Source organism: Homo sapiens, chromosome 10 (assembly GCF_000001405.40).
Source record: "Homo sapiens chromosome 10, GRCh38.p14 Primary Assembly".
In the NCBI taxonomy this organism is placed as follows: Eukaryota; Metazoa; Chordata; class Mammalia; order Primates; family Hominidae; genus Homo; species Homo sapiens.
Window position 1 is genome coordinate 50,184,650 of NC_000010.11, and position 576,716 is coordinate 50,761,365.

At 39.8% G+C, this 576,716-nt stretch overlaps 3 protein-coding genes, 3 long non-coding RNA genes and 9 pseudogenes across 26 annotated transcripts, besides 37 other annotated features; 8 read left to right on the plus strand and 7 right to left on the minus strand.

Moving 5' to 3' along the window:
- Window positions 1-211: 211 nt before the first annotated feature.
- On the minus strand, window positions 212-66,867 carry ASAH2 (N-acylsphingosine amidohydrolase 2). Of its 2 annotated transcripts, NM_019893.4 has the most exons (21): window positions 66,746-66,867; window positions 63,835-63,997; window positions 60,573-60,805; window positions 58,553-58,702; window positions 51,239-51,415; window positions 49,776-49,903; window positions 48,535-48,612; window positions 33,861-33,981; window positions 30,094-30,219; window positions 28,323-28,409; window positions 26,381-26,485; window positions 26,174-26,255; window positions 21,333-21,448; window positions 20,212-20,306; window positions 18,991-19,030; window positions 18,180-18,275; window positions 14,402-14,497; window positions 12,124-12,270; window positions 8,004-8,063; window positions 4,850-4,938; window positions 212-2,855 (listed from the first exon to the last, which is right to left on the minus strand). In NM_019893.4, exons 2-21 carry the CDS (start codon window positions 63,959-63,961, stop codon window positions 2,666-2,668), a joined length of 2,343 nt encoding a protein of 780 aa, NP_063946.2. In that variant the 5' UTR covers window positions 63,962-63,997; window positions 66,746-66,867; the 3' UTR covers window positions 212-2,665. The 2 variants fall into 2 exon arrangements, with proteins under 2 accessions (NP_063946.2, NP_001137446.1); NM_001143974.3 differs by lacking the exon at window positions 26,381-26,485.
- Window positions 39,787-39,966: a silencer, noted in NCBI's record as "silent region_2366". NCBI's record gives its function as "represses an Ori minimal core promoter by ATAC-STARR-seq in GM12878 lymphoblastoid cells {active_cell/tissue: GM12878}" and the evidence as "EXISTENCE:reporter gene assay evidence [ECO:0000049][PMID:35858748]".
- Window positions 66,820-67,114: a silencer, noted in NCBI's record as "tiled region #2427; HepG2 Repressive DNase matched - State 5:Enh". NCBI's record gives its function as "represses a minimal TATA promoter and a strong SV40 promoter by Sharpr-MPRA in HepG2 cells {active_cell/tissue: HepG2}" and the evidence as "EXISTENCE:reporter gene assay evidence [ECO:0000049][PMID:27701403]".
- Window positions 76,356-76,425: an enhancer, noted in NCBI's record as "active region_3356". NCBI's record gives its function as "activates an Ori minimal core promoter by ATAC-STARR-seq in GM12878 lymphoblastoid cells {active_cell/tissue: GM12878}" and the evidence as "EXISTENCE:reporter gene assay evidence [ECO:0000049][PMID:35858748]".
- Window positions 76,506-76,605: an enhancer, noted in NCBI's record as "active region_3357". NCBI's record gives its function as "activates an Ori minimal core promoter by ATAC-STARR-seq in GM12878 lymphoblastoid cells {active_cell/tissue: GM12878}" and the evidence as "EXISTENCE:reporter gene assay evidence [ECO:0000049][PMID:35858748]".
- DYNC1I2P1 (dynein cytoplasmic 1 intermediate chain 2 pseudogene 1) lies at window positions 80,239-82,463 on the plus strand (annotated as a pseudogene).
- Window positions 82,464-120,950: 38,487 nt separating this feature from the next.
- SGMS1 (sphingomyelin synthase 1) lies at window positions 120,951-440,535 on the minus strand. Of its 15 annotated transcripts, none has more exons than XM_047424974.1 (11): window positions 440,271-440,535; window positions 405,504-405,598; window positions 335,182-335,272; window positions 282,241-294,588; window positions 276,024-276,165; window positions 248,827-248,907; window positions 158,843-159,696; window positions 142,556-142,673; window positions 126,613-126,766; window positions 123,333-123,499; window positions 120,951-122,672 (listed from the first exon to the last, which is right to left on the minus strand). In XM_047424974.1, exons 7-11 carry the CDS (start codon window positions 159,463-159,465, stop codon window positions 122,493-122,495), a joined length of 1,242 nt encoding a protein of 413 aa, XP_047280930.1. In that variant the 5' UTR covers window positions 159,466-159,696; window positions 248,827-248,907; window positions 276,024-276,165; window positions 282,241-294,588; window positions 335,182-335,272; window positions 405,504-405,598; window positions 440,271-440,535; the 3' UTR covers window positions 120,951-122,492. The 15 variants fall into 15 exon arrangements, 14 of the variants coding, with proteins under 14 accessions (XP_047280930.1, NP_671512.1, XP_047280929.1 ...); NM_147156.4 differs by lacking the exon at window positions 440,271-440,535 and adding an exon at window positions 439,058-439,307 and having other exon boundaries at window positions 282,241-282,283; XM_047424973.1 differs by lacking the exon at window positions 440,271-440,535 and adding an exon at window positions 439,058-439,307.
- Window positions 128,438-128,937: an enhancer, noted in NCBI's record as "H3K4me1 hESC enhancer chr10:52072847-52073346 (GRCh37/hg19 assembly coordinates)". NCBI's record gives its function as "activates a minimal SCP1, AML or CMV promoter by ChIP-STARR-seq in naive H9 embryonic stem cells {active_cell/tissue: H9 hESC(naive)}" and the evidence as "EXISTENCE:reporter gene assay evidence [ECO:0000049][PMID:30033119]".
- Window positions 151,602-151,681: an enhancer, noted in NCBI's record as "active region_3358". NCBI's record gives its function as "activates an Ori minimal core promoter by ATAC-STARR-seq in GM12878 lymphoblastoid cells {active_cell/tissue: GM12878}" and the evidence as "EXISTENCE:reporter gene assay evidence [ECO:0000049][PMID:35858748]".
- Window positions 170,913-171,113: a silencer, noted in NCBI's record as "fragment chr10:52115322-52115522 (GRCh37/hg19 assembly coordinates)". NCBI's record gives its function as "represses an EF-1alpha promoter that drives an FKBP-Casp9 reporter gene in an ReSE screen in K562 erythroleukemia cells {active_cell/tissue: K562}" and the evidence as "EXISTENCE:reporter gene assay evidence [ECO:0000049][PMID:32094911]".
- Window positions 178,243-178,312: an enhancer, noted in NCBI's record as "active region_3359". NCBI's record gives its function as "activates an Ori minimal core promoter by ATAC-STARR-seq in GM12878 lymphoblastoid cells {active_cell/tissue: GM12878}" and the evidence as "EXISTENCE:reporter gene assay evidence [ECO:0000049][PMID:35858748]".
- Window positions 206,348-206,874: an enhancer, noted in NCBI's record as "NANOG hESC enhancer chr10:52150757-52151283 (GRCh37/hg19 assembly coordinates)". NCBI's record gives its function as "activates a minimal SCP1, AML or CMV promoter by ChIP-STARR-seq in naive H9 embryonic stem cells {active_cell/tissue: H9 hESC(naive)}" and the evidence as "EXISTENCE:reporter gene assay evidence [ECO:0000049][PMID:30033119]".
- Window positions 222,510-223,303: an enhancer, noted in NCBI's record as "OCT4-NANOG-H3K27ac hESC enhancer chr10:52166919-52167712 (GRCh37/hg19 assembly coordinates)". NCBI's record gives its function as "activates a minimal SCP1, AML or CMV promoter by ChIP-STARR-seq in primed H9 embryonic stem cells {active_cell/tissue: H9 hESC(primed)}" and the evidence as "EXISTENCE:reporter gene assay evidence [ECO:0000049][PMID:30033119]".
- Window positions 225,331-225,831: an enhancer, noted in NCBI's record as "NANOG-H3K4me1 hESC enhancer chr10:52169740-52170240 (GRCh37/hg19 assembly coordinates)". NCBI's record gives its function as "activates a minimal SCP1, AML or CMV promoter by ChIP-STARR-seq in primed H9 embryonic stem cells {active_cell/tissue: H9 hESC(primed)}" and the evidence as "EXISTENCE:reporter gene assay evidence [ECO:0000049][PMID:30033119]".
- Window positions 233,512-233,791: a silencer, noted in NCBI's record as "silent region_2367". NCBI's record gives its function as "represses an Ori minimal core promoter by ATAC-STARR-seq in GM12878 lymphoblastoid cells {active_cell/tissue: GM12878}" and the evidence as "EXISTENCE:reporter gene assay evidence [ECO:0000049][PMID:35858748]".
- Window positions 247,198-247,417: an enhancer, noted in NCBI's record as "active region_3360". NCBI's record gives its function as "activates an Ori minimal core promoter by ATAC-STARR-seq in GM12878 lymphoblastoid cells {active_cell/tissue: GM12878}" and the evidence as "EXISTENCE:reporter gene assay evidence [ECO:0000049][PMID:35858748]".
- Window positions 253,576-253,635: an enhancer, noted in NCBI's record as "active region_3361". NCBI's record gives its function as "activates an Ori minimal core promoter by ATAC-STARR-seq in GM12878 lymphoblastoid cells {active_cell/tissue: GM12878}" and the evidence as "EXISTENCE:reporter gene assay evidence [ECO:0000049][PMID:35858748]".
- Window positions 324,031-324,110: an enhancer, noted in NCBI's record as "active region_3362". NCBI's record gives its function as "activates an Ori minimal core promoter by ATAC-STARR-seq in GM12878 lymphoblastoid cells {active_cell/tissue: GM12878}" and the evidence as "EXISTENCE:reporter gene assay evidence [ECO:0000049][PMID:35858748]".
- Window positions 326,300-326,594: a silencer, noted in NCBI's record as "tiled region #10759; K562 Repressive non-DNase unmatched - State 7:EnhWF". NCBI's record gives its function as "represses a minimal TATA promoter and a strong SV40 promoter by Sharpr-MPRA in K562 cells {active_cell/tissue: K562}" and the evidence as "EXISTENCE:reporter gene assay evidence [ECO:0000049][PMID:27701403]".
- Window positions 326,776-326,875: an enhancer, noted in NCBI's record as "active region_3363". NCBI's record gives its function as "activates an Ori minimal core promoter by ATAC-STARR-seq in GM12878 lymphoblastoid cells {active_cell/tissue: GM12878}" and the evidence as "EXISTENCE:reporter gene assay evidence [ECO:0000049][PMID:35858748]".
- Window positions 353,900-354,194: a silencer, noted in NCBI's record as "tiled region #12597; HepG2 Repressive non-DNase unmatched - State 6:EnhF". NCBI's record gives its function as "represses a minimal TATA promoter and a strong SV40 promoter by Sharpr-MPRA in HepG2 cells {active_cell/tissue: HepG2}" and the evidence as "EXISTENCE:reporter gene assay evidence [ECO:0000049][PMID:27701403]".
- Window positions 354,187-354,396: an enhancer, noted in NCBI's record as "active region_3364". NCBI's record gives its function as "activates an Ori minimal core promoter by ATAC-STARR-seq in GM12878 lymphoblastoid cells {active_cell/tissue: GM12878}" and the evidence as "EXISTENCE:reporter gene assay evidence [ECO:0000049][PMID:35858748]".
- Window positions 376,851-383,254, plus strand: LOC124902424 (uncharacterized). Its single transcript, XR_007062144.1, has 2 exons — window positions 376,851-377,355; window positions 383,159-383,254. It is a non-coding gene; the product is annotated as an uncharacterized LOC124902424 (long non-coding RNA).
- On the minus strand, window positions 406,003-406,063 carry RNU7-107P (RNA, U7 small nuclear 107 pseudogene; annotated as a pseudogene).
- Window positions 430,028-430,157: a silencer, noted in NCBI's record as "silent region_2368". NCBI's record gives its function as "represses an Ori minimal core promoter by ATAC-STARR-seq in GM12878 lymphoblastoid cells {active_cell/tissue: GM12878}" and the evidence as "EXISTENCE:reporter gene assay evidence [ECO:0000049][PMID:35858748]".
- Window positions 437,355-437,514: an enhancer, noted in NCBI's record as "active region_3365". NCBI's record gives its function as "activates an Ori minimal core promoter by ATAC-STARR-seq in GM12878 lymphoblastoid cells {active_cell/tissue: GM12878}" and the evidence as "EXISTENCE:reporter gene assay evidence [ECO:0000049][PMID:35858748]".
- Window positions 438,065-438,464: an enhancer, noted in NCBI's record as "active region_3366". NCBI's record gives its function as "activates an Ori minimal core promoter by ATAC-STARR-seq in GM12878 lymphoblastoid cells {active_cell/tissue: GM12878}" and the evidence as "EXISTENCE:reporter gene assay evidence [ECO:0000049][PMID:35858748]".
- Window positions 438,655-438,994: a silencer, noted in NCBI's record as "silent region_2369". NCBI's record gives its function as "represses an Ori minimal core promoter by ATAC-STARR-seq in GM12878 lymphoblastoid cells {active_cell/tissue: GM12878}" and the evidence as "EXISTENCE:reporter gene assay evidence [ECO:0000049][PMID:35858748]".
- Window positions 439,176-439,704: an enhancer, noted in NCBI's record as "H3K27ac hESC enhancer chr10:52383585-52384113 (GRCh37/hg19 assembly coordinates)". NCBI's record gives its function as "activates a minimal SCP1, AML or CMV promoter by ChIP-STARR-seq in primed H9 embryonic stem cells {active_cell/tissue: H9 hESC(primed)}" and the evidence as "EXISTENCE:reporter gene assay evidence [ECO:0000049][PMID:30033119]".
- Window positions 439,176-439,720: a biological region, named in NCBI's record as "H3K27ac hESC enhancer GRCh37_chr10:52383585-52384113".
- Window positions 439,255-439,514: a silencer, noted in NCBI's record as "silent region_2370". NCBI's record gives its function as "represses an Ori minimal core promoter by ATAC-STARR-seq in GM12878 lymphoblastoid cells {active_cell/tissue: GM12878}" and the evidence as "EXISTENCE:reporter gene assay evidence [ECO:0000049][PMID:35858748]".
- Window positions 439,563-439,720: a silencer, noted in NCBI's record as "fragment chr10:52383972-52384129 (GRCh37/hg19 assembly coordinates)". NCBI's record gives its function as "represses an EF-1alpha promoter that drives an FKBP-Casp9 reporter gene in an ReSE screen in phorbol 12-myristate 13-acetate-treated (for megakaryocytic differentiation) K562 erythroleukemia cells {active_cell/tissue: K562(+PMA)}" and the evidence as "EXISTENCE:reporter gene assay evidence [ECO:0000049][PMID:32094911]".
- Window positions 439,845-440,474: a silencer, noted in NCBI's record as "silent region_2371". NCBI's record gives its function as "represses an Ori minimal core promoter by ATAC-STARR-seq in GM12878 lymphoblastoid cells {active_cell/tissue: GM12878}" and the evidence as "EXISTENCE:reporter gene assay evidence [ECO:0000049][PMID:35858748]".
- On the plus strand, window positions 440,302-446,987 carry SGMS1-AS1 (SGMS1 antisense RNA 1). Its single transcript, NR_126411.1, has 4 exons — window positions 440,302-440,542; window positions 442,021-442,156; window positions 444,382-444,529; window positions 444,928-446,987. It is a non-coding gene; the product is annotated as an SGMS1 antisense RNA 1 (long non-coding RNA).
- Window positions 444,678-446,673, minus strand: SHQ1P1 (SHQ1, H/ACA ribonucleoprotein assembly factor pseudogene 1; annotated as a pseudogene).
- Window positions 452,476-452,525: an enhancer, noted in NCBI's record as "active region_3367". NCBI's record gives its function as "activates an Ori minimal core promoter by ATAC-STARR-seq in GM12878 lymphoblastoid cells {active_cell/tissue: GM12878}" and the evidence as "EXISTENCE:reporter gene assay evidence [ECO:0000049][PMID:35858748]".
- Window positions 452,576-452,625: an enhancer, noted in NCBI's record as "active region_3368". NCBI's record gives its function as "activates an Ori minimal core promoter by ATAC-STARR-seq in GM12878 lymphoblastoid cells {active_cell/tissue: GM12878}" and the evidence as "EXISTENCE:reporter gene assay evidence [ECO:0000049][PMID:35858748]".
- Window positions 463,799-463,958: an enhancer, noted in NCBI's record as "active region_3369". NCBI's record gives its function as "activates an Ori minimal core promoter by ATAC-STARR-seq in GM12878 lymphoblastoid cells {active_cell/tissue: GM12878}" and the evidence as "EXISTENCE:reporter gene assay evidence [ECO:0000049][PMID:35858748]".
- Window positions 463,979-464,128: an enhancer, noted in NCBI's record as "active region_3370". NCBI's record gives its function as "activates an Ori minimal core promoter by ATAC-STARR-seq in GM12878 lymphoblastoid cells {active_cell/tissue: GM12878}" and the evidence as "EXISTENCE:reporter gene assay evidence [ECO:0000049][PMID:35858748]".
- Window positions 464,339-464,398: an enhancer, noted in NCBI's record as "active region_3371". NCBI's record gives its function as "activates an Ori minimal core promoter by ATAC-STARR-seq in GM12878 lymphoblastoid cells {active_cell/tissue: GM12878}" and the evidence as "EXISTENCE:reporter gene assay evidence [ECO:0000049][PMID:35858748]".
- Window positions 473,454-479,297, plus strand: BEND3P1 (BEN domain containing 3 pseudogene 1; annotated as a pseudogene).
- Window positions 475,722-475,801: an enhancer, noted in NCBI's record as "active region_3372". NCBI's record gives its function as "activates an Ori minimal core promoter by ATAC-STARR-seq in GM12878 lymphoblastoid cells {active_cell/tissue: GM12878}" and the evidence as "EXISTENCE:reporter gene assay evidence [ECO:0000049][PMID:35858748]".
- Window positions 475,922-475,971: an enhancer, noted in NCBI's record as "active region_3373". NCBI's record gives its function as "activates an Ori minimal core promoter by ATAC-STARR-seq in GM12878 lymphoblastoid cells {active_cell/tissue: GM12878}" and the evidence as "EXISTENCE:reporter gene assay evidence [ECO:0000049][PMID:35858748]".
- On the minus strand, window positions 482,332-490,318 carry LOC105378302 (uncharacterized). Its single transcript, XR_945957.3, has 3 exons — window positions 490,193-490,318; window positions 489,835-489,934; window positions 482,332-482,449 (listed from the first exon to the last, which is right to left on the minus strand). It is a non-coding gene; the product is annotated as an uncharacterized LOC105378302 (long non-coding RNA).
- NUTM2HP (NUT family member 2H, pseudogene) lies at window positions 491,806-501,233 on the plus strand (annotated as a pseudogene).
- Window positions 494,856-495,355: an enhancer, noted in NCBI's record as "H3K4me1 hESC enhancer chr10:52439265-52439764 (GRCh37/hg19 assembly coordinates)". NCBI's record gives its function as "activates a minimal SCP1, AML or CMV promoter by ChIP-STARR-seq in naive H9 embryonic stem cells {active_cell/tissue: H9 hESC(naive)}" and the evidence as "EXISTENCE:reporter gene assay evidence [ECO:0000049][PMID:30033119]".
- Window positions 506,939-507,439: an enhancer, noted in NCBI's record as "H3K4me1 hESC enhancer chr10:52451348-52451848 (GRCh37/hg19 assembly coordinates)". NCBI's record gives its function as "activates a minimal SCP1, AML or CMV promoter by ChIP-STARR-seq in primed H9 embryonic stem cells {active_cell/tissue: H9 hESC(primed)}" and the evidence as "EXISTENCE:reporter gene assay evidence [ECO:0000049][PMID:30033119]".
- On the plus strand, window positions 510,944-511,421 carry LOC100421009 (POM121 transmembrane nucleoporin pseudogene; annotated as a pseudogene).
- On the plus strand, window positions 511,618-512,500 carry NPAP1P1 (nuclear pore associated protein 1 pseudogene 1; annotated as a pseudogene).
- Window positions 520,009-524,269, minus strand: CTSLP4 (cathepsin L pseudogene 4; annotated as a pseudogene).
- PGGT1BP1 (protein geranylgeranyltransferase type I subunit beta pseudogene 1) lies at window positions 541,996-543,344 on the minus strand (annotated as a pseudogene).
- Window positions 555,287-574,606, plus strand: ASAH2B (N-acylsphingosine amidohydrolase 2B). 6 transcript variants are annotated; one of them, NM_001321960.2, is made up of 7 exons: window positions 555,287-555,353; window positions 558,266-558,361; window positions 559,024-559,092; window positions 560,479-560,625; window positions 564,694-564,753; window positions 567,819-567,907; window positions 569,902-574,606. In NM_001321960.2, exons 4-7 carry the CDS (start codon window positions 560,482-560,484, stop codon window positions 570,089-570,091), a joined length of 483 nt encoding a protein of 160 aa, NP_001308889.1. In that variant the 5' UTR covers window positions 555,287-555,353; window positions 558,266-558,361; window positions 559,024-559,092; window positions 560,479-560,481; the 3' UTR covers window positions 570,092-574,606. The 6 variants fall into 6 exon arrangements, 5 of the variants coding, with proteins under 5 accessions (NP_001308889.1, NP_001308888.1, NP_001072984.1 ...); NM_001321959.2 differs by lacking the exon at window positions 559,024-559,092; NM_001079516.4 differs by lacking the exon at window positions 559,024-559,092 and having other exon boundaries at window positions 560,553-560,625.
- The last annotated feature ends 2,110 nt before the right edge of the window (window positions 574,607-576,716 follow it).

Consider the following 576,716-nt stretch of genomic DNA (forward strand, 5'->3'; position numbering starts at 1 on the left):
ATTGTCAACCATACATGTGTTTTACCAGCAGTACATCTTCAGAAGTTAGAAAGGAACTGATAAAGAAGTGGTTCCCTTGTGCTTCAGTGGTTATTTACAAGTCATTTGTATCACTTTCCAACCTAACTTACATGTAATCTACCACCTTTTGTTCCACCTCTTTTTTTAAAAAAGTGTTCGTTTGTCTACATTACCTTTCATTAGACAATACTTTTATGAGTGTAATTCTTAATTTATTATTAAATAATCCATTGAATATTGACAATTTTACACAGTACTCATCAAAAAATCTAGACCTGGAAAAGAGATTATTCAGTGCTTTTCAAAGAAGTCAAAAAATCCTTAAAACCAGAGTAGGCAGGGTACAGCAAATAAAATGCAGACATTTTAACATGAGAAACAAAATCTCCAAAATTGTTCTCCTACCTACCCAATCTGCCATATTCCACTTTTTCCACCAATTTCAGGAGTTTCTGCCACATGGTTTGGCTCCAGTGAGCCAGTCCCTGCAGCATCCACAGACATGAATTGGATCTGTGTTTTTATATCAACAGATAAGTTCAATTACTTCATGATATTCTTTTATGCACAGGTAAAGAACTGATATTGATAATCCAGGAATTTGGTTTTATTTTTACACATGAACTGCGAACATAGAACTGCATGCCCTAGAAGAAATGACAGCTGGTGAGAAAATAGGTTTCTGTGCGTTATCTGGAGCCAAGAGTGCTAGGTGCAGTAGGATCAGTAGATGATACAGTGGCCACCTTGGTACAGTTGCCAGTGAGCTATCAGGAATCACAAGTAGATTTGAGGAAAGCTTCAATAGAAGGAATAGAGGTAGTGGAAACTGATTCATGAACCCTTCTGAGTAATAACAAATACTTTAAAAAACCATATCATAAGTTCTAATATAATTTTCTTGTCTGGAATCAGCTACTTTCAGGATCACTTGTTCTTTTAGGCTTCTGAACTTTTACACTGAAGACTGTGGCATCATCAGAAAAAAGATCACAACACTTGGAATCCCTGATTACCTAATCCTCCAGCAGTTAATGCCCAAGGAAACAGCCTCTAGGATACCAATTCATCAAAAAGTGTTCCAGGTTCATTCTAATTCAATAAATTATGTTGAGATTAAGTTATACATAATAGATGTTAATACTACCATTATGAATATTGTTATTATTTTCAAACCTCAAAGTTTATTTTTAAAATACAGATTGATTTTTTTCCCTAAAATGCTAAAGCTTTTACATACATACAAAAGTATGACCTGGGGTTTGGAAATTTGCTTTGCAGTCTGGGAGGTTGTAGTTAACTTAAAGAATTTTAAATGCAATTAGTACTTTCAGACAATCGATGTCAGACTGTCATATCTTATTCTTTGGGGTATGAAGCAAGGTATTTTACAATGCCCAAAAATAACTTTCAAAATAGTATTTAGCAAACTGTCTGGAGCCTCTTTCCCCCCAAATTAGAGTATCCAACACAGATGATACACAAGATATAACTTGAAGATTACTGATTTTTTAAATGCTTCCCCAGAATTTACATATTAAATCGATTATTTTCTCCTTCATAATAGTTACCTTTTGACACTTACACATTCACCCCAAGTACAAATTCACTAATTATCAAGGCCTAGGCACTATTATAATTCTGGGCATATAAATCTTAAATATTCTATGATTGAATGGGTCCATGAGTGAGTGAGTGAGCAAATGGTAAAAGAACAGATAAATTAATTTAGAACCTCTGCTTTGAGGAGTGCTTTCCCAGCCAGTAATATTTTTAATATCTACACTAATGGCAAAACTTTCTGGTTTGGGGTGAATTTGATTAATGAAAAGAGTCAAAAAATCATTTGGAATAAGTCTTGGGAGTAAGAGACACAATCCAGTGGGATAAGGACACTTAGGAAAACACAAGGCATGATCAAAATATTGGAAGTCTGACTTTCTCATAATTGTGTCCTGAAGGCAATTCCAGAAATGATTTGAGCATCCACAGCGGCTCTGAACTAGGCATGTTAACTCCAGAATGACTGCTTAGAAAGACTATGTTATTTTGAATGAAGGAAAACTGACATGCTGATTTTCTGTTTCTCTAATTAGGCTCATACATTCATGGTCAAGGTTTATATCATATTTTGTAAATGTGATTAGAAGAAAAGACCATTTTTCTTATATGTAAGATGAAGGGTAAGACTAGATGATTTCTATAAATTTTCCCAGTACTAATATTCAGTAATTCTATATATAAATAAATAATTTAAACATTGTTCACATTAGTGAGCCATTCTCACTAATATTTCAGAGGTTTTATATTGAAGGGACTCTCCTTTAAACAACCCCAAGACTTCAAGGGAAATCATGCTTTAGGCTGTAGACCACAAGATATATGGCTGCTGGAGCAAGATATATGGGACAAACCTCTCTCTCTCTCTCTCTCTCTCTCTCTCTCTCTCACACACACACACACACACACACACACACACACACACACACACACCCCTCCACCCCATTAGCAGTAAACTATCTGTCCCCAAACAGGGACGATTATAGAAGTCAACATGGTAGTTCACTAGTTCACATTCATTTGAAATCACTTATATAATGTGTAGAGAGTAAAGCTGTTCTTTAAATGATCTATCAACTTTTCACTAAATAGTTACAACTTCAAAAGCCGGGGAAGTGCCTTCAAATGAAAGTATGACAGCAGGCTTCAGAATGTCCTGCTTCCGATTGTGTCCAAAATATCTTATTCTGTAGATTCCAGGCTGGGCAGTGTCTGGAATATGCCATTCCACTGTTGCATTACTCAGACCCAGGAGTCCCTTGTGCCAATAAAAACTGTTGATAAAAAACAAACAAGCAAGCAAAACTCAATTTTACTCTTAAAAATGTTTAATTAGAAAAATACATGATTATTCATTTAATGAATATTCAGAGAATACCTACAATGAGCAAGGCACTATCAAGACATTGAAGATACAGCAATGAACAAAACAGACAAAAACGTCTATTTTCTAGAAGAGAAACTTTAAAGAACAGCAATTTGTAGAAACAGCTTTACTTGTTCTACCTTTCTACCTACCTAAATTATACTCACCCCAGGAAACCTTACCTGATAGCCACAAGATGTCTCTCCTGCTGTAGAATTGCAAAGCACTCTTTTAGCCCTTATCTGACACTTATTTTCACATCTAGATTCATTTGTTTTCTATATATATATGTGTGTGTGTATATATATATATATATGTATATATATATATAGAAAATGAATACATGTCAGACTCTCTTCTAGAAGTACTGAGGGTACAGTAAGGAGCAAGATAGATATGGTCCCAAGTTTCATGAAGCTTATGTTCTACTGAGTTGAAGATGGAAATAAATGCAATAAACAAAAAGCAATAAATATAAAAATCTTAAGAATGACAAGTTTAGTGTAGAAAACAAGATGGAAGTTTTTTAGGGAGATGTCATTTAAACTGAGTCTGCAGAAATCTGGAGGAAAAAACATTCTAACAAGAAGGAACAGAAAATACAAAGTGTCCAAAGCAGGAACAAACTTGATGTGGCCACAAAGCAGAAAGCAGGTCAGTTGGTACAGGGAATGGTAAACCATGGAAGAGTGCTTGAGATGAGAGAAACAGGTGGAACCAGATCATGTTGGCCCCTGCAGATCACAGCAGAGAGTTCAGACACTCTTCTAGACTCAGTGAGATACAACGGGCTAACTGATATCCTCAGTTATGCTGAAAGTAAATCTCTTGGGCACAGAGAGTGTGCTCGACATTCTGTGTTTCTCAGTGATGGGTTCAGTACTCTCAACAAATATTTGATTATTCTGCTGCTAATGAACAAGGCAGAGATCTAAACATATCCTCAGTATTGACTGCTATTAGCTAAAAACTTTGAGCATTTAAATATAAATCATTCTTTTTATTACCTGTATAACCTTTTCAACGATAAATATACATTACTTGTTTTAAAATGTACCTATACTCTACAGCTCTAAATACCAAAGAAAAATTTTGCCCATATTTGTATATGGGCCATGGTCAAATTCCTATTTTCAATTAACCATCTGAACCATACTAACATATTTACATTTAACAAACTAATATCACTTAGTTTGAGGCAATCTGAATTAGACCCAAATTGCCAAAAACTGTACCTACTTCCATGCCACTGTCATGGAATGTTAAATTTATAGACTTGGGAACAGAAGTATTGTCTTATTTCAGACACATTATCAAATCTTCAAAATATCTATTCAACTCAGGAATTTGGTAGCAAAAGGCAAAGAGATATGTCTCTCCGGAGAAATTGCCTGAATATATTATCTCCTCACTCAAGTCATTAAGAGTTAAACACCCAAGCTTCTAGTGTTTTAGTAACTCAAATGAAGAATCATTGATCATATACAAACATGCAATACATGTCAGGTATAGACTCATTTTCCCTATAGAAATATCAAGCTCTACAGAGACATCTCAACACTTTTACTCTATACTCCTTTCAACCAATTTGCAAGGAAGCTAGTTAGATTTTACAAATAATACCTGTGTCCATGGGGAAAAAAAACAGAACAGATGTCTGTAAGAATGGAAGCCATAACCTCATTAGCACCTAATCTTACAGAAGCACACACCACACTGTTTTGCAGAAAAATGAATCAAAATGAAATCTAATAAATCAACTAAATATGTCCAGAAACCTCCTTGGGAATTTGATATCATTAATACCTTGTACTGAGCCAGTCTTTTCATTTGTCTTCCCAGCATTACAAGCCAACTGGTTTCGAAGCTTGAAAGACAAAAATATTCAATAAATGTGCTCACCGAGTCTCCCAGGAGGCATCATTACACACTATCTGCCACGATGTTGAAGTAGCCTCATATTTCTCCACAGTGAGGAAGGTCTGATGGGTCTGAAATGCAATTAATAAACCTGATCAGGTACTGCACAGTCACAGAAGGAACCTGTTTGTAAATACTCCCCTTGTTGACCATATGTTAGCCTACCAATACCTTGTGTGAAAATGTGTTAGAATTTCATCCAAATTCTTAGGCTTTCCTCTTAACATTCTATGCAATGTACTCAGAATGTTAATTTATCCAGTCTATTAAAAAACATGATTTTTTTAGAAATGTGAAAGAAGTGTAATTTTAGAGTTAGTAGCAAATTTTGGAAATTAGGGCAGAAAAGAGGCTGGGAATAAAACTTACCTGAGATTTTAAAAAGGTATAAGTCAAGCCTTTTCATGATATGTTTATTGATCTATATATCCCAAGACTTTCTCTAGTCACCTCAAAAGTTAGAAGGGAAAATGGTAAAGTTTAGTCTACTTTCCATCTCCAGGTGAATGAATTATTAGTTAACGTACCTCCCTGAGTGAAAGAATTGAAAAGAATACATAAATCTTCCCTATCCTGGGGTACTAAAGGAGGTCTTTAGATTTTTTATAATAGATTTCTAGAAACCACATCATAAAAAGATTTTATTTCCCCATTGGAAGATTATTATAATAGAAGAATTTGTTTCAGACCAAGAATTCAGCTTCAAACAAAGCACAGATTTGAATGATATGACAAGTTAATAAAGACAAAGGCTATACATTTCTAGTATCCTTTTAAATCCTTGAGATTGTGACCCTAAAAGGTACATGTCTAATTCACTTATATTTATCACAGTTCTTTACATCTGTCATTTACTGGTGCTCAAATAACCCCTTGCTAAATGTATCACCTATTTACATGTGGGCCATGTAATTGTTTAAAATTCTCCTTTAAGTATTCAACTGATGAATTACATTCAATAAGGAAGTTTTCATAACCATAGGAACTTGTAAAGAGAGTTATTTCTGTCTATTTATGGCAAATGACATTGGGAAGGCCTTAGATGGAGAAGATATGGTGGGCTTTTTGAATATGTCTAGAGTAGAGACTGAAGAACAAGTCTAGGCCTCTGAATACCAGGGATAAAACATATGACAATCTTTTCCCAACTGCTCTACCGTAATCTCTTCCAGATGCATAATTAGGTACTGCATACATTAATTATGCATAATATAAGTTACTTTATCTCTCTAGGCCTCAGTTTATTCATCTGGAAAGTAAGGGTAATAAAACTTAACTCATTGGGTAGTCGTAAGGATGGAATTAATCATGTGATAATGCATATAAAGCACTTTAATAGGAATACTTGCAAATACTACCTGCAAAATAGTAAGCATTCCATAAATAGTGATGATAACTACTAATGAAGAAGGGTGATAGAAATTGTTTTATACCAAGTCCCAGAGCATTCTTTGAAATTAATTCTATTACCACTATAGTAGTTTAAAGGTTTTGTTCTCCTGCTTCTCCATGGCAATAATGATGATAGAATTTCTCTACCCTAGGGATATCAGGTGACAGCTAAACATGCAGTTTTGATATAACACTTTGATATCTTCAGAAAATAATGTTATGAACACGTAACTATTGTGGCACAGATTCACTTACTAAAGAAATTACTTCAAACAGGTGCATATTGACTACCTAAGAAGTAGAAGACTTTCCTCCAATGTCATATTTGAGAATGTCATATTGCCACAATTGTTATCTTGGCAATAATGACATTTTAAAAACAGGAATGGGAAGGTTCTTTTGGAAGGAAGGTATTTTTGGATTATAAGTGACTATAGGCCCTGGGAAGAACAGCTAATTGATATAAGGAATGCATCCTCAGCCACAGTGAAAACCATGACCTCGAAATCACAGTCATATGCCCACTCTTTTTCCACTATAAATTCCTTTATTATTTGAGGTTTTACAACTAGAATGTGTCCAGTTACTGCTTGTGTAGTTATAAGTATATTTTAAGGAAGTTATACAAGTATACATTAATTTTATTAATAGATATATTACATATGTATATAGTTTATCATACATATGATAAAAACAAAAAAGTCTAAAATGCTTTATTAAAAAACTCTTAACAGCTATTACCTCTGGAAAGCAGGTTTGTGGGTAGAAGAGCACTTATATATTCTATTTTCTACACTTCTATATTGTTTTAACATTGGGCATGTATTTTGAATGTCATTTTTTAGGTTTAATAAATAAATGCTCTATTAGCACCAGTAGTAAATAATAGGGAAATGGCCAATGCAAGATAAAGTAAAGCACATGCACCAGGACTCCAAGCCAGGAGAGTATACACCTGGGGATCTGTGACCGTTCCACAACAGTACAGGTAGGACCAGAGATAGTAGTGTAGAGGAGGAGGAGAGAGCCAAAAAGAGAAGAAGAAGCCAAAGACACACATCCTTCAGTTGGCCCTTTGACTATTTCACAACATTTGGTAGAGTTCTATATATTTGAATACAGTCATATATCGGATACATCCTGAGAAGTGCATTGTTAGGCAAATTCATCATTGTATGAGCATCACAGACTTAGACTTACACAAACTTAGATGGTGTAACCTCCTACCTAGGCTATATGGTATAGCCCGTGGCTCCTAGGCTACAAATTTGTACAGCCCGTTACTGTATTGAATGTTGTAGGCAATTGTAACACAATGGTAAGTATTTGTGTATCTAAACATACCTAAACGTAGAAAAGGTACAGTAAAAGTAGAGTATTATAATCTCACGGGACCAATGTCATAAATGCAGTTCATCTTTGACTGAAACATCATTGTATGTGGTGCATAATTATATATATGGGATTGTATTCAACTTAACATCTTCTTGACAGACAATGCAGTCATACATGCATTATGCTATACTTGGTCCTAAGTGGAGCCAATTATATGTTTCCTGTGTGCTTTTACCCAGACTCAATCCACATTAACTACCTATTGAATATTTTCCCGTACCTACAAAATAAGATGGAAAACAAGTTGGAACATTTTGTCTTTATGTTATTAACCTCTAGAGGGATATTTAAATGAATGAATGGCTAAAAAGTGGATTTACATTTGTAAAAGAAAATCATTGATACCTACCTGGTTTTGTACTGAATTCTTCGGGTTAGCACCTACAAATATAACTTCAGCAACTTCCCCCTGAAAGTAAAAATTCATTTAATGATTTCTAATAAACGGTTTTTTTGCTATACTCATATTTTGGACATTATTTATTATAAATTCTATAATTTAGGGTGCCTTTATAGATTTTGTTCTATTTAATCAAGTAAGTTATCTTCTAAGAATATTAACCCTTGCAACAATAGACATAGGAATGTTTGGCCAATGAGTTTGCTTTTGGTAGACTCAGATACAAGTGAAGATCTAGAGCTGTAGTTTATATTAGTGACAGCATATTAAAATGGCTTCTTCAGGCCTTGATAATTCCTCACACCTCCCTCCCAACACAAATACAGGGAATATTTGAATCAAATTAGAACAGTCAAAACTTTCCACAGATGACTCATATTTATGCTTACATTTATACTTAAGCTTTTATTTTTATAAGAGATGGAGTGGCAGGATGTGTATTTATCCTCCCCCCTGAAACGACTAAAAAACTGGAAAAAATATATATTAAACAATGGATTTTCAAGTGACAAAGAAAGACAGTGATATTTGAGTGGCAGCAGACAAACAAGAACCCTGTAATCCACCAGCTCAATGTCATCAGAGTTTACGGGCCACGGCAGAAGGAGGAGAATTCAGGCCAAGTCTGGCAGTCTAAGTTGAGGATATGGAGCTGGGTGTCCACAAAAGCCAAACAGTCTTGAGTTTATAGCACAGAGCATCATAGAGAGGATAGCTGCACAGAGACAGAAATCTGGAGATTTGCAGAAAGCTCCCCTCAAGTTTGCATGCATATAAGGGAACTACTGGAAGCCAAGAAAAGAATGGGCTAACAGAATTACAGAGAACAGTCCCCAGGCTCATAGAGAGTTGTGACAAGATTCTGTTCCCACCAGGCCAGACTGGAAAACCTCATAATTCAAAAGAATTTTACATTAGTGTGTGAGGGGATGAGGGGTGCTGGGGGAAGTGAGGAAGGGATTTGCTCAAGATGAAAATCTGCTCTGGTCCTGCCTAAAAAATTTAGTAATAGGTAATGCAATAGGTAAAAGCAATAAAACTAAATGCTAGTTCTTTGAGGACACAAATTACCAAAATTAGAAAGAAAGAGGGGATATCATTGTCAACTCTTCAGAAATTAAAAGGATTACAGGGGATTATCATGAGCAACAACAACTTTTATATTACACCAACAAATTAAACAACTTATATGAAATGAGAAAATTCCTAGAATGATACCAATTCCTATAAAGATAAATTCCTAGAAAGACACAAAATTGATGCAAGGAAAAAAATAGGACATATGAATGGTCATATAACAAGTAAAGAAATTGAATTAGTAATAAAAATTTTGCCATAAAGAAAAGCCAGGTCCATATGGCCTTGCTGGTCAATCCAATCAAATATTTAAAGAGTAAATAATGCCAATCTTTTGGATACTTTTTCAGAAAGTACAAGAGAAAACATTTCCCAACTCATTCTTTGAAAGCACTATTGCCCCAATACCAAAGGCAAAGACAACACATAAAAAGAAAACTAAAAATATCCCTCATGGACATGAGTAGAAAACTCTACAATATATCAGCAAATCAAATTCAGCAACATCTAAAAAGGATTATACACCATGACTAAATGATACGGCATTTATTTAACATCTGAAAACCAATGAATGTAAATACCTTATTAAAATAACAAAAGACAAAACCACATTGTCACCTCAGTAGAAAAAAAATTGCAAAACTCCAACACTGATTTCTGACAAAAACTTGCAATAAGCTAGGCATAAAACATGAAAAAGAGAATCTACAAAAAATCCTAAAGAAAACATCATACTAAATGGTGAAAAACTGAATACTTTTCTACTACGATTGGAAACAAGACAAGAGTGTCCAGTCTCACAACTTCTATTTGACATTGGATTGGATCTTCAGCAAAAAAAACAAAGATGAAGGTACCACACAACCTGACTTCAAAATATACTACAAAGCTATAGTAATCAACACAGCATGGTACTGGCCTAAAGTAATCAACACACCATTGGTACACATAGACCAATGGAGCCCAGAAATAAGCCCGCACATTTATGATAAATTGATTTTTGACAAAGGTGCCAAGAACGCACAATGGGGAAGTGACAGTCTCTTCAATAAATGCTGCTGGGAAAACTGGATATCCACATGCAGAAGAAGGAAATATAAAAATTAACTCAAAATTGATTAAAGATTTAAATATAAAACCTGAAACTATAAAACAACTGAAAGAAAACCTAGAGGAAAAGCTCCATGATGTTGGTGTAGGCGATGTTTTTTTTTTTTTAATATGACCCCTAATGCAAAAGCAACAAAAGCAAAAACAGACACATATTACATCAAACTAAACAGTTTCTGCACAACCAAAAAAACAATTAACAAAGTGAGGAGACAACCTAAAGAATGGGAGAAAACACTTGCAAACTATGCATCCAATAAAGAGTTAATATCCAAAAGATATAAGGTACTCAAACAACTCTATAGCAAGAAAACAAATGACCCAACTTGAAAATAAGAAAAGGACCTGAATAAACATTTCTCTAAAGAAGACATACAAATGCTCAACAGGGTATTTTTTTAAATGTTCAATATCAGTGATCATCGAAGAAATGCAAATTAAAACTACAACAAGATATCACCTAATACCTGTTAGAATGTATAATATTTAAAAAGACAAAAGACAAGTGTTGATAAGAATGTAGAAAAAGGTAACTCTTGCACACTGTTCATGACAATGTGAATTAGTGCAGCCATTATGAAAAGCAGCAAGAGGTTTCTCAAAAAATTAAAAATAGAACTACTGTAAAATATATACACAATACCATTTCTGGGTATATAGAGAAAGGAAATGAAATCAGTTTGTTGAAGAGATATGTGAACTCCCATGTTTATTGCAGCACTGTTCACAATAGCCAAGATATGAAACAACCTAAGTGTTCATCAATGGATGAATGGATAAAGAAAATGTAGTACATATACACAATGGAATACTATTCAGTCATAAATAAGAATGAGATCCTTACATTTGATACAACATGGATAAACCTGGAGAACATTAGATTCAGTAAAATAAGCCAGGTACAGAAAGATAAATACCACATGATCTCACTTATATATAGAACCTTCAAGAGTTAAACTCATAGAAGTAGAGAGTAGAATGTTGGCAGAAGGTTAGTTACCAGGGGCTAGGAGGTTAGGGGGTTGGGGAGGTATTGATCAAAGAATATAAAATTTCATTTAGACAGAGGGAATAAGTTCAAGAGGGCTACTGTACAACTTGATGGCTTCAGTTAAAAACAACATATTGTGTTTTAAAAATTGTTAAGAAAGTCTCAAATTTTCTCACAACAAAAAATAATATGTGACATAATGTATATGTTAATTAGCTCAATTGAGCCATTCCCCATGTATACATATTTCAAAACATCATCTTGTACACAGTAAATATATATAATTTTTATTTATCAAGTAGAAAATTAAATAAAATTTTTTAAAAAGCAGAACATTCTATTGAAGGTTCTAGCCAGTCCGATAAGGATAAATAATTAGGTGCATTTAGAAAAGAAATATAGAAAGGAATAAATAAGCTTATTTTTATTCACAGATGACATGATACTATATGTAGAAATTCCTAAGGAATCCAGACTCCCCTCTTACTCATCCCTCCTCCCCCCAGAAAAACTGTTGAAACTAATAACTGATTCAGCAAGCTTTCAGGACACAAGATTGATATAAAATAGTAATGGTACAAATTCTGCTTCATTTCTGTATGTTTTTCCTATCCTTGACTTAAGAGACAACTCTCAGTGCCAGTGAATAGTTCCATGATCATTCACTTAAGAAAAGGAATAATTTGGATTTTAGAATTTCAATTTGACACAATTACTTACAAAAAATAAATATTTCCCCATTCTCATTACTTTTGCAGAGATAAGAACAATTGTCAAAATTATCATTGCTAACAGTTGGTCTACAGCATGATTAGAGGCAAATGGTGACACAAAGTGACATCCCCCAAAACATCCCTCTAAAGGATTCCAAGGTCTGCTCATGAGTCTTACCACTCTGTATTCAGGTTTTGCTGGCTGCAGGACATCCCCGAAAGTTCTGCCTTTTGGTGCTCTATCCACAATACTAGGAATTAATGGAACTATTAATTGTTTGAAAAAGGGAGGTTCTGGACCTCTGCTCAGGTTGGCTACCGTGTCCTGGAACAGAGAGCATTTGTTAAGGAGTGCACAGGTAGAGTCAAAGACCCTTTCCCCAGGCCTCCAGACCCAGAAATGCCTGCATTAATGGAAGAGTGCACACACACATATACATACTCCAAGAGCTAACAACCTTGAGCAAAATAGGAAGGTAGCCTTGCTAAGCATGAGCCTAGAAATTCATAATTTAAACTCTTGTCACTGGGAGAAAGTTTTGGTCATAGGCAACTCTTTCATTCCCCTAGACAACATAAGGACAGTGACCAGAGTACAAGGTTGGAAGCATACTTTCAAATTGTCTGACTTTGTACAGGGGCCTAACATGCAAAAAGGTAATTATACCATGACAGTGTAATTATTATTTTAATTTTTAAAAAGTATTGAGCCACTCTCACCTGGAGTGAGTACCAAGTTTTTTCCTAGATTCTTGTCTGTGCTAATAAAAGAATATAATAAATATATTTTTAATTTAAAATTTAAGATCATCCCACATCCTGACTGGTTTAATCTATATTGCCCACAAAGTTTACCATTTTTAATAGTGTCATAAAAATACAAATCTCAATTTTCAAATATCCCTATATCTATATTAGGTTGGTACAAAAGTAATTGGCATTTTGCCATTACTTTCAATGAATATTTAACGCTCTTTATTCCTCACATTATAGATTTAATCTTTACAACTGCATATGAGATAGGTTATGTATTACCATTCCCATTTTGCAAATGAGAAAATAGGCTTAGACATATTCAGTGGTTTTTTTCAAGATCACATAGCTAGTTTTAAGGTGCTTGACCAGAAATTTGACTGTAAAACAAATTTCCACCAAATTAATTGCATTTTTCTTCATTGTCACTACAAAATTTGAAGAATCTATTTTCTTGGGAAGAACTATAGACCTATGAGCATAGTGACAGTTAAACAGTAGTTATCTCTAGGGATGGATTATAGTTTTATGCTTTTCTGTATAATCTGAATGACCTACAAATAGATTTGGATTTTATAATAGAAATAAATAAATAAATACAAACAGTTATTCAAAAAAAGTAACCTAAAACTGAGACCAAAATTATAATAAAATGAAAATAAATATCAATTGATTAAAATATGTGCAAAGAAATTATATAAAATACTGAAATTTCAAACACACAATCAGTAACTAATAATACAGGCATATGAAATTTTCAACGTTCAATTGATGCAACCTACAGAGACAACCATTTCATTCATTTCAACTTAATATATCCAAGCTCTTTCATTAAAAGGGCTTTATTTTCTTTGCTATGCCACAATTGTTTCACATTTTTTACTGAGGCTTACATATTATTATATAAGGGGCTGCTTATTATTTTAAGCTCTTTATCTTGTTTGTTGACTAACCTTCTGACATCACAGTTGCAGCTTCATAAACAACTGCATCCAAAGGGAAGATTTCCACAAGTGAAGTTCCTTTAAATCAAGTAAACTTGTTCAGCGGTATATATTTTAGGTAGATGCAATGTTTTCATTCCAAGGCACCACTATTTTTACATCAAATCTAAGCTTCCATTGATTTAACAACTCATATTATCTTTTGAACCACCAAGAAAGTAAAAGCATGCTACTAATTATAATAATAAGCTTCCTCTGATTGGAAAATGCATCCCAATTTCCAAGATATTATAATGTGGAAAATGGGCATCCTAGAATGCTGACCTACTCAACTTTTGGAGTGAGTGGGGAGAATCTGGCAAGGATTAGAGAACACAGGTTCAACTCCCAGGTGTAGTAAGCTTCATCACTTATCTTCAAGCCTATGTGCTCCTCTGAAAACTGGGGAGAAATGATATCTCCTTAATTTCACATGATGGTTGTAAAAATAGTGAGAAAATATATATGAAAGAAGCTGCCACCATGAAAGGATGTTAACTAGATCCAAAATTTGGAAATAAATTTTATTTATTTTCTTAGAGATACCACAAAACTATAAATTTTGTAAAATATAAAGGTTGTCAAACTGAACACTCGAAGCTAAGGTTCTCTTTCACTTCCCTCTGCATTTTCTTACCCAGACACAGACACATACAGACATACACACACACACACACACACACGCACGCGCGCATGCACGCACAAACAATATTTGATTACCGTAGCAATAGCCTTAGCAAGGTTTCTGAAGAGCTGAATGTAAGCAGATAATGTGTGCGGTCCATAAATTGTCGATGCTGCCTCATATCGCTGAGCCTGCAGGAAAGGCAGGGAGAGTTGTATATGGTTCTGCTTATTTAAATCCATTTACAGAGGTGTAGCATTTTGGGTAAGTGTGATGCTTGACATCTCACATTATTCAAAACTGGCACAATCTTCAAGATTATGTATGACAAAAGAGGATGGGCATTTCCATTTACTGGCCAAGGTAAGTGACTCCTATGGACTACCTGTTAAAAGCAGTGGGTTCTCTCGGCTTATGCCATTTAGACTGTCACTCTATTTACTATGAAAGACGGTGCTAGCTCCTAAGCTTTAGTCTATTATAAGTACTTGTAATATAAGTGCTTTCCCCCAGGGCATATATCAGAAGAAAAATAAAACAAAATAAAGAGTCCTAGTAACTTCTGGATAAATAGTTAGAAGGTGCTAACTGGAGAAAGACATTTAATCCATCACAAAGCCATGAAATTGAGCCAAATGCATCTTTTAGCTGACCTCCAGGCCTTTGGTTCTTCTACAGGAATTTCAAAGTTATCAAATCTAAAACCAACCTCACCACTTCAGACATACCAGCTTCCTCCACAACATTCTCATCTCAGCGAATGTCATCTTTCCAGTCTCCCATGTGAGGATCAGCCGGCAGTTACCTTAGACTCCTCTCTCCCTCATCCTGTATCCTATCAGTCTCCACATCCGGTAATTCTGTCTCCTTCAAATCTCCTGAGATCTTTCATTTTCCTGTCTTACTTTCTCCTAAGGTACAAATAGATTTCACCTTAGTTCAAACCCTCATTTCTCACCCAGATCTCTTTTTTTATATTTGTATTAGGTTCAGAGGTACACGTGCAGGTTTGTTATATAGGTAAATCACATGTCATGAGGGTTGGTTATACAGATTATTTCATCATCCAGGTAATAAGCACAGTACCTGATAAGTAGTTTTTTGATCCTCTCCCTCCTCCCAGCCTTCACCCTCAAGTGTGCATGTTCATGTCTTGCCCAGATCTTAATTACACTATGGCTTCTTAATCAGTCCTCTGCCTATACACAAGCCCTTCCAATTCATTTTCTACACTGCCATCTATTGACCTTTCTAAATCACAAAATTTTATCAAAGCATTCTCTTGCTTAGAATCCTACTGCAGTTCCCCCAAAGCCTTCCTTACTGAGTGAAGGCTCAGTAGCATAGCATGCAAGACTATCCATCAGCTAACCTGTGTCTCCCACTCTGGCTACCATCTCCTTACCATCACCCTCCGCATACTTACTCCATGCTACTCAACGAATTGTGGTCCATCAATGTGCCTGCCCTCTGGACCTTTGCATATATCGTTTCTTCTATATAGGATACATTCTTACTCTTTATTTGCTTAACTCTCACTTGTTGTCAAGAACTCATACAGATGTTACATCTTCCTGAACAGTCCCAGTCCTCAAATACCCAGTCTGGGCTGGTGCTCTTTCTCTTTATTTTTATAACACCTTGTGCATGCCTTTCATGGAAATGTAATCATCTGTTCTTTTTTCTGTCTTCCTACTAGACCCCCAGCTTCCAGTGATCTTGAGGGAAGGGACAGATTCTTTTCATCATTATGCCCCAGAAAGTGGCTAGCACAGTATCTGTCACAATACATATCTGTTGAATGAATGAAGTAATTAATAGTAATACTTGCTGGAGTATATCCCTGTGATATGGACAGGAGACAGGAAAATATTGGGTAGAAGAGAGTGGTTCCCTGGCAAAGGCCCCACCCTTAAGCCTGGAAACCTGTGGCCCTAAACAAGAACAAGCATTTCTGCTTTTGCAACCAAACATTCCTGTTTTGCCTTTTTGTTCACTACGCCCCCCTATCCTGTACCCATATAAACCCCAAACCCCCAGCTCCACAAGCAGACAAGGAGATGAACAGAAAAGCAGAATGGCAGAATGGCACAGCAGAGAAAAGAGAAGGAGCATCTGAACTCTGAGAGGAGTTCGGCTGTGGATGGTTGGAGAAGAGATTGGCCACTGGACAGCCAAACTCCAGGGGAAGATCATCTTCCCACACCATCCCCTTTCCAGCTCCCCATTCATCCCACGGAGAGCTACCTCTACCACTCAATAAAACCCTGAATTCATCCTTCATGTCTATTTGCAACCTGATTCTTCCTAGACACTGGACAAGGACCTGGGTACCAAGAGGGCACTGAGCTGTTTAACACTTAAGCTATCTGCAGACAGCAAAGCTAAAAAAGTGCACTGTATGTAATACATGCCCACTTGGGCTTCTGGAGTAGCAGGCACCCATACCTAGATACTGCTGCAGGGACCACATGGAATTTGCTCCTGCCAGCACCCAAAAGCACTTACCTTGGCTCCTGCACCTGCCTGTCTGTATGCTCCCCTTCCCATTAAGGGTTTGAGCATATACAGCAGCCAAACAGATGAGCCACACCCCTGTTGCACATACTGCAGGGGGGTTCAGGGAACTTTCCCATCTCACCTGGACCAGGAGACAAGCTAGTAGGGGTTCCTAACCTTGTTTGTGACATGGACTCCTTTGGCAGCATGTTGAGACCTAAGGACCTCCCTCAGAATAATGTTTCTAAAGGTGTAAAATAAAATACATGGAATTGACAAAGGAAACCAGTTAGGTTGAAATATATTTACCATACTATAATAAACCAATGTTGTGATACAGTAATGTATGTGCTTCTTTATTATGCTATTGAATAACAAGATATATCTGTGGATCTAATAACTATTGTGATTATAAAATAGCAATAAGAGTAAAAGACATTTCTAGACCTGCAATCACTGTATGTGATATGAAAATATCTGTGGTGCCTATTGGTGACAGAGGTACTGCTAAAATAATTTGTTTGTTTCCTATATTTATAATTGACTGAAATGCTTAATAATAGTTAGAGGTAGTGAAGAAAGGATGTAATTCTTCCTATCCAAGTTTAGCATCATTAAGATCCCTTTTTCAATGGGAATTCCTAGAAGGCAGGGACCTTCAGGAAAGCCAACAGAGGGTAGCAGGGCAGAGTCTACTCTTAGTATCACTGAATATTTACCAAGGGGTAGACTGTATGCCTCTGTATGCACTGCTGTTATATACCAGCAGATATATTATTAACAGAAATTATTAATTATGAGACTCTGGACTGTTTTCATGTTTTACTTAAAAAGTACTTGGGCTGCTTTCTGGACTATTTATAAACAATGAAATATTACCAGCTACCAGCCTCCCTCAAACTCTCTGGGACTCTGTTTCTTGATATATATCAATATAATAACACCCTACTTCTGGATATACTGTGAGGATTACTTTAAATAACATTTGCAAAGTCTTAACCAGTGCATTCAATAAACAGCTACTAGTAGGAGTTTTCTCCAGTGCTACAGAGGCTTAAGGCATCAAATGCATTAAGAATAGTGTTAGAAATGTTTTATGCCACAACCCAGGCTTGTTACCAATGCCCCTGACAAAATAATTAATTTCAGGGAAAATGTAAGTCAGTAAAACTAGAATTCTGACCTGGACTTAAAATGATGTATTTGAAACTCTTAAATACGGCCTCTGGCTTATCATCCTCTTACCTGTTATACCTGAAACATAATCATCTCTCAGAAACATGACTGGGAAAGTTTACAAAGCAAGTCTGCATTTGACACAATAGTCTTTACTGGGGTATAATTCATTTAAATGATGAAAACGTTTTGCTTTACCTGGTATTCTTCATAAGTGGTAATGTAATGTGTATAGACGTTGCATAGACCTGAAATAACAACAGTCATGTTCTGCATCCCATGAGATGCAAATTCCTAGGAGAGAAAGGTAAAACCCAATAAAATTACTCTTCATCTTTACGTATATTTTCATTCTGTTATCCTTAACACACAAGCATTGATTACACTATTAGTTTAAGATATTTTTCTTAATAAAATTTTTCTAACTCTGCACTACAGTTGGACAAGTCAATGGATCTACAAATACCTTGATGATCACAGTTGCAGATGTAGAAACTTCTTACTACTAAAATAGGGATTTAAAAAATCAACTTATTACAAAATCTAATGGGTGGCTATTAGCTAACCAGAATAGTAATTTCCAGCGCTAAGTAACAAGACATTTTTGACATGTCATTTTAGAACCATTTACAATACTGCCTGAATATAAAGAAAATTCAAAATACAGCACAGATAAAATACAGAATTCCCAAAATGTAATACATTTTATTTAGACTGTTCACAGGAATTTAAGATATTGAGGTACTTAGAGGTTACTTAGTATTTAATGTATACAAACATTATCAAATTTTAAAATATTAATACATAAATACCAATAAAATATTTTTAACCTAATGATAATGCCCTTATGTTTTTTAAGTCTGGTTCTTATACTACCAATATTTCATATTAACCTTAGCCATTAATTTCAAGAAATGTGGAACTCTAGATATAGGATCATAGGGATAGGATATACTTTCCTCTTCACCAAACATGAACATGTAGATATGTTATTTTATTTTTAACTTACTGCTTGAACTGCCTCTCGAAGTCTTCGTCCAGACATGGTCCTGAGTCAAGAAAAAAATTATGTAAACGTTTTCCTACTAGACGTATGCAGAGTACACAGAAACACTGGCAGTGAAAGCCAAAAAATTACCCTGGCTCATCACACAATAGTAAAATATGTAGGAACCCAATGACTATGAAAAGCTAAACTTGAACTTTTTTTCTGCCTGTCCTAGCTTCAAAATAAATCCTAAACTGAAAACAGTCAATTTGACTAAAAGAAGGAAACAGAATCAGTGGTTATCACTGGCAAAAATCATCATTATTTTCCATTCTTGAGTCAACAAAATGATCAGTTGCAGTCTATGTTTATAAAAGCTGAGGTAGGTAGAAAATACATTACTGTATAAGTGTAATAAAGCCAATGTGGCTGAATCAGAGGTGAGTAAAGGGGAGAGAGGTAAGAAATCAGATATGAGAGCTTGATGAAGAACAGATCATGTAGGAGCTTGCAAGTTTGAGGATTTACCTGGAATGAAATGAGAAGCTACTGGAGGGTTTTGAGCAAAGACATGTTATTATTTAATTTATACTTTAAAGGGCTTAATCTAGCTGCTGTGTTGAGAAAAAAAAACTGCAGAGGAGTAAAGGCAGAATGAAGCAGACCAGACAGCAGGTTATTTCAAAAATCTGTGTAAAAGATCGTGGTAACTTAGACCAGGAAGGGAAGTGACAGAAGGTGTTGGGTAGAGTGTACAAAATTTGCTGAAGAATTTAAAGAGGAAGAAACAGAAAAAGAGGGAATTCAAGGATGACTCCAAGAGATAGGACCTGCTGGAAAGATATAAAATTGCCAGTTACTGAGATAGGAAGACAACATATCAAGGAGTTTTAAAACATTCTTCCATGCTTTTAATACCTAATCTGATTATTTCAAGTACCTGTATTTTAATATGACTGCAAATCTTTCTACTGATATAATAACTCATGGCATCATTTTAATTTGGGATAAGTTTTTTTTAATTTTCATGTCTGCCTCAGGTGAGCCATCAATAATAAGCATAGAGATAGTTATTCTTCAGAGGCCCCAGCAAAAGAGGGTAGGAATATTTGCCACTGTCACCAAACAGTACAGTAGGATACCAAGGGGTCAACACAGAATGATCTTTTCATGATAAGAAGCAATTCCAACAGAACATACAACAAACACATTTTTAACTAAGTAATAAAAAGAAAAACTTACGTAAACTCCCCGGGGATGGCAGTTATGGCCAAGGACCCAAGGGTAATAATCTGAACATCAACAATGTCTGGATGCCAGGGGTGAGGTTTTGATAGCTGAGAACCCAAAACAAGAAAATTATGTTAGGGATAACACTCTCTCTATGGTCAACAGACATATAGTGGTCCCAGAATTTCCTCTAGTTTCTAATTTATGATGTAGTATTAAATATTCTATATGGGCATTTATGTCCTAGTCATAACATGAGAATTTCAAATGCCAAAGCCCCATTAACCTGCAGAAATCAATGAAGTTTTTGGTGGATCTGTCATCGTGAAATCACAATGTGTAACAGATAACCAAACATTTTCCTAGAGTACTGTTGGTGACTATTCTTATACACAATAAATAAGGAATTCCATTTGGAATAGTTTAACTTAATAATTTCTCTTTTTATTATAATCGCACTTTAAGTTTACAGTTTCCAAGTCTTACTTTATTTTCCAAGATTTCTCCCAAGAGAATTTAACCCTTTCCTTATTCAGAATACTATAGCCTGTCCCTCTATTCCTTCCTTTCCTCTCTTCTTTCAAGAATTTTAATAGGATATTAGGGAAAAATGTATTTTTAAAATGCTTCTAACTCAACAATCCAAGTTTTTATGAATACTGAAATGACCTTTTGACATTTAGAATGCAAAATATATGTTTCAAAGGAGTGTAAAAGAAAATTGCTTTAGTTGATAATGTTGCCTGAACTGTGAGAAAATTTAGACAGGAACATGTTTTGTTTTAGATGACCTGAAATATTTTCTTCTGCAGAAAATTTGGTGCTGACTCCCTTCTTGGAACCAACAAAAATAAATTCTGAGTAAGATAAATGTTCATCTTATTCTGCCTTTCCCACTGTCCTAATTGTTGTATTTATTAATCATAAGTGCAATAGGTAAATCAATATAATTCATTGCCATAACCTTCATTCCTTAGAGTCATGGAACCCATTTTTTAATATTAAAAACTTGATATGGGAATATCTAAATAAGACTTCCCATCTCAGTAGATATCTACCATTCATTACCTGACAGTTCACATATTTAAAAATAACAATATGCTAATTTCACTATGATAACGAAAATGCATTACTTCTCCGGTGTGAAGAAGGATGGGCTTTGGTTTATGACATTCTTTAATTTCTTCAGATGGCTTTCCCAGGATCTGGTCCCGAATGGTGTCCCAAAATGGATCCCCTTCTGTTTTCCCTATTAGAAATGTTATAATTAGTATACTTCCTTGAACCAACCCTCTCAAAAAAGTCATTATCTTGACAAATATTGTACAATAATCTTTTAAGGAGTTTCAGAGATTTTATTGAGGTTGTTGTTCAATGATTCCAAACAGTTTGAGTAATAGAATAGGAAAAATGTCCTGTGCATCCTAAGACATGAGCCATTGTTTAATTAGATCTTCAGTGTGGTCAAGAGAACGACAGAGTATATTTTGTCAATGTCCTTAAAGTTTTGTTTCTATTACTCCTGCTCATTCATGTTGCAAATAAAAACAGTTTGACATAATTAACTGCAGATTTGTGGACTAAATCACTTTTTTCCTGTTTTGAAAATGAAAAATTACGCCTCCAACTCACAATACCAGTTGTCTGACTTATGGTCCCTGAAATAATTTCTCCTGAATTTAGTTATCTACACACACACACACACACACACACACACACACACACACACAAAGCAGTAAAAAACAAAAATAAACTTCATATGCATAATCTGGGGTAAAAGGTTTTGTAACTATAAAACTTATGAATTAAGAATCTATACTCTATTCAAAAAATGTAATAATTATAAATGTCTGTGTAACATAAACTGAAAACTCACAGAAATGAAGAAAGAAATACACATTTCAGTAACAATACTGAAATTTTCAATAACCCACTCTCAATCATGGATAGAACAACTAGGCAGAAGATCAACAGAAAACTTGAACTAGACCTACCAATCTATAGAATACTCCACCCAACAATAACAGAATATACATTCTTCTCACGTGCACATGAAATATTATCTGTGGTAGATCATGTGCTGGCTAAAAGACAAATCTCATTAAATTTTACAAAGTAGAAATAATACAAAATATGTTTTCCAAATACAGTGAAATGAAATTAAAAATAAAGGAAAAAATGGAGAAGCTTGCAAATATGCAGAAATTAAGCAGTATGATCTGAAATAGCTAATAATCAAGGAAGAAATCAAAGGAAAATCTGGAAATACTTTATCATGAATGAAAATGAAAACACAACACATCAAAACTTATGGTATGCAGTGACAGCTGTGTTCAGTGAGACATTTATAGTTGTAAATGCCCATATATTAAGAAAGAAGAAAAATCTCAAACCAATAACCTAACTTCCACTTGAAGATATTGGAAAAGGAAAGCAAACTAAATCAAATGTTGAAAAAGAAGGAAATAATCAGTATTCGAAAGAAAATCAATTAAACAGTGAGTAGAAAGAAAACAGAAAAATCAATGAAACCAAAAGCTGGTTTTTTGAAAAGGTCAACAAAATTGGCAAAACTTTAGCTAGATTGACCAAGAAAAACAGAGAGAAGACTTAAATTATTAAAATCAGAAATTAGAATATTAATACTGACTTTAAAGAAATAAAAAGAATTATAAAGGAAAACTATAAGTAGTTGTACGCTAACAAATTAGATAACTTAGATAAAATGGAAAAATTTCTAGAAAGACAAACTACCAAAATTGACTCAAGAAGAAATAGGCAATCTAAAAAAAAAAAACTATAAAAAGTAAAGAGATTGATTCATAACACATTTTTAACTACTTACAACAAATAACAGAGCCAGATTGCTTTACTGCTGAATTCCACCAACCAAAGAATTAGTACTAGCTTTTCCAAAACTTTTCCAAAATAATAGAAAAGGGAACACTTCCTGATTCATTCTATGAGGCCAATATTATCCTGATATAAAACCAGACAAAGATATCACAAGAAAAGAAAACTACAGAACATTTTCTCTGATAAATAGGACACAAAAACCTACAACAAAATACTAGCAAACTGAATACAGCAACACAGAGAAAGAATTGTTATAGAACATGACCAACTGGGATTTATTCCAGGAATACAAAGTTGGTTAAACATTCAAAAACTGATTAATGCAGTACAACATATTAATATAATTTTTTAATTACATGATAATCTGAGCAGATACAGAGAGAAATATTTGCCAAAAAACTAATACCATTTTATGATAATAACACTCAACAAACTAGGAATAGAAGTAAATTTCCTCAACCTGATGAAGGATTAAAAACCCAGAGCTAACATTATAGTTAATGATGAATGACTGAATGCTTTTTCCATACTATTAGGAACAACACAGAATATACACTCTTTTTACTTTTATTCAACATTGTTCTGAAGGTTCTAGGCAGGCAATTAGGCAAGAAAAAGAAATAAAAGGCATTCAGATTGGAAAAGAAAAATTAAAACTATTAATATTTCTATTTTAAGATGACATGATCTTGTATAGAGAAAAATCCTAAATCATCCATTAAAATATTAGAACTAATAAATGAGTTCAGCAAGGTTGTAGGATATAAGGTCAATACAGCTATCTGTTGTATTTCTATACATTTTCTATGAACAATCCAAAAATGAAATTAAGAAAAAATTTCCATTTACAATAGCATAGAAAAGAGTGAAATACTAAGAAATAAACAACAAAAAATACAAAATTTATTTTTTGTATTTGTCTTAAAATTACAAAACATTGTTGAAAAAAATTAAAGAGGGTCTAAATGAATCCTAAAACATCTATGTACGTGGATCAGATTACATAATATTGTTAAGATGGCAATACTCCCCCAAATTAATCTGTAAATTCAATGATATTCCCATCGGAATCCCAGCTGACTTCTTTGTAAAAATTTACAAGCTGATTCTAAAATTCCTGTGGAATCTCAAGAAATTCAGAAGTCAAAACAATCTTGGAAGAGGAGGACAAGGTAGAAAGACATACTTTCTGATCTTAAAGGAAACAATAACCAAGAGACGGTTATACTGGCACAAGGTTAGGCATATAGATCAATGGAATAGAATTGATCATCCAGACATAAAGCCATGTGTCAACTAATTTTTAACAAGTGTGCCAAGATTATAGAATGGGTAAATAATAATCTTTCCAATAAGTGGTGCTAGGATAACTGAATAGCCATATGCAAAAGAATAAAGGCAGGCCATTACCTCCATGATACACAAAGTTTAACTAAAAATGGATCCAAGACTTAAATGTAGAGCTAAAACCATAAAAATCTTATAAGAAAATAGGGGGAAATCTTCATGACATTGAATCTGGAAAAAGATTCCTATATATGACACAAAACCATGAGTAACAAAAGAAAATTTAGACTTCATAAAAATTAAGAATGTTTGTGCTTCAAATGATACAATCAATAAAGTGAAAAAACCTACAGAATGGAAGAAAAAAAATTTTTTTTGAGACAGAGTCTCACTCTGTTGCCAGGCTGGAGTGCAGTGGTGCAATCTTGTCTCACTGCAACATCTGCCTCCCGGTTTCAAGCGATTGTCCTGCCTCAGCCTCCCGAGTAGCTGGGACTACAGGCGTGCACCACCATGTCTGGCTAATTTTGTATTTTTAGTAGAGACAGGGTTTCACAATGTTGACCAGGGTGGTCTCAATTTCCTGACCTGATGATCTGCCCACCTCAGCCTCCCAAAGTGCTGGGAAAATATTTTTATATCACACATCTGATAAGGGAACGTATACAGAATACACAAAGAACATTTATACTCAATAATAAAAAGAAAAATAACCCAAATTTTAAAAGGAGAAAACTACGTAAATGACATTTCTCCAAGGGAGATATATATGTGGTTAATACGCACATGAAAAGGTGTTTGACATCATTAATTATTAGGGAAATGCAAATCAAAACCACAATGAGATATCCCTCCACACCCACTAAGGTAGCTAGATTCAGTAAGTCAGATAATAACAAGTATTGGCAAATACATTAAAAAATCAGAAAACTATACACTGCCTGTGGAAATGTAAAATGGTGCAGCCATTTCAGAAATAGTCTGGCAGCTTCTCAGATGATTAAATATAGAGTTATATAATCCAGCAATTGCACTCCTAGATATATACCCAAGAGGAAAGATGAAAACAAACACCCACATAAAAATCCCATGAATATTTATAGACTATTTATAGATTCATAATAACCAAAACATGGGATAACCCAAATGTTCATCAACTGAGGAAGGTTTAAACAAATCTGATATGTTGATACAATGGAATATTATTCAACCATAAAAAAAGAATGAGGCTGGGAGCAGTGGCTCACACCTGTAATCCCAGCACTCTGGGAGGCTGAGGCGGGCGGATCACTTGAGGTCAGGAATTCCAGACCACCATGGCCAAATGGTGAAACCCCATCTCTACTAAAAATACAAAAATTAGCCAAGCGTGGTGGCAGGTGCCTGTAGTCTCAGCTACTTGGGAGGCTGAGGCAGGAGAATAGCTTGAACTTGACAGGTGGAGGTTGCAGTAAGCTGAGATGGTGCCACTGTACTCCAGCCTGGGTGACAAGAGCAAAATTCTGTCTCAAAAAAATAAATGCATGCTACAATATCAATGAACCTTTGAAAGATGATGCTAAGTGAAAGAAGCCAACAAAAAATGCCACATATTATATGATTCCATTTGTATTAAGTGTCCAGAATAGGAAAATATGGAGACAGAAATATTAGTGGTTGCTTAGGTCTGGGGGCAGCGGGTGCGGTACATGGTCATGTACAAACCTGGAAAACCAGCAGACCCTGAGTTTAAAAATTAATAAATGTATTGGCTACAATGAAACCTGATCAGAGAACAGAACCCAGAAGCTTCAGAAGCTGAAACCATAGATTTTACTGGACTTCACCTTACCCTGTGTAAAATTGAGGCCTCCAACTCCATCAATAGTGCCAGCTGCAAAACTGTAGCCCAATGCTGGTTTACATGTTTTTGACTAAAGGAAAAGTTTTAAAAACAAAACAAAAATGAAAAAGACAAAAGTTAAACTGAAAGTAAATAATGAGATCAAACCAAAACTTCACCCTTGGGGCATAACCAGTGTGTCTCAGCAGCACTTACTGCATGTGTGGAATTGAGCCAGACAGTCACATCTGTCATATCCACCCACTGGTGTGCTGAAGCCAGTGGTCCTGTTACCTCCTGGGAGGCAGAGGCATAGAGTTCCTAGAAAACACACAGGCTTATTATTCCAAGCAAAAAGGCTAAAGTGATCATCTCCAACTGTACTCAGGAAGTACCAATTTGATGCAATTTGGAAATGCATCTCTCAGCAAAGCTTTTGTTTTGCTGGTTGCTTAGAATTGGCCACCAACCACATGGGTCTCTCTCTACCAAACCCAGGAGTTTCCCAAAAGCTTGAAGTCTCCGAGGCTGTTGACCTGTATCAACTCCCCACAAAAGTGAAATTATAGTGATACAGGCTGTGGCACAAAAGGCCTCAATCTCACTTGAAAGATCACCAAGAAAATTTAAGATTAGGAATAACTGGACCAAAATACTTTCTTTGCTAGAGTGAGAGTGTATCTTTGTGTGTTTTTATAGGGTCTTCCTTTCAGAATACTTGAGTCCTGCAGCAGGTTGGGGACAAAGGTGGCTTGGAAGACTTCAAGCCCTGCTTTGTCTGCAGCACTTCGCCCACCCACAATCCACTCTTCGGTGCTTTTGCTTTTGTGTTTTAATATGGTCAATTGATGCTTTTTCAATCTTATGGGAAACATGAGTGAAAACAAGTTTAAAAAACTCTTTGTTTTTATTAATTCGCATTATATAACATAGGCAAATCCTGTTTCATCAAACGTTCTCTTGCCTGACACTTAGCTCATTTCCACTCTGTCCCCACCCCAGTTTCAATGGCCACATGAGAGCTCTCATAAGTCATCAGCAAGACCAGCTGCAGCCTGCCACTCTTAATTAAGAGAGAAGTTGTGCCTTGCTGAGAAGAGAATGCAGAATGTGGGTCAAATCTCTATGACTCTCCGGCTCAGAATGGGAACAAAATTTCTGACACTAAAGTGTGTCATGGGTGCACACCCTAAATAGAATCTGTGAATTTAGAATAATCCACTGATAATACCACAGTAATTAAAAAGAAACTGCAGCGATTAGGCTGGCTGTTGCTACCAATTTTGTGTCAGATTGTTCTTTAAAGGTGCTTTTGTCCTTCCTTAGTTGCTCTTGAAAGATTTTAGAACCCTTGGAATAAACTATTTAAACACACACACACACACACACACACACACACGCAGCAAAGGTATGAATAAGCTATGAAAAGAAAGAGATTTAACCATATCAAGGACATCTCAGTTCGAGGTAATTTTTTTGTCTTTTTGCCTAGAAATATGTCTCCATAGAAGCTGAAACAAAATATGGGGACAAAATGGGAAATAAAATTTAGGAGGGGGAGGAAATCAGAGTAATTCATAGTAATCTCACTGGAGACCAGATTTGATGAAGAGAGCTTCATCAAAAAGTTTTGTAAAAAGAAAAGAATAGCTGGATGATCTTTGCATATTGAAGAACACCAGGAACTAATCTAAATCCAAGTTTCAAGAACTGGAGTTCTATGGCTCAGCTTTCTCTTGTCACCAAAGGAAAAGTTAAGAGATAGTTGGGTGACTTTTGGCAAGCAAAGGCCTTAAAGACTTCTGAGAATTTGAATCAATCTGGTCATATCTAATGCCACAAGAAATTGAAAATCTTATAGTCTATGTTCCTAGTGTCTAAGCAAGCACTCTGGCTTTCTAGACATTCTAAAATAGAATGTTTTCCTGATTACTTGGTTTTAAATGTACTTCCTATAAGAAGTCAGACCTGAGCAGTCAGACAGAGGTTCCCATGTGGATTGCAAAGGCCACCTCCCAAGCTGACCTCTTCTAGACTCCCCAGCACAACCTGAGCATTTGCTGTTTTCTTTAAGTATTCAACTTCCTAATGAACCAAGTCAATGGATTTTAAAGGACAATTTTAAACAAAGATTAAAGGAGCGAGGCCCATGGCTTACCTTTGCTCTCTGATACATGGCCCGTCCTATAATTTGTGTGCTGTCAAACATATCCTGTCCAGGTCCCTTAGCAATGCACATGCTAGGCTGGAACAAAATAAGATATGATGCATTCTTGGCCAAGTAAGAAATTATTTTAAGGAATAAAGAATTATAACTGAATCTAAGCAAATAGATTTTTAAAACCACATTCTTGCATTTCTTTTCAGGTAGTCTCTCAAAGTACAAACTATAAAAACAAAATCATACCTGGAATTAGAAGAGTGAATGTCTTTAGAAATGATCTATTCTGGAGCCTTTCTTTTAAAAATAAGGAAATTGAGGCTCAGGTTAAAAGATGTGTTGCTGATTATGCAGGTATCTAATATCTGAGCTAAGACTTGAAGCCAGGTCTTTCTATTGACTGCACATCTTTCTACTTGCTTGTTCTTGCCTCTGATTCTTACTCATGATCACCTTAAACTGAAACTCGATTAAAATTATATTGGAACAACTAGCTGGACTTCTGGGGAAAAAAATCAATAAACAAATCTGGCTCTATTTCCTACTTCTTATGTCAGAAAAAATTGAGATTGATCAAGCACTTAAATATTATAAGTGGAATCAAAAAATTACTAAAAGAAAATATGGATAAACATATTTTGTAGTATGAGGGTGTGGGCAGACCCTCCTGAAAGTTATCTAGAACAAGCTTAGTTAAACTGGACAGGTAAAACATCTTAAATTTCCATAGGGGGCAAAAGACATAAATAAGACAGAAAGACAACTGATAAACTTTAGGAAAACTTTGTACTATTTTGACAAAACTAAGACTTTAATATATTAGGAGCTTTAAAAAGTCGATAAGAAAAAAATCTTTATTAATACTGGTTTAACCCCATTGGGTGGAGTTGACTGGGATGGAATAAACATCCCAGAAATAGTATACAAAAAAAGCATTATCACAGGTGAAATGTTCTACAAACACAAAGAATAAGAACCCAAAAAGTAGCATCTACTGCTCATGTCAAAGTTGAAAACAAAGCTAAATGAACATTGTGGGAGTTAAATAAATGATGGTATAGCCTAACTTGCTGTCTTTAAAACATATCACACAGATCTGGATATACTCATTGAAAAGTTTCTAAGACAAATTAAGTGGAAAACTCAAGTCCTGGATACAAAACTCAAAATCCATAAATAAGTCATATAATGTTGTTTATGAATGCATAGGTAAATACATAGGAGGAGGTATGAGAATAGTAACTTCTGGGAAGAGCAAAGTATAGAGGAAAGGGAGGCGAAGAGGGACTTTCACTTTTTACTATTCTCTGTACTTCCACATTATTTGAATTTTTACAGCAATTTTTTTGCTTGTAATTTTTAAGAAAGGAGAAGCAATTTAGGTCTTATATTAAAAACCCTATAAACTTTATAATCCATGAGAAATGTCTCAGGCAGGCAATTTTTACTACAAACTTGTGACTTTCGAAATGCCAAAGCAAAATGTTTCAGATTGAACAAGTTTGGGGAAGGGTAGAGTTAATCTCTGACAGTTACTGAATTGTCTCACCATTCAAAAACCTTAACAGTCACTCAAATGGAAAAATATAACTTCACTCAGTTAAAATTTACTGGGTTTGGACAGGTGCTTTTGAGAAGAGCAGATGCTAGGGAGAACTAGGCCAGTGTATACTAGAAGACAAGGTATTTGTAAATTAATGATAAATATTCAAACATAAAATGTATTTGAGATGCAAAAACAAAGATTTCATGTGTCATAATTACCTACCCCACCAATGGGACAAGTGCTATTGGCGTTATCACAGGACTCTCCTGTGTTGATGCAACGTGGTCCAAGAATGTTGGGGGACACATCTCCTAGGTTTGATGAAGCAAAGGCTGCTACAAATGGCCCCTGCCAAAAGAAATGCCAAGTTGCCTTTTATTCTTTCCTATTTCCTGTAATGAATGCCATTAGAAATACAAACATTAAATCCACTCTGGCAAACTATTCAAAATCATTTGCAGGCAATAAAAAGAGGATATAAAATATTCTGTAGGTTGCCTGTTCACTCTGATGATAGTTCCTTTTGCTGTGCAGAAGCTCTTTAGTTTAATTAGATCCCATTTGCCAATGTTGGCTTTTGTTGCTATTGCTTTTGGTGTTTTAGTCATGAAGTCTTTACCAATCCCTATGTCCTAAATGGTATTTGCCTAGATTTTCTTCTAGGGTTTTTATGGTTTTGGGTCTTACGTTTAAGTCTTTAATCCATCTTGAGTTAATTTTTGTATAAGGTGTAAGGAAGGGGTCCAGTTTCGGTTTTCTGCATATGGCTAGCCAGTTTCCCCAATACCATTTATTAAATAGGGGATCCTTTGTTGCTATTGCTTTTGGTGTTTTAGTCATGGAGTCTCTACCCATCCCTATGTCCTAAATGGTATTTGCCTAGGTTTTCTTCTAGGGTGTTTATGGTTTTAGGTCTTACATTTAAGTCTTTAATCCATCTTGAGTTAATTTTTGTATAAGGTGTAAGGAAGGGGTCCAGTTTCAGTTTTCTGCATATGGCTAGCCAGTTTTCCCAACACCATTTATTAAACAGGGGATCCTTTCCCTATTGCTTGTTTTTCTCAGGTTTGTCGAAGATCAGATGGTTGTAGATCTGTGGTGTTATTTCTGAGGCCTCTGTTCTGTTCCAATGGTCTATATGTCTGTTTTGGTACCAGTACCATGCTGTTTTGGTTACTGTACCCTTGTAGTATAGTTTGAAGTTAGTTCAACCATTGGGGAAAACAGTGCGATGATTCCTCAAGGATCTAGAACCAGAAATACCATCTAACCCAGCAATCCCATTACTGGGTATATACCCAAAGGATTATAAATCATTCTACTATAAAGACACATGTACACGTATGTTTATTGCAGCACTATTCACAATAGCAAAGACCTGGAACCAACTCAAATGCCCATCAATGATAGACTGGATAAAGAAAATGTGGCACATATACACCATGGAATACTATGCAGCCATAAAAAAGGATGAGTTCATATCCTTTGCAGGGACATGGACGAAGCTGGAAACCATCATTCTCAGCAAACTAACACAAGAACAGAAAACCAAACACCACATGTTCTCATAAGTGGGAGTTGAACAATGAGAACACATGGACACAGGGAGGGGAACATCACACACTGGGGCCTGTCAGGGGGTGGGGGGCTGGGGAGGGATAGCATTAGGAGAAATACCTAAGGTAGATGATGGGTTGATAGGTGCAGCAAACCACCATAGCACGTGTATACCTGTGTTACAAACCTGCATGTTCTGCACATGTATCCAAAAACTTAAAGTATAATAATAAAAAAAAAAATCCAGAAAAAAATATTCTGAGAAAACTTTTTATTCCTGTAAAGGCTCACATTACAGTCGGTATACATATTATTACTGAAAATATTCCAATTATCACTGATTCAAGTGGGAGAGTTTCAAATTATGCCTCAAACAGAAATATTTTAACCAGAAACACTGTGTGCAACAACAAATTATAAAATGCTGACCAGTCAATCTAGTCTATTGTGTTTTATCTGGAGCTCAGAGATCCCTTTGCCCTTTAAAAATAAATATGCTCTTGGCTTAAACAGAAAAAAGCAAATACAGACTTTCCTGTTGCACAATGAAACTAAATATACCATCCACAATCTGGACTTGCCCTTGATGTATATTTTCTCTCTCTCTTCAACATAATTAGAGCCATGCAAGTCCTCTGCCTCAACCCAACCACTCTACCATTCTACCTTAAATGGCTCTAATTTTCTTAGGGAAAGAGATAACTAAGTATTGGAGATATAAATCTTTTTTGATACTAAAGAGATAATTTATTTCATAGTGCCTAGCACTCAGGCAGTGATCATAAATAGAAAACTCTCTTCTTTTCCCTAAAATGCAGGCTAAAGTGAGAAAATAGTAAGAGTGAGTTTTGCCAACAAAGGAGCTTGCTTTGGTTTGGATGTGGTTTATTCCTGCCAAAACTCATGTTGAAATTTGATCTCCATTGTGGCATTGCTGAGAGCTGTAGCCTAGCAGGAAGAGACTGATCCCTCCTGAATAGAATAATGCCCTCCCACAGGATGAGTGGCTTCTCACTCTCTAGGGAATGGATTGTAGTAGTTCTTGCAAGAGCAGGATTGTTAAAAAAGAGCCTGGCTTCTTCAGTTTTTCTCTCTTGCTTCCTCTTTCACATGTGATCTCTTTGCACATCCTAGTTCCTCTTGTTTTCTTTCTTTTTTTTTTTTTTTTGAGACGGAGTCTCGCACTGTCCCCCAGGCTGGAGTGCAATGGCACGATCTTGGCTCACTACAACCTCTGCCTCCTGGGGTCAAGCAATTCTCCTGCCTCAGCCTCCCAAGTAGCTGGGACTATAGGCACACACCACCATGCCCGATTAATGTTTTGTATTTTTAGCAGTGACGGGGTTTCACCATGTTGGCCAGGCTGGTCTCGAACTCCTGACCTCATGATTCACCCACCTCGGCCTCCCAAAGTGCTGGGATTACAGGTGTGAGCCACTGCATTCGGCCTCCTCGTCTGTTTTCTGTCATGAATATTTATGTGCAATATTCTGAGAAAATTTTTATTTTATTGGTAATAGCATGAGGCCCTCACCAGATGGAGTTGTTCAGTCTTGAACTTTTCAACCAACAGAATCATGAGCCAAAATAAACCTCTTTTCTTTATAAATTACCCAGTCTCAGTTATTCTGCTAACACAAAACAAACTAAGACAGAGCTAAATGATCAGGCTGAATGTTAATGGAAGCTAATATCTTTATAAGGGAATATTAATTGTAGGTAAGGGCCTGGGACTCTTATCCCATTATATAGTCTTCCAAATTTGGGCCTGGAGCAGTGGCTCATGCCTGTAATCATAACATTTTGGGAGGCCGAGGTGGGCAGATGACTTGAGGTTAGGAGTTCAAGACCAGCCTGACCAACATGGCGAAACCCTGTCTCTACTAAAAATACAAAAATTAGCTGGGCGTGGGGGTGTGCACCTGTAATTTCAGCTACTCAGGAGACTGAGGCACAAGAGTTGCTGAACCTGGGAGGCAGAGGTTTCAATGAGCTGAGATCGTGCCACTGCTCTCCAGCTTGGGTGATAGAGTGAAACTCTGTCTCAAAAAATAAAATAAAAATAAAAATGGTGCTTAATCCTTGTATAGCTCTAAAAACAAAAGTAAATATCAACAGTTTGTCATATTTTCAGCTTAATCAAAACCTACTGTTATAAAAATCTTGAACTTTGCCCTTCCTTATTCAACTAATAACTTTATGAAGCAATGAATATAAGGACTATGTAACACAAAAAGCAAATGGTTAGTACTCATTTTTTATTTTTCTTTCCACATTAGGGAGGATGGTAAATGCTGTCTATTCAAGCATACCAATATGTGAGATTGATGATGACACTTTATTCTGGAGATTTGAATCACCTCTTCTGAATGCAGCATGAATGATGACACTCAGTGAATCAAGATGAAGCTTTCAATGATATAAATTCTCACCTGTCCAGGTAGATATCCTTTGTTCTTCTCTTGCTCAAGCAGGTAAGATGCATAGCCCACATTGTCACTGTTTACAAGATGGTTACTGTTGTTCATGCTGACCGGGTGGATGGCAAACCAGCTGTAAAAGAGCAAGAAGCTCTAAATTAATCAGGAGAACGAGAGAACTGGGGCCAAGAACTATGACTGGGAGCTTAAGTTTTCTCCAGCAGGAAAAAATATTTTTAAATAATAGACATTCTACATCTACATTCTTTCATTGTTCATGGGCTTAAAAATACAATGCAAAAAATGTACTCAAGAAGTCTGATCATTTTCTTAAATTAAAAATACAAAACTCCATTTTCATGACTATTTCATCATTGGCATCATCATTGGACTGGTCAGTTACCAGATGACATACCTAAAGAACTGTATATACATGGACTTTGTCCTTCAAGATAGGCACACAGGTAGTAATTATTCAAATTTATCCAATCCGACATTTACTAAGGGTTACCTGTATGCTAAGCACTGAATAAACTGTGGTTTACTTTCAGAATCTCACCAAAGACACAGATGTGAACAAATGGCTTTAACACAGTGTGACAAACGTTGCGAAGAAACAGGCATAAAGTGTTCAGGGACCACAGATGACTAACAATTAATTCTTGTGGGCATTACAGGGAGAGGAAACAGCAGGGTAAATGCACAGAGGTGTAAAAGAGGATGTTAGGCATAATTCAGTATATCCTTATGCCTAGTAATACCTTGTTTAAGTGTAAAGTTATACAGTTTACAAACTAATTTCACATCTGTTACCTTATTTGAACTTCACACAACTCTGAGAGACAGGCTGTTTTACCTCTACTCTGCATAGGTGACCCAGAGAAGCAAAATAATGGTCCACTGTTCACAGAGGCCCAGGACTCAAGTCTGGGTCTTGTGACACCGTGTCCAGTGGCCTTTGTAGGCTCAAACCCTCACACAGGTGAAAAGGATATTTACAGAGTGGAAGGCAGTAAAGCAGATTAACTGGAACGCTCAAGAAAAGAGAAATGCTAATTCATAAACTGTCAGGTTAACTTAGAATTTAAAAAAAAAATTGTTGATTCAATTCTTTGTTGAAAAATCTTTAAACGTTTTTGCTTACATTCCTACCTAAGCAATGTAATGCACAAAACTAAGCATCTATTTAATGGCTAGAAAGGGATTAGGACTTCAAGATCATCTTTCAAGCATCAGTTCTTATTGCCTATCAGAAGCAGATGTAGGGCAGAGGTGGCCTGCTCAAAGCCCATTGGCTCTACGCAGGCAACACAAATGAGTCATGCTAGTTGGTACAATAGGGACTGGTGTGGACTGTAGAAAACTTGCAGTGTCTAAAGTTCACAGCCTCTACTCAGCTCCAGCCAAGTGTTGCCTTATGGGAGTATAAACCAGTGCTGCCAGCTCTTCTCCTTTATTCAAAAGGGGCCACAAATCCATGTTTTCATATGTATTTATCAACTTTAAAATTCTTCAGGAAGTAAATGGCATGGAAACAAAGGACGGGAACTGCTATACATTAAGAGACTTAAAACTTGTAGCCAACAAATGTAGTTTGTGATCTGATTCAAACAAAACAACTATTTGAAACAAACAAACAAAAAAAGACTTTTTGATATAATCAGGGAAGACCGAACACAGATTGGGTGTCAGATCATATTAAGAAATTAATTTTAATTTTGTTGGTTGTAATAAATGATTGGGGTTACATATTTTTTAAAGTCTTTATCTGATGAAGATAAATACTGAAATATTTATGAGTGAATTGTATCTAAAGACACATGGACACGTATGTTCGTTGCAGCACTATTCACAATAGCAAGACATGAAATCAACCTAAATGCCCGTCAGTGATAGACTAGATAAAGGAAATGTGGTACATATACACCGTGGAATACTATGCAGCCATAAAAAGAACATTATGAATATGTCCTTTGCCGGAACATAGATGGAGCTGGAGGCTCCATTTGTTACTCTTAGCAAACAAACACAGGAACAGAAAACCAAATACCACATGTTCTCACTTATAAGTGGGAACTGAATAATGAGAACACATGGACCAACAGATGCTGGGGCTTATTGGAGAGTGAAGGGTGGAAGGAGGGAGAAGATTAGGAAAAATAACTAATGGGTACTAGGCTTAATACCTGGGCGATGAAATAATCTGTACAATGAAGCCCCATGACACACATTTACCTATGTAACCAACCCGCAAATGTACTCCTGAACTTAAAATAAAAGTTAAGTTTTTAAAAAAGAAGTATATAATGTCCTGGTATTTGCTTTCAAATACTCTAGCCAAAAAAAAAAAAAAAAAAAAAAAAAGTGAGGGGAAGGATAAAACAGAATGACAGAGTCTTGCTAATTATTGAATCTGGGCAATAAGTTATATGGAGATTCATTACATTAATCACTGTAGGCATTCGAAAATTTCTATGTAGTTTCTTTTTTCATGTTGGCATCCATTTTGAATTTTTCAAAACACAATGTCAAGCCAAATCACCAATGAGTGAGCTGAATTCAGTCCCTGACATGGCTATTTGCCCCTGTGCTAAGGAATAAACATTTATTGGGCTGAAGATATTCTAAGAGTCATCCCCTCGCAGTTATTTGCAAGGTGTTTACATTTAGGAATATTCTTCTATTAGGTTTGTGTGTGTGGTTTTGTCTCTTTCTCTTAGAACTCAAGTATCAGGAAATTCTAATCAACTAGTGTTTTCCAGTTACATGGATTTTGCTTTTTTGGAGTTTCTTTAGTTTGGAAGAAAATGTGGTGGTAGCATTTTGGCTTCCCAACCAAAACATTTCCATCTGATACCATCACACTGAGGTCAGCCAGCTTCAGCCAACACTGAATATTTCCATTACAATCAAAGAAAAACCATAGAACTATTCTGCTGACATTATTTAGCTCTTATTAGACAAAGGACTTTATGTACAAGATCTCATTTTATTCTCACAGGGAACCCTTTGAGTCAAGTACTATCATTATCTTCATTCTGCAACTAAGAAAACTAAGTCCCAGAGTGGTAACGTTACCTGACCTAGGTCACACAATGGTAAGTCAAGAAGCAGAGCAATGAATTCAGGTTGTATGTGTGTGTGTGTGTGTGTGTGTGTGTGTATAGATAGATAGATGATAGATAGATAGATAGATGGATGGATAGATAGATAGATAGATAGATAGATAGATAGATACAGATAGAGATAGAGATATATGCTCTTATCCACTGTGGAATCCTGGTTCTGTCCCTTCTCTTCATTCACTTGCTCATTCACTACACATTTGGTTAACTTTGACTCTGTGCCAGCCACCAGGAACATAAAGATAAATGAGGTATCATCTTGGCCTTGAGACATGCTTCACAAAAGAAGTGACACTTGAGCTAGGTCTTAAAAGATGAGGAAGAGCTACGCAAAGGAATCACTAGATAACGAGTACTCCTAGCAGAGGAAATAACATCTGCAAAGGCATGGAGATATGAAGGAGGGCCCTGTGTTCAGAGAATGGATAGTCAGGGCGGCCAGAGCAGAATGGATATGGACAAGGAAAGATGGCAGCTGTATCATTCATTCAATCAGAGTGAATTTATTGGGAATCATGTTGATTGGCATTGTGTGAAGGATCGTAAAGAGGAATCAGATGCATTTCCTACCATCAAGGACCTTGCACAATTGGCCACAATGGTAACTATGGAGAAAGCATGTACTAAGAATTTCACTCTACTAGTTAGATATAGACTTGATTTCTTCTTCTTTTGAAAAAGTGTCTCACTCTGTTGCCCAGGCTGGAGTGCAGTGGTGCAATCATGGCTCACTTCAGCCTTGACCTCCTAGACTCAAGTGGTCCTCCTACTTCAGCCGCCCAAGTAGCTGGCACTACAGATGTGCACCACCATGCCAAGTTAATTCTTTTTATTTTTTGTAGAGATGGGGTCTCACTATGTTGCCCAGGCTGATCTCCAACTCCAGAGCTCAAGCGATCCTCCTGCCTCACCTTCCTAAAGTACTGCTTTTACAGGCATGAGCCACCACACCTGGCTTGATTTCTTCTTTATTCCATTTATTTTAAGCCTCAGAAAATAAACTGAACTTTTTCTCTAGAAAATTAAAATAAAATAAGTGTTCAGAAAAAAGTTATTTAAATTGAAGGAAAGGAAGATGTCATATTTTTCCTCCATTGTCCTTTGAAATGTGCACTATTAAAATAGCAAACTTGTCACAGCAACCAAAGTACTATAGTTATGGATGAATATTTATAAAGATATGCAGAAAGGTGATCATTTTAATTTTAAAACGCAGTACTTATATTTTATTTTATCTGGCCAAAAAATATTTTTCCAAGCAAAGTTCAAAAGAAAGGAAGAAAGCTTTAGTTTCAGAAGTTAAGAATTCAGACATAAAAGGATGAATACATCTCTAATAATAAGCATTTTTAAATAATGCTTATGTCACAGCTAAATGTAAAATAGGAAGCAAGGTGCTACGTGAATCAGCATGATGTAATTAAAAATACAGCAGAAAGTCAAGAGATTGGGGACCTTATCCTAGTTTGTAGCAAAATTAGTCAAAATTTCTGGACTAAAATTTAAAAATTATTGAGACTGAAAAATAATAGATTTCAACTATTATAGAATCAGTAAACAACATATTAATATAAAACACTACAATTTTTTTTTCCTTCTGTGTAAAGGAGGCATTTGGAGAAAAAGATCTCTAGTGATTCAGACATTGCATGTGCCCTACTCTGAAACAAAGGTAAAAGCAGATTCCATGCACTCAGACCTGGGCCTCCATGTCCAGTGTGCAAGCTGTGCCCTGTACAAAGAACACTGGCAAAGGGGGTAAGTAGGTGGTTAAATCCAGCCTCTGTGCAGCTCACTGAGCCTGGCACTTCAGCCAGCCCAGAAAAGAGGATGCGTTTGTGTAACTTAGACAAAGGTTCTACGTGCTAGCATGGCCCTCCCCGACCTAAACGCCCACAAATAGGGAAATAGAATACTGTGTATCCATTCAAAGGTACGTTCATGAAGATTCATAGCAACATGGGAGCTCTTTAGGAAATAAAATATAGGAGGCTGTAATGGGTTGAATAGTGTCACTCAAAAATGCATGCTCATCTGGAACCTCAGAATGTGACTTACTTGCAAATATGGGTTTTATAGATGTAATCAAGGTAAAGATTAAGTGATATTATACTGACCGCATGTAGGCTCTAAATCCAATGACTAGCATCGTTACAAGAGGAAAGGAACAGAGAGAAACCCAGAGACATAGAGAACAAGGTGATATGAAGATGGGGGCACAGATTGGAGGGATGTGTCTACAAGCCAATGAAGCCAAGGATTGATGGCAACCACTAGAAGCTAAAAGAGATGCATGGAACAGATTCCCCCCTTAGAGCCTCCAGAAGGAACCAACCCTGCTAATGCCTTGAATTTGGACTTCTGGCCTCCTGACCTGTGAGAGAATAAATTTCTGTTGTTTTAAGCCACCTAGTCTTTGATAATGTGTGGCTTCCCTAGGAAACTAATACAGAGGCTAATATTGTGTTACAGTAGCTGAAAATACCAGCTCTGGGGTCAGACATGAGTTACTTAATTTATTTGAACCTCAGTGTTCATACCTGTAACATAATGATAATAGTAGTACCTGCATTTGACAATTAAAATAACTAATACATGTGAGGTGCTTAGCACAAAGACTGGCTGATACCAAGAATGGAATAAATGTTCACTACAAGAATATTGGTGATGCTATACTGATACTACTGCTGCTGCAGCTGCAGATGATGATAATGATGATAAAGGAAAGAGATACAAAGCTCTGAGCATAAATAAATATATATATATACAAATATATATATGATTTGTAAGATTAATACAATGTTAAATATATGGGGGCGGTGTTCAACATTCGCAACACATGTATATTCAACCCACATGGTATGGGCATGAAATGATTCAGTGAGGATAGCCTGCCCTCTTGTGACAGAGACGTGAGTGCTCACAAAATGCCCATGTGCTCTTCTATTTCCCAGTCTCATTTGCAAGGTGGGGCGTGTGAATACCTCTGACTAATAACATGTGTGCAGAAGGACTACCCAATCTTCACTAGACTTTCCATGAGTGGAAAATAAGTCTTCAATGTGTTAAGCCACTGGAATTTCACATTCTATCTTGTGTGGCACTTGCCATTAATTACCTTCACACCCTCGTTTTCACTCCCTCAAAATCATCCTCACCCCAACCCACTGCAAACTGTTTGGAGAAGAAGAGGAAAGGGTGTTTCATTGTCTTATACTGGAAGGATTATTGGGCCCAGACTTTTACCTAAAAGGCAAGCTAAATTTTAAACCAGCAGAAGAAAAGAATACACACCGGACTGCTCAGATTTTAAAAAGATAATGAGCTCTAGCCAGAAGAGCCCTCCTAAAGTTACAGGCACACCTGGGACAAGCATCCTGCAGAATATTTCTACCAACTCCACCCCAGAGAAGTGATGTACGTTCTCAAGGAATCCTTTTGTTATCTTCAAAAATCCTGAATGAAAAAGACCTTCTAAATAACAATATTGGAGAAATATCTCATTAGGGTAAATTCCATTAAGTTACAGCAGTCAAAATCCTTGCACCATGCCTTTAGTCCCAGCACTTTGGGAGGCCAAGGCAGGAGTTTGAAACCAGCCTGGCCAACATGGCAAAACCCCATCTCTACTAAAAATATAAAAATTAGCCGGGAATGACAGCGCACAGCTGTAATCCCAGCTACTGGGGAGGCTGAGGCAGGAGAATCACTTGAACCCCCAGGAGGCAGAGGTTGCAGTGAGCTGAGATCACGCCACTGTACTCCAGGCTGGGCGACAGGGCGAGACTCTGTCAAACAATAAAAATTAAAAAATTAAAAAATCCTTGCACATTACATGGTAAGTGCAACAAGAAACAGGAAATGGCCAATAGACTATTGTTTTTTTATTTGAGCCAAACCGTGAATTGAAGAAATTCAAAGGAAAACAACAGTGATTTGACTTTTTTAAGCCTGTTACTTGGCAACAATTGTAAAGCATGGTCATACTAAGATTGGCAAGAGTATGACAAACAACATTCTGCTCAAGTTTGAGTAATGGGAGAGTAAACCAACAAAGGGGTGTTGGGCAATTTATAGGAAAAGCTTTAAAATATAAACATTCTCTTTGGCTCAGGAATCCCATTCTAGGAATTTAGCTTAAGGAAATCATTGGCAAATATGTATCTGTTCAAGAATGCTTATCATAGGCCGGATGTGGTGGCTCACAATTGTAATCTCAATACTTTGGGAGGCCGAGGCGGGCAGATCACCTGAGGTCAGGAGTTTGAGACTAGCCTGGCCAACATGGTGAAACCCCGTCTCTACTAAAAAACTACAAAAATTAGCCGGGTGTGGTAGTGCGCACCTGTAATCCCAGCTACTCAGGAGGCTGAGGCAAGAGAATCGCTTGAACCCAGGAGGTGGAGGTTGCAGTGAGCCAAGATTGCACCACTGCACTCCAGCCTGGGCAACAGAGCAAGACTCCATCTAAAAAAAAAAAAATGTTTATCACGATGTATTTTATGATGGAAAACACTGTAAACAATCTAAATAACAAATGATTGCTGATTAGTTGAGTACATTATGATACATAGAATGGAATACTACATGGCAATTTTTAAATGGTGATTTAAAAAATACTAACTGGCATTGAAAGATATTCATAAGGTATTGCTAAATTAAAAATAGAGTTAACAAACTGTAAATATAATAAAATCCCACTTTTTAAGAAAAATATTATAAATGTGCTTAGAAAAAGTCTGAAAGACTATGTAACAAACTTTTAATAGAAGCTGGCTCTGAGTGTCAGGATCTCCACACGATTTTTTGACTTTTTAATTTTTTTCTTACTGTGGAAATTTTAGAAAATATATAAAAGAAAAGAAGATTTTAAAAATTACTTGATACAACACCAAGAATGAACCCTAAGGTAAACTATGGGTGATGATGATGTGTCAATGTAGGTTCATCAGTTATAAGGAATGTACTACTCTGGTTGGGGATATTGATAGTGAGGGAGGCTGTGCATGTATTGGAAGAAGGTGCATATAGGAAATCTCTGTACTTCCTGCTCAATTTTGCTGTAAACCTGAAACTGCTTTTAAAAATATAGTTTATTAATTAAATAATAATAAAGTCTATTGAAAAAAAAACTATGCCCAGCACTGGCACGGTATCATTTCTGCATTGTTCTATTGTTCAAAGCAGTCACAGGACCAGCCAAAGTTCAAGAACTAGGAAAATAATCTCCACCTTTTAATGGAGAGTGGCAAGGTCACTTTGGATAAAACATGGAATAAGAGCAATTGTTGTGTTGTTGCAGCCATTTTTATAAACTACAATCTGCCATTTAAATATATATTTTAAAAATAGCTATCAATCCAAAAAAAGTAAGAGATGAGAAAGGAGGAAAAAGAAGCACTGAAAAGGTGAGACAAATAGCACAAAGTGAGGAGATACAGAAAAGTTCAGATATAATAATCACAATTCCTGAAAATACACTAAATTCACTTAAAAAACAATGATTGTCAGAGTACAAAAGAAATAACTAAAGCTATATGATATTCATAAGAGACACCCTTAAAATGTAAGAATAAAGAACGGTTCAAAGAAAATGATAGAAAAATATACATGGCAAATTCTGGGTTAGCCACATTAACAGACTATGTAGACTTTAAGACAAAAAAAACACATTATTAGATAAGAAGAGGATCACTGCAAAAACAAACAGATACTTGTTTTTGCAGTGATGGAGATAACATTGTTAATATTTTTATAGTATTTTAAAGCTTCTAGTGCACAGTGAGTGAAACCAAGTGAGCATTCACGTTTACAGAATGAGCTTTTAGTCATGTGTATTTCTTATTATATGTTCCACATAGAAAAATGAACAGAAGCAAATGCACCTGAATATTAACCATGATTGATTCGAGGTAGTATAATTTTAATTTAATTTTTCCTTCCTTTCTACTTTCTTTATTTTTCAAGTTTTCTATGGTAAGCACACACTATTTTTATACTGAAAAAAAACTTAGAAAAAAAAAATAATCTCCCAGATTTTTTTCAGGTTAAGTAAGAACTTTCCAGAAATCTAACAATCAAGTTGTCCAATATCTCCAGCCAACTATTTTTTTATGGCTTTGGTTTCTAAACTTGGGACAATTTAAACTACACTAGGCTGATCAATCTTTGTTATCAGTCAACAGTCACCATCTTGGTCATCTAAAAGCCCTTTTAGGCACCTTCACCTACGGGGCAGGGGAGAGGGGTGAACCTGACCCAGGATGAAAGCTCACTTCACAACCATGACCAAGCTCCACTGAAGAAGAATACAGGCAAACAGAAAGTAAAGTTAGAGCAGGAAGACAGCATCAAGCTTCACAACATGGAGCGGAACAAGAAAAAGAGGTTCAGTGAAAGATATAGAAAAAGAAAGCAGGGGCCAAGCACAGTGGCTCAGGCCTGTGATCCCAACACTCTGAAAGGTCAAGGTGGGAGGATCCCTTGAGGCCAGGAGTTCAACACCAGTCTAAGCAACATAGCAAGACCCTGTCTCTATTTATTTTTTAAATAAAAGCAATAAATAAAATAAACAGAAAGGAAGGCTTTATAAATCAGAATTCATGCTAATGATAGAGAAGGCATTTAGGAAGACAAAGACAAGATGAGATGAAAAAAAGAGAACAAGAATGGTTTGGTAGAGGGCAGTCACTAAGGTTTCAGCATTTGCAATTTGAGTGGGGTTAAGTGGACGGAGGGGAGAGTATAGAGTCAGAATACAGAAAACCATAGAGAATAAACAGTCAGACATTACAATTCAAGAAAAATAATTCAATTATTCTGTGTCAATTAAAAACAAAACAGTTTTATGTAAAAAAAGTTTTTAAATAAAGAAGTCATAGTCATAGATGATAGAGAAGATTTATATATATACTGCAACTGAGTTCTGTAAGTCAACACCATTTGAATAAATGAGTGTAATAGCACAAATAGGATTTTTTTAACTTTTTACACAAATGATTCAAATAGCTTACACAAATCACTGCCCCTGTCATCTTAAAAATATGCCTTTAAAGGGCTCCCTTACAAGACCACTGACTATAAGAATAAAAGGGTTTGCAATACATAAATAGAAGGCAGTGGAGAGGAGAGGAGAAGAGAAAAGAGGGGAGGAAGAAGAGGAGGAGGAGGAGAAGCGGGATGAGGAGCAAGGAGGAGGAAGAAGAAAAGAAGAGGAAGGAGAAGGAGAAGGAAGGAGAAGAGGAGTCCATGTGACTGCTGCAAATTCAAGGAAGAAAACTTGGCGGAAGAAAAGAGGAAGGCAAAGAGAAGAAAAGCAAGACAAAGCCTTTTCAGTTGCAGCATCCTTGAAGAAATAAGTCGGCCTCCTCACCTGTCTCAGAGCTGCCTTCGTAAGTGTAGCTATGTGAGTAGTAGCTCTTCCACTGACCACAACTACCACTCAGATTATCTGCACTTGTGACTTTCTTTTTGATGTAGACATTTGAAACCTGTTTTGCTTTCTCCCTTCATGTTTTCTTCACACACATAGTGTCTTATTGCATCCGAGACTCTCAAGGTTCTGTTTATTTTCCTCTATTGGATGACAGACTCTTTGAAGTACCTTACAGAGTCTCCCAAAGTGAATTTTGTAAATGTTACACAGCTTATATTTTAATTCACAATTCAGAACATCCACAACATGTTCTCCATGTCTGGAGAAAAAAAAACATTGAATGCTTTCATGTAAGGGGAAAAAGGCACAAAGATAGCAATATTTTTCTGACATAGAATTTTCTAACAGATTTTTCTGACATAGAGCAACTAGAGCAAATGGTGGCTTCACAATTGTAGAGGGCTTAATGGTTCATGGAATAGTTTCAGGAACATAATTTTATTTCATTCCTCAAGTCTACACTCTTCCCAATCCTTCGACAGCCCCAACTCCCAACCCAAGTTTGAAACACTTTAATGAGTTTTCATTCCTCTTGGTATAGAAAAACAAATTCTTTGTCATGCCATCTAATCTCTATTTCTTACTTTGTCTTGCAACACCCTGCCCTGTTGACCTCTGCACTCCAGCCACACTCACCTTTTACCAGTTCTTCAAATGCTTCCCCATTTGTGTTAAATGTTCTTTTCCAATCCCCCCATTTTGCCAGTTAATTCCTACTCCAGTTTCCAGCTCCCATTGCTGTCACTTCCTCAGGGAAACCTTTCCCAATCTCTCTGACAAGGTCAAATTCCTTTAAGAAAGTTCTACACACCTGCCTTTCTTAGCACTGAGCCCAATTATAATTTTACATGTATTGTATGCCTATCTGTATGCCTTCTGTCTCCCTCAGTAGACTGAAGTCCTATAAGGGCAGCAACTCCATCTATATTTGTTCATCAGTGTATCCCATAATAATCTCTGTGTGGAGAGAAGATATGATAGCCACATTTGAAAATACGGCAACTGAGTCTCAGAGAGTTTAATGGATTCATTCCAGTAGCACAAACATGGGTACTAGATTCCTTATTTCAAGGCCAGGGAATACATCATTCCAAGGAAGTATTGCGTGGCTCATAGTAGGTCCCTAGTGCAGACTTGCTGAATGAAAAACTGAAAACAAAAATGAGAGTAAGAAGGAATGAATTATGAACTCAAATATGGTTTTCATTGTGAAGAAGATAGTCTTGGCTGTGATGCTGGGCAGGTCACATCACCTTTCTAGGCCCTTGTTCCTCTGCTGAAGGTTAAACTAGGTCATCTCCATGCTCTGTGATTCTGAGTTGCTGTGCTTCCAAACTCCTCACACCTTGGGATTCTGTCTAACAGCAGGCATCTACATATGGTGGGTGAGTTACTTAGCAGCCCACATTTGACTTTATATTTTGGATCATTTTTAACGTATTCAAAGAGCAATTACACTATGCAACAAGAGGCAATTGCAGGAGCAATTACATCAAAGATAACATACGGCAGCTCAGAAACAATGGAAAGTTATTGCAGGATGTTAAGCACAACAGATGGAAAAGCTTTGCTATAACCTTGACAGTTGACCGAAAGACTTCCAGATACATGATACAATTGCATGTATGGAAGCAAAGAACATCTGGCCAAAATAATAGTATTTTTGAATTTTCTGTTCCAGTTATTAAATGATTCAAAAACTGGCCAGGTGCAGTAGCTCACACCTGTAATCCAAGCACTTTGGAAGGCCGAGGTGGAGGATCACTTGAGACCAGGAGTTTGAGATCAGTCTGGGCAACAAGCAAGACCCCATTTCTACAAAAAATTTTAAAAAATAGCCAGGTGTGGTGGTGAGCACCTGTAGTCCCAGTTACTAAGGAGGCTGAGGCAGGAGGATCACTTGAGCCTAGGAATTTGAGGCAGCAGTGAGCTATGATCACGCCATTGCTCTCCAGCCTAGGCAGCAGAGCAAAAGCTTGTCTCAGGAAAAAAAAAAAAAAAAAGGTTCAAAAACTACTAAAAGGGAATTGTAAATGGTCTTGGTCCTTCAGCCAAGAGTAAAATAGAAACTATAAGGGCGACTCTATCTCCTTGTCCCAACAAATTTGGGATACTCAGTGTAACTAGCAGAGATGTATGCTGTTATCCTGCCCTTCTTGTAATTGAATGCCCCACTAAAGTGCTCTAGAATCTGGACCTGTTTTACCTTTCCAGTCCACCTTTTACCAATGCCCTGACCTCACCCACACTCTGGCCTTATGGCTCTGTATTTTTCATGACTCCGTGAGAAATCCCATGACTCCTTGAAGGTCCAACTCAAATGTCATTTTCTCTTGGAAGCCTTCCACAGTGCTCTCAGGAAAAACTCAGGGCTACCTCCTCCAAACTCCCACAGCATTATTTATGCCCATGGGATAGCACTGCTGGTCATCTGATTCATGTTATGGTTACTTGTCTATATATTTGTCTCTGTCTCTTGCCCCAATCACCCCACCAGCTTGTGAGACCCTTAAAGATAGAAAACTTGCCTTATTCATCATAACATACCCCACTCACACAGTTACATGCCTGACATTTAGAAAGTGTGCTGAGTTAAATGCTAAGGGGAAACTAATCAAGAGATAAGTTGATTGTAGTAGAAGAATAAGTCCATTATGTCAGCCCATATACCAAAGTTTATTAGGGAGTTTTTAGTGACTTCACTTTTAACACAAAAGAGGAACTCAAATGCTAAGAATTTCAAGCATTCTAATATGCTGGTAATGGAATTATTCAGAAGAGGTAGAATATGTTTTCTATTCCTTTTTAGCTAAAATGATTAAGCTTTTTTCTATGTCAGGCACAGAACTAGAGTTTTGTATGCATTATCTCATTTAATCCTCAGACAACCCTATGGGGTATTACTATTCCCATTTTCAAATAGGATAGTTAAGGTCTAAGTGAATTAAGTTACTTTCTCCAGGCCACAGGGTTAGTAAGTGGCAGAGGGCTGGGACTTGAAGCCAAGTCAACCTTACCTCAAGACCTGAACTTTTTATTACCATGTTGTTCTCCACCTAGTTTTAGGGCCAACTGTGGTGTGTGAACTGTGAATCATAGTTTTTAATGTTTTTCTTCACCACTTTGTCAATTTTACTGCAAGTTTTATTCACATAGCATCTTTTACTTAGATATTTTATAATTCTACTTGGCAGACCCTTTGTCATCTTTCTAATCATTATTATCAACATTTTAAATACTTACTTTATCCTATGGTATGCACAAAAATGCTTAGGGATGAGAAACAGGAAGACAGGGTAGTCACAGAACTTGTCTAAAGTCACATTGCTAATAAGGACAAGAGCCCAGAGTGAACCCAAGCCATTTGACTGTAGCACCCAGCACTATCTGGTACTTCCCTAGGGCATGTCTGCATCATTTGCAAGTCCATAGGTCAAAGAGTCTGGAACCATGTTACCCACCCAGTCAATTCCTGAGTCAGGCCAGTTGCAGTAACCAAAATCACATATGAATGCAAATTCCTTATTTTCAAGAAAACAAAATCCATGTGTTTTCCTAAATGCTGTCACTCCCAGATAATTGTGCTAAAAGCTGGCCCCACCTGTAATTTTCCCTCACTTGCTTCCTTTAGGTGTTCTCAGTTCTATTTTATCCCTACTTGCCATTGTCCTGCATTGGACTTAATCCTTTTAGGGAAACACAGGTAAATAATCTCAAAGCCATAATCACTTTCCTGGTTGGTTAGATTGTTTTTTCATTTTACTAGGAGATAACTGTATACCATCATGGAAGTTCCACATGTGAGATCTTGATAACATAATAAGTGTTAATGTTTACTGAATTTTTGTATCATATGCGAGATGCTGTGCCAAGCTCTTCACCAAGATCTCTCATTTATCTTCCCTGTATTAAATCTGTTTTGTAAGTGCAGAACTAAGCCCTGAGAGACTGAGAACCCTGTACAAGGCCCTTGGCTGGACCCCAGTTGTGTCTGACTTCAGAACCTGGACTCTTAACCACACAACTTATTCTCAGTGTGTGCTGGTACTATTCTAGTCTCTTTTCCCTTCTCTTTAATTAAGAAAAGCTACCCGACAGAATTATTTTTAAAAAGGAAATACAGTACCTGATAAGGCCCAAGTCATCTCCATTCAAATCTACCATTTTCAAAACTATCATTTCCTTGTCTGTATTTGAAGAATACCTAGTCAGTAAAACAGAAAAGCACAGTCAGTTCTGTGTTAGAGCCTAACCCTCATGTAAGATGAACAGTAGCAGCTGACACAAAAACAAAAATGCCTCTCAGTAAGTGAGATGTCTTGACAAGCAGTAGTTCTGTGAACTGTATCCAGTACCTCATTTATCAGCTAAGGAAAGGCTATGCAATTGCGATCAAAGTTTGGGGGACTAGGTCAAGCGACTGGAGCTGAAATACACATATTTTTATATAACATACAATATTATATAACATATATGTATTTCTTACAAAAGGGATTTATTTGTCTTTGAAATTTCTACTCATATCAATTTTTAATGAAATCTCTTTAAAAGAGCAGGGAATTTGCAAAATCAAAAGCATTCAAGACCTGCAACTTAAGTGTTCTTTTATGTCTTCTCAAGGGAAATCAGATTACATTTTCTAAAAATCATCTCCTTTGAAAGCTATTGAAAAATATGCAGAAAAATGTTAAATGTCAAGTGGTCAAGTGGAAACTGTGGTATTATTTTACAGTGTTACAGTAACCAAGCACTTCTCTTCTGTTACAAACCTGGTTCATCACTTAAAAAAAGACAAAAAGGCAAAATAATCCTCTCCCTTAGTTTTTCCATTCAAATATGTGGGTTTATTTCTTACTCTTCTGTCCATATTCTTTATCCTTTTATTTTCTCTGTCTTGCCACACTCTTGTGGACTAAGATGATTTATTCTGGATAACACATAATAAAAGAGCTATTCATTAATTTAATAAATATGCATTGAGCACATTTTTATCTTCATTTTACTGATGAAGAAGCTGAGAGACAATAAATTAAGATAAGTAAATCACTAAAGGTCACATTGCTAGAAAGCAATAAAACTAAGCTGAGACCACAGTTGTTCCTGATTTCAAAGCCCAGAGTCCTTCAAACATCCACACTCGCTCCCATAATCAACAAAGTGGAAAGATACATTAATAAATTGGTGTTTGTTTCTACATTCACTTTTTGTTTCTGCTTGTTTTAGATTACACAGATGTTTTTAAGATATCATAGCTGTAATACTCTCTTGGGACCTCACCATATTCATCAAGTAACAGCCCTGTACTTAGATTTTGTTGCTGTTCCCTAAAGGGAATGAAACGATTTCATTTTGACGATTCCTCCTCACCTTGCTCTCTCTGACTGCGGATTTTGAAGGTAAGAATACGGACTTCTGTTGATCTGCACACCATCCACATTTCCTTTATTGATGAAGATTTTGCCTGGTTTCATATTTGTGTGTGCTATGTCAATGCTCTGAAGGTTAAAAAAGAGGGGGATGTTATAAGCTTAGAAATCCTGGTGGGGACAATAACTTAGTCAATATAAACAGAAGAGCCCTGTGAACAATTTCCTTTGTCTCTAATGGGTCCACATTACGGGATAAAAGCTGGAGAACCACATCGCTGTTGACAATCTGGAGGTAAACAGAAATGGCTTTCAAGGTTGAGATAAGGGAAATGCCGTGTTATACGGAAGCACAGTACTGATTAATGCCTGAGCTCACAAAAAGTCTCAACTCCTGCTCTCTCAGGACTGCTAAATGAGGTTCAGTTTGTCACTTCAGATAGCCAAAATGGGAGACTTGACTCCTACAACACTAATACAAGTTTTGCTAACATGCAACTGTTTCCACCTCCCTACCCTTGCCATTCTACCACCAAGGCAGAGTTGTTCAAACTTTTTTGACAGTGAACTACAGTGAGAGATACATTTTTCATCATAACTTAATACACATCAACATATGCATCCCAAAACAAAAGTCCACAAAGCAAACTATACCCTGACTGTGTGTCATACACTATATCTTACAATCTATTTTTTAGCATTTTTTATGTAATGTTTTTTGCAATCCATGAAATTGATTTCATAAGCCTTTAATACATTGAAAGCCTCAGTTTGCAAAACATCAATGTAAAGCAATTTCTGCCTATGCCAGCTGGATCTCTGAATTTTGGGGGTGACATTGTAAGAAAAAATAGAGAATAAGCCTGGAATACAATAAAATGAAGCAAAACATTAGCAAGGATCCTATGCAACAAAATAATAAGCTGAAAGACAGAAAAGAGAGGAGTATAAGCTACTGAAACCAGAAACAGGAGAGGAGTTTAAGGGTATTTGTCAGGAGCACCACGGAGGTCTGTATCTATACTAGAGAACTTGAAAAATTGGGATGTGTGTTTATAAGTTGGATTCTCTTTGTACTTTGGGAAATATTTTAAAATTTTAGAATTATTTGTAATTACTTTTGGCTCCTTCATGGGTTTCTCTTTGTGTGACTTTGTGCAAAGAACAGGCCATGTAGTGCCCTCTATAAAGAACCCCAAACCAAAATGTTTTCTGTCTGTTTAAATAACTACATTGGGCTTAGTCCCATAGAAGCCTTCTTTTCCAATCATCCATGCCTCATCCCTAACAGCCCATAGCTCAGAACAAGAAGCTAAGATAGAGTCAGGGAGGAGAAAGAATTGTACATGCTAATACTATGCTCAGACCCAAATCCTATAGGGATTCTTTATATCACATCCAATCACTCCTAAAATACCTGTAAGCAATGGTAAAGAACAGCTGCCTCTGGGGCTCTTTGCCTACCTTCAAGATACCAGTGACCATGTGCTGAAAAGTTTGATTGCTAAATCCTTCACTGGCAATTACAAACACGGTATACTGGAAATATCCTGCAGGACCTGAATGAGTGTGAGTGCCACTCAGGATGACATTATCTCTTCTGTACAGGGAGCCATATTTACTCTGCAGTCTGTTCAGGACCTTCAAGAAAAAAAGTAATTGAACTAAGAAGAGGGATAACATAGGAGCTCAACATGAGAAAAGGCTTTGATGAGTTCAATCACTGATCCATACCAATAACATCTGTATTAGTCCATTCTCATGCTGCTAATAAAGACATACCTAAGACTGAGTAATTTATAATGGAAAGAGGTTTAATTGACTCACAGTTCAGCATGACTGGGGAGGCCTCAGGAAACTTATAATCATGGCAGAAGGGGAAGCAAATATGTCCTCCTTCACATGATGGCAGGAGGGAGAAGTGCAGAGTGAAAGGGGGGAAAGCCCCTTATAAAACCATCAGATCTTGTGAGAACTCACTATCATGAGAACAGCAGCATGGGGGTACCCACCCTCATGATTCAATTACCTCCCATGGGGTCCCTCCCACGACACATGGGGATTATGGTAACTAAAACTCAAGATGAGATTTGGGCGGAGACACAGACAAACTATATTAACACCTCTTTCAAATGGCCCCTCACTGTATGTTTGAGGATATTATCATAGTAATAACAACAAAATAATAATAACAATACCTAACATTTTATAGATTCTTACTATAAGCAAACACAATGCTAGGTATGTTATATATATTATGTATTTAAAAATCTTTATTACAATTTCAAGAGCTACACAAGTATTGTTAAGCCCATTTTTAGCTGAGAACATTGAATTATACAAAAGTTAAATAATTTGCCTGTTGATCTAATAAGTAGCAGAGCCAGACTCCAGACCCTCGTCTAACTAGAGAACCAGTACTCTTATTCATTCATCATTCAACAGGTGCTCTAAGCAAAAGAATATATGAGGTTCTTGTCTTGAAGATATTTTTTTTCTAATGAAAGACAAAGACAGTAAGCAAGCAAATAAATATTAAATATTATATCATAGAGTGATAGATGCTATGAAGAAAAACATTGTTGCATAAGGAAAAAGAAAGTAGTGGGTGTTAGTGAGGAAAGATCTTCTAATGAGGGGCTCTCTTTTAGCAGAGGCTGAGATGAAGAAAGCAAGTCGGCTGTGCAATATCTGGGGGAAAAGCAACTCAGGCATAGTGAGCAGAAACTGCAAAGGTTTTAAGCTACTCTAGTACCTCATTTCCCAAATGAAGAATTCAGTGTGCCTTGAAACGAACTCTTAGACTTGTTGGTCTAGAGGATGCCATCCACTGTGATGCAAGGACACCCTAATAATCCTGTGGAGAAGCCTAAGTGGATAGGAAGCATCCTGTCAGCACTAACTTGCTAGCCATCTGAGTGAGCAACCTTAGAAGTAATTTCTTCCACCTTGGTCAAGCCATCAGAAAACTGCGGCCCTAGCCAGCATCTGAGTGCCACATCATGACACAGAAGTGATTACATATGACTTGTTCTAAAACAAGTCAGAATCGTCTAACCAAGCCACTCTGGGAATCCTGACACACAGAAGCCTTGAACAACATTTATTATTGTTGTTTTAAGCCACTAAATTTTTAGGCGATTTGTTGTACAGCAATAGACAACTAATACAAAGAGACTCAGTAAATGTTTAGTGAATGAGTTGATCAATGAACATCCAAATGCATGACTAATGTCTTCATATGGTGCATACACATCAAGAAAACACCAGACAGAATACTGGTGATGTTGCTGAGTATTTGTTGCTGATTATGCTTTAATAAGCTGCAATCTAAAGTTTGGTATCATTGTGTCTTTTTTGTGAAAGATAATTAAAAAATGACCCAGCAGTATGTAACACAAAGGATAAATGCTTGAAGGGATGGGTACCCCATTTTCCATGATGTAACTATTAGGCATTGCATGCCTGTATCAAAACATCTCATGTACCCCATAACTATATGTACCATGTACACACAAACATTAATCAAAGAAAAAAAAATCCAGCAAAAGTGTCAAACCCAAAGCAATTGTTAGCAATGTTTACCTTGAGTATGGCATAGACACTCTGATAAGCTGTCTCTCTGGAACATACAATAAAATTAAAAGCCCTCATTTGTATTGTTCACCAATTTCTGTGATGTAAAAACTCCTCATCATGATCAATTTCAAGCTACCAAAAGCTTAACAGCCAGCTCACAATGTTTCTGAATATTTACAAATTGGTTCTTATGAGCTTGTGCAAGCTAGTTCCAGCTCACTGCTGGTAAGTGGGGAGTAGCAGCTTCTATGCTATGTACTTGATATACATGAAGATAATCATTCAACCTCTTCTATTGCAGGTGAAGATCTACACCATTCTCATTCCAGTCATAACCACCTTGCCTCATTAACCTCTCCTTGTCCCAAAGACTGATTGTTTGGTTACCATGTCCACATAAGCAATTCTATGATGCAAGACAAATACAGAATGGAAGTATAATATAACAAGACTAACATCCTTCTGTATTCCTTCTCTTTGGTCCTAACTCCAGCCCCAATCCCCCACCACTCTCGCATATTATTCCATAATGTAACTACCACACTCATGAAGAAGAAATGTATAAAGAGAAGAGAAAATGATCAATGAAGGGACATCATGAAAGCTGAACTAAAGTCAGAAGCTGATGTTCTTAACAATTTGCAGCTAAGACAGGAAGGTAGTAGAGAAAAAGAGCCACGAGTCAACTTTAAAGCTCCCTAACCCCATCCTATTTATTCCTAAAGAACTGTGACATTAGGGCTTTAGAATTAAATGCATTTCTTCATGTCTACTCAAGAATCAAGCCCTTAAGAAGACAGAAATTATGAATCTTGAATTTTAAAACAAGAAAGACTACAAACGGTACACAGGAATTTTATTTTAAACTACAGTCTCTGATATGAAGCCAGACATATGGGACTTCTAGCGGGGAGAAAAAAGAAATACATAAAACCTAGTCATATAACAATGCCAGGAAGATAACCATTAAAAATAACGTGTTTCCCAGTTCATGAAAGGAGGGTATTTTAACACAGGACAAAGCAGCTACATTTATGTCTACCGCTCACTTCTGTCTTCAGTTTCTATTCCATTTCGTCTCACTGACACTCTTGGGAGCATGACACAGAAAAACCTAGAAAGTCCTTCTGTTTTTCTGTCATGCCTCACTGCACAGAGATCTTCCATAATCTTCATTCTGTGCTGGAAATTTCACCTATCTTAAAGCTGACACTGAGAACCTACATAGAAGCAGGTGTTATAAATAATATTAATGACACTTATTTAGCTACATTTATTTTTCACACCTTCCTTTGGGTTAATTTGGGAAAACTAAGTGGGTTCATTTAACAGCCTTCCCACTGGGTCTCAGATTGCACGGAGATGTAAAAATAGGAAGAGATAGAAAAATGGTGCCCACTATTGACTTGATAACACCTACAAAACAACACATTAAACTCCTCCCCACTCTACCCGCCAAAGTCTACCTTTTGGTTCTTTTATTTCTGCTAATGACCGTACTATTTCCCAATTAGAGCCATCTCATTTTTCAGAAAAGCAGTATAGTATAGTAGAAATGAGCATGAATTCTGACACCAAAACACTTAAGTTTGAATCCCAACTCTGACAGTTCCTAGCTGTGCAACCTTGGATAAGTTACTTGGCCCTCTGCAAACTTGGTTTCTCAATCTGTCAAATGACATAATAATAATACCTCCCTCATAGAGTCGTTTGGAGGAATAAGTACATTAATCCATACAAGGCACTGACAAGAGTTCCAGACTCAGCATGAATATTATGTTAAGTACTGGCTTTTATGTCTATTCATCTCCAAATCTCACATTTAATTTTTTTTTTTTTTTTTTTGAGTCAGAGTCTCACTCTGTCACCTATGCTGGAGTGCAGTGGAGTGATCTTGGCTCACTGAAACCTCCACCTCCCAGGTTCAAGCCATTCTCCTGCCTTGGTCTCCCAAGTGGCTGGGACTACAGGCTCCTTCCAGCATGCAACTGATTTTTGTATTTTTAGTAGAGACAGGGTTTCACCATGTTTGCCAGGTTGGTCTCGAACTCCTGACCTCAAGTGATCCACCTGCCTCAGCTTCCCAAAGTGCTGGGATTACAGACGTGAGCCACCACACCCGGCTGACTCACATTTAATTTCCTATCCCACCACCACGTAGTCTCACTGCCATCACATTGGTTTAAGATCTTTGTGCCAGTCTCACGTGATAAAGGGGGAAATTGTTAGGCAAAGTTACAAAAAATAAAAACCCTTCCAGCAACTCCAGCTTCCCTTTCTTGTTCCTTCAGCCTTTTAACATCTTGTAAAACTCCCCTGGGTGAAATCCCTCTGTTTGAAATACCTAGTATGATGATTACTGTTTTCTTAACTGGACCCTCACCAATAAAGCCTCAGTATCTCTTTAAAGAATCTGCTAATTTTTGTCCTCACTTCTAGTTCCACTCTATTCCAATCCATATCAAACATCCCTACCTGCTTAATCATCCTAAAACAAAATGGTGTTTACATCACTCCGCCACTCAGAAGATTTCTCAGAGTCCATATCACCCACAGAATTAAAAACAAGCTGGCATCTCAAGGCCCTCTGCAATTATGATAAACATATCTTCCAGATACATCTCCAACTACATGCCTCCATATGTCCTAATAGATCTCCTCTGTTCCCTCATGAAAGAGTCTACATCCCTCCTTTGTGCCTCTCTGTGTTCATTCTGTTTCTTCCATCAGATTTCTCTGCCTTCCCATCCTAACCATTTAAAATTCTGCTCACTCAAGTGTCATTTCCACCATGAAAATGTTTTCCTAATTTGCATTCCTGAATCCCTATTGGTGATCTTAAAAGACCATATGTCCACAAAGTCTCAGATATTTTGCCCTTCAAGAAGTAAAGCTTACTTTTTCACCACTGAGTGTGAGCTGGACTTAGTGACTTGCTTGATGAATAGAACAGGGTGAAAGTAACGGTGTATAACTTCTAAACCTGGGTCATACAATGCACTGTAGCTTCCTCCTTGCTCATTCTCTTGGGTCACTCACTCTGAGGGAATCTAGCTGCTGTGTCGTAAGGATAGGAAGAGTGAGGAACTGAGGCCTTTGGCCAACAGCCACATGAACAAACCATCTTGGAAGTGGACCTTCAAGCCTGGGTCAAGCTTTCAGATGACTCAACCTTTGCCATCACCTTGATTGCCATAGAACCTAAACCAGAGCCACCTAACCAAGACAGAATTCCTGACCCATAGATCATGTGAAATCATAAGTGTTTGTTGTTTTAAGCCACTATAGTTTGGGGTAATTTCCTACTCAGTAATAGACAATTACTATCCCACTGTACCTTCCTTTGGTTAATTATAGCTAACTGTATATTTCTGTGTATCTCTATATTTCATAGTCCTTCCTTCTATCCACCACCTAGAAAATGACCTCATAAGGGAGATGAATTGTGACATATTTAGTTGTGTGTCCCCTGAAGTGACACTAGCAAAGTACCTTACAAAAAGCAAGTGGTCAATGCATTTTTCCTTCTAAGAGTATAGAATAATGTCACTTTTAAGAATGTATCTGCTATAAAGACACTTGCACACATATGTTTATTGTGGCACTATTCACAATAGCAAAGACTTGGATCCAACCCAAATGTCCATCCATGATAGACTAGATAAAGAAAATGTGGCACATATACACCATGGAATACTATACAGCCATAAAAAAGGGTGAGTTCATGTCCTTCGCAGGGACATGGATAAAGCTGGAAACCATCATTCTCAGCAAACTAACACAAGAACAGAAAATCAAACACCACATGTTCTCACTCTTAAGTGGGAGTTGAACAATGAGAACACATGGACACAGGGAGAACATCACACACTGGGGCCTGTCGGTGGGTGGAGGGCTAGGGGAGGGATAGCATTAGGAGAAACACCTAATGTAGATGACGGGTTGATGGGTCCAGCAAACCACCATGGCACATGTATAGCTATGTAACAAAACTCCACGTTCTGCACATGTACCCCAGAACTTAAAGTATAATAAAAAATTAAAAAAAAGAATGTGGACTCTGGGATTAACCATACCTGTGTTCAGAATCCAGCTCTACCATTTGCTAACTGTGTGAAATTTGGAAAGTTACCTACCTTCTCTAAGACTCAGTTTTCTTATACAGAAAATGGAAATACCAACAAAGCCACCTCACTGTTTTGTGAGTGCAGAAGTGGGGAAAACACTTAATCCCTTTTTCCTCATGTGGGGATGCTTCCCACATGTGATGAGGGAGGCTTCCGCTCTCCTCCCCAAGAGGGAGCAATGTTAAAGTGATGCTTTTAGGCCATCTCATTATCCCTCTCACTGGCCCCTTCACACAGCAGGAGGAAAGTGTTTAATAGGTTAGACTAGTAGAACCTGACATTGCATGATGGACATTTATGATCATTGTTCTGGTCAATGCTCCAGCCGCTCTTCTTTCTCACATTCATGAATGTTAGCAGACATTAACAGAACACATTCTCTCTTAGTGACCTGATTCCATGCAGAAAATAGTACTGGGTCAGGGCTTAGAAATTGCCTTAGAAAGTTAGAACTGGAAGTTTATCGTTCACTGGCTTGGTTGGTTGCTTGCTCGCTTTCTATCTCTCTCTCTCTCTCCGTCTCCTCCTCCTCCTTTTGTATGGATGTGACAATTTCAAATTTGTACAAAAATAATCAGAATGCTATAATGAATCCCTATGTGCCTATTACCCAGCTTCTATAACTACCAATTCACGGTCAACCTCATTTCAATGTTGCGTTTTAATTCGCATCCGATTCCTCACATGTATTCTCAATTGTCTGAGAACTTGAAGAAGTGCTTAGTGATTAATGGGTGCTCTCCCAACTTCTAACAAGGAGGATTAAATAAGGGAATATATATATAAAAGTCACCTGGCACATTATAAGCTTTCAACAAAAACATTAGCATTAATAATGATGATGAGTCATCAGCAGAAGTGAAAGCAAATTTTGACCAAGATAACTTAGACTGAAATAGTGAAGATCATTTTCCTTGTAAGATTATCTGCTATATTGTCCAGAGCGTATAATATTGAAGGTAATAGAATTTCACTGAATGAGAAACCAAGAGGAATTATTTCCTGTCACATTCACCCACTTTTCCTTAAACCATATCATTTCTTCATTCATTTCTCCTCTCAAATCACTTACCTCCAGCCTGAGCCTTTGTGATACCATGCCTATGTCGATGCTGACAAACACTGTTCGATTGGACCCATCAGGTTCTGCCATGATGAAGGCACGACTGTATAGCCTGGTGAGGATGCCCTGTGCATTCTGGCCGGATTTGCCATAGCCCATCTAAAGAGGAAGAGACAATCAGAGCTGCTCTGTCTCATTCCCCTGCTACTAGAAACCAGGCACAAACATACAATATAGACGACTGCAGAAAAACAAAGAAAAACATCCACATGACATGGTGGCTCTGAGTGAGAGGATATATGTTTCAAAAATTAAAAAGAAAAAGGAACAAAGAAAGCCAAAAAATATCATAAAAGAGGCTTGAATCCTCTGTGTAGAAAAATGCAAAGGCAAAGAATCGATCAGGTTGGCAGAAGCTGTTCCCTGGCTTATGGGCAGGAGGGAGCTGGTGAGGCTTTGGAAATTCTGTTACTAACACTAACACGAGAGATCTTTCTGGCCTTTCTGGTTTTGGCAATGGCTCTTCTTCTCCTGCCTTCTAAGGTACTACAGGAAAAAATATTTCCTCTACCTCCATCCCACATTGCCCAGGAACATTTTAAAGGTTGAAGGCTTTCCCATGTTTGTTGTTTAGTGTATGATTTTGTTTTCTGAAGAAAGTGGTATATTTATAATTAAGTATTCTTCACAGAGGGTACCTCGCCCTGGCTTTTACCATAGTATCATTCCTGTCGTGGGTGCAACAGGCTGGTAAATTCCTTTACTGCCCATGACATGGGGTGGTAAAGAAATTTACCAAGACAATCATAGGTAAAGAAAGGCAGATTTATTAGGCAAAGTATGAAAATATGTTGCAAGGGCTCAACAGGCAGCACAGCAGAGAAGGGGCTGTCTGCAAAGAAGCAGGAGCTGGAGGGAAATTTTATAGGGTCACGCTGGAGCGGGACATATGCAGAACGACGTTGTGCTGCTGGGGCTACATGCAGAGTGAGGTATTTGGGAACAAGATGTTGTGGCAGCAGGCTGTCCATGATTAGCCATCTCTCAGAACAATTGTTCTCCCCAACCCTGGGACTCCTGACTTATCAGGACTCTACAACTCCTTAAACCAAATCAGATCACATACACCTATCCCAAGCCACTTCTCTCACCATGTCATAAAATTTACCCATAAAACTACACCCAGGTCTTTAGAATGCCCCCTCTACTGTTTGCATTACCCCTCCTGGGAGTGTTTATTTAGGGTTCACATTCCAGGATCACTTTTCAGAACACACAGTCAAGAATCATATCTGGAAAGTAAAGATTACTTGGAGGGAGGGAGTGAATCCCATCAGACAACTTCATGCTCTGGTTTCCTAGTGAAGCACTGACATAAATGGGTATTTCCATCACATAGCCAAGACTAGCAGTCAATAGGGCCATACCTGACACATAGAAGTTTTATTTGCTTTCACAGTATTAGTCCAACCTAGGTTTCCAGTTTTAGCTAGAGTTGCCTTTATTTTTTAAGTAAGAGATTTGAATCTTCAACTCTTTAATCTGGGGATTTGGGGGCTTCTTTTAAAAAACTGCAAGATAGGGCAGCCCTGAGCCCCCATTTCTTACATGGCAACAATCAGCTAGATTCATGTACTTTATTTGTGCTTTTTTTTTCCTCAAAGTTCCCACCATTTCCTACTACCTCCCACCCCCAAACTGAGCATTCACTAGACATTTCTTATGTTACACTGGCCTGGTGATGTCATTTAAGGTGCCTGCTCACCCCCTGTAGTATTTGAGTTTGCCATCTCTGCCACTTCTGCTCATGAAAAAAAAAGGCCAATGGATTTTACAGGGGAGTTGTGATTGAATAAAAGTTTTCCTCTTCCTTCTAGTATGAAATTCATAGTGCTAGACAGCAGCAAGGTCAATTAAAAAGCTAAAAGAAGATAATGATGATGTTGTAATAATCAGAAATGAATGCAGGTTGTAAAATAATAAAATTACTTGTTTCACAGTCTCCTTAAGGAGCCCATTGTCTACTTGCCAAATTGATATCTGCTACTTGTCCTGTGCAGTCAGCTCGTCCAACACCAATATGGTAGCCACTGAAGTTCTGAAATAGAGGAGACTCTGGGGTTAAAGGCACTGGAGAAGTTTGAGTGGCTGTGGAGCTCTGGGTGGCTGTGGAATGCTGGGTGGCTGTGGAGCGTTGGGCAGCTGTGGAGCCCTGGGTGGCTGGAGGGCTTTGGGTGGTTGAAAAAAAATGGCCTCCTAAATCTAAAACAGAATAAGAGATTTGAGAAACAACATTTCAGCCCTCTTATTTGTCAACATCAATTAGAACACAATATATAGGCTCAGGTTCATAAGGAAAACTCTTTATATATTTTCTTATACATAAAAATATATAGACAGGAACAGCTCAAGAACCTGTTTAAAAATCATAATCCTAAACAGGATGAGAAATATTTCAGACTAACAATCAAGGCCTCTGTCAAATATCCTTCAACTCCTCATCACGAGCCATTCCTTGTCAAACTCACTGCCTTCACTCAACACCCTGCTCTTCTTTTCCAGCTAAACTAAACAGGTGCCAGGTTTACTAAATCCAATATCTGGGGATTGGTTTCTTCCATTTTTTCTATCCAGACTCCTCACTCCTTTCCTCTCCATCTACCAAACTCCACCACCTGCTTCAGAGTTAGTCCATTTCCATCACAGCTAGATCCGACTCAACTCCTCACCTGCAGGATGCCACCCCACTGGCTCTACCTTGGCTCTGATCCTCTTTGACCTTCTGAAGACTTATTTTTAATGCAACCTAGATCACTGTATACATGTTGATATAATTTCATCTTAATTATTCTAGTATTTATATATTCATATCTTTATGTGTATGTATTTATACACATATATTCTATATTAATGTATGCATATATATTTATTATACACACACATACAAATATCAAGGGAAGCAGAATGACATATAGGATTTTTGTAAGAAGACAGATGCAGAAACAAACTGCCTGGGTTTGAAACCTGAATCTACCACTTACTAAGTGAGCAAATCACTTAGCCTATTTCACCCCAATGTTCTCAGCTATAAAATGGAGATTATAATAATATCCTGCTTCCTGGGGCTGTTTTGAACAATAACTATGTTCACTAATATTATAAACTTAGAACAATGGCTACTATGTAGCTTTGATTTTCTTTACCTATTTAGACATGTTATATATTCATCATTTTGTTTATTTCCCTTCCTCAGACAATAGTCAGGAGTTGCCAAGGCATCAAATATCAGTGTCACAAGGCATTTGTAGTCAGAAAGTACTTAGGCAAGAGATTTATAGCTGATTCTTTCTGAAATCCTGGAAATTCAGAGCTCAAAAAACTTAGAGATCACCTAACATAATCTCCTCAGTTTTGCAGATGAGAAAACTGAAAGTCAGAAAAGTGACTTAACCAATAGTTAATGGAGAGCATGTGATGAATCTGGTATGCAATCCAGATCCTCAAACTCAGGATCTGATGCTCTTTCGACCAAATTCTAGGTGGAGTTAGCATCCATGTCTTCTCATTCCCAAGCCGAGATTTTCTTGAAGACATCAAATATTGCAAGGAGTGGAGCAGGCACCTTCGCTATTGCTTCACTGCTACCAGCATAGGAATGTCATGCCAACTAAAGCCAAACCTAACACATAGCCAAGGGTAAGTTATTTACAATCTCAGGGTCTCCGTTTCCCCAAGCGTAAAATGAAACTAATGTAAACAGTAGGACTAGCATCCACCCTTATAGGATTTTTGTGAGAATTAGATGAGAAAATATTCTAGAATCCTCACTATAGTGCTCAACATAGAAACCATTTAATAAACAGTAACTACTGCCATAAGAATAGTTGCTGTAATTAATAATAACCTCCCTGAGTCTCAGCCTCCTGATTTCCTAATTTTAAGAGCTAAAACTGAATAATTATTTTTCTTTTTTTTTTTTAAATGGAGTCTCACTCTGTCACCCAGACTGGAGTGCAGTGGCGTGATCTCAGCTCACTGCAACCTCTGACCCCTGGGTTCAAGCGATTCTCCTGCCTTGCCTCAGCCTCCCGAGTAGCTGGGATTACAGGCGTGCACCACCACAAACAGCTATTTTTTTTTTTTTTAATTTTTAGCAGAGACAGGGTTTTGCCACGTTGGCCAGGCTGGTCTCAAACTCTTGACCTCAGGTGATCTGCCTACCTTGGTCCCCCAAAGTGCTGGGATTATAGGTGTGAGCCACCGGGCCCAGCCAAAACTGAATAATTCTTAATGATCCTTTCACTTCTATCAGTCTATGACCCTGCTGTGCCTACTGCTGGATCAGAGGATCTCTGATCCTCTGTGTTTGCCAGGAATTCAAAGCCCTGGGACATAGTAGAGAATGTGCAGGAAAAGAGACAGGCTACAAAAGGGAAAACTGAGGTAGAAAATATCATCTTCTCCATTTGGCCTAAGGCCAGCCCTGTCTTTACTTTGGTCAGAGCTTCAATCTTTACCAGTCTTCTCTACTCATTTAACAGTTATGTAACCTAACACTGACTGGAACAGAGGCTCCACCAAGACCCACTGCCAATCTTTGTGTAAATGTAGCCTACGTTGTTCTCAAAAACTTTGTTTCCAACATTTTAAAAAATCATGAGATATCTAAAAATTCCAATTTCCAGGTTCTCTGGAAAACTCAGGAGATCTGAGATCATGTGTTCTCTCTACAACAAACAGCTGCCACCTGGGAGAGGCTGTAGGCCTTCTTCACAAGAATTGCACCTGTCTCCTCCTTGGTCCACCTCCTCACTCCACCTCATCTGCAAAACTTGATTAGCCCTTGTAAGGATTTACGTTTGAGACCCCTTTCTCTAAAGCTCTTCACAGACTAATTGACATTCATTCAGTGAGTCTTTCATTCTCCTTTTGCCCCCAGGAGAAAATGATGTCTACAAGGAGGCAAATTGAAAGATTAGAGGCTCATGGTAAAAGCTGCCATTACTAGACCTTGACGAATCTTGAGCTGTGCTTAGATCAATGGAAAAACTAATGGCAAACAAGTACATGTCAGAATGCCTGTCAGCTGGCTATTGGGGACAAAGGTAAACTTGATAAAAATTGCTATCAATGCAGAATGGGCAATTAATGCAAAGGGAGACGGCTATTCCAGGCTGCTTAAGTACACGTAGAACTATCAGCAGACACTGTTTTTCTCTTTGGTGTCCACAGTAATCAAGAAGTTTCATACAGGCCTAAAAATTGCATCTAAGAGAGCCCATGACACTTGCCTTTGTGGTTTTCAATGGTCCCACTGGTGATAAACAAGAGGCTGAGAAGGGCCACTGTGATGGCACTCATCATTACAAGGAGGAAAATCAGGAATGTCTCCAAGTTAGAGAAGGTGCGTTTGGCCATTTCTTCTCAGGTACAGCAGAGATGGAAGAAGAAATACTGAAGAGGAAGAAATCACAAATTAAAATGCAAATGCTTTAAGCCAACCGAGGTTAAGATATCTTAGCTCTTTCATATTAATAGACTATACCAAGAACGACAAGTACAGAGCACTTACCACTCATTCCATAGACCAAGCCCATGGCAGACAAGACCAATCAATTACAGCATTCTTTTTGAAAAGCTCGAATGTGGTTTCCAAATCTTTCTCAACACAACACTCCTCCTGGCAGCAACCATTCATGATTTAGCATTGGCCACTGAGCTCAACTGAGCTAAAATCTATTTGCATTCCTCAGCCATATCACACTGCTTTCATTTATGGCGATGATGCTGTTTATGGATCTGTACATGGGTCTGGGCTGAGAGTGCCTCTGTTAACAAGGATGACTGATGCACGCATACTTCTTGTATTTGGGAGAAGGCTGGCTGGGGTTAGGACAGTACTCTGTGGTCATGGACTTAGTAGAATTATCTTGTTCACCTGGAGGTGAAACCCGTAACTTTGGCCTTTACACTCTATGTTTTAACTTTCAATTACTATCTGGTGAGAAATGGGCATGGAAAAGGGAATTAGTACCTCTGGTCTGAAGGCAGGCATTACAAAAAACATCCCCCTTCAGTGATCAGAAGGATCCCAAACACTTTGCAAACCCTGTATCAAAGGATGAGAATTTAAAATGTTCCTATGTTCTACAAAAGTATCAAATGTCATTACAGATTCCTTAAGATGTTTTAAGGGAGGGAGAATTAATCATTACTCAGAGGAACTATACAAGTTAAAACCCCATATAATGTAATAGAAAGAAATATAATATGGTGGTTAAAAATTTAGTTTTGAAATCTGACTCCAGCAGTCAAATTTCATTTCTGCCACTTACTGGATGACTTTGGGAAATCCTCCCCCAATACTGAACATCAGCTTCACCATCTATAAATAGGAATATGATTATGATCATCTTATCTCAAAGTTCTTATAAAACCTATCTCATAAATTTCTTATAAAAATAAGATGAGATGAAGCAACAGTACTTCTTTTGTTCAATAAATGCTCAAACTGGTAGCATTTTTTAATAGATTCCAAAGTAGCAAAGAGTCTGTGCTCTTCCCTGTCCTTTAAGGGAATTTACAGGAGGCTAGTGTTAAAGGATGATTGGAATCACAGGTGGGACCTTCAGAGCCCATTTTCTTAACCTGTGCTTTAGGAAGCCTGAGAGGTGAAATGGTATTGGAATCCCAGGATTTGCCCCCAAAATAGGGGATTTGTGGCTAAGATGCTGCTACCCCCAAGAGTTAATAAATGGCAACAATGTAGATGTATTTAGTACAGTCAATTTTTTATTCAATTTGACTTAGGTAACAAGATATAAAAAAATAGCATTCAGAGTTTATAAAGAGTTTACATTTACAATCCTGAAATTTCAAATTATCTCCTAAAATAATTCGTAAAATATGATGACACTGAGCCAGCATTCCCGTGTGCCAAGAGTTTCCTAAAACTCAGTGCTGTTGTTCTCTTTAGATGGGGGATATATTCTTCAACCTGCCAATCTCTACCCAGCAGGCCTTATTTATCTAAGTTACTACCTGGTCTGTGCAAGCATTTGATTTTGCAATTCCTGGGCTAGAGGTGAAAGATCAGTCTAACAGCAGACACTTCAGAGGGTAGGCTGAACTGGGAGTGGGCAAAGAGACTGGAACATCTTCCCAAATTTTCTGGTTATTGGGAAGCTTTCCTCATCCACTTATCACCACCATAATGCCCTTAACCACCAGCAGCAGGGACAACTTCAAATGTGGAGCAAAACAAGTCAGATCTGTGACTTATGATCAACTTCTATTGTCAGTTTCCAGGAGTCAGGAAACACATCTAAGACATGCCTCTGAACTCTAAGGATCTACAGATAATTACTACTCATTAGCAGCTGTTTCACCAGCAAACTTCAAACCCAGTATCTCTAGTTTTTGCTCAGGGCTTTGGTTCTCTAAGCCTTCCTACTAGCCAAGATGACTGACAGCTGGACCTCCCAACCCCAGAGCATGGACAGGCAGATTGTGTATGTAAATGTGGTCATGTGTTAGAAGCCTGTGTATCAAACAGAGAGGGTACAAAATAATACTTCTTTTTTGTTTCTAGTTTTGCGTTGGTGAGCTGATGATATTTTATGCCACTCAACAATGGCACTTGATTTAACATTAGTGTTTCCACCTATTACGTGGACTTGAATGATCTACCTCATGTGTTTCATCATTCTGTTTAGCTGCCAGAATTGTTGCCAACACAGTAACATTCTTTTTGAACCACTTTAGCTAACTTGACCACCACCTTTAAGGAACTTAAAACTTGGGTTAGCACTATTTATTTCTCATTGGTGATTAAAATCTGAATTTGAATGTTAAAGCAGATGCCTTCCCTGCCTTTAGAATGAAACACTCCTTGGTAGAGCTAAGCCAATAATTATATCTTAAAGGATTCTAGATTTTATAATGGTTCACACTTAATCTGTAATAATCCTGAAAACTCAGTAATGAGGCTCTCATGGCACAATAGCAAGCCGTTTGCCACATCTTCACATAACGGGGTCCCTGTTTTTCAAGGAGAGAGTAAAAGGTAACAATTTGGCAAAAGAGGGTTCCAAAGCTATGAGATAAATTGAAGCTTTAGGGTCTCTTCAAGATCTCTGAGACAATAGGATAATTCAAGAGCCCTCCTTCCCTCCTTCCCCAAGAAAACATAGCTGTCCTTACCTGATTCTAGTACTCAAAAGAGGTTTTGCATCCCAGTGAAGCAAATGGCCATCCAGAATCCTGTCCCCTTTCCCCTTGCACGTTGCTGGGCTTACACCTCTCAGCACTTTCTGAAACCTACTGAGAAAAATTTTCAGTCAAGTCCAGGAGTGTTAGAGCTCTCATTAGCATACCTTTGTGGGCTTGGTACAAGTATGAGATTAAAGAGTATTGATAACAAAAGGCTTATACATGAACTCTCTCTTAGGGCAGACTGTTATCAAAGATAGAAGTTGCAGAAGGCCTGCTGGACTGAAGGTCATTTCACTTTTTCTGTAACTTTTCCAGCATGACAAGTTCTGTGCAAAGCTTATAACCTGAATCACAAAAAAACAAAACAAAACAAAAAAAACACCTACTTCATTTAACACTGGTCGTTCTACAGCAAAGAGATTAGTAATATATGCTGGACATCAGTGTGGGCTGTGGATAGCAATGGGCAATATTTCCACCAATTTCAGAACAGAAAACTAATCAATTTTTATGAGTGCTCATAAAAAGAATGCAAAATTTTAGATTTACTAAATGTGAGTAGTAACTAATACAGCAAGACTGCTATGCAACTATTAAAAATCACACTGAAAATAATTTAATGACATGCAAAAATTGCCAAATATTAAGTAATTTTAAGTTTATAAAACAATACGATCCCATTTGTAAACATTACATATGTTTACTTTATATACATCATATACTTTATATATATTACATATTAAAGACTGTAAGTACAGGAAAATGTTAAGAGGTAATTATCTGGTGATTATGGGTGGTTTTGTTTTCATTGTTTTGTCTCTTGGTATTTTCTATCATAGGCATGCATCACTTTTGAAATGGGGAAATAAAATGTTTTCCTTCCTCTTGGAGAATATAGACTACAGCATGAAGTTAAACAATGGACCATGGAGACAAAGGAAGCAATAAAGAAACCAACCAACCCATTCCCTTTTTTTCCCTAGTAAAATCTAAGCTGTCTAGGACACATTTTAAAGAAGGCCATAAAAGCCGCTTAATTCCTTGCAGAGTTTGATCAGAGACAGGCCTGCAAAGTTCCAACTGAAGTATTAAAGACACAAGTTCCTTCAGATAGGGCATTTAGTAATGCATCTTAAATTTCTCTCTGCTGCTACAGAGGGAGAAAGATTAAATCATGATATTAAACAAGGTTTTTTTAGTGCATTTATGTTAGAATTCTTGGTTGCAAGCAAACACCAAATCTAGTTAAGGTAGGAAAAGAGGGGAAAAAGAGACAAAAAGTAAATTCACTGGAAGACAGCAAGAAAAGCTGCAGACCCAGGATCAGGATGGCCAGGAATCAGGGCATCTCTGCGTATCTAGGTAGCAGGAGCTACCGAACAATCTCTTCAGGGCATCACCATTGAGATGGATGGACTGCAACTACTTTAGGTCTTGTGTTGCTCCACTCAGGAGCCAATTTCTGAAAGACAGCTATATAATAACTTTATCCTTTCATCTGAAGGGATACTTAACTGGGAATCTTAAAAAAAAACATTCACAAAGAGAGAAGAGTAGTTCTCCAAAATAAAATCAAGGTGCTATAGCTGATGAGCCAATAAAAACAACAAATACCCACTAGTGACCTTCCATTGGATTTCCTTCTCCCACCTTTCTCCCTTGCAGTGGGGAGGCCTCTTGACTGGCCCTGTGGTCTCCTCCAGACTTCCCCAGCCATCTTCCCCATCATAAAAAGGAGCCATGCTACGGCCCATTCAGAGTCCTGCTCAGTGACTCACAATCTAGACAGATGAGATTATTTTAACCAGGGTTTTGGTAGACAACAATGGCATAATGTGTCACCTTTCCTAGTCTACATTTGAGGGTCCATAACTGAACAATAATGGGGTGAGAATTGAGAAGATTCCAAGCGCCCATCAAAACAACTGACTCCTACAGACAGGAACAAGACTCAATACTCCCCTGGGGTGAGATGAAGATACAGTCACTGTGAATATTTTAACTTGTGCACATATTTTATTTCTGTCTGGAATGATCCTCTCATGAATCCAATTAGATAGGATAAGCTAACTGTTCTTCTCCACACTACACCCCCGAAAATTTACTCATGTAAACATACTCTACCCATTTTACAGAGGAGGAAACAGACACCAATTTTCAGAACACATAAGGGTGGTTAAAAGTGAGCATGATTCAGCAATGGTATTCAAGGATGTAAGCCCAAGTCTCCAGACTCCTAGACAAGAGCTTTTGCCTCTCACCAAATTATAATTGTCTACATCATCTTGACCTGAACCTTGGCATGGCAGCCTCTGAGGATATGAAAGTCTATGCGTTCACTCCTTACTAGCAATTGATGGAGCAAAGCTATGTCCTCTGTCTCTTAACACCCCATCACAGAGGGAAAAACTAATCAGCACAAAGTAAAGGCAGCTGATGAATAATTGTATTCAAGCTGGAAGAATACTTCTCCCAAAACCCTAACTCCTAAATCATTAAGCAATAATCACTAGCATCACAATTGTTCTTAATATTTTACTTATGCAGTCTTAGAAGGCATGGTGCTAATTTCATATACTTTGTGCTAAGGGCCATATTCTTTCATTATTTAACTCTTAGAGTAATTAAAGATTAAATAACTTCTGGCTGGACTTGGTGGTTCACGCCTATAATCCCAGCACTTTGGGAGGCTGAGGCGGGCGGATCACGAGGTCAGGAGATCAAGACCATCCTGGCTAACACGGTGAAACCCCATCTCTACTAAAAATACAAAAAAAAAATTAGCTGGGCATGGTGGCAAGCACCTGTAATCCCAGCTACTCTGGAGGCTGAGGCAGGAGAATCGCTTGAACCCGGGAGGTGGAGGTTGCAGCAAGCCAAGCTCGCACCACTGCACTCCAGCCTGGGATACAGAGCAAGACTCTGTCTCAAAAAAAAAAAAAAAAAAAAAAAAAAACTTCTAGAAAAAATATACTGTTATATATAGCATCCAGATTGTCATCTCTAAATAACATTTCTTGCTGAAAGAAACTGGAAATCCTTGGAGAAACAGCTGGTTCTGGGTCTGGGGCAGGAATTACATGAACTAAGCTGGGAATATTTTATTATGCCAGAAGTCAAAAAAGTCATCAAAATTAGGAAGACAGTATCTAAAGAACTAGAGCGCTTCCCACTAACCGAAGATTATTTAACTTTAGCATCAATTTAAAAAATAACTGCAATGGGTTGAAGCAAATCAAATATGCTTAAATCCATGATGTCATAATGATACTTTTTAAAAAGATGGTAGGGAACCAATTTGTTATTCTTAAAATTGGTTTAAAAAAAGGAGAGGAGTAGGAATCAAGAAGTCAAGGATATACTCTGCTTTTCCTGCATGCATGTACAGCAGGAAAGCCAAATAGTTGATGAGGGACAGTTTCTCATGATAAAAGTATTCCAGCTAATAAATGAGGAAGAAATGACAAACTTGAATCTAAATATTTTGCAATCCCTGATGAAATGATGGATCTAGAAAAAGATCATCAATAGCTGATTAAGTCACCAATAGAGAAAAAGAGAGACAACAAGATACTGCAGCCTCTGAACCACGTACACAACCGCATACTGCAACCTCTGAACCATCTGTACAACATTCTCAACTTTACCAAAAAGCGAAACCTAAATCGGATCAGCCTCTAGATCTAAGTGCCTGTTCATAGGAAATACAAAAGACAACTGAATATGTATGTTAAGGACAACATGGGGGTACAGAAGGCAAAATTTAGACTGTGAGATAGTAAGACCAATGATCCAGTTTGTTTAAAAAACATGTTAGAACTGAAGAGAAAGAAGAAGAAGTAGGAAGGGGGAGGTGGTGAGGGGGAGACAAGAACAAGAGCAAGAATGGATTAGGGAGGGGAGAGAAGGGCAGAGGCAAAGGGAGAAATGGCCAGGGAAAGGGAGGGCAGAGGAGAGGAAAGGTGAGAAGAGGCTGCAGATTAAAAGAGGCTTAAGAGACAGGTCAAACCACTGTATGTTGTAGGCTCAGAACCAACATTATTTGGAAACTGATTCAAACAAAAACAAAAAATTTACGAAATGGGGGAAATTTTAACACTGACTAGATATATAACAATGTTCAGGGATTGTTTAAAATATAATAATGGTATTGTGATTATACTTTTTAAAGAAATTTTTATGTTTTAGAGACGCATTCTGAAACACAGATTTAAAAAAAGAAATGGTATATTAATAAAAATTGCAAACATCAAATGGTTGGATGGATGGACAGATCAATGGATGGATGGTTGGTTGGACAGTTAGCAGAACAGATGGGAGGACAGATGGATGGACATAAGCTTTGTTCTTGAAAATGCTAGTTGACAGGAGATAGGTAGGTAAGGAGCACTATAGCAGATACTGCAGAACACTCCAGTCAACACCCATTTCAAATTCTAGTGTACAGAGAAGCTGGACCCCCATTTGCCTAGAGTTCCAGATAGAGTTTAGGTTCTGCCTTTCAGATGCATTGGCATGATACTTTGATTCAGAACTGAGCCAGTTGGGGAGTGAATCAGGGCATGGGCCATCCATTTTCATGGTTTGGATCATGGCAGCACAGCTCTGAACTGGTAGTTTGGTGGCTGTTTCCAGATGCTGCAGCCTGCTTCCTTGCTGTGTGAACATGGTCAAGGTAGCCCACCACTAAGAAGCTCAATTCTGCAATTTAAGCTGGGGAGTTGTTCCTGGGGGCTCAGCTTCAACTCTCTGACTTCAGCCTTCACAATAATACTGCAAGTTATCTCAATCCCTTAATAAATCCTTTTCTTTTTAAGTTCCCTAGAGTGGATTCTGTTATCTCCAACTAAGAACATGGCCAAGCTGAATCTCACAGAAGTGAGTGTTGGACCTCACTGTAAAGAATACATGCATTCTAATCAACTGGACTCTGTGTATGCACGTTGCCTCTGGGAACATTTTTAAAGTTAAAAGTAGTGTGCAGTCTGCCATAATGCATTTTTATTGGATCCAAAAAGAAATTTGTTTTCAGTACACAGGGATGCTATGGTGGTACTTTACTACTTCATGGGTTTTTCATAAGACTGAAAAATCTCTTTGACCCCCAAAGCAGTCTCATCACAAGTTAACTGTAGATTCACCTTTCCAATGGTCTCTATTCTACTTTGAACTCAACCTGCAAGCAAGAGAGGAGGAGCATCTTTTGTTCTGAGCTGAAATGAATGTTTCTTATTTAACCCCTTATGCATCCATCATATATTAAGCCTGAAAGCCTGAGACTGCAACTAAAGATGGCCCAGTGTGGTGCAGATCCCTGGTTGATTCTGTGAGGGAGTTCTCGGCTCTGACCAAAGTGGCAGGGCTTGGAAGAAAATAGAGCATAACAAGAGAGCACATCATTGCCCTCCTTCCCCCAGGAAATTTACAAAGCCCGTGATCCCAGCAAAGAGTAACAGGTAGATGCTGACAATCTTCTGCTTTTCTCAGACAGCAGGGCAGATAAAACTACTCCAGGATTACAGAGTTTCTTCCCTCAAATTTACCCCAGTTCTGCCTTCAAAACAAAGGAAAAAGATAAAGGGAAGCATTGTGGATATGAAAAGAACTGGGATTTAAATCTAAAGTTTAAGATGTGTATGTTTGCATGTTTGTTTGTTTGTTTTCAGTGACCTTAATTTCCCTGAGCTTCATTCATTTCCTTATATATACATAAAAAAAAGCACAGAGACTAACAAGAACCTACCTACCTTGTTAAAAGATCACATAGATAATATGTTTTTTAAACTCCTCTGTTCACTCTATAACAGGAAGCAAATTAGTTATTTTTTGAATTATGGACTAATTAATTCTGGATGCCCCAAGAGTGGCAGGTTGTGTGCATTTTAAACTCTATAGCACAGTTACCTTTTCCTGGTATATTCCTCACACTTGGTTCTAAAGATATCCCCATTGAACTTTGATAAATTCAACCTTAAGTGAAAAAAACTATCTTTTGCTATTTTTGACACATCCAGAGAGTTTAAATTCTGGATAAAATTAGAATTGCAAAATGTCCCTATTTCTCCACTGTTAGATAAACACTGGGGGGCTGTAGAACCTTTTTCAGAGTCTTTGGAAATTATTCTCTGATGATTTATCTTTTTCTAAAACCACAGATAAGAATTTATTTCATTTGGCAATGACAAATTTGACCTGTGTGCTATACAAGATTACAAAGGCAGATTGGGAGAAAGCAGGATGCAGTTGCATTTATCATTATTTCAGGGACAGGGTGGAAATATCTTCTGATGTAATGCTTGCCCTCTATATAAATCCCAGATGGTTCATATCTCCCACCTGTGCTGTGCACCTGTGGAAAAAAAAAATACCACACTGTCCTTTGATAGAACTTGAAAAAGAAAGGACCAAGAGAAGCAGAAAGCAAATGATAACATCAAAGTCCACCCTGACTCAATCGATGCTCCCTCAGGCCAATGTGAGGAAGGAGGGAGGAGAGTCTGAGAGGAGCTTGGCGTGGAGGCATATGGTCTTTCTTATATTGGGCAGAATCAAACCTGAGGAGGAAACCCACCAGGTAAGAATTGTTCTCTTTCCTGGAGCAAACTCACTGGCAACCATTCAGAGAATCCCCCCATTAGATCAGCCAAGAAGTAAAAGGGGAGGGGAACCAGACCTTCCCAATGCCAGGAAGTGAATGTACAGCATTTCTCACATTCTCTCTTGCTGCAATGGTCTAACTCCTTCCCAAGGACAATCCACTCTAGAACCAGGAAGAAAAAGAAAAAGTTATTGCTCATGTATATCTACCTGGAGGTATAATGCCTGCAGGAGGACTTAACATCTTGGATTTATCACTGATGTGGGATGGTTATAAGAGCCAGGAGACATCTGAAATACCAGGCTCAATGGTGCAGTCAATGAAATAAAAGTAGGTGATGTAGGAAGTATGTGACGTTACCTCAACTTTGTGGAGACCAAGACATCTGAACTGGAGGCTGACACAGGGGTTGGATCCTAAGAGGCTGAGGTTAGGGCAGGAAGTTCCCACCTGAGCTAAGTGGGTTCCCTAAGAGTCAAAGGGGCCAGCTCAGGAAAGTCTGTGAGAGAAAGGCAGAGCTCGATGACAAGGGGGAAACCATGAGGAATTTTGAGCTTGCAAGAGCCAAAGGCAGGATCCAACTCAGATTTCAGAGCCAAGATGAGGCCAGGCCAGGATGGAATCTAAGCTAAAGCAGATAAGGCACAAGTCCAAAGAGGTTGGCGGTCTTGGCCCCAGGTCACCTACAGGTAGTATTTGTGACTCCATTTTATTAGTAGTCTGTAGATTAGAGAGATCTGTGTGGGTTGGGCTGGCTTATCCAGCCAGAACAAGAAAGATGATCATTAAAACAACAACAATTTATTGAGCTCTTACTATGTAGATACTTATCAAGTGAGGGCAAGAAGGACAGTCATCTTTTTAAATAATAAAAAATAAAATGCAATTAACTTACTGAACTTATTATGCTCCAGTCACTGTTCTGAGGCTATTACAAGAATTACTTCATTTAATATTCACTGTAACCCTGTGAGGGTGGTACTATTCCTATCCTCATTTTACATTTGAATTAAAAAATAAAAAACTAAGTCATAGAGAAGTCAATCAAAGAGCTGATAGTTGGAGGTCATATAGCCTGTAAGAGATCAAGCTGGATTCAAAATAGATCATCTGCCCTCAGAGTTCTCTAGCTTAACCATCAGCTACATTATGCAACATAAGCATCTGCCTTCTACTGGTATCAATATATTCATGTTTTTATTTGTTTATTTATTTGAGATGGAGTTTTGCTCTTGTCGCCCAGGCTGGAATGCAGTAGTGCAATCTCAGCTCACTGCAACCTCCACCTCCCGGGTTCAAGCAATTCTCCTGCCTCAGCCTCCCTAGTAGCTGGGATTACAGGCACACACCACCACGTCTGGCTAATTTTTATATTTTTAGTAGAGATGGGGTTTCATCATGTTGGCCAGGCTGGTCTCAAACTCCTGACCTCAGGTCATCCACCCGCCTGGACCTCCCAAAGGGCTGGGAGTGAGCCACCACAGCGGCCTATATTCATGTCTTTAGAGTAACAAAAAGATAATACATGTCAATTTGTGAAAGCCATAAAGCTGTTGTAAGAAGAAATCAAACCTTTTGTCTCAGTGATTGTGAGAAGAGGTAAGGATTCTGAAGTCATCTAGGCCAACCCCCTTGTCACAGAGATAGTTACTCACCCTAGGTCACTGTGGTGGAGTCTTGCAGTGCCCATTCATATCTGGTTCTCCATTCCTTTATGGGCATATGGGAAGATTATACTTTCCAGTCTCCTGGTACTGGCAAATGGGCTATGAGTGGCAGTGACATGCATCACTTCTGGAATGAAGCATTTAGTGCTGAGGCATTTGAGAGGGGGTGTGTGTTCTGCATGCTCTCCCTTCCTCTGCCTTGGTGACCCTGAGTGTCACGTGTCCCAGATGACAGGTTACAAGTTCCTTGAGATATCTCTTGGAAGCAACTGACCTCCAAGAGTTGCCAGACCAAGAATGGGTTTTGCATAAACAAGAAATAAATGTTTACATATTAAGCAACTAAGATTCAGGAGATTTATTTGTTACCACAGCAAGCTTCCTGCCCATCCTAACTAACACGCTTATAATGCCAGCTTATTAAGATGACTTCTTAGCTAAATTATAAATCTTACTTTTAAATTATTTCAGTCCAATAAACATCTCAATCAAATGATTTTATTTCTACTTTTCAAAACATATTAAAATCCCTCTAATTCGGAGATAAAATTTCATGCAACCTCAAATACAAAACATAGCTAAAAACATAGAGGAAATATAAAAGGCTTATAGGTTACAAAAATTCATGACATAAAGTCCACGTATTTTACACTACGGGAGAGTCTTCATTAAGATAGAGGTAACTTTAATTTACATACAATTCTAACCACCTGTCCTTTTTCTTTCGATCACAGAAAATTAACACAGGTTTCTAGAAGCAGACACACAGGTAGTAAAAGTGATAGCTTAAAGAGACTCAAGTGAAAATTACTCTGTGCAGGACAATAATTAGTGGTCATAGTGACAATTTGAGTCTTTTAACAACCTCTAAAACAGCAAAATCTGAAACCCGTTTAAAAGACTTTTTTCTTCTAATTTTGAGGTTTAAAAGAACTCCAAGTTCTAAAGCTACCCATAATATGAAGAGGGAGACAAAGAGACAACTAGACTAATCCATCTCAAAATGTAACAGTGTTTTGTTAGCATGGTATTTAGGGAACTCTTTACTTAACCATATTTAAATTTTTTCTGCAATGATAATGTATTACTTTTGTGATACAAAGATAATTTTTTTTAAAGGGTTGAATTCTGGTGTACATAAAAGTCACATGGAGTGAATAATTCCCCAGATAGGCTAAAAAAAGGAAGTGTCAACTCTACTAGCCTATTCTTATGCATCATCAAATGAAGAATAACCACTGCTAAAAATAGTTTCTGTTTCTTTTCTTAAACATATGAGGAGGACTGTGCTAACCTCAGATTCTATCTCGGGTGAGCTCAGAAGTCAGTGGTCTGGGTACGTGGGACTTTTAGAAGTAAAGACTCATCAACCAATTCATTCAGGACTAATGGAACAGAACAAGTTCTACTGCTTATTCATGTCACTAATCAGAGAACAGGCTGAGCTACCTATTCATACCCAGATGAGCTGAACCTTGGATGCACCATAAGAGATAAAGATTCTTCTGAATAGGATAATTAACATGGTGTTTACAGAAGGGATTTGATAAAACCAGGTTGCATGGAGCTGTGACCAAGTTGTTGCCTCATAAATGAGTCCAAAGTTCAAGATAATCTTGAAGACTAGTATTTTTTCCATTCCAATGTGTTGGTTCTATGACTGATATATTCAAAATATGTAAATACTGGTTCAGCCTGGGCACTGATCAATCAGAGAAGATGCAAGAGTACACACGTGGTAGACCTGTGTGGATGTATTCCTGCTGAACTTCAGCTTTGGTGAGCTTCTCTTTAAAATGTGGAGTTATGCATTGGCTGAGGGGTTTCTTCCTTCCAAGTCCCAATTATTGAGTTATAAGCCTTATAAATAGAATGAGTAGTCATTTTTTAAAACCTTCAATTTCATCATCTCACACTGCTGAAAAACTACTTCAATCCATCATAAGGGGGACATGCCACCCATAGCACTTATATGTTGCATCTGAAGAGTACCACTAGAGGGAAAACCATCAGAAAACTGGCAGGATGGCCAGGTGAGGTGGCTCGCACCTGTAATCCCAGTGCTTTGGGGGGCCAAGGCAGAAGGAGCACTTGAAGCCAGGAGTTCAAGTTCAAGACTAGCCTGGGCCACATAGCAAGACATTGACTTTACAAAAAAAACAAAAATTATCTGGGCATGGTAGCATGTGCTTATAGTCAAAGCTACTTGGGAGGCTGAGGAGGGAGGACTGCTTAAGCCCAAGAGTTTGAGACCTCAGTGAGATATGATCATGACACTACACTCCAGCCCTGACAACAGAGTGAGACCCCATCTCTAAGTTGGAAAAATAAAATTAAATAAAATTAAAATAAAATAAAAAGGAAAGCTGACATGACATCTTTCAGACCTGCCAGCATGGCTGGGTGTGAATGCTTCCAACCAAAGCACAATTGCTGCCCTAATAAAACTGAATTACATGACAAAGGAAGAAAACAGTTTAGGCAGGTTATAAGCTGAATTATCCTTGAAAGCCCTTTGGAGGGAGAGAAAACAAACCTAATTTGTAGAAGAGGAAAGTGAGACCATAAGCAATGCTTAAAATTGTGCCCAGGAGGGAGGCTGCCTACATCACACTCATATTTAAGGCAGAAGTAAGTAAGTGGGCATATTTATCAAGTGCTCTCCTAAGTGCTGAGTGCTTTACAACAGGTAAGTATGTGAGGGAAACTTACAGATGTCTGCAAGAGAATGGCACAGAGATGGCCAAATAGGAAGAGCTCCAGTCTACAGCTCCCAGTATGAGAGATGCAGAAGATGGGTGATTTCTGCATTTCCAACTGAGATACTGGGTTCATCTCACTGGGGAGTGTCGGACAGTGGGTGCAGGACAGTGGGTGCAGCACACCGAGCGTGAGCCGAAGCAGGACGAGGCATCACCTCACCCGGGAAGTGCAAGGGGTCAGGGAATTCCCTTTACTAGTCAAAGAAAGGGGTGACAGATGGCACCTGGAAGATCAGGTCACTCCCACCCTAATACTGTGCTTTTCCAGTGGTCTTAGCAAACGGCACACCAGGAGATTATGTCCCGTGCATGGCCCAGAGGGTCCTATGCCCACGGAGCCTCGCTCATTGCTAGCACGGCAGTCTGAGATCAAACTACAAGGCAGCAGTGAGGCTGGGGGAGGGGCGGCCGCAATCGCTGAGGCTTGAGTAGGTAAACAAAGCAGCCAGGAAGCTCAAACTGGGTGGATCCCACCACAGCTCAAGGAGGCCTGCCTGTCTCTGTAGACTCCACCTCTGGGGGCACGGCATAGCGAAACAAAAGGCAGCAGAAACCTCTGCAGACTTAAGTGTCCCTGTCTGACAGCTTTGAAGAGAATAGTGGTTCTCCCAGCACACAGCTTGAGATCTGAGAATGGATAGACTGCCTCCTCAAGTGGGTCCCTGACCCCCGAGTAGCCTAACTGGGAGGCACCCCCCAGTAGGGGCAGACTGACACCTCACATGGCCGGGTACTCCTCTGAGACAAAACTTCCAGAGGAACGATCACGCAGCAACATTTGCTGTTCACCAGTATCTGCTGTTCTGCAGACTCCGCTGCTGATACCCAGGCAAACAGGGTCTGGAGTGGACCTCCAGCAAACTCCAACAGACCTGCAGCTGAGGGTCCTGACTGTTAGAAGGGAAACTAACAAACAGAAAGGACATCCACACAAAACTCCATCTGTACATCACCATCATCAAAGACCAAAGGTAGATAAAACCACAAAGATGGGGAAAAAACAGAGCAGAAAAACTGGAAACTCTAAAAAGCAGAGCGCCTCTCCTCCTCCAAAGGAATGCAGCTCCTCAGCAGCAATGGAACAAAGCTGGATGGAGAATGACTTTGACGAGCTGAGAGAAGAAGGCTTCAGACGATCAAACTACTCCGAGCTAATGGAGGAAGTTCGAACCCATGGCAAAGAAGTTAAAAACCTTGAAAAAAAATTAGACGAATGGCTAACTAGAATAACCAATGCAGAGAAGTCCTTAAAGGACCCAATGGAGCTGAAAACCATGGCACGAGAACTATGTGATGAATGCACAAGCCTCAGTAACTGATGCAATCAACTGGAAGAAAGGGTATCAGTGATGGAAGATCAAATGAATGAAATGAAGCGAGAAGAGAAGCTTAGAGAAAAAAGAATAAAAAGAAACAAACAAAGCCTCCAAGAAATAAGGGACTATGTGAAAAGACCAAACCTACATCTGATTGGTGTACCTGAAAGTGACGGGGAGAAGGGAACCAAGTTGGAAAACACTCTGCAGGATATTATCCAGGAGAACTTCCCCAATCTAGCAAGGCAGGCCAACATTCAAATTCAGGAAATACAGAGAATGCCACAAAGATACTCCTTGAGAACGGCAACTCCAAGACAAATAATTGTCAGATTCACCAAAGTTGAAATGAAGGAAAAAATGTTAATGGCAGCCAGAGAGAAAGGTCGGGTTACCCACAAAGGGAAGCCCATCAGACTAACAGCTGATCTTTTGGCAGAAACTCTACAAGCCAGAAGAGAGTGGGGGCCAATATTCAACATTCCTAAAGAAAAGAATTTTCAACCCAGAACTTCATATCCAGCCAAACTAAGCTTCATAAGTGAAGGAGAAATAAAATACTTTACAGACAAGCAAATGCTGAGAGATTTTGTCACCACCAGGCCTGCCCTGAAAGAGCTCCTGAAGGAAGCACTAAACATGGAAAGGAACAACCGCTACCAGCCACTGCAAAAACATGCCAAATTGTAAAGACCATCCAGGCTAGGAAGAAACTGCATCAACTAATGAGCAAAATTACCAGCTAATATCATAATGACAGGATCAAATTCACACATAGCAATATTAACCTTAAATGTGAATGGGCTAAGTGCTCCAATTAAGACACAGACTGGCAAATTGGATAAAGAGTCAAGACCCATCAGTGTGCTGTATTCAGGAAACGCATTGCACATGCAGAGACACACATAGGCTCAAAATAAATGGATGGAGGAAGATCTACCAAGCAAATGGAAAACAAAAAAAGGCAGGGGTTGCAATCCTAGTCTCTGATAAAACAGACTTTAAACCAACACAGATCAAAAGAGACAAAGAAGGCCATTACATAATGGTAAAGGGATCAATTAAACAAGAAGAGCTAACTATCCTAAATATATATGCACCCAATACAGCAGCACCTAGATTCATAAAGCAAGTCCTGGTTGGTGTTGGGGGCTTAGCCGAGGGACGTTACCGGAAAGTTGCAGGCGGGAGGACTCTTCCCCATCCAGTCACCTGACAGGTCACAAACATGTCAGACAAAAGTGAATTAAAGGCTGAGTTGGAACGTAAGAAGCAGCAACTGGCCCAAATCAGAGAGGAAAAGAAGAGAAAAGAAGAAGAAAGGAAAAAAAAAGAAACAGATCAGAAGAAGGAAGCTGTTGCTCCTGTGCAAGAAGAATCAGATCTTGAAAAAAGAAGAAGAGAAGCTGAAGCATTGCTCCAAAGCATGGGGCTAACTCCAGAATCCCCCATTGTCCCTCCTCCTATGTCTCCATCCTCCAAATCTGTGAGCACTCCAAGTGAAGCTGGAAGCCAAGACTCTGGAGATGGCGCCGTGGGATCTAGACGAGGACCTATTAAACTTGGAATGGCTAAAATCACGCAAGTCGACTTTCCTCCTCGAGAAATTGTCACGTATACAAAGGAAACTCAGACTCCAGTTATGGCTCAACCCAAAAAAGATGAAGAGGAAGATGATGATGTAGTGGCTCCTAAACTACCTATTGAACCTGAAGAAGAGAAAACTTTAAAGAAAGATGAGGAAAATGATAGTAAAGCTCCCCCCATGAGCTGACTGAAGAAGAAAAGCAACAAATCTTGCACTCTGAGGAATTTTTAAGTTTCTTTGACCATTCTACAAGAATTGTAGAAAGAGCTCTTTCTGAGCAGATTAACATCTTCTTTCACTATAGTGGGAGAGATTTGGAAGACAAAGAAGGAGAGATTCAAGCAGGTGCTAAACTGTCATTAAATTGACAATTTTTTGACGAACGTTGGTCAAAGCATCGGGTTGTTAGTTGTTTGGATTGGTCATCTCAGTATCCGGAGTTACTCGTGGCTTCCTATAACAACAATGAAGATGCCCCTCATGAGCCTGATGGTGTGGCCCTTGTATGGAATATGAAATACAAAAAAACTACCCCAGAGTATGTGTTTCACTGCCAGTCAGCTGTGATGTCTGCCACATTTGCAAAATTTCATCCAAATCTTGTTGTTGGTGGTACATATTCAGGCCAAACTGTGCTTTGGGATAACCGTAGCAATAAAAGAACTCCAGTGCAAAGAACTCCACTGTCAGCAGCTGCACACACACACCCTGTATATTGTGTAAACGTTGTTGGAACACAAAATGCTCACAATCTGATTAGCATCTCTACTGATGGAAAAATTTGTTCATGGAGTCTGGACATGCTTTCCCATCCACAGGATAGCATGGAGTTGGTTCATAAACAGTCAAAAGCAGTAGCTGTGACATCTATGTCCTTCCCTGTTGGAGATGTCAACAACTTTGTTGTTGGGAGTGAAGAAGGTTCTGTGTACACAGCATGCCACCATGGCAGCAAAGCTGGAATCAGTGAGATGTTTGAGGGGCATCAAGGACCAATCACTGGCATCCATTGTCATGCAGCTGTTGGAGCAGTAGACTTCTCACATCTTTATGTCACTTCATCATTTGACTGGACAGTAAAGCTTTGGACAACTAAGAATAACAAGCCTTTGTATTCATTTGAAGACAATGCAGACTATGTTTATGATGTTATGTGGTCACCTACCCACCCAGCCCTGTTTGCCTGTGTGGATGGCATGGGGAGATTGGATTTGTGGAATCTCAATAATGACACAGAGGTACCAACTGCCAGCATTTCTGTGGAGGGTAATCCTGCTCTTAATCATGTGAGATGGACCCATTCTGGCAGAGAGATTGCTGTGGGTGATTCTGAAGGACAGATTGCTATATACGATGTGGGAGAGCAGATTGCTGTTCCCCGCAATGATGAATGGGCATGGTTTGGCTGAACACTTGCAGAAATTAATGCAAACCGAGCTGATGCAGAGGAGGAAGCAGCTACCCGAATACCTGCTTAGTTCCTGAAAAGGGGAGTGTAACTAGTGGATTTGGGAAAGGTTCTTAAGTAGATCCTGAGACTATTTGCATGCTTCTATCTAAATGATAATTAAAAGGAAATTTCATGGATTAAACCATGGGTTTAATGCAGCAAGGAAACTTACAATGTCCCTTTATATATAACATGCATCTTGTTTTGGATTTGTGTCATTTTTTAATATAGCTGATTGACTTCACAGAAAGCAGCTTTTTTGAATTCTAATACATAGGTGTATATTTGGTATTAGTTATTTTGAGTTCTTTTCAACTTATAACACTGTATACAGTTATTTCTAAAGCACAGATGAAATAAGTTCTGCATATTTTTAAATAATCACAGTTCCCTGTTATACAGATAATGTTCTCACTACCCATAATATGTAGGAACATTGTTTCTCCTTAGCCGTAGTATGCATACACCTATCCATGTTCATTCTGACATCCTTTGTTGTCTTTATAATTCATGTGGTAGTTACCTATAAATAAAAACAAATATGAGTTAAAAAAAAAAAAAGCAAGTCCTTAGAGACCTACAAAGAGACTTAGACTCCCACACAATAATAATGGGATGTTTTAACACCCCACTATCAACATTACACAGATCCACGAGACAGAAAGTTAACAAGCATATCCAGGAACTGAACTCAGCTCTGCACCAAGCAGACCTAATAGATATCTACAGACCTCTCCATCCCAAATCAACAGAATATACATTCTTTTCAGCACCACACCACACCTATTCCAAAATTGACCACATAGTTGGAAGTAAAGCACTCCTCAGCAAATGTAAAAGAACAGAAATTATAACAAACTGTCACTCAGACCACAGTGCAATCAAACTAGAACTCAGGATTAAGAAACTCACTCAAAACTGCTCAACTACATGGAAACTGAACAACCTGCTCCTGAATGACTACTGGGTACAAAACGAAATGAAGGCAGAAATAAAGATGTTCTTTGAAACCAACGAGAACAAAGACACAACATACCAGAATCTCTGGGACACATTCAAAGAAGTGTGTAGAGAGAAATTTATAGCACTAAATGCCCACAAGAGAAAGCAGGAAAGATCTAAAATTGACACCCTAACATCACAATTAAAAGAACTAGAGAAGCAAGAGCAAATACATTCAAAAGCTAGCAGAAGGCAAGAAATAACTAAGATCAGAGCAGAACTGAAGGAAATAGAGACACAAAATACCCTTCAAAAAATCAATGAATCCAGGAGCTGGTTTTTTGAAAAGATCAGCAAAATTGATAGACCACTAGAAAGACTAATAAAGAAGAAAAGAGAGAATAATCAAATAGACGCAATAAAAAATGATAAAACGGATATCACCACTGATCCCACAGAAATACAAACTACCATCAGAGAATACTGTAAACACCTCTATACAAATAAACTAGAAAGTCTAAAAGAAATGGATAAATTCCTCGACACATACACCCTCCCAAGACTAAACCAGGAAGAAGTTGAATCTCCGAATAGACCAATAACAGGCTCTGAAATTGAGGCAATAATTAATAGCTTACCAACCAAAAAAAGTCCAGGACCGGATGGATTCATAGCCAAATTCTACCAGAGGTATAAGGAGGAGCTGGTACCATTCCTTCTGAAACTATTCCAATCAATAGAAAAAGAGGGAATCCTCCCTAACTCATTTTATGAGGCCAGCATCATCCTGATACCAAAGCCTAGCAGCAACATAACAAAAAAAGAGAATTTCAGACCAATATCCCTGATGAAAATCGATGCAAAAATCCTCAATAAAATATTGGCAAACCGAATCCAGCAGCACATCAAAAAGCTTATGCACCATGATCAAGTGAGCTTCATCCCTAGGATGCAAGGCTGGTTCAACATATGCAAATCAATAAATGTAATCCAGCATATAAACAGAACCAAAGACAAAAACCACGTGATTATCTCAATAGATGCAGAAAAGGCCTTTGACAAAATTCAACAACCCTTCATGCTAAAAACTCTCAATAAATTAGGTATTGATGGGATGTATCTCAAAATAATAAGAGCTATCTATGACAAACCCACAGCTAATATCATAATGAATGGGCAAAAACTGGAAGCATTCCCTTTGAAAACTGGCACAAGATAGGGATGTCCACTCTCACCACTCCTATTCAACATAGTGTTGGAAGTTCCGGCCAGGGCAATCAGGCAGGAGAAGGAAATAAAGGGTATTCAATTAGGAAAAGAGGAAGTCAAATTGTCCCTGTTTGCAGATGACATGATTGTATACCTAGAAAACCCCATCATCTCAGCCCAAAATCTCCTTAAGCTGATAGGCAACTTCAGCAAAGTCTCAGGATACAAAATCAATGTGCAAAAATCACAAGCATTCTTATACACCAATAACAGACAAACAGAGAGCCAAATCATGAGTGAACTTCCATTCACAATTGCTTCAAAGAGAATAAAATACCTAGGAATCCAACTTACAAGGGATGTGAAGGACCTCTTCAAGGAGAACTACAAACCACTGCTCAATGAAATAAAAGAGGATACAAACAAATGGAAGAACATTCCATGCCCATGGGTAGGAAGAATCAACATTGTGAAAATGGCCATACTGCCCAAGGTAATTTATAGATTGAATGCCATCCCCATGAAGCTACCAATGACTTTCTTCACAGAATTGGAAAAAACTACTTTAAAGTTCATATGGAACAAAAAAAGAGCCCACATTGCCAAGTCAATCCTAAGCCAAAAGAACAAAGCTGGAGGCATCACGCTACCTGACTTCAAAGTATACTGCAAGGCTACAGTAACCAAAACAGCATGGTACTGGTACCAAAACAGAGATATAGATCAATGGAACAGAACAGAGCCCTCAAAAATAATGCCACATATCTACAACTATCTCATCTTTGACAAATCTGACAAAAACAAGAAATGGGGAAAGGATTCCCTATTTAATAAATGGTGCTGGGAAAATGGGCTAGCCATATGGAGAAAGCTGAAACTGTATCCCTTCCTTACACCTTATACAAAAATTAATTCAAGATGGATTAAAGACTTAAATGTTAGACCTAAAACCGTAAAAACCCTAGAAGAAAACCTAGGCAATACCAGTCAGGACATAGGCATGGGCAAGGACTTCATGTCTAAAACACCAAAAGCAATGGCAACAGAAGCCAAAATTGACAAATGGGATCTAATTAAACTAAAGAGCTTGTGGACAGCAAGAGAAACTACCATCAGAGTGAACAGGCAACCTACAGAGTGGGAGAAAATTTTTGCAATCTACTCATCTGACAAAGGGCTAATATCCAGAATCTACAAAGAACACAAACAAATTTACAAGAAAAAAAAAAACCCATCAACAAGTGGGCGAAGGATATGAACAGACACTTCTCAAAAGAAGACATTTATGCAGCCAAAAGACACATGAAAAAATGCTCATCATCACTGACCATCAGAGAAATGCAAATCAAAACCACAATGAGATACCATCTCACACCAGTTAGAATGGAGATCATTAAAAAGTCAGGAAACAACAGGTGCTGGAGAGGATGTGGAGAAATAGGAACACTTTTACACTGTTGGTGGGACTGTAAACTAGTTCAACCATTGTGGAAGTCAGTGTGGCAATTCCTCAGGGATCTAGAACTAGAAATACCATTTGACCCAGCAATCCCATTACTGGGTATGTACCCACAGGATTATAAATCATGCTGCTATAAAGAGACACGCACACATATGTTTATTGTGGCACTATTCACAATAGCAGAGACTTGGAACCAACCCAAATGTCCAAAAATGATAGACTGGATTAAGAAAATGTGGCACATATACACCATGGACTACTATGCAGCCATAAAAAATGATGAGTTCATGTCCTTTGTAGGGACATGGATGAAGCTGGAAACCATCATTCTCAGCAAACTATCGCAAGGACAAAAAACCAAACACCACATGTTCTTACTCATAGGTGGGAATTGAACAATGAGAACACATGGACACAGGAAGGGGAATATCACACACCAGGGCCTGTTGTGGGTTGGTGGGGAGGGATAGCATTAGGAGATATACCTAATGTTAAATGACAAGTTATTGGGTGCAGCACACCAACGTGGCACATGTATACATATGTAACAAACCTGCACGTTGGGCGCATGTATCCTTAAACTTAAAGTATAATAAAAAAAAATTAAACATAAAAAAAAGAGAACAGCACAGATGTGATGATCAATAACAATGGGTGTGGATGAGACAATAGGAACCCCTGCCAGACTGTCACAGTCAGAAAATATGTGCCCCATCTAAAGGGAACTGTCACTACTCATTGGTGCCATGAGAAAATGCAGGCCCAATGTTGACGGATCCTCCCATTTCTTTTAATGACAAGTCAGTAATGCAGGTGTTTATCTCAAATTTCTTGATTTTCAAATGTCGGCCAACAATTCCTAAAAAAGAAACCCAAACATGTTTATCGCTCTTCAGATCAACACTATGCAGGACAAAATGAAAATAGGTTGTCCACAAGTTGCAACCTCTGATTTAATCCATTCTTTCATTCACAAATACTTTCCGAGCATCTATGGAGTACCAGACACTGTGCTAGAACAAAAGGATACAATTCATAAGATGAAGTTCCTGCCCTAAAAATATTACAATCAAATGTCAAAATAGAGATGATGTCCAAGTAATTACAGTATTGAACTGTGAGTACCTCTGGGGTATGTAAGAGGAAACCCTAACCCAGACTTGAAGAGGATCAGAAATAGCTTTGACAGGTGGAGATCAGAAAGGTAGCTGTTAACTTAGTGCAACTCTGGCTGCATAACAAACCACCCCAAAACGTAATAGTTTAAAATAACAACAATGTGTTATCTCATAATCTTGTGCATTAACAATTTGGGCTGGGCCCGGCTAGATAGCTCTGACTTGAGACTTTCTAATCCATCAACCAACAGAGAGCTGCTGGGTTGGTTGGGTGTTGTGTGGGGACTGTGGTTTGGGATAGCCTCAGCTTGGACCACTTGTCTCTCCTCCACATCATCTCTCATTCTCCAGCAGGCTAGCCCAGGTTTGTTCACATGGCAGCTGAACAAGCTTCCAAGAGAATGAGTGAAAACATGCAAGCCTTTTGATGCTGAGGCTCAGAACTGGCACAATGAACTTCCTCTGCATTCCCTGTTACCAAAATAAGCAAGTCCCAGAACCAGCCCAGATTCAAGGGGAGGGGAAATTGTCTCCACCTAGTGATGGGAAGTCACACTGAAAGGTGTGGTCACAGGGGTGGGTGAAGGACTGTGGCTATTTTGGTAATGTACTTCACCTGATAAGAAGGCATGATGTGCGCAAGACCTGAAGATAATTGAGACAGAACATGGAGTTTGGGACATTCCAAGTTGTTTAGGATGGCAGGAGCAGAGAAGGCAAAGGGGTTTGAGGGAAGGCATGACAAGCGTGGTCAGAAGTCAGATCATACAGGACCTACCATGTATGCAGCCCAGTGAAATAGAGAATCTTGGGTTTTTTGTTTGTTTGTTTGTTTTGTTTTTATGGCTTTCTCGTAAAAAAAAAAAGATTATTTTGCCAATACAAGACAATAATTGCAAAATAAATACAATGTAAGCTTAAACATAGCATCCTAAATAAAATGTTCTGGGGACTCATAAAGAAGATATATCTTATCTAGTTTGAAAAATTACAGAAGTTGTCATTAAAATGTAGAATTCAAACTGAACTTTGAAGGACAAAAAGGATTTTGCCAGGCAGGGTTATAGAGGTGAGGCAAAAGATGAGCATCCACCAAAGTGCAAGAATGGGAAAACCCAGAACATATGGAATCGCAAGCATCGTGGCTTGGCTAAGACGAGGGCAGCAGTTCTCAATCTTATTTTACATTAACCTCCTGAAAGATGATATTCATATGTAACTCTCCCACATTCATACCCTGATTATGCCAGAGTTAAGACAGGCTATGGAGTTATGCACAATTGCCAGCTGTCGGACTATAATCCCACCCTCTCTCGCCCCATGGTCCATTGTGAGGCTGAGTCTGAGATCTGCTAATGCAGGCTTTTGTAGGGGAGCCATGACGATTGCACCTGAAATAAGTTACGGACAGAGCCTGGAGGTGCTTAAATGCCAGGCTAAGGGATTTAATGTTAGTGAAGGCAGTTAAGAGTCCCTGAACATTTTTAAGCAGGACAGTACAAATAGAGCTGCGTTTTGCCAATATTCATCTGGCAGAAGTGGGTAAGTAGAGCAGGGAGAGTCTAAGAGAGGATGCTTCTTCCCTATCCCTGAACCACCACAGGCATGATGAATTGATCGAGGGACTTATTTCTGAGAAGCCCAAGCAGATCCTCCAAATTCTTCTCAGCATAGTGTTCTAATGGCGGGGGAAGGGGTGGAGCTAAAAAGTCAATTGAAACCTAATGGACACCCTTGGACTGAAGACAGTCAGCTCTTTAAGAGGTGAGACATCATTTAGGTGGGAAGCAGAGCCAGGGCGGCGTTTGGAAGTGGAAGTGGAAGTGGAAATGAAAAGGAAGAATACTTTGAGAAGTGTTAGCAAAGTGTGTCTGTATGACTTGGCACTTGTTTCATGTTGGGGGGGTGAAGGGGAGGGGCAACTAAATATCATTCCAATTTTTTGAGCTTATGAGAGAATATGGAGCCATTACCTACAATAAGAAATGAGAAAACAAACTGATTAGGAAGGGAAGAAGAATATAGATGGAGTTTGAGTCTTTAGTATAAACTTCAGGCCTAAGATTATTAGAATGAAGGCTGAGGCTAAAGTTTGTAAGAATAAACACATAAACATGAATCTCATGAACACGGGATTTCCCCCAAGATACTCAGCAGCATTGAATGAATGCACAGGGGAGAGAAGTCAATTTCTTATTTCCCCTAAAAATACTACATTATCACTCAAGAGTCCTGGCAGAACCAAAAACAACTGGAAAGGAGAAAAAGTAAATGCAAAAGAATTTTGGGTTTTTTTTTCTGCATAAGAGAGGAGTAGGAGAAATGGCTCCTGCATTGAACACTTGACCATGGCTGCACAAGTGGAAACCACAGCATCCTACCCCGTCTTTCAGCCTTTGCTCTGTGTCTGGAGTTTTGACATAATAGGACATGTGAAAGACTTGATCAAATTATGAAATGTATTGTTCTGCTACCTCCTGATAGAGATAGTTTGTCATGCAACAAAAGTGAGTGCCTATGTTCAGAGGAGGGGAGCTGAATTTCAAGTCATTCCCCTTTCAAGGAGGCAATAAATAATTGTGGGTTTTGAGTATGGATTCTGGATTAAGATTTATTGAGTTCCAATCCCAGCACTACCCTAATATGAGGTTCACTTAATTTCTCTTTGATCCATTCTTTCATCTGTAAAATGGGCCTAATAATAGTATCCATCTCTTAAGGTCATTGTGAGAAGTAAACAAGAAGTACATATTAAGTTCACCCAATTATTAAATACAATTGTTTCATAATTACCTTTTTAGTATAGATGCTCTTATCAAGTGCTAATGAATAATTCTTATACATTAATATAATCCATGGAGAGTTCTCACATTTTCTAAAATGAAAATCCCTTTGGTTTAGGTTTAGCATGACTGGATAAGAATCTTTAAGGACCTGTACATGAATGAATGCCTCCTATAAAGAAAGCTCTTAGAGGCTTCCCCAATCTCTGAGACGACATAAAGTGATCTTAGCCATAGAGTTCATCTGCTATGGGGTGCCAGTCATACCCTGTCTCCATGGATATGAGATTAGGAAGATGGATTTTGAAAAATGACCTTCCACATTGGGGTTTGGAGAACTTCTTGTTTCTACTTCCATTAACTCAGAAAAGGTAAAGGAGCTAAAAAGTATTCAAGTACTCTTCATTTCAGCTACAAAGATTTCCTTATAAATTTTTCCTCCTTAGGGGAGACCCCATCTCTAAAATAATAATAATAATAATAATAAATAAAAATAATTTAGCCAAGCATGGTGGTGCACGCCTGTGGTCCCAGCTACTAGGAAGGTTGAAGTGGGAGAATCTCTTTAGCCTGGGAGGTTTAGGCTAGAATGAGCCGTGACTGCACCACTGCACTCCAGCTTGGGCAAGAGAGCAAGACTCTGTCTCAATTAAAAAATGTCAATTAAAAAAAAAACTCCCACTCTTATAGTAACATACAGATGGAATTATGTGACTGATTAAGCAGGATGAGAAGTTTGAGCACTTACGAAAGTAGTAGCCTTCCCTGGAAAGGTGACTTGCCCAGAATACTCCCCATTTGCAAACTCTTAAAGAGTTGTCTTGCTAACAAAAATTGATCTTGGATCTGTCATGATGTCCTATAACAATACAAAGCCATTTTTTCCTCCTAATTTCTTAAACCAGAACATCATGTCTTTATGAAAGAATTTTTGCAAAAATATTGGCGGTGGTGAGATGCCAAATGTTAACACCTGGCTCTTCAGGAATAAAAGCTCTAATGTGTAACATTCACCCTCCTCTATGGTGTGAATACTCCTACCATAATTACTTTCAAACAATCAAATGACATTGCTGAAAGTGAAGCTGGGAAGGTCTGCACACAATTGGTTCTGACGAGCCAATATGAGCTGTCCCCAACACACCATTGTCCCTGTACAAGCCACCTCTTAGGCCACCAATGAGGCGTTTCTCAAGTCAACTTTCAGATGACAATGCCGCCCTCGGAGCTGGAAAAGCAATGGGGAGCAGGAATTGAGACTGGATTCTCCAGGTGGTGTCAAAACCATACCCACCCAGTGCAGACTGCTTTGTTTTGTATCATGAATAGGTTTTGAGGCTTTTCCTTATGTCAGCTGCTTTTCCCAGACCAGGCCAGTCTAAAAGAGCAATCAGGAAATGTGGGTAACAATAAAAACAATATTGAAAACAGTTCCAGGAGATTCTCTGAGACTTTCAGGGGTCTCTTTCCTGGCAGAGTCCCAAAAAGCTCATGTCACACTCCTGAGTGGACAATAAATTCTCCTTCCCAGTCACCAATGGCATTATCTGCACTGCCCTCTGGTGGCTTCCGTGGCTGCCATAATCTGGTGATGACTGAGCCCTGACCACCTTCTCTTCAAATGTCTTATTGTGGCTGAAGCTTTTCTCAGTAAGATGTGTAGAGAAGCCTCACTGAATCATAGGTACAACCGTTATTGGACTCCACTTTTCTGAAGGAATTTGGGACAAATTCCCTCATACTGAATGGGAAGACAGTTGAGCAGCAAAACTTAGAATTAAATTGGCTTTGAGTCACATAGTCCCTTGCTACAGGGAGCTCTGGGGTGTCAGAGTTCCCTTCTCGCTCAGATGATCCCTGACACTCAAATCTAGTGATATGGGGTGATTCCTGTTTTGGAGTCTTGATCCTGGAGAGGAGTAACTGGCCATCTCAAGGCTTCTATTTCCATTTTTTCATGGGTACCCATTTCACTCTGATGCTAGCAAAACTCCTAGTGCCTGCCACAAGGGACAGTTCAGATTAGCTTGGTTCCTTTCCTCCCTCTCCATGATGTATTTGCACTGGAAATGAGATGTATCCTCCACTTTTCTCATCTACGTTGACTTGACCTTGCCTCTTAGCAGAGAAGCAGGTGCTTCTTTCTCTGAGGAGGACATTAAGAGACTGGCAAAGTGTCACTGCAGAGAGGCTCTGGAAAGGTGCCAATCTGGAAGAACTTCAGAGTCTGCTCCTGGCTGCTTTAACCAATGAGGCAAGATTTCCAGGTATCACCTCACATCGCAGCTCTTTTCCTTTGTCAGCAGTGATAGGAATGGGGCTTGCCTTCCTCATCCTCCTACCAAGAATCTACTTCACGGGACTGTGGAGGCAACACAGAGAAAGAGTGTGTAGTAGTGCTGTGTGAACTACAGAGTGCTCAAAAGATGTTATTTATTGGAATGATGATCCCGCAGGCAAAGTTAATTGCATAATCCATTTCTTCCTCTTAAGCTTTGTACACTCTCCTGTTTTGGTACTCAATATGTAATGAGTGTGTGTGTCTCCATTAGATGATTTGGAGTTAGAGTTCCATCCTATTCCTCTCTGTCCCCAACACCTATGCAGAGGTTGGCATCCAGGATCCCGATTCTACAAATGGATCAACTGAACCCCAAGAAAGTTCAAAGAGCTAACAAGTTGCAGATATAGGATTTGAATTCACATCTCTTGACTCCAACTGCAGAGATCACATCACCCTGACATGTGATAGATTCTCAAAAAAATGCCTAATGAATATATTTGTGAATAAACCTTCCTCTTCTTTAACCCTTGCCTTAGGATATCTGCTCTGGTATTGTACATTGAAAGAGCAATCAGGAATTGTGGGTAATAACAAAAACAACATTGAAAACAGTTCCAGGAGATCCTATCTTCACATAATTAGACAACTACTAAATACATCAAATAAATTAACCAGCTGGTTGACATATGAAGTGGTGTAGAGGCTGAACAAGGATACTACAGGAGCTTCAAGTTGTAGGGAAAAGTAGCAGGATGCAGGAGGCACAAAACCAGGAGTAGACTTGATGGCCATCTGAGGGCAGAAGCACTTGCTATAAGACAAGGGTCATCTCACCTCAAGGATAATGCACATCAGTGGCTTTTACGAGGTTTCACTTATGAAACCCCTAAAAGAATTTTTTAATATCATCTACTCCCTTGCACATTTTTTGGAAATGACATCTAAAACTCTTATAGGCTTAAATAGAACTTAGTTGCAAGACATATTATCTAATTTTCTGTATACCGTACACATATTTTAAATGTAGTTTGGCTAATACTTTGAACAGCAGAATCAACGTATTAAATTTACAGAAAATATCCACCACAGATGCTAATTAGCCAAACCAACTTCATCATCAAATCAGGCAGTGCAATCAGAATTGTTGCTTAAAAAAAAAAAAAGCCTGCAATTTTTACTTCCAATAAAGGCATTCATACATATACCCTGTCCCCATGATAACCTTCTCACTCCTCAACTATAGTTCTAAGACAGTCAGAGACAAGGCACAGAGCCTTTGGCATGAGTTTGAAACCAGGACAAAATGAGATACGATCTGTTTCTTTTTGCTTTGCTCTTACTGAACCCTTCCTCTGAATCAATGTGTACTGAAATCATCCATTTGTGTGACACCAGGAGATCCCTATACTCCTTGGGAGTGTCCCACAGTGAGATTCCAAGTGTGTGAGAAGTTCATCTTTATTTTCTGAAGCAGGAAAACTCAGATGAATTCCTGGGCAAAAAAAAAAAAAAAAAAAAAAAAAAGTTTGGAAAAGAGTTCAAATGGAAGTTGAGGACCTGGACACTGATTCCCTCCAATATTGACTATTCCCAGGGGCTCCTGAAAGTCTTCAGTCACCTTCACCTCCACCACTATACACAATGTTTTCCAGATCCTGCTCTCATGCCCCAGTTCCCCTCTTTCCAGGACTCGGTAGTATCCTCAATCTGGCTTCATTGACCACCACTGAGGCACCTGCCCAAGTTTTTTTTTTTTTTTTTTTTTTTTGGTTGCCAGCCCCCAGCTTTCAGAGCCCAGCCTCCAAATTCCTGGTTCTTGCTACCTTTCCTTCCTCTTGGCAATGCTCAGGGACAGCAATTTTAAAGAGGCATTAAACCGATTTGTACAAAAGTATTAATGACTAATAGCCTGCCCAAGTTTTAAGGTACTGTTTGCATCTTTCAAAAGAAACTTGTTTACCAAAGGAGCCTCCCATTGGTTGGAAATTCAGGATAATATAAGAGAAGCTGTGGGGGCTGGGGAGAAAATATTCTAGATGATTCCAAGACAGTTGAAGACCATCTTGAATGCTGTTCTGGGAAGCAGTCACTTGTTAGGTAGGATCTAAGCCTGACAAGCAATATTCCATATTTTCAATCTGCAAGGGATGCTATTTCCTATAACTGGGAAAAAGTCCCCAGTGTCCTATAGTCAGTTGGTGGCTGATACTGCAGTGCTAGGATTGAGATAGAATGAGATCCAGGCAAACTTTACTTAAGTCCCTGTATCCTTGGAAATTTTATCAAATCCAAGTCTTTTTGGGTAGTTCTAGTCTACTCTGAGTCTTAGATATTTTTAAATTCATAGAAAAGAAAAAGACATTCAAAGTGATGGGAAAGGCCAGTGAGTCAATCTCGGAGACTCATTAAAAGAACTGGGAATCTGAAGGTTATTTCAGGGCACACTGCATACACCTGAGGCCGAATTTGTCAGGTTGTAAGAAAGAAAATGACCATATTCAAGATGAAGTTTCTCTCATTCAGGCATATGGTAAATTTGGAGAAGTTTGTTCTCTAAGTCTAAGGATTTGATTCTTGCCTTCCAAAATGGCCTAGGAAGATGGATTTATGCCACTTAGCTTCACCAATTCAGTAAATAACTCTTCAAATGAAATCCATATCTCTGAATGTAAATATGAAGATTCACAGAAAGAACAGCAAAAAGATATCATTTGAATTAGACTGTAACCATGACATTCAAATGACCTGACCACACAGCACTGGAATCCAGATAGAATTAAAGAAAATCTGCCATTGCAATCAGAAACATAAGTGAATATGAGGAAACTACCCTTCCACTCCCCTGCTCCCAACTACTTATTTTCATGATAAACAGCAGGTTAATAAACATCTGTTCCTTCTCAGTGTCCAAGGGATCTTGTTTGCAAACATCAACCACAATTGCTTTGTTCTCTCAGGAGAAAACAAAACACTTTCAATCAAAGCAAAGCTACATACCCAGACCTGCTGCAGCAGCTGCTTGTTCAAAACCGCATGTCATTCCCCTGCAAGCCAGAGTGCTGGGACGCTTTGGTATCCTCTGCCCCTGCTCTTCTGAGCAGTGCTGCAGGTTAACTCTGGGAGGCTGGACACTCTAACCAGGGAAGCCCAAGCCTCGCCAGCTTAACTACTTATGTGCTGACTCATGCGCAGGGCAGGACACACCTCTGCTGAGCCTGCTGATGGACAAACCCCTGCACCATCCTTGGAAGGTCACACCTAGAGTTCTTCATTTTGCACCCTGAACAAACGTAACCTAGGAGATGGTCATTCATTTTTTCATACTGACCTGCTTGTCCTATTTGGTTTGGAAAATAAATATTTAATTCTTTCTCTACCCTATCAACTACATACCACTGAGAGGAGACTTTACGGGACAAATCAGCACAGAGATGTAAGTTAAGACCACTTTGGATGAATGAGTTAAGCTCTGGGAGAGAAGATGCCCCCATTTTTCTAGAGGAATTACAAATATATGGAGGAAACTGATTGCAGGTAATCACCTTGGTACTTTTAGGAAGCAAACGAGACCATGTTTACATTTTCCTGTTGTCCTTTCCAAGCAAAACCAAAAATCAACATTCTGCAGTATTGCCTTCATTTTAATCTACCTGGAAGTTGGTAGGGTTCCCAGGGGAAAAGTTCATTCTTCTAACCCTTTGGGCTCAGATTAGCAGGTATCAAAGGTAGGGAAAAGAAAGCAGAAGTTTTTAATGTTTGATTAGATCTTTGAAGTTTGCTTCATTCTACCCATGCCAATATGCAAGAGGCAAATATATAGTTTTCTTTAGGCTATGACAGAGTCCACCATGGGACTTGCATGGAAGTAGAAGTTGAGTGCAAGGCAGACAGGAGTGGTACAAGTGTTTGGTTAAAAAAAAAAAACAAAACAGGAATTGCTGACGGCAAGCATGAAGTAGACTTGCAGTCCTGTGGGCTTTGGAGTGAGAGAGTTACTGCAGAGGCTCTCGCTTCTTCCCACTGACTGGAGCTGCAGTGTTGCCAGCTGAGCTTCATTAGCTACTAATTGGGCTCCAAGGCTCTGGGGCTCCTTTATCTAAAGGTCAAGAGGCTACAGAAAAGGAAGCGAAAATCCACCTGTGCACAGAACACAACTTGTAAACTGATGTGTAATAATAGTAATAATAATCACAGTGATAACTATAACAGCAGACACAACGTTGAATGCTTACTGTATGCCAACAAATTGGCTGCTTTACTTACATTCTGTAGCAAGGACTGTTACCTCTTCAACAAAATCTGTTTTTCCTTCTCCTTCCCAGCCTGCCCTGCCATCAGGATAGCCATATAACTGAGATCTGGACAATGGAAAGTGAGGAAAATTGAAATGCACTAATTCCATTCTTGGTCTATGAAATCTTCCCCATGTGTGATCCTCTAGGTTCCAGGCACAGACTTGGAGGGAGAGATCCACCATGACCTTGGAGATATGGGAGAAAGAAAATGAAAAGCCTCCATCAAAATGAATAACCACATGGAGGAGAGCTGCTGACCTTTGCAATTACTTTTAACTTATGGGGGGAAATGAATGCCAATCTAAAAATGTGCTTTTCAAAATTATTTTAGGGCCATGTAAGCAAAACAGTTTGGAGACCACTTGTATATAAAGACTAGAATCCTTAACTAGGTGTCTTAGTCCGTTTTCCATTGCTATAAAGGAATATCTGAGGCTGGGTAATTTACAAAGAAAAGAGGTTCATTTAGTTCAAGGTCCTGCAGGCTTTACAGGAAGCAGGGCACTAGGATCTGCTTTTGATGAGGCCTCAGGAAGCTTCCAGTCACGGCAGAAGGGGAAGCAGAGCTAATGTGTCACATGGTAAGAGAGGGAGCAAGAGACAGAGAGAGAGGAAAAGGATGTCATGTCCTTTTAAACACCCATGTAAATGGAGCGAAAACTCACTCATTACCATGGAGGGCACCAAGCGATTCATGAGGAATCCGCCCCTTGACTCAGTCACCTCCCACAGGCCTCACCTCCAACAATGGGGATCAAATTTCAACATGAGATTTGGAGGGGACAAACATCCAAAAGATATCACCAGGTATTCATATTCACCCTAACCCAACCAAACCTTTCACTTCATATTTGACTCTGACACCTCTCCTGGTCATTCTCTCATTCCAGACACACAAGTCTCTTTATGGTTCTTGTTTTCTTTTTTTCTCCTCTGCTGTCTCACCCCGACTGTAGTTCAGTGGCACAATCAGAACCCACTGTAACCTCGAACTCTTGGACTCAAGTCATCCTCCTGCCTCAGCCTCCCAATCTTTATGGTTCTTGAATGTATCCGTACTTTCCTGTCTCTGCTCTAACTTTTATTCTCCCCCTAAACACTTTGCCAACAACCCTCCTCTTAACTGAATCTTATCTTGATGCTGAGGCAGTCTGAAAAACACGGCTGCTAACCCTTTGACCCTCCATCTATCAAGAGGTGGGGCTCTGTGTCCTTTCCACTTCAATCTGAACAGGTTTGTGACTGTCAATACAGAATGTGAAAGTGATGTCATGTGACTCTTGAGGCTGGGTCACATATGGCCTTGCAGCTTCCTCCGTGTCCTGGAAAATTTACTATTAGAACTCTTCACCACTTAAGAACTCTAGAAATTCTGAAGCTCCCACACTGGAGAGACCACATAGCTTTGGTCACTGTTCCGGCTATGCTCATCCTTCCAGCTATCCTCACCAAGGTACCAGATATGTGAATGAAGCAGCAGTGGACCTTTCCAAACTGGTCCATCCACCAGCTGAATACCTTGGAGTGAACTCATCAATGCTACATCGAACAAAAGTGTCACTCAGCTGAGCTCTGCTCAGGTTCCTGACCTACAAAGCCATGAGCTATAATAAAAGTATTATTGTTTTAAGCCACTGTGTTTGAGGGAGTTTTTTTGTAGTAAGAGGTAGCTAGAACACCCCTCCTTTAGGACCCAAGACAAGGGTTCATGTTTTGCAGAAGCATTTTCTGACCACTTTCTGAGTTTTCCCATCCTTTAAATTCTGGTCTTGAATGATTTTTCTTAATATAAGGTGTTGTCCTATTCCACCTGGAGTCATGCTCCTTTTATTTCACCATATCTGTTTTTAGCGCCTTATATAATAGGCCTTTGATAAACATTTGTTGAGAAACAAGAACGGTATTCATATAACATGAGGCATATCTGTAACTGTAAGATGGAGGGCAGAGGCTGGAAGAAGGTAGTGCTCACTAGCTGTCTTTTCTCTTTCCAGGAAACAGAATCTTGATTGTGATGGGCAGGTAGCATTTATCCAATCTGGTATTTATTCATGTATTTACTAAGTGCCTACTATTTGCCAGGCACTTTTTTTAGGCCACAGTGATAAGAGTAATGAACAAAACAATGTCCTTTTCATGGTGCTTCCATTCTAACTGGATAAACAAAAACTAAAACTAAGTATAATCTGGTATGTTATAAGTGCTAAGAAGATGAAAGCAAGACAATAGGTAGAAAAGTTGTTTTATGTAGCATAACCAGAGAGGTCCCCCTTATAAGGTGATATCTCAATAGACACCTGAAGGAATTGGGAAGAGAGTGTTAAGGCTTGGTTCTGCCTGGGGAAAAAGCATTCCAGGAAAAAGGAGTGGCAAGTGTAAATGTCCCCAGAGAAGACTGATGGACTGAAGGAACAGAAAATGGCTAGGGTGATTTGAGCAGAGGAAAAAATGAAGCAGCAGTAGCGTATGGGGTCAAAACTTGCAACGTAGAGGTGCAGGGGTTGAAAGTCTGTAAAGACCTTAGAGAACAATGTGAGGACTAGATTTGCTCCCAATGAGATGGGAAGTCATTAGAGATTTTCAAGCAGGACAGTAGAATGATCTGGCTTTAGGAAACGTATTCTGTTATATGTCACCTAGATTCTGTGCAGATCACACAGTGCAGAGGGTCAAGGTTAGAAGCAATAAGTCTAATCTGGGGGCATTTGCAATATCTAAGCAAGAGACTTAGACTAGAGGGCTAGAAGTGGAGATGATGTGAAGTGTCACACCATGAATACATTTTGAAAGATTTCCTGTTGGTTTTAAAATATAAGAGAGAAATAGGGATCAAGAATAATTCCAAGGCTTTTTGGATTCTAGTACTGACAGAAGGGCATTGACATTTTCTAACATGGAGAAGAGTGTGACAGAAGTAAGTTTGGACAAAGAGAATCAAGCCTTGGGTATCTGCAAAATGGGATTTTTAACTCAAGACCTTATAAAAATGACTTACTACAATTGGTTGACAATAATCTAATATCTGTAAAGACCATAATAGACAAAGGTATTTCCCAAAAGGTGATAGGTTTTTAGGTAGTACAGAGTACACATTTTTTAATTATTACATATTGATTTCATTGTGAATTAGAAATATACAATATATAGAGTAGGGCTAAAGCAATTTTTAATGAAGTCATTTAAAGAAAAACATTAGTTAAGTAATAGTACAAGTGGTAAATAGTTATGGGGAAAAATCATGTTAGTTGTACACTAATAGATAAATTTTGGGAAATACTGAAATACAATTTAATATCCAATTAATTCAAGTATCTGTAAAGATCAGTCTCTGCCACTGAATCCTTTCTGATCCACTACAAATTCTTATTCGTCTTCAGTTGACCAATCGCTGTCTATGACACCCCATCACCACCATTTTTTTTTCACATGAGGACTTCTCGGGGGCAGTGTGTCCTATACCAAAAGCCAAAAATAGCGTGTGTAGATTATTCTCACTCCATGTTTATATATGATTGCTCAAAGTTTGCTCTAATTGGAGTTCTTAGTGATTTGATTGATTTATAGACAAGAATTTGCTTTCCTCCAATAAATGCCGAACAAGGCCAGTTGCTGCCTTAACCCCTCTCTCCTTAGACAGCTCTAAAGGCTGCAGGCAGCTCTGTCTTCAAACTTTAGCAAGTGGTTCCATTTGGGTCTGCCCCTGTGCTGCCAGTGATTTTCAGTCTTTTAGTCTTTCAATCTTTCAGATGACTGTGGTTGGTAGGAAGAATCACCTCCTGCTTAGAGTGGAAACCAGAAAGAAAGTATCCCATGAACCAGAACACGGTCCTTGCTACCTACTGCCCCCATAATACATTTAAGCCCTTTTGCACTCAATCGCGAAAGACAACCCTATAAAGTAACTACTATTATTCTACTCATTTTACAAATAAAATAATATCTGAGGTTCAAATAGCTGAGTGTCCAAAGTCATTTGGCCAGCCTAAGTGACACAACTTATTCTCTGACCCCTTAGTTTTCCAACAGCTTCAGTGGAGACAATAAGCACTTTGCAGGGTTACTTTATCATAGTGGTCCCTCCTTCCCAACTTTCCTCACCCTGAATCCAGGAAAACTTGAGGAAAATTCAGAGATTACTATTTTAGCTAAGTATAGGGCTTTTCCCTTGCTGAATGAAGTGTGCAGACCTGTATTGACAGCGTGGCTACACGACAGGTTTGGAGGACAGAGAGAAGCCAGGGGAGAGAAAGAATATTTGAGTAAGAGTGAGGGAGGTCTAACTTCATTTTGTAGAACACATTTTGTAGAAAATTGGGTTCATTTCCTCCTTAAATACTTGGTAGAATTCACTAGTGAACCCGTCCAAGCTTCTAATTTTTTTTTCTCATTTCTAATTTTTGTGACATGTGAGCTATAGTCCCACTTCCTCAAGGCCACCCTGGTGCGGGCAACATTGTATTTCTTCACCTGGAGGCCAGCTACTCAGGTATACTCAGTCTGTGAAAATTAATATCTATGTGCTTTTCTGTATATATGTAATACTTCAGTAAAATTTATAAAAACAATTTTACTCTATAAAATTAAGAAGGAAAAGGATCTCTGATTTAAACTGGCTTAAAAAATAAGGAAAATTGTTAACTCAAGAAACAGAAATTCCAAGGAGAACAGCCCCAGAGTTGGTTATTTCAGCACCCAATGATATCATTAAGGATCCAGGTCCTTTCCATGTGTTAGCCTTTCTCCAGAGCTACAAAAGTTCTATGTATTACATCTAGACACAACATTGCCCAGAGGAAGTGGATTTTCATCAGTAGGTATCTTTTCAAGAGCAAGAAAAATTTTTAGAAGCAGGTCTGGTAACTGCTTATAAAATTGAATGTACATTTACCCTGTGCCCTTTCAATCCCTCACCTGGGTATTTACGCATGAAAAATGAAAATGTATATACATACACACACATATATGTGTGAGCACACTCATGCACAGATACACACAAAACATATACAAAAATCTAAGCTGCTTAATTCATAATATTCAAAACTTATAAACAGTCCAGATATCAATCTACTGAAGAGTAGATAAACAAACTGTGGTACATTCATGCAGTGGAATACTGGTCCCTAATAAAAAAAGAATGAATTACTAAAATACAGCATCAATGAATCTAAAAAATATTATGCAGCATGTAAAGAAATCTGCCCACCCTCCCCTCCACACACACATATACACACACAGACACACATATATAAATACATGGTGGAAAAAAATCTATGGTAGAAAACTAGTGTAAATACAGTGAATATTTACCTAAGGGAGTGGAGGAGAAGAGGGCTGGCCAGGATTGAGTGAGAAGAGGTATAGGGAACTTTCTCCATATCTTGAGAAGTGTTTAAGTTACTTAGGCACATGCATTTGTCAAAACAGCAACTATACACTTAAAATTTGTGCATTTCATTATCTATAAATTCTATGTCAAAAGAAAAATAGACCATGATCAAATTTTGAATTTCAGTTTATTATATGCATGGCAAAGGATTTAGGGAGAAATGCACATGTATCTTCAATTTACTTCGAAATGCATCCAAAAAAATACGATTAATTGATAGATGGATAAAGAGATAGAGAGTTTGATATGTGGTAAAGTAAGTAGAGTAAAATACTGGGAGAAACGAGGTGTAGTTAGATGGATTATCATTGTGAAATTCTGCTCCAAAGCAGAACAGAAACCAGCAGGCTTTGCTATTGAATTTGGCTGCCTTTCCTGCTCTGACCTCTTTTTAGCAGTGGGAAGATTGCCATCAATGCCTCATCATTTTTGTCAAACGAGAAAGGCTTGGATTTGGGCCCCCTTCATTTCCAGCAAGAAAATAGATTTCCTAAGGCCTGGGTAAATTCATTGTTGTTACTGATTTTAATTGATGATTCAGCCCTGAACATCTTGAGAATTTAAGCCAGTGTTGATAGCCCAGATCTGCAGGAAGCCAAATTGCCCCAGTTCTCCATACTTGCAGTGTGTTAAAGTGACATTTCAGATAGCTTCCCATCTAATTTGGGGGACTTTTTGTTTGAATTCACATTTAGCGAATGTTAAATAGTGTGTGGGGGTTATGTGTGCTGAATACATTGACATTTTTCTCTCCTGGAGGAAGAATCGTTTTCTCCCTTTCTTTCTATCCTCAACAAATTTTACTGTGTGTTCGATGCAATCGGTACAGAGATTGTGGGACAAGACCTTCTGGCTATTTCCCTATCTTCAGTTCCTCTGCCCTCCTGCAGTTGCATGCCTCTATGCTCAGAAACCAGGAGCCCCAGGGGAAACCTTGTTAGGCAGCCACTTGCCCATAGGGGTTCAGAGTGTCCACCGTAAGCTGCACGGGAAGGAAGAGCAAGCCATGTCGAACAATCCCTCTGGTGTCAGCTCATGAGCACAGGAATGTGCACCCAGATCCTGCACAGAGACATTTCCAAAGGGGACATGTGCCAGCAGCACTAGTTGGACACAATTCCTTTTCAAGCTGTTTGCTGTACATGTTCATCCCTAGAGCCTATGGAGAAATGAGCTAGCAAATGCCTACAAATTCATCTCCTGGCCTCTGGTATGGAGCCCATGAGGCTCATGGAAGCAGCTGTAATGTTGCCTGCTGTGAAAAGGAAGTTGGTGCCATACCCTCACCTGTTACCCTCTGCTAGGGGAGCCTGTCACAGCCAAACGCCAGCCAGAGGTCAAAAGCCTCCCTTGGCCAATAAGGCGGGTAATGAACACACTTCCCATAGGCCTGACAATGACAGGACTTCGGCCAAACTCAGAGCCAGTGATTTTAGAGAAGCCTTCAAAACAAACACTTTAACAGCCAAATCATGCCTGTTCCAAAAATGATTTTTGTTTCTTAATTTTAGGTTTTTTCCCCCAAAAACATCCTTAAATAACGAGAAGCATTTCTACACATCCCCAGAGGGAAGCCAGATATGTACCTTTTCATGGACACAGGCTCTTCATTAAAAAGAAAATGCATAAGAGGCAGTGTGCTTTGACTGAAACTTCTCCTCATGGTACTAAATACTACTAGAAGAAAGCAATTCAAACTCCACCAGTTCCTTCATGTGATGACACAGAGCTGGCAAGGGAAGCAGCCTTTAGGTGCCAATAAATCATGGTGGCCACATGTGTTTCTGCTTCATTGCTACCCTGTATGGGTACTCACCCTCCAAGATCCCATGCCATGCTATTTCAGAGTCCATCAATACTCCAGCAACCACTGTCCATGCACATCAGGCTTGCAGAATGCTAGAGCAATTATGTTACCAAAGGTTATAAGACGTAAATATGTTTGGACAGAAGTTCAAATAAAGGTTGAGTCTGGGCTTGCCCCGGTTTCCCACCAAGTTGGCCTTGCTGTATCTGGGGCCCATCTTTCCATTAGCTGGGACTTCTTTCTTGGCTCCACAGGGGCCTCCTTTTCATTTCTCTCTTCCCCATTTTTCTCTCTATAAAAACAGTGGTCATTTACGGAGCATTTAGTCTGTACTCACAGGCCATGACTGCCCCACATTATGCTACAAGATAGATTTCTATCTATCTACAAGATAGATAACATTGTCCCTAATTTGTCAAGAAGAAAACTAAGGCTCTGAAAAGAAAATAGTCATTTTCTGTAGGGCACAATGCCTGTAAGTTAGTCATTTTCTGCAGGGCATAATGCCTGTAAACAGTAGAGTTGGGATCTGAACACACAACTGAGTTCCCAGTCCATGCCCTCTTGGATACACCATACTTCCTCTATCTCCTTCTGTAGTTTCTTTTTTCCCCAGGGTAACTACTCTCATTCTTCATAACATGGTAGAGTATGTATATTCACTATCAAACCTTTATTCAGTGCCTCAAACACAAGTTAAACGGGAAGAAGGTGCCTAGCTCATTTCCCAAGCAGAAGTATTTTCTTTGAACTTGTTATTGCCCCTCTTATTCACTCCCCAAAGGCTTTCTGGATCCCCCAGACAAGTGGGTACCTGCACAATCCACTGTGGTCTGCAGAGTACATTTCATTCCCAAACAGCACAATGATAAATGGTAACACTGATTTTAAGGGTTTCTAGTTGTGTTGGTGTAAACTAGAGCAGCTTCTAGGATCAGGAGGCCTCTAGGAGATTAGATAACTCTATTAATGATATGATATGTGCCCTTTCAGAAACTATTCTGAATGATATGTGCCCTTTCAGAAACTACTCTGAGTTTATACAGATGTCCGTCAGATTGTGATGGGATTATGTCCTGATAAACTCATAGTAAGTTGAAAATATTGCAAGTTGAAAATGCATTTAATGTACCTAACCTCCTAAACATAGGTTAACCTAACCTACCTTAAACGTGCTCAGAACACTTACCTTAGCCTGAAGTTGGACAAAATAATCTAACCCAAAGCCTATTTTATAATAAAGTGTTGAACAGCTCATGTAATTGACTACTGTACTGAAAGTGAAAAAGAGAATGGTTGTATGGGTACTTGAAGTGTGGTTTCTGTTGAACTCATATCACTTTCACGTCATTGTAAAGTTGAAAAGTTGTACGTCAAACTATTGTTAAGTCGGGGACCATTTGTATTTGGAAGTGACTATACCTCTCCAAGCACTACCGCATCTTGACTCAAGCCCATGAGAAAAGAGTTGGACGAAGCTCTAGGTGTGAAATAAAGATGCATGCACTATCCTGGTTGAAGTTCTTGCTAGAAATAATGCAAACTAGGATTGTCTACAGGAATAACAACCACTGCTATTTCATACTCACACTGAAAAATGCTTTGGGTAACCCAAATTATTTTAGAACCTATCTTGGGTCATCCAAGCCAAAAAAAAGGCTCATCAAAAAGAATGAGAGAAAAACAATTGACTAAATAGAGAATACTGTACACCATAACTTGACAAAGAATTATGCACCATAACACAGGCCAAGCATTCTAGACTGTAGGCACCTGACATTTTCTCCTGATGTTCTGAGGCTCCTTCTAAGAAATCATATTTGTTACTAACCAATGTCCATAATGATTCTTTATCAGGCCCTAGTTTGGGATGTATCCACGCTGCTCTCAGACAAGTAGAATAGTCAAGAGAAAGAGAGAGAGAGTATTCAGGAGTAGCTCTGCAGTTTGGGCCTTGCTTTAACACTGGGATTTTGTCAAATAAACTATTTTTCTTGCTACAGGCTTATTTCTAATCATGAGGGCCACCTATACCTGGAGTCGAGGACTGCTGGAGATAAATCTCTGACAACCTCATTTTCTCTTTGTCTAAAATTTCCCAATGTACTAGAAGTCTTGATAATCATGAAGTTGCCCAAAAAGGAATTTTCCATCAGACTACTGAGATGGCATTTTGGATAGTCTTTGCCCATCCTAGTCAGAATTACCCCGCACACCTGGGTTACTGATTTACCTATCAAGAGAAAATGGAACTCCAAGGGGGAGTTCTAGCAGGAAGGAAACTAAAAGATTGGAAAAGTGAACTAATTTATGTAGAAAAATGATAGTGAAGGGAAGCTGAGCTTTAGGTTTATGTCAGGGATCACCTCCATGCCTTCCTTGAGGCCCATGTTTTAGATTATGAGATTGCCAGGCCACAGATTTCAGGGTGGAAATTCTTATGTTTATGCTTCTGTCTAAGGCTGAGTTTTAATAGACATCAGACAAATGCAGAATGCAACTTCCAGGCCATTAACACGTCTTTTTGGAGAAGGCTTTTCTGCAGTCTGGAGTAGAAGTAGGAATTCTACTTCTCGAGACTTTCCTAGGAAAAGTCACTCAACAACTTTAAGAACAGGCCTTGAGCACTGTGCTAGGCACTGCAAGGAAACGATATTGAAGCAGAAAAATCTCATAGTGAAACTAGACACATTGAACCACTAACTCATTAGACTCCTAACTTCTCCCTCTTCAACTGGGCTTAATCTGGAAGTTTCTTTCAGGCCATTTCATAAATTCTCAATTAAAAACTTGGGTTAATGAGACATTCTGAGTAATTGAAATTTCTAATTTAAATAGGGCTTATTCAGCAAGCCTTCTTTAAACAGAAAAGTCTTTCTAAAATACCTATTTTACACTTTTGGAAACAGAGCAAAGGGAAGCTTTTAATTATTTCCTTGATGACTAGAAGAGATTCCAATGTCTCAATATTAATGCTCTTCATCCAATGCTAAAGACATATACATAAACATGTACAAGGCGTCAAAGTTCAAGAGCAAGCCAATGGCATTTCTGAGAGAAACTGTTTTTAAGGAGGAAATAATTTCATCTATCTATTTATATTTCTCATAGTTTCTTTTCTTAAAGTCCAAATAATCTAATTTGGTAGAGTACTCATTGATTGAGATTTCCTTTACTATCCTTTGAAAATAGCCCAGACTATAAGTTTTTATGAAGGCAGGCACCCTTGTCTACTTTGTTTGACACCAGCTCCCAATGCTAACACAAAAACATTTGCTGAATGAATGGAGGGAGGTGAAGAGACGAGGGGATGATTAATGTATAAGTGAATGCATGAAAGACTAGCCTTGAAATTCCCAGGGTTCTATGGTCAGCCTCAATCTTGGACATTCCTTATTGTCAGCCCATTTTTATTCCTTTATTACCCAAGAATGCAACTGAAGATAATTTGTGAAATCCCAAGGGCCTGTGAGGCCAACTAATACAAGGATTAGGAAAGCAAAAATCAAAGATTACAACCACTCCACCCTCCAAAAGAAAAAGAGCAGAACCATCCATAGCCATCAAAAACCAATGAAGAGGTATATTTACAAGTGCTCTACAAAGTTAGCCACAGGGGGATGCTAAAGGCTACTGGTAAAGTGTCATGCTTGGAGCTGGCCAATACTTAGGGCTCCATCATGTGATGTCAAAGATTTTTTTTTTCATAAGCCCCTAACCAGATTTTAAATTTATCACCTTGAAAGAAAACCCACAAACCACAAAATAATGTTCTACTCTCACTATAAATTAACCTTCCATGAAAAGCCTGGTGTAATTGGGGTATCACAGAGCCAAGAAGTAGTGCCATGTTCCAATCCATCATCACAATGGAGACCCTTATCATTCACGCAGGGACAATCCACAGAGGCCTAGTGAGAGTGAATACCGATCCATCAAAATGCTTGACAGCTTCTGAGAAATGAATTATACATCAGTATAGAGTTGACCTCAACTTATTTCCACAAAAGTGTTTTATTAAACAAAGACTAATAGAAAGAAATTGGGGCAAAAGAGAAAAATATATAAAAAAAAGATAATACCAAGATCACAAATACATACACTAAAATTCAGTACAGTTGTTAAGAATGGACAATAAATTAGACTCAGTTTCCCAAACACCAAAGCAAAAAAACACAACACAATCAGTATAAAATTTAATGTTCATGAGACAGAATCAGTTGCAGAGAAGAAAATCCAGTTCTACTTCCTATGAAGGCTAAGAAAAATCTCTGCCTATGTGATGTAATATAGTATGTAGTAAACATATGGACCCTCTTCAATGAGATTTTGTTGGTTTGATTCACTTAAAAGATGGATTATTATTCAATGACTATTAAAAGAGCCACACTTGATGTTCTGGCCTGATTGGGACTGTTGGTGTGGTGATGGTGGTGGTATAGAATATCTTGGAGGAAGTGACTGGAAGCTATCCTTCATAAGATTCCATATGGGTTATAAGAGTAACAACTGAGTGTCGGATAAAAATGCAGCACCTCAGCGTGATGACTAATATTTTGATTCTGTACCAGAGGTACTCCATGCCAATTAAAAAGGCAGATCCATTTCTGCCTTTTTACAATTCAGAAGGAAAGATCAAAACTGACACCCAGAGATTCAAGTGCCCACAAAACACTCTGATGTACTCTGCAGTAAAAATAAAAATAACATTGCCATAGGCACTCCCAAATATCTGGCTGTTTGCAGAGCTAAGAACCCCACCACAAAGGAAGTTACCTCAGAGGATGGAACTTGCTGTTTTTGACATATGTTACTACACTTCAGCATATATTCATGGCACCCATCATTGTTATAAGGTATATTGGGGTTTCATTTTCAACTTGCTCCTTTGAGAGGTACTATTTTTTCCCTGATAAAGTTATTTCAAGAACATGCATTTTCATAGAGCAGTATAGCTGAAACCGTCTTGTGTAAATTAATAGTTGTCCATTAGACACTTGGACTTGCATACAGCTGCATCCTGGGTCCTCTCCAGGAGTCACAATGCACATTAGCACATTAATGACTCCGACAAGTCTTACAGCTAAGAAACCTAGAGAATGGCCTCAAAGTTCCCAATGCAATGTTAATTAGAAGATAACTGAATGAAGCACCTCCATTTTCCACTTCAATGCTAATTTTTTTCATGTTCTTCTGGACATCTTTTGTGTTGAGAGTTGGAAGTCATTAAAGCAGACTGATAACGACTTATAGTTCAACTGTTGTTAGGACATAAATTTGTATACCTAGTCATTAAGGATACTCTGCCAATAACTGCTTATTGTTTCCCAAACTTATTTGACCATGCAAACTGTGTCATCAAGGTCTTCTGTTTTCAGCTTCAACATTTAAAGAGCTTGGGAGTTATCACTGTCATCCTTACAATAGGAAGAAGCTGAGCAAACTGCAAAACAAGTTTTTTTGGACCCATCATGGAAATGAAGTCATAGGTACAACCACTGTTCCAAAATCTGGAGAGAGAGTTGCATTCAGAGTCATGGGCAAGATCTGCTTACACGGAGCGGAAGCCGCTAGAGCCATAAACTAATAAGAACACCTACATGGTAAATGACAAATTACTGGAGGTTGCTCCTTGTACTTTAGCCCTTTCTAGTCTTCCCATCTGACTCAGGGAGAAAAAACCGTCAGCAGGCATCAAGGCTTCAAGGAAGCAGACAAAGAATTCTGCAGTCATGGAATTTATGTAGAATAGAGGATAAGAGGAGTGGGTTTACTACCACACTCATGAAGGTCAAGCCTGGAGAAACAGACCCACTAAAAGACAGATTCATGACATGGTTTTAAGATGGCTGACCAGAGGCAGCTGGTACTTGCCTCCCCCACAAACAAGAACCAAAATAGTGAGTATGTAATCATACTTTGGTCACCTATGAGAGAACACTGGAATTCAACAGAGAAGTGACAGGAAACATATAAGGCAAAGGAGGAGAAGGAAGTGAGGCAGCATGCTCAGCTGGGGGACTGAAGAATCTCCCAATTGCGGTGAAAGAGAAAGTGAGTGACTCTCAGCAGTTCACATTCCCACCACAGACTCCTGCAATTCTTGCCACAGGAGAGTCCTTCAACCCACACAGGCCCTGAGACTAACATAGGGAGCTACCTAGAGATTTCTTGAAGGAATTGCTCCAGAAAGGAAGCTCACACCAGGTCCCATGCCCACCCCCAGTACTAAGCAGCTATAGCAAAGCACTATTTTGAGAGCGCAGTCTCCACCAGAATGCCCTGGAGCCCAACATCTCCTGCATCTTCACATCCCTGGAGCCCCACTGACATCCCACACACACAGCAGGGAGCTGCTGCTGTCTGGCACTGCCAGGGCCAAAGTATGAGCCATAGGCAGCAACCCCACCACCCCCAGTAGCAGGGCCACCATGCATTTAAAAATGCCCTGAGGAAAGCCTACTCTGTTTATATGGCTGCCAACTGTGGCCAAAGAGTGTGCTCCTTAGTTGCCTGTTTATGCTTCTTCTACTGCCACTGAAAGCAACCCTCTCCTCCCCAGGAGCAGAGCCACAGCACAACTGTTGCCACTCCAACCTAAGCATTCCTCCAAGAGCCTGGTGATTGCCCTGCCTCTGCCTACCATAGCCCATTACCACACACACCACTGGGGGCCTGAGAACAGGTGTGCTTAGCCTGGATCCACCCACCCCCATGCCCAAGCACAACATCTAGGGGCCTGGGATTCCCCCGCCCCATCAAACATTGTTGGCATCTAAGCATTCCTTCCAGGCTCTTGAGGATAGGCCCACTAAATCTGCTGCTAATACCACAGCTGGTATGCACCACTAAATGCCACCTAAAGGCCTGGAGACTGGCCTACCCAGCCCATTGCAGCCACCAGCACCACCAGTACAGGCTGCTTGGAAGTCAGAGGATTCTCTCACCACTGCTACTGCCATTGCCCATTCCACGCCTGCTGCCCAGGCACCTGGCCCACTTCTGCAACTGCTGGCACCTGAGATGGCCACCTGTGGGGGTCCAAGAATCAGTCCCCCTGGACCCATTAACACCAGGGTCAACATATGCTGCCCTGCAAGGATAGGCATGCTTGGCTTACTGCTGCCACCATTGGGGCCTAAGTGCAGGCTCAACTGCTGTCCCTGTCTCCAGCAAAACTTTACCACAGCCTTCACTAACAGTATTCTAAACCACTGAGTAAATCAGACACTACTGGTGGTGTTTATAGCCAAATAAATTATACAGAGATTATACTACTGCACATACCCAGAATCAAAGCCAAAGTGCCCTGCTCAACCAATACTATAGATACACCTTCGGGAAAAAGTCATTCCCAACTAAAAGGCAAATGCAAACAAATTTAAGGAGTGACTGTTACACCAGATGCACAGATACCAATGTAAGGATGGAAGAAGCATAAAAAGGCAATGAAATATGACACCTCCAGAGGAACACAATAATTCTCCAGCAACAGATTCCAACAAAAAAGTATAAAATCCCACATAAAAAATTCAAAATGATACTAAAGAAGCTCAGTGAGATACAAAATAACTCAAAAAGCAAAACAAAGACATCAGAAAAACAATTCAGTATTCAGGATATGAAAGAGAAATTTACAAAAGAGATAGATATCATAAAAAATAACCAAACAGAAATTCTGGAACTGAGGAATTCAATTAATGAAATACAAAATTTGAAAGCTTCAACAATAGGCTAAATCAAGCAGAAGAAAACATTTCAGAACATAAAGACAGGTCTTTTGAAATAACCCAGTCAGGCAAAAATATAGAGAAAAATTTAAAAAGAATGGACAAAGCCTATGTGACATATGGGACACCATAAAGCAACCGAAGATTCAAATTTTCAGTGCTCCACAAGGTGAAGAACAAATGAAAGGGTTAGATAATGTCCTTAATGAAATAATAGCTGAAAACTTTCCAACTTTAGCAAGAGATTTAGACAGCCATACACAGGAAGCTCACAGATCCCCATACAGATATTATCATTCAAAAAGGTCTTCTCCACAGCACCTTATAATAAAACTGTCAAAAGTCAAAGAGAGAATTCTAAAAACAGCAAGAGGAAAAGCATTTAGTCACTTATAAGGGAATCCCCATCAAATTAACAGGGATTTCTCAGCAGAAACCTCACAGTCCAGGAGAGATTGAAAATAGTCCAAGTGCTGAAAGAAAAAAATTGCCATTGCTTTTGGTGTTTTAGACCTGAAGTCCTTGCCCATGCCTATGTCCTGAATGGTAATGCCTAGGTTTTCTTCTAGGGTTTTTATAGTTTTAGGTCTAACGTTTAAGTCTTTAATCCATCTTGAATTAATTTTTGTATAAGGTGTAAGGAAGGGATCCAGTTTCAGCTTTCTACATATGGCTAGCCAGTTTTCCCAGCACCATTTATTAAATAGGGAATCCTTTCCCCATTGCTTGTTTTTCTCAGGTTTGTCAAAGATCAGATAGTTTTAGATATGTGGCGTTATTTCTGAGGGCTCTGTTCTGTTCCATTGATCTATATCTCTGTTTTGGTACCAGTACCATGCTGTTTTGGTACCAGTACCATGCTGTTTTGGTTACTGTAGCCTTGTAGTATAGTTTGAAGTCAGGTAGGGTGATGCCTCCAGCTTTGTTCTTTTGGCTTAGTAACGGCAACAAAAGCCAAAATTGACAAATGGGATCTAATTAAACTAAAGAGCTTCTGCACAGCAAGAGAAACTACCGTCAGAATGAACAGGCAACCTACAAAATGGGAGAAAATTTTCACAACCTACTCATCTGACAAAGGACTAATATCCAGAATCTACAATGAACTTAAACAAATTTACAAGAAAAAAACAACCCCATCAAAAAGTGGGCAAAGGATATGAACAGACACTTCTCAAAAGAAGACATTTATGCAGCCAAAAGACACATGAAAAAGTGCTCATCATCAGTGGCCATCAGAGAAATGCAAATCAAAACCACAATGAGATACCACCTCACACCAGTTAGAATGGCGATCATTAAAAAGTCAGGAAACAACAGGTGCTGGAGAGGATGTGGAGAAATAGGAACACTTTTACACTGTTGGTGGGACTGTAAACTAGTTCAACCATTGTGGAAGTCAGTGTGGCAATTCCTCAGGGATCTAGAACTAGAAATACCATTTGACCCAACCATCCCATTACTGGGTATATACCCAAAGGACTATAAATCATGCTGCTATAAAGACACATGCACACGTATGTTTATTGCAGCACTATTCACAATAGCAAAGACTTGGAACCAACCCAAATGTCCAACAATGATAGACTGGATTAAGAAAATGTGGCACATATACACCATGGAATACTATGCAGCCATAAAAAATGATGAGTTCATGTCCTTTGTAGGGACATGGATGAAATTGGAAATCATCATTCTCAGTAAACTATCGCAAGGACAAAAAACCAAACACCGCATGTTCTCACTCATAGATGGGAATTGAACAATGAGAACACATGGACACAGGAAGGGGAACATCACACTCTGGGGACTGTTGTGGGGTGGGTGGAGGGGGGAGGGATAGCATTAGGAGATATACCTAATGCTAAATGAAGAGTTAATGGGTGCAGCACACCAGCATGGCACATGTATACATATGTAACTAACCTGCACATTGTGCACATGCACCCTAAAACTTAAAGTATAATAATAATAAAAAAAGAAAAAAAAAGAAATAAAATCAAAGAAGCACAAAAAAAAGAAAAAAATTGCCAACAAAGGATACTATACCTAGCACAGCTATCCTTCATAAATGAAGGAGAAATGAAGTTTTCCCCAGACAAACATAGTAGAGGGAATTCACACCACTAGAGTGGTCCTACAAGAAATGCTTAAGTGAGTCCTACATGTGAAAACAAAAAGACAATAGCTACCATCATGAAAACACACAGAAGGATAAGACTCACTGGTAGGGCAAACACACAAATGAGGAAGAGAAAGAGCTCAAATATTACCACTACAGAAAACCACCAAGCCACAATGATATAGAAAAGAAACAAATGATATGCAAAACTACCAAAATTAATGAATAAAATGACAAGAATAAGCCCTCACACATCAATAACAACCTCGAATGAAAATGATTAAACTTTGCAGTTAAAAGATATAGACTGGGCCGGGCATGGTGGCTCACACCTGTAATCCCAGCACTTTGGAAGGCCGAGATGGGCAGATCACGAGGTCAGGAGATCGAGACCATCCTGGCTAACATGGTGAAACCCCGTCTCTACTAAAAATACAAAAAATTAGCCGGGTGTGGTGGCGGGCACCTGTAGTCCCAGCTACTTGGGAGGCTGAGGCAGGAGAATGGCATGAACCCGGGAGGCGGAGCTTGCAGTGAGCCAAGATCATGCCACTGCACTCCAGCCTGGGGGACAAAGCGAGACTCCATCTCAAAAAAAAAAAAAAAAAAAAGCTATAGACTGGCTGAATGATTTAAAAAAACAAGACACAACTATATGCTGCCTACAAGAAACTCATCTTAGTGTAAAGACACATATAGACCAAAAGCAAAGGAATGGAAGAAGATATTCCATGCAAATAGAAACCAAAAGGCCAATCCCTTTATCACTAGATAATGACTTTCTTTGTAACTATTTACCATTTTTGACAATTTAGCAAGAGGATATAACCATTCTAAAGATAAGCACCCAGGACCAGAGTACTTAGATATATGAAGCAAGTATTATTAGATCTAAAGGAATAGAATCTAATGCAATAATAGTTGGGGACTTCACTTCACTCTCAGCATTAGACACATCATTTAGATAGAAAATTAGCAAGGAAACTTTGGATTTAAACCACATTAAAACAAATGAACCTAAGATATTTACAGAACACTTCATTTAACAGGTATAGAATACATATTCTTCTCATCTGCATATGGAACACTCCCCAGAATAGGCCATATGTAGGACACAAAACAAGTCTCAACAAATTTTTAAACATTGAAATCATATCAAGAATCTTTTCAGATCACAGTGAAATAAGACTAGAAATTAATAACAAAAGAAACTTTGGAAATTGTACAAACACATAGAAAATAAACAACGTGCTCCTAAATGACCATTGGGTCAAGGAAGAAATTAAGGAGGAAATTTTTAAAAATTCTTGGAACAAATGAGAATTGAGACACAACATATCAAAGCTTATGAGATACAGCAAAAGCAGTGCTAACAGGGAAATGTATAGCAATAAACACCTACAGCAAAAAAGTAGAAAGATTTAAAATAAACAATCTAATGATGCACCTCAAGGAACTACTAAAGCAAGAAGAAACCAAACCCAAAATTAGTAGTATGAAATAAATTATGAAGATCAGAGCAGATCTAAGCAAAATAGAATCCCCCCCCCCCGCCAAAAAGGCAAAGATTCAATAAAACAAAATACTGGTTTTTTGAAAAGGTAAACAAAATCAAACCATTTGCTAAACTAACCAAGAGACAAAGACGCAAATAAATGAAATCAGAAATGGAAAAAGAGACATTAAAACTGACACCACAGAAATACAAAAGATCATCAGAGATTATTATGAACCACTATATACTAAAAAACTAGAAAATCCAGAAGAAATGGTACATTTCTGAGCACATACAACCTATAGTGACTGAATCATTAAACAACGAAAAACTTGAATAGACCAAAAAAGAAGTAATGAGACTGAATCAGCAATAAAAAGTCTCCCAACAAAGAAAAGCCCAGAACTGAACAGTTTCATTGTGGAATTCTACCAAATTTACCAAGGAAAATTAACAACAATCCTCCTCAAACTATTCTAAAAAATTGAAGAGGACGGAATTCTCCCCAACTCATTCTATGAGGCCAGCATTACCCTGATACTAAAACCAGACAAGGATGCAACAAAAAAAGAAAAACTACAGACAGGCCAGTATCCCTGATGATCATTGATGCAAAAATCCTCAACAAAATATCAGCAAACTGAATCGAATAGTACATCAAAAAGATAATACACCATGATCAAGTGGGACTTATTCCATGGATGCAAAGATGGTCCAACATATGCAAATCAATAAACAGGATACATCACAATGAAAAAAGGAAAAACAAAAACCATATGATCATCTCAATAGATGCAGAAACAGTGTTTGATACAATTCAACATCCCTTCATCATACAAAGTCTAACACCAAGCATAGAATGAACATACCTCAACATAATAAAGGCCATATATGACAAATCCACAGCTAACATCATACTGAATGGGGAAAAGCCTTTCCTCTAAGAACTGGAACAAGACAAGGATGCCCATTTTCTTCACTCTTATTCAACATGGTACTGGGAGTCCAAGCAATCAGGCAAAAGAAATAAAAGGCATCCAAATTGGAAAAGAGGAAGTCAATTTGTCCCTCTCTGCTGATGATATAATCTTATATCTAGAATAACCTAAAGATAACAAACTCTTAAATCTGACAAATTCAGTACTTACAGGATACAAAATCAACATATAAAAGTCAGTAACAACTAGTTCATACCAATAATGAACTAGTTGAGAAAGAAATCAAGAAGGCAATTCCATTTACAATAGCTACAAAAAATAAATGAAATACCTAGCAATAAATTTATCTAAGGAGGTAAAATATTGCTACAAGAAAAACTACAAATCTCTGATGTAAGAAATTGAGCAGGATACAAAAATATGAAAAGACATCCCATGCTCATGGATCAGAAGAATTAATACCATTAAAATGATATTAACTCAAAGCAATTTGCAGATTCAATGTAATCCCTATCAAAATACCAATGCCATTTTTCACAGTAATAGAAAAAACAATCCTAAAATTCATATGAAACCAAAATAGAGCCTGAATAGTCAAAGGAATTCTGAGCAAAAAGAACAAAGCTGAAGGCATTATATTATCTGATTTCGGTATAGATTACAAGGATATAGTAACGAAAACAACATGATTTGGATATAATAACAGACACATAGGCCAATGTAATGAAATAGAGAATCTAGAAATAAATCCACATATTTGGAGACAGTTAATTTTCTACAAATGTGTGAAAAACATACACTAGGGAAGGGACACCTTCTTCAATAAATGGTCCTGGGAAAATCGGATATCCCTATGTAGAAGAATGGAACTGGACCTGTATCTTTAACTGTATACAAAAATAAACTCAAGATGGATTAAAGACTTAAACATAAGATTTTATAGCTAAGACCTGAAAACTTTGACAACAAAACCAAAAATAGACAAATGGGACTATATCAAACTAAAAGGCTCTGCAAAGCAAAGGAAACAATCAACAGAGTGAAGACACCACCTGCTAAATGGGAAGCAAAGGAAACAATCAACAGAGTGAAGACGCCACCTGCTAAATGGGAGAAAAATATTTGCAAACTATTCATCCAACAAGAGACTAACATCCAGAATATACAAGGAACACAGACAGTTGAACAGTGAAAAAAAAAAATCCCATTAAAAAGTGGGCAAAGGGCATGAATTGAGATTTCTCAAAGGAGAAGACATACAATGGCCAACAGGTATATGAAAAAAAGCTCAACATTGCTAATCATCTTACCACAGTTAGAATGACTATTACTGAAAAAGACCAAAAAAATACCATATGATCCACCAATCCCACTACCGGGTATTTATTTATCCAAAAGAAAAGAAATCAGTATATGAAAAAGATACCTGCACTTACGTGTTTATTGGAGCACTATTCACAACAGCAACAATATAGAGTCAGCCTCAGTATTCATCAATGGACAAATGTATGAAGATGTGGTATATATACACACTGGAATACTATTTGGCCACAGAAAGGAATGAAATGATGTCATTTGCTGCAATGGATGGAACTGGAGATCATTATGTTAAATAAGTAAGACACCAAAATACAAATACTGCATGTTCTCACTCATTAGTGGGAGCAAAAGGAGTTGATCTTTTGAAGATAGAGAGAAAAAATGGATACCAGGGGCAGGGAAGGGTAAGTGGGGTGAAGACAGTTTGGTTAATGGGTACAAACATACAGTTAGATAGAAGGAATAAATTCTAATGTTTATAGGGTGATTATGGTTAACAATAATGTATATTTCAAAATAGCTAGAAGAGAGGACTTGAAATGTTCCCAAGACACAGAAACAGTAAATACTTGAAGTGATAATCCTAAATACCCTGACTTGATCATTACTCATTCTATGCATGTAGCAATATATCACATGTAGCCCATATTGTGTATCAACAAAAAAAGTCTTGAAAAACTGAGATTCAATCATATGGTTAAACTCTCCCCCTATCCAACATCTAACCACCACACCAATAGAGCTCCAGCAAGAAAAACAGTGGATTACAGTTAAAAGAGATACATGACACAGACCCTCTCTGAGGAGGACTACTTAGGGAAGCCCAAGTCAAAAGGGAGGGCCACAAATACAGCAGAAGAATTTGGAGCTAAGAACCAAAAGAAACTGCTAGAAATAGTCAACATCGTAACAGAAATGAAGAATGCCTTCGATGGGGTCATCATTAGAACAAACATGGCCAAGGAGAGTAGTATCAGTGAGCTTTAAGATATGTCAATAGAAACCTATCAAACTGAAAAAAGTGGGAGGCAAACATCCAAGAACTGTGGGACAATTTCAAAATGTGTAACTTATCATAACGGGAGTATCAGAAACAAAAGAAAGGGAAAGCAGAGAAGAAAGAAGTAATAATGGCTGACAACTTTTCGAAATTAATGACAGACACCAAACCACAGACCCAGGAAGCTCAGAGAACACCAAAAATAAATACCACCCTCACCAAAAAAAATCTACACCTATGCATTTCATATTCAATCTGTAGAAAGGCAAAGACAACGAGAAATTTTTGAAAGAAGTCAGAGAAAAAACATATTACCTATAGAAGAAAAGAATAAAATTATGGCAGACTTCTTGTGAGAAACTAGGTAAGCCAGAAGAAAGTGGAGTGAAATATTTAAAATGTTGAAAGAAAAAAGCCAGCCAACCTGCCCTGCAAGAAATGGGAAGTTCTTCAGGCAAAATGAAAATGATGTTGGTTAGAAGCTTGAACTACATAAGAAGAGCATCAGAGAATAAATAAGTGAAGATGAACAAAATCTTTACTTGTTCTTAATTGATCTGTAAGGTAATTGCTTGTTCAAAGTAATAAATGTAATAATGTGTTGAGTGATTATACCATATGGATAAGTCAAATGAATGACATCAATGTTCTAAGGGCAGAAATGAGAAATTGGGAATGTGTTGTTATAAAATGCCTACACTACACTTGAAGGCAGGCTTGTATTTGGAAAAAAGTTTATATTGTAAACTCTAGGGCAACCATTTAAAAATTCGTAAAAAGAATAACTGGTATGATAAGAGATAAAATAGAATCATAAATTGTTCAAAACTAAAGGAAGACAGAAAAAGGAAGGGATGAAGAGAGGACAAATGCAACAAACAGAAAAGAGTTACAAACATGATAGATATTCATTCAGTTATATCAACTATCACTTTAAATGTGAAAGGTCATTTAATTTCCTTCTGACTTGTACTGTAAACTAGGAGATGGATAAGTATTTTAAGGTGCTGATAAGCAGAATACCAAGTCAACAGCTTTGATTTGTTCAAATTGTTTCTTGACTACAGGGAGAAAAAAAAATAAAGGATGTCAATATCTAGTGATCCAAGCAACATATTGTTTTCTAGTAAATTCAGAAATCTGGTTGACTTTTTGTATATTGGTGGTCAAATTAAGGTTGGCATGCATTTCCATTGTATGAGGTATTATGAGATATTTATCACATTGATCAAAATTTGGCATGTGCTTGGGATACAAATAAAACATATAGCAATTAGGAAATCAGTCAAATTTTCCTCTCACACCTTATGGTGTAAATTTCTTGCTCCTCAGTCCATGGTGAGAGTATGCTTTACCACCATAGGCATAGGTTTCTCTCACTGCAGACTCTTACTGAAGAGTTTATGAAAGCTCACAGTATTGATGGGGGAGGGGGGAAACTTGGCTTCCAATAGGACTTTTACCAGTTACCAGTTGCATGCCCTTGGGCAAGTTATTTAATATATCTGAGTCACTTTGGTTGGTCTATCTGTAAAATGGCAATAATAATTACACTTTGTGGATGTGTGAGGGTTAACTAATACATGTAAAATGTCTAACTTAAGTGAGCCAAAAAAAAAAAAAAAAAGACATTGAGAAAGCACATGTCCTTATACAGGCAATCCTTACCAAGTGTACAATGATACTCTAGAATACAATGAGCTTTCTCCTTGTCCTTCCTGGGATTTGCACACTAGAGACCCAGAAGATATGTCAATTCATGAATCAGTGTAGTCAGCCATGAAGAACAATCAGCAGTGGATTTCTTGATACATATGTGGCATGTAAACTCATAACAAATTTTTATATAATGATTTCTAGTTTTTTAGGGAAAAAATCCTATTTTTAGCAAGTGCCAATATATCATTTCCACTTACTCAATTTACTTTCCCTTCAATATGGCAGCAGCTGATAGTCAAAGTTAGTGAAAGGCTATAACAGTTAAATAAAGACCTATCCAAGGGTTTGGCTCTATTTGCCTAAAGAGGCCACCACATTTCCCCTGTCTGATACACAAGTTTAAAGCCCCACACAGGAAAAGTTTTACTGGTTCTAATTTCCTTTTTTTTTTTTTTCGGAGATAGAGTTTCACTCTTTTGCTGGGGCTGGAGTGCAGTGGCACGGTCATGGCTCACTGCAGCCTCTGTCTCCCGGCCTCAAGCGCTCCTCCCACCTGTCTCCTGAGAGGCTGGGACCACAGGCATGTATCACCGTGCCAGGTTAATTTTTGTATTTTTTGTAGAAACTGGGTTTCATATTGATCAGGCTGGTCTTAATCTCCTGGGTTCAAGTGATCAGCCCACCTCGGCTTCCCAAAGTGCCGGAATTACAGGCGTGAGCCACCACACCTGGCCTCTGGTTTTACATTTCTAGCCTCCTTAACACATCCTTTATCAAAGACACATCTCCACTGTTGACATTTTCCTTTAGTCACCACATCAGAAATAATAATAACCTTTTATTCTTTTTAAATAGTTATTTTCCATTACCACTGGTTTATCATAGTACTATTACTCTATTTCTCACTTTGGATTTACTTTTCCTTTCCATCTACACTGGAGAAGCTATATTACTGCCAGATATAGGAAAAAAAACAATTTGGTTGAGAATTAGAGAATTCAAAATGTTAGTAAACATTGTTCTAAAGTTTGAATTTAACTTACATGTGACTCTTTTTATATATTAAAAAACTCTCTAGAATTTACTAAAGATTAGAATATATTTTAAGGAATCCCAAGGAAAAAAATCCAGATAATTATTAAAAGTCCCATGTCAAGCAGAAACACTCCATGAAGAAATTCTGAAACTGATTTTCTATCTTGCTTTAATGGCTCCATTTATGACTTCTGTGAAGAATGTGAACACAGTAGAAATAACAGCCATTTATTTTAAGTATCAGTTTTTATTAAAAAGTGCATTTTGATTAATTTATGATCTAGGTAAGCTGTAAGATACCAGTATACTCTCTGGAATAATAACTTTACAAAGATTTAAAACAAACAAAATTTTAAAAGCCTTTTTATTTCCTTCACCATTATTGTTTTACAATACAAATATCACCTTGTGAATACACAAAAAAATCCTACGGAAGATAATTCTGCTGCACGTAAAATACAGAATGGATATATATACTTCTTCATTCTTAAAAAACTATTTTGTTCTCCACATTGGCAAGTATAGAATAGAATACTTCCCCAAACATATGTATGTTAGGAGTAAAACTTAGAGTTACATGCAGTTTCTGCACAAATATCTTTTAAAGAAATAGATCTCTTTTTTGTTGTTCACCAACAAAATTGTCATGAGAGTATGGATAACTAATTCATAGCTTTCAAGTTTTAGGTAAGTGATCATTTTCAAAACTCTCTTTAAGAAAAGATATTCATGGCTGTTTTCATTGAGTAGTTAAAATTGAACTACCAAATCGACGATAAAATAATTTAAGTGGTACATGTCATTGCTACCTGATCACAATATGTGAACAGGCTCTGACTCTAATTAACAACCTCATTATTTAAGTCATTGCAATTTTAAAACCATAAGCAGTCTTCTGATTCAATTTAGCTATAAATGCAAAATTTAGTAGTGTATACATATATTTATATTTTCAAGGAATACTTTATTTTAAATAAAAACATTTAAGATTGCCTACTGACCATACAATCAAGACAAGAAAGGCACTAGAAACATAGACAAATTTCTCTCCCAAGATGCATTTTTAAATTTTAACTCTCTTCTCTCTGACATGTTAAAAATCTTTAAATTTGGTGTTCATAACATCATTTTGAAAAATAAAGTTAGGAAATACTTAGAAAATCACTTTATAACAGAATCTTTTTTTTTGCACTTTTTGAAACACTGCCTTTGCTGATTTTACAAAACCCAAAGTTACCAAACCTTTCTGTGTCTATCATTTTTATTTGAATATCGGTGCAACAGGTAGAAAGATTTCAGAATCAAACCCCATTCAGGTACTTAGAAACCTTCATAGAGACATTTGCTAGAAAATGGCTTACAGCCCAATCTTTGGGGCAAGAGATATGAAAAGTATGTTTTCCCAAGAAAATAATACGCTTTATTTCCAGATGTGACTGGAAAGACCAGAACTTATGATATAAAAGCTTACATTTATGCTGCTGCATCATATACAAAGGAACATGGTGGTTGCGGGTTATGTAAATCCCAAACTTATGAACAGGAAATGTGTACAGTGCATGATAGGTTAAATTTTTCTTTATTGTTGTCCAACGCAGGTCCTTTGGAGAGAAAAAAAGATCACAGTGCTGACCAGGTAACTCAATAGGTTAAGTCAAGGTAACCATTGAAAGATAATAGGATTAGGGAGGTGTTTATTTTATGGCATCTTCTCTCATGGAGTTCTTAGCACTTCGGACAATTTGTCTTTTCCCCACTTTGTACAGCTGTTATGTGTCATTCACCAGCCGGCTGTATTTAACTTGCCTACTGAGGTGGACTACTGGCCAGGGGAAAGGCCAATGGTAAGATCGAGGTACAATTCCTTGGACATTCTTTTCAAAGTACTGAAATGGCCTGTACCACCACACCCTGGCCAGGAGGTTCATCTGGGAAGCTTCCTTTAGCACCTAGGATAACAAAGAAACATAAACACATTTCTTACAATCTTTCACTTTAAGTTCAAATACTTGCCACGCTAAAATTCCCAAAGGACTCCATACCTGCCCTGCGTGTCCACCCACATATCCCAGCTTCTCTCTCTCATCACCATTCTACACTCCACATTCATCTACAAACTGAGCCACATCCCAGTAGAAAAACAACGCCAATTCTGGGAGGGCAAGGAGAACTTATGGCTCACTCATCTCTTGCTTATAAATAAACACCTCAGTTAGCTTTTTAGGTATTCCTCTTCTATGCTAAAAATGTTAACACTTAATTAAATGTTAAATATTAAGCTTGTGATGTGCCCCGGGTAGGGAGAAGAGGATAGGAAAGCAAATCAAGCAAGGAGGGACACAAGCTTAGAAAATATTTTTCATTTTTCAAGGACAATGAAAGTGCGTTCCTTATTCTAGAAGGAAGTAATTCCTCACATCATTATATTAATAAACTTTTTATTCTTAATTCTGAAGAGAATCAATGTCACAAAAAAACAATACAATCTTAGTTGATTACTACTTAAGAAAGAGAAACTTCAGACATCCACAGGTTCTTTGCACCCTGTCCAAGCCAGCAACATCAAGCCAGAAACAACAGAAGCTAAAATCAAAAGCGGGGAAACTCACTTGCTGATTGGCCATAGTGTGATACCACCAGAAGAGTCTCGTGGTGATGTAATATGCCACCACCACGTCCACAGTGTAGTGGTCATGCGCTAAGAGAATACAGAAGATTCCAACTACGCTGAGAAGCCAGCAAATCCAGTGATACCACCAGAGTCGCCGAGGGGAATCTGAAAGGGGGAGAGATTTGCAATAGTCCCATTATTCAAATGACATTAAGGGCACCCAACTATGCCTCTACTAATGCTTCTGAATCCAATTACCTTGAGTCTTCCCTTCTGAAAACAGATCTAGTGAATCTAAGGGCTGTCATTTATCTGTAACCAAGGTTAGAACAGAAACAGCTTTTTATGATGTGATTATACTAGTGATAGTAATTCATATTTGGTTCTTACTTGATTCATACAATCATAAATAGAGTTTAAAAGATGAGGCTAATCAAATAAGGACAGGTTAATGCATCATGTTTCGTTTTTAAAAACTGTCCATTGACATTTAAATTTACCTCTAGCTAATTTGGGGTTGATGCTCTACACAAAAATCAATACCTTTTGGCCCACAGAGCCTAATACAAGGACTAAGCAGTCATAACTGATTTAACTGTACTGCTTTCCAAGTTCTGCAACCATACACTAATCTGAAAGTCTTTGAGATTTTCATTTCTCAAATACAAGCAGAAAAGCATCCAGACGCCTGGGAATTCTAGTTCAAGTGCCTTCTCAAAGGTCGAATGGTGTCAGATAAATACTTGTCTGTATCCCCATTTGGGAAATTACCTGAGAAAAACATCAAAATTTCTATTAGTGCAGGCCTTTCTACCTTGGATTCTCAATTGTGGGATTCAGAGGCTCTGCAGTGTTAGGCAAAATGTTGTTTGAATATGATCTATACTCTCTACACCAGCATGACAGGTTCAGACTTTTATTGGATTCTCAATGGGTCCAAGAACCAGTCATTCATTCAACCAATATTCATTGAGCCTCTTACATGCCAGGGACAGGCAATGCTCTAGATACCTGGATCAATGAATAAAAAAGGCAAGGAGGCTGCCTTTGTGGGAAGATCCCTTCCTAGTGGGGAAGAGAGATAAGAGACAATACTTATAATAAATAATTTACACATTATGTTAGGTGTTAAAGGCTGTGGAAAAATAATAAAGTTGAGCTGGATAAGGGGGATCAGAAGTATAGGGAGTGAAGGGCAGTTTGCAATTTTAAATGGAGCAGTTAGGGTAGGAATATTCTAGTAATATTTGTATTTGATACCTTGACAATACAAAAACAAGAAACAGCTACCATTCAGTCTCTGTGTGACTCTATTAGTATCCATATATGCCATCTAATTTTAATGTTCATAAACTTTTTCCCACCCGATGAAGCAGATGTGAATATCTCATTCTAAACATGAGGAAACTAAGACTTAGGTTAAAGTTTCTTCCCAGGGTCATAGAGCTAGTAAGTGATAGTACCAACGCCTCTGCCTCTCAATATGACACATTGCCTTATTGTCAAGATGGATAAGCCTTGACCCCGTTAAAGAATTTCAGGTATCAGGCAGCAGGAGCCAGGAATCCCTCCCCCAGGGGTGCTGACATCTGGCCTATGTGATTCCTACTGTCCACATCCAGTTACATTCCAGTCCAAAGGCTAGATTATGCCCTGACAATTCTGAACAGATCTTGCTAGAACTCACTATATCTGCTCACGTACTAAGTATAAGCACTGGAACATCTATTCTCCCTTTTCTATCTCAGTGCCCTGAAGTGCATCTCTCTTCCCTTCCTGTATTTCCTTATCTTAGTTTTTCAAGAACAAAACTAGGTTTCGACCCAGTCCACTACCTGTTTTCTCTACCCCATAATCCATCCTGTTATCTGCTGACTCTCTTTATTAATGTCTTAAAGTGTCTGTCACTTCTCTCCATCCCTGATGCCATCAGGCTAGTTTCCTTTGTTACTGCAGCAATCTCCTAACTTTTCTCCCGGTCTCCAGTTTGGTCCCCCATCCAGTCCATCCTGCAAGCTGCTGCAAGAGTGATTTTTCTCTCTTCAAAGACAAATGACACTGCCCCACTGGTTACAACCCCTCAATGGGCACCCGATCTACATCAGCTGAGAGTTCAGACCCTCTTCTTGTGGCTTAAGCACCCCCTGTGATCTGGTTCCCACTTACCTGTCCATTCTTATTATTACCCCTACTCTGAATTCCACCCACTTAAACTTCCAGAGAGTACCACATGCTCCCAAGACACCTCCAGAAGGCAAAGCATCTCCCTCCTCTGTGATACCACAGCAGCCTGGTTCTACTCATTGCTCTTCATGGAAACCCCCCTGTATAATGCTTATCAGACTGTTTCTAACAATGTGATATTGAGCATAATAAAATTTTCCATAAGTAGAGAAATGAATAAATATGTGTAGTTCATTTCTAGCACTGTAATATTAATAGCAATTAAAGTGAATGGACCAAAATCTCATATCTCAAAAACATAATTTGAGGGTAAATAGTGGCAGAAGAATATAAATGGCAGTATGCCATTTATGTATATAAATTTAAAAAACCACAAAACAATAATACACAAGTCCAAAAAAATGGATGGAAATGATATAGGAAAGGAATGAAAAGGTTTTAATCATATATTAACATTTCATTTCCTTTCTAAAAGGGTTATCTGAATTAAATATGACAAAATGCTAATATATATTAAATCTGAGCCATGTATGCGGTATTTATAATATTATTTTGTGATTTCACAATAAAATATTTTAAGTACGTTTCTTAAGGGAAATTTCCCATTTAGTATCTGCCTCAGCCCTGAGCCCATGGCCTTGTTGAGGACAGGGATGAGTCTGACCCATCACTGTACCCTCAGGCATGTAGCATAGTGCCAAGTGCTGAAAAAATAGTTGCTGCATCAACACATAATCTACCATCACCCAATCAGGCTTGATACTGGATTTCTGTGTCCCTTTGAGATTTCCATCTGGCTCCTTACAGCAGCTGTATAACTGGCTCATAACACACCCTGCAGGCTGTGCTTGGAACTGCCTCCACCCCAGTACTACAGATGACACTCCAGGACACCTCGTCCTCAGGAAGACCAGTTCTGTCCTTCCACATATTTCCCTGGGTGCCAGTTGCATGGCGATGAGATGAAGCTGCAAGCCTCCTGAAGCCTCCAGTCTTGCTTCAGCAGATTTTCCAGAAAATGAGCTTTACCAGAGGACCAGAGTTCATGAGAAATGGCAGGTGAGGAAATTACAATGGAAGTCTTTTAGACTTACACTCTTTGATAAATAAGTAGGTAAGTGTTAGCATGACCGTGTGGCCGCTGTACAGATAGTCCCCACACATGTTGTGAGAGCCAGTGATAGACAAGCCACCTCCAGCAATGAGCTTCATTATTCTTCGCAGTTGGGCTTCCCAGTCTCCGAAAAGCTGGCAGAAAAAAAGAAAAGAAGAAAAAGAAGATTCATTACGAGCCCACATGAAAATGTGCGAAGATTACTATTCATATCCAGAATTAAGCTTATATTAAGAAACATAAAATCCCCACCAGGAAGTTTGCCCACTCAGTGTTTACCATTCCAAGAGTAGCCCTTGGGGCGGGGGGGTGGGATGGTCCTACAAATGAATCACGTGGCTTCAGGACTTTTCACAGTTAGCACTTTTTAAAGCACGTGTCAGTAGATGTTTCCCCAGTTTTTCAAAAATTACAATGACAGAGAAACAGTACTTCTATCTGACTGACTGAATAATTGCTTTAGTATAACTATCATTTGGGAAAAATAAAATTTAAATCTGTAGTCTAGGAAAAATTTAAAGATGTATTTTTATCATGGTTGGCCTAGAAGACAACTGTCCTACTACACTTGGCTAAAGCAGCTGAAGGTTTGGGTAGTCAAATATATGAATATTTTTGGTATGTGGATGTTCAGGGATCATGTTGAAACAAGGGATGTGCCTTTAATCTTCTCAAATTATGTAGGTAACATTGAATAATTTTCCAGATTATAAATTAATTTACCTGTCTATGATACAAGTCTGGGCTGGACACCGGAGTAATAAATAGCTTGAACAACTCATTCATTACAACCTTTATTTGCTCGGTCAAGTAAAATGTGTAACTGTCTATATTTTATGCTTGTTAGTACTCTTTTAAATTCTGGTTGTCTAATTTAATTACCATGATCCAATTTAATTAAATTCTGGTTGTCCAATTTAATTACCATGATTTCAATATTTAACTTATAAGAATCTAGCTTTGGGCAACATGTTTTATTATAATTTCCTTTTAAAAAATTATCAAGACTTCTGATTAAGGATGGAAGGATGATACATCAGTGAAGTGTGAGAAATTAAAAAAAAAAAAAAAAAAGAATGGCAGATGGAGCACACCACACAGAGGATATAAATTTCCAAATCCAAAGAGATCACTGAATGCTCAACATAATGGAAGAAAACAGATCTACATATCAAGACTCAGCATCATGGGATTTTAGAATCTGGGGACTAAGAAGAGACTCTAAAGCCTCCAGAGATTAAAAACAAGCTTTACATGAAGGATCATTAGAATAAGACTTTTCAAAAGCCACACTGAAAAACAGAAAGCTTTGAGAAAATGCCTTTAGATTTTGTGGGAAAATGATTTCCCACTTAGAATTCTGTACCCAGCCATATTACTACTAAGCATAAACTGAAGGATAAACTAAGGATAAATTAAAGCCTTTTTCATATATACACGATTTAAAAATATTTACCGCTTATATACTCTTTTCCAGGAATCACAGAGGGTACAGTCTCCAAAACAAGGGAGTAAACATGGAGAAAAGAAGAAATGGGACTCACTACGATGCCAAAAAAGGAGAGATGAAGGACTTCACAGTAGCTCACAAGTTTGGGCTGGAAAGCAAACAGCCAGAATGCTCTGGAGGGATGTCATCATGGAGATGAGCCCAACAGAATACCCAATGCCTCTGGCTGTATTGAGAGGAGTTTCATAACTTGGGGGTGAGTAAGTGCAAAGAAAACTACTAAAGCAAAAAACCAAGGCAATTACTAACTCTACAGGAAACAAAATGTTGTGCAGAGAAGGAAAGTAATTCTAGGAAACGACATGACTTGGCCATGAATAGCATTTACAGAACTGTAATAATGTAAGCACTGCATATTGAGCTAAACGAAGGACAAAGAACTGCACAGCAAAGACAGGATAGGAAACTTGAACGTGTGTAGTGGAGATGGGGTCGGAGGGTAGGGATCATGAAGGAGGAGTCACAGACGGACACTAAAGCTTTGCCTTCTACAGCAGAAGTCAGTAACGGTGAATGCCTATATTCAAAAATTACAGAGTAACAATATCTCATGTCACGTGGAGACACAAAAGTAAACACATTAAAAAATCTAAAAAAAAGAGTGAATGACAAAGAGTTAAATACCACAAGGTTCAGCTAAAAGAGTTGAAGGAGAATAGGAAAAGGCGCTGTTGGGGTCAGGACCAGGAGACTACTGTTTTTTCACATCGAGTTGTGTAGAACCATTTTAGTTTTCAAATTGCATGCCTGCATAAACATTATAATTTTTTTTAAAGTTTCAAATTAAAAGTTTGGTCCAGTTCTGTTATAACAATGGATAAAATGTAGAAGAAAATTATGGCAAAAAAGCTTGGGTATTTCTTCATTTTACATTATTTCATAATGCTTTTCTAAAATTCCCTCTGTGTTTTAAAAATGATAAATCATATTCTCAAGGCAGCATCACCCATACTTTGTCCTCTCATTTGAGCAAGAAAATCTTTGTGGTGAAACAATGTGTTTGGGCAGAAAGGAGAAATTATGAAGTAAACCTGGCACTGAGGAAAAAGGCAAAAATTTAATGCTGTATTTCTTACAGGTACCCTTAGAGACCCTAAGCTTCCTTTTCAAAATATCTTCCTATGTTTATCAAACTTCTGCAAAGGGAAAACCTCTTTAAGCTTAGTGAGAAATAGAAAAAGAGAAAGAAAAATTTAAATTATGTTTAAAAAAAGCAAACAAAATACAAGACAAATTACAAAACAGTTGCAGCAGAAACAAGTTAATATCTATATTGTTTACATAGCACAGAGAAATCAAGTAAAATAAGACCAACTTAGGAAACAAAACTTATCAAAGGACAAGGGATGTGACCACATAGAGGCATAAATTCTGTCAAACAAATATAAATAAAAATGAACATAACAGGAGCTCATTTTCCCATGTTGAATTAGCAAAGCTTAAAAGAAAAAAGAGTGAGCTAATGGTGAGGCAAGCACAAGGACGGCGAGGCTTGTTTAAATGGAGGGGATGGGGGGAAGCAGTGGCTGTCTCCAAAGTAGTGCAGGGGAAGAGCAGGCCACGAAACAGATATCTGCGGGTAAAATCACAGCTCTTCGAATGATTTGCTGTGTGACCTTATACAGCTGAACCATTCTAAGCCTCGATTTCCTCATCTACAATTTGGGAAGAATATATTTATTATCACTGGCAAAATCTTCTGAGAAAATAATCACCAATAGTTTACCAGCAATTTAAACAGTCATAACTTCTGACCCAGTCACATTGCTTCTAGGAGTCTACCTCAAAGAAATAATACCAAATATGAAGAAAAGTTCTATGTGCAAAAATATCCCACTGTAACACTAATCACAAAAGCAACAGGCTGGGCGTGATGGCTCATTTCTGTAATCTCAGCACTTTGGGAGGGTCGCTTGAAGCCAGGAGTTTGGGACCAGCCTGGGCAACATGGCGAGACTGTCTGTACAAAAAATGTAAAAGTAAGCTGGATGTGGTGGCATGTGCCTGTAGTCCCAGCTACTTGGAAGGCTAAGGTGGGAGGATCCTTTGAGCCTAGGAGTTCAAGGCTACAGTGAGCTACAATCATACCGCTGCACTTCAGCCTGGGCAACAAAGTGAGACCCTGTCTCTAAAAAAGAAAGCAAAAAACTGGAAACAACCTAAATGGGAACTGTTAAATAACTATTCAAAACCTGGTCTTTCTAGGGACAGTATTGGCAAGATGGGGTGCCTGCTGTAAATGCATTCTCAGGTCCCAAGGTAGACCAGTGAACCAGAATCTAAGGTAATTTAAATGCACATTAAGATTTGAGAAGCCCTGAACCAGCCTACAGCTGTTTACCAAATTATTTAAAAATAAGTTTACAGTGACTGTATAGTAAGTCTAGATTGTAAGCATATTCCTCTATTAAGAGAAAAAAACAGGAAACACAATGTTTGGTATAATTATAACTGTTTTACAAACACTATGTGCAGAAAAAGTCTAGAATGTAACATATTAAATGTTAACAGGGTTAGCTTGGAAATTGGTAGGCTTTCTTCCACTCTCTGTCCTGGTGTGGCTTCCCTTCCTTTCCTTTGGCCAGAAAGAGAGGGATTCCCTTGGAGCTCTGTCTGCACCCAGAGTGCAATTCTGGGATGTGCACTGCCTTTGAAATCAGGCAGGAAATGTGAATGGAAAAAAGAAAAGAAAAGAACAAAATGAAACAGGAAACTCTGGACTGGGTCTTTCATACCTTGCATTTTGGTTTCCTTCCTCCATCTGCCCACTATCATTTGCTTTTGATTCCTCAAATAGCTGATCCATATATTCTGCCCAGTGTTTTTTGGCTGCATTCAGTGTGAAAGAAAGATGGAGTGTGCTTACTCCATTATAACTGGAATTGAAACCTTGCCTATCAGTAGCTTTTGAATGTCTATTTTTGAAAGCAGAGATAATTTAAGGGAGACATAAAAACTTTCAGTGGATACTACAAAGCTGTGACAAGAAAGTCTCATATCTACACCACTATGTGCATTATGGTTTCCCAGGGTCACAGAAAACCAATAACCAGTAAAAACAGGCAATATTCTTCAAATTCTAATGAACTACCAAGAAATTAGGTAAATTGGCCAAATCACTTACACAATACCAAAGCACAGAAAAAAAGAGCAGAAGGAAGAGGGAAAGGCTTTTGAATGAGACACACTATCAGGTACATTTAGAACCAGTGAGCCTTTGGTTATGAAAGACACAGGTTTCCCAGTATTTTTTCAGTGCTAACATAATGTACTGATGACAGTCAGTTTGCCATCATTCAGTTTGCAGATGGCTTAGAGCACTGGCTTTTTCTAACTACATTTGCAGAGCAGGGGCACTGACTGTACTTCAGCCCCATTAGGAGGAAGGGGGTAACCTAGAACTAAAACCCATCAAATAATGCTGCACAAATTAATGGCTTTCATAGCTTTGACAGCTTTGGTATAGCTTTGTTGAAGAGCTGAAAGTGAGTACTAAGGAGCAGAAATGCGATTTAAAATAAGCATTGACAATCGCTAATGCTGCAGCCTAGAGCAGCCCAGGAAAGTCAGCAAGGCAGACCCTATCTGCTGTAGGTCTCCAGTGTTGGAGCCGAGCCTAGAATCCAAGTCCTCTGACTATTTAAATGTGCTATTTACAAAACTATATGCTGCCTTGTGCACAGCTTGGCCCTCACAAGCTTGGATAAACCAGGAACTTGATACATACAAAGGAACTTTTCCTTCAGCAGCCTAGGTACCTTGCAGAAGTAATATTATACTATTCCAACTACCATGAACAGCCAGACATTTTCTCAAAGTCCCTCTCTCCCTCCTATTAAGGTAAATTATTTTGTTCTGTTCCCAAAGAGCAGTCTTCCTCCAGAATAGAAAATTCATTATCATCCACAAAATGCTAAAAAGGCTGCTGTTAAAACACTCAGACCAAAGACCAAATCCAATACACGAATCAAGTAACAGGATCAGGAGGAGGAATGGTAGAATCCTCATCAATCTGCATCTTCAGCAGCCTGCAACTGAGAAACACACCTTACACACTGTGGTGTCCCTCAACATCAACTTCCCAAGTGGCCCAAAACAGCAAAACTATGCCACTTCCCCAATTTCAACTGGCATGTAACAGCCCTCCTAACCGTGACACTTAGAACTAGTGAGCTTTTGGCTATGAAAAAAGAGGTTTCCCCAAGTATTTTTCAATGCTAACACCATGTGCTCATGAACAGAAAATTCATTTCATCCATGAAATGCCAAAAATGCTGCTCTTAAACACTCAAATCAAAGACCAGATCTGATAAAGGAATCAAGCAGCAGAATTATTGTAAGTTATGAAATGTCCTTTAGCCTGACTTTGTAGTCCCCACCAGGAAGGTAATGTGTTTGAAAGTGTGATGAATGCTTTAGATTTCAAAGCAGCAATGAAGAGGCTCAAAGCTGCCTCTTACAATTTCTCCGGCCTTATTTTACTGTTGGTCAGTAAAAACATGACTTACAGGGTAGTTTTACAAAATAAAACAATATCTTTTGTTTGTACACAGATTCCAACATTTTAGCAGTGTTTTCCCATCAGTTATCTCACTGTATCTTCACAAGCTTGTCAGTTGGTGAGCGTAGTTGTTACTATGCCCATTTAAAAGAGTGGCTTACCGACCAGTACATGAGGTCACACAGAGTGACTCAGTTGGGTTCAGAGCCCAAATGTCTTACCTCTGAGCTAAACAATCTTGCCTTTAGGTCCCTGGAAAACACCTGCTATTGTTGCAAACACCTTTCCAAATAACAAGGACAATACCCAAGGCTGGACAATTTCTCCAGGTTTACTTTTTGTTGTTCTTGTTGTTGTTCTAATGAAATTTAACCAATTTTAAATATGTCATTTATTAATACACGATTGAATAGCTAAAACAACATTTATTCACTATTCACTAACTATTTTTCGTAAGCTTAGTTTTTATTTAAATCAAGCTCCCCTGTCTCTATAAAAGTTATTTCTTTCTTTTTTTTTTTTTTTTTTAGACAGTCTCACTCTCTTGAGAGCCCCGGCTGGAGTGCAATGGCACAATCTCGGCTCACTGCAACCTCCACCTCCTGGGTTCAAGCAATTCTCCTGCCTCAGCCTCCCAAGTAGCTGGGATTATAGGTGCATGCCGCCACACCCGGCTAATTTTTTGTATTTTAGTAGAGACAGGGTTTCACTGTGTTGCCCAGGCTGGTCTCAAACTCCTGAGCTCAGGCAATGTCCACCGCCTTGGGCCTCCCAAAGTGCTAGGATTACAGGCGTGAGCCAACTTGCCCGGCCTATAAAAATCATTTCTGTGGAATTCTTTCACAAACCAATTGCCCATTTTCTGCCTTCTCTCTTCTTAAACAAAGCATTCCCAATTGATTTTAACTTTCCTTGCTTTATATTGTGCTATACTGGTCTCCAAGCTCACTTTTATAGGAACAACAATGAGCATGAATCCAACTTCAAACTGCAGTTTTGGGCTACCATGCAGGTGGCTCTAGACAAACCATTTTACCATCCTAGCCTCAGTTTTCTCACCTGTAAAATGGCAAGAACATTTTCTCATCCTCAACCTCTACCCACCAAAGCAAGACAATGTTTATAAAAGTGATTGCTAAAATAAAGTGTTATACAAATTTCAGGCAGCATTACTTAACAATCCAAGTTAGGTCCATCTTTTGGGGGGTTCTTAAGGGAGAACTCAATGCCTAACAGTCAGCAAGTGAAATCTGGATGATTCTCCTTAAATATAGATCCCTGCCGGACGCTCACTGGTGGCCATCTCTTGATCACTCAAGAGACTTTTATGTGTTCTCTATACATATAGTAATCACTCCACTCCTGGAAAGATGTGGTTTTTACTCACAAATATTATGCCCACCACAACTGATCTAAAGGACAAGAGATTTTACTCCTCTTAGAATTCATACATACAACTTTTAAAATAGACTTTTCCCTTCACTCGGCTGTGAAGAATCTGGCTGTCTACATTTCTCCATTCTCAAATGTACTCATCAATTCCTATACTAGGCAGACTTGTTTTAGGGATAGGGGGTGTCTCTAAGCAATTATCAGCAATAAAACACTAATCTCCCACCAGCCCCTCCTTCCCTCCATCAAAAAAAACTTTTAAATTTTGTTGTAGTCTCTAACCGGAAGACTTATCAAAGGCTTGATAAAATCTTAAATAAAGGTCAGCTATGGATTTCTATTACCCATATTCTTATTTGTCACATTAAAGAAATCCAGCATTTCAGTCAGGCAAGATTTCCCTTTAACAAAATCACATCTCCTTTAAGTGTTGGAGGATCCTTCAGTCTACCTGGTCAGGAAGTGAGATTTGCCACCAAAAAAAAAAAAAAAAAAAATTGCCCTTGGCTTTTTAGTTTGAAAAATTATAAATGTGAAAAAGTAGCAAGTGAGCACCTGTAGACACTTCATTTTGGCTCATTAATTATCAAGATTGTATCACATTTTCTTCTCCTTTCTCTCACTTTTTTTCCTGGGTCCCTTGGGAAGAAGTCGAATAAATTAAAACACCTCACATCTAAACACAGTAACAAGGGCATTCTCTTCTAAAATCACACTTATGAAATTTAACAATTATATAATACTACCATACTTAAAAAACAGTCCATATTCAAACTACTCGATAGTGTCAACAATGTCCTTTAGAGCTTCTTTCCCCAGTCTAGGTTCCAATCAGAGAATACACATTGAGGTTACTTATCATGCCCTGATTTCTTCTTAGTCTACTACAGTTTGTCAGTCTTTTTTTCCCCATGACACTGAAGAGTCCAATCCAGTTTCTTTATAGAATATTGCTTGATTTGGTTTTATCTGAATGTTGCCTTCTGTTTAAATCCAGCTTAAACACTGTTGGCAGGAGTATTCCCGAGATGATGCTGTATCCCTCTCAGTGCATCACATTCAGAAGCACCTGATGTCATTTGTCCTTCTACTGGTTTGTTCACTTGACTATGCGAGTGTCTACTGTATTTCTCCACTAAATACATACCTTTGCCCCTTTATAATTAATAAGCAATCTGTTATTTTTTAAAATTATGTAAATATTATGATCGCCAACCTTTCACACAAGGGCCTTAGCATCCAGTGATGATTCTAAATTATAATACTTGAATTATTACTGTAGTGGTTGCAAAATAGTAATTTTTTATTTCTAAAATTTCTCTTATTAGTTTTATGATTAGTAACTATATATTAGTTATTTAGAGTCATACATGGTTAGCTCTGAGGTTTTTTAGAATTCCCCAGTGAATGCTTTCTGACTCTGGTTACCTCTTCATACCAGATGGCTTCTGCCATGTGGATCATCTTTCTCACCTTCCCAATGCCTCCCAAACATGTCCCCCACTCTGCCCTGGTCTAGGCCTTCCTCATCTCTAATTCAGAAATCCATGCAGAAGCATCATCCGTCTCCCTCACGTGAGTACCAAGAACAGATACTTGGCTAGTCTTCTTGCCTTTGCCACTCAGTACCTATAAGACATTAGGCTGGTCACATAACTCTGAACCAACTGCAATTTTATCCCACTCACTGTTATAAAAATTAAATAAAAACACAACATTTGAATTCGTATCTGGCACAAAACAGGTGCATATAATTTGATACTACTTAAGTCTACTTCCCTCCTTCCCTCCCAAATACCCTACTATCTCTATCAATGGAGAGAGATGCTTCTAAAGACAGATGTGATCAAATAATGCCCCTGCTAAAACTTTTCCTGGCTTCCTATTGCCTATAGATAGAACCACGACTCCTTAGTTGGGTGTCAAGGCCCTTTAAAATCTTCCCACAAGATTGACTGCCTGTCTGGAGTCATCTCTGGCCACTTGCTCCATAAGATCCCATGTCCAGATACATCTAACTTGACCTTATTCCCCAATTCCCTTCCATACCCGTTGTTTCCTCCACCTGGAACCCTTCCTCCCTCTATCTCCACTTGGCAAACTCCTATTCCTCCTTTGAGATTGGGCTCAGAGGCACATCCACAGGGCAGCTCATGCTCCCAGCAGAGGTGCCTCCGGTGTCTGTGCATCCATGGCAAATGGCTCTGCAAATCTACTACAGGGAGTCAGAGGGGGATCTGGGGATTACATTTCTGTCTCTTTCACAGCTTCTGGATGCCCAGAGGGAGAAGGCGCTTGTCTTATATATTGTGTGTCCTCAAAATTTACCAGTATGCCCACATAGGGCAGGTTCTCTAGAAACGTTGCTCAGGAAATAAACAAGCTTCTTGACTATCAAATGAAATCACATCAACAATCTGCCTGTCTCACATTCTGGGAAAGTGGTTTCTTCCTTTTAGTAAGAAAGCCTTTAGAAAGGCTAGAGTTTATACAATAATGTAAAAATTCATACATCAAATGTTAAATATAAGGAGATATGAATAATAAATGCATAGACAGCACCATCAGAATCATGTAAAAAATGCATACATAAGGAACTAATATACTGAATTGTTAATAGTAGATAGGGTCATGAGTGGTTCTAAAATCTTCCTCTTTTTGTAGTCTTTCAATATATCTTTAAAGAATGTATGGTTTATTTAAAATGAAAACATCTCTTTTTAAGTGACAGAGAGAAGTTATTTAGAACATTGCTATCTTTAATCACTGAAAAAGGAAGAGAACAGCAGCAATGAGAGAAAAGGAAAAGCAAAGAACAGATTTAGGATGGGAAACGTTACTGGAAAGTATATGCAAGAAGCAGAAAAAAAAGAATTGAGAACAAACGAAAAGGAAAATTTTAATGACAATCAGAAACTGGAAGACCAGCAGAAAATTATCCAAAATCAAGCATTGACAATTTAAGTTGCACACCATCCAACAGGATGGCAGGAAGTTATTTTGGTAATGGAACACAAGCCATATCCTGAAATACTGATAAGGTTAGCAGGAGCTAATCAGAATATCAAACTTTGTCAGTGTAGAGGGCACCTGGAATACTCTAACTGCTACTCAGGAAAGTAAGAAAGAACTGAAGAAGGCCATAACATCCTAAAGAGCAATGAGTCTGTTGCCTTATAAGACTGAACTTGTGCCAGCATAGGGACCCGTTAGGCTGATGGTTGACATTACAGTTCAGCAGCAAGTCAAAGGAGGTGGTTTCATCTTTCTAATCTGTGCATTGCAGAAAAGCTGACAGTGGCAGAGAAGAATATGAAGGCTGTTCTGCTGTTGCATTTGTATTATATTGATCCACTGAGCGATCAACCTCAGATGCCACCCAGACATAACCCTGTCCAAAAATGGGCTGTGTTCACTTATGTCAGAGGCAAAAATTAAAACAAAACAAAACATGTTTTTCAAGTTCAAGAGAATCATTTCACTGAAAACTCCACATTGGATTAATGCACTAGCCAGCTGAGTGTCCCTGTCTTAATGTACTCTCTCTCTTCTCAAAGGTTTTCAAATCTAAGGTCACCATGGAGACCACAAAACACGCCCAAACATGCATCTCATTTTACTGTTTAGTCACTATTAGATTAACTCATCTGATTATGAAAATGAGAGTCGAAAACAGTGCAAGTTATTTCTTCTCTTCTATTAGCATTAGGCTGCCTGTTTATCTGGGATTTTTTATTTTAAGGAGTTTGTTAAAACAGGAAAAACCTTACCAACGGGAAGCTTACAACACCAAAGAATTCTCAAATATTCTGCCCCTTTTCTAAAGAAACCAGTATCATAAACAGTTGTAAAAAGATGAGAAGAGGGGCCGGGCGCGGTGGCTCACGCCTGTAATCCCAGCACTTTGGGAGGCCGAGGCGGGTGGATCATGAGGTCAGGAGATCGAGACCATCCTGGCTAACAAGGTGAAACCCCGTCTCTACTAAAAATACAAAAAATTAGCCGGGCGCGGTGGCGGGCGCCTGTAGTCCCAGCTACTCGGGAGGCTGAGGCAGGAGAATGGCGTGAACCCGGGAAGCGGAGCTTGCAGTGAGCCGAGATTGCGCCACTGCAGTCCGCAGTCCGGCCTGGGCGACAGAGCGAGACTCCGTCTCAAAAAAAAAAAAAAAAAAAAAAAAAGATGAGAAGAGGTTGTTTTCAGGATGGAACACACGGTCTTTGGAGCTATGATGAGAGTAACATGGGCTAATCAAGGTATCAAAAATTTGGCAGCCTCCAGTGTAAGCCATGCACATGTATACCACCATGGGATATGCCAGAAATTTGCAATCTAGAAACTGAACACATCCACTTCCCTTTTCACTTCCTTTTCCCAGTGGCTTATTATTGCTGCAGAAACATTTATGGGAAGCCTACTTTTCCTCACAGCCTGATCATCTCATAGGATTATTATTTCTCTGAGCGATTATATTTTGTGAAGAGTATACTGCCATCGAGTGAATGAACAATAAGACCAATTTTTATAATCACTACTGTATACTTGTTGAAACATTTTTCTTAGGAGCTGCACATTTTGAGTACTGGCATTAAGGGAAGCATTAAGTACACTAATTACAGCATTTTAATGGCATAGTGAAACCAAGTTTAAGTTCACATGACTGTATTAAGCAGGAAGTCATATTCTAAAGCTCAACTCTCCTCCCTTACAGTTTAGTGATATTGAGTAACTGTCAGAGTATCCACCAAGTGACAGGCCTTAATTGGTATCTCAAATAATAGAATATCCAATTCTGGAAGCACTGTGCTTTCTGTAACTTGTTTCTGGGCCTTTTCATCCATATCCACAGCTTTAACCACCATCCAGAATATGATGATTCACAAATATTTATTTTCCAGCCTGATGTTTCCCTCAGCTTTAGACTATATTGCTAACTATCTTGGACATCACCACTTAGATATCTCACAGATACTTTAAACTCTGTGTTTAATCCAACTCATTAACTCTCATTTCCTCTATACCATGTCATTATACCAGTGTAAAATCCAGCCCTTGGAATCTTTCCCTATTCTCATTCCCTGCATGAAATCTATTATCAAGTTGTATCAATTTGGTCTCTTAAATATTGCTCAAGTCTGTTTCTTCCTCTCCATCCATCCTTAGGGCCAGTAGCTTAGCTTGAGGCCCTTATCACAGCATTTTACACATTTATTACATAAGTTACAAATTTAAACTAACAGATTTTAAGGTGTTTTCCACAAAGGTAGGAACTATATCTACCTTCCTCATGCCTCATACTCTAGCACCCAAAGCACAGTAGGTCCCTAATGTATGTTTGTTAAATCAGTTCTCACTGGATAAATAAGAGTCTAGGGGTTGAAGCATGATGACAATACTAAGTCCTCTTCTTACTTCTGTATAGTGCGTTACACCCACAGAGCCCCTAGAAACTGTCTCCTTCCACACCTATAACTCCTTAAGACAGATTTCAAAAAGCATCATTAGCTCTGCTTTGCCATTTAGGGAGGGAACTGAGGCTCTGAAAAGTTAAATGACTTGCCCAATGCTAGTAAGTGGTTGTGTAAGACTGTCTTAACCTTAACTTTAGTGTTCTTTTTACTATTAGGTAAGTTTGTATTTTTACAGGGGCAATTAAGTTCCCTCTCTGTACAATGGTTCAGAGAGAGATGGAAGATTCAGTGGCGATGATGTTCAGACATCAAATAGAACTTTGGCCTGAGTGACTTTTAATAAGGTTCCTCTCACTTCTGATTCCCTTAGCCCTAGGTATGATTCTAAAGTAGGCAAAGCTGTCCTCTGAGGCTTCTCTCCAGTGTCACCCTTTTCTGTCTTCAGATACTCGTTCTCAGTGGAGGATTCTAGCCCTTGCCTGACCACTGAATTTCTTAAGCTTGATCTGCCATCCAAGAGGCAGCACCAAGCCTTCGAAGCCTTTCCCAACTCTTGTGCCTAGCTTCAGAAGTCTTTCTATTCCACCTGGCAAATATTCTGTTAACAAGCTAAAATTGAATCTAATTAAGTCTGCAGAGCCAACTTTCTATTCAGAGGAAACATAGAGCGACACAAGTCACTTGACACCACAAAGAAACAAATGGATAAATCCAGAAAGTGGGATATTCTGTAGGACTATTAATCTAATGTCTACAGGCTACTGGTAGAGGGGTGAAAGGAAGAAAGGACTGCTTTAGAATTATAGACTTAAAAGACAGAACAAGTAAATGTAATATAAAGATTTTGGACCCTAATTTATACAAACCAACTGTAAAAAAAGGAAAAGCATTTTAAGACAATCAGGATATCGCATCAACTTGTAATTGCTGATATCACAGAATTACTATTAATTTTGTTGAACACCAATAGCATTATGGTTTTGTACTAAAATGTTCACAGTTTTTAGATGCGTACTAAAGTATGTGGAGGTGAAATGACGTTACCTGGGAGTTGTTTTAAATACTTCAAAAAGAAAAAAGAAAGGAAACAAATGTTGCAAATCTTGATAATTATTGAATCTGAGTGTTGGGTTTATGGGAGTTCCTTATAGCAGTTGGGATACATGTGAAAGTTTTCAGAATAAAAAAGTGTATTCTAAATCCTTTCTTCCAAGAGTCTTATTCTACAAAATTAGATTTTGTAGTAATTAGATTTAATGAGTTTTAACTAGTATTTTTTTCTAAGGTGTGCTAATATTTCACCTCCTACTGTTTAAGATTCTAGTTTCCAGAAGATCCTCATAGAATGAGGGCCCTAGTTGGGATTTCTGGCAACACAATAAATGAGCAACACGTTTGAGTTTGGCTTTTGTGAACAGTTCCTGCTGCTACTTCTGTGTTTACGAAGAAAACCCACAAGCTATTCTTAGGCAAAGAATTTTGGTTAGATATGTTGATGACTCAAGCTGACTATGTAAGAACCAATGGCTCACCAAGTATGGGCTTGCCAGCAACTGGCGGAGCTACAGTAGTCCTCAAGAAGAAACAAGTTTAGAACCAGAGTAGGGAGAAAGGCTACATGGTACGGCCCCTCAATACTGGATCCATCTTCAACATGTGCTTGGCCAGAACCTACATCTACCTACCCCTTGGTAGCAAAATTTCCCAATGCACAGACTTTTTTAAGGAGCTGAATTAAACTTAGGTGAATATCCTAAACTGTCAGTTTACTGCTGAGAACATGCTGCTTATCAAGCCAGGCTCCCAGCAAGAGTCCATATCCTTGGATTTTCAATGACAACAAGATATTCCCTATAACCCAGGAGCTACAGGTGAGTGCTTGAGAGCTTTTACAGACAATAAAAACGATGTGAAGCTGGCTTCTTTGGAAGGGCGAAAGAAACTGCAAGAAGGAGAGTGCAGGGAGGCAGGATGGCTGATAGAGAAGAGTGGAATGTTGAGAACATTGCTTTTGTATGACAGCTCTTCCAGAGGTAAGGAAGTAGTGTGTAGCAAAAAATAAAAAAAATTAAAAAAATTAAAAAATTAAAAAAAGCAAAAAGTTAAGTAAGAAATGAGCTATCTCTGTAGGCACATATGTAAGTTTAGCAAAGAAAAGAGCCACAGGAGACATACAAATTAAAGAGATCCAAAATTTCATATGATCAAATTAAAAATCCAGAGTGAATTTTTCAGCTCTCTTTCCAAAGATTCTATCAAAGAGAACATCTCTTCTGGAGGAACAAAAGTACAAAGCAATGAGACTGAAAGTGTTTGGCTGTTTCACCCACACAGGTATAATGCAAAGAAATGATCTCAAATACATCAGAGTATACTATATTTTCTCCCACCAAAAATCAAGGAGAGAAATTAGCCTCTTTTAAAAATTCATTAAAGAGCTTTAATGTACATAAATATTTTAACAATAAAATCTGCTAATTATTTCACAGAGTTCCAACGATCACCCTAGTTAAAAATTCTTCCAAGGTAAAGGTTAGGAGGTGAAGAGTGTCATTTGAATCTGATGGAAAGGTAGAGACAATAAGAGAGGAATAAAGTTTATTTTTAAAAAGACTTCTTTGTTACTAGAGAAAATCAATAAGGCAATATATTACCCCAGAGAACAGTGATCTTATTTGGCTTGGTTGAGGACTGCAAGGAAATAGGAATACTTTCTCTTCCTGGCTCTGCTGTAGGGATTAATAGAAAGAAGGAAAATGGAAAAAATGTCACTTGAAATCGAGCTCTCCCTCCGAGGGAGAGGAAGCATATAAAAGCTTCTGGATGCGTGTCAAAGAAATGAATGATATTTTAACAATTTGGCAGGAAACCAAAGAACTACACAAAGCTTAACTGCTTCCAACACACATTTCCCCAGTTGGGAGGCACTGGCAGGGCTTAGAGATTCTGGGAAGGGTGGGGCTGCCTGGCCATATCATTTAGTAACATTCTCAGATAGAGGAGTGACTCCACTGTATTCTGAAGAAACGTTTTCCTGCAACCTCACTCAAAGGACCCCAGGGCAAGACAAGAAACAAACAGAAAGCGAAATTACAGCGAGGAATAGTTTACCTTCGGAGAACAGTTGAAATGCATACCAGGTACTGGGAGTGTAGTTACATACATTGTAATACACCGATACAGGTACAGCGTGCCAACTATGCAGAAAAATCTTCTGCTAATAATAGACCTAGAAAAAGGGAAAAACAGGGCAGATTCTCAGTCAAGAAATTCTGTAGGTTCATTTACTGTAATTTTTCAATGACTCAATAAAAACAAACCCCAAAAACTACTTGAGAACTTGAAACCAGAATGTTGTAACTATGGCTAATACCAGATTAAGACAAAGATTTTGAGAATAACGTTGTGTGGTGCTTTTTAAAAAATATATTAACTGGCCAAAAGTGCTTAAACTGGTTTATATTGCTATTAATTAGGCTTCATGAGGCCTTAAACTTGAGTTGACGTTCAACTGTCGGACATACAAGTGGAGCCCACGCTGATTGGCCAGAACCCACTCAGTATCTGTGGTTAAACATTTAGTGAGTATTTTTGCTGTCATCAAAGGAAGATCTTCAGAAAATCAGAATGATATTAGAATGAGAATTTAAAACTTTTATGCCATTTAATGAGTCAAAGACATTAAACAATTTTAGTTGTACATCCCAGAAACTGATTCTCTGAGGCAACATGATGCCAAGAACGAACCTATGGAAAAACAGCATTCAATCTCATCCCATTCCTTGACTACCACTGCAGCTTGGGATGCACATTTACTTCTCTGAATCTCAACTTCCTAAGAAGTAAAATAGGGGTAACAACATTAGAAATGATGTCTGAAAAATTCCTACCATATAGTAGGTACAAATGGTAGGTATCAAATGTATAGATTAAGTAGATGAATAAAAATATAAGCAAAAATTAGAAATAGTTTTATTATTATTAGGTTCTAACAAAATTATTTGATATATACATGTAGGTTTGTATCTATCTATATACATACACATGTATATTGAGTTAGATAACGTCTCCTAATATAAAAATTCCATGTAAGTTTGTTCAACTTAACCTCATTAAAGTCTGGTGTATTTTTGAACAAGAACATTCTTTCCCTCTCTACCTCTCTCTTGTAGTACCACAGGCCAGAATCATGTGAGTAACCCTGTGGGTCTCCTCTTCCTTAACCTTGTGAGGAGTTCAGATTTTCCCAAACAAGGAAAATTTAGAAACAGTGGGCAGGTGTTCCTCTTAGGATCTTGGCCATTCAATCATTATAATCATACAGTGTAGCTCCAGTCTTATGCAGGATGGGCATACCTACTGAGGTGTACTAGCCAGAGGAAAATTTGTTTCATGTGTATTTTCTGTTTTAAAAAGAGAAACAAAGATATGTCACTTGTGTGATTAAAAATTAATTTTAAAAAACCATACAATTATACTAGCATTTTATCCACATCTGCACAGCCCATGTATGTTACTTAGGTTTTATGAGTAGAATTTGGGTGTTGGTCTCTTTACCTAGATTTAAGAAACTGGGTCAGAATTATTTACGATAGAAGCCATCTTTGCTTATTTTCTCTTAGTCAAGCTGCGTATGCCTCCTCCAGAGACATGAATTTATTCAGCATAAAGCTGTCTTGGCAATCTATATGCCTCTAATTTCAAGTAAAATACAAAGCACAATTAAATAATATAAAGAGGGACGATACTAGAGAAGAATACCAGCCTATAAATGTCTTTGCCAAGAACACCAAAAAAGAAATACCAAAGTAAATTCTACATTGTAAGACATAATGGTCATCTTTCTTTAAAAGAAAATGCCCTCCTTAGCCATCCTGCTAAAGTGAACAGAAATTATTTGCAATTTCACTTGAACTATACAAGAAACACCTAAGTCAGCACACTTTCAAGTCTAGATCTGCTGAACTCTTTAGAGGAAGAAAAATAAAATTATTGCTTTTGCTAAAGATTACTATCTTAAAATCACTTTGCCTGATTATTTTATGATGCACAAAAGGTACACATACTCACACACACACCACCCCAATAACTATTTCCATATTTCAAACTTGACTTACATGTAAGTACCAACAGAAGTGATTTCAGAATTATTTAAAAATCTAAGAATGAGGTATAAAAAGATGAGAAAAGACAAATACATAAAATTGTTTTAATTAAAATACTGAAGATTCAGTCACATTTACTATTTGACTTAAAGTGAAAGAGTCAAATGACTTTGAAAACTGAAATTTGACCATTTCCATGTGAAACTGTCAATGTTAACAATAAGGTGACAAGTTAGAAGTGGTTGTTTTTAAGAATTTTCTGCTCTTTGGCATTTAATATTTTTGAAATTAAGCTTAGAATGTCTTTGGCGTATAATGTTAAACAAGGATTTTCTACAACAAACTTTAACAGAGGATAAAAGTGTTTCAAGAAATTGTATGCACTTCTGGGCGTTCACTTCCTTAATCAAAGAATTTCATACACTTAGAATTCTTATTCACTTAAAGGTTTAAAAGTTCAAGATGTGCTTTACAAAAACTCACAAAAGAAATGTTAATGAGATATTGCTAGAAATTAAGCAGATGCCAACAAGAAGATGTACAGTACAATTTTCAAAATCACAACGGTGCTCCCCTCACATGGGATACACCTCTCCTTCCACATTCAAAAGAAGCCAGTTTCCCATCTGCACACACTTGGCAAGGACTATCATTTCAGAGTCTTGTGTTTGGTCGCGTTTATCTATTTTTCTCCCAAGTGTTAGAGCACTAGGCTCATTATTACTTTTTCTGAGAGAAAAGGAAAATGTATCTGTTCAATTTGATTATAAGGAAATATGAATAAAAGTGTTAACATTTTATAGATCATTATTAAGACTTACTAGAATAGCATGTTATGTCAAGTACATGCTAGTATTTTATTAAGCTTTTTTATATTCCTAATTTTTAAAAACATTGCTCAGAACTTGACTAAATACTACCAGCACTAGAGTGTTTTTGGCATTTGGTACAATGATCTAAAATTCTGAAGAAAGGTCAGGCATGGTGACTCACGCCTGTAATCCCAGCACTTTGGGAGGCTGAGGCAGGTGGATCACTTGAGCCCAGGAGTTCAAGATCAGCCTGGACAACATAGCGCAACCCTGTCTCTACTAAAAAACAAAACAAAACAAAACAAAACAAACAAACAAAAAAACATTAGCTGGACATGGTGGCATGCGCCTGTAGTTCCAGCTACTCTGGAGGCTGCAGTGGGAGGATCGCCGGAGCCTGGGAGTTAGAGGCTACAGTGAGTTATGACTGTGCCACTGCACTCCAGTCTGGGTGACAGAGTCAGACCTGTCCCTAAATAAATAAATAAATGAAAAGGGGTTAAAAAAAATTACTATAGTGGAAAGTAAAACTAAAATACTGGAAAAAGTTTGTTTTCCCATGAGTTGTCTCTTTCAACTAATCCACAGTAGGAAGACATACACAGCTCTTTCAGTGCCCAGACCTGGCCTCCTAGCTCTTTCTGGAAGCTATTAGCTTTTAGAGATAAATAGGACTTGACAATGGTGCAGTGGAACTAAGCAACAATTCAAAACTAAGAGGCAATACACAAGGGAGAGCACATGTAACTAACACAGAATTGGGAGACTCAAATCTCTGGAGCAGTTATGGAAGAGTAATGATTCAGGTCTCTGATTAGTGATTCCAGCTGTAAAACATGAACGGACAGACAATACATCACTGAGCTGTATCTTTACATAGATGCTAGTTTTACCTTTAACAAAGGCTCACCTGGTGCCTTTGACCATCTCAATTAATTTCCTTAGAAATTAGCTTCCTCAACAGCAAAAGGAAGAAAAAGACATCACTTTCTTATGAATCAGAGAAATGGGTGACAAAAAAACTGGAAAGGCCATGAAATAGCACTAAGAATGGGCATCAGAATAGTCATATTTTTCTTAATATATAAGGTTGAAAAATGAAATAATTTTGTTTAGAGCCAACGACCACACTACTAAAAAACAAAGTTTCTATTGAGGTATTTCCCCAGGCATGGTATTACCAACAGCAATTGTTTTGCCAAAGTTCTCTTATATACCAAGCTCTGTGTCATTTACTTCTTAAGACCACCTGGCAATGCATGGATATGATCCTTATTTTACAGATGGGAAAAGTGAGGTTTAGAGAGTTTAAGCTGAAATATAAACAAAACAAAAATATTCAGGAAACTGCATCACATTGTGTAAGAAATCTGAATTTTGAGTATTTACAGCTGAGCCAACATCCCATCCCATTTCAGCCACATTTCAAAATCTACTTAATGACTATATTAGTAAAGTACTGAAAAAATTATTCTAGTATCACATAGCTATCTAAAATTACATGTGTCCATTTTTCATTATTTTTTGTAGTCTTGTGCCCAGTTAGATTTGCTTATTACCACCTCGTATGTTAAATCAGTCATCCTGAAATGTCATCCATTTCTCAACACTCTATCTCACCTGAACATCCACAGTAACCTTCTTTCTACCTGTTGTCCTTAACACCACTCTTGCCTCCTGCTATGGTCTGAATGTTTGTGTCTCCTTCCCCTCAAATTCCTATGTTGAAACCTAATCACCAGTGATTAGATCACAAGGGCAGGGTCCTCAGGTCTGAATTAGTGCCCTTATAAAATAGACAATAGAGGTGGGCTCACCCTTCTGAAATGTGAGGACACAGGGAGAAAGCGCTATTTATGAACCAGGAACTTGGCCCTCACTAGATACTAATCAGCCTGCACCTTGAGCTTGGACTTCCAGCATCCAGAATGCTGTAACTCACCCAGTCTACGATATTTTGTTATTGCAGCCTGAACAGACTAAGGTAGCTTCCTAAAATCCATTCTGTTTAGAACCGCCAGAATCATCTATTTTGAAACAGTTAAACAGGTATGTCCCTTAAAGCCCTCCAATGGTTGTCAAACTCATTTTAATAAAATCCAAATCTTTTCCCAAGACCCTGAGGCCCTATATCTGGCTACCTCCCTCTAGCCTGCCCTCTGGCCACCCTCCCTATCATTCTCCAGGCTCTATCTCAGCCCAATGACCTTGGGGCTCTTTGAACACAGCTTGCGAAGTCCCTCCTGCCTTGAGTAGGATCTCTGAGCCAGCCATTCTCTCTGCCTGGATTCTGCCTTCTCCTGGGACACTTGCCTGTCACTGACATTCCATTCAAATGTCATCTCTCAGAGAGGTCCCCTACTCTAAGGAAGCCCCTGCTCCTCTCTATCCTATCCTTCTATTTTAATTTCTTTACAGCCCTCCTGACAACATTCTGCACCCCCACATTCCCATATTCTGTGGAAGCTAACTAACTCCAAAGAAATTCTAAAACCTGTTTCCTTAATTCCTTGCTACAGCACCTGGATTCCCTGGATTGTGACAACTCCCCTCATAGCTTTCTTCAACTCCCTTCAACATGACATCTCCTTTTTTTAAGTCTTTTTTTTTTTTTTTTTTTTTTTTTTGGTGAGACAGGATCTTGCTCTGTCATCCAGGCTGGAGTGCAGTCGCATGATCATGGCTCACTGCAGTCTCCATCTCCCGGGCTCAAGCAATCCTCCTGCCTCAGCCTCCTGAGTATCTGGGATCACAGGTGCAGGCCACCATGGCTGGCTAATTTTTAAAAAATTTTCTGTAAAGACAGGGTCTTGCCATTTTGCCCAGGCTGGTCTTGCATTCCTGGGCTCAAATGATCCTCCTGCCTCCACCTCCTCTGTCTTCTCCTAGATGTGAATCCCACTGCCAAGGGCAAAAAGAGCCACTCATTGTTCCCTAAACACAAACTCAATTTCTTGCTTTTGCCTGTCAATTTCTTTCTCTGGCCTCTCACATGATTATGTCTGCTATAATCCTATGCATCTACCTCATGGCTTCCAGATGTCCCCAACTGGACAGAGCCACTTCATCCTCCCAATTCCTTCAAATTTTGTTTCTACTGTATGGTATTTTTTAATAGTGAGACTGGAATCACCATTACCAACAAAAATGTCTCACGTCTCACCCCTTTTGTGAGAAGACGCTCTTAAGAAGACCTGTGCTTTCTTGTCTTTTAGTCCCAGGGAGACTTATGATGGTACCTGTAATATGACTGGCAGTACCAGCAACACTACACAGTTTTGTGCTCTAGAGCTTTAATTCTTATTCTCTCTGAAGTCCTTTTCTACTTCTTTCTACAAATGTTTGTTGCTTAAACCCTTTTATGTATCTGCCAGAGTTACTCTGCCCTGATGCTCACTATCCCTTCACTCTGCATCCTTTCTGCATTCATATTTTTATTCAAAACACTTGCTGAGATTGCTCCATTATCCAACCAGGACTGCAAACCCCTGGAGATTGGGGCCTGTGAGTTCTGTATCCTTCTCTCTTCTTTCTAGTCTCATTGTCCTGTAAGGCCTTTCCACCCATCACAGCCTCAGGTATCTCAATGGCTACAGACTCCATTTAGGAAAATCCAGGGCTTAATTCAGTACTTTAGGAGAGAAAATTCTAAGGAAAGGTTAGTAAAACAAATGAAGAGCAAGACTAAACATGGTAGAACAGACAAAATAATCAAAATAAATGCTTGCCTGGGAGATTTAGAACTCATTTAATATTCCTAGGTACCCATACAGGGTAGATGGCACAGTTCATGAATCAGGAAAATGAGACATACCTGTGCACCAGTCCAGAAATGTGTCTGTACATATACTATGTGTTTTTGCTTTTTAAAATCCAACTCAAACAAAATTCACACCTTTGTTACTAATTATTTTAACAACATTCCTGTTTAGCATATACCATTATCCCATTTTACAGAAGGGGAAATTGTATGAGGAATTTAAGTACTAGCCTGGAGCCAGAGAGTAAGTCAATGACAGAGTCACAACAAAACCCAGGTCTTTCAGACTTTGAATCAGCTGCTCTTTTTGCTAATGAAATTAAAATGTTACTTCCTGACTTATATACAGGTTGTAACAGGAAGTAAAGAAAAAAATGCTACCCTATAAGACATGAACAAAAACATCAACACTATCTACTTGAGATAGTTATGTAGAATTAAAATCAAGTATCCTCCAGAAACTGCTAAATAAAATTGTAGACAAAAGGTGTTAGATTTCTGTGTTGGTATTTTAGGCTGTCAACAAAAATAATGTATGTATATATGTGTACATATATGTGTGTATACATTAGTGTATATATACACAGAATACGAATGTGTATATGCATACATGTGTGTTTGTGTGTGTGTGCGTATACACACCCAGATCTCCTCATTTCTTCCCATCATCAAAACTTAACCACCTTGAGTCACATTGTTAGGGGCTTGCTTAGTCACAGCCAGCAGAACTGAACAATTAATGTTTACTCTTGGGCTAAGGGATTATCCTTAAAAGCAACACTGTTTTTTTAACAGGGGGTTTCTGAAAACATAACAGACACATCACCAGCAGTCACTAACATTTATTGAATTCTAGGCACAGTAACTAGCATGTGCAACACTTAATAAATTTTAGTGTCTATTAAAATTCACACAATGAATATACATGTGCTATTCTAAACATGCGGAATACAGCAGTGAACAGAATGGACAAACATCCTGGCTTGTGGTGCCTGTGTTCTAGTGAAAGAGGCAGACAATACACAGGTAAAGAAATAAGTAAAATATAGAGCATGTTAGATAAGTGCTAAAGGGTAAAACTAAGTGAGAGTCTCACTGGGGGAAGGGAGGTTAGAATTGGGGGCTAAGTTGGTCAGAGAAGGTCTACCTCTGTATGATGGGTCAACAAGGAGGTTATCTGTGGGAGAAAATTCCAGAGGCTTGTGTGTGTCGGTGTTTGTTGATCATCAAGGGAGTACAGGGCATGAGGTCTGGGAGGACCTCGTAGGTCACCATATGAGGACACTGGCTTTAATGCCATATGAGGTGGAAGAAGAGAAATGTACTAAAAGCCCACTAAAAGGAAGCAAGACCAGGTAATAACCTAGGTAAAAGATGAAGGTGGTTAGACCTATGCCAGCAATAGATGTGGTGAGGAAGGTCAGAGGATCACTTGAGTCCAGGAGTTCCACACTACAGTGAGCTGTGAGCTATGATCATGCCACTACACTCCACCCTGGAGGATGAAGTGAGATCTCATCTCAAAAACAAAACAAAACCCAACACATTTGGGCTGAGCACTGGGAGGAATGGAAATGCCACTGGTGGGCTTGGGAACCAGGAGGATGCCAAGTACTCTGTCAAGTGCTTTATGCATATCATCTCGTTCAATCCTCAAGACAGCATTATAGAAACTATAATTTTCATTTTGTAGGTAAGGAAACAATGCTACTACAATAGTCAAGTAACTTGGCCAAAGTCACTCAGTCAGCAGGCAGCTGTAGGGATCTAAATCAAGAATGATCTTCCAGTGTAAGACTGAGTATAACCACATGCTTCACCACCACAGTCATGGCACCGACAGGCTGGTGGGACACAGATGTGGTGACTTCTAAATCAGATCATGAGTAATTAGACATCCATGATGGTTTGTTGAGAGGAGGGAAATAGACAATCCCTGGGCATGCTGTAAAAGAGAAGGCCAAAATGATACCATTTAGAAATACACATGTACACAGAGTACTCATTTATGAGCACATGCAGAAAAATATCAAAAGTTATATGAACCCAAATATGAGCATCATTTATCTCTGGTGAGATGATAATTTGGTTTGTCTTTTTGTTTATCCTTATCTTCTAATCTGCCTACAAGTCAAATTGCTGGGATTACTAACTTTAGAGAAAAATCTACAATTTCCCTATAATTCCTATGGCTCAGTCCATTATTTAGGTCATGAGACCTAAAATTGTAAATTAGAAAAGGTAGAAGCAAAGAAGACCACCAGTTCACCAACATGAGAATGAAAGGTGAGGCACAATCTGGGACTGAATCCATCATCTAGCCTTTAGAGTGTCCTTCCCCACTCCAAAAAAACTGCCCTCGGTAAACAAAAAGAAGACAGAGGAGGCACAGCGAGGCCTGCAAGAGGCTAGGAGATCCAGATGATCTGGGAAGAGAAGGGTCAGAGAAGGTCCCCAGGAAAGGAAAGAAAATGGGATCTCAGCTCAGGCTCTGAGCCTAGATAGATAATAGGTCAGAATCAAGGGAAGAGAGAAAACGTACTAGAAACAGAAAGTAAAAGAATAAGGTTGGGCATGCCTAGTCAGTGGTCTTAAGTGCAGAAACGTGACTGAAGTTGGTAGCAAAGGAAGCTTTATCAGATTAGTAGTGAGTAGGGCCCATTCCACACTTAGAAGGTTCCAGAGCTAGGACAGAGCTAAGGGCATTTTCTACAGTCTATGGGGAACTGCAAAAATGGACGGCTATCAAAGTTGGCAGATCCATCCTGAAACACATGCACGTCTCCCAGATGGAACCCAACACATAAAATATATAATTAAAAAACTGAACTCATTTGTTTTTATTCTGTCCTATGCACGTGGCATCTACAACACTAAATCTGTTAAAAAAAAATACATCTCCAAAGGACAGATGCCTATAATACCAGGAAATTTATAGACTGGATGTATAATGAAGAGCCTTCAGTGCCCAAAATATGCCACTGTAGGATTCTGGGCAAGTCAATAGCTTCTCCAAGTCTCAGTTTTCTTCACTGAGAAAGGAGAATAACACTACTTGTTTTAAGGGTTGATTGTATCAAATGATACAATACACATTAATGCTTACTACTCTAAAATCAGTTAGTTTGGAACCTGCCTCTTGAATAGGATAATAATTTTTGACATGGATTAAAAGGAACAGAACAAAACAGATTTTGAGTAAGCACATAATTGATGCAGCTACATGTGTGGAGGGAATAGAAAGGAGGGAAAGAGGTAATCCCTGAGCACCTACCTTGCTTTATTGCTGGAGATAAATATTACAGCTTATCAGAGAATTAAATAATGGGTAAGTATCCGAAAAAGCACCAGTAATATGAGGGAATTTTGTCCTCATGAGTTTCATACATGGATGGAGTTTAGACAACACATTTTCAAAAACTGAGATGTCACTCTAAGAACAAACATTTCCCAGAATATAACCCCCATTCAACTGTTCTGCTCGCTGCTATATCCATAGCACACAGTCCCCAATAATTTTTGGTAAATAACTAAACATAAAAATGTTCTGAAGCTCCATTAAAGACTACAATTATGGTCCCACAGTATATGGCTAATATATAGTAAAGTGAAATGACCTTAAGAAAAGGTTCTTCCGGAACTCAGAAAATAAATTCTATTGAATAGAAACCTCCCCCTCCAACTTCATATCAAATGCTCTTTATATCAAATGCTTTTAAGAACTTTAATCACAACCATCGAAGACATAAAAAAAGGGAAAAATTGTTGACAGTGTCTGTGGGTCATAAACTACCTTTGGGAACAGAAGAGGAGTTAAGTAGTTTGATTCAATCAACTTAATGTGAAAAGAAACACTGATGGGATTAAAATAGGGTAAAATGAAAGATAAATGTTAGTGGAGAATCTAGTCTATTGAATAAAACACAAACCAAAAACAGATTAGCATCTGACAAAAGCAACTGCCAATCAGTACAAAGATTATGCTTGGAAATTAGATTCCATTCACAGAAGAGAGGAAAATGCTATAGAAATAATCTCTTATGTTGGCTGATACCCACTTAACAAATAAGGCCCCCAAAAGGCTTATCAAAGGTTAAAATACAAAAAAAAAAAAAAAAAGTCTTTCCCAAAGTGACCTCCAAACATGAAATACAGAATGTTAGTAAACTTCTAAAAATCCATCCTAGTTCTCTCAGCATATAATCCCAGAAAAGCCATACTGGAAAGTTGTATCTGTTCATTCCTGCAGGATTAACAAAACCCCTAGAAACAGTTCTAAAACTTGATGCCATGGCAGGTCCCAAGCAGGATCTGTGGTCATCATTTTTCTTCTTTACTTCCTTCCCTTTTGGCATGGGATCAATTTTCAGAGAAAATTGTCACCCACTAAGTGACCATTTCCATTTTACTAGCCTCTCTACAAATCAATGCAACTGCTTATGCCAGAATGTTTTACCACTAAGCTCTCTCTACCCCTGACCCCAACCCATAACCCAACTGTCCAATGGTTTCTTTTCTTTCTTCAAATCTTTTCACCACCAACTGACTAATATACCCTGTGACATCTAATTTCTCCTTATACAACTGTCTTATGCTATTCCTTTTAGGCAAATGTCTGACCCAAAAGAAGCTATGGTAGAAAACACATATCAAGATATATACCTGACTTCATTTCGCTCGGAAATAAAATATATTCAAACAAAGTTGGAGATTTCCCCAAATTAGTAAATGCTATTTCCCCATCAAATTCCATATACAAATCAAGGATTCACAGAGACCCCCAAAAACCTCCTATGAGAAAGATACTGCAACAGAAGTCAGCCCTGTCATTATAAAAGATTAGAAACTATAAGTGTCATGGCTTCTAGAAAGAGTTCAGCCCTTCTCATTACCCTTCCACAAAATTTATTCACTAAACAAATGTTAACTGAGTCTAAGTCATGATCATCTTCTACCTGGACTACTGCAATGGCATTTTTTTTTTTTTTTTTAGAGTTTCACTCTTGTTGCCCAGGTTGGAGTGCAATGCTGCGATCTCAGCTCACTGCAACCTCCGCCTCCTGGGTTCAAGCGATTCTCCTGCCTCAGTCTCCCGAGTAGCTGGGATTACAGGTATGTGCCATCACGCCCAGCTAATTTTGTATTTCTAGTAGAGATGGGGTTTCTCCAAGTTGTGAGGCTGGTCTCAAACTCTCAGCCTCAGGTGATCCACTTGCCTCTGCCTCCCAAAGTGCTGGGATTACAGGCGTGAGCCACCACGCCCAGCCTGCAGTGGCATCTCAACCAGGCCCCCTGCTTCAACTCTTGCTTCCCTAGTCTCTGTAATGCAGCCACATTCTTTTAAACACCAGTTTCATTCTTTTAAAACACCAGGTTTTTCATATCCTTCTCCCCTAATGGCTTACTGCCACATTTGAAATAAAATCCAAACTCCTTATCCATCCATGGCTCACAAGGCTAACACCTCACTGACCTCCTGCATCAGGGTTCTCTCCCAGCTAACTCAGCCACATGGACCCTTGACCGTTCCTCAGGTAAGTGCCAGAACTCTGCACTTTCTGTGTCTCCTGCATCAACTACTCTTCCCCAAACACATGCATGGTATTCACTCTCATTTGATTCAGATGTCTGTTCAACCATCTTCTAATCAGAGGAGTCTGGTTTCCGATCATTCAATCTAAAGTACCAGCCTCTCCCCACTCTCTCCAACACTTGCAAGCCCTTTGCACTGCTTTATTTTTCTCCATCACACTAGCCAATATCATATATTCATTTACTGCCTCCCTTACACTGGCCAGAATATAAGCTTCACGAAAGCATCAGGATCCTTTACTCAGTGGAGCATCCCCAGGGTCTATCGGTGCCTGAAATATGGTATACTGCTTAATAAACACTAGTTGAATGAATGAATGAATTTCAGGTAAGCACTTTGTATGTGCCAGGCACTGGGATAGAAAGGTGAATGATGAATAGGGTCTAGTTCTTCCCCTTGAGGAACTTACAATTTAGCAATGAAGGAGACATATATACAACTAATAGAATGAAATGTGATATGGGCTTAATGTGTTTGAGGAAAACTGTGGAGTGGAGTAGCTAGAGATAAGGCAGGAGAGACTGGGACCAGATGCTGAGGGCCCTTGAGCTTCAGGCTAAGGAGCTGGTTCTCCATCTGAGCACCCACTATGGAGTTCTAAATAGAAATGGAAAGAAGAAATGGATCTAAAATTAGAATGGAAACAACTTAGTGACTATCTGGATAAAAGGAACTGAGGAGTTCTAGGTTTCTAGGAAATGCCACTGGCCAGATACGAGGAAGAAAAAGTTGGAAGAAAAATATAGTAAATCTGGTTTCATGCAAGTTGAGTTTGAGGAACCTATGACCACCACACTAAGTCATAATTTCTCTGGTGACTTGGAAACTCTAGAGTCCTGCTCCTTGGCTTTCTTCTTCAGGTGTTCACCATGTCCCAGTAGAGCTGAGCCACACGTATCACACATAGGTGCCACTGTGTTAGCCATTATTTAGCCATGCATGAAAAATCCTTACATCTTCAGCCTTCATCAAATCTCTAAGTTTAATATGTTCTTTATCATGCTTTCTTAAAACAAGGGATACCTGTTTTGCAGTGAAGTCTGACACAAATGCAGAGATTTCCCAGGAATTTTTCCTAGTCAGTGGCTTGAAAGTCCAATTCTAAATGGGGAGACAACATTATTTACAATTGTAAAAACCAAAAAAGTTCTCAAGGACAGGCATTATTGTTGCTTTCCATTTTGAGAGGTCATGGAAATCCCATGTGGATTTACGTATATATAAACATATATACATACAGATATGCAGGGGAGACATTAAGAATGAAAGGAGGAAAAATTTAAGTACAAAAAAAATCAAAACCTATGTTTAATAGTAAAGGACAATTTTATACAACATAAAGATAGAACCAAATGTCACAATGTCACAAATTCAAGATTAAGATTTTCCAGCACCTCAAACATTTGGTTAAAGGGTTTATTGCTGGGAGTTTTTGGCCAAATTCTAGTGATCTCATTTCTTAAGTAAGTGATCCTCTAGTTCCATCCCATGATTCTTCTCTAAAAAGTAGAAGAAACTGAAATAAGAAGGATAGACTGATTTTTTAAGGGATCCAGGACTTTTAAAATCAAAGTAAAAATATTCTGTTGGGAATTACTGGCCAAATAGGCTTAATTTGGAGAAGTCGTATAAAACAGGCTCCTAAGTGGCACACCTCCTAGTGGAGATTGGGGATGGGGTCAACACTCAGAAGAGTCAAATACAAAAACAGGGAGAAGTTAACTCTCTGCTAAGAATATCCCATAACCAGAAGGATCAATTTCTCCAAAATGCCAGATAAACAAAACTGCTATAATGCAATAACTAAATAACTAGAAACAAAGGGTCCCTCTGATACTACAAAAGATTTTAACCTTCTCTATGAGAGCCAGGAAAAGGTAGTTTATCCATCTTCACTGCTTGATGTGTCATCTGTATCTTTCTTCCTACCTCCTACCTGTCTGGTGGGCCAGATACACTGAAGAGAGGTCACAGGGAGAGAGACAGGAAACCAGCGATGGACCCCAGTAGAAGGACAGGGTGGACGATGCTTAGGAAGATCATGACGACTCTGCTTTCATTTCCCACATCCCTATCCCGCCAGAGGTGAAAATCAGAGAGGACTTAGTTGGATGCATTCTGGACACAAACGCTCTGAAGCTAATAAAATTCAATATAATTGGCCCATCCAATTATGTTAGAATCTAATAAAATGTAGTTGTATATATATATGACAACAGAAATCATCTAGACTGAGACGTCATTATTCCGTTTGTGAGAAAAACGAGGCTCCTGAGATGTAAGGATCCACCCAAACCACTCAGCAAGTTGGACACACCTGAGGCCTCATTCCAGCACTGAGTTAATTTTGTCAAATCAACTGGTTTCTTGCTTTGAGCAATTTAAATATATAAATGACTACAGTATTGTCAATAAGTACCAGGAAAACGCAAAATCATAAAGCTTAAAGAGAAATAGATTTGAGGAAAATTTCCTGTTGGGAAAATTGTAATTATTAATATACTTTAAGAAAATTAGTTTTATGGTTAAGAGGATACTTTATAAGAATAAAATTACTTAAAAGTCACAGTTCTGTGAAAGATTCTGATTCGTAACTGTTAAGACTTACTCAAAGTTATATTGTGGGGTAGTAAATTATTTGCCTGAATTTAAAAATTTTGATGAAAAACCGGAAAAGGAGCAAACTTACAAAAACAAAACAACAAATATCAGGGAAAACTCAGGAAGCATAATTTGAGTTGACCTTGCCTTTGTACAGTACTGGTATTTTGTTCCAGTGGGATTTTAGGAAAAAAGTTTAAAAGTCAAAAAGGCAAAAGCAGAACTAAAGTTTGGCAGCAAAAATAATGCATTTAATAAACTCCAAGTATCTTGTATTTCTAAAGCCTATTCCTATTTATTAGCCTCTTAAAACCAAAGGAACAGAAAAAAACGTCTTCCACCAAATTAAATGCAGCCCAGACCAACAATTCTATTTCAGATTCAGCTTAAACTCTAGGACTGTCAAACCATCTGTAAATAAACACTGATCAGTTAAATGGCTTTCTTTATACCAGTTAAGACCGTCCATCCCTGGGAAAGTGTCAGGAACTGCTTTTATTTCAATTTGTAGATATATAATTTATCAGGTTAAAAAAAAGAGTTGTTATAAAACATACTAGGAAAAACCTTATCATTTCTGTCAAAGAACATTCAGCATGAACTCTCAGTGTGCATTTTGTTTTCTTGCTGTAAGATGAATTCCTTAATATTTAACCACATGGTGGATCATGAAACACACTCCACTGGAGAGAAACTCAGCTCTTTAACAAACCAATTTCCAACCCTCATTCATGGAAACCATAAGGCGTTCCTTTAACTAAGGAGAAAATCAAACATCAGTGAAGGGACAATGTAGGCAACCCCAGTAAACAGCCAGTCTGAGGGGGTCCATGTTGAGTTTAGAGCTTCAGATATGAAAGCCACCTTGGATACACCTGGAACTAAGTGGGAGTTGCCTACTTAAAACTCTGAGAAATTTGAATGCAACAGTCACATATTGTTTTAAGTAGTAGTAGTAGAAGGTGGGAATCCATTCAGGTCCATCCACTTCCCACCTACCCAAAGGCATACCCTTTGGTATTGTTTTCCCAACAACCCAAGCCACTCTGGAACAGGTGTTCTGAATTCTGTGTGAAACATCTTTAAATACATATTGCTAAGGCTCTAGATGTCTGACTCTGTGTGGGAAAAGCTATGCAGCCAATTTATAGTGCTTAGGCCAACTGTCGATTTATTTAATGGGTTAGTAACACCAACCAAGACTAGGTGGTTGATCTGTTGTTCAATAGCCTGTACTGTCTGAAGATGTCTGAGAGTTTTCTTTCTTATTAAGTGAAAACAGAGCATCATCTCTAACCATCTTATTCATCATCCTGTATGAATCTTGCATAAAACAGGCAACAAACAACATTTTCTTTTAAAGCTTCCAGACAGTAAGTTAGTCCAACAGGGTATGTGTTTAAAAAAGAAAAAAAAATAGTATGTTTTGATCCCAACAAGTTGATAAATTTCATTTATAAATAATAAGTAGATGTTTGGAGTGCAAATCCCATAATCATTGAATCTTAGAGCTTTTACTTGACTTACTTGTATTTTAAGAGCAGCCACTGAATTAACCAGAGTCCTACAAGGATCATGCCATTAATTTCACAAATAGAAAAGGCCCACTGCACCCGGTTAAAATGGTCAAAAAATGTGTCCGGTAGTGGAGGCTGCACCTCCTTAGGAGGTACTCGTTCGTGGACGACCGAGATCATCACTGTGGTGAGAACGAAACAGGAAAGTGCATAAAGAAAGGCCAGAAAAGTCTTGCCCCACTCCATGGGGTACTGAGAGCGCTCCAGTTCTGGCATGGGGATCTTTATCATCTCTTTCCTATACCCATTTGGCATCCCGTTGGGTTTAATCTTGATGCTGAAGCTGCCGTCGGGGGTGGGGATGTCTACGCCAATGTTGAGGTGCCCATTGGCATGGCCGTTCTTGTGTGCTTCCAAATGGTGCTCCATTTTCAGGGTTTCTATCATGTCCAGGAGCCGCTGCCCATTGTCAGAGGAGACTCGGCACAAGGGGGGTTTTTTGAAATCCTCTTGGGTTAGGTTGATCAAGTCCTGGCCTGTGAAATGCTCCAGAGGCTCACAGTATTCTGGCATAGCATTCTCCAGCAGCCAGTCTGCCACCTTCTTGGGTGACCAATAAACCACTTCCTTCATTGTACTGGCAGACAGCAGGCAGTCCCCAGCTCTCTCTTGGCAGGTCAGCAGTCACTGTTCCGACAGGGCAGGACACTGTCCTGCCTCGGCTCGTTCATCCTGTGGGGCCTCATGAGCAGAGACTTGTTTGGCAAGATGGTCAGGGCAGTTTTTAAACACCTCATGTAGCTGTCCAGGGTTCCTGAGCGCCCAAGTATTAATTCACCTCATTTTTGAGCAGGATTCTTCCTTCTGTGAAAGCAAGAGAAAATATCAAGATGCTGTACTTCCAAATTACCCCTCTCAAAACGCAAAGCCTTATATACATAAGGAAAGTAGAAAACCAGTTATTGGTAAACTTAATAGTTTTCAAACATGTATTCGTTTCAGGGACTACTGATTTCCTGGTTATTAGTCTTTTGCGACACACATTGAATTGGATCTGAAAATGGATGTTGTCAAAGGAGACATATTTTATAGAATTTCCAACGGTCAGCCGGGCGTGGTGGCTCACGCCTGTAATCCCAGCGCTTTGGGAGAACGAGGCGGGCGGATCACGAGGTCAGGAGATAGAGAGCATCCTGGCTAACACGGTGAAACCCTGTCTCTACTAAAAATACAAAAAATTAGCCGGGTGTGGTGGCGGGCGCCTGTAGTCCCAGCTACTCCTGCCCAGGCTGAGGCAGGAGAATGGTGTGAACCCGGGAGGCGGAGCTTGCAGTGAGCCGAGATCAGCCACTGTACTCCAGCCTGGGCGACAGAGCGAGATTCCTTCTCAAAAAAAAAAAATAATAATAATTTCCAATGGTCTATTTTCTAAGAAGCAACTTGACAGTGCTTTGGACACTTTTCAACCTGGTCAAGAGACCAGGTATTCTCTTTGTCCTTACATGCTTCCTGAGATAATTTAAAAGAATAAAATATATTTGCTTACTCTACCTCGTGAAGAATGTTTAAAAATGTACATAACATACAGCAACTCACAGAATTGCTGAGCTTCAAAATCAACTGGTTTAATATTTTTATATTCTTTAAAAAAAAAAAATCAGTGAATCCCCTTTTCCATATGTGCTTAGGTCCCAAATAGATAAAAGATCTACAAATGCCGCTGCTTGGGTTGAAGCCCATGTGAAGGGCCAAGGTCCTGACTGCTCTGTTGATCTTTCTTAATCTCAGCCCCTCTCGGGTTCTGTGAGATCCCACAGTTTAAAAATTAAGGATCTGATCCAACTCCTTCATTTATAAATGAAGAATGTGAGTTCTAGAAATGTCAAGAAACTTGCCCATGGCCAAATGGCAGTCTGCATAGAAGAGTTACAAGTTAAGTTTCTGAGTTCTAGTTCAGTGGATTTACTTATTAAAATATTTTACTAACTATGTGAAAATAACCAAATGCACATCTGTAGGGAAGATTTTAAAGTAGGATTCAAAATTTTATAAATTTATGCATAAATAGAAACATACATGTATAATGTGTATATATAATACATATAACTGTAACTATGGCTAACTATGGTACACAGGTTGAGAATCCCTAATGCTGAAACTCAAAATCCAAAATGCTCCAAAATCCGAAACTTTTTGAGAATTGACATGATACTCAAAGAATATGCTCATTGGAGCATTTCAGATTTTTGGATCAGGGATGCTCAACTGAGTGCATTCTGGAAATATTCCAAAGTATCCCCAAGATTGAAATCCGAAACGCTTCTGGTCCCAAGCATTTTGGATAAGGGATACTCAACTTACATAATATTGTATAAAACAACTGGAAAGAAATATATCACATATTAACTGCAGTTATACTTAATGATGGTTCTGTAGGTATTTTCTACTTTTCTCCACCTATTTTTCTTTAATAAGCATATATTACTTTTATCACAATCATACAAAATAAAAAACAAGAAAAGTTAAAAATAAAAGACCTTAACAAACTCCTTAACAAAGCATAATAATAGCTGATGAAATGTGGCCTTTGGCAGAAGACGGACCACAGTTTGACTCTCAGCATCTCCCATACATAATCCATTATGTGAGCTTCAGCTTATTCACCTCTAAAATGAAGATAATGATAATCAAGTATTTCCTTCACAGGGTTGTTGTCGATATTTAACTAAGAAATCATATGTGAAAGTTCATGAAACATAACCTAGCTCTAAAAGCAGTGATTTTCAGATGGGTCTTTGGGTACCCATATCCTTTTGTTTTTCTTTCTCAAATTATCTATTATATCCAGTAGCCACTGTCCACTACATCTCACTATAAAAAAAACTCTACCTACCAGGGGGCTAATTTTTTTTCTCAAATGATGACTGTTGCAAAGATCTGGAGATTTAAGGGCTTGAAATGCTATTTCCCTGAGTATGTTTTTGTGAAATAATAATCTGATAAAATCTTCCAAGCTTTTAAAAAATATATAGCCAAATAAGCCTAGGAATACATACTATAATCTCTCCTGGGGATAGCAGTATGCATTAGGATGTTAAAACCTCCAGGAAATCCTCCAATAAAGAAACTATTTACCAGGATTTCTCAAGCCGACTTCATCAAGGCTGTCCTACTCCTTGCCCCTTTTCCTATAGGACTCATCTCTACTGAATCCCAAAATCTTTTGCTTGTCAGGGTGAGACAGGGTCTTACTCTATTGCCCAGGCTGGAGTGCTGTGGTGCAATCATGGCTCACTGCAATCTCTATCTCCTGGGTGCAAGTGATTCTCCCAACTCAGCCTCCCAGAAGCTGGGACCACAGGTGCATGCCACTGTATCTGGCTAATTTTTAAAATATCTGTAGAGATTGGGGTGGGGGGTCTCACTATGTTGCTCGGGCTGGCCCAAATCTTACTTTAGAAAGAATCCCATCTTACTCTGGGAGTCCCAATCTTACTCTGAGAGTCCACTCTCAGTTTTTCAGTCCATATAACAACCAATCAAGTGGCAATAATAGCTTTTAAAGATATTTCAGACTTTGCAAACAAACTGGGTGTTCCCTCTTCTGAGCATCCATAGTACCGTGCACTTTCCCTGTCACACCTTCCTGTGACTAAGTGTCTGTCTAGACTCCCCAAAGAGCCTACGAGTGAATGTGAAGTAGCTACAATGTTAAGCACCCATAGATCTACATGCCCAGGGCTCAGAAGATAATCAATGTCTGCTCAATATCTTCAAAAATATTCCTTTGACCTAGTAATGTGTAGATGGCTTAATGGAAAACAAACCTGCTGAAAATACCATTGACAATGAAAATGGCTGTAAAACAATTTGGACGCGCAAGGAGAATAAGATGGGCATTCTCTAGAGAAATGTAAAACCAAAGTACATCTCTGACTGCTTAAAAACCACCGTAAAGAATTTCAATTGCCACCAGTACTGCCCAGAGAGTGTCAAGAAGACACACATGCCAAATGGGAGTTCTGGCAGAAGGTCAGGAAGAAAAGGGGAACTCCTTGGCCTCAGACCCAAGGCCTCCCTTCAAACACTCTCAGCAGAGTTAGGAAAACAGCCAAAGGAACCCTCAACATCTTGAAATGGGTATGAGAACTCTAAAGAAATATTCTCAGTGGAGTGTTGAGGCCCAAGGGAGATGAACACAGGCTTTTCACCTAGGTTCTTCATTTCCCCCTTGCCCAGCACAGGAAGCCAGCCAAGATAGGAAACTCCCTGAGAACCACAGGGACCAGACAGAGGCCAAAGTGTTATTTCAGTCCTCTCTGATGAGAGGAAGAGTCACATAATCTCCTCTCAAGAGATAATCAACTTTTTAAGAAATATTTATTTATTTGTTATTTTACTTTAAGTTCTGGGATACATGTGCTGACACGCAGGTTTGTTACTTAGGTATACATGTGCCATGGTGGTTTGCTGCACCTATCAATCCATCATCTAGGTTTTAAGCCCCTCATGCATTAGGTATTTGTCCTAACGCTTTCCCTCCCCTTTCCCCCTACCCTATGACAGGCCCCAGTGTGTAATGTTCTCCTCCCTGTGTCCAGCTCCCATTTATGAGTGAGAACATGTGGTTTTTGGTTTTCTGTTCATGTGTTACTTTGCTGAGGATGATGGGTTCCAGCTTCACCCATGTCCCTGCTATTTATGACAAACCCATAGCCAATATCATACTGAAAGGACAAATGCTGGAAGCATTCCCTTTGAAAACTGGCATAAGACAAGGATGCCCTCTCTCACCACTCCTATTCAACATAGTATTGGAGTCCTATAGGAAAAGGGCAATAAGGCAAGAGAAAGAAATAAAGCGCATTCAAATAGGAAGAGAGTAAGTCAAATTGTCTCTGTTTGTAGATGACATGATTGTATATTTAGAAAACCCTATCATCTCAGCCCAAAAAGTCCTTAGGCTGATAAGCAACTTCAGCAAAGTCTCAGGATACAAAATCAATGTGCAAAAATTACTAGCATTCCTATACACTGATAATAGACAAGCAGAAAGCCAAATCATGAGTGAACTCCCATTCACAATTGCTACAAAGAAAATAAAATACCTAGGAATCCAACTGACAAGGGATGTGAAGGACCTCTTCAAGGAGAACTACAAACCACTACTCAAGGAAATAAGAGATGACACAAACAAATGGGAAAACATCCCATGCTTATGGATAGGAAGAATCAATATCATGAAAATGGCCATACTGCCCAAAGTAATTTATAGCTTCAATGCTATTCCCATCAAGCTACCACTGACTTTCTTCACAGAACTAGAGAAACCTACTTCAAATTTCATATGGAACCAAAGAAGAGCCTGTAAAGCCAAGACAATCCTAAGCAAAAAGAACAAAGTTGGAAGCATCACGCTACCTGACTTCAAACTATACTACAAGGCTACAGTAACCAAAACAGCATGGTACTGGTACTAAAACAGGTATATAGACAATCAACTTTAAAATAGGAAAAAATCAAATGCTAGGAGCCAATTTCATAATGGTCCATCAAGTATCCATCTGGCATTACAAGCATGGCAAGCACATATCTAACAAAGGAACTCGAATATTGCAAAGGTGAGCCCCATCAGGGCCTCTTTGAGACAGTGAGACAAATTAATGGCTTCTATTAACTAACTGGGACAACAAAATTATTCCTTCCTTAAAATAACCCCTGTGCTTCCCCATAACTTGGAATTCTCTACGTATTCATCAAGAAGTTTAGATTCTTCCTTTAGTCTTTAAGGTCCTTCTCTGCAAAGCCTTAGCTGTCTACTCCACTTCATAATCCTTTTCTCCTCCCTGAATTCCTAAACCATGAATACCTGTGGTACACAATACAATTTAATGGTCTTATGTGTGTGCTATGGTAGAAAGAGTATTAGCCAAGTGAGCCAGGGAGCCTGCGTTTGAGAGTCTATCCAGCTACTTCCCTTCTCGACAAAGTCCTTTAGCCTTGCCAAGCCTGTTTCCTCTGGGAAATAGGATTAACAACTACCTTACCTACTGATATAGCTTGGCTGTGTCCCACCCAAATCTCATTCTGAATTGTATTCCCATAATTCCCATTCTCCTCATGTGTTGTGGGAGAGACCCAATAGGAGATAATTTGAATCATGGAGGTGGTCCCCTTATACTGTTCTTGTGGTAGTGAATAAGCCTCATGAGATCTGATGGGTTTATCAGAGGTTTCCACTTTTGCTTCCTTCTCATTTTCTCTTACCACCACCATGTAAGAAGTGCCTGTCACTTCCTGCCATGATTCTCAGGCCTCTGCAGCCATGTGGAGCTGTAAGTCCATTTAAACCTCTTTTTCTTCTCAGTCTTGGGTATGTCTTTATCAGCAGCATGAAAACAAACTAATACAGTACATTGGTACCAGTAGAGTAGGGTGTTGCTGAAAAGATATCTGAAAATGTGGAAGCGACTTTGGAACTGGGTAACAAGCAGAGGCTGGAACAGTTTGGAGGGCTCAGAAGAAGACAGAAAAATGTGGGAAAGTTTGGAACTTCCTAGAGACTTGTTGAATGGCTTTTCCCAAAATGCTGATAGCAATATGAACAATAAGGTCCAGGCTGAGGTGGACTCAGATGGAGATGAGGAACTTGTTGGGAACTGGAGCAAAGGTACTCTTGTTATGTTTCAGCAAAGAGACCGGAAGCATTTTGCCCCTGCCCTAGAGATTTGTGGAACTTTGAACTTGAGAGAGACGTTTTAGGGTACCTGGCGGAAGAAATTTCTAAGCAGTAAAGCATTTAAGATGTAACCTGGGTGCTGTTAAAGGCATTCAGTTTGATAAGGGAAGCAAAGCATTCAGTTTGATAAGGGAAAATCTGCAGCCTGACTATGTGATAGAAAAGAAAAACACATTTTCCTGGGAGAAATTCAAGCTGGCTGCAGAAATTTTCATAAGTAGTAAGGAGCTTAGTGTTAATCCCCAGGACAATGGGGGAAATGTCTCCAGGGCATGTCAGAAGTTCTTCACAGCAGCCCCTCCCATCACAGGCCCAGGAGGAAAACGTTGTTTCATGGGCCGGGTCCAGGGTCCCCGTGCTGTGTGCAGACTAGGGACTTGGTGCCCTGTGTCCCAGGCACTCTAGCAGTGGCTGAAAGGGGCCAAAATACAGCCCGGGCTGTGGCTTCAGAGGGTGGAAGCCCCAAGCCTTGGCAGCTTCCCCATTGTGTTGAGCCTGCGGGTGCACAGAAGTCAAGAATTGAGGTTTGGGAACTTCTGCCTAAATTTCAGAAGATGTATGGAAATGCCTGGATGCCCAGGAAAAAGTTTGCTGCAGGGGCCCGGCCCTCATGGAGAACCTCTGCTAGGGCAGTGCAGAAGGGAGATGTGGGGTCAGAGCCCCCACATAGAGTTCCTACTGGGGTACTGCCTAGTGGAGCTGTGAAAAGAGGGCCACCATCCTCCAGACCCCAGAATGGTAGATCTACTGGCAGTGTGCACCATGCACCTGGAAAAGCCACACTCAATGCCAGTCCATGAAATCAGCCGGGAGGGAGGCTGTACCCTGCAAAGCCAAAGGGGTGGGGCTGCTCAAGACCATAGGAACACACCTTTTGCATCAGTGTGACCAAGATGTGAGACCTGGAGTCAAAGGAGATCATTTTGGAGCTTTAATATTTGACTGCCCCACTGGAGTTTGGACTTACATGGGTCTGTAACCCCTTTGTTTTGGCCAATTTCCCCCATTTGGAAATGCTGTATTTACCCAATACCTGTACCCCTACTGCATCTAGGAAGTAACTAGCTTGCTTTTGATTTTACAGACTCATAGGCAGAAGGGACTTGTCTTGTTTCAGATCAGACTTTGGACTGTGGACTTTTGGATTAATGCTGAAATGAGTTAAGACTTTGGGGGATTGTTGGGAAGGCATGATTGGTTTTGAAATGTGAGGATGTGAGATTTTGCGGGGACAGGGGCAGAATGATATGGTTTGGCTGTGTGCCCACGCAAATCTCATTTTGAATTGAATTCCCATAATTCCCATGTATTGTGACAGGGACCCAGTGGGAGACAATTTAAATCATGGGCAGTTTCCTCCATGCTGTTGTCATGGTAGTGAATAAGTCTCATGAGATCTGATGGGTTTATCAGGGGTTTCCATTTTTGCTTGCTCCTCATTTTTCTCTTGCCGCCACCATGTAAGAAGTGCCTTTTGCCTCCTGCCATGATTCTGAGGCCTCCCTAGCCATGTGGAACTGTAAGTCCAATTAAATATCTTTTTCTTCCCAGGCTCGGGGTGTCTTTATTAGTAGTGTGGAAACGAACTAATACACCTACCTTCACACAGGCTGCTACTGCTGGGAGGATTCAATCATGTAAAAGGAATAAAAGCTACTAATTACTCTAGGAAGTATATCTTGGTCTTCTTGTAACAACCTACACTTCTTATCTATTGCCCAATTCGGTCCACAGTGACACTTCATAAATATATACTGAAGCTGCCACTTACAAATGACATATTTAAAGCCCAATCATTCTGACCCACGAGTAAAGAGAGCCTTCGAAATTTCAAGAGCAAATAAACTTTTATTTTTCCAAGCAAGTTTTGAAACTTGAAATAAAGGTATACATGCTGTTTTCCTGCAACTGATGCTGAAATTGTGCAAAAGAGGGAAAAGCTCATTGCTATGGAAGTGAACTGTTGGACAGCTATTCAGTACTTCAAAGGTCACTGCTAAAAAGTGGACCCCCAAGACCCCAGAGCCCAGCTATACAGGGTGAGGTAAGAGTTACTCTTCCCTGAATTCACACACTGTGGTGTTTTTGAAAAGGGAAAGACAAAATATCATATCTAGACCCAGAAGACTGTATGTTAGCCTGGGCTCAGAGAAGAACTGCCACCATCCCCAGAAAAGCCATGCTGAATCCATTATTGGGAGAATGTTAAAAAATAACATAGAGCCCAAATTACTAGACATTTTTCAGAACTGGTAATAATATAAGAGTAAAAATATGCATAAATTCTTTATCCCAAAATAACACAAAATTTGAGACACAGAAGTAGCACAGAAATACTTCGTTCATATCTAAGTTTTAGAGATAAGTAAACTAAAATGCAGTGAGATTGTGATTGGTCTAAAATCTCATACATAGCAAAGAGTCACCTTGGGGCTAGACCAAGACCCAAAATGCTTTTTAGGGCTCTCCCACTGAAATAGATTCAATAGTCTCACAGATCTAAGCTTGTATCAAGGGTAGTCTAAAAAGTTTCTTAAAATTATAATGGTGTTCTAAATACAAACTACCATCAGAGAATACTATAAACACCTCTATGCAAATAAACTAGAAAATCTAGAAGAAATGAATAAATTCCCCGACACATACACTCTCCCAAGACTAAACCAGGAAGAAGTTGAATCTCTGAACAGACCAATAACAGGCTCTGAAATTGAGGCAATAATCAATAGCTTACCAACCAAAAAAAGTCCAGGACCAGATGGATTCACAGCCGAATTCTACCAGAGGTACAAGGAGGAGCTGGTACCATTCCTTCTGAAACTATTCCAATCAATAGAAAAAGAGGGAATCCTCCCTAACTCATTTGATAAGGCCAGCATCATCCTGATACCAAAGCCTGGCAGAGACACAACAAAAAAAGAGAATTTTAGACCAATGTCCCTGATGAACATCGATGCAAAAATCCTCAATAAAATACTGGCAAACCGAATCCAGCAGCACATCAAAAAGCTTCTCCACCATGATCAAGTGGGATTCATCCCTGGGATGCAAGGCTGGTTCAACATACGCAAATCAATAAACGTAATCCAGCATATAAACAGAACCACTGACAAAAACCACATGATTATCTCAACAGATGCAGAAAAGGCCTTTGACAAAATTCAACAACCCTTCATGCTAAAAACTCTCAATATATTAGGTATTGATGGGATGTATCTCAAAATAATAAGAGCTATCTATGACAAACCCACAGCTAATATCATAATGAATGGGCAAAAACTGGAAGCATTCCCTTTGAAAACTGGCACAAGACAGGGATGTCCTCTCTCACCACTCCTATTCAACATAGTGTTGGAAGTTCTGGCCAGGGCAATCAGGCAGGAGAAGGAAATAAAGGGTATTCAATTAGGAAAAGAGGAAGTCAAATTGTCCCTGTTTGCAGATGACATGATTTTATATCTAGAAAACCCCATCGTCTCAGCCCAAAATCTCCTTAAGCTGATAGGCAACTTCAGCAAAGTCTCAGGATACAAAATCAATGTGCAAAAATCACAAGCATTCTTATACACCAATAACAGACAAACAGAGAGCCAAATCATGAGTGAACTCCCATTCACAATTGCTTCAAAGAGAATAAAATACCTAGGAATCCAACTTACAAGGGATGTGAAGGACCTCTTCAAGGAGAACTACAAAACCACTGCTCAATGAAATAAAAGAGGATACAAACAAATGGAAGAACATTCCATGCTCATGGGTAGGAAGAATCAACATCGTGAAAATGGCCATACTGCCCAAGGTAATTTATAGATTCAATGCCATCCCCATCAAGCTACCAATGACTTTCTTCACAGAATTGGAAAAAACTACTTTAAAGTTCATATAGAATCAAAACAGAGCCCGCATTGCGAAGTCAATCCTAAGCCAAAAGAACAAAGCTGGAGGCATCACACTACCTGACTTCAAACTATACTACAAGGCTACAGTAACCAAAACAGCATGGTACTGGTACCAAAACAGAGATATAGACCAATGGAACAGAACACAGCCCTCAGAAATAATGCCGCATATCCACAACTATCTGATCTTTGACAAACCTGACAAAAACAAGAAATGGGGAATGGATTCCCTATTTAATAAATGGTGCTGGGAAAACTGACTAGCCATATGGAGAAAGCTGAAACTGGATCCCTTCCTTAAACCTTATACAAAAATTAATTCAAGATGAATTAAAGACTTAAATTTTAGACCTAAAACCATAAAAACCCTAGAAGAAAACCTAGGCAATACCATTCAGGACACAGGCATGGGCAAGAACTTCATGTCTAAAACACCAAAAGCAATGGTAACAAAAGCCAAAATTGACAAATAGGATCTAATTAAACTAAAGAGCTTCTGCACAGCAAAAGAAACTACCATCAGAATGAACAGGCAACCTACAGAATGGGAGAAAAGTTTTGCAATCTACTCATCTGACAAAGGGCTAATATCCAGAATCTACAATAAACTGAAAGACATTTACAAGAAAAAAACAAACAACCCCATCAAAAAGTGAGCGAAGGATATGAACAGACACTTCTCAAAAGAAGACATTTATGCAGCCAAAAGACACATGAAAAAGTGCTCATCATCACTGACCATCAGAGAAATGCAAATCAAAACCACAATGAGATACCATCTCACACCAGTTAGAATGGAGATCATTAAAAAGTCAGGAAACAACAGGTGCTGGAGAGGATGTGGAGAAATAGGAACACTTTTACACTGTTGGTGGGACTGTAAACTAGTTCAACCATTGTGGAAGTCAGTGTGATGATTCCTCAGGGATCTAGAACTAGAAATATCATTTGACCCAGCCATCCCCATTACTGGGTATATACCCAAAGGATTATAAGTCATGCTGCTATAAAGACACATGCACATGTATGTTTACTGTGGCACTATTCACAATAGCAAAGACTTGGAACCAACCCAAATGTCCAACAATGACAGACTGGATTAAGAAAACGTGGCACATATACACCATGGAATACTATGCAACCATAAAAAATGACCCTCTTCCCTCTTCCCTCTCCCTCTTTGCACTGTCTCCCTCTGATGCCAAGCCGAGGCTGGACTGTACTGCCGCCATCTCGGCTCACTGCAACCTCCCTGCCTGATTCTCCTGCCTCAGCCTGCCCGGTGCCTGGGATTGCAGGCGCGCGCCACCACGCCTGACTGGTTTTCGTGTTTTTGGTGGAGACAGGGTTTCGCCGTGTTGGCCGGGCTGGTCTCCAGCTCCTGACTGCGAGTGATCTGCCAGCCTTGGCCTCCCAAGGTGCCGGGATTGCAGACGGAGTCTCGCTCACTCAGTGCTCAATGTTGCCCAGGCTGGAGTGCAGTGGCGTGATCTCGGCTCGCTACAACCTCCACCTCCCAGCCGCCTGCCTTGGCCTCCCAAAGTGCAGAGATTGCAGCCTCTGCACGGCTGCCACCCCGTCTAGGAAGTGAGGAGCGCCTCTGCCTGGCCGCCCATCGTCTGGGATGTGAGGAGCCCCTCTGCCCGGCTGCCCAGTCTGGGAAGTGAGTAGCGCCTCTTCCCAGCCGTCATCCCGTCTAGGATGTGGGGAGCGCCTCTGCCCCGCCGCCCTGTCTGAGATGTGAAGAGCGCCTCTGCCCAGCCGCGACCCCGTCTGGGAACTGAGGAGTGTCTTTGCCCCGCCGCCACCCTGTCTGGGAGGTAAGGAGCATCTCTGACCGGCCGCCCCGTCTGAGAAGTGAGGAGCCCCTCCGCTCGGCAGCTGCCCCGTCTGGGAAGTGAGGAGCCCCTCCGCCCGGCAGCCACCCCGTCTGGGAGGTGTACCCAACAGCTCATTGAGAACGGGCCATGATGACGATGCAGTTTTGTCGAATAGAAAAGGGGGAAATGTGGGGAAAAGAAAGAGATCAGATTGTTACTCTGTCTGTGTAGAAAGAAGTAGACATAGGAGACTCCATTTTGTTCTCTACTAAGAAAAATTCTTCTGCCTTGGGATGCTGTTAATCTATAAACCTTACCCCCAACCCTGTGCTCTCTGAAACATGTGCTGTGTCCACTAAGGGTTAAATGGATTAAGGGCGGTGCAAGATGTGCTTTGTTAAACAGATGCTTGAAGGCAGCATACTCCTTAAGAGTCATCACCACTCCCTAATCTCAAGTACCCAGGGACACAAACACTGCGGAAGGCGGAAGGCGGCAGGGCCCTCTGCCTAGGAAAACCAGAGACCTTTGTTCACATGTTTATCTGCTGACCTTCCCTCCACTATTGTCCTATGACCCTGCCAAATCCCCCTCTCCGAGAAACACCCAAGAATGATCAATAAATACTAAAAAAATTAAAAAAAAATTTATTGTATGTTAATTACATCTCAATAAAGCTGTTTTAAAAATTATAAAAAATCAAAACCATACACCCACATATATAATGAATATAGATTTTAAAACAATAAATCTAATGCCTGGAACTCTTAAAAAAATAAAAAAATAAAAAATAAAAAAATAAAAAATGATGAGTTCATGTCCTTTGTAGGGACATGGATGAAGCTGGAACCATCATTCTCAGCAAACTGTCACAAGGACAAAAAACCAAACACCACATGTTCTCACTCATAGGTGGGAATTGAACAATGAGATCACATGGACACAGGAAGGGGAACACCACACACCGGGGCCTATTGTGGGGTGGGGGGAGTGGGGAGGGATAGCATTAGGAGATATACCTAATGCTAAATGACGAGTTAATGGGTGCAGCATGCAGCACACCAACATGGCACATGTATACATATGTAACAAACCTGCACATTGTATACCTGTACCCTAAAACTTAAAGTATAATAAAAAAAAAAAAGCAGAGAAAAACAGCACGTGTTCATTATAGATTCTAAGCTTACCGGGATTTTATATTTAGCCTCAATTTAGTAAAAAAGAAATGTGCTAAATTCAATTTGGCTCCAATTTTAGCCTTTAATATTATAAAAACCATCAGACAATATGCCATGACATGGTAAAAACGATGTACAGTTAATTATCAAAGCCAAGCAGGTCTTTAAACAGAAAAGTAAAAGCAATTATTCTGGTAATGAAAAAAAAAATTACTAACCAAAATTAGTAAATAAATCATTTATAAATTTTTTTTATCCTTATTCACAAATAATCTATTATACTACCTTGTCATCTGGCACTCGCTAGAAACAAGACAGGGTTAACAATTTACCATGCAAATTTCACACTGAACATAAGTTTTCAAGAATCAGAATACCACAAAATACTGCAATGCAACGAGACCTGGGGCAATTGCTCAGAAAATCTGAATTCTAACACTTGTTCTAGCACTAACCTGTACTCCAACCCCAGTGTCTCAGTTTCCTAGTATGGAATAATTTATTCCATCCACTTATTCTATTAGTTAAGGGAATTTGCATGTACCTGACAGTGCTTTGGAAAACATAATACATAAAATGTAAGAAATTATTATACTGAATATAATTTATTCTTTCCTTGACGATTCGATGGACTTTTAAAATGAATGCCATGAAATTAATAATTTAATTTTTATGATTTTTTAAGGCATGAAGGACTCAAGATTGAACAAACAAGCTGGCGTATCAGTGAAGAAAGTACTGAGAAACTACAGGATTCTAGATGTTTCTAAATGCTGATAATGACAAAAGAATGATGAAAGTCCTACATGCGTAGTCTCTTAGACTTATAGTGAACCAAACTTTTGGCTTCACGTATCAAACCTCTAAAAACAAAAGCACCTGGACATGGTGGTTCATGCCTGTAATCGCAAAACTTTGGGAGGCCAAGGTGGGAGAATCTCTTGAGGCCAGGAGTTCATGACCAGTCTAGGCAACACAGTGAGACAACATCTCTATTTTTTTTAAATGTAACAAAAAATAAATACATTTAATAATAAAAACAAAAGCAAAAGTAACATGGAGTATATACATGACTTTACTCTGAAAGCTTACAGTTGACTTAAAGGAAGATCAAAATCTTGCGGACATGTAGCATTTAGCTCAAACTTTATAACACAAAACTACCTGTGGGGTACCTTGTTAAAGGGCAATACAAATCAAGAATTGATATTATTTTATTATGAAACAGACCAAGTGCCTCTTTGTAAAAGCTTCAAGTTCAGATAAAAGTTTTTACATCTTGTGGAACTTTCCATAAAATAATAACCAGAACAGGTACAGTGGCTCACACATTTTGGGAGGCTGAGGCAGGTGGATAACTTAAGGCCAGGAGTTTGAGACCAGCCTGGGCAAAACCTGTGTCTACTAAAAATACAAAACTTAACTGGGCGTGGTAGCTCATGCCTGCAATCCCAGATACTCAGGAAGCTGAGGCATGAGAATTGCTAGAACCTGGGAGGCAGAGGCTGCAGTAAGCCGAGATCCTGTCACTGCACTCCAGCCTCCAGCCTGAGCAACAGAGCAAGACTTTGTCTCAAAAAAAGTAAATAATAACCTAACAGATCTTTTAAGGCAATGTAGCCCACTGAAATACTCATGAGATAGGTGTTCAATTATTCTCTAATTCAATTTGGATAGCTTTACTCCAAACAAATCTAATAAGGTATAGATTTGTTATTTAGCATTTGAAGAGTTAAATAGAAGAGTTCATAAAATGGTATAGATTTGAAGAACAAAAATGGTTAAAGTAACAGCCACATAGTTTCAGCTGAAGGACCTACACATTTATTTCAGTCTACTGTTGAGAAAATTTTAGAAGATTACTTTTGATGCCTTAACCTTTAAATTGTCCCTTATTTTAAATTGCTATTACATGCTGTGCTCAGAATTCCACAGTCCAACTCTGGTTAGCAAATAAAATCATCCCCTATGAAATGGCCCCTTGAACTAAGTAAGTGTGTGCTGACCTACTTTGCTAAGATACAAGAAGAAGGGCTTGCTGGAGTGTATGTATTTTGCCTTTTTGTCCACTTTGGCTGGTAGACTTTAGGCTGTTAGAAGAGCCTTACTTAATGACATCTTTTGGTCTCCTCCACACTGTGTTTATTCAATAATGTTTAATACTTAGATTTCACAACATCTGAAATATATTTCTCTCAGTAGCTGCCCTATAACTTATGCAATTGATAGTTTCCCCCCTTTTCCCCACCTCTCCCAAAATGACCCATTCCATCGTAGTAGCCTCAGTGTTGTAGAAGAAAAGAGAGAATTTGGGGAGACAAAACAGATATGACACAATGACAATAAATCAGCCATGTCCACTGTATACCATGGACATGTTTATAGTTGTTCACTGAGGATATGAAATATAATACTGTTTTATACATTTCATGGAGAGTCCTGGCACCAGCAACATCAGCTAATTCTGCCTCCCCTTCCCCAAGCCTCCAATTGAGTCATTTTGTGACAGAATATATGTAAATATTTAGTGATCAAGAAATCTAAACAATCATTCATTATGGCAAAAAAAAAAAAACTAGAAAAAGAATCTAAAAGCTCTAGAGTAGAAATTGATTAAATATATTGTACAACAGAATACCAAGCCTCTGCCACAGACTGTACTGTATTTCCATATCTATAGTAATACATATTTATAGCTTTGTCACATAAACAGGTTACAAACAAAATGTATTACTTTTGTAAACACATATTACAAATATCCACAGGGAAAAAAGGGTTAACTTCTTAACCCTTACCTCTGGGTAATAGAATTATGAAATAAATTTCTGCTTTACTTTTTTTTCAGTATTTTCTAATTTCTCTGATAAACATATATTACTTGCATTTAGAAGGGGAAAGGATTTTTTCCCCCAAACATACTCTATGTTTTTGAACATGTAGTCTGCTTTGTAAATTTAAAAATACGTGTTTCCTTCATTAGCTTTCTTAAAAAATATAAAATGAGCTTGCAGATTTCTCTAAATAATAGGAATCTTGGCTTTCTGTGTATAATTATGTTCCCAAATTCTTCATATTCCCAAGACATAATGGTCCAGGCGTACAAGCCAAACCACCAAAAAAGATGAAGCTGAAATCTGAATCCAAGTGCATAAAGCAACTCCAGTCTCAGATATTTCCCATCATTCCAGAGGGAAAACAATAAGCTATTAGCTTTACAATTGTTCTATTATCTAGATTTCCTTCAATATCCATCCATCCAGGCTGCTGCAAAACAGCAAAGCCTTTAAAAAAAAACTCTGCAGGTTGTCATTACAATAAAAACTAATATAATAGCTCTACTGATAACTAATCACTATTGTTTTTCCCATGGGATTTCATTCTTAGTACTAATTACCAAAAACTCGGGAGATGATCTACTCCCACTCAACTGACTAACTGCCCCTCTGAGTCCGAACCAGCAGGACTATTTTAATATTTGCCTAGTTAATCTGTAGAACTTGGACACGGATTCACTCCAGCAGTACTCAAGAATGGAGGACCTAATCAATGTTTCCAAATTCCATTAGCTCTCACATGAGCTGATGCACACAGTACTGATCTCATCTGCCCTGAGAAGCCTGGGAAAGTCTAACACAGGCTATTTCTATCACACAACACTCACTTCCTTTCCCTTCTTCCTATCTTTTTCAAAATGAGAGCTAAAATTCTTCTAATTTGCTCCTCATTTAGCTAGAATAAAAATATTGCATGTGCCCTGGAATCCATCATAAAAGTAAGTTAAAACTGTAAAAAGCCAGATGGCTTAGGAAAAGGGTGAGGCCGTGCTTTACTATCCTCTGCTTTTTAAGAATCTTTGATGCCATATTCTAAAGCATACCCACAGTGCCCAGCTTACTAAAACTACCTCTATCTACTCACCTATAAAGTAAAAGTAATCCTGCATTCTTCTGGGGAGTAAGAAAGATCAGAAAACTGACATGGAATTTAGTAGGGGCATAGCAGCAGGGGATTTTGAAAGCATCTATGGGAGAAAAAGTTCTGATCCTTCTTTTCCTCCCTTTCCTACAGAAAATCCAACAGTGATCAGTCAAGAGCTGGCGATGGGGGTAGGAGTGGCAACTGCAGGTTGGGGAGGTGGCAGAGCCAGTGTCAGAACAGACGAACGAGGTCACCCTGCCCCACCACTCCTTGATCCCTCCTCATCCCTGTCTCTCCTCATACCCCCAGGATTAAGCAAGCATAAACTAAAAAGGCTGCCCGAGGAAGTCATTCCATCAGGCTCTCAAGTTCACATACCCGTCAGAACCCAGGCACATTAAATCAACCTGGATCACAGAGAATATGCAGTCGTCAGGACTGTGGCAAACAGGATAGGGCAAGCCATACCTAGTGCAGTTAAAGTTCAATTTTTTAAGGGGCAAAAATAAACAAAAAACATGCAAGCTGAATCTGGCCCACGGGATTGCCCCTTGCAACTTCACTTGCTCTCTCATTCATTATATCTAATCATGAATTCCTGGAGATCCTATCTTGAAGGCTCTCTCAAACTGTTCCCTTTTCCCTATTCCCATTTGCTTCTGCTTTAGTTTCTGCCTCCAGCCTGGCTCAACTGCAACCCTCTGCCACACTACCATGAGATCTAGTTCATAATCTGATCTCTTCACTTGAGGCTTAAGCTCCCCACAGCTCTCAAGATGATGTTCAGATGCCTTGACTTAGCTCCAAGGCCTTCCATGACACGGCCTATTTATTTACCTGTATTTTTCAGCCTTGCCCTACAAGCTCTGGGCCTGTATCATATCCATACTCAAGTGTTCCAGTAGATTCCCACACAAACCAGTCATTTCATACCTTGCAAGTTGTTCCTTCTGCCTGGAATATTCTTCCTACCTTATACCTTCCTTTGTCCTTTCATTTGCTTTGGAATCTCTAGAGCCTAATGCATAGTACACACTTAATAGATGTTTCCTGAATACCTAATTAAATGAGAATGCAAAGGAGATGACTTATGGTTCCAGAACATGGACCCAGTGATGCGTATCTCCTTTATATATCAAGCACATAAAAATCTACATAAAATATAACTGCTGACATTTTAATACCATAATCAGTTTCAAAATAAAGAAAAAGAATTTCTCATGTGTCAAAAGAAGAAAAATCTCAAATTCAGAGTAGAAAAGATACAAGTTAACACTTATATCCCACAGGGATATCAGACTTGGACTCTAGCTGCTAGGGGTTGGGGACTTAAGATCCCAGCCAGGGCAGAGGACTGAAACTTAGACCTTGAATAAAGCAAGAATCTCTCTAAGACCAGAAAAACTGGATCCATGAAACTGACACACAATGATACAGAGTCCAGATTTATACTATCTGCGTAGTGTGAAATTTCCAAGCCAAGAAATTAAGGTAAATATAAAAGAAAAATAAATATAAATAGCTCCTTAAAGGCGCTTCAAAAAGCAATGGTTCATAGGACTCCCATGGAAAAAGTAATCTTTGCTGAGGATGAGCAAATAATTGAAAATTATGAATCACACAAGGAAATGATCCACCATGAGGGAGATTTGCCAGGTGTGACAAACAGGAAGTTTACCAAACCATGAATTTGATCATATAAAACAGGTTTGAAGAGGCTATGAAATAAAGAATTGAAACCACAATGTAAAAACAAGACATGATTTTTTTCTTAAAGATAGATGTGTTTAAAGAAGGTACGGAGAAACCCTAGGTTCTCTCCTCTGGCCTGTGACCCACTGATACTTCAGGAGGAAAGAAGAGAGAGCAACATGTTAAAAGCAGATCAAAAGAGGAAGTGAAATCAGCAAAAAAATAAAGTATATAAATATAAAGACAACTGACAAATTTTGTCAAGCCCCAAGGATCTCAACAATCTAGCACCCACATCTTTTTTGGGGGGTGAAAAGGGAAATAAAAAACTGAATCCAGTTAATTGAAAGATGAATCAGATTTCCAAAAAGGTATTTCACTGGACATATACATTCTATCTCACTGTCTCCAAAAACTCCTCTGAAATGGTAGTAAAAAGATTTTCTTTTTTAAAAAAAGGGACAAGAAATCAAAACAGTCGAAGAGAACAGAAGAGAAGAGAACAGAAGAGGAGAAAACAGGGACACGATTTCGGAAGTTGGGAAGCACATGAATCAGTGGTGACGGATCTGGCAGGCCCAAAACAAGGAGCCCTAAGCCAGCAAAGGGGAAAGAAGCATTCTGATTTACATAACACTAAATATTTCCTCTAGCCTTAAAAGTATGAGGAATTGGTGGCATCAAGTACCTTGGAAATGGTGTGAAAGTGGAGTTAAAAGACCACTTAATAAGTTTCTCTAGATTCTCACTTTGTACAGCTGAGCAACTGCCTCTTCCCCACACCATAGAATACTGAAGTTTATCCTCTGGAAAAGAGACATGGAGAGTTTCTAGAGTAGTGGACATTAAACACAGTTGAAAGCAGTGGTATCTGACTAAAAACAAGGGACAAAGTGAAAGTTGCAAAAAGATTAAGTAGGATCTGCCCTTGCCTTTTACCTTCTTAGGCACCCAGAATAACTTGCAGGTTAATGATCAGATGAATTTTTTTCTAGAAATACCCAAGATTTTAAGAAAAAAGACTTAAGGATACTGATCATCTTACACTGAAACCATATAAACAAGCTCACCTCATGCAAAGAGTTTCCAAACAGTTTTATTTGTGCCTACTTTAAAATATGAAAAAAAATCACCAGGTATCTGAAGAAACTCTCTAATAAATATAAAAGCCAGAGATGAAGATAAAAAACAAACAAACTAAAAGAACTTGGAAAACAGACTATGAAAAACTATTACTAACATTTTCAAAGACATAAGGTATCAAAAAAGAACAAGATGGTACCACAAAAAGGAGAGAGAATTTTAAAAAGAGAGCTCCTGTAAATTCCTAGTCAATATGAACAATTCAATAGGAACAATAGAAAAAGTTGAAAAAAAATTTCAGATGTGAAACAAAATGAAAGATGGAAAATTGAGAGAAGAGAATAATAAAAAAGCAATCTAGAAGCCCAAGATCTGAATAGCAGGAGTTCAAGAAAATCCAAGAAAAAAACAAACAAAGATTTAGAAATATTTTAAATCTAAAAAGAGAAAATTTAAAAAAATTATCAGAACTAAAGGAGACATGAGTTGGCAGACTGAAAGTTCATCAAATGTCCAAAAACAATGGCTGAAAGTACACTTTCTGTTATTACCATTCCACACTAATTAATTTTTTTAAAAAGGATAAGAAGATCTTGAAGAATGCTCCAGCCCCATCCTGCTTTTCACTTTCTGGTTGTACTTCCCTCCATCTCACCCCAACCAGAAGGGCTAGTCTCCATCCTTGACCTTCCTTATTAGGACTTTTGTCCCTAACCAGAAGAGCTACTGAGGACCTAAAGCACAAGGACAATGTTCCTGATATCCAAAAGTAGAGTTTTGATTGTACTTCCAATCACAACCTTGTAATGGGCAATAGTGCCTCCTTAACACTAAAGAAGTGATGAGAACAATAACACCATAAACTTTACATACATGTTATGTAAAATAATCGTTCCCTCCAGCTTTTCTAAGGCAATTCAGATTTCAAACATATTTTTCCCTTCTCTCATACACCATCAAAATGTCCTAGAGGATGCAATATTTCAGTTTCTAAATGACTTCTCTCTTAGCATGTTTCTGCTACCCAGTAGTAGTTACAAATTCTTGATCAGATATGTGCTGACGATTTTTACTCAGAAGCATGGCCACTATAAATAACCTGAGGACTTTGGAAGGCTGACTGGGGCACCCAGTCACCACGCCTAACAAAGATAATCAAAAGCAACTAGGCTGAGCATGGTGGCTCACACCTGTAATCCCAGCACTTTAGGAGGCCAAGGCAGGCAGATCACCTGAGGTCAGGAGCTCAAGACCAGCCTGGCCAACATGGCGAAACCCCATTTCTACTAAAAATACAAAAATTAGCCAGGCATGGTGGAGCATGTAGTCCCAGCTACTCAGGACGTTGAGAATCTCTTGAACCCGGGAGGTGGAGATTGCAGTGAGCCGAGGTCGTGCTACTGCACTCCAGCCTGGGCGACGGAGTGAGACTCCATCTCACCAAAAAAAAAAAAAAAAAAAAAAAGCAACTAATTTAAAGTATGTTTTTGGTTTTTAAGTTGGAGACTTTCTAGTGTTGGTAACAAATTGATAGGCTGAAAGAAAAGAACACAATTTCTTGATTAATATAACATATTCTAAAAACTAACTATACTGAAGTTTTTTTTAAAATTTTATTTTACTTTAAGTTACAAGATACACGTGCAGAGCATGCAGGTTTGTTACGTAAGTATACATGTGCCATGGTGGTCTGCGGTACCTATTAACCCATCATCTAGGTTTTAAGTACCACATGCATTTGTTATTTGTCCTAATGCTCTCTCTCCTCTTGCCCCCATACCCCCGACAGGCCCCGCTGTGTGTTGTTCCCCTCCCTGTGTCCATGTGTTCTCCTTGTTCGACTCCCACTTATGAGTGAGAAGATGAGGTATTTGGTTTTCTGTTCCTGTGTTAGTTTGCTGAGGACGATTACTTCCAGCTTCATCCACGTCCCTGCAAAGACATGATCTAATTCCTTATTATGGCTGCATAGTATTCCATGGTATATATGTACTACATTTTCTTTATCCAGTCTATCATTGATGGGCATTTGGGTTGGTTCCATGTCTTTGCTATTGTAAATGGTACTGCAATAAACATGTGTGCATGTGTCTTTATACTAGAATGATTTATATTCCTTTGGGTATATACCCAGTAATATACTGGGTCAAATGGTAAAATATGCTGGGTCAAATGGTGTAAGTAATATGTTGGGTCAAAAGGTGTAAGTAATATGTTGGGTCAAATGGTGAAAAGCAACTGCAATAAAAGCCAAAATTGATGAATGGGATCTGATTAAACTAAAGAGTTTCTCCACAGCAAAAGAAACTATCATCAGAGTGAACAGGCAACCTACAGAATGGGAGAAAATTTTTGCAATCTACCCATCTGACAAAGGTCTAATATCCAGAATCTACAAGGAACTTAAACAAATTTATAAGAAAAAAAAATCCCATCAAAAAGTGGGCAAAGCAGTTAGAGTGGCGATCATTAAAAAGTCAGAAAACAATAGATGCTGGAGAGGTTGTGGAAAAATATAAACGCTTTTACACTGTTGGTGGAAGTGTAAATTAGTTCAACCATTGTGGAACACAGTGTGGTGATTCCTCAAGGATCTAGAACTAGAAATGCCATTTGACCCAGCAATCCCATTACTGGGCATATACCCAAAGGATTATAAATCATTCTACGATAAAGACACATGCACACGTATGTTTATTGTGGCACTATTCACAATAGCAAAGACTTGGAACCAACCCAAATGTCCAACAATGATAGACTACATTAAGAAAATGTGGCACATATACACCATGGCAAACTATGCAGCCATAAAAAAGGATGAGTTCATGTCCTTTGCAGGGACATGGATAAAGCTGGAAACGATCATTCTCAGCAAACTATCAGAAGATCAGAAAACTAAACACCATGTGTTCTCACTCATAAGTGAGAGTTGAACAATGAGAACACATGGACACAGGGAGGGGAACATCACACACCGGAGCCTGTTGGAGGGTGGGGGGCTAGGGGAGGGATAACATTAGGAGAAATATCTAATGTAGGTGATGGGTTGATGGGTGCAGCAAACCACCATGACATGTGTATACATACCTATGTAACAAAACTGCACGTTCTGCACATGTAACCCAGATCTTGAAGTATAATTTTTAAAAAAGTGGGCAAAGGATATGAACAGACACTTCTCAAAAGAAGATATCTATGCAGCCAATAAACATATGAAAAAAAGCTCAACATCACTGATCATTGGAGAAATGCAAACCAAAACCATAATGAGATACCATCTCATGCCAGTCAGAATGAAGTTAAGTTTTGCAGTCCACTGAGGATTATAAATTCTCATTAGCTGGGTAACCAATGGTTTTCCATTTCACTGAGAAAAAGTCTACCAAAGTATGCTTATAAAAATAAATTGGAGTGACTGAGGTAAAAAGCCTAATTTAAGGAACACAACCCTAGGGACTAACATCAAGTTTCAAAATTAGCAACAACTCACAGGCCCAGATAGGAGAAATCAAGTTCAAGTCTACCTCCCAAAATAAATTTCTAATACTTATTTAGATAGCTACAAAAGATCAAACTATTTTCAGACTAGAGAACATGCAAAGGGATAAATTCTAAATTCATGGCGCTTAAATGTATATCCTTTGAGCATTCCTCGCCATGACAGCACCACTTGCGTGCCCACCATGTTCTTTGCTCCCATATATGGTTCTCCCTGTCTCCTTCTGCTGGTCTCCTGGAGGTAAAAAAAGAATCAAAAGATTTTAAGAAAAGCACATGTAGATCTCTACCTAGATCTCCACACCAGTCCCTACCCTTAATGCATTAAGGTTTTCTTTTCCTGACAGCAATTACGTTAATTCTTTGAAAACAAATATCCATCAATCAATTCATTACATCCTTTCCACTCACCGCTGACTGTGACTTCTTGCTTCTAACTAAGATGTGCTAATTTCCCAAACTTCCAGGTCCCACTTTCACTGAGCTTCTCTATTAACTAACTGCTGGTTAAAAGCACCAAAGTTTGGCTCCCTAGAGGATAATCCTTATCCATGAAGTAGGTCACCACTGGATCACAGGATCAGGTTGTAAAGTGACCACAGCTCTAGTTTTGGACTAAGGTAAAATACCACCAGGGGGCAACGCAAAGTCTGTGAAATTACACACTCATCCCAGTGCCCTTCTCAAGTTATACAGCATCTTAGAGATAGCTTCCAATAGATGTCCTGGGACCAAGTGACAAAACTATGTAATGGAATTGCAAGAACTAGAACCCCTGTTTTCTGAGCCATCAACTGATGTGCTCTCCTCTATATCCATGTGATTTTAATGTGCATTTAGTGACTCTACAATTAGTTGTTTCCATAGTTTTTCATGCAAACATACTGCATATCTAAGCTATCTTGCAGTCATACAAGACCATATCTAGGACACTTCAAAGAAATACAAAAGCTTAAAAATTAAACAGCATGTTGTTTTCTAGAAGGACTAATCTCAAAACCATCACTACAAATATTTATTCTTGCTTTATACTAATTTTTTTATTTTTTATTTTTTACTTTTTGAGCCGGAGTCTCGATCTGTCACCCAGGCTGGAGTGCAATGGTGCGATCTTGGCTTACTGCAACCCCTGCCTCTCGGGTTCAATCAATTCTCCTGACTCAGCCTCCCGAGTAGCTGGGATTACTGGCACCTGCCATCATGCCCAGCTAATTTTTGTATTTTTGTAGAGACAGGGTTTCACCATGCTGGCCAGGCTGGTCTTGAACTCCTGACCTCAGGTGATCTGCCCTCCTTGGCCTCCCAAAGTGTTGGGATTACAGGCGTGAGCCACTGCACCCAGCCAATACTAAATTTTAATGAGCTTTCTTCTCTCACTTCCATAACTATAATTCAACATAACAAAACTAGAGCCTTGCAATTAATCAATGACCACTGAACTGTAAAGAAATTATATAAATTATGTAAGTTTTCAAATTAGTTAACCAAAGGCATTATAAAACAATTTGTAAAATAGATAAAAGATTTGAACAAACACGGCCAAGGCTATTTTGCATTAGGTCAAATAAATACTTTACTCTTAGAAAGCCTTGATTATATATTACTGTGGAATGTTACACTTAAAGAACCAAGGTTCAAAATAAGTTATACATAAAAGTGTTCACAAGTTCACAAGCATTTATGAAGTCTCCAACATTAACGTATATATAACATCAAACATATGAACCATAGCTTTCAATAAATTATGATTAAAAACCTGTAGACAAAATACTCCATAAACAAGCCTAAAAGATAAATGACAACAGGGGACAGAATATTTAAAAAATCCATCATACACTGTAAATATGAAGAGCAGATATTTTCTTAAAAATCTGATAAGAAAAAGACTTTACACAAAGATTACAGGTCAGGTGCAGTGGCTCACATCTGTAATCTCAACACTTTGGGTGGCCAAAGCAGGAGTATTGTTTGAGCCTACGAGTTCAAGACCAGCCTGGGCAACATGGCAAGACCCTGTCTCTACAAAAAATTTAAAAATTGGCCCAGTGTGATGGCACATGCTTATGGTCCCAGCTACTTGGTAGGCTGAGGCAGGAGGATCCCTTGAGCCTGGGAAGTTGAGGCTGCAGTGAGCCATGTTTGTGCCACTGCACTCTATTCTGGGTGACAGAGTGAGACTCTGTCTGAAAAAGTAAAATAAAAATAAAAATTACAAATAGGTCAATCACATACATATGCCAAAAAAAAAAAGCAAACAAAAAATCCCATCAACAAATGTGGAGGAAAAAAGTTCAATCTCACTAGTTACAAAAAAATGAAAGACATATTAAAACAACAGCAAGATGCCATTCTTTAGCTATCAAGATGGCAAAGATGAAAAAGGGCTGCACTGAAAAGAACCAGTTTCAACAAAGATCCAAGTTCTGCCAATTCTACCTCTTAAGTATATCATAAATCCATCTACAGTCATGTGTCACTTCACGACGAGATACCTTCTAAGAAATGCATCATTAGGTGATTTTGTCATGGTGTGAACATCACAGAAAATGTATCTGGACAAACCTAGATGGTGTAACCTATTACATACCTAGGCTGTATGGTATAGCCTATTGCTTCTAGATTAAAAACTTGTACAGCATTCTACTGTACTGATTATTGTAAGCAACTGTAACATAATGGTAAGCTTTGTGTATCTAAATGCAGAAAAGGTACTGTAAAAATATGGTATAAATAATAAAAATTGGACACCTATAAAGGGCACTTACCATGAATGGAGCTCGCAGGACTGGAAGTTGCTCTGGGTGAGTCAGTGAGTAAAGTGGTGGGTGAGTATGAAGGCCTAGGACATTACTGTACACTACTGCAGACTGTCAACACTGCACACTTAGGGTACACTGAATTTATTTAAAAGTTTTTCTTTCTTCAATAATAAATTAACTTTATCTTACTGTAACATTTTACCTTATAAATTTTCTAATTTTTAAAATGTTTTGACTCCTTTGTAATAACACTTAGCTTAAAACACAAACGCATTATACAGCTGTATAAAAACATTTTCTTTATATCCTTATTCTATAGGCTTTTTTCTATTTTTTAAATTTTAATTTTTTTTTTACTTAAAAAATTTTTTTTTTTTAAACAAAGACACAAGCCAGGCATGGTGGCTCACACCTGTAATCTCAGCACTTTGGGAGCCTGAGGTGGGCTGATCATGAGGTCAAGAGATTGAGACCAGCCTGGCCAACATGGTGAAACCCTGTCTCTACTAAAAATACAAAAATTAGCTGGGTGTGGTGGTGCATGCCTGTAATCCCAGCTACTCAGGAGTCTGAGGCAGGAGAATCACTTGAACCCAGGAGGCAACGTTTGCAGTGAGCCGAGATCGTGCCACTGTACTCCAGTCTGGCGACAGAGCGAGACTCCATCTCAATAAAAAAAAAAAAAAAGACACAAACATACACATTAGCCTAGGCCTGCACAGGGTCAGGATCATCAATATTACTGTTTTCCACCTTCCACATCTTGTCCCACCAGAAGGTCTTCGGGGCAATAACATGCATGAAGCTGTCATCTCCTGTGATAATGATGCCTTCCGGAATTCCTCCTGAAGGACTTGCTTTATAGTTAACTTTTTAAAATACATAAGTAGAAGGAGCACATTCTAAAATAATGATAAAAGGTACACCATAGCAAATACATAAACCATTAACAGAGCCAAATACTATCATTATCAAGTGTTATGTAAGGTACATAATTATATATGCTATGCTTTTATACGGATGGCAGTGCAGTAGGTTTGTTTAGACCAGCATCATCACAAATGTGAGTAATGTGTTGCACTAGGATGTTAGGACAGCTATTACACCAGTAGGCTATATAGGTTTTTTCATCTGTGTTATAATCATTTGGGACCACCATTGTACAGATAATTTGTCATTGACCAAAATGTCGTTATGCCACGCATGACTCTCCTTTCCATTGTAACCACCATGGTTCAGGTGGCATTACATTTCATCAGAATTACTGCCAAAGCTTCCTCAATACTGCTCCCGTACACACCCTATCCCATCCAAACCCAAACTGCACAAGGCAGCAAGAGAACTTTTAAAACTGTGTAATTCTCATCTTTGAATTATTGCAGTAACTTCCCACTGTTCTTAAAATAAAACCCACACTTCATTATTTCATATTGTACAAGACCATTCCTGCCTTTGTATGGTGGAGTTCTACAACTGCACACTATACTTCAATTACTTTGGACTACTTGTAGTTCCTACCTCACAGACTTTGAACATGCTATTGTCTCCACCTAGAACACCTCCACCCTATGTTTCACATGATGGGCTTCCAGTCAATATTCAGGCCTCCACTCCCATGTCGTCTCTTCAAATAAGCCTTCTCTGAGCATCCTCTCTGACTTAGTACATTCTGTGCTGCTGTAACAGAATTGAAGGCTAGGAAGTTCAATCTCAAGGGACTGGCATCTAGTGAGGGCCCTCTTGCTACGTCATCCCATGGTGGAAGGCAAAAGGGCAAAGAGGGGGTGAGCTCATCCTTTTATATAAGGGAACCATTCCTGTGATAATGGCATTAATCCATTCATGAAGGAAGAGCCCTCCTGTTTGAACCACTTCTTAAAGGTCACACCTCAGAACACATTGCATTCAGGATTAAGTTTCCAACACGTGAACTCTGGGGAACACATTCAAACCACCGCACTCTTATCTATATAATCTTACTTGCTGAATGTCTTTCTGCCTTACCAGAATCAAAGCTCCATAAGGGAAGGTCCCTTGGTTGTATTTTTCATTATTGTATTCCCAGGAGCTAGCACGGTGCCCGGCACATGCTAGGCAGTCAATATAAATACGTTTCATGAACAACAAAAAGCGAATACTAGAGAAAGAAGGTGGCCAACTACGTTTGATCATAACATACTTATTAAATCTAGATTCTTCACAGTATGAGACCTATTATATTAACTTCCTTAAAACTTACTTTTCCCCAAATATAAAAAAGAACAAACCTATAAACTGGAGATTTCATCAAAGAAAATTAATTTTTAAAAATAAGTAATCTCTTAAAAAACACAGCTAATAGGCCGGGCACACGGTGGCTCACGCCTGTAATCCCAGCACTTTGGGAGGCCGGGGAGGGTGGATCACGAGGTCAGGAGATCAAGACCATCCTGGCTAACATGGTGAAACGCCATCTCTACGAAAAATATAAAAAATTAGCCGGGTATGGTGGCAGACGCCTGTAGTCCCAGCTACTCGGAGGCTGAGGCAGGAGAAAGGCGTGAACCCAGGAGGTGGAGCTTGCAGTGAGCCCAGATCATGCCACTGCACTCCAGCCCGGGTGACAGAGCAAGACTCTGTCTCAAAAAAAAACAAAAAACACACACAGCTAAGATTTTTACATGGGAAAGTATATACCTCCTTTAATCATACCATTTCTTTTTGAGATTTGCTCAAGGAGGAGAAAAAATCAGTGAGCCCTACTGGCCTTGGTAAAAAATTTCTTAAATATATAAAGGGAATCAGTCAACCTTAAGAGAAGGTCCAGAGAGGTTCCTAATTTTTTTATTCTTTGCTATAAGAAAAGGAAACTTAAATCCAAAGTCAATGCTATAATATAAAAAAAATATTCAAAACATTATTTCACATTTGTACAATGATAAAATAGTTGACTTTTTTCTTCAGATTGTATATATAGCCATCTTCCACATAAAATTTAGCCTTCATTCTTTTCAAAGCTATCAAAATCCTCCTCAGCAGTATATTTAATCAGATTTCTAAGGGTATCATCATAGGAAATACAACCTAAACACAGGCCCTTATAGATGTTTCCCAAAAGCTTTTGAAAGTATGATAATTTCCACATCCTTTACAGATGAGTTGTTCATTAATTTGTATGAGCAACTGAGACACTGGTAGGAATAATAAGATAATACAGGCACATCTGAGCAACACAGTATCAGGATGGCATGTCCTTAATTATTCCTTCCCAAACAGGTCCTACGCACTAAAATAGAACTGCAGGCATCACTGTCCTAAGTTGTCTTAACGCCCTGATCATGGAATGTTCAATTTTTCAAAATTCTGGATGCATTAATACCCAAACCATTTGATGAAAAGTCAGTTTCATATATGATGAGAGCATTATGTGATCATAACCTGAGACAGTGGCATGGCTCATTAAAAGCTTTTCAAGATTTTGTCAAATGATCTAAAGATGTAAACTGTAAGATCAAACAATTTAACTTTCAAATGTCACAGGTTACTTCAGTATAAAAGACAAATAAGGAACAAGGAAAAATACGGATTTAATTTGTAAAAGAACAAAACGTCAGTCATAAAGATAAAAACTGGAAAAATGACTAAGAGCGGCAATTATGTATTAATACCACATTGGGAGAAAAAGATTCTGTCAGTACAAGAGGTAAAAATCTAGCACCTAGAAATACCCAACAATGGCTTCTAAAATTATTTCTGGAAACTACTTTCTTACCATAAAATAACCATTAGCAGTCCCATAGGTATCTATTCCACATCTTGACCATGTGCTACTCCTATGGTAGAGGAGTCAAACTATCCACATAATATTAAGAAGCTAAGTACACATTATATAGACATCCTGTTCATTATAAGAATTTGATCAGCATTCAGAGAACAGATTATGAAAGCACTCTGGCAAAGGCATAGCCACATCAATTGCACTGAAGACACAGCTGAAATTTATCTTCTATTTATAAACCTAATGAGCTTTTCTCTTTGGCACAAAGCAGGCCAGCACTAAGCAGCTAATGACTGATTATATTAATATATATTTACAAAAGCCAAATCACTGAATCAAAATAAAATCAAACATTTACTAAGCACCTACTATGCACAAAGCATTGTCCTGGGCATTCAGTGAACCACAAAGAAACATACACCATGGTTGCTGCCTAACTAGGTTAAAACGTCCAAAACCAAATTCCTGCTCTTCTCCTCCAAGCCAACTCCTCCTGCATGCCTTCTTCAGCTTAGTAAATTGCAATTCCATTCTGTCATTTGCTCTGGCAAAGACTCCCAGCTGGTGAGTACATATGAGAGTGCACTCTCTCCAATCTGTGCTCCCCCCACCCCCACCCCCATTATCTAATCTATTAGAGCAATCCTATCAGCTTTATCTTCCAAATATATCCAGAAACCAATCACCTCTAACACTGTGTGGTCTGTTTCTACCCTTGCCTCTTTAAAATCACTTCTATGCTCAAAACCCTTTGTGCTGGATCTCACTCCAAGTAAAAAAACCAAACCTCTTTCTTACTAGGCTCCATAAGGTCCCAAGTGATCTGGTTCCTGCTACCTTCCTGACCTCATCCTCTTCCCTCCTCTTAAGAATCCTCACTCATCCAGCCTCTCCCCACTTGCCCATTCTCACTTCAACCACTCTGGCCACTGTTTCTCTAATATGCCTACTATGCTCTACCTGAGTCTTTGCACTTGAGGGCCCTTCTTCTGGAATATTCTTCCCCAGATATCCTCATAGCTCACTCCTTTGCCTACTTCAAGCCTCTGTTCAAATATCCTTAATATCAACTGAATGTCCCTTGACCACAACCTTTCATACTCTGTATTTTACTTGTTTAATGCCTTCGCAGCCCGAGGCAGGTGAAAAGTAAGATAATCTAGGATTGAGGATGGGGATAACAGAATTTGCAGAACTCAGGACAGAGGGAACAAGAAATTCTAGGGCTGTGGTCAAGACTATTAAAAAAACTGTGACCACAGGTTAGGTTAGGGAGCCTGGGCAACCAAGCAGAAAGAAGTAAGGAAGTGGGATTAGGTAATTTCCTGGAGCTTGAAAGGAGAACAGGTTTGGTGGCTGTCTTGAGGGACTGGTGATGACTACAACATAAGAGGTGGGAAGGCAGACAAGGTAGAGATTTCTGGGCTAGAACAACCTAAGAGACAAAAAGATTTAAGGGTGTGACTGGTGCTTGTTAGTCTAGTCACAGAACATTGAGCACATGGATTTGTAAAATGGGTCATGGTTGAGAACACAGAAGGCATCAAACTTGATGTAGAGAGGAGGAATTTTTAAGAGTCAGGCATTACCTTGTAGCAGGCATGGCTCATGATAGCTATCAACTGGAGTGGATTCAAATAAAGACAGGGGGTGAGAGCACTGTAATTTATTAGTTGGCCAAGGCACAAATCTTGAGAAGGAGGGTTTGGCCACCATGGGAGAAATGATCAGGGGACAAGCTGTTTTGCAGAGTGGGACACATTTCTTTCAAGACAGAATGGAAGAGAGAGGAGTCAGGTGGTATCAGATTGAGAAGGGCTTGTCCTTGTAGCTTCACAGCCTGGCTGAAGTTCCACACAGACGTGAAAGATCGGAAGTAGTATAGATGGCAGAAGGCAAACACTAGTGTGCCCAGATTAAATTATTTGATCACATGTGGAAGTGTACAGACCTCAAAACAGCAAAGCATACAAGATGTATGTAAAGACTTAGAATGATATGAAAATAAAAATAACCCTTTTTTCCCTAACTAGTTTTCCTCACATTTTTTTAAGAGATGGGGTCTCACTATGATGTCCAGGCTAGACTCAAACTCCTGGATTCAAGCAATTCTCCTGCCTCAGCCTCCGGAGTAGCTAAGACTACAAGTGAGTACTACTGCAGCCGGCATTTGTTTATTTTTACTTTTTTACTCTTATAAGTCAAAGGTTTGGTCTCATGCTTTTATTTCTTCTAATTAAAAGGTAGATTTGCTGGGCAAAATCCAAGAAATGCAAAACAAATTTGTTTTTAAGAGGTGAAAGCACTTTCACATGGCAGTTAACAATGTACCACAAGCCATGTCTTCAGAGGGGGGTATGTTCGCTGTGGTGTGGGGATAGAGGATATACACTAAAATGCACAAAAGACCACAAACAGAAATACAGGATTTTTGTTTTGAAGTGAATTACCTGTCACCAGTCCCTAAAGATGTGCCTTACTCTTGCTGGTTTCACCTTAACAGACATCTTCTTACAATTAGGAACCAGAGAGTCCCTCGACCTCCCGGCTGAGTTAGATAGGGCAACTGATTCTTTAAAGAGATTCCCCCAGATTCTATCAATGAGCATTTTTTTTAAATTATACTTTAAGTTCTAGGGTACATGTGCACAACGTGCAGATTTGTTACATATGTATACACGTGCCATGTTGGTGTGCTGCACCCATTAACTCATCATTTACATTAGGTATTTCTCCTAATGCTATCCCTCCCTGCTCCCCCAACCCCACGATAGGCCCCAGTGTGTGATGTTCCCCTTCCTGTGTTCAAGTGTTCTCATTGTTCAATTCCCACCTATGAGTGAGAACATGCGGTGTTTGGTTTTTTGGCCTTGCGATAGTTTGCTGAGAATGATGGTTTCCAGCTTCATCCATGTCCCTACAAAGGACATGAACTCATCTTTTCTTGTGGCTGCATAGTATTCCATGGTGTATATGTGCCACATTTTCTTAATCCAGTCTATCACTGATGGACATTTGGGTTGGTTCCAAGTCTTTGCTATTGTGAATAATGTCAATGGGCATTTTTTAAGATGGGCAGCTCTACAGAAACAATTTCCATGAAAAAAGGTTACTCATATCCAGAGTGAGCACAACATTAGACTAAGAAAGGCAGTAAGGAATTATCAGTTTAAGAACTTCTTGCAACAGTCTCCCTGGAAATGTTCTGATACATTCTACTTGCTGATTGTCTTAGCCTGTTTTCTGTTGCTAGAACAGAATATCTGAGACTAGGTAGTTAACAAAGAAAAAAAGTTTATTTTGGTTCATGATTCTGGAAACTGGGAAGTCCAAGCTCAGGCAGCTACATCTGGTTGGTTTCCGGTGAGGGCCTCATGCTGCATCAAAACATGTCAGAAGGCATCTCAGGGTGAGATGACTCACAAGAGAGAGCCAAACTGGCTTTTATAACGGATCCACTTTCATGATAACTAACCCACTCCCATGATAACCCATTCACCCATTAATCTATTAATTAATGAATGGGTTACTCCATTCATAAGGGCAGAGTCCTCATAACTCAATCACTTCTTAGAGGGCCCATCTCTCAATACTGTTACACTGGGAATTATCTTTCAACAAGAATTTTGGAGGGGACAAACATTCAAACTATAGCACTGATGGAAGATGTTTTCATCATGTCTTCTAATCTTTAGATGTATGCCTTTTATTACAGTAGTCACTTCTTTTCTGGTACGCCATACTTCTCAGCTAATGAGATTTTGGACTCTATCTTGAACTGCAATGGGTTGAGATTTGGGGGACCTCAGAATGATACATTAGTTTCCTGCGGCTGCTGTAACAAATAACCACAAACTGGGGGGCTTTAAACAGAAATGCATTATCAGTCTGGAGGCCAGAAGTCTGAAATCAAAGTATTAGCAGGGACATACTCCCTCTGGAGGCCCTGGGAAAGAATTTGTTCCTTGCTTCTCAATCATCTGGTGGCTACTGGCATTCCGTGGCATTCTTCGATTTGTGGCCACATCACTCCTATCTCTGCCTTCACCTTCACATTGCCTTCCCTTCATGTCAAATCTCCCTCTGCCCCTGTCTTATAAGGATACATATGATTGCATTTAGGGCTTACCTGGATAATGCAGGATAAGCTCCTCTTCTCAAGAGCCTTAATCACATGTTTTGCTTCAAAATGTTTACTCCTAATAACCAAGATATCCAAATGCCAGCTCTTGAAATATTTTCAGTGATTTTGCTTCTACCTTGGATTTTTTAGGAGCCATAATTCAAGAGCAGTGTATCTTCTTTTAAAACCTTAGATCTGTATTTATACATTTCACTTGCAGCTTTTACACTAGCCTGTTTCCTGGAAAAGTCTTTCACACTTGATTAATGGAGCCATCTCCTTCTTTTTACTGATTCCTCTTCAAATTCCTTCTTTACGGCAGAGCAACCCAAACAAAACAACTCTTTTTAAACTAAGGGCATACCAGAGAGAGATGGGAAGACAGAAAGAAACAGACTACAATTCACTCATGTTTTGTTTAAGTTTTAGAACCTATGGCTAAAAATTTTAACTTTGATTGCATTCTATAAAGCATCTAACCTGAAAAATGTAGATTCTTCAGCAGATCATAAACAGAGACTGAGACAAATGAGTCCTAAAGTCTGTCCTAGGCAAAGTTTCTTCATTCACAGCCAACTACAGCAGTAAAATTTAAAATGTTTTCAGAACCACTCAAAGGCATTATTCATACACTAATTTGTAACTTCTATTCAAGTACCCCAAACTCATATATATATAGTAAGATATAAAACCTTCGGTGGATTAGTATAGCACTTAGCACAGAATAGGCTTTGAAAAAATATTTGCTGAATGAATAAGTGGATTTTTTAAGTGGGATTAATCACTACTAGTGTCTAGTGAATAGGAGTACTTTCTCTTAATTGATATCTTAGTACCTACCTGATGTTTACTATCCATTTTTAAGGAATATCAAAACAGTGTCCACAAAAATGACAGGACAATGCACTGAGCTTGGGGTTACTACATTATTCTCAAATGAGTAGGGAGGTTTTTTCTTCCTAAAACCCATATCGTATTGAACATCTACTATTAAAGCACTATGTATTCCTGATAGTGTAGGGGAAAAAGGAGCACAGGCTAAGGCAGAATATATGGAATAAAATATGCCAAAAGTATGAAATAGTAGACAAGTACAAATAACATATGCTCAGATTAAATAAGAGCAAAAATTAGTTAAGACTGTCATAACCTTTATGACAGTCATAGGGCAATGTGACATTATTTACCAAAATGTATAATATACTTTAAGCCCCAGGAATTCCATCTCTTACTTACAGATATATTAAAAATGAGTCAAGATGTGTGTTCAAAAGTGCAGCCCTATTTATGTAACACAATTTCCAAAAGCACCTAAATATCCTTCACTGTGGTTTGGATAAATAAATTTGATGCCTCCTCACAACAGAATACCATGTGGTCATTTCAAAGAATGTGGTATATCTGTACATACCAACATATCTGTGACGTAGAAATACATATTAATTGAAAAATGTATTTATCATTCACATATATGTGGGCATATACATTTATATATATATATATATATGTGCACGTGTATGTAAGCATAAAACATCTAGAAACATATACATACAGAGGCTACGGAGGGACAGGGATAGAGAATTGGAGAGGGTCAGGGAATTTCAATTGTTTATACATGATTTATAAATAATAATTACATATCATTCTATGCTTTCAAAAAACTAAAGATTACAGAGAGAGTAGGAGGAAAGACCAAAAAGAGAGAAAAGAAGAAGGGTTTCCTAAGAATTCTCAAGTCCAGGACTTACATATACATTTTAAAATATATGCAGCAATTGTGACACAGCCACCAAGGCCAGGCAGTCATGGAATTCACCTTCTCTTGCAGTCATATTTTCTAGAGATTTCTACTCCCACCCCTCTTTGGGAACCCATGTTGCTTGGGACCTGCCCCAAACTTCCTGGCAACGGCAGTTCTGGCAAGAGCAACAGGAAAGAAAAACAGAAGAGAACAGAGCTCTTTTGCCCATCTCAAGGCCTGAAGCTTGAGTAAGTGACAAAATTACCAGCAGACTGAGCATTATTCAGAAAGACTCACCCAACCAGGACCTATATCTCGGTCACCAAAATAAAACTTCCTTTTTCTATCTAAGATCTGAATCAAAAAATGGGACAGGCTGAAATATAGACTTTTAAAAATCCTCCCTTGGCTGGGCACAGTGGCTCATATCTGTAATCCCAGCACTCTGGGAGGCTGAGGTGGGCGGATCACCTGAGGTCAGATGTTTGAGACCAGCCTGGCCAACACAGTAAAACCCTGTCTCTAATAGAAATACAAAAATTAGCCAGACATGGTGGTATGTGCCTGTAGCCCCAGCTACCTGGGAGGCTGAGGCAGGAGAATCGCTTGAGCCCAGGAGGCAGAGGTTACAGTGAACTGAGAGTGCCACTGCACTCCAGCCTGGGCAACACAGTAAGACTCTGTATCAAAAAAAAAAAAAAAAATTCCTCTCTCCTTTCTAATGTTGCAAGCTGTAAAAATAACACCAGCAGAAGAATACAATCATAGGGATGGCGCTACCCAGGTCTGGAGTATGTTCCTAGAAACCCAGATTAGAAAGAGACGTGGGCTTTCTCAGTTCCCCCAGGTCCTCAAGTTCCTCCTCAGCCCATTAGCAGAATCAGTACAGAAACGTCCATGCCACTGCCTACCTGGCTTCGTCCTGCTGCCAGCGGAGTGCCAAAGCTATGGAATGAGGTGTGGGCTACTGAAAGACCATTCAGAACCTGTTCCCCAAATATTACTTGTACACCAATTTGCTACCTCTTCATACCACCTATAATATTATTTACTTAATACTGTTCTTTAAACTAGCTCACACTCTCTTTTTTTAACTAAGTCTTGTTCTAAGGAACAATATCTGTGAAAACAGGTATTTGATGGCATTTTTCTTTTTGAGACAGAATCTTACTATGTTGACCAGGCTGCGGTGCAGTGGTGCAATCACAGCTCACTGTAGCAGTGACCTCTTGGGGCCCAAATGATCCTCCCATCTCAGCCTCCTGAGTAGCTGGGACCACAAGCATGTGCCACCACACCTGGCTTTTTTTTTTTTTTTTCCCAGAGATGGGATCTCACTGTTACCCAGGCTACTCTTGAACTCCTGCACTCAAGTGATCCTCCTGTCTCAGCCTCCCAAATTGCTGAGATTACAAGTGTGAGCCACCATGCCTAGCCTTGATGGCTGTTAAAGAAAACAAACAAACAAACAAACAAATACTAATGAACATTAAAACAAATATATAACCAGGAATTTAAAAAGGGTTTGCCTGAGTCCCATGGTATATGAAAAAGTGATCGTGAACAGTGTTCTAAAAGAAAAAAAAAAAGAAGAAGAAGAAAAAAAAAATCCGTAACATTCTGGAAAAATGATCTGAGGTGCAAGCAAAAGCACTGTAAACAAACTTTGGGAGCACTGCCTACACAAAAGCATGGTTCTGCCACCCATGACTACAGCATCTTTTGTCTTTAGCTAAAAAAGCAGTTGGAGTAAATAAATGGAGAAAGGAGATGAGAAAAAAAAATCCTTTCGTGAATTTTCTCTATCACTATTATTCAGTTTTCTTTAGATCCAATTGCTTTTGGCCTTAGGGATGTCTTTTTGTTCTGAGTCCAAGTATTTAACAGACAACTTCAGTTTGAGATGATGAAAATGATGATTCTACAACAATATGAAAAATGATTAAAATGGTAAGTTTTTGTGTATTTTGCCAGATTTTAAAAATTAACATTAATAAAAGCCAACCACACTCAGCAAATGAGCTAAGGAGAATCTAGAGAAGTTGCCCACAGTGGGCTTGGGCAGGCTCGAAGGGTGGCCTGGCACAGCCTATGTAGCAGGTCAGCCTTTATCCCTTGACCTTCTCTATCTGTTACCACTCAGGGGGTTTAACTGTGGTGTGGAAGGAAAAATAGGGCGGTCCAAGAAAGAATGAAATCATAACCAGCTGGCTGGCTAAACGTCAGTATCTTTTTGCTGCCAAGTTTGAAAAAGGAGAAAGTGGCACTCTGGGTCTCTTTCTAGCTGTAAAATGCAGGGTGGAAGGTGAGTTGTCTTTTCCTTTCCTTTCAATACATTTTTCTGAGACTATTGAGGTTGAAACTATTAGATAAAACTAGATGGTTAGAGTATATCTTGATATACACATATATCTCTTTTATATTAGGCAAGTTTTACATGGTAGTAACCTTAGAAATTAAGAATTGGGATTACATTTAATTGACAGCTGACCTGTGAGTTTCAGTTGGTATCAGCTAATCTAAGGGGGAAAAGAAGAACTCCCATATACAATAGGAAATTAAACAAATCAGTGCCCTTAGAAGCAATCCCATACAATTGTAAAGTATCTTCTTGGAAAATGTTCAAGGATATAGAAAATGCATGATCATGATTTTGTGACATCTATATCACAGATATATATTCATAGAAAATAAGAATTTAGGTCTACATACAAAACTGATACAAGTTACCCCTGGTGACTTAACAATTCTGCATATTTTCTCACAGGCAAATATTTCTTATAATGAATAGCTACTATTTTTATAATCAATAAAAAGCTATAAAGACTTTTCAAAGGTGGAGACCCTTCAAGAAAACACACACACAAACACACACATACACACACACACACACACACACACAACTTCCCCACTCCATTCTGACCAAAAAAAAAACACACACACACAAACATTCATCCTCTATTATAAACAGCAATGGAGAGGAGGGACCCAGCGAGCTGACAGACTAAATTTAGCCGACAGATCTAAGTTACAGCTCCTCTCAAAAACCATCCCTGAAATAGTCCTGGTCTTATGAAATTGAATTTCATACGACTGTCACTCTGGGCTTCATTTAATGAGCTTCTAGTTTTATCAAATGGCCACAGGAATTACGTATTATTAAAAATAGCACCACACTATGCTAGCTGATCCAATGTCTTGGCAAACAGCAACTTGTTTTCTGCATTTTCATGAAATGCCTCACACATGTAAATCAAAATAACAAAGGTCAAAGTTTGTAAAGTCTTTAGAAGGAAGTTATTAACTTCAGGAGTCATAAACTCTACAATAGAGTCTTAAGAAGAAGTAAAAAAGTTTTTTTAAAGGAAGAAACGTATACTGAAGTCTTTTAATTGAAAAGACTTTATAAGATTATCAAATTATCTCGGCAAAAATTTTGGGTTAGTGTATTGTACCTATTTTACAGATGAAGACATGGAGGCTCAGAAAGTAAGTGATTTTAAATTAGATCTTTGTACTACATTTCTAATGATATCACATAGAAGAATTATGCAGAATTTATCATTAAATTGTTTACAGATGAATAGAGCCGAAAGATCCGTTTCTTCAAGTTTAAAAAGATTTCCATTGTAATTATATTTTATCAGTATTTAAAAATACTGCAGGATTTTCTTTTAAACGTGTATTCTTCTTTTGGGTTTAAAGTCTGAAAACAATCTACATATCTTTTCAAACTATCAATCTTTTAATAATATAAAACAAAAAGATGGCTTTCTTATCTTTTGAATTAAACAGTATAAGCATCGCTTGTACAGGAAAGTTTGGAAAAGGTGGGCAGCAGAAAAAGAGATAAACATGACCTTTATAATCTGGAGACCCAGGATGTAGAAATTTTTTTTTAATTACAACACTTAATAATGACTAGTTTCATTTTCCTTGGTTAAACAAAAAACTTTGATTTGTATACTTTCTCATGTGTTGTTTTAAATTGCCTTAATTCTCTATAAATATTGCTCTATTTACACACACACATATAATCTATATATCCTATATTATTAAGATATATCCATTGCTTTTCTTCAATAGGCACAAAGATGCCATTTTTTCAGTATAAAATAAAGACTATGTAATAGAAAGGGGCTTTGGCTCAGGGCTAGGGCTATGTTTAGTAATATTTAAAACGAGGTAGCTATAAAGCATAGCAGTTAATGTGGTGCTATACACTGAATATAGACCTTTTGGGGATAATTAGATCATGATAGCAGAGCCATCATGAATGGGATCAGTGCCCTTATAAAGGAGACCCTAGAGGACTTCTTCAACCCTTCTGCCACATGAGAGTACAGTGAGAAGACAGCTGTCCAGGAGAAGGAGGGAATCAGCTAGCACCTGGATCATGGACTTTCTAGCCTCCAGAACTCTGAGAAACAAATTTCAATTGTTTATACGCCACCCAGTCTATGGTGTTTTGTTATAGAAGACGGAATGAACTAAGACACATGGGCCTTGGAATCTCCAAGACTATTAAGATTTTTTCTTCCTTCACTCACTAATGATTACCATTTGTATGATCTTGAGTAAGTTATCTAACATTTGAGCCTTTTGTTTCTTTATCCTAAAATGAAAATAAATAATATCAACCTCAGATAGATTTTTAAACTTTTTCTAACTTACTTTCTTTCTCTCTTTCTTTTTCTCTCTCTCTCTCTCCTTTCCTTCCTTCTTTCTCCTTTCCCTCTTCCTCCCTCTTTCCTCTCTTTCTCTCCTTCCTTCCTTCCTTCCCTCCTTCCCTCCATCCCTGCTTGCCTTCCTTTCTCTTTTCTTTTCTCTGAAATGCAAGTGGTGCAATCACAGCTCAGCAGTCTCCCACCTCAGCCTCTGGAGTGTTGGGGACTACAGGTGTGTGCCACCATGCCAGGTTATTTTTAATTTTATTTTTGTAGAGAAGAGTTCTCACTCTGTTGCCCAGCCTGGTCTCGAACTTCTGGGCTCAAACAATCCTCTTGCCTCAGCCTCCCAAAGTGCTGTTATTACTGTCATGACCCACTGTGCCCGGCCTACTTTCTATTTTGAAATAATTTTAGGTTTAAAGAGAAGCTGCAATAGTACAAAAAACTGAGGCATACCCTTCACCCAGAGTCCTTTATATTATCAACTTAGATGAGGATAGTACAATGATCAAAACCAAGGAATTAACATGGTTAGAATTCTGTTAACTAAATGACATATCTTCTTTTTAATTTCACAAATTTCCCCTCTAATAGCCTTTTCTCTGTTCCCACAATTATTTAGTGTCCCCTTAGTCTCTGCTAATACGTGGCAGTTCCTCAATCTTTCTTCACCTTTCATGACCCTGACAGTTGAAGGGTGCTAGTTTTTTTTTACCGAATATCTCCAGTTTGGGTTTCTCTGATGTTTTCTCTTGATTAAATTGAGGTTATGCATTTTTGGCAAGAATGCCCCAGAAGTAATGTTGTGTTCCACTCTGATCATATCAAAGAACAGAAGCTATCCATCTGCCCCATTACTGGTAACACTAACTTTGATCCATTGTTTAAGTTAGTAACCTCAGAGAGTTGTTTTTTTACAGGTCCTAGAAAACAGTAGGTCTTCAATAAATGGCAGCTATTATTATGGTAAAGTTCAGACTAAGAACAAGTTTTGAATCAGGTAGACTTGGATTCCAGTTCTCACTCTCCCAGTTTCTGCCATGTGATCATGGGAAAGGTTTTTAACTTCCCTAGTCCTCTTTCCTTCAGTGTACCACAAAAACAAAGCTACCTGAAAAGTTACAAAGTTTTAATCAAGTTACCATAAAGGTTAAATGAAATAACATATGTAAAAGTACTCAGTACCTATGTTTTATAAGTGCTCCATGAAATCAATCACTGTTCTTTTAAGCGAGTTGTCATGTTCTGCGAAATAATCACTATGAACTAAGATAAAGGAACCTGAGATCTGATTACAAAAAAAAAGGTGACTTAGGGGCATGCTGGGAGTAGGAGAGGAAGATGTCAGATGAGCTAGGAAGGCATGGGAGAACCTTGGCCGTGTGACAGCCAATGGCATGTCTCTCTTGTTTCATTTTATTTTTTCCTTGGATAAACAAGTTTTGCAATTAGAGCTTGAGAACACAAAAGGCATTCATGCTTGATTTCTAGCACATTAACCAGATGATGCAAGAGCCGAACCCCTGTTATGTGCTGTGAAGGGCTCTGTCTCACTTGTTCTCTCCTGTAAAACTACTATCCTCTGCTTGCTAGACCCTCTTGTGGGGCTTTTTAGGCTATGACATAGGACATCAAAAATTTTTCTTCTGCAGCTGTCTTTGCTGTTGTACTTGAGTTTAGATTATCAGATGGCAATTCTGCGATGCCTAACACATGGTAGTTATGTTATGAAATAATCCCGCCTTTTAAAATAGAAATCTAACACTGAAGAAACTGGAAAATAAATGTGAAACTAACCCTAGAGGGGTCTTAAGAGGCAAGTCAAAATTGTAAAGACTTCTCCATCAGTCTGCATGAAGAATTATAAAACTAATTATTGTGTCGCAGCCTTTCTGGATTTAACCTCAACTTTGGAAACACATGCCACTACTTACAAGAGTATAGTAACATTTACTGCACTGCAGGATGGAATGCATTACTTCATATAGCTTAGACGGTAATTTACAAAAGCATTATAGCATCCTTATGGGTTGAAGTAATTAGAAAATCAGTATGTGATGCCATAGCTTTTTCTACAGGATACTGTCATTACTAGCTAAGCTCTTCAGCGTCCACACCTTAAAGACTAGGAAGTTAAACAGCTTCCTATGTCCTCTCAATGCCTAAGTGGGAACCTGTATGCTGCTAAAATAAAACGCATGTGTAGTTCTCTGAACAAACCAATGTGACAGATGGAGCTTCATGCTCTGGCTCCTAGGCTAGGAAGGGGACCACAGGCCCAGGTGACGTCTAAGTTGCTATGAGGATTACTGAATTTTCAGAGGCCCAAATTGCCTAGCAGGTTAAGCAGAGAATTGAACAGGGGCCAAGAGTCCCAAGTTCTCTTCTCAGCACACCCCTGCCCCACCTGTGAGATGGAGGGGAGGAAACATCAATTCCCCACTGTCCTGCTCTGCCTAGCAAGGAGGGTGATGATAATAGCTAACACGTACTGAAAGCCTACTATGACCCGAGCTTTTTAAAAGTATAAGCTCACTAAATTCAAAGCAATTCTACAAAAAGGGATAAATGAATATCTATTGACAGGTGAGGAACCTAGGTACTCAAGGTTCCTGGTACTCAAGGTCAAATGGTACCAAGCAACCTGGTACTCAAGGTCAAGTGCCCTACAAAGGGTCACATGTTGAGCGGAGGAGTCCCAACAATAGGCTCCAAAGCCTGTGTGCTCCCCAACTGAGTAGTGCACCTCCAACTGGGGATACCATCGATGATGCTGATAGAAGATTCTGGAATGTGTTTTCAGTTCCTTAAAATGAGTTACCACACCTGGAGACAAATGCTGCCTAAAGGGGGAAATCCATGTAGTTTCACTTTCCTTAACCATTAAGGCAAAGTTATAAAAGCATTCCTTGGGGGTTCTTTCAGAGACTTCCCCTGCTCACTCCCTATCCCAGGTCAAAAAGCCTTCCACAAACACATACACCCACTTCCTCCAAAACTTCCACCATGGAGGGAGCTATTAGAAAAATCAAAGATCCGATTTATATGTGTTTGTGTGGATTTAATTACCTTACGCTATCTCTTTTTTCAAAAAGGACTTTCCCTCTTTATCGAAAAGGCAATATTCTCCCTGTAAGAAGATTCAGGCAATACAGAAATACAGAAAGTTAAATACATAGACAGACAGATAAACAGACACCGCAAGCCAAGCCTCCTCCATCTTATCTTTCAGAGATAACCAGTGCTAACAGGTATATATCCTTCAGGACAAATCTAATTGTCAAATGAAAAAAGCAAGGCGGCAGATTCATAGGTATTGTATATGCTAAAAGAAAATCCTTAGCTAAATTAAATTTAACAGAGGTTAATTGAGCAAAGAACGATTCATGAATCAAGCAGCCTCCCAAGCCACGGTAGGCTCAGAGACTCCAGCACAGCCACATGGTGGAAGATTTATAGAGAGAAAAAGGAAAGTGATGTACAGAAAGTGGAAGTGAGGTACAGAAACAGCTGGAGTGGTTACAGCTTAGTGTTTGCCTTATTTGAATACAGTTTGAACAATTGGCCCCCTTTGATTGACCAAAAATTGGTGATTGGCACAAGAGTAGGTTACAGTCTGTTTACACCTGCATTTAGGTACAGTTCACTATATACAGAGAAACCTTTACACTGAACTTAAAATATTTAAGGAGGCAGCTTTAGACTAAACTTGATTTAACATATGCTACCATTTGTGTAAGAGAGGGAAGGAAGGAGATATGTACATATTTGGTAATAAAAACATACAATATCACTTGAAGGCTTTGAAAGCAACATCCACTATCTCCAGGAAGTAGACCTGGATGGCAAGGGTGGGAGGTACACTTGACATTATGTATCTTTTCATGCCATTTGAATTTTGAACCATGTGAATTTGTTATGTACTCAAAATGTTAACAATTTAATTAAATATTTAAACAAAGCAAATGTACTCCTTAAAAGCCCAAAAGAGGCTGGGTATGGTGGCTCATGCCTGTAATCCCAGCACTTTGGGAAGAAGAAGTGGACAGATCACTTGAGGCCAGAAGTTCAAGAGCAGCCTGGTCAATATTGCAAAACCCTGTCTCTACTAAAAAAAAAAAAAAAAAAAAAAAATTTGCCAGGCATGATGGTGGGTGCCTGTAATCCTAGATACTCAGGAGGCAGAGGCTGCAGCGAGCTAAGTTCGCACCACTGCACTCCAGCCTGGGCGACAGAGCGAGACTGTCTCAAAAAGAAATAAAACAAAAAACAAAAACAGAAGTCCAAAAGAGTGCCTCACATATAGCGAGCGCTTGATATGTACTGTAGAATAAATGGAAAAAGTGGGCCTATATATTTTAACATAATTGGAATTACACTACTTAGATGGCACATGCTGTTTTAAATAACCTACTACATAAAACAATAATAAAACAAAACACCTGATTATTAAGATGAAAAGGCATCCATGATCAGTTCTTAGATAGGAATGATATAAACTAAGAGTGAAATAAGATTTTGGATGTCATCTAGCAACCGGCAAACAAGTCTAGAGCGCCGATGTACAATATGAGGATGATAGGTAATAAAATCATACTGTATATGGGATTCTTACTAAATGAGTAAATTTTTAGCTCCTTTTGCCACAAAAACAAAAATTGAGTAACATATGAAATGATAGTTTCACTATAGTAATTGTTTTACTATCTATATGTAGCCTATAACATCATGTCATATACCTTAAATATATACAATGAAATTTATTTTAAAAAATATCAACTGTCTTCCTGAATATTTTCTCCCAAGAATACTATGGGTAGAGGTCAAAAACAGCCACCTGAATGTCTAGGTGCATCATCCCAAGGGGCTCTAATAAAAGGTGCAGTTTTTTATGTTTATAGTTTACCTTAAAACTACATGTAAATTTTGTGCTTTGCTCTAATAATATAGTCATGGCTGTACTAATATAAAAACCAATCTTTGCCTAAATCTTTAAAAAATATATGCTGTATTTAGCAAGTTACCTCATACTTCTTGGCTTACCACCTTGTATCTGGGGGGAGGTCAAGTACCCAATGTGAAAGTCGCAGGTTCTAGTTAAAGCCTCAAATTATACACAGACTGGGGCCATCAAATCAAAGTGTTTTACTTAAGATCACAAGGCACACACCAGCAAGGCTGAGACTAGGCTATGAGAGCAACTTCCCAGTGAAATAAAAATATTCCACTTTGCTATTTTCTCCTCTTCCTGGCCATCCCCACATGCACACAGCCACTAAAATAAAGGCCTCTGATGTCTCATCAGGCTCTACCAATTTCCATTTATGAAAAGGTTCTTTGGTAGCCCCCTGACCATAACTGGCTAATTCAGCCTAGCTATGCCCACAAAACATAAAATCTCCAACAAGTCCCAAATCTCATTAGACTTTCTATGAAGCTTTTTGTTTGTACAAAAATAAATAAATAAATAAACTGTTCCTAAGCAATTTAGGAATCATTTTGCCTGTATTATTTATAAACGTTTAGTGTACTAATTGAAGATTTGTTTTATTTGTTAAAACCAGAACTTTGGTTTCACAACATTTAGTTAACCAATGACTTTGAATACTTTACGTGTTTGAAAACAGCACTGCCTATTGTTGAAAATATTCCATAATACCCATTACTCCTGATTTTAGCTGGTGTTCCTTTACTTTTTCCAAAGCAACTTCATATTTGAAATTATATTAACCTATTTTATATAAATAATTCATTGAATAATAACCGATGGTTAAAATATCTGCAATGAAATTATGTTCAATTATTATTCAAACTATTCGGTACTACAAATACATGTAACGTCACTAAATCAAATGCATAAATCATGTTTTAGGAAATACACCTGCAGCAGACAAGACATTTGAGCAGGAAATCAATTTTAACTGATGTTTCTCTTTGGGAGAAACAAAGTACACAAATGTTTAGATTGCTGGTATAGAAATTTATTTTCTTTTATGCTTTACTGAATAAAGCTGAACTTTGTTTTATTTGTTAAAACTAGAACTTTGGTTTTGAATAAAGCATAAACCCTGAAGCATTACTCTATTCCCCAGAGGAATTTAAGTCAATAGAATGTTCATGTCAGCTGGGCGTGGTAGCACACACCTGTAGTCTGTAGTCCTAGCTCTGTGGAAGGCTGGAACAGGAGGATGGCTTGAACCCAGGAGTTGGAAGCTGCAGTGAGCTGTGATCGTGCCACTGCACTCCTGCCTAGGTAATGGAACAAGACCCTGCCTCTTAAGAAAAAAAAATTAATATCTAACAATTAGAATGTTCATGTCTAGATACTTTAAAAATCTTTTTTGGAATTACTCCCTTTGAAAGAAATTGGGCAATTAAGTGCTTGAACCAAAATGTCTACAAGGATAGAGGAATCTGAGAACAATTTCTTTACTGTATCAAGTATCTTGAGTCTCCAGGAAAAATTCCAGACACTTTAGGCTCAAATAAATTCCACTCTGTCACAAAAGTCACCAGCATACCCAAATAAAAATCCCTGGTAATGGTCACAGCCTGGGTCTGGGGTAGCAGTGGAGAGGTAGAAACCAAAGTCATAGCGGAGAGAGGGTAATGTCAGGAATAAAACGGCTCCAAGAGGGGCTATGCACTCTGCCCTGGCCTTGTCCTGGAATAGGATGCCAAGAAGCGTGTAGTTTGCCCGAGCATCTCCAAGACCTGGTCAGAGGTATTGAGAATTTTCCAAACAAAAGACAAAACTTTGAAGAAACAAATATAAAGAACAAGGCACATTTCCATTTCAAAACCATTCCAAAGCAACTCAAAACACATTTAAAAGAGAAAGGACTTCTAGTCTAGGAGACCACAGACCTAAAATCAAGTCATTAACTAATCCCCTCTCATCTTCCACTTTTCTCTGACTTAACTGGGAGGAATTTAATACTTTTCCTTACTTGCAGTGCTGTTGTGGGACTTGAACATGATAACTTACATGGAAACTTTTAAAAGCTGAATTTTTTTTAAAAGAAGACACACATGCAGCCAATAAGCATATGGAAAAATGCTCAGCATTGCCAATCATTAGAGAAATGCAAATCAAAGCCACAATAATACCATCTCACACTAGTCAGAATGGCTATTATTAAAAAGCCAAAAGTAACAGATACTGGCAAGATTGTGGAGAAAAGGGAACACTTACACACCGCTGGTGGGAATGTAAATTAGTTCAACTATTGTGGAAAGCAGTTTGGTGATTTCTCGAAGAACGTAAAACAGAATTACCATTAGACCTAGTAATCCCATTATTGGGTATTTACCCAAAGGAATATAAATTGTTCTATCATAAAGAATGTGCACATGTATGTTCATCATAGCACTATTCACAATGGCAAAGATGTGGAACCAACCTAAATGTCCATCAATGATAGACGGGATAAGGAAAATGTGGTGTATATATATGCCATGGAACATTATGCAATCATTAAAAAAAAAAAAAAAAAAGAATGAGATCATGTCCTTTGCAGCAACATGGATGGAGCTGGAGGTCATTATCGTAAGTGAAGTAATGCAGGAGCAGAAAACCAAATAGTGCATGCTCTCACTTATAAGTGGAAGCTAAACACTGAGTACACACGGACAGAAAGAAGGGAACAACAGACACCAGGGCCTACTTGAGGGTGGAGGGTGGGAGGAAGGTCAGGCTTGAAAAACTACCTGTCGAGTACTATACTTATTACCTGGTTGATGAAATGGTCTGTACGCCAAATCCCCATGACACGCAATTTACCTATATAACAAACCTGCACATGTACTCTGAACCTAAAGTAAAAGTTAAAAAAAAAAAAACTGAAATGTTGCACAAATAAATTATTACTGTACTCAAAAGATGGCAAACTTATAAATGATTAATTTGTAATGTCAAAAGTTTTCTGTCTATGTAATTAGAAAAACAAAATAGAATCTAGCTATATCCATTTAGAGAGTCTTAATCAAAGCCATGGTTTCTTTATGGGTTTAAAAAATAATAAACATCATCATGACTTAGATTTGAGTCCATTTCTTCTAAACATAGTATACAAGTGCACAGTCTTTCACCTAACTGTACAAGGTCGCGAGGTAGCAGTGATACCTCTGGGTTCTACTGGTGACTAGGTTCTACTGAGACGTGAACTGCATACCAGCAGAGCTGTCTTCCTCAGGATCCATGAAGACCAGCCCAGCAAGCGCCATGCAAAGGACAACACTACCAGAAAGTGTACCTTCATAACATCACCAGGGCACAGTCCAAGTGTTATTTCAGAAACAAGAGAAAGAAAAGTCAACAGACAAAAGGTAAATAATTGAAAAACGAACATGACAACAAAGTATGGGAGTGAAATGGTATGATGTCTGGGATTTGTCTTAAAATACTGCCCCTCTTTCCCCAGAACTAAGTAGGGGAAAGGGAGAGAGAGAACAAGAATCCAGAAAGTTGATTGTTAATGCTGGGAGATACGGATATGGAGTTCATTCTACTATTCACTTTACATTCTGTGTTTTTTTAAACTGCCATAATAAATTATCTTTAACTTGAAATTTAATCTGGTATGAACCCAATTTGGTTAAAAAATAATACAAACATAAAGCATCCAGAAAGTTTTTTTTTTTTAATGAACCAAAAAATTTATGTTGGGTGGTGGGATGAAATTAAAGAATAAGTCAACTGACTTCACAAAACTGCTGAGCAGAGGAGCCACTATTTACAGCAAGCAGCTCTTCCCACCAAGTCTCACACATACACCAACATTTACTGGGGCCACCATCTTATTAATAATCTACCCATGCATACAGCATTCCTTGAACAAAGTGGGACCTAACCCTGAAAGGGCACCCAAATATTACCCACGTTACACTCTCTATGGGAGGGCTTTATCCACTAGCCCTTTCCTCAAAGAAAGAAAAATACGTCCAATTTCTCAGACTAAAGAAACCAGGTCAAGTCAACAGGAGAAGAGAAAGGAAAGGCAAAAAGATCCAACCCTGACGCACAAGAATGACTCACATTAGACCGATGATAAAAACCAAAGAAGCACAAATCACTGCCTGTCACTTAACGGGAAGATACCTGCTAAAGCTTTACTCTGTATTTTCTCAACCTCTCCTTATTTCCTTACTAGATCCAAAGGCATACAAGACAAGCAGGAAATATATAAGGAACTCCATTATGGCAGATAAGGAGGCACGTCAGGCAATGACACACCATTCCTAGTAACTCCATTTCATAAAGGCACTGATCTGTCACCCACTGATCCCCAGGGCTGATTAAAGGCAATGAGTTCTGAGACCAATTACTAGAGGTATCTACAGAGACTGTGGACCATTTCTGAAACCTGTCCCACAAAAAGACAAAAGATTTTCTTGGCAAAATATTTCTATATTATTAATAGTAAAAACAACCAAGATTCAGGTGATAGCAGCTTTGGCTGATCAGGACAACTTAAAAGATTTTGCAGATGAGCTGGCAAAGGTCCAAGCCCCAACCAAGGGGATTCTTCGATCGTGCAAGTCCTAGGGACACTGTGCTCAGTTTATCTTCCTAGGACAAGGTACTCATTACCCAAATGTTCAGACTCCTGACCTTTGCCAAGTGAGTCATATATCCTATCTCTATATAGATACCACAAAAGGAGTGGAAAAAACTGCCATACAAGCCAATTCCCTAGGCTGAAGGCAGAAATTACTTAAATCCCATTCTGACATCTTTCTGCTTTGAGTTTTAAGAGAAGTTTTCTTTAAAACAACTAGTCTGTTCCTATCTTACAGATAATGTGACTCTTGTGATGTTTTCCTTTGGCCACCAGGAATCCCTGAGCCAAATGTTACAGGCCAAATCTAGCAACTGGATTGAACTTAAAGATTCAGTGATGATATCTGAAGAGTCTTAGCGTTTGTGTCGTGTTTCCTAAAACAAAGACTCCATCATAAGCCATGTGAATTCCTACTTCAGGACGGACAAGAGTCAGAAGTGGTAATACAGGGAATGGCATAAGTGATTTTCCCTTGACACTACAGATGCGTTCTGAACCATATTTTATGACACCTGACAAAGCAGAATTTGTCAAGCCTTGTTTAAGAGTCCCAGTTGGAGCACCCAGTTGGAAACCCCATTTGCCATTCAATTACCCATAACTGTCAATAGTGTTGATTTTACAATGTGTGGTTTTGAAATAGATCTGCACAAATTCTGGTGCCAGGCACCAAGAAATGGAAATCAAAATAAATCTGAGGTTATATGAAATAAATATGCAATAGCAAAAACAAGTTTTTTAAATAACTGCCTTTGCCTTTTGTTTTAATTCATCTAACTTAATTTCAGGGGCAGAAAAACAAGTCAAGTTTACAATGACTTTCAGGCTGTTAGACCCTAATACTCTAAGTTGTTTTTTTCCAGGATTTTGCTTTTCATTCAACAACAAATTGTTTAGCAACTAATAACTGGTCTGAATTCTTTCTGCCTATCTAAAAAGTAAAAATATGGAAGTTGATGACTATGATTAAGCTTTTTAAAGTAATGAACCAGATTAACAAATCACTATACCATCACGAACTAATCATCATATACAGAATAATTTCATAATCTGCCCACTCCTTTTTGCTTTTACATAACAGGAAGAGCTTGGCAGGAGATCTCTGGCAATACTTTGCGTGAGCTCACATCTAACAAGCTTGTCCCTTTAACAAGAGCAACATCAAGCCCCTGAGGGTGATAAATCAATTTCCTGCCCTCTCTGATCATACTGATTTTGTGTGTGTGTGATTAGACACCTCCCCAAGAAAAAAAACACCTTCATGGTCGCTGTTATGATTAGTATATTGAATGTTTACAATTCTAGGTGCAACTCATAGTAAAAATCAAATCACACGAGTTGTTGGGATCCCTGTAATAAATAGCTCCTTCAAGCTATTAAGGAGCAGGTGTAGCATTTGACTACAGTTAAAGTGCTCTTAAACAATTCTACTTGACTCTCACACTGGATTAGTTACCCCTCACTCAGACATACTGATGCATGTGGATGATTAAGCAACTGCCCGCTGTCATTAGTATTAGCCAACCTAAGCTTGGCAACTCTGCTCCCATTAGTCAATATGCAATGCTTACCAAGACTCACTGTATTTGTCTCCAAACCTGCTTGTTTCCATTATTACATAATTTAAATAAATATTGAGTAATCAATGAAACTGGAGTCTGGAAAGAAAGTGAGCTGTTATTTCCACAAAACTAAATTGAATGCTTTAGAAAGACTTGATAAAGGTAAACAGTCTTACCAAAAGATTGCTGCAAAATTAGAGGTGGTTGAGACAACTTTAATATTCTTACGAGGAAAATGTAACTTAAAATGTGGAAGGATTCAGTATTGGGCTGCTTTGAAGTTTTGATGTTCCGGCATCACTTTAAAGAAATAAAGACTGGACATCGATGAAGGATTATGGGTGGGGCTTGTGCAGGAAAGACAAGAAATGGCACAAATCAGAGGACCCATATTCAAAAGAAAATTCCTTGACACTACATAAAACATTGAGAAATCCTAAACATTTCTGTTTCTAAAGTTAATAAAATGTTTATGGTGGGTATGTATACTGCTGAAAAAGTTATTTCCACCCTTAACCGATTCATCATTCATCTGAGGATCCCAATTCTACTGAAAGAGGAACTAAACCAAGGTCTGGACCCTCCAGTGCATTTCCTCCCTTTCCATGATGAAAAACGTTAACAAAACCAGAAGGGGAAAAGTTAGCCTTTGGTGAAATCTTGCCCTCCTTTTAGTGGCTGTCTCCTCAGGAGTCTTTGCTTCTCTGAGCCCTCAGGGTGGGGCTCCCAGTCCCACCCCTCTAGAGGTCCAAGCTTAAAGACTACCTCTTCTCCTCTCTTTACTTCCCACGTGCAGCCCCCATTATCTTAAGTCCAGGTATTCTCAGCTAGGAGTTGAGCAAAGCAAGGCAAAAGTCAACCCACACAGTAAGGTACATTTCTCTTCCCTAGGATGTTTTGCATTTCAGAAGGTCTATGTTCCACAACTGTAAATGCCTCCAGTTCAAGAGTATACAAAAGAGAAGTGAAAAAATTCAGGACCGTGGAAGGGGGGATATTTTGGAACTAGAGAGAGGAAGGAACATGTTAATCTTAAGACGAATTAGTTACAAATAGAAAGAATTAGACTAACTCCATCTGTTTTTGTTTGTTTGTTTGAGGAAGTGTTGACCTTTCCAAGCCAGTTTCCCTGTCTATAAAAATATGGATACCATCACCTGACTCACAGGATTAAATGAGATAATGAGCTGCAGAGTACCTAGTAGAGTCTAGGCACACAGCAGGTGCTCACCAATCATGGCTGCTTTTAGCAGTCTGTCTTCTCACATCCATCCCCACCCCACCCACAAGTGGCATTATTTTTCACATCTTCCTTCCCCCAATTTCTATACCCAAAGATTCTTTTAAAAGTAGCTAGGTCCCCTCCCCTCAATGCATCCCAACAGCGGCAGCCTCCAGTGTTCTGTTAAAAAGAAAGCTGTGTGGTGAACCGGCGGTGTTACTTGAAGATAAGCACTCCACCCTTCTGCACACTCTCAGGAGCTCAAGTACGGGACACTCAAAATGTGAATATCCGTTGGTTGATTTGTACTATCAAATTTACTCAAAATTAATGTGCAGTAAGATCAAAAGCAAAAAAAAAATGCTTCTTCTCTTTGCATGAGTACTCCCAACCCATTCTCTTCAAATGAATCATCATCTAAGATCTCTGATGTAGTTGCTAGATTTAGAGAACTTGTACATTCTTTGCAAATGGCAGATAACTGCCCTTGAGGAGATGGTTAGCAGCACTCTTAGACAGAGGACTCACTCAGTGTAGGGCACTCTGCAGGACCAGGTAGGATAGATACGTGGTCTCTGTGGGTGTCTAAGTTGTCACTCCCCAGTTCAAGGATCTAGAACCTCAAATCATACACATGCACAATAAAGCAAGATGAAGATGTTAAAGAGGACAGAAGAAACCAAGTATGGTTAGCTGGTCTTAGAAAGGAGACAGGCATGACACCAAAGCAGAGGAGAAGGCGTGCAAGGCAGATAAAGTCAGTTTGCTTTAGCAACATCCTGGCTACACACACAACTGATCACAGCTCACTCTCTCGCCGAGAGAGAAAATGCCTATGTTTAAAAGTTCTGAAGAACAAAGTGTCTGGGTTTATTTAGATGTCCACATCTCTTTGCCTCTGTGCATCTGAGTTATCTCTTCTGGATAAGCATCAGTTGCTATATATTGCTTTGGTTTTTCCTTTAGAAGACAAACACAAGTTGAGGAAGCTGCCTTTCCCGTTTGCCAATGATGATAAAATGCAACAGCTGTTACTTAAGCAACCATTTAGGTTTCAGAGGTATTGAAGATAAATCTGTTATTTCTTCTAAAGAAAAGCTTTTTCCTCTTGAGGTGTTAATTACTGATTTTAAATAAGTCACTAAAATCAAGTAAGTTATGTGACCTACGAAGGGCTGATGGTGACAGAATCTGCCTGAAATAGGTAGAGTGGCACCTAAGAACTCTGCCTCTAAGCCATTTCGCCGCTCTTCAGCATGTGACTTGGGAATGCCTTCTACTTATAGATACATTTCAAAAGGCTACACACAGAAAGTTTTCCGTCCCTGACTTTGTACTCTGGTGTGCTAAGATTTTAGTATATAGTTAATATCATTCTGCAAATTTTTTCTCTCAGTAATAAAGTGAGGCAGACAAGTTTGGTGGTTATTTTTCCACTCTCTCGGAGCTTCTTAAAAAGTAGAGGTCTTCAGAAAACAGTAATTATTCACGTGCAATGACAAAAAATAAATAAGCACACCATATAAAAACAATCAGGCTCTAAACAGATGTATAAATGCAGGGAGTAGACATCTAAAATACTTTCAGGAACTATCAGATGACTTCAAAATATGATCATATCATCAGATTTTGAAATATTAAATAATGAAATGAAATTATCCTAACCTTTAAAAAATATTAGCTTTTAATCCAAACTGGTTTATAAAGGCAATAAAATAATATTTTAAAAATTATTTTAATAGTACAGAGTTACTTAATCCAAAAGAATTGCAGAACGTTTGTAAGCAATTTGAAGCTAACAATACCGGTGTTGTAAGTTGGGATGTGATGTCATAAGTGAGAACTTTTCAGTGTTACTTCTCATGGGGGGAGGTTCTGGTAAGTTTTTGCTATATTTTGGTAGCAAGTCTTCTGAGAAATCAATGCATATTCAGTTCTCAATCAAACCAAGCCAAGAATAACAATTACTATCAAGCCACCACATGAAGAAATTAACCAAACAAGCTTAACAGTTCTCTTGTAATATGGCAAGTATTACCAAAGAAGCCTTATAAACAGAGAAGCAGTTTGTCTCTATGGAATGGAAAAAATATATATATTATTATTATTATTCAAGACAGTACCCTAATATAATAGACAGTTCTAGCTAGGAGTTGTATATAGGCCAAATTATTCAAAAGAGTAAGAAAAGAAATACTACTTATGGATATCAAATTCTTAAAAGTGACAGGTTATATGAAATGTCCAGGACCGGAAACACTTTAGAGACAGAAAGTAGATTAGTAGTTGCCTAGGGCTCGGTGTGGAAGTAGAGATTAAATGTAAAAAGATAAGAGAGGAATCTTATCTTTTAAGAACCGATGGAAATGTTCTAAAACTGGTTTATGGTGCTGGTTGTAGAACTCAGTAAATTTACTGAAAATCACTGAATTATATAGAAAATATACCGCAGTAAGTTGGTTTTTTAAATGACAAGGTGATCATTTGGACTTAGCATTTTAATTGGGACTGGGAGGTAACTAAGGAAGGATGTGCTCAAATTCCAAGTTTTGAGAATATTCATCCCTGTACCTTCTAATAATCTGAATTTCAAAACAGGAGATTATAGTACTTTCATACAATAAAAGGTATGCAACTATTGAAAATAATATAGAATATGCAACTATTGAAAATAATATAGAAAAAATATGACAACAATGTAAATGTCCATCAATGAAAGTGGTGCACTGAAATTATAGTACACCCATCCTACAGAAGTGGTGCAGTCCATATAAGCAGTCAGTTTAAGAATGTGTTAAATTATATACAATGACACATACAGAAATATTTCCAGGACATACTGAGTGAGAAAAAGTGCTTAGCAGAACAATGCACACAGGAGGATATATGAGAATGTGTATGAATTACCTATATATGTACAATGTGAATAACTGCATCTATATTTGGGAAGATATATACCAGATTGTTCATTATGCTTAGCTCTTGGAAGTAGAAAAGGGTCAGGGGGAGAGAACTTCCCATCAGAGTTCAAGGAAGGAGGCCAGGCACGGCGGCTCACACCTGTAATCCCAGCACTTTGGGAGGCCGAGGCAGGCGGATCACGAGGTCAGGAGATCGAGACCATTCTGGCTAACACGGTGAAACCCTGTCTCTACTAAAAATATAAAAAAATTAGCCAGGCATGGTGGTGGGCGCCTGTAGTCCCAGCCACTCGGGAGGCTGAGGCAGGAAAATGGCATGAACCTAGGAGGCAGAGCTTGCAGTGAGCCGGGATCGCGCCACTGCACTCCAGCCTGGGCGACACAGTGAGACTCCTTCTCAAAAAAAAAAAAAAAGAGTTCAAGGAAGGAATCTGGAAGTACGTGCGTGAGGTGCTAGGAATGGTTTTCACTGGTTAGATGGGTTTTACATGGTTGTTCATGTTCTTTTCATATATATTCAGTATAACTGTCTATACTTTCTAATGGAGAGGAAGGTTAGTACAGTTGTCAAAAGATTCTGGAGCCAGATGGCCTAGATTTAAAACCTAGCTCTTCTGTTTACTTGCTGTGAGACCTTGAATAAATTACTCACCCACTCTGTGATGCAGTTTTTTGCCTCTGCAAATTGAGGATAACAATAGCACCTACACCATAGCTTGTGAAGATCAACAAAATATAAACACAAGACCTATAGAACACATCCTGGCATATATATATATATATATATATATATATATATATATATATATATATATATATATATAGCTATTTTTTTTAAGAGACAAGGTTCTCGCTCTGTCACCCAGGCTGCAATGCAGTGGTATAATCACTGCTCACTTCAGCCTCGAACTCTTGGACTCAAGCAATCCTCCCACCTCAGCCTCCTGAGTAGCTGAGACTACAGCTATATACCACCTCGCCCAGCCAATTAAAAAAAAATTTTTTTACAGACAAGGTCTTGCTATGTTGCCCAGGTTGCTCACTATCTTATTAGTAAGAAGAAAATATGAAAGCAGCTTTATTTTTGTGAGGAAAAAGGTAAGAAGTACAAAACCACAAGTGCTGACTGTTCCTTTACTACCTGTTCAATATCAGTATGTGACCAGAATGTATCAGGCAATAATGAAAGTCTGGACAGTTGTCAGATCCTGTCTTATGGCCAATACTGATGTAACCAATTTCCCAATAGACCACATCAAGGCCGGAGGGTTCCTGGGCAGGAAGCTCCCAAGTGCCTCCACTCAACCAGGCAACTGCAATGCCTCAAGATGATGATAATTAGTGTGTGTGACCAGACCAATGGCAGAGACACAAACTGTTTGAAATAAACACTTATGCCTAGTAATTGACCTCAATGGGACTTGTGGCCTCATCTTGAGACATACGACGTAAACCAGGGTCAATTATCTGACACTTGAGCCAGCCATGGGAAAAATCATTAATTGTCACATTCTAATAATACACAGCAAATTTCTGCCTTGCTGAAAAACAGCAAGTTCTAAACTAGCCCCAATTTCCATACCTTATACTGTAATTATTTTATTAACCTTTGGTAGTCCTGAAAATATTTTTCAGTGGCCACCCTCTTAATCTGAACAATACTAGAAACTCTTTCTTTAAAAATAACACATTTGTTGAGTGATTACTATGTGCCAAATTTACCTATTCTTTAAAAACTCTTTGATGGAGACATTTTAATCTCCACTTGTGCAAATTAAGAATACTGAGGCTCGGAGAGAGTTTGTTCCTTACTGGGATCCCTCAGTGAGTGGCAACACTGGGAACCAAACACAGAAGCATTCATTTTCAAAGCCTCTGCTTTTCCACCCACAGGAGAAATCCCTCTAGTTTGATTCTCAGGTGGTTCACACTCTATTCCAACTATAAAGTACTCCTTCAAAAGGTCTATATGCCACCAAAACTTTACACCAACCAACCAGAAATACCCCCCACCAAAAGCTCCTGAAATTTTCTTAAGGGATACATGTTTTACATTTGTCACAATCAACATTAGGCTTCTATTTTTCATTTGCCTTCTTCAATGCCAACTGGTTTTCAACAAAGCACCAAGGTCTCACCCACAGATCTGTCCTCACTGAGGCTAAAAAAATCCAAGAAACACCTACTTTCAAACACTCATTTTTCAAAGTAGATTCCCTTGTCGTATTCATTTATGCTCCTGCACAAAATGTCAAAGACAAATTCACAAATGAATTTCTGTCACCTTACTTAGTCACCTTGATTTTTTAAGATTAAGCTAAAGATGCAAAAGATGGACCAAAGTGGTACAAAACTGTTGTACCCAAGAAATTATTTGTGAGCTTTCTGTTGACATTTTAAACATCTTCATTTTGTTAAAAAAATCTCCATTTACCTTTCATTTCAATATTCTGCCTAAAAAATTACCAAACTACAATAAATTTGTCTGGTCAAAAGCCTAATTAATGGCATCATCCATCAATTACTGCATCAGTCCGCATTGAAATGGATGCGTAATAAGCATCATGATCACTCAAAACAACAATGACTATTTCTCTAATGTTCTGAGGTTCAATTATTTTTGCATTGAATGCCACTGAACAGTAACAGAAGTCAAAGCTTAGCATTAGCTTTTTCAAAAATTAATCTATCTTCCTATTGTTGGCTTTTATTTCAGTAAATTCAAATTAATGGAGTCAATTGCCTCCATAAAACTATGAAGAATAAACAAAACCATTAGACATCTCAGGTCAAATGGCAAGAAAAAGGGGCCACGATCCTACTGGAAATTAAGATTTATTGACATTTTCAGGGTATAACATTACATGCCAAGCCAAGAAAATACTGCACAGTATTGCCCTTCATAGGATATCATTAAAAGACTTTCCATATGTATGAATAAGTATATAGATTATTTGAATTGTGAGGAAATCTTTAAAAACCTTCTCTGGAGATGTTTAATTAAACAAAGAACTAGTCAACTATTTTTCTAGGATTTAGGTTGAGTCATAGTTTACATAGTATGTAACAAGCCATTTGTATACTCAATTTTTGTTAACCAGAACCATTTTTTTTTTTTAATTTCAATAGCTTTAGAGGTAGAAGTGGTTTTTGGTTAGATGGATGATTTGTATAGTGAAGTCTGGGATATTAGCGTACCTGTCACCAGAGCAGTGTACCCTGTACCCCATAGGTAGTTTTTTATCCATTACCTTCCTCCCTTCTGAGTCTCCAATGTCCATTATACCACTCTGTACGTCCCTGTGTACCTATAATTTAGCTCCCACTTATATGTGAGAACATGCAGTATTTGGCTTTCCGTTCCTGAGTTACTCCACTTAGAATAATGGCCCCCAGTTCCACCCAAGTTGCTGCCAAAGACATTATGTTGTAACCAGAACCATTTTAAATGTTCGAAGAAGTTTGTTCTTTGAATAAATTTAGACAGAAATTCATTTTTGATCTATTATCTTAAAATCCGAAAAACATAGTTTTAATAACACTACTCACAAAAGAACAGACATGATTATTACTCACTGGCCAGTCTAGACAGAAAATTACGTAAATTCAAAGAAAGAAGAGTTTCAACTAACTAACAGTTGGCACAAGTACACGGTTCGCATGTTCAATGTTCCATAAAGTTTATGAGGTAAATAATATACTATTAGCTTAAACCCATCCCAGCTGTCAAGAGCCTGAGTAGAGGTTACGAAGATAAGAAATGAAAGTATTCTAGACTCTAGGGGTACATTTGTCAGGCATGCATATATCTAATTGACTAATGTGTTCCAAAGTGAATCTTCATTCGAGTTCTCTATTTCTGCTCATCCTCTGCTCTTGCTCTTCTTTGTCTTCATTCATTCATTCAACACATGGTGTTTCAAAAGCCAGATGCTACCCTAGGTGCTCAGGATACAGAAGTGAGCATTATCTACAACTCCTGGCTACCAGGAATGATCTCATCATGTGGCTAAATTCTGACGTTTCCAGACAAGGTTGTTCATAAGCTCACCTGCTCTTAAGAGGCTCAATACACTGATGAAGGTTTAGGCAAATACAGAGGGGAAGGACACCAACATCTAGTATGTCTTAAGAATAATTTTGCTGTAAGATAGTACAGGGTCTCCACAGGTATGGGACATGGTAGTGTCAGGTGGGATAACCTTTAGCCCCAAACTACAACTACTCAGGCCACAAAAACAGCAGAAAGTATGGCCAGATTTCCTCAACCCCTACCCTTCTTTTATTTCCTTTGTAAAAGAACATGTTTAATATTCCTTACACCAAAATAAAAATCTTTTTAATGGAAATCAAAAGATAGACGGTAACATGGGGGAAACAGGTATAATACATATGAAATAGGATGAATTTTCCTAATTTAAAATGAGCTCATACAAGTCAATATGATAAAGACAAGAAGACACAAGGGCAAAAGGAAGGAAAAAGAGGGAGAAAGAGGAAGAAGAAAGCACATGAGTGAGCAGTTTACAGAAAGAAACTCACAATGGACCTATGAAAAGATCCTCACCCAGAGGGAAAGTAAATTTTTAACTTACCAGATTGGCAAAAATGTTAAAACTTGGTGAATGAAAAATGTTGATGGAAGCGTGGGAAAGACATAATCTTGTTTTGTTTTGTTTTGATTTTTTTTTTTTTTTTAAAAAGGCCAGGCTCACAGCTGTAAGCCCAGTGCTTTGAGAGTCTGATGTGGGAGAACTGCCTGAGGCCAAGAGTATGTGACCAGCTTGAGAAACACAGTGAGACCCCCATCTCTATAGAAAATACAAAAAACTAGGTGGGCATCGTGGTGCATGCCTGTGGTCCTAGCTACTTGGGAGGAGCGAGCATTGCTTGAGCCCACGAGTTTGAGGTTGCAATAAGCTATGATTGTGCCACTGCATTGCAGTCTGGGTGAAGAGCGAGACCCTGTCTCGAAAAAACAAACAATCAGTGACCTTTCCAGAGAAGAATTTGGTGATGTTTATCAAAATTTGAAATGTATTTTCCCACTGATGTAGCAATCCCACTCACAGGAATTTACCCTACAGGTATGTCAGCAAGATATTTATACGAAAATATTTACAGAAAGGCAGACTGCAATAAATCCAATAGCTAAACACAATCCCCCCAATGGCAACTATTAAAACATCCAGAAAAAAGGCAAAAATAAAATCAATTATTATACACCCATAAAATAAAATATTGTACCATCATTAAAGTGAATAAAGAAGATCTGTATGTGTTGACAGGAATATATCTCAAAAATAGGTAAAGTACAAAGAAAAAGCTAAGGAACGGTATGTATATTAATCCCTTTATTAAAAATGTAAAAAGCCAAAAGCAAGATAGACGCAGATATGTGCCAAAATATGTATTTTTTTTTCCTGGAACAAATCACAAGAAATGTAATAACAGTTACAGTGAGAGGAGCCTTTGACATCTCTTTCTAAACTATTTGATATCATTTGTATACTAACGATGTACATGCACCATTTTTACTTATTTTCATATTTTAACCATATCCTTTCTTTTACACTCTGTTCCTCAACAAAACCTAATTAAAAAAAATAAAACCAGAAAATTTAAAGCATTTATAATAAACCTCAACATCTGAAAATCCCAAAATATATTTACCAAATCAAAGGCTTTTCAGGAGAGTTCTGAGGAAGAAAAAATACAGCAAAATAAGAGACAAAGTAGAGAAAAAGGGGGCAATGCAGATGGAGATAGATCGAGTATCAACTCAGGTTCAAGGACAAGGCTGAGTATTTCTCCCTTTCTAATGTTTTAAACAAACTGATAAATTATGCATTGCATGGTGTATAGAGCAAGAAGCCACAAAAAATTAGCAGTTTACAGTTGTAGAATGTGGAAAACAACTGAGAAGAAAAATCTTTGAAAAGCTCTTCTGGAAGAACTATCCCAATTCATGAAAAGCAGTAAAGAAACACCCTCACAAATGAAAGAAAAATCCTACCATGTACAAATAAAATATACTAGAATGTATTATGAAATCTTTTGGCAAATATTTATAATTCTTGAGATAAAATCCCAAATTGAATTATTTCACATGCAACTATAATTCTAGGTTATGCTACATATCTTCATAGGCATTAAACAAAAGCCTGGAATGTCATTTAGCTGAATGTCATTTCAAAAATGTGGCTCCAACTCATTAATATTCATGTATTTATCCAAGGTTTAAGAGATGAACAGTAAAACTAAAATACTTAATCCTCAAAAGTCCCCTAGTGATGTCACTATGAATAGCACAGGTAATAAAACCACAAAAATGTGAGCATTCTAAGGAAAATGATGAAGTACTACTGGAAGGAAAACCCCACCTAAATATATATATACACACACACATACACATACATGTGCAATTACCTTGTTGAAAAAAATAATAATAAAGGCTCTGAGAAGAAGGGTGGTCTTGTTTTTCTCCCTGTGTCAGTTATCAATTTACTGCCTCTCAGCTACAAATTCACCATTTACAGCCTGATTTGCAAAAGGGGATCTGAGCCCTGTAAGTATTTTCCATTTGCTAGCTGACATGATGTTTGTTAATTTTTGTCTGTAGAAAATGCTAGAGAGACATTGTAGGAAGGAGTTTTGCTTCCTGGTCTGATCAGGAGTCACATCAGACTCCTGTCGGATGTGCAGCTTCTCCAAAGCCTGTCTCAAACAGTTTTTAGCAGAGTGCCTCCAGTAGATATCCGCCCATGAATAGCTTTCCCTGGGACCATGAAGGATGGATTTTCAGCAAGTTCTGGAAGGCAGATTTTTAGTAAGTTTTGCTGGTGTGGCACTACAGCAACTGCTCTGCCATGCAGTGAATCAAGGACGTGTCCTCTCCAACAAGGTCTGGATCTCAGCTCTGAGAGGGGGTAGGAAGTTGGTCTCTTCCTTGGATCCTCTATCTCAGCCATTGGAGTAGTAGATGCTACCTATATCTGCTATTTCTATAGAGTTCTGTTTACTTTTTATTAGCCAATCTTATCATTGCTCCAATCCTTTGTTATAGCTATAATTCTTTTTTTTTTTTTCTTCAGAGATAGGGTCTTCCTCTATCACCCAGGCTGGAGTGCAGTGGTGTGATCCTAGCTCACTGCAGCCTTGTCCCCTTGGGCTTAAGAGACACTCCCACCTCAGCCTCCCAGGCAGCTAGGGCTACAGGCATGCATCACCACACCTAGGTAATTTTTTTGTTTGTTTGTTTGTTTTTATAGAGACAGTGTCTTGCTATGTTGCCCAGGCAGGTCCTGCGCTCCTGGCCTCAAGTAATCTTCCTGCCTTGGCCTCCCAAAGCAGTGCTGGGATTACAGGTATGAACTACCTCACCTGGCCCTAATAAGTCTTAATATTAAACTTTCCTTGTTTAAACTACTATGCAGTTTCTGCTCCCAGACTGAACTGATGATATACTCCCTTTACTAGTAGCATTTCTGCAGTAGGCCCAGTGGCAACGTGCACAAGTAAAAGAGCAAGAATTAGCATTTTTCCAGTTCTGTCCCTATCATGGCTTAAACTGTTTAACCTCTCTGGATTTGCTAAGTGATATATCATAGAATGTGCCGATAAAAATCTAGGTGAAGAAGTGGTTAATCCTCAAAAGTCCCCTAGTGATGTCACTATGAATAGCACAGGTAATAAAACCACAAAAATGTGAGCATTCTAAGGAAAATGATGAAGTACTACATTTTCTGTATAGAAATTCTGTATTTCTACAATTTCTGTATAAGAATTCTGTCTGCCTAACCCGAGAAAGGGAGAAGCCACCAGGAGCACTTCTCACCTTATTTTCTGTTGATATCTTTGATATCCTTTCTGGTCTCAGCTCCTATCCACCCTGACCTCCAAACGGCCTCCTCCAATTGTCCCTTCAACCTGGGGTTGGTAATGACTTCCTGCCATTGCATCACCTGTGGAAGTAACTTTACCGCATTCCCCCCGCCGTAAATAAGAGTGGCTTTTTTTTCCCCCTGCTAAGCTCTGACTAACCAGTTACAATAGAATGGGTGCCTATACACATGCTAAAGATTCACTGTGTCTACTCTTGAAAGCCATCATGTACTTCTAGGATTCAAAGTTTAAACCTGAGGAAAACTAAAATAATATACCTTTGTTTGGCCTAAAAGAGCCAGTTAAACCCCTGAAATATTTTGATTTATAGAGGACTTGCTTGAAAATGGATCCAGCGCCTTAATATCTATTTTTTTTAAGGCTGAACTTTTGGCTGAATCATTTTCCCTAAATTTGTATCTAAATATCAAAAAATTCATTTAAAAAAAGCTTCCTTTAGACAGTGTATATAGCACAGTGCTGTCCAGTAGAGCTTTCTGAGATGATGGAATGGTTCTGTATCTGTTCTACATAATATGATAGCCACTAACCACATATGTAGCTATTGAGCACTTGAAATGTGTTAGGTCCAACTAAGATTATTAATTTAAATATTCGCATGTGGCTAGTGCCTATTGTATTGGACATCAAAGGTCTGGCATATGGTCCTCTGTAATCTGAGGAAGGCCTTCTGCTGCTGGTGGTGTTCTTGTATGCTTTGGCAGGGAACAAGTAGGTATAGAGAAAAGCAACATAGAAATACTAGCCCTTTTATTCATTCTAGTCACAGTTTAAAAACATTATAACTGGCAGGTGCAGTGGCTCACGCCTGTAATCCCAATACTCTGGGAGGCAAAGGTAGAAGGAATGATTGAGCCCAGAGACCAGCCTGGGCAATATACTGAGACCTCATCTCTTAAAAAAAAAAAAAAAAAAAAAAAACAAAATAAAAACTTTTTTTAATTAGCGAGGCTCCTGGCTAACACGGTGAAACCCCATCTCTACTAAAAATACAAAAAATTAGCTGGGTGTGGTGGCACGCACCTGTAGTCCCAGCTACTCAGGAGGCTGAGGCAGGAGAATCGCTTGAACCTGGGAGGCAGAGGTTGCAGTGAGCTGAGATCACACCACTGTACTTCAGCCTGGGTGACAGAGTGAGACTCCATTTAAAAAAAAAATAGCAGGGCATGGTGGTGCATGCCTGTAGTCCCAGCTACTGGGGTGCGTCTCAAGTATCCCAGCTATTGGGTCGGGGGGGCAGTTGAGGCAGGAGAATCATTTGAGCTTGGGAGTTCATGCTGCAGTAAGCCATGATTGTACCATCGCACTCCAGCATGGCTGACAGAGCGAGACTCTATCTCAAAACAAAACAAAACAAAAAAAGATTATAACAACCCCTAGCCTGCCTGACCTCCCTCCTGCTACTGGCTACAAACATGGACATATAACTTACTCAGATAACTTAGTTAACAAATTCTTAGGGAATAAAATCCATTCATTTTATTCATATAGATTAGAGTCCAGACCCAGTAGTGAGAGGCACTCACTTTGGAAAGAGGTAATGTTAGAATTATTGCTTTATTTTTCCTTTTCTTTTTATTTTATTGATACACAATATTTGCACATATTTATGGGGTACATGTGATAGTTTTTGCATGCATAGACTGTGATGATCAACTCAAAGTATTTGAGATATCCATGACCTCCAGTATTTATTATTTCCATGTGCTGGGAACATTTCAAGTCCTCTCACCTAGCTACATCAAAATATACAATACATTGTTGTTAACTATAGTCACCCTACTCTGCTATCAAACACAAAAACTTATTCTAACTGGATGTTTCTGTTTTTCCTATTCTTCAACCTCGCTGGATATAATCCCATTTATTCCCTGAACTGTTCCTGTCCATTCCATACTCTTTTCCCAAAAGGATTCCTCTACAGTCTTCCCAAGACCATATGGTTTTCATACAACATATCTCTATGTACCCTGGCACTACTGAAACTGTGACAGACATTCCCTTTGAAGTAGACTGTGATGACTAGTTTGTCAGTTACAAACATTTAATTTCATATCTCTGACCTTTACTTGGACATAATCAAAATAAATGACAACAGATTTCTCAATTCTCCTGAGAATTTTGCTCCTAAAAGTAAATGCTAAATATTAGCAATAGATAACTTCAGGAAACTCTTTCGATATATCAACGGGAATATAAGACTATAAAGAGGACAATTATATAGGAACAGATAACTTCAGGAAACTCTTTCAATATATCAACGGGAATATAAGAATATAAAAAGGACAATTATATAGGAAAGTACCACAGGCTCTGGAACCCAAAATGCCTAAGAAACTATATACAGCCTATTATCCTGAGAACCAAATGAAAGTATATTTCATAAGTCTACAAGAATTTTAACAATATAAAATCACACTGAAAAATTCTGTGAAATTTTGTCTATGAACTGCTTTGGGTGAAAATTTCTGTAGTTGTTTAGTAATCTGTGCAATTTAAATGAGAATTATAGGACACACTAACTAGCAAAGTAGGAATTAGTTTACCTTGTAATTTTAACAATGTACTCTAGTTTCTTTTACTCGTTTACATGAGTCACTCACAGAACAGAACACCACATTTCCCACATGAATAAGCACTCAATGACATTCATTTTTCTTCTCAACGTTTTCTAAATTGCAATAAAAAAGATAATAATATTATGATGGTCATGACACTCTTGTGTTGCAAGTCAGATAGGAAAGGGCATTCAAGGTGAAGACAAGCAAACCTGGGGAAGCCAGCTGGTCCTTAGAGTGCAGTGTTATCTGGGGAGACTCACATAGTCCAAGGCTGTCCTTTAGTCTTGCAAATTTATAAATACAATGATCAGAAAAGCATTCATACTGACCACACTTGTGGTGACATTAAAGTAAAAACTCGAGCTGAATACCTTATTGTGAGAATGTAAACCATCAGGTGGGTTGTTTGCTGGCATGTCTGATGGCAGATCTCTGAAAAGCATAGTTACATGAAGTGGCCAAATTACCATGAGAAGGATGCATAGTGGGCATGGAACAAAAATATGTTCTGTGTCTTCCTGTGTGGCCTGACACTGTGCACTGTGAGGTTAAGGAGGACTCAGCGGTATTCACCGATGAGGGCAAGACCAATCTCTAATTCAGATTTGGAACTTAGGCAGATTTCAAAAGCCCTCAGACAGCCCCACCATAGGGGAAGACCCATATGGAGACCTGGTAATGCCGCCCTAGGGGTAAGGCACCTTCTCTGTAGCTAGGCCAAGTTGGCCTCTCAAATTCAGTCTCCCATCCCAGTCTTCAAGTTCTACTTCTCTAAATTCCTCTTCAGACAATTTCCCTCTCAGAATAACATGTTAGTTCCTTTAATCAAGTTATAGTTCTATAACCAAGTTATGGTCTCTTGTTGTATGTTTGCTGTGATACATTCATTATAGGTTAGTTTAATAATTTCTTTTGGAGTCAGGTCTTTCTTTCCAAATTGAGAAGAGGGAAAGGTATATATAGTACACATACTATTACCTGAGGGCCCTCATGTATGGCATATACACCATACTCGTGGTAGAAGCCAATAATTCCAGTGAAATGAAAGCTTTGGAATTTCAAGGAAGAAGGAGGGACCTCTTGAAAAAACAAATGAATAAACCTATAACCACACTCTGTATTTAAAGAATTCATTGAATGCCAAGCTTAAACTCTTTAAAAAATACAAGCTAATAGACCTATGGTGTGGATAATGAGGCATATTGTTCCACTCCACCTTGACTTAAATCTGTTTGTTCCTTTATGTCTAGGACGTGTTTGAGCCTTTTGGTGAGACCCTTGCTTCAAAAGGGGGGAAAAAAACAATTCTATTTTTACATCTGTTAACTCAGCACAAGTCTAGAACTTGGGATTTTGGTACCAATTACTGCAAAATTACAAGTTGATGCCCAGGAGCCTTGTAAATACACAATCAGCTTTCAAACATTTTCAGCAACACTTCCTGCAGTGCGTGGTAATTTCTAGTCTCATCCATATCTGAGAAATCAAAGTGACAGAATGCACCTAAAGTGGATAAATTGTTTTATGGGGTCTCAAGAATTGTGGTCACTGGTTCCACCTGAAATTTTAAACTGCCTAGTCTTTCTTTTAGTTTATTTATTATCAGCTTGACTTTCAGTTTGGTTTGAGTATCAAACTCTCCGCTTCTGACCCCATAGAACTATGCAATTTTGTATCACCAGTTCAGGATTCTCTGTTAGGATCACCAGGTTTCTTTGCCAATACTGCTTACCCAGCAACTCAGGGGCGGCTTGAGGCCATCAGAGTCTGGAACACCACCGTCTACTTCTGTATGATAAGGAAAGTTAATTAAACTTGAAAGTTAGCTTAATGAAGGCCTCTAAGCACTAGCAGGGCTTAGTCTATGTTAGTAATTTCTGAGAAGTATGTTTTCATCTGTGCGCCAGTCACATTTCACATGCCCCTTATGCTGGAACTGCTGTGCTCCCCTTGGGCAGCCACCACCTGAGAGGGATGAGCTGGCTGTGAATTGTCCCAATGATGTGAGGGGACAGATTTCCTTCCAGATACCCATAGAGAGGCAAGCTGCTGGGGGCAGAGGGTACTAACACTCACTCCACTAGAGGATTCAAGTCACATGTTTATGTGAGGTTTACACAATTCAATGCAATAGGGACACTGAGAAAGAAAATCAAGACCACTTTTCAAAAAAATTCCTAACTTCAATTCTCCAAACTGAAAAAGCGCCTCTTCCTAAGCCATGGAACTTTTCATTGCTGGACCTCTTATTGCCATCTCCCTGGAAAATTAACAGAAATGCAAAACAGTCTGCCTTTATAAGGTAGACAACAGACGGATTGTGAATACTCTGAAATCTTCCCATCCAACCCCTATCACCTACAAAAATTCACACCATTAAGTCAAATACATACAATGCCAATGGCTCTTACGGATAAGCTACACACTGCTATAGCTTGCTTGATACACAAGTGGAAGTGACAGAAAGGGTGATCACATGAAAGCTTTATCTTTTCAGGCAAGGCTGAGAGGGTATAAGAAATCACTAAGATGACAAAATTGACACATTTGCACATACATTTGCTAGGTGTGCTGCTTACACCTTAAGGCATGGAAAAACATATTTAAGAGACATAATATCAAGAGTAAGATTAAAAAATAGAATTACACTGCTTAAGAACAAACATTACATGTTTTTATAGTGGAACAATTCACAAATGCAGAAGTTATATTATTGGCTAATTCCAGACTGATAAGAAATAGATGACTCTTGTTTTCCATGCAACTTATGCCTCCCTCTAATAAGTGCTTCTCACTTTAGTGCATATTCTTCATTCCCTACAAGGCCAAAGTGATATCTGTAAAGACATTTACTTCTCCTAAGATTTATCACCTTTGGAAAACAGGAGCCCTTTTATTTTTAATATTTTAACTATTAAAAAATCTAACTTCCTTATATATCCTCCTTCCAAATCTTACATTTTAAAAAGCATCAGTCAATTCTATTAACCTGGAAAATGTAAATTTGAAAAAAAAAGTTATCTCTTGTGACTGTGCCTAAGGACTGTGCTACATAATTTACATGTATATCTTGTTTATTCCTCTAAGCCCTATGAAATAGAGATTTGGTTTTCACAGATAAAGAAACTTGCCCCAAATCACACAGCAAGTTAAACTGGCAGGGCTGAGATTCCAGCAAAGGTGTATCTGACTCTCAAACCACGATAATATATTCCTCCAGGAAACAAAGCAAATATTTCACCGTGCTGCTGATGATAAAATGTGTACACTGTATACACTTGCAGATTTCAGCATACATTAACTCTCAAAGGCCTTTTATAAACATACTGTTAAAGCTACTTGGTGATTTCGTTAAAGCAAAGATTGGCATTCAAATGTCAGAAACAGAAATACATACATTGAACTTGTAAGCCAGGATTTCTCGACCATAACACTACTGACATTTTGGACAGGATAACTCTTTGCTGTGGGGCCTCTGTCCTGTGCACTGTAGGATGTTTAGCAGTATCCATGGCAGTATCCACTAAGTGCCACTAGCACACCTCCCCAACCCCAGCTGTGACAATCAAAAACGTGTCCAAATATACCAAATTTTCCCTGGGGGTTTAAAATTGCACCCTGCAGAGAACCATTGAGTTAAGCTAATCACCCAAGATCATAACAACTGGTTGAAGACTGTACTGATCTGATTTGGACTGGAGATAAGAAAGAGGTCTCCTAAAACCTAGTTTAGTGAAGATTTCTCATACACCAAACTATAGCTCCTTAACAGAAAGCACTTATTAAACTGGACAAAATGTACAGACTTCAAAATGTGACCATCTCTCTTTTACCACATTGGTAATAGTAAATAAATATAAAGTATCATTTCTCAGCTTAAAAGTTTTTAATTTTTTAATTTTTTTTCTGTGGACCTCATCTGATTGAAAGTCTCTCAGCTTTTACACTAAGGTGAAGACGCCTATTGTTTTTGGACCACTGTTCAAATAACAGTTACTAGACACTCTCCAAAACCTAATTACAGCCAGGCACAGTGGTTCACACCTGTCATCCCAGCACTTTGAGAGGCTGAGGTAGAAGCATTGCTTGAGTCCACAAGTTTGAGTTCGAGACCAACCTAGGCAACACAGTGAGACCTTGTCTCTGCAAAATATTAAAAAATTAGCCAGGCATGGTGGCACACCTGTAGTCTCAGCTACTCAGCAGGCTGAGGTGGGAAGACTGCTTGAGGTTGCAGTGAGTCGAGATCATGATGCTGCACTCCAGCCTGGGCAACAGAGCAAGACTCTGCCTGAAAAAACAACAACTAACCTATTTACCACATTCTGGATATGTGTTTAAACACAAACCCAGAAATGTGCATAATATTGCCTGAAGTAGTAGTAGTGACAGTAGTTAACAGCAGCAACAACAGAAGACTAGGATCTAATATATACAATTTACTATCCGATTCTGCTTTAAGCACTTTACATGGATTATATAATTTAATCCTTCAACATCTTCAACAGCCCTCTAAGGTAGGTATTATTACTATTATTTGTATTTTATGAATGAAGAAATAGAGGCATAAAGAACTCAAATAACTTGCCCAGAGTCTGGCTTTGGAGTCTCTATTCGTAACCACTATCTACAGTGCTTCAAAGAACGACGCAATTATCATCTCCTTGGTTCCAAATACCCTATCTCTTGTACTGTGTGAAGTTTTTCCCACCAGCTGTACCATATGCCTTTCTCAAGCGACACTATCGACACCTTGCTCAAGTCTGACATTACGCCACTGATCATCCCTCTTTGGGTAAAAGACCTAAACTCATTCATCTATACCGCTATCCAATCCATATTTTTCCATCTTGAGTAAAGAACACACGTAGCACGTTATTAAATGCTCTGATGCCGGCGCCTGTAGTCCCAGCTATTCAGGAGGCTGAGGCAGGAGAATGGCGTCAACCCGGGAGGCGGAGCTTGCAGTGAGCTGAGATCGCGCCACTGCACTCCAGCCTGGGTGACAGAGCGAGACTCCGTCTCAAAACATAACAAAACGAAATGTTCTGATGAAGCAGACATTGCATATCTATGGCAATGCCCTGATATACTTGTCCAGTAACATTATTAAAAAACAAATGAGGTTAATTGGACATGAATAATTCTTAGCAAACATACGCTACATACTGATCATCACTTTTATTTTTGTAAGTGATTCTGACCAATCTTTTAAAAAATGTGATCTACAATTCTGCTAGACACCAACGTAAGTTATGAATCTAAAGTTTTCGAATTTACCATTTCCCCATTTTTGAAAATGGACTCTGTGGCATGCTTCCCCCTCTCCATGACTTTTCCAAGATTACTCCCAAGTGGTTTTATCATCACACTGGCATGTTCTTTCAACATGCTCAAGAATTCAGGTCACTTAAAGCAGTTAGGATTTAGAGTGGCTTAAGGAAGTGGGTAGGTGTTCTGTGTCAACTAGATGGTGCAGGTGATGATGTGGGGCTGTCAGCAATGCCTAGTCCTGGAATATTTCATGGTATTTCATGGTCTTCGATGAAGGTGGCATTATTCTCTTGTATGATGATATGCCCACAGATGGACTCTCTCAGAAATGGATGCTCTGATCAGACACGCTGAGACTTTCTCACCTCCACATAACTAGTTTTAGCTCTCACAGAGTGTGCCTTTCATGAACTCACCATTCTTAAAACAGGTTCAACGCTAATCTAGGTGCTAACGTAAATTTAAAAATATTTCACTTAGCATATAAAATACTGCAGGTATGCACTCACAAACAGGGGATTCAACTAGAGAAAGCCTGAATAGCACTTGTGACACGCAAGAGGAAAATGCACACCCTGAATTAAAAGGTCTTCAGAAAAAAAGCAGAAGAAAGTTACCGGAGTTCAGCAACACTAAGGCGGCCATGTGCATTAACGAGCTCATTAAGAGTAGGGCTTTCTCAGTTAATATTTGAAAGCCGTAGCCTTCTAGAGTAAATGCATAATTCCTTGAACTTTGATAATTTGGCGCTGGGACAATGAGGCACTTTTAAATCACTTAAAAATCTGCTTTGAACCAAGAACCTCCTCTGGATCATTTTAAACAGAAAAATCAACACCATTTTAGGAGCAATTGGAGCCACATAGGAAAAATAACCAACCTTAAATGCTAACTTCCAACATAAACTAAATTAACTAGCTGTGAAATTTGGAGCAGGTAATATAACCTTACTGAGCCTGTTCTTCAACTATAAAACAGGGTCAAAAATACCTCCACCTCTTAGGACTATTGTGAAAACTAAATGAAGTAATGTATACAAAGCATCTCAGTGCCTGATAAAGGAGATCCTTAAATATTCAGCTTTTATACAACTATTAGGTGAAACTAATAAAATTCCAAATTTAATTATCTCTTTGGATTTGAGGCATCTTAGAGATATAATAAAATATTATCCCATTCTCACCACCTGAGGGGGCTTTTTCAACTGTCTCAGTGACTTGAGAACCGTGGGCTTAGGCCATTTCTCCCAAGTTTACATGCTATTTCTCAAAGAGGATTCTACACTGTTACCTTTTACACAGAGCCATTTGATCAGTTCAACTCGGAGCAAAAGGGCTTAACAATTAACCTATGAGCTTGAAAACAGTGTTACTAGGAGCTCATAGGGTAACTTAAAGTTTCTAACAAATTATTTTAATTATTCCATTTAGAAGTGGTTTCTTTCTAGGGAAGTTTCCTTTATAGAACTAAAAAAAAAAAAAAAAAAAAAGCCAGCTGCGAAGAATTTTCTTTCTCTCGCTAAAAAAAGCCAGCTGCAAAGAATTTTCTTCCTCTCTCCATGACAGTCTATCTTTTAACCTCATCACAGTCTCTATCTTCATAAATGCATGTGTAATGATGCTATTCGTGACTTGCTCATTCATATTCATAACTTCATAATTCAGTTTACAAGTCTTCCCACCATCCTTTATGTTACTGGGACGTCTTTAACCTGTCTTTCCTGTACGCAGTCAGTGTTTCTGATCATGATAACTTCCCTGTTGCATTGTGTATATCCTCAGTCGTCACAGGATTCCACTTTCCCTGTCCCCTACTTCCCCAAACTCTTGCAAGAAAATAAGTTACTTGGCATCATACAACTGCACTAATTTCTTATGTAGAAAAGCGGGTTTTTTAAGTGGCTCACTGGACTTATTTCTACATAAATTTAAAAGCGGTAACTCAATTGGATAAAAATGTTATGATAAATATTTGTAGCATTCAGGGTAACAGAATTTAGGTCTCCAGATTTCCTATTTTGGTATAACTACACAAAACAAACACAAAAATAAAATAAAATAAAATAAAATAAAATAAAATAAATGTCATGCATTCTTCTCCATGTATTTATTGACAAATTCCACAAGAGCGATTACCTGGCCACACTAAATAGAAAGCACAGTTATGGAGTAAACACACTCAGTCCAAAACACAGGGGCACGTGCATCCTTGTGGCACTTAGTACCAAGCTCATTCACAAGCCAGCTTCCAACCAACCAAAGGAGTTGCCAAAAGGGCTGTTTCGTACAGGGACTGGAGTTTGAGAAAGTGAGTACTTCCCCAAAACTTAATAACCAATCTGTAGACACAATCCCGTTCTCTCAAAAACTGCCATTAGGAAGACTTGATAACCCCAAACAGAAACCACCCCCTACCCTTGGTTCTCATGCCACGGCAGTTAGCATCACGCAATATAAAGAGCATTTGTTGACTGATCCTACCCATATCCTGACCCACTGCTTCAGCAACTGCACTGAACCTTCTCAGGTGTAAATAGCTAGTGCCTATTTGATCATTAAAGCAGGATGCAGGAAAAATAAAGATTTCCCTTTACTTCGCCGTAGTAGAATTGGCACTGATTGCGGTATTTTAATCGGTTCACACCGTCTGTTAGTGTATTCTAATGAACCACAGCATCTCCGGAGCAACACTTACGGTCTCTCGTCCCCGGAGGCAGTGTCTCCTGGAAAGTTCCTGGGGCACCAAGTTTGCGCGCGGCTCCTCGCGCTCAGGGTGCGCGCAGCCAGCCCTGGCGCGGGCGGAAAGGCGAGCGCGCTGAGCGGCGCGCAGACCCCGGGCGCGGCTCTTGCTGGGCGCCCGCGCCTTGATCGGTCCCGGCGGTCCCGTTCCCCTGCTTGCCGGGCCCTGGTGCTAGGACAGCGGCGCTGCGGAGCCCGGCGTCTGGAGCTGGCGGGCGGCCGGATGCGCCGATCCTCTCCCGGGGGGTCAACTGCGAGCTAGACGCCCAGCCGGACCTCAGAGGCTCCAAGAGCGGGGTTGGCGGGTGTGGCCCGGCAGCAGAGGGTTTTTGGAATGCAGGGTGTGGCCCTCTACCACGGCAAAAAAGAAATGAGTCAGCCCGTTCAGTCCTAACCAATAAGCATGTTCAGTGTCGGTTAAGGCGGAACTTTCCTTTCTTGATTTATACCAAGCTTAGAAGCCTTTCACAGCCTTTTCTTTACGCCTTTGACAACTTCGACACAACTTCTAGAAAAGGGTAGGTTGCCTTTGAAAACGCTTGGGAAACAAGGATTAATCTTACGAAAGATACTTCAGTGGATGTACATTAGTTTCGATTAGTAAAAGTTTTTGAGTTAGGCAGAGATACTGGGTGCAAAGAGGTGGGACCTGGTATCAAAGCAGATTTGGATCAGACCTCTGACACTGTGTGGCCTTGAGTAAGTTAATTATCATCAATGAGGGGGCTAAAATGCCCACCTAACAGTTTACAGATTACAACAGTCCCCCCATATGCAGTTTCTCTTTCTGCTGTGTCCGTTACCCCGCCCCTTCAGTTGCAGTCTGAAAATATTAAATGGAAAATTCTAGAAATAAGCAATGCATAAATTTTAAATTTCATGTCATTCTGAGATTGTTAAAATTGTTATATTTTATTATTAGTTACTGTTAATCTCTTACTGTGCCTAATTTATAAGTTAAACTTCACCATAGGTATGTATAGGAAAAATCATAGTATATATAGGGTTCAGGACCATCGAGATTTCAGGCATCCACTGGGGGCTTTGGAACATACATACCATCTGAAGATAAGGGGGGAACTACTGATTATGTAACAATGCATGCAAAGCATTTACCACAGTGCTGGACAAAGAGTAGGCACTCAAAAAATGCTGTCTTGTCCCTCTGAGTCCTGAATCCGAATCTCCAAAATTGTAAACAAACTGGCTCGTAATTTTCAAAAATTCTTTCCTATGTTAAATATCTAAAGAATTTTAGAGCTGAAATAGTTCTCTGGTATTCCCTGGTCTGAGTCCCTCATTTAAGTGGTGAGAAACTTAAGAAGCTTTAGGTTCAGGATTCTTGAATTTGGTATTCTTACTATACAATAGAAAGTTTATTGGTAGCAAATAGGCTTAAAATTGGAATGATTTCATTTAGGTCACAGGTGAACCTACTTTTAAAAAAGTAAGAGTGATTTGTGGAAATATTCCATCTGAGTCACTGTGCCCTAAACATTATTTTGTAATAAAAATACTTAAAAGAAACTTTATTTGGGAATTGGCAAATTACAGGGGGCTGCAGAAGTGCTAATTCCTGAGGTCCCATTAAGAAATGAGTTGATTGCTATTGCCAAAAGAGAATTTCTAGATGGGAAGAAAAAAATGTTAAGTTACAAATTAAACGTTCTTTGCTTTGGAGATCTCCTGAGCAAAGATCTCTTTGGAGATCTTTCTCATACATGTTTAGAGTCATTCCACAGGCCAAGGTTTCTTGAAAATACTCATTAGCCAAAGATAAGATCTAAAGTGAGATCAGCAAAATGCTGTTCTTTTCTCCAAAGCAGCACGGGAGAGTGGAAAGAACACTGCACAAAAAGCCAAGAGCTCCCTTCCTAGTCTCAGCTCTGCCAGTAAGTGACAGGGTGAACTGACTGCTTCATCTCTCTCTGAGGATCTCTAAGAGTGTTTCCAGTTGGAAACCAAACTATGGTCAAAAGAGCAGAAGCAAGATCGGCCTATAGCCTCACATTTATCCTTAGCAACAGGTACTTAAGTTGGGCCTGTCTCCTAGATGATGAAGCTGTCAAATCTCTCTTGACTCTCATATTCCTCATAAAGGTAATGTTACTCTCCTAGACACTTCAAGTTAAATTCTGGAATCATCTGAGCTCCCTCTTTTCTCTCTTAATGGTTCACTACCAATAGGCGTAACATGAAGGCTTCTTTCATATCTGGACCATTTTTTCCATTCCTGGTTCAGGCATTCGTCCCCTCTGCCTGAGTCACTGAGGTTGAGTGTCTTCTAGCCGCTGTTCCAGCAGGCGGGCCCCTCCCTCTATGCCTCTCAACACATCATCATCATCATCACATGACAAATGTCAAAGTCGAGCATGCCATCATGTCATAAACCTTTTCCTCTCAGTCAATTAAATAATTTTATAGTAGAGATCAAAAGGAACACAATTTGCTTTACGGGCAGCTTTCCTCAAACATTCATGTAAATTAATGTGTATTTTTAAGAGCACTGATATTTTATATTTATGTAATTGTTACAATGAGCTATACTGGCTGAACTGATAATATGTTGGCTATTATATCAAGGACAGCAGCTCTTTTACATGAGAAGACTACATAAAGCTTAAGTGTATATGAACAACTCCATAAACTTAACACTGCAGTCTAAAAAATACAATTGTGTTTGTGTGTGTGTGGACACAGAGAGATACTTTGAGATCTATGATGGAGAAAGGGAAAGGCAGCACAGACAGGAAAGAGAGATGATCTAGTTTGTTAGTATTGTTTAGGATCCAGCCAAGCTTAACATTCAGAGTAGGTGTTCTCTCCAGGAAGAAGGAAGGCTTCATAAATATGTTTGGCTGCAATCATAACTCAAAGCACTTGAAAGATGTTTCCAATAATCCTTATGCTTCAGAAATAAGAACAACACAATGACCAATGTGGTTAGAACATTCCCACAAGAGAACAGGATAACTGGTTCTAGGATGCCTTTGTTGTCTAAAATTAAAATTTAAAGTACACGGATTCTCAACATATAGTTATCAAAAAAAAGTGACGGTGAAACTACGGGTCCAGTGCCATGACATTTATAGGCACTCAAAGCCTTGCCTCTACCTCTGCAACCCCGATCTTAAAAACCCTCTGCCAAATAACCCGCTGGTCCACTCCTTGTTCCCCTAAAGCTGAGGGCACATTACTACCACCATACCTAGGGATAGTGAGTGCTTACCATTTTATGTTGCCTTGACATCCACTTTAAATATAGGTTTAACTTTCTCAGAATCAGGGCTCAGTCACCCTTGACAGTTTCAAATTCCATTCCCCACCTGAATGGCTCCCACTGGTGGCAGGAAATAAAACTGAAGAGACCCAAGTCCTGCCTAGCAGGCTGGGCTCCTCACTTTCCCACCACTTCCTTAAACAGACCGTTCAGACATTTGCTTGCAAATTTAAACTGACCACCTCTCAGTCACAACAGGACCTCCTGGAACTAGCACCTGCTTGCTTTAAACCTACCAATTAAAGCTCCCCTTAGGAAACATATTTGGATAACACACTGGACCCTAATAAGATGGTGGCCCATGGGTCTCTTTATCTCTGCCTGTGCTCCCTGGCCTATGTAGTGGAGACGGTGGGGGCCTCCGAGTGTGCCATGTACACTCGAGGGTCTAAAAATTCTTAACTTTCACATTGTAGTTGGGAGCCATGCTCATCCCTGGTGGAGAGGCTGCCCCAAAGGGACCCATGCAGGTGGCTCCCATGTTGGTGCTCTTTAGTCCAGGCCTCTCAGCTGCTGGGTGGTTACCAGCTAAGGTGACAGAGTTTCATTCAAAGCACTAGGCTCACACCATGCCCCCTGCCTGACAACCTTCTTGCATTCTTTTTAGTACATATCCCATTCCAGACCACTGAAACCCTTTCTTCTCCTAGAACTTTTGTCACTGGCAAAAGCCCTGGGGAATCTCTCCTCTCCTCCAAATACCTACAGATCTTATTCTTTATACTTCCATTTCACAACTAACATAGGATCTTAGCATCCTTCCTTCTTTTTGAGATCCCTGACCTTTCACTCTCAGCAGACAGTGGAAATCCATCTGAGGTAGACGTGTTTCCGAGCATCTGTATCCCCCAGGGCCTAGCAGATTCTGCATAAATAGTCATTGTTGTGAATATAATGATGCTTAAGTTATATAACAGCCACAAAGGAGAAAAGAAAACGTTCCCTTTGACTGCTGACACATCAAGAATAAACAAATATTATAGCTGTTCAAACCAGTTGGCAAGCAGAACCCAAGCAGCAGATGCGTTTCTGTGCTCTTTGTGGCATGTTCCAACAATACAGAATGCTACTGAGACAGCAAATCTGATACTTCCTAAAAGGAAGTGGAGTTTACAAAACAGAGTTTTCATGTAAAATCCCAGTTCCCCAAACACGAATCCACTGTGGAGAACAGAAGCAACAAGTCATTCGATCTTCCCTTTCAAGTAAGGAACACATAGATACATATTTGATAATCTTGCCAAAGTACCAATTCCTCCTTAAATGTAAACATCACTCTCAACCACAAACATCTATTTACCAACAGGTGCTCCTAACCATAATGGTAGCAAAGGACAGTTCTTCAAGACAATTCATAAATCCTAGAACTGTCATAGGTATACATTTATTATATGGCATTTGCATTATATGACATCATAGGTATATAAAAGTTTTACATTTGCATTAGAGCAAGCCTCTGTCAAAAGAGCCGTTACCACCCGCACACACATTCATTCACTGGTATCCTTTGATTAGCATTAGCATATTTCTGCTTTGATGACAGATGGGGAAAAAAACACTACCACTGTTCTCAAAAGGCTGTGTCTGTCCTGCTATGCAACTAAATACTTTATTAAAATTGCCCATGACAAAAGCACTGACTTTCTAAATAACTACTCCAAGTATAAACAAGCAAATGAATTAGTCAGCAGTGTTTAACTTGCAGGTAACAAAAATGGCACTTGAGGCATCACAGGCAAAAGCAAGGTGAGCCACATTGGCTCTAAATATCCCAGCAACGGGAAAGCCACAGGGGCAGCTGGGCACTAGGATCAGCTCAACACGAATTGCACCAGGACAAGATAGCATCTTTGCTTCTGGTGTTTTATCATTGGCTTTATTCTTCATTCCTAAAGTGTGCCTTTTCCCACTTAATTTAGCTCTGCATCCAAGAGAGACAATTCCTCCTTTCACAGTTGTAATTTTAAAAATTGCCAGAAAAACTCACTGGTCCAGTTTGGGGCCATGTACCCATACAGACTGGCTGGTCTATACTAGGACCACCTGGTTGGATTGGTGAGAGGAGCAGTAAGTTCTCTAGAAGAAAACGGGTTTAATTCTCAGAAGCAGAAGGAAGGTCTGGTTTGCCCCAAACACATCATCACCTATCAAGAAATTCCAAGCCATCCTCAACCAGGTAATAAATTACATTCTAAAAGTTCACTTCTAGAGTCAAAAGTCAATGAACTCTTCTTAGACAAGGTGGCATGGGAAAAAAAAAAACTAAGTGCACGAACTCTTATATAACACTTGGAATACATTTCACTTGACACAAGATGTCTCTAGCGTAGAGGCCAGCTTCTCTGGCCAGTCCTTAAAAACCTGTTTAACTCATAATTTAATGAAATTATATGTCAATGAAATATAATGCTGAATAATATTTCTAATACTGTACTCAAACTCCATTCATGACATTGTTCCTAAAGGAAAATGTATTTGAAATTCCATTTAGAACAAGAAAAACATGCTCAATTTAATCCATTTACCGAGTACCTACTAATGACAGCAGCTTTCATTTCATACACATTATTTTACATTTAATCCACATACAACACTGCAAGGCAGATATTAACAACTACACTGAACGCGCAAAGAAACAGGGAGTCAAGAATGCTATATATGTCCAAGGTAAATCATCAAGACAAGTCAGAGCCAGCTGTACAGCCATGTTTGTCTGACCTGAAAGCTGGGACTATTGTGTCTAATACAAAGAGCAGCTAGATAGGGGTGGGCTCACAGATGAGAAGATTGAGAGCGAATGTATCAGACTCCATGTAAATACCTAAAACGTGAAGGAACTAGAGGGCAGTCACAGTCACTAGCCAGATTTAACTTTCTATTTCTTAAAAGAAGGTACTTCTCTATGGCTGAATAAAGAAAAATATTTCTCTAGGTAGGCTTTAAGCTACCTGATGCTTGTACTTACATGAAGATCATTTGAAAATCAATGATTTATCAATAGTATCTTCATAAAAAGTGTCTTTTGCCTGTTAAAAAAAGAAGGTACTATCTATATTAAAATACCTGTCTAAAGTGTTTTAACCTAGGAAATATCCTGGACATCGGCCTTGGCAAGGAATTTATGACTAAGTCCTCAAAAGCAATTGCAACAAAAGCAAAAGTTGACAAGTGAGAACTAATTAAAGAGCTTCTGCACAGCAAAACAATCAACAGAATAAGGAGACAACCTACAGAATGGGAGAAAATATTTGCAAACTACGCATCTCACAAAGTTCTAACATTCAGAATCTATAGGGAACTTAAACATTCAACAAACAAGAAACAACCCCATTAAAAAGTAGGCAAGGAACATGAACAGACACTTCTCAAACAAAATTAGTCGGGCATAGTGGCACATGCCTGTAATCCCAGCTACTCGGGAGGCTGAGGCAGGAGAATCACTTGAACCCAGGAGATGGAGGTTGCAGTGAGCCAAGATTGCGCCATTGCACTCCAGCCTGGGCAACAAGAGCGAAACTCCGTCTCAAAAAAAAAAAAAAAAAAAGGAGAAGACATATGAGCACAGCCAACATACATACAAAAAAAATGATCAGCCATCACTAATCATCAGAGAAATACAAATCAAAACCACAATGAGATACCATTAATCACAATGGCTATTATTAAAAAGTCACACCAGTTAGAATAGCTATTACTAAAAAGTCAAAAAATAATGTTGGCAAGGTTGCAGAGAAAAGAGTATGCTTATCCACTGCTGGTGGGAATGTAAATTAGTTCAGCCTCTGTGGAAAGCAGTTTGGAGATTTCTCAAACAACTAAAAATAGAATTACCATTTGATCCAGCAATCCATTACTGCAAATATACTCAAAGGAAAATAAATCATTATACCAAAAAGACAGATGCATTTATATGTTCAATGCAGCACCATTCACAATAGCAAAGACAGGGAATCAACCTAGGTGCCCATCAATGGTAGATTGGATAAAGAAAATGTGGTACATACATGCCATGGAATACTACACAGGCATAAAAAAGAATGAAATCATGTCCTTTGCAGCAACATGGATGGAGCTGGAGACCATTATCCTAAGTAAATTAATGCAGAAACAGAAAACCAAATACCACATATTCTCACTTATAAGTGGGACCTAAACATTGGGTGCACATGGATATAAAGATGCGAACAACAGACATTGAGGATTACTAGACAGGGGAGGGAGGAAGGGAGGCTGAAAACCCACCTATTGAGTACTATGCTCGCTACCTGGATAATGGGATGAATTGTACTCCAAAACTCAGCATCACACAATCTACCCATGTAACAAACCTGCGAATGTACCCCGGGTCTAAAATAAAAACGGAAATTTTTTAAAAAGCCGTGAATATTTAAACATGTTTTGTAGATCAGGTTGGCAAGAATGAATGAGTCTGACATTTCTCATTACATTAATCTGAGGTGTGCAAGTTAAAACTCTTTTTTTCCCTGAACCTGTGGCAATGTGTATGAAAAGAAAAAGTATGCATCCCTTTAATTATATCTGGAAATATATCCAAAAATATATGTACAAAGATATTCATTGATATATCATCTGTAATAGAGAAAACAGGAAACAATCTAAACATACATCACCAGGATATTAATTAAAATAGATATGATATCATAAAATGGAGTGGTATGTATTAAAAATTACAATATTGATTTAGAGAATGTGCTGTAGCACATTGTTAAGTGGATAAAAATGATTTAATGAAAAACAAAAGTAAAAAAAGATTCACCAAAATGTTAACATAATCTGGGGGAGATTTTCTACTTTCTTTACATTTTTCTGTGTTGCTTGAATTTTCCAAAATGAAAGTATTTTTCGTTTATAAAAAAATGTTTTAAGAGAAAATTAAAATTGGAAAAAAACAACTACCATTAATATGACTCAGGTCTGCCAATATAAATGCAATGGACACATTTATCAACATTAATGGTATTTCATACCTTTAAAAAATCTGGTTGTGCAGTATTTAATAGATACAAGTGAATACAGTTACCTATTTGGTATGAAATGTAGTATTAAAGTCATACCCATGAAGTTACCACCCATCCTATGAAGCAGACCTTACTGAAACATGGCAGCTCTCTGAGTTCACCTTCCCTTGTCTAACTGAGGCTGACAACCATTTCTTTCTGTACATGCTGGACAACAAGTTTGAAAGCCCCTGGTCCAAGATGTGGCTTTAATAATAAATTAACCCTGTGCCTTTTGACATCAAAGTAGAATTGTGGTCAGAAGTAATGAAACAGAAAACACCAGAATTCAATCAGGAAGAAAGGGGAACAGCTAAGTCATACATTGGCTTGACATAGAAACCACTAGTCAGACAGACCTCTATGAGCTATTGATTTCACTCCCTACTCCAAAGCCAGGACTTGTCACTAGTAAAATGAAATTAAGTTGGATTGCCTTGACACATGTCAGGTAGTAAGACACGGAGATCTAAAATTGCGAGAGAACAACTCCAAATTATTCCAAATTGAAATAATGGGAAAAAGCACCCCAATTAACAATGAACTCCATTTCATACATCATAGAAAAGAGAACCACTAACTTGAAGGGAAACAAAAATAATCAAATCAAAGAAAACAATAGAAATTTACTAAGAACTTTGTTGTAATAGTATGTTAAGCACTTTATAACAGAAAAAATTAATGTATCATCTGTGAAATCAAAGAACTTACGGCCGGGCACAGTGGCTCATGCCTGTAATCCCAGCACTTTGGAAGGCCGAGGCGGACAGATCACGAGGTCAGGAGATAGAGACAATCCTGGCTAACATGTTGAAACCCCGTCTCTACTAAAAATACAAAAACATTAGCCGGGTGTGGTGGCGGGCGCCTGTAGTCCCAGCTACTCCGGAGGCTGAGGCAGGAGAACGGCATGAACCCGGTAGGTGGAGCTTGCAGTGAGCCGAGATGGCGCCACAGCACTCCAGCCTGTGTAACAGAGCGAGACTCCGTCACAACAACAACCAAAAAGAACTTACAATGTGTGTCAAAGAAAGAACATATACCCTAAACTAGTGAATGAGTCAGTATAAATTGACTGAAAACTACAAATTGAGAACACAGCAGTCTAGCATGTAGTACAAATTAAATGGCACAGTAAATACAAGCTAAGGAAGGGGGGAAAGAGAAGGTAAGCTGAACTAACCAAAAGCAACGACACTTAACATTTTAAGTCGACATACAACAAAGTGGGGACACTACATAAACAGGTCACTGAGGATCAAAGCACACCCTTTATCAGCACCCAACATTGTCTACCTTGTTGGATAGCTACTTGAATAGACAGCACCCACACCATACTCTTCGATTCCTGAAGGCTGGGTCCAGGGCTTGGGTTATTTTAAACCTCCAGAAATCCACACTTTGACATGGGATATGTTCTACAAACATTTATAGAATTCAAACCTTATTTGAATTGTTAAATTCTGATGAAGGTTGACATCTTCAATGAAGGAGAAAGACAGCAGTGGAACAGTTGATAGGGAACTCTATCCCTCGAGATAAAAAGGAGGCTAAGCTGCGTGTGAATGAGAGAGAGAGAGAATGTGTGTGTGTGTGTGCATGTGTGTGTATGTGTGTGTATTAGGCCTGAAAGAGGGAGGATGGTGCCTAAAGGGAGAAAAAAGAGTAGATCAGTTTAGGCTAACTTATACTGCAGGAACAAAATGTCCTCAAATTTTGGAGGCTAACAATGGAGTGAGGCTTAATACTAGTTCCTGTCTGGCTCCTTGCAGATAAGCTGTGGACATGGAGTCCACTCCATGTCCTCTTCACTCAAAGACCAGGGCAGAAGGAGCACCCCTAACTGGCGCATGATAGTCCCATGGCAAAGAAAAGAGAAAGATGGCAGAGCAGGCCATACCTATTAAAGTGTCTTCTCAGAAATGACACAAATTATTGTCACTGACATTTCACTGCCAAAATAAATCCTAGAGGATTTATTTGGCCAAGCTAGCCATGGGGCATCAGCCTTCTGTAGAGTAGGAGAGTATAATCCTTTCACAGGGATGGAAGGTGGGCAGAAAGGAGCAGCAAGTGTTCTGACAATAATATGAGCTGCCACAAAAAGAATGGAAAATGGCTAGAGCTGAGCTTTCTTCCCCCCGTAATGATAGAAGCTGTCCTGTTATAAAAAGCAGCCCCTCCATTTCTGTGGTACTTTATGCTGTTCTCATAATCTTTCAGATACTGTCTTACTATCTTTACAACTATCCTAGCAATGTTTCAAGGCCTCAGCAGTGCCTGAACTACAACACCAAATCTGGTACTCTCTCACCCACCTTAGGGAAGTCAGCCTTTCAGTCACCTGCAAAATGCAGATAATCCCAGATGCTTCCTAAGAAGACTGTTATGAGACTAAGTACAATGATTAACAGAGGCTCCCCAATTTAGGAAAAGGTTACATCCTAATAAACCCATCATCAAAAATGCATTTACTACACCTAACATACCTAACACCATAGCTTAGCTGAGCCCACCTTAAACATGCTCAGAACACTTACGTTAGCCTAAAGTTGGGTAAAATAATCCAACAAAAAACCTATTTATTCAAGTATTGAATATTGTTTTTAAATTATTGAATACTGTACTGAAAGTTAAAATAGAATGGCTGTATGGGTACTTGAAGTATGGTTTCTACTGAAGGTGTATTGCTTTTGCACCATCATGAAGTCAAGAAATCATTAAGTCGAATCATTGTAAATTGGGGACTGTTTGTATTTAAAACACACAAGCACAGACAGGTATAGTCATGCACTGCATAACAATGTTTTGGTCAACAAGGGACACACAAAAGGCAGTGGTTCCGTAAGATTATATTTTTCCTATACTTTTCTATGTTTAGATACACAAATACTTACCATTTGGTTACAAGTGCCTATAGTATTCAGTAGAGCAACATGCTATACAGGTTTGCAGCAGCCTAGGAGCCACAGCCTATACCATATAGCCTAGGTTTGTAGTAGGCTACACCATCTAGATTTGTGTAAGTACACTCTATTATGTTGACACAACAACAATATTGCCTGAGGACACATTTCTTAGAACATAGCCTCATAATTAAGCAACTCAGTAAATATAAGGCATTACTATTATTAAATTATGACATGCATCCCCAAACTCACTTCTTTTCCAAATTGTCCTTAACTTTTAATTATAAAGAATTTGTTAAAATTCATTAAGTGTAGAAAATAAATTAATGAACTTTCCTTCACTTTTAAAAACCTCTACTCTTATAGTTTTTTCTACACATACACACACACACACACACACACACACACACACACACACACACACACATACTCTTTTCTCATGACTTCAATTACTTGTTTATGTCCTGGTTAGTTTCTTAAATCTCTCAAGAATTTTAAAAGATCTATTCTTTCTTGAGCATTTGGAACTATTTTATTTCTTCCCCAAATAAGAAAAATTAAGAACAATTGAAGCTATTCAGGGTCATTCATTTAAAGTATAACATAGATTCCAAAATGACACCCAACTAAGAATAAATTAAAGGCTTGGTATCAAAGACCCTCTATTTTCTTTTTCTAGCCCTAATTAGCAGTATTATCTTCTTTTCATTCTACTAAACTATAGTTCTAGCCTTTTCCCAAAACATGATCTTCCTCTACCATCTCTGTTCAGACTGTTCCTTTCTGCTCAAACTGTTCCTTCTACCTAGAGTGTCCCCTAAGCACTCCTCCCAACTCTGTTCAAAGGTCTCATCCAGATAACTGAATGAGTGCACCATGATGTTACCAAAGATGTTCATTACAGCACACTTTACAAAAATGAAAAGTTGAAAACAAAAATGTCCAGTAATATGCAACATTATAGACTACGTACACATGGAATGCTATATATTATGTATACATCTACAATTATGTAGATGTATATTTATTGCTGTGGCATCATCTTACTATATTGTCAACTGAAGCCGATTTCAAAACAATAGTAATAACCAGACCCATTTTAGAGGGAAAATAAAGCATGTATCTAATCTCGGCATAGAAAAGTATGGCAGAATACAAAAAAAAAAAAAAGCAATGTTAATTGTTAGCATTTTCACTGCCATGCAAAATAGTTTTGCAAATGCAAAATAGTTTTTGCATTCTAAAGTTCTATCCAATTAGCAATGTTAACTTTTATAGTTTCATAAAAGGTACTTTAATAAAAAGGCATTAATCATTAAATATCTAATCCACATATCATCTGCTCCTGAATCTCATCCCTGATCTAGCCCACTCCTCTTGCCACCCAGGTAATTTCTCTTTCTCTTCTGTTTTCTGAGTATTTTATATGTCTTTTATAATACCTACCACATTCAGTTTGAAATTATAGTTTTCTCTTTTCAGGTTTGATTATCAATTCCTAAAGTGCAATAAGTCTGTCTTATTTGTACTGAAATGTATCGTCAAAAGCAACGAGTCCCAAGTATCTAGTAAACATATTTTTGTTTATATCAACAAACATGAGTTTGTTGATATGAACATAATGCAACGCTATAAAATTTGCGCATCTAAAGACTATACACATAGCATCTCTCTAATGAAGAAATCTTCTATACAAGGGATGTTTGGAAACCACATAAGGCCCATTCTGTTAAGAGAGATGATAATATAAGTCAGAATGTTATATCTATAATAAAATTTCTGTATTAAATTATTATTTCCATGTTTGCTTTCAAAGTACAAAGACACACTTATTTAAATTAAGCCAAAGGTAATTATTTCATAATCCAAAGGCAAGTCTCTCAGATTTTAACCACGAGCTTCCTCTTGAAATGAACACAGATTACTTTTGCAGTAATCCAAGTCCATCCCTGACTCAGCGGGAACTATAAATACCTTTTGTTTTAAGAGGAAATCGGGGAAATGAATGTTTTACAATTATGTAAGTCTGATTCAAAGAACTGACACAAGCAAATGTTTTGAAATATCCAAGGCATTTTTGTAAGGTTCAATAAAAAATGTGTTTTGAGAACTAGGTGGGTGAGATTTAAAGTAAAAACAACAAACACAATCTTAGCTGTTACTTAGCAATTTCAGGGTTCGATTGCTTCCTTCTAAAGGGCAAGTTAGAAAACTGAAGAAGTTGCTTCTAGAAGAAACATTGAGATGTCTGATCTGGTTTCGTTTTTTTCCTCCATTTCACTCCCTAAGATTTTAATCAAGCCAAGATGAACCTTAAACTGCCCAGGTTTTGTTTTGTTTTTACTCTCTCCCTAGAGGCAATTGGGTTTCCATTAAAACTTAATTTTGAATCAAAAGCAAAGCTGCATGGAATGCTTAGTTGGGAGGAATCCTGACTACTTGTCTCTGTAGCACCACTACCTGAAGGAATTTAAGATTTGAAGGAATATGGGGAAGGGAGAGAAGGAAGTTCAATAGGCAGTGAGCAGAATGACTGATCGCCAATACTAGCACTTGGAGATCAGTTTAACAGCCAGAATAGGCAAGCGATGCCAGGGGTCAGTTATGAAGCTGAGTCAACAACTCAAGAAACTGTTCTAAATTCTAAATTGGTTTTGGCATCTATTTTCAATTCCAGAAACAATATGAGCATGACAACTTGAGTTACAGCAAGCACTGACTCAAAACCAAACCTTGTTTTTATTCATCAAATGAAACTCTTACCACCACGGCTGAGGCAGATAATTAAAGAATTGTGGCTTAGAAATGTCTTCACAACAGGAAACCTACAATTAGTGGTGTATTAGAGCCAACTTATACCAGGCCACTAGAACCAATTGTTAAATTCTCAAAATTTTTAGCAAGCTGGTTGTTAAACACAGTCATTATTAAAAGTTAAATTATATAAACAAAATTAAAATAAATCATACTAAAAACAAAGGTAATAAATACTCAAATCTCATCACTTCCTATTATTTTACTGTTAAGCATGCTCTTGAGGTGATTTGTAACTACTGTATCTGGTTGGTAGAAACTATATAATGCTGTGCTACTACATAAGACTTCCCAGCCTCGCTTTCAGTGACTTTTGCTGGTAGTTTAAAATGAGCCAGCCACAGCAGTGGTACTTACACAATGGAAACCTGCAAACATGACAACCCCTCCTTCTGACATTGCCAGCTTGTTAACATCTACCTGCAGATACTACCTATAATGTTAATCACCACAGCTTGGCAATAGGTAAGGAACTTGAGCTGGCCAATCTTTTGAGATAGAATAAAGGCCTATAGATTATAAATCATGACACAAATATAAGGAAGAAAAGTAAATATGATTTATTGTGCCAGTAACTATACTGTGCCAGTCATAGCACAAAGTACTTTCCACAAACTTTAATTTTATGAGAGATAGTATCAAATCCAATATACAGATGAGTTGACTAAGGTTCTGAGAGGTTGAGTAACTACTAAAAAGCACAAGAGCAAGAGTGAGGCCTAGGATTGTCTGACTCAAAAATATATGATCTTTCCACTAAGCTACCCCACTTACTAACATTATTGTTATCACAGTGAAACCAAAATCAACCATATGTAACTGTCAGATAATTAGCAAACATTAATAGCCTCTGATGTACATAAAAGTAGCATACATGAAGAGGGATATGGAGAAGATGTAGACAAAGAACTCAATTTTAATCATATTCACCAAATTTGTTCATATTTACTTCAAAATATGCCCACAGAAAAAAATACGTGAGTGAGAAATGGAGCCCAAGGAAACCACTAGGACCAAAAATATCTGCATATCCTAAGGGTTATTCCAAGCTTAATTTAAATGCTGACCATGTGCAGGGAATTCTCTTAATTCTTCAAATACTTATGCTCTGTCCACCAAATTGACACACTCAACTTAAAATGACACACCCTATCAAGAAAGAAGTACGCAAAATAAGATTTATCAAAGTTAGCATCAATTGTTTGACGTGTTTGGATATTTACTTTATAAAATAGTTTCTCTTTTGCACTCAAGTTAGTTGATTGTGCTATCCTTTTACCATGGTTCCTTAAAGAAAATTTACCCAGTAGTTAAAAGAATTCCAAAAGGCCAAGAACATTAACTTACGGATTATTTAAAAACATTCTGGTCATCTTGGCTTCCTATAAGCTACCAGCTTCTCCCATTGTTCCAGTACAGTTCCATCACCTGTCATAAGCAGAAAGAATCTAATTAGTTACATGTCTCAGAAAGGCCATTTCTTGATTTCCACTAGTTAGTCTCTTCTTCACACACAAGACATAGAAAAGTCCAGTCATCTCTTCTCTTTTTTACCAAAAACAAAAAGGAAAGAGAAAATAGCAACACAGAAAATTACCTTAAGAGAAAAAAAATTTTAAGAGCAGTATTTCCACTATGAAGGATTGGGGTGGTGAACCCTTAAAATTTTGCCCTCCATTATGTTTTCAGGAAGAGATACCTAGTCTGTTTCCCAGGCGGCAACAGTATTAGAGTAACCCACCTTCTCTCTCCATCTCTCCTCCCTAACCCCTTCTTACCTCTCCTCAAAAGTGAAGGATTAATTTGCCTGGAAGGACTAAACGAGACACCAAATGATTTCTTGGCCCTGCTCTGAGCCAGGCAACAAAGGCCTCCCTCCAGTCACACACGCTTTGATCCAACAAAGGCATTATACCAGAACTATGGACACCTAATGCTTAATGATCAGAATTGCTACATTGTCCACATGTCCAGTTCAACAACTACTGGAGGATTCATATAATTCACAGAATAATAAAATATGGCCAGCAAAGGGCCTTCCTTTTTCCAAGAAGAAGTCATTCAGAACAATGTGTTTACTTTTGTTTTTCCATTTCTTAGCATTTTAGAATAAACAGGCTAGAAATAGAACTTTTTGCTTTCTTTCCCTTCAGAGAAGGGCCCCAAATAAAAATACCCGACTTTTACCAGCTAGAATGCAACTATTGCTCATGTTATGTGAAGAACGTGTGGCTCCAAGAAGACAACATTGATAAAACAGGAACCTAAATTAACTTTCATCACCTGAGGCCTCAATGTTAATTCTGAGATGAGATTAATAATTGTGATATGGCTCCATGCATGCACTGAGGTACCATGAGAGGCAGTGTCACCTCAGTTACCTGAACCATAGACAGAAACCTCAAGTTACCCAAAGCATAAAGGGACAGGGCGGTGTTACGGAGATTAAGAAAGGAGGAGATGATTGGCCAGCAGTGGTGGCTCACGCCTCTAATCCCAGCATTTTGGGTGGCTGAGACGGGCAGATCACAGGGTCAGGAGATCGAGACCATCCTGGCTAACACAGTGAAACCCTGTCTCTACTAAAAATACAAAAAAAAAAAAAAATTAGCCAGGCGTGGTGGCGGGTGCCTGTGGTCCCAGCTACTCAGGAGGCTGAGGCAGAGAATGACGTGAACCCGGGAGGCGGAGTTTGCAGTGAGCCGAGATCACGCCACTGCACTCCAACCTGGGCGACAGAGCAAGACTCCGTCTCAAAAAAAAAAAAAAAAGACAGGAGGAGATGGAACAAACACCAAATAAATAAATATAGAGATCTTCTCTAATAATAAAGAAAGAACTTGTCAGCCTCAATAAAAATAGCAAGGAAGAACTGAGGAGTCAAAGATCTAAAAATTATACCCAACACTAAGAGGAACAGATTCATTGGCTAGCTATGGCTTTATATGCCTGGCCACTGACATGAGGCTCTTTACATGAATGAGAAACACAGTAAGGTTTGATACAGGTTTAAAATAAACAGGTTTGAACCCCATCTGTGCTGTTTAATAGCAGTGTGATCTTTGCCAAGTAATTTATTCCTTCTAAGGCTCAGTTTCCAAGTCTGTAAAATACATACAATAATACATACCTTGCAGAGTAGTTATATAACTTAAAGATGATATATGCACTGTGTCCATCATACAATTAGTTCTCAAAAGATTACTGCAATTACTGTGCTCACTAGTGCAACTATGGTAGCAAGACTATTAAATTCATGATTACAATTGCAATTATGTCCATTAAATTCACAGACTCTTTCCTGATGAGACCATTCTGGAAAGAAGTTCTAAATGTAACTTTTGACAACAATATAAAACTTTTCTAAGTTGATCTGATGAAATGTTCAATACAAATCTCCACCTTAGTTGACAGCCTTTATTAACATGGGCACACAGAAAGCTCTAGCTATGTCTTTGTTAGCATTCTTCATATCAATACTGAGCTTCTTTTTTTGATGATGAATTCCTGAAAAGAGGGAATGAATCACTTCCATTAGTGCTAATTCTTCTGGTGTACATTCTAATGCTGGGCACCACATCACAGACTCATAAGCAACAGTATGGATTTGTCAGTTATGTTAAAAACAAACAAACAAACAAACAAAAAAATACAAGATTCACCAGGTGAACGCATACTAACTTTAAAACAGAAGTGCCAGAACTTAATGTCTAAAAAAGTACTCCTTGACCCCTTCCAAGTCACCCTCTTTGGGACTCACTCCAGTGATGCTGACTGCTCAGAATAAGTACTCGTCTTTTACCTTCAGAACCAGTGTGCAATGTTCACAAGAACACGTGTGTCATTACAGTTTAGTTCCCTTTATTTGCTATAATAGAAAATATTTTAATAGATTAGTTCAAAGAATCAAATTCATCCTCAAAGATGGTAATTTAGCACCACTGTGGTTATTCAAAAGAATTATAAGCAACTTCAACAACCAACTTTTTTTTTTGAGACATAGTCTCGCTCTGTCGCCCAGGCTGGAGTGCAGTGGCACTATCTCGGCTCACTGCAAGCTCCGCCTCCCGGGTTCACACCATTCTCCTGCCTCAACCTCCCGAGTAGCTGGGACTACAGGTGCCCGCCACCATGCCCGGCTAATTTTTTTTTGTATTTTTAGTAGAGACGGGGTTTCACCATGTTAGCCAGGATGGTCTTGATCTCCTGACCTCATGATCTGCCCACCTCAGCCTCCCAAAGTGCTAACAACCAACTTTTTTGAACCACCCATTTGGTGGAAGACACTGTGCTCAGCAGTGGGAGTGGGGAAGGGGTTATAAGGTGATTGCGATGAAGTTCATTTAAAAGAATGCAGAACACTGGCGGTATCACTGGAATATAAGCAATTAGTTCAGCTGATGCACTTAAAAAGAACAATCTGGACGTATGAACCCTGGCTGTGATTGTTACAAGCCCAGCACTTCCTAATCGTGCTTCAAATACAATGTTAAGATTCCATAACAGTCATGGGAAAACCTGGCTCCTTTTCTGAATGTTCACTTTACACTCTAGGGCAAAGCTGAGCCTGCTACCCCTGGGTGGAAGAAGACTGGCTGGCATCAAAATCAAGAGCATTCAAGAGCTAATATGAAAATAAGGCTGGAGAAGTTGTGGGAAAAGTTCCTGTGGCCATGAGACACAGTTGTTTGATTCTTAGCCTCTTTCTCCAAATGATCTAGTTTACTAAGAAGAATTTGGGCTTCCTCTATGGGAGACAGTATCCCGTGGCCATGAAAGGTATGTGCGTTGCTGTCACACAGAACTATGTTCTGCAACTAAGCTCTGAAGACCTTGAGCATGTTGTGTAATTTCTGTAAGCCTCAGTTTCCTCATCTATAGAATGGGAGCGATATCAGTACAATAACCAGATGTTGTTATATGGGTTAAAAGACATAATGTCTATACACAATTTAATAAAGTTCATGGCAAACAGTAAACGCTTATTAAATGTTGTGCCATTGGAAAATGTACACTATCCTCATACTTTGGGGGCAATACAAGTACTAGGGTGAAGCCACAAAAAAAGAGGTATCCCAGTATGCTCAACAATGTTCCAGCCCACTTCACTAGGAGACCACAAAAGGGCTTGGGGTGATATCTCATGTAGCAATAAAGGGCAAATTGTCTGCTCTTACATCTGTGCATGTAACTTGGAAGCAAAATGAGAGTGGCAGCAGTATTCAGAGGCTTCTTGGCCAGTGGAAAATTCAGAAATGTTAACACCAGCCACACAGAAACAAAACTGAGTAACTTGCTCAAGATTACTTAGCTAATAAATGGCAGAAGCTGAAATTCAAGCCCACGCAGTCTAGCTTTAGTCTTTGTTCTTAACCACTATACTACACTGTGTCCCTGGCAAAGAGAAGGAACAATAACTAAAGACTAACTAAGACACAGGCCAGGAGCAGGCCATAAAAAAGCAAGAAACAGCACCCTACTGATGTCTGAAGAAAAGAGGAAGATAACACAAGAGTTACTGGGGCAAAAGAGTAAAAGCACCAAAACTGCTAATGATTCTAACCTGAAATTTACCAACACAGCCTTAGCAAGACATCCTAAAAGGATGGTATAGTGAAAGTGACCTGGTTTTGTAATTCAGTGCTTGCTTAAAGAGAATAGTAATCAGAAGACACAAAAGCTGAGAAGACCTCACTTTGGTCCTTTATAGAAGCCACACTATGATGTAGGAACAAATGTCTAGAGAAGAATGTGTCACATACCCCAAATGCCCACTGACAAGGAAGGGCCCCAGCAGCATGAGAGTTGCTTCCAAAGGCAGGGTTTCCTGCTACCTTTTCATTGCATTTCTACAGTAGAGAAGAGGAGGAAAAGCCACTCAGGGCTGTTGAATTCTCTGTAGGTCAGAAGGAAGGAAAAAAGCAGAAGGGATGAGAAACACGCTGCTATTAAGTAGGAGAATGGACAGAGAGGAGAGTAAGGATAAAGAGAAGCCATATTCTTGGCCAGTCTCAGATGTGTCAGACTCTAAAGTGGCCCCCTTGATCTCTGTCTCTTCCTATCTAGGCCTTGCCTAATTCCCTCGCCCTTTCAGGACAGGTTCTGTGACTTGCTTGTAGCCAATAGAATAAGGCAAAAATGACAGGATGTATGTGGGTACATTACATAAGATTGTAACATCTACTCTGCTACAAGTTTCTCTCTTGGTTTTGAAAGTGCAGGCTGCCATTTTGTGGGCTGCCTACTGAGAGAGCCCCATGAGGACAACCTCCAGCTGACAGCAAGAAACCAAGGCTCTAGTTAGAGAGCCCATGAGAAACTGAATCCTGCCAATCACACGGGCTTGGGAACAAATCCTCCTCCCATCCAGCCTCAGGTAAGACAGCAGCCATAGCTGATGCTTGACTGTGGCCTTGCTAAGTACCTTGCTAAGTCATTCCCAGACTCCCGACCCACAGAAACTGTGAGATAATTTTGTGATTGATTAAGCTGCTAAGTTTGTGCTAGATTGTTATGTAGCTATAGATAACTACTACAAAAGGGAGGTGAAGTTCATGTCCCTGATGTCACCACATGTCCTTCTGAGAGAGGAGAGGGGAGAAAGAGGAAGCCCCAAGAGCCAGGGTGAGCAATTCTGCCTCTACATTAGCACACACCCTCCAATTCAGTTCTCTCCAACTCAGACTCAGTTTCCTCCCTTAACACTCCATCCTATTCTTGTCATTTGGAGGATATAATGAAACATATTAGCCAAGGAAATAGCAATCGTATAAATGGCGATCAGGTTCCCTGGCTGGCCTGCAAAAGCTACTCAACATGCGAAACATGACACGTTTAGAACAGTAAGAGAACTGTGACCATTATATGAGCTATATTAAGACCCTATATGGCATACAATAATTTAAACAAAGGAATATTTAAAATGTGATAGATTGGACTTAAACACTGAATAAAACATGTTCCAAGAGACATGTTGGAGACTTGTTGGATTAGTGGTTTTGAGAACTGAATAAAAATTAAAACATCCAATTTTTATCTAAGTTTTTCTAATATGGGCGCCTTAAAAACCAAATGTAAATATTCTTAAATTTTCTCAGCAAGCACCTGTAGCTTTGACAAATCAAGTAACAATCATTCTCAACCACAGAGTATACAGCTAAAACTCACTCAATGAGCCAGAGACCTCTTATCTCAGCAGGCCATCTTTCCAAGCAGAAACTGGTAGGGAAATCCTACCATCAAATAATCTGAAAGCTGAGAAATGCTCATTAGTCTTCTAGTCCCAGCCTCTCAGTTGACAGATGATGACACATAGATCCAACGACTTTAAGTGACCTGTCCAGGGTCACTCAGCAGCACAATGCGGGCCTTCTGTTCCCAGGCTTCTTTATAATCAGACCTACCAAACTTTAGCTTCAACATGAGAGATGAAATCAATGGCATCAAAAATTCTGTTGGGGGAGAAAATAGGAACTAACATTTCATGACACTATAAAGCTCCTACAGTACTTCTAAAAACTAAGTTTTGTGGCAAGAGGGAAAAATAACACCATATAAACATTAATATGAAATGTTCAATCCAGTTTCAAAAGCAATGCACAATATTTTCTGAGTAAACTGAAATGCTCCCAAAATAGGCTGTCTTTTCTTCTGAATAATTTGCCTTTAAAAAAATGAATAGGGAAGAAAATTTTTCAAAGGCTGGCACAGAAACTTGTGCAAGGATGTCTACTCCACTGCTTTATATATCTCTATTCCTAAATTCGTCGATTCATTCAACAGGTATTTTGGGGGCATCTACAATTCCAAAGCATTGAGGTAAGTGCTGTATATAAGGAACCTATCTGGATACAAGCAAATGATGCTTACTAATATTTTCAGCACAAGTAACCACATCTAAACAAGCAAGCAATGCAGCAACAAAGATTTCTGGTATGTATTTTGGTAGGCTATTAGGAATGCAGACCACAGCTCTCTTTTCTTCTAGAAACTTCCATATTTAAAATAAATAGTAACTGGTTTTTCTGTGCAATGATATTGCCCCCAAGGTAGCAATGAGAGGTATCAATAAAAGGGGTTAAAACACCCCAGGTCACATCCCTCCAGAACTCCTGTTACAGAACTCTCCCAGCAACCCAAATTAAAAAATATATATATATATATATTTTCTTTTAAAGTGGCCTTTCACTCAACATTCTCCTTCCTAATCCTTTTCTCAGTACCAAGAATAAATATATGTTAAAAACAAATTAAAAGTAAATAAGGGCTTATTTTTCCCCGCAGAGCCAGCAGTTTTCTCTCCTCACATGAATTTAAACCTCTCTAGCTATTCCTATCAGTGAACATTATTTAACCCCTCCATGATTTAAATGCATCTGAATGCTTTGACATAATATTGCTAAGTAATACTAATGTCACTAAAGGTAAAAAATAGCACGAACTGTTTACCACATGCTAGGCTCGTTCCTTTAGATATACATAAAATATTTCCAGAAACAGGCTCTCACTCTGTTGCTCAGGCTGGGGTGCAGTGGCGCAATCATTGCTTGCTGCAGCCACGACTTCCTGCCTCCTGGGTTCAAGCAATCCTCCCATCTCAGCCTCCTGAGTAGCTGGGACTACAGGTGCATACTACCATGGCCAGCTAATTTTTGCTTGTTTGTTCTTGTAGAGGCAGGGTCTCTGTTGCTTATGCTGGTCTCAAACTCCTGGCTTCAAGCAATCCTCCTGCCTGGCCTCCCAAAGTGTTGGGATTACAGGCATGAGCCACCATGCCCAACCTAGGCTCATTTCTAAATGTTTTACATGTACTAATTCATTGAATCATGCCAAGAGCACTCTGAGGCATGTTAACATTACTATCCTAGTTTTAGAGAGGAGGGAGCTAGAATAGAGTTACTAAAAAAGCAGGCACAGTTGTTCGGCAAACGACATTGCATGAAATGCATGCAATGCATCCAGTCGACAAAGTGTTAGTGGGAAACCTCCACTCCCTCAGTTTCATGCTTTCATTTGTAGAACTTTCCATTAGCCTAATAGTTCAGCCTTCTCTCCCACCTTCTCCCTGGTGGAGGAGAAGTTAATTATGTGAATAGCGAGTTTGGGAGAAAGGCTACCCTGCTCATAGATGGAGTGTATTCCAGGCTGTTGCCTTCTACATTGAAAATCAGTCTCACTCAAGTATGAAATACCAGAAAACCCATTTGGCCAACCAACTTTATTTCCAAATCTCTATATTTCAAATTCCTATTGGTATATCCATTGGTCCCAAAATTGGACGAGAAAAAAAAGGTGTCATTCAACTGTCCACTCTGCCAAACTCTAACACAAATAACTTTAATTCCTAACTGGGTGGCAAGATATTTGAGAAAAAGGTAAATATTTCTTTTACAAAAAAAAGGAAACCAAAACTCAAAGGTATGTAAGAACATAACCAGTCCAGTCCAATAAGGTGTCTGCAGAGGAGATCATGAATGAACCTGCTCCTCTAACTGACCGTCAAGGGACATCTTAAAGGACAAGGCTATTTATCTACTTTCTTTACCACGTATAACCAGAAAACACTGCTTCCTTACCAAATAAATAAAACGCACACAGATAACCTTTTCTATTGGAGCATCCTAATTTAAAGTAGTAGAAAATTCCTTAGCAGTAGTCTCATTATTGTCACAAAGCATGCAAAGTATTTCAGTATTGCACATTATCTTCCCAGTCTGTCAAAGTCTGTATTTTTATCCATTGCATGGATACTTCTACCATAAAAAGTATAGTGACAAAAATACTACCCACAACTTGGTAACAGAGGAATAAAAATGTCACTAATCTCTAACTTTGTCATTTGATCTTTCCTATCACCCTCCAAAGGCAATGTTTCTCATTTCAAAAATACATTTTAAAAGACATTCATTAACTTGCTTTTATTTTTTTATTTTTTTAATTATACTTTAAGTTCTGGAACACATGTGCAGAACGCATGGGTTTGGTTAAAGATAAAAAACAAAACAAAACAAAACAAAAGGGCGTTCATTCAATAATACTGACTTTTTCTGCTGTAGATTTTTTTTTTTTTTACTTTTGAGTTCAGGGGTACATGTGCAGGTTTGTTACATAGGTAAACTTGTGTCATGGGGGTTTGTTGCATAGATTATTTCGTCACCCAAGTATTAAGCCCAGCATCCATTAGGTATTCTTCCTGATGCTCTCCCTCCCCCACCGCCCCCCTCTGACAGGTCCCAGTGTGTGTTGTTCACCTCTATGTGTCCACGTGTTCTCATCATTCAGCTCCCACTTGTAAGTGAGAACATGCAGTGTTTGGTTTTCTGTTCCCACATTAGTTTGCTAAGAATAACGGCCTCCAGCTCCATCCATGTCCCTGGAAAGGACATGATCCTGTTCTTTTGGATGGCTGCATAGTGTTCCATGGTATGTATGTACCACATTTTCTTTATCCAGTCTATCACTGATGGGCATTTAGGTGGATTCCATGTCTTTGCTATTGTGAATACTGCTGCAATGAACATACCTGTGCATGTGTCTTTGTAATAGAACAATTTATATTCCTTTGGGTATATACCCAGTAATGAGATGGCTGGGTTTGTTTAATTTGTATAAGTTCCTTATAGATTCTGGATATTAGACCTTTGTCAAATGTATAGCTTGCAAAAATTTTCTCCTATTATTTAGGTTATCTGTTTACTCTGCTGATAGTTTCTTTAACTGTGCAGAAGCTCTTTAGTTTAATTAGATCCCATTTGTCAATTTTTGCTTTTGATGAGACTACTTTTGGCATCTTCTTCATGAAATCTTTGCCTGTGCCTATTTTAATGCAGATAATTTGAGCTTCCTGCTTTACTATTCAAACTGCACTTAATAAGAATGGTTTCCTTAGTGTTCTATGAGCAAAAATTTCAAAATAGAAAACAAGCCATGTTTATCTCATAAGTTTAGAATATTTACTTTTCCATAAATGTATATAGGAAAAGTCAGTCAATCAGCTCTCTCAGCTGGAGAGAACAAATAATAGCTAGACTAGCACTTAGATGCTTTGACTTTTGCAACAACCCTAATGTAGATAAGGCATCCCTGTTTTCCAAAGAAAAGCCTGAAGTTCAGAAAAATACAGTGACATGCCTAAGTTAACCTACTTACTAAGTGACGGGGCTCAATTTTAAACACAGTTCTTCTATTTGAGCCAAAGTTTGTGGTTTTTGTCTGCTAGAACACTAACCATGAAAACCAAAAATAACAACAACAACAAAAAAGTTTCTAAGTAGCCAGAGAAAAAAAGACAACATATGAGAAGAAGAAGAGGAATGATGGCAGACATCTCATTCGAAACAGGTGTCCAGAAAACAATAATCAACATCTAAAGAGAAGGAGAAAAAAAAGACTGAATGCCCACCTAGAATTCTATATACAACAAAAAAATCTTTTAAAAAATAAAGACATTTTCACACAAATGAAAATGAGAGATTTGTTGCCAGTAAACCCACACTATAAGAAATGCTGAAGGAAGCTCTTCAAGCTAAAGCAAAATGATACCAGATATAGATGTAAACCCATAGAAAGGAATGAGGAACCTTGGAAATAATACATTGTATGTTAACATAAAAGACTTTTTTTCTTAATTTATTTAAAACATATATGACTAATACATACTATATTAAAAGTATAATATTGTATTATATAGTTTGTGACATATATAGATATAAAATGTACAAAGACAATAGCACAACAGATGGGGAGAGGCAAATGAAACCATATTATTGTAGGTTTCTTATATTTTACATGAAGCAATACCATATTAATTCAAGGAAAATTTTTTACTAAGGGTGAATATTGTGATCTGCAGAGTAACTACAAAACAGTAGTGCAAAGAAAACCTGAGAGAAATGTAAATGTTATACTAAAAATATTCAATAAACAGAGACACAGAATTTTTTAAAAGTCTAAAGGATAAGACATATAGGAAACAAGTTTTAAAATGGTAGATCTAAAACTAACATGTCAATATACAGTAAATGTAAATAGACTAAACATTTAATTAAAAGGCAGAAATCACCAGAATACATTAAAAAATGATACTGAACTATATGGTACCTAAATAGATGCATTTTAAATACAAAGTCACAGATAAACATGTAATAAAAGGATATACCAGTAGAAACTCAATACAAAAACCAGACAAACATAATAAAAGAAGACTACAGACTTATATCCCTCATAAAACATACATGGAGAAATTCTCAACAAAATACAGTGCTGGCATAAGGACAGATGAATAGAACAATGGATCAAAACAGAGATCACAAATAGACACACACATATACGACCAACAGATTTTCTGACCAAGATGTCAAAATAATTCAGTGGGTGTAAGGATAATTTTTTCAACAAATTGAGCAGAAACAAATAAATATTCATAGGGAAAGAAAAATGAATCCTGACTCCTACCTCACACTAATAACAAAAATTACTTAGAGCTGAGAGTGGTTGCGTGCACCTGTAATCACAACTACTCAAGAGGCCGAGGTAAGAGGATCACTTGAGCCCAGGAGTTCATATCCATCCTGGGCAACACAAGAAGACCCCATTTATTAAAAAAAAAATACTTTGAGAGAGGTCATACAACTAATTATAAAAGCTAAAACTATAAAGTATTTTAGGAAAACGTAGAACAATGGCTTTGCAATGATGAGGTAGACAAAATACTACCAATAAAAGAAAAACTAGCTAGTTGGACTTCATCAATATCAAAACTGCTTTTTGAAAGACAAAGTTAAGAAAATGAAAAGGCAACCACCAACTGGAAAAAATTCACCATACATGTATCTGACCAAAGACACGTATCCAGAATATATAAAGAACCACCATAATTTAATTTTTGAAAAGTCACACAACCCAATTGTTAAAATAGTAAAAGATTTGACAAGATACTTCATAAAAGAGGACACATGAATGGCCAATAAGTACATGAAAAAATTTTCAACATCATTAGTCACCAAGGAAACAACAGGAATCTACAAGATACCACTTTACCTGCACTGGAATGCTAATTTTAAAAATACTGAAAAAAGCAAGAGTTGGCAAAGACTTGGAGTACATTAGAGCATCTCATAAGTTGCTGATGGGCATACTGAATTATAAAGCCCTTTAGAAAAATGTTTGACAATTTTTAAGTAAATTTTTTATAAGATTAAATATACACTTACCCAATAATATACTTCTAAGAACACACTCAAAAGACATGAAAACTTGTGAACTTGTGTCCACAAATGTTGCGGGAAGTCAGGGACCCCAAATGGAGGGACTGGCTGAAGCCATGGCAGAAGAACATAAATTATGAAGATTTCATGGACATTTATTAGTTCCCCAAATTAATACTTTTATAATTTCTTACGCCTGTCTTTACTGCAATCTCTGAACATAAATTGTGAAGATTTCATGGACACTTATCACTTCCCCAATCAATACTCTAGTGATTTCCTACGCCTGTCTTTACTTTAATCTCTTAATCCCGTCATCTTCGTAAACTGAGGATGAATGTCACCTCAGGACCCTGTGATGATTGTGTTAACTGTACAAATTGTTTAAACAATATGAAATCTGGGCACCTTGAAAAAAGAACAGGATAACAGCGATGTTCAGGGAACAAGGGAGATAACCTTAAAGGCTGGCTGCCTGTGGGCTGGGTGGAACAGAGCCATATTTCTCTTCTTTCAAAAGCAAATAGGAGAAATATCACTGAATTCTCTTTCTCAGCAAGGAACACCCCTGAGAAAGAGAATGCATTTCTAAGGGGAGGCCTCTGAAATGGCTGCTTTGGGAATGTCTGTCTTTTACGATTGTAGATAAGGGAAGAGATAAGCCCCCATCTCCCCTAGTGCTCCCAGGCTTATTAGGATGAGGAAATTCCCACCTAATCAATTTTGGTCAGACCGGTTGTCTGCTCTCAAACCCTGTCTCCTGGTAAGATGTTATCAATGACAATGCGTGCCCGAAACTTCATTAGCAATTTTAATTTTGCCCCGGTCCTCTGATCTCACCCTGCCTCCATTTGCCTTGTGATATTTTATTACCTTGTGAAGCATGTGATCTCTGTGACCCACACCCTATTCATACACTCCCTCCCTTTTTGAAAATCACTAATAAAAACTTGCTGGTTTTGCGGCTTGCTGGGCATCACAGAACCTGCCAACATGTGATGTCTCCCCCAGACACCCAGCTTTAAAATTTCTCCCTTTTGTATTCTTTCCCTGTATTTCTCAAACAGGCCAACACTTAGGGAAAATAGAAAAGGACCCATATCGAATATCAGGGGCTGGTTTCCCCCGATACACAAAAAGACATACAATAATGTTCACAGTAGTTATATTCATAACAGCCAAAAACTGTAGACCATCCAAATGTCTATCAATAGGTGAATAACTTCATGCAATAGAATACTACTCAATAGCATGATACATGCAGTAAGAGTATGAATCTATAAAACACCAGCAAGTGGAGCAAAAGACACCAGGAGCATAAGCACACTCAGTATAACTACATATCTGAAGTTCTGAAAGAGGCAAAATCTACTGATAGAATCACACTCGCACACGTGTTTGCCTCTGGGATGGCACACCTGACTGAAAGTGGACACAAGAGAACTTTTTGGGATGATAGAGATGTTGGTTCACTATTCACTTCAAATTTGTACATTGTATAAATTATACCTAAATTTTAAAATAAATCACAAAATAATTTATTTGAATGAGTTCTGGAGGAGATATGGTCTCTCACAGGTCAAAAGTGTTTCTTTCTTATCTTGGGGAACAACTTCTAAAGCCTCAAAAATAGAAGGTGTGTGTGTTTAATTTACACATGTCATTTTTGAAATATATACCCAATCAAAGCAAAGGAAAACAAACTATTGTCTGCTTCCTATCTAAATAGTCTTTGAACATTTGTTCCAACCAAGGAGAATTAAAAGCAATCTGTCATTTAGATTTTATTTAATTTTACTTACCACATTAACAATTTAAAGGTTACTTTTAACAATTCAAGGGAGAGAGACTCAAAAAGAAAATAAACTATAAAACACAAATCCAAATTTTCTAATGTCTTATTCATTCTAAAATACTAAATTCCTACTATAATCCAGGTAAGATGATAGTCACTAGAGAAATGAAAATTAAATTTTACACCCTGCTGTTAAGGACTTCTAAGTCTAGTGGAAGAGATATACATAAATAATTACCTTAAAGTATAAATAAGTGTTCTTGAATATAAATTGGTAAAAACCTTACTTGGGGAAAATGTATCATTTCTTTCCTCTTTAAAATTGTAACACTTAATACTGATAAATATTATGTAAGAAGTAAACAAAATAAAGTCAGTTATTCCTTCTGAAGGAAACAATAATTTTAAGAAAAAAATTATTTTATTAACTATCTCAATGTAAACATATTTCTTAGCTCAAAAATATAACCCATATTGTTTCTGCTTCTTTTTAAATTATTTTTAATTGACAAATAAAAATTGTACATGTTTATCACGTATAACATGTTTTGAAATACATATACATTGTGGAATAGCTAAATGGAACTAACTAACATATGCATTACCTCACACATCCTGTTTTGTGGTAAGAATACTTCAAATCTACTCTTTTATCAATTTTCAAGCATATAATACATGGTTATTTACTGGAGTCATCATGAAGTACAATAGATCTCTTGTCCATAGTCATTTTAAAGAAAATAATCCCATGTGCAGCAAAGGAGACTAGGCAACTTGTCCTATACCACTTCCTCACACCCTTCACCCCCAAATTCCACAGCTGGTTCAACTGGGATAGGTTCCAGTGCAAAGTAATCTGAAGGCTAGTCAGGAACTGTAGTGACTCCCTCAAAATGAAGAGATGGGATGGATCAATTCACAGTCTCAGGAATCCAAACTGTGAAACAAATTCTTTCTCTTTCATTTTCTCCTGAGCCTACTTTTGTCCCCACCACTGTATATTCAGCTGTTTGGGAAGCTGAGGCAGGAGGATCACTTGGGCCCAAGAGGTGGATGGAGGCTGTAGTGAGCTGTGATGGCTCCACTGCACTTGAGCCTGGGCAACAGAGCAAGACCTTGTCTCAAAAAAAAATTAATGAAAAATTTATCTTCTAAAACAATATAAGAAGAGTATATTTTTTAACATTTTTCTTTAATATCTGGCTTAAGAGAAAATCACAAATTCCCTTATTAATGTCTGCAGTCAATCTATTGTGATACCATATACAGCCTCTGGAAAACTCTATTGCACACTAGAGAATGATTGTGAAAAAGGGAAATAAGAATGAAAGACAGGCCAGGCACGGTGACTCACTCCTGTAATCCCAGCACTTTGGGAGGCTGAGGTGGGTGAATCACCTGAGGTCGGGAGTTCGAGACCAGCCTGACCAACATGGAGAAACCCCATCTCTACTAAAAATATAAAATTAGCCGGGCGTGGTGGCGCATGCCTGTAATCTCAGCTACTCAGGAGGCTGAGGCAGGAGAATCATTTGAACCCGGGAGGCGGAGGTTGTGGTGAGCCAACATGGTGCCATTGTACTCCAGCCTGAGCAACAAGAGTGAAACTCCGCCAAAAAAAAAAAAAAAAAAAGAATGAAAAGACATATACACACTAGGAGAAAATATTTGCAAAAGACATACTGATAAAGACTTGTTATCCAAAATATTCAAAGAACTCTTAAAACTTAACAATAAGAAAACAATTAACTTGATTTAAAAATGGGCTGAAGACCTTAATGGAGAAATCACCAAAGAAGACTTATGGATAAAAATAAGCATATGAAAAGGGCTCCACATAATATATCATCAGGGAAACGCAAATTAAGACAACATGACATACCACTACATACCTATTGAAATTTTTTTAGGTCTTTAAATCTCACATATAAAATGAGAACAGAGGAATTTTTAAAGCAAGCAATATGTTTTAAAAAGAGAAAGAAAATAAAAAGCAGAAAGTGTAGCTCTTAAAATTTATTTCTTAAACTTAAGAGCTCTGGAAAACCAGGTAATAATTTTGAGGTTCCGTTAGTTGAGCACAGAAAACTAATCCATCTACCTACCTGCCTATGTATTATTTTTGCTTGAGAACAGATATGGTTAAATCCTCAGTGTTCACAATGTATAACACATTCTGCTAGGAATTGGAAAGCTTCCTAAGATGAACAATGATTTCCTTTTAGAGTAACCTGGGGTGGTGGAGGGAGTGCAGGGCTTTGATTATGACAGATCTGAGTCTGAACAAGAGGTCCAGTGCTTATGAACTATGTAGTCTTAGACAAGGCTGAGCTCCACTTTCCTGCAAAATAAAAAAAGTATCAAGGGCTCTGTACTTAACCCTGAACTACTCTTTCCTAGGATGGTCTTGCCCCGATACAGCAGGCTCACCCCTCCACTTTCTTCATGTCCTTACTTAGATGTTGCCTTCTCAATGAGGGCTTCCTGGCTTCTCTACAAATAGTGTGTGCACGTGTGTGTGTGTGTGTGTGTGTGTACACACATGCCCCAATTAGACTTACACTCCCCATCCACTTCTCTTCTTTATTTTTTGCCATAGCCTCTGATCCAACAGGTTATCAGTGATAACCCTGATCACCACTTAGCATACATGTATTTTCCTTATTCATCTAGTTTGTCATCTTTCTCCCACTAGACTATTAGCTCCATAATACACGTGTTGGTTGTTCTTTTTTTTTTCTACTTGTCAATTTTGCTCACTGCCTAAAATGTCTAAAGGAGGGCCTAGAAAATGGAAGTGTCACTAAAAATCCACAGAATGAAGTAAGATAATGAAGGTCCCTGCAAGATTCCAGGGCTTCATTCAAGATTATGTAAATAAAGACCTTAGAATATAAAAGGCACTTAGTTAATATTATCTTTAGAGAAAAGACTATATGAAACCATTAATAGAATTTTTTTTAATAATGAGAATAACAGTGTCAGAGATGACACAAGACAGTTGATTCAGCAACAAAAATGTGGAAGAAGAAATAATTTCTATAAATCCATGGTAGTGAAATCATATCATTCTGGGTTATTCTATATGATGAGACTAAGAAATTTATACTTTACAGGAAACAAAGTGGAAGAGAGGAGTGAGTGTGAAAGCAGATTAAGGATTACAAGTGGATGTTATTTATGTGCCCTTCACCCCTGGTTAGCCATCCCTAACTGGGCCCAATAACTGAAACAGACAAGAAAGTCAATTTTATTTTTCTTTGATTTATTCACTTTAACAGAGGGAAAGGGAATAGAATGTGAGAATGCTGGGACAATAATCATGCCTTCAAATATTTTTCTTGACAACTGCTTTTCTGACTGTATGGGAGTCTATAAGTGAGTATACTAATAATTAATATTTTCCAAGGAAACATTTTAGAAGAAAAAGATTCCATAAATAAGCTATTAGTTACCTAATTTGTGTTTCAATTATGGTTTCTTTCCCAAAATAGTTCAGGAAGAAATAAATATAGGAAGTTAATATAAAAATATCCAACACATTTTTAAATGTGATATAAAAAAATTATCAAGTGACCCAAGATTAAAAAACCCAGTACAAAAAAGAGAAAAAGACTTATCCACATCAAGAAAGCTTTCTTCATTTTAATAATTTCCTAATAAACCTTTTAAAATTATTAGTTTGATAAACTTTCCTTATCAACTTAAATTTATTCAATTTATTAAAAATATCATTGATATAATATTCAGAAATATACTCATTACATTAAAAATACAAACAACTGTTAAAAGAAAAAGAAAACTCTAGGAGAATTTATATTTACATTCTAAAATTTGAACAAAAAATAACAAATAGTGGATGCTTTGGATTAAGTAATTTTAAAGTCTGAAAATATTTATAACATGAGATGCAAACTATTTTCCTCCTTAGAAACTATTTCCAATATGAAGTAAACATTATAATTATTAAAAAATGATTTTTAATGGCTAAATGTGGAGATCTGTCAAGCTTACACATTTTAAAAAATTAAAACTTCCAAACACAGCTACTTAACAATCATAATAAATATAGCTTTCTAAGCCCTCCAAATATTAATTTTAAAATTTCTAATCATAATGTAGTCTTATGTTAGCATGTGGCTGACAAGTGATGCTATGAATCCAGTTGGCATGTTTACCATGTTATGTTTCTGGTTCCTCTCATGGCAGAGATTTAAAACACACTACTAACTTTCAAAAACTTCAAAACACATAACTGTACCAGGCAACCATTATCCCTACTCTGATCATTAAAACTTGAGCATTCTACCAATTTAAATCAACATTTATTCCATTTAATATTTCCTTAATACCATAATACATGCTAAAAATTATTCATCAGCTTAAGTCACACAAAATATATTGCTGGTTCAAGGAAATTAGGTTCTAATGTGGCAATGCAGACTGAGGGCTTGGTCAGAGAGGACTACTTGCATTATATCAGCAACACGAGCAGCAGACCCACCTCTGCAGAATTAATATAACATGGGATTCTGAAGAAAAAAAACTAAAGTTCATAACAGCATGTGATTCATTCAGGTGAGTGGCACACATATGTGTTACATATTTCTATCAAATGGCAATGCTTCTCACTAGATATACCCCTATTTAGTGCTGAAGAATTACAGAGTCAGCTGAACTGCAGATCTGCACACTGCACATTTAAGCCATAACATTAAAAATATCTTCTTGAGACTAGTTTCTTTTTTTGAAATCACTAACATATTCTACTAATTGCAACTATTTGCCCTTACAAATAATATTACACTCATTCAGAATCAAATGAAATAACACTGAGTAAAAGGACTAAGGTACTACAGAGTCTCTCTCAGGGTATCATTAAATGGACCCATGGCAGATATCATGTAACAAATAATATTTCCTTATTATTTGTTATTTCTCAGTCATAGAGCATTACTTAGGAATCAAATCCTACTTAGAAGGGTAAAATATACATAGTACATATAGTAAAATATTAGAAAATTAATCTATAAATACATATAATAAAATGCTAGACAATCAAATGGACAAAAATAAATCTCATTTTGATAAATAATATCTCCAAGACATCAAAGTCTCAGCCAACTTAGAGAGCACATTACAAGGGGTTATTCTCCACCTCACTCTTCACCTAATCTGACTGTGTATAGCAGACATTTAAATTAAAAGAGGAGACTGCGCTGTACCTAAGTTTTTAATAATTTTTTGAGTTCTGTCGTAAATGAGTATCCACCTCATCTATTAGAAGCACATACTAAAACAAAACAACAAAATAGGTCTATTTTTGAAGAATGATACACTAGATACCTTAAACTGGTCTCTCTTAATGAAAATAATTGAAGCATAATGAAGTATAAAATCTCTGTAAATGCGCCAATGAGGTGACAATAAAGTAGGACATTCACAGAAGCCAAACAAAGTAAGAGTGAGAATGCTGGGAGGTAGAAAAGCACCAAGGCCACAACCCTAGTAATACTGAATTTCCATTATAATGATTGTACAGAGCAAGAGAGAGAAAAGATAAAACCAGGACCACTCAAGCTGGTGAGTTTAACAGACCCCTGCGTAAAACTGGAACTTCACAAAACTATACCCTCAGTATATGGGCAAATTAGAAATAAACTTGCTACACCAAAAGAGGAACTGCTTTTTTAACCGTAGCATCTTCAGGGGGTGGAAAATCTCCCTTGAGAATTCATAACCAACAACCAGTATTTATGTTGTTTTGTGGTCTAAATTTATGCTATATGCTTCAAAAAACCTGAGGCAGAGAATATAATGTAAAGAGTGTCCAGATTGATAGTGGCTACAGGCACCTGGGAGAAGCAAATATAAATACTCTCTGGAAAAATCTACCTTCAGTCTAGGCCTTGAACAGCTCACACAGATAAAACTTCCAAGGAAAATGAGTTCACAGTCAATAAATCACAGAAATACAAGGAAATAAGAGACCATCAGTGAGAGCCAACAGAAACAGGCAAATGAATCAGATCTGAAAATATTTCGAATACTAGAATTATCAGCATAAAATAAGTATATTTAATATATTTCAATAAGAGAAATTTAAAAGGGAGTAAAATTTTATCTGAAAAAACTACCATGTTGACTTGAAAAGTGGCAAAAATGGTATTTAAAAATTAAAAGATAAAAAACTCATGTGAATTCATTCAACATATATTTATTAAGCACCTATGTACTAAGTATTACACCTTGGTCTAGGCTCTGGGGATAAAACTGTAGGATAAAAAATAAAATAAAATAAAATAAAATTTAAAAATATAAAAATCCCTGTCATCAAGGACGGCTTAAACAGCAGATTAGAAATAGCTGAAGAAAGAACTGGGGAACCAAGTGACAAATCCAAAGAAACTGTCCAGAATTTTAACATAAAGAAGATGATATCAAAAATATGAAAGAAGGATGTGGAAAATGAGTGAAAAAGTCCAACATGTGTTCTTCGATTTCCGGAAAGAAATGATAAAGAAAATGGGGAAGAGGCATTATTCTAAGAAATAACGATAAAATATTCCTAATAGCAATATTTAGGCCCAGAAAACCCAAAGATTCTCAGGGAGAGACAGAGGGAGAAGGAAGGAAGGAAGGAAGGGAGGAAGGGAGGGAGGGAGGGGAGAGGAAGGAGGGAGGGAGGAAGGGAGGGAGGGAGGGGAGAGGAGGGAGGGAGGGAGGGAGGGAGGGAGGAAGGAAGGAAGGAAGGGAGAAAGGGAGAAAAAGAGGGAGGGAAAAGTTGGGAGAGAAGGAGTTTCCCCACTTAGATATAAACAAATCACAGACTCCTAAAAACAAAGCAAAATCTTTAAAGCAGCCAGAAAGAAAGAAGAGATGATCTATTCATACTAGACTTTCAACATTAATTTACATAGGCAAAAAAAAAAAAAAAAAAAGAAAGAAAGAAAGAAATGAGTTTTCCAGATAGCAGCTTGACCAAAAGCACAACAGAAAGGGGAATAGAGAGTCTGGGTAGAGCCTAAAGTTTGCACTGGGTAAAAGCAGGGATATGGTTAGAAATACACAATGGGGACAGATCATGGGGGGCCTCACATGTCGAGCTAAAGAGTCTGGCCTTTATCACTCTCAAGTGAGTGGAGAGTAAAGTAAAGGCTTTTAAGAAGGGAATAGAACTATGAATGTAGCATCAGAAAAACTAACTAATCAGCTAGACCAGATGCAGAGATATCAAGGGAAAAGCTATTAAAATAGACTAGCCTGTGGTAAAAAGGACCTCACTAGAGTGGTGATAGAGTAGTGAAAAGGGACAAAAAGAAACAGAGAAAAAGGACATTATATATATAAAGGGGAAAAAATGGGGGAAAAAAGAATCAGTGAGGCTTAGTGATCCATTCAACATGGGTCACAATGAGTCTAAGATGCTTAAGGTAATCAGTCCAACTTCTCTCTCTTCAACTTTTATGAGCAATATATCACAATTTTCCCCTGAATTAACTGGAAACTTCTTTTTATATGCTACAGTCCAGCAATTTATTATTATTTTACAATTCTACTTAAACTACCTAAGAAATGAAGCTGTCTTAGTTTTTACCACTGAAATGTGGCACTTGATAAAGCTTAATTGCTATAGAAAACACAATTTTGATGGAGGAAATCCTACCTTTTCTCTGAATTATTTAATGAGAGCTGGTGAATATAAAAATTCACCAACTTATAGGCAGTACAAGAAGTAAACAGCCAACAAGAACATAGGTCATGCATTTTAGACTTGATCTAAAATAGTCTTTCCTACCCAAAAACACTCATGCTCTATTTTCTTTTTAGCATATTTGAAATATTGTTTACCTCCCTCTTTATTACTTGTCTCCCTGAAGACCCTGCCCAACCCCTTTTGGACTGTAAGTTCCATGAGAGAAATGATCTTGTTTGTTTGCCCTGCTCACTATTGTGTTCTAGTATCTAGGAAAGTGCCAGGCATGAGGTAGAGATATTCACTAGATAAATGACTAACAGAATGAATGGCTATACCCAGGGCTGCAGCACTGCACAATTCCAGGGGTGTCATTTACTCACATCTTGTTGAATGTCACCCCAACAGTTGTAGCCATATACACAGTTCATATACAAACAGCTCAGGCCCTATTTGACACCAATATATCCTGTTATGTTTGCAAATTGGTCATAATTTACCCCTTTCCTGATGGAGAAAGCAAGAATTTTCTCTCCAGTTTTCACCTCAAGACTAAGCTCATTCTCTGAATAACTAAATGTATATTAACATTAAGGTCTTCATACATTGATACCCCTGCACCAACTGTCTGGTAAATAAAGCTAAGATTTTTAACTGTGGTTAAGGATTCTGGGCACCAATTGTAAATTAGCCATTGCAAACTCTTTAGTTAGTTCCTCATTCTTTGCTGGTTAAAAATATCTTTGGAGAAAATTCTCTAGTCAGTCAACTGAGCTGTGGAACAAAAACCACTAAAATCTTTTATTCGGAGTAGCTGGTTCTGTGATTCACCAATATAAATCTTCAATTTAAGAGAGCCCACCGAAAATGTTTTAAATGAGTCTAGAAATAGATAATGAAGATTTCACAGACTGTCTGGCTGAATTTCATACACCACATCACTCTGATGGAAAGAGCATCTTCCTACTGGGTAATCCACATGAACGAGAATATAGAAACCAGTCTCCTGTTGGCCTTTAACAGGTTATACCTTCCACCACTCACTGCTCTGATCACTAGAAGGTTACTTTCTACCACCAATGCTTGTAAGGCTATCACTCTTTCATCTCTCCTAACCCTAACATTTCTGAGGTGCCTCTATGGAAACCACTATCATAAAAGCAGGCTAATCTATGGGAAGTCCAACCAGAGGACCTATGGTAAATATCAAACCCAAGAAGGACTGTGTCACTGCAGGAGAATTACAAGCATAATGGAAACTTGGAAGTAATACTGTCTGGGTGTCCATTTTCCATCTCTTTTACATCCACCCATAGGATCTACAATGCCCCAGTGATTTTCACAGTCTTTACTCCCTTAAGCAGTAGTCCTTTCTTTCAGCAAAAATTTGTGGAAATTCAATACATAAAACATATAAAGGCAGAGCTGCTGGTTGATGGGACAATAAGGAGGTCCTCCTTATTGTCAATAAGGACAATTATTGATAATAAGGAGGCTTTGTCCTCCCTCACCCCTTACCTACTCACATGACACTATGGAATCCCAAGGGAAATAAGGAACCATGTCTGAAAAGTAATGGTTTGGTGAGGATCATAGTGATTTAACTTAATATAGTCTTTAAGAGAACAAGAAGTAATAATAAGTCATAGTCCTAGCTTCACAGGAGCCTTTTCTGAGTAGAGTGCTTCTGTTACATGTTCACCCATTTCAGCTGTAATCAACTTCTCAGTTTGATAACTTTAATACCTAGGAGCACAGAACTCTTTGGTTTCAGGAAAAGTCACATTAATACTACATTATGCATGTCTCTCCAACCTCATTCATGACACCTGGGGTTTCCTCAGGTAGTAGCTGCTGACCCAGGGTTTGGCCCATGTGAAATATTTAGGAGAAGAAAAAAGGTTTAGTTAAGTAGTAAAGCCAACTAGGAGAGCCAAATCACCTGCAAATCAGGATTTGAGAAGTTTCATCTAAGTATGAAAACACTGAAGTTACTTGTCACAGACAAGCCACCTCAAAGAAAGAAAAATGGGTTTTCAAAGTTTCCCAGTCAAAAGAGAATTTTCCCATGCTACAGTCATGCACAGCGCTTGTACTGGGAAACTTCAAGTCAGGTTCATTGCATGATGTGACAGGGGAAGTGACTGAAACTGGATTTTCTCATCATATCTGAAAGCATCATTAGGATATCATTATGAAAACTAGTGGCAATTATGTTCTTGTTTTTTAGAGAGGTTTTAACTAAATTGAATGAGGATTAGGTTCACTAATAGAATGGATTCACTGACGCTATTACCCAAAGGGAATACTTATAGCCACTAAAAGTATGTTGCAAAAGAACATTTAAGCACATAGGAAAAATGTTGCAATTATGCTAAGTAAAAATGGATATAAAACACTAAGATTTTAAGTTTGCATTTTAAAAAAGGCATACATCTTCATAGGAATAAAAACTGGAAGCATCTTTACCAAAATATTATCAATGGCTATATCTAAGTGGTAATCTTTATTTTGTTGTTTAAACTTTTCAATATTTACCAAATTTTCTTTTTTTCCTTTTTGTTCTTACTTAAGCAAATGTTTTTTACATTTTTCTTCTTTTCTACTTTTATCTTAGGTTCAGGAGATATATGTGCAGGTTTGTTACACGGGTAGGTTGTGTGTTGCTGAGGCTTGGTGTACGAAGGATCCCATCACCAAGGTAGTAAGCACAGTACCCAACAGTTAGTCTTCCAATCCATGCCTCCCCCACCCTCTCTCTCAAGCATTCCCCACTGTCTATCGTTCCCATCTTTATGTAGTCAATGTTTAGCTACCACGTATAAGTGAGAACGTGTGCTTTTTGGTTTTCTGTTCCTGTATTAGTTCGCTTAAAATAATGGTCTCCAGGTGCATCCATGTTACTGCAAAGGACATGATTTCATTCTTTTTTATGGCTGTAAATATTCATCAAATTTTCTATGTAGAATCAGGAAAAGACACTTAAAAGCAGAAAGAAATTTTATTTACGGAAAAGAAATGGTGTACCTAAAATTCTGAGATTCATATATAAATGCCAGAGCTGTCCTTAACTGTGTGATTATATGGCCAAATTCCAGTCCCAACTTGCTTTGGAAGAAACAGCTGCTCATGCAACTGCTAAGGTGAGTCGACCCTAATTGCTGCTAGCAGCATGGTAAGCACTGGGTGGGAAATGGCATGCAGCCCAAGCAGACACATCCAGTTCTCAAGAGGGGCTCAGTCCGTCATTCACCAGAATTGCCACTATCCTGATAAAACCTCGTTGATGAACAACACCAAGCCCATCTAGAAGCTTTCGCTTCTGTGAGGATGAGGCTTATTTAGCTGTTTAGGACGGCCCTTGTTTGAATGCTAAACATAAGAAAATTCTTAGACATGTTTATGATCTAAATGTCATCACTGTGTATAATCAGCAAGGCAATGTAATTGTTAGAAACATTGCTGGTGAAAAATAGATCTAAGTTCAATTCTGGCTCTGCTATTTTCTTTTTCTCTTTTTTTTTTTTTTTTTTTTTTTTTTTTTTGTTTGAGGTGGAGTCTCGCTCCGTCGCCCAGGCTGGAGTGCAGTGGCACAATCTCGGCTCACTGCAAGCTCCGCCTCCCGGGTTCACGCCATTCTCCTGCCTCAGCCTCCCGAGTAGCTGGGACTACAGGCGCCTGCCACCATGACCGGCTAATTTTTTTTTTGTATTTTTAGTAGAGACGGGGTTTCACCGTGTTAGCCATGATGGTCTCAATCTCCTGACCTCGTGATCTGCCCGTCTCAGCCTCCCAAAGTGCTGGGATTGCAGGCATGAGCCACCGCTTCCGGCCGGCTCTATTCTGTAATCACATGAGCTTGGGTAAGTTTCACAATATTATAAACCTCAGTGTATTCATCTTTCAGTGAGGTTGACCACATCTATCTCTCAGGATTTTTACGGTGATTTAAAATATTTTTCAGTATGTACATCTACTAATTTAATGAGAACATTCTAGAAGCCTAAATATATAGAAATTTCAAATTATTTAGCCCCTTATTGAAAAAAATCAGATAACATATACTCTTAAACTTACTTAAACTTAAAACCTATATCCTTCTATATAGTGCAACTTCCTGGCTATACACATTGAAAGTGGTCACTGAGCCAAAACTAAGTACTTGAATAGATGTTCTATATTTTAAAGAATTCAGGTTCTAAAACAACTTTGTGAACTATGGAAGAATATTTCTGGCAAAATCTTATCATTCTTCTATGTCATCTTCAATAACTCTGTACTAGTAGGACCATATTAGAAATATAAAAGTCCACTCCCGTCTCCCATGCTAGACTCATAATCAACTCAGAAAACAGAATCAGTGAAGACATCAGAGCCTATGTGAGAAAGAGGGCATATTTTAATAATGTCTCATACCAATAATATATTCTCAGTGATATTATAAAAATAATAAAAGTTGAAAATACTTATTTTTAATGGTTCAAATTAAGTGTTATAATTATAAACCAAATAAAATGCCACAAAATGGGGGGAAAGTAGCAAAAGCTGAAAAAAGTAGAGAAGACTAAAATTCCACAAGAATAAGAATTTTTTTTTTAGACGGAGTTTCACTCTTGTTGCCCAGGCTGGAGTGCAGTGGCAAGATCTCAGCTCACTGCAACCTCCGCCTCCCGGGTTCAAGTGATTCTCCTGCCTCAGCCTCCCAAGTAGCTGGGACTACAGGCACCCGCCACCATGCCCGGCTAATTTTTGTATTTTTAGTAGAGAGGGGGTTTCACCATGTTGGCCAGGCTGGTCTCAAACTCCTGACCTCAGGTGATCTGCCCGCCTTGGTCTCCCAAAGTGCTGGGATTACAGGCGTGAGCCACCACGCCCAGCTGAATAAGAATATTTTTAAAACTCTGCTTCAAAAAGGGAATACAGCAGGGCATACTATTTCTATGGTACACAATTCAAGACAGACTCAGTGCTGAATCCCATTCCTGCCACTTACTCTCTGGGAATAGCAGGCAAGTTGTTTAACCACTTGGAACCTTATTTCCTCATCTGCAAAATGGGACTTGCTTAATGCTTTCATGATGGTGTGACAAAGACACATAAATTACTCAGCACAAGGTACATTTGTAGTGTTCTTCATTGGTAGATGGAAAAAAAAAAAGACTACAAAAATCCTAAAGGATCACGGTGACATATGACAATAACACAGGCTGTGCCTTACAAAGAGAGCCAGTGCATCCAAAGCCAGACATCCACCAAAGGTCACAGGATATGAAATAATGGGTGCCCCTGATCTTGATGATACATTGTTGAGGAGATAAAAATTAAAGGCTAAAAAAACAAGAAAATGAGGTAAACATTTAATAGGGGTCAAAGAGACAAGCAGGTCAAAGTAAATGACTAAGAGGGAACTGGTCAATCTGATACAACCACATCCAATCAGAAATGGCCTTGATGATGTTCAGGGAAAAGTAAAGCCAGTAACAGCTGGTTTATGAGACACATTTGCTGAGCTTTGACATTGACTGCTCTACTCCCAGGAAAGAAGGCAATGAGGTCTTTAGCTAGAAATTTGCTATCACTTTCATGTGACAAGAGTCTAATGTCCTTGAGGCATTGGGAAGGACACTCAAGGGTCTGAATCAGAGTTCATCAAAGAGTGACGAGTGATATCCCACCACACAGTCAAGGTTACAGAAAGACAGACACCAGGTATTTCAGGCCTGAGAGTTCTGTCCTATGAACAGTGGGATTCAAGACAAGAGCTCATTCCCAGAGAATGACTCCACTTGACTGAGTAGAGCAGAGTGGGCCACATCAGGTTCAATCCAAGTTCTCCGTCAATACATACCTGCAACAGCCACTGTTTTGCATTTATCAACAGGTTCCTTTAAAAGTATTCTCAGGTACGCTTGCTGAGGCAGGTTCTCGTCTTCTATTTCATGTTTCCCAACCAGACACTTTCGGGCATCCCAAAGAACTCAATGGTGTGCCTGGGACAGAGAAGCAGTTTCAGTTTAAGCACTTCAAAACGGAATCACAAAATTCTAAAGCTGAGAGAGATTGTGTAAATTCAGTCCAGCTCACTATAAATAAAAGGATTAAAGTACTTATAAACTTGGAAACAAAGAATTCACAATGAACCTTCCTTACCTCCTCCCATTTTTTCTTTCTTTTCTAGCTTTTTAATTGTTGTATTTTTTACAGTAGTATAATATATACATATAATATAAAGCTTACTCCATCTTTTCTAATTAAAAGTTAAGTCTTAGGCCTATAACTATAAAAGGTGTTTCTCCTTTTATATATTTATCTACTATTTTTAGTTGCCAACAAATAACTGATTATCATAAATTAAGTATAAGTTTGAAGTTTCAGCTTCAAACTGAAAACAAAGGTAACTACTGAGTTATCATTTTTACAAGCTGATTTATAAAAGTGTCATGATCTCTCTGGGGCCAAAACATTACCCTCATAAGTAACAGCTTTTATAGTTATATATGTGTAAATGGTACACATTTCCTGGTAGCATAATCAGGAAGCTAGAGATAATGTCTTGTATTAAAGAACAAAGAGGGCTGTTCATTTAGTGCCTCATTTGTAGTAATTTGTACTTATATGTGAAAGAATATAGAATCTAATGGTAGTCAGAAAGGTAGTATATTTTAGTTCGATCATATTTAATTTCATCAGTAACATTTTCTTTTTTTTCCTGTGATAATCTATAAGAAGTAGGCTCTCAACCCTTTTCAGGATCATATAAGCCCTGCAGTATTGAGTATCTGATGAAAACTAAGCCTGTTCTATCCCTCCCCACTTAAATCTCAGGACAATCGTTAACTCCTTAAAGCTATCCCTGGACCCCAGGATAAAAATCATAGGTGCTCTCCAGCTGTCAAGCCGGAGAGCTGATACCTTGAGCCAACTAACAGGCTTAATTCTATAAAGAAACAATTCTTATAGAACAAAACAATCCACTACTCTCAATAGTCCCAAGGACTTACTTAGGACCAGGCATCCCTCCGTACCCTCCCAACTTTTAATCATACTTTATTCTATCTGTAAGAAATGGTGCTACATCTGTAAATAATCAAACATAGGTACAAAGAAAGCAGTTATCAACTGAAACAGCAATAAAATAAAACAAACAAAAACTAGGACTCTTTTGCCATTACATTAGCTTAAAAGTATTCAATTAAAGTTTCAGGCCGGGCATGGTGGCTCATGCCTATAATTGCAGCACTAGCCTAGGCAACAAAACGAGACCTCATATCTACAAAAAGAAAAAAAAATAACAATGCACAGTGGTGTGTGCCTGTATTCTCAGCTACTTGGGAGGATGAGGCAGGAGAATCACTTGAGCCCAGGAGGTTGAGGCTGCAGTGAGCTGATTGTGTCACTGCACTCCAGCCTGGGTGCCAGAGTGAGACCCTGTCTCAAAAAGAAAATTAATAAAGCTTTGAAGTAAAATATATTTATATAAAAGGGCACCATCTCCTAATACCAACATATGGTTTATAAACCCAAAGATAAAGTCAAAAGCTTAAAAAAGATTATACCTCAGGAAAGAGAGTATCATCTTAAATTCAAAACCTTACCAGGTCTCATATTACAGACAATAATCTCAGTCTATTTTGAATAATGAAATAATGTAACAAGTACACTTAATGCTAGCTTTCGATGCTTATGGGTCACTTGACAGAAACTGGCTAACAAGAAGGAAGCAAAGAAATAGAAACAATTATTTCTAGAGGTTGGATGTCACAATAGGAAATATGAGAAACCATTTTATAAAGTCCTTTTAAATATTATTTTAAAGAGCAATACAGATTTGGGGGTTATAGATGGCCAATGGAATAGGCCTATTTATCTCTGCTTCCTTCTAAATGCCCATCAAAATGTTAGTAAAAACGAAAAAAGATATAAATCCATAAGGACAAAAAGAATAGAAAACTATATTAGAGCAAACAATAGGCATCACTGATGTCTGGAAAGCGGAGATGACTGTGGAGTCGAGCAGAGCTGGTGGGAACCTCCCTGCCTGTGAAGCAAAAAGCCAGCTGACTGTGACAGAAATGCTTAGGAAATGATGGAGCTTCTGGTTCCTCAGAAGGGGAGTGGGGAAGACTGAAAAGATGGGGGTGGTGAAGTGTGTATTAAAAAAAAAGACCCTTACCCCACACCATAAATTAAAGTTAACTCAAGATGGACTAAACACCTAAAATTAAGACCTGAAACTATAAAATTCCTAGCAAAAAGAAAAAAAAATACATAGAGGAAATGCTTCATGACATTGGAGTTGGCAATGATTTTTTGGATATTACATCAAAAACACAGGTAAAAAGGAAACACAAAATAAGCAAATGGGACTACATCAAACTTAAAAACTAAAGGAAGTAATCAACCAAGTGAAAGGGCAACCCACAGAAAATATTTGTAAACCATATATCTGACAAAGTGTTAATATCCAGAATATATAAAGAATGCCCACAATTCAACAACAAAAAGCTAAATAATAATTAAAAATTGGCAAAGGACTTGAATGGACATTTCTCCAAAGAAGATATACAAATGGTCAATAAGTACATGAAAAGATGCTTAACATCCCTAATCATCAGGAAAATGCAAATCAAAACCACAATGAGATATCATCTCACACCCATTAGAATGACCACTATCAAAAACAAAAATAGAAAATAGCAAGTGTTGGCAAAGATGTGGAGAAGTTGATCGGAATATTGGTACACTGTTGGTGGGAATGTCAAATCGTACATCCACTATGGAATAAAGTCTGGCAGTTCCTGAAAACATTAAGAATAGAACTACTATATGATCCAGTAAGCTCACTTCTGGTATGCATCTGAAAGAATTGAAAGCAGGGTCTTGAAAAGATATTTGCAGACCCCTGTTCACTTAAGCACTACTCACAATAGTTAAGAGGTGGACGCAACCCACACATCCAATGGCAGATGAATAAAGAAAACATGGTATATACATACAATGGAATATTATTCAACCTTAAAAAGAAGGAAATCTTCTTATATACTGCAACATGGATGAACCCTGAGGACATTATGCAAAGTAAAACAAGTCAGTCACAAAAAGACAAATATTACATGATTCCACTTATATGAGGTATTTAAAGTAGCCACATTTACAGAAACAGAAGGTGGTTCGTAAGGTGGTTCGTAGTTGCCAGAGGCTGGGCAGGCAGGATAAAGGAGTGTTGCTGTTCAATGGGTATAGAGTTTCAGTTTTGCAACATAAAATGTTCTAGAGAGCTTTTGCACAACAATGTGTACATAGTTAACACTACTGTACACTTAAAATGGTTATATTTTATATTATGTGTTTTTTACCACAATAAAAACAAACAAGAGATTATCCTGGATTATCTGAATGGGCCTAATGTAATTACCAGGGTCCTTAAAAGTGGAAGTGGTAGACAGAAAAGGAAGTCAGAGTAATGCAATGTGAGACCATTTGACCACTGCTGACTTTAAAGATGGAAAAGGGCCAGGAGCCAAGAAATGCAGCCAGCAGCTAGAAGCTAAAAAATAAGAACAAGGAAAGGTACTCTCCCCCAGAGCCTCTGGAAAAGAGTGCAGCCTGTGGACACCTGTTTTGTTTTGCTACAGGGTCTCTCTGTCGCCCAGGCTGGAGTGCAGTGGCACAATCCCTGCTCACTGCAACCTCTGCCTCCAGGGTTCAAATGATTCTCATGCCTCAGCCTCCTGAGTAGCTGGGACTACAGGCATCCACCACCACATCTGGCTAATTTTTGTATTTTTTGGTAGAGACGGGGTTTCGCCATGTTGGCCAGGCTGGTCTTGAACTCCTGACTTCAAGTGATTTGCCCGCCTTGGCCTCCCAAAGTGCTGTGTTTACAGGCATGAGCCACTGCGCCTGGCCCGTTGATTTTAGCCCAGTGAGACCTGCATCAGTCTTCTGACCCACAAAACTGTAAGATGATAAATTTGTGTGGAACAAAGAAGGGGAGGAGGGAGGGAAGAAGGGAGAGAGGGAGGGAGTTAGAACCCCAGATCCTCTCCCTCACCTGGTAGAGCCAAACAAACCATCCCTACTCCTATAAGAAGGGGCAGTTTGCCCTCTGGAGAAAATGATACAGCAACACTTCAAACCTAGACTCCAGATAAGGCTGAAACGAAAGCATTGGATCTAGGCATTCTCAGGCTTGGATGGTGAGATCTCTGGCTCCCTTCCTCCTCACTCCTCTGTGGTGCCCCTTAATCCTCATAGGTAGGCTTACACTCCACAAAAAAAGTAAACAAAGAATTCCATTTTGGAGAAACTGAAAGGTCCAAGGAAAAAAATCTGCAGATTTTGATACATGATAATCACCCACTGAAATGGCCAGTAAGGTCTCTGCCCAAAGACCTTAGAGTGAAGCCAACCACGTAACAAATTTGCGGTCCATTTTGTATTGTCTCACTCTTAAGTATGAACAGACAACTAAATCCCCAGCACTCATTTGGGAAGAGCCTTTAACATTAAAATCAGGGATCAAAACAAGAAGATAAAGGGAACACACAGGAAAATGTGCAAAGAACAGCAAAAAACAGCAAAATAATTCAATTCATATTCTCAAAAAAAAATGAGAAAATATTGCATCTATCAAACAAAAACAGGATCCTAATTTTAAAAACAAAATATCCATAGACCCTCAAAAATTAAGTTCAAAATTACAAACCTGCTAGCAGAAATTAAAAATTCAATTGATACTAAGAAAACCTCTCAGAAAGTTGAAGAAAAACACAGAAAGATGGAAAATAGCTAAGAGTAAGACTTAAGAAAATTAGAGATCAAACTAGTAGGTGAAAATACCCAACTAACAGACTAAGAAAAGAGAGAATGGGGGGGAAATTATCAAAGAAATAGTACAAGAAAATTTACAAATTGAGAGACATCAGTTTCCAAGCTGAGAGGACAAAAACAACAAAAAGTGTCCCAATATGAAACTGCAGAATTCTGGGCATAAAGAAAAGCATGAAACATTTTCCAGAGACAAAAAAAAAACAGTTCACAAACAACCAACTTGGAGGCAGAATGACTTGAGACATCTCAACTTATATCACAGAGCTCAGCCACAAAAAAAATAATAAAGTAGACATTAATACTTATCTAAATATAGACTGTAACAATGACTGCATCAAGAAAATAAAGAGACAGGAAAAGTAGGTATGTAGTAAGGGTAAAGGGTGGTCTATGAGAGAGAACTCCCCGGCAGGAAATCAATGCATAAGTCTAAGATTTTAAAAGGAATCAGTAAATGGCACTTAGAGCATATGATGTGTTGTTTAGAAATAGGTAGACAAATACTGGAAAATACAACTAAAAGGATTGAAAAGGGCTATCTTTAGGCAAAGGGGCAATAAGAGTATAAAAAGAACAAAGAATGGCTATTAGAGTACTATTTGAATTCTTAAACAATATACATGCAATTACCTCTAAACAAATAAAATAAATAAATGAAAGGAAAGAAGGAAGGAAGGAAAGGAGGGAGGAAGGGAGAAAGACTTAAGAAAGCAGTTCTACAAATTGTTACACAGTAGAGATCTTCAATGTTCATCTACACAGAAAGAATGAAAACAGCAACTGTCCTAACATTATGCAAATGATTACTTGTGGCTTGGGATAAAATTTCCAAATAGAGTGCCATACATAGACTCCAAAAGTGCTGTACTGCAAACACCTAAAATGATAACAGGCTGTGGAAAATAATATTGAATGCTTAAAAAATGTGACTCAAATAATGAAGACACTGATGTCAGATATGTATGTAAAGAGTTGGAAGAAAATTATTCTGGGGTAGGAAAAAAGCATTAGTTATAATATCCCATTTTGTATAAATACATACTTGTTCAAAATATGTACATAACTAAATTAATTAAATGGTAATATGTATTTGACTATTTCATCTATATCCCCAAGATATTCCTTATATATTCCAATTGCCCACAAAAATTGTTTGTTTAGATCCTCTCATTGGGAGAACACAGAAAATACAAATTAAGCATAAAAGGTAAATAATTTAAAAATCAGTTTACCTGAATCATGCTGTTATTTTTCTTCATCAGTCTTCTTTCCAATCTAGAAGAAGTAATAAGTAAATTAAAGTGCATTCTTTGTGCAATGAGCTGCTTATAAGAAAAAAAACTAAAATCCAAGTTAACTATTATTCACTTCTTGTTACGTATACATAGGAAAAAAAAAGCATTATTTCACCAATTCCCAACTAATTTCTGGCTGTCATGGTATTCAGAGTACACTTCTATTAGACAACGCCAAGCAGAAACAAGCATGCAAATCCAATGCCAATAAAAAAACTGCACACCAAATGCATCTGATGGTATAACATGAGTTTTAAAACCATGGACCTTTATAAATTATCTCCTCTCAATTTAGGTAAATAACTGCTAACTGACAATATAAAAAAGATAAAGAAGCAAGAAAGCGTATTTTTCAAACCATAATAATTACCACCCTGGGATAAATTTTCATTTTTACCAAAATGCAATCAATAGCAAGTTAAGTGGAACAACCACAGACCACATACATAAGTGTATGATCAAACAGCTTATAAATAACTCTAACCCACATCACCCTAAAGGCTTAAAAATGCTTCCATGTTTTATTTCATGAAAGACTTTCTCAGCTAAAAATGAAATATGACCCTTTGTAAGTAAAATATACACATGAATTAGGGTACATGCAGAAAGGGGAAAAAGCCTATTTTTTAAAAAATTAGTAAGCCCAGAAATCTTGGGTGGCTTAATAAATTTTCTTAAAGTGAACACCACTCTCCCAAAAAGTCAACACTGCCCTGCCTTCAAATAGCACACATTAGTTTTGCCTGTTGGGCTAGGTATAATTATTTAGGGATCTGTCTGGGAGTCTAAGAATCCCTGTATCTGGACAAAAATAAAATGCTTTAAGGAAAGGGGAGCAAGTAGTGGCTGACTGCAAAGTGGTATTATTTCAGAAAGATGTTAACATGTCTGAGGAAAAAGTTTTGGCTGATTAGTTGATTGTATGAGGTCAATCTGCCAGTTCTCCAGAGACCAAAGGACAGAGAAGCAGTTTATGATAGAAACAGAAGGGGAAGGGCCTTCCTGTTGTCCAGGAGGAATGGACTTCTGGGAATAAGATGGGAGAAGGCAGGAGCAGAGGGGAGAGAAGGGAGTGGGGAGGGACGGTGGCCTTCTTTCTATAGGTACAGAAATACCTATAAAGATAGTAAACAAGCTAGTCTGTGCTAGAAGCTAGATGAAATTACTAATGCATGATCTCGCTTAATCTTCCAATTCCTATGAAGCCTGTTTTGCTATCCCCAGTTGACAGATACCAATACTGAGTCTCAAATCACCAATATGGTGTCTGATGTAAACAGTTAGTGGGTGAAATAAAGCTATTCCTCTTTACAGCTTGAATGCAGGGCTAGATTTGCCATCAACAAAAAGAGAGAGATTCATGAAAATGAAGCCTTATAATTAGATACAGAATATGCTGTTTTGTCCCTGCCCATAAATCATTTAAAGGAAAAGAATCAAGTTATTCAGGACCTGAGAAGTCTTCTGAATTACCAGAAAGTGAAATAGTTTTGTCACTTGTAAAGTAAGCCCACGTTATCTTTTTGTACATCAAAGAAGTTTCAAAAGAAACTAAATTTCATAAGGGATAATTTTCTGACACGTTAACTGGTTTTATGGCACTGTGTGCTTTCCCACTGTAACGGGAGAACTCAGAAGAACAGTGTCCCTCAGAGATAGCCACAGATGCAAAGGGCAAATTACCACCAGATAATTATTGAAGAACCCATGACAGTGTCATCTTCAAATGGCATGCCACACCTGCATGAATATTTAATTTCTATCACAAGTACTTTCAAAAAGCAGGGGCCAAAATAGGAACATAGTTGAAAAAGGGCACTTTCCATTCTGGCATTTGACAGGAAGAAAATAAAATATCTACCTTTTAAGGCAATATGTAATATATCAAAGACATGTAGCTAAAAAGATCTTCCTACATCCTCACTGGTGAACACAAAGTAGTATCTCAGTGACAATAAATGATCATCAGACATCATGATATGCCTTTACACTTAACCCCACAAGAACCCTATGTGTGTGTGTTGGGTAAAGGGTGGAGGGTGAAGGGCTTAGAATCCCCAACTTAACCAGATGAAGACATTAGGCTCATAACAGAGGTTATGTTGTAACTTGTCCAAGGTTGCAAATTTGTCCAAGGTCAAACTTTGAGGAAATGGGAAAGGGTTCCAAATTACGTGTCGGATACCTTTAGGCTATTGTGTTGACCATAACAGCTCTGCCTTAATGATGAACATACTTGAATTTGTTTTTCAATCAAAATCATCTAGTGATTCATTCACTATTTTCCAGTTTCAAATTGCTTTTGCTATCTTCCCAAGTAAAGGATCTTGACACTCCTTCCTCCTGTGAGATGGAGTAAGTATTCTGTCAGTGAGTGGCTTGAGAAGGTCTAGAGGGACTCTTTTTAGGATAGCTGCTAAAGCCTCTGAGAGCACCCTGGTGATCTTCCTTTTATGGGATCTAGCACATGGAATGCATAGTAAAAGCTGCAGGCTTGATTTTTCAGTGGACATATGCCATGAAGATACAATGCAAAAAGTTCTTTCTGGGACTCTATGAGTAAGCAAGTTAACAATGCATGCCATACACAGCAAATCATCTAAGGAAAAAAATTACCCAAATTATACTTAAAAGGCTGTGGCTCTAAACTTTCAATTTAGGATGGAGCAAAGTACGGCATGAGTCTTTGTAGACATTAACCTAATGACATTCAGAATACTGGTGGTGGGGGGAGTGTGGTACAGAATAAGGTACTCTTCCCCTATTCAATAATTCTGGTATAGCAATACTCGAACTCCTATGTGTTTACTACTGGTGACTTCCTCTCAAGGAAAACACACTGGAGTAAGAGAAGGTTCAGAGGGTAAAAAGGAATGGGCATATGAACCAAGGTTGTGGAAAGAAAAGATTAAAGTTCACAAAATTCTGCAAGGCATTGGCAAGCTCCCACTTTACAAGTTTACATTTATAGGGCCAACCCTTTTAAAACTTATTACTTCCTCTTAGATTGTGGGGGGCAGTGGTTTCATTCTGGGGCCAATCTGATTGATCAACAGGCAGTGGTTTCCTGAAGCAACACCGAAAGACAGTGCCCAAATCAACTGCCATTGTCTGCTATGGACACACGATGTGGAAATTGCAGCAGGCATGCTTCGTTTTTGGCAGCCCTGTCCCACACCCTATTATTAGAGTTCAGTAGTCAATTCTCAGGGGAAAGATGGTGTGTAATAAGAAATAAATAATATAGAGAGACCAGGAAGAGCACTCCATTAAAACTGCATTTTATTAGAGTAGTAAAAAGTACTGAAAACTTTCTCATTCTTACTTGTAAACAGCATGTTTTGCAAATTAGAGCCTGGCTTAAGAGAATACAAAATCTAAAGTAGAAAGTTTGTGTTTTCTTCCTTTATACAATGTTAGTGTTTTCTTCCTTTAATATCTAACTTTCAATAAACAGAGTTTAACTGAACCTTTTCTTCCTTTCTTCTGCTTGGAGGAGAACCTTTACTCTCTCTCACACAGGATCCTGCTGCTGTCAAAAAGCCCCAGGCATGGTCTCTAGCTTTGGTGACTGAAGGTTGCAAGTCTCTTGCTGCAGTCACCCTCAAAGCTTCTTCCTGCCAGCAGCTGGTATCACTGGTAGCTCTCTTCACAAGGGAGGACTTTCCACTACACTTAAGGAAAGACTTAATCTTCCCTTCACTACACTATATTCTTACCTTTTCTAGATTAAAAGAGTAATGCAAAGGGTAAAGCCCTTCCTCAAATTTTGCCTCAATTTACAGCCAAGCATGATTGTCTTGGGCAAGTTACAGAGCTCCTCTCTCAAAACTGCTGGCTGAGATGTAAGAGAAAACAAAAAATAAAAAAGACCATCCATTAACTACCCTGGGAGTTCAGCAACTTCCAAACTGGCCTCTCAAACCGGTTTCCCTTTTCCTGTAAAACGCATTTGCATAGAGGAGTTTAGAATAACAGGTTCACCTAGAAGGAAAGAACAGACTTACACATTGCAATCTACTAAAAATGTGGGAGCTGAATCAGGGATTTAATGAGGCATAAAAATTCCCAAGAAATATACCACATGCCCTTAAGGAAGTAGTTACTAAAAAAAGATGATAAAGAGTGAAAGCAACTATGCTCCAGGCAATGGTGAGATAGGTTCATGGGAACAAAGCAAAACTGGTAAAAGACTGGAAACTAAACCAGTTTTAAGCATGACCTCAAAACAAACAACATCTCCTCTCACCTTCCCAGAAAGAGTGACCAAGTGCCTTTGCTTAATGCTGCAGAAAAGAAGAGGTACTTTATCCCTTCATTCGGCAAACATTTATTGAGCATGAAGGTGGGATTATATAGAGATGAAAGAGCAGCTTCCCTGAAGGAGCTCAGTTTAGCAAGGAGAAAAAAACCACGTAAATCAGTATTTACATTTCTATGTGGTACCAGGGAGTCATAACACCGAGCTAAAGCACAACATCAACCAACACAACCACTTCCATGGTAGGGGCCAGACACAATTCTAAATTTTTAGGTAACTCATTTGAATCTTTGAAACAAGTCTATGAGACGCAAACACTTTTCCTGGTTTACTGGTGGAATTAGTGTGTATGAGATATAAAAAAGGATCTTTTAAACACAAAGACTTTATTCAAATTAAATCTTCAAATTATGCCTCCCTCCCCAAATACAAATCTCAATCCCTGTTTTAGCCTTTGCAGGTTGCCCAGCAGTATCTGAGGTTCCTAGAACTCTCACTGAGAAATTCACAAATTGAAGAAATAATTTCCTAACATCACAGGACTTGTTATCAAGGGCCACATCAGTAATGCCCTGCCTCCAGTAGAGCATTACTAAAACCAAACAAAATGAGAGCAGTTTTGTTTGTTTTTAAATCCTTACCCACAGATATACCAAAATAATCTTCTACATTATTTAATCCTAGCTTCTTCGCGGGCAAGAGCCACATTATCTCTGTGCTTAATGAGTTCTCAGTACATAAGACAGACATTGGTTCGCACCCAGTAAAATCATATTATATTTGTGTTACCAATTAAATCAAATCATTCTTCTCAGTTATTGTCAAGACCACCTTTACTTTCTATATTTATTCATTATTTTCTTTTTTAATTTTCTTTTTATTTGACAGATAATTGTATATATTTATGGAGTATAATGTGATGTATTTTGATATATGTTTACAATGTGGAAAGATTAAATCAGGCTAACACATCTATCACCTCACATACTTATTTTTTATAGTGAAAACATGTAAAACCTATTCTTATAGCAATTTTGAAATCTATGATGCATTATTTATTAATATTACAGTCATCATTCCTTACAGTAGATTTCTTGAACTTATTCCTCCAATTTATCTCTCCATCCCCTTCTCCCCTTTAAACATCCCAGCCTCTGGTAACCACCATTCTACCCTCTACTTCTATGAGTTTGACTTTTCAAGAATCTACATATATGTGAGATCATGCAGTAACATAATGTCCTCCAGGTTCATCCATGTTGTTGCAAATGACAGAATTATCTCTATCCTGCCCCTACTTTTTAAAGGGTGAATAGTATTGCATAGTGTGTATATGCCATATTTTCTTTATCCATTCATCTGATAATGGACTCCTAGGTTGTTTCCATATCTGAGCTATTGTGAATAAGGACACAATAAACATGGGAGTGCACATATCTCTTCTACATTCAGATCAAATTTCTTTGGATACATTTTTAGAAGTGAGATTACTGAACTGTATGCTAATTCTATTTTCGGTTTTCTGACAAATCTCCATACTGGTTTCCATGATGATTGTATTAATTTTCATTCCCACCAAAAGTGCACAGGGGTTCCCTTTTCTCCACACTAGTCATTATTTTCAAGACTAGACTACTACCCATCCTCAGAAGAGTTATTCATTGCTAGGTATTTGCTCCTGCAGTTCCCTGTAATGCCCTTCCTCTATCCTGCTCCCCACACTGTTAATCCATTCCCATCACCTGGCTTAGAAAGAACAATGGAAATATGATCTAGTAAAATCTGAATTAGGAATTAGGTAATTACCACCACACTATATTAGAACATAATACAATTTCCATTAAAACTGTCTTCACACAGTCTTATTCCACTACCAACATGTTTAACTAAAGTAGTACTAACATGTTTAGTTTAACTAACTAAAACTGTTAATGCTTAAAAAAAAATAGTTCTCTACACTGTGTTTAATCTACTGTAGTCCAAGCAGCCTCTGTCTGGAACAGTAATACTCTCTCCCTAATAGTCAGAAAGTCCCACAAGCATGGGTTATGTCATATCTCAAATATACAGTATATAATCCAGCAATTTAATAAATATTTTTAAAACTAAATGCCTTGCCTTTTGAACCTGGATTCTTTTTAGATATGGAGAATAAATATCTATTGAAAATTAAAGGAATTCATAGAACAATGAGACTTTCTTAATTTCCTTTTAAAATACTTTGAAGGAACATTATGGCTTCAAAAGAAAAGTCAACATGAATTGTCAAAACCAAGCTATCATAATAAACTTTCCAAGTCTCAAAACCTGTCTCTGTGTTTCTAAAAGAAGCAAAATTTAGCAAGCAAATAAGAATAAAATGGACTAATAAAAAACTTCGAGTTTACTCCAATATAGAAACAGACTAAAATATAAAACCAAATTACAATGCAGATAACAGGAAATGTTTTTAACCAAGAATAAACTAATATATTCAAACCAGATTTGTAGTAGACATATTTCAGGGAATCTGTTCACCCACTCCCATTTCTGGGGGACTCTGCCATATTCTCAGGCCCAGTTGTCTTTCGATTGCCATCTTATATCACCTGACACAACTCCACAAGCACACAGCCATAGCTGATTGGACCCGAAAGAACACTTGACCCAAAGAGAGCCATTCAGAAGCTGGCCAGAAGCCTAGGGCTTGGGTTTGATTACTTGCTAAAATGATGAACTCAGCCAATCAGTTTTGCTGCTGCAGGAACTAGAATCAAGAAACCCTAAAGGAACTTGCCAGTTAGATGTCATGGTGAAAGGTCAAGAGGAACACTTAAGCTCAGGACAATCATCATGGGCCAAGTCTGCCACAGAAAGCAAGTACTGGACTGAAGCCAGTTCCCAACCTGAGGTCTCAGGAGATCTATATCTTGAACCCTTTTGTTGAGTGAGAGTGACCTGGTTTTTGCAACCAAAAGACAGAGCTTATGATAGCAACCTAAGTTAAAATCTTATATCAAGACCTACCACTGACATATTTAGTAAGGATAAAACCACCTTCTTTTAGATAATTAGAGGAAACAGCTTACATCACTTAGTAAGAAATCTGAAGTCAGGTTTTTTGTTTGTTTTGTTTTTAAAGGAGTTTTATTATTTTCAACTTGTCTCCTCTGGAATTCTGGTTCTTCACCTATAAGGTGAGGTCTGTTTATTAGACCCTCTCTCTAAGTTCTCTTGCATGGTTTATAATCTCAGTACAGGCACCCTGAGACAAAGGAAGCCTCTCTGTGGGCAGTGTTTGGACAGTGGTGGAAAACATTCTTCATTACCTTGGCTGTCACATGATGAATTCTCATTCTATTAAATTCATAATTAGAACTAACAAATTTTTCTATAAAAATTCTTAAGATGAGTCAGTTCATAGGCTATCTCATTTTAGGCATAGGTACACAGAATATTAGAATTTTTCATACTGTTGATTGTTCTATTTTTCATTTAAAATATTTACTTATACTCAATGCCCTGCCTCTCCCTTAAAAACAAAACAGAACAAAACAAAACAAAACAAAACAAAAACTAAGAAGCAGAGAGAGTGCTATCCATTTAGTCATTAGAGGAAATACTTAGATCAGAAATGATGCTACAACCTTAACCATACATTTTCAATACTGCACTTTGGGGAGCAGGGGGCATGATAACAAAATAAGATATTGGATATATAAATATTCTTATTATTCAGGCTTTAACATAAATTAAAAGAGCATTTATCTCAGAGTCTGAAACTGTGAGTATTCAATGAATAAAACTGCTCCAAAAGCATTTTTTTAAATATCAGAAAAACTGTCCAAGACTGAGAAATGGGAAAAAGAGATTCCTGGGTATGTTTCCAGAATATCCAAGTCAATAAGGCTATGCACTTTTGACTAACTTTCCATTTCACTGTCAGTAATTACAAATAATTCTTGTCCATAGCAATGTAAATAAATGTTGTCCGGTAGAGATATGATTGATATCTACCTGGAAGAAAAGATAACCCCAAACATTACATTTTATTGCTCTATGGATATTAACCAATTTTGTTACATATTGATACATTTATTTCAGCATTCCTGGGGGTGGTTTCAGTTTCTCAAATTTGCCTTTAATTCATCTCAGTTAATTCCCTCATTAACTGAACTGAATGAACCTTTGATATACGTTCATTTTATGTCTGCATGCAATATGCTTTTAACTTTTCAAAAATTACTCTTTAGCAGTAACAGTCCATTTTAAAAATTAGTCCATTACAACATCTAGAAAGGTATTTGTTGTTCACAATAAATGGTAAATATATAACTCATCAGGCTATGAATAACTGGTCCATGTTATTTGGAAGCCAGGTTGATATAGTTTGGCTCTGTGTCCCTACCCAAATCTCATGTTGAATTGTACAATTTTGGACGTGGGGCCTGGTGGTAGGTGACTGGATCATGGGAGTAGTTTCTAATAGTTTAGCAACGTCCCCCTAGTGCAATCTCATGACAGAGTTCTTACCAGATCTGCTTGTTAAAAAGTGTGTAGCATCTCCCCAACCATTCTCCTGTCAACCATGTAAAGATGTGCCTGCTACCCCTTCACCTTCCACCATGATTGTTAAATTTCCTTAGGCCTCCCCAGAAGCAGAAGCCTGTACAGCCTGCATAACTTTGAGCCAATTGAACCTCATTTCTGTATAAATTACTCAGTCTCAGGTAGTTCTTTATAGCAGTACAAGAACAGACTAATACAGAAAGTAGGGGATGGGTGCAGTGGCTCACACCTTGTAATCCCAGCATTTTGGGTAGCCGAGGCAGTCGGATCACCTGAGGTCAGGAGTCCGAGACCAGCCTGGCCAACACTGTAAAATCTTGTCTTTACTAAAAATACAAAAAAAAAAAAAAAAAAAAAAAAAAATTAGCCAGGCATGGTGGCGTGTGCCTATAATCTGAGCTACTTAGGAGGGTGAGGCAGGAGAGTCATTTGAACTCAGGAGGCATAGGTCGCAGTGAGCCAAGATCGTGCCACTGCACTCCAGTCTGGGCAACAGAGCAAGACTCTGTCTCAAAATAAAAAAGGGAAGGGAAGGGAGGGGAGGGGAGGGGGAGGGAGAGAGGAGGGGAGGGGAGGGAAGGGAAGGGAACTGTTATAAGAGAAGCAGGGCACTGCTATAAAGATACCCAAAAATGTGGAAGCAACTTTGAAACTGGGTAACAGGCAGAGGTTAGAACAGTTTGCAGGGCTCATAAGAAGACAGGAAAGACATGGTAGAAAAGAAAAACCCATTTTCTGAGGAGAAATTCAAGCCAGCTGCAGAAATTTGTGTAAGTAAAGAGGAGCTGAACGTTAATAGCCAACACAACAGGGAAAATGCCTCCAATGCACTTCAGAGACCTTTGTGGCAGTCTCTCCCATCACAGGCCAGGAGGTCTAGGAGGGAAAAATACTTTTGTGGGCCAGGCCTAGGACACCACTGCGCTGGGCAGCATCAGGTCATGGCTCCTTGCATCCCAGCCACTCCAGCTCTAGCCATGACTAAAAAGGTCCAGATAAGTCTCAGGCCACTGCTCCAGAGGGTGCAAGCCAGAAGCCAACAAGGCTTCCATGTGGTGTTAAACCTGCAGGTGCACAAAGGTCAAAAGTTGAGGCTTGAGGGCTTCCACCTAGATTTCAGACATTATATGGAAACATCTGGATGTCCAGACAGAAGTCTGCTGCAGGGGCAAAGCCCTCATGGAGAACCTCTACTAGGGTAGTGCAGAGGGGAAATGTAGGGTTGGAGCCCCCACACAGAGTCCCTACTGGGGTACTGCCTAGTGGAGCTGCAAGAGGAGGGCTGCCTTCCTCCAGACCCCAGAATAGTAGATCCACCAACAGCTTGCATCATGCACCTGGAAAAGTTGCAGGCACTCTATGCCAGTCTATGAAAGCAGCCATGAGGGCTGAGCCCTGCAGAGCCACAAGAGTGGAGCTGCCCAAAGCTTGGAAGTCCATGCCTGGCATCAGTGTGGCCTGGATGTGAGATACAGAGGCAAAGGAGATTATTTTGCAGCTTTAAGATTTAATGACTACCCTGCTGGGTTTCAGACTTGCATGGGGCCTATAGGCCCTCTGTTTTGGCCAATTTCTTCCTTTTGGAATGGGGGCATATACCCAATGCCTGTACTCCCATTGTATGTTGGAATTAACTAACTTGTTTTTTATTTTACAGGCTCATAGGTGAAAGGGACTTGCCTTGTCTCAGATGAGACTTTGGACCTGGACTTTTGGTTAATGCTGGAATTAGTTAGGACTTTGGGGGATGGTTGGGAGGGCATGATCGTGTTTTGAAATGTGAGAAGGACATGAGATTCGGGAGGAGCCAGGGGCAGAATGATATGCTTTGGCTATGTGTCCCCACCCAAATCTCATGCTGAATTTTAATTCCCAGTGTTGGAGGTGGGGCCTGGTGGGAAGTGGTTGGATCATGGGTGTGGTTTCTAATGGTTTAGCACCATCTCCCTAGTGCTGTCTCATGATAGAGTTCTCACAAGATCTGCTTGCTAAAACATGTGTAGTACCTCCTCCCACTCTCTCTTTCCCTTCCCAGCCATGTGAAGATGTGCCTGATCCCTTTCCTTCTGCCACGATTGTAAGTTTCCTAAGGCCTCCCCAGAAGCAGAAGCCTGTACATCCAACAAAACTGTGAGCTGATTAAACCTCTTTTCTTTATAAATTAGTCTCCAGTAGTTCTTTACAGCAGTGTGAGGGCAGGCTAATACATAGATCATGCAAATCAGACAGAGTGATACAGATGGTAATGAACAAATGGCAATGACATAACAATTTCACTTGTAAAGCAAGTTACATTCCCAGTCTGTTACGTACATCAGTGGGTAACAACTGATGGACAGCCTTGAATTCCAACTGCATAGATGTATGTCATGAATCTGCTTCTTAACAGATATAATATAAATAAAATCCAAGTAAATGCATGTAGAAGATGGTACATGTGTGTAAAAACATAGCTAAAAACACAGTCAGATCCACACAATGAAGACAGCTGGAACACATAACCAAGAAAGTAAAGGGATCCCATCTACTAAGAAATAAAATATTTTTGTCCCCAATATAATGGCCTTATCCTTAGTTTTCTGAACTAAATAGCTATACCTCTAAATTAGCAAAGTAACACATGTATTTGTAAGCAAAAATTTCTAAATCCTTAAAACCTTTCAACTCCCCAGAATAGGGGCTTAGGATTCTCTACCTATCTATCCCTTGATAAGACTTCTTTAAAGGACATATTGTAGACATTAACAAAAAAAATAGAGCCAAATGATTTCTCTTTACAGGGTCAGTGAGTAGGAGGTTAATTGTACCATCCATTTTTGTAAATGTTATAAGAAAACCTATCAACTGAAAATCAACAGAGGAGTTTTTTAATATAAGTAACCTGATGCATAAAAATACATTTACACAAAGGATTTACACAGCAGAAATCATAAAGATTCTTGCAAGTAAAAGTCTCCTACTGAGATTAAAAATAGGAATTTATTTTTGTATTTTACAAAAATGTCATTTAAACACAATTTTTCAAAGCTACAACAATCGATTCAATTAGGAAACCATTTCAAGCTTCACACAAATGTAAAATTGCCCCTGTTGTAACCACATAGTGTACTTAGATTTGGGGAATTAAAGATTTCATGTTACTCCCATACAAGGTACAGGAACCACCTTGATCAGTAAGATCAGTCCCCTCTTTCTCCCATTCAGTTTCCAACCTTTCTTTTCAGGGGCCATCCACCCCCCAACCAGTTCCTAGATGCCAGTCACATTCCATTAAAAACCCTTCTTTGTCTGCAGTTACCTTTGGTTCTTTGCTCCAGAATTTCTCCAGCCTTAAATATGTTAATGAGTATAGTGAATTTCCAGTAATGCACCATCTTTTGCTCTCCAGAACTCCAAGGACTACATCTTAGAAATTAATGTCCTAGTGAAACTGATTCACTTAGCTTGGCTCTTGGGTTCTCTCCATTGGATGTATTCTTCAGCCAAAAGATAAGTGTCCATCCAGGCCAGCAATATGCAGAGACAAAGAGGACCTTACTAGCAAGTATGATCTAAGGTGCCCAAGAATCATTCATGCACTAACTCACTGCCCTAATGTCCTAGATTTGCATGATTAAAGTAGTAACAACTATGGGCTACCAAGCATTGTGTCCCTTAGGAGTCCCAAGGCAAAACAGAAATCTAGCAAAACTCTTGGATATTGAACAATATATTGGAGATTAACTGTCGAGTTAACAGAAAAGTGACTTTCTGAGCTAAATTTTTTATATTCTCCTTTAGTAAGTGAAAATCTTTCTGAACCGCATTATATTTTTTTCTTACTTTTCCCATGTTTGCAAAAGTAATAGATTTCATTGACAAATATTTAGAAAATAAAGACACACACAGGCAACAAAAATTACAAATAATTTGTAATTTGCCCTTGGTCAAAAGCACTTACATTTTGAAACATTTCTTACTGGTCTCTTTTAGCACACCACCAAGGGAAAATCTTTGATTCACTGATGTATATATATTTTTTATATATACATCATTATATGGATACATCCTTTAATGGATGTATGGATATTTCTCATAGATAAAAGAGCAACACCACAAGTATTTCTTGATTTCTACAACTGAAGTACATCTTAGAAGGAATCTATTTCTTTTCTAAAATCATATAATAATTTATGGGCCCATGAGGAGTATGCCATTTAAAGGGCTCTAATTAGGAATATTTTTGTAAAACTCATTTCATTAATTATCTTTCTTTTATATCCCTCCAGCCTTTTACATTCTATTAGTTCTTCTTTCTCATCAAACAGACTTATTTATGACATTTTCAACCTAAAACAAAGAAAGAAGGATGAACGTCTATAGTATACAGGAACATAACTCATGCAGTGAGTACTACATGAGAGGATACCTCACAGGAGAGTACCTCACCCACACCCACACTGGTAGTTCAGCAAAAGCTTTCTGGTTTTGGTCCACATGGTCCACATGACATTGAGCTAGGTCTTAAAGAAAACGAGAGTATTAAGCAGTCACTGATGTATATCTTAAGCACCAAGAATATCCTGGCAGTTAGTGCTAAATAAATGCTTACTTGGTTGCTTAGAAGCAGCTGTGGACAGCAGCTCCCACCAAGCAGAATGAAAACGGCGAATGAATCCTGCACCTTCAACTGAGGTATCCAGATTCTCTCACTGGGACTGACTAGGTAGTTGGTGTACCATGGAGAGTGAGGAAAAGCAGGGTGGAGCCATGGCACACCCAGGAGCTGCACAGGGCAAGGGGAACTCCCAACCCCAGCCAGGGGAGGCATTAAGTGATTGTGCTACCCTGCCCAGGAAACCATGCTCTTTCCATAGATCTGTGCAACCGTGGATCTGGAGATACCCTCGTGAGCCCATATCACCAAGGCCTTGAGTCCCAAACACAGAGCTGTGCAGACTTTCAGTGGCCTCTTGGTTTGTGGCCAGTGGCAGCAGGCTGAAGGCTACCTAAGATGACTGAGTTCCTGTCGGGGGGCGGGGGCAGCCACCATCACTGAGGCCCTAGTCAGCTGTTTTCCCCTGCCAGTGCTAAAGAGACTGGGCAGTTTGGACCAAGAGGAATTCCCCACAGCACCGCACAGTGGCTGTGGCAGATCATGGCCAGACTGCTTCTTTAGGTGAGACCCAGATCCATCCCTTCTTACTGGGCAGGGCATCCCTGTGGGAATTTCAGCAACCCCAGCCAGGGATTTACAAACAAAACTCTGATCTCCCTGGGAAGGAGCCCCCATGGGGAGGGGTGGCCACAGTCTCTGCAGCTCAGCAGACTCAATCTTTCCTGCCTGCTGGCTCTAAAGATTGTTGGCAGTCTGGATGGAGTCCGAGCAGTCTGGACCAAGGGGATTCCTCACAGCCCAGCACACCCACTTCGCCAAGAGGCAGCCAGAGTGCTTCATTAAGAGGATCCCTCATCTTGTGCCTCCTGATGGGGTGAGACGCCTCAACAGGGGTCATCACACACCTTATACAGGAGTGTTCCAGCTGGCATCAGGTCAGTGCCCTTCTGCGACAGAGCTCCCAGAGGAAAAACCAGGCACCCATCTTTGCTATTCTGCAGCTTCCACTAGTAACACATCCAGGTGTGGGAGGGACTGAGGCAAATATTCTGGAGTGGACCCCTAGCAAACCATAGCAGGCCTACAGAAGAAGGGCCTGACTGTTAAAAACAAACCAACAGAAAGCAACAACAACAACATCAACAAAAAAGACCCCACAAAACCCTATCCAAAGGTCAGCAGCCTCAAAGATTGAAGGTAGATAGAGAAAGAATCAACTCAAAAACTCTGAAAACTGAAAAAGTCAGAGTGTCTCTTCTCTTCCAAATGATCACAACAACTCTCCAGCAAGGGCACAGAACTGGGCTGAGGCTGAGATGGATGAAGTAACAGAAGTAGGCTTCAGAAGGGGAGTAATAACAAACTTCACTGAGCTAAAAGAGTATGTTCTAACCCAATGCAAAAAGGCTAAGAACAATGATAAAACATTACAGGAGCTGTTAACCAGAATAATCAGTTTAGAGAGGAACATATATGACCTGATGGAGCTGAAAAACACAACATGAGAACTTCATAGCACAACTACAAGTATCAAGAGCCGAATAGACCAGCAGAAGAAACAATGTCAGAGCTTGAAGACTATTTTGCTGAAATAAGACAGGCAGACAAGATTAGAGAAGAATAAAAAGGAATGAACAAAACCTTAGAGAACTATAAGATTATGTAAAAAGACCAAACCTATAACTGATTGGGGTACCTAAAAGAGATGGAAAGAATGGAACCAAGTTGGAAACATACTTCAGGATATCATTCAGGAGAACTCCCCCAACCTAGCAAGACAGGCCAACATTCAAACTCAGGAAATACAGAGAACACTACTAAGATGTTCCAGGAGAAGATCAACCCCAAGACACATAATCATCAGATTCTCCAAGGTCAAAGTGAAGGAAAAAATGTTAAGGGAAGCCAGAGAGAAAGGCCAGGTAACCTACAAAGGGAAGCCAATCAGACTAACAGCAGAACTCTCAGTGGAAACCCTACAAGCCAGAAGAGATTGGGGGCCATTATTCAACATTCTTAAAGAAAAGAATTTCCAACCCAGAATTTCATATACGGCCAAACTAAGCTTCATAAGCAAAGGAAAATAAAATCCTTTTCAGGCATAAGCAAAGGAAAATAAAATCCTTTTCGAAACACTGAGGGAATTTGTCATCACCAGGCCTGCCTTGCGAGAATTCCTGAAGGAAGCATGAAATACAGAAAGGAAAAAGCATTACCAGTCACTACAAAATCACACTGAAGTACACAAACCAATGACACTATGAAGCAACTACATTAACAAGTCTGCAAAATAACCAGCTAGCATCATGAGGCTAGGATCATTTGACAGGATCAAATTCACACATAACACTACTATCCTTAAATGTAAATGGACTAAATGCCCCAATTAAAAGACACAGAATGGCAAGCTGGATAAAGAGTCATGACCCATCTGTGCACTGTATTCAAGAGACACATCTCACGTGCAAAGATACACATAGGCTCAAAATAAAGGGATGAAGGAAAATTTACCAAGCAAATGGAAGGCAGAAAAAGGCAGGGGTTGCAATCCTAGTTTCTGACAAACAGGCTTCAAACCAACAAAGATCAACCAAGACAAGAAAGGCATTACATAATGGTAAAGGGTTCAATTCCACAAGAAGAGCTAATTATCCTAAACATATATATGCACCCAATACAGGAGCACCCGAATTCATAAAAAAACAAGTTTTGAGGGGTTTTTTGTTTTTTGTGTTTTTTGAGACACAGTCTCGCTCTATCGCCCAGGCTGGAGTGCAGTGGCATGATCTCGGCTCACTACAACCTCTGCCTCCTGGGTTCAAGCGATTCTCCTGCCTCAGCCTCCTGAGTGGCTGGGATTAGAGGCATGCACCACCATACTTGGCTAATTTTTGTATTTTTAGTAGAGGCAGGGTTTCACCATGTTGTCCAGGCTGGTCTTGAACTCCTGACCTCAAGTGATCCACCCACCTCAGCCCCACAAGGTGCTGGGATTACAAGCATGAGCCAGCGTGCCTGGCCAGATTCATAAAACAAGTTCTTAAAGACCTATAAAGAGACTTAGACTCCCTCATGATAACAGTGGGTGACTTTAACACTCCACTGTCAATATTAGACAGATCACTGAGAGAGAAAATTAACAAAGATATTCAGGACTTGAACTCAGCTCTGAATCAAGTGGACCTGATAGATATCTATAGAACTCTCCTCCCCAAAACAAAAGAATATACATTCTTCTCGGTGCCACATGGCAACTTACTCTAAAATTGATTACATAATTAGAAGTAAAACACTCCTCAGCAAATGAAAAAGAGCTGAAATCATAACAAACAGTCTCTCAGACCACAGCAAAATCAAATTAGAACTCAAGATTAAGAAACTCACTCAAAACCACACAACTATATGGAAATTGATCAACCTGCTCCTGAATGACTCCTGAGTAAATAATGAAATCAAGGAAGAAACCAAGAAGTTCTTTGAAACTAGTGAGAACAAAGAGACAACATACCAGAACCTCTGGGACACAGCTAAAGCAGTGTTAAGAGGGAAATTTATAGCATTAAATGACCACATCAAAAATCTAGAAAGATCCCAAATTGACATGCTAACATCATAAGTAAAAGAACTAGAGAAGAAAGAGCAAACAAACCCCAAAGCTAGCAGGAGACAAAAATAACCAAGATCAGAGCAGAACTGAAGGAGATAGAGATGCAAAAAAACCCTTCAAAAAATCAACAAATACAGGAGCTGGCTTTTTTTGAAAATATTAATAAAATAGATACACCACTAGCTAGACTAATAAAGAAGAAAAAGAGAAGAATCAACTAGACAAAATAAAAAATGATAAAGGGAATATCACCACTGACCCCAAAGAAATACAAACAACCATCAGAGAATACCATAAACACCTCTATGCAAAAAAAATTTAGAAAATCTAGAAGAAATGGATAAATTCCTGGACATATACACCCTCCCAAGACTAAACCAGAAAGAAATTGACTCCCTTAATAGACCAATAACAAGTTCTGAAATTGAGGCAATAATTAATAGCCTAGCAATCAAACAAACCCAGGACCAGACGGATTCACAGCTGAATCCTACCAGAGGTACAAAGAGGAGCTGGTAGTATTTCTTCTGAAACTATTCCAAACAATCAAAGAGGAGAAACTCCTCCCTAACTCATTTTATGAGGCCAGCATCATCTTGATACCAAAACCTGGCAGAGAAAATACAAAAAAAGAAACCTTCAGGCCAATATCCTTGATGAACATCTATGCAAAAGTCCCCAACAAAATACTGGCAAACTGAATCCAGAAGCACATCAAAAGCTTACCCACCATGATCGAGCTGGCTTCATCCCTGGAATGCAAGGCTGGTTCAACATATACAAATCAATAAAGATAATTCATCACATAAACTAAACTAAAGACAAAAACCACATGATTATATCAATAGACACAGAACAAGCCTTCAACAAAATTCAACATCCCTTCATGTTAAAAACTCTCAATAAACTAGGTATTAAAAGAACATACCTCAAAATAATAAAAGCTGTCTATGACAAACCCACAGCCAACATTATACTGAATGGGCAAAAGCTGGAAGCATTCTCCTTGAAAACCAGCACAAGACAAGGATGCCCTCTCTCACCACTCGTATTCAACATAGTATTGGAAGTTCTGGCAGGGCAATAGGGCAAGAGAAAGAAATAAAGGGTATTCAAATTTTAAAAAGAGGAAGTCAAATTGTCTTTGTTTGCAGATGACATGATCCTATATCAAGAAAACCCCATCGTCTCAGCCCAAAAGCTTCTTAAGCTGATAAGCAACTTCAGCAAAATCTCAGGATACAAAATCAATGTCTAAAAGTCGCTAGCATTCCTATACACCAACAGCAGACAAGCAGAGAGCCAAATCATGAATGAGCTCTTATTCACAATTGCTACAAAGAGAATAAAATACCTAGGAATACAGCTAACAAGGGAAGTGAAAGACCTCTTCAAGGAGAACTACAAACCACTGCTCAAGGAAATCAGAGAGGACACAAACAAATGGAAAATCATTCCATGCTCATGGATAGGAAGAACTAATATCATTAAAATGGCCATACTGCCCAAAGTAATTTACAGATTCGATGCTATTCCTATTAAACTACCATTGACATTCTTCACAGAATTAGGAAAAACTATTTTAAAATTCATATAGAACAAAAAAAGAGCCCATATAGCCAAGACAACCCTAAGCAAAAAGAACAAAGCATTTCCGGGTGCGGTGGCTCACACCCATAATCCCAGCACTTTGGGAGGCCAAGGCAGGTGGATCGCTTGAGGCCAGGAGTTCGAGAGCAGCCTGGCCAATGTGGTGAAACCCTGTCTCTACTAAAAATACAAAAATTAGCCAGGTGGGGTGGTGCACACCTGTAGTCCCAACTACTTGGTAGGCTGAGGCATGAGAATCACTTGAGCCCAGGAGGCAAAGGTTGCAATGAGCCAAGATCCCACTACTGCATTCCAGCCTGGGCAACAGAGCAAGACTCTGTCTCAAAAACAAAAAACAAGCAAAAGAACAAAGCTAGAGGCATCACACTGCCCAACTTCAAACTCAAAAACAGGCACATAGACCAATGGAACAGAATAGAGTACTTAGAAATAAGAGCAAACCTCTACAACCACCTCATTTTTGACAAACCTGACAAAAACAAGCAATGGGGAAAGGATTCCCTATTTAATAAATGATGCTGGGATAACTGAGATAGCCATATATAGAAAATTGAAACTAGATCCTTTCCTTACACTTAATACAAAAACTAACTCAAGATGGATTAAAGACATAAATGTAAAACCCAAAACTATAAAAACCCTAGAAGAAGGCAACACCATTCAGGACATAGGTTCAAGCAAAGATTTCATAATGAAAACATCAAAACCAATTGCAATAAAAGCAAAAATTGACTAATGGAATCTAATTCAACTAAAGAGCTCCTGCACAGCAAAAGAAAGTATCATCAGAGCAAACAGACAACCTACGGAACGGGAGAGAATTTGTGCAATCTATCCATCTGACAAAGATCTAATAACCAGAGTCCACAAGGAACTTAAACAAATTCACAAGAAAAAACAAATGACCCCATTAAAAAGTAGGCAAAGGACATGAATAAACACTTCTCAAAAGAAGATATTTATGCAGCCAACAAACATGAAAAAAAGCTCAACATCACTGATCATTAGAGAGATGCAAATCAAAACCACTAGATGCCATCTCACACCAGTCAGAATGGCAATTATCAAAAAGTCAAGAAACAACAGATGCTGGTCAGACTACAGAGAGATAGAAGTGCTTTTACACTGTTGATGGGAATGTAAATTCATTCAACCATTGTGGAAGACAATGTGGTGATTCCTCAAAGATCTAGAACCAGAAATACCATTTGACCAACAATCCCATTACTGGATATATACCCAAAGGAATATAAATCATTCTATTATAAAGATACATGCATGCATATGTTCATTGCAGCACTATTCACAATAGTAAAGACACAGAATCAACCTAAATGCCCATCAATGATGACTGGATAAAGAAAATGTGGTACACATATACTATGTAATACTATGCAGTCATAGAAAGGAATGAGATCATGTCCTTTGCAGGGACATGGATGGAGTTGGAGGCCATTATCCTTAGCCATCTAATGTAGAAACAGAAACCCAAATACCGCATGTTCTCACTTATAATTGGGAGCTAAATGATGAGAACATGTGGATGCATAGTGGGGAACAACAGACACCAGGGCCTATCAAAGGGTAGAGGGTGGAAGGAGGGAGAGGGACATGGTTGGAGCTGGAAGCCATTATCCTCAGCAAACTAATGCAGGAACAGAAAACCAAACACTGCATGCTCTCATTGATAAGTGGGAGCTGAACAATGAGAACACATGGACACAGGGAGGGGAACAGCACACACAGGGTCTGTCAGGGGAAGGGGGTGGAGGGAGAGAGAGCAGATGGAAAATAGCTAATGCATGCTGGGCTTAATACCTAGGTGATGGGTTGCTGGAGCAGCAAACCACCATGGCACATGTTTGCCTATGTAACAAACATGCACATCCTGCACGTGTACCATGGAACTTAAAATAAAAACTAAATAAATAAATGCTTACTTTCTGTATAATTTTTATATATTATTTTAAATACTTTTGCATATTTTGTACACGTTTTTTATGCCTTATATCTTTTGTATGTTTCTTATCTTATAAATTCATTCATTTTATAAGTTTACAACTATATATACTACCTCATAATCTTTTTCATTTCAGAACACATGAATGTACTTCTAGGTCATTAAACTATTAAATATTCTTCCACATTTATGTACCTGTCCTCACTTCCATTTTTTGAGAGATGGCTAATTCAGTGCTTTGTGGAGAGCTGAGGTGTTTTTTCCTTATAATAGAAGAGTTACTCAGGTTTCACTGCCAAATTTTAGAAAACATAATTGGGTTTTATCCAATTGAAGGCCTAATACCCATACTATTTTACAAGTATTTTCACTACAGTGTTTTCTGAAAATTTTCTCATCTCCTTAAACATGTTTTTGAGGATATTTCCTGATTTTTATTTTGTTTTTATTTTATTTATTTATTTATTTATTTATTTATTTATTTATTTATTTATTGAGACTGAGTCTCACTCTATTGCCCAGGCTGGAAAACAGTGGTGCGATCTTGGCTCACTGCAACCTCTGCCTCCTGGGTTCTAGCGACACTCCTGCCTCAGCCTTCCAGGTAGCTGGGATTATAAGCGCCCGCCACCATGCCCAGCTAATTTTTGTATTTTTGGTAGAGACGGGTTTTCATCTTGTTGGCCAGGCTGGTCTCGAATTCCTGACTTCAAATGATCCATCCACCTCAGCCACCCAAACTGGCTGGGATTACAGTTGTGAGCCACTGCACTCGGCCTATTTCCTGATTCTTAAAACAAGAGCCTCCAGAACCCAATTTCACATAGTCTTCTTGAGACAAGGTCATCATTAGAACACTGATTACAGTAATATGCCATAGCTATGGGTACAGACGATATGCATATAAATCAGAATAAACAACACCAGCATATACCCTAAATCTGTTTTATTCTTTTGAAGAAATTAATATCGGGCTTTTTAATCAGTGGTCTCTCTTTCATAAAAGTCAAAGAAACATAACATCAGTATAGGTGTCTACAAAATGAGTCAATATTCCAGACTTTTCCCAAGTAACATTCTCATTCTCCATATAAGAATAAAGAGGAAAAAGAAAGAAAAATTATTTTCCCATTACTATGCTTGGGTAATTTCAAAACAACCTCTATGATTTCTGAATCACTAATGGAAAATCTTTGTCAACAGCTTCAATTAACTTCTTTTTCCCATAGTCAGTAAGAAATGCAAATCCCTCAACACCTCTCAATTTGTACCAGGATAATTGAGGTTTTTCCAACACCTGCCAATGCTCTCCTATCATTCATCAGGAGACCTTTCTGCATTGGTCATAGTTTCCTCAAGCTCCGTGGCTCACTGATTATGATCCAAATTTCAGGCCCAAGCAACTCTATGAGATTAAAGATGCTTTTTAAAAAGCTATAATCATTTGGTGATCTTCCCTGAATAATGAATAAACTTCTTCATTAAATATGTTCCAAAAAATTTCATATTCTACAGGCATACTATTAAACAAATGAGACTGGAAGTGTCAGACAAAGAGAGAGGATGTATTTGCCAATACTAACCTCTAGCCCTGATTCTACAGAGTGGACACTATAATCATTTAATTATTGAAGTGGGCATAAGGAGTAATCTTTTAAGTTATCTTTCATTGAAAATACACAAAGCGTTTGGAGACCATCAGCACCATAAGCAATAGGCAAAATATATACCAAATTCACCCACAGAACTTACAACTGCATCTTCCACATGACAGAGACACTCAACAAATTATCCGAAACATGTGGATGCTTTCAAATGATAACATTTTTCATTCACCATAAATTCTTTCCCTCCATGGGAACCTTCAGGATTAATATATGTGATATTATTCGACCTGCTTCTTAACCTACTTAAATTTGGGGGAAGCCTGATTCACAAACACCTGCTAGGGTGAAAGTGACAAGTCTCATGTAAGCATCCAGTTCTGTCAGCAGTATAAAACTGCTTAAGGGAAAGACCATGTTTGAAATAGCTTTTCCAAAATAGCCACGAACTTGTTCTGCAGTTCCATGGTGTGCTGTTTCAACTCAATTACATCAACCCTCCAAACGTTTCCCTTTGAAAGGTCAAAATCACTCATTAAAAAATAAACATGGTGGCTGGGCACGGTGGCTCACGCCTGTAATCCCAGCACTTTGGGAGGCTAAGGTGGGTAGATCATGAGGTCAGGAGTTCAAGACCAGCCTGGCCAACATGATGAAACCTCATCTCTACTAAAAATACAAAAATTAGCTGGGCGTGGTGGCAGGTGCCTGTAATCCCACCTACTTGGGAGGCTGAGGCAAGAGAATGGCTTGAACCCAGGAGGTGGAGGTTGCAGTGAGCTGAGATGGTGCCACTGCACTCCAGCCTGGGTGAGAGAATGAGACTCCATCTCAAAAAATAAAAATAAAAAATAAAAATAAAAACGGCTTAGTCAAATACATTTGCCTGAAGCAAACTGGTAATGTGAAGAAATGGCCCTAGTCTCAAGTTCAGAGATATGACTTAAGTCCAGTCAGCTATCAATTTGCTTTTTGACTTTAAGAAGGTCTTTGTCATCTCTGGGTCTTAGAGAAAGTGAGTTTTAATCTACTAAACAGGGAGTTGGATGAAATGCTACTCTTATGTGTGATTCTGTATTAAAATGATTTGCATTTATAATTATTCCTAATATTCTAAATTATGAGCTAGAGTCAAGTTTGATTAGTGTTGATTAAAAAATTGCCATGAGAGGTGATATAGTATAAGGGTAAAAGACAAGCTTTGAATTTAAGAATGTAAATATGACGCCTAGGAGAAGGCATTAGAACTATGTGGGGGCATTTTTAGACGGCCCAGTCATCAGAGTCCCTACTGGCATTTAGTGGGTGGGTCCAAGGTAGCTAAATGTCCTGAAATGTGTGGGACAAGCCTACATAGCAGCAACACTGAAGAATCTCGATTTCACATCATATGGTTTCTCGTTAGCTCTGTGACCTTTAATGACCTAAGCTGAAGTCATTTAATTCTAAGTCTCAAATTCCTCAAAGGTAAAATGGAAACAGTATTATCGATCTCAAAGAATTCTTGTGGAGGCCAATGTGTAACTTCATGGTGTGGGTTCGGAGCAAATCCTTGCTCTACCACTTACTATCTGTGGGCTCAACTTCTCCAATTTCCTCATCCATAAAACAGGCAAAAAAATTGCAGGAATTTGACAAGTAGTGACTGAACACATGTTAGCTATTATTAATATCAGTGTAGACGTAATTATTGATAAGTGCTCAGTGGGTGCTCCCACTCCATGGCCTCTCAAGACCATGTTATGGAACCTAAATACACATGTTCCAAATCTCAATAACTACACCCAGCTCAGACCACCCTTGACAAGAATAATTAGTAAAAAAGAGTAGTGCTTATTCATTAGTGATATTAATTGATATTTTAGCAAACTGTCTTTCAAAACAAATCTGTAAACTGCTATTTAAAGAAAAAAAAAGCAGCAGCAGCCAGGTACAGTGGCTCATGCCTGTAATTCCAGCAATTTGGGAGGCTGAGGCAAGAGAATCAGCTGAGCCCAGGAGTTCAAGAGCAGCTGGGGAATGCAGGGAGGCCCCATCTTTACAAAAAGGAAATTTAAAAAGAATACAGCTGGGCATGGCAGTACGGGCCTATAGTCCTAGCTAATTGGGAGGCTGAGGAAGGAGGATCCTCGAGCCCCACAGATTGAGGCTATAGTGAGCTATGACAGTATCACTGTACTCTAGCCTGGGTGACAGAGTGAAACCTTTTCTCTTAAAAATAAATAAATAAGAATAAGCAAATAAAAAATAAAGACCTTCCACTAATAGATACTCAGCACATTCCTCATATTTAAGTATCAGAAAATTCTTCATCCAGCAAAGTGAATGGCTCCCATGCTCATCATGGTTGCCTACAGTTCCTGAGTTTTAATAGGACACTGATAGGTCAGAATTAAGATTGTGCTGTCATAAACTAGAAAATCTAGAAGAAATGGATAAATTCCTGGACACATACACCCTCCCAAGATTGAGTTGGGAAGAAATTGAATCCCTGAACAGACCAATAACGAACTCTGAGATTGAAGCAGTAACAAATACCCTACCAACCAAGGAAAAGCCCCAAACCAGACAGATTCACAGCTGAATTCTACCAGAGATACAAAGAAAAGCTGGTACCATTCCTGTTAAAACTATTCCCCAAAACTGATGGGGAGGTACTCCTCCCAAACTCATTCTATGAGGCCAGCATCATCCTGATACCAAAACCTGGCAGAGATAAAACAAAAAAGAAAACTTCAGGCCAGTATCCCTGACAAACATTGATACAAAAATCCTCAACAAAATACTGACAAACCAAATCCAGCAGCACATCAAGAAGCTTATCCATCACGGTCAAGTATACTTCATCCCTGGGATGCAAGGTTGGTTCAACATACGCAAATCAGTAAATGTGATTCATCACATAAAAAGAACTAAAAACAAAACCAACATGATTATCTCAATAGACGCAGAAAAGGGTTTTGATAAAATTCAACATCCATTCATGTTAAAAACTGTCAATAAACTAGGTATTGAAGGAACATACCTCAGAATAATAAGAGCCATCTACAACAAACCCACAGCCAACATTGTACTGAATGGGCAAAAGCTGGAAGCATTCTTCTTGAAAACTGCCACAAGGCAAAGATGCCCTGTCTCACCACTCCTATTCAACATAGTATTGGAAGTTCTGGCCATGGCAATCAGGCAAGAGAAAGAAATAATGCGAAGAGAGTCAGTCAAACTATCCTTGTTTGCAGATGACATGATCCTATATCTAGAAAACCCCATCGTCTCAGCCCAAAAGCTTAAGCTGATAAACAACTTCAGCAAAGTCTCAAAATACAAAATCAATGTGCAAAAATCACTAGCATTCCTACACACCAACAATAGTCAAACCAAGAGCCAAATCAGGAACAAACTCTCATTCACAATAGCCACAAAAAGAATAAAATACCTAGGAATACAGGTAACCGGGGAGGTGAAAGACCTCTACAAAGAGAACTACAAACCACTGCTCAAAGAAAGTCAGAGATGAAACAAACAAATGGAAAAATATTCTGTACTCATGGATAGGAAGAATCAATATTGTTATAATGGCCATACTGCCCAAACCAATCTGATTCAATGCTTTCCTATTAAACCACCATTGATATTCTTCACAGAACTAGAGAAAACTCTTTTAAAATTCATATGGAACCAAAAAAGAGCCCCAGCAGCCAAGGCAATCCTAATGAAAAAGAACAAGAACTCCACTATGGGCCAAAAGACCCACTTAAACACCTATCTCTCTATCTGTAGGAAAGAGAGCTCTTCTCTTCTCCTTCTTTGGCCTTTTAAACCTCCTCTCTTAACCTCACTTTACCTGTATCTGTGTCCTTGATTTCTTTGTCATGAGGCAACGAACCTCGGGTATTACCCCAGACAACAATGCTGCTTCAAAACTATACTACAGGGCTACAGTAACCAAAACATCATGGTACTGTTACAAAAAGAGACACATAAACAAAAGAAACAGAATAGAGAACCCAGAAATAAGACTGCATACCTACAGCTATCTGATCTTCAACAAACCTGACAAAAACAAGCAATGGGGAAAGGATTCCCTATTCAATAAATGGTGCTGGGATAACTGGCTAGCCATATGCAGAAGATTGAAACCGGACCCCTTCCTTACGCCATATACAAAAATTAACTCAAGATGGATTAAAGACTTAAATGTAAAACCCAAAACTAGAAAAGCCCTGGAAGACAACCTAGGCAATACCATTCAGGACACAGGCACAGGCAAAGATTTCATGATGAAGATGAAGATGCCAAAAGCAATTACAACATAAGCAAAAATTGACAAATGTGATCTAATTAAACTAAAGAGCTTCTACATAGCAAAAGAAACTATCAATAAACAGACAACCTACAGTATAGGAGAAATTTTTTGCAAACTATGCATCTGACAAAGGTCTAATATCCAGAGTCTACAAGGAACTTAAACAAATTTACAAGAAAAAAACAACCCCATTAAAAAGTGGGCAAGGGACACAAACAGACCCTTTTCAAAAGAGATACATGCAGCCAACAATCATATGAAAAAAAAAAACTCAACATCACTGATCATTAGAGAAGTGCACATAAAAACCACAATGAGATACCAACTCACACCAGTCAGAATGGCTATTATTTTCCATTTTGTTTTTTTGAGACAGAGTCTTGCCCTATTGCCCAGGCTGGAGTGCGATGGCACAATCTTGACTCACTGTAGCCTCCACCTCCTGGGTTCAAGTGATTCTCCTGCCTCAGCGTCCCGTGTAACTGGAATTACAGTTGTGTGCCACCACGCCCGGCTAATTTTTTGTATCTTTAGTAGAGATGGGGTTTCACCATGTTGGCCAGGCTGGTCTCAAACTCCTGGCCTCGTGATCCACCCGCCTTGGCCTCCCAAAGTGCTGGGATTACAGGCATGAGCGCCTGGCACCTGGCCAGAATGGCTATTATTAAAAAGTCAAAAAATAACAAATGCTGGCGAGGTTCTAGAGAAAAAAGAATGTTATACACTGTTGGTGGGAGTGTAAATTAGTTCAACCATTGTGGAAGAAAGTGTGTTGACTCCTCAAAGACCTGAACACAGAAATACCATTTGACCCAGCCATTCCAATACTGGGTATACATTCAAAAAATAAAAATCATTCTATTATAAAGATACATGCATGCCTTATGTTCATTACAGGACTATTCACAATAGCAAAGACATGGAATCAACCTAAATGCCCATCAGTGGTAGACTGGATAAAGGAAACGTGATACATACAACGTTGTATACTATGCAGCCATAAAAAAGAACAAGATCATGTCCTTTGAAGGAACATGGATGGAGCTGGAGGCCATTATCCTTAGCAAATTAACACAGGTACAGAAAACAAAATACCACATGTTCTCACTTGTAAGTGGGAGCTAAATGATAAGAACACATGGACACGTAGAGGGGAACAGCACACACTGGAGCCTTTCAGAGGGTAGAGGGTAGGAGGAGGGAAAAGATTAGGAAAAATAACTAATGGATAGTAGGCTTAATATCTGTGGGATGAAATAATCTGTTCAACAAACTCCCATGACACCAGTTTACCTACATTAAGAAAAAGGCCGGGCGCGGTGGCTCACACCTGTAATCCCAGCACTTTGGGAGGCCGAGGCGGGCGGATCACGAGGTCGGGAGATCGAGACCATCCCGGCTAAAACGGTGAAACCCTGTCTCTACTAAAAATACAAAAAATTAGCCGGGCATAGTGGCGGGCACCTGTAGTCCCAGCTACTTGGGAGGCTGAGGCAGGAGAATGGCGTGAACCCGGGAGGCGGAGCTTGCAGTGAGCAGAGATCCCGCCACTGCACTCCAGCCTGGGCGACAGAGCGAGACTCCGTCTCAAAAAAAAAAATAAAATAAAAAAAAATACAAAAAATACAAAAAAAAAAAAAAATTAGCCGGACGTGCTTGCAGGCGCCTGTAGTCCCAGCTACTTGGGAGGCTGAGGCAGGAGAATGGCGTGAACCCAGGAGGCGGGACTTGCAGTGAGCTGAGATCGCACCACTGCACTCTAGTCTGGGCAGCAGAGTGAAGATTCCGTCTCAAAAAAAAAAAAAAAAAAGTTAAGAAAAAAAAAAAAGGATGTGCTGTATCTGTCAAAGTGTGGAAGAGGCTTAATTAATGATTAAACTGTACTTCTCTGAAATAAAATTTGGCTAAAATGCCTTAATTTTAGGAGAAAATGTTTAAATAGAATGTGATCTATTTGATCTGCACTTTTTCACAAATGCAAGCAGGATAGAAACCATGTTAATCAAGTTAAATTCTGTAAAAAGACTGGTCATTCATACAATAGATGTTCAAAATCTAGCTTTACACAGACCAACAGTTAGGCTCCCAATATTTAAATGTACATATAAACATAGAAGTTTATTCTACAGATGTACTGAAGAATGTGTAAAATAACGAATATAAGGATATACTTCTCAATATTATTTATAAAAGCTCTAAGGTTTAAGTAGGGGGCTGGCTAAAAACATTTTGTTAATTTCATATATTGAAATTGTCCAACTACATTAAAATAAATTGAATAGATTTCTCTGGCTGATATGGAATTGTCACCAAGAATTATAAAAAAAAAAAGAGCAAAGTTTGGAATAGTATGCATATCATACACAGAACATGTTTGTATCTACATAGAACATATATGGAAAAATACATAAGAAAATTTGGCCTATCTCTGGGGAAGGCAAGGGAGAACTGAGATGAAAGGGAGGATTTTCACTTTCGGCATCCTTCTATGTTGTTTACAGAGCTTTTTAAAGTCATGTGCACGTATTTCCTTTTTTTAATTAAAAAATGAACAATTTTTTAAAAATAAAACAGCAGACACTCCATACCTGTCGGTTTTCCTTTATACTGAATCCAGTGTGTTACATGATAAGCATGACCAATGCAGACAGATATTACAGTTCCTTGCTTCTCTGCAAAACCACCAACCACCTTTCCTAAATTTGAGTAGATGAGGCACATGCTGTGCAGGAAAAGGGCCTACAAAACATTTGAAAAGTGTGTTTTTGTATTCTGGTATAAATAATTCTTTAATGGCTCTAAATGTCTTTCTGCCTTTATTGTCAAGCTGGCAGTAGTACCTAGCACGCTGTCTTGCATAAACTTCAAAAAAAGTACTCTGCTGGTCAATGGCTGTTCTTTATCCTCCAGCCAAATGCCTAAGGGACTGTATGAACCTATTCACATCAGTGAACATCAACATACAGCTTCCTTACCAGACAGAATCACACTGTGTACTCTACCACCACTCCACACTATGCCCATCACCAAACACTACCCAGAAAAGCAACGAGGCACACAGCACTAGTAAATGCCCCATTTGTCCTGTTCCTCAACAAAACACAAGCCAGCCCACTTAATAATGTCCAGAAGCTGTTATATATTCCAAGTAGGAACAGACATGGCCAGAGCTGCCTAATGGCTCCCAGATCCCAGTTTAAAGACAACCCTAGGCCTTCCTATATCACATTCCAGGTGATCCCATGGCTTTGGGAGAATAAAAACAGCTCCTCTCTACCAGTACCTAGGCCTGGCTACCATCTCAAATTCATTATGAGCTGTGTGATCTTAGGCAAACTGCTTAGCCTCTCTAATCCTGGATGTCCTCATCCGCAAAATGGTGCCAGTAATGTCACCCATCTATATAGCTCACAGAGCTACAGTAAGGATAAAGCTTTTGGCATCCAAGTAGTCCTCCATGCATGTCAACTAATGTCACTACCAACATCTTTAGACACAAACCCACAGCAGCCTCCTGTTTGGTCTCCCTAATTCCACTCTAGCTTCCACCCACTGGTAAAAGTGATCTTAAAAGGGGGATATGGTAAAGTCATCCTCCACCCTTCTTCCAACACTGAAATGTAGAGACAGCTCTACTGTCATTAGAATGAAGTCCAGAAGGCTCGATGCAAACCTCTCCAAGTGTCAACGATTAACGATGAGAACTCTGCCTCCACCCACACCTCTCTTCCCCACAATAGGGTAGCCTTGACAGATGATCCTAATTCTCCTTTGATGACATTTTCAAACTTACAAAGTTGTCTAATAAGGATCATTATGCACTTCAGTGTGAGCTCCATTCACCACTATACTGCTCACATAGCTATCAACTAACAAGAAATGTTGAGGACTCATCTTTTCAAGAATTACAATCTATACAACCCATAATAGTGTTAAAGCTGGAAGACATGACAAACAAGCTTCAGTGTTCTATCATATTAAACTTGTCCATATGGAGCTGAACAGAACCAGTGAGATTATGCAAGAGAAGCCAAAAGGTAAGTGAGTATTAAATACCAGATCCTGGCCGGGCGCGGTGGCTCACGCCTATAATCCCAGCACTTTGGGAGGCCGAGGCAGATGGATCGCCTGAGTTCAGGAGTTTAAGACCAGCCTGGCCAACATAGTGAAACCCTGTCTCTACTAAAAATACAAAAAATTAGCCGGACGTGGTGGTGCATGCCTGTAATCCCAGCTACTCAGAAGGCTGAGGCAGGAGAATCATTTGAACCTGGGAGGCGGAGGTTGCAGTGAGCCAAGATCGCACCATTGCACTCCAGCCTGGGCAACAACAGCAAAACTCATCTAAAAAAAAAAAAATTCCAGATCCTTCAGTTGACAGGTCAGACCAGATGATTCATCCACCTACCATCTAACACTGTGCCTAACTGAAATGCATGACTTTCAGTTAGAGGTTTCACTTTGGACATATCTGTTTACCTATTTGAATGTGAGCCCTAAGTTATTTTTATATTTTGCTTTTCCTCTCAGGCTGAGAAAGCTGCTGCTAAAAACTCTCAGAGTAAAAGTATGCTGATATCACACTCCAGGGAATTTGGTTTCTAAGAAAAGCCCACTCATTTTTAAAAGACAAGATGAAGAGAACACAGACTTCAAGCAAGTTGGGAGTTAGGGAAATATAACTCAAGGTCTCAATGACTTGCCCACCACCCCTGCTTTTTCAGCAATGCTGTTTGGGGGAGGGGATCATGGTAACTTAACATGGGAAAGATGTGATCGGATAAAATCTCTTTTATCATTCAGAGGGAAGAGGAATTCACAACCAATCACTTCAATCCTTATTTTCTTTTTAAAGCATTATTTTTATTGTGGTAAAATATACATAACATAATTTATCACCTTAATCATTTTTAAGTATATAGTTTTATGGCTTTAAGTACATTCACATTGTTGTGTAACCATCACCACCATCCATTTCCAGAGTGTTTTCAACATCCCAAAGAGAAATTCTGTACCTATTAAACAGTAACTCCCCTCTCAGCCCCTGGAAACCACCATTCTACTTTCTGTCTTTATGAATACACTAGGTACCTCATATATGTAGAAGCATATAGTATTTTTCCTTTTGTGACTAGCTGATTTCACTTACTATAATGTCCTCAAGGTTCATCCATGTTGTAGCAAGTGTCAGAATTTCCTTCCTTTTTAGGGCTGAATAATATTCCATTGTATGCAAACATCCTATTTTGTTTACCCATTCATCCATCAATGGGTATTTAGGTTGTTTCCTCTCCTTGGTTATTATGAATAATGCTGCTATAAACCGGGGTGTACAAACATATCTTCAAGAACCTGCTTTCAACACTTTCAGGTCTAAACCCAGAAGTGGAATTGCTGGATTATATGGTAGTTCTATTTTTAATTTTTTTCAGGAACTGTCATATTGTTTTCCATAGCATCTGTACCATTTTACATTCCCACCAATAGTGCACGAGTGTTCCAATTTCTTCATATCCTGGCCAACATTTGTTATTTTCTGGGTTTTTTAATAGTAGCCATCCTACTGGTAATTCTTTAAGTATTTTTATTTTTAAACTGGCTAATAGAATTAAACTTTTGTCCCATCTATGCAATTGGCTAAGAATATTAGAAAACCTGATTTTCATGAGTATGCTACTATTCACTTTCTGAGAGGTAATTTTAATAATAGCAGCTGAGATTAAATTTTAAAAATAAAGCTTTGGACACAAAACCATCCTGTATTCAAATATGAAACAGCTACTTCTGAAGCAAAGTACCTTCCCTAAGCCTTGGTTTTCTCATTGGTGAAATGGAGCTATGAATATCCATTTCTTAAAGTTCTTGGGAGAATTCACTTACGAAATTGTACAAAGCACTTAGCATGCTCTCTGGCTCCTAAGAAGCACTTAAAGAAAGACAGATGATGATAAGGAGGAGGAAAGTCTCATTATTGCTGGTATACCACTAAAAGTTAAGTCACAAAAAGGTCTCTTTAGCATTGAAATATACATATCCTTTCCTCAACTACTCCCAGATGACCCTGTTTTACAATTCATATATATACTCACCAAACCTCAAGATTGTCACTGTAGACAAGATAGTATTTTCTTATATACAAATTATAAACATAAATATTCTTTTCCCAAAGGCAGGATATTCAGGTAGGACAATAAACAGTGGTAGCATATCACAAAATTATACCTTTTTTCAGTTTGAAAAAGTGGTAACAAGAACTTGTCATATATTTTAAGTTATACTTAATTTAGTTACAGCAAAAAGGTAGAGTGCACATTGTGAGACAAGATTGGTTTTCCCTCTTCTCTTGATTAGTTAATTAAAAAGTTAATGCCAAATGGCTATATTTTAAACGTATGGCTTAGGCTAAATTCACATATTGTATCTAAAAAACAAGCTTGATCAGCCTGGCGCAGTGGCTCACGCCTGTAATCCCAACACTTTGGGAGGCAAAGGCGGGCGGATCATGAGGTCTGGAGTTCGAGACCAGCCTGACCAACATGGTGAAATCCCGTCTCTACTGAAAAATACAAAAATTAGCCAGGTGTGGTAGCATGTGCCTGTAATTCCAGCTAGTCAGGAGGCTGAGGCAAGAGGATCGCTTGAACCCGGGAGGTGGAGGTTGCAGTGAGCCAAGATTGCACCACTGCACTTCAGCCTGGGTGACAGAGCGGGACTCCATCTCAAAAACAAACTAACAAACAAACAAACAAAAAAACAAGCTTGATCTGTTGTAGATTTCCTGGGTATCTTTAACTTGGAATTTTTATCAGGCTTCTCATTTAAATTCAAAGAATCTATGGGAAAGTCTCAGAAATCACTTAACCCAAACTGCCATCAAATAGCTGCTGTTCTGTTTATAGAAATTTACTAATAAATTACAGTAAAATATAAAACAATTGGGAACCTGAAGCAATTGTGAAAGAAGATATATGCTTACTTCTCATTTAAAGAAATCAAATAAATGAAAATCGGTTTTAAAATAAAGGTTAAACCAAAAGGGTACTAATTCACCATCAAAACACTTCCAGACCCTCTATGAGTGTGTGTGCCACGCATTTTTCTAAGCACTTACATTGACACCTTTAATTTCTACATAAGGATTCTGATTTGGGTTCCATTAATATTACAAGGCACTTTAAATTGACCCTTAAAGTTGTGACACATTAACTTTATTCATATACTCCACTGAGAAATATTCATGTGAAATAGCACTCCAAAACCTTAATTATGTTACTGGCTTCAGGACTACCACCTTGGCTAACGTAAGTCCATACTAACTTTTTTCTTCCATCCACCCAGAGACATGGTTCAAAACATCAGGATGCCTTGATAATGGCATTAGTTTAGGTTTATTAGCTCAGGAAATTCTTTCTGTTGCAATCATTGTTCCATTAAAATTCTTTAAAATTACTCTTTAATTTCAGTAACTAAGGTATATGGGCATGTAATCTTAAATATTTCTATGGTAGTTCAAGAGTAATAAGGGATCTCATCTGATTTTCCAAAGAACCAATTAACCAATGCTGGGAAGACACAGGGTCACATTATGAGTATCTATCAACCCTGGGTCTCAGTGATTATGGGGGCCAGCCAGAAGGAATGGCCTCCTTCCCTCTCATCCCATGTCATCCTCTCCTGCAATTTATGCTCTGGCAATAATATCTATACTTCCCCCAAATGTGCCCTTCTGTGGTACCCTCACTCATGCCCCCTAATCCTACTTGGAGTAAATTCTCATTCTTTTCCAGCACACCAGCATCTCCCTTGTGAAGTCCTTCAATTCTGAGGAACAGAGAAAGGAGAGAAGGACAAGTCCACAAACTCTATCATCCTAACAGCGAATGAAAGGGGTTCACAATTATCTAAAACTTAAAAAGGCAACTATTTCCATTATGTATTTTCTACATTTTATATAAAACTTTATATTATATACAAAAGTACTCTGTTACATTTTTAAGTAGGTAGAATGCTTGGTGAAATACGTTTGATTTTTTCCTCTTTTCTGAGTTCATTAAGGAAATTAATTTGCAGAGATAATTCTATATGATTCACACGCAGACCAAAAAAAATTAGCAGGCAATTCTTGAGCTAAAACAGCTTGTAAATAAACATCATGAATATGGACAAAATGTGAACACCCACAAGGCAAGTAGTGAAGAATTCCACCTACATAAATCTAGTGAGTCATACTTTAATTCAACAAGTTGTCTCTGAGTCCTGATAGGGCGTTCTGTCCTATGTTTGGTGCCACAGGAGTTTCCAGAAACCTCAAGATTAGGGCCCTACTTTCAAAGAGGTTAGACAATGTGGTAAGATGTTAAAATTCATGGTATCATTGAAACCCTAAGAAAAATTCTTAAATTACTTTTTAGATAATAAGACATGATTATAAAAACAATTAAAATTTTAAGTATGGGTATTCAGCCAAACTGCACATCTTGCTTCACTGTCCATCATTGTTGTATGTTTGCTGGGGAAAGGGAGGAGTTGGGTTTTTTTTCATTTGTTTCTTTGAGCAGAGGGCCTCCCTTGTGGACAGAGACTATGTTTCCACAATGTACTGTGTTTGCAATTTAGAAATATGTGGGGTTGGCCTTGCCTGCTGGCTGTCAACAGGAACTGAGTGCCCAGGCCCCTGGCTGTTCTGCCACAAAGTCCCTCCTCCCCCAGAGGCCTCTCACCTGACAAGATAGCTATCTGTAGCTATAACTGATCAAAACTGCTTACCTAGGTAATCATCTCTACTGCCTGCAAAAAGATGACTCTTGAATTTCCACCTCCAGCCTCTCCCCACACAAAGATGATTTACAAATGAGGAAAGAAAAAAAAAAAAAAAAACCAGCACAGCAGGAGAAGTCAGTAAAGAACACTACTGGTCCAGGCTCCTCCCTAACTGAGCTTCCGAGGGAAGTAAGGGAGAGGAGAGGTGCCATCCCACTGAGAGCCCAGTTCCTTCTACCTGCCCATGGAAGGGAAGAAAACAAACTTACCAGCATGCTGACCCTACCCTTCTCTCTATCTGGAAAGTTTAGTCTTTTAGGCATACCCACAGAGCAGCAAATATCTGCCCACATTTCACATTTTCCTAATGAGTTTGTTCTTAAATTCACCAAAATTTTAGTATTCTACTCTTTAAAATTGTGCAGATACAAAATTTTGTCACAGGAAAATATTAGGGAAAAAAGAAGAAGAAGAAATACTTTCCTTTTCAGTCCCCAGGTCTCTAACATCAAATGTATTTATGTGGATGCCCTCAAGACCTCACAGCCTTTTTCTAAAGGAAGTAAAAATTTGCAACTTTATAAATGTACATCAACTTTTCCATTTTAAAAATAGTCCCCAAAAGTGGACTGATTTGTTACTGGTCAGAAAATGAACGTATCACCCAAAAAAAATTCTCAGCACAGATCCAATCTCTCCCATGATGCAAACAGAAAGAAAGATACAGTTAAGCACAACCCAAAATGTAGTGAAATAAAATATCATATGAAACCATGACCGATACAAAAAATGGCTGCCAGAGAAAATTCCTTAAATCTCCAAAGAATCATTTTCTCCAACCCTACCTAGCATGGGAAGAACCACCTTAACTGAATGTGAGAATCCTTTATTCCTTAAAGACATGTGAACTCTATTTGTAATGTCTACAGAAAGCTCAGCCCTGGGAGTAAAATTTTAGATGTTCATCTTCCCTTGTCACTGATGGGGAAATGATTACTTACTACCTGGGCCAGAGAGGGAAAATGAACTTGCAGGCTTATGTGAAAACAGCAAAATGCTGTTTTTCTAGAAGAGCTGATTAGGAACACGCTAATTGTCCTAAGTGTAGCGGAGTGAGACCTTGCTCCCTAGTTCCTGTCAGGCCTCTGAGCCCAAGCTAAGCCATCATATCCCCTGTGACCCGCATGTACACATCCAGATAGCCGGTTCCTGCCTTAACTGATGACATTATCTTGTGAAATTCCTTCTCCTGGCTCATCCAGGCTCTAAAGCTCCCCTACTGAGCACCTTGTGACCCCCACTCCTGCCTGCCAGAGAACAACCCCCTTTGACTGTAATTTTCCTTTACCTACCCACATCTTATAAAACGGCCCCACCCCTATCTCCCTTCGCTGACTCTCTTTTCGGACTCAGCCCGCCTGCACCCAGGTGAAATAAACAGCCTTGTTGCTCACACACAGCCTGTTTGGTGGTCTCTTCACACGGATATGAGTGAAAGTTCCCAGCTCGTGGAGGAGAGAAGAGCAGTTCTGTGGGTTTGGCCTTAGACGACAAAGGCTAGGGTTCACTGCCCCGTGCAGACACAGTCCACAGGCACTGTCACTCTGACAGCCTGATATCACTAGGGCCTGAGAGACTGGGCAAGACAGAGGGCTGTCAACATATGTTGACCACGTCACTGTCTGCACTTAACAGAGCAGATTATCAAGATCGTAGAAGTTTTGTACAGAGAAAAAATGAAGGCCAGGCTAGCTGAGTGATTTACGCTGACTGACACTATGCAACTTTGTGGCTACACATCCTCTCGTGTTTTATAAGCATGTTCTACCTGCATCGATATGAGAGAGGATTCTGAATGAGATGGCCTACATAAACAGTGCCCATAGCTCCTGTCTGAAAATTGAGACACAGTCTGACAAGTATAAACAGACATCTGGAATTCATCATGCAGGGTACCTGAAACCAGGACAGGCTCAGAAAATGCAGGGTGTGTCATCACCCTACCTACCTCACTAGGCTCCCAGGCCCCTCCCCTGGAGAGCTGATTCAGTAAGTCCGGGTGGTGCCTGAGAATCTATATTTTTAATAAGTGCCCTGAGGAAATTCTTAAGCTTAGGTAAGTTTGGGAAACACTGGATTGGACTAATTATACTTTGTAACACTTAGCTTTCTCAAGATAGTTCCTACCTTTAAATCCCATTTAGCACTGTCATCAGTTATGTTAGCTTATAAATGGTAACAATAAATGAATTTTATTTTATCTTAATCCCCCAAATAACATAATTTTGATAATATCCATTTTAAAGAAAGAAGTTAAGTAATTGTGCAAGCTCATACAGGTAGTAAGTGACAAAAGGCAATTCTCCAGGAAGAAGGATGGGAAGATGGGGTAATAGGGAGGGAGAGGCAGGGATTTAAACAGAGATCTAACTCTAACAGCTATACTTGTAACCACTATATACACAGCCTCCTATACAAACATCAATCCTGTTCATTTTTTTTTTAAAGTAATGGCGGTTGACTTATTTCTAAAAGTCAAAAAGGTTTAGAAAAACATTTCTGAGTTATTATTCCTTTCTGGCTATACAGAGACCCAAAGATCCAAAAATATCTCTTAACAAATTGTTTTTATCGACTGCTGCTCTCAAATTTCCCTTTTGATGAAGTTTTGATCCTAGCCTCCATACCTCTCCCCAGTAGTAAAAAGATACAATAAAAAAGTCAACAGCTTGGCCAAGTGCAGTAGCTCACGCCTGTAACCCCAGTACTTTGGGAGGCCAAGGCAGGAGGCCAGGAATTCGAGACCAGTGCAGGTAACACGGCAAAACCCCATCTCTATAAAAAGAAAAAAATACAAAAATTAGCTGGGTGTGTTGGTGTGTGCCTGTAGTCCCAGCTACTTGGGAGGGTGAGGTGGGAGGATGGCTTGAGCCTGGGAGGTAGAGGCTGAAGTGTGCTATGATTGTGCCACTGCACTCCACCCTGGGCAACAGAGTGAGACCCTGTCTCAAAAATAAATTTAGAAAATTAAATTAAAAAGTCAACAGCTCCTCCCATAGAAACAATCAGAGGAATTACAATAGGTTATAATTTAGCCCCAAAATCTAGTCAATACCAGATAGAGGGGTAGATTTTTATACCAATTTATAACGAACAAAAGTCATATTCAAACATTTTTCTAGCTGCTCTGTTCTATCATGCCTAACACTGAAATTTTTTAAAAGAAGAAAATCCATCTTTTCCATTCTTCCTGCCTTAAAAAAGACCTGATATGTCAAGTGAACAGTACTTCTACACCCTTCTCCTCTCCAGCCTCAGGTTAATTTAAAAAGTCACTCAAGTTTGAAAAGGACACAAAAACTATAACCAAAGGCAAACTCATGATTCTTTCAACAAGTACTTATTGAGGGCTTCTAATATGCCAGGCACTGTTCTAGGTGCTATAGATACAGCAGGGAATAAAACAAAGACCTCTGCCCTCAAGGAGTTCATATGCAGCCAACAGCTCATCAGGCAGTGAAAGGTGCTGCTGAGCCCAAGGGTGCAGGGATGGGAGGGGGTGATGTACCTGAAGTGGTCAGGGAAAGTCTCCCTAACAGGGCCATCTGAGCAGAGGCCCGAGGAATGGGGAGCAAAGCACACCATATCTGCGGGGGGAGAGCATCCTCTAAAGAGAAAGGAGGGTGCCCGGCTGACCCCACTCCCACCCAAACCACAATCCACCAACATTTTCTACCTGCAGACATGGCACCAGCCTTCTCCCAGTTGCTCAGGCCTGAAACTGAGCTGTGATCCTTCCTCTCCCTCCTGATTACTCTATCTTCCCATCCTTCTTCCTGGAGAATTGCCTTCCCCATCTCCCTTGTCCTGGAATACTCTCCTCTTACCCTTCAGACTTCTCACTAGAAGTCATTCCCCCAGAGTGAATTTTCTGATCTCCCCATTACATGTAGATCCTACATTACACACTTATTAAACTTACTACACTCTGTACTTCTCCCAGCACTAGTCACAACTATAATTAAATCATTATTTCTGTAATTTAATGTCTGCTCTGCCTCAATAAACTAATCTCCATGAAGGCAAAGACCATATTGATTGTACTCATTTTTGCATCTCTAGTGCCTGAAAAATAGCCGAGTTCAATAAATATTGGAGAAGGAATTAAGCCTTCCTTCTCATGCTTCCGTGTTCTTGCTCAAAGAAAATTTACAGTTGCATTTTTCCATGGCATCATCTATGCCACACAGATTTCCTTCCTAATAAAAAAAAAAGTTAGGAGCTATGAAAAATCCATACATAGATAATGAAGTCCCTAAGTGAGCCATTCAGACCACGTGTCTGCTCAGTTTCATTTCATATTACAGAATCCTACACTAAAAGGGAAGGCAGCAAAGCAGAGCTGCCCACTCACTCCTAAGATCACACAGGTCACTCCTCCAGGAGCAAATTAAAGGGATGTGCTGCTTGTCCACAATTATCAGAATTTTTTTAAATTAAAGATAATGGGAGCCACTTACTCTGTGACAGGAAGTAAAAAGGCAGTGCAGCAAGCACATACCTCCTAATTTAAATGTTAATAGTGGCCACCATTAGCTGCACCCTTCCCAGGTGCCAGGTACCCTGCTAGGTGCTTCACGCACATGACCTCACTTAACTGAACCCAGTCTTTGCAGCCACACCATGATCCAAATGAATAAGTGCTTCAACCCAGGAATAGGAAGCAATACTGTCGGGCCCCAAAACCCCTGCAAAGCATGTCCATTACAACCCATTGTTCTAGTACCAAATGCACCCAGAATGCTGGTACCGAATGGGAAACACACAGCTGCTCTAGTCCAAACTCCCCCAGGCTTATAGGCCCAGAGAGGGGAAGCAACTGGCACAAGATCACACAGCCCATTGGTAGCTAGGTCTGGCCAAAAGCTCTATCCCTGTCAGGCCATCCTTCTGACAGATCAAACCATTCCTCACAGAGGGTCCCTAAAACCCTGAGAATAAGTGTGTCAAGTCAAGCTTTCCTAAGGAACACTGCAATGTTATAAAAAGCCTAAAGTACCATTTAGAGTTGAGCAAAAGCAAAACAGAAGGACTTTATCTCTTCTTTCTTGCAGCTGCCACTGATCTGAGTTCACACAACAAGCCCCTTTGTCTCTGAGCTCCCATGCAGCTCTTCTGAGCGACAGAAGCCCAGGAACACCAAGGTCCTGGGCTCAGGCCAGCCCAAGCTGAGCGAAACAGGCTAAAATACAGGCGGCTTGGACATTCCTTTATCAAACACTCTGGAGGGGCAGAAAGCACAATTTTGCACACATGATCACACTCTGTACCTACAGTGGAGTGAAATCAGGCCTGAGCCATGGAATTCACCTGTGCACCCTGAACAGCACCCTGATTTTTATGATCCCTGTGGCAAATCCTATCACTTGCATCCAACTGAATTTACCATAGAATCCAACCACCTCTTTTTTTCCTCAAATTAGCCAACTACCAGCCAATAGCCTGGTATAATAACACCACTTACCAGAACCACTGGGCCTGCCAGGCTAGACTAAATCAGCAATTACACGCACTTAGTGACAAGAAGTTCTCATGGAGAAGTCCCCAGATGGCTTCATGCTATCCTCAGGGGCCTCAGGCCCCAATACCCTAATACCCTGGAATGGCAATGCCCAAGAGAACTTATGTTCCAACCAGGGGTTCCAAGCCAGTGGCTCCTCTGGTTACAGTAAGCCTCAGCTTAGTTGGAGACAGGAAGAGAACCATTTAATCCCCCACAACAGATCCCATGAGGGACAATTCATGGGATCTGCTAAAGATGTACCCACTCCCTACTACTGGCCCCAGCAACTCAGCCAGTCTTTGACCACCTCAAGCAATGTATGGGCTCCCCAAAGGTGCTGTGTGACAACAATGCTCTATTTAAAACTACAGTCGTTTATTCTGTGAGTTGTTTTTAAAGTAAAAATCAAATGATAATGTATATAAGAGCACCTCAAACATTTAAAGAGCTAAACAATCCAAGAGTATTCAAAGATTTACCATTTTGGCATGCTAACCACACTTGAGGGCTGAGACTCAGGGGCCATAAGTTTATGGGGTCTCCATGTCCTCATAGTAGGCCACATGGGCTGTAGTGGAAAACCAGCACAGTCAGACATTGACTGAATCCTAGAGCTGCATCCTAGGGCAAGTGACACAAGCTGCTTCAGCTCACGTTTCTCATCAGTTAACTGCGGTTAACATCTCTCTTGGTATGACAGTGAAATATCAAGTGACAAAAAGGAAGTCATGTCAGTCATTAGCCAAAAGCCAGCAATAGATTACTATGGCCCCCTTTCTGATGGGATTTCACTGTGACTAGTCTAGACCGCAGGGAGACCTCTTTAAGTAAAGGATCTCCAACAGCGGAGTTTGTTTGACTCACTGTGGCAGGTGGTTGGAAAGAACCTCTTTGGGGCAGACTTGTGGGTAACTGCCAATTCTCTATACCTTTTGGACCAGGCTCTGACCTAAGGAGAATATAAGAAGTTGTCGGTGAAGTTCTTAAGCCTCTGCCATAAAACCTTGGGCTTTCTGTCTTCCACACTAGACCAAATTCTGCTAACACATTAAGGCTGAATTCAAATGTCATCTCCTATGTAATAGCTTCCTCCTTAGAGATCTCCCCTGTTGCTGAAGTTTAGCTGGCTGTACATGGTTTGGTCCACCCTGATGGATGGTAATTTCCTTAAAAACAGGGCTTGGGGCTCATTTGCCTGTGTAAACTCAGCACCTCATCACAGATGTGGCATCTAGTTAATGATTATTGGTAAGTGCTTGCTCAACTGAGTTGACTACTGAACAGCATTAAATTCAAACCAATTTAGTAAATCCCAGTTTTAAATAAACAAGAAATTTCCTGTTGGGGAAAGACTGTGTAATCTTATACATATTGTTGAGATATCTGTCCCAAAAGGATAGAAGTTATATCCTTCAACCCCACGAATCACAGCCAAGAGTTTGGAATTTAAGCCTTCTTTCAAAATCATATCTTTACTTTGATTTATAAAGGATGTTGATTATCAAGAAACACAGTTTAAGAGCTCTACAGCTTCAAATTTCCAGTTAGAACCCTCCAATTCTTGCTGTAAACATTTGTGAATTGTATTTTAGAGAGTGATTAAATTAGCCATTCCTCCTCCCACCAAATCAAACATGTTGGTTTTTCCAGTAAGACATTTGATAAGCCATTCTAGGAAAATATACATACACATATATATATCACAGTGCATTTGTTATGGCTGAGATTAAAACGGATCTGAAAAGTCAACTCTTCTCTAGTGATGAATATTTTAATGGCAAAGGAATCAGGAGAGGTGATAGAGTGAAATTTGACTGCACATTGTATACTAAACACTATCTCCACTAACGCTAGAATCAGCAGCTTTTGTTTTAACCTTCCAGCAGCATTCTGTTTAACAAAGATCATTAGAGCATCCACCTCTATAGTAATAGCTATTTCCATCACCCAATTAGAAGCCAGAGTACTGAAAGGGCTGCACCTTTGTATTTGAATGAGGCATTCTGTATAACTAATGACTTAACAAATCCTTATCCAAGTAGCTAACAAAATGATCCTTTGATGGTATTTAAGCCAAAGTGCATCATCAATTATTTATTTTTGTTGGTGGTGTTTTTATTTTAAAGTCAGACTTAATAAGGTATAATTTGCATGCAGTAATCCAATCTTTTAAGTGTACAGTTCAATGAGTTTTGACAAACACACACAGTCATGTAATCACCACCACAATCAAGATATAGAACATTTCATTTATCTCAAAAATTTCCCTATGCCCTTTGTAGTCAATCTTCTCCCCCATCACATGCTCCTGGCAGTCATGATCTATTTTCTAACCCTATACTCTTGCCTTTTCCAGAATGTCATTTAAATTGAATCATAAAGTATGGATTCTTTTGAGTTTGGCTCCTTTCACATAACATAATGCGTTTGAGATTCAGCCAAATAGTTGTGTTGTTCTTTCTTATTGATGAACAGTATTCCATTAATAGGCATACCAGTTTGTTTATCCATTCACTAGTTGAAGGACAATTACATTTTTTCCAGTTTTAGCAGTTATGAATAAAGCTGTTAGAAGTATTAGCCTACAGGTTTTTGTGTGAATAGAGGTTTTCAATTCTCTTGGATAAATACTTAAGAGTGAAACTACTCGCTTATATGGTATATGTTTAACTTTGTAAACACCACCTATTTTCCAAAGTGGCTATATCTTCTCAGACTCTCACCAGCAATGTAGGAGAGTTCTAGTTGCTCTGTATCTTTGTCAGTACTTGGTATTATCTGTTTTTGTTTTGTTTGTTTGCTTCTTACTTATTTTAATAGATGTGTAGTGGTATCTCTGTGTTTTTTTTTTACTTTTGATTTTGAAATAACTCTAGACTCACATAGAAGATACAAACATTGTAGAATGTTCCTGTGTATCCTTCACCCAGCTTCTCCCCATATCTTACGTAATAACTATACAATTATCAAAGCACAAACTTGACACTGGGTACAATACTATTACTATTAATAAACTACAGCCCACGTTCAGATTTCACTAGTTTTTACATGTTCTTTGTTGTTTGTTTGGGTTTTTTTACATACAATTCTATAAAACTTTATCTCATATATAGATTTATATAACAATTTCCACAATCGGGATATAAATCTGTTCCATCAAAGCACATTATGTATTGAAAAGACCCTTTTGGGATTATAAACATCATCTGCTGGAAGCACTTTGGTAAATGATGAGGACTTTCTTTTGACCTTTTCCCTTACCACATTAAAAAGCCAATTGTCTATGCTCCAGCTGGTATGTACAAACCACAATTGCCAGAGAAGTTCACTTTTCAGAATGGGTGTTTGTCCTGTTCACTCTTTGTTTATTATATGCCAGACCCAGTAGAGGCAGAGTGGATAAAATAGCAAACAAGAGAACAGTACTTCCTGCCTTTAAAAGAATTTAGAGTGTGAGAAATATTCATTCACTCATTCATACACACACACACACACACACACACACACACACACAGTGACAGACACTATCCATGAATGAAAAGTAAAAAGTGAGATGAAAGGTTAAAACACAATCTGGTTAAGACAGTGAGGAAGGTCCTTGTAAGCAAGCCCCATCCTCAGACTCAGTATTCAAGGCCTTCTGTGGGACCAGGTCATCCAAGTGCCAGAGCCATTGAGTATGAAACACAGAAACCAACAAGTTCTTAAAGCAGAATACAAAGATGCTCAGGGCTTAAGAAATTCACTGAAGACTTCTTAACTTCTCCTTAAGTCAGAGTCCAGCCCAAAAGATATACAGAGTTGGCAATTATCCATGTGATGTTACCTTAGGACACCCATAGGCCTATTTCTGCCTTAAAAGGTTCTTTGCAACCACCTGCCACAGTGAGCCAAACGCTACTACTAGAGATCTTGTAGTTACAGAGGTCTCCCTCTGCTCTAGATGAGTCACAATGAAATCTTATCAGAAAGTGGGGACACAGTAATCCATCACTGGCTTTTGGCTCTGGCATGACCCTCTCCTCTTGTCTGAGGGATCCACACTTATAAAATTCTTCAAGGTAAACTGCCCCTCTTCCCTTCTAACCTGTACATAATTTTGTCATTAATCTCTAATGCTATTTGTCCCATGTCTCTCTCTCCATTCTATACTAATAATCTCAGAAGTCTGACTCATCTCCGTATCTCCTGGCATCTGTACCCTCAGCTCCCACGCACACAGTAGATGTCAATAAACATTCAGTGAATGTTCACATACAAGGTATGATTTCAGATTACAATGTCCATAGTAGGGCTTTGAGGGAGTGGATTGTGAAACAGATGGGTCATAATAGGAAAGATACCAATCAAAGGCATGGGGAAGGCTATCCGGTTCAAGAAGCATACCACAGAGTAGCTGAATATGGCAACAGGGTACTTGGGCACCTGAGAGAGGGCAGACGCAGGACAGAAGGAGATGGTGTGAGGGAGTAGGAAACAAGACTTCTCCATACATGATAGCACTCAGAACCAAGCTAGCACCTGTCAGAGAAAAAAAACCAGACATACCCTGAAGCAGAAAGGAGAGAGAGAAAGGGCTCTCTCTCTGTCTTCATGACTTTGTTTATATGGACATTTGCCAAGAGCAGGGCTATGGGAGACCAGGAGCTCAAAAAGAAGCAAGTATTTGCAACAGCTGCTATGGAAGTCAGCTAGGAAATTAATAAGAAATGAGATCAAGGACGTCAACTCACATACCAGTTCCAAAACCCTCTGGAGTCCCTCTGTGCACAAGGCAATGACCTGGGTTTGCCAGTCCATGAGGGCTGGGTCCTATCCTGCAATGCCTTCTGATCCAGCTATGAGGAAGTTCGCAGGCTGCCCAAGAGTTTATGGGAAAAAAAGACACTGTTCTTGGCCCTGCATTAATTGAGCTTCCACATGTAGAAATGGTTTAGTGATTAGTAAACGCAAGAACTCCCAAATCAAACACTGTTTTACAACATAAATTTAAAACTATCAGAAAATTATTCCAGCTCATATTTCCAAAACCACTGGTTTTTCAGCAGGACTTCCTCTTAACCAGCACCTTGGCCTTTGCCACCTTGCAGTACCCGGGGTAACACATGGACTATGGAAAGGAGATGGGGGACCCTGCAGCCAGCCACACTTACCCACTACAAGTCTTGAAGACAGCTAGCCCTGAGAGCTCCCAGATAGAGGGCTGAAATACACCACAAAATGAAGTAGGGACATCCTTCCACAAGTTTCACTTGTAATTTTTGTAGTATGCCTCATGTGGGTAACAAATGCTACCATTACAATGCTATTTTCCAAAAACACTGAGCTTCTTGGATGCAAGGTGTTAAGTACCAGTAGGTCCCCAGTCACTCAAGTTTCAGTTACACCAATTGCTTATACTCTCTCTGTCCTCACTAAGGTTTCAACCAAGAAGAACCTTGCTTCCTGGTAACACAGTGAACCACAAAGTAAAACAGAAACTGGCAACCGCAAGATGGTTTTCAATGGTCCCTGGGAAAAACAGCGAAGTAGGTAGAAGTGCCCCTTTCAGCTCCAGTTTGGAAAGGTCACCAGACACTGGTGCAGCCCTCTGGCCACCCCAAGGACCAGTTGTAGCTCCCAAACAAGTGCCCCTTCCCCCTAGGAGTCTTTGAGGCTTCAAAACTACCTTCAACACTTCCTCTCCACCCCCATCCCAAGCCAAAACTGCCCTTCCCAACCAGTTTAGCTAGGAAATGGACACTCCCAGGTGTGAATGACACAAAGACTTCTTCTAATCCAGAGACTGAAATAATAGCTCCAGACCAGATAGGATGTTAATATCTCCAAGCCCTCATTCACTCAAAAGCTATTACAATAATGTATCTAAAGATGAGGATAGCACTAAAAATGCATTAAATGCATATTCATCAATTAATAAAATCAGCATTCAGGTTTATATTAAGCTCAAAATTAAGCCATTTAGACCCAGACTGTTTCATAGTATTTATAAACATTTTTTAAAAATATAAGGTACTTTAGCACAAATATTCCTAATGGCTGTTTCACATCAGAAACTAGAACTGGGTTATTCTTCAACAACAGGACACTGCCAGGGACCAGCAGAGACTGTTCACAAAATGACCCCGAAGAAAACGTCACACTTCATGTATTTTCAAACCCATGAAGAATAGTTATGAATCAAAGCTGAGTCTTAAATCTCATTTCAATTCCAACTTTCCTCCTACCAAAGGAAAGGAGGCATATTGTTAAGTTCAAAAGACCCAAACAAGATATCAAAAAGTTGCCTGTGAGCACCAAAAAAAAGATATTTCATATAATTTATCTGCAAATACCAAAAATGCAGTTCATGGCAATTACGCCTGTGCCAACATGTCGTTGTGTTTTGTCATAGGTATTTCTAAATGATGCAGTCTGAATGAAATGTCCATTTTTCCAAACTCATAAAAGGGCGAGGAGAAGAAAAACTAACATTCTGGTGATTGTCTACCTACCATGTATACCAAACCTTGACACGATAAGTCTTTGAGATTGTTAAATATCCCTTAATATCCATTCTCCCTTTCTTCCTTATAACAAAACCGCCAGTTCTTTTAACTGATACCCAGAAAAAGAACCATAGTTCCCGGACTCTTTTGCAGCTAGGAGTGGCTACGTGGCTATGCTCTAACCCAGCAGTGCTAAAAGTCTCATATGGCTCTTATGATTACATAGGGCCCACCTGGACAATTCAGGATGTGCTCCCTATCTCAAGATCCTGAGCTTAATCACATCTATAGTCTTTTGCCATGTAAGGTAATATATTCACAGCTACTGGGAACTAGGTCATGCCACATCTTTGGGGGCCATTAGACCATTATTCTGCTACCACAATATGCTAGATATCATAAACAAAGTTCTTTAAGGTCCTCAATAATTTTTAAAAGTATAGAGGGGTCCTAAAACCAAAATGCTTAAGAACCACTGCTGTAGCATATAAACAGATTAAGGTAGTTATTAGGTGGGGAAAAGCAAAACTCAGCAAAGCTAAGTGATTAACCAAAGTCCTACAGACTATCAGTAGATCTTCAACTTGAACCCAGGCAGTCTGGCTACTGATGAACCTGTTATAGCTCCCTCTGTCCCATGCACCAGTCTCTGAACTCCCAGACTGTGGCAAGGGCCAAAAAAGTTATTCTGTAGGAATTTTTTGCACGCATCAAACAGAAGATACAACAAGCACTCACATATGAATCTGGTGAGCAGGAGGAAGAACAGGTTGGAGAGGAAGGTGATTAAAATAATCCTAACTTTTCAAAACCTTATTTAGAAACAGACTAACTCATTATCTTTTGTGAGAATGGAGCAAAATGTTACAAATGGCCAAGTGTCCCAGTGCCAAGTCAAAGAGAGATGAGTAACCCTGCTCACTGCAGAGGAACACGATTGTGACTAAAGTACTGGAGACACAGGAACACTGCTCTGGGTCATACATCAGAGCCTGGTCACTTGTCTTGACAATGACTGTCAAGCCTCACCTTTTAGCACCCTAACTGACATAAACCTATGAAAGACAGCACTCTTGGGCTGTGTCTCTGCATTGTTTTGATACGACCAGAATCCAACTTCACTGTGGAAAAGAAACAGCACTCAGGTGAATTCTGTTAAAAATCATGCTAATCATGCAACTCATAACCTTCAAAGGGACCCATTTACAGAGAACTGACAAGTTCAAAGGGCCAGTTACTGCTTTGCCAAATCAAGTCCCCGGCCCAGGACAACAGAACTGGAGCAGTGGCAATGAGATGTCTTTCCCTTTGCCTGAGCAGTGTGCCATAGAGCCTGATGGCTCCACTGGCACAGAAGGCTAGGCAAAGCTCACTCAGGAAGCACTGGCCATCCCTGACAAGCATCTCCAGTACTACTCCATCACCTCCCCAGCTCCCCAGGTGAAGCTTCTGGAGTGCTCAGCTTTCCAACCATTTGGAAAGCAAAAACTAGCAGCAGTGACTGAACTGACCGCCAAGAAAAACCCAAGAATACAAGGACACAGTTGGAAGTTACTACCCATTAGAATTTGCTATCAAAGCAAGGAAAAGCTACACAATTTTCTGATATTTTTATTTTTCAAATGAAAGTATAGAGCCAATACCAGGCAATTCCTCAAAGAATCTCTCATCGCAGAGCTCGGCATTTCCTAGAAATGTTTTCAGTGCCTGTCTTTCCTATAATTAGACTAGTATTACAAATATCCTACCTGTAATCTACAAAGCAAAGAGACTGCAAATTAGAGACATGCCTAATGTATTACTTTCATCACAAAATCCACACACACACTTGTCAGATCTGTGTAGCCTCTAAAAACATATGGTTGTCTATTGGTAATTATTCTGCTGCAGAAGGAATAATAATTAAAAAAAAACTGTTAAATCAGCAACCTCACTTGACATCCACTTTGAAATACTTTTTTCATGTGCCAAAGCCCAAGGCAACTTAGCATTCTACAGACCAAAAATTTCATGCTGCTTTCTATGCCTATTAAGGGGATGCAGAATGTAAGAACATGGAGCTTACAGAGATGATGCCTCTAATTCACAACAGCAAACATCAATTTTCTGCATTCCATGTGAAGAAGAAACACATCCACAGGCAGAGACCCACAACTGACTCGTTTATATCTAAGACTCTGCATAGAAAGAAAAATGGCATTGTGACAGAAAATAGATTGGGAGGCATAACAAATTGGTGCTGAATAAGTACTCTGTTCTAATGAGTTATTCCAAGAGTGGTAATTTCAGTTTCCAAGGGAGTAAATATTCAATAGATTAACTACAAAAAGAACCCCGGCAAAAGTGTAAGGATATAGTATGTCATATGTTTAGCTAGCTTTCAAAAAGATCACTCTTGCACTATTTTCTTTATCCTTAGGTGAAATAAAGGAAAGTAATAAATTGATAAAGAGTACTTAGAGACAACTGATTTTTAAAAATCATTTGAGCATTCCTAATTCAGGAATTCTGGTGGATTAGATATTTGCAAGGCCCTTCTGCTATACTATAATTAGAGTCTGAATAAATTACATTTAAAAATACTTTTTAATGCATTGGTTAGCTCCAGGTAGAGAAACAAATCCCGTGAGAATATAGTGGGAACATCTACTGTTCCTGAGCAAAGAACACTCAGGATTGGGCAAAAAAGAAAGTTGGAGTTGCCCTGGAGGTAACTATGAATACCAGCAATGGGGTGGGGCAACTAGACATCCAAGTTTCAGCATGGTGGAGAAAGCCCAGCTTTAAACCAAAGGGAATAGGTATTCAAAGGGAAGAGAAGTGGTCCTGGGTCTGTAGCATCCTCCTGGCTCCTAGCACAAACAAAATCTCAAGAAGTAATACTTCAAGATTCCAAGACATAATTATCAAGCAAATATTAGCATGTAATCCATACTCACCCTGCACACTAGGAAAGAAGCCCAAAACCATTTAGACCACCAAGGATTTCAGATACTGGCAATATCAAATATAGGATATGAAATAACTGTTTAATGATGAGGCCAAAAAATGAGCAAGCAAAATGAAACCATCAAAAAATACTCAGGCAGATTTAAGACAGAAATAAAGATTTTAGAAATTTAAAAAACATACCCATTTGAATTAAAAAGTCAATGGATAGGCTAAACAGAAGAGCCAACACAGCTAAAGAGAGAAGTATTGAACTAAAAGCTAAATCTTAAATTACAGAATAAAGCAGGGAAAAACAAGAAAGAAAATACTGAACAGAAATTAAGAGACATAAAGGATAAAAAGAGAAGTTCTAACCTCCATTTAATCAAAACCAGAAGATGACAGAGAGAATGAAGAAAAGGCAGCATTCAAGCATTGAGAGCTGAAAAATGTTTAGGGTGGATAAATGAAATAAATGGATAGATACATGAAATACGAAAAATATAAACAGAATTCTTAAAAGAAAGCTCTAAATAGACACATTGTAATGAAACTGCTGAACACCAAAGACAAATAAACAAACTTAGAGTAAGTCAAATCATCTACTAAAAAAAATAGCAAATGAAAGATAAACAGATGTCCTGACGGCAAAAATGAAAGCTATGGACAATGGAACAGTATGTTCACAACACTGGGAAAAAAAATAACTATCAACTAAGAGCTGTAAGAGTGAAATAAAGACATTTCAGAAACCAAAATTGAGAGAAGTTACCACCAAAAGATTCTCAGGAAAAGAAAAAATTCTGAAGAAGCTAAATCTCATCAGGGGAAACGTAAGGATAGAAGAAAGGAAGAGGAATAAGAAATGATAAGCATGTACAGTTAAACAAATACCATCTCTATACAATAAAATTGACTAATTTGTATGGTGAAACAAATAATAAAACAGATATGCTGAAAAGAACATCTATGTACAGAAGGAGGGAGTCTTCATTAGGTATACTATGAGTTTTGTATTATTCCAGAAGGGGATTAGAATACCTTAAATACTGACTGACTTTAAAACTTCTATGTGTGCACAGTATATTTTCAGGATAATCATTAGAAGAACAGAAATACAAGTTATAATTTCCAAATCAGCAGAGAAAGAAAAATTGAATAAGAATATAAACCAACAAGAAGTTCAACTCAAAAGAAAAGGAAAAACAAAGATTAGCAATAAAAATGTTTTTAGTTTGTTTGTTTGTTTGTTTTTGAGATGGTGTTTCGCTCTTGTTGCCCAGGCTGGAGTGCAATGGCATGATCTTGGCTCATTGCAACCTCCGCCTCCTGGGTTCAAGTGATTCTCGTGCTTCAGCCTCCCTAGTAGCTGAGATTACAGGCACGTGCCACCATTCCCGGCTAATTTTTATATTTTTAGTAAAGACACCATGTTGGCCAGGCTGGTCTAGAACTCCTGACCTTAGGTGATCTGCCTGCCTCAGCCTCCCAAAGTTCTGGGATTACAGGCATGAGCCATCGCACCCCGCCACAATGAAAATATTTGTGCCATATAAACAGTTTCAAAATTTTTAGACTATCTTTCAAAAAACAAAGAAGAAACAAGTTTCATTCACTATACAAGAAGAGACTGAAATTTTTGTCTAAATTAAAAGTATGCACTCTGTTCTCCAAAGGATATCAAAGATGTTCAATTGCACTATTAATCAGGAAAATGCAAATAAAGATGACAATGATATACTATTTTAAACCCACTAGCGGGGCAACAAAATACCAAAGATTGGAGGGAAGGGAGACAACAGATAAACTGTGATCAATTCTCACCATAGAATTTAACTTAACCAGAAAAATTAATTTACTACCGTTACATGCAACAAGTAAATCTTACAACATAACAGGGCAAAAAAAAATGCAAGCTGCAGAACACTACATGCAATATACTATTCTGTTCAAGCTTAAAATTAAAGCTAAGCAATATATTGTTTGGAGATTATATATACAGACATAGTAATCAACATATACACAGACACAGAAATAGAACATAGAAACAGACATAGAATCAACGATAACACTAGAGACACTGTTTCGTTCATCTAACTTTTACGTTCTAGGTCAAGCTCTTTATTTCATCTCAGGTTAGCACTCTGAGCAGCACTGGACTTACCTGTTCAACTCCAGAGAAGAAGGCAGACCTGGTAACCGTGATCTTCCAGGACGAAAGCCTCCATCAAAAGCAATTCCAGATTAAGGGAAAAGGCATGCCCCCAACTAACATTATCCTAGAACCTTTCCTACCTGGTTTATGTGACTTCAAATTCAGCAGCATCCTTTTCTGTCATTTCCAGAGACTCAGGCTGACACTCTTTCCTGTGGCCTTTGCTTTATGCATTTCTACCACCCCGGCCCAGATTGCTTGCCTTCTCCAGTGGGGGAGCTGGCCTCTTTAAGTGTGTTTCCTACTTTTTCCAAACCACACAGGCCTTTTGTTGGCTAATTTTGCCCTTGGGCACCACAAAGGCCTGGAAGATCCCCTTATGCCATCAGAGCCTCACATACAATCTCAGAACAAAGCAAGAGTGATTACAAGGAACTTCAGAACCATGAGTTCTTTGAGAATGGGTGAAATGCTGATTCTGACTTACCTGTATTTTATTACACACCCTCTGCTGTGTTCCAACTTTACTGTTCTTGAAATTCAAAAAGTCCACACTCCTTCAGTCGCTGAAGCTTTACCTGGAATAATAAGGGCAGAAAATGAGGAAGGAAGCAACCAGAAGGAACAAAAGGGCCCACTTGGAAAAGCAACTCTCTCATATAATCAAATCAATTAAAAACTTGATTTGTGAGAGAAATAAGGGCCACCTGGATTAAGGAAACTCTACCTCAGTCTAAGCCATTTTAACTAAAACTATTAACAGGGGCAGGGCACAGTGGCTCACACCTGTAATCTCAGCACTTTGGGAGGCTGAGGTGGGAGGATCACTTGAGCCCAGGAGTTTGAGACCAGCCTGGGCAATATAGCAAGACCTTTTCTCTACAAATAATTTTTAAAATAGCCAGATATGGTGGTATTTACCTGTGGTACCAGCTACTCGGTAGGCTCAGGTAAAAGGATCACTTAAGAATGGGAGGTGGAGGCTGCAGTGCGCCGTGATTGCACTCTAGCCTGGGCAACACAGCAAGACCCCATCTCAAAAAAAAAACTATTAATGTCTTATTAACAGTAACTTAATATTTGCAGAAGAAATCATTATTATTTACAAAGAGCTTTCACATGCATTTTCTCATTGGAGCCATAAGATCTTGAGAACAGACTAGCACCATTTTAAAATGCAGCAGCTGAAATTCCCAAAGGTTGGGGAACTTTCCCCCAATCACTCAGCCAGCAAGTGTCAAAGAAGAAATCAGTGCCCAGCTCTACCAACCCTTGCTCCAAACTCTTCCATGACACCATATAACAAAATAGTTTCAACTTGAACAGCAATATTTATTCTTTCTTCCTGCATAGATACTCATAGATACGCCAACAGAGATAGAATGGCTTTGCATGCTAAGTGACTGACACTGCGATAGGATTAATGTATTTAGCACAGACAACCCAAAGGGTAGAAAATCCACACAAAGGTAGTTAAGAAACACCTTATCTTTTCTGCATACTCTACTTTTCTCTTTAAATCATAGTTATACTTGCTGGGATTTTTTGTTTTATTTTCTTTTTTTTTTTCTTTGAGACAGAGTCTCAGGCTGAGTGCAGTGGCATAATCATGGCTCACTGCAGCCCATGGGCTGAAGCAATCCTCCCACCTCAGCCTCCCAAACAGCTAGGCCTTCTGGTGCATGCCACCATGCCCAGTTGATTTTTTTTTTAGTAGAGATGGGGTCTTGCTATGTGCTGGGTCTCGAAATCTTGGACTCAAGTGATCTTCCCACCTCAGCCTTCCAAAGTGCTGGGATTACAGGTATGAACTACCATAACTGGCCTTTAAATTTTTGTATTTGGAAATAATTTCAAGCTTACAGAAGAGTTGTAGAATAATAATAGTACAAAAGTATCCAGGTACTTTTTACCCAGATTCACTTATTATCAACATTTATTTAACCATTCACTCACTGTCCATTCATTCATTTGACTTTTTTTCTGAGCCTTAAGGAGATAAGTGCAATACAACACAGCATTTTACCTCTAAATACTTCAGAATTTATTTCCTAAGAATAAGAATATTCTCTTACATAACCACAATATAGCTATCAGCCTTAGTAAATTTAAAAGTTATATAATAGTTTAATCTACTGCCATATTCAGTTAACCTAATAATGTCCTTTATAGTATTTCTCTTTCCTCCAATTCAGATCCAGTCCAGGGTCAGATACTGCATTTAGCTGCCATTACTTTTCAGCTTCCTTTCACCTGAACCACACCAGCTTTCCTTTGTCTTTTATGATACTGACACTTTAGAAGAATATAGCCTCTCCCCCTTTTTATATTAATAGAACATCTCTATTTTGACTTTCATGACATTTCCTCAGGTGATTCCTGAGGATTCAGTTCAGAATAATCGTGTAGTTTTCTGCATTCTCAGAAAACTACAAAAGTGATATTTTCTTCTCTGGATATCACATCTAAAGGCACAAAAAGTCTATCTGCCCCAGCTTGGTTATGCTAATTTTGATCACCCAGCCAAGGTGTTGTCCAACTTTTCCAATGAAAAATTACTACTTTTTCCCTTGCAGCTAACAAGTAATCTGTGGGAAGACACTTTAAGACCATGTAAATATCTTGTCCCTCATCAAAATTTCCCCCTAGATTTAGTATCCATTAGTGATGTCTGCCTGATAAAAACTTTATACTGTGATGGCTGCAACATGCTGACTTTTCCAACTCCAGCAATCCCTCCATATTACCATTCATTACTCAGCATTATACATTGTTTACCAATATATCTATTTATGATCACCTGAGATACATGAAGTCCTATTTTTTCAGTGACTTATAATTTATCCTTGTACTTAAGTATTTTGGTGCTCCAGCTGTCTCAGACTTAGCCAGTGGGAAGCCCTTCAAGCTGGCTCCTTTATCCCTGTGACATACTCCATCTTTTAAAAATATTTTCTTACTTTTATTCCCTTACTTTCTGATATTAAAAAAAAAATGTTATGGGCTCATCTTGTATCTACCCTGTCTCTAACCTGGATCCTGTCAATTCTCCAAAAAGCACTGGTTCCTTTCCAAGGAGAATGCTGTTAGAGACCAAAATCTGGTATTACCCACTTTTATAGTCATTGTTCATACCTATTGATTATTATTTTGAATATGAGTCACAATCCCCTGTTACTTTGCATGCTTCTTTCCATTATAAGGTAAACAATTGGAGGGTGTTCAGTTTGGCTCTGGTGGCAGCTAAATTACTGGTGGGTCCTCTTGATCCTGCCAAGCTTCATTTTACACTTGGTTAAGATGAGTCTATTTCACTTATGTCCTTAGTCCAAGCTTATGGCCCTTACTGTAAGGTATGGATGGTCTTTATTCCTAGGATGTGATGTCTCAACAGAATGGCTATGTGATGTCTCGGTAGAATGGCTAAGGTATTCAGCAAGGTCTCTTCACCTTGGCTAGGCCAGAAACCCAATCTTTCTCAGTAATACATGACCTCTGGTACCGCCATTCTGTTCTTAGCCTAGTAGCAGCTGCTCTCTGCAGGGCCTCACCCCTCAAGTAGCTCCCTCCTCTCCAGTACCCTGCCATACAAATCTCAGCCACTTCAGCAGCCTTAAACTCCAGTCTCTGCTTTCTCAATGCTATGAGACCACCATGCTCTGCTAGGGTTCACCTCCCTATATCACAGCGGGGAAAGTGTTCAAGCAGGAAACCAGGGCAAATGTGAGTCCCCCTCTTGTGATTCTCTTCTCTCAAGGATCACAGTTCCGGATGCCTGCTGTTCACTGCCTGAAAACCACAGCCTCATAGATAGTAGTCCTTTTTTCTAGTTGTTTACCTTAGGAGGCAAGACCAGCACCCATTACTTCTCTCTTTTTCTCTTTATGCCTTTAATAGTAAATGATGATTGAGGAAGACAGGTCTGCTCTACTGGGAAGGGTTAAGACTCAAATACTTTCAATGTATAATAAATGCTCTTTACTTAAAGATTTCAAAGAAACTCACTTTCTAACAATCTGTTTCTTACAAATGTATGTGCTTACCTTAAGCACAACACTGTAGCAAGAAAAATGTTCTCTATTAGTGGGGCAATTGCAAACAAATGACAAGGAAATGTCCCTGTTTCTTCCAAAAAGCTCACTTCAGATAGCCAGCTGGCTATCACCCTAACATGCATTTACATTTATTTCCATAACTCTTCCTCCTACTGGCATAACAAAACAGTAGAGCCTACCCTAAGTAATGAAAGTTAGTTGCTCTTCTTAATTTCTCTTGTTTATGTGCATATTCTTAGGGATGGAGAAAAGAATCCTTTTCATATAAATCATTTTCTGGTGTATTTCCATGTCTACTTATAACCACTGTTGAGAAAATAATTAGAAAATAAACAGTCAAAAATAAAACTTGCAACCCCAGATACAAAGCTAATCAATATTAGCAAAGAAGAATAATATTTTATCAAATACTGTGAGAAAAGATGATTTTGTAATCACAGGAAAATGGAGAACAAGTCTTTCCCTGCACAAGCCAGTAGATTTGTGCTCAAGGCACACGTGTGCACATGCGCACACACACACGCAGCATTCCAAACACAGTTTGCAGACTGAAATGTGGGACACCCTCTTGCTACTTCTTGGGCAGAATTTCTTCATATTAGAAATCCACATTTCAGCTCATCTAATTCATTTTCTCAAAAGGAATCAATGCATGACAAGTTATACCTTTCTTTGGTTCTACTTCAGGTCCCCTAGATCTTAAAAGTGAGCATCTGATGTAAACAAAATGCTTTATTGTCCTTTTGTACCCCTCACTGTCCAGGCATTCCTAATATTCTTGGGGCTCTTAGAACAGTCTTTTCACAGATCACAATGTCTCCTGTAGATCTTGTTGAATTCTGTTTCCTCAAGTCTGCATGTGTCCAGCACCCTAATGAGGTACAAATTCTTCTGTGCAACCCATTTCCCAGAAATGCAGTCTGAGCCTCTGGGCTTGATAAAACAAGACCTCCATGAACTGCTCCCAGTCCCCCTTACCATTTCGTCTCCTAACACTTTATGCTCCATCACTAGTGAAAAACTTGTAGCTATTCCCCTTCATGAAATACCCTTTTCCTCCTTTCTTCTCTTGACTGTGAAAATTTTTTCATGCTAACCATTCAAAGCTGGGTTAGTGCCCCAGCCCTATGCTCACCTTTATAATAAATAAACTTCACTGAGTGCTTTTGATATGCTAAGCATGGATGGGCACTTAACATGTATGATCTTATTTAGTGCTACTACTAAGTCTGTAAAGTAGGTGATATTTATTATTATCAGCCCATTTACAGATGAGCAAACATGAAGAAAGACTACACAGCGTCCCAATGTCACGCAGCTGGGGAGTGCTGGAGCCACAGAGCTCATAGGCTTTTCATTACAAACAGCATGAAACATAGTTAGTTGAAAAATTAACAGCATAATAGGTACTTCCAGGCAAAAGGCCCAGAATGTCAATGGTGACCCTATGACAACACTGAAAGGGTAAAAATAAGATGAGAGTAACTCATCAGAATCCTTCAGAAGAGGGTGCAAAAAGAGACCTATAAACTAACATCAACGATATGCCCATAATAAAGACCAAAATATTTTACCAAGACAGGGTGATCAGCAATTTCTAAGAATCAAGTAATATACACATGGCTCAAGCAAAATAATGTTTAAAAGAAGCGGTGGAAATAGGAAAGAATTTTCTTACTAGGGATTAGAGAAAAAGCATTAAATCAAAGATTAAGAAGAGCTCTCAGAGGAAAGAATCTGGAATATTTGAATAATTAAATCAATTCCATCCTCAAGAAGTTCTTATACTGGGTAACAAATAGCATCCTCTATTGGAGTTACATGTTGGCTCCTACACAAATTGAATGAGTGAAGATTAGTGAATAGGAAAAATTCTGTTGTACCCCATCTAAGCCCTGTGTGCCGCAGATCCAATATGCCCGTTTCTGGCTCTAGATTGTGAAGGTGGGTGTAAAGGAGGCATGAACAGGAATGCTGATGATGTGCTCCTTCCAAATGCCACCCAGACAGCCTCATGAAGAGCAAGGCAGAGAGGATCAATATTTCAGTACAGGCATCACTCAAGCAGGTTACCCTTCTTCACTGGTAGAGACCAAGATGCTTGGTCTCTTGGACCTTGACTGGAAGATGTTAACCTCACTTCAAAATAAAAATCAAGCAAAGTCAAAGTTATCAATGCTGGGCTCTACACTTCTTGGGAAAATTGAAAAACAGAAAAGAATCAAAAGTAGAAAAGTAAAAATCACTGAAACATAATTTGAGGTACGAAATTCCCAGAGAAAGTTTTGTCTAGGGAAAACAAGGGAGACTCTACCACTTACCATCATTTTAAGCACTACTCTGCTATGAGCAATGGATAGCATTTTTCCATTTCCACCAAAGACAGAGCAGTGAAAACAACTTTAGCCTAAAGCATAAGAATTTCAGCTTTAAGACAATGACTTTCTCCAAAGCAAGACATTTTAACTAAGGAGTCTATAGTTTGTACACCCATGACAAAGGTTGCTATGTTAATTATTAAAACGTAGAACTCTCAAATTGGTATTCCTGTAGAATATGTGATTTTTGCCTCAGAAGTTGCGATAATAATCAATAATACAACCATTTATTGAGTGCTTCGCTACAGGCCAAAAGTCACTCAGGGAGGCCTGAGGGGAAGCCCAGCTCTGCTAGTGCTGTGGGATTCACGTGTGTATTAGTCTGTTCTCAAAGTGCTAAGAAAACTACCTGAGACTAGGTAATTTATGAAGAAAAGAGGTTTAACTGACTCACAGTTCCACAAGCTTAACAGGAAGCATGACTGGAAGGCCTCAGGAAACTTACAATCACGGCAGAAGGCGAAAGGGAAGCAAGCACCTTCTTCTAATGGCAGCAGGAGGGGGTGGTCGGTGGGGGAAGTGCCACACTTTTCAAACCATCAGATGTCATGAGAACTCACTATCATGAGAACAGCATGGGGGATATCTGCCCCCATGATCCAATCATCTCCCACCAGGTCCCTCCCCTGACACATGGGGATTACAAATCAACACGAGATTTGGGTGTGGACACAGAGCTAAACCATACAGACACACAATCTCCCTGTTTCAATGCACAACCTCTTGACTACAGGGATAAGACCAATGCAAATTAAACTTACACTTACAAAATAGGATAATAACTGCTTTATGAGGTTTGAGAAAGGATTCAGTTTAGTTAATCTTATTTACCCTGTGCCTATCATGTAGCAAGCACTTCATAAATGTTAGCTATTATTACTGCCAAATAATTTTAACTTTACTTGGGTCAACTTCTTCCTGTTATTCAATCCCTGATTCTGTTAAAGGCAAGAGAGGGTGTTTAGGTCAATGAGAGTAATATAACTTCAAGATGAAAAAGAACTGGCTGGCCGGGCACGGTGGCTCACGCCTGTAATCATAGCACTCTGGGAGGCCATGGCAGGTGGATCACGAGGTCAAGAGATCGAGACCATCCTGGCCAACATGGTGAAACCCTGTCTCTACTAAAAATACAAAAATTAGCTGGGCATGGTGGCATGTGCCTGTAGTCCCAGCTACTTGGGAGGCTGAGGCAGGAGAATCGCTTGAACCTGTGAGGTGGAGGTTGCAGTGAGCCGAGATATCGCCACTGCACTCCAGCTGGGTGACAGAGTGAGACTCTGTCTCAAAAAAAAAAAAAAAAAAAAAAAAAAGAAAGAAAGAAAAGAAAAAGAACTGGCCATGTATTCAACCATGCAGCTCATCCACAGCCATCCACTCCGTAAGTAGACATTGACGGTGTGCCCATCAAGCATGGAGCAGTGGGGTAGGCCTCTGTGGGGAAAGTCAAAATGAAAATGGTGCAGCCCATAGCATTGCTCAAAGGACATCATCACCTTATTGTTAATCACCAACACTTGTGGAATATTCCCCATATGCCAGGCAGTGCTGCAAGCAACATGTGTGTATGTGTTCATGCACACACTTGTAAACATATATATTTACTCTTTTAAACCTCAAGACAACCCTTTAAAGTATTACTTATTATCCCTAATTTACAGATGAGAAACTGAGGCACAGAGAGAAAATATAACTTGCTCTCGGTTGCACAGCCTGTAATTGGCAGAGCTGAGATTCAGCTCCTGGCTATCTAGTTTCAGAGTCTTAGGCACCTAGCCACTTGATACGCTGCCTCTCCCTAGACGTGTCCGCTAAGAACTAGAGTGAGAACAGACTATGATAAGGGCCCAGTAGGAACATAAATAAAGTGTGGCGTTTGTGGGTTACTTGTGCTATCTTGACACATAACAGGAAGAAGAAAAGGCCTTTAACTACAAAATGATGTGTTTAAGCACTCCGTAGCAACCCAGACTGAAAGTCATCCAAAAAACACTTGTGTCTGTCACCTTGAAGAGCCATCTTCTCAGTTATTTAACACATGCTGCAGGGAAAGAAGAGGGCTAAGAATATGGGCTTAGAAGTCAGACATGCCTGGATTTGATTGGCAGGTCCTCCAACGGCAGCTCTGTGGTCTTCAACAAATAAATTACTTGACCTCTCTCTTCAATATCCTCATATTAAGGATTAAATGAGAAAATTTATGAAAGAGTTTAGTTGTAGGACATGGCTCTAAGTACTAAATAAATAAAATAATAAAAATACTAAATAAATAAATTGTTGCTGCTATTTTGCTTCAAGATTCATTCCTAAGTAATATTTAAGAGTACCAAGTACACAATATCAGTCTATAAACCAAAAAGTATGCAACTTACAGGATTTGAAATACATTGTGGATTCATTTATGATATCAATAAGTATGAATTATTAGAGCCCAAAAAGTATGATAAATCTGTGTTTCAAAATGCTAGAGAATAAAAAATTCTTTCATCTTATGAGGTAAGAGCAGCTGTGTATTGAGGGACGACTCTGTCCTCAGTCCTGTAACAGGTACAACACAGATTTTACTCAATCTTCAAAAACCACTCGGGGGTTTGTCAAATGGTACTGATTTTACATATGAGGATTCTGAGCCTCTCAGAGGTTAAATGATTGACTCCAGGTCACACTATCAATACACAGCAGGGACTATTCTTAAAACCAAAAGACTTACCAGTGAGGCAGTCAGAAACATAGCCATTCCACAAAGCATTTCCTTGGCACCAATCAGAATTTCATCAAGAAACATTCCAATATTATCAATGTCTAAATCCCCACTGCACATATTGTGCTTTAAAGAAGCCTAGGCTGGGTGGTAGCTCACACCTGTAATCCCAGCACTTTGGGAAGCCAAGGTGAAAGGATCGCTTGAGTCCAGGAGCCCTAGAACAGCCTGGGCAAAATAGGGAGACCTCTGTTTCTACAAAAAAATAAAACCTAGTCAGGCTGAGGTGAGAGAATAGCTTGAGCCCAGGAGGCTGAGGCTGCAATGAGCCATGATTGCAACAGAGCAAGACCCTTCTTCCAAAAAGAGAAGAAGAAGCCTAAATCACTGACTGGGAGGTTGTGATATGCCACTGGTCAAAGTGACATACTACTAGAAATCTCATTCCATCATCCAGTTCAGTCAGAATGTCCCTTGGAAACACTGTCAGAGATGGGCAATTTACAAATTGCTATAGCTATTCAAAAGTGACTATATTTCCACAGCAATACATTGGTTCCTACAGCTGGAACATGGGGAAAACAAAGGAACATCAATGGCATTAGACAGGGTATGTGTATGTGTTTCAGGTAGGTGTGGATACAGCAGGAAAAGATAAAGCCAAAGATCCATTTCTGATTTTGTTAATAGCAGAACATGCTTACCACCAATATTCGAATCAATTACTTGTAAACATTTTTGTTTATGGTTTTCTATGTGTCACCTGTCCTTAAGAAAAAAGAAGGCAGCAAGAAAGTTCACTATGTAAATTCTAAGACTCAACTCTGCCTCTAATACTTCCAGACTGTAATTGCCATCCCTGAAACGGCAAAGTCCATATTTTGGAGACCACTGTATCCTTACCACAATACAATGCTAGGTAAACTTAGGCCTTCAATAAACATGGATGGATGTTCACACTCAGCCATACTACAAAATGTAGAGGAAAAAGGTGTGAGGGGCTGCCCGAGGAGGATTACTTATTATTAAACTGCTCTTTGAAACTTAATAGTCAGAAAACGTGGAATTACAGGAGGTTCGATTTTCTGAACTTTTTTTGAATGAGTACATCTTACACTTTGGGGGTGAAAAATGCCTCCCTATTCCCTTTGACTATTCAAAATATTTGCCAATATTATTAAATACTTACAGGTCTAAAAATGCCATCTAATCGACTATTTCAGAAATATGAATCATATATGCAAAAATTTATCGTAGCATTGTGCTTGACACAGCAGAAATAAAGAAGAACAAGGCTGGGCCAACAATGGTTGAATGGAGGGACAGACTCTAAACAATTAATTACTATACCGTACCATACAATTGGTGCTTTTGGCAAAGGAGAACCATGTACTGGAGGACCCAGAGGAGGGATGACTAACACTGCTTACATAAAAAATCCCACACCATAAAAGAGGAGTTTTCTTTCCTCCAATATTCTTTGCAATTTCCTCGTCCAATCTTCACTATTTCCTTTAAAGTGAAAAAGCAGCACAGGCCCTCTGTATACTAAATACTCCTAAATAGCCACCGTCTTTCTCAATCATCATCCCATCTCCTGAAAACCTGCACATTGCCTAAAATAAGAAGTTTCCACAAACTAATGATCAGCCACCCTGTTAACACATAACTTAATTATTTTAGATGAGCTTCATCAGAATTTTTTTGGCCCTAGTGTTTCCTCCAAAATTCCTGGCCTTCTTATAGTCAATTAAACTGTATGTGCTTTTCTGTCCAAAAATCTTAAAGACACAGCCAAATGGATATTTTTCTAAAATTTTCTAACACCATCATTAGCAGCTCATTTCATTACATGATTAAAAATTAACTTGATAATGCTGTCAGTGTGACTGAACATTAAAATTATTTCTAAATTTCTAATGGGACAGAAAGGGAAATGGGCAAGCCACATAATTCTAATCAAGGGAAAACATATAAAAGGGCTTTCCACCGAAGTACTGAGAAGCAGAATCTTCTTTTTTTAGAGACAGGGTCTCACTGTGTCGCCCAGGCTTGAGTGCAGTTAGCGCAATTATAGCTCACTGTAGACTTGAATTCCTGGGCTCCAAGCGATCCTCCCGCCTCAGCCTCCCAAGTAGCTAAGACTACACGTATGTGCCACCACATCTGGCTAATTTTTTTTTTTTCTGTGCTGACAGGGTCTTGCTGTGTTACCCAAGCTGGTCTCAAACTCCTGGCCTCAAGCAATGCTCCCGCCTCGGCCTCTCGAAGCACTGGGATTGCAGGCATGAACCACTGCGTCCTCTTTTTTAACAATAGTTTATATAATACATGCAAATGCAGTGTGGTTTCTTCTATTTTCACTAAAAATCTATGAGGATAATACTAAAGTGTGCCTTAGGGAAAAGGATACCTGAAGGGGAGGCACTGAAAATGTAGAAATAAACACCTTTTTCTTATTTCAAGTTAAAAAGTACTAGATAAGATGACTGAAAACATATTGAGCAGGGAGGTTTCACAAACAGGATGGTCCCTAACACAGGACCTTCTAGGAAAACCATTTGGATGTGGTCTTTTATACAGGACAATCCCAGAAAAAAAAACAGAAATAAAAGATTTTCTGAAAATTCAACAACTACTTCACTATTCAGAAAGTCGTCACCTCACTTAGCTAGGGCAGGCACCATTTATACCTCAGTGCCACCACCTGATTGATCTGAAGCTTGTTATCAGTGAAAATCTTGCTATCACCCATGTGTGCTCATGGGTTTCATATTTTAAATGGAACATACATGTGTAGACTACCTGTTAGTACCTTACTCTCTGCTCAACTTTTACTTTCCTTAATAGTAAAAAGCTATTCTATCTGTTCGAGGAAGTGCCATACATGTTTACTTATTTTTTTTTTTATAAATTCCCTTACCTTTATTCATCCTATTCATTTCAAAGTGACTTAGAGCATACTGTTCAATAAACGTGATACACGTGTTTGGTACATAATCACCCACAAGCTGGTACTCTGCAGGTCTGTTAGCATGGTTAGTACTGAACCAGAGGTAAGAGCTAGTCACTGCACTACACACGTGACAAAAGTCTTCTTGAATCCCCACAGTGTCACTCAAACTAGGGCTTGGCTCTTTATCTGCCCACTCCACCACCTGCCCTACAAAGGGGTTGGATCCACTTATCCTACCCAACGGTCTGAACTTCTTCCTCCTCTCTGCTGCGGCAAGTTGCCCACCTTCCCTACCTGCCCACTGCCTGAATGTGTGCTTGGAAGGTATACTACATATACCAGTACCACCATCTCCACCTACTAAAAATTTGGGATATGCCAGATAGCTTTAATCCAAGCAATAGCATGATAAGGTAGGCACTAATCTCATCTTACAGATAAAGAGACTTACAGATAAAGTTCAGAGAGAATGGTCAGTAACCAGCATGCAAGTGGTCAAGCCAGGATTGCAACCCAGATTCTGAGACCAAATTCTGGCTTGGGACTGAATTATTTACATTCATATGCACACAGAAGGCCCTTGAATAACACTGTTTAATTCAACTTTGTTTTGTTATAACACTGATGAGAAGAAAAATTGGTTCCTGGTCAGGGTCACCATCCGTGTGGAGTCCGCAAGTTCTTCCCATGTCTGCATGGGTTTTCTCAGGTACTCTGGTTTCTTATTCAGTTCCCAGAGATATGTCCCTTAGGTTCCTTGGCATGTCTCCACGGTCCCAGTCTGAATGAGACTGTGTGTGTGTGTGTGTGTGTGTGTGTGTGTGTGTGTGTGTGTGTGTGTCCTGTGATGGGATGGTGTCCTGTCCACAATGGGTTCCCACCTTATGCCCTGAGATGCTAGGATAAGCTCTCTCATCCAAGACCCTGAACTAGAATAACTGGATAAATAATTATCTTACTTGTTTGCATCAATTTTTCTTAAGTATAAGTATAGCTCATATCCATCTCAATTTTTAATATTAGAAGTGTTTTGGTCCTTATTTAGAAGTTTGGTGGTGTTTTTGTCATCAGAAATATGCCATAGGAACTTAACTCTTGTTTATATCAATTAGCCCATGAGAAAACTGGTTTCTTAACATGTTGTTTCTCTTAAGAATGACAGTTTCCAAGAACCTATCGATGACATTAAGTGAGGACTTACTGTTGTTAACCTTGCATCAAGTCAAATTATTTTTCTTAAAGCCCTAAAATTGCTAAAAGACTTTGGTTTATGAGTTGCCTATACAATCCTCCGCAAAATTCATGATTTGGAAGGTAGTTTTTAGGTCTTTAGCCGTAGGCTAAAGTGGTCCATCTTTTTTTATTGCTACATGGATCAGGTTTGGATTTCCCAGACTTTCTGTGACTGCAGAATAGACTGATAGCTGATTTCTTTGAATGTGTGATTACTTCAATTCACGTAAGCAATCCACCAAGTGCAGTTACTCGGTACCAAGTGCTGAGTTAGGTGCCAGGAACAGTAATAGTAAGGCATGAATTCTAAGAGCTCTGAGTCTGGTGGGGCATACACAACAAACTCACAAATAAATGAGACAGGTACCGCATAAATCCAAAGGATGAGATATTGATCTTCATGAAAAAAAATGCTGAGCTAATGTAGAGTAAACATAGAATATTTTTAAATACTCTTCTATTTTGAGTGGACTAATGTTTCCATATAACTTTTCTAAAAACAGAAACACTATTATACAAGTATTGCAATCTCACCGAAATCTTTGACAAAGATGATGAAAAATAAGTAGAGAGAGCTTTTTCCCCAAGAAATTCTTTTATTTTAGGTTTACTTTTTTTGTTTTAATTGTGATGGAACTGGCAAAGGTCAGGATTAAAGGGTTTTTTTCCCCTTAATTCAAAATACTGTTAAGATGAATTTTTCTTTTTTGACTTTAATATAACAGTCCTTCCTTTGTTCTGGTTTTCAGCACAGTGAATCAAAAGCACTCATGAATATTGGTAAGTTGAGAAATACAGCTTGAAACTCTGAAAGATCAGTGAACAAATGTTTGGTAATCAGATCAGCTTTAACATAGGAACTTGAAAATAAGAAATAGGAAGTTTCAGACCTTCTTTCTCTAACATTATTTGAATCATCAATTGTTTACATACGATGTTTTGCTTTATCTCTTCAGAACCTTTTAAAGGTTATTTGTAAGTGAACACACACATTTTTCTTAATTATGTTCAGGAAATAATAAATAATAATTTATTATTATGAAAGAGAACATATATAAATCTATAAGGAAAACACTAAGCCTTAAATAGGAAAAAACAGATAAAAATATATAAAGTTTATATACATGCATATGTAAATTACATAAGAAAAACAGAAATGGCTAATGAACACATGGTTAAATGAACCATGTTACATATAATATGACATCCTCTGCTCCGGTTAAAACCAAAAAAGGAAGTTGGGTATGGTGGCACATCCCTATAGTCCCAGCTACTTGGGAGGCTAAGGCAGAAGGATCACTTGAGCCCAGGAGTTCAAGTCTAGCCTTGTCTACACAGTAAGACCATATCTCAAGGAGAAAAAATAAGGAAAGTTAAAAACCATAAATTTATCCCCAAAATATATAGAATGTAAGTTTTTAAAGCCCAATAAACTATGCATCTATGTATTTACCTATCTGCACACACACATTTAAGTATAGCAAAAGGTCTACAAAGATACATTCAACTGATAAAAGTGGGTACTTATAGGGATGGAAAGGGAAAGAGAGAGGAGACAGTCAAAGAGGGCTCTGTATAGTGTTAAAATTTTTGAGATGTATTCATCTATCATTTGCATAACTAAAAAGAAGTTAAAATATAGTACTGGGCACATTAAAAATAATGTAACAAATAGACATTGTGGACATTGGCTCAATGTCACCTATTATTCAAAGGAATGTAAATTGAACCAACGCAATATTTTGTATTAAATTGGCACTTTAAAATATTCAATGCTACTGATAGTAAAATGAGATGAATGCTTCCCTACACAGGGAACCATTATCCATCAGGAGCCTTAAATATGCCCATGCTGTTTGACACAGTTCCAGTTTGAATCTATCTTAAGGAAATAATTAGAAATGAGGATAAAATTTGTATTACTGTTTTCACTACTAAGATGCAAAATTACCCAATCGTTCAACAACAGGGAAGCGATTTACAAAACTGAGATATTCACATAGTTGAATAGTATGCAGCCATTAAAAATTATATTCATGCAGAAATGCTTCAGATATTAAATGAGGACAGCAGGATGCAAAAATAGTCTTAAAAATATAAAATATATACACATAGAAAAAGAATAGGCAAAATACACCAAATAGGTTAACAAAATGATAGCTGTGTTCTCACACCTTTCTTGTTTAGTTTTGTATCCACAGCAACTCAAACAGTTTCCAGCTTATGGCATCAGACATGCAGACATTGCTAAGTGAATAACTTTTCCATTAAAAACAATAGCTATTGGCCAGATGTGGTGACTCATGCCTGTAATCCCAGCACTCTGGGAGGCCGAGGCGGTTGAATCACCTGAGGTCAGGAGTTCAAGACCAGCCTGGCCAACATGGTGAAACCGTCTCTACTAAAAATACAAAAATTAGCCCGGCATGGTGGCAGGTGCCTGTAGTCCCAGCTACTCGGGAGCCTGAGGGAGGAGAATCACTTGAACCTGGGAGGGAGAGGTTGCAGTGAGCCAAGATCACACCACTGCACTCCAGCATGGTGAGAAAGTGAGAGTCCATCTCAAAACAACAACAACAACAACTATCATCTTAAAAAGTGTCTAGTCTTTTTAATTGTACCCTAGCTGTTCATATGAAGCATGCCTATGCACAGAATTTATTCTGAGAAATGCTGCTGCAAGTATTTCCTTAAAGCAAGCTTATTTTTTTTTTCTTTGAGATGGAGTCTCACTCTGTCACCAGGCTGGAGTGCAGTGGTGCAATCTCAGCTCACTGCAACCTCCGCCTCCCGGGTTCAAGCGATTCTCCTGCCTCAGCTTCTCAAGTAGCTGGGATTACAGGTACAGGTGCACCACCACACCTAGCTAATTTTTGTATTTTGAGTAGAGATGGGGTTTCACCATGTTGGCTAGGATGGTCTCGATCTCTTGACTTCGTGATCCACCCGCCTCGGCCTCCCAAAGTGCTGGGATTACAGGCATGAGCCACCACGCCAGGCCAAGCTTAAATTCTTAATGGGCTGATTCACAGATACCACTCTATGACCACAGGATCTAGGTGTTAAGATGGAAACTTGACTCTTCTGAACATCAGCTCTAGAGTCTGAGATGCTCTCACACCTCTGATTCAGCCACTTTTGGGGGAGAGGGGCCAAGCTTGGCCTTTATGGCTGCTACCCAACCCCACTCAGACATGAATGTATTACGTCTCAGTGGGAATTTCCTAGGCAGAGCTTCAAACTAGACAAATGTAGTTAGTATTACTGTATTAGATTTCATTTTTATACATTCTTCTTCTTTACTATATTGATATCCCTTCTTGCTTCACATCCTTCAGTTCTTCCCCCACACATATCCACTCCTTGTAATCAAAATCCTCATTTCCAGCTGGGCACAGTGCTCATGCCTGTAATCCTAACACTTTGGGAGGCTGAAGTCGAAAGATCTCTTGAGCCCAGGAGTTTGAGACCAGCCTGGGCAACACACCAAGACCCCATCTCTACCAAAAATCAAAAATTAGTCAAAAATGGTGGTGCACGCGTATAGTCTCAGCTACTCAGGAGAATGAGGTGGGAGGATCCCTTGAACCCAGGAGATCAAGGCTGCAGTGAGCTGTGATTGTGCCACTGCATAAACAGTCAAGACCCTGTCTCAAAAAAATGAACAAAGAAACAAACAAACAAACAAAAAAAACCCATTTCCTTTTGAGGAATAAACCTATCAGAAATATTTAGATTTAAAATGATAGAATATATAATTATTGAGATTTTAAATGATTAGAACTACCAGGAATATTTGGAGTAAAGGGTCAACAAGGCACCTGTTAATAATCATGTTTTTATTGCTGTATTAAACTGCTTAATTACAAAAATAATTCTACATGCTCACAGAAAACATTTTATGTACAGCACTAAAGCTCTAAGAGGAAAAACTACCTAGAATTTCACTTCTCAAAGATAATCCAAGTGAATATTTTGATTAATGCCCTTCCAGGTCTCTCCTCCATGTTTACAAAGTTTCCTTATTGAAATCTTAATCTGTTTATTATAGCATGTTTTTCATACATTTTGTCCCATGTCATACTTTTCTTCATACATGAAAAATATGAAAAACATGCTATAATCATTGTCATCATTAAAAACATGCTATAATCATTGTCAAGATTATGCAATAGTCTATCATATAGGTGAATTATATTTATTCAATCCCCTTTTGGACATCATCTGGGTTGCTTCCAATGTTCAGCATTTAGGCATCCTCAGAGTGAAATCTCTGAATACATCACTAATCATTTCCTTAGAAGTTACTCTTAGAAGTAGAGTAACAGAGAGACAAAGGGTTGACACATTGCTTCTTGTTTGGTCCCCAGGCCTTCCAGGGAAAACAGCCCACTGAGTCATCTTAGCATTTGCATTTCTCTCAAGCTCCTTTGGCTGAATTTTCCCAGTCTGCATCTCTAACATGTCTAACTGAATGACTGATACATATCAATGCATATCCCAGGACCCTCTACTGATCTTGTTTGATCCTTAGTTCAAACCTTTGTTTTTTCCACACAGTAGCTTTCTGATCAACGGACAAAGTAACCTTTTCTCCAGAAAGTTTGGAGTATGGAGCCTGTACCTCCAAATCTCAAACCCTCCTACTGCTAAGACTACTCACCTGGGATGGTGTCAGAGATAAAATGTTGGGGTACTCAGCCCTCTACCCCATTTCATGATGCTAACACTTAATTTACTTAGCATCATCCTGTTTCTTTTCTTTTTTTTCTTTATATATATATATAGATATATATATATTTTATTATACTTTAAGTTCTAGGGTACATGTGCACAACGTGCAGGTTTGTTACATATGTATACATGTGCCATGTTGGTGTGCTGCACCCATTAACTCGTCATTTACATTAGGTATATCTCTTAATGCTATCCCTCCCCGCCACCCCCTGCCCGCCCCCATTCCACAACAGGCCCCGGTGTGTGATGTTCCCCATCCTGTTTCTTTTTGTGAAACCAAGGTTTCAGTGGGACTACATGCTGGTAGTTTTTGAAATAGGAATGTTGCCTGAGTGGAACAGTAGCTGCTTAGGATTATTCCCTAGGTCATAGAGCTTGTCTACATTGTACCGTCAGGAAGAATGAGGTTACAAAGCAGAATTCAAGAAGAGTGACACCTTCACTGTGAGAGCACAAAAGCCATCCAAGAAGATGGCTTCAACCATTTGCTTATTTACCCTACAAGTAACTAAGCTCAAACTGCATCTATTAAGCCATATGAATCCCATTACATATTAAATGTTTGGTCAGTTCTCAAGAAGGCACTGCTACTCAGGAGGCTGGGGCAGGAGGCTTGCTTGAGCCCAGCTATTCAAAGTTACAGTGAGCTATGATTATGCCACGGCACTCCAGCCTGGGCAACAGAGTGAGATCCTGCTCTGGAAATACAGAGATTAAACAAATAATAATAAGGTGCTGGATAAGATGCAGATAAAACCAAAGAGCTTATCAGGGGTGGGTGGGTGGGCTCACACCTGTAATCCCAGCACTTTGGGAGGCCGAGGCAGGCAGATCATGAGCTCAGGAGATCGAGACCATCATGGCTAACATGGTGAAACCCCGTCTCTACTAAAAATACAAAAAAATTAGCCGGGCGTGGTGGTGGGTGCCTGTAGTCCCAGCTACTCAGGAGGCTGAGGCAGGACAATGGCATGAACCCGGGAGGCGGAGCTTGCAGTGAGCCAAGATCATGCCACTGTACTACAGCCTGGGCTACTGAGTGAGACTCCATCTCAAAAAAAAAAAAAAAAAAAAGAGATAGCTTATCAGGGGTGCCTTCAGCATTCTGGACAGGACAATCCTTCATTAAGTGGGACCCTCCCACTCCCAACTACTGAAAGGTATTTAGCATCCCACACCCTCAGGACATTAAATCCTGATATACACACCCCTCATCATCATGACCACTGAAAATGTTCCCACACATTTCAAAACACCAGAGGAGAGGGATGACACCATTCCCCACTGACAACTTCTGTGTCTACTTAGTGGGATGGAATTCACATTCAGGAAATGACAGAAAACAATACTGATCTGGAGGTGGAACTGTGAGATAAAAGCTGTAAGTATCATTAAGTGGTCAAAGGCGATCCAAAAGAGTAGAGCAAGTTTTGATAAGAACAGGAGATGGAGACTTGTAACCTTCCCCAGAATCCAGTCCAGGGTTAAAGTCTGCCATGAAATGCCTTCTCATCAACACCCTGGATTTCCCCTACTTAAGCTGATTACATGAACTAATACAAGGAAACCACCGAACTCGGTGAGCAGCACATCCTACACACTTGGCAATGCCAACTTTTAAAACACAGGTATTGTTCCTGTCCTCCTGCTCAGGGCAAGCGTTCTTGCCATGTGGGCATCCAGGGAGGGCAGAACAGTGACAGCCCTGGTGAGCATGAAGGGCACTGCTGGCCTTCCCCTGCCGGGCTTCTCCAGAGGACTCAACCATAGGCCCCACCCATTCACTGCTGGACTGAGGAGATCTGACCCCTGTCTAGTTCCTTCCCGCCTGTGTCAGCTGTGGTCAAAGGGCCATTGTTCCCGGAAGGCCAGTGTGTTTTAGCCATCTAGGAACAATGCCCCTTGTTGATCCTCTGTGCTCCAGTTGAATAAGGTCATAGACTGTTTTCAACCTTAGTCACAATCAATATCATCACCTTTTATTGTATAGTGTTGGCATTGATATGTTTTCTGATAACATCTATATGCTCAGGTGAGACTGAAAAGGTCGGTGAATGAGCCATCTTTTATGGATCCTGTTCGAAATTTATTAATGACACAGTATACACTAAGTATTATATGGGACCTGATTCTCAAACTTATGGAGCTTATTTAAAGTACAAAGTGATCACTTTAAAATGCAGTTTTCTGGGCCTCTCAAATTCTGATTCAGTAAGTTGTGGGGGCATGAACCTGCAAATTAACCATCCCCACATGTTTCTGATACAGGTGATCCATGGGTATGCTTTGTGAAACACTGCCACAGAATGATAGTAAACTGAATTTAAAATGAGCATCTTCTTCTTGATGTTTTATATTCTATCTCCTTGAAATGGATCTTTCACTAGCAAAATAAACATTAAGTAAAAGTCCAATGGAAACAAGAAATCAACTTAATTATGAAAGAAAATTAGAGTCCCTGCTGTAAGGCTCATATATAGACATGATAAGCCTATGCAACTGAAAGTTTAATTTATGTGTATATAAAATTTACATTTTAGTCTGCATAAGAGAGTGGCTAAACAGAAAATGATTATTTATGTCAAAGCATACTGAATGTAATTATACAACCTTATATTTGAATATGCTCTACTAATTTTTCAGTATTTCTTACTTAATCTTCATGAAAGAATTATCTTATCTTACAATCTGATGACCTGTATTAGACTGGCATGAAAATTAAGGCATGAAAAGTTTATGCAACATGTTTAAAGGTCAATACAAGGACCTAAACATCCAGAAGGTGATGACATTTTCTGCTAGATTAGAAATGTCAAATAGGTTTCATGCCACATGCCAATTCACACAGACCAGTAGAGTACTAAGAAAGCCAGCCCAGGGGAAGGATGTGGTGATAAATTAGTAATAAATAGACTGGCTCGTCTGGCAGGTAAAAAAAAATGGTGGCATCTGTGCCACACCTCATGCTAGATATGCCAACTCTCAGAGTATTTAGCAGCACTTAAAATACTCACAATTACCACTACTCTCATTCTTTCACTCAACAAATATGAATAAGCATCCACTATATGCCAGCCACTAGACATATACCAACAGACTGCTATCAAGGGGGTCAATGTCATGCAATAAGGTGGTTTCTAACCTAAGGCTTTCTCTGACAAAATGAGATTTAAGGGGGAACTAAAGAAATAATTAAAGTCAACAATTTGAAAAAAGAGAGAGGAAAGTGGAAGTGAATGCTATCTCAGAGAAACCAAAACTAAGCCACCATGACTGGATTGAAGAGGGGGAACACGGAGGGCTGGGGATTAGTGGGCAACTGCCAGGTCATGCGAGTCACTAAGGTTATGAAATTATGATTTCAACTTAAGATCATGGGAAGTCATGGAAAAGTTGAGTCCTGCAGGTTTGTTTGTTTTTTGTTTTGGCTTTTAGGGGAAGGAGGTGAATTACCAGATTTCCATTTCATAAAGAGGGTGGAAAAGAGTCACAGTGAGTATGAATAGCAACTGCAGTCACCCAGGTGACTGGACCAGGAGGGTGGATTTGAGATACTTTTTGGAGGCAGAATCAACAGAAACTTGGTTTGGGAAAGAATACAGGGGATGACAGCATGGAAGACCAAGATTCAGCTCTGATTGAAGTGCTTCAGATACATTCAATTAGAAACTCCACAAGGCAACAGGACCAACCAGCGTTGGAGACCTTGGGAAAGGACTTTTGAAAATGTGGGGGTTTCAGGCACAGAAAAAGGTAAGATCCAAACAAAACACTAATTCTTTATCTTCTATTTTCCGATTCTAGTTAAGTTTTATAATACTTATGCTGTTATACTCATGAAGACTTAATCCAGTAGAGATGTTACCATGTAAGTCTCTGGTTTTCTAAATTATAGCACTTACTGCAACTTTTTACCTCTCAAAGCAACTTAATTCAAGCAACCATAAAACTCCTATTGAAAATGTTTCTTAAGGAGTACTGTACATTACTGCCTTGTATGGTATACCAACATAATTTCATCTTTCATTGACTATCTAATACATCATGTGACTCAACATCTGTATGAGGGGCATTAATTTTACCATCCAGGCTCTGTCTTCATGATGACTCGAGCTCTTCCCTGAAGGCCCCCTTCCTGTGTGAATGGCAAACACCTAGCTCAGCTTGCCAGGTCATCTTGCCATACTCAAAGCCCACAGAGAGTGGTTGTTAAGCTGCCCCACTTGGAGACAAGACCAGGGATGGGGCCAAGATCCTCGAAAATGGAATAAAAATGCTGGCCCCTGGCTGAGCCACCCACTCTGGGAGATGTTTGGGAAGGAAAAGGGGTTGTTTTGAGTTTAATCAAGAGAACCAGGGTGGAGCCTCCAGAAGTTACAATTAGCACCAAATTGCAGGGTTCATGCACTTTTAAAAAAAGGATTTTTATTCCTGGAGCCAAAGTTTTCTTTTCTGTTAAAATACAACCTCCTAGGAAGAAGGCACTAAAACCTCTGCCAGTTACTTCCACTTCGAGGAGCATGTTTGATTTTTTTCCTGCCAACAAGTTTTAATGGAATAGATGAGTATGCTGGTGTCTAGAAGGGGAAGAGGCTGCATGTCCCACTCTTTTGCCTAAAATCACCGTGGCAGGAACCATTATCTTTTCTTAAAATCCTCCACCAAAGCCACCACCACTAGCATCAGATTCTCATGACACACAGCTTTGAAGCTACAGCAACCAAATTAGACCTTCTCATGGGGGAAAAGAAACTGAACACAGTCACACTCTGTGACTCCCACTTTTCGTTCTTCAAAGACTTCTACGGCATAAAATACATGGAAACAAAATTTTCCAGGTTCTATGTCTCAAAAAATGGCCGGAAGCATGTTTATTATTCTCCTTAAGATTATTTTTAAAAATTCAAAAAAGATCTTACACACATATGTGTTTACAGTGATTTAAAAAAAATCACTGTTTTGAAGTGTTGCCACTCATATTATTCTTAGACATTTGTTTAAGAACAGATTATGAGATACTTGAAAGATTGAGACAAAGAAGAAACACTAAAATTTCTATGATGTCACCAACCTGGGCTTAGAGCAGAAAATATGTATATTTGCTCTTAAAAAAAAGTGGTTAAGAGAGAATTTATGAATAACATAAGTCCAAATAAAATGGTTAAAAAGCAAAAAGCAAACTACCATAAAGAAAAGTGTATAGGAAAACAGAGAAAACAGAGAAGGTATACACACACACACATGCACACACACACATATACAGAAATGCACTTATAGAGAGAGGGGAGAGAGATATATATAACCTATAAATATTATATATATTATATTATATATAACAATGATATATATTAAATATTATTCAAAAAGTCTCAATTATTGTTTAATTTTTTCATTTGTTTTTCAGCAACCATTCCTGCAGGGTTTTTTTGGTTATTGTAATGTAATGCCAAGTGCAAAAAAAAAAAAAAAAGAAAGAAAAAGGAAGTCTTCTCAGTTTGTTTTGTTTTTAAAACACAAGTTACCTGCTTCTCAGACCAACAGGATGCCATCACTGTTTAGACTTGGACCTGCTTCCTTCAAACACACACAGTGTCTATATGATAGCTCTTGGGACAATTTTAACAAGGGACATTAGGCATCCACATCTGATCTTCCACAATCCAGACAGTACAGGGAAATAAAGTTAGCACCCAAACTGTCTTGGAGACCAAGTGTTGACTTTGTGCAGAGCAATGAACATGTCAAGGCAAACTTAGAATTTCCATTACAATATGCTCAGCTGGAAAAAAAAATGAGTATGTGGCAAGGCTGGCAACTTGACTTACAAATGACTATAAAATATGTGGCTGCTTTTCTAATCACTTGGAATTATGGAAAGGAAAGAGGACAGCAGAGACATAAGGCAGGGCACTTTAACACATCCACACAGGAGGCCCAAGAGCTGGCCCTCAATCAAGTTATTTCAAAAAGCCAAGGTGAGTAGATATACACATTACATAGTTAACATTACATATATCAAGTTGTAAAAAATTAGTAATCATTAGAACAAGAGCGTAGGCTAAGAAACAAATATGTGGTAGAGGTAAAAAAATCATACTGATTGTCAGGAAAAGAAGTTTCTGTAGGAACTGGGGCCTGCAGGCCAAGGGAACCCTGAAACAAAGTGTGGCTGATGTTCCACTTATAGAGGAGACAGGAGGAATAATGGGGTTTTGAGGTCAAAATAATCAGATTGGGAGCAGTTGCTTCTGCAGGAAGTAGACAGGAACTTCCTTACGAATCCCAAAAGCCAAAGACCCAAACTAATAATCTTCTTGTTAAAACTAAAAACTCAGCTTAATTTGGCCCAATGACCATTCTTGTGAATAAACTTTCTAGGTAAGTTTTTAAACCAAAAGATTTTTTTTTACTTGGTTCCAAATGTCTTCTATGTTTAGAAAAATTTTTTAAAGAAAAGAAAAAATTCAAAGCCACATTCACTCAGGGGACAGAAAATTGGTCACTACAGGAGCCATACGAAGAACGTAGTGCTACAGCCCCAGAAGGCATTCCTCCAAGAGCCATCCCCAAAATGTCCGGCATGGGCAGCACTACCAAAATCAAAGCTTATTTTCCAAGTCAGAACATTCTGAGGAAGAAAAACTCCCTTGGATGTGTAGGTTCTGATACATTTATTTCTTAAACATTTATTTCTCACACATGCTGACATAGCTTATAGGAAGGTAATGACAACAATAAAAACCATATCAGGTGACAGCTACTGAATGCCAGGAACTGTCTGAAGTGCTTCATGAATTAACTCACTTAATCCTCCCAGCAACTCTGAGGTAGTTATGTCCCCATTTCACAGATGAGGAAACTGAAGCCCAGAAAGGTAAAGTAAGGTGACTAAGTCACACAGGGAGACACGGAGGATATGAACCTCTTACAGACACCATGACAAATACAGGAATCCAGAGCTCTAAACAAGGCATTCCTGCATGTATATATTTAATGCTACATTAACCAGGACATTATCTTGCTTCGGTGAAGGCAAACAAGTTTAAGAGCCTTCTTTACTTCATTTGCATATGCCTCTCTCTCACTCAGATTTTCAGCTGCAACTGAGAGTTTTTTTGATCACATTCTACTTTTTCCTTAATAAATTAAAATCAAAAGCTTTTATTGAAAAGGTAAGACAATGTATCAGATCTGACTAACTGCAAATTCCAGAAGAAGTAAAACTGAAGTAGGTTCTTTGTACAATAAACTAAAATGCAACCTTGCAGTTTTACAGGGTGAAATATTTTGAAGATATGAGATAAACAAGGAAAAACAGAAAGTACAGTATAAACAGGAGCCAGGTGGATGCTAGGAAGTTCCTGAAGCACACAGCATTGGTCTCAGAAACTCGGTCCCAACATGCCATGAAGCCCAGAGGTGGGACATGCTACAACTACCCCTTTTCATTTGCCCCAAGAAGAAACGTGTGCCGCGTATTTCCATTTATGTGTTCCAACTATTGATACTACCTCCATCTTTATTTGTGGTTGGTAAATAATTTGGTTAAATTATTCATAGCTTCTTTATGAAGGAGCACAAGGGAAGTGAAATGAACACAGCATTGGTGGCCACTGTTGCTCTGAGGTGAAAATGGTAGCACGTGTACAATAAAAGCAAGAAATGAGGACACAGTAGCTTTGAGGATGACAAGGCAGCTATTTCCCGGAAGCACACAGAGAACATCAGTAACCTACTTCAAAGGGGGAAGCTTTATAATATGAATGGGAATGGCAGGGCCCCTCTGCCCCAGTGCCTTAAGGTTCCTAGTGTCACAGAAGCATAGAACAAGTGACCATCCTTTAAAAATGTCTTCTCCTTTCAGGTTTCTAGAGGCAGTGAATTTAAAAAGAAGTATTTGTGTGTCCCCTGTGCTGGGTGAGGTGTCAGAGCCAAGGCATTGGAAAGTAGTCGACTCATGGGTTGGTAAGAAGAAGTTCCCAACAACAGTACAGGTCTGAAAAGGAAAGGGTTTTGTTGTTGTTGCTGTTTGTTTTGTTTTGTTTGTTTTTGAGACAGAGTCTCGCTCTGTCACCCAGGCTAGAGTGCAGTGGTGTGATCTCGGCTCACTGCAACCTCCACCCCTGGGTTCAAGCGATTCTCCTGCCTCAGCCTCCTGAGTAGCTGGGATTACAGGAACCCACCACCTCGCCTGGCTAATTTTTGTAGTTTTTTAGTCGAGACAGGGTTTCACCATGTTGGCCAGGTTGGTCTCAAACTCCTGACCTCAGGTGATCTGCCCACCTTAGCCTCCAAAATGCTGGGATTACAGACGTGAGCCATGATGCCCAGCCAGGTAAGTTTTATTAGAAAGAAAGAATGCGGTAGAAGAGTACAGCAGAGTGACTCGGCAAGAGAGGACTGTTCATGGTGGATTTTTCTCTTGGGGTATTTATGGAGCTTAAAGCAGAGCTTAAGGGTAATTTAGACCATATCAGCCTCATAGGTCATAATAAATGATTATATTCATAGACATTCTGTGCAAAGGTTGCACAGTGAGTTTTGACATGCATGCATTCTGGAGATATACAAAAACTCTAGTTACTTATACATTTTGGGGAAAGAAGCCTGGAACCACAGGCCAGCTTTAGATAACAGGGAAGTCTAAATACTTCTAAATTCCTCAGATAAGGAGTTCTGCCTCGGATAGACTGCTTGATGGCCACCAGGTGACCTCTGCTCTCCTCACTCCTGCTTGGTGATTTGGTGATTCTGTTGGTTGGACAATGTGGGAGGAGTGCAATCTTTCTCCTGGTTCTGCTTTAGAAAGTTTTCCTGCTAAATAATAGCACCCTGTAGCAACAAACACAAGGCTCAGCCACTGCAGTAAAACCACAAGATGGAGTTTTTGAAAGAGGATTGTAACAAAAGACCCTGCTTAGGGCTCTAGAACTAGAAATACCATTTGACCCAGCCATCCCATTACTGGGTATATACCCAAAGGATTATAAATCATGCTGCTATAAAGACACATGCACATGTATGTTTATTGTGACACTATTCACAATAGCAAAGACTTGGAATCAATCCAAATGTCCAACAATGATAGACTGGATTAAGAAAATGTGGCACATATACACCATGGAATACTATGCAGCCATAACAAATGATGAGTTCATGTCCTTTGTAGGGACATGGATGAAGCTGGAAACCATCATTCTCAGCAAACTATCACAAGGACAAAAAACCAAACACCGCATGTTCTCACTCATAGGTGGAATTTGAACAATGAGAACACTTGGACACAGGAAGGGGACCATCACACACCAGGGCCTGTTGTGGGGTCGGGGGAGAGGGGAGGGATAGCATTAGGAGATATACCCAATGTAAATTATGAGTTAATGGGTGCAGCACACCAACATGGCGCATGTATACATATGTAACAAACCTTCACGTTGTGCACATGTACCCTAAAACTTAAAATATAATAATAAAAAAAAAGACCCTGCTTAGAACTTGTGGCACTTGCTTTTCCTCCCTTATACCTAAATATTTTAATCCTCATTTTACAGATTTTTAAAACTTGGAATTTCTCTTTAATCAAATGCTGTTTCCATCCCAAAATAGGTATTACTGTTCAGAAATGAGCCTAACAGAGACTCCTGGTTTACAGGAACATGCCCATGGCCTGACAAAGGAGTATACTCTATATCACTAAATTAATTTGCTTAAAGAAGACAGATGTCTAGAGGAGGCACAGAAGAGTTGTTTCTATTGAACCAAACGTACAAATCACAACATTTGAGGAATTAAATAACAAAAAAGGACTCCACTCCAGAATCAGTGGTTTTGTGTCCAAAATAATTTCAAGAGTAAAGGGATTATTTTAAAAATTCAGACCATATAGACCACTAGCTAGCATAAAAAAGAAGATAAAAGAGAGTAAAAGCAAATAAACACAATCAGATAAGGGGGATATCACCACTGACCCCACAAAAATACAAACAACCATCGGGGAATACTAAAAACCACCTCTGTGCATATAAACTAGAAAATCTAGAATAAATGGATAAATTCCTAGATACATATACTCTCCCAAAACTTAACCAGGAAGAAATTGAATCCCTGAATAGACCAATAATGAGTTCTGAAATTGAGGCAGTAATAAATAGCCTAGCAACCAAAAAAAGCCCAGTACCATATAGATTCACAGCTGAATTCTACCAGATATACAAAGAAGAGCTGGTACTATTTCTACTGAAACTATTCCAAAAACTGAAAAGGAGGGACGCCTCCCTAACTCATTCTATGAGGTCAACATCATCCTGATACCAACACCTGGCAGAGATACAACAAAAAAAGAAACCTTCAGGCCAAAATCCTTGATGAACATTGATGCAAAAATCCTCAAGAAAATACCGGCAAACCAAATCCAGCAACACATCAAAAAGCTTATCCATGATAATCAAGTCAGTTTCATTCCTGGGATGCAAGTTTGGTTCAACATATGCAAATCAATAAATGCAATTCATCACATAAACAGAACTGAAGACAAAAACCACATAATTATTTCAACAGATACAGGAAAGGCCTTTGATAAAATTCAACATCTCTTCATGTTAAAAACTCTCAACAAACTAGGTACTAAAGGAACATACCTCAAAATAACATGACAAACCCACAGCCAATATCATACTGAATGGGCAAAAGCTGGAAGCATTCCTCTTGAAAAATGGCACAAGACAAGTGTATTAGTCCATTCTCACACTGCTATAAGGATATACCTGAGACTACCATTGATATTCTTCATAGAACTAGAAAAAACTATTTTAAAATTCATATGGAACCAAAAATGAGCCCAAATAGCCAAGGCAATCCTAAGCAGAAAGAACAAGGCTGGAGGCATCATGCTACCCAACTTCAAACTATACTACCAGGCTACAATAACCAAAACAGCATGGTACTGGTACAAAAACAGACACATAAACTAATAGAACAGAATACAGAACTCAGAAATAAGAGTACACATCTACAGCCATCTCATCTTTGACAAACCTGACAAAAACAAGCAATGGGGAAATGATTCCCTATTTAATAAATGGTGCTGGAATAACTGGCTAGCCATATGCAGAAAACTGAAACTGGACCCCTTCCTTACACCATATACAAAAGTTAACTCAGGATGGATTAAAAACTTAGTGTAAAACCCAAAACTATAAAATCCCTAGAAGAAAGTCTAGGCAATACCACTCAGGACATAGGCCCAGGCAAAGATTTCATGACGAAATGCCAAAAGCCATTGCAACAAAAGCAAAAACTGACACATGGATCTAATTAAACCAAAGAACTTCTACACAGCAAAAGAAACTATCATCAGAGTGAACAGACAACCTACAGAATGGGAGAAAATTTTTGCAATCTATCCAACTGACAAATGTCTAATATCCAGAGTCTACAAGGAACTTAAATTTACAAGAAAAAAAAACCATTAAAAAGTGGGTAAAGGACATGGGCAGACAATTCTCAAAAGAAGACATACATATGGCCAACTAACAGGAAAAAAAGCTTCATCACTGATCATTAGAGAAATGCAAATCAAAACCACAATGAGATACCAACTCATGCCAGTCAGAATGACTGTTACTAAAAAGTCAAAAAACAACAGATCCTGGCAAGGCTGCAGAGAAAAAGGAACGCTTATATACTGTTGGTGGGAAGGTAAATTAGTCCAACCATTGTGGAAGACAGTGTGGTGATTCCTCAAAGACCAAGAGGCAGAAATACCATTTGACCCAGCAATCCCATTACTGGGTATACACCCAAAGGAATATAAATCATTCTATTATAAAGATACATGCACACGTACATTCATTGCAGCACTATTCATAATAGTAGAGACACGAAATCAACCCAGATGCCCATCAGTGATAGACTGGATAAAGAAAATGTACATATACACCATGGAATACTACGAAGCCATAAAAAGGAATGAGATCATGCCCTTTGCAGGGACACACATGGCATTGGAAGCCATTATCCTCAGCAAACTAACACAGGAATAGAAAATGAAACACCACATGTTCTCACTTATAAGTGGGAGCTGAATGATGAGGACACATGGACACAGGAGGGGAACAACACATATTGGGGCCTGCCAGAGAGGGATGGTGGGGGAGGGAGAGCATCAGGAAGCATAGCTAATGGATGCTGGACTTAATACCTAGGTGTTGGGATGATACATGCAGCAAACCACCATGGCACACGTTTACCTATGTAACAAATCTGCACATCCTGCACATCTATCCCTGAACTTGAAGAAAAAAAGGTAAAAAAAATTCAGATCATTGCACTAATTTGGTGACTCTGCTTTTCTCTTTATAAGACATGCAGATTAAAGTGTAGTCACATGTGTTCTCCCAGGTTTATGCAAAAGAAATGAAAAATTTTAAATGCCAGGAGCCAATCAAAAACAAATAAGTATTCCCAGGATTATTAATTCCATACAACCGAGGCTCAGCCAGAATTCCTCTCTGCCATCAATTATCTCAGAAACACCACAGCTATTAAAAGCTACATAAACCACCATCTAAAAAAGATAAAGCAGAAAGTTCAACGGGAAATAATTTTGAAATTGACTGGAGACACCACATAAAAATCAAATTAAAAATGCAGACTCCATTAACTTGGATTCTGTGACTTTCCAAACTGGGTGGAGTTTAAGTCCACCTTTCAGTCTTTTCCAAGAAAAGGAGACTGCACACATTAGTAAATACAACAGGCAGAGTAGATATTTTAAGACAATCTACTTTTTTAAATTGTATACATTTGCTTGTAAGCAAACAGACTGCTTAATCACTAACTTTCTTTTCCCTAAGAAGGAATCTAATCTATGCAAAAATCCTTGGTAGCAAATAATAGGCCACTGCTTCCTGCCTCTTTTCATTACCTCACCAAGCACCCATTTCCAAATTTCCCAATGAAGCAACTGCAAGTTCTAATCCCTCTATCTAATTTGCATGAAGCTGCGGACTAGCTATCCTGAAGCACAGCTTTTATCAGCCCTACAATACACCCTTCCTGCCAAAGAGAGTTAACATGCCTTGGACTGGTTTTCAAGGCCAACACCTCTGGCTCCAGCCTTATCTTCTACTGCCCTTCCTCCCAGCCCTCTCCAGCAGCCAGACTCCTATACTATCTATCCCGGAACCTTGACTTAAAAAGGCACACTCACCAATCTGCTACCCTGGCATGCCCTGAGATTGTACTAATACACCTGCTTCTCTGACCCCTCCTCGTCAACCTCCTTTGACAACTTTTACCTCTGCTTAAACCCTTGAACTCCTTGGAAAACTGGCTGATTCTAGGTCTGGGGCAAGCAAATATTCAAGATGAGCCTGAGCATCCTGGAATGCCAGAAAATAAGGACGTACTAAAACATACACACACTGTAAGAACTCCCGAAGGCCAAAGCTGGAACAACTTGACCAACCAAATAAATAATGTAGTATTGCATTATAACCTGAAGCATAAATTAAATATCCATGAATCCATACTAAAAAATAAATCATTGATTAAATAAATGGGAGCGAATATGCAAACCTTCTGTGCAGAAGAATTCAAAGTAATTTATGTAGACATTCCAACCACAAGGAGAAGCGTAACTTCTCCCTACTCCTTTTGTGTGGGCTACATATAGTGACTTCCTTCCAAAGGGCACAGTATGGAAAGGGTGAACAAAAGTAACTTGACAGTGGAGAAACCTGCCAAACACTAGCTCAGCTTGATCAGGTGATCAAGCTCAATATCAACGTGAGCAGTCATGTTGGTACTATGTACTCTAGATATAATACGATGAAAATGGCACTTCATTTCTGTGATCTTCCTCACAAAAACCCATAACCCCAATCTAATCATTAGAAAAGCATCAGACAAATCCCAATTAAGGGACATTCTATGAAACACCTGACTGGTACTCCTCAAGACTGTCAAGGTCATGAAAAACCAGCAAGGCCTGAGAAACAGTCACCGTCTAGGGCTCAAAAGAGACATGGCAACTAGATGTAATGTGGAATACTGAATGGGATCATGGAAGAGAAAAGGGACACTAGGTAAAAACTAAGAAAATATTTAAAAATTATGACTTGAGTTAATAATAAGATATCAATATTGGATCATTAGTTATGAGGAATGTTTCATATCGATATAAGATATTAGCAGTAGGGGAAACTGGATCTGGGAATATGAGAACTCTGTACTATCTTTGCAACTTTTCTGTAAATCTAAAAGTATTCTAAAATTAAAAGCTTATTTTACAAAACTGTCTTTGGCTCCTCTCCCTCCCATACCCCATACCCAGGCTTATAGTAGATTCTATGTCCAAAATGTCTTTCTGCTGTTCCCTTCCCTCCCATTCCCTCTGCCATCCCCCTGTTCATTGTATTCTCCGATCCATCCTCCACACAGCTGCTGGAGTAAGCTTTCTGACACACAAATCTGAAGATACCACCTCCCTGATCAAAACCCTTTCATGGCTTCCCACTACTTATATCAGGGTTGGCAAACTTTTTGTGTAAAAGCTCAGATTTTTTAAGCCCTGCAAGCCTATCCCCTACTCTGCTATTATAGCACCAAAACAGTCACACGCAATATGCAAACAAATTGATGTGGCTGTGTTCCAATAAAACTTTATTTATAAAAACAGGCAGAAGGCTGGATTTGGCCCACAAGTTACAGTGTGCCAATCCTTGGTCTAGAGAATCAAGTCCAAACTCCTCAGACAGGCACGCAAGGCATAACCCACATTATCCCTGAATCATTTAATTTTGTATATTTATCTTGGTTTTATTCTGTCCAATCAATTCCAAGCATGTTTAAGATATTAAGTAACAAAAAGTCAGTTAAAACACACTCTATGCCTTCAAAAGACTAACAGGCAACAAGTAACTCAACTCATGCTTCCTAAGGCATCTTCAAGTATTTTTTGATATGTAAGTAGACATACCCTTTAAAAAGAAGTGTTTTGTAATCAACTAAGTCTGAGGAATCCTGGGTTTGACAAGGTTAAGCAGCTTTCATTGCCACAGGAATTCTCAAAGCCTTCATTGTGCATTGGGAATCTCCTTAAAGAGGGATATATTACACAATGACTCTCAAGTCTGTTTGACAACAGAATTCTTTCACATTTTTAACATCTGTGTCCTGCAAAACAGTTAGGAAATTGTTGACGTTAAGCATACTCCTACAAGGCGGACTGAAAGTTCTATTAATATTTGCCACTGTAGTAGGCTAAATAGTGCCCCGTCCCCCGCCAAAAGATATCCATGTCCTAATCCCTGGAATCTGTGAATGTTATCTTACATGGCAAAAAGGACTTTACAGGTGTGATTAGGTTAATGACCTTGAGATGGGGGGATTATCCTGGTGGGCTCTAAATGCAATCAAAGGTATCCTTCCTTGTAAGAGGGAGGTAGACAGTGACCTGACACCAAAGAGAAGAGAAGAAGGCAGTGTGAACACCAGAGCAAAGATGGGAGTAGGGCAGCCACAAATCAAGGGAGGCTGACAGGCACCATAAACTGGTAGAGGCAAAGATCAGATTCTCTCCTAGAACCTGCAGAGGGAGCACAGCCCTGCCAATGCCTTGATTAAGTCACCACATTTGTGGTCATTTGTTACAGCAGCTACAGAAATGAAAACAACCACGGTGCCAATCACAGCCATGGTGTTGTGATCTATGCCGACACTAAATATTCTTAAATGAAGTCACGTTAATGTTGTCCACAATAAGCTCACAATTAGCCTTAGTTAGCAAGGTTTTATCATCCACTTAAGGGAAAGAGTATAATTCAGTGGTTAACACTCTGGACCTGGATTTAACCCCTGGGGTTCAAATCCCAGCTTTAACATTTATTAGTTAAATATACCACCTTGGTCAAGGTGTTTAGCCTCTTTGTTACTCAGCTACTTCGTCTGTAAGATGGGATGATATTCATAGAGTTGCTCTGTGGGTTTAATGAGACCATGCACAAAAAGTACTTAGTATATTTCCTGACTTTACAGTAAATAAATGAAAACTCAATAAAAGAAAACTATTATTACATTATAGTATTACTGATTTTTAAGACAAAAAAATCTTTCACCCCAAGCTACATCTCATCATATTCTTCTATTTTCAGTTTGACAAATTATAAATCTTTACCCAATTTCTAGCTTGGGGCATTTAAAATGACCTCAGCAAGGTAAGGCAGGTGGAAAAGTTCATGCCTGCGTCTCTGAACCACTGCTTTTAGGTATCTGACTCAATAAACTATGACAGCTAATAGCTCCAAGACATGTGCTTCATGTGATGTGCTAAATTCACGTCACTCACTGAAAAGCCTAAAGTTACTCTTCTTGCATAGGTCATCTACATTAGTTAAATCAAAGTGCCAACAAAGGCCCATTTGCTAAATTATAAGCTACTGATGCTCCACTAGATAGTTTTTATCTTAATATTTAGTTATACTCAAAGCAACAGATGAAATTATTCAGATAAGACCCAATAAAGGAAAGGCACAAGGCACCTGAAAACAGAAGGGACACATAGGGTCTTGGTACAATATATGAAAGTCTTCCCAGCATGTCACCCAACTCACTCTGCACCTACAATCACCACCTAACCGTCACCTACTGCCACATCCCACAGCATCTCCAGCCTACACAGGTGACTTGGGAGTAACCATACATCATGCCTAATTAAAAATATGGGATCACCATTAGTCAAGAGGTGCTTGAGACTCAGAGCTTTGATTCCTAAAAACTTTAAGAGCCTTCTATTAAAACTGAAACATCCCTAGAAAAAGTAGTATTTTAATTCTTTATTAGTTACATACTGCAGTACTCATTGTCAGTAAATACACACAAAAACCCGTTCCGGTCTGTCAGTCAGGGAAAGACTATCCTGGAACTCACCAAAACCTCATTAAGGCCTACTAATTTCAGAAAAGCAAGCCTAAGCAAATGAAAAATTTAAACGTTAGTGATTTTTAAGAAGCACAACCTATATATTTTAACTTTAAAATATGAGTTGTAAATCCAAATGTCAATGGAGCCAGGCAGGGAAGACAGTTCCAGCTGGCAGGTATGAAAAAACAAAGGTTCCCTGCTAGTGCAAGTGGGAAGCGGCCTCTCAGCCCAAGCCAGCTGCTGCTAGAGGGAGTATGGCATGCAGGAGCAGGCTGCAGCCACCCAATGCAGGCACCGAGAAGGTTCAGGGGCTGGCCCCACCACAGCTCATCTAAAATGATTGGCTTTCTAGTTGCTATTCTTTTAAAATTATAAAAGTCATATGGGTGAATAAATTTAGTTCCAAGGGATATAAATTAAGAAGTAAAAGTCCTTCCCTTCTACTCCCCCAATTGCTAACAGATTACATCACTATGTATTCTTTTTCTAGACACACAAAATGTTCTACAAGTTGCTTTTTTCACTCAACAATATGTCGTGGACATCCTTCCACATCAGTACATTCAGATCTACTGCATTCTTTTTACCAAAAGCAGTTAGAGCACAGAATTTCAATGCTGGGAGATGCCTGAGAGGCTCTAGGCCAACTCTTTCCATTTAACAGACAGGGTTCCCAGAGGTCCTGGACACCTCTAACCATATAGGAAAGAAGCCAGAGCCTCCCCAAATGGGGTCACGCCAGCAGGTGTCACCAGCATCATGCCCTCATCTCTGCTATTCAAAGGAGCCTGAGCCTCAGCAAGAAAGAGGCCAAGGCTTCCCACGTGGCAGGTGAGAAGCAAGGGAGACAAAATTATCTTGGAACAAAGTAATGAATTGTAATCAGTGAAAAGCCTCACAAACATGAACTCTGTATTTTTTATTAGCAAATACCTAGAATCACTCTAAATTCATCCAAGTAACTCAATTAAAATATTAAAATTCACTTACCAGTCATATTCTACCTAGTTCCAAAATACATCTGGATTGGAGTCAACTCAGAATTGCATAAAGTTCACCATCTTCCTGCTTTGAGGCCTTAAAGAAACAGGGCAGGACCTGGCTCACAAATAAGCTGCTTATCTGAGCCAGCCAGAAGATTCCAATTACAGGGCTTCATGGGTACATCCAGAGCTGCAGCAGTGTAATAAGGAATGCGGTTGAGGCCTCTGCTTCAAAGATCATTCTTATACAAGGAAACATTTATTAAAAGAGGGAAGAACTGTAAACTTCCTATTTAAAATGTTAATTTTGTTAGTGACTCAAGGTACTGAGAAGCTAACTAAGTATTCAGACCTTCAGAAACTCCAGTTTAGCTCCCAAATATAGAAAAATCTCTCTATCTAAAGATATAAACTCCCTGGAGGCCAAAGCCTTCCTGCATGGCTAGCTTTTAAAACATTTTAGGAAACTTGACCTCAAACTAAAATCAGCATTTCAGCAAGGGTTACTTAGAGCCTTTGAGAAACTATATTTCATAAAAACACCAATTTCAGAAATATGTTGTTCTCTACTAATACACACAATTTGCTTTGTAAAAGAAATGCTTAGTCTTTTTCCAGTATTCTTTATCTTAGCTCAACGGAAAGACCATCTAATTGCCAGGCTAAAAACAGGGAATATTCCAGAATGCTCTCATTTTCCCCTCTCCTCCATTCCCAAAGGAGATGCATCACCACCACACCTACCCACCCTGTCTCTTGACTGTTTCACTTCTCCAACCCTTTGGTTTGGATTCTTACCAAATCCCAGGGGGTCCATGACAACAGCCTCCTAATACAACTCTCGGTCACCAATCTTACCTGTCTCCTAGCTGTTCCATACAAAACTGTAAGAGTAACCTCATTCATTCATTTAACAAATAACTACAGAGCCTCTACTATGCAACAGGCAGTGTTGCAGCACTGAAGATAAAGCAGTATACACAACCACTGCCCTCAGGACCACCCCACAGTAGTGTCAGACAAGTGCTAAGTGCCATGGAGGAAACAGAAAGCAGGCAGAGGGCCAGAGAGTGCTTGGGGGCTGGGTTATTTTGTCTAGAGTGGTCACCAAAGGCCTCATTCCAAAGGGGACATGTGAGCATGTCCTAGAGGAAGGGGAGTGAGCAAACATGTCAGGGGAAGCACATTCCAGGGAAAGCGGAAACAGGTGTACCACAGGAACATGTGCCAGGTGTATCTCAGGAGAGCAAGGAGGCCAGAGTGAATGGAGCACAATGAGCCAAGGGAACAATCATCAGAGGTAAGATCAGAGAGACCCCGTAGGCCCGCACAGACGCAGCAACAACTGAGAAGTTTGTCTGGAGTGAAATGAGAACAGTGTTTCTGTGTAGTAACTCCTTTCCAGAATTTAGTTGGAAATTTATAGGTTTTGCAGAATCCCTAGAAAAATCAGATGAGAAACAGCAAAAACAGTATTATAATTTTCTTGCTTGCTTAGCAATCAACATCAAGTCCACTGACAAGTCCAAAGCAAGCACAGGAAATGCCGTCCTGCAGAGGTAAAGGTTAAGGCCAACATTTCCGAGAACTGAGACAGGAGTGTGCAGAAGAGAAGAGCCCCAATCCAATCACTCAGTCTTCCTTGTAGCTGTTCCCATGTTCTAAGCGTGAGTTCGATGTCCTGTCTGCCGCCAAGGGTGAGTCAATATTGCAAATAAAATTAATATTAATAAGCTTCACATAGTAGGCTTTATACAAATACTGATTATATGCAGTGCTGTTAATCTTTCTAGAAGATCCAAATGTTAACACGATCAGATAATGCTCATAGGCATTTTCCAGTGCTTGAATATTCACTAGGGTACAGTTCTTTGTAAACAGTACATGTAAATACTATTGAACTTAGTATCACTTATTTATTAAATAATTTTTTAGATATTCACAATAATGAATAAAGAGCAAGAAGAATGTTGGAAGTATTTTAAAAAGATAAAGTAACTCAATTAGCTTTTTGCTAGCTATGTTTTAATCACAGAAGTATGAAGCATCATTATTAGTCATTTGGAAAAAGAATTCTTGAGTGATATGCTTTTAAAAGAAATTAGTAATAAATTGCTTACACATAGGAATAAAGATCTAGTACTGCCCACTAAATATTTAAGCAATATTAGTTGTTTATCTGAGGTGAAAAAAGAATAACTGTTTTGCTTTGGCAAACAAAAATAGCTCAATTACTAAAATTTTTAACGAAAAGACTTTTAAAAGGAAAATATGCTTTAGCAGAAGAAATGCAAAAAAAAAAAGGTAAATGTTGTAGAAATTAGAACCTGATATAAAATCTGAACTAGCAAAAATAAACACACAAACTCTAACAGCAAAAAAAAAAAAAAAAATGGCAGCCAAAAAAATTTGTATTGTTAGGTTTATATGAGCTTAGGAAACCTTAATCTTTTATAACAAGCAATCAGCATACCTGCCTTTTGCTGCATAGGAGACTCTACCCACTACTTCTAACTTCCAAGGCTACTATACAAACAAGAGAAACACATGGGGAATTATTTCCCAACTGTAGATGGACTGACAGGGAAATAAAGATAGGAGGAGAAGGAAAAACTCAGTAGGTTTTGAGTTTACAAAGGTAACTTACATAGACACCGTAAGTACCAAACTCTACTTCAGCCAATTAACTTATTTATATAATCCTCACAGCTGCCTTAAGAGACAGTTATTATAATTACCTTCTCTCACCTTGAAATTAAGAAACTGAGTCCCAGGGAAGTTAAGCTAATTGTCACACTGCAACTAAGTGGCAGAGCCAAAAGCAAACCAGATCCTGGCTGCAGCTGTATGCTAGTAACCAACACACCCTCCTGCCTCTGTGCTTCTTCAACTGAACCCTAGGACTTCTGAGTATGATGAGCAATTATGTGTTAATGGGTCAACGAACTCTCATTAACCTGATCATTGTTCTTATTACTATTTATTTGCAGATTTTTTAAATTATAAGGGTATTTCATTTGAAGGCACCATATGACCTTTCACTCCCATGTACTGAATCTAATTCCCAGACTGGAAGCTTCCCCATTTCTGCCATAAAAAGTGAACAGGTTACTCCTGGCTGCTTAAATTTCATGCCTGAAATATCCCGGATAAGCTGCTTGGAACGAGCCAAACATTACAATGAAAATGGGATCTGGCATCCTTTCCTGATTAATGGCAGGGCTGGATTCTGTCAGTGTTCAACGACATGAAATTCCAAGGCCTGGAACCAAATGTCCATGCTTTCCAGTAAGTACAGTTGACCCTTGCACAACACGAATTTGAACTACGTGGTCCACTTATACACAGATTTTCTTCTGCCTCTGCCAACCCTGAGACAGCAAACTTTCCTCCTCCTCCTCCTCAGCCTACTCAACATGAAGACAATGAGGATGGAGAACTTTATGATGATCCACTTCCACCTAATGAACAGTAAATATATTTTCTTTCATGATTTTCTTAATAACATTTTCCTTTCTCTAGCTTACCTACTGTAAGAATACAATATGTAATATGGATAATATACAAAATATGTCTTAATCAACTGTTTACATTTTCCGTAAGGTTTCCGGTCAAGAGTAGGCTATAAGTAGTTATGTTTTGGGGGAGTCAAAAGTTATACACAGATGTTTGACTGTGAGGGGTGGGGGTGCCTCTAACGCCTATGTTGTTCAACTTTATATAAGTCTCAAAGCTGCTGCAGACTGGCCCAGAGAAATCCATCCAGATAACACCTGGCAAAGGGAATGCTGATCTAAAACAGGTTATGATGCTAAGGGGAACTGGTAAACATGTCACGGGGTGCACATCACATATCAAAGGCCTGTTACTAAAACTACAAGAGTTACACAAGCCCCCCAAAATGTAATTTTACTTGCTATAATCTTTTACTTCAACTACTTTTGTTTCTTTAAGCAACATCAGTATCCAAACCACCAACCATACAACCACACAGCCCACCCTGACCCAGCTGCCAGAGGCGTACCCTACACTGTCATTCCAAATCACTTTTGATCACTTATCTTCCACATGTTTTCCATATCTGTAATCCTGTCCACAAAAGCAACCATATACAATAGATACTCATGCTGCTTTGGAAATGAAGAAGAGAAAGAATTAAATATAGCTCTCTTGGCCAATTCTCTGGACACAGAAGATCTATCAAACATACACTAGAATTAAACCCATTATTGATAAGGAAATTAAACTTTAAAGAAGTAACTTCTCCAGGGTCACGCAGATCTAAGTACAAACTGTTACCCTATCATCAGGGAGGTTTTAGAGGGTTTTCTCAACAGGGCCACCCTGCCCTTAGGGCACAGGAAATATCTTCCCAGTGGGAGGAATAAAGAAGAATCTCACATAGCAAACTCTGGGTAAACACTCATGGCTTGAAGTGGGTGGCTAACAGGCACATGGGACAAAAATATACATCATTGATGTCCCACTATTAGGAGTTTTTAAAAACAAAATCCATTCCCTTCTAGGTAAAATTATAAGTAATTCCAATTCAACTATGTAAACAGGAGGAAACATCTAACACCTCTTCTTTATACACAGGAAAAGAAAGTTTGTTAAAATAGAAGAAAGGAAATAAAGCAAGTATAAGTAGCTCAGAGAGAATGTGGTTTTGTAGTAGGAACTTTCACTATTTTTCCTTCGATTTGTTGCATACACGTGTATACACACAGATTTATATATATAAAATATAAATAATATAATATATAGACATATATTACCTTAGGTAATATAGATTATATAATATATTACATTATAACACATATGTAATATGTATTATATATAAAATAGACATATATTATACATTACATATATCAGAATATATGTGTATATATTATATATCGCATATATATTACATAATATATAACATAATATTATGTAATATACATAATATCTAATGTATGTAATATACAGTATATGTATTATAATATATGCATATATTACATATTATTAATATTATATATTATTAATATTATTAATAATATATATTATAATACATATTATATATTATATGCATATAATATATGCATATATTATAATACATATATTACATAATATGTGTATTGTACTTATGTATATAATATATACATAAAACATATAATACATATATGTAATACATATTACATAATACATAAATACATATTACATATTATATAACACATATAATACATAATATTTATGTGTAATATATTATATGACATATATACATAATACAAATATACATAATATATGGCATATAATACACAATATATGTAATATAGTATATATTAATATATAATATGTAATATAGTATATGTTACACATATTACATAATATATGTTACATATATACATCTGTGTATATACGTGTAGGAAAAATTTATTTTTCCTTCATTACATAATATATACATAAACATCATAGTATACATATAGTTTTGTTTTTTCTTGCTGACTCTAGCCATACAATTGCCAGGTGTTAATGCCAGACACTGAGCAAAGTGAGGAAAGAACATTTGCATCCAGTGCCTTTATACCGTTTTCCTAACAGTTTTTAAAGGCTGCATTACTCGGCAAGGGACAGAAAAGTCCTGCTGTGTGTCTTAATCTCTTTATGTTATATTCACATCTTGTTATTTGAGAATTATCTCTGAGCACTGAGACTAAGCAGAGCCTCATAAATATTAGTGCTTATATTGGCAGATATAAACTTTGGAACCCATAGTTTAAGAACTAGTTAACTGGTACAATTGACAGAAACATAATAAGACTATGAGTTAAAAGGCCTAGTTTCTAAACCTTGGAGTTGTGATACGACCTCAGGAAAAATCAACATTTCTCTGGGTCTTTTGTCACTTGCTAAATGGCATGTGAATGTTTACCGTGTTTTGGGCACCAGTCCCAGCATTTTGCATACATCAACTCATTACAATACCAAAACAGTACAATGAAGTAGGTATCACCACCCTCATTTGACAACTGCGGAAACTGAGGCACTGAGTAATACAGCTAGTATCAACTGGCAGAGCATGAATGTAACACAGTCCATCTGGGTCCAGAGCTCAGTCTCTTAATTAACCACGAGCACTGCTGGGTTAGAGGATTTCTGGGATTCCTTCCAGCTCAAACCTTCTATGATTCTGAAATGCTAAGAATGAGCTGTGCTTAGTTCGTCACATTGATGCCAATTTCTTGAAGTTGCTCAATGACCTTCGCAAGTAACAAATCCTTAATCTTTATAAATACTGAAAGATTTAAAGCAGCTACCACAGACACCGATTACAGACACTCACTTTAATGAAAGGTCAACTTAAAATGAACTAGAAATCCATGTGGTGCTTGCAATGCTTCTTGTTTATCCAATTCTCAATTGATGTAGGAGAACTAAGTTAACTGAACTGAAAGGTGGAAGGAAGCAAGACAGAGAAATATTTTGCTTTTGGAATAACTGAGACTGGAAATTAACCACAGCCAGCTTCAAGGCTCACCAGCTGATCTCTACTCACTAATATTTCAAGTGGACCTCTCCCCACAGAGGACCCCAAAAGTACACCCACTACCCCACTCCCAGACAAGGCAAGGAAGGAAGGAGGGGTTGCAATGACATCTCCGAGCCACCAGAGAGCATATCTTCATCTGGGTTCAGAACATTTTACAAAACAGGTGAGTTGAAATTTGAGACTCTTCCAGGAGAGTATGAAAAAATCCACCCTAGTTCATGTGTATTTCTTTTTCTCAAATCAGCAAATATGTCTCAGGCCTACGCTTTCTTTTCTTTCTTCTTTAAAAGTCCCAGTTTCTCCACAGTCCAACTCAACCTTCACCAAAATGAATGAATGAAACTACCACTCTAGATCAGAGATTCTAGGATTCAACTATGCACAAAAATGGTTATGTGATTAAAATGCAGATTCCTGGCCTCCACACCTATAGATTATGGTTTGGTGTATCTGCTACAGGACTCAGGAATTTACATTTCTGACAAACACTCTCTGAGTGTGTGTGTGTGTGTGTGCGCGCGCGCACACACACACACTCACACACGGGCGCGCATGCGCACTCTTACACGCACCCACTACCACAATCACCTTCCCCCCACCACCTCTCTGACACAGGTGGTTGGTAGACCATGTTTGAAAAACACTATTGCAGATGCTGTAAGAGGAAAGTTACATCTCTTTTAAATCACAGGCTAAATATTGTCTCCACACTCTTTTTTTGAGACGGAGTCTCGCTCTGTCGCCCAGGCTGGAGTGCAGTGGCGCGATCTCGTCTCACTGCAAGCTCCGCCTCCCGGGTTCACACCATTCTCCTGCCTCAGCCTCCCGAGTAGCTGGGACTACAGGCGCCCGCCCCTATGCCCGGCTAATTTTTTTGTATTTTTACTAGAGACGGGGTTTCACCATGTTATCCAGGATGGTCTTGATCTCCTGACCTCGTGATCCGCCCGCCTTGGCCTCCCAAAGTGCTGGGTTTACAAGCGTGAGCCACCGCGCCCGGCCGTCTCCATACTCTTTAGGAACTAGAGGGTTTGCTCCGTGTCCCTTTTTCTTGTGCATCTGCCTGTGATTCCAGGTGCACTCTCTGCAAAACAGACTTCCCTGCTCGATCTGGTCACTGTTTTGGTCCTTACTAGGTAAGCTCTGTCTAGCTCTTCCTGTAAAAAGAAAACCTCTGCATTAAAGTTCCCGACAGCTTCATGAACTCATTCCCAGAATCAAACATGAGCCTAGAGAGCATGAGAGCAGTAATTTCATTAACGAACTAGTAAGTAGCTCACCAGATGCTGGCTTCCTGTTAGGCACTCTGCAGCATCTAGTGCCTGTGGCAGTACAAGATGGACCTCTGAGTCCTCGTGGTCGGCCCCGGGCACTGCTTTCAAACCCATCATTCTATAGACAGGTGGGAAGGACGACCTACCATACTCCAAGACCATGCCTACAGGGCGGGCAGTCTGTACACACAGGGCAAACGGTCTTGTAGCTACTGAAATAACACAATGCTGATGTATTGCTAATTCAATTACAGGAATGTATTATACCATTGTTAAAATGAACTTCTATAAAACACAATGATACTAAAAACCACGTTAAATCCTCTTACATAAGAAACTCTTTTGAGGCCGGGCGCGGTGGCTCACGCCTGTAATCCCAGCACTTTGGGAGGCCGAGGCGGGCGGATCACGAGGTCAGGAGATCGAGACCATCCCGGCTAAAACGGTGAAACCCCGTCTCTACTAAAAATACAAAAAATTAGCCGGGCGTAGTGGCGGGCGCCTGTAGTCCCAGCTACTTGGGAGGCTGAGGCAGGAGAATGGCGTGAACCCGGGAGGCGGAGCTTGCAGTGAGCCGAGATCCCGCCACTGCACTCCAGCCTGGGCGACAGAGCGAGACTCCGTCTCAAAAAAAAAAAAAAAAAAAAAAAAGAAACTCTTTTGATGGAACCCATCCTATGCAATCAGTCCCATAGTGACTGGGGTTTAAATTACAGGAATCCACAGGCCCAGGGTTTCTGATTACACTTGCGTGTGCTATGGAATGAAGGTACTGACAACCTACCTCCAAGTGCCAGGAGCAGCCTGGATGATGGCTCCCAGGGCTCCCAGGCCAGTCCTTACACCAGATCCTGCAAGCAGGCGCCGCCTAGAGCCTGTGAGAAACCAGGCCTCAGGCCAAACGCCATAGCCTCCCCTCTAACCTGATGTTAAAATGCAGAACACAACACCCTTGCACCTAAACACATTCCTGTGACAGCCACATTAGCACAGACTTTAACCATGACAACCCGAGAGACCATGTGTCAGCACACTGGCTTTCCTGAATCCACAGGTAGAAAGGATTTGGCACAGTGTGAGACAGAAAACACATGCTGCAAGGAAGTGACTAAAGGTCAGGATTGTGCTTACCTTTGAGGGAAAGGGGGTCATGACTGGGAATGGGCAGAGCGGGCTTCTAGAGGGCTAGCAAATGTCTGTTTCCTGACCCGGGTGGTGGCAACTTGTCTTCACTTTGTGATCATAAATTTGTTTTATATTCTTTAAACTGCGCGACATTGTTTAAAGGCACCTGCAATATGACATTACTGCTAAACCAATACTCTAGTTTTTCCTCTTGGGATCACACATCTCTAATGACCATGGGGCCAGTAAGACCACAAGCACGTGAGATGATCAGAACTCAGCAATGTTCCCACAGGTGGGCATACACCCCGTAGCAAAGTCATTTGTTTATAAAGCTCTCAAAGCTATGCAACTCAAATGTAGTGGTAGTTAATGTGGCACTTTATGAGCAAGAAAGAACATTCAAAAAATGAGAATTACCCACAGTTAATGGATTACAATAAAATAATGTTCTACTCATTGTCAAAATGCCATAGGGCAGCAGAAAATGAGACAATGGCAGATAATCAGATTATTTTTTTTATTTTTATTTTTATTTATTTATTTTTTAAGTTTTTTTTTCTTTTATTATTATACTTTAAGTTTTAGGGTACATGTGCACATTGTGCAGGTTAGTTACATATGTATACATCAGATTATTTAAAAGGGCTACGTTCACACTGGATGAACTTGCCCTAGTGCCCTCTCTGGTCTTCATGTCTCTCCACCATTCTCAGCTGGCTGCAGGTTTTGCCCCTTTCCTGGCACCCACTTTCTCCAGCCCCATATTGTAAGTCATTTGAGGGTTGGGGGAAGGGTTAGCAGAAGTAACTTTCTTCTTTTCCTCAATGGACTTCAAACTTTTTTTATCCTCCAAACGCTTTCCTTTGTCAGTTTTTTATTAAACAAGCAAGATATTTACATATCATTGCCTACCTTTCTTTCTCTCTAGAGTGAGTTTTGAAGGCACACAAATTGTCTTACTTAACTCAGTATCCCTGGGCTTAGTACACAGTGTCTTATACCTAGCAGACACACAATAGGTCTTCAGAGAATGCACTAAAAAAATAAAAAATATATATTTTTATACAAAATCACATGTGTCATCTATACTGCCACTGAAGAACTTCCTGCTGCTGTAAAAAAGATGACAATGTAATCTACATCAGGGCAGTACTGACTTCTACTGTATCTGCTTGGAACAGAAAGTAAGCAGCACCCTTTGGGGTGGAGATTGGGAAAGCATTTGTCAATGCCACCATTTATGTTACACAAAAGATACGTCTGGAAAGAAGTGGTTAAGGGCATGGGTTTGGAAGTCAAGCACAATGAGTTAAAATCTCAACTCTACCGAAAGTGTCCTGGATAAGCAACATATACGCTCTGAACCCTTCATTTCTGCCACAAGCTGCCAATTCCTAGGAATGACATAGCGTCTGACTCCTTTGCCTCAAGTTGGCGTCAGATGCCTCCATCTTCTTCCTCTAGGAAGTCAACATAATAGTGTCCAGGGTCTGAGTTGCCTACGTTGGGGGTGAGTACTAGTGGAGGTTAGGGGGCAACCTCATCAGGGATGCTGAGAAGGCCATCACTTCCTCCATCCCCGGCACCCAGTGTGTGCCCGTGACGATCAGGTGCTCCCACTCAGGACCTGGAAGCTGGAGCAAGCAACATAAGGAGACAGAGACAGAGGAGAATATGGAGATAACCACACTTACAGTGTCTGAACAGTGTCATCAGGGTGTCCTCACAAGGTGACACCAGCACAATGGTAGCTCACTGTTCCTATGGTATGGTTTTTGTTGTGGTTCTGGCAACCCAGTATTCCTTTGATAACTGCTGGATATTCTTTCAATAACTGCTTTTTCTGCTTAAGTTCTCATTTGCAACCAAGAATACATGGATGGGGTGGGAAAGTTTTGACAACCTTTGGCTTTCATAAGTGCAGGAGATGACAAAAATAAAACATCAAAAGAAGTGAAGCCAGAGAAGTGGTAACTTAGAAAACAAAACTGAGCAAAGATTTATACTGCAAAAGTAAAATTCAATGAGTCTGCCCCACTCTTTTTTTTTTAACCTTTAACCTTTGTGTTTGTTAAAGTATGAGGTATGTTTGCTGACAAACCTCCTTTGTTTGTGAAAACAGATGCTTTCTCTATTTGCCTGACACAGCAGAGGACACTAAAACCAGAAAACATATTGATTTTTACTTTACTCTGTTGACAGCTTCTTCTGTTTTTAAATTTCTCTCTGATTCTTGTATACTGGAAGGCTATGGGTTATTAAACCCCCTCACATTCAGTTCGGTTTAACAAATCTTTATTAAAGGACTACTTTATGCAAACACTATGGTATGCACTTATAGCCAAACTCATCACAAATGGAGATATTTCAACTCAAATTCAACTAGAAATTCTGTAATTAATGCTGGAAAATTTTTATTTTAAATAGAAAACAGCAACCATTTTGTGAGCATTCTGAGTTATACACAGTACGGTGGTCCCTCAGTATCCACAGGGGATTGGTTTCAGGACCCCTGGCAGACACAAAATCTACAAAGCTTAAGTCTCTGATGTAAAACGGTGAAGCATTTGCATATAACCTATGTGCATCCTCTTAAATATTTTCAGTCCTCTCTAGATTACTTATCAATCCTAACACAACGAAAATGCTTTGTAAATAGTTGTTATACTGGTTTTTGTTTTGTTTTGTTTTGTTGTTGTTGTTGTCGTTGTTGTTGTTTTTGAGACAGAGTCTCACTCTGTTGCCTGGGCTGGAGGGCAGTGGCGCGATCTTGGCTCACTGCAATCTCCACCTCCAGGGTTCAAGCAATTCTCCTGCCTCAGCCTCCCAAGTAGCTGGGATTACAGGCACCCGCCACTACGCTCAGCTAATTTTTGTATTTTTACTAGAGACGGGGTTTCACCATGTTGGCCAGGCTGGTCTCGAACTCCTGACCTCGTGATTCACCTGCCTTGGCCTCCCAAAGTGCTGGGATTACAGATGTGAGCCATCGCACCCGGCCTATACTGTATTTTTTATTGTGGTATTGCTATCTTTATTGGGGATTTTTCCCCTGAATATTTTCAACCCATAGCTGGTTGAATCCTCAGATGTGGAACCACAGATATGAAGGGCTGACCGTATATTCTAGTGGTGTAAAACCAAGAAGTTCCTGGTGACCCATGAGCCAAATGCAACCCACAGACAGGTTTGGTTAACACACATGATGTTGGTGCTTTTTAAGATTTTTAATCAGTGACTTTAAAATCTGGATTTCCATGAAAATTGGAAGATCACCTCCCCACCCCCACTTGGGCTGCCACCTGGCAACGAGGAACAGGCTCCAAGCAGCAGCTGCTCCTATTATACGGGGCAGGCGGCTCTCCAGTGTGTCTGAGTGCCCAACCTCCACTGTTATCTAACATCTGACCCACTTTGCCAATTTATGTTACCTGCATGGTCCTGAGAGGCCTTAGAGTTTGGGATTCTTGTTTTAGACACATCACAAAGTGAGCTTAACAAAATAAACATAGACACTCACATGCACACACTTATTTCAAATGCTTCAATTTTCTTTTTCCACAGGGGGAAAAGGGGGGAAAAGATATCCCTTCCTGCTTCAATCAAACAATCCTTGGATTTCAGACTTTCCAGAAATATTAAATTTCTAAACCACTGTATTTCTTATTTCATCACTGTATTTTTCATTTAAACGTTTTTAGAAAATGACAAAATATTGTTTTGCCTCTCCATTTTATTCACTTGCCACCTTTAAGGTTTGGGGGAGGGGGTTGGGGACATTTGTCTAGTTCTCTAGAAAAAAAGCAGGTGGGATAAGAATTTCACAATTTTCTAAACACTTTTGCTTTGACCATCACATACCTAAAATATATCAAACATCCGAATCTTATAAACAAAAAGCATCTAGTACCATAAGAGCAATATTTTTAAACAGGTGCATGTATACATTTTTATTTCTTCCAAACGTTTTCTTCCTCCCAGTAAAAGAAGGAAGATAAATTTTCCCACTTTTTATTCTTACATAGCATCAAACAGAGCTTGAAAATAGCCACCAAAAAAAGCTTGGTAAATGCATGAATGCTTGGATGAAGGAAGAATGGAATGAAGGAATGAACACTTGAAAGAACAAAACAACATTATTTTTGAGCCAAAGGGAGCCACCAGCGTCCCTTGCTGTCTACCCTCCAGTTGCCTAAATTCCCTTCCTTCACTATGTCTAAGCCCATCCCTTCAGAATTCCCATCATTCCCATCCAATTCATCAGTTTTAGGTTCACCTTCCTAAACTGCCTTACTCTACTCAAAGCAAAGACTGAAGGCGGTGCTGTGGCTTGTGCCTATAGTTCCAGCTACTCAGGAGGCTGAGGCAGGAGGATCACTTGAGTCCAGGGTTCCAGAAGAGCCTGGGAAACACAGTGAGACCCCATATCAAAAAAAAGTAAAGTTTGTTTTGTTAAAAGATAGTACACACAAATTATTTTTACAACACTGTAAACACTTTTCCCCTATATTAATGAAGGTAAGCAACCTACAGTACACCAACGTGTCATTTCTTTGTTGAAAAGAAGCAAGGAATGTAAGTGCTGTGAGGGCGCTTACAGACATAGTAAAGAGTGTGCAGCCCTGTTCACAATAGTAAAGACTTGGAACCAACCCAAACGCCTGTCAATGACAGGCTGGATAAAGAAAATGTGGCACATATACACCATGGAATACTATGCAGCCATAAAAAAGGGTGAGTTCATGTCCTTTGTAGGGACATGGATGAAGCTGGAAACCATAATTCTCAGCAAACTAACACAGGAACAGAAAACCAAACACCGCATATTCTCACTCATTCATAAGTGGGAATTGAACAATGAGAACACATGGTCACAGGGAGGGGAACATCACACACTGGGGCCTGTCGGGGGGTGGGAGCCTAGGGGAGGGATAGCATTAGGAGAAATACCTAACGTAGATAACAGGTTGATGGGTGCAGCAAACCACCATGGCACGTGTATACCTGTGTAACAAACCTGCACATTCTGCACATGTATCCCAGAACTTAAAGTATTAAAAAAAAAAAAAAAAAAGAGTGGTTTAGACGTTCACTTTTTTGGAAAGGATGAAAAGTAAGGATGCCAGGGAATGGAGGAACCTGACATAGCAGAAAGAAGACTGGTTTTAGAGTTGGTAGAAAGTTCTTTCTATCCTTCCTGTATAAACCAGTTGTTAGGTTCTCTGGGTTAGGTAGGGACTCTGCAGTTTCTTCCTTCAAAAATCTCTCCCATGGAAATGGTGCTCCACTGGCCTAGCTCAGCATGAGTAGGAGGTAGCAAACAGCTTTACTGGTCATTTGTCTGCTTTGGTTTAGTGCACTGTGGGGTAGATTTCTTATCAGAAAACAGGTATGTCATCTCTAGAAAGAAGAAAAAACATGGTAGCTCAATTTCCCCCAAACAAATAATTTTTAAAAATTTTTAAAGAAAAACAAAGTTTTTTCTACCAGGGAAGCAATAGCATGTGGTCATTAAAATCATGGACCTCAGAACTGAGGTCAGTGCTGATTCAGCCACTCCTATGCAAGCTGGATGGTAGCTTCCCCTCCTAAAGTCTTCATGTCCCCTCCAAAGAAGCTGGGGTGATCCCTCCCTTAGGAGGCTAGTGTAAGCCTGTAACAAGACCCCAAGACTGCATCTGGCACCTAGCAGGCCACGGTGACAATAATTGTGGTTAATCTTCTCCCTTGCTCTTTTTCAAGGCCGCCTGCTGACCTTCTAGGAATTTATGGTTACATTTCTTAAAACCATTTTACATTAACAAAGCACTGCTAACTGTGGACCCTCCAAGGAAAAGATGTCATGAAAACTAATGGAAAGCTTTTCTAGGTTTCCCAGCTTCTTATTCCCCGAGCAAAATGCTGGAAAAATAGAAGGTATTAGCCTCATAGTCTTTACTAATTGAACCAGCCTTCCTTACTTGCAGAAAAAGCCACACGACAAGCATCTCAACGTCTTGGTCTCTCAATACCAAAGGTACTAAAGGATGAGGGCTCAATTATGCAAACATCACTGTGCTTAACAGAAACCCTCTTCCAGTAAATCCATTATTAATCCTCAGGTCAATCCTTACAATGTTAATGATTCAGAGGAAATGGGCATTCCTTGTAGACTTCAACTATTATGACATTTTAAAAAATAATCTTGAGAAAAATCAACATAATCTGGACCTTATGAGTATAGCTAGTGCCACTGCATTACATGTGAAATTCTTTTTAAAAATAAGAATAAAGACCCAATGAGTGAAATGAGAGACAGGCCCAATCAAGGTCTATGAGCCACTGGTCTGTACTCATGGTGCCCTATTAAGGTCCTAATAACATAGTATTGAGGGCCTTTTGATTCTCTGCTATTTAAAAAAAGGGTAGAGCCACGCAAAGTGGCTCACACTTAACAATCTGAGCACTTTTGGAGCCCAAGGCAGGAGAATTGCTTAAGCCCAGGACTTTGAGACCAGCCTAAGCAACATAAAGATCCTATTTCTACAAAAACTTTTTAAAAAACATTAGCCAGGCATGGTGGCATGTGCCTGTAATCCCAGCTACTCAGGAGGCTGAGGTGGGGGGATCACTTGAGCTCAGGCAGTCAAGGCTACAGAGAGCTATGATCACACCACTGCACTCCAGCCCGGTCATCAGACAACAGAGAGACCCTGTCTTTAAAAAATAAAATAATACATTTTTAAATAAAATAAATTAAAATTTATTAAATGGTAAAAGAAACTGATTCTACCCATGATCCTTCTGGATAAGCTAACTGCCAAGACAGTCTTTGCCTCTGGCAAGAATTTTACCAAGTCCAACTGCAAACACTTGTTATCCCTTGCTGACCAAAGTTCTAATCAAATTACTAGCAAGAAATAGAATAACCAATAGCTGCCTAATAAATTTTTTTATAAACAAATACTTTTTCCTTTAGTGTCCATGAAGGAAAAGCAAACTTAAATAAGTAAAAAGATTAAGAAAATATATCTACATGAGGCTACTTTGCTATTGCCCAGGCAGCTCACATTCCCTCCCCTAGAAATGTCATGAACAGACCAATATCAATTTCAATAGTTAAGACTTTAAAGGAATGCAATGGTCATTAAGAAAAGACAAAGGCTGAAGACTCAGAAGGATATTAACTAAGGAAAGCAAATTGGAATCGGGATACAATTTAAGCAAAGCCTGGCACCTTTTCCATTTCCTGCAGTGAGTCCTGCTGTATCTGGGAGGTTGGCACACGGAGAGTGGCACCACATAGTGTCCAGCACATCACAATATTTGAGTATACTTACAGAATAATATAGTAATATATAATAGAATGATAATAACATCTGCTGTGTATTTAACGCATACTATGTGTCAGGCATGTACTAAAGCACTAGACATATCTAATGTGCATATATATACACATATATATGACAGATATAAAAATCTGTATATTTATGTGGGTATAAAACCAATATTTATATATAGAAATCTTATGAATGTGTAAATACACACATAAGTATATGCACACATACATATAATCTCATTTAATCCTTAAAATCACTCCGAGGCAAATGGCATCCTCATTTTGCAGGTAAGAAAAATAGGAGTTTAGAAGGTTAAGTAACTTTGATACGGTCACAGTCACAGCAATTGCACCTAGATCTGTCCCATCTGTTTCAGAACCTGGGCTCTTACACATCACCAAAGAAGGTTCTAATGACAACTGAAGACCAACAAAGGAAAATGAGAGAGAATCTACCACCATGTATCTTGTAACAGTTCTGACAACAAGGTCAGCCACCTATCTCTTTAGCTAGGAAGAGAATTGCATCAGGTATTCTCTGGCCCCTGACCACACTGTGTTGTGTAAGTCCAGGACCCAGGACAAAGGCCACCTCCTGCAGGGTTGTGTCCCTTCTTCTAGGCAAAATGAAGCAACTTCTGAAACTACCTGGAATTAGCTTTGTAACCAAGGATACTAGAGTACTGTAGAATACAAGGTAACCCAAACACCACAGGTTTTCCAGATAATTGAGTAATCAGAGTCTATGCGCCCTCCTTTTGTGAGGGAAGGGTGGTAACGAGGTAAATCTCCACCTGCTGCTTGTTCTCTAACATTCTCATCCATTTGCCAACACCTAAAAAATTCACAATTCCTTGCCTGTGAAATGACAGAATTCACTGTTTCAAATGTGCTCTGCAGTGTTGTCAAGGTCTCTTCAGTTGTTATGGGAGGGGAGGTAGGAGATGGGTTGGGGGAAGAAGGGAGAGAGAGAGGAGAGGGGTGATGGGAGGGACCCTTCCACCCCAGCAGCTACACAATCATCTGTTTTGTACACTGAGTTTTTGCATAAGAATGTATTTGAAGAACAGTTTTCATTTCTAAAACTATGACTCTATGCCTTTGCCAAAATAAATAGAAAACACTGTACTGCAAAGATGCTTAGGTTGCTTGATTTTTTAAAAACCAAATACACATAAATTGTGAGTGCCTATCAGTTAGAAAAAGATCCTTTTTGTATTTATATAGTAATGAAATAAATTATAGGACCTGTCTCATCTCCACCATTTAAAACAGAACACAAATCAGCGTTTTCAACACCAAGAGAGAACCCTCCAGAAGACCTAGCACCCCTAGACTAGCTTTCCTCTCAGAACTTTCTGTCCCTATTATCACTGTTGCACCAGGGTAAACATTCTATGTACCTTGAAAGTTTGGCCCAAATCACATGATCATCTCAATAGCTGCAGAAAAAGCATCTAACAAAATTCAACAGGATGTTTTAAATTTCACCATAAAAACTGTCAAATTAAGTATAACTTACCCCAACAAAATAAGGGTCATACATGAAAAGCCCATAGCTAACATCATACTCAATGGAGAAAAACTGAAAGCTTTTCCTCTAAGATCTGGAATACACAAGAATGCCCCACACTCACTACTTCTATTCAATATGGTACGAGACGTCCCAGCCAGAGCAATGAGGCAAGAAAAGATATAAAAGGTATCCAATGTAAAACTATCTGTTTGCATATAACATAATCTTATATGTAGAAAACCCTAAAGATCCTACCAAAAAACTGTTAGAATAAATGAATTCAATACAAAAACAATGAGTTGTGTTTCTGTACACCAACAAAACAATCCAAAAAGGAAACTAAGAACAACTCATTTACAGTAGCACCAAATAGAATAAAATACTTAGAAATAAACCTAACCTGGGAGGTAACATACTTGTACACAAAACTATAAAACTTTGCTCATAAATGTAAAGATTTCGTGTATTCATGGATAGGAAGAATTAATATTGCTAAAATGTCTATACTACCCAAAGCAATTTACAGTTTCAATGCAATCCTGATCAAATTCCCAAAGAAAATTTTTTACAGGAATAGAAAGACAAAAATCCTAAAATTTGTATGAAACCACAAAAGGCCCCAAATAGTCAAAAGAATTTTAAGCAAGAAAAACAAAGAACAAAGCTGGAAATATCACACTTCCTGATCTCAAAATATATTATGAAGCTACAGTAATGAAAACATTATGGTACTGGCATAAAGATAAACATACAGATCAATAGAACAGAATAAACAATGCAGAAATAAACCCATGTACATATAGCCAATTGATCTTCAAGAAAGGTGCCAAGAACACACAATGGGGCAAGGATAGTCTCTTCAATAAAGGGTTCTGGGAAAGCTGGATATCTATATCCAAAAGAATGGAATTGAACCATGTCTTACATCATATACAAAAATTTACTCAAAATGGATTAAGGATTTGTACATAAGATCTGAAACTATACAATTCTTAGAAGAAAACACAGGGGGGAAGCTTCTTGATATTAGATTTGGCAATGATTCCTTGGATATAACACCAAAAGCACAGGTAAGAAAAGCAAAAATAGATATGGTATACAGCAAAGAAAAGAATCAACGGAGTGAAAAGGCAACCTATGGAATGGGGGAAATATTTGCAAACCTTATATCTGAAAAAAGATTAACATCTATTACATATAAAGAACTCCAAAAACTCAATAGCAATAAAAACAAATAACCCAATTTAAAAATGAGCATTGAACAGACATATCTCCAAAGAAGACATCCAAGTAGCCAAGAGGTTTATGACCAAATGCTCAACATCACTAATCATCAGGGAAATGCAAATCAAAACCACAATGAGATATCACCTCACACCTGTGAGAATGGCTATTATTTAAAAGACAAAAGATAACAAGTGCTAGTAAGGTCAGGGAGAAGTTGGAACCCTTGCACACTACTGGTGGGAATGTAAATTGCAACTGCTATAGAAAGCAAGATAGAAATTTCTCAAAAAGTTAAAAACTACCATATGACCCAGTGATCCCACTTGTGGGTATATATCCAAAAGAACTGAAATCAGGATCTTGAGGAGATACCTGCATGCTCATGTTTATCACAACATTATTCACAACAGCCATGATATGGAAACAATACAGAGGTCCATCAACAGATGAATGGATAAAGAAAAATGTGGTACCGTAGGAAGATGTTGAATGTTTCCAACACAAAGAAATGACAAATGTTTCCGATGATGAATATGCTAATTACCCTGATCTGATCACACCACATCATATGTATTGAAATCTCACTATGTATCCCATAAGTACATGTAATTATTATATGTCAATTAAAAGAATAAACATTTTAAAAGGAAAATGTGGTGTATATATATATATATATATATAAAACAAAGTATTACTCAGCCTTAAAAAAGAGGAAAATTCAACCATGTGAAACAACATAGACGTGGAAGACGTTATGTTAAGTGAAATAAGTCAGTCACAGAAGGACAAATACTACATGATTACCAGGGAACGGGGGTGGATATGGGCAGCTGTTGTTCTATAGATATGAAGTTACATACAAAACAAAATGAGTAAGTTCCATACATAGTACAACATAGTGTACAATATAGTGCCTATAGTTAACAATAAGACATTATGCACTTAAAAATTTAAGAAGGTATATCTGGGCCAGGCACAGTGGCTCACGCCTACAATTCCAACGCTTTATAAGGCTATGGTGGGTGGATCACATGAGGCCAGGAGTTCGAGACCAGCCTAGGCAGCCTAGCAAGACCCCATCTCTATAAAATAAAAAAATTAGCCAGGCATGGTGGTGCACACCTGTAGTTACTTGGGAAGCTGAGGCAGGAGGATCCCTTGACCCCAGGAGTTCCAGGCTGCAGTGAGCTATGATGGTGCCACTGCATTCCAACCTGGGCGACAGTGAGATGCTGTTTCAAAAATAAATAAACTTTAAAAAGAGGGTATATCTCACATTAAGTGTTCTTACCCCCGTCACCCTCCTCCCCCCACACACAAAGGACACAGGAAACTTTTGGAGGTGATAGATATGTTTATTATCTCGACTGTGGTGGTGGTAATACAATACAAGTGTATACATATGTCCAAACTCATCAAATTGTATACATTAATTATGTGAAGGTTTTTGTATACAAATTATATCTCAATAAGGCTAGGGAAAAAACAAAAGCAAGAAAGCTATGGCCCAAGCATAAATACATTTCCAATACCTTCTGAAAGGCTTTTTAAGTTCCACAGAAAATCAAAACAGAAATAAAGGAAAGAAGTATAACTGTTCATGTTAACACATGTTTCTGATCTTCCCAGAGCTGTTTTACTCCCAGAGCCCTAGCCCCATTCACATCCTGCCTGAGCTATGTCCACTACAGCACCAACCTCAGCGGCATCTGCCTTGCCTCTTCCTTTCCCTCTGGCATCACTTCCCATGTTAGAGAGAGTGGAACCTACAGACACTTTCCCAGCAAAAGTCAAGCAGGAGATGGGAACCACACCAACCACCTAACACTGTATTACTCGGCCCCAGCTTCTGATCCATGAGGTACCCACTGAGAAGACAGGTAATGGATGTGCTGAGGCAGCTCACCCTGCAGGTGAGACCCAACTTCTTTAAACACAATGGCCAGTTCATCCTCATTATAGACCCAACAGTAAATCTCTCAGAGAATGTCATAACTGTGACCTCCACACAGGCATCATATACTGAGGTCTCTTGTGAAAAGCCAGCAACCTCTGAAGCCCCTGATCGAGTACACTCATCTCAGAGTCACCCTTGTCCCCACTTTCCTCCCAGCAGCCACCACAGCTGCCACTGGAGGAGCACGCCCCTTTTGGCAGAATAGCCAAATTCCATAAATGCCACCCTTTCTTCTCATCCCCCTCCAAAAGCAGGGGGAGTCCCATAATAGATAGAATATTTCATTCATGCTCTGTCTGAAGAACAATTTTTCCCATAGAAAAGCTGGGCACGTGAATTCTCAACCAGATGAGGGGCCTATTCATAACAATCTCAAATGACTAATGACAAAGCTGTTGTCTGTCTCATAATAGCTCACAAATTTTTTGAATCAGAAAATCATCTATGTCATAAGTGCAACCCTTATTTCCGGAGAGCACTTTTGATGTCACCCATTGCACCACATGTATATACATAAGCTTCTGCCAATAGAAGTGTGTTAAAGAATCCAAATTATAATTACCACATGCTAAGTGCCAACACCATGGTGGCAAAAGAAAAGAATGTGAAACAATGGTTGTCCTATGGGCAAATAATCTAAATCCACTTGGAAACTGTAAGTATTTGGCTCTTCCTTGGCTCTTTTATCCTGTCATCTATAAATACTGCATAGAGCTGGGACTTAAAGCCCTGGGAGTGAACTAGTTCTAGGCAAGATCAGAAACTGGTAGTATCTACAAAGAACAGTGATAGTTTTCCTTTTCATAAAAAAGGTTTAGTTTCTTTGGCTGGCCCTCAGAATTCAGAGGAGTCTTTTGGAAGACTCAGGCTGCTTCCGTTAAGCTAGGGGTAACTTGCTTGGGCTGGAGCTTTAAAAGTGCACTTGTGGCAGAGGCAACAACTGTGATGATCAACGGGGATGACACAGCTCAGGAAAACCCAATCTGGGTGATGGTCAGTTAATTTGTCATCTTCTGCATGGTTCCCTCTTAGCAATAAAAACCCTTGTCTATGTCTTTAATGGACATAGCTCCTACAGTTCATTTCACTACCATATACATTAGGAACAAGAAGACAGATTTGGAGAGCATGAAGAAGACATAAAAAAAGTATAGAGAAAGGCAGGAGTAGCTAATTAAACAACAACAACAACAAAAGGTCCCTTTCCTAACGTGCAAGAATTCGTAATTTATTCATATTTAGTCCTTTTAAGAAACCCAACAAACAACCAGGCATCTCTGCAGTACTGTCCTTCCTCTTAATTTTAATGCAACCTCAAAATAATATAAAAAATTACCCCTAGATTGTTTGTGGCTTTAATAACAAGAGAGAAAGGAACTTTCTATATTTAGGAAACCTCTGAATCTGATTTCCTCAAAGGTTCATAGAGTAATAACAGGCCAACGCTTTTAAGTGGAAAGCAATTTCTCTGTTTTGCACACAGCCCTGCACATGCAAGGGGAAGTATCTTGGGCAAGCTTCCATAGCAATCAGCATGAAAGCAGAGAGGCTTTCCTTTCCTTTCCTTTCCCAGTGGTGAAGTTACAGCTATTAAAGGGCTGCTACTGCACAGAGCTGCGAAGCTTGTGAAGGGGACTTCTGTTATCTAATCAGCGCCAGGGCCAGAAATGACCATGTTGGTTACTACACAATGACTAAGTGTTCCAGTAAGCTAGAAGGAAGGACTGGTATTTGACAGAGGATACATGTAACGTTCAGAAAAGACAAGAAGCAACTGAGCTTATCACCTCAAGGAGCAGATCATGAAATAATCCAAGGTCAGTTAGCCTATAGTAAAAGAACCACTCTGCTCTTCTAAAACTGCTTAATTTTTGCAGAGACCTGCTATCAGAAAGGCTAACAATAGCTTTTTACCTGTTCTCTGATGGTCTGAGCTTGAATGCTTTGTGGAAGCATTTATGAGGGATCAAAACCACAAATACAGCCCCGCTCCCTTTGCGGTATTTATGTCCAGTCTCTTTAGCCTGCGGGAATGCCCTTTGTGGGTGGTCAAGGACAAATGGCATTAAAACCTATTAATTCAGCTTTTCATGTAAGAAGACTTAATGTGTCAGCTGCATTTTAATCTAAGGATTATATGCTTACCCTTGGAAAATTCTTTCAGGAACATCAATAAGGATTTTTTTCTACAATTTTTATTTTTTATCACAAGGCCCAATTATCATTTATAAATTTATTGGTATTTTAACACCTGAAATAAAAGCTCTTAGCTAAGAAAAAGAGGCAGCTGCTGCACAGTTAACAAGAAAGCCAAGATCTCTGCTGAGACCATCTAAATATATACCATGCTTTAAAAAATAATAGAACACCAAGCTAATGCTCACCACCGCAGGTATGTGTTTGAACAAATACCAATGCTGCAAATTCTGACCTGGATTTTTTTTTTAAGACTTCTATATTGATTTCCAGTTAAAGACAGTGGATGAACACACATATTCAGCTTCTCTCCCTCCTAAAACCCCAACACCACAAAATTATTTCTTTTTAAATGCATAAATCTACAAGGACAAAGATAATAGGACAAAGATTAAAATGTTAAGCTTTTTAAAGCTGGAAATCTGATAGATGACAGCAACTAACTTAGGCCCAATAAGCCAAATCTTCCAGTTTGTAAAGCCCCATTCTTAATCATGAATGGACATTCAAAGATCATAAAGAAAATATCTAACATGAAAGACAGAAACAGAGGAAAAAAGCAACTTGAAGGAAATAAAAACTATGCAAAAAAAGCTTAAAAAGTTATCATTAACCTCCTCAGAGAACTAAAGGAAAATGCTGTCATGAAATAGTAGGATTCTATACAATAAAAGCAATCAGAGAATAAAAAAACTGTCAAAAAATTTTAAAAAAACATTATAACAAACATGAAAAATTGAATAGAAGGGTTAGAAGGTAAACGTAGGAAATATCCTAAGAATACAGCTAAAAAGCAGATGCGGAAAGCAGAAGAAAAGGTAAGGCTGTCATAAGACAGTAAGTCAATATCTAACAGAATTCCAGAAAGAACAGAGAGAACAGAGAAAACAGAGGGGGGAATTCAACAATGATACACTTCAAGAAAATTTCTAAAAATGAAGGATGCAAGTTTCCAAGAAATGAAAATAGACCCCACCAAGGAATATTATGAAATTTCAGAACACTGAAAATAAAGAAAAGAATGAAAAACCCGAGAGAAAAAAGTAAGAAAAATGAAGTCACCTACAAAGGACTGGGAGACAGTCTTAGCCTTCTCACAATCAACACTAGATACTAAAAGATAATGAGCAATGCCTTCACCATTCTGAAGCTCAGTGATTTCTAATCTAGAATTCTATCCCCAGCCACACTGTAAATTAAACGTGAATGTGACAGTCTCAGATATATAACAACACAAAAGTCTTACCTCCCATATGAAATTTTCTAGGACACTTCCAGAAAATGTGCTCCTCCCAAATACGGGAGTAAACCAAGAAAGAAGAGAATATGCAATGAGGGAAACTGGGAATCCAATACATAGGCAAGATATAAGAAATGCCCAGAAAGGTGTTAAAGAGAGGATCCCAAGATGTGGTACACAGCAGGCCTAGAGAGCAAGTAGTCTGGACTGGAGCAAAGCGTAAGACTCCAGGTAAGATTTCTCCGAGATGTAATTGATAAGATAGCTGATATGGCTTAAAATATTAAGAGGAAATTTACATAGAAGGCTGTTTATGGTTAAAGTAGTGGTAAGTGCATAGAAAAACTTTAAAAGACACAATTACTAAATCCAAGGAAAACACAATTTGTGTGTGTGCAGAAAATTTAAAGTAATCAAACTATACTATATTACCCAGCACATTTGTGAATCCTGTTTACACACTGTAAACACCAGATAAGAAATGGGGGAGGAGGAAGAGAAACAAGCATAACAGGCATAACAGGAACTTAAGTCCACAAGAGGCCTTGTGGAACTATGGAATCCTTTAAAAAATCAAAGGTGTATGACTGCAATAAAAACAAAACCTACAATTTAAAAAGAGACGATGATTACAATCTATACCTAATATTTATTATACCATCTGACAACTTACAAATTACTTTCACAAGTGTCTAATGATTTAACATTTACCACAGCAAGTTAGGGACCCCCCCCCAAACCCCTCAACCCTCACTTATAGAGACAAGGGAATCACCTCGGGGAAATTAAGTAACTTGATCAAAGTGACAGAACATCAAGGTGGCAGACACAGGACTAGAAAGAGCGGGGCATGCACAGGAGTGTGGGATTTACAATATGGTTGATATTAATGACGTGAGTGGGCAACTATAGGGAGAGAGCCAAATTGAGTTTTGGAGTTCAGTGGCTCTCACACTTGAGCATGCCTAAGAATCACTTGGAGTTCCACCTAGACAAAGTATGCGAAGTAGTCAAGTTCATGAAAACAAAAAGTAGAATGGTTCCTACCAGGGGTTACAGGAGGGAGAGAAGGGGAGTTGTTTAATGGGTTTTCATGGGTATGAAGTTTCAGATTTGCAAGGTGAAAAAGTTCTGGAGATCTGTTGCACAACAATGTGAACGTGCTTAACACGAGTCAACCATACACTTAAAAACAGTAAAGAAGGCAAATTTTATGTTGTGTGTTTTTACTACAATATGTTTTATAAAAAAGAATCACCTGGAAGACTTGTTAAAACACTGATCACCACACCCCACCCCCAGAGTTTCAATTCAGTAGGTCTGGGTGAGGCCTGAGAATTTCCTCTTCTAACAAGTTACCTGATACTGCCATCCCAGGGACCAAATTTTAAGAACTATTGCTCTAGTTCAAAAATATTCTCAGTTTTGAATGCACAGCAACCTCCAATGAGACCCCAGACCAAGTAAATAAGTATGTAAGGAGCGGGGAGTTATGGAACTGCACATTCAGTGCTTTTAAAATCCCTCAGGGTGATTCTAATGTGCAGCCAGTGGTAGAGACCCTGGACTGGACACTGGCCACACCAGTCGGCAGTACAGCGTCTGTGATGCTAAGAGCAGACTTGTGCCACTCAGCCATATCCTGAGGCTGCAGGTTATGCCTCAATTTCCTCATCTAGAGAATAATGATCACAGAGTTGTGGAGAATATGAAATAGGATAACCAACAAAATAACTCAGAGTGGTGCCTATCACATAATGAATAATAATGTTGTTGCTTTTGTTGCTGACATTACAGGAAATAAGGTTGACCTTGTTTTCTCAGATGTAAAATGGGGTCAGGTTAAAGGCAACGAAGGAACTATTAATATTCAATCCCTGACTATGCAGCAAGGCAAAAGACTCCTAAGGAGCTAAGAACAAAATAAATGGGATTACATCTAAGAACCTATTATAATTCCCACAAATATTTGGCAAACTTAGGGTCATTTTTCTAGAATAAGTAGCTAATCCCTTTACTCTCTGAATAGGTGTTGTTCTTTGGAATAAAAACACCATTGTAAAGCCAGGTGTGGGGATCAATACTCAGACACCACATCCTCCATCTAAAGAAACAACAAAAACAATGTGATGTGTCCAGACAGAAGTAATGCAGGACTCACAGGTGAAGTTCTTGAAGACATCTACATGGTAAACAATTTCTTGTCAAAAGAAATTGAGAAAAAGACAAAGCCATGATCCATTTATGAAATATCTGAGACTCCCACATCCTAGGCACAGTGGCCGTCTGCAAGGAAACAGCAACCGCAGGGCAGAGCCTGTCCTGCAGTGAAGAAGCGGCTCTGGCCCTCCAGCAAGCTTTGTGAATGCTGAATGGCAAGCACTATTTTTCCTCAAAAGCACGGCAGAGAGCACCAAAATTGTGTTTTCTGCTAAGTTTTTCCTTGCTTTCATAGCTGCATAGCTTGGGAGCGTATCAGAGATTACTTACAAATACTTTAAGCTTCCAATGTCCTGAGTCCACAGTAAATAATACAAAGAAATCACTATTGTCCTCAGAGAACAGCAAGACCCTCCCTAGATGTCTGGGCCATACCAACATCTGAGTCTCGAGAAAAAAATCTCCTTCATTAAGTCATTTGGATAATTTCCCCACAAAACATTCTCAACAACTGTGGGAAAATATTCCTAATGAGGAAAATGGCATCTATTTGCAGACAGAACTGGCTGGCGGTCGTGAGAGCAGCACTCTGCAGTGGTCCAAACCTCTCAGAGTCAGCAATTCTGTCCTCACACCACACTGAAGGGTTCAAGTCACCTCCTGACCATAAAAAGCTTTGTCTCCTCTGAAACTCAGAATACTGGATCTGATTAAACCATCAGCAAACATTTCCCAAGCAAGTGCCCACCCTGGATATGGCTGATTGTCCCAAGCATGTGCCCGGCAGGATGGAAAAATTTCTTCTTAGGAATGTTCCCTTAAATGTTTCTGGGGGCACCGTTCATGTGGGAAGCTAAAGACCAACGTTCAAGTGGAATATACAGAAACACTGCCTTTCTTGTACCACACAGGTACTTTAATCCAGGCCTACTTTCTAGTGCTTTTTCCCTCTCTGCTTCCTTGATTTATTACTAACCCAAATGCCCCACAATCATAACACAGAGGCAAGTGTGGGGACAGGGAAGAAGTCAGGTCCAAACCAGTGTTGACCCTTACAGGTCATGTGAGTCTGAACTTCCTTATCTGTCAAATGAAGAGGACACTTGCTCCCCTGCCAGCAGGACAGCTTTAAAGGTTGACAGTAATAACCAGGGATAGAGAGGCTAGCGTGCATGAGGCACTATTCTAAGTGCCCTGCAAATGTCCATTAATTCGATCCTTCTCAGAACTCTTTTAGGTAAATACCTTTATCCCCATTGCACATTTGAGAAAACTGAGATACAAAGAGGTTAAGTAATTGGTCAAAAGCTCATGCAAGCTAATAACTGAACCTAGTCTAGCCCCAGAATCCATGTTTTTAATCACTTCTTTATCCTGCCTCCCCAATATCTCCTAAAGGTCAAACAAGAATACATCTGAAAATGCTTTTCAAACCATTAAAAGATACATTAATAATAATCATTATAATAATTAGTGTACCTCCCAGCACCCCCAATCCTCTTGGTAACTGCCCTGATTCACCCTTGGAGGGAACCATTCCCAGCTATCATCAGTTCATGCTTCACCTTCTGCAGAAGATGTGCTGACCTCAGGCCCTGGAGTGAAGCACATGATCTGGCTATCCAATAGGAATAGGCCAATATACCTGGCCACAGCCACTGGTCCAGCATGAGGCACATGACTCATCATGACCAGGAAGTTTGTTTGTAACTAAGCAAACCTGAAGCTGCTAGAAGTCTCCATTCAGAGCCCAAAAACATGTAGCCAAGATGAATCCTCATGACATCATTTTGATCCTTAGTCTAGCCCCTCCTGAAGGCAGATCCAGTCCTTAGATTTGCAATTACTTAAGGCCATAGACTTTTTCACTTGAGACAGTTTGAAATGAGTTTTCTGTCACTTGCAACCAAGGCACTCTGTTCTATCAACTAAATTTACCTATACTTTCAGTACTTTCCCCTCTCTAAAAATAAAACTTGAAGACTATTCAAGTGAATTTTAATTGGCTAGTCTTGACAAAGCAACACTTCTGAGGCTGGACTTCCTGACAAGATAACTCCACATTATGTAGAACAGACTTCATTTTTCCAATGCCACAGAACAAGGAATCTGGCCTATCAAAAAATTTGTTTCAGAAAATTTCATTTTTAATCAAAAGAACTAAGCCTACAGTTTCCAACTTTGTAAGAAAACAACTATGATATTTATTTTCTCAGCCTTCTCAATTCTTGTTTTTCCTCTAAACAACTATCCATATAGAATCACTAAAAAGAATATGACTGAATTCTTTAAAACATTTTAAACACAAAAAGTAGAAGACATGAATGGCTATAGATCATTTCTTCCTCCTAAAGAAGATTGGCTGGGCGCAGTGGCTCACACCTGTAATCCCAGCACTTTGGGAGGCCAATGGGGGAGGATCACGAGGTCAGGAGTTCAAGACCAGCCTGGCCAACATAGTGAAACGCTGTCTCTACTAAAAATACAAAAAATTAGCCAGGCATGGTGGCGGGTGCCTGTAATTCCAGCTACTTGGGAGGCTGAAGCAGGAGAATCACTTGAACCCGGGAGGCAGAGGTTGTAGTAAGCGGAGATCGTGCCACTGCACTCCAGCCTGGGTGACAGTGCGAGACTCCATCTCAAAAAAAAAAAAAAAAAAAAAAGATCAACTACACCTTAACTTTATTAATTTTGGCAACAAAACAAACCAGTTTGGAGTTTTCATCACATTCATTAAGCTATTTATTGTACCAGTTCACATTCCTTCCCTGTGGTTTCTTCAGAAGCCTAAGATTTCAGAGGAAAGCACTATGGGTCACCCAGATCACTGCCTCAAAAGGTGACAAATAGCATCCCATTTGATGTCTGATGGCTCCCAAATCCATGTGTAAGTATGACCAGGGCTTCCTGCATTTTCACATCTTTGAATTACTGCACATAGCTAAATAACTGCAACTATAACATCCAAACAAATTCCCACTTCCTGAAAGACCTCTCAGGCTGAAAGAAGGCAATGATGCAGACATCATGGCTGAAGATGGTTCACTGATATGGTTTGACTTGCTTCCTTTACATTGGTCTGAGGACAGTGTAGGGGTGGTGAATGGGCAGTCACTCACAGCCCCAGTGTCCACCCATAATATATATACAAGCACATATGAAAATGCTACACAGGTGTAAAAGATGTTAAAAACAAGTTTCAAATTCCTTAATGTAAAAAAATACTTCTATATTTTCTATTAAGAAGAAACAAACTTTTATGACTTTGATAAGCAAATAGATAAGCACACAAACAGAGATAGATTAATTTGTTATGCTGCATTCCAAACTTTATTATCCAAACTCTATTATCTTGGTTGGCTGTTGTTTCTATTGAGGTTTATTATTAAAGTAGCACAAGACTGACCATATGCTTGGCTTGCTTTAGTAAGCACTTCAAAACTCATCCCTTCTCCAGACATGGCTACCTTCAAACAGTCTGGCATTACCACATGTAAACAATTAGGACATTTAAAACTACAGTAATTGTGCAAACATCACATTACATACTCCTCATTACGGAAGCAAAAAATCAAATTATGTAGGGTAAGTGTTTATCAAGTTTATAAAATTAATAAAGATAGCTGACATAATAGTTTTAAATTGAGGATTTTTAGTTCCACTTCCATATTATACTTTTTATTCTAAAAGCAGCTATGCTGAGAATAAGCCCCATGTGGTTGGTGCACACGGAAATGCGCTACCTGCATAACTAGAAGAGCTGACAGGGGATGCCCCTACACCACGATGTCATATTTTTGATTTATAGAAAGCACAATCATGGAATGGAATTTCAAATTCATAGGAGACTCTTTTACTATACTTGATCTTAGCCAAAAGGCCAAGAAGTGATAGAGGAGCTTCTTTTAAACTCCTCAAGACCAAGAACCATATCTGATTTTCACCATTTTATGCCTGAAATACAATAGACACTCTGTAAATACGTGTTGGATGAATACATGAATGAGAACATTAACACTAAATTTAATGGGCTCAGATTACTACATGACTACAGAGGTTATGATTACTATGTCCTTGCTTTTATGAAGTAAAGCAGGAGCTGGCAAACTTTTTTGTAAAGGGCTAGATGGTAAATATTTTAGGCTTTGTAGGCCATATGGTCACTGTTGCAACTACTCAACCCTGGTCTCTTTTGCAACTATTCAACTCTGCAGTTATAGCAAAATATGTAAACAAATGAGCATGACTTTTTGAATAAAACTTTATGTATAAAAACAGAATTTTTCCATAAAAACACCCAAATCCTCTGAGGAACACTTTCTTATTATATAATGATGACTCTACTCTCTAAAGTTTGGAAAATGGTGGACTTGCTAAATTGAGCTGGACAGAGTTTGTTGGGTTGATATTTGGGCAGAGGATATACACTCACTCTCCACCATGCCCATCAATCCTTATGAGCAACCCCATTCATTTCAGTCACGTTACCAGCCTGGCCCATGTAAGCCTCTGAATTTACATCCCTGAACTCTACAGAACAACTGGCTTCCGGGGATGTGGCCCACTGCCATACCTGTGAATTGATAACTATACTACAGGCTCCTCAAGGGCAAGCCCAAACGTTCAACTCTTTGCCCCTCACCTAACACTTAATATCAACACCTAATGAACTTTAAATATTCATCAATTGCCTGTTGTTTGACATGTTCTGCACAGTCTCCTTGGAGGGGCTGTAGAGAAAGTAATAATGGCAGAGAAGAGGACGTAGAAAACATGTGCCAGTAGGGAACGACGTGAGAAGGGACATGGTGAGTCACAGGAAGAGCAGCAGGAATCAGCACAGGACTGATGAAACCACACCCAATTCTCCCAAGTGTGTCTCAATCTTCTCGCTGCTGTCTAGATTCCTCCCTCATATCACAGCAGAAGCTGAGCACAACCTGGTACTATTTCCACTATAACCATGATGAGGAGAAAACCTTGTTTAATTCTCATTTCCTCTGGAGGGTGCCCCAGATGGGTAAACCCAAACAATTACCCACATCTAGTAAAATAAATAAATTGTTATATTCTCCCACAATGGAATGCTCTAAAGAAATGAAAATGAGCAATCAATAACTAAACTATATGCAATAATATGCAGGAATCTAATATGTTGTTGAATGAGAGAAGCCAGACACAAAAGAGTACAATCTGCATTATATATTACACACACACACAAAGAAAAGACAAATGCAGAACTAATTTATGCTCCTAGAAGTCAAGAGAGTAGTCATCCATGGAGCAAGGGTACAGTTGACCCTTGAACAACACTGGTTTGAACTGTAAGGGGCCACTTAAAGGCAGATTTTTTTCAATAAACACATTGGAAAATTTTTTTGGAGATTTGCAACACTTTGAAAAAGCTCACAGATAAACCAAATAGCCTACAAATAGCAGAAAAAAAAATTAAGGAAATATGAGGTATGCTGTGAATGCATAAAATATATGTCATTGGCCGGGCGTGGCAGCTCACGCCTATAATTCCACCACTTTGGGAGGCCAAGGCGGGTGGATCACGAGGTCAGGAGTTCGAGACCAGCCTGGCCAATATGGTGAAACCGTGTCTCTACTAAAAATACAAAAATTAGCCTGGCATGGTGGCACGCACCTGTAATCCCAGCTACTCGGGAGGAAGAATCGCTTGAACCCAGAAGGCGGAGGTTGCAGTGAGCCGAGATCGTGCCACTGCACTCCAGCCTGGGCAACAGAGCAAGACTGCATCTCAAAATATATATGTGTGTGTGTGTGTGTGTGTGTGTGTGTGTGTGTGTGTGTGTGTGTCGTTATGTAGTAAGTCAGTAAGGCTTCCAGTCAACAGTAGGCTATTACTAGTTACATTTTCAGGGAGACAAAATTATACTTGGATTTTCAACTGCACCCCTAATCCCCAAATTATTTAAGAGTCAACTGTAGTGTCTAAAAGGAAGCATGAGATTGTGTTAGTCATGCTCTGTTTCTTAATCTGGGTGCTGGTTACATGGATGTGTTCAATCTGTGAAGTTATATTGAGCTATACACTTATAATATGTCTATTTTCCATATGTATCTTCTACTTCAGTAGAAAGTTTTTTAAAATCACCATATCTCAGTGGTCTAGGACTAGACAGGACCCCATATGTCTTCCCTTCATTCATCCTTCAAAACCCCCTTTGCCTCACGTGGAGTCCCACTCACTCCTCCTCATCTTTTCAAAGCATAACCATACAGAGGCCAAAGAATAAAAAAGCAAAACTCAATCATTCTGAGCTACCCGTGATTCCAGACACAACTCCTTCTGAATGCCAGTATCTTTTGAAGAACCTTTACTGCTATCACTGACCTTTTGTTCTAAATCAGAAATGAGAGTATAAGAAGCCACTGCTGCCCTAAATGGCTCACTTAAATAGACTTTCTTTAAAATATGCTCTAAATAGGCAACCTTATAGACACAAATGTCTGTAAAACAATGCTTAGATACACAGGGACGACTTGAGGAAGATACCGTAAATAAATAGTAACTGAGATTGGAAAGCAGAACAGTCGACAGCCATCTTGCAAGAACCACAGATAACTGATGGTGTAATTGGCTATAATGTGTAAAGATCTACAACTGTAATCATAGCTGAACATGTCTTTGAGATTTTAAGTAAAGTTTCAATGTAGGTAGTCAAATTATGAGGCTGGGAATCATTTTTAATCTCTCTAATGCTGATTTTAATACATTAACCTATATAACATCAACTTCACAGTACCAGTCATATTCTTTCCACATTCTCCTATAAGTTTAGGTTTAAAAAATCAGCTAAGACCTTTGATCACATCAGAGCACAGAGACTGATCTAATTTTTTTTTTTTTTTTTTTTTTTTTTGAGACAGGGTCCCACTCTGTCACTTAGACTGGAGTGCAGAGGCGTGATCTCGGCTCACCGCAACCTCTGCCTCCCAGGCTCAAGTGATTCTCCTGCCTCAGCCTCCCGAGTAGCTGGGATTACTGGCACATGTCACTACCGCTCAGCTAACTTTTGTATTTTTAGTAGAGACAGGGTTTCACTATGTTGGCCAGGCAGGTCTTAAACTCCTGACTTCAAATGATCCACCTGCCTCGGCCTCCCAAAGTGCTGGGATTACAGGCATGAGCCACCAGGCCCAGCCCTGGTCTATTTGTGAATCTTGATCAGGGAGAAGGTGAGGCTGGTGATCAGATCCACTGACCTAACCATGAAACATCAGCCATGGCGGGGATGGGTAGATTACAGGAAGAAAGCACAGTAATTTCTCTCTTGGGGTATATGTACAGTACAAGTTCCATGCCTTTATATTCAGATTTTTCTCATATCAAATTCATATTACTTATCTGTTCATTAAAGAAATCACTCTCTCTCTCTCCGTGTGTGTGAGAGAGATAGACTGGGACTCACTGTCGCCCAGCCTGGAGTACAGTGGCATAATCATAGCTTACTACACCCTCCAACTCCTGGGCTCAAGCGATCCTCCCACCTCAACCTCCCAAGTAGCTAGGACTACAGGCATGTGCCACCATGACTGGCTAAATTTTTAATTTTTTGTAGACAAGGTCTTGCTATTAAAAATGGTTTTGGGTTTTGTTTTTTGAGACAGGGTCTTGTCTGTCACCCAGGCTGCAGTGCAGTAGCTCCATCACGGCTCACTACAGCCTCGACTTTGTGGGCTCAAGCGATCCTCCCACCTCAGCCTGCTGAATAGCTGGGACCACAGGTGTGCACCACCACACCCAGCTAATTTTTTTTGTATTTTTTCTAGAGATGGGTCTCACCTTGTTGCCTAGGCTGATTTTGAAATCCTGGGCTCAAGCGATCCATTCCCCTCAGCCTCCCAAAGTGCCGGGATTACAGGTGTAAGCCAGCACGCCTGGCCTAAAAATGTTTTTAATCTGACTTTATTTCTATCAACAGTGAAGGGAGCATAACTCAGTTACACACTTCAGTACAAAACTATAAATTTAATTAAATGGTTCTGTGCCACGTAGTTCTAAAAGGTCTTTCAGGGAAGAATATCCTTATTTGTAAGAGCTGCATCCCAAGAATTTAGGAAAAAATGTCATAATATCTGCAACTTCTACATGTTTCAGCTAAAAAATGTACAAACCTATACACACACCAAAAAATGTGGCAAAATGCTAATAACTGTTAAAGCTAAGGTGTAGATAGGCAGGAACTCATTGCACGTTCTCTTAACTCTCTTCAGTATGGTTGAAAATGTTTTACAATAAAAAGCTGCATAGAAATATTTACTTACCTTTCAAATGATGGCTGTCTTCTTTCTCCTGATCAAAAATGAATGACTAAATATGCCCACGGGCCCATTCAGGGATCGTACATGCTGTCGTCACGCTGCAAGAATAAGCAAAGCAACATGCGTGTTATCACCAAGAATTTTTACTCTTAATACTATTTCAGTTGAGAACGTGTTCTTAATATATGATAAGCCTCTAAATTTAAATACTGCTACAACTTTTTAATAGGGGAAAAAGTAAAAAAAGAAAAAATAATCCCATCACATATTGAATGTAGGGAACAACTATCAGCCCCACCCACTCTAGGAAATTTTGGAATAAAGGAATTCCTCTGTAAGTTTCTTTTTTTTTCCCTCCAACTTTATTGAAGTATGATTGACAAATAAAAATTACATATATTTAAAGTGTACAAGGTGATGGTTTTATATATGTATACATTGTGAAATGATTGCCACAAACTACTTAACATATCTATCACCTCATACAATTCCCTTTTTTTTGAGGAGTTTTCTGGTAAAAACAAGAAAACTTGCTAGATAAATTCTAAAAGAGCCTTACAGTGTAGTTACCATTTGTGTGTGTGTGGTGAGAACACATAAGGTCTACTGTCTTAGCAAATTCAAATATACATTATTATTCCCTATAGTCACCATGCATTAGGTCTTCATCTTATAGCTGAAGGTTTGCCTCAGTTCCTGTCGAATCACAGCAATTTCAGGGCAGTGATGTAGCCCAAACATCCACTCTAACAAAAACTGGAGCTTCAATGACTTGAGATTTACTCTGACCTTGGATTTCTGAGACCACACTTAGAAGGCATCCACGTACCCACCTAGAACCACACAGGAATTGCTGAACCTCCTCAAATCCTTTCCAGCAAAGGTATTCAGATCCAATCTACAGTATACTCAACTACAATACACACAAGTTTGCGGCAAAGTGGTATCATGGCCTGAAAGTCATACTCCTGTTGCCATGACGATACCTTCTGTTTTGGCATTACCCATCACATTTGATCACAGCCCTGTGAGGTAAGCAGGGTTTATGGATCCCATTTTCCAGAGAAGGCAGCTAAGCGTCAGAGATGATATCTGACAAGGATATTCAACTAGAAAGCACCAGAGATTAAACTCCTATTTGTCTTCTGACCCCAAGCCCTGGGCTTGTCTCACTATACAGATCACCTCCACCCTCCTGCTCCCGAACATGATGCCTTCCTTAAAACCAACCCCACAGCCAAATGGCCAAACAACACATCACACCAGGGAGGCAGCCGGGCACTGCAGTGTGCTCCCTGAAAGCATATATTCACAATCTTTCTTAATAGTACCATTAATACTATAATCATTATTACCAATTACTATAATTACTATTAGTAATTATACTTCTCTTGTAGACACAATAACCCTTAATGTATTTTTGCCATTTATATACATACATGCACTTTATTTTTTCCTTCTTCCTCAAAAGAGCACACTGTTCACTAACAGAAGGAAAACAAGCATCACACTGCATCGCTGGCGATTTGTAACCTCTCCATAATGAAAGGCAGTTATATTTGCTGTTGAGGATTTTCCTTTCATTTTTATAAAACGCAAAATACACTAGAATATAATGCCACAGACACAGCTCCGCAAATAAAGATGGAAGCAGCATCAAAACTACAGTTGGGGAGAACGTGACATCTCTGCATGATGGCCCTACTTGGCGCTTCATCTGCTAATCACCAGAATTCTGTAGACACAGAGAGTTAGCAGTATCAATGACTAACACGCGAAGTACTGGTGTACAAAAGCCTAAAGAAAGCCAGTCTGGAACCCCGTGCACCTGGCTCTCAGGCCTATCTCCTCCACTTTTTAGCTTCATTAAAAATGGAGAGAACCTCTTCCGGCTGCTTCCTCACCTGAGGGCTGCAACACCTGCTCACAAGGATGTTGGGATCCACAAAGGGGAGATGGTGCGACTCACTGCCTCACAACCCAGAACACTTAGACCCCCAGGAATACTCACTAAGAAGTTATGCCAAGAGCCAAACAAAGCTAAAGAAAAATAAACATGACATAGCTTCCAGAAACATCAGTGTTACTCAAAGATTTTGGTGAGGGAAGGTTAAGTAAATGAATCAATAATTTAAAAGTTGTTAACATTAAAACAAGTATAAATTATGGATTAGAATGTAATCGTTGCATAGATTTTTAAGCTAAGGCCCCTGTCCTTGCTTGCCTAGGTCATTTTTGGCCATGCTCTTAGATGTGGGGGTGAGTAGCAAGGGGTGGACCCTTCTCTCCTTTTTCATTAAAGATGGTCTTGGGAAAAAGTATGGGGCTGAAACAGATTTTAATATCACAATGGCCCTTCATGTGGAGAATTCTCTTCAAAATCAAGAGTCTCAGATTGTTGCCAGATCTAGGTACACGTAGAATGAAGTCCAGGCACGTATCATCCCATCTCCCACCACAGATCCCGGCGCAAGTATTACTGAAGTTCCTTTCCTCATGGCCTTTCCCGCCCACTCCCCTGCCTCAGGTACGTTCTTGTCAGGCAAGCTCAGGCCACTCAAATACTCAGCTACATCACTGACATTTCTTTAAACCCATACTAATTGGTAACACATTCAGTATCTATAAAACTTTTCATTTAAATGGATGGCTGCACTATTACTAAAGAAAAATGAGCTCGCCAATTTAGTTTGTCTCTAAAAAAATGTTTACTGTGAAATATACTATATTTAAAAGTGCGTTTAACTGTGGTAGCCAGCCTCCAAGATGGCCCGTGGTGATATCCGCCTCCCAGTATTCATGCGCTTGTATAGTCCCGTCCCACTTGGAACAGGGCTGGCATGTGGGAACCACTACAATATTGCTGAAATGCTGGCGTGAGACTGCAAAAGTCCAAAGACTCCACCTTCCATCTCTGTTTTCGGAGGGAAGCTGGCTGTTCTGATATGAGGACACGCTCAAGAAGCTCTGCAGAGATACACGTGGGAAAGAACTGAGGCCTCTTGCCAAGAACCAGCAAGGAACTGAGGCCTCCTGGCAACAGCTATGTGAGTGAGCCATCTTGGAACCAGATCCTTCAGCCTCAGTCAAGCCTTCAAATAGATGGCAGCAGCTTCAGTTGACATCTTGACTGCAACCTCATGAGAGACTGCGAGTCAGAACCACCCTGCTTAGCTGCTCCCAAATTCCTGGCCTACTCATGGAATCTAAGTGAGATGACAAATGTGTATTATCGTTTTAAGGTGCTAAGTCTTGAGGTTTGTTATGCAGTGATAAGTAACCTATCAACATATATAGGTGTAAAGAATAATAAAATAAATCTCATGTACCTAATACCAGTGTTTAAATTTTTTTTTCTTTTTTTGGAAGCCGTGTGTGTGTGTCTTTCCTGATTGCATGTCTCCCAATCATCCTTCACCACCACTTCCACCACCAAGATTCACCACTAGCCTGAATTTTGAGTCAATCATTCCTTGGCTCCTCTTTATGGTTTTGCCACATATGTGCTATCAATATGTTGTTGTGATTTGCTGATTCTAAGCCTACTATGAATGAAACAATACGGTATGTGCTCTTCTAGACTTGCCTCTTAAGATTTTGAGATTCATCCCTGTTGACTCATGTGGCTTTAGTTCATTCATTTTGTCACCACGATACAGTTCTCATTGTGTGAACATACCCACAATTTACTGTTCTGTTCTACTGTTGGGGACCCTCTGGGGATTTTGCAATTTTCTGCTACTTTGAATAATGCTGCCATTTACATTCTACTGTGTGTCCTCTGGTACACACAGGCAAGAATTTCTCCAGGGTATATACCTAGGAGAGGAGAGCTGGACTACGGATTGCACGTGTTCAACTCCTCTAATGCCAAATTGTTTTCCAAAGTGGTTGTGTACAATTGACTCTTTAGCCGCCTTTCCAGTTTCTCTCCAAATAAGAGGCATGCTTGTTTTGCCAATTACCAGGAAAGCTTTCAACCAACAAAAGGGAAAGCTTTTCCTATTTGCAGCATCACTACTACAAATAAATAGTACTCCAAAGCAGTGACCTAGACAGCTGGAACATATTAGTCACACGACATCAGTACAGACTTCAGAATAATGATGCAAACCCAGCCAACACCACACACTGCCCATGGGTATAAGTCAAATTTGATTTCTAGACATACAGTAAATTCAGAGGCTGTTTTCTTCCTGGTAGATTCACATACTATGGGCCCACCTGACTGGTATCTTCTTGAAGGAGAAAAAGAGTAATTCACATGCAACCCAGCCAAATTCAAGATTAAAACAGGAGAATCAAATAATTTCTGTGAAATAATGGAATATCTATGTGTGTTTTTTTAAACAGGCAGTTGGTTAGGTTTTTTAATATTTTTACCTATAAAATTGTTATTTATTACACTTGATTTTATTTATAGTAATTCTACAAAAAATTCTCAATTATTTTCTCTATAAAAAGCTGTCCTTTATAGGTTTAGTTAATCCAGTTTCTTAGATGAAAATAGTAATTTTTACAATTTAATCTGCATTTCTAGGAAAAATGTGATAGCAAATGTTTTTATCAGCATGAAATACAAATAATGAGAAATTATCTCAATTTGAGTAGGAAGGAAAGAAGAAATGTTATCATAAATTTAAAAGAGACTCATATGTCATGGGAAGAAACAATGGCAGTAGATAATCAAAATAAGTTCATTTCAACTCAACCTCCTGACAGTTCTCGTCTTTTTAAAATCATTTATCCCGACAAGGTAGAAACTGTTTATTCCCATCTTGTAGATGGAAGAAACTGAGGTACAGGAAGGAATTCAGTTATGCAGTCACACAGCTGATAAGTGGTAGAACAAGGATTTAAACCCAAGCAGTTTACTCCAGAGCCCATATTCTTAACCACCACTCTGGACAGCTTCTTCAGTCCCCCAAGACAAGTCAGAAGGCCCTGCAATGGTGATGATAGTAGCTACCAGTTAATAAGCATCTACAATGTCCTAAGCACTTATTAAGCACTCTACTGCATACTGCATTCTTTTTTTTTTTTTGAGATGGAGTCCCGCTCTGTTGCCCAGGCTGGAGTGCAGTAGCACGATCTCGGCTCACTGCCACCTCCACCTCCCAGGTTCAAGCAATTCTCCTGTCTCAGCCTCGTGAGTTGCTGGGACTACAGGCGCACACCACCATGCCTGGCTAACGTTTTTGTGCTTTTAGTAGAGGCAGGGTTTCACTGTATTAGTCAGGCTGGTCTCAAACTCCTAACCTTAGGTAATCCACCAGCCTCAGCCTCCCAATGTGCTGGGATACAGGCATGAGCCACCATGCCCAGCCTACTGTGTTATTTCTAATTCTCTCCACATCTCTACCGGGTATGTATTATTCCCATTTTATAGGTGAAGAATCACAGGCTCTGAGAGTTTAAGTAACTTGGCCAAAATCACATAGGCAGTAAAATAAAATGGTGGAGACACCACTTGAACCTATTGTTGACTTCAAAGTTCATGCTGTTTCCACAGTGGGCCTTTTAGACAAAATAAAACCATCTAATTTCAGGGCTTGTGGTAGGCAAGTGTGACCTTAAGGTCCTGGAAACAGTCCCCATGAAGGAAACAGATGCCATATTGGGGGAAGGTATGCCAGTGTTCCTAGTGACAGTAGCTTTCATGCCCCCATCACAATGAGACTGAGGCAGAGTGGGTGCCGATAAGAGCAGAGGACTCAGTCAGAAGACGACTGGGTTCCACTGGGCAGGGCAACTGGCCTCTCAGGCACAATGTTTTCCTCTGCAAAATGTGGATATCTTTTATTTCAAAGGGTTGCTGTGAGGATTAGAGAGACTAACACCTGGCACACAGCAGGCATCAGATGTATGCTTGGCAATGGCAAGATTAAGAGAAAACAAGCCCCAGCAATCTAGCAGGAAATAGCAGGGAGGTAATTTTAAACATTTTCTTGCTTCCATATATAAAGCCTCACATAATTCAAGATGGATGATTCAATAATTTTTAAAAGATCTTACTTGTATCACGATTTTTTTTTTTTTTTTTTGAGACAGAGTTTCGCTCTTGTTGCCCAGGCTGAAGTGCAATGGCACGATCTCAGCTCACCGCAACCTGCGCCTCCCTGGTTCAAGCGATTCCCCTGCCTCAGCCTCCCGAATAGCTGGGATTACAGGCATTCACCACAACACCTGGCTAATTTTTTGTATTTTCAGTAGAGACAGGGTTTCGCCATGTTGGCTAAGCTGGTCTTGAATTCCTGACCTCAGGTGATCTGCCCACCTCGGCCTCCCAAAGTGCTGGGCTTACAGGCGTGAGCCACCACGCCCAGCCCAATTTCTTTTTTACTAATATGATAGCTTCCACATTCTGGCCTACTGTAAGCACAATAACCTTGCTAACTAGATCAACCCTTTATGATATCATTTTTTACATAAACATTGGAGCTGGAATGGACTCAAAGTAAAACATTTGGCACATTTAACCTTTCTGTTACTGACTAGAAAAGTGGCCAGGGAGGGAGAGAAACCACCTCAGGTCAGTATGAGGTGTTTGAAGAACACAGAAGCAGCTATTGCTAACATTTACTCAGAATACATCATGAGCCAGATCTCCTGCTCAGCATGTTTCCTGCATTCTCTCTTAAAACCCCTCACTCAACAACCCTGAGAGAACATATCATAATACAGATCCCTATTTAACAGAAAAGGAAATTGATTCATACACTGACTTGCTTAAAGTCAGTGACTGCTAGTCCCACAGACTAGCAGATGGGTACAACTGGCTCGTTGCACATGGTAGGCACTCAGTATGTTTTGAACATGGGGTCTTTATTTTCTCCACCACAAAAATAAAAAGCACTACTAATTCCACAAAGATTTTAAGGATAAAATGAGATTAGGTACACAAAGTCCCTGGCTCAGTGCTTTGACCTTGGCATATGCTGCGGTAGGTGAGCAACAATGCTGATATAAAAAGGCATAATAACCACCTGGAACAAGGTTATGATAATGACAATGAGCATAACACATATCGTAATGGGCACAAGATGTATGAATGCCAAACAAACACATGAAAAGATGTTCAATATCATTAATCATTAGGGAAATGCAAATCAAAATCATCATGAAATACCATTACACACCTATTAGAATAGCTGAACTGCATAAACTGAAAATATTAAATGCCAGCAAAAATACAGGTCAACTAGGACTTTCATATTCTGCTGCTGGGAATGCAATGGGTGAATACATATGCAAACCATGGCACATCCATACAACAGAATACTAGTTAGTAATAAAAAGGAACAAACCTTTGATACACACAATGTGGATGGATGTCAAATGCATTATGCTAAGTGAAAGCTAGTCTCAAAAAGTCTGTATAATCCCACTTACATAATAGTCTTACAAAGAAAAAATTATAAAGGCAGAGAACAGATCAGTATTGCCAGGAGTTCAGGAGGAAAGAGGATTTAAACTACAAAAAGGCAGCACCAGAGAATTTGAAGGGTGAGGAAATTGTTCCGTATGCTGTTTGTAGTGGTGGTTGCGTGAATTAATGTCTGTGTTAAAATTCACAGAACTGGCCGGGCGTGGTGGCTCACATCTGTAATCCCAGCACTTTGGGAGGCCGAGGCAGGTGGATCACCTGAGGTTGGGAGTTCGAGACCAGCCTGACCAACCTGGAGAAACCCTGTGTCTATTAAAAATACAAAATTAGCCAGGCTTGGTGGTGAATGCCTGTAATCCCAGCTACTCAGGAGGCTGAGGCAGGAGAATTGCTTGAACCCAGGAAGCGGAGGTTGCAGCGAGCTGAGATAGCACCACTGCACTCCAGCCTGGGCAACAAGAGTGAAACTCCGTCTCAAAAAAAAAAAAAAAGAAAAAAAAATTCACAGAAGTTGCTACACACTGAATGCTTGTGCTCCCCTCCCCCGCCCCGCCCCACAAAATTCATATGTTGAAACCCTAGTCCCCAGTGTGACGGTATTCAGAGAGGACTCCTTTGGGAAGGTCATGAGCAGGGAGCCCTCATGATGGGATTAGTGCCCTTATCAGAAGAGACAGGACAGAGAGAGATGACTTCTCTCTCTGGATGTGAGGATACAGTAAGAAGGCATCCATCTATGAAGCCCAAGAAGGGCCCTCACCAGAACCCAATCATGCTAGCTGGCACCCTCGGACTTCAAGTTTGCAGAACTCTGAGAAATAAATGGCTGTTGTTTAAGCTACCCAAGCTATGGTATTCTTGTTACAGCAGCCCAAACTAACTAGGACAGAACTATACACTTCCAAAAAGTGAATTTTACTGAATTTTAAGTTTTTAAAATTTAAAAATTACTAAAAAGTAGCATTTAAAAATCATAGAAATAACTGATGGGTCTTGGTGAATGGCTGGATATCTGACAGTTGTGGAGAAGGGGTGAAATGTGAGGGTCATATAGCTCTGAAGTTCCTTGCCAAGGGAACAATCATGGGACAGGAGACCATCAGGAGTCAGGGTATCAGAAATAAACAGAGGCTCTAAGAAGTACTGAGGGTCAAGGACCTTGGTTTCCAGACTGATTTCACCAAATGAGTGACTCCATGAAATTATGCAAGCCACATCACCTCCCAGAGCCTTAGTTTACCTACCTCTAAAATGAACAATGAAGCATGTGATCTTGAAGGTCTTTTCCTGCAACAAACATTCTAAAGTCAATTTTTCAAAAGCTATTGAGTCTAGGAAGACAGCAAAACAAATAAGGAGAAATACCCAGACAGGAAAAAAAAATAGTATACATCTGCACAAATATCACCAGAGAATAAAATAAAGTGAAACCATCAACATGTCTGAATGGTAAAGTGAGGTGATGAAAGTAGCCAATAGCAGAGAAAAGATAAGAGACCCAGAATACCACTCCACTGTATAATGGAAGCCAAGAGAAGAGAGCTTTCACAGGGGCTGGGGACAAGAGAGCTGGAATAACTCAAGAATCAAATGCTGAAACAGACAAAAAGAATGAGGACTGATAAAACAACAAAACTATACAGATTTTCATGTGATCAACAGAGTGACTGCAAAAAAACAGTAACAAAAAAACAGTAACAAAAAAGCTCCCATCAAAAACTTGCATGTTGTCTGCATATCTTGGTTGTGTCCTAACTGCTTTTGCCCTTGCATTTTCAGTCTCACTCTGCCTTCTTCATCTTTGCTGCTAAGAATATAGAATTTAATAAAACACGTAGGAACAGTTTCCCTGCAACAGCCCACTTCAGAGGCTGTAATTTTCAAAATTTAGAAATTCCTGGAAATTAAGAATATGACTGTTAAGTGCTGGGAGCCTTTTTTTTTACTTGTCCTACTTAAGTTTATTCAAAGACTCCAGAATTCTAGGAGAGAAGAAACCATTGCATTAACAGAATGGGATGTATACTTACGAAGTACTTAACGTTAACTTAAGAAGCACTAAGAATGCCTGTAATCCCATGACTGTGGGAAGCCGAGGTGGGCAGATCACGAGGTCAAGAGTTCGAGACCAGCCTGGCCAACATAGTGAAACCCCGTCTCTATTAAAAATACAAAAATTAGCTGGGCATGGTGGCACGTGCCTAAAATCCCAGCTACTCAAGAGGCTGAGGCAAGAGAATTGCTTGAACCCAGGAGTCAGAGGTTGCAGTGAGCCAAGATTGCACCACTGCACCCCAGCCTGGGCGACAGACCAAGACTGTCTCAGAAAAAATTTTAAAAAAGAAAGAAAGAAAGAAGTACTAAGATTTTATTATTGTCACTTAGTCTGTCAGGCAGGGAAATAGCTTGAAGTCAACAATATTCCCAAACTGACCAACTGAAATATGACAAATCCTTCATCTCTATCCAGAGTGGGCCTCAGGACACTATTTCACATGCTTCAAGCTATTTCAGCCAAGTGACCCCAAGGCGGCATATAACTCTGAGCACTTAACCAGAACCAGAGGATTGGGGAAATTAACAGTTACAAAGAATGCCCACATGCAAAGTTAACACAGAGTAAACTTTTCAAACACAATTACTTTTGCCAACTTTTCTTTCTGATGATTACATGTAAAAACATCAATTTCATATAACCTGGTTCTGCTGGTTATGAAAGAGGAGGGAAAAGAGAAGGGCACTTGCTTGGGCTTGAAGTCTGGTTATACCACTATCAATTTACTAACTTTGAGCAAATGTATTTACTCCTTTTTATCTCCTATTCTGCATCTACAAAATGGGGACAATCACATTCTCCATCTAGCACTCAGGCTATTAGTGACACGCCCAGATGAGATCATGTCTGTGGAAGCACTCAAGGAGAATGCAAATACAAATAGAAGGTGTTATTACTGCTATTCTATATGGGGGAAGGGGAATGAATATATTTTGAACACCCAATCACATCCCAGCTGCCTCTTTCAAGTCAACCATATGCTTCTCTCCCATCAACAGCTGGGCTGTTGAGCAGATGCCAAATTGATGGAGACAGAAAGGTGCTGAAAGAGAATGCTTCTGTTACCCAGCTTCAGTCCTCCTGGCTGGGTGAAGATAGAAAAGCCATTTCTTATCCATTTCTATTCCACTAACCTTTTTGAGAGTCTTCTATGTGTCAGACACCATGCTGGACACTAAGAACACGTTAATTTTTGACAAAACAGGCTGTGTTCTCAAGCACATCCACTCTGGAAACCACTATGCAGAAATAGCCAAGAACCGAGTCTAGGAAGATGAGGACAAATCAGAGGAGAGAAGCAGGGGTGAGAGAGTAGAGCAGCAAGGAACCACAAAGGACAGGAAGGCAGATGAGAGGGCATGACAATAAAAACCCATGTGTTCAACTAGGACTCTCAGGTCTTAACCCATGGGCCAAGGAACCACAGACACATTTTTAAGCAGTGACTAACATGATCATCCTTGCAGTTTAGAAAGAGGACTGTGACTACAGTTGGGAAGATGAAATGAAGAAGGGCAGAAAATGGGCAGCTGTAGCAGAAATCCAGGCACCAAGTGATAGGGGCTCGAGAATGAGCTAATAAAAAGAGGTAAAATGAACTTGCTTGGTGACTGGAAGGATGCAGGGGTAAGAGGAATTGTAAATGATTCCTTGGTTCTGTCTTGATGACTAAGAGGATGTTGGACTTTTTCACAAGATACAGGAAGAAGTATGGATTTGGCAGGCAAGACAATTTCACATTTTACTTGTATCACTTGGTAAATGACCTCATGTAAAGGAAGTCACTTTGTACATTTGTGACCAACCAAAAAGTTTTAATTTTCTCATCATTTAGCTGCCTGTTTCAAATTTCCATAGACAAGAGGACCACTTAAGACAGAATGGAATGGCTAGGCAAGAACCCACTTCCACATTCTTAACCTCTTGTAGCCAAAGTGAGAACATACCTGACATGAGAACTGAAGCTCAGAAAGGTTAAGTGGCTTACCCTAGGCCTTGCAGCCAATAAAAGAGGAATTAAATTTTAATCCAAGATGGTCTGCTTCCACAGCATCAGCTCTTCTTCTAGCATGCTATTGTGCTCCATTAAGTAAGGGCCTAACACTACTCATCAGATGTAGTACAGGTTGGATACCCTCTTTCCAGAATGCTTGGAACCAGAAGTATTTTGGATTTCAGGAATTTTTGTGATTTTGGATTATTTGCATATACCTAATGAGATATTTTGGGAATGGGACCCAAGTCTACCCATTAAATTCATTTATGTCTCCTATCCACCTTCTACATATAGCCTGAAGGTAATTTTATATGCGATATTTTTAATAACATTGTGCATGCAACAAAGTTTTGACTGTGTTTTGACTGCAACCCATCACATGAGGTCAGGTGTGAAATTTTCCACTTGTGGAGTCATATTAGTGCTCAAAAAGTTTTGGATTTTGGAGCATTGCAGATTTGGGATTTTCAGATTTGGGATGCTCAACCAATACCCATTCTCTGGACACTTTATTCTTCTCCTGATACTCGCCTCTGATAACAGAGTTCAGGTAACTCTGAATCACCTTGTTTTAATCTCTCCAAACACTGTTCCCACTGCTGAGCTGTCAATCAATGATCCTGTCAGCCTAGAAAACCCTGCCCCATCTCTGCTTCTTCAAGTTCATTCCAATGCCTACTTCCAATAACCAGCCACTCTGTGGCTCTGCAAATGCAGGGAGAATGTTCTGCTTCCCACAGGAGCTACTTCTGAATTCACCTGTCCTACCTTATGTCATAGCATTTAAAGTTCTTTCAGGGTAGTCCTTATTTAACTCAGTCCTTATTTAACTAACACTTGTGTCACTGGCTGAACCAAGCATGATACTTCTCCCTGTTCAATATCTTTTTGTGTGTTATATCAGGGGAAGAAGGGAGAAGAAGGCTACTGGAGAAGATGCACAGTGTTTATTTGGAGCCTGCCTACTAAACACTTATCAGGCACTCTCCTAGGCATGAGAGGGCAATGACTGAGACAGCAAGGTCCCTGAACTTACACTGAAAATGTGATGTTTATTTTTCTAAATAAATAAATATGCACACATACATAAAGCAAACACATCAAAAAGTTAACATTTGATAAAACTGGAAGCTGGATATATATGCATTTATTGTATTATTCTCAGTAGGTTCCTGAACATTTAAAATATTTTAACAATAAAAAAATTTGTAATGAGAAGAAAATAAACATAAAGCCTCTACTCTCTGTGGAAAGAACTGCTTTGTCAGACTAACTTATTTCCAAAGTGCCAGGATAGAGAAAATTTTACAGTGATCTATTTTGTTTTTAACATCATGCTCCACAGCAGACAAAACAATCAGGAGAAAAGGTGAAAATGAACGAGTTTAGACAATGGAATTCAATTCAGCAACACAATGAGGTTCTCAGCCAGTCTAGGCTGTCTTCATTTCCAACTCCTTATCCTCTGCAATGTTAAATGATAAAATAAAATACCAGAAAAACATAACCACATTCTAAAACCTTTTGCCTCTGAAGAGGAAGCCCTAATAATAACCACTACCATTTTATTCTACATCTACAGTGTGCTGGGGTCTTACAAACATGATCCCCTAATAAACCTGTAGGATGAGCTTTTTACAGATGAGGAAGTTAAGATTCAAACAACTTAAGTAATTTCCTCAACATCCATTGGTTCCATTGCTGGTGAGAGGCCGGAGCCCAGGCTGCGCACCACCAGGGCTGAACCGTGGGTAACAGAGCTAGCTTCCAAATCTCTCTCTGCCGAGAGTCAAACACCTTGGTTTTGTTTTCATTTAACCATGATGCACACCTCTCACTATCTGATACTCCTTCTCTTACTTATCGTAAACTTCTGGGCTCCCACAAAGGAGTGGATCTTACACAGAGAAAGCAGTCTCTAGTAGTAAATTCAGTAAATTTAAAAAACACACACACACAAAATCCAAGAAATCACAGTCTTGAGATACAGTATCAAAAACCGTACCTCCAAATGGTAACTCAAGGCAACAAAAAAATTGAGGGGTAAAAAACTAAATTGCACAACACACTGCAGTCATCAAAGAAACACTGCATGATTGTTTTAAATTGAACAGCCTTAACCTCTGAAGGGACCTTAATGTTGTAGTCAGCAACAAACCTGTGAAAAGAAAAAGAATTGGTAAAATCACTTTCTAATGTTATGTATCTTTAAACACTTGTGACTGTGAAGAGTGTACAAAATTTATCTTCCACATGTAGACAGAGGGGCAGGACAAGCTAGAGCATACATAAACAGGTTAAGATTTTATTATTTACTAAATTTTCAAAAATGTAGAATAACATTAAACTTGAAATACATGCCATTGTTTATTCTAGTAGGAGTTACATTAACCATTCTGGAAACAAAATATAGATCAGAAAATGAGAAAAGTCAGATTTAATCTAAACGTCAACATTTCTGACCCCTAGAGTTTATTCCTAAAATAGGGGCCTCAGTGCAAAAACGGCACTGTACACTTTGCTTTTCTATCACTTCCTCCTGCACAGTCTAAGCTCTGATGACAGCTCTCAGACAGTAAGGAAACTGCTGAGTCAAAACCACATAATCAGAGCCCTCCACCAGCTGGACCCTCATAAACCTGACACCCCACCCAAAAGAAAGCAAACTGGTCCCCCACATGAGCCTGCACGTAACAGGCTGCTCACCACCAGGGCTGAACCGTCGGTGAAATTTACATGTGCAACCCAAGCAGAGGTTCCAGGGACGGTGTCTAAAGAAGAACTATTAGGAAGATAAGAGAACCAGAACTGTAGAGAGCCACCAAAAATGCACAACATATAACAGACTCCAACAGCAAACAGGCAATTATTTGCCTAGACGTCTGATACAGTGCCAGGTTAGCTCACTGCACTTGAAATTTTAACGGCACAAAAGAACCGCAATTATCTTTTTTCCCAGAGACACATTTCTTTGATTACATCTTGCATGCTGAAATAAAAAATTTATTCAAACAGTTTCAAGGTTATTCTTTGGAATGGAGTATTTGACTGATTGCCAAATGTATAAATTATATGACTAAGTATTAAACATGTGTGTTTACTTTGTTCCAGAGGTCACCTATTTAAATCAAGGACTTAAAAAGTCCTCGATTGATCAACTCCACAAAAAAGAAGAAAGATTATTTATCCCTATAAATCTACACATACACCCATCAGTAAAAAGACCAAGACAGACTCCAAAAAAATGACTAAAAAGATCATACAAGAAATATAAATATAACACAATACACAATGCTGTCAGTAAACTCACCGATAAGCCTCCATCTTCAGATAGATCATGTGCCTTTAGAAAATGTGAGCAATGTAAACAAACAGATTTGACTGGCATTGTTTAAAACCACCAGTTAGTCACATTTGATTTTTATCAGGCCTATAACGGTACAAAACATTTCACTTCTGTTACTACAAAGCTGGAAGCTAATTTCAATTTCCTACATCTCCACAAAAAAGCACCTACAGACATGTCACTGCAAGATGCCCAGGCACCACAAAACCCCGGACCACTGCATGGAGTCAGTGGGGAGCATACTGCTCTATATTCTCCATTGGGCCTCCCCTACCACCCAGATTTGGGAAAAAATACAAATTAAAATCAAGGGAGCTTGCTGTGCAAACACAGCCTGTAGCTCAGAACCTCAGCCCCACTTCCAAACAGAATGTCATCCATAAACAGAAATTCCAGAGCTGCCACAGTGAGACAGGCTCACAGAGAAGCATACCACTGAAATAAATCATATCTGCATATCCAGTGAGCATTTAACCAGCTCAGAGTGAACTAAGGAACCAAACACTACTGCCAGATTTTCCCTCCTAAGGTACTGACAAGTAAGAGCTATCAGAGCAAAAGATATGAAAACACCGGCTGTTTTCCAACAACCCTGACAGGACTTGCTCAAGGTTGCTGCCAAGTTTGCTGGTGAGACTGCTCTGAAGTATTGTGAAACCACACTCTTGACCTCAGGCAGTACTAATACCTTCAACTAAACACTGTTCAAAGTGGTGGGTGTGTTTATAACTGTAAAGGCAGAATTTCCTTGACCACACAGTGATAAGGCACCCTCTAATAAAACTGATCACAAGAAGGCACATATTTTTATTTTCCTTTTTATTTATACAAATGTATGGGGTACATCTGCAATTTTGTTACATGCATAGATTGCATAGTGGTCAGGTCAGGGCTTTTAGGGTATCCATCCCTCAAATAATATACATCATACTCATTAACCAATTTCTCCTCATCCTCCCCACTTCAACCCCTTCACCCTTCTGAGTCTCCATTATCTATTGTTCCACTCTCTACATTCATGACAAGGAACATATTTTAAGAGACACCTTATTTTCTTTTAAAAAGAGTCTCTTGAAAGATGTTTGTCTTGAACAAATATTTGTACACCTGTGTTCACAGCAGCACTAACCACAACAGCAAAAGATAGAAGTAACCCAAGTGTCCAATGACAGATGAATGGATAAACAAAATGTGGTATATCCATACCATGGAATATTAAAAAGGAAGGAAATTCTGACACATGCTACAATATGCGTGAACTCTGAAAACATTATGCTAAGTAAATCAAGCCAAATACTAAATAGTTCCACTTATATGAGGTACATAGTCAAATTCGCATATACAGAAAGTAGAACAGTGGTTTTCCAGGGGCTAGGGGTAAGAAACAATGGGAATGATTGTTTCATGGGCATAGAGTTTCAGCTTGGGATGAGGAAGTCATTCTGGAGATGGATGGTGGAGATGGTTGCACAACAATTTGAAGGTACTTAATGCCACTGAACTGTATACTTAAAAATTGTTAAAATGGTACATTTTGTGTATGTGTATTTTACTATAATCAAAAAAGATGTTTGTACTTGTTTAAAGTATAGATTTGGAATAGTAGAAATATTTTAAAACTATAAAAATACAACATATATTTCTATGCATATTTAAGAATCTACCAAAGTTGTCTTCAGCTTCCACACTTGGCGAAAATCTGACCTTCAGTCTCAGTCTGGAAAGCTAAAGAGCAGGATGCATTCTTCAAATGTCACTTCTGGCATCCTTGAACTGATGTATGATCAATGATTGCATCACCGTGTAAGTAAACATCACAACAGCATGACGTCAGTGATATGAACAAGGCATTATATTTGAATATCTGCTGTTAGTATCCAAAGACTCATTTTCAAATGTCGGTGAACATTCCAGATGTATCCTAGAATCTCCTGCATCCATCAGCAAACTATATGACACTCAAGATTTTGTCACGTACTTACCAAAGATGTTCAAAGATGGAATGTCTGGTTATTATATAACAAAGCTCAGCTCTAGCATTGTACTTTTTTTTTTTTTTTTTGAAACAAGGTCTCACTCCATCACCCAGGCTGAAGTGCAGTGCCATAATCACAGCTCGCTGCAGTCTCAACTTCTTGGGCTTAGGTGATCCTCCCACCTCAGCCTCCCAAGTAGCTGGGACTACAGATGCACACCACCACACCCAGGTAATTTTTTTTTTTTTTTTTGGTAGAGATATGGTTCTGCTATCTTGTCAAGGCTGGTCTCAAACTCCTGGGCTCAAACGATCCACCCACCTCGGCCTCCCAAAGTGCTAGGATTACATGTATGAGCCACTGTACCTGGCCTAGCATTGTACTTTGTGTATAACAGCATTGACATGGCAAGTCTACTAACAATATTAAAGAGCATGCTTACTAACAGTCAATGGTTGCTTGCAGGGAAAGCAGTCAATTGTTGAAAACTGAGGGTACCTTGAGAGGGCAAACATTTGTCACATATTACCTCTGCAAAGATTCTTCTGTCATTCTTCTCCAGGGAAGATATTGAAATTAGTGTGCAGGCAGTGAAAGCTAAGATGCAGATGGAGATTCCAAAACAGCTCTGTTATCTTGAAAGCCAATTTCATTTCTCTACAGCCACACTTTTAGAGCCAAAGCTTAAGGATGCATTTTTCTCTCAACTGGTTGTGTGAAGCAGCAAGTGAGTACAAAAATATCAGGGAAAAATGTGTAGAAGGACAACAATTTCACTTCTGCTTCTGAGATTATCCAGATATATTCTCCTTCAAACAGTGCACAAAGCTGGGGTTAGGAAATACTAAAATGAAACCACATCATCATTGCCAAGAAAATCTTCAGGTCCAGGAGTCACAGAGAAGACAAGTCAGTTATATGACAAAAGATTAATAAGTTGGAAAGAAACTACCACTCATATTGTATTACATGGACAGAGCCAGCAAAAATAATAATATAAAAACAAACTAAACAAATAAGTAAAGGCCTTGCTCCTCCCTCCTCCAACTCAGATCAAAGTCAACATCCACCCAGTATCACAAACATTAACAGCACTGATCGTATATGCTAAGAAATCAAGTCCCTGTACCACAATGCCAAATTCTATTTTAATAACAAAACTGTAATAATGTTTATAAAATGTCAAACTTGTACTTGTATCCCAGAAGTCCATTCTAGGACAGCAAGATTTAGCTTTGGCAATACTATTCCTTTCAGCATTCCACCTTTCAGCATTTGATCAAAATGTGCATTTGGTGAACATCTAATATTTATAGAAAATAGATCAGAGAGATATACACCAAAATGATAACAGCAGTTATCTATGTGTAATAGGGTTATTACTATTATTTTAACTTATACATTTTCTAAATAAAGGAGGAAGAGCAAGAGGGGAAAGAGAAGGAAAAGGGTAAGAGAAGAGGAGGAAGAGAAATAAGAAAAAGAAAAGTTGTCCTTGAAAGAAAACCCATCTGGCTAAAAGGCTAGTGCAGAGCAGCCTTGGGCGGTCAGCACAGGCTGTACACCACAAGATTTCAGGGGACGCTACTCAGTGCCCACTCCTCAAACACTGTGCTGAAGCCACCCCACCCTTACACCTCAGCCTCCCACAGTGCTGGGAGAGAAAAGAGAGTTTCAAGGAAGATAGTATTATCATCGAAATTTAATCAGTGTGATATCTTTATTACTTAAAGCTTTTTAAAAAATCAGTAATTTCAAGTCAAAGATGTAGCCTAATAACAAGTACAGAGAAACACACCTGATATGACTATACAGGTGGCAAAATTGCCTGTGAAGGAGACATTCTTTTTGTAGACTTCCTATGAATACAATCACCCCTCAGTAACTCAGGAGATTGGTTCCAGGACCTCCAGGGACACCAAATTCCGTGGATGCTCAAGTCCATCATATAAGATGGCATGATATTTGCATATAACCTACACAAATCCTCCTGTATCCTTTAAGTCATCTCTAGATAATGTATAATACATAATACAATGTAAATGCTGGGTAAATAGTTGTTATGCTATAATTTTTTGTTTTTTGTTTTTTTGACACAGGGTCTCACTCTGTCGCCCAGTTTGGAGTACAGAGGTGCAACCTCTGCTCACTGAAGCCTCAACCTCCCAGGCTCAAGCGATCCTCCCACCTCAGTCTCCCTGGTATCTGGGACTACAGGTGTATGCCACCACGTCTAATTTTTGTAGAGACAGATTTTGCCACATTGCCTAGGCTGGTCTCGAACTCCCAGACTCAAGTGATCCACCAGCCTCAGCCTCCCAAAGTGCTGGGATTACAGACATGAGCCACCATGCCTGGGGGTATTTTTTTTATTGCATTGTTATTTTTTGGCTTTTTCCCCAAATATTTTCAATCTATGTGATTGAATCTGTGGTTGCAGAACCCATGGATTATTTACAGAATTTTTTAATGACAGAGTCAGTATGACCTGACTCTTGCCTTGGTAGACTAAGACCTGTTGAGGACATATCTGTCTAGTTCATCACTGTGTCACCAGTACTCCACAGGGTACCTGGCCCATAGTAGGGCCCAACCAGTACCTTCTCAATAGTTTTTTTTTTTTTTTTTTTTTTACAAAGGCATTACATACCTTTTTGCACATAACAATGCTTTCAGAACAACTTTCTTTATGACTATTCTCAACAGTTACCTAGTATTCCATTGTGTGGATATACATAATTTGTTTAACCAATCCCCTATATTTTAATATTACATTTCCAACTTTTCACTATGATAAAGAGCTCTGGGATGAATAATGACCTTGATTATTTCTTAAAATAAGCCCCTAAAAGTAGAATTGCTGGGTCAAAGAGTGTGTGAGCATCTACGGTCTCACTCTTCAAAGCTACCCTCTAGACCCTTATCTTGAAGGCAGTAGTCATGAACTTTACTATTTAGGTAAGCTACTATGGACTTCTCAAGCAGAGCAATCTCCTAAAACAGGTGCCTTTGGCATCAGCAGCCAAAGCTCCAGACCTATCTTCAGTACCCATCAGACACAGAAATCTGAGAAGCAGCAACTGCTCCAAGGGGCCTCTGTGCTCCTCCCAATGGCTCAACCTCCTCTTCTTGCTCAGTGGAAGACAGAAACACATTGTAGCATCATACGCACCTCCCCGCCTTTGCTTCCACTAAGTCAAATGGTCTTCCAGTGATGCCAGCGGTATCATTTTGTTTCCCATCCCACCCGTAAGACACAGAAACGTCAAGCCGCACAGAACTACAACAAGGCTGTCAGTGTGTGTCTGCCTCACCCCCTTTTACCTAGTCACTTCCCATTAGTTCCTCTAAAAAGAGAAAGATAGAAATATGAAGGAACTTTCCATGGCATAATTTTCACTTTTTATCCACTTTCATAAAAAATGGGCCTTTTAAATACCTTCCTGGTGAATTTAATGAGAGTTTTAGATGCACTGTCCCCCAAAATACACTTAAATACATGGTGGCTTCAGGAAACCCATCCAGGGACCCCCAATAAGAACCTGTGGGCCACACATAGGGCCTTGAAACGAATGAGCAAAATGAGGCTTGAGAAACTCCTGAGAGCGTTCTCACAATCCTGCCTGTTTCTAAAATCAAAGTGAGAGGGAAAGCCGGCCATGCTGAGGCCCCTATGGAAACCTGGAACACTGCCCAGCCAACTGCTTGGAACTTTGTAGAGCCTTTCAAAGTAACTTAGTTGTCACTACATGGACCACAGCAGTAAAGCAAATGTTAAATTACCAACCTTGTGAACAGGTGGCAGAGACATTCTGAGGCACAGGTGAGGTTTTGCCTCCTGACAACCCGACATGCTATATATTTGCTTATTTGATTATTGTCGGTCTGACCCTTACCAAGAAAACTCCATACGAGCTGAGACTTTGCTTTGTTCACACCTGTATCCTGGCCTCGTTCAACGTCAAAGCTGCCAGTCTCCACAATTCTGAAGGCTCAGGCTAGAGATGGAGGCCATCTACAAAGGCTTCCACAAAAAGCAATGGCATACAGGGGACATTCTGTGTACTTGGGTCTGGGGGTGTGTAGAGTGAACTAATAGCCAGGGGAATAATAGGGACAGGCTCTGGGATAAGATCAGGTAGAAACACAGAGGAAGGGACTATGCAGTCCACGTGGTGAAAATCTCGACAACACACGGCCAGAAAACTGGGTACAGATAGTGCCTGTGCAATAGCCCATCTCACTTATGGTCCATCTAGTCAAATGAATGGTCAACACGCCACCCAGGAGAGGAAAGGGAATCAACACGCACTCTCTCTTACAGGAAATCTCAGGGTCACCCTCTGCTGCCACATCCCAAGGCCACCTCAACAACTGCAGAATGCAACCCTGTACTACTGTGGACACACGCCAAGGGTCTTCACACCACGACACTTGTGACAGAGTGGTTATTATCCCCATTTCACATGAGAAAGCCACTGCCCCAAAAGGATTTAAACCCAAGCCCACTGTTCTTCATCACTCCTCAGCTGGCTTTCAAAATCAGGGCCCCTGGGTCCTTGCCTTCCCAGTTCCTGTTATCTAGAAGACCCTGGGTGTCCTGACATCTTACAAATGGCTCAGAAATTGCATTACTACCTCACCAGTGTGCTTGGACAGCCAGCAGCATCTTTCCTCACTGCCCTCACCTACTCTGCCTCTGTCTCAGATGACCAGGACAGCCTGACTTGGGCTGAAGGCCGTGGGTCCTCTATACAGACTGTTTCTTTCACAATCCTCTTCTGGTCCCATGGCCTTTTCTCCAGCATCCCAAGCATCTCTGCTCTCCAGTCATCCTCCACCTGCCTGTGCACCTTCATCCCTGCCGCTGCCCCCTGCCTTTCCTCCACCCTTCCCTCTCCCCTCCTGGTTTCCTCAGGAGTAAAACATTCCTCTTCTCTGTTGGCCTCAGACACACTGGCACCCCCCATCCCCTTTTCCAACTCCTGCCTAAACTGTCAGCCTGTGTCTGTTAGGGGGAAAGAAGCTGTGGGCAAAGCCTGCCTTCCCACCCTATCTCCCTCCCAGTCCTGATTTCTCCTGCCTCTGCTGCTTTCACCCAGCCCCCTGCCAGTGGGGTGGGTACCACTTCAGCTAGCCCTCCCCACCACTTCCTTAGGAGATAGTTTTCTTGAGGTTTGTTCTCTACCATCCTGCCCCAGGGCTTTTTTCTTCAATCCCTCCATCTCCATCTGTGACTATTGGGAACTCCCTTCCAAATTTAAGCATCTTCCACCTGCCAAGCTTAGCTGAGGATCCTCCACCCCTTAACCTGAGATTTGTTATAACATCCCGTCTTCATGGATTCACATAGAATACCTGCATGAAACTTTTAGAAGACTGAACATCCACATTTTGCTCCCTTAATGGAGACAGCCTGCCAGAAGGAATATCCATTACAACCTGGGAAATGCAAACAGCTTATTGCTATTTCTATAAAGTGGTCTGGACATGAAATTAAATAGGACTGGGGAAGGTAGTGCTGAAATCAGCTTCTTTTGTTAATGAATAATAAGCAGCTGGCGAAAAGGAGGAGTGGAGGGGAGAAAAAAGAAAACAAGGAACTGGAACCACTGAAAACACAAATGAAAGGGGAATTTCACACTTAGCCAAAAATTCAGGGAAAATAAAATAAAACTTTGTTTTTAATAGAGTCTTTCTTTTAAAAGTTGATTTATCTTAAAGATAGAAAGTCGTTAATCTTCTCCAGGTTTTACATTCCTAGCAGACAGCTAACATTTAGCCACTTTGTTGTTTGTTGTTGTTGTTGTTGTTCTGAGACAGAGCCTCGCTCTGTCGCCCAGGCTGGAGTGCAGTGGCGTGATCGCGGCTCACTGCAGCCTCTGCTTCGTGGATTCAAGCAATTCTCCTGCCTCGGGCTCCTGAGTAGCTAGGATTACAGGCGTGCGCCTCCATGCCAGGCTAATTCTTGTATTTTTAGTAGAGATGGGGTTTCACCATGCTGGCCAGGCTGATCTCGAATTCCTGACCTCATAGCCACGTTTTTTAAAAACAAAGAAAGTAAACTCTTAAGTACTCTTGTAACTCCCCAAGTAGTTTTGAAGTGCAGTCCCAGCTCTGATTCTCCCTTTGGGGGCTGACCACTTATAGCACACATCTTCCTAGGCTTGTCTCTGCTGTCAGGATTATGTCACTAAAAATGAAAACCTCATGTGGCTTTCAACCCTAAAACAAAAGAAAATAAAAACCAAAAAAATGCCACTTCTGGCTCCATCTACACTGACCTATGGTATGGATTCCCTTCTGTGCACTCTGCTGACACAGGGAAACTGGGCAGGTGACCTCTGTCCAGTCATCCCACCCCTGACCCAGGGAGGCTAGGTGTGCAGCTTTGATACTGTACTCACTACTTGGTGATGACATCATCTGTGGACATGTCTGTCTCCCCACTAATCCCTCAAAGACCCAGACCCCATCGCACTCATCTCTGTATCTCAAAGCTCACCAGGGAAACTGGCCCATAGGGGATTTTCAACACATATTTACTGCCACTGTCAACCCTGAGTTATAAAATGACCAGACTGGAGAGTGTCTCCACACCTGAACAGGCCTCTCTAGCCTCTTCAGTCGGCCCCTGGCAATCCCCCCATCCTCTCTGCCCTGCCACATTCCCTCACCAAGCAAACGAGCTGTTACAGGCTGACAGGGTCACAGGAGAGTCCTGATAACTAGCACAGAGAAAAATCTAAACCAGTGTTCCTTCCCAAATACAACTTACTTGTATTGTTCACCTCCGAGTTCTTTCTAAATCCTGAGTTCCTACAAAATATTTAAATTATAAAAGGTTTTCGTCCCGAGGTTTTATATATGTAACATTCTTTCAAATAGGAAAAAGTGTAGCCTGGATTGCAAGACAGAAAACTTCTGCTATAATAATAACTATTCATACTTCTTGAGAGCTTAATGTGTGTAGGTGCTGTACTAAGCTTGGTACACATTGTAGCTATGTGACCTCGTGGCAGCTGGAGGAAAGCTGTACAAAGCTCTTTTTTCCTACAAACACAGTTTTCTGCTATAATTAAACTAGGCAAATAAGATTATCTTCTGCCTCTCCACTGTCAGGTTATGTATCTCAATATACTTTTAATTTGTCTGTGCCTAAATTCCTCCATGGGGATAAGTGGTGAACAGGAAGTCTTTCTTTTTTTTTTTTTGCCAATGGAAGGGGGAATGAAAAATAACAAAAATAAATGAGGCCATCTTCCTAAGATGGGATGTAATGATGGCACTCCAAGCTTCTAATGAGTGCTGACTTATATTTCCAAGTTTTCTCTCCACCTTGGGATCATCTCTCCTGAGCCATGCCAGAACCACTGGTGAGCAGGAAAAGCAAGTTTCTGCTCTGGACTGGCTCAGACACCCCTCTGCTGTCCTAGATAAACAGGACCACATGAGTTCAGTTTTTATTTCATGAGGCGGAAGGCACTTCCAATGTCTAAATCTGAAATCATCCCACCTGACTGTAACTAGAAGTAGTAGCAGCTGGCTCCTCGCTGACATGGGCACTGCTGATGGCAGTGGTTGGCAAAGAGTGGTCCCCAGACCAGCAGCATGACAGTATCCAGGAACACATTAGACATGTCAACTGCCCACTGCCACCTGCCCCAAGCTCTTTGCCTCAGAAACTCTGGCAGAGGTGGGTCCCAGCCCTGGGCGTTGTAAGCAGCCTTCGAGTGATTCTGATACACGCTGAAATCTGAGAGCCACTGGCTTCACCTGATAAACATCTGAGGTCATGGGAATGCCCTGCTGGGCTAACCTGTGTATTACAACGCTTTATGTAAAGGTACTGGCTCTCCACCAACAGTACCTACTTCTGTTATTTCTGCCACCTGGCAAAGGCCCCAAACACTAAACTCCAGGGCATTCTTTTTCCTACTTTCTTGGGCAAATTACTTCTGTCCCACTCTCTTTGTCCTCAAAAAAGGTATGATGACAATATCCATTTCATTGGGTCAAGGACTTAGAAAGTGGCTGGCATGCAGTTAGCCATCAACAAGTGTGAATCCCTGTGATTCCGACATCTCTGCCAAAAGGTCTAATCAGAACTAGGAATATAGCAAAATAAAATTCGCTTCCTGAATGCTTACCACCTGACTTTTTCTCCCCACTCAATTCCAGAGCCCTGAGTGAGGACATCCAGGAATGACAGAGAATGCACCTGGCTCCACTGTCTTTCAGTATTTACTTGTTCAGTCTGCAACCTGAGCGCCCACTGAATGCCTGCCGACATGTGGAAAAAGCCATTCTATAAATTTGTACAGCCTCCAACCAGGTCTTTCCGGACAAAAGCCATCCAATTCTGGGGCATAAAGCCTCACACACCTCAAGAGAGGTACAGGAGGAAGGTGATGAATATTAACAAAAGTTGTCATAATAACAGCTAACATTTATGTTGTGGTTACCATGCCAGGCATTCAGTACCTTATAAATGTTAATATAGTCCCCACAATAACCCTGTAAGATGGCTGCTGTTATGACACCTACCAGAGAGTTGGGGAAACTGAGGTGCAGAAGGTTTGCATAACCTGCCTAAGGTCCCACAGCTTCTACACGATGAGGCTGAGATCCAAACCCAGGGTCCAGGGTCAGGGCTCTTCACCACTGTACTATAAGACAGAGAGCTATTGCTTATCTAGGCATCTTCTAACTATTTATCACCAATCCCACAGCACTGATTTTGAGATACTTATGTTTGGGCACAATATCCACTGTCATGGGATTCAATGCTGGGCCCTCAAGGCTCCCAACAGAAATGATAATTCTACTTGGTTTCTCCAGCGCCTTCTCCCCTCCCTAAACTAGTTCCACCCAAGCCAAATCAAAACTTCACAGAGCAGAATCTCTCTCCTCTCATAACTCCCCTGGCACTGCACCACTTCACCTCTAATTATATACCATCTGTCACATAGAGTTCTCTAATTGTTTCTTGCACATTAGCCTTTTCTTCCCCAGTCGACTGTAAAATTCTTTGGAAGTACCCATATTTTTTGTGAAACCCAACAAAACTAGGCAGAAACATGGGCTTGCAAATGTAGTCTTAGAGAGTGTTACACATTTATTGGCTAGCTAATTCACTTTGCTTTTCTGACTCTTCTTTATTATCAACCCTTAAAAACAGACAAAAGTATTAAGTTTATGAGATTTATTTTATTTATTTTTTGAAACAGGGTCTTGCTCTGTCATTCAGGCTGGAGTACAGTGGCATGGTCACAGCTCATCACAGGCTCAACCTCCAGGCTCGAACAAGCCTCCCACATCAGCCCCCCCGCCCCAAGTAGCTGGGACTACAGGTGCACACCACCACAACTGGCTAATTTTATGTATTTATTTATTTATTTATTTAGTAGAGACAGGGACTCACCGTGTTGCCCAGACTGGCCTCAAACTTCTGGGCTCAAGTGATCCTCCCACCTCGGCCTCCCAAAGTGTTGGGATTACAGGTGTGAACTACCATACCCAGACAGTTTATGCTATTTAAAACCAGCATTAGGGGAGGTATTCCACCAACATAACCTAAGCAACAACTCTGTTTCAAGATCTGTATTCCAAGCATCTCCTACAATATCTTTTAAACCCTTCAGCAGCCTCCCTAAGCGGCGGGGGGTGTTGTTATTCCAGTTTGAGGAAAGAGGAACCAGGGCCTACCAGGGGTGAGTAATTTCACCAATGTCATTACAGGCTGATAAATGAAGGAAGATTTTAAAAGATCTGTCCCAAAACACCTATTAGCCTCCCTCTAATGTGGAGACTAAGGTGCCAAGATTCAAATTATCCTCAAAGCAACCTTTATAAAAAATGTTATCATGACAGAGAAAATTTGAAACTCTATTAAAAAGTCATTTTTAAAAAGATGAAATGATGACCATGTTCACGGACAGAATTACAATAAGACAGAAAATCTTACAATATTAGACAGAAAAATCATATTATATATTCAATGCAATGCCCATCACACTTTCCTAACTTTGTTGAGAACTTAATAAGCATTCCAAAATGCATATGGAAGTATAAACATCCACAAATAACCAAGTCAAAGTATAAAGAAAAGTAGGGGCTCATTCTGCCATATAAAACACACTGCAATGCTATAATAAAAAAAATTGGGGGGGCATAAAAACAGACAGATGATTGGTATCAGTATGTCGCAAGTAATGGGGACAGTTTCAGTTTGGGGTGATAAAAAATGTTCTGGAAATGCATAGTGGTGACAACAATGTAAATGTACTTGATGCCACTGAATTATACACTTAAAATGGTTAAATGATAAATTTTATGTTATGTGTATTTTATCATAATTTAAAAAGATTTTTAAAAATCAGTATGTTGAATGAAAGGAACCAGACACAAAATGGTACTATACTGTATGGTCCATTTACATAAAATTCTAGAAAACACAAACTAAACTACAGTGACAGCATATCAGTGGTTGCTTAAGTCTGGGGACAAAGGGATTACAAAGGGGCCCAAGGGCAATTTTGGGGTGATGGAAATGCTCTGTATCTTCACTGTGATGGTTTCACAGGTATGTACATCTGTCAAAAGTAATCAAGCTGTACACTTTGAATGGATTTAGTTTACCTATATAAGTTACAACTCTTATTTTTATTTATGTATTTATTTATTTATGAGACAGGGTCTCACTCTGTCACCCAGGATGGAGTGCAGTGGTGCAATCTGGGCTCACTGCAAACTCCGCCTCCTGAGCTCAAGCAATCCTCCCACCTCAGTCTCCCGAGTAGCTAGGACTATACCAATTAGCCAGGCTAATTTTTGTATTTTTTGTTCAGACAGGGTTTTGACCAGGCTGTTCTCTGTTCTTGAATTCCTGGGCTCAAGCAATCCACCTGCTTCAGCCTCCCAAAATGCTGGGATTACAGGTGTGAGCCACTGCACCTGGCCCTGGCTTAATTTTTTTTTTTTTTTTTGTAGAGACAGGGTCTCTCCATGTTGCCCAGGCTGGTCTTGAACTCCTGGACTCAAACAATCCTCCCACCTCAGTCTCCCAAAGTGCTGGCATTACAGGCATTGAGCCACCACGCTCAGCCTTAATAACTCTTAATAAAGTTGAAAAAGTAAACTAATATGTGTCTGTGGGAATCTGAGGTATGATAAAAGTGGCTCCACAAAACTATATGAAGGAAAGAATACACTGTTTAATAGATGATTTAGGAAAACTGTCTCACAGAATGGAAAGGAAAAAAATAATGTGAGATTCCTTTGTTTTCCCATATATGAAGATGAACTTCAAATAGAATAAAGCCCTCAATGTGAAAGGTAAAACTGGAAAGCTGACAGAATACAGAATATCTTTGTAATCTTGGGGTAAGGAAAAATATCTTATACTCTTAAAGTGCAACCTAAGGCAAAAATTAATGGACTGGGGCTATATCAAAACTAAAAATTTCTCAAAGTTACCATTGACAAAGTTGATAAACAGAAGACAGGATGAGATTAACATCTAGAATATACCAAAAAAATCTTCAAATCACCACATTAGGAAAAGCAAGTATGGCTAGTCAAAGAAATTATAATCACTAATGAATATATTAAAAGAGTTCAAATTTACTAAGAAATCATATAAGTTCACAAAAAGAAAACCCAATGAGATCCCACTTTACAGCCACCAAACATTGGTAAAACTAGAAAGTTGGTTAATAACAAATTTGAGTAAGAACGTGGGGAATCAGGAACCCTTGTGCACTGATGTGGAACAGAAAGCAGCTGAGCAACTCTGGAGAGTAATTTAGCAGTGTTTAGTAAAAACAGGTATGTTTGTACACCATTACTCAGCCATCCCACTCCTAAGTACATACCCTTAGAGCAGCGGTTCTCAAACTTTCCCATGTATCAGAATCTCCAACCTGGGCATGCTGAAACACAGTTCAGGGTTTCTGATTCAGGAATTCTGGAATGTTAGGACCCAAGAATCTGTATTTCTAACAGTTCAGAGTTGATGCCGATGCTGCCAGGTGTGGACCATACTTTAAGAACCACTACCCTAGGGATATTCTCAACCAGATCATTAAGAAAATGCACACAGACCCAGCTACTCAGGAGGCTGAGGTAGGAGAGTCTCTTGAGCCTAAGAGGCAGAGGCTGCAGTGAGCCAAGATCATGCCACTGCACACCTGCCTGGGCGACAGACCGAGACTCTGTCTCAAAAAAAAGAAAAAAAAGAAAGAAAATGCATACAGGATGTTTGCTAGTGGTAGCAGGAGTGGAGGTGAGTTAAGCATCCATCATTAGGGAAATGGGTAAGTAAAAGTAGGAGACACATAAAAGACCAGCCCTACAAAGCAGCAGTCAAGGCAACGCACTAGATAAACCTGCACTAACAAGGATCTCACAAATAAAATGTTAAGGTTCTTCTGACTTTTATGAATGCCTGCAAATTTCCATAATAAAAAGCTCTAATGTTGAATAAAAAAAGAATGAAATCTATAGCACAGAACCACTTATGTAAATCAAAAACAAACAAAGTAACTCAACATCTTTAACAAAATACATACATATGCAAGAACATATCCTGCACTGGAAAGAAGGCTCCTCTGGGGGAGAGGGGCCTGGGGGGTGCTGGGAGGGGAATGAAGGAGAAAAACGTAAAACAAGCAAGGGGCTTTTGCACAGTGAGAGGATCCTGTGCCAAGAACTGGAATGTGAGCTCAGCTCTCAGCACCAGGAGTCTAAAAGGTAAATCACCCAAATTATCTAAATCTCCACTCACCTGTCTGTACGTATAATGGTTGCTTCAGTTAAAGCCCTTGTGGCTTTACATCATTAAGGGAGTAGATCAGCTTGTCACTGAGAGTGGAGGGGAATCTTTCTCAATACAAGCTTGGGGTGATTTCAGGCCCCCAAAATCAAACCTGCTACTGAGTCCTGGATTTTCCCTTTGACATATTAGTTTAAAAAGACACTGGTGCTCTTGGCTTTTGGCAGAGTGTGTGTGTCTCTTTCTCTGTGTCTTTCTCTTCGCTGTCTGTGTGAGTCTCTGTGTCTGTGGATCTGTGTGTGATGTGTTTATCTGTGGAGATGGAGGACTGGGAGAACAGCAAAGCATTCCAGCAGGGCCTGAGCCAAACTTATTCATCAGCACCATTCAATGCAGCTTTACTGAATCCAGAAGTCAGTTATAAAACCAAGCTACCTTCCTGGGGCTCCGCCCACCCTTCTCTTTCCCTTTCTTCACTCTCTCCTCCCTGACATCCAATGCTGCCTCCCAACTCCCACATCCAAGTGGGCTGATCCAAAATAAGGTCCTCTTGTGACTGGGTAGCTTAATGGAGGTAACAACCTTTACAGGGATGCTCTTAGAGAGGAGAAATAGCCATTTATATTCCTGACCAAAAGCCTTTAATAGGAAAGCCAAAAATCTTGAAGACCAGCATGTCATAAAAGTTCCTCCAGAAGAGACTGTTATGGCTATAGCTACCATCCAAAAAAGGCATAGCCATCTATAACATGTTATGCCCCCACAAGGACACAAGAGCCACTGAATAGTTTGCCATATGAAGTGGTGGGAAAGTGTATATGGCAATCAAAAAATAAAAATCACCATTGATCAAATTTGTGTGAGAAAATGCAACAGATTCTTCTGACAGGATTGCTTTAAAAAGCAAGCTCATGCCAAGAAAGTACATCTTTAGGAGAAGAAGAAATACCTAAACAATTGGAGGAAGGAACAGACAGTGATGGTAAAGAGCAGAATGAACTGGCAGCACACTCATGCCTCCCTCCTAAAGACCAGGGCATTGATGCCTGTGTGCAAACAATCCAGAATTTTTATTCCCAAAATACTCTTTCAGCTTTTCTATAGCAGCACTTTTCAGAGTTTTCCTGAAATGTTATGTATAAAATGAAGTTTTCTAAGTTAAAGCATTTGACATCCAACAGGAGCACTTTTTAGTTAAAAATAATAATAATAATACTGCTAGGTGCAGTGACTCACACCTGTAATCGCAGCACTTTGAGAGGCCAAGGTGAGAGGATTACTTGAGCCCAGGAGTTTGGGACCAGCCTGGGCAACATAACAAAACCCTATCTCTATAAAAAAGTAGCTGGGCTTAGTGGTGCGTGCGTGTAGTCCCAGCTACTCGGGAGGCTGAGGTAAGAGAATCCCCTGAGCCTGGAGAGTTCAAAGCTACAGTAAGCCGAGATTGTACCACTGCACTCCATCCTGGGTGACAGAATAAAACCCTGTCTCAAAAGAAAAACAAACAAAAAAAAACTGATGGCTATACTTAGGAGTCAGGAGTCCGTTTGGTTTTCATGACGTATGTTAACAAAGCACACCATTTCTCTAGCTGAAATGTAGGATCTGCCCCAAGTTTGAAAATTAATAAATTTAACCAGAAAAGTAAAAGAATCAAGTTTTCAAGCTAAAATTGAATGTTTATGGTCAACCCAGCAATCATGTCTTACGAAAACATAAATATTCTTTAAATGTCAATGTGCAAAGGTATTGATGCATATATTTTACTCTAACCATATTAATACAGACTTAAAAATAGATGATGAACATGGTAAATACTGGTAAACTCTTCTGTTATGAAGAATTTTTAAAATTTCAGCTGCAGAGGCATGTATTGAATACAAGTTAGACACTGTGCAAGATGCTAGAAATCTTCCAATGAGTAAGATACTGGTTTAATAACCGTGTCCCTCTGATGTCAATTTAATACATCTCTGGAGTTAATGTCTTTTATTAAAAAGTTTCCGGAAATTTCAAATAGCTCACTATCATCACTGAAGAGTTGCAGAAATGTATCTTATTATTTTACTAAAAACATAAATTTCTATTCTGTGAAGCAGAAATGGAAGGAAAGGCCACTTCACTGTTTTTACATATCACTGTCACTTTCTGCAGAGTAACTACTTAAAACTGCATGGCGGCAGCAGCCACCCCACTGCTACCCAGCAGGTCACAGAGATGCAGAGACTCAAAAACATGCTATATATTGCTGTATATTTTAAGAGGCGCAGTAAGGAAACTCGAAATACCAGGGCCTCCAGAGCTAAACAGGAAGCAAGATAAGACAAGTGAGCTGCCACAGGCAGAAGGCAGCACCTGGAGGTTCCCCCAAAGCTGGCGCCTCCGACAGCAGGCACAGGCTGCTGCTTGCTTGCTTGCTTGCTTCTTTGCTTGGCCACGGCATGTCTTCAGAGCTGGAAGGCTGCCACCTGCTGAATCACCAAACATCCCTGGGCTTCCCTTGGAGCACTGACCAGACAGGCACCCATCCCCCGCAGCCTTCGCCCGTGGACGTTTCACACCCCGACCAATGAAACGCCCCGCCCTCTCCCCTTCTGCACAGGCCAAAACAGCCGCCAACCCCTTTCCATCTGGGCAGCTCTAGGCAACACCCATCGCGTTCCTACGTCACCAGTCCCACTCCTCTCCTTCGGCCCACTCAGTCCCCCCTGAATGTTTCAACCCCCAGTGCCAGGAAGCGTGGGGAGTTCACAGCACAGCACATCAGACATTCGCCACTTCCACATCCAGGGAGCCAACTAGAAACATCCCCAAACCTAAAAGCAAAATAACCTGTCCAAACAGCTTTAAAGGTCCAGGAAGATAAATGTCAAGGGAGCTAAAATAGTCGACAGGCCCCAGAACATAGAAAATAAACTTCCCTTTCAGAAAGCAGCCTTCACTTGGTTTCGTAAGCGTGTACCGCTGAAGTCTGTACTGTTTGAAGGTGAAAAGAAACATCTGAGAAGCACCTGCCTGGATTCTCTTCGCTCCCTCCGGCCATGACAACCCTTATCCCGATTTCTACTTCGCGGCACCAAAGAGGAAAGCAGCATTCACCAGAACGCTCCAGGCTGAATCCGTTAGCTGGACTAGGGCACTCTATCCGGCCCACGGGAGGACGCCACAAGCCCGAGTTCGGGTTAAGACGGTGGGAGAGGCAGCCGCTGCTGCTGCTGTTTTGCCCTTGACACGTCGCTGGGGGATAGCGCAGACCCCCTCTGTCACGGAAAAGCGGCGTCCTGGAGAGACTGTCCAGTTCTGGGCTGCGCCGATTCCCCTCCAGGCCTTGCCCCTAAACGTCCCCGCCCCGCGGGGGCAGCCCTGCGGGGTCTCAGAGCCGCCCGCGAGCCTGGCGGGCTGTTACGCGGCCTGGAGAGAAGGGGAGCGCTCCTCGGGGAGGGGGGGTCCCACCTGTTTTGTCGTCAGGGGGCATCGAGGGGCTACGGTGGGGGGATCCCGAAATAGTGGGCGCCTGGCCGGCTGCGATCTGGACCGAAGGTACCAACTGTCACACCGCCACCTAGGCTGTGGGGGTGGAGCCGTGATTGGAGTCGGCCCCTGGGTGGGGGTCTCCGGACCCCGGGCGGGCTACTGCCCAAAGGCTCCCCGCCTCCCGATCGCCCCAATCCGACACCAGGCAGCCTTCCAGCCCGCACGCAGTAGCTCTGAAAAGGTGCCCACTGACGCCTCCTCCTTCCTCCCCGCCCCAACTTAGCCGGGGAGCCCCGCCGGCGGCCCGCCCCCTCCGAGCCCGGATCCCGGCCGCCGGACCTCCCCGCTGTGACCACCCACGGGAGCAGCAGCTCTGGAGGACTGCCCGCCAGGTACGCGCGCGGCACCGCGCGGGCTGCGCTCACGCCCCCTCGCCCCAGAGCAGCCCGCCCGCTGCTCCCCGGCATAAGGCCGGGCCCGCGAGACAGGTGTCCGATCGGCCCCCGCAACCGTGAGGCCGGCTGTCTGTCCCTGCCCCACGACTCACTTGCACTGGAGTCACGGCAGCCGCCGGAATTCCGCTCGCGGAGCCCCCGCCGCGGAATGAAATCCGGGGCAGGGCAGCGTCGGGGCTCCGCACCCCAATCGCGCTCTCCGACCGGCTCCCTAGGCGCGAGGGGAGAGCAGTCAGCCCAGGCCGGTCCTTCTCACTCCCGACCTGCCCGCCGCCTGCCGCCCGCAGCCGCTGCCCCGCTGGTGCGAACGCTTTCGACTTGCCACCGCGAGCCTCCCGGGCTGCCGAGCATGCCCAGTCCGCTGCCCGAGCCGGCCCGGCTTCCCGCGCGACGCGACTCCGCTCCTCCGGGTGTTCACTGCGGCCGGGGGGGCGGGCCGGCCGGGCGGGGTCCGCGGGGGGCTCCTCCCGGGACCGAGCGGGACCCCGAACCAAGGGACAGTCGCAGTTTGGGCCCCTTGAATTTTACTTTCAAGTAATGGGAAACTGAGGAGGCGGGCGCTTTCCCCAGCGTTTTTAGGGGCCCACTAAGTAAGGCCTAGCGGGAGCCAGATTTTACAATCTGGGACGGTAAATCCCTTGGGGCAGGGCCGGAGACGGGAGCCGCTAGAGCTGGTCACAAAGCAGGGAACGCAAACTCAGCCTGCTGGAAGCCAGGCACGAGTTTGCGAACTACTACTGGATTCTTTTTCCCACCAAGCCCAAGGGCTGCGACACTTGGGATTAATGCCCAATGGATCATTCCTAGGAAACGGCCGACCTGACTATTCGGCCCATTTTCAAACCTCTAACCATAGACTCTCATCTTTCTCCCACAACAGAAAAAAAAAGCCTCTGGCGACGCCTGGGAGCGCGACGGAGGCGCAAGAGCTCTAACCGCGCGAGGTGAAAACTCCGACTGCGTCAGAGCCGCCCCGCCCCGCCTGGGGCCCACCTTCCGCCGCCCCTCCGAGCTGCGGCGAAAACCCGGAGAGCGGCTAGGCCGGGGTCGGAGCCCGCGCATGCCCAGTAGCCCCACGTGGTGCAAGTCGCCTGAAGGAAGGTTTTCCTCTGCTCCCCGAGCGAAGCCCCAGCGCCCAAGTTAGGATGGACAGCGGGGAGAGCTGGCCTTCCCGCCCCGATGCCCGCCGTCCCTGGCCGGCCCGCGCCGCACCTCGGTGGCCTACAGGCAGCCCGAGGCCGTGCCTCCCGCGGGGTCGGGGACTTGGCGAGCGGGGGAAGGGGCGCGGCTACGGGCCCGGCGTACCACGTGACTGTCCGCGGCGCTCCGGGCAGCCATCTTCCGCCCGGCCATCGGGCCGCGGGCGCTCGGAACCGACCTGGGAGCTGGCGGGACCGTCCTCCCCCGCCACGCCCTCCCATCGGGCTTTGGGCGCCGGACTCTGGCCACCGCTCGGCACCTGCCTCCGCCTCGCCTTGGGGTATAGGAGTCCTGTACCGACCCCTGGCTTGCCCAGAGGACAGGTTCTCGCCCGGGCCAGAAGCAAACTGCGGCGAAATCGAGACAACAGAACTCAGGTGGCGGAGGGTCCCCGCTTTTCCCCAGAGGCGGAAGTTGGCGAGGGAGTCCTCTTCCGTTATCCAGCGAGAGCGCTGCTCTGGCTGCCTCCCGGTTCTAACCTAGTCCCTGCAGAGGAGTGATGTACCGGCAGGGACATTGGACAGAGGCCGTGCTCTTCCCTGCAGCGCATACCCCGCGGCCCCTGCTGGTGGGCCGCTTCGATGGTGCTGAGGTTCATAGTGAATATTTATTGAGCGCCTGCCTCGAGTCCCTTGGGTTTCCTGTTGTCTCGGGACCTGCCGCGTCACTATCACCCTAGAATTTGTTAGAAATGCACGTTTTCGGCCCCACCTAGACCTACAGAACCAGAAACTGCGGGTGGAGTCCTGCAATATGATTAACAAAGCCCTCCGGGTAGTTGTCATGGACGCCTCTATATTTCAGCTAAGCAGTCCATTTTAATAAGCTAGGCAGTGAAAATTTCCATAGTTTTCCCCAAAGCACAGTGAGGAGTCAGGGATTCAAAATGAGGCAATCTGCCCCAATGCAGGCGTTTTATTGCACCCTCCACTCCTGGCTCCTCTGGTTTTTTCGCCCGTAAGACACAGTACTGCTCTTCTCAGGAAGATTAGGAAAGTACATTTGTCACATACGCTTTTCAAGCACGGCTTTAAAATAACAACTGAAATTCAGTTCAACTGCATGTTTTGAGTATCTACTGGGAGCAAGGCTCTGTGAAGTATAGTAGCCCTACTGGTTATGTTTATCAGTTTGCACCTAAAAGGTGAAAGGAAGGCTTGCTTTCTTGTGATGTAAATTTTTTCAAACTAAGGGAGTGCCAGAAAACTGCTGGCTGCTTTCTCTCCCGTGTTGGTTTCTCTCCAGTGCTATCCAGAATATGCTGTAAGCTCTGGACTTCCTGAAACAAAGGTCCAAGTAAGCATCTGGTCTTTGATGTACTTTAAAATGCACCCCACCCCCACATGAAAGATAACTAAATTTTTCAAAATATTAATACTTCTTGAATGTAAATCGTGTGTCTAAGGTACTGGCATAATTTTTTTTTTCAAATTTTCTATATGTTTGAAATGTTTCATAATAAAATCCTTTTAAATTTTTTTCCATGTGTAATTTTAGGATGATATATATATAGCACATGGAAAAAAGCAGGGCATAGAAGTATTTCCACTTTAATTTCAGTTTCATAAAATCAGAGAGAAAAAGTCATAGATATATACACCATACATAAAAAATAAAAGCGTAAATAAATACAGAAAGAAATCTAAAGAGAAATCACCATAGCAGTAAAAGTAAATTCTGTGTGAAGTGGTTATAAGAGACACTAAGAGTTGCCCCTCCTTGAAATTATATTTAGTTATGGTCCTTAAGTCACTATTATTTGTAACCAAAAAAAAAAATTGAATAAAAATAGTTCTCCCTCTTTAGTCCATCCAATCCTAAAGAATTTTTATCAGTGCCCTTTCTTTTTCTTCAGAGTCACTCTGTCACCCAGGCTGGAGTGCAGTGGCACCATCACAGCTCCCTGCAGCCTTGACTTACAGGGCTCCAGTGATCCTCCACCCTCAGCCTCCTGAGTATCTGAGACCACAGGTGCAAGCCACCATGCCCAGGTAATTTTTTATTTTTGGCCGAGGCTGTTTCATCATGTTGCCCAAACTGGCCTTGAACCCCTGAGCTCAAGTAATCCACAGGCCTCCGCTTCCCAAAGTGCTGAGATTACAAGCATGAGCCACTGTGCCTTGCTTACCAGTGTATTTCTTAGGAAAATTTTAATAAACATCATATTGTTGGATTGTAAAATTTTTGGATTCTCAAGTACTCAGAATATCATGAATTACGTTGCTGTCAAGACAACTAGGAAACAAAAGTGAATCACCTCCAAGTCACAATCTGTCATTAGAAATCTTGTTAAAAATAATACTAAGAGCAAATACTGAAGCAAATGCTTCACTTACCAAAACAGCTATTCTGAAGTAGGTGGTTTGGTTCCAAATGAATGACTTTTCTACCTTTAGAAGGTAAACTACCTGATTTAAAATGTGGTTTTATTCAGTGGACCTTTCAGCAGTAGCCATCACTCACCATTGAGAAGGTGGGCTTCTCTCACCACCTTAATCTCTGTAGGTCTCTTTCACCCTCTAGCATACATCTTACTAAGGCATCTAAAGTACTTACTACTTCGTACTCATGGGATCCAATGATGCTCACATAATGTCATCAATAGAGTGGACCAGTGTGATGTTTTGTGGAATGTCAGAACAATCAAGATCACTTCAGACTATTATGGCAGTGAGCAAGAGAACTAATGGAGCCCGTGGCAACACTGGGAAGACATATTGTTGGCCCTGTTGGGTAACAGCAAATCACTTCTGATGGACCTTGCAAATTGGTATGGAGGAAAAGGCATTAGCCAGGTAAATAAGTGCATACCAAATGTCAGATCTGCCCCAGGTGCATACCAATGTGTTAATCTGCCCCAGTAAAGGTACTACTTCTGGGAGAGCAGCTGAAATTGGAGTCCCCATCTGATTACATTTATGACATTCCACAGTCATTCTTCAAGATCCATTTGTCTTCTGCACAGTCTAAACTGGGGAATTAAATGGGAGATACTATAGGTATCACTACCAACCACCTGTAGTCAAAGTTCAAATAGTGCTCTGGAAGCAAGGAGACTTTTGTTTCTATCCATGGAAATTTGTCTCAATGTGATCCAGAGCCACGTAGCCTGAATAACAGGAGCAAGACCTTAGGAGCCCCTGCTTAGCTCTTTAAACTCTTCTGGCCAACCTGGGTTCCAAACCAAGGCTAACCAAAAAAGCTAGTCGAAGACAACAAAGGTCATTCCAAGTATTGGCCCCGAGGCTTAGATCTGATAATACTCAACATTCTGTGCTCATTCCTGTGTACCTGGCTAGGATTCCTGGCTTCAATAACTGCTTGGCTTCTATTCATTGACAAAAAACTTGGAATTTATTTGAAGATACCAGGGTAGATCAGGGATGCAGCTGAGCCTCGGGATGAGATGGAAACCAGGAACTGGAGTATTGAAAGGAACCCAGAAAGTCTCCCTCTGTCTCCTCTGCATTTCTATTTATTCTCTCCCTGTGGTTTCTGGCTTTTTTCCTTCAGTTCCATGAAATGACCACTTGAGAGCTCCCAAGTTTTTAATCTCTTCCAGAGAGTAACAAGAACAACCCTACCTATATTCATTAACCCTCTTGTCTAGTTGAATCCTATTTCCCCAGATTCCCACTGGCCACTTAATCTTACTAATATTTCAAGGTCCATCTCCAATTTCACCTTTTTTTGTATACAAATGTTCATAACAGCTTTATTTATAACAGCCCCAAACTGGAAACAACCCAAGTGTTCATCGGTAGGTCAATGGACAAATCTGTTCAATGAAGTGGTACTCAGCAATGAAAAACACAAAAACAAAAACTCTTGACAAATGCTACCACATGGATGGATCTCAAAATAATTATACTGAGTAAAATAAGGCTGACCAAAAAACGGATACATATTGTATGATTCAATTTACATAGAATTCTAGGACATGCAAACTAATAATGGGGCAAAAGGGCACTTGGGGATGATGGGTCTGATTTTCACCTTGATCGCAGTGATAGTTTTACGCAGGGTATACATATGCCAACACACTGTACACTTTAGATATGTGCAGTTTATCAGCGGTCAAGTATACCTCAGTAAAGCTAAAATAAAAATATTAATGGGCTCCACATTCTGGAGACACTGGCAGTAGAACTATTATTTTCAGCTTGAAATATTAGCTACACTTTGGTAAAAATACTTTTGAATTTTATCTTCACAGTTGTAGCAAGGAAACCAAAAGGTATAAACATTCACTGATTGAAAAACAATGTCATAAAGTCATCCCAGTATCTGTGAGGAGTTGGTTCCAGGACCCCTGAGGACACCAAAATCCTCAGATGCTCAAGTCCCTGATAAAAAAATAAAAGGTACAGTATTTGCGTATAACCTCCCCATATCCTCCTGTACACTTTAAATCATCACAAGATTACTTATATTACCCAATACAATGTAAATGCTGTGGGAATAGTTACACTGTATTATTTAGAGAATAATAAGAAAAAAAGTCTGTACATGTTTGGTACAGATGCAGTTTTTTCTTAAAAATTGTTGATCAGCAGTTGGTTGAATCCACAGATGTGGAACCCACAAATACAGCAGGCTGACTGTATATACTAAGAAAAATTACAAAGTGAAAATGAGGAATTCTCATTCTGTAAATGAAACCAAATCTAACACATTTCTCAACAATGAATAAAACCACTTAAGAGTCAAATATTTGGTGTCTGACAGCCATCTCTCTCCTGCATGTTGATGTGGTCTACAGCAGTGGTGCCCTCGGGTTCAAAAACCTGAACGGTGGTCTTCAGTTGTTCCCCCAAGCTCCTCTATCAGAGGCCCAGACACTCCAAGAGGCTGGGAAGAGGCAAGTGGCTTTCCCTGACTGGCATCAGACTCCTGGATGGCTGTGTTTCTGCATACTCCACCATCAACAATCAGAAGGGCACTGCTTTCTTCAAGAAGGGGACCTTGCAAAGAACTGTCTCAGATGGACTATCTTTGAGTTCATCTTGTTCTGAATGTGAGTCTGAGTCTTTGTTTCCAGATGACACAGTGCTGTCTGAGTCCTCTGAATCACCTGCCTCAGAGCTGCAGCAAAGTTTCTGCTGCCCAGAAACTGAATGGGCTGCTTGTAATGCAGATTCTTCCTCCTGGACAAGAAGTGCTGCTGCTTCTAGTTCTTCCAGTTCTAACCCCAACTGGGCCTTTGTAAGGGAGACTTCCTTTAAGGCTTCTGCAAGAGCTGCCAACGTTTTGGATTTGACTTTCTGAGTCCACACACAGTAGTATGAGATGTAGAGATCATTCAGTATGTATGCTGGGTCGTTTTCCTGAAAAATTTTGTGAATATCCAGGAGACACTTTAAAACTGCACTTTTACTTAATTGCAGTATCTTTATAGTCTCCCCGTAGGCCTTCATCGCCAGTTTGAAATGGCGATAGAGCAGGTAACACAATACCCTTCTTCCAAAAGACACCATGATATCATGAACATTAGTCCAAGTCTCAAACCAGCATAGTATTGGACTCAAGTTTCGTGATATTCCATGCAGATTCAACGTTCTTGTCTCCTTCAGTGACACGGGTTTCTTAGCAATATGCCAGAAGGATATCAATCGAACTGTAGTACACTTGACGACAGGCTCTGTTGTCTAGCAGATAAGATTTATTGACAAATTCTTGTAGCTGATATTTCTCTTCTTCAGAAAAAGACACTAATGCAGCATGATTTTCTTGCTTCTGACTCTTTTCCAAAAAGGCCGTCATTTTTTAATATTTGTCAGTCCACCAAGGATTATACTTCAAAATCTGTTCAACTGCCTCATCTTCAAAAAAGTCAGCTAGATAATGATCAGGATCAAACTTGGCCAGCTCGGCGGCCAGGTGCTTTTGTTTTCGTTCTGCTGCAGGGATGAAATCTGGATCCTTAATAACATCACTCAATTCATCCTGTAACTGCTGAAACACTCCTGATCGTAAGTTTCCAAACCCATAGTGGCATGAGGATTCAAAGCACTTTCTGTTACCTCTTCATAGGGTGTCTGCTCAATTTCCCAATCAAACTCTTCATCGTCAACTACTTCCTCAGGAATTTCAGAATCACCTATTGCTTCCACAAGTGGTTTTGCTGTCCCGGATTTTCCTGGTGCCAGAAGAGCAACACATGTTCAGCCCCTCAAAATGCTGGCCAGGGGTTTCTCTGGGCAGGCGAGTGGTAAAAATTCCTTTATCTGCATCATAGGACCCTTGCTCGCTTCCGTATCCATATTCTACAATTCTTCCAGGAGGGGTTAATCTGAGAAAGTACGGCTTGGCATAGTAGTCTAGGCCGACCCCTCGAAGTAGACGTTGAACTCGGAGGCCGGGGCATAGGGCACGCGGATGGCGATGGTCAGGAAATCCGGCTCCTGGCTGAGGCTGAACGCCGGGGTCAGCATCGCGGCACCAGACGCAGGGGCCAGCGCGGCTCGCCCTCGCTGCCGCGGCGGTCCCACCAAGCAACTCTCTCCAATTTTACCTTTTTAAAATAAAAGATGTCTGGGCCAGGCGCAGTGGCTCACGCTTGTAATCCCAGCACTTTGGGAAGCCGAGGCGGGTGGATCCTGACCTGAGGTCAGGAGTTCAAGATCAGCCCCGCCGACATGACGAAACTCCGTCTCTACTAAAAATACAAACATCAGCCGGACGTGGTGGTGGGCGCCTGTAATCCCCACTACTCGGGAGGCTGAGGCAGGAGAATCACTTGAACCCGGGAGGCAGAGGTTGCAATGAGCCGAGATCATGCCACTGTACTCCAGCCTGGGTGACAGAGTGAGACTCTGTCTCAAAAAAAAAAAAAAAAAAAAAAAAAAAAGTCTGTCTTCCAGGACACAGAAGCCTCCTATACACACATTTTGGCACTTGATTATGTTATGTCTTTTACAGTTCTCTGCATGTTTCTTGCAGGTAAGTCTTGATTCTTCAATTACATATTAAATTTCTATTGAGGATATATATCTAGCTTTCATCTTTCAGAGTACCTAGCATAGGACTTGGCACCAAGTAGCCCATAGTAAACAGTTATTCAACCATAATGTATGATTTTCTTTTCTACTTTTCACTGGTATGTTTTTGTTTAAAAAGGGTAAACCACCAGGGATGGAAATGTCCTTGCTATGTTATCCTTCTTCTCTAATTAGCAACCACCCTTCACAATCTGCCACATTACATTTAAAAAGGATTTTCAAATTAGACATTTATGCCTGGGCATTAACCAGGGACTGATGAATCAGTGCCATCAGCAGAACACTGCCCTGACTGGCAGACATGGCACCATTGTCAAGACTTGTAATTTACTCCTGGCTTTTCAAATAGTCAGTGTGTAACTCCAGGCAAGGTTTAATTATCTCCTGTTAAAATGGGAATAATATGACCCACCCCCACTTTGCTTCCCATGGGTATCATGAGAATTAATTAATTATTGAATAAGAATATATGTCTATAAAATATTTTATAGTTCATTAGAGGTAAACAAATGCAAACGTAAGATATTGTTCAATGTATTATGAATGTTCATTGTTGCTGTATTTAGTACAAAGTACCTGTATTATATCAACAGTGGTAGTACACAAAATAATGAATACATGTTGGGTCAGCACCTCCTCCAATTACCACTTGCAAACAAGTCCTGGATGGCCAGAACTAATTGGAAGGTTGAGACAAAAATTATATCTCGCACACTAAAGAAGGGGAGATTGATACAGCGCGCTCACCTAAATTTCGTAGTGCCTTCATGAACTCTTCAAAAGCTTCAAATCTAGGCTAGGCTACAGGAAGAACAGCAGCAACTGAAGACTGGCACCTTTTCTGGAACCTCAGCAGCACCTTCCTTGTTTCGTAAGATTTCGAAGAAGCATATCAAAATTCTTCCACCCATTCCTTCACAGTATAATAGGAGAAAACATCTATCCTCCGTTGACACCTGGAAGAATGAGATTCCAACTCACTCCAGGACATGGCCAGAAAAATTCAACAAAAGATTTGCTAAATCCTCTGCACTATTATCTAGACCAGGATTTCTCAACCTCAGCTCTGTGGACATTTGGGCCAGATAATTCTTTGTTACCAGAGGCTGTCCTGTACATCATCAGGTGTTTAGCAGCATTCCTGGCCTCAACCAAATGGATGCCAGTAGCACCTCCCCCACCCACTTGTGACAGCCAAAGATATCTCCAGACATTGCCAAATGTCCCCTGTTATGGAGAATCATCCTCAGTTGAGAATCACTGGTTTAGGCAATGATCAAAGTGGGGCAACTAAATCAAAAGGCACTGCAATCTTAAGTTGATCAAGCATCCTTCTTTGAAATCACTCAGCACTTTCATATATTGCATTTATATCTTAGGTATTCATATTCTAACAATTCAGCCAATGTTTTTTGAGTTCGCAATGGACAAGGTACAAGATCAAGTAAGTAATTCTGTGTATCCATAAAACAGAAATGGATATGGTATGTCCCAGTTCTCCACAGTAGGCATTTATGTTATTCCCATCCCAATATTTAGCCCTGATCAGGGTTGTCAAACATTGCATGGGACATACTTATCCTAAAAAATTATTCATTATTTATCTGAAATTGAAATTTAACTGGATGTCCTATGTGTGTGCATGTGTATGTTTGTTTGTTTGTTTCTTTTTCTAAATCTGATTACCCTATCCTAACAGACTCAAGGTTTTTTCCCTGTTCCACAAACTTTATGACTTGACTTCATTAAAAATAATAAAGAGGAATAACTGCAAAGGCTTTAAAAATGCTGTTAGAATGAGTAGCACAACTGAATTTGAGGATACATTTTCTTTGAAGGATGTCTATTTTCCTACTGAAAATAGTGGCAAACTCCTTAGAACTCATTCAAAGCCTGATGGGATTCATTGCCTGATTTATTTAAAAACACTTCTGATGCTCACAGACTATTTATCATTTACACAGCAAATGATGTTCTTCTAGTATTCTTGTTGGGTGAGTTAGCATTGTGGAAGGACATAGAGGAGAATCAGACACAAACTTCTTATAACCTCATAAACAGGAAGAAAGGGAGCAGAAGCATAGACTGACTTTACTTTCACTCAGCTTACCTTCCTAGTTCTCCAGGTGTGGTCCTCAGAAGAGGAATATCATGTGACCTGGGAACTTGCTAGAAATGCACATCCTTGGGACCCACCCCGGACCTACTGAATCAGAAACTCTGAGAGTGGGTCCTAGCAACCAGTGTTTTCACAGGCCTTCCAGGTGATTCTTCCGCATGTTCGAGTTTGAGAACAACTGCTTTAGAGCCCTGGTTCTTGACCCTGGCTACAGGGTAAAACACCTGGGGAGTTTTTAAAATACTGATGCATGGGGTCCATTCCAAGGGAGTCTGATATAATTACTATGGGGTGCAGCCCAGGCGTAAACATTTTTTAAAAACTCCTCAACCAGAATAACGGCTCTACAGAAATTTTATCAAATGCCAAAGAAAGAGTTCCTTATTTTGCAACTATAGTGCTTTCTACTCTGGCCCTAATCAACTTTCATAAAGGCAGAATGGACAGACATTACGTGTTTTAATTTGAAGACTACCAAAAGGCCGGCCATTAAACTAGGTATATGGGCTCGTCCTCAAATCCCTAAATCTACTCCTTAGGACCTACTATAGCCAGTGTCATATAATAGAAAAGTCACTTATTGTCCACCAGACCCTGCCCTAATATTTGATAACCTCTTGGGGCCTCATTTTCTTGTGTCTACACTGGGGATGATATTAACTCTTCACAGGATTTGGGGAATTATAAAGAAAGACCATGTAGTAAAGGCAGGAAGATCAATAATCAATAATCACATCAGAACCTGAAGGGACTTCGTACCATTGAAGTGAGGCAGAGGAGAGAGAAATTTAGAAGGACAAATTCACAAATTTCAATGTGTTTCTATAATAACTACTTAAATTATTTTCTCTTTGAATTGCCTCACTGTTGTGTGTGTATGTCCCCACTCCCACCTGTCCCATTATTTTCCTGTTTTCACTTGTACCTTGGCAACCCATCTGTGGTTTTGGCCAAGCTGTTTTAATGGCATTGAACCTGGTAGTTTTTTTAAAAGAGTGTGGTAGTAGTTATATATGGCTCGATAACTCCTGGGGCTACAACAAGGTTAATGCGACAGTTTTTGTTGTTTAAAAAACATGCTTGTCTGACAAGTCAATCATTTTAAGCCCCTTGTTCACTTCAGGATGGTTGCTAAAGGCTTCTCTGTGAGCTAAAAGCTCTCGCTGTTAAGGGGCTGCCTGCCCTGACTGTATGCATTAAATGGAACAGTTCTCTACATGGTTTCTTACTACAGATGCCTTGGGATATATGGACACTGGCATTACCTGCTGCAACAGGTCCTCTCCCAGGGTACTGCTGAGACCTAAGGGCTTAAATGCTCACCAAACCAAGTGACCTTGGAGGGCTGGTCATGGTGGGCATCTGGGAGCTGGGAAAGAGCATTGGAGAACTTCATAGGGAAACCTAGTAGGCAAAAATGAAAGAACCCATAAGGGCCATTGGCATGAGCCATAGCTAAAGGCCACTGGGTTAGCTCTCAAAGAAAACTGCAAGATTGAAGCATAAATTCCTTCATCATGAACCAGAAGTCATGGAGTGGAGCCAGGGGCAAGAAAGAGAAAGATGAAGAGGTAGAACCACCAGGATAAAGGTGCCAAGAAAAACAGTGAGAGCAACACTCAGGGAACCAGAGACAGGAACACAGCTGGGAACTAGGAGGAGAAACCACCACAGCTGGAGCGCAAAGTGGCCAGGTCAGAAAAGCCTCATGGAATCCTGGTTAACTGAATGTTTCTATTGACTGAGGCCACTGCTTAAGCCCTGTATTCTTTTTTATTTCAATCCCCATGGTTAGAAAAATAGTCCTAAAATGGGTTCATACCCTTTCCTATCCTGCAAGATCTTAAACATCACTATCTTTTCCTGCAGTAGTTAAAAGCATGGGCTTTGGAATCAGAAACTGGGCACAAATCTGAGCCCTGCTACTTATTAACTGTGTAACATTGGTCAAATGAATAAACTTCCTGGAGCCTCAGTTTCCTTGCCTGTAAAATGTGAGTAACAATACCAACTTATTTTCAGGTTGTGAGCATTTCTCCATAATAATCCACATAAAACACTTACCAGAGCCCTTGGCATACTGTGTGAGCATGTAATAATGTTAGCTGTCATTCCAAGACAACATGTTGGAATAATCTACTTTTTCCATCACTATATATCTCATTTTCCTTCTTTTTCTTCTCCCTCAAACCTGTCCCCATTCCAACAGATGTTTTGGCCTGTGTTCCTAGCCTCCAGTGACAGCAGAAAGCCTGTTAGATTTCCTGCCTTTGTTTCCCAAAATTTGAGCCCCAAGAAACTGGGACAAGATATTTTCCTGAGACAAGATATCTCAGGAAGGGGAATGAGTGGAGCTTCTTTTCACCCCACACTAGAAAGCCATTCTGTTTAGAAAAAGGAGACGGAAGGGAAAGAAAAGGGTGCTATACCAGTTTTCCAGTATCACCGTCAGGGAGAAAGCAAGGCCGGAGAGTATCTGGGCAGATGTAACTATAAGCAGCCTAATAAAGGTTCCCAAGTCCAAACCATGAATCCAAACGGCAGAGCTGCCAGACATGAAAGGCCTTGCTGCCCTTCCACCCCACAATACTTCACCTCTGGAAGCCTTGACAATTCCAGGGAGTATTTGCAAAACCCTGCCCCCACCCAAAATTTTTAAAATACTGCATATGAGTGAGTAAAATGATGCCGAGATTTTTAAAAGGACAAGCTTACCATCAGATAGGTAGAATGAGTAGTAGTGGCAGCGGTGGTGGTAGTGATATAGAGATAAAAGAGTTAAGTGGAGTTACTGAAATGTGTAGTTATATTTCTCACACTCTGGTGTTTGTGGATTTGTGGGCTGAGATTCTTATCAAATTCCGGAACTTGCAATGTCTCAAGGTAATTGTTTAAAATATTAATTGTTTTACTCACACTGCAAATGTTGATATAGATGCTGGGGTGGAGGTGGGGCAATAGGCCAGAATAAGCCCAAGAATACCTTGGAATTTGCTGAATTTCTTTCTTTTTGCATAATCTTATTCACACATTAACATAATATGAACCACTCTGGCTCCATGAGCAGCACAGAAGAGACTTTCTGCAAATGTGATTATTAGGGCAAAAGTTAGGAGATTTTTTGCCCCCAGCTTTTCTCCTCTCCTAAAATCTTTTTTTTTTTTTCATTTCTTTGTCAGTGTCTTTAATTTTTTTAGCTGCATTTAAAAGGCTTTCTATTATTTCTGCATGAGTAAGAGCATGTGTCATGTCAGCCTCCTTGTCAGCTTCTGTTTCACTTTCATTAAATTTGTTGATTGAGTGTAAAGAAGGAGGCACTGTCATCATTTCCAGATTTCATAGCTGTAGGTTAGATCTCTCTCGGAGCAATGCCATGATTACTGCTGCAATTTTGTAATGGAGCCCTGGAGAGACAGGGATGAAACCAGGGAAGGCTCCTTATCCCTTTCGTGGGTCCAGGGAGGCAGAAAGAGAGGGGAGGAGGATGTTTCTGTTTCACCTCTATTCATTCATTCATTCATTTGCTTCACAAATATTGAGCACCTCCTGAGTGACAGACACTGATTTGGGTGCTGGAAAGCATAAGCAGCCCTGGTGCCTGTCCTCACAGAGCCTATGGTCTGCTGGTGAGACGGACTTAATCAGATAAACACACTAATGAATGTATAGTTGCACCAACAGATCCTCATTTAATTGAGCTGGACTAGGACCTAGGCATCAGTATTTTTTTTATAAGCTTCATAGGTAACTCTGCCAGGCCTGGGAATCACTGGGCTAGACCATGCAAGTTCTAATCATATAGGCTCTACTCAAGCATTAAGCATTTTGATTTTATCTTTCAAGCTGTGGTGAAAACGTTACTGAAGAGAGGTGATATAGTAAGATGCTCACGGTTTTTAAAATTAAGCTTTTTTATTTTGAAATAATTATAGACTCATATGCAGTTGTAAGAAATAATACAGGGGAATCCCATATATCCTTTATCCAGTTTCCCCAATGGTAACATCTTGCAAAACTATGGTACAATATCACAACCAGGATATTGACCTTGGTGCAGTCAAGATAAAGCATTTTCAACACCACATGAATCCCTCCTGTTGTCCTTGGATAGCCCTCCCCACTTTACTCCTGGTGACCACTAATATGTTCTCCATTTCTATAATCTTGTCTTTTCAACAGTTATATAAGTGGAATCATATAGTATAGAACCTCATGGGATTGGCTGTTTTCTCTCAGCATCATTTTCTGGACATTCATTCAGGTTGTTTCACGTGTCAATAGTTTGTTCCTTTTTAGAGGGCTGACTAGCGGTGTTCCATGTATAGGGGTGCCATAGTTTGTTTAACCATTCACATGTTGAAGGACATCTGGGTCTGCTCCAATGTTCAGAGATTTTAAATAGAGCTGCTATACACATTTGTGTATAGGTTTTTGTGTGAACATGAAGTCTTTGTTTCTCTGGGATACATGCCCAAGTGTGCAATTGCTGAGTTATATGATAGTTGCATGTAGAAACTATCATGCATAAAGAAACTGTCAAACTATTTCCAGAGTATCTGCACCATTTTACATTCTCAACAGTAATGTACCAGTGATCCAGTTTCTCCTCATTCTCATCAGAATTTAATGTTGCCACTGTTTTTTATTTCAGCCATTCTGATAGGTATGTGGTAATTGCTTGTTGTGGTTTGCTTTGAGTTTCTCTAATGGCCAACGATGCTGAACATCTTTTCATGTGCTTAGTTGCCATCTGTATATTACCTTTGGTGAAGTGTCTCTTCATGTCTTTGGCCTATTTTCTAATTGGATTATTAGCCTTAATGTTGAGTTTTGAGAGTTTACTTTTATATTCCAAATACTAGTCCCTTTTGTCAAATATGGGGTTTGCAATTTTTTTCCCACTCTCCAATTTGTTTTTTATCCTGTTTACAGGGTCTTTCACAGAGCAAAGTTTTTTAATTGTGATGCAGTCTAATTTATCAGCTTTTCCTTTTATGGACCATATTTTTGGTGTCGAGTCTAAGTCGTCTTTGCTGAGTCCTACATCATGAAGATTTTTTCTTACTAAAATTTGATAGTTTTAAATGTTCTCTATTTAAGTCCGTGAGTTATTTTGAGTTAATTTTTGCATAAGGTATAAATCTTAGGTTGAGGCTCACTTTTTAATCTTAAGGATTGCTCAGCATCATTTATTGAAAAGGCTATCTTCCCTCCATTGAATTTCTTTTGTACCTGTGTCAAAACATCAGTTGCATATATTTGTGTGTATCAATTTCTGGGTCTTCTGTTCTGTTCAGTGGATCTATGTGTCTATTTCTCTGCCAATACCATATAGTTTTGACTATAGTAGCTGTATAATAAGTCTTGAAACCCTTGAAACCAGGTAAGACTGGTCCCTTTCATATTAGCCTTCCTTTTCAAAATTGTTTTAGCTATTCTAGTTCCTTTGCTTTTCTGTATACATTGTAGAATAGTGTTGTCTATATCTATTTTTAAAACTTGCTGGAATTTTTTTTTAAGAGACAGAGTCTTGCACTGTTGGCCAGGTTGGAGTACAGGGGTATGATCATAGCTCACTACAGCACCAAACTCCTGGGCTCTAGCAATCTTCCTGCCTCAGTCTCCCAAGTAGGTAGAACTACATGCAACTGCCACTACAATCGTATTTAAAAGTAAAGTTAAAAAAATTTTTTTTGAGAGAAGATCTCACTCTGTTGACTAGTCTGGTCTTGAACACCTAGCCTCCAGCAATCCTCTTGCCTCCCAAAGCACTGGAATTGCAAGAGTGAGCTACCAGGCCCAACCAGTATGTTATGTGTGCAGTTTTTTGTAGATATTATTTATTATGTTGAGGAAACTCCCCTCTATTGCCATTTTTCTGATAGTTTTTAAGATCATTCATGGGTGTTGAAGTTTGTCAGAGTCTTTCTGTATCCATTGATTGTTATGATCAAGAATTTTTTCTTTAGCCTGTTAATACGATGTATTAAATAGCTTCATTTTCAACTACTGAGCCAGCCTGAAATAAACCTCGCTTGGTCATGATATATTATTACATATGCTGCTGAATTCTATTTTCTCTTTTACTGGTCTTTTGGCTGGAGAGAGTAGGCTTTTGTTGGGGCTTTACTTGTACGTGCACATTGTTATTTCTGGGTTGTCAGCCTCCTTCTCTCCAAGTCTGGGATATATGGGACAAAAACATAATCCAGGGAGCCCACCACCTTGTTAGACTTTGAGTCCCTAGATCCCTAGGTGGTCTGGCTTCTTTTTTTCACCTTTGAAAATCTTATGTTTGTTTTATACATAATGTTGAGAGTTTTTCGTTGTTCTTAGTGGCAGAAGTATAGAAAGATACTCCATCTTCTCAAAAATAGAAGTTCAGATTATGTTTTGAAAGGCACTGTAGGCAGGCCAGGGAAGGCTTGTAAAAGGCTACTGCACTGGTCCAGGTGAGGGGAGTTAGTCTGGTAGAAGGCTGTTTCTTCCACCATTCTCCCCTCACATTCCACTGCCCCATTTGCATGGAGCTGGGGTTCTACTACCCCAGTAGGGCAGCAAGAGAGAAGGAGCAGGCAATATCTTGGAGCATTACACCATGATAAAGGGACACCAATACCCTCCAGATGCTAGCTGTTTCTTTCTAGAGCTTTTAAACATTCTCCTTCAGCAGAAGAAATAAGTCACTCCTGAAAGCATCCTAACAATGTGCATTTCTCCAAAGTTTCCTTAACACTTCACATTTAACATGACTCCAGGTATAAGCAACATTAAACAAGTCATATCTTATGTTACAACTTGAGTGAAACTTTAATGATGCTGAATTTGCTAATTTGCTCTGGTATAATGTATTTCCTGTTTATAATCCCTTTTGGCTAATAGCACTAATCAACAGAAAACACTGACAGACTGCACAATGGCAACAGTAATTCTGGACAGAGATAGTTTTATTATCTACAGATGAATCCATGTTTCTAAAACATTATTTACTATAATGTAAAATATGGGTTGGGCGTGGTGGCTCACACCTGTAATCTCAGCACTTTGGGAGGCTGAGGCGGGCAGATCACCTGAGGTCAGCAGTTCAAGCCTAGCCTGGCCAACATGGTGAAACCCCATCTCTACTAAAAATACAAAAATTAGCCAAGTGCAGTGGTGCATGCTTGTAATCCCAGCTACTTGGGGGGCTGAGGTAGGAGGATTGATTGAACCTGGGAGGCAGAGGTTGCAGTGAGCCGAGATCATACCACTGCACTCCAACCTGGGCAACAGAAGGAGACTCTATCTCAAAAAATAAAAATAAAAATAAAAATAAAATGTAGTAGATAAAGGTCATAATTTCTATGCACCAAAGCTTTTATAGGAGGCCTGTATTTTAGCAATCAACCTGTCCTTATTCTGTTCAAATTCAAGGGCACTTGAATCACTTTAGATGGTGTCACCTACATTGGGAAGCAATCACAGTATAGATATTTTTTCTTATTATGTTTGCAAAATAAACTTCACAAAATTGTCTAGCAACCTTGTGACCACTTGTTTTCTTTTATTGAACATAATAATCCTTTTAACACTTTAAGACTGCCATTTTCAAGAAAATAGCTATAAATTACATAATTGAATTTTATTTTTCTAAAAAATTGTACCACACTTTAGGATGAACAGTTGACCAAAGAAGGGCCTCTTTGCCATGTCTCTGAAAACATCTTGTATGAATACAGCCATTCCTAATGCTCCAGTATCAATGTCTCTATAATACATTAGTGTAAAGGTACCTCTTGGCACCAGCATAAGAGGAGATTGGAAGCCCTTTCTGAGCCCTGACATCATCCAACTTGGAGATGGGCATTTTTTACCCATGCATCTCCTTGCTTTGCCATTTGGCATCCAGTCATTCAAAAACATCCGGTGACCATCTACTCTTGGCATAATTCCAGATGTGATCCTTGTAGTCACGTTAGACCTTTTATTCACTTTTATCCCTCAACCTCTAGATCTGTTACACATTGTAGCAAACTCTTGTAAAATATCTAATGAAAGAAAGAAAAAAATTAAAGAATATTGAATAGCCAGGTAATATAATATAGAATCATGTATGTAGAAGTTTTATGATGTTAGGAAAAATTATTGGCCTTAAAAATTCGCCATTCATTTTTCAAACAGTACATAGTGTGCACAAGGTTCTTTGTCCTCAAACTTTTGGCAATACCAAAAGAGGCCTTTAATCTTAACAATAAGTGAGACTTGGTAGAAATCCCTTCGAGCAATCAGTGCTTGTCAAAGTTTTGTTCAACAATCATCTGTATGAGAAGCATCTAGGAAATTATTTAGCAATGAGGCTATTTGGGCTGAAATCCTTAAATAAAGAAATAATTGTTTTAACCAGGGGCAAGTTATGAATAAAGTTGAGCCATAAATCAAAAGGATGTTAACTGAAAAAGAAGTCTCAAAGCAGATGGTGAGAAAGTGAAGACAGAGAGCCTCTGCCCCAGTTCAGGAGGAATATTCCGGACCAAACACACAAAGGAAGCAGGTAAAGAGTGACTTCACCCGAGAGAAAATACAAACCTTTTCATTAGGGGAGACACCAAGCAAGAATGCCACAGTGTTAACAAGGGGTGGATGTTAACAGGTAAAATAACACTTTCCCCCAGATGAGCAGCCTGAGTTGATCTGCAGTTACAAAATTGCAGCCAGGTGTGGTTGCTCACGCCTGTAATCCCTGCACTTGGGAGGTCAAGGCAGGAGGATTGCTTGTGCCCAGGAATTTGAGGCCAGTCTGGGCAACATGGCAGAAACCCATCTCTACAAAAAGTACAAAAATTAGCCAGGTGTGGCATTTGCGCCTGTAGTCCCAGCTACTTGGGAGGCTGAGGTGGGAGGATTAATTGAGCCCGGGAGGTCAAGGCTGCAGTGAGCCATGATCGTGTCACTGTACTCCAGCCTGAGTGACAGAGCAAGACCCTGTCTCCAACAAACAAACAAAATAGACATCCAGCCAGGCACAGTGGCTCACACCTGTAATCCCAGCACTTTGGGCTGCCAAGTAGAGAGAATTGCGTCGTAGAGGGGAGGAATTGCTTGAGGCCAGGAGTTCGAGAACAGCCTGGGCAACATATGAAGGCCCCCGTCTCTACAAAAAATAAAAATAGCCAGACATGGTGGCATGCACCTGTCATCCTAGCTACTCAGGAAGTGGAGGTGGGAGGATCTCTTGAGCCCAGAAGTTGAAGGTTACAGTGAGCTATGATCACACCACTGCACTCCAGTGTGGGCTACAGAGTAAGACCCTGCCTCTAAAAAAAAATAAATAAAATAAAATAAAATGTAAATTAAAAGGAAAAAAGAGTAGACACCCTAAGCCCATGGGAAAAAATCTGGTATTGGAAACTGAGTGACAGACTCCTCACATTTAGGTAGAAAAATTGTTGAACTAAAATGTACAGCAGGTCCTTGAATAATGTCATCGTTCAATGTCATTTCATTATAAGGTTGATAAGAAAAATATCCATTTTCAGCAAGCGCCACTGTCTGAGTGGAGTTTGCACATTCTCCCCATGTCTATATCAGTTTCTTCCAGGTACTCCTGTTTCCTCCCATATCCCAAAGATGTGCCCATTAGGTTCATTGTTGTTTCCAAATGGTCCCAGTGTGAGTGTGGTTTTGTGTGAGCGCACCCTGTGATGGGCTGGTGTCCTGTCCAGGGATAGTTCCTCCTGCCTTGCACCCTGAGTGAGTTCTGGCCACCTGAGACCCTGAACTAGAATAATGGGGTAAATAATCATCTTAGTTGTTTTTATTTATCTTTCTTAAATATATGTATAGCTCACATTTATTTCAATGTTTAATATTAGAAGTGTTTTGGGGCTTAGGAACTTAACATTAGTTTATATCAATTAGCCTATGGTCAGATTGGTTTTGTTGTACATCATTTCACTTAAAGTTGCAGTTCCCAAGAACCTATTGAGGATGTTAAGTGAGGACTTGCTGTATTCATAATGCCAATTTTCTTTCACTTAGGTACAATTTGGTCAGGTATTAGGATTTGCCTCCCAGGCACTGTAAGTTAGATGAAGAAGGCTATTCTAACTGGAACATATATCTGTTACATAAGTGATATAAACAAAAATTGAATCGTTATTAAGCAAAATTCCATTTTTAAATAAAATGCTCTAATGATTAATCACGTTTATTTTCTTCAGTTATCTACATTGAAAGAGCATCACATTGGCTAGGTCTAAATAACTGTAAAGCAGCAGTTTGCAACCCTGGCTATATATTAGAGCCATGAGGGAAATATAAAAAGTACTCATGCCAGCTTAAGAAACTCTCATTTCATCAACAAAGGAAGGTCCAGGTTTGGGTATTTATTTTCTAGAGGGATATCACCATTCACTGGCTAAGTGAAACAGAATTGTTAGGTTTAAGAGGAAATTATCAGCAGCTGTGAGGTTGCCACTAAACTTAGAAACCTGTAAACCTTTAAAGTTCACAACCTTGGCTTCTTCTTTCAATCAATTGGGAGCTTGTAAAAATCCCAACATCCAGGCTGCACCTTAAACCAATTAAAACCTTTGGAGGAGGAATTTAGGCATTAGTCTTAAAATCTTTGTAGCTGAAATTGAGAAACACAGCTAATGGGTGGCTTTACTTTTAGAGATGTCCTACAAGAATTAGAAGAGCAGATGTTCAGATCTTTGGTTCTCATGAACACTGATCAACCAAAAGATTTCTTTAAATTTTTTGCTGAGCCTCATTGATTCAGTTCTGTTAGCTGCCATTCTTCAGCTAAAGTTTGTGAAAAGATCCTGGTTACTTAAGGGTACAGGTCATTTCAATAACTATAATTTGAGATAGTAACTATCTCTGGAGTCTCTGCTGCAAATTCATCAAGATTTGGTTGTGGCTAAGTTGTGAAGCACCATCATCTCAGCATTGACCCAAATTAGACCTTGGTAGGGAATTTTAAGACTATAATTTACTGCATCCTTGTGCAATTAAAGGATAGCACTCTCTATCTTATGAAATAGGCTGTAATGAATGGAAAGAGGTCTTATTTTAAACATATTGCTATATATATGACCTAATTAAATTTGCAAACAATTCGTTATTTTAAGGAACAACTAGCTATGTATAGCATTAAATCTATTATAGAGTCTCCATTTTTTAAAAGAAATATTTCTTTGTAAATAAGTGAAATTTTCTAATAGTACCAAGCAATTTGCCACAGGCATTGTTCTGAGTTGCTTTTGTTCTTTTCAAAGCAGTCAATACATTAAAAACCCTGAAAATCATTTTAAACCCAATTTATTCAAATTCACTAGCAGGCCATAAATACAGCTTTTTCTGTGAACAATAATGAAAACAAAAGAGCACCCCATTAAGTGAAGCTATCCAATGAAAACTTGGATTTCAAACTCAGAGAAAGGAAAACAGGGATAGAAATGCACTCCACTTTAATGTTTACCTTTAACATGGATGAGGAAACTGGGAAGTAAATCTAGATGACTCTGTGGCTTCCACATCCTGTGGGAGCCAACCCAGGTGCTTTAAGTCTCTCTTTCAACCTGCTGTCCTTTCAGGAGCTGGTATCCTCCCCTCTCAAATCTTACCTTTAAAGATAAATTGATTAAGTACTGTTTATTTGTTCCTTAATAGGAAGTTCATTTTTTTGAATGAAACTCCTTCCAAGGATTTACATGTTAAGACTTATCTTTACTATTCTTATAATAATTGTTGTTGTTGTTTAAAAGGAGCTGTGATATCCTGAAGGAAGTGAAGTAACTTTGTATCAGTGGATTTTTCTGGACAACTGTACTCCCAGAGTTGTCCAGAAAAAAAATATACACTTTATATACACTTATATCTTAAAGAGAAATAAAAAACTATTCTTAAAATGGCTTGAAAATACCAGTTGAGGGAAAAATGAATTTAGAGTATTTTTTAAAGGCCTAAATAAAAAGAGACTGCCCAGACTACCTGCTGGAATGAACGACTCAGAAATAAAAGATCTGGGGGCTTTTAGAGGCAGCAACTATTACGAATTCACAAGGGTAGTGAGAAATCTGTGGAGATGGTGGGACACAAATTAGACATTGATGGGATGGAAATTTTTCATTGTTAATTTTTCATTAACAATTCAAACTATCTGCATATTTGGTTTCACACAAACTGAAATTCTAGATGATTGACTTATTACACCTATGACAAATCGGATTTTAGGTTTTTGTTGTTTTTGCTTTAAGAAGATGCAGTCTTGGAAAAAATGGAGAAAATAGTTCCTCAGAGACAGAGACTTATTGAAGTCAGGAGATAGGAAGTTAATTTTGAGTAGTTTCAATCCATTTAGACAAGACAATCTACAATGGTTTGAATATTTGTCCCATCCAAAACTCATGTTGAAATTGAACCAACAATATGGCAGTATTGAGAAAGGGGCCTTTAAGAGGTGATGGGTTGTGAGGGGTCTACCATTAATGGATTAATGGCTTAATGGGTTTATGGACTATGGATGATCATGGAAGTGGGACTCGTGGCCTTATAAGAAGAGGAAGAGAGACCCAAGCTAGCACACTCAGCCCCCTTGCCATGTAATGCCCTTTGCCAAAGGGGGACTCTGCACAGAGTCCTCACCAGCAAGAAGGCCCTCACCAGTTGGTGTCCCTCAATCTTGGACTTCTCAGCCTCCGTAACTATAAGAAATAAATTCTTTTTCTTTATAAATTGCCCATTCTCAGCTATTCTGTTATAAGCTACAGAAAATGAACTAAAACACTATCCTTTTAACCTGAGCTTTAATAAATGTTAACTCTTGCTGCCCTTTTCCTAACTTTGTACATGAATAACTTCTTTGTAATACCCCATAGCTTCTCTCCAGACTTGGCTTCTTCCAAGACTGCTGACCCCAGGATTTAAAAGCCTATCTTCATCTGTAATCCCCACATTCTGGGAGGCCAAGGCAGTCCAATCACCTGAGGTCAGGGGTTCAAGACCAGCCTGGCCAACATGGTGAAACCCTGTCTCTTCTAAAAATACAAAAAGTTAGCCAGGCATCGTGGTGCATGCTTGTAATCTCAGCTACTTGGGAGGCTGAGGCACGAGAATCACTTGACCCTGGGAGGTGGAGGTTGCAGTGAGCTGAGATCACGCCACTGCATTTTCCAACCTAGGTGACAGAGTGAGACTCCGCCTCAAAAAAAAAAAAAAAAAAAAAAAAAGAGAAAAAAAAATAAAAGCCTATCTTATTCTCTTCTCCTTTCAGCATGGTCATTGCCTCTAATTCAGAGCCTCCTTTTTTACTCTTTGCAGTCTGGCAGCTGCCACTACCAACCTGATAACATTGCTCCCTGGAGGAGACGTTGAGGACCATTTCCCCAGAAATGTGAGCTAAAACCAAACTGCTAAAAGACATTTTTTGCTGGGTGTTGTGGCTCATTTCTGTAATCCCAGCACTTTGGGAAGCTGAGGCAGATGGATTGCTTGAGCCCAGGAGTTTGAAACCAGCCTGGGCAACATAGTAAGACCCTGTCTCTACTAAAAATAAAAATAATAAAAAAGGACATTAGCTGGGTGTGGTAGTGTGCCCCTGGAGTCCCAGCTATTTGGGAGGCTGAGGTAGGAGGATTGTTTGGGCTTGGAGGGTGAGGCTGCAGTAAGCTATGATTGCACCACTGCACTCCAGCCTGGGCAGCAGAGTGAGACCCCATATCAAAAAATAAATAAATAAAAATAAAAGACATTTTTAAGATATGTAATGAAGGGAGATGGTTGGGGAGGAGAGGAAGACAAAAGATACAACTCCGGGGGATGGTGGAGGTTTACCAAGAGGAGAAACCAGCAAGACACACAGTGGGAACAACCATGAGGGAAGAGGTGACTGAGGGACTGTATTGTTACTGCAGCCTCGGAAGCAGCAAACATAAAAAAGTTACCCTTTCTGCCCCACCCAAGCTCAGAGCCTCCTCACTGATTTTCCTACTCCCAGGCCCTCCCAGTGCCACTGTGGTTCACACTGAGCACTGGTCCTGGGGTCCTAGCAGTCATCATTTTACACAATTTGATCCTGTTCAGCTCTTCTGGTTTTGTCTCTCTTTCTTTCCTTCTTCTGAAAGTCTAGCTGGAGAAAATAACTCTCCATACCCCGGAACACACACCGCGTTTTCCCATCTTTAGCTCTCTGCTCACTAATGACTTCCCCTCTAATGTCCATCCCCATCATATCATCTCCACCCACCCAAGTCCTACCCATAAAAGGAGAAAAAAAAAAAGAAAAAAAGAAGCAGAGTCTCATTCCATCTCCCAGGCCAGAGTACAATGGTGCAATCACAGCTCACTGTGGCCTTGACATCCTGGGCTCAAGCTATCCTCCTACCTCAGCCTCCTGAGTAGACGGGACCACAGGCAGGCACCATGCCTGGCTAAATTTTTTTTTTCTTTTTAGACAGAGTTTCACTCTGTTGCCCAGGCTGGAATGCAGTGGCTTGATCTTGGCTCACTGCAACCTCTGCTTCACAAGTTCAAGTGATTCTTGTGCCTCAGCTTCCTGGGTAGCTAGGACTACAGGTGTGCTCCACCATGCGTGGCTAATTTTTTTGTATTTTTACTAGAGATGGGGTTTCCCCCATGTTGGCCAGGCTGGTCTTGAACTCCTGACCTCAAGTGATCCACCCACCTTTGCCTCCCAAAGTGCTGGGATTACAGGCGTGAGCTACTACACCCAGCCCAATTTTTTAAAATATTTTTTTGTAGAGACAGGGTTGTTATGTTGCCCAGGCTGGTCTTAAACTCCTGGGCTCAAGCAATCCTCCCACTTCTGCCTCCGAAAGTGGTGGGATTGCTGGTGTGTGCCACCGTGCCCAGCCCCAGCTCAACTCCGTAATGGGTAAATGAATAACCAAATGATGGCTCCAGTACAATCTTGATCACAGTCACACGGCCTCAATTCTCAGTATGATCTGAAATCTGCCCATAGTGCTGCACTTTGAACAGATCAGCAGCACAGATTTTTCACTGATACCCACAGAAATTACCATAGTTTAGATTATCAGATGTCTAAAGGAACATACGTCCTCATAGTTCCCACACCCAAACACATTTTTTTGCACATACAGCAGTTATCAAAAAGTGCCCCAGACTTTTCTCCTGAGCTACAAATATACAATGCCCTGCCTGCCCTCCTATCCTTAGCTCTATATTTTCAGTTCTTTCTCTCTCATTTATTGATTTTAACACCTTTCTTGCTCTGGTTTATGTGATATTATCTTGTAGGGAATTAAGTAGATGCTTCCAATTAGATTCATTACAAGTTCCCTTAAGAAGCGATTAGGAAGGTAAGAGTCCCAAGCGGCTGGTTCCCTCAGTAATACCAGCAGCATTTTTAGGGTGCATGCCAATATCAGACCAGGTTTTAAGTGCCACATTACTCCTTTATCACCAAGGGATCCTTGGAAGCTTGCAAAACTGAGTGCAGCTGAGCATAAAGTAGTGTTTTATTGAATGCCTTATGTGGCAATTACAAAGAAAACAGAAATATGAATCCCTCATCAAAAGGCAGTTTAGGAGGGGTAGTCAATCAGTGCATGGACCCTGTAGTCTAATGGTACTGGCTTTAAATTCCAGTGCCAGCTATAGGATTTTGGAAAATTACTTAACTTCTCTGAGCCTGTTTTCTCATCTGCTAAATGGGGGTAATGGTATAGTAATAGCGCTTTGGGGAGAATTAAATTAATTAAATTAAATTAAATTAATTCAGCACAATACTTGGTACATAGAGTTCAAATAAATGGCAGCTATTATCATTACCATGAAAATTAAAATTCCAGTGAATCACATGACCTGCCTTCCATTTCCAAAACTACGACCTTTTAGTTGCTAAGTTATTTGTGAAGTCTATGGGCTTTAAGAAAGATGGCAAGAAGGGAAAGAGGGAAAAGGGAAGAAGTTTTCCTATTTTCCATGGGTCAGGTTTTCATTGCTACTGAACTCTTTATACAAGCATAATAGAGATAATATTTTGAAAATATTAATAGTTTTCTTTCCCTTTAGAAAACTGCAAACTCCACCTCCTGGGTTCAAGCAATTCTTCTGCCTCCAGAGTAGCTGGGATTGCGGCATGCACCACCACGCCCAGCTAATTTTTGTATTTTTAGTAGAGACAGGATTTTGCCATATTGGCCAGGCTGGTCTCAAACTCCTGGCCTCAAGTGATCTGCCCGCTTCGGCCTCCGTAAGTGCCGGGATTACAGTTGTGAGCCATCATGCCCAGCCATTCTATCCCCTTCTTTATATCTGGTTCTACTATTCAACTAATATAGCCTAAATACCTCCTTATTGGGGATAGAGGAAAACCTGATATAGAAGCAGTTCTTCCTGTTGGCCTGGTGGATTGTGGGAAAAATAACAGAAGGCAAATTGTAGCAAAAGCAAGTGGGCAGACACTTGTGTCCTGGCTTGCCTCCTCCGGGCCACAGTCTGGAAGAGGAAAGAAGAGGATATGGTACATAAACTGGGGGAGAGCCAGATGCAAAAGCAGAGGGGGCTTGTGCCCCAGTCCTAGCTCAGAACTCTGAGAAGAGACTGTGGTGTAGAATGGCTTACACCAACCTGGTGCTACCACAGAACAAGGAAGGCGGCAGAGAGGCATGGTTCCACAGAAAGAGGGCCTGTGTTCCCACTCCTAAACTTGCCTTTCCTCTTAAAAGGCATAGAAGGGCTCCAGAAGTTCCCAGACTCCCCCTGTAGAACCAGACAAGGTAGGTAACAGAATTGGCAGCTTCAGGACCTGCTATAATGGAGCCTCTGTAGTTAGGGGTGAGATAACACTAACGTCAAGGCCAGGGGCTAGAGAGAGGACCTGGCTGAACTCGGTGGCATCTGCAGTCCTGGCAAATGTAAGGTAGGGTGGGTCTAACTGAGCCTAGGAACAACACTGCACTTGGGGAAGACCACTGTAAGGCTGTGGGAACCTGACTGGATCAGCCACTTCAGAGCAGAGGCAGGAGATAGGATAGGCCCTGCACTCATATCAAGGCTCATCTCCCCCTACAGTGGGATCCACATGCCCAAACACCATCTGGTAGAGAAGTAGGGAATGAACAAAGGGGATATTGGAAAGATAGCTAATCTACCCTGTGTGGAAAAGAATGAACTTTGCACAAAGAGAAGTTAGGCCTTTGCTTCTGAGAGTATTTTAAGCCTTTGTAATGTCCTGCCTGATAAGATGGGGTTACCTGGCAGCCTAAGACCATGCCAGATAGTCTATGCTAATAATGTGATTATGGTGGGGCTTTAGGCCTTGCAATATCAACCCAACCTCTGGAAGGCTGGAAGCTAAGGTGGTCAATGGGTGGTCAACCATATCTACTGGTAGTCAACCATATCTATGTAACCAAGCCCCAGTTAAAAACTCTGGACACCAAGGCCCAAGTGAGTTTCCCTGGCTGGCAATACTCTGTGCGTATTGCCCAACATCATTGCTGGGAGGAATTAGCACTGTCTAGAGTTCCACTGTGATAGGACAACTAGAAGCTTGCACTTGCAACTCTCCTGGACCCTGCCCCATCATGCCTCTTCCCTTTGCTGATTTTCATTTCTTACTTTTCACTGTAATAAACCATAACTGCGAGTATAACAGTTTTCAGTGAGTTCTATCAATTATTGAACCTGAGGGTTGTCCTGGGGGACTCCTGATTTCCACAAACCCCAAAGAGACTGGGCCAACTGGAGTGAGTAAAGAAAGATTGCATCCATTAGAGCAAATCAAGAAGCCTCATTGTCTTATAGAATTTCAGTGGTGCTTTGTAAATATGTGACCCTACTACTCAAGCAAGTAAAGACTTCTTACCACTCCAAATAAGGCATGGATGAAGGAATCACAGCTAGCTAGTCTTTTTTTTTTTCAAACTAAAGAAGGGGACATGTGTACTGCCTTCAAACATTACAAAGCTATCGTATAAGAAAGGAACTAGAATTAGTGTTTGTCTAGCTGAAGGGTTATATAAAGCCCGGCTGGTGGAAGTTATAGAGGGCCAGGTTTCAGTTTAAGCACAAACTTAGTGACAACCAGAGGCCTCTAAAAAACACAAGCAGCTAACTCAAAGATAGCTGAGTTCCTCATCACCAGAGATCTTAGAGGCCAATGACCCCTTGTACTGAGATTGTGTATAGAATGAAAGTTGACTCAAACATCCTTTAAGTTACATTCCAAGCTGAAAGCCTGTGATTGAGAAGTAAGATAATGTGGCCAAATGTGAACAGTTGGTGGTGAGTCTACATATGGATGTTTATTCTTTCAACTTCTCTGTAGGTATGAAATTTTTAAAAAATTGGAAGCAAACAAAAAAGGAAAAAGAAACATTTTGGAAACTACCTGGTGGCTGGAAATTCTCAGTCATTTCTAAAAATAAACAGAAATTTATTTTCTCACAATTTAGGATTAGAGTCAAGGATAATGAGTATTGCGTCTGATGAAAATATGTGTTGGTTCCCACATTTTACCACTACCGGCACAGCTACGTTTTTAGTCCTTTTATATTTAGCAATTTCAATGGACTGAATTGTGTCCTGTTAAAATTCATGTGTTGAAACCCTAATTCCCAAGGTGACTGCATTTGGAGATAGGGCCTTTAAGAGGCCATTAAGATTTAAATAAGTCATAAGAGTAAGGCTCTAATTTGATAGGATTGGTAATCTTGTAAGAAGTGTCAGAGAGCGAGGCAGGATAGGGGAGAAAGAGGAAGACAGAAAGAGAAGGGGATAGAGAGAGAGAGAGAGATCTCTTCCCACCCTTTGAGAACACAGTGAGAAGGCAGCCATCTGCAAGCCAGGGAAAGAGTCCTCACCTGACACTGCTGCCAGACCTTGCTCTTGGACTTTCCAGCTTCAAGAACCATGAAAAAAAATAAATGTCTATTGTTTACGTTACTCCATCTATAGTATTTTGTTATGGCAGCCCTAGCACACTAAGACAATGACCTTTTAATGACTTATTGACTTATTTCCTGCCTGTGTAATATTATTCATATTACTATGGCTCTTATATACAATTAGGTATATACTTAAACCTTAGTATATTTATAGAAACAGACAAAGCATTAACAGTGCATTTCTGAAGATGTTTTTCAGATGCACTATCACGCAAGCACACAAGACAGCAGGTGATAGTGCCAGCAATTACTGCAGGATTGACTCCAAATCCCATCATCCTGGGAGGAACTGGCAAGAGAAGATCATGAAACTTGTCAATAGCATTGCTACTATACGAAATAAGAATGACCCAGATAGTTGATGAAACCAAGATTAGGATTTGCTGTAAACACTAGTGTCTGTACATATATTAATGTCTGAGGAGATAGGGTTGGAATTTTACAAATCATATTCGTTCAGAATTGTAAACATACAAAACGATTTTCCTGCTCTCTACTGGAGCAGCACCATCTGCTGGACCCACTCAAAATGCAAATTCTCCAACCCTGATGGAACTAAGCAAAGTCAGCAGCCTCCTCTACCTGCTCCTTTTCTGGACCCTAACATCCCCCTTCTTGTTTCCTGACACTGGCTGACACTTCCTTCCTGTGCTCATAAATATAGATTAGCTATTTATATTTCTTGTTTCCATTATGTTTCCTGCAGCTTTGTTCCCCGTGTATAATGTATGTTAGGAGAATGAATGTGAGGAATCTCTGTCAGGAGGTTTTTAATAAAAAAGGTCGTCTTTAATTTTGCAGAGAAGAACCTTGAAAGGGGAAGCTATTTCAAGGGTGTAGTCCTCCTTAAGCTCAGTTCTTTTCCCAAATACAGTGTGTGTGTGTGTGTGTGTGTGTGTGTGTGTGTGTGTGTTATCACTTGCCTAGTTTCCTGTCTCTATTTCTAACCTGTTGACCTCTAAGCTCCAAATTTCCCTCCTCCGACCTTTTCCTCTTTCCTCTTTCTCCTTTCTGGCTCCGCAGACTCTGAGGCTAAACCTGTTCTTAGCCAGAAGATGTGTAACAAGCTCCACACTCAATGCTAATCTATTGCTGATTCAGCCCTTGCCTTTACCCTGGTTCTAGCAGATTCTTACTGAACGCACTTCCCATACTCAACCCTCAGTTCCCTTAGTGAACTTTGCCTGTTTAACCTAATGCCTGAGTGCCTTCCTTAATTATCTGCCCAGATCCTCCATTTTTTTGTGGCTCTCATGGGGGAAAATGTTGGGAGAACAATTTGAATAAAAGAACATGCCAAGATTGCTGGGAGATGGTTGAAAAAAAATCAGTGATGGTGTGTAACACCATAACACAGCATTGAACTCCCTGGAGAGCCAACTCCAAGATGGAGACCAATGTGTAGGAGGTTTATTAGGGTGTTCCCATGTGGTCAACACCCATGGAAAGAAAGCAGGATGGAGCAGAGCTAGTAGTTGAACTGCAGCACAGCCTCAAAGCCTCAGGCGATCCTTCAGGGAGTTCTAAAAATAAGATAACCCTTCCAAGGTGACTTGACTGGGGACAAGAGAGGTCTCAACCTTCATACCTCTTGTCGATCAGCCACTGGCTGTGGGCCTCCAGCAGGGGCTGTGACCTCAGGCAAAGAGTCTATCTGCAACTAAGGCAGGGGCTGTGACCTCAGGCAAAGAGTCTATCTGCAACTAAGGCAATGCCCCAACGGAAGTGACCCAGAGAGCTATCATCTAGCAGCAAGGAAAGTAAGTCCTCAGGAGACTTGGTCTTTCCTAAAGGAGAATAAGTCTTTCCTGAAGAGACATCTGGGCAGTGCATCCCAGTGTTCCCTACCCTTATGTCATCTCACCTCCAGGAAGTACCATTACTTCCTCTGCCTAGTACACAACATATTTTATTTTTCATCTCACTCTCAATCTGGAAGTGATTCCAAACCCCAATTCCAAACACTAGAAGGATTAACCCCTCTTGCGACAAGCAGCCCCAGAAGAAGGTGCACAGACAGTGCTGAGCAGCACAGGGAGTAGTTGAGGAGAACACAGTGAAAGGAAAGCAGAACCTGTTCCATGGGGGTGAAGAACCAGAAGCCAAAATTTCACAGAGCATACGCATGAAAGACAAGATACCATGGATAGAGTGAACTTGGAATAGGTAGCAATGGAGACCTTCCCACAACTGCGAAATGATTGGCCAGGAGTCAATGACCTAGAATATAATAATCAAAAACCATGAATGACAGAAGAGAAAACCAGACCAGAAAATATATGAACAGAAACCATCCTCCTAGCCAAGCTAGTCTAAGGGCTTTCCCCAGTTTTCTTAAGAAAAAAAGAGAGAGAGAGAATTTTATAACTTTCCTTGTTCTACAAATGATTTGCTTTGGTAGATCCTTAGTGAGTAGGAAGAGAAAATGTATACCAGAACCCTCTTGCTTATCTGAAATGACTCCTGGTAAATATTGGACATAATACTCTTCCTACATCATTGACATAGATATCATATACACACATAGATATATATATCGGCATGTAGATATTTATATAGATATACATGTATAGATATCTGCATATATATATTTGTATACAGATATAGACATATAAATATTAATATACCTATATATGTATATAAATACATATACATATCTATATCTGTAGAAGATATCTACCATCTTCTATCTATATATCTTCTATCTTCTATCTATAGAACTATCTTAATTTAAAAACCTTTCATATATGCATATAAAAGGTAATCAAACACAAGCCAAATGAAAATTTGTTTAGCTATGTTAATATCAGACAAAAGAGATTTTAAGGCAGAAATTATTACCTGAAAGGAAGATGTATCCATCATCCATATAAAAGAATCAACTATTGAGGAAGTTGTCAAACTTGTGTATGTATATTCACTCACACAGAGTTAACACACATTTACAATTTTTATAGAACTAAAAGGAGCAATAGCCGCATCTTTGATCATAAAGACTTTAATATACCTTTTTCAATAACTGATAGCAAAAAGGATACAAAATATCAATAATAATACAAAAATTTAAAGCAGTAGGATTAAATACTTTGATATAAAAACTGCACCCAAAAATAGCAAAACACACAATTTATTATAATGTATTTGGAACGTGTTTCAAAATTTACCATAGCTATCTATAGATATCTCTGTCTATCTAGGTAGATAGATGATAGATAGATAGATAGATAGGTAGGTAGATAGATAGATAGATAGGTTAGATAGACAGATATAGGCTGAGGTTAGGCCCATAACAAGAATCAATAAATACCAAAAATTTGAAATCCTTGACAGTGTTTTTTTGTACAACAATGTTATTAAGCTGCAAATCTATAGCAAGACTTTGAAAGTAACCAAATGTTTAGAAATTAAGCATCACATTTCTAAGTTATTCATGCATCAAAAAAGTAATTACAATGAATATTAAAATATATTTTGAATTTAATAAAAATGAAAGTAAAAATACTGCTTGTTAAAAGATGGGAGGCTTAGGCAAACCTCAGCTTGGAGATAAATGCATATGCTTGTTTAAAAAATTAAAGCTTGAAAATTAATAATCTAATTGTCAATCTCAAAAATTTAAAATGTGATGTCAAATTAAATCCAAAGAATTAGAAAAGAGAAGATACATAAGAAGCATGAGAAAAGGAAACAATCATAAAATAAATGAAATCAGCAAAAGCCAAAGTTACTTTGAAAAGACTGATAAAAATATACCATGATTATGCGTGAAATTAAAAAAAAAAAGAGTATCCACAAATTCTAAATATCATCAATAATAACAAGGAAATCATTATAGATTCTATAGTCATGGGATAGAAAAAGAGAATGTAATAAGTAACTTTAAGTCAAAAATTTTGACATAATTTGATGAAATAGATACATTTCTAGAAAATCATTAACAGTGACACAAGAATAAATAGCAAATCCGAATAGCTCTATATCTATTAAAAATAAAATTACAATTAAAGCTTTCCAAATATAGTGAGTCTAAATCAAATAAAATATTAAAAATCTGAAATGTTTCCAGGAAGAAACATTGAATTCCTAATATAAAATATAACATAGCATATGCAATCCCTTTACTGAAAATTGTGAGATTTTACTGAGAGAAATTAAAGATATTCAACAGAAATAAAGGTGTACCATGTTCCTATGTCATTCTTGGTATTAGAAGAAAGATTCAGTATTTTAAATAAATCTATATTTGTAATACACTGAAAATCACAATACTGTGATTAGTAATAGCATAATTTGTCTGCATTATATTTGGTGGCAACTGAAAAACTGACTATAAAATGCAAATGAAAATGCAGTGTATAGATAACTTTGAAGAAAAAATATAATGTGAAGACTTACACTATTAGATATAAAGTTTTTATAAATGTATATCAATTATGACATTATGGAAAAGGTGCAAGTATAGATATTTCAATGAAACAGAATAGAGAGCTCATAAAGAGAACCACACAATATATTTAGCTGATTTGTGAAAAAAATAGTGCTTCAGTACAATGAGGAAAAGATTCATTTTCAATAAATTGTGGTGTCTTTCATACATCGGTACAGAGAAAAATGAATATTAACATCCAACCTCACAACATACACAAAAATTATTTCATATAGAAGCCAATGTGTAACATAAAACAGTACAGTTTTTAAAAAGTAATACAGAGGACACTTCTATGACCTTAAGATTTAAAAAAAGACTCAAAAAGTAACTATTGAAGGCTAGTAAATAAGATAAATAGGTTAATAAATAGTAATAAAATAACATAAAAAATAGGGATTTGTAATCATAAAATAACTCACTGAGTGAAAAGGCAAGCAACAGAATGGGAAATGAAATTTGCAAACATAAATACAATAAGAACTCTTGATCGAAAGATACTTTTTAAACTCTACAAATGAATTTTTTGAAAAAAAAAAAAAATATGGCCAGGTACGGTGTCTCACGCCATTAATCCCAGCACTTTGGGAGGACCACTTGAGCCCGAGAATTTGAGACTTGTCTGGGCAACACAGTGAGAGACCTCTGCCTCTACAAAAAATTTAAAAGATTAGCCAGGCATGGTGGCCGTGGCCTGTAGTCCTAGCTACTCCTAAGTAGCTAGGCTCTTTTGAGTCTGGGAGGTCAAGGATGCAGTGAGCTCTGATCAACTGCTGCACTCCAGCCTGGGTGACAGAGTCAGAACCATCTCCAAAAAAAATTGATGTAGAAGAACTTCTAAGAAGTGAGAGTGGAGACAGAGGCCAAAGATGCTGCTCTAGGCTGCTCCGTGAATTCCAGGACTTCTGAGAAGCACCCTCTGGACAGCGTCTTTACTGCCCTCAAGGACTCAGCTGGTCAGCAATGGCCAGCCAGACTCCATCCCCAGTGTGGAGAGGAGGTAGCTGATCCCAGAGGCGCTCCTAGCAGGCATGTGGAACCCAAGAACAGCTCGCCCTGCCAAGGCAATGGAGAGCAGGCTGGCAAGGCAGGAGCTCAGGCTCTGTGTGGGCAGGCAAGGAGGAGCCCCGCAACCATGCCACCACCCCTTACTACAAGAAGCCTCTGTATGGCATCTTGCACAAGGTCATGGAGAAGAAGAACCCTCCCTCAGGGGACCTGCTAAACACATATGAGCTCTTCCAGAAGGCAAATGCCAGCAACAGCCCCTTGCTGCTTAGGCTCCTGAATGAGCCATAGAAATGGGACTGTGGCAGCACTGGGGCAGCCACCAACAGTGACCCTAACATCTACTTCCTGATCCAGGAGATGTTCTACATGCTCAACACGCTCACGTCCAACAGGTCCCAGCTGCACAGCAAAGTGGACCTGCTCTCCCTGAAGGTGAACCCCACTGAGATGGTGGCCAAATTCCAGCCGACCCCCACCACCCCATAGCAGCTCACGGGCATGGAGCTCAAGCAGATCTTGGACCAGAGCCTGTCAGGTGGGGTCCTGGCCTGCTGGCTGCTGGTGCAGCTCTTCCCCAAGCTCTTCAGCCACAGTCAACTTCTCCCAAGGCTGCAGTGCCTGCAGCTTTGAGGCCAAGCTTAAGCTGGAGTCACTGCACCTGCAGCTCATCCACAACTACATGGAGGTCTACTACCCCTCGGTGAAGGAGAGGGCTGTGTGACAGGCCGAGTGCTTGCCCCAGCTGAGTAAGTTCTTCAGCCGCTTCTGGGCCCAGCGGGAGATGGAGAACAGCCAGCCTGGTGGCCAGGCTGCCAGCTTGAGGCTGAGCAGTGGACCCCGGCCACTTCCTGGACCACAAAGATGAGGAGGAGGGCCTGTCTCTGGACAGGAGCAGCACCATCGCCTCAGACCACGTGGTGGACATGTAGGCCCTCACCTAGTTCCTGGATGAAGCCTCTTCACCCGGTGAGTTTGCCGTCTTCCTCCTCCACTGGCTCTTCCCTGAGCTCTTCCACTACAGCAAGCTGGGTGAGCAGGACAGCTGCTACGGGGACGGCGGCAAGCAGGAGCTGGACCCGCAGAGGCTGCAGATCATCAGCAACTACACGGAGGTCTACTTCCCCCACATGCAGGAGGAGGAGGCCTGGCTGCAGCGGTGCGCCCAGTGCATCAACGACAAGCTCCAGGGCCTGGGGCTGGACGCGGGCAGCGAAGGCAAGCCCCCCACGCAACAACTGCTACAACTCCTCCAGCCTGCCCGATGACATCTCAGTAATCAGGGTGGAGGACAGCTTCAAGGGCGAGCGGTGCCGCTCCAAGAAGATCTGACTGGTACCTATCGACTTGGACAAATTGGAGATCCCCAGCCCAACTTGGAGTTGCCCGGCGCCGACTGCCTGCTCAGCAACGAGCATCTTCGCAGTATCTAGGAGAGCAGCCTGTCCATCGGCAACTTCACCTCGCGCCTGCTGGTGCCCCTGTTCCCCAAGCTCTTCACCCATGACAACCTGCACAAGCAGTACAGCTGCAGCGACTCCCTGGGCAAGAAGCAGCTGGACCCGTCCTGCATCAAGCTCATTCGCCACTAAGTGCACCTGCTCTACCTCTGCACCAAAAACAATCGCGTCTGGACCCTGGAGTTCATGGGCAACCTGCACTGGAACACGAACAGAGGCGCTCCTACCAGCAGCAGTGCAAGGTCCACGTGCTGGCCCCGAGTGTAGAAACATGAGGAGCTATGCAATCAATCCTGAGAGGTTCAGGGAGGAGTTTGAGGGTCCCCCGCTGCCCCTGAGAGGAGCAGCAAGGACTTCTGCAAGATCCCCTTGGATGAGGTGGTGGTCCTTCACCGAGCTTCCCAGTGCGCTCTCCCTACCTGCTGTCCGACAAGGAGGTGCGCGAGATCGTGCAGCAGAGCCTCTCCGTGGGCAACTTTGCCGCGGGGCTCCTCCACCGCCGAGAACTTCCGGCTGCAGTACAACCATTTCCGGGCTTGCAACAAGAAGCAGCTGGACCCTACGCAGCTGCGGCTCATCTACCACTAGGTGGAAGCCGTCTACCCCGTGGAGAAGGTGGAGGAGGTGTGGCACTGCGAATGTATCCCCAGCAATGATGAGCAGTGCCACTGCCCTAACAGGAAAAAATGCGGCATCCTCAAGAAAGCCTAGAAAGTGGAGAAGTGAAGGCCCATGGCCTGCCCAGAGACTCGGGGTCACTAGAGACTGAGCTTAGGAGCATGCCTATGGCATCCACAGACAGGCACCTTATGTCCGTGGGGTGTGTGGCTTACTACACTTGCACATGTAAACACCCAACCAACCACAAGAAAGAAGACTTGAGTTTGGTCTCTTGTCCTCTAGACTTCTGTCCTGTGTTCCCTGGCGGTGCAGCCTGAGTGTGGGGAGCGCAAGCTGTGAGAGCAGGGACTAGTGGGTAGCGGTCCTCTCTACCTGGTCGTGTCCTCCCCAGCCCCTCACAATTTCAAATGCAAACTCAGCAGCTCTCTTGCTCCTCTTCCCATATTTTACAGCTTTCATTTTTATCCAGTTTTTTAAAAATTAAAAATAAACCCTTAAAAAAATCATTGGGCTCTTTGGGGGCCATTTTACTTAGAAAAAAATCTTTTTAAAAGTGCCATCTTCAGTCCAGGTGCGGTGGCTCATGCCTGTAATCCCAGCACTTTGGGAGGCCAAGGCAGGTGGATTACCTGAGGTCAGGAGTTCAGGACCAGCCTGGCCAACGGTGAAACCCCATCTCTACTTAAAAAAAAAAAAAAGCAAAAATTGGCCAGGTATGGTGGTGGGTGCCTGTAATTCCAGCTACTCGGGAGGCTGACAGGAGAATCACTTGAACTCGGAAGGCAGAGGTTGCAGTGAGCCAACATAGTGCCACTGAGCGCCAGCCTGGGCGACAAGAGCAAAACTCCATCTCAAAATAAATAATAAATAAATAAATAAGTAAATAAAAGTGCCATGTTCGTGTACAATGCCTAATCACAGCTTCAGGTGGCATGGATACTGATTTTACTGACCTTGTCTTTTACATCTGATTCTGGAAGAGTCAAGAGGCCTCTTGGATGGCAGTAGAGGGGATGGAACAGTGTGAAGTCCTTTGTGACCATGTGCAAGTTTTCCCTTCTGCTCCAGTGCCTCAGAAGTCTTCCATTCAGCTTGGCCTGTCCATCAGGCACGTGGGTAAAATGTTGTGCTCACTGTGTAGAGGAGAACACTTGATGATGATGAAGAATGTAGAAAGCCATGGAAACATGTCCGCAGTGTCTTCATTTGAGCTGTGTCCTTCCACTGTCCTCATTCCCTCTCCACACATGGTTGCTTGTCGGAGATTCTGGGTTCTGGGAGCTGTGTGGTGACTTCCCCAAACCTCAGTGTTAGCTCCTCCAGGCAGCACCACATCCTCGTTCCCCAGGGCGGGTCCATGTCTGGGCACCTCTTGGGGATACCAGGCATTGGAAGGACACAGGTCATCTCAGATGGGGCACCCATGTCCCTTCCCAGAGTCCACTCAGAACTTTCCCCTTGGACTCCCTAGAAAGTCCTGCTGTCCTCCACCTGGCTACCTCTTGGCTTTAGGAGACACATGTCTTCTCTCCCCACTGACTGAGAATGTCAGACTCCTGCCGGCCAGCTGCATGCTTTCCAGGAGCACCAACAAGGAAATTCCCTGACAGGTAAAATCTTTAAAAATGACACTTTTACCTTCCTGACTTTGGGGGCCAAATGCCTAAGAGGGAAAGGAAACAGTCTAACCAGAGTCCAGGAAAATTAATTGAATCCCATGGGGTAGACATAAAACCCCTGTGGGAATATTACAGGTTCAATAACCTAATGGCTTAGTATTTTGCTACTTTAAAATGCAGAGATAACAGAAACAATCTGAATATTCTTCATATAGCTGGTAAGGACTTCAGTTCCAGTGGCCATATGACATAATTTTGCCTGTACCCAGAGGCATTTTTAAAAATATAACATCAGATTTTAAGGAATGTAAAGTTGCTAATCTAACTTGTAAATTTGCTTGTGTCATTTACAGATTATTTCTGTTGAAACTGCAAACCTGAATTACTGAAATCTAGAAAGGCACAGGGACTTACTCTGTCACACACAGCTACTCATGCACACACACACTGCTTACTAAAAGCTGAGGTGAGAGGAAGGGGGCCTACATGAATAACAAGTTCAACTTCTTTGTGCCTGGAAAGAAGGGACTAGCGCAGCCAGGAGACTCACTTTACCTCATCGCTTGGGCCCTTCTCTATGCCTTAGTCTCTCCAGCACATGCACACAGCATGCACACACAGGCGCCCTACCCAAAGACAGCTGTGGCCTTCTCTCCACCTGGCCGCTGGTTGTTGGGGGTGAGGGGTCCCATGAAATTTGTTCTGGTTTCTACGATGTAAACAAGAAGACTCTAAGCCCTGAATTGCCCTGCTTTCTAGAGGGTGAAATGTTGACCCTGCAACTTTAGAAGCACAATTATTAATAACTCTTTTGAAATTCCCATCTACCCATGTCAGAGAAGTTCAACAAGTTCTAGGAATTAAATATGTCTGTTTGTAACCTAGAGCATGCTCAATTTTTGGAAGCCATATTTCAGTGATGATTTTCTTAACACCTTTCTCGTGTAGGGCTTCTTCCCTGAAAATCTTACAGTCCCTTTCTGTGAAGAGAAATGGACACATCCTGGGAACTATTCCTGTGCCTCTGGACTGTCATCAGGAAATGACTGCAGGTCCTGTGCCCTGTCTATATTATGTCCTCACTTCTCCATCCATACAGGTGGCTCCAGTGGGCATTTTTTTAATTTTAAACTTTTTACACGAAGCAATAGAAGTAGAAAATACTGATTTTTTTCAAAATTTAATGTGTTCCATGAAATCTACTGGCAATCCCTTTCCTTCCCCCTGTCTAAATTCTTTGGTTTTTACTTGTTTGTTTGTTTTTTTTGTCTTGTATCCCAAGGACTAAAAAATTAGCAGACACGTTTTGATGTTGAGTGAACTAGTAAGTCACAGTAGGTGGTAGGGTTCATTGGTTTCTCTGTTAGTAAGTTTTTAAAGAATGAAGATAGTTATAAATGTACTGAGTGGCCGTTTAATTGGTAAGGGTCGCTGGCCCAAAAACACTAGAGCATGGCCACGTGGTTTCCTGTAGAGATGGCCTCAGTTTCCAACATTCCCCCCAAATGTTTGCTTCTCACCCAATAGAGGGGGGATCTTGAGACTCCCAAGTGGAGGTTGTGAGCTTGCACCCTGCCTCACTGTGTAGACAGACTGTATGGATATATGAAGTGGGGGTGGGGGCCAAGGGGCTATTACTGCTGTTTGGAAATATTTGCCTCTTGTAGATCCAGCCTTAATGGTTTTGTGACATCCTAGTACTAGCAAACCCTGCACAAAGTGGGTATCAGAGTTAATACTGTGAGGAGACAAAGTAGTGAGAATAGTTTTGCTAAAGACAATGAAGTATCACATAATGTCTGCATTTTACCATTGATTTGAGTGCATCGTTAGAAAAACTTAATGTAATGAAAAACCCAGGACATTTTTGGAAATTGTATGCTCTCTAGCAACTTTGTGTGAATTTTTATACAAACACTGTTTTATGAGTTACATAAAATGTTATAAAAATAGAAAAAAAGAGGAAATTATCCTATACTCTCCTGGTACAAGCACAGACCACACACTCACAGCTCTAGAGTGGACACACAGCCACCACATTTCCTGAATAAATTCACACTCTTCAGATTACACAAACTCAAACATGCAGATGCCTGAATAACACACCCACGATATACTCACAGATCCAAATACACACATGGCTATATACTCCCAAATACAAACATACACAAGCCTCCATCTTGAAAACTATAAATATTCTGTCCATATCCTCAGGTTACATACACATAGTGGTAACACCCAAATACACCCAGCCATCTCTCTGCCTCCAAATTCTTCACACCAAAAATGTACACCTAAATTCTCATCTAGACACCGTGAGCATAAAGTCCTCTACTCTGAATACACACAAATCCAACACACAAACCATTAAAACATAGAACATTACCTGCCTTTTCAAATGTATGCACACATATTCACAATATCTCACAGAACCGTCAAAATACACAAAACCACCCCCAGCACGCAAATACACACACACCATTCAAATAGGAACACATAACTATCCAGTACCCTCAGAATAAACCCAAAACCCACTATGCTTCTGTAATATACTAAAAACTCACCCATGTTCCCCTAAAAACACATTTCTGACACCACTGAATACTTAACCTACCTACATAAATATATATCTTAAATATATAACACATATACATGACACAGAATACAAATACCCAAAACAGATACAAATCCCCAAAATGTGTTAGTATAAAAATATCCCACACCTGCCAATGCCTCCCTTGTCACACACCAGCCTTCACACACCTAAACACACTCCCTCATCAACTCCCCATACTCCTTAGTGAAATATAAACACAGCAATGGAACATGTTCTGAATGTATACACAATGGGGCAGATGTATCACTATGAAGAGTATTCATGGTCTTTCTCTGTGGTGTCTCTGTCTGAGAGATTATACATCCCTAGTCTGTTTAACTCGAGTATGGCCACATGACTTGTTATGGCAAATGAAATGTGATCAGAAATGCCATGTATGACTCTGAGCAGAAGAAGTCCTTCTAGTCCTGTCCCAAATGAGGCCGCTTCATCCATCTGGATCCAAGGCACAGGACCAGTAACTGATCAAAGCCAACCAATGGAGGACACATAACATACATGAGAAACCTACCTTGTTGGAAGTCACTGAGATGCAGAATTATTTTCTTACATCAGATAATCTGAGATATTTTGATGGATACATACCCCACCCACCAAAACATAGAGAAATACCACACTGCACACACACACACATACACATCCTCTCAAAACTCCCCAAATATGTGTCCTCCATTATCTACAGTTAGAAATACACATCTACAACCTTCCATGATCCAAATAAATGCACAGACACACCAACTCCCAGTCTCCAAATGCATATATTAGACACTCCAACCTTCTCAGGCCAGCTGCATAAAACCTGCAGAAGCTATGAATTCACACATGCCTCATCCCACCAGAATTCAACACATACTTCACATAAACTTACCCTCCTTCAAATACATGTACATGCTCCCTACACATACTCTGAATATCCACATAAACTACCCACAGTCTAGAACACATATAATCCAAAAGAATCCTCACATTATACACAAAACTCCAACTCTACCACAAACATATGTGGTGGCTTTCCTCCCTAATACATATACAGCCGCTCAAACTCCCTAAATTCATACATACAAACTCCAACTTTGTATGCACAAAGACACACTACCCTAAACATACAGACCTCCACCTCCTACAATCCTGAACACACAGACACATGCATTTGTCTTCCACCCTCAGACTACAAATGAAGAAATGGATTCAAGCTGAACAGAGGCAGACTGTGGTCGATGCAGGCATCAGCCACCTAGATCCCTCCTTGATGAATGACTTGTTTCACCATTTGCTGGGAATACTGTTGGAAGATAGACTTGGCTCTCAGGCCCTCCCAGGGTTGCTTCAGCTATGGAGAGCACCCGTGCTGAGTTCTCTCCTCTTTCTGGGGAAGCTTCATATGCAGTGGCTAATCCAAGCAGGTATAAAGCGGCTGACTAAGGACAGTTCTATTGAGACACTTTAGTCCCACAGCAGCAAATGGGGTCAGGTGAGACTGTTTGGGGGCCCGAGTCATAGTTTAACTTCTCCAATGCAACTATGCTCCCTTTTTTCACTTTTTAAAAAGCAAAACATTATACTCATAAATTCTCAGGGACTGAACTAAGGGCACCCAACCTGGGACCACATTCTTTGATTCCTTCATTCAATGATTATTTTATTTTTTTATTTTTTTTGAGACAGAGTCTCGCTCTGTCACCCAGTCTGGAGCACAGTGGCGCAATCTCGGCTCACTGCAAGCTCCGCCTCCTGGGTTCACGCCATTCCCCTGCCTCAGCCTCCAGAGTAGCTGGGACTACAGGCACCCACCACCACGCCCAGCTAATTTTTTGTATTTTTAGTAGAGATAGGGTTTCACCATGTTAGCCAGGATTGTCTCAATCTGCTGACCTTGTGACCCGCCCACCTCGGCCTCCCAAAGTGCTGGGATTACAGGCATGAGCCACCACAGCCGGCCCATTCAATGATTATTTATTAAGCATCAACAAATACAATGATGACTACTCTCTTACGGAGACTATATCCCATGGAAGTAAACAGATAATAAATAAATATACTATGAATACAAACACGTACACACAGTTTCCTGGAGATGTTCAGTCAGCAATTAGATTAAGCAACTGAGGCTCTGTAGAGACAAGTGAGGGGCTAAAAATATAGATTTGAGGAAAAATGCAAAGGAGAGAGTACATTCCCTCATATAAAATTGTTTCTGCTGGTGAGGTTTCCTGCAATTTTGGCACGAGGCATGCATTCGTTTTCAGGTCTATCGGTTATTTACTGTGGTAATACTGTAGATCGGCAGATTACTGCAGAATCCAATGGACTGAAGCCAGAAGCATTCACATCAGGCCTCTGAGGGTCAGTGATTTGGCTTGGCTCTGCTGGGTTGTCCTTCTGCTCCAGTCTGTTCTGCCGTTCTTTGTTGCCTCCTTGGTACAGACACTGTAATGGGTGCCCCAGAGGATTCTAAGGTGAATAGGTCAGCTCCCTGTGTCTGAGGTTTAAATCCTGTAGGAGCAGAGGTTTCCAGCATTAATTTTGCTACGAGACAGAGGTTGAAGTTGGGGATTTAGGGGCAAGAGCAGGGAGCCCATGCTCCCCTGGGGCCATCAGAAGAAGGGGCTCTGAGTGTGGATGGGAGGGGGCCTATACTAGGGAAATGGGCAGTTATGTTCCATATGGACTAGTAATCACATTAGCTAACAGTTATGCCATATGCACCTACAGTACAGCCTTCACTGCTCCAAGCAATTTACATGTATGAATGCCAATCTTTATAACCCCGTGGAGTTAGCACTATTATCCTCATTTTACAGATAAGTAAGCTGAGGCTCAGAGAGGTTAAAATACTTGCCCAAGGTCACAAAGGTCAGGTATACACTGGGGCTTCTGGGATTTGAGCCAGCAGTCTGGCTCCAGAGCCTGTACCCTTGACCTGACCATGGCTGCCCCTTGAGAAACTTCCCTGCCACTAGGGGAGTGCTGAGTGCAGAGAAGACATGTCATACAGGAAGTAACATTCCAGTTACATCTTCTGGCAATGAAGCTCCCCCTACAATAAGGGGTCCTCATGGGGGAGGATCACCCAACCACAGCCCTTTCCAGTGCCCACTGTCAGCACAGCAGCTGTGTCCTTGCTGGTAGAACACCCCATCTCCTACCACCTGCTTCCCAAGCTGGGCCTGGGCTTGTCCCTCCTGGGATACCTCCAGTTACATTTGCCTCCACCTCGCATTAGGAACCTTGGGTGACTCCCAAGAGAAGGCCCTGGTCTCCTTAAATATCCCAATTCTAACCTGCAGACACCATGGACATACTTATTACTCAAAGGATGGTTGAATAAAGTCTTGATCTGCAAGAAGGACCTAGACCACTGAGCCCCAAGCTGACATTCCCCCAGTGTTCCCTACTTACAGCCCCAGGAAATGGGTCTGGGCAAGGAAGGAGAGGCTGGGGACTCTTGTGTGTAGCGGGGCTTCATATGCGCTGACATGCCCCCTCCACCTCTTTGTGCAGTCAAAGCCTGCCTCCCACTCCATTCCCGACCCCCAGCTCTCCCTGCTCTGTTCCTAGTGTCTGCCTGGCTGGCCCATTCTGCCTTCCCTGGTCAGCCCATTCTGCCTTTCCTGGTCTTGCCCACTAAGCCTCCTTCCTTTGACCCTAGACTCCTGCAGTGGGCATCAGAACAGCCTCCTTTGAAGGGGCAGTTCCTCAGTGGCCTCACTGTTTCCTTCTGAGTGTTCTCAGACCCACTGCTGTGTCACTATAGGGCACCAGGGCCCAGTGAGGACTGAGATGGGAACATATCCTTTTTCCTATCAGCTCCTGGGAAACAGAACAGTCAGAGGCTTCTAAGGGGCTGGACAGAGGGGCCACTCAGCACACAGTTGAGGATATCTTCTGTTCATAGAGAGAAGGGGGTGGTGCAGGATACATTTCATGACATACACTCCTCAAAAATATTGAGCCCAGAACAAATGGCTTAGGCCAACCTCAGCAATTCTAGCAATTGCCATTCATGCAACCTGCATGGGAGATTTTCTGTGCTGATTCAAGACCAAGAGACACATGTACTTCTCCCCTAAAACTCAGGATCCATGACTACCCATTTCAAAACAAAGAAATCCAAGAAGATCTACCTGGTATACATTACAGTGCATTTTTTTAAGACATATATTATAAAAGCAGACAGAGCTCCATTCTGCCAATGAAACACAATACAACTAGTGCAACATACCCTCATTATGTTAGGGCAGGACATGAGGGGGCAGCAAGAACCACCAGGAATCCATTTGTACCACAGGGAAGTGGCTATTAGAACATTAAAGGAAGTGATGTTGGCACATTTTATTGGCGGGAGGATTCACCACGAGGAAGATAAGGCCAGAAGGCGACTCCCGGTAAGGAGCAAGGCCCACAAATCCTCGGGTGAGTCTGAGGGAGGAGGTGGTGGCTGTGGGGTCAGCAGGTGGACACCTGCATCACGTGGCTCCCTCTGCTGGGCTTGTGGCCCCATGTGCAATAGAGAAACTAATGGAAGGTTGGGTGACCCAATCAGAAATATGAAGCTGGCCAGGCGTAATGGCTCACACCTGTAATCCCAGCACTTTGGGAGGCCGAGGCAGGTGGATCACCTGAGGTTAGGAGTTCGAGACCAGCCTGGCCAACATGGCAAAACCCCGTCTTTACTAAAAATACAAAATTAGCTGGGCTTGGTGGTGCATGCCTGTAATCCCAGCTACTCCGGAGGCTGACGCAGGAGAATGGCTTAGAACCCGGGAGGCGGAGTTTGCAGTGAGCCGAGATCGTGCCACTGCACTCCAGCCTGGGCAACAGAGGGAGACTCTGTCTCAAAAAAAAAAAAGAAAAGAAAAGAAAAAAAAAGAAACATGAAGCTGAGATGCGCTTGCCACTCCAGGGGCATCCTGAGCCTTTGGAAAGAACCCGTTGACAGGGTTCTCAGAAACATCAGAGCCACATTTTCTCAGGGGGGCTTCCCTGTCTCTCCAGAACCCAGCTCCCAGCACTCCTCAGGACAGAGCCTGCCCAGCTCTGCCCGTGTCACTTCACTGACCCCCACCCCTGCCAGGCTTCTCCCATACCCGCAGGGCCAGCACCCAACGTGCTGAGAGAATGGGGTCCCAGAACCAGATGAACACATCAGGGGAAACTGAATCCATTCTCTCTTGGGGTCCTGAGCCTCCCAGTGACAGAAGATCCAGGAGATGCGAGTGGGAGGTCGCCCTAACAGGATCTAACATCATGCTCCAGATTGCTGAAGGGACACAGATCGGTGCCTCCTCTCCTTGACTCTACCCTCCTCACTCCTTAGCACCAGGCCTGGCTGTACATCCCTGCCAAGGTGCAACTAAGACCTTTGCCTGCAGCTCAGGAGTGCCCCCGACAGGAGCACAAGAGGAGGCTCATCCCCACCCACAACCCAGGCCGGAGCGAATCTGGCTGCCCAGGCTCTGTGTCTGGCTTCTGCCCCAGGACCTGAGCCCGTGTAAACTCAGGCTTCCTTGGCCTGCCCTCCCCAGGCCCAGGTTCTAAAGGTTGCTCCCCACAACTTCCTTGTTGCTCCTCCACTTTGTCCCTTGAATTACAGCCCAGCTCTAGGCGGGACTGTGAAGCTCTGCCCAATGCTTTCCACGAGAAGTCAGATTCAGGCCCTTGTGCCTGAAGATTCCTTGTGAAGAGCAGATGACACCTTCTCCAAGAGCAGCTAAGGAATCACCTTGGCTCCTCAGGCTGAGTATACATTTTCTGTACGGAACTTCAGAAAGAAATGGTCAACATTCATTCCTCACTTCACCAGAGAAAGAAGAAAATGTCACGTGCCTTTGATTCCCTCTTTTTACCAAGACTCCACTGAGATAAAACTCCTAACACAGAAGCCAACACGTATTCTCAACACTGGGTACCTGCTGGAGGTCCTGCCTTAGCCCCGAAGCCTCAGGTTTCCATGGGGACAGGTTGGTTGAGAACTGGTGGCCCAGCTCTCAGCCTGACACCCAACAGTATCCCCACCCAGGGGGCAGATGGTAGTGCAGGCACAGGTTCTGCAGGCTTTCATCTCATGGAACGTATGTTAGAGGGTGTCCTTGTCACTCGCCATGCCCCAGAGGAATCAGCAGGGACATCAGGACTGAGAGAAGACATGGCACATCTGACCTCCTGTCCTGGAAACCCCACATCTTTCTGACTGTGCTGATCACACGGACAATATCTAGAAAAGTTCTGCTCTGCACAGTGTTCCGTCTACCAGGCCCACCCATCTGAGGACCCAGATGCTAGGAACACAGATACTGAAGGAGCAAACACCTGCCTAAGGTGCAGGTACCCCTGCATCCATCTGTGGGAGGAAGAGCAAGAAACTACCATTTATATGGATTCTTTGGCCCTAAGAATGAACCAACTATTTAGGAGTAACACAGTGATGCAGAATGACCAGGGAGGGTCATTCTCAACCATGCTCCCTGGTCATTCTGCATCACTACAATACACATAGAATCCCCAGAATACACAACCATTAAAGCCTCAATATTCTTGCTTCATACAAACATTTGCTTACAGATCCTGAACACACAAACACACACACACACCCGCCCCGGGGTGTGTTACTAACTGCTTAATAAAATGCTCTCCAGGGGGACATAGGAAAGCCTAGAATTGTGATGCTTATGTGGTGTAAATATCTCAGCATGACTAATTTTAAACTACCAACCTAACGCCACTGAACACAGAGATGAGAAGAGATGTGCCTTGCCCAGTGGCTACCCCAAGCTAGTACAAGCCAGCTCCAGCACAGCCACATCCTTTCATAGGAATACGTGTACACAATCTACCTGCACCCTGAGTAGGACCCTCAACTCTCACCCCAAATATAAAAACAAAACCAAACCAGGTACCTCCAGAAGACAACCTCCTCATATATCCTAAACAGACACACACAACTGAGATAGGATAGGGTGGTCATAGCCTCCATTAAAGGAGAACAAACTTGCTAAACAGATGAAGAGAACAAACCATCCGACAGTGCACAAGGAGGTCCTGCAGTAAGGAGGTGGAAAAGAAGAAGGGAAAATCCCCAAATTCACACAAGTGCAAAAACCCATGATTAGTGTCCCTGGGTTGACCAGTGCTCACTATAACAGTGAAAAACACACCCTTGGGTAGAGATTTAAGATGTTAATGATTCACCTGATATAGGCACTAGCATGTGCAGCAATAGCGCATGCATGTCCAGAGAACAGCCCAGAGAGTGCTTAACAGTGACACCCCTTCCCACCCCTTCATGAATAGTCATGTAAGGCTCCCATAAAGGAGGTTTCCCCAGTGTCAGTCAATGCTGTCTCACCTTTCAGCAGCCCACTCTGATCGGCTGTCAGAGTGTACATTCACTTTGCAGTAACCTCTCTTGCTTACTTTTACATTGGACTCACTCTCAAAGTAAGACTTCTTTTGTGCAGCAAAGTCAAGAACCTGAACCAGCCCACCAGCAACACAACTGCTACCTGTACCCTAAATACACAGATGGCCTGCCCAATTATTACTTAAATTTGCAGACAAAACTCTACCCACCCCAAATGCTCACCTCACTGCTAAAACCATATATGTATATATATACGTGCCCAAATACAAACATGTTCAATGAACACAGTACCCATATATACCCATATATACTGTGAACCCTGAAAGGGCTGATCATAAGTGGCTAACTGGGCCTAAACTCAAAATGGAGCCAAGCAGCCATTTGCTGACTGCAAGTCTCACACATTTACCCTGCTTCCTGCAAAAACCACATACTTGTGTCACTTTGGGACTTTCACAGCTGTCTGTTCCTGTTTATGTCACCTGAATCAAGGGGTACCATTTCATCATATGGACTTAAGAAATAGACTGTGACTTGCATCAGCCAATCAGAAATAAACAAGCTTGTATCCCTCATTTGCAGAGTGAACCAGATTGGGAATCTGAGAACGAATTTCTCTGTAAAAGATAATACCTCTCTTTGTTCTTTCAGAGTGTACCTTTGTTTTGCACTGAATGCTGGGACTCCTTGATTTGCAAACAGCTCAGTGGAATCAAATTTCTATTTTTTTCTTTTGTTGTTTTTTTAAGAAAACCCTTTTCAGTAGATTTGTTAACAGTACATAATGAAAATCCTATAGGCATAGGCTCAAAAAAAAATCACAAGGTATACAACACTTGTGTCATGCATCACCCAGAAAAAGAATCACATACAATCCCACAGCTCTAAAATATAGGAATCCATGATTCTTGAATCCAAACACAACCTACACAGCCTCTCTGTTTCCAAATACATGCACTGAACCTCCCACATCTCCCAGAATACAAAACACAGAAGCCACATAAACTCAAATACACACAGAACCACAAACTATTTTTATCAAATACATATAAGTCCACCTCACAAACTCTGAGAACACAGATACAAGTGGCAACACCAAATTCTGCGAGTATTACATTTCACAACAGACACAGAGGACCACTAAGTCTTAATATACCCAAAACCCCTCTTATACACACTCACAAACTACCCATGAATACACACCTCACCCTCCCAGGTAAGACCAATACAAAAAAAAAAAAAACACAAAAACACCAATAATGCTCTAATATACGCACATAACTTTCATATACCCATGGGCACATACAAACTCACAAAAATATCCCCAATCCCTGAGTGTATAAATCCCCCGAAACACTATCCAATCAATATGCTACATCTCCGGAATACAACCTCCTCACCTCATCCCCTAAACATGCCCAAACACGTGTACGAACATCCTAGCATTCTCCAAAGAAATACACTTTAAATACTAACAATCCCGTATTCTATAAACCGACTTAGATAATTCATCTATCTGCTGATAAATATACACACAAACCAGTATACACACCCAAGATGCACAGAAATATCTCCAGCATATCATTTATAAATACCCATAAAAACACTTCCCAATCCCAAATTATCCCAATCTAGTATGAACCAGCTCCCACATTGCCAAGTACTAACCAATAACCATATCACATACCTCTGATACATATAAATTCAACTCTCCCACTCTCCTGTATAAAAAGAGAACCCCATCTCTCTATCAGACACACACATACTAAATTCCCAGAATATATAACCCTAATAACCACTTACTGCAAAACACAAGCACATAGCTCCACAAAACCTACATCTAAACTGCCACGCCCTTGAACGCACACACAAACTCAATACTCATGTAGTTCTCTACATGCCCTAAATATACCCGCGATTAACTAACACGCCACAAATATGCAAACATGCCACCTCATATCCCCAAATACACATACAGTTCCACAATACTGCCCGGCCCAGTTATGACCTTCTTTAATCTGCAATCTCCACACAGACACAACCAACCCACACACGTGAATACATATTAGATTCTCACCAATTAAATACATATCAAATTCCAAACTAAGAATTCATATAAACACATTTTCACATACACAAAACCACCCCCACAAATCTCACACCCTCCAAAATCCAAAATAAATCTTCCTGACATTCTCAAGTACACACTAACCCAACCACCCAAGATACACACGTATGTGCAGTAAATTTTAGATACATGTGTAGCCTACAATTTACAAATAATATACCACTACTTTTTATTTGTAAATTCCACATAAGTAAGCGATTCTCATGGGAGCTTTTCTTGACTTTGGCCACACTCTTGCATCCACAACCAACTTGTGCTACCAAGTGAACAGACTATGACTAAAGGCCTGTTCTTCCACTTTGCAGCTGCTCATATCAGTGACAAATCAGCGTATTAGAACAAGCATGCTGGCTGATTATTCTGATCAAGTCAACAAGCTTCACAACTCACTCAATGAGGTCGTCCATGAGAACTTCACTGTTTTACCAGGACAGGAGCTACTTCTTTGCTGAACTGCATCACGGTTTCAACTGCTGAGGTTTTCTTCAAGCTTTTGAATTGTTTGGAATGTGAAAGGCACGGCTGAGACACACTTTGGCATTCCCACTGCATTGTTACACCTCCCCCATCACTTCAGGTCCAGGTGAGCAAGGGAAAGGAGCGCAGCCTGGGTGTCCCGCAGGGCCCCCGCTAGGAAAGCTATGAACGATCCCGCCTTTGAGCGCAGCCACAGGCCTGCTCTGGTCACAATGTGGGGTCGCCCCGCGGACACCGGTGACCAGTGGGAGCATGACCAGGAGGTGATTACCTTCTAATCACCCTTGGTTTTATTTTTAGGTAACATCAAGGAGGACGCCATGAGAGCGAAGGCCGTTGGGTAACCGCCCTTTGCTCTCGTGCTGCGCATCTCCCTGCCATAAACCGCCGCAACCGGCACTGGGAGCGGTTGAGGGCGGCCGGCCTCACGCTGGGAGCGGTTGAGGGCGGCCGGCCTCGCGCTGGAACCTCACCCGCCTCAAGGCTCGTGTGGCAGCGCACGGGGCAGGCCAGGAGCCCGCCCTGGGAAGGCCCCGCTGGAGATGTGGAAATGGAGGGAGGCAGCACCTGGGCGCTTCCTGGGGCCAGACAAGCCCCCTCATTGGAACCTCCATGACCATGCCTCTGAGAAACCAGCGCGTCCACAGCGACCACTCCTAATTTTCGGTAATACAAACCTGCAGTCCATGCACTTAGGTAACACCCTTGCTGAAAGGTTTACCTTTGGAGGGTTTATCCTAAAGCAAGGTATCCTCGAATTGCATGTCTTGCATTCCCTTTGGACGGCATTTATTTCATTCCTGCTCATGCCTTTCAAAAAATAGTATGCCCTGTTTTCCTACTCAGTCTGGAGGTTCCATTGAAGAATATTTCTGGCAAATAATTTTAGACCTGAAAACACACTCCAAAATATACTTTCTTCTGACTCCATTCCCAGAGTTTTTCCTACCGCATTCAAATGATTTCTAGAAATGTTTTTGTTGTAGCCTTGATCAATTTCAGTCGATAAAGCAGCAGATAGTAAGGGAACAATTCCACGCTCCCCACCCCTGACTCTGCAACACAGTGCAGAATTCCAGTTGGCAATAAAAAACTAGTAGAGAAGCAATTCACTGACTTAAGTTTGTAACAGCTTCAGAAAAAACTTTAATCGTACATCCTTTCTGCTCATTTGCAGGATTCCTATCGTCTGTCTCCACGTGATAACACTGAAGAGCCTTCACGTTGATGCAGGCCCAGGGCCTCAAGTGCAGAGACTGAGAGCTCTGCAGGACACAGCATGGAGCTGCCATTCCTCTACTGGGTGGAGGAGCATGTGTCCTCTGAACAGGGGATCGAAGCCCTGAGATGTTCTTTCTCAGCTGTCAGTGCGGCCAAGGACTTTCTGTGGGGATGCTCACAGAGCAGGGGCCAGAGGACTTTTAGCCACCACCTCCCATGGCCAGTCTTCACAAATTACCTTTGGCTAATTTGATTGTCTCTCCTCCTGGGGTCTAGGACTTCAAACATGTACAGAAGCAATTGCAGAATTAAGACACTTCCACAATATATTTTTTGTATCACTGGCTCAGAAAAAGTCTCATTCAAATCCTGTATCAAAGCCATGTGTGACAATCTTGAGAAACCATCAGTTGACTGACTTGACAAGGGAGGAAGCAACCAAAAATTCTGCCCTTCTTCAGTATCTGAGTATGGTATTTTGCTTCAACATCCCTCTTAGATGAAGTTATTGATTGAAAATCATTTAAGTTTGCCCCATGGTAAAAGATCAAGTCCTCAGAAAGATCTCCAAAGCGTTTATGGTTTGTTTTGTTTTGTTTTGGTAAGTTTACCATGATTTTGCTTGAATTGCTCTCCGTTGATCTTCTCAGCTAAGATTGAGGTAGAGTTGCACAGCAGAAGAGGGCTGCATGTACCTGGGGTACAAGGATTGCTTCCTAAACAATGATAAGCACACAGCCACCTAATAGTCTGGATCGGCTGAGACCATTCTGATTTCAAACACCCAGTCCCCTTGCCTTCGTAAGAACCCCTGTGTTTCTCAGACTGAAGATGTGTTTTGAATTTTGTTCACGAAGTGAGGCCACTGTTGAAACTCGTCAAGACTGGGAAAGAGCCAAAGTGGGAAGGAGCATGGGTTGACTGGCACAAAAGTAGGTCTGTTGATAAAGAATGGAAGTAAAGGGGACATCAGGTAGAAGCTTTTGCTGTGAGTCAGAAGGACAATTTAAAAGTTGCCTAAAGAGGCACATGCCATCTCTGCTGCTGCCTTCCAGTTGGAAGGGAAACTCAGGTTCTTGCCTAATGGCTGAAGCCCTTCACAGAATGTCCCCCACCCCTACCAGCTGCCCACTGCCCCTCCCCCTCTGCAGAATGTCTGGGGTCCTATGTTCCAAAAACCTGTTTACATTCAAATTTTAACTGCTTCAGTTGGACTCAGGAGCATCTGCTGAGCCAAGTCACTCTCTGGGTCTTACCCTTGGCTTTTCTCATTGCGGAAACTGCCAGACAGCGGTGGTCAGTGCCCAGCCTGAGGGGATGGCTTCAAATGGAGGTAAGCCTATAGGGATGGGGGCATTATCTGAGTCTGCCATGCCTCAACTCCTTAGGAATTCAAATTTGATACTGCCCCGGGGACAGTTGATAGGGCTGATGTTGAGGAGGGAGGGAAGACTGGATGTCCCCAAGGACATCACACCTGGGGATGGCTATGGCACCCTGAGTCTGTGTTTAGGGAGGACGGCCCCTTAGAGGTGGAACAAGATGCCTGGGTAATACACCGTGTAGGAGAAAGGACAGAGTGGATTGATCCTTTCTAGAAGGAGACAGGTCACATCATTTTGTGTTTGTAGGGAGTGGTGGGATCATGTTGTGCTGGTGGCCCCGGGAGGATGATAGGCAAGCCTGAACCCTGTGCCATATCTTTAGGCACCTGGAAGGTGCCCTTCCATAGTGTTCAGAGAGATTTGGGCTGGAGTTTTCTAGATCTTAGGGAGGAGTGGGGAGAAGTGGTCTCAGCCAGAAAACTGTTGGGTGGGTTGGCTGTGACAGAGCATGTAGTGACAGCCCCTGTGTGGGCGAGGCTGGGGGCAACTGTAACTGCCACAGCCCAGAGCCCCTCAGCTCTCTCCCTAGAGATGGCTTCTCCATCAGTTCAGGTAGCTGTTGGCTTTGATTTAACAGGGGTGGGGGCAGATGAGGAAGTTCAGGCAACACAGGGCCTGGGTTTCTTGAATTGTTCTGAATTGTTTGCCCTGTTGTGGAAGCTCAGGTCTTCAGACCCACTTCCTCTTGTCTGCTAGCTCATGGCCTGTCCTCTGCACTTTGTGTTACTGTGGAGATGAAGAATTTGCTCCTATTCCATTTATACTACCTCATGAACGGGGGGCAGGTGTGGATTCTTGCTGGTTCTCAGTGGAAGGGTCTGGAAAGTCTGGTTTCCTTTTCAGCAGAGGAAGGAGAGTAGCACACAAATAGGAAGATGGTTCTCTTATTATTATTATTATTCAAGTTAGGATATGTGTCCTGAATGATGAGGTGCATGTGCTGTATCCCTTATTCCCCTTGACTAGAGACTGCATGAGGTCCTATTGAACAGGGATGAGTTCCAGACAACTTTGCCTCACCCGGCCCATGGCCCAAGAACCCCTGGTTTTTGGTTGGTCACTATGTTCAGTTATTGGGAGCTTAAAGGAGAAGGACCAGGGATGGGCTCCTTGTCCCACTACCTATTGTAACATGACCAGCAGCTGTGAAAATCCCTAGACAACTCCCCTGATAGCCCTGCTGCTCACCATTTGCTGGCTGTGTTCTAATCGTGTGTGGCTTTTGCTGGCTATGCAGTGACACTGTTTCAGGGGACTCCACCACTGCCTCTCAGACCTGCTCCCTGGGAACAGAGCTTCCTGAGTGGCAGCCGGGACCATCGAGTACTGCGGAAAGGGTGGCCTGAATCTGACCCCTATTTAGCACTTGCTGTGGGTGGTGCCAGGACAATCACTTGCATGCTGGGCATGACGAGTTATGGATTATCTTCAGGGTTCCTAGGGCGCTGGCTTGGGAAAGATTTCCATCCAGTGGTTTTGTTTTGTTATGTCTGAGCTGGGAAAGAAAGGGGTTTACAAGAGCTTCAGGAAAAGGAAGATTGAAAAGGAGATGGGGCCATAATATTCGGAAGCTTCTGGCTTCCTGTCGGCCTTCTGAGTGCCGAGTACTGCCCTGGGGTAGGCCCCTCACCTGTTGCTGAGCACGCTGAGGACCACCAGGCCGCTGAGAGACTCATCCCTGACCCATGGCTTGGGAGATGCCTGTGAGGCTGACAGGGTCTGCCAGGGACAACCGAGGGAGACCCTCGGGCAGCGAAGGCTTGGCTGTTGCTTCTTGGGAGACAGGGGTCAGGGAGTCTTGGTGACCGGGGCCAGGCTCTCTAGTGGAGTGACTCTCCATGGAGGAACAGAGCATCCGATGCACACTCAGGGACATTTGCAAGCTGCAGTTTCCCTATCATACGCCCTTAGCTGTTGGGACTCCCCTCTGATTCTCCAGTGACTAGTGTGGACCTGGAGACCCCAGCTCATTCACCTCTTTCCTTTGTCTCCACAACATACCCAGTGCTGGGACCGGGCGTGACCGTGAACCCTGGTACCTCCCTGTCTGTGTTCACGGCTCTGCCCTTCACCACACCCGCTCCTGGCCCAGCACACAGGCCGCTCCTTGTGACTGCAGGGGTTCCTCCAGGCGGCCCTCTGGTGCTGTCTACCTTCCCCAGCACACCTCTGGTGGCAGAAGAGGATGGCTGCGGCCCGAGTGGGGCCGGGGCTTCCAACGTCTTTGTCCAGATGAGGACAGAGGTGGGGCCTGTGAAGGCCGCTCAGACACAGACCTTGGTCCTAACTCAGGCCCCCTCATCTGGCAGGCTCCAGGCGCCCTCTGTGGAGGTGTTGTGTGTCCACCTCCCCTACTCCTGGCAGCTGCTCCTGTGGTGCCTGTTATGGCTGCCCAGGTGGTTGGGGGCACCCAGGCCTGTGAGGGAGGCTGGTCCCAGGGCCTTCCTCTTCCACCACCACCACCACCGGCTGCCCAGTTGCCCCCCATTGTGTCCCAAGGGAATGCTGGGCCATGGCCACAAGGGGCTCATGGAGAGGGCAGCCTGGCTTCCTCCCAGGCCAAGGCCCCACCAGATGACTCCTGTAACCCCAGGAGTGTCTATGAGAACTTCCGACTCTGGCAGCACTACAAGCCCCTGGCCCGGAGGCACCTTCCCCAGAGTCCTGACACCGAAGCGCTTTCGTGCTTCCTCATGTGAGTGTCCTCGGGGCATTGGAGCTGGTCCTGCAGCTCACACGTAAAGAGGCTGCTGGATGGACGGGAGGTCACGCTGTTCAGGGGAGCTTGCAGGGCGGTTGTGAGGGTGATGGGCTGCACTATGGGAAGGTACATTTTCAACAATATTAATCTGGCTGCGGCTCAGGACAGACTGTCAGGGGCCTCATCTCAACTGCCCGTCACTGTCCTGTGAGTCCAGCCAATCCTTACTTTCAATAATTTTTACAACAATGTCTACAGAAGACCCAGGTCAGAGAGGGTTCCTGGTGTGATGTGAGCTACGGTTTGGGTTTAGGTCTTTGAGTACACACCCCAGTGCCTCCCCTTTAACCCAGTATTGATGGCCAGGAGCACCTCACATGGGGCTGGGGGAAGGAGCTGCAGGGCCCAGCAGGAACCTGGCACATGCCCGCAGTTCCGCTGAGGTCCAGTTAGCACAGTGATGGTGGAGCCTGCACAGGGGGATGGTCTTGGGCCCTGCACTGGGGCCGATGCCGGGCAGGTATTTGCATCTTCACCCTCAATCCCTCCTAGAAAAAGGGACAATGATGCTTCATTCAGAGGATGGTGAAGAGATAACTTGAGCTCACATATGACATGCATAGCACAGTGCCTGGCACATGCTATGACATATTACATGACAGCATTATGATTACTGTCCCCATTACTATCATTATCAAGACTAGGCCGTCTAGGAGAGCACTCACCAAAGCCACGGGCTCCAGTGATAGCTCTGAGTGCACCATGAGTCCAGCAGCCCAGGGCCATGGACTGTGGTGACTGTGAGGCAGCAACGTCAGCATCTGGGAGAGTTTGTGGTTTCATTCCCAGTCCCTGCCTCTCTCCACCCTGCAGCGCCTCTGTGACCCTGTGTTTCCCGCTGATGAGCAAACGGGAGCTTGAGCACATCCACCGTGCAACACACTGGCCATTCCCCTAGGGAAGTCCCCTGCCTGGGGTGTAGGTGGAAGGTGGCCCCATCTTCATCCCCAAAAATCTCGCTGTTCCCGCACCCTGGAACTGGTTGCATTCCTCCTTGGAGCGGAGTCCCGGTGCACTGGGGACCCTGATTCTTGGGGTGGAGCTGCCCCAGGCTCACAGGCCTTTGCCATGGCTCCTGTGGGAATGTGGGATCTGGACCTGCTGCTTGCAGTGGCGTGGACACCGCTCTGCTTTGGTTCTGGACGTGTGCTCCTGCTCCTCATGCTCCAGGGCCCTGAGGCTACGTCCCCAGGGGCTGCCTTGCTCCAGAGTCCCCAGGAAGCCGGTTAAATGCTCAGTCTTGGGGCCCTGGAACCTGCACTTTAACCCTCACCCCCAGGTCATTCTGTGTGCACGCTGTCTCAGTCAGCTCAGGCTCTGCCGTAACGAATGCCATAGACTGGATGTTTTATCAAGACACATTCATGTCTCCCAGTTCCAGAGGCCAGAAGTCCCAGATCAAGGTGACAGCAGATTGGGTGTCTGGTCAGGGCCCTCCTCCTGGCTGGAGAGAGCTGTCTCTGGCTATGTCTCCTCGTGGCTGAGAGCAAGAGCCCTGGCGTCTCCTTCTGCCCTTATCAGGGCTTGGATTCCATGACTGGGACCCACGCTCATGACCTGCTTTAACCCTGATTGCCTCCAAATACTGACACACTGGTGCTGAGGGCTTCAGCACAGGAATGTTGGAGACACACATGTTCCACCCGTAGTACTGAGTCCACTTCTCAACACTGAGGACTCGAGGGGCAGTCGGAGAGGCCACTTGGTAGCTTGTGTTGATGTTTGATCTTGGGGGTGTGTCCTGGGGCCTGAGGAGCCCACATGGGGGAGAACAGGACAGGGACAGATGGCAGGACAGGTGTGGGGAGGACAGGGGCCAGGTGTTGGGACCAGGTGGGCTTGGGATGAAGGGTGGGCTTATAGACTGAGACTGACTGCAATGGTTTACAGCCCAGTTCTCCGATCTCTGGCCCGGCAGAAGCCCACCATGACCCTGGAGGAGGGACTGTGGCAGGCCATGCAGGAATGGCAGCACACGAGCAACTTTGACCGGATGATCTTCTACGAGATGGCAGAAAAGTGAGTCTGGGGTCCTGGGAGCAGGGCCCGCGTGGCAGGGTGAGAGTGAATGACAGAGGCCCGGTGGCCATGGTGGCTTCTCAACGTGGAGTATGAGGAGGGTGTGGAGAAGCCCAGGACACTCTGGGCCCCTGGATCCCTCAGGAAGCGGCTCCTGCCACCTAGAGTGTTCTGGGGTCTCTGTCCTGGCCTATTGGGAAGCACCCCCTGCCTGGCCTGGGGCCATCCCTGCCTTGACACTGGAGGTCATGGCAGGAGCAGCCAGTATCACAGCCCAAAGTGGGTCACCTCCAGCTGTGGGGATGGGGAGAAGGGGTGCTAGTGACTATGGACAAGAGTAGGGTGCAGGCTCCTCACAGCAGTGGCCAGAAGTCGGTTTTCTCCCATCCCAGCCTGGCCAGGGAGTTGGGTTGGGGAGATCTGCACCTGGGACACGATGGGACCCATCTCTGGCCTGACTGCCTTTGCTCCTGGGCAGTCCCCTCCATGAAGGCAGACAGATAGACAGCAGCCTCAGGGGAAAGGGGCCCTGTCCTCTGAGCTCAGCTTTTGCTTCCTCCTGACCAGGGGTCTCCCAGGCCTCATGCCCCTGGGTTATCTTTCAGGGGCCCACAGTCCTAGCCTCAGGACTCCTGCATCTGGGCATCATCCCTGATGCCTTCTGCCATACACCCCACCCCTGGCCAGCTGAAACCTGGAGGAGAGGTCCCCCGAGACCCTCCTGGACCTCGTGGCCCTGAGTTGAGTCAGGAAGCCCCGTTGATGCCATGGGCTCTGCGGGGGCTGGGTGAGGGAGGGTGAGCCCAGAACTCTGGGAGCAGCTTTCTCCTGGGACTGGGGGATGGGACACAGTGAGGGCCTGGACAGCCCACCGGAGGCACTCCCTCCTATCCCTGCCCTCGGCCACTGCCTGGTCCTGGGGGGAGCGGGCCTGGACCCTCTCAGCACAGCCTGGGCCTCCTTCACCCCCAGATTCCTGGAGTTTGAGGCTGAGGAGGAGATGCAGATTCAGAAATCGCAATGGATGAAGGGGCCCCAGTGCCTGCCTCCTCCAGCCACACCGAGGCTTGAACCTCGAGGACCCCCGGCCCCTGAGGTGGTCAAGCAGCCAGGTATGGCTTCCCATATTCCCACAGGAGCCATGGCAAAGGCCAAAGGGGCCAAGGGAGGCCATTGTCCCCACACCCCATGCTTCCCTTCAAGAGGGGGATTTGCTCCCTCCAACAGGACAGTTTCCAGGAGCATATGTTCGGTATTGACCTGGTCAAGTTTCCTAGCTACTCTCTCCCCTCGCCTGTCCAAAACTCCACATATGCTCTGCCCAGGAAGCAGGGATGAGCGGGGAGAGTACACGGCATATTGGTGGCTCCAAACTTCCTCCCAAGTGATGCTGTCTCAGATGTGCCCCTCCTGCCTCCTCTGGGGGCGCTGCGGTTCAGGTGGTCCTGACCCAGCTGGGACCCACTTCACATCCCCAAGCCCTCCCCTCCCCTGTGTGGTGCAAGCAGGAGGAGCGGCCCTCACCATGCCCGTCCTCCTCCCTCTCTGCCTCAGTGTACCTTCCCAGCAAGGCCGGCCCCAAGGCCCCGACTGCCTGCCTGACACCACCCAGGCCCCAGAGGCCAGTGACCAAGGCCCGCTGGCCACCACCCCGGCCCCACCGGCGAGCACAGACCAAGGCCCGCCTGCCACCACCCAGGCCCCAGAGACCAGCAGAGACCAAGGTCCCTGAGGAGATCCCCCGAGAAGTGGTGCAGGAGTATGTGGACATCATGGAGGAGCTGCTGGGGCCTTCCCTCGGGGCCACGGGGAGCCCAAGAAACAACGGGAAGAGGGCGAAGTGAAGCAGCCACAGGAAGAGGACTGGATGCCCCCAGACCCGGGCCTCCTGAGCTACATTGACAAGCTGTGTTCCCAGAAAGACTTCGTCACCAAGGTGAGCTGGCCTGGAGTGCTGGGGTCTGCTGGATTCCAGGGGGTGGCACTCCCAGGTCCTTGGAATTAAGCTTTGTTCCTTAGCGACTCAGCAGTGTGTGTATTTCCATGGATTTGAGAGTCTGTGTATGTGATTGTGTGTGTCTGTGTGTTGCTGTGTGTTTGTGTCTGTGGTTTGTTACTGTGTGTCTTTGTGTGTCTGTGTGGGTGTGAGTGTGGAGTGTGTACGTTACCTGTGTCTGTGTCTTTTCCTGTGTCATATGTGGGTCTGTTTGTGTGTCTGTGTGTGGTTTGTGTGTCTCTGTCTGTGTGTGTGTAGCTACCAGGTCTGTGGTCTGTGTCTGTAGCTGGTGGTCACCATGATATGAGACAGCCCCAGGAGGGTGGGGACGGGGTGCTCGCTGCTTTCTGCATCTCCTCCAGGTGTCCTTGGCTCCAGGTTACTCCCTGCCCAGGAAGCTCATGCCTTCTTCCTTCTGTTTCCAGGTGGAGGCCGTCATTCATCCCCAATTCCTGGAAGAATTGCTTTCCCCAGATCCACAGATGGATTTCTTGGCCCTAAGCCAGGAGCTGGAGCAGGAGGAAGGACTCACCCTTGCCCAGGTACCCCAGGGGCAGGAGGGACCTGGCACACAAGGCCCACCTGATTGTCTAATCCTGCCCGCTGGGGATGCTCGGCTTCTTGGGGAGCCACTCTGGAGTGGGAAGATGCAGGTTCAGAGGGAGTAGGATGGACAGGAGCCAGGGAGGGGAGTCGGCATGCAAGCTGTGGTGAGGCCCAACGGGATGCCCGGCAGAGCCACACCCTCTCTCTTTGACATAAAGCCCAGCTGCCTCAGGCTTCCCTACCTGCTGCCTAAGTGCCCTGGTCTCCACCACCCTGGGCCCTGCTCACACCTGGGGCAGTGCCAGTAAGTGCCCCCTTTCCTCCCGCAGCTAGTGGAGAAGCGCCTCCTACCCTTGAAGGAGAAACAGCATGCGAGGGCAGCCCCTAGTCATGGCACAGCCCGGTTGGACTCAAGTTCTTCTAAGTTTGCAGCTGGCCAAGGAGCAGAGAGAGATGTCCCTGACCCCCAACAAGGGGTTGGCATGGAAACCTGCCCACCCCAGACGACTGCCCGGGACTCTCAGGGACGAGGCAGAGCACACGCTGGCATGGCCAGGTCCAAAGACTCTGTTGTGCTTTTGGGATGTCAGGATTCCCCTGGGCTGAGGGCTGCCCGGCCAACCTCTCCTCCCCAGGACCACAGACCCACCTGCCCTGGCATGGGTACCAAGGATGCCTTGGATCTCCCTGGAGGGTCTCCTGTCAGGGAGTCACATGGGCTGGCTCAGGGGTCAAGTGAGGAGGAGGAACTCCCCAGCCTGGCCTTCCTCTTGGGTTCCCAGCACAAGCTTCTGCCCCGGTGGCTACCCCAGAGCCCTGTCCCTGCCTCGGGCCTTCTCAGCCCAGAAAAGTGGGGACCCTAGGGAACTCATCAGTCCCCATCTGCTGAGAGAAGAGGCCTCAACCTAGCACCTTCTCCTGCCAACAAGTCCAAGAAGCGACCTCTCTTTGGAAGCCTGTCCCCTGCTGAAAAGACACCCCACCCAGGGCCTGGGCTCAGGGTCTCTGGGGAGCAATCCCTGACTTGGGGGCTGGGTGGCCCCTCACAGTCTCAAAAGAGAAAGGGTGACCCCTTCATCTCCAGGAAGGAGAAGAAGCAGCATTGTAGCCAGTAGGGGCTTCTGAGCAGGCTCTCTGGGGCCAATCCCCAAGGATGGGGCTCTGGCATCCGATGCCCCAAAGCGGTCAAAACTTCTTCTCCCCCAGTGCTGATCTTGCTGGGCCTTAGCTTTGGAGGGTAGGGGAGGGAGGGGAGGGAGAGGGTGGCTGAATGGGGAGGGCAAGAAGGAAGGGTCTGGGGGGAAGGGGCTGGGGAGTGGGGGTGGGAAGCAGTACGTTGGGGGCCTCGTGTGTAAGTATGAATAAATGTAGTTGTTTTGGAAAATGCTCTTGGGGTTGCTGCCTCTGTCCTCGGTGCTGTGCTGCTCCGTGGAGGGTGTCTGTGAGGGAGGGCAGAGGAACTGGCAGATGCCAGGCTCTGGGAACCCACAGGGGCCGGCCCCACTCTTTCCTCCTGACGTAGGGAGCCCCTTCAGATGCTCCAGGGACTGACAGATGCTGAGGAAGCCCTGATCCCTCCCACCACCCACTCACAAGGCCCTGCCTGCTTTAGGGAGGCTTCTTGGGGCCCCCCATCATTATCAGCATCCCTGGAAAATCCTGGGATTGGAGAGAGCTGGCTGGCTCTTGTTCTGCTCGGTGGGAGCTGAGGAGAAGGCAGCCGCCTGCAACATGGACATGGGGAGAGGAGGCTGCTCCTGCTTAACCCTCATCAGGAAGAGCGCGGGCACTGGGCTGAGGGGAGACGTTGAGGTGACCATCCACACAGGTGTGTTTGGGATACAATGATGGGTGAGGAGCAGGGGAAGTCCTTCTGCCTGTTTCTGGGCAGGAGAGAGTCTTGTCCAACTAGCTAAAGCAGATGCTCCTTGCTGTGGCCACAGGGACTGGCCTCGGGGCCCTCAAGGTCCTGCATGGAGCCCCCCACAGCTATGATTCCCTTCCCATATGATGACTGAACTCATGTGGAATTGATGTAGACACAGATTTACATTGGTTTCTAAAACAGTTCCCTCCCAACACACCATCACCAATGGGAACAAGCATGTCCAGTCCATCAGGCGCAGGGTGGGTGTTTCTGCTGGTTCCAGGGCCCGGAGGAGCTGGGGCCCAGGCCAAGAGGGGCCGAGGGTCAGCCGCCCTTCTGCCAGGCACAGACCCCAAGGGCAGAGCAGGGGCTGCCTGGGATGTGGCATTGGCTGTCTGGGAAGTGCCCTGGGAGTTGGGGGCTAGGTGTTCGCCAAAGGGAGACTTCCAGAGTCTATGAGTAAGATGAGGACTGCATCAGGAGAGGGACCGAGGCTGGAGAGGATGCTCTGCTCTTTCCCAGGTTGTCCTGTCCTCCCAATCTCTGCTGAACTGCCCTCACCCCATGGGCCAACTTCTGCCCCCCTTACCCCTAAGCCACCTCTTAGAGTCTCAGATCCCAGCATGGACAGGACCCGGCACCCACCCTTGTTCCCTCCTGGCCAACACCTTCTTCTCCATGGTCTGAGTTCTGATTCCTCCCCCAGGGCGCTTATTGGCTCAGGACCCCTGTGACTGCCAGGGCACTGGTCCCAGCACTGCCTGAGTGCAGAGCTGTGGTCACGGTGCTGGGGGCTGGCCCAGCAGCAGAGGCTGGTGGGGCAAAGCTGTCTGGTACACGGTGGCCTGGCCCCTTGGCCAAGTGACAAAGGGAGCCATGTTTGGGTCCTCTCTGGCCCCATCTGCCCACAGAACACAGCAGTCAGCCTGACAGATGCCCCTCTGCCCCGTCCCTTCTGCTCGATGTGGGCAATGTCGGAGGCCTGCTGTCTTCTGTGGCCTTTGGGAAGGAGAGTTTATCTTGGCAGGGCTTCCCCAGCTCAGTGCACTTCAGGCCCTCGGGGAAAATGTGGGGAGCAGAGTCACTGGTGGGTAATGTGGGCAGCTCCCGTGACTCCTCTACATTCAGGGCCATCCTCAGGAGATAAGGTAGCACTGCCCCTTTGCATCGTTTAGGAATGTTAGTGAGCCATGTTTGAAGGGAACACGGTCCATACTCTGGCGTGTGTGGGTGCCCAGCCACCTTCCTCACCTAAGGGTGAAAGTGACACCTTGGGGCTCCTGCTGGTTACCCCACTGGCTGTTGTCTATCCCACTGTCCCTGTCCTTGTCTTGGCTGAGCCATTCCTAGGAAGCAGAACTTGTGCTTCCTCCACCTCTGTGTCCCACCTGAGCCCTACAATCTGCCCCTAAATGGGCACAGTGGGGCTGACTGGGGGGCTCTGGTAGACTGAACATACATCCCCCGCCCAGTTCCTGTGCTGAAGCCCTAACCCCCAACGTGATGGTATTTGGAAATGGGGCCTTTGGGAGTTATTCAGGGTTAGAAGAGACCATGACGGTGGGGCCTTAATGATGGGATTAGGGCCCTGGTAAGAAGCAGAGACCCCAGAGCTCTCTCTCTCCCTGACACGAGGACACAGTGAGAAGGCGGCCATCTGCAAGCCAGAGAGAGAGCCCTCACCAGAACCTTGCCCACTGGGATGCTAACCTCGGACTTCCAGCCTCCAGACTGTGACAAATACATTTCTTTTTTTAATATGTGCCACCACCCCCAAGTCTATGGCACTTTGTCCTAGCAGCCCTATGTGACTAGGACAAAGTCCATAATCTCAAGAACTTCCTTCATGACTGGTATCTGGAAACCGTGCATCAGAGCCACGGGAAAGAAAGGCTTGGCCCTTTACAACTGTCAGCACACCTCCATCCCAAGTGCAGTGTATCACACATGAACCAGGAGAGCCTGGGACACAGTGAAAAGGAATCTGTAAATACCCATGATGTCATCACATCCACACTTGGGGAAGCCATGCAGCTTGCTCACAGCAGCTTCTGGGGGTGTGCTGAGGCTCTTGGTCAGCTTGGCCTCCCTGCTCACACACCCAGGTCACTCTCTGGGAACAAGTGCGGCTGGGGTGGCCCCTGGCAGGTTTGCCTCCAGAGACCCCTCCCTTCACCATTGGATGACAGATCCCCGAAGAAGCCATAGCCTCCTGGGAAACTCCATCTGACAACGTGAGCAAGGCTTGCCCCCGTTAGTGAACATGCTGTGCTTTCTGACAGCTATGAGGATGGACTTAATACAGGTGGCTGCCCTTTTGTAGCTCACTTTGATTCTAACTTCAGCGTTGCATGATGCCCTATGAATGGAATATACAATGTGTGTCTTTCACATCTGTCTTCTTTCACTTAGAATAATATTTCCAATGTCATCTACATTTTTAGTATGTATCATTACATCAAACCTTTTTGTTGCTGAATAATATTCCATTAATGGATATACTAAAATTTATCCATTTATCAGTTAAGAACGTTTGGGTTTTTTTCACTTTTTGGCTATTGTGAATAACACTTCTAAGAACATTTGTGTACAAGGTTTCCTGGGGATGTATGTTTCCATTTCTCATGGCTACATACCTAAGAGTGAAATTGATGGGCCATATGGAAACTCTATGTTTAACCATTTCAGAAGGTGCCAGACTGTTTCCAGTGTACACGAACCATTTTATATACCCACTAGCTGTGTGAGGGTCCCAGCGTCTCTCCATATTCTAGCCAACATTTATTATCAACTCTCTTTTTGATAAAGTCATCCTAGTGGTTCTGAAGTTGCATCTCATCGTAGTTTGCATTTGTGTTTCCCTGATGTTGAACCTCTTTCATGTACCTATTCGCCACTTGTATATCTTCTTTGGAGCAGTGTGTACTCAACATTTAGTAATTTTTAACTGGTTTGTGTTTTGTCATTGAGTTATAATAATTCTTTATATGTTCCAGATAAAAATGCTTTACAAGATATAATTTGCAGAAATATTCTCCCATTCTATGGGTTGTCCTTTACTTTCTTGATGGTACTCTTTGAAGCACAAAAGTTTTTACTTTGGATGAAGTCCAATTTATCTATTTTCTCGTTTGTTACTTATGGTTTTGATGTCATGTTTAAGAAACCATTAACTAGTCTTAGGTCATGAAATTTATTCCTATGCTTTTTCCTTTTTTAAAAACCATCTTAAACATTTTAAATTGTGCAATTTAGTAATGTTATGTATATTCACATCATTGTGAAATTTAGATCTTTAGAAATTTTTTATCTTTCACAACTGAAATTTTGTACACATTAAATACTAATTTCCCCCCTACTCCCACCCCCGGCCCTTGGCAATCACTACTTTATGTTTCTGTGATTTCGACTACCTTAAATACTTCATATGAAGAAAAGTATTTGTCCTTTTGTGATTGGCTTATTTCACTTAGCATAATGTTCTTGAGATTGATCCATGTTCTAGCATGTGACATGATTTCCTTCTTTCCGTAGGCTGCTTAGTCTTCCATTGTATGTATATACCATATTTTATCCTTTCATCCACCAATGGATATTTGGATTGGATCTCTTGGCTACTGTGAATAATGCTGTAATAGGGATTGTATGGAATTTGTAAATTGTTTTAGGTAATATGGACATTTTAACAATATTAAGTCTTCAAATCCACATGCATGGAGATGTCTTTTCATTTATTTATATACTCTTTGGTTTCTTGTAGCATTGTTGTTTTGTAATTTTTAGTGTCCAAGTTGTTTGCCTACTTGGTTAAGTTTATTTCTAAGTATTTTGTTCTTTTTCATGCTATTATAAATAAAATTGTGGGTTTTTTGTTTTTGTTTGTTTGTTTGTTTATTTGTTTGTTTTTGTAGTAGAGACAGGATTTCACTATGTTGGCCAGGCTGGTCTCAAACTCCTGGCCTCAAGTGATCCGCCTGCCTCAGCCTCCCAACATGTTGGGATTATAAGTGTAAGCCGCCGCACCTGGTCTGAAATTTTCTTCTTAATTTCCTTTCCATATTGGTCATTGCTAATGTATGGAACTGCAATGGATTTTTGTGTGTTAATTTTGCATTTTGTAACTTTGCGGAAATCATTTATTAGTTCTTACAGGTTTTTGGTGGAATTTTTAGGGTTTTCTACATATAAAACCATATAATCTGTAAATAGAAATAATTTTACTTCTTCCTTTCCAACTGGAATGCCTTTTATATATCTTTTCCTTGTCTAATTGCTCTGGCCCAGTACTATGTTGAATAGAAGTGGCAAGAGTGGGCATCCTTGACTTTCTCCTGTACTTTGAGGAATAGCTTTGTCTTCCACTAGTAAACATAATGTTAGTTGTGGGCATTTCATGTAAGGCCTTTATTATGTGGTAGTATTTTCCTTTTATTCCTAGTTTGTTGAGTGTTTTTAATGATGAAATGGTGTTGAATTTTGTTGAATGCTTTGTCTGAATCATGTGGTTTCTGTCTTTCATTATATTAATGTAGTGTATGACTTGATTGATTTTTGTATCTTCACTCATCCTTGCATTCCAAGTATAAATCCAACTTGGTCATGATGTATAATCTTTTTTTTCTTTGAGATAGAGTCTCACTCTGTCACCCACGCTGCAGTGCAGTGGTGCAATCTTGGCTCACTGCAACCTCTGCCTCCCAGGTTCAAGTGATTCTCCTGCCTCAGCCTCCTGAGTAACTGGGATTACAGGCACCTGCCACCACGCCTGGCTAATTTTTGTATTTTTAGTAGAGACGGGGTTTCACCATCTTGGCTAGGCTGGTTTTGAATTCCTGACCTCTTGGCTCTGACATGGCAACTTTGCTGACCAGTACAGGGTGTTCTTGTCCAGGAGTCCATGGACCCTCAGGCAATCTAGCAAAATTTGGAGTCTGTGATGGGCTTGGAAATTTCAGTGAAGATTTGGGAGGGTCCTAACCCCAGCTATTTAAGAGCCTCTGCTTTAGATGGTGTGAGGGACCCAACAACCACATTCTATATAGCTGTCCTGGGCATGCTTGGTCTTCCCAGCAATGAATTTTCTGTGGTGTGGTCTCAGAGCTCACTTCACTCCACCCTGAGACTCTTGTACAGTGAAGTGCAAGAACGTGGCCAGGCCAATTGTCAGCAGTCAGCTCCTGGCCTGCCTAACTCAATATAGAGCATGCGTCCACCATGTGCTACTCTGCTGCCCAGAGTCATTGGGCTCATGAGCCAGATATAAATGCTGAGTCTGGGGCCTGCGTGCCCGAAAGGTCCTTTCCTCTCAGTTGGCCCAGGGAGCATCACACAGGGCACTCTTCTCCTCAGTCTCTCTCGCATCTCTCTGGCAGACAGGTGGTCACGATCGTCAGTGCTGTGGGGCCCTATTATTCCAGAGTAAATGCTGGAGCCAGACTTACCCTGTGGAAATGCATGAGGACGTGGGCTGTGGTGATGGGCACCCTCAGTCAGGCACCAGCTGTCCCGCGTTCCTGGCTTCCACCTCTGGGGCAGCTCCCTGACATTCTCTGAAGTCTGTCCACTTCGTTTTCTGTTACATTTGCCCTTGTCAGGGGGAGCAGTGGGCTTTGGCCTGTTTACCTAAGCCCTCATGTGTGTGCTGCAGCCTGGCTTGGGACACATTTGGTCTCCATGTGAAGACCGAGATTGCAACTTTCTGCGCTTGGAGCCCAAAAGGACAGGTGGGGCCTGAGGGATGGATGCCCCCATCCCAGGACAAGGAACTTCCCCCAGGAGAGCTGCTCATGGCCCCCTTTAACTCCCAACTCCCATGGAGGGGCTGACAGGGTCTCCCTGCAAGCTGAGGCTCTGAGCACAGGGACACCTGGGGCCCCACATACCAGCCCCATGAGAAATAGGGCCAAAGAGCCTCATTCCCCCTGTGAGTGGCTGGTCACCCACACTTCAGGGCCTCATCCTGCACTGATCTGCACCTGACATGCTGACTCTTCCTTGGGCTTCATCCCCTGGAGTCGTCCCCTATTCCTGGCTCCCATGCTGGTGGCCCTGCCTTCTCCCCCAGACACCCAAGGACTCTCCAGGCCATACCTCAGTGACAGCAGCTTTGCCATCCCACTGGCCTCAATCCCAGAAAAACTTAAAGAGAGAAAGGCCCAGGATTTTAAAAGGGCTAAGACTAATGTTACAGAAAATGGACTGTGAGATAAGGAATTTTCACAAGTATTCTCCAATTTATACAGAGAATGAAACAGAAATTATGGAATTCAAAGTTGCAAAAAACAACACTAAGAAATAGTGGTTTAAGCGGATGATGCTTTCATGGATTCAGGGAAATGACTGCTATCCACAGAGTGTGCAGAGGAAGTGCCTGGTCCTGGTGGGTAGCATGGCTGTGGCTCATCCAAGAGAATGAGACAGGGCTGGGCAAGCCTTATATGTGGAATTCACCAGAGTGAAGCTTGGCCAGTGATGCAAGGGAAGGACCATGATGCTGAAGGTATTGACTACCAATTTTTGCCACCATCAACCCTGATTCAAAGCATTTGCTGAAGAACCAGAGCAGACTGACAGTGAGATTTTGGGCCCCCAGGCCAGTCATCCCTACAAAATGAAATATTTCTCTAAGAACAGGACAAGGAGTCACCATTTTCCCAAACCACAGACCATATCTTAATAGAACAACTTTTTAAAAAGTTTTTATTTTATTTTAAAGTTCCAGGATACATGTGCAGAATGTACAGTTTCATTACATAGGTATACATGGGCCATGGTGGTTTGTTGCACCTATCAACCCATCATCTAGGTTTTAAGCCCTGCCTGCATTAGGTATTTGTCCTAATGCTCTCCCTCCCCTTGACCCTGACCCCCTGACCCCCTGACCCCCTGACAGGCCCCGGTGTGTGATGTTCCCCTCCCTGTGTCTATGTCTTCTCATTGAATAGAACAACTTTTAAAAATGTGCAGCTGGAGCAGCCTTGAAGGGAATTGGTAAGCAGTGAGTGGAGAGTGGTGTGTTTCAGGGAGGATTTGGACTGTCTGGCTTGCAGGTGACCCTCTTGTCCCACAGAGGCAGTCTGCCAGTAACTCATCAGGAAGCCCAGGTAGTCTTCCTCAGGCACTTCCATCATTCCTGGGATGGCAGAGATAAAAAGGGACTGGAAGAGATGGGGGCAGAGAACAGCCCTCACTGACAGCACAGAGCCCCACCTCTCCACACAGTCTCTGTCTCCTCTCCTCCTCTGCCCACACGGTGACTCCCAGCCGCTAAGATTCCTGCTTTCAGCAATGCCCCTGATAACACACCAAATATCTGAGGAGTTCTAAAACACCAACTCTTCACTGCCCAATAGCACAATGAAGAAATTGAGGAAAATGTATATGTCCCTGAATGTTGCTAATGGTCTAAGGGCAAACTGCTACTTATTCTGCATTATGTACTTCTTAGTTAATTGGGGTTAGGATGTCATTTTTAATGAAATGATGTTAATAGTGTTTGTAAAATGAACGATGTGCAACCCCATGAAAAACTCTGTGCTTTTAGAAGGAGTAAAGGAAGCAAGGAGGAGTGATAAAAATTTTGATTGTTGAAGTGGCCTGGGGGCAGGTTGAACTTGTCCAAGACTGCTTCCCTGCAGGCCAGCCTCCTTAAATGCTTCATGAATGCTCTCCATCACTGGGCGTAAGGTCATCAAGGCTGAGTTCTAGTAGAAGAGACATTCTAGAGGTCTAGAATGTCTTATACAAACACACTTAGAGACACCTGTTCTAGTAGTCCACCATTGCCTCCACTCCTTAGGTCTTGAAGCGAAATCATATTCATTCATTCTACAAGTATCTACTCAAGATGTGATATTTGTCAGGTGAGTGATGAGCACAGTGGTTGATAGGCAGAGACAAACAATAATAAAAAAATGAGTAATAAAGGGTAATGAAGGCTGGGCATGGTGGCTCATGCTTGTAATCCCAGCACTTTGGGAGGCGGAGGCAGGTGGATCACCTGAGGTCAGGAGTTCAGGACCAGTCTGGCCAACATGGTGAAACCCTGTCTTTACTAAACATACAAAAATTAGCTGGGTGTGGTGGCCTCTGCTGAGCTCTCTTTTGTGTTTTAATGTAAGGTTAAGGAGCTCCTGGGCCTTTGGGGATTCTCAGCCAAACCAGGTCCCATCATCATGGCTTTCTCCCCTCTCTGCACGGGCAGACAGATAATCTGCTGCTGCACACAGGACACACAGAGCTCACCCCTGCTCACTCAGGCTCACCTCCTAGGATGCCTCCTAGGCAGGCAGAAGTCGAGGCTGGCTAGCCACCCTCACATTCTGGGACCAGGGACCTGCACCTGCCCTTGCTACACTCAACTGTCTCTCGGGCTGTCACCACTGCCCTCAGAAGAGCTCACACTGCTGGGGAGCCCAACTGTTTCTCAGGATCTTGCCAAGAGGTGGCAAGAGAGTTTCCCCTACTTACCTGCCCACTGGGAACAAAACTTTATTTACTTTTTATTGAGGTAAAACAGATTTAACAGAAACTACCATTTTCATCATTTTTGAGTACAGAGTTTATTGGCGTTAAGTTTATTCACATTGTTTTCTCACCATCACCGCCAATTCATCTCAAGAACTTTCTCATCATCCCAATATCAGACTCTGAACCCATTAAACACCCAGCTCCCTGCTCCCCTTTTTCCAAGTCCCTTAATTTGAAGTGCAATGAGGAGACTATTTTTGAAATTAGAATGTTCACTTTTTGTTGACTTTCTCCATGAAAACCTTCCCTTGATTTAGTCAGAAGTCCCCACACCCTGGTTTCTGGGACAGATTCCTCCCAGGCCTCAGGAGACTGTGCCCCATCTGCTGATGATGCCATAATGGGACCCCAACAGGAAAACCACGATATCTAATGTGCAAGGGCGGGGTTTTCAGGGGAGAGGAGGGGGTTTCCCGAGAATTCTGGAAGCATGTCTGGAACTAGAGCCTTGCGTGGGAAGTGCGGCATTTTTCTATCAGTGAAGCACTGACAGAAAAAATGGGGAGACACCTTCTGAGGGGGCATCACAGGCAGGGGAGAGGAGAGGCAGATAAGCACTGGCTGCACTTATACTCAGGCCACTGAGCAGCGGAAACAGTCCAGAGTGTGTGGTGCCACTTTCCCATTGGGATGTTGTGCCTTTTCTTACCAATTTTTGAGAACTTTTGGAATATTATGGATAATATTAAGGATAATAATCCCTTTCCCAGTTCTGGGCTGCTCCCTGTGGCCAGAGAAGGTGGCCTTGAAGGTGTTGGGTAAAGACCACCTGCCCAGCTCTCCAGGCTTGCTAATGCGGGGGAAGGAGATGCAGCCCAAGGATCCTGAAGCTCTTGCATCAAGTAGCTATACTCCACCCAGAGCTGCCGGCCACGGGTCCAGCGAAAGAAAACTGTCAGGACCACCACTGCTGCTGCCACCAACCCCTCCCCGGCAATAGAGGTGGAATAGAGATGACCTGCCCCCACCTGCTAAGCTTCCCTGCCTATCTCCTGAGGGATTCCTGGGCAACATGGATAAGAAGAACACCAGTAGAACATCAGAATCCAGGAGACTAAAACAGCTGCTTGGGAAGATAAAGAAGACATGGCAGGGCAGGCATGGTGGCTCACACCCGTAATCTGAGCACTTTGGGAAGCTGAGGCGGGCGGATCACGAGGTCGAGAGATCGAGACCATCCTGGCCAACACGGTGAAACCCCGTCTTTACTGAAAATACAAAAATTAGCTGGGCATGGTGGCTCGTGCCTGTAGTCCCAGCTACTCAGGAGGCTGAGGCAGGACAATGGCTTGAACTCGGGAGGTGGACGTTGCAGTGAGTGGAGATTGCACCACTGCACTCCAGCCTGGCGACAGAATGAGATTCCGCCTCAAAAAAGAAGAAGACATGGCAAACTGCAGTGCCACCCAGCCTGCCCCTGCTGTCTCCACACCTGCTGAGACTCCCTGCCCAGGCCACCTACACTTCACAGATCCCAGCTCCTCCTCCTACCTGTGACTTGGCCCACATGGCTGCTGGGCCCCTCACCCTGCCTGTCCCTCCACCTTTGCCCACACCAAGAATTGAGTAAAAATTGATATCCATAATTCCTAACTCTCCCCTGGGTCCTCCTGCTGACCTTGCCCCCATTTTGGGGGTTCCACCTAATGAGAAAGGAGGCTGCCCTCATTCAGCTGCAGCTTCAGCACCTCTGACCTCTCACCCCTGCCCCATACCTCCTAGCCCCGCATCTTTCTCCTTCCAGCTTCCCTTCAGAAGGGAGCCTCCTACACCCATATGTGTGTTTTCCTCTCCTCCTCTTTCCTCCCCAACTCCTCTTCCAGCACCTTCCACCGGGATCCCTGCTATCACTCATCAGCAGATGAATTCCACAGCAGCCATTTCCACCATCACAGCAAGGGCATCTGCCCACCTGAACTTGCAGCCTCCTTGAGCCCTCAGCTCTTTGCTACGGACATGACTACCACTACTAACACTGTGGTTTTCAAATCTTCACCAAGCTCCAGAGTGAGCACCCTCTTAATTTCCCAAATTCAGTGCACAGTAGAGGCACCTTGGAAAGACATCAGCTTACGTCTGCCTGGCTACATTCATATTCTCCAGGCCCACCCCTCAGCCCACACTTGGGGCCCCCTGATGGGCAGCAATGAAAAGCCTCTGTCCCCAGTGCCCCTGTTTTTCCAAGCCTTCCCATCGCGGCTCCTCCAGGCACCTCCAGTTTATGGAGCAGCGCCTCTGCAACATCCTCCTCCAGAACAGATTGTGCGATGGGGGATGGCACCACAACTGCTGCAACTGAACACAGTTAGGGTCCCCATTCAGAAAGAACACCCAAGGCCCACCTGGTACACACAGGTGGTATGATGGGGAACAAATAAGAAGCAAGTCTCCCTCCACATATGGTCCCCATGAATGGACATTGCTCCTGGAGGAAGGGGCTCAGTCCATTGAAGTTAAATTTAAGCTGCTCTCTCCTTATAAAAGCCAGAGGCCCCAAACCTCAAAGTGTGTGTGTGTGTGTGTGTGTGTGTGTGTGTGTGTGTGTGTGTGTGTGTTGGAGGAGGATGTGGGGCTGATGAGCCCAATCAGAACCACAGTGTATTTGAGGCACTCCCCTGTGGACAGAAGAAGAAGCCAGCATGTGTCATCATCAGCTGTGCCCTCCCCCGCTTGACTGTTCATCTGGCTGACCAAAGCCCCCAGCCAGGTCTCTATTCTTTGAACTGGCAGGATGCCCACCGCTATTTCCAGGTGCCCCTCTTCCCCTTGCCTGTTTACTTTGATGGGCTCTTCTCTCTCCTGATTGTAAATTAAAACCTTATTCTTTTTGCTCTGCCTCTGCTCATGTGTCTATATATTTTATAATATATATCTTACATATTTTAATTTTTAATTAAATATTATATATATTAATTATATGTAACCTTAAAACTAGATATAAAGAATGTAGGCATATAGATACCTTGCAACCATAAAACCTAAAGAAACTTGCAGATCAACAAATGCAGAGACCTCATAAAATTCAAATGACAATATTAATATAATGGAACAAAGGCAGAACAGTCACTCCCCTCCGCTGTGAGGAAGTGGCGCCCCCTGTCCACATGCAGACTCTCCTGAGACCCGCCTGTTGGCGGTGTGCTTTGCAGTAACTGGCTGCTTCCACCACTTGTCCCTATGTAAGTTACACAGAGGCTTCCTTTGCACATCCTGTAATGAAGCCTTTTGGCCTTCACTTGGTGAGAACACAATATTTCATATTAACTCCCTGTGCATTCTTTTTTCTTTAATATTTCTCTATAACAAAGAAAATGTCATGCCCTGGCACCAAAGAAATGTTAAATAGATAAAAATATGGAAGCTCTCTGTTAAGTCGATCATCCAAATGAACCAAAATATGTTGATCTTGATCGGTCACTCCACATCTCCAGCAATATGACCCTGTAGGCACCTGATCTCCTCCATTAACATTTTATTTACAAAATCAGGCTTCAGACCAAAGCTGGCTATGGTTTGCTGACCCCTGTTCTAGTAGAAGAGACATTCAACAACTAATTACACAAATAACAACCACTAAGTGCTATCAAGTAAAAGTACCCAATGCTTAAAACCCTCTAAGAGTAGAGATTGAACCTATGCAGGTAGATCAGATTGCCCTGAGGGAGTGGGTCTTAGATTAAATGTAGTTAATTAGTCAGGTGAGGGCAAGACTACTCCAGATGGAGGAAAACACCTGGGGAAAGGGTTGGGGCAGAAGACAGCCTGGCAAACCCAGTTTGAAAGAGGCTTATGGAGAGGGAGCAGGAAGAGTGAGGGCCAGCGCCTGTGAGCTCAGGCTGAAAACAGCAGGGAGGCCAGCCCCTGTGAGGTCCTGTGGGTCTTGGGAGGGAATTAGTTCTCTATTTAAATACAGAGACTGCGGCACAAGACAAGATGGAGTTGGAAGCCTCCTCTGTTCACCTCCAGACCCACCTTCTGTATCCTCTTTGTGTGCATTTTGGTTCTAGGCTTGCCCAGTGTCTTTACAAGTTTTCCTCCATGCAATTCCAAAATCTTCCAACAAAACAAAAAGGAAAGGAAATTTTGTCTGCACCTAGGCTATCCTATAGTGGAGGACCTAGAGGACTGGAGAGAGCTGTGTTCCTGATTCTCCTTTCCTCTCTGATGCCCCCTTATATGGAGTCTTAGCAAAGCTTTCTCTGTCCTCGATGTCAAAGGAGCCTTCAGAATATCGCCTGGGCTCCTCCTCCTGTGTTACCATGCCTTCTGGGTCTCGCCCTGCCCGCCTCTGGACTCTGTCCTCACTGCCTCAATTCCACTCTCTGCTTGGGGACACTTGCATAGCTTGCTGCCCCGTGAATGCTCCATGTCCCCTTTTCAGTTCCACGTTGTTCCTCTGCTGGAAGAGCATGTGCCTCGCCTGGCCCCTTTGTCTGGACACCTTCTTTTCTTTAAGAATCCACCCAGGAATGGCTCCTGATGCTTCCAGGTCTGCAGGAAGCCATCCCCGGCCCCTTCCTCACCCAGCCTGAGCGCTGTGCTCCCCTGCAGTGTCCACACAGTTCCCGGTGTGAATGACTGACATCCCAAACTACTGTTCACGTCAGCCTCCTGCACCGCACCCTGAGCTTGTGAGCTCTATGACAGCAAAGGGCTTATGTGAAGGGCGTTTGGCACTTTCCATGTGAAGTTTAACCCATTTACCTTGTTAATTCCATTTGTTCCCACCTCTTAGGTACCTGCATATTTCTATCCTTCAGATTTCCTAGCACTGGGCCTTATAGCAGCATTTCTTAAAATGGGATCCCCAGTCCAACAGCATCAGCATCACATGGGAATTTGCTGGAAATGCAACTTCTGGAGTCCTCCTTGGACCCCTGGGATCTAAAACTCTGGGGTTAGGTGCAGCGATCTGTGCTTTCATAACCCCTCCAGCTGACACTGAGGCCGGCTAACGTTTGAGAACCACGGCCTCCCAGGAAGTCACTGCTCATGAAATTGTTGATTCCCTGAGGACAGTAACTGGTTATTTTCAATCTGAAAAAGAAAAAGAGTAACTGAGGAAATGACAAAGAAAATTTTTACTTTAGAAAAAGAATTTTCTGACTTGATATTTCAAATACGTGACTTCCAAAGAAGGCCTAGTTTTGTACATTTAAAAACAAGGTTGATTCTGCCTGGCTCAGTCTACCCCACGTGTGGTTTTGCTGAAGGGCAGGTGTTTGGAAGAGATAACCTTACCAGGTGCCCTCCACTGCTCAAGTTCTCTGCTTCTAGGATATTCTATGTAGCATAAAATAAATATAAGCTAGAGAGGAGGGCATGGTTGCTAGGGGAGTAAAAAGATGGTTTCTGTTTTGCAGGATGAAAGTATTCATGGATGGATGGTGGTGTTGGTTGCATAAAAATGTGAATGTATTTAATGCCACCAATCTGTGCAGTTCAAGATGGTTAAAATGATCAATCTTATGTTATTTATGTTTTACCACATTTTGAAAATAAAAATAAAAAGATAAAGCTGGCACCTAAAAATGTCCAGGTAACAATAAATGTGGCAGAGTGAAGTACAGGACTACCCATTGTATTTAGAGCAGCCCAGCAAAGCAGAGGCCCCTAGAGAAATGGGGGATAAGAAAAGTGAAAGATTGTTATTTCCAAAATAACCACCTACAAAGTACAAAGTGGTCTTCCTAATGGGAAGAAGTGATTGTTCCTTGGCTCATTTTCTTTTTTTTCCTTTTTTTTTTTTTTTTAGTTTTCAGGGTTTTTGTTCAGTTTGAATTCATATATGGGAGGATGTCATAGTGTTTGCAGGCCTTTGGATTCTTGAGAACTTAATCAGGCCAAGCTGTTCATGAGGAGTGGGGTGCTCAAATTCATTCTTCCAACAAGGGGCTGTTGGGTACCACTATGGTGCCAGCCCCGTGCTGGCCACAGGTATGAAATGCCCAGTGAGGGCCACATCCTGGCTCACCTACCAGGCCACGGGCTGAGCTCCACAGCTGCCTGAGAAATTTGCTTTCAGGGGTAATTTGTAGAGATTGTAGCTGAGCTTTGGGTGACAACCTGAGGTGCGGTCAGACTTTATCATCACAACCAAAAGTCACATGCTGATGAGAGGCTCCAAACAACACCTGGAGCCCATGACCCAGCAACTTCCAGATGTTGAGTTGGGACAGGGAACAGGCTTGTCTGCTCCAAATGAATGCCCTGGCCAGAAAGAGAAAACCAGGGAGGCACTGTTGAAAGAGCGTGTTAAGGAGCAGTGAGCCCCCTTCCACCTCCACCAGGAAACGTCCCCAGGACAGACAGCTGCCGACCTCTTTCTGGAAGCGCTGGGCCTCAGAAGATTGCTGTTTCCTGCCTACTTGCTCCCAAGGCATATTCTTGATCAGAAAGGAGGGAAGAAGTGCGTAGGCATGGGGAGGAGGGGCAGGGAAGAAGTCACAGGAATGCCCACAGCAGAGGTCTGTGGAGATGCTGGGCTATCCCTGGTGGCAACACTCTTGGGGCTGGCGCTGGGTGAGGATGGCCTCCAAAGCACCCTATGCTGTGACTCCAGCCCCCAGGATCCTCCTCAGGGTACAGAGAAGGAGCTCAGGTGAGCTCTGGGTGGATGATACCATCTTTTCCCATTGAAATCACAGAATTTTACAACTAAAGAGAACTTCCAGATGATTTGAGTCAACCGCACTCTTTTGGGGGCTGGAAGCAGAGATGAAAAGATTTAGACAAAATCACACAGTTCAATGATTAACAATTCAGACTGTCAGGCCATCTGACCACAACTGAGGCCCCCGGATACTACTCTACTAAGTGTATTATACTGTGGTGTGTATGTAGGTGTGTGTGCACATGTGTGTGAATGTGTGTCAGGACTACATGTATATACATGCGTATTGTGTAAGGGTGTGAGTATGTGTGTATTTGGGCATCTGTACATAAGTGTATGTGTATAGGTGTGTTGTGTGCATACATGCTCATATGTGTAATGAGTTAGTGTGCATGTACCTATGTGTGTATTGAGCATGTGTGTAATTCTATGTGTTTGTGGGTGCACATATATGTGTATTTGTGTGTGCTTAGTGAGCGCTTCGCTGGCCATAATGGCTTGTTTTTCTGGCCAAGAGACTTGATTCTCCCTGATTCAGCCGTGAGTGTGCATTTCCCAGGGTCAGGGTGACTAACCAGGACATCCGGAGAACTTTCTTCTTCTCTGCCCCACCCATCCTGCCTACTCCATTCTTGGGTGTCAGAGGCTGAGGCTCTGGCCCCAGTGTGAGCCCCACAGGAGGTCTTCAGAGCCCTCAGGTTGCCTCACAGCCAGCCTCCATGAGCATCTTTCTGTTTTCCAAGAGGGTGAGCCAGGGCTGTTCCTGTCAATGACAAGATGCTGGGACCTGGATTCACGTGCAAGGAGAAACCAGGCACTGGGGGCTGAGTGTCCAGCTGCTGCTGGGCTGGGAGTCAGCAACCTCTGTGCTTCCAGGGCTCACCCTCCCTGGCAATGGGTGGTGCCCCTTGGCTTTGCGGAAATTTGAGGCAATGAAAGTTTTTATTTCCTCTGGCTGTATTTTCTAGACATATTTTAACGTAGCTATAATCTTACAAAACGATGAATTTTTTGTCCTGCTTTTAAAAAGATTTTAATTAGGTTAGAATATAACCAAGGCGGGTGGATCACCTGAGGTTGGGAGTTCAAGACCAGCCTGACCAACATGGAGAAACCCCATCTCTACTAAAAATACAAAATTAGCTGGGCATGGTGGCACATGCCTGTAATCCCAGTTACTCGGGAGGCTGAGGCAGGAGAATCATTTGAACCCAGAAGGCAGAGGTTGCAGTGAGCTGGGATCGTGCCATTGCACACCAGCCTGGGCACCAAGAGCCAAACCTCATCTCAAAAAAAGTAAATAAATAAATAAAAATGACTAATAAATACTTACTGAAAGTATAAGTATAAAAAACTTTAATTATGTTAATTATGAGATTTTAAAACTGTATTACTGGAGAAAGAGACCAAATCTCCTCATAATACTTTTTTTGTTAATTTATTTAATAATAAAGATGAACATAAACACCTGTGCAATTCAGTGTTTAAAGTTTGCCAAGGTATATGTATATATTTTTCCCAACGTTGATGCTGTGAGAAGCCCAAGCCATGGAGAGGCCCCAGGCAGGTGCTCTGGTCAACAGCCCAAGCTAAATGCCCAGCCAACACCAGCATCTGCAACCAGCCCTGTGCGTGAGGCTTTGCAGATGTCTAGTCTCGTCAAGCCCTGCAGATGTCTAGTCCCGTCAAGCCCTACAGATGTCTCCAGCACAGATAGAGCCTACAGATGTCTCCCCGCGAAACCACACAGCCAAGTCCAGGCGGAAAATGTGAAAGATGTTTCTACCAAGCCACTGAGTTTCTGGGTGGTTTGTTTTACAGTAATAGAGGAGAACCAGAATGGTCTGTTCCTGCACTCTCCAGTGGTCCCCTATGTTCAAACACTCTGCTTAGCAAGCTTCATCACCCAACACCTGGACCTAATCACTCTGCAGGGTCTCTCACTGCAGTCATTTCTCAGGGTTACTGACATGCTAGTCTCTGCTAAGATGCTCACCTCTTCACCTTCCCTTAGTGACTGGCTGCTCTGGTTGATATTGTCTTTCCCTTCCTCCCGGAAACCCTCCCTCATTACCTCCCTTTCCCTAACAGTTCCAGCTCCTTGAGGTAAGGGCCTGTCTCTTCCACCATGGTGATAACCTGCATATGTTGGGTGCTGCATAAATTCTAACTGTATCAAATCTAGGACCCAACCTGCACAGTTAAGGGATTTACCTTGGGAATCTTCCCAATCTTCTTGCTAACATGGGCTACTTTTATTATAAAATTTCACAGTTGCCATTTTTGTCATTTTATGTCAAAAAGATGGTTTTAGCAACGACTAGGGAAGGGCACATAAGAGTCCAGCGTGGCACATGATCCAGTTCAGATGAACTTAAATGGAGCCTGCTGGAGGCTTTGTGGGATGAGACCCCATTGTCCTCCTAGTTTTCTTCCTGAAAGATTATGGAGTCTATTCACTAAACACTTCTAACTATCTTTTATATTTTTTTTCAGTGGGAACATGAGGCTTTTGAAAAAACACAGATGATGAGACTATGTGCTCTTTTAGCCAATACAATGTGGGAAGTTTTTCTATTGGTTAAAATAATTCAGGTGCTTACAGGTAGCTTGGTGTGAATGTGGCCACAGACTCTCAGTTTGGGTCCTCTTATCTGTCTTCCACCTTCCAAGGCCAGCACACCATTCCTGAAGCCCAGCCTCACACCCTGGAGTTTATCCCTCATCCCTTGAGGACCCAAAGACAAACAGCCTTGCCAACGCACTAGTGCCTTGTCTCACCTCAACTGCAAAGTGGCCATGGGGTCTTCACCAGCAGCTGGGGAAGATGCTCCAGAAACTGGCCCTGATAGCTTTGCCCTGTAACTTGGCTGGGTTGCAAACATTGTGGGTGAGATAAACATGATCTCTAAGGCTCTTTTTCAGTATTGAAATTACATGTATGTCTGATCACTTTAAAGAAAAATGTGAATTTTTTCTTTATTAAAACAATTTTCCTTTGTCCTTATAGATCGTTTGTCATATTTTGCTTCAATCAAGAATTGAGTCAGACACAACCACTGGGCAGCTGACATGAGATCTGCACATTTGTTACTAGAAGAGCCAGAAGGCCACCCACTGTTCCTCCTAGTGAACCACTGGTAGGGCAGGTATGGCTTAGAGCCCAGTTTCATGCTTGACTACTGATATGGTTTGGCTGTGTTCCACCCAAATCTCATCTTGAATTTTAACTCCCACAATTCCCACATGTTGTGGGAGGAACCTGATGGGAGGTAATTGAATCATGGGGGCAGGTCTTTCCCATGCTGTTCTCATAATAGTGAATAAGTCTCACGAGATCTGATGGTTTTATAAGGGAAACCCCTTTCGCTTGACTCTCATTGTCTTCTCTTTTCTGCTGCCATGTGAGACATGCCTTTCACCTTCTGTCATGATTGTGAGGCCTCCCCAACCACGTGGAACTGTGAGTCCATTAAATCTCTTTCTTTTATAAATTGCCCAGTCTTGGATATGTCTTTATCAGCAGCGTGAAAACAGACTAATACAACTACACAAAAAAGTCAGTGCATCAAAACAGAAAGAAGCCCCACGAGTACATTTGAAATTACAGTTTATTTAAACAGGTAAAATTGTATATATCCTTTTAAAATGAAAATACAAAGTAAGTGAATCAATAATACAAACATGTTTATAGCAGTAATTAAAATACAGGTAACATTTACCAGTGTGAAAATATCAGAATTCCAATCACACTTGGATCTTCAATGATTGAAGTGTGCATTCCACACAGCAGGGGCTGGTAGATTGAAGATAAATTCCTCCTTTGGATGTGCCATCCTCAGTCAAGTTCTTCCTCATCACCAACCATCAGCTCACACAGTGGGGTAGCTGGCTGCTGTGGCAATTCCACAGCTGTTCCTCCGGTCTTTGGCCATCTTTATGTAGCCATCCATGCCCCAGTTTTTACCCCAGCTGAAAGGAGAGCAGGTTTTCCATTTCAGAGGAAGGATAAAGCACACTGGGTTATTAACTTAAACAGTGTGCCAGAAGCCACAGTGTGCCAGAAGCCACAGGCTTAACATAAAGAATCAGGAGATGCTGATGTTCCTGTTCATCCCTTGTAAATTCTTGAGTCAAAACCTGCATATCGCTTCAATCCCAGACCCAAAACTGTGACCTTTCACAGAACTGCAAAATCAGAAACAGAAAAAGGATAGGATGTCTTTCCAGCTGATATGCTTCAGAATTAAGAAAATGTTCAGAATTTAGACATGCAATGGGACAAATACCATATTAATATCCCCAGCATGCTTGTGACAGTATCTTGACGTTACAATCAATCATTAATATTCTGTGTTCTGCCTAAGGGTGAAAAAGACTTCTGGGATTTCAGAAATGTGATTAAGGGCTTGTGGTATGTAAATACTGATTGCAAAAAAGGATTCCCTTTTGAATTTCAACTATAAGTCTTTCTGGCAATTTATACCTGTTCTTCACCAGCCAATATTTATTGTTATCTGAGTCTGCTCCTTCATAGCTGTAGCCAACTACCAGCATAGCATGATCCAGGCCTTCAGGGTCACAGCGTGGCTCAAAATAAATTCCTGAGAGAATAAAATGAAGGCTGGGTGAGAAGTTCCCAAGGACACCTGACAGTAACCCACCCTGTCTCCCACAGGGAGGGAGGCATCTCTAAAATCAGTGAAATGACACACAGTCCAGATAGGGCTTAACAAGATCTATTGTTATCAAGGCTAGGGAATTAGGCTCTCATCCACAACTAGCAGAAATAGAAATTAGCATAAGTCCCTCATAAAAAAACTTTCCTACAGGCATAAAAGACCATTCATTTTAAGCTTGTAATTCTACTCTAGAATATCAATCTTAAAAATAGCACAGAACACCAAAATCCTTGACTCAAAAGGCTCTTTTCAGATTTAATCACAGAAGTAAAAATCTTTGGAAAAATTCTAAGAATACAACAATTAGTCAATATTTAAGTAAATTAAACTATACTATAAATAACATAGCTATTTATAAAAAGTTATGAAGTACAGGTATTCATGGAGATACGCTCAATGTAATATCAAATAGAAGCATTGGGTATGATTATTGCGTGTACAGAGTCCATCATGCTGGTGTGTCATGGTGGTTTACTTTTTTTCTGCAATAATTTCTATGAAGAAAGATGCTTACCTTTTTTATAGAACTGGAAGGAGACATGGCTTGCACCAACAGCAACAGAGATGGGCCCCACAGTTGCCACTGCCTTCGCCAAGTCCTTCTCCCGTGAAGGGATGTCCACAAAGCCAGTGTCATTAGCAGCAGAATACTTGGGATTGTACCTACAGGTTTTAACCTTTTAAAGGTGAAGAGGGAGGCGACTTGATTACTACCATCCTTCTCCTGGGGAATGTGAGTCAGAACCACAACACTCAGCAGTTTGCAGCATAGAATTTCCAAGTCAACACTGTTACAAATCATCCAAGGAAGTGAAATGTTATTATTAATAGTTAATTTGAAACTGAAAATTAGCTCAGTTCTCTTCAGCGAGACCCCTAGGTTTACTTTCCGTAAGACATTTTTCACAATGGAGACATCTGTATTATATGTAGAATGGTTTGTATATTCTCCGTGTCACATAGAAGCAAGAACAGCTGCATGTTAACCATGTAATCACAGAACTGTGCAAAGGCTATAATTTATAATGACAACACTGTCACTTTGCAGATAGAGATTCCACCATCTAAAACGTGAATTCTGAAAAGTGTCTGTTATCTCTGAAAGTGTCCCAGTAAAACCAAGCAGGAATGGCAGCAAGAAAAGGAGCTCCATTTACCTTTCCTTCATATGGATAGGATGCCTCAGAGTCCAGGCCTCCGTTCTCCTGAACATACCGGAAGGGATTATCCATGAAGCCACCATTGCAGCCCTCATTGCCTTGAGGCCCAGAGCAGTCTACCAGATTCTGCTCATTCAGTGAGATAAGTTTGCCTGTTTTCCAGAACATCTGCCCTTCCAGAGCACCAGTTGCACTAAAAGCCCAACAAGAGCCACACTGACCCTGAAAAGAGAATAAAAAAGCTGATATCCACACACACACACACACACACACACACACACACAGCAAGACTTTTAACAACATGAGTATTTAGCTCACGTAGCTAAATACTCCTTTAAAAAGTGAACTGCATGTTGCTGCACAGTCTACCATAGCACAAATGTCAATTGCTTCTTGGCTTTCCTGGGGTGATGGGAGGTCTGAACCTAACACAGTCTCACCTGATCCTTCATAGGAGTCATGTAGCCTTTCTCTCTCCAGTCCACAGATGTGGGGATCTCAAGAAGCAGGCGTTCCTGGAACTGTTTCCCCTTCCTGTGCTTCTGGTGTTGAAAACCATTCATCACCTGCCTGAATTCTTCATTGGTCTTCAAAGAAAAGTAAATAAAATGTTAAGAAGCAAGAGATTAATTTGGTAAAGAACTGAGGAGGAGGGAAGCACAGAGCTGGGCAGCCCACAGCATACTTACCATGTCTCCAAAGGCGTTCATGGCCATTGTGAAGCTGTGTTTCCCTTGGCTGTATTCCTGATTGTGCTGCTCAATCATCTTCACGTCCTTCTCTCACACTGCTCTCCTCCATCCTTCTCCATTCTAAAGGCAAACATGTAACTGATGCTCTTCATTTCTTTTTTTTTTTTGAGACGGAGTCTCACTCTGTCGCCCAGGCTGGAGTGCAGTGGCACGATCTCAGCTCACTGCAAGCTCTGCCTCCCGGGTTCATGCCATTCTCCTGCCTCAGTCTCCCAAGTAGCTGGAACTACAGGCGCCTGCCACCATGCTAACTTTTTGTATTTTTTTTTTAGTAGAGACGGGGTTTCACCGTGTTAGCCAGGATGGTCTCAATCTCCTGACTTTGTGATCTGCCTGCCTCGGCCTCCCAAAGTGCTGGTATCACAGGCGTGAGCCACCGTGCCCCGCCGATGCTATTTATTTCTAATTAAAACCCAACATATGCTAACCAAGTGAATCTTCAGACAGAGATGTAAGAGTAACCATGGCCAGGGAAGGCTTGACACTTCTAGGAGATGTTTTCCAAGCTGAGACACAACAAGGGTGTATGCCCATATCGTGCTCATAATCAGTGCTATTAAGTTATTGCGTTAGGTTATTGGTAGGAGCCAGCCTCTAGAAGCCACTCTCTGGCCATATGATCCCAATAGCAATGCCCATCTCTCTGGGGTTCCCCTGGACAGTTTCAGATGCCACCAACCATGTCATATAATCTCTTGTGCTTTGCCTTCCACTTGGTCCATTGTGCGTCTAAACTGTGGTCACGTGTTAGAGCAGCTGAGGCAATTCCCAGGAAAAAGGCAGCCAGGAGGAGTGAAGGATTCATGTTTCAAAAATCTAGGAAGGGAAAAGAAATGAGGATCTGATTAGACCGATCCTAAAAAGCCATTTTACTACCCCCTGAGAAACTAGGGCCACCATGGTAGAATAAAAATATTTAAATTATTCTTCCAAGCATTTACCTAAGGACTGTGGAAGAGGCCAAGGATGTGGCTGGAGAAAAACAGGGCAAGTGGAGGTATTGGAGGGACCCACCAAAATGAAAAGCAGCCTGTCCAGAGCTGTAGGAGTTGAAACAGTTTTCTGGGATGATGATGACAGGCTATGAAAAGGACAGGAAGGTACCTGATGGGCGAGAAGCTTAAGGCAACAACCGGGAAACTAGGAAACCGTTGGCCCAGGTTTTGTACCAATTGTGCTGAGGTCATCCAGGCAAAACCTCAAGAATGAAGACATCTAATTTCAAGAAGGGACAAAGGGATCCCCAATAATTGGGAAGTCACATCACACCTTGTTCTTGGCTAATACACAACAGAAGGTGAAGTATGTTTTCCAAATGCCCCTTGTAATGAAACAGTTATTGAATGTCTTCCCAGGACAAACTGGGAAGGAGAGCACCCATCTACCGCCGTTCCCGCAGTCCTGCAGTCCTGCAGGTGGGCCAGTCCTGCCAACACTCCAGCTCCCCTCACAGAGCATAAACTGAATCAGGTGGCCGAACCACCGGAAGCCAGAGTCCCCAGTGTCCGCGCCCACACAGGGGTGGGTAGGCAGCTTCCCAGGCTTTGGGCTGGGGACCCAGGCCAGGTCTCCTGGCTCTTGCTCCCGCCCTCCGCTCATGCTCACTGTGGCCCCAGGACGTGGGCGATGTTGCAGGGAGCAAGGGGCGCCTCTGCCTGATTTGCCGGGGTCGAGCCTCCCTGTCCCACCCCCACCGGCCCTGGGAATACTGCGGCCTGGCACTCCGGAAAATCCCTCACTCACAGAGCTGAAGGACTTGCTGGGTCCCTGGTGGCCCCTGTCCAATCTTAGCCCACTGGGGTCTCAGCTGCTGTAGCCACAGGTGGACAGGCACAGTGGGCAGGTGCTGGGTCCAGGAGTCTCCTGTCGCCTAAGGCCGCCCGAAAGCAGCTAATTGACCTCTAAAGCCCCTAGACCCCCCTGCCCCCTTGCCGCCCAGGCAGGCCCGCCCCCACCACTTGCCCGCTCTGCGATTGGCTGCGCCAGCCGCTGGGCGGGGCCTTCCGGCGTGCTGACTCCTGGCATGTGGAGCAGCTCAGTCCCCTTGCCTCAGTGGAACCGGGGGAGGGGAGCTGGGGGCTACGAAGAGAAGGGTCGGAGGTCTCCCTGGAGGGTTCGGATCAACTAAGTACCCTATTTAATGCCCTGGGCGGGTGGTTTATGAAAAGAAATTTACGGGAGCCCTGTGTGCATCTTCAGCCTAACCCTGCTTTTCCCTTAGGCCTAGAATTTTTGATTAAAATCTCCTGCAGGGCAGAGAGCCAGAGGACTCTAATCCAGTGGTTCCTGTTTAGTCCACAGCAAAGGTGCGGCCGGTTGGAAGAACGCACGGCCTGCAAGCAGAAGCCTTATCTCCCAATTAAGGGTGTAGAAGAATCTGGGCGTGTTGCTGGTGTCTCATGCCTGTAATCCCAGCACTTTGGGAGGCTGAGGCAGGCAGATCACTTGAGCCCAGTAATTCGAGAACAGCGTGGGCACCCTGGCGAAACCCCTTCTCTACTAAAAACACAAAAATTAGCCGAGTGTGGTGGCCCGCGCCTGTGGTCCCAGCTAGTCGGGAGGCTGAGGCACCAGCATCGCCCAGCCCGGAAGGTTGAGGCTATAGTGAGCCGAGATCACACCACTGCACTCCAGCCTGGGCGAGAGGAGACCCTGTCTCAAAGACAAAAAAAACAACTGGTAGGAAAACGCACCCTCAAAACACATGATAAGATGGTCGAGACCAGACCCTAGGAGGGTGGGGATTGGCTGGGTGGGTATCCAGAGACCATGGGCGTTTCATAATGCATTGTTTCCCGTCTCCTCCACTCAGCGACTCTTCTTCCCCTGAAGTCTTGCATTAAGTAAGTGAATGAATCAATCATCAAGTTAATGAAGCTCTGACTTTGTACTTGTTGTCCTTTGCTTGGTACAGTTGGGCACTGCCTTAGAAACAACCTCCAGGTAATTTTCCCAACTGCTTTTGTGAGGCCCAGTTTTCCATTTTAAAATCTAAGATTACCTCAGTAATCTTGCTTTTACAGCAAATGGGCATGGAGCCTGACAGATATATTTAAACTAAGTTATGGACAAGCTGCCTGGTGCATTAGGTAGCATAGGAGCTAACCTTGTGGGACATCTCCCCATATTCGTAATATTCACCCCTACATCTATAATCAATAAATGCTTGTTTGGAGGCCATAGAAACTCTTCCTGAGATCTGACCTGTGTCTTCTGCTATCTGCCTGATTTCTCGCCACAGAACAGGAAAACACTGTGTAGGAGATATTGTGAATAGAAATATGAATATAGGCCGGGCATGGTGGCTCACACCTGTAATCCCAGCATTTTGGGAGGCCAAGGCGGGTGGATCACCTGAGGTCAGGAGTTTGAGACCAGCCTGGCCAACATGGCGAAACCCCATCTCTAATATAATGTTTTTCTTTGTACAAATATGTTTCTTTCCATGGATTAAGCTAAGAAGTATTGTCCCTCTGAAATCAATATAAGAAATATTATCAGTGACATTTCTTTCTTTTGTGCACAAAGAAAAAAAGAGTTTTATTAACTTAAGGACAACTAAACTCTCTTACCTAACTCCTCAAATGTCACCATTAAAAAGGAATTTGAGATACAAACTAGATATAGTTGCATCTGACTTGTAGGTCATAGGAAATGAAAGGTCAATGGAAGCATAATCTTTGAGGGAGAAGAATGCAAGGGAGAAAATGGAAAAGGTATTCATTTAATATTTATTTGCTGATTTTTGTATGATATGGTTCCAGAAATGACAAATAACGTGCGGAATTGAAAGACACAAAACTTTAAAATATATATTATGGATATATCAAAGCATGATAGAGAGGGGGAATCTCTAAGTTTATCTAGGACATTTATCCATAATTCTACCAAAGAAGCGTATCTTAATTCATCGACTTTCACCTTGTCCCTCCTAAACTCCTATTACTTCTCTATTATTTAAATAAGACTTTGTATAATTAACTTCCTCAAACTATAAAAATATTTATTAGATAAACCTATGTATTAGTTAGACAAGTAAAACAAGATAAACTTAGGTTCTGACATTCTGATTGAAATGCAACACCTAAATGCAGTACATGATACAAAACAGGCACCCAATAAGAGAAGTCATGGTCAATCATCACTATCATCATCATCATCACCATCATTATTTGCTAGATATTAATTTAGTTGCAAAGACTAATATGACATGGTCTCTCTCCTCAAATGGAGAGAATAAAGTAGCCAGTGTTTGCCATGTTGAAGGCAATGAGAAACATATTGCCATAGAAATGTGAAAAGCTAAACGATGTCATCTCATTCAGATTTTTCTCAAATTCATTTCTATCAGTCTTCTTGATAGAAATCTGAATGAGATGATATCTGGAAAAGCTGAAGCTGAAAAAAAAAGTATGCCAGGAAAGGCACATGAATAAGGAAAGGAATTATAGAGGAAGGAAGGAAAAGGATTTTCAAAACTATAAGGGTATTTAAAACTGCAGTCTGTACAGGAGACTCAAGACAGCTCAGGACTGTGCTAATGCAGATCACTTTACAAGTGGCATGACATGTGTTTGCAGAACTAACAAGGACAAGGTCAAGGAAGGTGGGATACGCCATGTAAGGCACTTGGGTTTCGTGTATATGTGATGGTAAAGCACAGAGGGATTTGAAGGAATATTTTACCCCATTCAAAACCTAAAACTGAAGCAAAAGGAGAATTTGATGTAAGAGTCAGATTCCAATTATTTGGGATATGCAGGTGTCCTTCACTTCTTCATGCATATTTTCCAGTTTTTCAAAATGGTCCTTTAGTCTCCCTCATTTCTTAATTATTTCGTAATGCTGCTTAGTTTCTCTGAAATCCTGAGAATATGAACTACACAGAATATGATCCCAGCCTTGAACTATGTTCCTAAATATGTTTTGATTTGTTTCAATGTTAGCAAGTTTACTTTCTCAAATAGATTGTAATCTCTCTGAGGGTGACATCATTTTGCAGGTAAATCAATGGACAACAGAGCTCACTGGGGCCTCAGAACTCTTGTAGTCCTGTTCATTTATTTCATAGCAAACCAGGGAAAAGAGGCTTAAATGACTATCTAAGTGTGCAAAAGCAGCTTATTGCAAAGCAAGAAGACTTCTTGTCAAATCCTCTGGACTGTGTAATTTGCATTCTCTCTATGCCCTCATGCTGTTATGCCCTTCAGACTTGCATATAATCACATTCATATTTAACTCTTTGGTTAAGTTCTTTTTATTAATAGACATTTTAATAGAAAAAATTTAGATTTACAGAAAAATAGGGGAGATTGTACAGAAAATCCCCATATGACCCCAGCATACAGGTTCACCTATTAGTAGCATTTTTCCATTAGCATGGCATATTTGTTAAAATTAGATAATATATACTGATGCATTATTATGAACTGAAATCCATAGTTTATTCATATTTCCTTAGTTTTTATGTAATGTCTTCCACCTATACCATGGTGGCATCCAGGACACTATGTTACATTTAGTTGTCATAACTCTTTGGGCTTCTCATGGCTATGACAATTTCTTAGACTTTGTTTTTGATGACCTTGATAGTATTGAGGCATGCTAGTCAGATATTATAGAATACATACCCTGTGTTGGGATTTGTTGGTGTTTTTCCTATTGATAAGACTAGTGTTTGGGGGAGGTATATTACAGAGGGAATTTGCTATTTTCCTTACATTTTATCAATGGTACATACTACCAATATAATTTATGACTTTTTAATTTTTTTTAATTTATGACTATTAATGTTGACCTTGATCTCCTGGATGAAATAGCGCTTGTCAGATTACTCCACTGTGATGTCACTGTTCTTCCCCCTTCCCATACTATACTCTTTGGGAAGAAGTTTCTTACACCAGTGCACACTTAAGAAGTGGGAGGAGTTATGCTTTCCCTCCTTTAGTGTTGACTAAGTAATTTAATTGGAATTCTTCTAAATGGGAGGTTTTTCCTATACTCCCTCATTAATTAATTTATCTAAACACATATTTATATTAGCATGGACTCACATATTCTGTTTTATACTTGGGTTTAATCATCATTCTTGATGACTAATAGGTTCAGTTTTAATTTCATCATTAAAATTAATGGAGGAGTTGGCTGGGCGCGGGGTGGCTCATGCCTGTAATCCCGGCGCTTTGGGAGGCCAAGGCAGGCAGATCACGAGGTCAGGAGATTGAGACCATCCTGGCCAACGTGGTGAAACCTCATCTCTACTAAAAACACACAAAAAAAATTAGTATGGCGGGCACCTGTAGTCCCAGCTACTCGGAAGGCTGAGGCAGGAGAATCGCTTGAACCAGGGAGGCGCAGGTTGCAGTGAGCCGAGATTGCGCCACTGCACTCCAGCCTGGGGGACAAAGCAAGACTCCGTCTCAAAAAAAAAAAAAAAAAAAAAAAAAAAAAAATTAATGGAAGAGTTTTCTCCAGTCTTCTTTAATATTAAAATAGTTTTTCAATATTCTATATTTATATTCAATATTCTAAAATATTTTTGAATTTGTAATAAATTTTGAGCCAAACAGTTACGTATTTTGCAAGCCTGAAAAGATGTCTGCAGATTAGAGAACATGAAGATGTTGTCGTGTATTCTGTTTAAGTAACAACCCTACTAAGTCTATAATGTTAAAATATAGCATTTATGGTTGCAGAAGTTGGTAAATATGATTGTGTATTCTGTGGGAAGATTGTATTAAGAACAAAAAAATGTGTAGTGGATAGATTTTTTTTTTTTTTTGAGACAGAGTCTCGCTCTGTTGCCCAGGCTGGAGTGCAGTGCGGCCATCTCGGCTCGCTGCAAGCTCCGCCTCCCGGGTTCACGCCATTCTCCCGCCTCAGCCTCGCAAGTAGCTGGGACTACAGGCGCCCGCCACTACGCCCGGCTAATTTTTTTGTATTTTTAGTATAGACGGAGTTTCACCGTGTTAGCCAGAATGGTCTCGATCTCCTGACCTCATGATCCACCCACCTCGGCCTCCCAAAGTGCTGGGATAAATCTTTTTTTATAATCCTAAATTTAACTAATTGATATCAATTTAACATATATTATTGATCCAGCTAATAATCATTACTCACTGTAGTCCCTGTCTTTGAAGAGCTTGTAAGTACACAGAGACCTAAAACAAATAAAATTTTTATAGTGTGGTAAGCACTGCAATAGAAAAATACTCAAAATCTGTGTTAAAAATATTTAACCCCTTTAATCTGGGTACACAGTATATATTAAAAAGATGAAAGTTTACATATGTTCAAGAATGATTTTAATCACTGCAAACGAGATTTGTTATTATTGCTTTTATATTTTGTTTCCTCTGACTAGGACACAGTATATTTTACATATTTTATCATTGGTTTTTCAAAAATCAATGAATGGATGGATTAATGGATGTCAGTTCATACCATGTATTTCAGCTACAGCTAAAAATCTCAGGTTAGAACCTAAAAGGAAATTATCTGAAGAGCACTCTAAGCACTTATGTAATATTTATCTGATTTTTAAATCTAACTTACTTGGTCTGATCATTTACTATTTTTAAAAAAATTCTCAATGATCACTTAATTATTCTGTATTAATTCTTCTAACTTTCACACACAAGAAGATCTAATCTTTGTAGTTCTCATTACAATAAAAAAACTACATGAGGATATAATAGTGTAGCATAATTTTTAACTATAATTACAACCACGTATGTAAATAATACAGGATAAATTGCGAGAACAAGGGGATCTAAGGTAATTTATAATTTCATCTTGTATAAATGATCAGATAATAGCTGAGAGAGGCTCCTACTTCACAAAATTGATTGTTACAGGTAACACAGCAGGATAACTTGTTACATGTATGTGATTTTAAATGTTCAAAAAACTTTTCATATTTTAACCAAGGTAGCACAAAGAACAAAGAAATTGATCTGCAGTCATATTTAATAAAAGTGCATACACAAAACTTTAAATAGTATATAAAATAATATAAGCCATCATGCCTGATGGAATCAGAATTCTATCTTTTTAAACATAAAATGGAGCATGTCTTGTTATTTGTACTTTCTGATGCACCACTGCAGGCCACATATAGGCTTGCATCTTATATATTGTGAAATCACCTTTAAAAATATCAAGGTGATATCATCCAAATTACTTTAAGGCATGACATAATGGATTATTTCCCTGTGTGATTATGGGATTAACTTCAGCTGGATGTTTAAGTCAGATTTTTTTGATATTCCAATAATACGTGTGCTACCTGATTTCTATTAACTTGAATAAAATATATTGTATAGTGTTGAAATTATTACCTGGAAGATCAAAGCAATTTCCCATTTTACTATTAAATGAGAAAAGCTTCTTGCTTAAAACAAATATTGATCCAAGACCCCTCTCTCATATGGCTGGTACAGAGACCCAGTAGGCACTGGAATAAGTGTACAAAAGTGAGGGTGGATACACCAGGGATGAAATAGACAGGAGTAGCCAGACCTGCCAGATTCATGGGGTAAGTTCCAAAATGGAGATAAAATAATATTGTTGTTGCTTTATAAATAGTAATTATTGTCATAACCAACTTAATGCTGTGAGTTAATATGTGCTGATAACTTGTTATATACAAGGTACTTATTTTTAGTGAGAAATTTTAAGGTGAAGTGATGGATGCCTCATGCTCATTATCTGTATTTTCCCCAAACTATAATGAATTTGAATATTTGAATTTTTGTGGCTCTTCATAACTAGCTTAGAATCTTTTCAGCTTTCTGAACTTTAAATTGTAAATTTTATTAAAAATTAATAAACAATAAATTCAACCCATTCTTGATTCAAAAAAACCTATTTGCCAAAATTTTAAACGTAGTATAAAAATTCTATAAACATATACATGTGCTTCTCAAAAAAATAAATGAATAAAATTCTCTTTTATTTTTATCATAACAGGACCAGGCTTTGGATAAAATGACTGCTGAGATGTAAGTTCCATCAGATTGCGACAGAGATGTGTTTAAATTAGGAGTCTTTCAATTCAAAATGATGTACATTGATAGCATATAGTATATGCAAGTTGGCATTTTCTTTTTTCTTTGAAATTATGTAATTTTTTCTTACTGTACCAAAAATCACATTATTGAGGTATAATTAATAGGGACTACTAGTAAGTTGTAGATATTATTCAATTTTTAAAATAAAAATGGCAAAATAAATGATAGAGTATTTCTAATCTGGCCTGATTCAAAATATTTTTTTTTCAGTTCTGCCAGAGGAAAAAACTATGTTTATGGTCTTGAAGCTCCCATATATACACATAGAATTATATATATATATACACTCACACACACACACAGAGACATCATTTTTTTCTTCTTATGAATTTCAATTTAACTTGAATTATAATGTATTATCTCTGTATGCAACTGCAACAACAACAAACAACTAAAGAGGAAGAGTGAGTCTTACAAAACAATTCTTACCAAATTAATCAGTTCTTATTAAGTAAAGTCCTATATATTAACGCACTGAGCAAATAAGCTCAAGTATATTCCTGAAATACAGCCCCTAAAATAGTCCTCAAAGTAAGGTAAAGATCTGGACCAAGGCACTTTCAAGAGGATTCTCTTGTAATTTATAATTGATGCTTAGTAAGATATAGAAAATTCGAATTTAATAAAAAGAATAAATTGTTCATTGAGTGAAGAATTCTCAAAGAAAGGAAGCTCAGAATAAGTCCTTCCTTACTATATAGAACGGAAGTATTTATCACATTTATGACAGTAATTCCTTCGAGAAAATTCTTTAGAATCTGATGTTTTAAGGTGATTTATTACATATGGAAATATTGTTAAAACAAATACATAAATGGAATGAATAAGATAACAAAACTTGAAGATTGGTTATAGCATTTTAAAATATGATTGCCATTTTATTTAATATTTCAAGATTTTTAAAGAAAATATTTTTAAAGTGCTTATTATAGACAGTGTGATAGTTCAGTGAAAGCTGAATGAGTTTGTTTTTAGGCAATGTTGAGAAAATACTACTCTGCAAAAGGCTTGATAAACTATCCCTGTATTGGAAATGTTTATCCAATTTCTACTTACTTACATAAATCACAGCAAGTTGCAATGTTTGTTTAGTAATATGAAAAATAAAACTACAATAGTAGATTAATATATAAGAAAAATTATATGAGCTCTACCTTTGAAAAAATATTTCAACTAGCCTATCAATTTATATTTTAATTTAATTTCATTAATAATGAATGTTATGCAGAGTAATTGAAATTATTTTAAATTTATCATATAATTCCCCCAAATATTTAATACATTATTTTAAAACTTACACAAATTGCTTTACCTGTTCTATGGGGAAAATGAAGAATTACATTCAATTGTTGAGGAAAGAATAGATTCTACTGGTGAAAATTTTTTCTCATATCATTCAAAGTGATTGGTATTCTATGCAATCAACAATACAAAATGCATATGTGGGAAACTCAATCTTCAGTGCTCTCATTTACTCTTGATTCAACAGGATATGTTTGTCCCTAAAGTCAATAGCAAAAAATTATTTTGGGAGAGTTATTTGTAATATATTTGATTGATAAGCACAAAAAGAACAGAAAGGAAAAGATCAACAGATTAATGATAGAATAGATCATTGAGTGTTCATTCTTGATTTTGCTTTCATATTTTTGTAATTGTTACAAAGCCTCTCACTATTAGGGAGGTTTCTAAATTCCCAAGATCAAACATACCCATTGATGAGCTTAATTATAGCATCCCCAAAGATAGCCAAACCTTTAATTTCCACAACCTATGAATAAGTAACTTTACATGAGAATAGGAATTTTTCAAATATAGTTCAGGCTACAAACTTCAAGATAGGGAGACTATTCTGTATTATCCTGGTTTCCTCAATCTAATCACATGAGGCCTTAGATGCAGAGAAATTTCTCTGGAAACAAGAGAGAAGCGGCAGAAGGAAAAGTCAGATTCCAAATGTCAAGAGGATTTACCATGCTGGCTCTGAGATGTAGGAGGACATGTGCCGGGACCAGAGAGGAGTCTTTAAGGAGGAAGGGCAGTCCCAGTGACAGCCAGGAAGGAAACAGCAGTTTCAGCTCTACAACACGAATCTGAATTCTGCCAGCAATCTGAATGAGATTGAAAGCAGTTTCTTCCCAGAGCCTTCTTGTAAGTGCCCTGCTGACCAACAGCTAAATTTGATCCTTTGAAACCCAAAGAAGAGAAATTAGCAAATCCAACTCCAACATCTGACCTAAAGAGCTGTGATATAATAAGGTGTTGCTTTAAGCCACTAGGCTTTTTGTAACATATTTTAGCAGCAATATAAATCTAATACAAGCATGAATAAGTTCTGGAGTTGTACAGAGTGGTGGTTATAGTTAAAAAAATGTATACTTGAAAATTGCTGAGAGTAGTGTTAAATAATCTCACCATGAAAAAAGTATGTGAAGTGATGAATATGTTAATTAGCTTAATTGTGGTAATAATTTCACAATGCATGCATATATCAAAAGATAACATTGTATTCTGCAAATATACACAATATTTACTTTTCACCCATACATTAATAAAACTGAAAAAAAAGAAAAAATACTGAATCTAACACGAGCAGCATCTATCTTTATTAACATATTTATTAACTTATTATTAGTCTTCCTAAAAGTTTCATTCAAATAATTTATATAGATACACACACACACACACACACACATACATATATATATATACATATATACTGTAGGCTATTTTATTTGTATAACAAGAACTAGGAAAAAGAACATTAAGTCACTGAGCAAACTAAATTTTCAAATTCAAAATTTCTAAATAAAATCTTCTTACTGAACAATCTCTTGTCAGCTCATTCAATACTATGCTGGCAAATATTTGATTACATGTATGATAATTTGTATAATTTTTAGTTATGTCTAATTTTTAAAAAATTGATATCTAAATATCCATGTCATCTTAATATAAAACTTTAAAAAAAGGCTCTTGATTATATGGCATTGCTTCATTAATTTCTTTATTTCCCTGGAGAAAGCAGGTAGTACACTTATTCTAAGTCTCTCTTTTCCATTTCTTCCAAGTTCATTGAAAGCTTTTTCATATAAAATTTTCTCTATCATCAATAATGGTACTAAGAGTAGCTAATTGATTATTTAAGCTTACCATGCATTAAGCAATGTATCAAGTGCTTTACGTTTAAGACTCTTAATAATGCCACGAAAGAAATACTATATTTTCTCTATATTTTCGATAACAATCATGAGACCCACTGATAAGTTGCCCACGTTAACCTACCTGATAAGTGAAACTGCCTGATTCTCTGAATCACAAGTATTTAAGTCTGTGCTTTTAAGTACTATTCTATCCTGCTTTCCCACTAGCTATTGTGGGCTTGGGCCCTGGTGATTTTTCTGTCTACTAAATAATAAAAAAGTAAACTCAAATATTTTACTCCAACACTAACTAGAAAGCAATATATGCTAAATAGTTCTGGTTTAGATTTGTTATTTCATTTTTAAAATTATATATTTCCAAATGTTTCTGGTTTTGTATACATTCTTTATAAAATGTTTACTTTTATTCAAAACCATCTTTATTCAGCATCTCCTGTGTTGTAGATATTGGTCTAAGTCTGAACATATGACAGAAACAGCATATGCAAAAAAAAAAAAAAATAGCCCGCATAGAATAGGTATTCAATTCTAGGTCTAGTGTGAAGTGATAAGCAAAGAAATTAAGCAAAATATATAGTAGATCATATGATAATAGATCATATAAGGAAAAGCAAAGCAGATAAATAAAGTGTGATGAATAAGGGTGTTACTTAAAATGCTGAAGTGAGATAAGACTTCATTAGCGAGGTGACATTTGAGCAGAGACTTAAAGAAGGTCAGGGATTGAGCCACATGGGTTTCTGGAATAACAGCTTTCCAGGAAAAGGGAAGAATAAATGCAAAACTCATGAAGCAGGAGTGTACATAGCATGTTTGCAAAAACATCATAAAGACAGCATAGTTGGATCAGAGTGAATTAGGGATAGATACATATACTATTAGGTCATAAAGCTTGTGGGGACCAAATCTGTTGATCTGAGTGAGATAGTGATGCGATATGGCTGGTGTTGACATAATTACTAGAATACTATGTTCTAAACAAACTCTATGATGGTAAAGGTAGAAGGATTTCTATTTACAAAGCTAATCAAAAAACAAGGTTAATACGAGTCACAGCTTGAGCTAGGGTGGTAAAGGTGAAAGTTATGAGATGTGGTATGATAATGCAATTAACAAGAGATTCATTGAAAAAAGAGAGTCAAAGAGGATACCAATGTGGATTAGATATAGCAAAAGAGAGAATAAGAGATATCAAGGATGACTCGAGGGGTTTTAGTTTTAGCAATTTGAAGAATGGGTATTACACTTGAGTCAAGTGGGAAAGATGACAGAAGGAGCTGTTTTGAAAAAGAATATGAGGAGTTTGATTTTGAACGTTATTATTGAGACTTGTATTGGACATCCAAATAGAAAGGCGGGGTAGATAATTGGATATATTAGTATGGAATTCAAGGGAGATGTTCAGACTGGTAGGTTTATATTATAAATGAGATTTCAGATCATAGGACTAGATTTCTTTTAGTGAACATTTTTATTGAGCTATGATTATGCATACAGAAAAGTGCACAAATCATAAATATATAGCTTGATAAATATTCATAAGGTGAATGCACCTATGTAACCAGCACCTAGATCTTGAAACAGAACACTACCAGCACCACAGAGTCCCTTTGTACCCTCTTTCAGTCCTACTGAGTTAAAGCCAGTTGAAAAATAATGTATACTGTATGGTTCCACTCATATAAAATTCAAAACCAGACAAAACTAATTGATGGTGATTTTGATAATGCTTACCTTTGGGAAGACAGGTAGTGACTGAAAGGGGGTGCTGATTTCTGACACCATACATAAATGCTATCTGTTTTGAAATTCACCAAAATGGAATCAAAGTATGCACTTGTGTCTGGTGAAGCCTACTGATATTTGTATGTAAATTGTATTTAATAGCTACTTTACTACGTTCTTTTATTGTTTAGTTTTTCAACAAGTTCCTTTGGGCTTTCTAGATACATATTCATATCTGCAAATAGTTTTACCTCTTCCTTTCCAATTCACGTCTTTATTTTGTCTAACTTCATTGGCTAAAACTCTCAACACATTGTTAAGTAGCAGAGGAGTTAGTGGGCATGTCTTGTTCCTGACTTCAGCTGGAAAGTCTCTTTTGCTTTGAAATTTAAGATGCTGGCTTTTAGGTAGAGGTACAATGTTAATGGATTATTCATTGATTTCTACTTAGTATATTTAACATAAGTGAGTGCTCAATTCTATCATGTCTTTTCTGCAAAGATGAAGATTTTTTTCACTGAATATGATGAATATTAACAGATTATCTAGTATTGAATTACCCTTGCATTCTTATAATAAACCCAACTTAGTCACGATTACCTTTTGAAAGTGCTGTTGGATTGTTTGCTAATATATCATTAAAACTTTTTATTAATATTCATGAGATTGCTCTATAATTTTCTTTTTGGTACAATCTTTGTCAGGTTTTTGAATCAATGCTATTACATTAACTTTAAGTAATGAATTTAGGAGTTTCTTTTTTTTTTTTGGCACTTTGAGGTTCAATATTATTTTCCTAGTCTCTGGAATTGCTTAAGCAAGAACAGGATTATTTAGTCTTAAAAGGTTTGGTAGAAATCCCCTTGAAACAATCTGGGCTTGATGCTTCTTTTGGTAGGGGGTACTTTTAACTATTTGTTTCCTCTATGGTAATTGGTTTGTTGTGACTTTCTTTATCTACCTAGAGTAAATTATGGCAATTTGCATTTTTCTCAAAATAGTTTTCCAATTTATTGTGTAAAATTGCTCAAAGTAGTCAATTTAAACAAATTTCTTGTTTTACTATTTCCCTCTTGTCATTTAAATTTTTGTATTTGTGCTTCCTCCTTTTTTTCTTAAATAGGTTAGCTGGTAGTTTATCTCACTCAACTCCCCGCACTACCTATCACCAACTTGGATGTATTGCCTCTCTTGTTTTGGTTTTCTACTAGTAATTATTTTTTGCTTTTATCTTTATTAATTCCTTCCTTCTGCTTTATTTTGCTTTTTACTCCATGTGTTTGGTACTTGGTTAATTTTCACCTTTTCCTACTTTTACTGATGATTGTACTAATTACTATAAATTTCCTGTCATATTTGCATTTTTTTTTTGCAAATATTAGGTTTTTATCTGTCTTGTGGTCATGTCTCTCTGGTGTGCTTTCATTGTCTGTGAGGATGTTGATCTATTTATTCTCTTATTTCTTATACTAACTTTGAATGGAGTTGGACTGTAATTCTGGCTCAGTTACTCTTTTTTTCCGCTTAACTGAAATGAGTTTTTCCGTACTTTTAGGAGGGAGGAGTGGCTCTAGGATGACTTCACAGCCTTAGAGCTCCCATTTTTACAGTGATTTAAAAGAATATATATATATATGTATATATGAAAATACATATATATAATGTCTCTGTATCTTGACCTTTCTTCCCAATACTTATCTAGATCTAGATTCCCAATACTTAGCTTTCTCGTTTGTCCTCAGCACTGGATTTTGTTTCATAAGCTTCAAGAGGTACACAGTGTAAAACCCAGACTGCTCTAATGCGATCATCAGACCTTATCATATTGCTTTAACATTCATCTGCAAATGGGATTCTGTAGTCACTTCCCAGTTTCAGTGCCTGTTCTTAGATTGTCCCACTGCACTTTGTAGTGAGAAACTGTGGGCAGTGTTGTCGTTCGCCAGTTTGCAGAGCTGTCAGAAACCAGCTGCCTTCCTTCTACTTCCTCCCACAGATGCTGAAACTATGTGGGTCAGTGGTTTGTCCTCAGTTGTATTTTGAAGTTCATGCAGATACCTTGTCATCTAGCGTTGTAATAGTGTCTGTGACTATCCTAGTTGCTCTGTATTTTTATGGCGAGATTAGAAAACAACACTGTTGTCATCATTTTCCCTGAGGTTAAACTGTTAAGACCTCTTTCTGTTGTAGAAGAGAGGTTTTAATTGCAAAAATAATTTTATGATCATTATAAAGAAACTATAATTTGAAATTTTCTGTATTCCAGGTACTATCCTAAGTGCATTATCTGTATTATTTCATTTAATCCTAAACTCTGTGTGTTAGGTTTTATCTATTTTCCTTATTTTATCAATGGGAGAGTTAGGGTCCAAGATCATGCTGCTGAACTGGCAAATCTGGCATTTAAACCCAGGTCATCTGATTCCAGAGCACCTCCTCATTAACTGTCTCTCAAAAATGATCAGGTCCAACAGTTTTCAAATTATATACTACTGTCAGCAAGATTTCTGTATGAATTTAGATTAAATATAAATGTTTAAAGATATAATACCACATATATATTATAGATCAAGTCTAAGAACACTGAAATGATAAACAGGTTAAATTATGCCATATGATCTGATTAATCTTATTTGTATGCAGATGCTCAAAACAAAGCTCCTCCTCCTACCTTCTAAAAAAAAATACCACAAAATTAGGGGACGGGAAGGAGACGAGTAGGGAGTAGGAAATAGAGCTTTTTGAGATTTCGGACTTCATATTTCCCCTTATTATATCACTCCTGCTAAGGAATAAAGTATGTATGTGAAATATTGCTTATAATTTATTTAATCGGTAAATATTTTTCTTGGAAATAACTAGTTAGAAAAGTTAGAAATAGTTTCTCCACATTTCACACTGGCCTGCTATTTTCTGGTCAATTAAGTTGCTGTGGAATGTGAACATTTACTAGTCCATGAAGTTTCACAAGAAAGTCTCCCACAAGTATATCAATTAGAAGCTTACTAAAATTTATAATTTTATGGTATTAAATTATAAGGAGTTAGAAAATATTTAGCCTTCTGAAATACTTTTAGATTGGAATTTTTCTCTAACTTACATTCATGAATACAGTCACTGTTACTACCTTTATTACCTTCTAACCTTTCCTGATGATATAGAAAAAAGAATTTGGGCTTTTTATATAGTCCTAAAGCCATTATGTATATGCTACTTCCACTTCCAATGTCTAAGAGATGACTTAGTTTGAGATATGGATGTCTTAATCTGCCAGGATTTAAATAGTAGCAACTGGAATAACCCACAGAAGGATAATATCTGTTATTAGGCTTATTTTTTTCCCCCACCATCAGAAGATTTATTTTATTTCTAATTAAAAAACATACAGTTGACTTTGGCAAACTCAGGTTTAAAACTAAGCATGCCAGTAATAAATGAATCATTTCTCCAAGTACATAGTGTTTCCCTTGGGAAAGACTGTAATTTTACAACATTTTTTCTCTAATTTAGAAAAAAAGATAACATTTAAAATATTACAATTCCTAAACAGTGATACCAGTAATCTAGTTTTTATACTGAGGTTTGTATTTCAACATTTATTATCACCAAGACTAACTTAAACCCAACTCCTTTAGTGAAGAGATTTCTTTCCCTATTTCAGTACTAGACTCATAGTTCTGAATGTCACTGAGCAAGTAATGGAAATTAATTACGAATGAAGAGTTTTTATACTATCTCCTTCATAATTAGCTAGTTCATAGACTTAAGAAAACAAAACAATGAACAAAAACAAAACCCTGGTTCTTACCCTCTAAATGCTTACATTTCCCTCTCACTTACCTGAGAATATGAGAATAAAAATGACCATGTATAGAGTTGCACCACTGAATCTATTTGAATGGTTCTGTTTTTGCATTTTTTTACTTATTTAATTTGAAAAAAATTAGAAAAGTATTAGTTTGAAATTAAAGCAGCTAACACACTGGGGGCAACAAATTAAAAAATTCAAATGGCTAAAAATAAAAACACAAAGTATCTTTCCTTGTAGATAAAAAAGATTGTTTTCTTCCTAGAAAGCAAAAAAAAAAAAAAAAAAAAGGCAACGAATGATTTGAGAATAAAATCAAACATAACTGGTATTCACCACAGCAATGTCTAAATAAATGACCCACATAGCACAAAACTTCCTCATTCACAATCACATATAGTTAGTTGCTTTTCCCTCAGTTACATAATAGTTGTCTTCAAACAATCTCCTTTTAGAAAACTATCACATTAGTTAAACCTATTTATTCTTACTATGAAGTTATTAATTTCATTTATATAGGCCACAGAGGTTTAATTGGCACACTTTACTTAAAAATAAGACAAAATAAATCACTCTTCTTTAAAAAAATTATGGTCATCTGTTTTCAAAGAATAATCCCAGATACTTAATTCATTAAAGCAAATTTTCTACCATCAGCAGTGAGCTTTTTAAATGATTACTAAGTGTTCACCTGAGGATTATCAATGCTATATGAAGGTAAATTTGTTTTGAAGATTTGTGTCCATTTTATAACAAGATACAATTTGCACTGAAGAGTTTTTAAAAAGATAACCTACACACATACAGTTAATTTGCCTCAAACAACTTCTTAGAAATACAGTATAAACATTTAAGAACCATGACAAAGTTGTGGTTCAAACTTCAACACAGATTTTCTTGAAACCCAGTACAAAGATTACTGGCTCAAGACCATATCCCAAAGTGACCTCAGCAGGAGATTTGATTGTAAGACTCTACCTTTTAAAAAAAGAGCACACTTGGTTATACATGGCTTTTAAACTTGAGCTACAGTTATGCTACAAATCCCCCCACCCTCCCAATCTAAAATCAGTTATGTGGAGATATGTACATTCTCTGAGCATTGTTTGAGAGTCCTTGGTTTTCCAACTTTGATGGAGATCTAGAAGGCATTCAGAAGTCCGTGTGCTTACATTCAGAGTAGGATGAACTTTACAAATTCTACTTTCCTCTGTTAGTGACAGGCCACAGATCCCAAAGTATGCATGCAAAGCACCTGGATGACTGGCCACTTGGCAAATCCCCCTACGAGGCGATCTTGAGTTGATAAGATGGAATTTCTATTTTTCTCAAAGTTAGTGTATTGGAAAATTTTTAGAAGCTTTAGAGTTGCTCCCACCCAAAAAGAATAACGGGTGTCTACAGGCTTATTAGGTCTTCCATGATAACTATTTTGTTGCCCCATTATACACCACCTCTTTATCGTGTTCAATTCTTTTTCTGAAAAAACTTCTAGTTTACCCATCAGACATAGTGAGGCAATGCCACAAAAAGTAGATCCTCCATGAGATTCAAGTCCAGCTCCCTGTGCCAGTCCATTGTCATAGGACATACTTCTTTTAATATAGGAGATGGCTTTTTTCATATCCATGCCTGACTGGTTATTGAGCATATAGCAAATACAGGAAGCACAGTACAAAAATCGCATATCATTTTCACTGCCTTCAGGTACTGCACAAAAACTCCCATCTTCCAGCTGAAGGGCTCTCAAGCCTGCTAAGCAAGCTTCTTTATTTACTCGGCTTAAGTCGTCTCCAAGAATAACTAAGCATGAAAGGCCAGTGTAGGTCATTGCAATGTGGCCACTATCATAAGGATGAGCTGTTCCAGGAGCCTTTGATGGATTGAAAGGAATACCCAGGTATGAAGAGCCTCGGAAACCACAGCGATTTAGATTTCATCTGCCTTCTGTGGGAAGGACCTGCTTGTCTCGAGTGAAGAATAGCGCTCCGGCAAATCCTCAAGGCAGCGCTGGAAAAATCGCACGTGCAGATCCCGCAAGAAATCCAGCCGCTCTCCCTCACCGCTCCCTGCTAGCCTCTCATCCTCAGTGGCTTCCATGCTGCTCCGGAAGCGACGTCCGCCTCGACCTAGATGATGTTATTAAGAGATGGAGTGAGTTTAGATAGAGAAAAAACGTACACCTGAGTACTGAAACCTTTTTACCCCAAGGTTTAGAGATTAGACAGGATGAAGTACCTGCAAAGGAGATTAAGAAGCTAGGTAGAAGGAAAACCTGGAGAGCGTTGTCAACTGAAAATACAATGAGGATATTTTTGTCAATAAGGAGAGAGTCATCAACTGTATGAAATGCTGTTGCTACTTGGGAGGATGAGGTGGAAGGACCATTTGAATCCAGGAGGTTGAAGCTGCAGTGAGCCACTGCCCTCCAGCCTGAGTGACAGAGCAAGATCTTGTCTCCAAAAAGAAAAAAAAAAAAGTTGCTGATAATTCAAGCAACATGAGTATGGAAAATTGACCATTGGATTTAGTGATTTGGTCATTGACAGTGTGGTTTCAGGAATGTGGTAGCGATAAGACACTCATTAGATAGGGTTCAAGTGTGAATAAGAGCAGAGAAATATAAAAAAGAGTAGATTTGGGAGGCCGAGGCGGGCAGGTCGTGAGGTCAGGAGATCGAGACCATCCTGGCTAACACTGTGAAACCCCGTCTCTACTAAAAATACAAAAAATTAGCCGGGCGAGGTGGCGGGCACCTGTAGTCCCAGCTACTCCGGAGGCTGAGGCGGGAGAATGGCGTGAACCCGAGAGGCGGAGCTTGCAGTGAGCCGAGACCGCGCCATTGCACTCCAGCCTGGGCGACAGAGCCAGACTCCGTCTCAAAAAAAAAAAAAAAAAAAGTATGAGAACTTTAAAAAGTGTTATAAATAGGGCCAGGCGCTGTGGCTTATGCATGTAATCCCAGAACTTTGGGAGACTGAGGCTGGTGGATCACTAGGTCAGGAGTTCAAGACCAACCTGGCCAAGATGGTGAAACCCTGTCTCTACTAAAAATACAAAAAAATTAGCCGGGTGTGATGGTGGGCGCCTGTAATCCCAGCTACCCAGCTACTCAGGAGGCTGAGGCAGAAAAATGCTTGAACCCGGGAGGCAGAGGTTGCAGTGAGCCGAGATCACGCCACTGCACTCCAGCCTGGGCAACAGAGCAAGACTCCGTCTCAAAAAAAAAAAAAAGTTATAAATGAGTTGTAATAGTTGCTGTAAATTCTATGAGGTTCCACAGCATGAAACATATGAGACAGTATGCTAATAAGCATGATAGAGTAAAGGGGGTACATTTTATAATCCTGAGGAAGGAACACTTGTGGGAGTAAGACACTTGAACAGATTAAAGTGAAGTTAATTCTAGAGTCATCAGGAATAATATCACATAACAATAATAAAACACCAAAAAGTCCTCTATTACTTCTTTCCAATTTTTTGTCAACTGTAAATTTAAGAGAAAATATTGATTGATCCTATCCCGAATTTGAGTAGTTTGTTTTTCTTAATAAAATATGATTTATAATTTTTCCAGAAGACAAACTACTTTCTTTAACTTCTGACCCACTCTGTTTGTAGTGTATAAAAAGCTGTATCACTATGTGATACATTTAGAGAAAGGAACTCCTTTTTTTTTTCTTGATTAGTAATTTTTTTCTTGTATCAATTGCATTCACCTGGGGAATATAAATTTATATTTAACTCTTATGCCTGATAAGATGCTGACATTAGTAATGATATATAAATTAACTAGTAGTAAGTTTTAAATGGTAATTAAGACGATATAATTTAAAAGCAGAAGTATCAAGTCAAAAACAAATTCAATTTAGTATACTCTTAAACTCTTTAATGTAAAAGTGTAAAACTTTTCACAAAATGCAATGCTGTGAAAATAAAGCTTTTTTCAACTTTATTTCACTAGTTTATCTCTTTCTTTCTCTGTTTTCATCATTTCTCCCCTGCAGTTGTTTTATGCCACTCTATTTCTCTTTCATGAATTCTATTTTCCACAATTTTTCTGGCAATAGAAATTTAAACATCTTACTCATTTTTATTGTCCTATTTTAATTGTTGCTGTATTTTTTTCTTATTCCAGATATATTGCATGATTAAATTTCTCAACTAGAAGATATACAACTATAGACTATATTTCACACAAAGACACTGCACATCCTATTATGGAGGAAAAGTGATGATTCTTGGTGTTACCATTTAGACAACAGAGCACAGAGTATTTAGGGAAAGTTATGAATCCTAACATTAAAGAGCGGAATGTTCTTGCCATGTGAAGCATGAAAAGTAATGTGAACATAATCTTCTCTTCTTGTCTATGAAATTGTGTTTCCAATGGCAAAGCTTTCTCAATATCATTACCCTCTGGGGGTTATGCCATGTCCTAAAGTAAAGAGTCTGTACTTTGAAGTCAGCATGGCTTTGGATGACTTTCTTAATAGATCTGAACTTCCAATTTCTCATCAATAAATTATTGTCTTTCTCATTGGTTTTAACAGTGATTATACAGGCTGATATATATAAAGTACTTTGCATAAAGAATGGCACATTGTAGAAGGTCATTAGGTATTTTTTTCACTGTAATACAGGTAATAATTTTGATGTTTTAAAATGTGTTTACTCATTCAATAAATCTATTGAGTGCTTACTGTGTCCAAACAAAATTCTGAGTACCAGGGTGAGAGTAGTTTAAAAAATAAAAGACAGAAGTTTTTGCTGTCCTGCAGCTAATATTCTAGTTTTTATCTTGACATCATTTTGAATTTTCCTTTCTATTCTATTTGTGATTGCTCTCTCTAAACTTTTTTCATCTTTTCAGATCTTTTGCACTAAACAGGTTGAGAATTATAGTGCATGTAAGTTATTCCATTTTCCCATTAAATGTGAGCATTTAAGATTTTGATACATACTATTTTTTGGTAAAAATGTATTTAGCTCAACAGAGTAAAATAAGTATGGCTATAGCAATTATTTGCCATATAAGGTATAATGGCAGCATAAAAATTTTCATGCATGTGGTCTATGTGAAATTTTGTCTAAGAGAGTTGAAATCAGTATAGATTCTTAAAGCAGTGGAGAAAAACAGATTTCTATTTATTTTCTCCCCATCTTGTGGGTAGATAATTTCTTTTAAAGTATCAACCTCAAACAAACATATGACATAGGTTTTTGCCTGTTGGATCTTTTTATAATTTGAGTTTATGCTTATTTTCTCATTCATAGTGAGGATACAGAAATATTTTTATAATATGCCTAAATAAAAAGATTTGCCTCTAACTTTTTTTTCTAATGAAAAATAAGCAAGACTTACAAAAAAAATCTTCTTACCAGGCTCTTTGTGGGCAAAGGTTGCTTCTCATCTCATTTATTTTGCCTTACGCATTGCCCTTTCTCACTTGAATTGCTTGCATGGAACTATTCATTGTCTTCACTTCTCTGACATATACTCAGAAGGCATCTTCATTTGGGACCATTTTAAATTGATCCTGCATGCTTACGTCTTACTCAAAGCATATTTTTTCCTTGGTCTATCCTTTTTTTTTTTTTTTTTTTTTTTCGAGATGGAGTCTCACTCTGTCCCTCAGGCTGGAGTGCAGTGGCGCGATCTCGGCTCACTGCAAGCTCCGCCTCCCGGGTTCACGCCATTCTCCTGCCTCAGCCTCCCGAGTAGCTGGGACTACAGGCGCCCACCACCACGCCTGGCTAATTTTTTGTATGTTTTAGTACAGCTGGGGTTTCACCATGTTAGCCAGGGTGGTCTCGATCTCCTGACCTTGTGATCTGCCCGCCTCGGCCTCCCAAAGTGCTGAGATTACAAGAGTGGGCCACTGCGCCCAGCCTTTGCCTGGTCTATCCTATCGACACATGTTCCAACAGATGAGGTCATGAGGTTTACCCTAAGCTACATGACCTGCTCAGCTTAATAGTTCTCTAATAGTCATCACTGAAATTGCGCGTAAACTGGGTTGTCACAAAGAGGTATTTTATGCAGCAATCAAAATTTGGTAATACATCATTTACTTAGTTTTGAGCATTCTTGGACTTAAAATCTTTATTTTTTATTTTTTTACTCCAGGCTACACTTTCTGCCCTAAACACAATGAGTCTGGCACACCTTTGCATAACAGTGGCTCATAGGGGTCACATTTCTCTAGGTTTTGTAGTAGATTCTGAAGGGAAATAGATGAAAAAAGCATGCCAGTGAATTTAATATACTGACAGGCTCATGTCTTCTCTTACTATTTACTGTGTTCTTGTAGTTTGAATTAGCAAATCTTAAAATTTCTGTATCTGATATGGCAAGCTCATTCAGGGAACCAATTTTTGATCAGTTTGTGCCTGGAATAAAGCTAGACATGAGAGATAACAAAGTTTAAGATGCTTAGAGACCGCTGAAAAAAATATGTATTGATTTTTCTTTGCCTTACTTTCTACTCCAGTTTGCTTTCATCATTACATGTTGAGCCCAGGACAAGAAAACCTTGGTAAAATTTCTTTTTCTTCTTCAGGATGATAAAAAAATCTCTTTTTACTTTTAAAAGTTAGATCTAATACATTATATTTGCATGTTAATAGGCTGTCATAAGTTTCCCTAGGAAATTTGCAGATTTCTCATGAAACTTAGAAAAAGGCTAACTATTCTGTACTAATAATTTTTTTCGTGTTCTATTTGTTAATCTATTCATGTATTTACTTTTTATGGATATGCAAGAGTTGTACATATTTATATAGTACAACTCTCATGTATCTATAACAAGTAAATGTGATATTTTGATACATGCATACCATGTGTAAAAATCAAATCACCATATTTAGGTTATCCATCACCACAAAGGTTTATTATTTATTTGTTTTGGGAACATTTCAAATATTCACCTTCAGCTATTTTGACATATACGATAAATTAGTAACTAGTCACCTTACAGTGCTATTGAACTCTCGAACTTATTTCTTCTACCTAATTGTATGTTTGGTCCCATTAACCAAATAAACTCCGCACAGTTCCATGATTACTCTCCAGAGCTATTTTCTCCAGTTAGCAATATAAGTACATGCAGTTGAGAAAGGGTATTTTCACGGTGGTATTAGATTCTACCCTTATTGAAATTTGAAACTTCCTAACATCTGTATTCTTAGTGTCTCATGGAATCTGAGCTACAAATTGTGAAATGTATTCTGGCTTTGTACACATATATGACATCTCACTGTTTACCACCTGTTGTAGTGCACCAATATTGTAAAGGTTTGCTGGCAAAGCCCTGCGTTTCTTTTTCTCTGGTATTACCCTTTGTGTTTATCTGTAGCAACCACCTGGCACTCTCCTGCTTTCACAAAAAAACACGGTGGGTCCATCCTCAAAATGAGCCTCCCTATTACCCAGAAGACAGATGAAATAGTGTCTTCTCACAGATGGTCTGTGATGTATACCTTAGCTGAATATCTAATCATGAAAAGTAGTCGGGGATTAACTACAATTTGCCAGAATCAACTTAACTTGTGCCACAAACTTATGCTTTAAAAGCAAAAAAGTATAAAAAGATTATTTCAAGATGACAAAAACTTTGGCAACTATACTTTACATAAAATATGTGTTTCACAATTGTATTTCACTTTATTGCCTCATGTCTAAATAGTTCAAATGTGTGAATGCAATTAGGAAATATTTCTTTCATTATAAAAACAGTGTTTTTATGATTGCACTTTAAAAAAGGCTAGTTAAAATGTTTAAGCATTTCATAAATGTTCAATTTAAAATCAACAGTTTAATCCTTTAGAATGACGAGGTTACAATGCTTAAGCATTTCATAAGTGTTTACTCTAAAAGGAATGTTTTAACCATTTAAGAAGGTTTAACAAAAAATATTTTGGGGTTTTAAAATACTTTTTCAAACAAGGCAAACATAAAGTTATAGCTAAAATCTCAACAGTATGGTGTTTGATTTGAGAGATTGAAGGTATTTGTTTCATTTGGTTTTACTGAATGATTCATCAGCTATGCCGTGAAACTTAGAAATATCAACTCTTGGGCTCATAAGAACACTTTATTATCTTCATTGTCACTAGTTATTACTTGAGATATTGCAATCTAACTTTTTCTTCAAAAGACTGTGTTTTTCTAAACATATTCAACCCAGCCTAGACCAAATTCATGCATTATTTTTATAAAGTACAATATGTTCTGCTAATATCTCCAGAAAATTTTTTCTTGAAGTTGATTTATATGTAAATACTTTTACAACATGAATTTCACCCTAATTGACTTCTTATAAGGCAAGAAAATGCATAAATTTTTCTTAACTTTTACTAGCATCTATTCCCCGGAATACTCCAATCACTTATGAATAATATTTCAGTTCTGTATTAAAAATTTCTCTGTGAAGCTTGCTCTTGGATTATAGACATAGGTTGGTTTGACTGACCAGAATGCTTCCTTCATTATTTTGATAAAATAATGGTAGTTTTCCTTGGAGAATTACCCCTTACTTCTTTTGTTTTGTTTTGTTTTGTTTTGTTTTGTTTTTGAGACACAGTCTCACTATGTCACTCAGGCTGGAGTGCAGTGGCACGATCTCGGCTCACTGCAATCCCCACCTCCCAGGTTCAAGCTATTCTCCTGTCTCAGCCTCCTGAGTAGCTTGGATTACAGATGTGTGCCAGCACGCTTGGCTAATTTTTGTATTTGGGGTAGAGACGGAGTTTCACCCATGTTGGCCAGGCGGGTCTCAAAATCCTGATCTCAAGTGATCCACCTGTCTCGGCCCCTGAAAGTGCTGGAATTACAGGCATAAGCCACTGCGCCCAGCCACTTCCCTGTTCTTAATCCATTGGTTTCAAAACCTGACAGCCTAGCTTCAGAGTTGAGCATATTACCTAGATCATTCTGTTTCTTGACAACTATGACTAATTAATATGTCATAAACATGACCCAAACTATACAAAATTAGTATCAGTTTTAAAATTTTGACTGGAAATGCCTGAAATAAATTATTTTTGGGGGGCAAGGTTCAGGCAGAAAGGCAAGGACTGTAGAATTTTAGAGCTTGTTGTGGTCATATTTATCAACATTAGATGTGAGATTTTGTTATTCAGAATGCTTTGATGTATCAAAACCTCAAAATGCTGCAAATGAGAAATCAAAACATTCATGGATTGAATATATACCTTGATTTTGTATCTCCAGTTTACTAAAAAAGCAGTCTGGCCAGTCCAGGAAATATGTCATTTCTCACTATTCCCGGCACATCAAGTTTTTCCTCACATTAAGGTAATGTTTCAGCATGTGCTTATTTTGTTTTTGAATATAATGGTGCACGGCTGTTTGGGCTATCAGAATTTTTTAAGCCATTAATTTTATCTCAGGTCTTTTTTGCATTCCACACCTTCCTGCATACTAACTAGGTGTGTAAATTTCTCTTAAAATCACATTTCCTTACCAGTCCAAATCAATTCATTCTTCCTTATCACATATATTCCTCTTCTATTACCTCAGAAATAAGTTAATAAAATACTTTACTGTTATCATTTATTTCTGATTGTAAAGTAATGATACAATAGATTTAGATCCTCATTTTAGCCATCATTTAATCATGATCATGTACCACTGAACTTAAAAGTTGGAAAAAAAGCAATCTAAATTTCATCTGAGCTCCAATCTCATGTAATTTATAAAATTTTGGAAGAACACAGGTAGGTACTCAGAGTAATCAACTTAGCTTTGGGAGAAGAATTTAATGTTTTATTATCTGCCACAACCATAGCCTGGTGAATTGATTTAAATCATTGAGCTATAACTGCTTTTTGAAGATTTTTTATTTTTCCCCTTCTTGTGAATTAGTAATTAACAAAATGTAAAAATCCAAATTCAATATATAATTTCATGTTATAAAATAAAGGTTACCCATGAAATACAGTTAATGGTCAAATAAATTCTTTGTTAAGATTGGGGACCTTTGCAATTTGTGAGAAACAGTCACACACACACACAAAGTCTGTAAACAAAGATAAAATGTTTTTGCTGAATAATGTAATTGTCATTTGCTGCTCCCTTATTGAAAGAAAGGTGTCTGTTTACCTGGATTGTTGCTTAAATCTGCCACAAATTTGCTACTCAAAACCTTATTTATTATATTATAGCAAATAGGGTAATAATTACTGTCAGAGAAGGGGACATACTTTTTGTAACTCTTTACATTTTTCTTAAAATACAAATTGGTATACAAATTTTGATTTTGAATCTTTCAATTATGTTTTCACTACGTCCCATATATCCTCTAAGTTTTGTCTTTTTCAACTTCAGTATACAGATTTCAGCAATACTGTAATTTTTTACTGAGTACTTAACATATATGAGAAAAAGATACTTTACAATTTCCACATGCTGTAATGAAATATGTTGAGCTTAGTTTATGTTAACTGCATCTAGTTCTTGCTTGATTTCTTCTTTTTTCCTCTAAAGTTATATTTTATCTTGCAAGTTGTGTATGTATGTGTATTAGTTATGTGTTTGTTTAACAAATTATCCAAAATCTTAGTGGATAAAGCAGCAAACATTTATTATCTCACAGTTTCCATGAGTCAGAAATTCAGATAATGCTTAGCTGCATTCTCTTTGCCTGAATATCTCACAAGGCTAAAATCAAGGTGTCAATTGGGCTATCGTTATTCCAAGGTTCAATCAGTGATGAGTCCACTTTCATAGTGACTCAAGTAGCTGTTGGTGGGACTCAGTTCCTCCATGGTTATTCTTAATTGGTGGTTGGCAAGAGGCCTACTTCACTGTTTTACCACATGGATGTTACCCATAAAGCATCTCACAACATGGAAGCAGCTTCAACAGGGCTAATAAATAAGAAGGCAAAAAAGAATGTGCAAGAAAAAAGTCAAAGGCTTTTGTCATCTAGACTTGGAAGTGATTAAGCTCAAGTGTGATTAATCTCAAGCCAACTATCAAGCTGAAAGGACAGGATATGAATATTAAGAAAAGGGGATCACTGAAAGCCATTTAGGAAACTGCCTACAAATTATGTGGATATGGATGTTTTACGAAAATAAAATTCCTTGTCTTAGAGTGGTTTCTTTTTACTTTTTTTCTACATCTAATATTTTAGAACCCAAAACATGGGGATAAAGACAAATTTTAGCATCTTATCCTTAATATTTAGGAGCACAGCATACGTCATGTTGAGGATGCTACTATGCCTTTACATTATGTTGGAAAGTATATATTCATCTCTGGCTCTCTTTTTTTCTCTCAAGTGATGGTGATTTATAATGTCTAGAATAAAGTATACTTAGAAGCCAAATTAAAACTGTATTTTATCATATTCGTATAAGCTTACTAAAGTATTACTAAATACTCCTGTTTGCATCTTAATCATCTCCAAACTTTTTTCTCCTACTATGGCATCTTTTCATATCTGCATGAACCAAATGTGGCTTTTGAAATAGGAAATTTTGGATGGAATAATAATCCACTATGAAGGAGTCATATAGTTAATGTAAGGAGAAGGGCTGACTTACAAGATGAGACCTAAATATATTTTTAAATTCTTAAACACTACTATACTTTCTCCTTAATGTACCCACAACATATGTCTCAGATTTCAATAGTCCTTGGAGACACATTTTCCTCAAATACCTGAATAAAAAGACAAACCTACAATCTTGCTTTATTATATATAAGAACTTAATAATTTACCAAGTATTCAAAGATATCCAGGAACATTTATCTTCTTCAAAATATTTCCTGATTTTAACTTGCTATTCCATTTCTCATCTGGATCCAGATCAGAACCTTTACCTACTTTTCTGCAGGTTACTCACTTCTGGCTTTCTTCGTGCTTGTGTGGCTCTTTTTTAAACACTTCACACTGAGTTGTGGACACCTATCCCTTCTTTTTTCAAAAGGTCTTTTTTCCCTTCTTTTTTCAGGAGGCAAGGAAGGGGGAGGCAGTAGGAAGGACTGAACAGAGAGGAAGAAGTGCGAAATACTCATTTGGAACAATGGGAGATTGAATAGACCGGAAAAAGAATGATTAAAGTGAGGACTGCTGGCATGGTCCTGTTTTCTTCCAGCCATGTTTAGTTGCATCGTTGTGGCATGGAATAGATGGAGAGCTGAGTTTATCCAGGGCTCCCATCTTACTAAGCAGATAGGAGGTGACAGGGAGGTGGGTGAGTTGAGGAGGTGTGCAAGGGACCAATGAGAATGGTTGGCCATGGAGTTTAAGCTCGCTCACTAGAGAGGGAAAAGTCATAAAGGAAGGAAGAAACAGTGAAAAGGTAGTAAGATCTGGATTGGAGGTACTGGTAAGGTTGCAAGAATTTTGTTTCAGGGCAGTATAGGGAGTAACCTGGATAGCTAGGAGGTGGTGGTCAGAGTGGGCTACTGTGGGGTTTGCAGTCCTTGGACCTGACAAGGTCTAAGGTCTGATCATGGAGGGAGGGGGAAGCTGAGGTAGGGCAGAGGACAGGAGTGGGCTTCATGAGATCAAAAGGATGTTGGAAGGATTATCTACCCGGATACTGACATCTCCATGAAGTAAGAGGCATAGTGTGAAGAAGTTACAACATCCTAAGCTCTTCACAGATAAGGGAAGCATGCACCACGTGGGTAGCCTCTCTTGTTTAGCACCCAGTATATAGCCTATGCAGAGTGAATACCTGGGGGCTGCTGGGGGCGAAAACAAGGTCACTGTGACAGGACCTGAAGCCTGGGGGTCTCGGTGACAGGAGTGGGCCTAGTTTTTTGGTGTAGAATTGAGCCTTGAGTGCACTGGTGGGATCTTATTGAAAGGAACCCCTCCAAGACTAGAAGAAGATGCATCCTCTGACAATGTAGGCTCTGTAGGCGTCCCAAGTACCTGGGCTGTGGGTTAGATGGACTCCAAGGCATTTCCTCAGGTGGCAATGGGCCGATCCCTGGGAAGGCAAAGCTGTGCAGGAAGAAAATGGCAAGATGCTACCTTCCCTCAGGGAAAGCCCCTTTCCCGGGAGCAGGGAAGGCGAGGCAGTTTAGGCTGGGTCAGTTTGTCCCTGCCATCAGAGTCTGTTGGTCCTGGAAAAAGAGGGCCTTATTTTATTTATTTATTTTTCTTTGAGACAGTGTCTTGCTCTGTCGCCCAGGCTGGAGTGCAGTGGCTCGATCTCAGCTCACTGCAACCTCCGCCTCCAAGGCTCAAGCGATCGTTCCGCCTCAGCCTCCAGAGTAGCTGGGACCACAGGGACCACAGGCGCCCGCCACGACGCTGGCATTGATTGATTGATTGATTGATTGAGAGAGAGGTAGCCTCCCTGTGTTGCCCAGGCTGGTCTTGAACTGCTGGGCTCAAGCAATCCTCCTGCCTTGGACTCCCAAAATACTGGGATTACAGGCGTGAGCCACCGTGCCTGGCTAATTTTCTTCCTTTCTTTTTTTTCCTGCGAGACGGTGGGCGGGGGTATCTCCCTAAGTTGCCCAGGCTGGTCTTGAACTCCTGGGCTCAAGCGATCCTCCCGCCTCAGCCTCCCAAAGGGCTGGGATTACAGGCATGAGCCACCGCTTCCTGCCAAAAGAGGGCTTTAGGGCACCCCCAGAACCTGAGATCTCCCTCATCTGTCATCTTTAAAGAGAAGGAAGTCGACTCCCAGTCGAGCCATAGTCCATTTGTCCCGGGCACGGTGACTCCGGGGTGGCCAGGACCAAATGTGTCTCCTTCTGGCTTTTGCACCGCACCAACTAATCCGCGGCAGGCCGCACAGCTGCCCTGGCCTTCGCGGAGGACTAAGGCGAGGGCGGTGTACGCTGCTCCGGAGTCCCACCGCGGGAGTTGAGGCAGCGGATTCCGAGGGCAGGGTGGGGCGGAATCGGGAGGGATGCGGACCCGGTGGAACGCACTGCGCAGACGGCGCCGGCGCCCGCACACAGCTGTTGACTAGTCTTCCAGCTCTCCCCTGGAAGTCGTCCAGGCGCCGGTCTCTTTTTTCTGCCTTTTTGTTTCCCTCCCCGCGAGTCGGCGCGACGGTGAATTTCCGTTTCCGGCGGTGTGGAAGCGGACCTGAGGAGTCGCAATTGTGAACAGGTTCGGTGCTGCGGCTGGGGTAGGCGGCAGTGGGGTCCCTGGCTCTGGGGCACTGGGAAGATCGCGAGTCGTGCGCGTGGGAAGGTCCTTCCCTGGTCCTCCGGGTTATCTTTGCTCCCCAGGAGCAGCATATTTCACCTTTAACGGAGGCGTGCCCGGGAGTCGTTGGGAGAGGGAACGGGGTGAATCCCTGCAGAGAGCCTGACGGGGAGGGAAGGTGTCCGGGAGACGTCGTTTCCTGGCGACGTGGTCCCAGCAGGCGACTCGGACCTGAGCCGAATCTGTTGACCCCAAATTGTGCTTTTCCCACCAAGAGCAAAAGAAAGAGAAACATTAGTACAGCTTCGGAACTAAAATATAGTAGAGAAGCAACATAACCTCGGAAATCCCACAGCTATTCAGTTTCAAAGCGTTCCTAGTGCCCAGCTCTCCTAACTCCCAGCCGGTGTTCCTTGACGTTATGGTGATATATAAAGACTTTCTGTTTCCGCTCGTGTTGTGTGTCTGTGGGAAGCCTCTGACTCACTTCTGTGCTCCAGTAGCACCCTGTGCAGCCTTGCAGTGTATCCCTTATTGCACGGAAGGTACTAGTTTGGATTTCCTCTGCAAGTCAGATCATAGCTATATCCATTCACTGGCACAGTGGCTAGCACATCATAGATAGACCAAACATTTATTAAACGGAATTAATACAGGACCTTAATTGAATGAAATGGCACCCTTTCCCGCTTTTTTTCAATCAAGCTGTCAGATTTTATGCAGCCTGATATTCTTAAAAAACTCACTAATTCAGTGATTACCAATTTATTGGCCACAGATTCCCAGGTACCTCAGAAATCACTGGAAGGGTCTCTGTAAGTCCATGGGGTCTCCAGGCATCATTTAGAACCAGTCATATCTCACACATACAGATACTGCTGTTTTTCAAATGTGTGTAGATGAGTTATAATTCAGGAGTTTTACAGAGGTGACAGGTACTAAAAGTAATACTGCGATCCTATTGGAAGTTCATAAAAACGTTTTAAATTTTTTATTACAATTTAAGTTTAAGTTAGGAAACCACTTCATTAGTCCAGTTGATACCTAGGTCTGAGCTGTCCAGTATGGTAGCGACATGTGACTGTTTAGAGTTAGAATGAAATTAATTAAAAATTCATTTTTTCAGTTTCTTTAAGAACATTTGTTTAGGGCCACAGGTTTCCAGGCTTAAGGGTGGGGCCTTTGCCAGGGAACCACTCTCTTCTACCCAGTATTTTCCTGTCTCCTGTCCATATCACAGGGATATACTCCGGCAAGTATTGCTATTAATTACTTCATTCATTCAACAGATGTATTGTGACAGATACTGTGCTAGCCACTTTCTGGGGCATAATGATGAAAAGAATCTGTCCCTTCCCTCAAGATCACTGGAAGCCGGGGGTCTAGTAGGAAGACAGAAAAGAGAACAGATGATTACATTTTCATGAAAGGCATGCACAAGGTGTTATAAAAATAAAGAGAAAGAGCACCAGCCCAGACTGGGTATTTGAGTACTGGGACTGTTCAGGAAGATGTAACATCTGTATGAGTTCTTGACAACAAGTGAGAGTTAAGCAAATAAAAAGTAAGAATGTATCCTATATAGAAGAAACGATATATGCAAAGGTCCAGAGGGCAGGCACATTGATGGACCACAATTAGTTGAGTAGCATGGAGTAAGTATGCGGAGGGTGATGGTAAGGAGATGGTAGCCAGAGTGGGAGACACAGGTTAGCTGATGGATAGTCTTGCATGCTATGCTACTGAGCCTTCACTCAGTAAGGAAGGCTTTGGGGGAACTGCAGTAGGATTCTAAGCAAGAGAATGCTTTGATAAAATTTTGTGATTTAGAAAGGTCAATAGATGGCAGTGTAGAAAATGAATTGGAAGGGCTTGTGTATAGGCAGAGGACTGATTAAGAAGCCATAGTGTAATTAAGATCTGGGCAAGACATGGACATGCACACTTGAGGGTGAAGGCTGGGAGGAGGGAGAGGATCAAAAAACTACTTATCAGGTACTGTGCTTATTACCTGGATGATGAAATAATCTGTATAACCAACCCTCATGACATGTGATTTACCTATATAACAAACCTGCACATGTACCTCTGAACTTAATACAAATATAAAAAAAAAGAGATCTGGGTGAGAAATGAGGGTTTGAACTAAGGTGAAATCTATTTGTACCTTAGGAGAAAGTAAGACAGGAAAATGAAAGATCTCAGGAGATTTGAAGGAGACAGAATTACCAGATGTGGAGACTGATAGGATACAGGATGAGGGAGAGAGGAGTCTAAGGTAACTGCCGGCTGATCCTCACATGGGAGACTGGAAAGATGACATTCGCTGAGATGAGAATGTTGTGGAGGAAGCTGGTATGTCTGAAGTGGTGAGGTTGGTTTTAGATTTGATAACTTTGAAGTTCCTGTAGAAGAACCAAAGGCCTGGAGGTCAGCTAAAAGATGCATTTGGCTCAATTTCATGGCTTTGTGATGGATTAAATGTCTTTCTCCAGTTAGCACCTTCTAACTATTTATCCAGAAGTTACTAGGACTCTTTATTTTGTTTTATTTTTCTTCTGATATATGCCCTGGGGGAAAGCACTTATATTACAAGTACTTATAATAGACTAAAGCTTAGGAGCTAGCACCGTCTTTCATAGTAAATAGAGTGACAGTCTAAATGGCATAAGCAGAGAGAACCCACTGCTTTTAACAGGTAGTCCATAGGAGTCACTTACCTTGGCCAGTAAATGGAAATGCCCATCCTCTTTTGTCATACATAATCTTGAAGATTGTGCCAGTTTTGAATAATGTGAGATGTCAAGCATCACACTTACCTAAAATGCTACACCTCTGTAAATGGATTTAAATATGCAGAACCATATACAACTCTCCCTGCCTTTCCTGCAGGCTCAGCGATATGAGGCAGCATCGACAATTTATGGACCGCACGCATTATCTGCTTACATTCAGCTCTTCAGAAACCTTGCTAAGGCTATTGCTACGGTAATCAAATATTGTTTGTGCGTGCGTGCGTGCGTGTGTGTGTGTGTGTATGTCTGTATGTGTCTGTGTCTGGGTAAGAGGGAAGTGAAAGAGAACCTTAGCTTCGAGTGTTCAGTTTGACAACCTTTATATTTTACAAAATTTATAGTTTTGTGGTATCTCTAACAAAATAAATAAAATTTCTTTCCCAATTTTGGATCTAGTTAACATCCTTTCATGCTGGCAGCTTCTTTCATATGTATTTTCTCACTATTTTTACAACCATCATGTGAAATTAGGGAGATATCATTTCTCCCCAGTTTTCAGAGGAGCACATAGGCTTGAAGATAAGTGATGAAGCTTACTACACCTGGGAGTTGAACCTGTGTTTTCTAATCCTTGCCAGATTCTCCCCACTCACTCCAAAAGTTGAGTAGGTCAGCATTCTAAGATGCCCATTTTCCACATTATAATATCTTGGAAATTGGGATGCATTTTCCAATCAGAGGAAGCTTATTATTATAATTAGTAGCATGCTTTTACTTTCTTGGTGGTTCAAAAGATAATATGAGTTGTTAAATCAATGGAAGCTTAGATTTGATGTAAAAATAGTGGTGCCTTGGAATAAAAACATTGCATCTACCTAAAATATATACCACTGAACAAGTTTACTTGATTTAAAGGAACTTCACTTGTGGAAATCTTCCCTTTGGATGCAGTTGTTTATGAAGCTGCAACTGTGATGTCAGAAGGTTAGTCAACAAACAAGATAAAGAGCTTAAAATAATAAGCAGCCCCTTATATAATAATATGTAAGCCTCAGTAAAAAATGTGAAACAATTGTGGCATAGCAAAGAAAATAAAGCCCTTTTAATGAAAGAGCTTGGATATATTAAATTGAAATAAATGAAATGGTTGTCTCTGTAGGTTGCATCAGTCGAACGTTGAAAATTTCATATGCCTGTATTATTACTGATTGTGTGTTTGAAATTTCAGTATTTTATATAATTTCTTTGCACATATTTTAATCAATTGATATTTATTTTCATTTTATCATAATTTTGGTCTCAGTTTTAGGTTACTTTTTTTGAATAACTGTTTGTATTTATTTATTTATTTATTTCTATTATAAAATCCAAATCTATTTGTAGGTCATTCAGATTATACAGAAAAGCATAAACCTATAATCCATCCCTAGAGATAACTACTGTTTAACTGTCACTATGCTCATAGGTCTATAGTTCTTCCCAAGAAAATAGATTCTTCAAATTTTGTAGTGACAATGAAGAAAAATGCAATTAATTTGGTGGAAATTTGTTTTACAGACAAATTTCTGGTCAAGCACCTTAAAACTAGCTATGTGATCTTGAAAAAAACCACTGAATATGTCTAAGCCTATTTTCTCATTTGCAAAATGGGAATGGTAATACATAACCTATCTCATATCATATGCAGTTGTAAAGATTAAATCTATAATGTGAGGAATAAAGAGCATTAAATATTCATTGAAATTAATGGCAAAATGCCAATTACTTTTGTACCAACCTAATATAGATATAGGGATATTTGAAAATTGAGATTTGTATTTTTATGACACTATTAAAAATGGTAAACTTTGTGGGCAATATAGATTAAACCAGTCAGGATGTGGGATGATCTTAAATTTTAAATTAAAAATATATTTATTATATTCTTTTATTAGCACAGACAAGAATCTAGGAAAAAACTTGGTACTCACTCCAGGTGAGAGTGGCTCAATACTTTTTAAAAATTAAAATAATAATTACACTGTCATGGTATAATTATCTTTTTGCATGTTAGGCCCCTGTACAAGGTCAGACAATTTGAAAGTATGCTTCCAACCTTGTACTCTGGTCACTGTCCTTATGTTGTCTAGGGGAATAAAAGAGTTGCCTATGACCAAAACTTTCTCCCAGTGACAAGAGTTTAAATTATGAATTTCTAGGCTCATGCTTAGCAAGGCTACCTTCCTATTTTGCTCAAGGTTGTTAGCTCTTGGAGTATGTATATGTGTGTGTGCACTCTTCCATTAATGCAGGCATTTCTGGGTCTGGAGGCCTGGGGAAAGGGTCTTTGACTCTACCTGTGCACTCCTTAACAAATGCTCTCTGTTCCAGGACATGGTAGCCAACCTGAGCAGAGGTCCAGAACCTCCCTTTTTCAAACAATTAATAGTTCCATTAATTCCTAGTATTGTGGATAGAGCACCAAAAGGCAGAACTTTCGGGGATGTCCTGCAGCCAGCAAAACCTGAATACAGAGTGGTAAGACTCATGAGCAGACCTTGGAATCCTTTAGAGGGATGTTTTGGGGGATGTCACTTTGTGTCACCATTTGCCTCTAATCATGCTGTAGACCAACTGTTAGCAATGATAATTTTGACAATTGTTCTTATCTCTGCAAAAGTAATGAGAATGGGGAAATATTTATTTTTTGTAAGTAATTGTGTCAAATTGAAATTCTAAAATCCAAATTATTCCTTTTCTTAAGTGAATGATCATGGAACTATTCACTGGCACTGAGAGTTGTCTCTTAAGTCAAGGATAGGAAAAACATACAGAAATGAAGCAGAATTTGTACCATTACTATTTTATATCAATCTTGTGTCCTGAAAGCTTGCTGAATCAGTTATTAGTTTCAACAGTTTTTCTGGGGGGAGGAGGGATGAGAAGAGGGGAGTCTGGATTCCTTAGGAATTTCTACATATAGTATCATGTCATCTGTGAATAAAAATAAGCTTATTTATTCCTTTCTATATTTCTTTTCTAAATGCACCTAATTATTTATCCTTATTGGACTGGCTAGAATCTTCAATAGAATGTTCTGCTTTTTAAAAATTTTTATTTAATTTTCTAATTGATAAATAAAAATTATATATATTTATTGTGTACAAGATGATGTTTTGAAATATGTATACATGGGGAATGGCTCAACTGAGCTAATTAACATATACATTATGTCACATACTTATTATTTTTTGTTGTGAGAAAATTTGAGACTTTCTTAACAATTTTTAAAACACAATATGTTGTTTTTAACTGAAGCCATCAAGTTGTACAGTAGCCCTCTTGAACTTATTCCCTTTGTCTAAATGAAATTTTATATTCTTTGATCAATAGAATATAAAATTTCAACCCCCTAACCTCCTAGCCCCTGGTAACTAACCTTCTGCCAACATTCTACTCTCTACTTCTATGAGTTTAACTCTTGAAGGTTCTATATATAAGTGAGATCATGTGGTATTTATCTTTCTGTACCTGGCTTATTTCACTGAATCTAATGTTCTCCAGGTTTATCCATGTTGTATCAAATGTAAGGATCTCATTCTTATTTATGACTGAATAGTATTCCATTGTGTATATGTACTACATTTTCTTTATCCATTCATCCATTGATGGACACTTAGGTTGTTTCATATCTTGGCTATTGTGAACAGTGCTGCAATAAACATGGGAGTTCACATATCTCTTCAACAAACTGATTTCATTTCCTTTCTCTATATACCCAGAAATGGTATTGTGTATATATTTTACAGTAGTTCTATTTTTAATTTTTTGAGAAACCTCTTGCTGCTTTTCATAATGGCTGCACTAATTCACATTGTCATGAACAGTGTGCAAGAGTTACCTTTTTCTACATTCTTATCAACACTTGTCTTTTGTCTTTTTAAATATTATACATTCTAACAGGTATTAGGTGATATCTTGTTGTAGTTTTAATTTGCATTTCTTCGATGATCACTGATATTGAACATTTAAAAAAATACCCTGTTGAGCATTTGTATGTCTTCTTTGGAGAAATGTTTATTCAGGTCCTTTTCTTATTTTCAAATTGGGTTATTTGTTTTCTTGCTATAGAGTTGTTTGAGTACCTTATATCTTTTGGATATTAACTCTTTATTGGATGCATAGTTTGCAAGTGTTTTCTCCCATTCTTTAGGTTGTCTCCTCACTTTGTTAATTGTTTTTTTGGTTGTGCAGAAACTGTTTAGTTTGATGTAATATGTGCCTGTTTTTGCTTTTGTTGCTTTTGCATTAGGGGTCATATTAAAAAAAAAAAACAAACATCACCTACACCAACATCATGGAACTTTTCCTCTAGGTTTTCTTTCAGTTGTTTTATAGTTTCAGGTTTTATATTTAAATCTTTAATCAATTTTGAGTTAATTTTTATATTTCCTTCTTCTGCATGTGGATATCCAGTTTTCCCAGCAGCATTTATTGAAGAGACTGTCACTTCCCCATTGTGTGTTCTTGGCACTTTTGTCAAAAATCAATTTATCATAAATGTGAGGGCTTATTTCTGGGCTCCATTGGTCTATGTGTACCAATGGTGTGTTGATTACTTTAGGCCAGTACCATGCTGTGTTGATTACTATAGCTTTGTAGTATATTTTGAAGTCAGGTTGTGTGGTACCTTCATCTTTGTTTTTTTTGCTGAAGATCCAATCCAATGTCAAATAGAAGTTGTGAGACTGGACACTCTTGTCTTGTTTCCAATCTTAGTAGAAAAGTATTCAGTTTTTCACCATTTAGTATGATGTTTTCTTTAGGATTTTTTGTAGATTCTCTTTTTCATGTTTTATGCCTAGCTTATTGCAAGTTTTTGTCAGAAATCAGTGTTGGGGTTTTGCAATTTTTTTTCTATTGAGGTGACAATGTGGTTTTGTCTTTTGTTATTTTAATAAGGTATTTGCATTCATTGGTTTTCAGATGTTAAATAAATGCCGTATCATTTAGTCATGGTGTATAATCCTTTTTAGATGTTGCTGAATTTGATTTGCTGATATATTGTAAGGAGTTTTCTACTCATGTCCATGAGGGATATTTTTAGTTTTCTTTTTATGTGTTGTCTTTGCCTTTGGTATTGGGGCAATAGTGCTTTCAAAGAATGAGTTGGGAAATGTTTTCTCTTGTACTTTCTGAAAAAGTATCCAAAAGATTGGCATTATTTACTCTTTAAATATTTGATTGGATTGACCAGCAAGGCCATATGGACCTGGCTTTTCTTTATGGCAAAATTTTTATTACTAATTCAATTTCTTTACTTGTTATATGCCCATTCATATGTCCTATTTTTTTCCTTGCATCAATTTTGTGTCTTTCTAGGAATTTATCTTTATAGGAATTGGTATCATTCTAGGAATTTTCTCATTTCATATAAGTTGTTTAATTTGTTGGTGTAATATAAAAGTTGTTGTTGCTCATGATAATCCCCTGTAATCCTTTTAATTTCTGAAGAGTTGACAATTATATCCCCTCTTTCTTTCTAATTTTGGTAATTTGTGTCCTCAAAGAACTAGCATTTAGTTTTATTGCTTTTACCTATTGCATTACCTATTACTAAATTTTTTAGGCAGGACCAGAGCAGATTTTCATCTTGAGCAAATCCCTTCCTCACTTCCCCCAGCACCCCTCATCCCCTCACACACTAATGTAAAATTCTTTTGAATTATGAGGTTTTCCAGTCTGGCCTGGTGGGAACAGAATCTTGTCACAACTCTATGAGCCTGGGGACTGTTCTCTGTAATTCTGTTAGCCCATTCTTTTCCTGGCTTCCAGTAGTTCCCTTATATGCATGCAAACTTGAGGGGAGCTTTCTGCAAATCTCCAGATTTCTGTCTCTGTGCAGCTATCCTCTCTATGATGCTCTGTGCTATAAACTCAAGACTGTTTGGCTTTTGTGGACACCCAGCTCCATATCCTCAACTTAGACTGCCAGACTTGGCCTGAATTCTCCTTCTGCCGTGGCCCGTAAACTGATGACATTGAGCTGGTGGATTACAGGGTTCTTGTTTGTCTGCTGCCACTCAAATATCACTGTCTTTCTTTGTCACTTGAAAATCCATTGTTTAATATATATTTTTTCCAGTTTTTTAGTCGTTTCAGGTGGGAGGATAAATACACATCCTGCCACTCCATCTCTTATAAAAATAAAAGCTTAACTATAAATGTAAGCATAAATATGAGTCATCTGTGGAAAGTTTTGACTGTTCTAATTTGATTCAAATATTCCCTGTATTTGTGTTGGGAGGGAGGTGTGAGGAATTATCAAGGCCTGAAGAAGCCATTTTAATATGCTGTCACTAATATAAACTACAGCTCTAGATCTTCACTTGTATCTGAGTCTACCAAAAGCAAACTCATTGGCCAAACATTCCTATGTCTATTGTTGCAAGGGTTAATATTCTTAGAAGATAACTTACTTGATTAAATAGAACAAAATCTATAAAGGCACCCTAAATTATAGAATTTATAATAAATAATGTCCAAAATATGAGTATAGCAAAAAAACCGTTTATTAGAAATCATTAAATGAATTTTTACTTTCAGGGGGAAGTTGCTGAAGTTATATTTGTAGGTGCTAACCCGAAGAATTCAGTACAAAACCAGGTAGGTATCAATGATTTTCTTTTACAAATGTAAATCCACTTTTTAGCCATTCATTCATTTAAATATCCCTCTAGAGGTTAATAACATAAAGACAAAATGTTCCAACTTGTTTTCCATCTTATTTTGTAGGTACGGGAAAATATTCAATAGGTAGTTAATGTGGATTGAGTCTGGGTAAAAGCACACAGGAAACATATAATTGGCTCCACTTAGGACCAAGTATAGCATAATGCATGTATGACTGCATTGTCTGTCAAGAAGATGTTAAGTTGAATACAATCCCATATATATAATTATGCGCCACATACAATGATGTTTCAGTCAAAGATGAACTGCATTTATGACATTGGTCCCGTGAGATTATAATACTCTACTTTTACTGTACCTTTTCTACGTTTAGGTATGTTTAGATACACAAATACTTACCATTGTGTTACAATTGCCTACAACATTCAATACAGTAACGGGCTGTACAAATTTGTAGCCTAGGAGCCACGGGCTATACCATATAGCCTAGGTAGGAGGTTACACCATCTAAGTTTGTGTAAGTCTAAGTCTGTGATGCTCATACAATGATGAATTTGCCTAACAATGCACTTCTCAGGATGTATCCGATATATGACTGTATTCAAATATATAGAACTCTACCAAATGTTGTGAAATAGTCAAAGGGCCAACTGAAGGATGTGTGTCTTTGGCTTCTTCTTCTCTTTTTGGCTCTCTCCTCCTCCTCTACACTACTATCTCTGGTCCTACCTGTACTGTTGTGGAACGGTCACAGATCCCCAGGTGTATACTCTCCTGGCTTGGAGTCCTGGTGCATGTGCTTTACTTTATCTTGCATTGGCCATTTCCCTATTATTTACTACTGGTGCTAATAGAGCATTTATTTATTAAACCTAAAAAATGACATTCAAAATACATGCCCAATGTTAAAACAATATAGAAGTGTAGAAAATAGAATATATAAGTGCTCTTCTACCCACAAACCTGCTTTCCAGAGGTAATAGCTGTTAAGAGTTTTTTAATAAAGCATTTTAGACTTTTTTGTTTTTATCATATGTATGATAAACTATATACATATGTAATATATCTATTAATAAAATTAATGTATACTTGTATAACTTCCTTAAAATATACTTATAACTACACAAGCAGTAACTGGACACATTCTAGTTGTAAAACCTCAAATAATAAAGGAATTTATAGTGGAAAAAGAGTGGGCATATGACTGTGATTTCGAGGTCATGGTTTTCACTGTGGCTGAGGATGCATTCCTTATATCAATTAGCTGTTCTTCCCAGGGCCTATAGTCACTTATAATCCAAAAATACCTTCCTTCCAAAAGAACCTTCCCATTCCTGTTTTTAAAATGTCATTATTGCCAAGATAACAATTGTGGCAATATGACATTCTCAAATATGACATTGGAGGAAAGTCTTCTACTTCTTAGGTAGTCAATATGCACCTGTTTGAAGTAATTTCTTTAGTAAGTGAATCTGTGCCACAATAGTTACGTGTTCATAACATTATTTTCTGAAGATATCAAAGTGTTATATCAAAACTGCATGTTTAGCTGTCACCTGATATCCCTAGGGTAGAGAAATTCTATCATCATTATTGCCATGGAGAAGCAGGAGAACAAAACCTTTAAACTACTATAGTGGTAATAGAATTAATTTCAAAGAATGCTCTGGGACTTGGTATAAAACAATTTCTATCACCCTTCTTCATTAGTAGTTATCATCACTATTTATGGAATGCTTACTATTTTGCAGGTAGTATTTGCAAGTATTCCTATTAAAGTGCTTTATATGCATTATCACATGATTAATTCCATCCTTACGACTACCCAATGAGTTAAGTTTTATTACCCTTACTTTCCAGATGAATAAACTGAGGCCTAGAGAGATAAAGTAACTTATATTATGCATAATTAATGTATGCACTACCTAATTATGCATCTGGAAGAGATTACGGTAGAGCAGTTGGGAAAAGATTGTCATATGTTTTATCCCTGGTATTCAGAGGCCTAGACTTGTTCTTCAGTCTCTACTCTAGACATATTCAAAAAGCCCACCATATCTTCTCCATCTAAGGCCTTCCCAATGTCATTTGCCATAAATAGACAGAAATAACTCTCTTTACAGGTTCCTATGGTTATGAAAACTTCCTTATTGAATGTAATTCATCAGTTGAATACTTAAAGAAGAATTTTAAACAATTACATGGCCCACATGTAAATAGGTGATACATTTAGCAAGGGGTTATTTGAGCACCAGTAAATGACAGATGTAAAGAACTGTGATAAATATAAGTGAATTAGACATGTACCTTTTAGGGTCACAATCTCAAGGATTTAAAAGGATACTAGAAATGTATAGCCTTTGTCTTTATTAACTTGTCATATCATTCAAATCTGTGCTTTGTTTGAAGCTGAATTCTTGGTCTGAAACAAATTCTTCTATTATAATAATCTTCCAATGGGGAAATAAAATCTTTTTATGATGTGGTTTCTAGAAATCTATTATAAAAAATCTAAAGACCTCCTTTAGTACCCCAGGATAGGGAAGATTTATGTATTCTTTTCAATTCTTTCACTCAGGGAGGTACGTTAACTAATAATTCATTCACCTGGAGATGGAAAGTAGACTAAACTTTACCATTTTCCCTTCTAACTTTTGAGGTGACTAGAGAAAGTCTTGGGATATATAGATCAATAAACATATCATGAAAAGGCTTGACTTATACCTTTTTAAAATCTCAGGTAAGTTTTATTCCCAGCCTCTTTTCTGCCCTAATTTCCAAAATTTGCTACTAACTCTAAAATTACACTTCTTTCACATTTCTAAAAAAATCATGTTTTTTAATAGACTGGATAAATTAACATTCTGAGTACATTGCATAGAATGTTAAGAGGAAAGCCTAAGAATTTGGATGAAATTCTAACACATTTTCACACAAGGTATTGGTAGGCTAACATATGGTCAACAAGGGGAGTATTTACAAACAGGTTCCTTCTGTGACTGTGCAGTACCTGATCAGGTTTATTAATTGCATTTCAGACCCATCAGACCTTCCTCACTGTGGAGAAATATGAGGCTACTTCAACATCGTGGCAGATAGTGTGTAATGATGCCTCCTGGGAGACTCGGTGAGCACATTTATTGAATATTTTTGTCTTTCAAGCTTCGAAACCAGTTGGCTTGTAATGCTGGGAAGACAAATGAAAAGACTGGCTCAGTACAAGGTATTAATGATATCAAATTCCCAAGGAGGTTTCTGGACATATTTAGTTGATTTATTAGATTTCATTTTGATTCATTTTTCTGCAAAACAGTGTGGTGTGTGCTTCTGTAAGATTAGGTGCTAATGAGGTTATGGCTTCCATTCTTACAGACATCTGTTCTGTTTTTTTTCCCCATGGACACAGGTATTATTTGTAAAATCTAACTGGCTTCCTTGCAAATTGGTTGAAAGGAGTATAGAGTAAAAGTGTTGAGATGTCTCTGTAGAGCTTGATATTTCTATAGGGAAAATGAGTCTATACCTGACATGTATTGCATGTTTGTATATGATCAATGATTCTTCATTTGAGTTACTAAAACACTAGAGGCTTGGGTGTTTAACTCTTAATGACTTGAGTGAGGAGATAATATATTCAGGCAATTTCTCCAGAGAGACATATCTCTTTGCCTTTTGCTACCAAATTCCTGAGCTGAATAGATATTTTGAAGATTTGATAATGTGTCTGAAATAAGACAATACTTCTGTTCCCAAGTCTATAAATTTAACATTCCATGACAGTGGCATGGAAGTAGGTACAGTTTTTGGCAATTTGGGTCTAATTCAGATTGCCTCAAACTAAGTGATATTAGTTTGTTAAATGTAAATATGTTAGTATGGTTCAGATGGTTAATTGAAAATAGGAATTTGACCATGGCCCATATACAAATATGGGCAAAATTTTTCTTTGGTATTTAGAGCTGTAGAGTATAGGTACATTTTAAAACAAGTAATGTATATTTATCGTTGAAAAGGTTATACAGGTAATAAAAAGAATGATTTATATTTAAATGCTCAAAGTTTTTAGCTAATAGCAGTCAATACTGAGGATATGTTTAGATCTCTGCCTTGTTCATTAGCAGCAGAATAATCAAATATTTGTTGAGAGTACTGAACCCATCACTGAGAAACACAGAATGTCGAGCACACTCTCTGTGCCCAAGAGATTTACTTTCAGCATAACTGAGGATATCAGTTAGCCCATTGTATCTCACTGAGTCTAGAAGAGTGTCTGAACTCTCTGCTGTGATCTGCAGGGGCCAACATGATCTGGTTCCACCTGTTTCTCTCATCTCAAGCACTCTTCCATGGTTTACCATTCCCTGTACCAACTGACCTGCTTTCTGCTTTGTGGCCACATCAAGTTTGTTCCTGCTTTGGACACTTTGTATTTTCTGTTCCTTCTTGTTAGAATGTTTTTTCCTCCAGATTTCTGCAGACTCAGTTTAAATGACATCTCCCTAAAAAACTTCCATCTTGTTTTCTACACTAAACTTGTCATTCTTAAGATTTTTATATTTATTGCTTTTTGTTTATTGCATTTATTTCCATCTTCAACTCAGTAGAACATAAGCTTCATGAAACTTGGGACCATATCTATCTTGCTCCTTACTGTACCCTCAGTACTTCTAGAAGAGAGTCTGACATGTATTCATTTTCTATATATATATATACATATATATATGTATACACACACACATATATATATATAGAAAACAAATGAATCTAGATGTGAAAATAAGTGTCAGATAAGGGCTAAAAGAGTGCTTTGCAATTCTACAGCAGGAGAGACATCTTGTGGCTATCAGGTAAGGTTTCCTGGGGTGAGTATAATTTAGGTAGGTAGAAAGGTAGAACAAGTAAAGCTGTTTCTACAAATTGCTGTTCTTTAAAGTTTCTCTTCTAGAAAATAGACGTTTTTGTCTGTTTTGTTCATTGCTGTATCTTCAATGTCTTGATAGTGCCTTGCTCATTGTAGGTATTCTCTGAATATTCATTAAATGAATAATCATGTATTTTTCTAATTAAACATTTTTAAGAGTAAAATTGAGTTTTGCTTGCTTGTTTGTTTTTTATCAACAGTTTTTATTGGCACAAGGGACTCCTGGGTCTGAGTAATGCAACAGTGGAATGGCATATTCCAGACACTGCCCAGCCTGGAATCTACAGAATAAGATATTTTGGACACAATCGGAAGCAGGACATTCTGAAGCCTGCTGTCATACTTTCATTTGAAGGCACTTCCCCGGCTTTTGAAGTTGTAACTATTTAGTGAAAAGTTGATAGATCATTTAAAGAACAGCTTTACTCTCTACACATTATATAAGTGATTTCAAATGAATGTGAACTAGTGAACTACCATGTTGACTTCTATAATCGTCCCTGTTTGGGGACAGATAGTTTACTGCTAATGGGGTGGAGGGGTGTGTGTGTGTGTGTGTGTGTGTGTGTGTGTGTGTGTGTGTGTGTATGTGAGAGAGAGAGAGAGAGAGAGAGGTTTGTCCCATATATCTTGTTCCAGCAGCCATATATCTTGTGGTCTACAGCCTAAAGCATGATTTCCCTTGAAGTCTTGGGGTTGTTTAAAGGAGAGTCCCTTCAATATAAAACCTCTGAAATATTAGTGAGAATGGCTCACTAATGTGAACAATGTTTAAATTATTTATTTATATATAGAATTACTGAATATTAGTACTGGGAAAATTTATAGAAATCATCTAGTCTTACCCTTCATCTTACATATAAGAAAAATGGTCTTTTCTTCTAATCACATTTACAAAATATGATATAAACCTTGACCATGAATGTATGAGCCTAATTAGAGAAACAGAAAATCAGCATGTCAGTTTTCCTTCATTCAAAATAACATAGTCTTTCTAAGCAGTCATTCTGGAGTTAACATGCCTAGTTCAGAGCCGCTGTGGATGCTCAAATCATTTCTGGAATTGCCTTCAGGACACAATTATGAGAAAGTCAGACTTCCAATATTTTGATCATGCCTTGTGTCTTCCTAAGTGTCCTTATCCCACTGGATTGTGTCTCTTACTCCCAAGACTTATTCCAAATGATTTTTTGACTCTTTTCATTAATCAAATTCACCCCAAACCAGAAAGTTTTGCCATTAGCGTAGATATTAAAAATATTACTGGCTGGGAAAGCACTCCTCAAAGCAGAGGTTCTAAATTAATTTATCTGTTCTTTTACCATTTGCTCACTCACTCACTCATGGACCCATTCAATCATAGAATATTTAAGATTTATATGCCCAGAATTATAATAGTGCCTAGGCCTTGATAATTAGTGAATTTGTACTTGGGGTGAATGTGTAAGTGTCAAAAGGTAACTATTATGAAGGAGAAAATAATCGATTTAATATGTAAATTCTGGGGAGGCATTTAAAAAATCAGTAATCTTCAAGTTATATCTTGTGTATCATCTGTGTTGGATACTCTAATTTGGGGGGAAAGAGGCTCCAGACAGTTTGCTAAATACTATTTTGAAAGTTATTTTTGGGCATTGTAAAATACCTTGCTTCATACCCCAAAGAATAAGATATGACAATCTGACATCGATTGTCTGAAAGTACTAATTGCATTTAAAATTCTTTAAGTTAACTACAACCTCCCAGACTGCAAAGCAAATTTCCAAACCCCAGGTCATACTTTTGTATGTATGTAAAAGCTTTAGCATTTTAGGGAAAAAAATCAATCTGTATTTCAAAAATAAACTTTGAGGTTTGAAAATAATAACAATATTCATAATGGTAGTATTAACATCTATTATGTATAACTTAATCTCAACATAATTTATTGAATTAGAATGAACCTGGAACACTTTTTGATGAATTGGTATCCTAGAGGCTGTTTCCTTGGGCCTTAACTGCTGGAGGATTAGGTAATCAGGGATTCCAAGTGTTGTGATCTTTTTTCTGATGACGCCACAGTCTTCAGTGTAAAAGTTCAGAAGCCTAAAAGAACAAGTGATCCTGAAAGTAGCTGATTCCAGACAAGAAAATTATATTAGAACTCATGATATGGTTTTTTAAAGTATTTGTTATTACTCAGAAGGGTTCATGAATCAGTTTCCACTACCTCTATTCCTTCTATTGAAGCTTTCCTCAAATCTACTTGTGATTCCTGATAGCTCACTGGCAACTGTACCAAGGTGGCCACTGTATCATCTACTGATCCTTCTGCACCTAGCACTCTTGGCTCCAGATAACGCACAGAAACCTATTTTCTCACCAGCTGTCATTTCTTCTAGGGCATGCAGTTCTATGTTCACAGTTCATGTGTAAAAATAAAACCAAATTCCTGGATTATCAATATCAGTTCTTTACCTGTGCATAAAAGAATATCATGAAGTAATTGAACTTATCTGTTGATATAAAAACACAGATCCAATTCGTGTCTGTGGATGCTGCAAGGACTGGCTCACTGGAGCCAAACCATGTGGCGGAAACTCCTGAAATTGGTGGAAAAAGTGGAATATGGCAGATTGGGTAGGTAGGAGAACAATTTTGGAGATTTTGTTTCTCATGTTAAAGTGTCTGCATTTTATTTGCTGTACCCTGCCTACTCTGGTTTTAAGGATTTTTTGACTTCTTCGAAAAGCACTGAATAATCTCTTTGCCGGGTCTAGATTTTTTGATGAGTACTGTGTAAAATTGTCAATATTCAATGGATTATTTAATAATAAATTAAGAATTACACTCATAAAAGTATTGTCTAATGAAAGGTAATGTAGACAAACGAACACTTTTTTAAAAAAAGAGGTGGAACAAAAGGTGGTAGATTACATGTAAATTAGGTTGGAAAGTGATACAAATGACTTGTAAATAACCACTGAAGCACAAGGGAACCACTTCTTTATCAGTTCCTTTCTAACTTCTGAAGATGTACTGCTGGTAAAGCACATGTATGGTTGGCATTTCTTTTATTTTCTTTCTCTTTTTTACTAGTTGGGCAAAAAAATTTCCTAGGCAGGTAGCTAACTATGAAATTGTTTCCTGCGCTAATTCTGAACAAAAAGACCAAGAATGAATTTACTTATGAATGTCCTTTTCTAATGTGCCCTCTTATGCTTCTCCTCCAATGTAAGCAAGCTTACTGTCTTTTTCTAAGATTAGCGCATGGATTCTATCTTTAGCCAAAAGGTTTCATCACTAGATGAACTTCTCATGTGTTTAGTTCTTCCAAATGATGCTCTTGCTTCCTGGGTATCCAACCTGACTTGCTGGTTTATATTGGCTTCCAAAATTTTAGAGTGATAGGGTATCGGAGAGGGAAATTTGCACATTCCTTATGCAATTTGTTAGTATGCATTCAGCTGTAACTCAGAAAATATTCCTGATCAACATGCATCCAAACACTAAAGACATTTATAACCTCACATAGCAGTAAGTCTTGAAGTGATAAATTCAGGTTTGGTGCAGCCACTCAGTGGCTCTTCTTAATATATTGACTTAATTCTTAGGCTTATCCTCTTAGCTAAAAGATCGCTACCTCAAGTCTACATATAATTGAATGCGGCAGCAAAATGGGAGGAGAGAGTTCTCTTTATAATCCCCTTTTAGAAGGTGGAAAATAGTAAGAACACAAGTTGAATTTTCCTTCTATTTCTTTGTTCAGAACTGTGCCACACAGCTACTCTTACCTGCAAGGGAAGCTGGAAAAAAGAATATTTAGTATTTTGTGCTTCTAGAGAGTGAGGCAAGTTCTGATAGTAAGAAAGAAGAGATAGCCGAAGTAGCTGTCATAAAATTATGTTAGTCAAGACAGATTAGTTATGCTACAACATTAGAGATTTATTTCTTGATCTCATGACCTGTCCATTGGGGTTAGCTGAAGGATCTGTTCCACATCTCATTTGAGTTCACAGGCTGACAGAGACTTCCATTCTAAACATTCTTCCATTGTGAGGGAACAGGAACAGGTGCTTCCATGATTAGGGGGAAGGGACAGGGAGAATCATGCAATAGTTCGTGAAGCTTCCACATTACTGTGCATTTTTCACTGGGCAGGTGACAGAACCAGGATATTTGCAAGCAGCCCTAAAGGTTACCACAGTGGGCAAGCAATAATATCTGCATATCCAAATTAACTGCTCTTTGAAATAATTAGAACTCGTTTTACTCTAGAAAATATATTTTGGAAAAGAACACACATTGGAATAATGACGAAAAAAATTGCTTTCTGTATTGCAAAATGTATACGTTCCTTTAACAGATTTATATCAAGCACCTATATACTTTATGGCAGAAATTATGCTAAATCCTAAGAATGAAACAATAATGAAGGCAAAGCTATTCCCTGCCAAAAGGAACTTAGAGTTTAACGAACAAAGCAAACGGATGAACAGGTAATTACTGTACAGAGTGACCCATATTGTTATTGTTCAGGGAATTAGAGAGGGCACCTAATATGGTCTTGGGGATGTTTCAGTAAGTTTCCTGGAAGAAATAACATATAAGCTAAGACTTAAAAGATATGTAGAAATTAGCTAGAAGGAAGGCAATGGTGTGTGCATGTATGTGTGTATTAGTTTGTGTTTGTGTTTGTGTACTGGGCAAATAGACTATTCCATGTAGAGGGAATATTGAGTACTTTATCAAGACTATAGTTAGAGTATAAGGAAAGAGTTGACAGTGAGGCAGCACCAAACTTTACCTTCATAAATAGCAATTTGGTTTTATACTTGTATTAGCATTTTTCCCCCTTGACATCAATGTCCTTGAATGTATTTGCCATTTGCTCTAATAATAAAATACACTTTCTATAACCAAAAACTTACCTCGACTCCCAGTTTCCAGTACCACTTAGTGTCATCCTTCTGTCTTCAGGGCTATAACCCTGTCCATAGACAAACCCATGGAATTGAATTTATTAAGAGACTTCTTTTGCTTATGTCAATTTCATATTTCCAAATCTGATTTATTTTGTTTTTTGTTTGTTGTACCTGCTAAAATGGCAAGTATAGCCAATGAAGACCATTCTCTCCCTTTAGATAGGGTTCAGAGTTCCAGCCTTACGAGTTCATAAATACTTGTGAATACTAAAAATTTGAGCCACCCTCATAAAATTCAAAGCATCTTGGCCTGCATACTGCCAAGTTATCAGGGACCCAGCTTCGGTTAGTCCTATTTCTGGATTTTTTTACCATAATGAAAAATTAGAAGCCTAGGGGTATGGGGTCAATACTAGCTAGAGGAGAATAGAAGATCTACTATCCCTGTCTGAAATCAGGTATCTGGAAACATTGACTTGATCATTTTCTCTGTCTCATTGTATTTTTCATATTCAGTATAAAAGATTTACCCTTTTTTTCCAGACCAAAATAAGCTAAAAGGACAAAAGAACTTAATAATCCAGCAATTGCAAGCTTAGGACAAAGTCCAACCACATCCCCTAAATGGCCAAGGGACAGTGGTGATAACATGGAGAAAGACACCCTTAAGTGGAATTTCAAGAAACTAGTATCTGTGATTTTATAAAGTTGATTCCACTATCATGAGGAGAATACAACCTCTGGAAGGCTTTCCTACACTGTGGACTGTATTGTGCTGACTTGTTGCCTGTCTCTTCTCAGTTTCTCTTAATGTCAATAATCCACGAATGCAAGAAATCTCACAGGGACTGGAACTTCATTTATAACCGAGGAACATAAATAGGAAGTTGTATAAAGAAAAGAAAGAACTCTACACACTGCTTTAAATGTGTCCCAGAGATTCTGGTATGTTGTGTCTTTGTTCTCATTGGTTTCAAAGAATGTCTTTATTTCTGCCTTCATTTTGTTATGTACCCAGTAGTCATTCAGGAGCGGGTTGTTCAGTTTCCATGTAGTTGAGCGGTTTTGAAATTTATAGCACTAAATGCCCACAAGAGAAAGCAGGAAAGATCTAAAATTGACACACTGACATCACAATTAAAAGAACTAGAGAAGCAAGAGCAAACACATTCAAAAGCTAGCAGAAGGCAAGAAATAAATAAGATCAGAGCAGAGCTGAAGGAAATAGAGACACAAAAAACCCTTCAAAAAATCAATGAATCCAGGAGCTGGTTTTCTGAAAAGATCAACAAAATTGATAGATCGCTAGCAAGACTAATAAAGAAGAAAAGAGAGAAGAATCAACTAGATGCAATAAAAAAATGATAAAGGGGATATCACCACCAATCCCAAAGAAGTACAAACTACCATCAGAGAATACTATAAACACCTCTACGCAAATAAACTAGAAAATCTAGAAGAAATGGATAAATTCCTGGACACATACACTCTCCCAAGACTAAACCTGGAAGAAGTTGAATCCCTGAATAGACCAATAACAGGCTCTGAAATTGAGGCAAAAATTAATAGCTTACCAACCAAAAAAAGTCCAGGACAAGATGGATTCACAGCAGAGTTCTACCAGAGGTACAAGGAGGAGCTGGTACTATTCCTTCTGAAACTATTCCAATAAATAGAAAAAGAGGGAATCCTCCCTAACTCATTTGATGAGGCCAGCATCATCCTGATACCAAAGCCTGGCAGAGACACAACAAAAAAGGAGAATTTTTGACCAATATCCTTGATGAACATCGATGCAAAAATCCTCAATAAAATACTAGCAAACCGAATCCAGCAGCACATCAAAAAGCTTATCCACCATGATCAAGTGGGCTTCATCCCTGGGATGCAAGGCTGGTTCAACATATGCAAATCAATAAACGTAATCCAGCATATAAACAGAACCAAAGACAAAAACCACATGATTATCTCAATAGATGCAGAAAAGGCCTTTGACAAAATTCAACAGCCCTTCATGCTAAAAACTCTCAATAAATTATGTATTGATGGGACATATCTCAAAATCATAAGAGCTATTTATGATAAACCCACAGCCTATACTGAATGGGCAA

Excerpts from the sequence above, each read along its gene's own strand:
- SGMS1 (XM_047424974.1), bottom strand. The coding sequence starts at position 159,465 with ATGAAGGAAGTGGTTTATTGGTCACCCAAGAAGGTGGCAGACTGGCTG. Across the intron at positions 123,500-126,612 it reads CTACTTATTTATCAAAGAGT|ATTCCCCTCGGCGACTCTGG; the intron begins GTAAGTCTAAAA and ends TCCCCCTTTCAG. Across the intron at positions 122,673-123,332 it reads ACACTATGGCCAATCAGCAA|GTGCTAAAGGAAGCTTCCCA; the intron begins GTGAGTTTCCCC and ends TTGTTATCCTAG.
- ASAH2B (NM_001079516.4), top strand. The coding sequence starts at position 558,276 with ATGAGGCAGCATCGACAATTTATGGACCGCACGCATTATCTGCTTACA. Across the intron at positions 560,626-564,693 it reads CAAAACCTGAATACAGAGTG|GGGGAAGTTGCTGAAGTTAT; the intron begins GTAAGACTCATG and ends TTTTACTTTCAG. Across the intron at positions 567,908-569,901 it reads GATGCCTCCTGGGAGACTCG|TTTTTATTGGCACAAGGGAC; the intron begins GTGAGCACATTT and ends TTTTATCAACAG.
- ASAH2 (NM_019893.4), bottom strand. The coding sequence starts at position 63,961 with ATGGCCAAACGCACCTTCTCTAACTTGGAGACATTCCTGATTTTCCTC. Across the intron at positions 21,449-26,173 it reads AGGCCTCAATTTTACACAGG|GGAAAACAGAAGGGGATCCA; the intron begins GTAAGGTGAAGT and ends CATTTCTAATAG. Across the intron at positions 14,498-18,179 it reads CCACTTATGAAGAATACCAG|GCTCAGCGATATGAGGCAGC; the intron begins GTAAAGCAAAAC and ends CCTTTCCTGCAG.